Source organism: Stegodyphus dumicola, chromosome 10 (assembly GCF_044657685.1).
Source record: "Stegodyphus dumicola isolate Sdum_Otavi_A_Nest chromosome 10, ASM4465768v1".
Classification (NCBI taxonomy): domain Eukaryota; kingdom Metazoa; phylum Arthropoda; class Arachnida; order Araneae; family Eresidae; genus Stegodyphus; species Stegodyphus dumicola.
In genome coordinates, this window is record NC_140777.1 from 41,378,135 (window position 1) to 41,954,850 (window position 576,716).

The 576,716-nt window shown below is 33.5% G+C and overlaps 6 protein-coding genes across 16 annotated transcripts; 4 read left to right on the forward strand and 2 right to left on the reverse strand.

The window, feature by feature from the left end:
- The first annotated feature begins 83,797 nt into the window (after positions 1-83,797).
- LOC146994947 (peroxynitrite isomerase THAP4-like) lies at positions 83,798-88,609 on the forward strand. Of its 2 annotated transcripts, XM_085826052.1 has the most exons (4): positions 83,798-84,051; positions 85,747-85,905; positions 88,004-88,106; positions 88,443-88,609. In XM_085826052.1, exons 1-3 carry the CDS (start codon positions 83,899-83,901, stop codon positions 88,046-88,048), a joined length of 357 nt encoding a protein of 118 aa, XP_085682178.1. In that variant the 5' UTR covers positions 83,798-83,898; the 3' UTR covers positions 88,049-88,106; positions 88,443-88,609. The 2 variants fall into 2 exon arrangements, with proteins under 2 accessions (XP_085682178.1, XP_085682179.1); XM_085826053.1 differs by lacking the exons at positions 88,004-88,106; positions 88,443-88,609 and adding an exon at positions 86,037-86,215.
- Positions 88,610-111,449: 22,840 nt separating this feature from the next.
- LOC146994948 (uncharacterized) lies at positions 111,450-113,189 on the reverse strand. The gene is made up of 3 exons (XM_085825107.1): positions 113,007-113,189; positions 112,240-112,302; positions 111,450-111,967 (listed from the first exon to the last, which is right to left on the reverse strand). Exons 1-3 carry the CDS (start codon positions 113,187-113,189, stop codon positions 111,710-111,712), a joined length of 504 nt encoding a protein of 167 aa, XP_085681233.1. The 3' UTR covers positions 111,450-111,709.
- Positions 113,190-113,929: 740 nt separating this feature from the next.
- On the forward strand, positions 113,930-267,892 carry LOC118190788 (E3 ubiquitin-protein ligase LRSAM1-like). Of its 9 annotated transcripts, XM_085824892.1 has the most exons (26): positions 113,930-114,106; positions 125,085-125,240; positions 125,439-125,555; positions 127,005-127,075; positions 145,730-145,783; positions 145,865-145,909; positions 154,490-154,564; positions 167,465-167,533; positions 168,550-168,634; positions 174,099-174,266; positions 174,403-174,450; positions 192,377-192,501; positions 200,724-200,753; positions 204,423-204,545; positions 205,041-205,128; positions 223,042-223,138; positions 231,946-232,013; positions 232,113-232,200; positions 232,747-232,834; positions 235,740-235,814; positions 240,320-240,400; positions 243,576-243,671; positions 244,400-244,498; positions 257,006-257,137; positions 265,865-266,089; positions 267,588-267,892. In XM_085824892.1, the coding sequence occupies exons 4-26, from the start codon at positions 127,007-127,009 to the stop codon at positions 267,708-267,710; spliced, it is 2,151 nt and encodes a 716-aa protein (XP_085681018.1). In that variant the 5' UTR covers positions 113,930-114,106; positions 125,085-125,240; positions 125,439-125,555; positions 127,005-127,006; the 3' UTR covers positions 267,711-267,892. The 9 variants fall into 9 exon arrangements, with proteins under 9 accessions (XP_085681018.1, XP_085681019.1, XP_035217455.1 ...); XM_085824893.1 differs by lacking the exon at positions 125,439-125,555 and having other exon boundaries at positions 125,060-125,240; positions 127,007-127,075; XM_035361564.2 differs by lacking the exon at positions 125,439-125,555 and having other exon boundaries at positions 127,007-127,075.
- A 3,481-nt stretch (positions 267,893-271,373) lies between these two features.
- LOC118190787 (DNA polymerase epsilon subunit 3-like) lies at positions 271,374-311,257 on the reverse strand. Its single transcript, XM_035361562.2, has 5 exons — positions 311,109-311,257; positions 299,409-299,485; positions 290,489-290,574; positions 278,709-278,827; positions 271,374-274,718 (listed from the first exon to the last, which is right to left on the reverse strand). The coding sequence occupies exons 2-5, from the start codon at positions 299,472-299,474 to the stop codon at positions 274,519-274,521; spliced, it is 471 nt and encodes a 156-aa protein (XP_035217453.1). The 5' UTR covers positions 299,475-299,485; positions 311,109-311,257; the 3' UTR covers positions 271,374-274,518.
- Positions 311,258-312,144: 887 nt separating this feature from the next.
- On the forward strand, positions 312,145-364,736 carry LOC118190786 (casein kinase II subunit beta). Its single transcript, XM_035361560.2, has 8 exons — positions 312,145-312,274; positions 312,408-312,489; positions 327,109-327,209; positions 330,980-331,082; positions 335,307-335,422; positions 343,534-343,609; positions 347,656-347,845; positions 364,548-364,736. Exons 3-8 carry the CDS (start codon positions 327,138-327,140, stop codon positions 364,654-364,656), a joined length of 666 nt encoding a protein of 221 aa, XP_035217451.1. The 5' UTR covers positions 312,145-312,274; positions 312,408-312,489; positions 327,109-327,137; the 3' UTR covers positions 364,657-364,736.
- Positions 364,737-408,702: 43,966 nt separating this feature from the next.
- On the forward strand, positions 408,703-490,072 carry rho-5 (rhomboid-5). 2 transcript variants are annotated; one of them, XM_035368204.2, is made up of 19 exons: positions 408,703-409,077; positions 417,042-417,131; positions 422,700-422,952; positions 442,179-442,299; positions 444,987-445,235; positions 445,457-445,591; positions 450,088-450,254; positions 450,336-450,420; positions 459,531-459,670; positions 460,757-460,868; positions 461,356-461,430; positions 462,416-462,577; positions 472,162-472,185; positions 474,789-474,928; positions 477,015-477,078; positions 483,279-483,449; positions 483,527-483,627; positions 486,484-486,637; positions 489,333-490,072. In XM_035368204.2, the coding sequence occupies exons 2-19, from the start codon at positions 417,095-417,097 to the stop codon at positions 489,759-489,761; spliced, it is 2,619 nt and encodes an 872-aa protein (XP_035224095.1). In that variant the 5' UTR covers positions 408,703-409,077; positions 417,042-417,094; the 3' UTR covers positions 489,762-490,072. The 2 variants fall into 2 exon arrangements, with proteins under 2 accessions (XP_035224095.1, XP_035224096.1); XM_035368205.2 differs by lacking the exon at positions 472,162-472,185 and having other exon boundaries at positions 408,704-409,077.
- The last annotated feature ends 86,644 nt before the right edge of the window (positions 490,073-576,716 follow it).

Below are 576,716 nucleotides of genomic sequence, written 5' to 3' on the forward strand. Positions count from 1 at the left end.
AAAAAAGTTTATAAAAATAGTTTAAAGAAAGTCATTGTATCTATAGAAGAAAAGAAGATTGGTTCTAAAGATAAAAAATAAGCTGGTTCTGAACATAAAAAATAAGCAAAAGTAATTTTAAATAAACCATCTGAATATTTTTATTCTATTTCAGCAAAATACACACAAAATAAATTTGCATTTGAAATTAAAAAGAAGTTCTGCATGGGGAGGGGATTCTGTTTCACCCATAACAAGATTTTATTGCTTTTCAGTTTCTGACAGTAATACGACTAAAAGATCATTGCTATCACTTGCATTATTGGAGATAGTGTCTTTGTTGTGTCTAGCGGTGTGGGTTCAGTGAATTGCATGACGCAACCCAAAACAGACTAGTTCACGCCACAAACATTTATTTCTAACTAACTAATAAGACAGCAGCGATGCATTATTTACGCAGTTACATTACATTCTACTCTACTCTCCTTCACAGAGGTTCTTGGATATAAGAGTACTGATACTCTCGAAATCAGATACTACATCCCTCCCCACTTATTTAGAGATTTAATCTCTGAGGAACTTTGCGGATGCGCGAAGATCGTCTTAGTCCTGGCTGAGGTTGCTGCAACTCTTTATCAGGATCCACTGGAAGGACTGGATCAGTTTTCCTTGGAACTGATGATGTTTCAAGTCCGGCTGAAGTTTGCACACCTTCACTTCTTTGTTCAATGTCCTTGTCCGGAGCCTGTAACTTCATGTTTCCATCTGAAGTAGCAGCCATACGAGTTTCATAGATTATTGGTGCAGACGGAACCTCGCTCCCTACCGATCTGATCTGATCGACGTGCCGGCGCAGTAAAGTTCCTTGAACGTCAATGGTATAATGCAGCACTCCATCCTTATTTGTCGCTCTGCCAATTTTCCATCAAGAATTTGCTGATCTATAATCCCGAATGGCAACTTTTTCTCCGATCTCAAAATTTCTATCTTTGAAATCATAAGTATTCCTTCGGATGCGTTCTTCCACTCTTCGTTTAAGATTTGGAAGAACTAAATCAATTCGAGTTCTAATTTCTCTTTTTAAGAATAACATTGCTGGACTTAACAAGGTTGTCGTGTTCGGTGCCTTTCTATAATTCATGAGGAATATGGCAAGTTTTTGCTTAATATTTCCTGGATAACCTTGCATTGCATGTAATGCTTGTTTAACGGTGTAAACGTACCACTCTGCTTGCCCATTACTTGCCGGTTTAAATGGAGCACACGTTTTGTGTTTAATTCCATTATTCCTTATAAAAGTTTCAAATTCCCCCGATGTGAACTGAGGACCATTGTCACTCACTACTGCTAAAGGCAGTCCATATCTTGCAAAACAGTCTCTCAAACGTTCAGTTGTCTGAAAGGAATTTGCTGACTTTAAGGTATACACTTTTAACCATTTAGAATGTGCGTCAACGATAATCAAGAACATTCGTTCAAAAATAGGGCCTGCAAAATCTACGTGAATGCGTGTCCAAGGCGCACTTGGATATTCCCAGTGATGGACCCTTGCCCTTACTGGATCTGATTTGAACTTAATACAGTCGACACAGTTCCTAGAAACTTCTTCAATATCATGATCAATTCCCTTCCAAAAGACGTAGGATCTGGCGATTGCCTTCATTTTAACGATTCCTAAATGTCCTTGATGTAACTCTTCGAGAATTTTAACTCGGAGTTTTTTCGGAACAACTTACCTCTTCTTCCTCTATTAATGAAATTCTTTCTGTGATATGAGCAAAATCAGCATAACATTACAAAGAATATTATTAATTGTATTTTTGCTCAAGTGAGGCCTTTATCTATTTCTCAATAAGAGTTTGTCAACAATTTCTGTTCACATTAATCCTAGCATGTTGCTTATTAATGTCATGTTTGACAGAAAGAATACCTATATGTATTGCTGTGCCATAAATACAATTTTTTTCCTAGAATTTAGGCAAAAAAATCCCTGTAAGTGTTTTTGGTCAACGTGTGTATAATCAAAATGATAACACATAATATGCGAACTAAATGTTTATCTTTAATTCGCATGAAAACAGAAATTAGGTGTATAAATGATGAGTAATTTAATTTTATAAATAATTAAAGCCATTATCTGGTGACATTGATTTAAAATGTTATGTAAGCTATACGTGGATATTAATTTTATTTTATGTAATGGGCTGTGTAAATTTTTAATTCATTTCTCAGGATTAATACTCGTAGATTCACTATAGTACTTTGAATTTTCATTCTGCTAATTTTGATTCCGTATTTCAAACTTTTTTCAGTTTATGGAATATTCAGTTTACAGTCAGGAATGTTATATTTTATTTTGCTTAATTTGTGTTAAAAAGTTGGGCTTCTTACCTTTTTTATCAACATAAAAATAGCTGTCCACTTTAATCTATTAAGTTAAATTTCTAGGGCTTAAGCTAGAAAATTCTTAATCAAATTTGTAAATAAGCTGATACTATCAAGTTTAAGAAATATCTTCCAGATGTAACAAAAGTATACTTTTGGTTTAATTATTTCTACTAATTAAAATAAATAAGCAGATATTTGATTAAATTAGCCAAAATATTTTATAAATGTCTAAAATTTCTATATACAGTGGCTGTTAAGAGTATTTTGATGCCTGACTTTCTGCAATAAAAGTAAAGTGTGAAAGGAGGTTCCCCCTCCTTTACATATTATACAGTATGTCTGATAATTCAGCAACCAGTAATTTGACACGATTGATAATCAGGCATCCTCATCGGAATTCTTGCCAGAAGGTGATAGTGTATTGTTTGGTAAATTTGAGGGTTGCTCAGTCCCCACCCCCATTTTCAGTTAGGCCTTTGTTTAAAACTTCATGATATGTATCCTTTGCTTTTTAAAAAAAATCCTTATTTGGCACTTTCTAATTATCTATACCTCACCAAAAAGTCGTTGGTGACTTTGGAGAGAAATGTTTGGTTAAGTAACTTTACATCTATTTCAATGATGCATCCAGTGCTGCCTATGTTTTTTACATTCTTTTTGCATACAAGACGTGCACACTTTTTTTTTTTTTACCAATGCACAGAGCTGTTTGTTTTCACTAAAAAGGAAAACAATCAAAAAATAGCTCAAAACACAATTGGTCAGCACCAAAATCATAAAATGAGAAAAAGGGGAAAAAAAGGAGCACTTAATCCTGTGTGTGTGCAGAAAGTTAAGTACGAGATCTCGCTGGCTATGATACGAACTGCAATATGTAGCCTACCATTATGCTAAAACATTGAATTTCCTATAGGAGAGATCATAATCTGCAGTAATACTGGTGAAAAATGGAAAGCCGTCTGGGCAGAGGGGACGTGCATACCAAGGTTTCTAAAATATGAGATGTAAGAAGTATTTTACTGATCTTGGTACACGCCAATGTTTGGTGATTTGCATTTGCCGCGTTAATACATTTGCAGCTTTTTGGTGGAAATGCTGCTCATAAGAAAGCACCTCTATTACCTGGTATTATTAATTGTCTGTAAAAGATTATAATGAAAGGTTATGCTGTTAGATCTTTTATTATATATAATATCAAAAAGAAAAACTATGTATGCTAATAGAAAAAGTTAAGCGCCTTTCAACAAGAATATTTTCCAAAAGATATTTCTTTGTTTTCAGATAAATGGCTTCATAATTTTAATAAAGGCATGACATCCCTAACTTAGGCATTTCAGATGAATTAAAAATCTGCAAAAAAATAATGAATATTCATATTCTAAGTAATGTTCTTTAAAAAAAAAGTGAAATCTATGAGGATATGAATTTTGTTTGAAAAGATCTTATGTGCTAAAGATAATGTTGATTTTTAAGAGAAAAACTAATTGAGTATAATTTAATCATGAGTAAATCTATGTAACGTTTTCTCTTTAAATACATTCGCAGAATTACTGTTAATATTGTGAACTCAAATTTATTTTAATCTTTTGTTTTATATTGTTTCCCTGAAATGTATTTTACCTTTTTTTTCCTTATGTTAATATTTGTTTGCATGTGCAATATCGAAATTTGTATAATTAATTTGGCAGCGTCATATTGTAGTAAAAACACTGTTCTAAAATGAAAACATAATGAACTCTTGTTAACATTTAGCACATCGTAGAGGGTAATAAATGCTTTCCTAGTTGCATAATGTTAAATAAATTAAACTAAATGTAGCTCTGCATCACTGAATAATTCTTTAAGAGGTTATGGCCGTCAGTACGACTTTTATCTTCTTGTGGAACTGTGTTTGATACACCTGGGTGCCTAGACTGACACCTTACCCTAAATCGAACATAGTTGAAAGTTTCGAAATATTTTAGAAAGTAACTTATTTGAGATATAGTAATTTTTTTTTAAATTTAAATTCTGATGAGATTTACGCACTATAAATTCAAGCCTCAAAGCTGTCTAACTGAATCTATTTTATCAAGGTAATTTTGAATCAAAAGGTCTCAAGTGGTGAACAAATATATACAATACACTCAAGAAATAAATATAAATATACATAAGTAAAAACAGAAGAATACCGAATAACATGACAAAGTAAATATATATATAAATTAGACTTCCATGATTGCATTTGATCGCCTTTTTTTATTACTGTTGTTCTTATAATCGTAATTATAAGCTCGGAGTTACTTATAGTTCATAAACAAATGTGAAACTGTATGGCCATATGATAGTAAAAACTACTTAGTAGATTTATGCCTAGTTCTGCATGAATTGCATTGTTTGTAATATAGTACAATGTGTTTGTAATTTGCTGCAGGGCAACATTCTGGGCAGTTTTTCTTTGTAGAGTTTTACATGAATATGCCCAGACTGGACATGCATAACAGAGTATGGGACACAGAATGGATTTATAAATGAGTAATTTATTATCTATAGACAGAATGCTATTTCGCGCTATTAAGGGGTTGAATTTAGTTTTAGGAACCTGAAACTTCTGAATAATAGAGTGTATATGAGGGAATCACCCCAAGATAAGTGATTTGCTTAGCCCAGGGCAGTGAGGTTCCATAAAACTGCAGGTTTTGTTCAACTTTTCTCTTTTTAGTGAAGAATATGTAATTGTTTTTGCAAGGTTGACCTGAATTTTCCATTTCAGTAGCTAGGCCTGTAGTGCATGTATGTGATTTTGAAAATGCATGACTGGGCTAAGAAATGAATTTTGAGTAAGCATTGCTGTGTCGTCATCATACATTCCTAGTGTAGTGCTAGGTGTGGTGGGTATATTGTTCACATAAATATTGAAAAGCATAGGCCCTAGCAATGACCCCTGGGGTACACGAGCTGAAACCAAGTGGAGTAAGTGTTAGGGGCAAATTCAAGTGCAAAGCTTGTCATGGTAACCGTATTCAAGTACATTGCAAAACCAGATTCAAGTGCAATGCTTTTCAGACACACCCTTTGCAAATACGTCATTACCATAGAGGAATTTTGCAGCCACTTCTGACTTGCTGCAAACTTTTAACAGCGATTGTAAACAAGATGGTTGAAATGATTTTGATCAGATGTTAAAGAAATCTGAGAAGTGCTGATGGAATTCCTTGGCATTTAAGAGACAGACGTAATTCTTTTGAAATGTCAGAGCTTGAATTCATCAGTACATTCACATTAAATCGGGTCGCTTCAATGAATTAAAACCTTTTCTGAAGGCAAGGCAACTGCCAATGGATATTCTGTGCAAATGCAGGTTTGTTTTTACTTTACATTATGAAAACTGAAATACTTCGGGAAATGTTACTGATGACTATGCTTAAATGAGCTGTATGAGAATATTATATATTTTTATACATAAACACATAAATTTTTAATGGGTATCAGGATTCTTTCTTTTTCATCCCTTTTTTTCGTAATAATGATCGAAACAGCATTATTAATTATACGAATTTTGGAATCCAGTAATAATATCACCATTAATTTATCATTTCACATTTTAATTATTCTAAAACATAATCTCGGAGAAACTGTTTCTCTAAGCGAAATTATGCATATGCCTTCTTTAATACGTATATTTTATGTAACTGTAGAGGAAAAAGCATGCCTTTTTCTCATTTGTTTAAACAGTTCACATGTGTAGAATAGTATTTCATGCCCCAAAATATTACTTAATTTTCTCGTAAAGTATAATATCTTGCGTGTTTTTACAGTGTGGTTAATGTCATGGTAATTTTGGATATTTTCCATATATCTTGCATAATAATTAGCCATGCATGTATATACACATTGGCAAATCTCTTTTGATATGAAAAGTTATTGTAGACTTTCACATAAATATTAATCTCTGGTATTCTCGCAACAGGTGACCTACCATCTGTCTGATGACTTACCTTACTTCTGTGAACCATGATCAGAACCAAATAAACTGATAAAGTTATCCTACTAAATCATATGAAAAGCAGCATTACATAAATAAAGACAATGAAATTAAATGTATTTACTGTACTAATAGATTATTCTTCTACACGACATTGGTTTTCCCTTATAATGGGAATGCAAGCCAGATTTCCCTAGGAAGTCCTCCACGGATGCATCTGTTTTCTTAAGTAGATTGCTCTTACCACATTTCAGAAACCGTGATTCAAGTATAAAACTGGATAATATTTTCTTTCTGCATGAAATATGTTGACTGAGTTTTAGAAATATAAGCCATCTTGCAGTTAGTGAGATAATACGAATTTTTGGTACTTCCGCATTGTACCGTCAATCATGAAAGTTGTGCCAATTGCTCCTATGAAATTCTGAGCCATACAATTTGTATACAGCAGTTACAACAAACCATACATCAGTCTCTCTGCAGAATATATGAAACAACCCTGCTGTACAAGTATTCGACCCACTTTGGTGAAAAAACTTTCGTTGATTACTACTATTTTGTTTGCTGTTAGATTTTACCGAAAGCTCATTTTAGAACGCTATGAATACAAGCTGTCCACAGGTAATTGTTCCAATCCCTTGCTGTTTTATTATTCAATGGATGTTAATTCTCTCGACCAGCTGTATAAGAACTGGAGTGCAATGACAAATGTGATTCTACCCAGCTTACCAAGAATTATTTTGGGTTACATTCAAATGAAACCGCAGATGTGACGAGTGTGGTGTGATGTTAATTTTGCCCATAATTGGTATGATTGCATGCACTGACAGTTTCACGGTCGACTATATAATACGCAAATACCAAATTTTTAATTACAAAAAGGCACAAATTGAGTGCAATTTAAGAAACGTGTGCCCATGAGTAAGCGTTTCTTTGCTTCCATATAGCTGTCATTGTATTTCATTAGAAATGCAACGGCATGTCATACTTCTATAAAGAAATGGAGAAAATTTTTCTTTATGTAGATATAGTTTTGTGTTGTTATGAATACGTATTTCCTGAGTTATATAAAAAAGTTAAAATTCTCATTCATTTGCAAAAAAGTATGATAGTTATTCTAAAAAAAGTGCTTTTGTTATTTTTTAGGTTCTGAGTACCCTTCACTTTTTATCAACTGATAGTTTCCAGTATGTACTTGTTGATGTCTTTCATGCAGAAGTGTCACAGGCTACAATGTGCAAAAATTTTTTACAGTCTGCTTTCTGCCGTTATGCATCTAGCACATAAATATATCCAATATCATCATACTAAAAATCAGCTAGTTGAAATTCAGCAAAAATTTTACGAAATCTCAGGATTTCCAAACGTTGTAGGTGCACACACATTACTACAGTCAAAAGTCTTTAATCCGGAATAATCTATAATCACGACCTCAAAGCTACAAACTTTCTGCGCATGCGTCAATGCATAAAGCGTTAACGCATGCGCGTTTAATGTATAACGGACGGTATAAGCTAAGCTAAAATTATCTAATTATTTATTTCAATTAATGTTGCAGATTGCATTGTTCCTTAATCTTCTAATTGGATCTGGCTTATGATTTTTTGCAGACTGTTGGAGAAATTTTATAAAAGTAAGCTTGAACTTTCGATTATGTCAAAAAGAATTTCCGATTCTGGATCTACAAAGCGAAAGTATGTTTCGATGTCCATCAAACAAAAAGTGGAATTGCTGCAAAAAATGGATAAAGGCATATCCTTTGATTCTCTAACCATTCCGAAATATGTTTATCAATTTCACGCTGCTCTGCGACGGGGGGGGGCGGCGCGCAATGAACTGGAAGTTGATCTGTAAGCACTATCCTTATCTTCAGAGCAGATGTTTTTATTTTATTGGCTTATAATTCCTTACTAAATGTAGTATTTCATCTCTATGTACTCCGTCTTTGATATGATTTAAATCAAATTCCTCGTCATTATAAATATCACAAATACACATCAAATAGTTTTCTAGTTGAAATTTTCTAATTTCGACTATGCGTAATGTATGCTTTACGCATGCACGCGTTGAAAGAAATGTTTAAGAAAGTAAACAAATAAATATTAAGCTTTTTTTTAAATTTTGATACCCTTTAGATCATAATTTCTCTTTATTCATAAATTACGGTTTCATATTTTTAATTTTATAATTTCTGCATGTCATCTTACCAGACTTAAACTGATGATCTATAATCCGTAATCTTAAACTCGCCGAAGTCCCGACGAGTCCGGATTAAAGACTTTTGACTGTCTTAATTAGCTAGCAGTGCCCGACTGTTTGTCTTCATTAACTGGAAAAATAAATTTTCCATTAATGTTCAAATGGTAAGAAATATATGATAATATGTATAATATTATAGTAATTTCAAATTACTCCAAAAAATTTATTATTATTATTATTCAAATAATAATAGCAAAAAGCTATCTATACTATATCTATACTATAGTGAAATATAGATACTAAATAATACAAAAGCTTTTTGTAATCACTGATTGACTATAATTAGTACAATTTAATAAAAAAAAAAAAAAGCTATAATGCTATCCTTTTTTTGTTTTAACAGTTGATTGCAAATTTTTAATAATGAAAAAACAGTGTATTTTTATTAAAAATGGAAAGTAAACTTAAAAAAGATTGATTTATCAAAATATCAACTATATTTAATTTTAAAAACCTATGTATTAAAATTTCAAATGAAACTTTCATTTGACCTAGAATTTGTATGTTTTTCTGGGTATGTGATGCTGGTCTAAGGGTTCTCGATGTAGCACGATGGCCAGGCAGTACTCATGATACATTTATATAGAGTTTGAGTGGCCTCAAACAAAATCTAGATAGTATTTTTTCGCATTGTGCATATCTTTTGAGAGACAGTGGACATCTCTTAGAATCACATTTGATGACACCGTTATTAAATCCCAGTTTATCTCAGGAATATCTCTATAATGAGAAACATGGAAAAGCTTGTGGAGCTATAGAGAGATGTTTTGGTGTAATCAAATCAAGATTTAGGGCACTGCACGATACTGATGGAACACTACTGTATTCACCAAGCAAAATATGTTAAATGGTCATTTCTGCGGCCATTTTACATAACATTTGCTTAAGGTATGGTGTTGAAAATCCTGAGATTGATGAGTTGGTACCTTCAGAAGGTTTCAGTCATCGCGTGGTGTAATTGCGCTGCACAATGAATTATCTTTAAATTTTGAGGCTATATAATGAAAACCCAAACTAGGCGACAATGAACCTCTGGCAAAAGTGAAACACCCTTCATGGATAATAAAGAATATGTTATGAATAAAAATTACTTTCATAATATATTCTTGGGAACCCACAAGCCATGGTTTATATTTGAACCTGTAACGAAATTCACAACCCTAAATGATTTTAATTGATAATAAAAATCGTAAATAATTTTATTTGTCCTGGTTTCAAATGCATACTGACAACCTTTATCATTATTGTTCTTTCCCCTGAACTTTCTTTTTCCCATCATTTATGTTTTCAATCTCTTGAATACCAGAAATAACTTAATAGGCTCGATATATATATATATATATATATATTTCAGTGTTGGTACGCCAGTCATGTTTTACGATAGTAAGTCACTATAAATTAGCATGCCATTTAATTTATCCCAAACTTAGCAGTAAGATTCACTGCACCGAAATTCAGTTTCTTCCAAAAAGTCAGATGTTTTCCTTTCGCCACATTCCCTAGGACAAGCTAGAGAATATCCATGTGACGATACACATTTAATAGCATAACAACTTCAAGCTTATTTAATACAGTACAAATTAAAACTGACATATCCGGTCAAAGGTATTTAAATGCATTTTTGAACACAATTATTTCACTCTATACTGTTTATGTATACCGAGGCTTCTTGGGTGGCTAAAACAAATATTGGACAGTTCAGTTTTCCTCCACCATTCCTGTGTGTTTTACTATCTTTTCCTGTTTTAGTGTGTTACGATTAAGCACGGTTTTCCTTCAATTCCTGATTAGCATAACATGTAAAGAATAAACAGCCTATGATCCAGGCCTCCATATCCTCTTGTATTATTTAAAGAACATACATTTTGCCTTTAATTATAGATTTTAAAACATTAAAGTAAGGGAGAGATCGTTTGCTCTACTTAGATTTATAGCATCATTACGCATTCACCATAATAACTTACTGCAAACTTACTTCAATAGGTTTGCCATTAAAAGAAATGCATTTAAGTAAAATCATGAGTGTATAATAAATTAGTTTTCAGCCGAAAAAGAGAAGGGGAAGAAATAACTGTCTTTCACTTAACTTTGTAGTAGGTGACTCAACATTGTTATTGTAAACTAGACAATGACCATACTTTAATAGCTGTCATCTTTAAGTTACTCTGTATTTTTAGAACTTCAAAGTTAGAATGCCAGTTTTATCTGCCATTATTTATATAGCTGTAGGATATCAGATGTTATTTCTTCAACGATAAAAACAAATTAAATTTTTAATACCACATTCCATTCATGTAATTTCTTATTAACATAATTGAAAAACAATTTAATCCATTTGGTGTTATATTTGAAAATTAAAATTTGTAATACATTGACTAAAAATTCTTACAGGTCTTATTCCCATTTCATCCAGGAAAAAGATAATTCCTGCCTAAATGCATAAATTTTTATAATGCAGAAATATTTAAACAAGACTTATAAAAGTGGTATTAGAATTATTATAATGCTTATGTCATATAATGGATCTGTGAATTTATTTTAAATAATTTTTATAATCACAAAGTTTTATAAAATTAAGAAAGTTGTAGACATTAAGTATTTTTTGAGAAATGAAAAATTTGTAACGCCTTCGCCAGGAATCGAACCACGGACCTCTCAAATGCGCTGAGCGTGCAGACCACCACACCACGAAGGCATGAGAAGAAGGCGGGAGAAATAACTTATATACTCCCCTTTTTAAAGAGCGACTGGGGTTTTTAGTGCACCCAACCGCCAAATCCTGGATGAGGAGAATGATCATTCAACACTATTTTAGTTCGGGCTCCACTGTAGAGACATTTGGTATTTTTTGGAAGCAGGAGAAATGAAAAATTTGCTACGCCTTCGCCGGAAATCGAACCACGGATCTTTCAAAAGCGTTGAGCGTGCAGACCACCACACCACGAAGACATGCGAAGAAGGCGGGAGAAATACTGTCATACCTCGCGCTCACCTGTCAACTGATAACAAAATCTTGCTCTACAAATCAATGATTAGGCCGGTTCTTACGTATGCGTGTCCCGTATGGGGCCCATGTGCACTGACTAACAGAAAACATGTCCAAATTTTAAAAGCTCCGTGGTTTGTACGGAACGAAGAGATTCATAACGACCTCAAAATTATGCCCATTAATCGCTATATACAGCGACTTTCGGAAAAATTTTTCAAAAATATTCAACGTGTTGCAAAATCCTGTGCTTCATATGCTACCCGTATACGATCCTGCTGTTGCTTCTTCCCGGAAAAGACCCAGAGCGGTTCTTAACATGGAATATTCAGCTCTGCCATTTAAACGGGCTAGATATGAGCACACTGATAGCCACGTGAATAACTACCTCTCGTTCCTTAACCCCCCCCCGCCTATAAAGTTCTTTAATGCACACGGCATTAACTCGAGGAACCTCCTTTAACGTTTCTTTAATAAGAAACATCACAGTCAAATAGGACTGATTTAAAATACTTTAACTTATCAAATGAAATAAAACTGTAAAAATTTTTAAATTATAGCTTCTCTCTTCCTTTAAAAAGGAACTTTCTTAGGCGCTTAACAGCGTCCTTTTTGGCCTTTAAAAACCGCATTGAATAGCGGTCAAAATTAAACTTCTCCCTCCCAGCTGATCACTGGCAGAACTACTTTTTCGACCTGTAAACAGGTTCCCCCCTCCCTCCCACCTCGAAGAACGCGCATCGGAATTCCCCTGCGTATTCTTCATCTGACGTATGCTAAAAATGATTATCAAGGTTCAAGGAAACTTCACCTTTTATTTTTCTAGTCAAAATTTTTATGGCTGCCCCTATCTAAATTATTCTGGCCCTTTTTTCGGCGCAAAATTAAGACCTTCTGAGTTTTTTGCCTTTTTTTGACTCAGTGTGAAGGCACTTACTCCAAGTCATTCGGCTTATCAAAATTTTACCCTATTTGACAATCCCCTCTTTCGGATGATTTAATTTCCTTTGAAGATGTGAAGGTAAAGGCGTAATTGCCTATGAACTCCGTAAATTGCACTTCCTTGATCCTTGATGCTTGACCTCGCGCTCGTTCAAACACGAGGTGGGTTATTCTGGTGAACTTACCATAATAGGAAAATAACATTTGTCCACTTTGACATTTTGTTCACTAATTTATTACACATACTGCACTATTGATACACCATAAAACGAATACACTGTAAAATAAACAATATATACAAGGCGCGCGAAAGAAATTAAAGCATGTTTCAGTTCTCTATACTCCCACACGGCATGCTTGTCGGTCCAACGCCAAGTGCCAACCAGTCCAGTCTTCCCCCCCCCACCAGCCTGCCTCGACCGGTTTTAAACAAGGAGGTTAGAATAGAAGGAGGGAAGGTTCAACTCAAACGGTGAAGCTTGGCGGCCATGTTACTGTTATCACTGTGACTTGTGCAAGGAAGTCTGTAATTGTAACATTTTTTTTTTTTGTTTTGTTTTCTTTTTGAAGCATGTCTGCTTATATTGCATATGGATGCACAAATAGATTTTCGAAAAATATTCCTGGGATTACTGTTCACTCGTATTTTCTTTTTTTTTTTTTTATGTAATTTCATAAATATGTTAAAAAAATGTCACAATGTCATGTTGTTTTCTTTCCAGATGTGACAAAAAAGACTTAATAATAATCGAAACATGTTAAATACAATACATTTTAATGTTTTTGCTTACAGCTGGTATCTTCGTTCCTTAACATACAATGATATATGCTAGGATTATATGCTTGCTGTATAATTTGAACGCTTAGATAATTCGTTTTATAATTTTCATGAAAAGTAAGAAATCAATTGTTACTATTTTTATGAATTGTAAAGGTGTTAAATAAAGCAACGCTTTTCTTTATGTATTAATTATTATTCATTCTTAAGTTTTGTGAACTGTTACGAATATAATTTGTGCATTTGATCAAGATAAACTGTTCTGTTGTTAAATGTTTTTGCATAAGCTTACAAATTTCTGGGCAGTATAGCGATAAACGTTACACAATTGAACATGTGAAAAGATATATCCAAAAATTTATATAGGTATATTTCTGTAATTCAGCTTAATTCAAGGTAATTTCTTTGAGATTCATAAATATAAAACGCGCATAAACTGAAATCATTGAATTCACATAAATCTGTTTCATTTTATTAATATTTATTTTCTTGTTGATATAAGGTTGTTGATTGTGAAAAGAATCTATTTAAAACTTTCATTTAAAAAAAAAGCAACATGTTACCATTTTTTTAGATAATTATCTGCTATTAATTTCAGGTAAAAATGATTCTTTAATAAATTATAATAATATTGCGAATAAATCAGAAATATCACTTCTTAAAGAAACAATTGGAAAGTATACCAGAGAAGTTGCTAATAAAACCTAAACAAATTCTTGAAATTATGCAGAAACATAATTTGTAAAGGCTTTAATGTTATGCACATGCATTTAGATTTCGAAATATTTCTTAATGATTTTCTGTACTTAGTAAATTACAAATATCATCTTTATAACTTTAAAACAAAAAACTAACAATAGCGAAGCATTTCATTACAAATTTAACATATTTTTACTGGAAAATTCATGCATAGAACAGCTTACAAACACGTACGTTTCACTACCGTATTGCAATGTTTTGAAGTAACAAACATGGACGCCGCTTGTTCCGTGGAGTTTCATTCCCCGATAGTGGAGGAAACTGCGAACCCTCCCTCCTTCTATTCTAACCTCCTTGGTTTTAAAGGGGTAGGTAACTTCCGTTCATCGTCTTACACCAGAGAAAGGAACTTCACACCTCCCCTCTAGTTTGTACATAGAGGTAGGAAAGGAAGGAGGGGCCAGTCGGCACTAGAAGTGAAGCACTACTTTGAAGCTTGGGTCACCAGATGGGGTGTTCTTTGTTTACATTCAGAAGCTCGCTTGACACGGTTCTGATAGTATTTCGACACACGACAGTTCCATACAAATCGAAAAAGGGACACTTTCGCATGAAAGAAAAATTCATAGTGTGATGGATAATAGCAATTTGTATAGTTTAGTGACATTTACGCAAAAATCCCATCTTGGTTATTTTTCAATAACTAACAACAGCGCGATTTTGATTATGAATTTGTTTTATAAAATTCTAAGCTGTTGAACTACAAAAATATAGATTTTAAGAAAAATGTTATGCTTAAAGAATGAAAAATACCTTACGTTACATTTAAAATTGTATACGTCTTTCGATACCCTTGATAGAGTATTCGTTACTATTTTATTTTCCAAACGCCAAAATGTTTTAAATAAAACAAATTTTTTTCACATCCATATATTATTGTTGCATATTACTGCAAAAAGCATGTATCTCCCTTTGACAAAATACATAAATATTCATTAAATTATTTATAAATGTATTTGAGATGAATTTATTCACTTATAAACAACTGTGAAAGTACTGTGAAGAAATCTAATTATTAAATGTATCTAATTTATAATGATTATAAATGTTATCTAAATATATAATAACCTTAACATTGAATTGTAAACATAAATTGAAATCCTGTTGACAAATACGTTATAAAACTATTTAAGCAAGAATTGTTCGTATTGGAAAGCAATCTGTGGTGATGGCGATAAGGAGCGCGCCTTGCGCCCTCCGATAAGTGTGGCAACCCTAGAGGAGAAGTTTCTTACGAGTAGCGAGCAGAGCGAAACAGGCAGGCTGTCGGGCAGTGTGCGCGAAGTTCCGAAATAAAGCTTAATTTTTATTGTGCACTATGCCTTGTTAATATTTATATTAATGCAGTAGAAACATAATCTGTGATATGAAATTCGAGGATTGTTGGTAAAAACATAACCGGAAATCTTCATAATGGTAACCCGGACTGTGTTAAATCGTATGAACAGTTCTCAAGCACTTTCGGTTTTGACTACAAGCCATCACTCAAGATCTCCAAACCAGAAGTAATGGATTACATCGGTTTTCGTCCTCCGGATCACACATGAGTAGTAATTATAGATCATTTTATAATTCTGTTTTCTACTTATCATTTAATTTCATTTTCTATAGTTAAATTTTTGCTTTTATTTTGGCTTAAAAACCTTGCACAATGTCTGATGTTTATGCCGTCCAAATTCCGGTTTATAACCGATCAGACCCATCTTTATGGTTTATTATGTGTGAAAGTACCTTTGCTCTTGCCACCCCCAAACCTATCACAGAATCCATTACTAAATATAATTATGTAGTTGCTCATCTTCCTCCAGATATTGCATCAATAGTACGGGATTTACTTATGAAACCAGATCCTATTGATCCATATACAAAGCTTAAAACTGAGTTAATAAATCGTTCAGGAGAATCTTCTCAGCAAGAAATTCGCCAATTATTATCTGGAGAAGAATTAGGTTCTCGAAAACCTTCCGATTTGCTTAGAAATATGAAACGTCGAGCAGAATCTTTAAATGTTCCTGATAACTTAATGTTAGAATTATTCCTTCAACGTTTGCCTTCGACTGTTCAGTCTATTTTGGCAGCGGTTTCCAATTTAACTGTAGATAAAGCTGCAGAAATTGCCGACAGAATTTTAGAAGTAAATCCAACCCCAGGGACTTGTGCCGTTTCTCGCACAGTCGATCAGTCTCTTGAGGATAAATTATTTAAACAAATAGAAAAATTAAACAAACGTATTGATCGCATTTCTCTTTCTCGTGGTCGCTCGCCAAATCGCGGAGATCGCAATAAGGAAAGAAGCAATTCCAAAAGGAGAGATTATTCTGTTTGCTGCTATCATAGACGTTTTGGGAAAAAGTGTAGAGATGACAAATGTACAAAACCTTGTTCATGGCAGGGAAACGAAACCAGCAAAGAATAGAGGCGACTTATTCTTTGCCTCAAGTTTCACGTCGCCTGTTCGTTCGTGACCGTAGAACAAACCTTTCATTCTTGGTCCATACCGGCTCTGACGTGTCCTTATTTCCAGCAAATAATTCTCAAAAACGGAATTCGTCCCAACAAACACTTTTCGCTGCTAATTCTTCTACTATTCATGTTTATGGTAAAAAAACACTTACTTTGGATTTCAAATTAAGACGACAGTTTACATGGACTTTTCTTATAGCAAATGTTAGTACACCCATTCTTGGAGCAGATTTTCTCCATTTCTTTGAATTGGTGCCTGATCTCAGAAACAAATGTCTCAAAGATTTAAAAACGCATTTTAAAACCGTCGGTTGCGTGAAAAATGCAAGCATTTATTCAGTAAAAACTGTATTTAGTGACACACCATATCACAAAATTTTAAAAGAATTTCCTTCAGTTACTAGATTACCAGATCCTAACCAACCTGTTAAACACAACACCGTTCATTATATCATAACCAAAGGTCCACCTGTGGTTGCAAAACCTCGTCGGTTAGCTCCAGATCGCTTAAAAATAGCAAAACAAGAATTTCAAACTATGATGCAATTGGGGCATTTGAGACCTTCGAGCAGCAATTATGCATCCCCACTTCACATGGTTCCAAAAAAAGTCTGGAATGGAGACCTGTAGGAGATTATCGAGCATTGAACGCTCAAACAATAAAAGACAAATACCCTATTCCATGCTTAGCCGATTTTACTGCTGCATTGCACGGTTATAAAATTTTTAGTCATGTCGACCTGATTAAGGCATACCATCAAATACCAATTAACCCAGCCGACATCCACAAAACCGCCATATGCACACCATTCGGTTTATTCGAAAGTACCCGTATGCAATTCGGCTTATGCAATGCATCTGCGACTTTTCAACGTTTTATAGATGAAGTCACGCGGGATTTAGAAGGCGTTTACGCTTTTGTCGATGACTTGCTCATAGCCTCTAAAGATTCTGAGGAACATTGCTGGCATTTGAAAGCTTTATTTTCCAAACTTCAGGAATATGGACTTTGCATAAATGTTTCAAAATGCACCTTTGGTCAAACATCTATTGATTTCTTAGGTTTTCACCTTAGTGAAAACGGAATTGAAACTCTTCCTGACAAAGTCAAATGTATTTTAGATTTTCCTCAACCTACCACTCTCACTCAGCTTCGCCGATTTTTAGGCATGTTTAACTTTTACAGATGTTTCATATCTAAAGCAGCACATATTCTTTCCCCTTTAATAAAATTGTTAGAAGGCTATATTAATAAAAAGAAATCTCGTTCTCGTGTTCAGGATTCATCCCCACAATTAAATTGGAACGAGAATGCTGAACAAGCCTTTATTGCTGCCAAAAATGCCATTGCTCAGGCTACCCTTTTGAGACACCCTATTCCCGGAGCCCAGCTAAGCATCTGGGTAGATGCCTCAGACGTCGCAATAGGCGGCACACTTATGCAGTTGTCTCAACAAACATGGGAACCTATAGCATTTTTCTCTATGAAACTCAATAAAAGTCAACAGAAATGGTCCGCGTACGATAGGGAATTATTTCCTATTTATTCTGCAATTAAAAAATTCCGACACATGTTAGAGGGCAGAAATTTTATAATTTATACGGATCAAAAACCGTTAATATACGCTTTTAAACAGAACCCTCATAAATGTTCACCTCGACAATTGCGCCATTTAGATTTTATTTCTCAGTACTCTACTGATATTAGGCATGTGCAAGGTTCAAAAAACGTCGTTGCTGACGCTCTTTCAAGAATCGAAATTGATTCCATAACAAAATCTCCATTTTTGGATTTTAAAAAATTCTCGGAAGCTCAACGGCATGATCCGGAGGTACAAGACCTTCTCAAAAACAACACATCATCTTTGAAACTGGAATTTAAACCGTGCCAATATTCTGATGGTAATATTCTGTGTGACATATCAACAGACATTCCTCGTCCATTTGTTCCAAATTCCTTTCGCAGACTCATCTTTAATCATCTGCATAATCTGTCACATTCAGGAATTGCAGCTACTACGAAGCTTATTTGTTCTCGTTATGTATGGCCCGATATGAAACGTCATATCAAAAATTGGGTGAAATCCTGTGAATCTTGCCAAAAATCGAAAATTACTAGACATACTAAAGCACCACTGGGCACATTCTCTCTTCCTGATGCACGTTTTTCAGAAATCCATATGGATATCGTTGGACCGTTACCTCCATCAGAAGGCAACGTGTACCTTTTGACTCTAATAGATGGATTCTCCAGATGGCCTGAAGCCATTCCCATCCCGGATATGAAAACGGAAACCATTTGCAGAGCCATCTTCAACTGTTGGATATCTCGTTTTGGCTGCCCATCGATCATAACAACAGACCAAGGTTCTCAAATGAGATCCGCACTTTTTGCAGAATTCACGCGCATTTTGGGTACGAACAGAATCACAACAACAGCCTATCATCCAATGTCCAACGGCATTGTTGAACGATTTCATCGACATTTAAAATCTTCTCTCAAGGCTCACGAGACCAATAACTGGACTGAAACACTACCAGTTGTTATGCTTGGTATTCGGACAGCCGTAAAGGAAGATCTACAGTCATCTTGTGCTGAACTGGTGTACGGCACAACTCTCAAGCTGCCTAGTGATATGATAACGTCATCTAAGATATCTCCGTATGACACACAATTTATCACGAATCTTCGGCATAGAATGCAACAGTTGAATCCAATAGCAACATCTGCACATTGCCAAAAAAAATGTTACGTAAGTGCTACCTTAAAGTCGTGTACGCATGTATACTTACGTGTCGATCGAGTAAAGCCACCTCTGTGCCAACCATATACAGGTCCGCATAAAGTCCTTTCTAGAACGGACAAAACTTTCACAATTGATGTTAACGGTCTGAAATCTACTGTGTCTATAGACCGTGTGAAACCAGCCTATTTGCTTTCGAACTCTAATTTGCCTGAACTGAAAACAAATAAAGACTTAAAGACAGTTCAGCAGAATAAATCTGCAAACGAACTCTCTAAGACACAAACTGTCACCAGATCGGGAAGACATGTTCACTTCCCTAAGAAACTTGCTTCTTACATAACAATTTAAAACATTTTTTTAAAATTCATATCTTAACATATTTCTTGTTATTTCATGTTTATTATATGTGTCAATACCTTGTTATATATTGAATTGCATTTTGATCTTTTCTAATTTTATATTCTAATTTTGTAATCATGTAAAATATACCCGACAGTACGGATCCTCTGAGATAATTTCATAACCTATGTCGTTCCTTTGAATAGCCATTAAAGGAACTGGGGGGAAACTCTGTGGTGATGGCGATAAGGAGCGCGCCTTGCGCCCTCCGATCAGTGTGGCAACCCTAGAGGAGAAGTTTCTTACGAGTAGCGAGCAGAGCGAAACAGGCAGGCTGTCGGGCAGTGTGCGCGAAGTTCCGAAATAAAGCTTAATTTTTATTGTGCACTGTCTTGTTAATATTTATATTAATGCAGTAGAAACATAATCTGTGATATGAAATTCGAGGATTGGTGGTAAAAACATAACCGGAAATCTCCATAAATCTGTTAAAAGGTATTGTAAAGCAAATGCTATGAGATGCGCACTTAAGAATGTAATAAAGAGTTTTGGAATATGTATTGTTGAAATGAAGGGTTAAAAAAATCTGATAAGTATAATTAAAAGAATTATTCCCCTTACATTTTATAATAACTCAGTTACAAGTTTTAAATAATACTTAAAAAAAAAAACTTATTTTATTCCCTTTCAGAAATGTTCAGAGAAAGTCAAGTACTATTTAAAGTATTTCGGTAATTCCTAATAATTCTCTAATTTAAAATGAATTGAATAGAGCATTAATTATAAATTGACTTACATTTTTCTATTTAAAAGATGCCTCAGAAGCCAAAAAAATGATGTCATATTTAAGAAAGTATTTTAGGAAGAAGCTCTATAAATAGAAAAGAAATAATGCATAATATTAATAATACAACTTTGATCTTAATTTTTGTACCTTAACCGAATAAAATCGAATTACCTTAAAATTTTTTTTCTAATGTAATTAACGAAAACTTGTGAAAATATTTCATTCAAATTAAACCATTCTTAGAAAACTGTCTTGTGAAAAGTATAGCATTTAATCCCGTTCAGAATGAAATGTTGTTTAAAAATATGTTGTTTTCGTATACTTAGAACTCTGAAGTGTTGTAGAAAAGGAAAATATATACATTTATATGTATATTTACGACGTAATTACAAAATATTTACATCCGAACGCGTCAAATCCCATTGGAACTCAATGGTAAATGACCCAATGTTTTGGTCACCACGTAAGGATCGCCGGTGCTTCAGAGCAGGGTACGGGAAAAACTTGTTTAGGGCAACTCCATCTTACTTCCTACCTCCATGGGTTTGTAAATATTTATGACTGAGTCGAAAAATTTGAAACCCTTATTATTTTGGCACTTACCAGGTAGTCCCTCTTTCCCGGGGCACAGCACAAGTTATCACACAGATCACACACAGATCGTATTTTATTCTCGAGTGTCAAGATGTAGAAACATCTTTTTACTCGACTTCTGATAAGCATCGGGTTGGGGGAGAAAGAGTAGGGTGAAAGGAGTGTGGGAGGCGGATGAAAGAGAGTGAGGTCCGCACTAGCGGCGGCGAAAAAAGGGGGAGGGTGTCTAGTACAGTGACGTTATAAGATGTAGCCGCGGGTGGTAAAACCGCAGAGTCAGTTTAGCGTGAATGAGTCAATTAAGGTTGTAATTCTTATGTGGGTAGAATATCACATGGGTACGGATGTCTTTCTCTGCGACGGGGGGAGTGTCTGAGAGTGCTAATAAGGCTATTACTGTGGGTTTGTACTGAATAAAAGAAGTTGACCGCTAATCGTTTAATATACTCCTGTATAAGTTCGATTCGAAGGTCTCTGTAAATATAGATGTTTGGAATATACCAAGGAGCATTGATAATTTCTCGTAGAATTTTATTTTGTAAAATTTGTAATTGTTTAATATTGGTTTTAGCTGCATGTTCCCAGATCGGTGCTGCATAAAGGTGTAATGTGTATTTAATTATGGCAAAGCACACGAGGGCTATCTGCCTAAGGGGAGGGATGCCTTCGTGGAGGACTTTCTAAGGGAAACTGGCTCGTATACACATTACACATGGGGAAAACCATGAAAACGCCCATGCAGCCAGCCCGTTCGCGGGACTCAAACCTCGGACCCAACTACCAGTGTTCAGCGACTTTACCGCTCGGCCGCTGGTGGGCCTCTGCATAAAGGAGAGTTGGGCGCAGTATGGAGCGATATAGAATTAATTTGTTTGTAGTAGATAAGTTGCTTTTTCTATCAAGAAGAGGTCGCATAGTAGTCAAGTAATCACAGTAAAATCAGAGAGAGAGAAAGAAAAAAAAAGCATGTTTCAGTTCTCTCTGTACTCCCACACGGCATGCTTGCCGGTCCAACGCCAAGTGCCAACCAGTCCAGTCTTCCCCCCCACCAGCCTGCCTCGACCAGTTTTTCCGGGGTAGGTCACGTTCATGGTCTTCTACCAGGGAAAGGAACTTCACAAATACCTTATAAAGTAATAAATTTTACAATTAAAATATGAATTCCACACTGCAGAAATATCATCAAGAATGAAAATACTGTAATATTTAAAATTTATTGTTTATTTTTTAATAAATTGATAATTATATTTTGATTTTCTATGACAGCAGTTTAATTTGCAACTGATTGTTTATACAAGTCACATATTTCACACAGTACATGAACTGTATTCTTCTGTGTTTCAATTATTTCCTTTTCCCTAGCTGTAATATCATCTCTCTTCCTTTTCTCCCTTCAGTCTCCTGCTTCAAATAGTTGAGCTTCTATATGAGGGAAAATTTTAAAATATTCATTCAAATTCAAATATTCTTAATTTTTATATTTCATAATGTCATTCACTTTTTATAATTAATTTAAAAAGTGAAACTTAATTAAAAAGGAACAATTCATATTACTGATTTCTTTAACATTCAATTTTTTTCCTTTATAATTTTTAAGACAATTTATAGATCAAGAAGATTTTAAGATTATTATTTTAAATTCTTAAAATCTTTATATTATGTTCTTAATAAAAGACATACTCTGTATATAATATTCTCAATAACTGATGATTTTGATAACTTAACTTTTTGTATGAGATTTCTTCATTTACATCTGTTATAATTAATTTATGCCATTAGAGTTTTTTGTAAGGAGGAAAAGAAGAATCCAGAAAACAATAGATTTTATATAATAGATACAAACTTGTCATTTCTAAATGCCATTGCGGTTTTCCTCATGACAGAGGTGTGGAATTTTCTACACCTCTGTCAAGTAAAAAATAAATAAATAAATTAGCATAAAATAAGTACAATTTACTCAACAATCTGGATTGAAATATACATGCTTTCAGAGATAATATACAAAGCATACTGCATAATCAAAGTTAGGAGATTATATACGATGAGATACTATACATGTTTATTATATACCATGTTTCTGTACGCCAAGCACTTCATCCACAATTTTCTATACGATTCATTAAAGATACTTCCAGAAACATAATTGATTTAAGAGGAACATGCATACTTCTAATTTATACAAAATAATTTGACAATCATTGATTTCAGGTAAAGAGCTGCATGCATTATATCAAAGAAAGAATGAATAAGTGTAATTTGCCCTTATTCTACAAGTGCTTAAAAACATTTACATTAAAAAAATGCATAATGTAATGCATTTACATTAAACACACAATATGGTAACAAGTTTTCAATAAAAAACAAAACAAGAATTGAAAACTGTGATGCAGTTTTGTCAGTATTTTACTTTCTTAAAATTTATGTTAAATGTATAAAAACTTGAAATGCATACCGTATTTGGCTGGAAAACTTGTGGTATTGTGCTGCACTCTATTGAAAGGGAAAAAGTATACAATGAAGCAATTATAAGAATAAAAGGTATTTGATTATTATTGCAACCACCTTAGTAAAAGTTACCAAATTTTCAAAATGTGCCAATCTCTGGCAATGTTACCCATCAAAATTTATCAGGCAAACATGCTCATGACAATCTTTCATTCAAGCAATGTCATCATTTTCGTATATGTTCTTTATGTTGTATTTCAAGTTCCAATGGTTTTTAGATACGAATCATTACTTTTTTACATTAAATTAAGTTTCAAAATACTGCTTGTGGAGCTTAACATCAAAGGAAGAAACTGTGTTAGAAGTTCTGCAGGAATAGAGTATTTTAGTACCAAAATTCCTCATGAAAACAACGATGAGATGAATTTGGTAAATAGACGGTATGCAATGTCAAGTTTATGTATATCTCTGTTTTTTTTTAAGCGAAAACAGATTGCTTTACACAAGCAGAGAACAGTGCTAAAAGATTAGACAACAAATTTGTGGATATGTTTTATTTTTTAAAACTATCATATAATTTATTTAATAATTAAAATTAGTACTTTCAAATTTGTTAAATGTTTTTTCTTTGATATGTTGATAACGTTTTGCCGACTTAAATAAATATTGATATTTTGGTATGTTAAAAGCAAGCCGCAACAATAACGTACTTGTTTTGATAAGTAATTTTTATCTTTTCATTTGTAAAGACCACCAAATTGGGCCAAGGTGGCTGTGTTAATACGCAAGTACCGAAAAAATATTGAAGAATGCACAGTGAAAGACAGCAACCAGAATGACAAAAGATATCATTAATATGTGCAATGAAAATTGTTTTTTGAAAATTTATGAAATAAATAGATCTGAACATAACTGATATCAAACGAATCAAACGAGAATGGGTCCTAACTTCTACTTAAGAAGCAGAAAGTGTACTGTAAATGCACAATATAATGAGCAGAACACAAAGAGTAATTTATAAATTAACCTTTACTCTGGATGTATATATTTCATTAGAAGTGGCACTTATTACAATTCACGGTTTCATATAATTTTTATTAAATTGTATCATATTGAAATACTTTTTATTCCATTTTTATATTTTCCCAACCATGGACAAAATAAATCTTAAAATTACTGTTAACTATTTCATCACATGATGAATCTCTAAGGGAGGGAACGCCTGCATGGAAGACACCCTAAGGAAAACTTAGCATTCATGTTACACATGGGAAAAATAATGAAAACACTCATGTGGCCAGCTTTCTCACGTGGATTTAAAGAGAGACTGGGGTAGCGGTATTCAGAAGGCTTATCTGCTTGGCCATACATGGGCTTATTACTTATTATATTATTCAAGAACTAGTAAATTTTCATATGGTAAACATGCCTACTGTCACTTTAGAATCGTGCATCTGCATTGAACAAGAAAAATAGAACATAAATTTGAATTTTAAATTAAAGTTACCATTAGAAGTATTAAATCTTAATGATGTAATTTGAAAATAGGCAAAAATTGTTATATTTAAAAAAGCAAGGATTTTTGTAAGTTTTTGCAAAAATACAGTTATTAAAATTCTGCAAAGTAAAATATATTTATATAATAAATATAAAAATAATTTAAATAAATATAAAAATGCAATCTCGAAAGCCTAGATTATGGATTTTGTAAGGATGTAGACAACGACTTCCGAAATCCAGACTATTGTGGAATCAGTATATTGTTTGCTTCCAGATGATCACCTATTCTTTTGAGAATAAGTGCTTCCATAAGCTCACTCAATCAGTCAACACACTCAACGTGTATGCGAGAGGTCCGTGGTTCGAATCCCGGAGAGGGCATTGCTCATTTTTCATGTCTCCTGCTTCGGAATAAACTAACGTCTCTACAATAAACCTTTGAAACGTGGCAGATGCTGTGCATATAAAAGCACAGCACCCAGAGTTGAGATCTAGGGTCGTCATGCATTTTGAATGTTTACTTTTTGGCATAATTTCCTCAATTGTTGGCAATGAATAACCTGGATATTTTGTTATGCTATTTAACTTTCTAGAATAAATTACAAAACGGTATGCTTTAAAATCCGTGGGTGGGAGATCACTTTCAGTACAGTACTATCTGAGTAGCGAAAGAGTTCCTTATAGGAATTATAATTTTACTTTTTAACATTTCTTCGATGTGTTTTCCAACGATGAGTTCTTTATTTTATAGTAGCAGTAGGGTTTTTCTCGACAGGGAAGGGAGTAATTTTCCTTGTCAATACTATGGTTTACCACTTGCATTAACCCTGGCATGTCATCAAATAAATCTGAAAATTTTCTTACCAACTCTTCCAGCTGCAGGCTTCAGTTCTTCCAAGTCTAAAAAGGCTGGAAAGCTGCGCTTCTTTTTCTTCCAATTTATTTATGTATAAGTGAAGTGTATATTCTTGAAAATTAATTTTCGTCCCCGCCGCCTTTAATAAAACCCTTTCTGAAGTTACCTACACTTTCAGATTTTTCACAATAAAGAAGGCAAACTTCTGGTTCTCATTATTCACCTGTTCGTGTGCCCTGTACATGTGACTCTCGTTCCTCAACACCAAATACTCTGTACTCCGTTTGTCAACACCAAATACTCTGTACTGTTTAAAGTTCTTTCAAAAAATATTTTCCAATAAGAAACTGCATTGTGCTCATGTTTCCAATAATGCGTCCGCTGGTAGGTCGTTAAGCAAAATGTGAATGACTGAGAGGGACAATTTTTTTTTATTATCACTGTATTCAGTTGGATCTCAGAGGAACTTTTTACTTTCCTAGGTGACTGCATCCTCTTTTGCGATGTATTTTAGCAGTCGTCACTAGCGGGTGAATATTCCTTCCTATTACCAAACTACACTGGTGTGCAAAAATTAAGGACGAGACGGTTTTTACAATATAACTTTGTACAAAAGCTTTCCAAATCAACACATTTAATACCGTAAGATTTCCAATACGTAAGCAACACTTACTAAAAGAGAAATGTAAGAAACATTCGGTCTTTAATAGGGGATATCATCTCTCCTGACTGCTAGACAGGTTTCACAGCGTCTGCCCATGCTGAGAATGAGGGTGTCAATGAGCTGTTGAGGCATTGCTGCCCAGTCGTCTTGCAGCGCCAATCGAAGCTCCGGAATCGTTACTGGTGGTAAGGTACGAGCTGCCAAGAGCTGCCTAGAAAATCCCATACATGCTCGATGGGACTGAGCTCCGGAGATCGTGCCGGCCAATCCATACGTTCAATATCCTCACTCTCTAAGAGCTGTTCGGCAGCTACTGTGCGATGACATCGTGCATTGTCGTCCATGAAAAGGAACTGCGGACCCATAGCGCCTCTAAAAAGACGTACATATGGAAGAAGAATCTCGTTACAATAACGTGTCCCGTTGACTGAACCTGCGTCGAAGATGTGAAGGTCTGTACGACTACCAAGCATGGTGCCTCCCCAAACGAGAACACCGCCACCTCCATACTTGTCCCTTTCAATGATGTTCGAGGGATGATTGCGACTTCCCCGCTCTCTCCAGATGACTATGCGATGAGAATCGCTACTCAGACTGAATCTGCTCTCATCTGTAAAGAGTACTCGTCCCCATTCATTGTCTCTCCGATTCCGGTGTTCCCGGCACCACAGAGAACGCCTTCTCCGATGGGCAGGCGTTACAGGTACACACCGTACAGGGCGTCGCGCAAACAGACCACCACCGTGCAGTCTTCTGGCCACGGTAAAACGCGATATCGTTCGTCCAGTCGCCTGTGTCGTGTGTCTAGCGATTTCTCCCGCTGTCTGCCGCCTGTTTCTTCTGGCCTGTAAGGCAATATACCGATCATCTGCGGGTGTGGTTCCTCGTGGACGACCCCTACTAAACCCCCGGATAGCTGTTCCTGTAGTTTGAAATTGTCTCCAAAGTCGTGAAACGATGCTGTGAGCAATTCCGAACTCTGCAGCCACACTTGTCACACTGCGGCCTTCCTCCAACTTCCCAATGATTCGACCTCGGGTAAAAGCATCCAGATGTCGTCTAACAGATTGATTATTCGCCATTTCTCGCTGAGGCAGCAACTCGGTGAGATTTTAACTGTTATACGGCGTGCAATCTCTTTGCCAGAAATACTGATCTTACACCGACAACATGCTTTATACTACTCAGACACTCCCCCATTACGTCTACCTGCATATCTGCGCATGTGCTACCGTACATCACCGTACTTAATCTCCTGATTGGTCTTTCTGTCCGCTCTGCCTCTTCGTTCAGCTGATATGCAAATTTTTCGACTTCGTCCTTAATTTTTGCACACCAGTGTATTATTACCGTCGTCAAAACTTGGGCTTCTTTCTACTACAGATCTACGCCACTGTTCCCTCGATCTCTGATCGTATCCCGATGTGTGCGTACTTTCTGATATTCACGTGCTTTCAGACTTCCCCACGAGGTCAAATAACAATTCTACTCTACTCGCCTTTCGCAAATCAACAAAGTCCTGAATCTGGGGTAACAACCCAGGCAAAGTAATTTGTTTATACAAATTCGCAACGTGTTTTTTCCCATACATTAAATTCACCAGTTACATTTTTCTCTGGATATAGTCAGTTTTTCAACCTTAGTCTGGTATCTACTAAACAGTTCCGCTTCTATTTCGCCCTGTTTTTCACCAGGGCGGCTTTAAATACATCTAACTTATAATTCTAGATGCCTGGTTCTCCTAATAAAAAGTTACAATGCCCTTGTACCAGCTCCTTACCTGTCCTCGCAGTGCAGCGGTTGATATGGTGACCTTCTGTATTTCCGCAGCCCAATAAAGAAAAAAATGAGAATCTAAATGTTCCAGAAAGGTGGCTACCTAACTTCTGCCATTAAAAGTAGCTGCGAGTTTCATTGATGTCCGCATTGTATCTACGATGAACTTGAATCCTTCCATGGGACTCACTAGTGCCGGCGGAGCCTGCGATCCTGAGGGGGAAGGCAGACTAAATGTTTCTTTATCCTGCGACATAATTCATGCTTTTGTTCAGGTTCCACTACAGAATTTGACTTGCTTTGGGAGCATAAACTATTTCCAGATTCTTAACAGACGTAAAGCGAATGCTCGCTGTGTCTGAAGTAACTATAGACACTTAAAAAGGTTTAAACTAACCTTTTTGTTAAAACAGAGCTTTAATATAAACGCACTTGTTGTGCTTAATAAATTCGACGAACATTTGTGGCGATGAAACCAAAGTAACAGTCAAATTCAAATTTAAAGCATGGACTACCAGTCAAAGTGCGTACTCAGACTAATTGACACAATTGTATTTAAATTTAAAGATGGCTCAGGAAACTCTAACCGGCGTATCAATTTAAATATCGCAAAGCCGAATAATTTCAAAGTTATCAGAGATGGCATAACTGAAGAACCTTGGCTTGGAGAGACAGAAACGCGCTCTGTCTTATACCATCCAAAACCCTCAGCTTAATTACTCTCTACGGAAACGGAAAGAAGTTATTGTAAAGCTCTAAATCATAATAACTGGTTATTTTCAATTTATAATCCTACACTGTTCATATCATTTCTGGAAATTATTTTACCAGTGCTGTACCCGTAATTTTATATTCTAAGGGCATCTCTCATTAGAAGAAAATCTGGCAATTAAATTTAAAATTAGGCTAAAAAAGCAATAATTTTTTGGTATAGGTTTTTCAGAGAATTTTCATTTCAGAGGAGAAAAAAATTCTGCAGAATTTTTTTTTATAATTTATAATTATTTGACCCATAATACAATAATATTATCATTAAGTTAATAATTTATTAAATCTTTATTTATCTCTTTACATTTTATTTAATTTTAATTATTTCATTTATTAGTTTAGTTATTAATTTTTGTTTGTCTTCCCTCACGCCCTCCCATAGGGCTTGGAAACTTCTAATATAAATTAAGCTCTGACTGGCAGTCAAACAATTAGTCTTTGAGAAGTCTCTGAAATTAAAAACTTACTAACGAGGCTACAAACTTGGATCCGCAACTAAAATCTAACACAAAATCTTAACTTACCTGCCAGTTACTTCGTGAGATTTTAAACCTTCTCGTGTAGCGGCTTTGCTAAGAGGCAAGTATATGATGGGCATACAGCCGGCTTTATTTCAGTTACTACACTGAAGTTACAGACATTTCCCCTACTTTTCTACTAAGCTGCTTGCCATTCAAAACAGCATAAACTTTCTAGAATGAGCGACTCAAGGACGAAAATAGGGCATATAGAAAGATGCAGATTAAACTTGCTAATAAAATTGAATTATAATGCGACAAGCTACAGGCAGAAATCCATCTTAAAGCATTTGACGACAATTGATTTATTGCAAACTTGGCGATATTCTGAAAGCTTCCAAAATACTAAAAAAGCGTATTTTCTAGACTGATTTTCTAGAATTTCAGAGAATTACTATGCAGCTCTACAAATGTGGCTGGCCGCCCAACACTCTAAATATGCGGCGAGACGAAAGTCCTCTCGAGAGGTTGGTGGTAGGGAAAGAGGTGTGAGAGACCCTCGGCCCTGTCCTCCCCAGGGCTTTCTCTTTCTTTAGCCCTGCGTCCTCCCAGGATGCTCTTCATCAAAATTCGGGGCGGAACTAAGTTAAATCGCACTGTCACCTGTATGGTGCTCAGGGCTGTAGCCTACGACAGGCGTAAATGTGAACACGTCCTTAACACGAAGAATTTTGTGGGCTTTGGCTGATTATAGCTCAGACAAATGAGCATTAGCAACAACAACAACAGCAACATACATGGTTGCATTACAGCAGCAAATCAGTTTTTCAGGTATTCCGCTCAGAGCCGTGCTTTATAGACGTGTATTTAGACTTTGTCATTTGAGTTATTTTAGTGATCTGAAATATTTTTGCACGTTAAAAAGCATTTGCTTTATATTCGTTATTCGTTAGCTGCGATTTCTTTCAATAAAATGCCAATTTCTTTATTTTCACCTGAGGCAACCCGTAGCACGCAACAGCATTGTTGCAACTAATCATACAAAAGTGTTTTATTTAGATTGCTAATGAATTTGAATACAGTGATTACGTACGCTTGTGAAATTAAGCTTGTAATTAACCCTAAATTTATATGGAATTCATAATTTTTCGAAAGAGTCTGGAAATAACCTTATTTCCACCCTACCACTCATATACAATTAGCATGAATCATTTTTTGAGTCATGTATGCATTTAAACAATCTGCTGACTGGAAACTTACTTTTTGTTAATATTAATGATGTTTAGCCATCGTTAATGTCAACAAAAAGTTTTCTTAAGCTCTTTCCTTTTTGTTGAGAGACGACACGTTTCTAAAAATAGATTTCCAAGAAGAAATGAGTCATGTTCTTTTTTTAGAAACGTATCGTCCCCCAACAAAAAGTTTTTTTTTTTTTTTAATTCTTAGCCAGAGATTTTCTCTGAGAAAAATTTTCCAGCCGACAAGACTTGGTCTTTATTTTCACTTTCAACTCCTCTCTTATTTATAAAAGCATTCCGAGTTTCAGTTCAGATCAGTGTGGGTTGTTGAAGATGCAACATGTCTACCCAGTCTGGATCCCACACCCATGAAGAAAAAATGTTCTCAAGAGGAGTTCTTTGGCCTGAAATCTGAAAGAGGATGATATGGCTATTGTGATATTAGAATAAATGATTATTTTGTGCAATTGGAATGGAAGAAACCTTTTTAGGTCGGTCCCCTTCTAAATATCCAAGGTATTGTTTAAATGGATAAGGGAAAACAAAACAGATTTTTACAAGAAGAGTGTCTGCTCAAACTCAACGATGTTCTTGAAAACGCTGAAATCGACAAAAGACTGATCTTCTCAAGGAACCATTGGACAGGTCCTCAACTGTGTTGTTGGAAAGCAAACGGCTGAAATGTTTTTTTTTTTTTTTTTCTTTTTAAATCCTATGAAACTCATCGGATTCCAACAACATTTTAAATTTATATTGCATGGTTTGAAATGAAACGAGGAAAAAACTGAATGTTTTTATAAAAGATTTACAAGACTTCTCGAGTCCTCTTACAACTTTATCTAAACCTCAACGGTGTTGTTGGAAGGGAAAAGCACGTAACGGGAATTGTTCTCACTTTTTTGCCTACTCACAAAAAACGAGGAGAGTGGGATTCATTGAATTTTCACCTCCCCACTTCCAACATCAAGTGAACCAAGCTTCACCTACAGAGTTCCATGAATGATTATCGCGGTTTTCTGAATAAACCATCCGAATTCTATTCCTGCGTGTTGTTTCAAAGACCAACAGGGTGATGTGAATCTTCAACAAACCCAATTGGCTCTTAATGGTGAAAAAGAGACTCACGCGTATGAAGGCCATTTACCGCCAAAAACGTTTCATTCTAACCTTTCTAAACTTCAACAATGTGGTTTGAAAGGGAATGAAACATGAAGATCTGAGAGAGATGTTTGGGGATGAAGGAGGGAAGAACTTGTCCTCGAATGGACACAAGTTCAACAGGTAAGACATGTCTTCTTTCAGAAGAGTATTGAGGAAAAGGCTGGAAAATAGTTTCTTAGAAAATGGTCTAGCTTTGGCTGAAGCTCTTTCCATTCTGTAGGTGTTTCTATCGAGTCTTTAACATCCCGGAAAGTTTATATTGAGCCCGTAAAGTTCCTTCTTGAGCCATTTGAAACGTCTCACCGACGAGGAAAATTTTTCTTAGATTCATCAAAATAATATCTGAAGGGGTTAGGTAAATAAAACGGGTTGACACATTTCTAAAGTATTGGAAAAAAAATTCTGATCCCTTAGAGAAAATCTGAAATACAAATGAAGAAAGCGTGTCTTCTTTTAGAAGGGGGGTCATTTTGAAATTTATCTGGAAGCTATTCTTAATAATATTAGAAAATCTCTGGCTCGTGCGGCATGACCTATCAACGCGTCTCTCATACCTTTCTAAACCTCAAGAGTGTGGTCTGTAGTGGAAATGGAAATTTATATCACAGTCTGTGAACATATCCCTCACACCTCAACGGTATGGTTTGAGGTGTAGACTGAAATTGATAACATGGTCTGTGAACACGTTCCTCTCACCTTTCTAATACCCCAATGGTATGCTTTGAAAGGAAAACGGAACATGGCCAATAAATCTTTAAACACCCCAACGGTATGTTTTGGAATTTTCTGGCCGACTTGATCGACGAGACATTCCAATTTTTCTTAGAATATTCTCTCGCTTATCTATTTAAGCTATCCGAGTTTCAGTTCAGATCGGTGCGGGCTGTTGAAGATGGTCCGGAAAAAACCCTGAAGAAAAAGGATTTTCTTAAAAGGAATTCTTCCAAGCGACATCTTAAAGAGGATAACGTAGCTATTGTAACACAGTTGTTTGAAGTGGAAAGGGCAAACCAATCTGTGAACACGTCAACGGTATGGTTTGAAAGGGAAAAGGAAATTGCAGACGAATCTATCCCTCACACCTCTCTCAAACCTTCGTAGTATGATTTAAAATGGAAAGGGCAAACAAATCTGTGAGCACGTCAACGATATAGTTTCGGAAAAGAAAATTCATAACATGGCAGACAAATCTGTCCCTCACACCTCTCTCAAACCTTCGTGGTATGATTTAAAATGGAAAGGGCAAACAAATCTGTGAAAACATCAACGGTATGGTTTGAAAGGAAAAAGGAAATTCATAACATGGCAGACTCATCTGTCTCTCACACCTCTCTCAAACCTTAATGGTATAATTTAAGGTGGAAAGGGAAATCATGGCAAAGAAATCTTTGAACACCTCAACGGTATGGTTTAAAGTGGAAACGGAAATGACCAAAAAATATGTAACCACTTCGAAAATCCCTCATACCTTTCTCAAACTTCAGCGGTTATGGTTTGAAGTGGAATGGCAAACAAATCTTTCTCAAACCTCAACGGTGTTGTTGGAGGGGGAATTGTAGCAGACAAATTTGTAAGCAGTTCTCGAGCCACCTTTCTCAAACTTCGACGGTATGATTTAAAGTAGGAACGGAACATGGTTGTAGAGTTCCTCACTTAGTAATTGCTAAGTTATTGTTGAACTTGAAGAATCTTAAGAACTTTTAAGCGAATAATCGCTTGAGTTCGTGTGACAAGAAACAACTTTATGGAAAAGTAAATATCTCTTTATTATTCAAATAAGATTTGACAGAACTCCGTGTTGGAGAGTATAATAAAAGCCGACACTTGGGCTTGAACTCAAGAGGCTAAGAAATAAACTAAAACTAATCTAAACTAAGAGATATAGCCGAAGCTATCAAGATTATAACCGAGTTGGCCCCTTAACACTAATTGACTGCGAAGCTATCAAGGGCCTGAGTACGGCCGAGCGTAATAAAAACTTTGCGAGAGAGTAGCCAAAAAGGCAAACGAGCGCTAATCAGAAACTCTGATTCTAACTCAGCAAGTAGAACTGCGCGGTTAAATACCGCTCTTCCTCATTATGTATTTAGACGTGATTTCAAAACTACGTTCTAACCGGAAGTAGTAAGTTAAGAATTTGACAGTAAAGGAACTTAAAATTTAACTGTTAATAAAATTAAAATAATCCTTACATAGCTTAGGACCAGACTTTAAATATTCGCAAAATAAGGTCTCAAAATAACATTGTTTAAGATTTTAAAGTCTAAAAACTTTCTACGTTAACTACACACTTTTAACACTTTCATTCGCTTTATATTCTGTTTTTAGGGCCAACTTTATAACAATGCTAAAGCTAGACTAAAGCTAGAAAATTTTTAAAAAGAATTTTAGAAATTTTCATCAGTTTTGGACACACATCAACTTCTTTTTCTCCAAAATTTGTTCAGCTGCTTTTTTCTGTCTTGGTCTTTCCATATCTGGAAGGAAACAACATTAGTAAAGAATTTTACAAAGATTTTCCATAACTCCTACAATTAACTTTTATTTCCTCATTTGGCCCTCATACACCTTCATTCATACTTAAACTTTTGTTTCCCCCATGCTCTCCAGCAATTGTTGTGAAATATAGTTAGGGTACTTATGTTGTGTTACCGCGACCAAACCTACCGCTACACAATATCTAACTTGGTTAACCTTGACACACTAGACCTTACAAGACTCCCTACACGCCAATACTTCCTAATGTACTAAGCGAAAGCTTAATTTTACTTTTAAAAGTGTTAACTGGAGAGCCTTTCATCTAAAGCATTCCATTCTTTTATAAATTCATTTACACGGAGGCCAACATTTATCTCATATAAAAGTTTAAATTTACGAAACTTTAACACAAAAGAGCCCACCAGCGGTCGAGCGGTAAAGTCACTGAACACTGGTAGTTCGGTCCGAGGTTCGAATCCCGGGAACGGGCTGGCTGCATGGGTGTTTTCGTGGTTTTCCCCATGTGTAACGTGTATACGCGGTTTCCCTTAGAAAGTCCTCCACAAAGGCATCCCTCTCCTTAGGAAGATAGCCCTCGAGGCTTTGCCGTAATTAATTAACCTAAACCTAACCTAACTTCAACACAAAAATTAAGCATTTCTACTTTAAAACATGAACATTTAGATATTTACACATCACTTCTAAATTCACTTTACATCAACAGGCATAGTTGATTAGGTACAATTTACCAATTTTTACACGAAATCTTAACTTTATGTTAACAGATTTCAGTATTCATAGAGTCTTTCCGACTAAACATATTCACAATTTAATTCTCGCAACTTGCGAGTTCTTAACAAAATATTCACTGCTACTCTCCAAATTGCGAACATAAAAAAAATCTATGATTACAAGTTATTTACAATTAAGTTCTCGCTATCTGCGATTTAACTCTTTTTAAACATCTTTAGCAACTTAGAACAAGATGATATAAATTGAAATCTGTTTTTAAAGTAAAATAAGGAAATTTTCACATATCTTTTTCGGTTTTGTTTCAAATGACTATTAGGGGAAGAGGATCAAATACCCCACATTATTATTATTATAATCTCTATTTATCTCCTGCTTCAATTCTGAGTTGAATTATGTTTTTATATAGAAATTTGTCATAGTACATATTTCAGTTCAACAAAAAATCAACTTTTAATATATTGAGGAAAAGCACGTACTAAAATGTTTCAAAATGAAAATGTGGGATAAATAAATACATAAATTAATTTTTTCTAGTAGTGTAGAATTTCTTAAATATACATAAAGAAATTTAAAACCAACTTTTCACAAAGACTAAAAAATTGAAATTTAAATGAACTTCATAAAATCCTATAAATGTAGAATAAGAATATTTTAAAATGTAAAAATTAAAGTAAACCACCCCAAGAAAAACCAAAATAAGAATATAAAAGAACAAAAAGGATGAGGAATCCAACCAACTTCAACATAACATCGTCAAGAAGAGGTACGTTGAATTTAGTTACATTTCCCCTTCTAAAACAAAATCCTTGCTTTTCTGTATCCAGAATCAGCTGATGAACCATGTCAATATATTTTTTTTTTATCTTAATAGTTCACCTGAAAATTCTGGTCCTCCTCAAAGCGAAGGAAAATTGCAAAAATACAAAGTAAAATCATTAAAAATATTTTTCTAATCTAAAAATAATCTTAAAAAATTAAGACATGCTCTTAAAAATGTAGAAAAAATTAAAATCCTACAATGAAAAATCTTTTAAAGTTCAAAATAATCTTAACCCAAAATTTTACAGCCTCTTATCAAACACCAGTAGCAAAGGAAATTGGGGGAAAGGAATAAAATCATTAAAAATATCTTCCAATTTAAAAAGATTTTACTAGTCTAAAAAGATTAGTTGATATTCTACATTTACAGGATTTTATCAAGTTAATTTCAATTTTAATTTTTAGTCTTTGTGAAAAATTGGTTCTAAATTTCTTTCTTTATATATTTACTGATCAATTTTTAGCAGCATAATGCACGAAAATTCTTGAAAGGATTATAAATTTTCCTTTTAAAAAATTATTTGTATATACATAGTATATACAAATTTTTTTAAAATACATGTGTATATATCTATTGCACATAAATCCATTACTTACATAAAATATATATGTATGTATAAAATAACTAAATAAATTGTAAAGGAAGTCAGGATAAAATATATACTGTTTTGTTCGCTTAATTGGCAACTATGGAATCTTAAAAAAGTAGTATGAAATTTATAATGGCAAAAATTAAAATAGATGAAAGCAAATAAAATTTAAATTATAGAATATACTTTATAAAATTAATAACAAGTGATTAAAATATATATTTTAATTAATTAAAACATGGAAGTTATTTGGCAGAGATTGTTGGATATAAAATTACTACTTCAAATTTTCAGATTACTATTGTTTCATATATAAAGTCTCAACTTGCAATCTTAATCCACATAACAACCATTGCAAAAATCACCCGTTATCATATTCCAAAGATCAGCAGCATACATTTTTTTTTTTTTTTTTCAAAACTGTGCATAATATTAAATTGGATTTTGATAGCCACGTTGATACAAATAAGGTGAACTGTTTTTATGATTTTAGATTAGTAGTTTATTCTTCCATTCACTTACTTTTCTCCAGTATTTCATTTTTTATATGCTCGACTATCCAAAATTTCAAGAATTTCCGAATATATTTTTAGTTGAGTTTTTACTGTACACACATTTCAGTATTTACATCGTCACAATTGCACAGACACATACTTGAAGTGAATTTACTTTTACAGCTAAACACAGAAACTGGAAAACACTTATTCGGAGATTGTATTTCTTTTTCGTTTATGAAAATCAAAGTTCATTACACAAACATGCAATCACACTGCAGAAGCATATGTATGGAAATTCTGAACACATTTAGTAATCCTGATAATAATGTTAAATAACTCGGAATATATTTTAATGTATAACAAATGAATAAAGTAGTTAAGCTTTTATCAAAGGCCCACCAGCGGCCGAGCGGTAAAAGCCGCTGAACACTGGTAGTTCGTTCCGGGGTTCGAGTACCGGCGAACGGGCTGGCTGCATGGGCGTTTTCGTGGTTTTCCCTATGTGTAACGTGGATACGAGCCAGTTTCCCTTAAAAAGACCTCCACGGGGCATCCCTCCCTTTCCGTGTAGTGCCTAAGGGCGGAGCACGTAATAAATAAATAATAATCTTTTATCAAACAGAATATAATACTGCAGTTACGAAGATATTTAATGTTATAAAGTTAGATAATTTAGTAAATTTCAGTTTTTCACCAAATCAATGAAGTATTTTGATAATTATGAAGTTCCTTGTATATATTTATAGATGAACTTGCTGTTTTAAGCAATTAAACAACTGTGCAATTTATTTTAATAATTTTGAAATATATACACTAAAAGAAGCATTAAAATGTATTAATCTATTTTTCAACCTTGATTTTTGCACAAAAGTCTCCAAAATGCTTCGTAGTTTTTAAACACACAGAGGCACTGCAATTCTTTCTTATTCCTCGATCTAAAGTTTTCTGCAAGTATTTTTTTAATTAAAATTGCTGTATTGGCACACATACAATTTTTGTATAATGACTTCAGATGTGGAGAAGTTTTTCGAACAATCTCGATGGTTTTACTGGGGTCGCTGAATTTTGCGATGAATGCATCACATTTATTGCTGAGTATCACCTTACAGATTTTTCATACTGTTAATGTATACATCAGCAGTGAATTATTTTCCTGAAATACATTACGGAGATAAACAATAACCATTCACTAAAGATTTTGCGTAAATTTCCATTCGTAATAATTTAAATTGCGAAAATCTCACAATTAGCACCTAAACACACTATTCAGCACCTTCGTTCTTTAGAAAGCGCGCCGTAGCAGTCAAGAGTGGGGTACGCCGTCTTCTATTTGCCAAGTGAAACTAGTCGATATTTCCGTGACATCAAAAATTCGAAAAGTGGGGTAGGGTTTGCAAATACGCGTGACGGCAAAGTTGTTGAGGATCAGGAGCCGGAGAATCAGGAATCACTACGTCAGCGAATCAGTAGGGAGTAGAACGCGTGACTTTTGTTGATAAATAATAGTTCATTGAGTTAGAAAATCAATTTTCCTACTACATTTTCACAAAAATTGAAGAATTTTTAAATTCTTTCGAAGATTTCAAGCACTGTGAGAACCAATTTTAATTTTTGAATTGGCAATTTCATAGCTTTGCATTGAAGTGCAATGTTCATGATGCACGAAAGGGTTTTACTGAAGTCCTACTCATTCATGAGTCCAATAAAGCAGAAACAGTAGATGAACTGTTTAGAGACCCTTCATTACACGAAATGGATCTTGATTTATGAAGGCACAGAAATGGATCTTGATTTATGAAGGCACAGAAATGGATCTTGATTTATGAAGGCACAGAAATGGATCTTGATTGATGAAGGCACAGAAATGGATCTTGATTTATGAAAGACTTTCGAAGGCTTTTGAGTAGATTTTACTTTACGGATTTTAGGAAGGAGTTCGCTGCCCTTAAAGGACGAAAGATGATCTTTTTTGCAGATGACACAGGTCGGCTTAGCGTCTTTTGGGAGTTTGCACGTGTAAATCAGGTGGTTACCATTACACTTGAGACAGCGCGGCTGTCGTTGCAAAGCATTTTGACAAAGGCTAAATCTCTGACAACAAAAACACTGAATCAGATTCTTACTAGATAGGTATCTTCTGATCCTCACACTCAGATTTTTCAAAGTCTTAACTGTGTAGATTTTTCTTCTTGCATCAGTATGGCCCACAGGAAGCATCTCTTTCTTGCGATTCGCGTATTTCCTTGAAAATTGTTCAACTTTCTGCACAGGAGAGCCTATCTGACAGAGTTCGGTCATGATACCATTAGGAGTCGTATCCACAGGAAGACCACATATAGTGACTTATAGCGGAGTATCAGCTTTTGCTTGAACTATACTTCATGATTCATGAGAACAGTAAGTGCATGGATTCATTGAACACTGAATTTAAAGTTTATAGGGAAAGATTCTCGTGACAGAGTTCCAATAAAATCATCTACTCAGTTCTGATTAAATAACTATTCACTTCATTCCAAGTGACTTCCGGAAGGAGACAGATGACCGGCGATAGTCTCCCTTTTTTAGCAGTCGATATGAAATTGGAATCAGCATCAATCGTCTTTCCACACAAACAAGAACTTCTGAAGGTACAGTCGGCAGGGTTGTCCTGAGCTTTCTCAGAGTCCAGGTTGGCTGAGTCTGTTTCAAATACTTGTAAGTTAAAAGTAATGTTAAATCAAGTAAGTCAGTTTGAAAAATGGCTAAAAGGTCAATAAATGATTATGGAAATGAGGATGACTACATTCAGCTGGAACACCCGGCTCGGCCAGCTAAATTGGTTAAAGCAAATGATGAAATTCTGTGCAAAAGGGATTTGATAAGCTAGTGTGGATAAGGTCACATAAAAGAAGAAGAGACGAAAGATTTATATGGACAAGGATGTCTCGTGAGCATAAACTGAAAATTATTATTTTTTAACTTACAAATACGTTTTCAATAGTTGTTTAAATAGTCTTTATTAAAATAACTAAATCGTTGGCAATGTTAAAAACGCAAGCTCGATAGCCACGAATTGCTCTCATAAGTAAAATGTATAGAATTTGATTTTAAGGAAAAGGTTTAGGTTTTTCTCTTCTGAATTGTGTGTAGCCATTTTTTTTTTTGGGCGTTCAATAAAATTTTCATGTGGTGTTCCGTCATTAGCGTTTTCATTGGAGTTCAACATCACACCGTTGAAGCATTAACACTACACCACAGCAGTAAATATTAAAAGTTGGTGGCAGCGGTGGGATTGTTCGTGAGAGTAAATTTAGGAACGGACTTTTTCGCCTGTGAACTTGAGTTTTATGTGAACAGTCAAGACGTTCTTCTCTTCAAGAACGATCTAATTTTGCGTGCAAGGACAGTTCGCGTGGTGAAGCCTCTTCAGTGACAAGTGACAGTGTGTCAGAAGGGAACACCGGAGGAAGCGTGATCTAGCGCCGCAAAATAGTGAAGTTTCGCGGAAGAATATCCAAGTAGTGCCAGGAGAGTCAATCGAAGGCGTCTTCAAAATTGGTGAGTACCATTTTTGTGATTTTGAAGAGGTTATGCCAGTTATTCGAGACTAGGTTTATTTTGGATATAGTTCTGTTTTTGGGGATCAAAAGTTTTCTGGTGGTTTTTGAAAGTTAAGCAAGTGGTTACTGTTGCTAATTGAAATTAAATTGTTTGTTCTATTGTTTTAGTAACTGTTTAAATAGTATGAAGTATTGTAACGGTATGCTTTAGAAAAATTTAGTTTTTAAACCAGTCCAGAGTTAGAAGACAATATTTATATAATTGATATAGAGCAGAAAAAGGTTGCCTCTTAATTAGCATTTTTTTTATATACGCTTTGTATGTAGGCATAGGTATTATCATTAAGTGTTGTACGGCAATTTGTGTTCAGAATTGTTAGGGAATTATTCAGTTTTGGAGAGATAGACCTGTTGTTGTTTTTGTGTTATTGTATTTCGGGGTAGGTTATTTTTCTTTACTTTTCCATAATGGGTGAGTTTCTGAGGAAATTTGCTAAAGCTCAGCTATTGGAGTTAGCGGAGGGGTTTGAAACAAATGTGTCTCAGACAAATAGAGTAAGAGAAATTAGGCAGGCTATTCTAAATGCCGAGGACTATGAAGAAGAAGCTGCGAAAGAATACGCGGCAAGAATTTGGGCTGTGGCTGAGCAGAGAAAAGCAGAAGGAATAGCCGAACAAGAGAGAGCAGAGCGGGAACGTGAACAAGAGAGAGCAGAACGGGAACGTGAATAAGAGAGAGCAGAGCGGGAACGTGAACAAGAGAGAGCGGAACGGGAACGGGAGCGAGTTTTTGAACTGGAAAGGTTAAAACTGATGAATGTCGTTCAGACTAATAGCCTAGTTTCCACGGTTTCGAAAGTTGAACAATCTAGAGAAAAAAAGGTTAATTTGAAAGATCTAGTACCGCGTTTTGAACCGAGTAATATAGATATTTCATTATTATTTATGCTATTTGAGAAACAAGCTCAAAAAGAGAACGATCATGAGATTGATTGGGTCTCGCCATTAATTCCTTTATTACCTCACGATGTAGCCCAGTTAATAGGGAAAGAACCAGCGAATAAAGGAGATGATTATCAGCATGTAATCTAAGAAATTACTCATGCAGAGATTCAAGCTTTGTTCTTGGGCACTAAAAACAAAATTTGAAGAACATTCTAGAAAAAACGGAATGTTATGGGTGAATTTAGTGTATGAATTGAGAGTGTATTTAGAGAATTGGTTGGATTCAGTAGAAGTTCAAGATTTTGAAAGTCTTAAGGAACTTATGCTCACTGAGCAAATTAAGCGGCGAGTCCCTCTAGAAATAAGAGAGCACTATTTAGACAATTGGGAAGAATTTAAAACAGCTTCCATTTTAGCAGAGAAATGCGACAAGTATGAGGCTTTGCGAAGAGATACAAGGAAGTTAGAACAGAGAGCGGGGTTAAAGAAACCATTTAAGAAAGATAGAGAGCGGTATATAAATTCTAACTGTAGTTATAATCAGAAAAGTAGTGGTCATCAAAGAATTAAATCAGAGGAGCATAGAAAAGTGGAGGCTCCTAAAAAAAGCAAGTTTTCAATGAAGCAGGTTTCGAGAAACAGCGGAAAATAAGGTGTTACCAATGTGGAAAGGGCAGACATATCCGACCTAACTGTCCATCGCTGGAAAAGAATAAGGCTAATCTGGTGAATAATCTAGGAACGGAGAGTTTAGGAAAATGTTTTGAGCCGTATTGCAAGAAAGCAGTAATTAATGGGATAGAGAGAGAATATCTGAGAGATACTGGAGCTGGTATAGATCTGTGTAATAGTACTTGGATTAATACTAGTGACTTATAAGGGGAGACTGTATGGGTGAAACAGCCTTTGGACACAGAATGTAAATGTTTACCTTTGGCGAAAGTCACCATTGAAGGTGATTTTGGTGTGGTCACCACAAAGGCAGCGGTTACTCCGGCAGAATTATATAAAGAGTACTATTTGTTAGGGAATAAAACTGCACAGTTGATTGAGGAAATTAGGGAACGACCGGTTCTCTTGAATGCTGTAGAGACTCGTAGTCAGGCGCATGCGCGCAGGAGTTTAGAGAGAGCGAGTGCAAAAGACTTAGATTCCAGATCGGAATAAAAGAAAGAGATAGAAAATGAAAGGGCTGTCAATAATGAGCATTCGGAAGAAAGGAAGTTAATCAGTAATACGGAGGAGGCAATTAAAATTGCAGACATCAGTTTAGAAGAAAGGTCTATACTTGCGGATGTTTCGCCAGCAGAATTCTTGGAAGCACAAAATACTTGCGCTAGTTTAGCGACCCTCTGGAAGAAAGGGGAAAGTGAAAATGAAAAAGAGTTTATAATAGTCAAGGAAAGATTATTCAAAGTGGCAGGTTCTAAAAAAGGGGAAGATAAGCGTCAGCTGTGTGTGCCTCTCGTTTTCAGGAAAAGGATCTTGAATTTATGCCACGAGGAAATCTCTGGTCATTTAGGGGTAACAAAAACCAAGGATAGAGTTTTGACACACTATTTATGGCCTAATTGCTACCAGGAAATTGAAGAATTTTTGAGGACGTGCGATATTTGTCAGCGTGTAGGTCACAATAAAGATAAAAAAAAAGCCCCTATGAAGATTGTGCCTGTTATATCAGAAGTGTTTAGCAGATTAAATATTGATGCAGTAGGACCTCTGATCCTTAGTTCGCGTGAAAATAAATATTTAATTGCGTCTATTTGTGTTGCTTCCAAATATCCAGATGCCATTCCTGTACAGAATTTAAACTCTAAATGTGTGACTCAAGCCTTGATACAAATCTTTTCTAGATCAGGTTACCCTAAGGATATTCAGTGTGATTTGGGTAGATCGTTTACCAGTGAACTTACATCTGAGTTTTTTAGTAAGTTCGGAATTAAGGTGTATCATTCTTCTGTGTGTCACCCTCAAAGCAATTCTGTTGAAAGGTTGCATTCCACCTTGAAAAGAGTATTGAAGGCTTTGTGCTTGGAAAGCGGGAAGGACTGGGAAGAATGTTTGCCATGTGCTTTGTTCGCCCTCAGAACTGTTAGCCATGAGAGCACAGGTTTTAGTCCTGCGAGTTAGTACATGGAAAAAATTTGAGAATGCCTCAAACGACTGTGTATGAAAACTGGCTAGAGAAAGAAAGTTCAGACCCCACTGTGGTCGAGTATGTTCTAGACTTAATAGACAGATTAAAGAAGTGTTAGGAGCTGGCTGTAGAGAGGATGAAAGAGTGTCAGAGTAAAAGGAAACTCTGGTATGATCGCAACGCTGTTACGAAAAGGTTTAAGGTCGGAGATCTCGTGCTTGTTTTAGCCACGTCTAAACCACACAAAATGGCTGTGAACTGGATAGGGCCAGGTAAAGTAACTAATGTGATTCCCGAAACCAATTATACGGTAGAGATTCCGGGTAAGCGTAGCAGTGACACCATTTATCACGTAAATTTGATGAAACCTTAGTATCAGCGCCCCGAGTTTGTGAATCTTGTGATGGAGGAGGTCATGGAAGATATTGAGGGAGAAGTGGATATTCCTTATCTCTTGGCTGATCCAACTCGGGTAGATTTTTGGAAAATAGTTGGAGATAGTAAGCTAGAAGGAAGAGCTTCGGCAGAGGAAATAGGAAAATTCCAAGAAGTTATAGGGAAGTATGGAGCGGTGTTTTCATTCGACCCCGGCTGTCCGTTTTTGGTCGAAATGGATATTAAATTGTTGGATGAGACTCCGATTAGAGTCAGGCCTTACCGAATGTCGGCGAGACAAACCGACATCCTAAAAGAGGAAATTAGGCGGTTGCTTGAGTTAGGAGTCTTAGAAGTCGGACAATCTGATTATGCTTCACCTATGATCTTAGTAGAGGTCCCAGGTAAAGATCCTCGTCCTTGTATAGACTACAGAAAATTAAATTCAAGAACTATGACCGAATTTTTCCCTCTTCCCAATATTGAAGAAGTCGTAGAAAAAGTCAGCGCAGCTCCATTTATCACAATCATGGATCTAACAAAAGAATACTTCCAGATACCACTCACAGAGCGTGTGAACAGAGTCTAGTGTACGGAGGTATGCCGCATTTGTGACGCCTTTTGGATCTTTTATCCCGAAGAAAATGATGTTTGGGTTTTTAAATGCGCCTTTCTATTTTTGTAAATTGATCGCTCAAGTTTTAGGAGGGCTGGACAATTTTGTTCTACCGTATATTGACGACATCGCAGTCTTTTCGGCGACTTGGGACAGGCATATGAAGGATTTGGATGTGGTTCTAGGTCGCCTTCAGGAGGATAAATTGACTGTTAAGCCCTCGAAATGCAAATTCGCACAAGACCATGTGAAATTTCTTGGTCATGAAGTAGGATCTGGGAAAAGGTCGCCTAGTGAGGCCAAGATTCAAGCAATCAGAGATTTTCCGATCCCCCATTACTAAAACACAGATACGTAGCTACCTTGATACTGTGGGCTACTATGCAAGGAACATAAAAGAGTACGCCCGTATTGCGGCACCTTTGACAGACGCTTTGAACGGGAAAAGCAAAAAAGAAAAAGTGATTTGGACAAAAGAGCGCGACGAGGCTTTCAATAAACTGAAGACCAAACTAGTAAGAAGTCCGGTTTTATTTGCACCAGATTATTCTAAAGAATTTATTGTGCAGACAGATGCCAGCTTATATGGTGCGGGTATTGTGTTGTCTCAAATTCAGGATGGAGAGGAACACCCTATATTGTATTTAGCAAAAAGTTTACTAAAGCGGAGCGAAATTATAGCACCATTGAAAGAGAACTAGCAGCCATTATTTATGAGCTGAAGAAACTAAGTCATTACTTAGACGGACAAAAATTCAAGATCCAAACGGATCATAATCCGCTGACTTTTTTAAACAAAATAATGGGATCAAATTCTCGTTTGACTCGCTGGGCATTGTGTCTCCAACAGTACAACTTTGAAATTGTTCATAGGCCAATCAAAGTACACGGTAATGCAGATGGCTTGAGTCGTGCCCTAGTCTAGTGACTGACTATTACTAGTGGATACAAAGTAAGGTAAAAAGTAATGAAAATGGGTGAAAATGATTTTTGTAGAGTTTTGGAATTATATTTGTGTAGATTCAAAATTGTTTGCATTGTGAAATTTCATTTTCAAAAAAAAAAAAAAAAAATGTTAGAATTAAATTTTTTATCTTAAGTATTGGCATTGTGTAAAATTTGAGAAATATTCTTTGTATAAGGCAGACATTAGGAGTAGTTTAAATTATTTTTGTTGTATTTATGCGGTTATGTTATCTAGAAATAAGTGCAGGGCTTCTCTATTATCATTTAAATGGTTACCACTTGTGTTTGAAAGCAGTGAAATGTATTTAGAATTTTTCCTTCCATAGTTAAGAAAAATTTCTTTATGAGGGGAGGAGTTGTGATAAAGACACATAAAAGAAGAAGAGACGGAAGATTTATATGGACAAGGATGTCTCGTAAGCATAAGCTGAAAATTATTATTTTTTAACTTACAAATACGTTTTCAATAGTTGTTAAAATAGTCTTTATTAAAATAATTAAATCATTGGCAATGTTAAAAACGCAAGCTCGAGAGCCACGAATTGCTCTCACACGTAAAATGTATAGAATTTGATTTTAAGGAAAAGATTTAGGTTTTTCTCTTCTGAATTGTATGTACCCATTTTTTTGGGGCATTCAGTTAAATTTTCATGTGGTGTTCCGTCATTAGCGTTTTCATTGGAGTTCAACATCACACCGTTTAAGTATTAACACTACACCACACTAGCTATTCAAAACGAAACTGTAAGCGAGGAGTTAATGTAAACCCAGACTGGACTCGATAATGATAATATATCTGTTCAACGCAACAAAAATCGCCCTATTGTGGTCAAACCTGATATTAAATTTTCAGATTTCCTTAAAATTTTGAAAAACGAAACTAAATTGGGTTTTGTGGAAAAATTAACGGGGTGTGATAAAGTCACATAAAAGAAGAGACTGAAGATTAATATGGACAAGGATGCCTCGTGAGAATAAGCTGAAAATTATTATTTTTTAACTTACAAACACGTTTTCAATAGTTTTTAAAATAGTCTTTATTAAAATAATTAAATCATTGGCAATGCTAAAAACGCAAGCTCGAGAGCCACGAATTGCTCTCGCACGTAAAATGTCTAGAATTTGATTTTTGAAATAGATAGGTTTTTTTCTCTGCAGAATTGTATGTAGCCATTTCTTTTAGCATTCAATAAATTTTATTATGCTGTGTTTTGTTTTCAACCTGATGTCACAACCCAGGTGCATAGCGGTTTCGGCCACTACACCACAGGGGAATGTTTGAGGATTTTCTCCAAATGTGAAGACGATCATAGGGAAATCGCTAGATATTTAGACAACAAAAACGTTGATCACTATGTAATTACTACTAAGCTGGAGAGAGATCTTTAATGGGAAATATGACATAAAAATTTTCAAATTTTCAGTTTTGAACTAAAATAATAAAGTAGACTGAGACGATTCTAAAAATGTACAATTTATACATGTTCCGAAATTTTAAAAGACCAAAATCTTTCATTACAAAATGTAAACAACACAGCAAGTCCGCCAGTTTAGAAGGAACAGATATCTTGTGTGGTCACAATAAAGAGATATCAGGTGGAAGTATGTTCATAAACCTTCTTTGCCAAAACCTGTTATATTAGCTGTTAAAAGTGTGTTACTAAGTGTCTCTGTCAAGAAACTACTGTCAAACTTAATTCATCTTCCAAACTCAAAACCCCAGTGAAAGTTTAAATAATTGCATCTGGACACGCATACCAAAAATTGTTTTGGGAAGTATCATCACATTAAAACTAGGTTTTTCAGATGCGATAATATGTTTAAATGATGGTATACAAAGCAGCAATAAAGTAATCAAATTATTAGGTTATAACGTTGCGCGCCTCCAACTTGCACGCAACCAAGAGGTGACTGTGAAAGCTTGTATAAAAGATAGAGCCTTGTGAAGGGTTTAAGTCCCTTTTTATTCAACGTAATAAATTACAATTGCGTCCTCTTGACGCTTACAGACGGTGCCAACTTGGCAGTCAAATAAAAATAATAACCTGAAAAGAAAGTAAAGACAAGATTCTAACTACGAGGCTCTCTAAAATAACTAACTCACCGCTTTTTACAATACCGCTGCTAATTCAGCAGACTTGAAGCTCACTGGAACGATTACCACTACTTCCCGCCAAGCACATAGGCCGCAACGCGGGGTTCTTCAATTCTCGCTAACTACCTCCGCGCTCGCTAAGTAAGAATATCACACCGAACTCGTTTCCTTCTATTTAAATCATACTACTTCCGCTGATAATTCGAATCCTTGCGCGTTCTACTAAAATTTACATATTCTGGCATTGGCAATTCCAGGGGAAAGTAAGGCTTGACAGGAATGATAGTTTAAACTTAAAATAAATGTTAGTTAAAATAAATATAAACCCTACATTTGCCGCTGCCAGAATTTGGAAAACTTGGAAGCAGGTCCTACAAACGACCTGTTGTAAGTTTCTCTAATTCTGAACTAACTGGCGAGAACCTCGTTTACACACACACACACACACACACAAAAAAAAAAAAAAAAAAAAAAAAAAAAAAAAAAAAAATATCTCATATAACCATTTGTATACTACAATTCTGTTGATCTTACAAAGCTCTCTTCTTACAGCAACTTTTCCTGGACTTCATCAATCAATCTTGGTCTTTCCTTCCAGCATCTGGAAGGAATAAGTATCAGTATTTTTCTACATACATTATAATTTACACTTTCTTGACACAATAAATTTTTGTTTTTAACGATTCGTTTTTCTTACTTATTGCTTAATTCACATTCATTCCATTTTTCAAGCATTAATTTAACTTTACCCTGGCTCTTCACCGTGTGTGGTGTCAAACGGGAATATTCGTGTTTTAGTCTTACAACACTTCCCCTAACCACCATGATTTGTTAGAATTCAACAACCAAATAGACACACCTTACTCGACATTCTACAACTCAATGAGCTACTTTAATATTCTTAAAAATTCAAATGTAGGTGGAGAACCCTACAAAACACATTCATTCTAACTTCCCCCTCATTCATCTTTAAACATGCAGGCTTTCGCTCTACAGCATGACTTTACAGTTTAATACTTAAATTTTGACTTCATTGCTTTTAAGCATTCACTTTTAGCATCTACAATTTTATGCTTCTAGACTAAATTCTACTTTTACATAACCTTCAAGTATTTACGTACATTTACAAAATTTAATACATATGCTTTTTACAATTTACCATAAAATGAATAAGAGAAAATAAATTTTTACTTTACTCATTCTTCGCCAAGCTGGCGGCACTGAAACTAAAATTCTTATTAGTACAAGAATACGAAGTTATTTTTATCTTCGGCCAAATTTTGGCTTTAACATAACAGAATTAGTCTTTCGACCAACAGAAAATGCTTGTTTTTAGCTTTTACACTTAAAGAAAATAATACTTTTGCCTTAGCTAAATAAAGTAAAACAAAACTAAGTCTCAACCGAGACATATTGACTTTCGTCAAAACATAGAACTTCGTACTTATGCATAACATTTCGGAACAAAAGAGAAAAAAAAATTATAGAAGGTTTTTAACTTATCTTTGAATTTTCGATGCTTGAAACTCCGTCATCCGTTTTTGGCAAAATTGATCCCAAGTTAGAGGTTTCATGGATGTCAATCTTCTCCTTATTGATCTCCGAGTGTCGTCCACGTTGCTTTTTCTTTTGCGTCCTCTACATGCTGGCCTCTTGACGGAGTAATCGTCTGGTTGTTGGCCTTTCCGTTTCTGCCTGGGACGGCTGGTCTTGACGTCCTCCGGTCTGGAGTCCTTCTTGAATTTCTTCTCTTCCTCGTATTTTTGTGCCTCCTGCTGGCGTTTCAGTTTCCGGAACGGCGCCCTTGCTGGTACCTGACTCTGTGGCCGTGTGCGCGTTCTCCTTGATGTGTAATTTCTCCTGCTATCCTTTGTAGGTGGTGTTTTTCTCTTTACCACGGTTTCTTTACCCGGTTCATCTGTATTTTTGTTTTTCTTAAACGCCGGAGTTTGAAAATCATTTTTTCTTTTTGATACCGACGTCCGGGTTGTAGAAGTGCTAGGTCTCTCTTCAGTTCTCTGTTTCTTGGGTGGTGGAATAGTTGTTGTAGTCTCTGGATCTTCTATTTCGTTTAGACTTGAGTCCTGCAAGAAACTTTTAAGGATTTCAAAATCATTTGGATTATAGTATTTTTTCACCTGGTCGGGACTTGCTTTACAGATTTCCCCTCTGTCGTTCTTAAGATATAAGACTACCCCTTTGATTTCCTGAATTACATAGGGACCTTCAAACTTTGGAGCTAGCTTTGCCATAAAATTGTCTGGGGCACTTGATAAAGAAAATTTCCGCTTCAATACTTTATCCCCAACTTTAAAATCTGCTTCACGGCGTTTTCTATCATAATAAAGTTTCTGCCTATTTCTTGCCGTATCCGAGGTTTTAAGCGCCTGATCAATCAACTTTTGCACATCTTGTTGTTTAAACTCCTGCTCTCTTTGTTGCACAAAGAATAATTTATCTAAAGGCGTAATTAACTTTCTGCCTAAGAATAATTCTGCTGGAGTTTTTCCCGTAGTATCATGATGTGCCGTTCTTAAAGCATAAGCTAATTCATTTATGTAGCCATCCCAGCGCTTGTGATGTGTGCTCACGTAACTGCGAATTATTTTTACTATATTTTTATTAACTCTTTCTGCTATGTTAGCCTGTGGTCTATACGGAACCATTTTGATATGGCGTATGCCAAGTCCATTGCATATGTTTTCAAATATTTGACTAATGAATTGTTTTCCGTTATCGCTAATGACTTTTATCGGTGCACCGTATTTTAAAATGTATCTGTGTAAGAATGCATCTGCGACTGTTTTGGCTGACGCGCGTTTAAGAGGAACAATTTCTATCCATTTTGAAAAATGATCTACTATTACTAAAAGAAAACGATTTTTATTTAACTCGCTCTGGGGGAAGGGACCAAGGAGATCTATGCCTAAAATTTCATTCGGAAATGTAGCGCGAATGCTATTTAAGTACCCGGCCGGGCTGTAATTAATATCATTTATTAACTGACATTGATTGCAGGACCTGACATACGCCGTTACTATTTTGTATAATTGCGGGAAATATACCGCCTCGCGTACCCTTTTTATAGTCTTTCTGACCCCGAGGTGGCCCGCTGTTTTTTCTTCGTGCAACTCCTTCAAAATGCTTAATCGAAGCGAGGCTGGGATGACTGGTTTGTACTCGAGATTTTCGTTTGTTGTTTTCGTATAAAATAATAAATTATCTATTATTTCATAGTTTTCTGCTCTATTTCTTATCGCATCGATATCTGTGTGCTCAAAGCTTTCGGGGTCTTTCAAATATGCATAGATATTTCCAAATTCAGGATCAGCTTTCAGTTCAGTAATAACCGTATCTCTAGAATCTAAAATTTTTGAAGTCCACACAGCGCATTTAAGTTCATTTCCTTCGTCGTCCAGTTTTATACGAGAAAGTGCGTCAGCTACATTGTTTTCCTTACCCGGTTTATATTTTATTGTGATATTATATTCTTGGAGTTTTAAAGCCCATCTTATTAACCTGGGCGTTAGGTTTTTTCCCGAGTAAAGTCTACCAACAGCCGCATGATCCGAAAAGACTGTTACTGGCGATTTGCCGAAATAAACTCGAAATTTGTGTACAGCCATTAATACGGCTAATGTTTCTCTTTCTGTAGCTGTATAATTCCTTTGTGTCTGATTCAATGTTTTACTAAAAAATGCCAGCGGATGGTTATTTTGCATAAGAACCGCACCCACCGCATAGTCTGACGCATCTGCTGCAATTTCCAGGTTTTCGTCCCCCTCAGGGAATTTTAAAACAGGGGCATTAATAAGCGCTTCTTTTAATCTTTCAAAAGCTGTGTTAGCTTCCGCTGTCCACGTAAATTTACTCTTTTTTCTTTTGATTACTAAGAGTGGTTCAACAATATTAGCGAAATCTTTTATGAAAGATCGATAGTAAGAACATAATCCAAGGAAAGACGAAAGTTTCTTGGCGGTGTTGGGCGGTGGGAAATACTTAATAGCTTTTATTTTTGAATCTTGCGTTTCTATACCCTTTTGCGAAATTTTATAACCGAGATATTTAAGTTCTTTAGTTGCGAATTTGCATTTTGAGGCGTTAATTGTAAGACCGGCCTCTTTTAATAATTTAAAAACTTGTTCGAGGTCATTAATGTGTTGTTCCAACGTACTACTCGTTATAATTATATCATCTAGATAAATTAAAGTTGATTTTCCTAGGACAGGCTTTAGAACAATGTCCATAGCTCTCTGGAATGTTGATGGGGCCCCACACAACCCAAAGGGCATGCGTAAAAATGCATAAGTGCCCGATTTTGTTATAAACGCGGTTTTATGTATATCTTCGTGTCTCATAGCTATTTGATAGTAGCCAGACGTTAAGTCCAAAGTAGACATATATCTTGTCGATTTGATCTGTCTAATGATCTCGTCTATAACCGGCAAAGGGTAAACTGGAAATTTAGTAATGCTATTTAGTTTTCTGTAATCGATAGGAAACCTCCAAGACCTTTTATCCGAAGGAGGAAACTCGTTCTTTTTCCTACATAGTACGACTGGACTCGCGTACTCACTATTTATGGGCGTTATTATTTTATTCTTTAACATCTCCTGAATATGTTCTTCGATGATTAGGTCTTTTTGTTTATCATAACGATACGGTTTAGTCCTACAAGGTTTTTCGGCATTTAATTGAATCTTATGAGTCACGATTTGGCAGTTTCCTGGTTTTTCTGAAAACAAATGAGAAAAATTACTCACCACTTGCTGTATTGCTTTACTTTCCTGGTCATTCAGATGGCTAAGGTCCAATTCAGGTGTCTCCACAGGTTCCACCACCCTCTGGTCCATCTCCAACACCACGGAACTATCTTGAAAATTTAATTTGGCCCTCGCGGCCCTTAAAAAGTCCATACCTAAAATAAGAGAGTGTTGTAGGTCTTTCACCACAAAAATTAATACTTTGAGATTTTCCTCTTTTACCTGTAAGTTTAATGATAATTTCCCGATGCAGTGACATGTGTTTCCTTGCGCCGCTATAATTTCCGTATTTCTGGTTTTAAATAGTCGTATCCTATAAAAATTCTTTTTGAAGAACTTTTCAGTCATAAAATTTCCTTCTGCTCCTGTATCGATGAGGGCTTCTACTGGTACATCGCCAACCAGGACTTGTATAATTGGTAGCTGTGAGTTTTTTACGATGACCGTGTTTAAATGTCTATTTGAGGGTTTTTTTAAAACTTCCGGGGTCTGGACCCTCCCTTTCACAGGCCCCTCTAGTCGTTTAAAGCTTTCCTTTCAATCTGTGTCTTCTGGGTACGCGGATGTTTATTTTCAAATTTTCTTTTTGGGCCTTGACTTTCGAGTTTCGATGCGTTAGCTTGATAGTTCTTTCCCCCATATGAGCGATTTCCATTTCTGGTTTCCTCCTTCCTTCGGGTATGTTGAGAATATGTTTCCCCTCTCGCTTTTTCCGCTATTCTGCGATTTTGAAACTTCACCGCCAATTCGAAAAGTTCCTGCAATGTGCTTGGGTTTCTAATTTCAAAGTAGTCTTGGACAGCGGGTAACAATCTTGGTAATATTATTTCAATTATCTCCGCATCGGGTTTTTTTCCATACAGCATATCCGTTAGCTTGATTTTTCGTAAAATAAAGTCCGTCAATTCTGCTGTATCCCGTTGATAGAAACTATATAGCTCGGCTTCCAGCCGTGCGCGATCTTTCACTATGGGGAAGGCCTTTACTAACGATTTTTTGAAATTTTCAAATGTATACGTCGGGCTTCCAAATTCATCTAGAAGAAATTTGCCTATATTTTTCCACCATAGCGCGGCCTGTCCTCTTAGTGCTGATGTGGCGATGGCAACTTTTTGTCTTTCAGGCACAGGGTAGAGCTGAAAGTGGTTTTCTAGACCTTCGAGAAATACCGCCACCGAATTTTTTCCGTCGAAATGGACGTTTGGCTTGATTGATACTCTCAAAGTCTGGACCAGGTATCCAAATCCTTCTAACTGCGTTGTCATTTCTTGGTGTTGTCCAGCGGTTTCCATCCAGTTTTCGGCCATTTCAGTTCGATAAGTGTTCGGGCGCCAATATAACGTTGCGCGCCTCCAACTTGCACGCAACCAAGAGGTGACTGTGAAAGCTTGTATAAAAGATAGAGCCTTGTGAAGGGTTTAAGTCCCTTTTTATTCAACGTAATAAATTACAATTGCGTCCTCTTGACGCTTACAGACGGTGCCAACTTGGCAGTCAAATAAAAATAATAACCTGAAAAGAAAGTAAAGACAAGATTCTAACTACGAGGCTCTCTAAAATAACTAACTCACCGCGTTTTACAATACCGCTGCTAATTCAGCAGACTTGAAGCTCACTGGAACGATTACCACTACTTCCCGCCAAGCACATAGGCCGCAACGCGGGGTTCTTCAATTCTCGCTAACTACCTCCGCGCTCGCTAAGTAAGAATATCACACCGAACTCGTTTCCTTCTATTTAAAACATACTACTTCCGCTGATAATTCGAATCCTTGCGCGTTCTACTAAAATTTACATATTCTGGCATTGGCAATTCCAGAGGAAAGTAAGGCTTGACAGGAAAGATAGTTTAAACTTAAAATAAATGTTAGTGAAAATAAATATAAACCCTACAAGGTGTACAACCAGGATTTTCTATGGTAGAGTCTTTGCAGAAAATAGATTGTAATAGAATTCGTGAGGCCCATCTCGCTTACCAAAAGCTTTCTAAAATGTCCAGAAAGAAGTATAAATTAATAAAACAAGAACAACTTGATGTAGAAATGTCAGTTCAAGATGATTATTGTGCGGAAAAATATTAAAATGATTTTTTATTAGTGTTTAAATGGTTTTTACAATTTTTCTCAAAATGTGTTGTTTTAAACTTTCGGTCCACTTTTCTTGAAATCTATTCAGCCTGGAAGGTTTAAATTTTTCACAGTTGTTTATCTTAACTATTTCATTGAATCTCTGCAGGACATAAAAACTTACGCTCATTAGTTTTGGATGTATTAAAAATTTAGTATTATATTTTTCTATGATTTTCAAAACATTTTACAAATTTTTTTGCCGTCCAACCGGTACAGTGGTTAGCATCGCTGACTGCCGTGCCGAAGGGCCAGGGCTCGAATCCGGGAGAAGGTATGGACGTTTGTAAATGCATAGTGTCGGTGCGGCATGGCGACACTCTAAATATGCGGCGAGCCGAAAGTCCTCTCGTGTGACTTGGTGGAAGGGGAGAGGGGTGAGAGACCCTCGGAGCCGTCCCCCCAGGGTGATCAAAATTGGAGGCAGATGAGATAAATCTCACTGTCACCTGAATGGTGCTCAAGGTTGTTGCCAACGACAGGCGTATTCTAGCGCTCCTTGCCACGAGGAATTTCGTGGGCTCTGGCTGACTACGTCAGACAAATGAGCATAAGCAACAACAACTAATTTATTTGTAATATTTTTTTATGCAAAACGTAAAATACTGTTTATTATTCTTAAATTATATGTTTTCAACCATCATGCAACATCTGAAGGAGTTTGCAGTATTCTTTAAGAAGTGTACCAAACTAGCATACTGTCACAAAAGATTCGTCAAAAGTAAGAGAAATTAAATAACTCACATTAGGTTTTTAACTTATATTTTATGTATTTTATATAATCTACAATCTGTCTATTTTAATTGAAAATATATCTACAGTATAGGTTTATTTTGAGAAAAGTTATAGCCTAATAACTGTTGTCTCGAAATGGTTGCATTTCGCCAATCGAGATGTCACATTTGCCCTTAAAGGTTGTGTTTAGGGGGCTACCTCGGATTACCCCGCTGATGAAATGCATGAGGAGCTTGATAACTTCGGTATAAAGTTGGGAAAGTGGTTCAGATGCACAGGATTAAAATAAGGACCCCCATGTCATTTTTCAAGCGCAAATTGAAAAACGCCCCGCGGTTGAGCAGATATATGATATATTAAAAAGTTTGTCAATTTTTATATAAATATTATGCCTTATAAAAGCAAATGTAGCATTATTCAATGCCATAATTGTAAACACTTTCATCATTCTTCGGACACACAGGTTACACCGCGAACTATCGTGGGTGTCCTTAATTTCCCAATTACAAGCTGCTAAAAATACTACTGACAAATTATTTATATTTTTTTGGACTATTTGAAGACATTTTTGGTTCATGTAATAATTTGAATAACAAATAGTGTTATATGTAACTATATTACTGTGATTACGTGGAACGCAAATGGATTATCCCGTGAGATTAATGAACGGAGTGGATTTTGTAAATGAGTACGTCTCCGATCTTATGTTTCTACAAGAACACAGACTAATCTGCCTTTATACTTTGGGCCTAATCTGCCTTTATATATTCCAAACTACAGTATTCGAAATATTCGAAATTAAAAGTTACTGAAGAGAAAGCGAAATTAATAGTGGCGTGCGAATATGAATTAAAAGAACTTTTGTTTACGTCCCAAAAGCAAGAGGAATATGTCGAAGAAGCAATCGATGCATCAGAGAGTTATATTGACAAGTGGAGAGTTTTAGAGAACAAATTAAACGATCTCGTTAATGAAAAAAGTCAACATTCTGCTGCATCTACAGTTTCTGTAGTTGTAAGTACTCTACCCTAATAATAATTTATTACATTACCTTAAAATTAATTTACCCACTTTTGATGGAAATATCATGAATTGGTTGTGCTTTTGGGGACAATTTCAGAAATTGATAAAGATTCAAGCCTTGATAATCATGATAAATATGCATATTTAGCTCAGACTACGGAAGCAGGTTCATCCGCTAATGAGTTAATTAAAAGTTTTCCTCCTGGCGGTGAAAACTATGATAAGATGGTGCAACAGTTGCAGTTACGCTATGGCAAGGAGGAATTACTCATCGAAGTTTACGTTCGAGATCTGTTATCCATTATGTTATTAAAAATACGTCACAAAAGTCTTCACTTCGAAAATTGTACGATCAGTTGGAAACGAAACTAAGAGCTTTAGAAACTTTGGGAACTTTAAAAGCATGGGAACGGTTTAGAACAGCCCATCGACGAGCGAAGGAAAAATCCTCCTAAGAAACGTCCTCTTTGATTAAGATAACGCCTACTAATGATCTAGATCGCCTTCTTGGTTTTCTTTAAGATGAAATTAAGAGAAGAGAGAATTTTGTATGCCACTCAAAGTTTTCACCAGCGTAAAAAGACAAACCATTTCAATAACCGTCGAGAGATTATTGAAAGGAAAATTCAACCCAGCGTATCATCAGTAACAGAACTTTTGGCATCGAATCTACTCTGAATATTTATATATAATCTAATCTGCGTATTTATGCATAATCTACTTTAGAGAAACTGTGCATATTTTGTTCCGAGGAACATAAATCGTGGAACTGTAAAAAAACTCATAAATTAACGTTGCAAGAAAAATAAAGTGCTGTTGAAAAGGCCCGTTGTTGTTTTCCTGTTTAAAAGATGGACTAGGATTGAAAACATGCCATTCGAAAATGAATTACCAATTGCGTGGAAAAAACACCATTTATTTTTGTGCAGAACTTTGTCACAAAGACATAATTCTACGTTTAATAAAAACGATGAACTATGCACACCAGTGATAAAGCATCATGAAGCCTTAGCCAACTTGTCTAAATCTTCCAATGCTTCTTTACAGACCTTAAGAGTGTTAGCGAGGGAGAAAATATTAAAATAAATTAAAATATTTAATTTAATATAATTTTACGTAATTATTTAATATAATGTAATTTTACGTAAATATTAAACGTAAAGCTCGAGTAATAACAGATTCTGGCTCTCAGCGATCGTATATTCTCAAGACAACGGCGGAAGACATGAAGTACGGTTCCAAACGAAAAGAGTATCTACAGCATGCCAGGTATGATGGCTCCAATACGTCAACCTGCCAGCATGATGGGCTTACGATATATTTGTCAAGCTGAACGGAGGACTATAGTTGCCATTTTGAAAGACTTGGACAAGCAGTGATTTGTGATACAATATTAGCTAACAAGTGAATGCCACATTTTAAAGAACTTGGACATTATGGCATTCATCTAACAGAAGATTTAGATGGTCCGATTGAAGTTATCATTGAAGAAGATATTGCGGGAAAGTTAATCACATGAAATCATCTGCAACTAAATAGTGGACTTACTGCAATTGAAACAAAGTTAGGTTGGACAGTCATTGGTGGCACAAATAATGAGAGTTCAGGTTTATTAATTACTTCAATGCTCACAACTAGTACTTGCATTTCAAAATTGCAAACTTATACTCTCTGGATATCACTAATCCGTCTGAAAAGAAAACAGCGAATGAATTACAAGAAGCAGCGAAACAACATTTCTTGGATACAGTTTAGATAAAAAATGAAAGGTTTTATAGTGAATCTACTTTGGATTTAAGGTCATCGCCCACTTCCTGATAACTCTGAGCTTTCTGAAAAAAAGACTACACAAAGTTGTAAAAAGTCTTAAAACAGAAATACTGTTTGAATTATACGGAAAGGTGTTTGAAGAGAGGTTGGAGGAAAATATTATAGAAGAAGTGTCCAAAGGTGAATTGCGATTCCCTGCACAACCAAAATCTGACCCAATTTTTTATGCTTCGGAGTCTCAATCATTGTTTAGAGCGTGGAGTAAATTTGATTGAGCTGATACCAAATACTCTGTATCGTTTCCGGTTGGAAAAATTGGTGTTATAACCGACATTCGCAAAGCTTTTCTAGAATTATGTATTTCACCGTCAGATAAATACTATTTGCAGTTTTTGTGAATTGGAGAAAATGGCTAACTGAAGCACTTTCGACATCACCGTATAGTTTTTGGTGCGTCGTGTAGTCCTTTCTTCCTTGGAATTGTGATTCTACGTCACCTGCAAAGTGTTTTAGACCGTAAAGATACGGAATATCCAGAGAATGTGCTAATATTATTGATGAAAAGTTTCTATGTGGAGAACTGTGCAATAAGTGTGCCGAATGAACAAGAATTAATGCTTTTCATTAACGTTGCAACCAGGGGCGTAGCTAGAGTTTCCAGCGCCCGGGGACAACTGAAGAATTTGCGCCCCTTTTTGTGTGCCAAGAATGAAAAACATTTCATAAAAAAATTTCGCAACATCAATTAGGCGCTCCTTGGATGCTGCGCCCAGGGACAGATGTCTCCCCTTGCCCCACCCTAGCTACGCTATTGGTTGCAACCAATATTATGGCTCAACGAAAATTTGACTTAAAAGGCTGGGAATGTACAATTTTCACCGATGAAATTACTTCCTTTACAAATGTGTTGAGGATGCAGTGGAATAAAGATGCAGATACCTTAGGATGACTGTAACTAGTTTGAGAGAGCTTTGTGTAAAAAAATTTATGAAGAAAATTATACTTTCTGCTGGTCTTCGAACCTTCGATCCCATTGGTGCGACTTGCCCTGTTGCATTGTTCCGAAACCATTATTGCAGCAAACTTGGGAGAGGAAGTTGAATTGGGAGGAAGAGGTTGATTCTAAAATTAAAGCAGAATTTCTGAAGTAAATGAGAAATATTTACCATGTACGAAGTAAAAAGGAAGTATTGTAAACGCGAAATTTTTCGGGTATCTTATTTCAACGAAAATATTCATTTTGACCGCTATCGAATGCAATTTAACAACGTTTTTGCGTGACATGTGGAAGTAAGGACAAAATAAAGGACCCTTTCCTCCTCAAAAAATTATAAAACTGATTTGAAAAGAATTCTGAAAAAAATTTTTCGTGGCATCGGTGGTGACAATGAAAAATATTCTTTACATTTCTTTTGTGATGCAAGCCTGTATTTCTATATGACAGCAGCTTTCTTTGGAATTGAAACCAGTGAATGTCTTAATGTACAGTTGGTTAAGTACTAAATCCAGAGTTTCTCCAACTGGAAAGAAAAAAACAACTATCGCTAGACTAGGGTTACTAGCAGCTATAATTGCTTCTCGCCTTGTCTCTACAATTGTGTGCGAGATTCCACGTGAAGAAGTTTACTTTTGGACGGACTCCACTACTGTATTTACTTGGATTAAAAGAGAAGAAGCGTGGGGAACCTTTTTTAAAATCGAATATCTGAAATCAGGACTCTGACTTCCAAGGAGCAATGGAAACATGAGCCAGAAACATTAAACTCCGCTGATGTTTCAAGCAGAGTATGTTCTACGAAGAAAATGATACAGTCAAAATGGTAAGAGGGCCCTGATTTGTTATATTTATCTATTGACAAATGGCGGTCGATCGAGTTATCAATAACATTGTCTATCGAGAAGACGGCCATTCTTTTACAAAACCGGTGATTCTCCCTTCTCAACACCAGGTTGTAAAACTACTAATATTTTCTTTTTATAAAAAGCATGGATATGTGGCGACTCAAATGTTACTTAATCTTCAGAGGGAACGGTTTGTGGATTTCATATGGAAACGAAAGAATCACGAGATATGTAAAACTTTGGACAGTTCATGGAGAAATAATGAGAGCGATACAACGGTTGCTTCCATTAGACACTACTTGTGAAATGGCTAAGAATGTTCAAGCTAAAATGCAAAGAAAGCAAGTTTTTCATTCTGAAGTATCCCAGGCACAAGTAGCAGACACTGCAGAGTCCATTACATCAACTGTAACAACTTCATCTGGAAGAGGTTCCAAAGTGCCAGAAAGACTTGATTTGTAACGAGATTGTTGAGTTGTGAAGTCTTTCAAATCAAGGTGGGAGGATGTAGAAAATTGAGTGTTAAATTTATGCACGTGTATTGCTCTCAGTACAACTTCGCATATTTTTCGTTTGTAACTTTGTCATTCCGAGTCGGGCAACTAAAAAGAGTATTTTAATGTTTTTGAGTTTAACGAAAGAATTGTCTTCATATTCGTAGTTAGATGTTTAATAATAGAAGTGCTGTAATTATTAATGTTACAAAGAATAAAAAAAGTGTTGTGTTAAAACTTTGTATGTTATTTGAATTTTGAGTTCTAGGAATATTGATTTATAGCTCAGTTTTGAAATAGGTATCAGACACATTTAAAATTCAAGTAAAATTTAAATATAACTATAACTAACCAAATTTAATTTAAATATCCATACCTATTATAACCTACTGTAATCTTTACATGCAAAACTTTAGCCTGCTTGCACTGCATGAAACATTTCTAAACTTTGAATGCACACTGTAAATGCTGCATGTCTTACATTCGCAAAATGAAACAGCAAATAATACCCATAGCATGGTTAACACTCAAGACATTCCATCTGATTAAGTTTTACGATACTCCAACATCATTTAAGTACATTTGAAGCATTCTGTTTGAGCATATCATATCAGAAACTAAAGCATATCACATACAATATGCTGGGAGAGATGAGGTTAATATATCACTTTGTCAAGTATTTTATTTTTATTTGCATGTGTTTACCTTCTTTCTATATTTTTACTTTTGTTTTAATGCATTTAAAAAATTTTTAAGCTGGTTCTGTACTGTGGAAAGCTTGCATAATTAAATAGTTCCCTTTCACTCAAAAAAGAAAACTTAAATATTAAATGCTCTGTATTACTCCTGTTTCATATAAATTTTAAAATCAGTTATGTAATGTATTTTGATTTACATTTTTTATTTTTGTTTCATATACACAAATGTGTGTATGAGTATGCTAGAGAATACACAAATACACATTAATTTAGGCTTGCTTATGCACTGTAAAAGAGAAAATTTAATATGAAATTCTCTTGTGCATAATTAAACCTTTTTCAAAATCGAATATCTGAAATCAGGACTCTGACTTCCAAGGAGCAATGGAGACATGTGTCAGAAACATTAACCCTTCTGATCTTCCAAACAGAAGATCCTCTGAGAAATAAATGATGCAGTCAAAATAGTGGGAGGGTCTTGATTGGTTATATTTATCTACTGGCAAATGACCGTCTTTAGAATTTGTAGTGAATGAAGATGAAGATAAGGAACGGAATAAAACTTTTGTTTCATCTTCAACTAGCTGCTGCTCACCAGCGGCCAATCGGTAAAGTTGCTGAACACTGGTAGTTCGGTCCGAGGTTCGAATCCCGCGAACGGGCTGGCTGCATGGGCGTTTTTATGGTTTTCCCCATGTGTAACGTGTATACGAGCAAGTTCCCTTAGAAAGTCCTTCACTTAGACACCCTTCCCCTTAGGCAGATAGCCCTAGTGTGCTTTGCCGTAATCTCAATAAACCAAACCGTAATCACCTAGCTGCTTGACTACTCAGATAAAAAATGTAGTTACTGGCTTGTACTATCGCTATTTATCACAGTGTGAAAAAATTGTACGTATGATTGGCTGGATCTTGAGATTTTTGGAAAACTGTAAAAAATCGAATGAATTGAAAAAACAAGGAAGTCTGGATACAAAGGAATTCTTTGAAGCTGAGAAAAGAGTAATAGAGATCACTCAAGGAGATAATTCTTAGACGGGAAAAACTCAATTTTTTATCTAAAGTTTATAAAGATGAAATTTTATAAACTTCATCTTTATAAACTTCTAAAAGATTCTTGAAAAAAGTTCATAAAGATGAAGATAATCTCATCAAATTATGAACAAAAACTGTCTATTGAGATGATAGCCATTCTTTCAGAAGACATGTGATTCTCCCTTCTCAACACCAGGTTGTAAAACTAACAATAATTACTTTTCATAAAAGGTATGGACATGTGGGGACTCAAATGTTACTTAATCTTCCAAGGGAACGTTTCTGGATCTTAAGTGGAAGAAAATCTGTGATGCCAATTACCTCAAAATACGTTACATGTAAGAGACATTCTAGTAAACGTTTGGATGCAGATACGGCCCCCATCACTAAAGACCATATTCGAGATGCTGCAGTATTTGAAATCACTGGAGTAGATTTATAAGGTATTTCTCCCGCCTTCTTAACATGCCTTCGTAGTGTGGTGGTCTGCACGCTGGGCGCGTATTCCAGAGGTCCGTGGTTCTATTCCCGGCAAAGGCGATGCTCATTTTTCAATCTCTCTTGCTTCCAAAAAATCCTAATTGCTCTATAGCGGCGCCCGAATTAAAAGGGTGGTGAATAATGGTTCTCTACACCCAGAATTTAGCGATAGGGTCTTGTGATACTTCTTTGGCAATATGAAGCAACTCCAATGATGGACATAGGAAAAACTTTATTTAGCACTCAAAAAGCGACATACAAAACAAGAAGGAAAAAGAATTCTAACATTTAAAAATAAATTACATTCTTCGTGCGAGAGTCGCACGTGGCACTCGAGTCTGTTTTCAAATATTACCATTCAAAAATACCTTAATGTTCATGTATTTAAATTATTTAAATTACAAGATTTTAATATTATTTAAAGCTGTTACAACCTCTTCCCCAACGGAGAGACGTTTACCGAAGGGAAAAGTTCTGTAAAATTCGAAAGTTTATAAACTCGGCTTGCTCAATTGCTTAAAGAGAAAAGATAACTTCTCTCATAAGTTTCCAAATTTTCAGGCCGAAAATTTTAAGTTTTAAACAAATATTTTTACACCACATTTAAATAGGAAGAAAATGGGCAGTGTTCAAATTAGTCTTCCCTTTTTTTCTTGACGGCGACTAGATCTCTTCTATGGTGGACCAGTTCCTGGGCTATAATTCACAGCAAAGCCTTTCCTCAGTTCATCTGTGCCTTTCGGATAATATTCAATTGTCATTTGCTTTCGACAATTGTTTTCTTCGTCTATTAGTAGCGGCTTTGATATTAAATCAAAAGCCGAAAGATGATGATAACGCTGCATTGCAAAAGGATTCTCAATATTAATTTCTTTATCGTTTTCCAATTTTTCGTGAACATCTTCCACGTTTAATTCCGGTGATTTAACTTCTTCAAAGACATCTCTGGATGCTTTTTTTTCTTCCTTCATCGGTTCCAAGATCTTCTCTTCAGCTATTTTTCTTTTCCTTTGAGCTCTAGTAGAGACGGCATTAACCTGGTGAGGATGACTATCAGGTTCCTTTCTTTGTTTATACAACAGTGCAAAAGTTCGATTGCCTAATAAATACCTTCCTTTGTCGAGTTCATTTCTAATAATGGCAGCCTTAGTTGTTACTCGCCCAAAGTCGCAATTTAGTTCGATCTCAGCTAATGGTAAACAGGTTGGATTCAAATCTAATGGCTGTTGCACCCACACATTTTCACCTGTCAGCATTTCTGGCGTGATGTATTGGCGACAAACTATATCAATACTAGCACCTGAATCCCTTAATATAGGAATTTTATGACCATTTACGTAACGAATACTAGTATAAGGTAATAGAAATTTATCTCTGATTTTGCACTAATTCTCTTAAGATCAGCAGGAGATTCAGTACTATTCTTAAGTTTTGGACATTGGTGTCTTAAATGTTGATAGGACCCACACTGATAGTATTGTGGCGTCTTTCGTTTTTCATATTTATCATCTGGACGTGGACTTCTAAGTCTATGAAACCTGCTTTGCGAATTAAATCCTGATGATAACTTTTTTTTCGGTTTTATTTTTATTATCTGAACTCAATTTACATTGAGTTAGTGCATTGTATCTTCCTTTCTGCCGATCCACTACAGGCTTTTTTTTTTTTTTTTTTTTTTTTTTTGAAAGTTTCCGCAAACGTTTTCATAGGCATCAAGTTTTTCAGCTAATTTTTTAGATGAAATCATCTCTACCCACTCATCAAGAAAATGATCTCGAATTTCAGGAGGAATTCGACGCTTAAGTTGGTCAATCACCATCAAATCTAGCAACTGATCAAAAGAGTCACCCATTCTTTGCAATAATTTTCTATTTCATAATTGAAATCCACCCATGTGGATTCGGTACTCTTTTGATGTTTCATAAATTTCTGCCTAAACTTTTCCGGACTTAGTTTAAACCGTCTTAACAATAAATTCTTCACGTGTTCATAGTCTTTACCTTTATCGGAGGGTTCTCTAGCTATTAACTGGGTTACTTCGTAAGGAAGTAGTCCTAGTAAATGAGATATAAATTCTTCTTTATCAATTTTAGCTCATTCTGCTTGCCTTTCAAACAATAGCAAATATAGACTGATATCTCCTTTCTTGTCATCGAATTTCTGCATAAGGTGACGCAGCTCCGTTTTCGGCCGGATCTGTCCGGTATTTTGAGTCTTTGTCTCTGCTTCAAGTCTTAATCTCTTAATTCATACTGTTCGTTTCTTCTCCGCTCTTCTGCTTCTTCCTGTCTCCTACGTTCTTCTCTTTCCCTTTCCTCCCTCTCTTTCTTCTCTTTCCTTTTCCTCCCTCTCTTTCCGTTCGTCTATTATTGTGTCTAAGACTCCTTTGACGAATACTTCATCATAATCTCTACTTTCAACAATTTTTTGTTTTAAATCGACTATTTTCAAATCTGCAGTCACATGAACTCCCAGTTCAGCCGCGAGATTTTGCAAATCTTCCTTACGAGCTCTTCAAGTAAGACACTGTTTCTATGTTTAAAACTAACGAATACTGTGTTCTTTATACTTCCTCAAAATAGCTCAATTCAATTACTTTAATTAATTAATACAGTCAGGAATCACGGAATTAAATGCACTCTGATAAATACGTATACCTCAAAAATGAAATATTTAAATTATATGAAGTTAATTCTCTCTACCACATTAACTGTCACTAAAATAAGAATAACAACATACAGCGATATATATATATGTCATAATAAGAGCAAAGGAAAAAAGACGGAACACTGTAGATGCGTGCCTAGATCCATATTGAAGAAGAATTTTGATTGCGTAGTATGCTAGTAATGCTAACTTGGTAATATCTAAAGAACTTGGCAGTCGAGGCAGTTTTAATTCCATTTTTATTTCCAACTGATTTTTGTGGCCACAATCACTTGGCACTCTAGTCGTGCCTTTCCACAGAAGATTTACATTTTTGATATTGTTGAGATAGAAAGCAAGCTAGCGAAATTACATGTTAGCAGAGTAAAGAGCAAAGCTGAAGTTACATATTCCCCCCTTCAAAAAGAAAAAGGTGTAGCGACAGAGAAGCCTTTTTAAAGAGAAAGAGTTAAAGCACAAGCAAATTAAAAAAAATATAAATAAATAATAAAATTTTGATCCTGTAAAGTATTATTTATAAATATCAATTTTTTAAAAAAAAAATAGATTCTTAATTTTTAGAGTCCTATTGAATTTTTCAACATTTCAGTCCAAAAGTCTTTTTGTTTGAGAGTTCACATAATCATAATTCTTCAGGGAAAGTGCTTGTTATCGCAGAATATCACAAAATAAACTTTTACATAATCATTACTTATAATTAAATGTAATGCACATAAATATTTATGATATTAATTTTCATATTGATAAATTATATTTTAATACTAGATAATAATAGAAGTAAGCTTCTGAAATTATGGTTTCACCGTTATCATCTTTCATTTACAATTCCTGAAACTATAGAATTCTATTGAAAACTATAGAATCCGAAGCACATTAAATAATTTAGTTCCTGAGCTAGATTCACCACGAATGTAATAATTTTTGAGCTATTGAAAAAGCAGAAGTGAAAATAATTTTCTATGGCACATACTTGGAAAACACTAACTCAGATCGACCTTGAACCCGCTGTAATGCTCAATTCCTAAACGATTTCCTGATTTTACCAAACTGGAAGCCTCGCAATACTTCTAAACAAACATATCCATCAATAGGGCTGTCCTCTTGAGCTAACCAGTGTGTTCTCTGCACTGGTGGCCAGGGTGCCTAGGCAGTTACTTGAAAAGGCCTCCGTTCCTTACATTAAGGTAGCTGGCCTTTGAGAACTGCACTAATACATTCCATAATAAAAAATATAATAATATAAAAAATTTACATGCATTCATAAAATGAGAGCCTCCAACATTATCTTGCATGAAGAGGGTAAAAGGAACAACTGTACAGAGGTAATTACAAGCCTCTGTTGAAGGCACCAGTACACCCTCATCATACTATATTTAACATACAATAAACCATAAATTTTAACAAGCATTTACCATAATTTCATATTACTTATCTGTACTAATTTCACTTATTTTTAACATCTTTATTTTTAGAATAATTAAAAAATTCGCAATCAAAATTCTCAACAAATTTTCAAAAACATAAAATCTTATATTTCAAAAACATAAAAACTTATCTTAATATCCTTCCCTATGAATAATTTAAATAGCTTAAAATTCGTTACTTAATTTGCTCACACATAATTATGAAAAATTAGAAAAATTAATGAACAAGAATTTCAGATTTTCTCAAAACAAATTGCAGAAATTTTAACCAAAGTTGAAATGAAAACTATAGAATCCGAAGCACATTAAATAATTTAGTTCCTGAGCTAGATTCACACGAATGTAATAATTTTTGAGCTATTGAAAAAGCAGAAGTACAAATAATTTTCTATGGCACATACTTGAAAAACACTAACTCAGATCGACCTTGAACCCGCTGTAATGCTCAATTCCTAAACGGTAACTCACTGATGATTTTCTTTTTACTAGGCATTCGAACTTCTCAATTTATCGAGAGATTACTTTCAATCTGTAAACACTACGCGTGATTATTTTTTTGAAGCACTTGCAAAACACCACAGCAGAAGAATGATCTGTTATTTTTTAAACACTGAAAAAACAAACTTTATGATTCACTTCTGATCTGTTATTTTTTAAACACTGAAAAAATAAATTTGATGATTCACTTCTTTCACATTATCTTGGATTTATCACAAAACGATGATTTGAAGAGCTGAATTAAATTTTCCATTGAGGTTTCAGGCTGCAGGAAACTATCCTTACCGGCTTTATTGTCATAATAAGAGCAAAGGAAAAAAGACGGAACACTGTAGATGCGTGCCTAGATCCATATTAAAGAAGAATTTTGATTGCGTAGTATGCTAGTAATGCTAACTTGGTAATATCTAAAGAACTTGGCAGTCGAGGCAGTTTTAATTCCATTTTTATTTCCAACTGATTTTTGTGGCCACAATCACTTGGTACTCTAGTCGTGCCTTTCCACAGAAGATTTACATTTTTGATATTGTTGAGATAGAAAGCAAGCTAGCGAAATTACATGTTAGCAGAGTAAAGAGCAAAGCTGAAGTGCGTAGTTATGAAAGAAGGAAGCACGCGAATAGAAAAGTTTTGGTTTACAAGGTCAGTTTCAGTTCTTAATTATTACGTCATCAGAGTTGCGCGGGCCATAGAGTGATCTAGAAATGACGCAATGCAGAAAAGTTATTACGATTTTAGAATAAAGAGGAAGAATTAATGTTTTTAGTTATTCTGATTCATATAATTTTATCTTACATATATATATGAAATGTAATTTCTCATACATTATTTGTTTTGTTTAGCCGGGGCAACAGGAATGAGACAAATTTTGGAATATAAAGTTGTAGGTTTATTTTAGCATCCATCTCACAAGCGTTCTCCTCGTACCTTGAGCAGAAGCCCTACTTATACATATGTGTGTGTCACGAGGTTTCTCCAATCAGCGATATTAATTGAAATCACGAGGTGACGCTATCCTCTCATCAGGAGTGTTCTAAAGGACTTTATGTAATATGACAGATTTATGAGTTTGGCGATTTGGCGGGCGCCAACAGGTTAATATATTTTATACTAAAGAAAGGATTTCGCCAAAATTTAGGAACAGGGATGCAATTTAGGTAGAGAATCGCCAACACATTATTAAGCAATATTAATAGAATTTAATTTAATCAATTGATTTAAAAATATCATTACATATATATATATCTACTGTCAGGACAACTAAAATGAATATTAAAAATAATATCCAAAACGGTAATAAAATAAGACAATTCAATATTAACAGGAAGTAATAATCTGGTATCACTAATATTATGTTCAGTGATGAACTAATAAAATAAAAATACGCACGATTATTCGATCTCGGTCGGTGCCTCCAAAATAATTATGACTGTGATACTTCTTAGGCAATATGAAGCAACTCCAATGATGGAACACAGAAAAAACTTTATTTAGCACTCAAAAGGCGACATACAAAACAAGAAGGAAAAAGAATTCTAACATTTAAAAATAAATTACATTCTTCGTGCGAGAGTCGCACGTGGCACTCGAGTCTGGTTTCAAATATTGCCATTCCCAAATACCTTAATGTTCATCTATTTAAATTATTTAAACTGCAAGATTTTAATATTATTTAAAGCTGTTACAGTCACCTAAAAATCCCACTTGCCATATAAAAGGGGAGTATATAATGTATTTCTTCCGCTTTCTTAGCTTTGCCTTCGTAGTGTGGTCGTCTGCACGCTGGGCGAGTATTCCAGAGGTCCGTGGTTCGATTAACGGCGAAGACGTTGCTAATTTTTCACTTCTCCTGCTTCGCTTCCAAAAAATACCTAATGTCTCTGCAGATTTAGATCATCCATTATATTTGAGTGATCAAAAGAAGACTTGGATTTTTCTCTTTACTTGTGCGGTTTATTGGTCTATGCATATTGAGCTGGTGTCAGATATTTCGACTGATACATTTTATTGGCCCTACGTAGATTTGTGGCAAGAAGAGGTAGATGCGCAGTTATTTACTGTGACAATAGAACCAATTTTGTTGGAGCCTATAATTTGTTAAAAACTTTGAACTGGGATCGAATCATCGAGAATTCAACTTTGAATCTCATTCAGTGGAAATTCACTCTCCCTTCTGGTGGGATGGTTGGTGGGAACGGCTAAATCGAATCATGAAAGATATATTAAAGAGAGTTATAGGTCGTGCTTGTTTGTCATGGGAGGAAATCATCACGGCTCTATGTGACTGTGAATCAATTATTAACTCACGACTCTCACATATATTTCGGAAAATGACTCAGATTCTGTTCCTCTTATTTCTTCAAGACATCAAGGAAATCGGAGTACCAGACTGTGATGCAGCAGATCACAAAAGCCTTAATAGAAGGTTAAAATAAGGACTCGCACTTGAAAAAGATCTTAGGAAAATATTCAGGTCTGAATATCTGTTTTTGTTAATTCAAAGAGCGTAATCTGCAGAAACGGTAAACGATATCTGTGGGAGAAATCGTTTTTATAAGCAGTGACAATTGGAAACGCATTAAGTGGCCTCTAGGACGAGTAACGGAAATTATTGCTGGAAATGAAGGCATCGCCAGACTCTTGAAACTTCGAATAGCTCATGGAGAAATAATTAGACAGATACTATGGTTCTTTCCTTTACAGATTACTTGAGAAATGGCTAAGGATGTACAAACTAAAATGCAAAGAAAGCAGGTGTCTCATTCTAAGGTATCTCAGCATGAGTAATAGACCCATTACAAGAACGGTAACAACTCGATCTGGAAAAACAAAGGTGCTATGGTGATTCTTATCATATTGTTACCTATATGTTTTACCACCAATCCTCGCATTCCATATGACAGATTATGTTCTTACTGCATTAATATAAATATTAACAAGACATAGTGCACAATAAAAATTAAGCTTTATTTCGGAACTTCGCGCACACTCCCGACAGTCGGCCTGTTTGCGTATTTCCAAACCCTACCCCACTTTTCGAATTTTTGACGTCATGAACAAATCGACTAGTTTCGCCTGGATGGTAATTCTTGAGCATGCGCTGAAGGGCGAGAAGTAACATAAACAGAACTTTGACTTGTATTTGTAAAAACAGTATTAAGTATATTGTCTGAAAGTGCATTCGTTTATGTAATTGCATAATTTTACTTTTTCTGTAATAAGAAAACTTCATCTTCTTCATTCAGATAAAATTTATTTTAATATTATTATTATCTGGTTATAGGATTATACGAAATGCTGAGTACTCTAGGTACTATCGTAATCTTCGCATAACCTTTCACATTGGATTTTGCCTTATCATTGTAAAATATATTGTATTATAAAGATTAAGTCAAAGCAAATTACTTTGTTAGAGGTGTGAATGTTCTGACTGAATTTTCTTTTTATCACTTATTATTTATTTCCTCTTTGAAAACACATTCATATTTGACAAATAATTATCTCCGCTGAAAATTTTTTGATTGTTTGAAAACTATATTTGTCAATAATGGAATAAAAACTCATTAATCTAGTGCTTCATAGATCAATATGACAACGAATTCAAAATGTTTTAAAAACAGTTCTTTAATCTTAATTTTGTAGTAGATGCAACTAATGTCACAGAGAAAAAATATTTCAATAAAAAAGTTCTCCATGTTAATTCAATAGCAAAATTATTTCTATTTCAGTGAGAAATCCACTTTCAATACTTATATAACAGAAAAATGGTATATAACATAAGCATTTTAGCAATACATAAGCAATGGGCTTATATAACATAAACATTTTAGAAGTTTTAAATATAAGCTAAAGGTTTACTATATGATTTTATGTAAGAAACGTAATAATTTACTTTCATTCCTTTTAAATTGGCGTATTAGTTTCCAATCAACTAAAATTTTTGGCAAGTTAGAGACTTAACACACAGTATTCTGCACTTAAAAAATATCAATTAATTGTTCTTTTTCATTTAGAGATACATTGGAATTGAAAATACCAAAGGCAAAATGGGTCACAGATCCAACCTAATTCCTTATTTGGAAATTTTTCAAAAAATTTTCTGTCAATTTTATCATATGTTGTTTTAAACAAGAAATCTGTATTATTTTCTTTAGTAAATTCTGAAAAGCATGTTTCCAGTTTTTTTTTATTCAATTCTCCTTGCCAAAGTATTGGCTTAGTTTTAAAAGCTTACATTAGTACAAACTGCGACACAGTGTGTCTAGGTAAGATTATTCGTTTCAAAATGTCTGTTAATAATTTCAAATATTTTCTCTCCAGTTGCTTTTCCTTCCCAAATATTACAACATAAAAAATATTCTACTGCATCGTCTTCAAAAACATATCTCAGATAAACAATTAATTGAAACATTTTAGTAATGTCGGTAGTTTCATCAAGTTTTATAGTAAAAACTGGATTTTGTATTCTATAGTGTCTGATATGATAAAAATTTGGTGAGAAACGGTATCTTTTTTTAATGCTATTGTTTTTAAATCGTTACTATATTTTTCTGCATGCATAAATGATGTCATTTTAATTGCTGAAGGAAGAATGAGCGATTCTCCAATTGTATGAGGTTTTAAATTTTTTGCAATTAAATATGAAACTTTTAAGAATGCCTGTAAATCCTTCTCAGGAACTGTTGTATATTTTTTCAAAAATACATTTAAATTTTTCATGCTCTCAGCTCATTCCTTAAAAAAATTCTTCAGATTTATTTACTTAATCTTTATGCTTAGTTTCTGAGGTACTTTTCAGTTTCACTGGCGCAAATCGCGCCAAGCAGACTTTGTTGGTGACAACATACAATATACACATAAAAAATGTTAACAAACATAAGTTCTAAGAATTTTTTATTTTGAAGGCATAAACATTTTAATATCTTTTAAAATTTTGTAAAAAGTCAATAAATAAAGATAATAAATTTATAAAAAGACATTAAGAATTTACTATGTTTTCATGTTTCAACATCCTGATTTGTCGGTTTGTATCGCATGATCTCATCTCACGTAAACTACGCTACAAAAATCTAATTCTCTCAGTAATTATCTACATTAATGACAAGTTAAATCTTAATTTAATTAATTTGGAATACAAGTTTAAATGCAAGAATTATTTCAGTTCGTACAAATAGCTTACTCAGAAATTATGTAAAACCGCAGTGCTTTACTTCGCTACTGCATTCTCATTAGTATTGATGAATTTAACCCTTGATTTTGCATTTTCTATATTTTTGCCATCGGGTGAGTAGGGTGAGTAGTGTGATTGCAGTCTAACTGACTTAATTAACGCGAATGGTCTTGGGGCATTAAATTTAATTATCTTGTAAAAATTCTATGTAGTTGTATGCCAGTATTGAAAGAAACAATAAATCTGATAAGAAATGGCTGCGACTTGTTTTGAAAATGAGGCGTTGGAGGTTGGCAGAGAAGATATTCCGTTTGGCAACAGTTGTACCATTGTTGGCGACTTTATTGTTTGCGGCGGCAAAACGGGAAAAGTACCGTTTCTAAATGTGTTTTTAATTTCGCAGATTTCATGCTTTCCACGTGCCAAGTTTTCACTGCATTTAACACACAATGGGTATTCATTTTCCATTGATAATGCAACATGTAAAACAGTATAAAATAAATTCTTCTTGATATTTACTCAATTTTTTTTTTTTAGAAGTAGAAAGCAAATGGTTTCATTTTTGTTTGCATTTTCATTAACAGTTTTTCTCTAAGTTTATTTGATGTTGGTCCATCCATCCGTTTCTCTTGTGAACATTGGGTATAAAATTGCAACTAAAACAAAATTGTTTTTATTATCCTTCGAGACACTACTGAATTTTCCAATGCTTAGGAAATATTATGTGCTTACTTGACAACAAATTTGATTAGAAATAAGAAACATAGTTTATAAATGATGCATAGTTTATAATGTTGCATGCAAACATAGTTTATAATGTTGCATGCAAGACACTACTAAGATAGCCAAAAAAACTACATCTTAGCTGCGCGTATGCAATTGCTTTGAAATTTTATTCGAGCTGTTTAGAAATCATCAAACATAACATAAATCAAGTGGAAAGCAATAAAATCAAAATTAAAATATGGAAATGTTTAATTTAAAATTACTGGTAAATGTTAAAAAACATCCAAAATTCTCTTCAAATTCCGTATATCTTTTATTGTCAAATAAATTTCTTTGAATTTGGTGACCTCCCACAAATTTGTTCATGACTCCCAGGTTAAAATTTTGTAAAAAACAATACAAGTTATCAATTGCATTTTGAAAAAAAAAATGATTTCAGGCTTGTCTTCAACAGAACAGCATGCAATAGAGTATTTTCAAATTTACGGAAAAGTATGACTTATGTGAAAATTGATAAACATTGGCTGTCCAATGTGAAAAGTGAATTACGGTTTAATATGTTATGTTCATAGCTTGTGTATTTTGATTATCTAAATAAATACAGAATGATCCGTTCCTTCAAACTTCTGCTAGAATATCTATCCTATTTCAGATGAACAGAAAGCAAGTGTTGTATTCTCATTTAACGATTACAATTCTCTTGCATAATATTTACAAGGAATGAGTTAGTTTATTTAACTAAAGTGCTGTCAATTTTATTGCTTATTTACATGAATGATGTATCACAAATGCTGTGTAGGCTGGTGACCTAGCGATGATGACTCAAAACGCATCTCTGCATTCAGGCATACACTCCTTACAAGAATATAACCATGCACTGGAGTCTTAGTTTCAGCAGGTACATTTTGTTGTGGTATGCAATCTCTTTGGGTCCTAAATTCTAAAAACTTTTCCACTCCTAAATTCCAAAAATTTTGCTACTCGATATTTCTGTAAATTCCAAAATTTTGCACACCTGCCATAACTGCACTGGCTGTGGCCTCAGTTATTCAACGTTCCAACAAAATCAAATATTGTAACGTTATTTTAGACCAGACTTTCTTAAACTGTAGATCGCAACCCCCATCTACAGCAGGGGGTCGCAAAAAATTTTAGTAGTTTTGGTATTTCTTAAACTTAATATAATAATTTTACAATTACACAATATTTTTACATATTTATCTGAAAATAGATATAGATAAGACAATACAAACAAAGAGAAAAACAAAAATGTTTCAACACATTCTGTTTATAATATAAATGTTCATTTTACTTGCTTTGCACATGACTCTGTCATTTCGTCTGTTACTTAATTAAAATTTTCACATTGTTCTAGGTCTTAAAAATGAGAAATTAAAGATAATGACCTAAAACTGCAATACTATCTTACAATACAAGTGAAAAAATTGACAGTTTCACTCGCGCGTGTGTCAGATTTTCGCAATGCTTATGGGGTCCCACAAAATTTTCGTAAATATTTTGGGGTCGTGAAAAAAATCTATGATAAAAAGGGGTCACGACTGAAAATAAGTTTAAGAAGCCCTGTTTTAGACCAATCAGTTTCCTGATGCAACCCCATTTTTTTGCCTGTTTTGTTTCTCAGCCGAATTATGTTTCTGTAGGAATTTTTCTATATTTTTACTGTTTCAGCTGAATGGAAAAACATGCTAAAATGTTTCAAATGACTATTAGGGGAAGAGAATCAAATATCCCACATTATTATCATCTCTATTTATCTCCTGTTTTGATTCTGAGTTATGTTTTTTGATAGAATTTTTCCATATTGCATATTTCAGTTCAACAAAAAATCAACTTTTAAAATATTGAGGAAAAGCATGTATTAAAATGAAAATTTGGGATAAATAAATATATAAATTAGTTTTATCTAGGAGTTCTTATATATAGTATATAAAGAAATTTAGAACCAACTTTTCACAAAAACTAAAAAATTGAAGTTCAAATGATCTTCATAAAATCCTATAAATGTGGAACAAGAATAATTTAAAATGTAAAAATTAACACGTTGACTGCCGCGTGCATTTTACGTGATTTGCCCATGATGCCAACTTGAAATTTTTATTATGCAATATATATTATGTCGAAATATTATCTACAGAACATAGTTATATAATTGTGCTTCATGCTGGGAGTCATCAGCGACCTCCAAACATCTGTAGACCATTTTTGTGATTTATAATTTAAATTTTTACGATTTATTAATCTTCAAACCATTATAGTAACAATGGTACTATTTAAAAATTTATCAGTATCAATATTTATTCTAATTATGTATTTTACTATTGGTCGCGTTGCTGGTGACACCCACGGCGCTGCAGCCAAGTCGAGTGCAGGTCATCGGTGACCCCCACGGCAATCAACATGTTAAAATAAACCATCACAGAGCTATGTCGAATTTAATTACATTTTCACTTTCTTCTTCCTTGCTTTTCTGTATCCAGAATCAGCTGATGAACCATTTCAATATATTTTTTATCTTAATTGTTCACCAAAAAATTCTAGTCCTCCTCAAAGCGAAGGAAAATCATTGAAAATATCTTCCGATTTAAAAATATTTTTCTAAAGAATTATCTAAAAGAATCTAAAAAGAAAAAGAAAAGAAAACATGCCCTTAAAAATGTAGAAAAAATTAAAATCCTGCAGTGGAAAATCTTTGAAAGTTCAAAATAATTTTAACACAAAACTTTTCTAGAACCTCTTATCAAACAGCAGTAGCAAAGGAAAATGGGGGGGGGAGTAAAATCATTAAAAATATCTTCCAATTTAAAAAGATTTTACTAGTCTGAACAGGATTTTATCAAGTTAATGTGAATTTCAATTTTTATTCTTTCTGAAAAATTGGTCCTAAATTTCTTTCTTTATATATTTACTGATCAATTTTTAACAGCATAATGCACAAAAATTTTTGGAAGGATTATAAATTTTCCTTTTAAAAAATTATTTGTATATACATAGTCCAAACACATCTGTATACAGTGGAATACATTTAACGCAAAATATCGGTTAACATGAAATAATGCAACAGTCCTGACAAACTACTATGTATTTTCATGCATTTTGTTTCTTTTAACACGAAACAAAAATTGCTTAACACGAAAAGATATCCTTTCTGGAAATGAACAAAATACAGAAAACACTGGCATCGCAGGCAAGATTTAAGCGGGGTGTGAAATGAAAGAGAGGTGGTTTCACATGTTTCGTAGAAAAGAGGCTAATTTGGCTTTGAAATACCCTCGGAATAGCCTGTGACACGAGCCAGTTTTGTTTATCTACGTTACTTTCGCCTTCCAACAAACGCCACACAAACATCTCATCCCTCATCAGTTAGCTTTGGAATTCAGTGATGAGTACATGGCAGTGTGAGTAAAAATTAGTGAGTTTGGCTCATATGTTGCACTGCATACAATTCAGCGACTCCAAGGATGAATGAAAATTATTTTCATTACACGATTCTCAAAAGTATCAGATTCTTTGGCACCGAAAGAAATGGAGAAGTAGGATATTGAAACTGAGCTGACACTTAATGAAATAATTGTCATTGACACTTAATGAAATATGGTTGGCACAGAGGTGGCTTTACTCGATCGACACGTAAGTATACATGCGTACACGACTTTAAGGTAGCACTTACGTAACATTTTTCTTGGCAATGTGTAGATGTTGCTATTGGATTTGATTGGTGCATTCTATGCCGAAGATTCGTGATAAATTGTGTGTCATACGGAGATATCTTAGATGACGTTATCATATCACTAGGCAACTTGAGAGTTGTGCGTACACCAGTTCAACACAAGATGACTATAGATCCTCCTTTACGGCTTTCCGAATACCAAGCATACTGGTAGTGTTTCAGTCCAGTTATTGGTCTTGTGAGCCTTGAGAGAAGATTTTAAATGTCGATGAAATCGTTCAACAATGCTGTTGGACATTGGATGATAGGCTGTTGTTGTGATTCTGTTCGTACCCAAAATGCGCGTAAATTCTTCAAAAATTGCGGATCTCATTTGAGAACCTTGGTCTGTTGTTATGATCGATGGGCAGCCAAAACGAGATATCCAATAGTTGAAGATGGCTCTGCAAATGGTTTCCGTTTTCATATCCGGGATGGAAATGGCTTCAGGCCATCTGGAGAATCTGTCTATTAGAGTCAAAAGGTACACATTGCCTTCTGATGGAGGTAACGGTCCGACGATATCCATATGGATTTCTGAAAAACGTGCATCAGGAAGAGAGAATGTGCCCAGTGGTGCTTTAGTATGCCTAGTAATTTTCGATTTTTGGCAAGATTCACAGGATTTCACTCAATTTTTGATATGACGTTTCATATCGGGCCATACATAACGAGAACAAATAAGCTTCGTAGTAGCTGCAATTCCTGGATGTGACAGATTATGCAGATGATTAAAGATGAGTCTGCGAAAGGAATTCAGAACAAATGGACGAGGAATGTCCGTTGATATGTCACAAAGAATATTACGATCATAATATTGGCACGGTTTAAATTCCAGTTTCAAAGATGATGTGTTGTTTTTGAGGTCTTGTACCTCCGGATCATGCCGTTGAGCTTCCGAAATTTTTTTAAAATCCAAAAACGGAGATTTTGTTATGGAATCAATTTCAATTCTTGAAAGAGCGTCAGCAACGACGTTTTTTGAACCTTGCACATGCCTAATATCAGTAGAGTACTGAGAAATAAAATCTAAATGGCGCAATTGTCGAGGTGAACATTTATGAGGGTACTGTTTAAAAGCGTATATTAACGGTTTTTGATCCGTATAAATTATAAAATTTCTGCCCTCTAACATGTGTCGGAATTTCTTAATTGCAGAATAAATTGAAAATAATTCCCTATCGTACGCGGACCATTTCTGTTGACTTTTATTGAGTTTCATAGAGAAAAATGCTATAGGTTCCCATGTTTGTTGAGACAACTGCATAAGTGTGCCGCCTATTGCGACGTCTGAAGCATCTACCCAAATGCCTAGCTGGGCTCCGGAAATAGTGTGTCTCAAAAGGGTAGCCTGAGCAATGGCATTTTTGGCAGCAATAAAGACTTGTTCAGCATTTTCGTTCCAATTTAATTGTGGGGATGAATCCTGAACACGAGAACGAGATTTCTTTTTATTAATATAGTCTTCTAACAATTTTATTAAAGGAGAAAGAATATGTGCTGCTTTAGATATGAAACATCTGTAAAAGTTAAACATGCCTAAAAATCGGCGAAGCTGAGTGAGAGTGGTAGGTTGAGGAAATCTAAAATACATTTGACTTTGTCAGGAAAAGGTTCAATTCCGTTTTCACTAAGGTGAAAACCTAAGAAATCAATAGACGTTTGACCAAAGGTGCATTTTGAAACATTTATGCAAAGTCCATATTACTGAAGTTTGGAAAATAAAGCTTTCAAATGCCTGTAATGTTCCTCAGAATCTTTAGAGGCTATGAGCAAGTCATCGACGAAAGGGTAAACACCTTCTAAATCCCGCGTGACTTCATCTATAAAACGTTGAAAAGTCGCGGATGCATTGCATAAGCCAAATTGCATACGGGTACTTTCGAATAAACCGAATGGTGTGCATATGGTGGTTTTGTGGATGTCGGCTTGATTAATTGGTATTTGATGGTATGCCTTAATCAGGTCGACATGACTAAAAATTTTAGTATCGTGCAATGCAGCAGTAAAATCGGCTAAGCATGGAATAGGGTATTTGTCTTTTATTGTTTGAGCGTTCAGTGCTCGATAATCTCCTACAGGTCTCCATTCCAGACTTCCCTTTTTTGGGACCATGTGGAGTGGAGATGCGTAATTGCTGCTCGAAGGTCTCAAATGTCTCAATTGCATCATAGTTTGAAATTCTTGTTTTGCTATTTTCAGCTAAGCGACGAGGTTTTGCAACCACAGGTGGACCTTTAGTTATGATATAATGAACGGTGTTGTGTTTATCAGGTTGGTTAGGATCTAGTAATCTAGTAACTTCTTCTCTAGGGTTGCCACACTTATTGGAGGGCGCAAGGCGCGCTCCTTATCGCCATCACCACAGTGCCAAAGAAAGACTTGATTTGTAATGCGATTGTTGAGTTGTGAAGTCCTCCGACTCAAGGTGGAAGGATAAAGAAAACTGAATGTTAAATTTATGCGTGCAATATTGTTATCAGTATAAGTTCACGTGCTTATGTTTATAACTTTGTAACTCCGAGTCTGATAACTGAAAAGAGGATTCTAATGTTTTGAATTGAACGAGAATCGTTTTCATATTCGTAGTCAAAGTTTTAAAGTATAAACGTTGTAATTATTAATGTTACAAAGAATAAAAAGAGTGTTCTTTTAATACTTTGTACATTATTTGAGCTTTTGAGTATTAAGAATATCTATTTATAGCTGAGTTTTGAATTCGGTATCCTACAATCCTTGTACTATTGTTCAATCAATTTTTACAATTATAGATTCAACTTGTAGGGCTTTTCTTATTTTGCATAACAAATTTATTTTAAGTTTGATACTTATTCTAGACTTCTCAACTTCCCCTCACATTCTATCGCCACGATGTAAATTTAAATTTAAGTGAAGTGCTTATATAAACGTGTGAATATCTCAGTTTATTCAGAGCGTGTTTCGCTAGTCAAGCGCACATTTCGTTGTTATTTCGCTTTTACTATAGAAAGCCTTTTGGCCTTATCAGATTTAGCCTCACGCCGGTTAGGTTCTTGTGAGTCCACCTCTTAGGCGTAACTTAACTGCTATCTTGCACTATTTATTTCAGGTTTGACTTACATTATATGTTTTAGTTCCCACCGCAAGTTGACGGTGTTTTTGTAAAGCACGAAGACCGTGCCTTTCTGTTAACTAGTTTGAATTGATAAAGGGTTATTTTTACCCTTCGCCTGAGTCAGTAGTTTTATTCACGCCTGCGTGAGAATTCGCCAGGTCATTATAGAGTCTATTCTAGTTTAAGTGAAACAAGAGAAACAGACTCTATAAACTGTAGTAAATAATCACTTTAGCTAAAACATTCTTTTCTTAACTATCCTCTTAAGATTACAAGGTTGGTGTTAATCAAAAGCAGTTTTTACAATTAAAATTAGAGTTTCATTGCAAAAACAAGTCCACTACTACGGTCTTACTCAACACTGGGGCACAATGCAATTTTTTGCTGCAAAACTTTATGAAAATGTCTTTACAGACTGTTTAAAACTACGGGACAGAAAGTTTTTGCTGCCCAAGGAAAACAATGTGTCTGCATTGGAAAAGCAGGAAGCGGAGAAAACGAAAATGGGAAATTTGGTAAGAAATTTTTAGAAATTATTTGATGAGAAGCACGGCTTTTGCCAAGTGGTATAATATGAGATAAATGTATGAAATGCCCCTCCAGCAAGCTTTATAGGTATGACCAGGTGAAGGAACAAATTTTGGAACAGCATATTACACAAATGCTGTCCAATAAAATAATCATTCTGAGTAGCAGCCCCTACTCGAGCCCGTAGTTTTATGTAGAAAGAAAAACGGCCTCCTACTGTCAGATCCGAATTCGTGGAGATTTGCTGTCGATTACCGTAAATTGAATAGTATAAAAAAATATGTCCACGTGTCCCCTGCAGATAATTGGTGAGATAATAAAAAAATCCGAGATGAAATGCAGAATCGTCCACTTATTTGGCGCTTTTTACGAAAGCCCATTTTGATGTCCTGGGGGAGAGCGAATTTCAGAGCACTTTCGCATGCTCAGTATGTCTTTTAAACTGAGATTTTCCGATTAGTGTAGAAGGTAGTATGTGGTAGAGGTGCAGTTATTTTAAACAATAATTCGAGAACATTTTGAGAATTCGTTACTTTTCGTTCTTCGGCTGAGGAGTGGATGACCTCTTTTCAGGTAAATTAATTTTTTTACATAAATTTTTACAGATACTCACAATGGCCTCCAGCGATATTAGTATTGTTTAAAATGTAAATGACTGTATGTTGAAGTATGCTGAATATTCTGAAAGACCTTTTGCTATGTTGCCTGCATTAGGAAAGAAAGCTGTGTTAGAACGGTGTATGAAAGAAGGGTTGTGTAAATCATTATGCATGTCCGAAATGTGGGAAAAGCATGGAAAGAGAAAGGAAGGGTAAAAAGGTAATAAATGATGGTTTCGAATGGTTTTGGTAGGAATCAATCTAGTGTGAAAGAGAAAAAGCATAATGTGTGTAAGGAAAGGGTCTTTGCTTGGGTTGAGTAATTTGGATATGTGTACAGTTTTGTTAGTGATGCGAAAGTGGTTTGGAAGGTCCCTGAGAAATATGTAATCGAAGGCCTGAATGTTTCTAATCACACCGTAGTCTATTGGTATAATTTCTGTAGGGAAATATGTATTCATGCTATGGTGAGAGATAGTTGCAAGATTGGAGGAGTAGGAAAAATCGTTGAGGTTGAAGTTGAGGTTGAAGTTAAGTGTGGGAAGATGAAGTATGGAAGAGGCAGGCCCGTGAAAGGGAGATGTGTGTTTGGAGGAATTGAAAGAGATACGCACAGATGTTTTTAGAGTGGTTCCGAATCGAACAAGTGTCTGCTTGCTTGATGTAATTAGTGAAGGGGGTTGTCTGGCAGCACAATCATATCCGACGTTTGGGCTGCCTATAAATGTCTGGAAGACGAAGGATTTCGACATTTAGAGGTAAATCACAGTTTGACATACGTGTGCCCAATAACAGGTGCTCATACTAATACCAATGAGGGTGTGTGGGCAGGGATTAAATGATTTCTTGGAAATTCTACAAATCGAAGAGAAGAAATGTTTGATTCATATCTGTACGAATTTATGTGGAGAAAACGTCATGACCACTCCATTAAGAATGATTTTTTAAAGCATTTCTTGATGATATTGCGGAACTCATCCCCCCACTTTACGATCCGACGCCCGAGGAAGAATTTTATGAGGCCGATGTTTCAGACATCGATATTCCCGGCCACATCAATGATAATTTAAAAAATAAATGGGGGAGGGGAGATTTTGGGATACAGCCTTTTTTACATTCAGGTAAGTAAAAATATCTTAATTTTTAGAGTTTTGTAGCGATTTTAAGAGTGTTTGAAACTTACTATGTTTTTGAAATGATTTTTAGTTTTTAAAATTATTATGTGTTTGGAAGGTTTGGATTTTCATTTTCAAAATTTTTTTCAAGTTAAATTTAAATGAAGTAATTTCAAGTGAAATTTAAAAAAATTTTTGGAAGTGATGGTATTTTAATTTTTTTAGGGGTTTGTAACTATTTTAAGTTCCTGAAACTTACTATGTTTTAGGAACGATTTTAGTTTTTAAAGTTATTATGTTTTTTGAAAGGATTTTCAAGTTTTAAAAAATATTTTTTACAGGTGAATGTATTTTAATTCTTTAGGGTTTTGTAACGATTTTAAGTTTTTGAAGCCTACTATGATTTTTTAAATTATTACGCTGTTTTTAAAGGATTTTTAGTTTTTTAAATATTGCTTTAATCTATTATTTTGTGTTTAATTTAGTTGTTCCCTATTGTAAATGTCGCGCCTTGCGTAGTGTTTTCTGGAGGGGTTGCGAATCCAGGAGACAAGACGTGAGGCATGACAAGTTGGCGATTTTGGAAAACGTGCCAAGCAGTGGATGATTCTTCACTCTCCCCAGTTATCTACTAAGTATCTCTAGTAGCTTTATATGACAATGTTAGACATGACGTCAGGATATTTTCAAATTGCAGTAAAACCCGAGGATGTCGAAAAAACAGCTTCCATAACGAAGTCAGGCGTGTATGCCGTTTTGAGAATGCCGTTTGGCTTAAGCGGAGCGCCGGCTACATTCCAGAAAGTAATGAATATTGTATTAAGACCTGTTTTATGCAAAAGTGCATTAATTTATCTAGATGATGTAATAATTGCTAGCGAAAAGATAGATAAACATAGTTTTTTTCATTATTAAATGAAGCCGGCTTCAAGGTAAATCCCAAGAAATGAAATTAGAGGCAAAAGAACTTTAATATATCCGGCATAAGATCTAAAAAAAAAGGAGGATCGAAACTGATAATTTTAAAATCTTAAAAATCAAGAGTTATCCAGCACTCTCAAGAGCACTCTCAGAGACTCCCCGCATCCCGGAGAAAAACATCGGTACCCAAGTAACATCCTACCCACACAAGAATTACAACCTTAATTGACTCATTCAAGCTAAATTGACTCAGCGGTCTGTTATCCGCTGCTACATCTTGTAATTACACTTGTGGAGAACTCTTTATTATTATTATTTGTCCGCTGCACCGAGAGAGGGCGCTACCAGCTTTCTCCCTCTTCCTCTCTGGAGGAAAATTCGAACTGGTTACTCGGTTCCTGGCTGCCGTCGGTGAAGGACGCACTCACCTCTCTTTCCCTCCGTGATGTTATCGTGGCTGTAATATGACTTTCTTGATTTTTACTCATGCGGACTTGCGAACTGTAAAAATACTCATCTTGTAACTACATGCAATGTAATTGTGTATAAGGAATATATGTTAAAATATATATCATCCTAGAATTAAACATAAATGTTAATATTACCGAGTCAGATTTTGTTAACATTCAACGTGCAATCAAAAATGGCATCCATCAACAACTGCCATACACTGAACTCACGCCCCCATGCTTAAGGCTCCTATATACCAGGCTGAATCATCAGGCATTCGCGATCCCAAGTGGGAGATTTAATGGCGGCTGTGTAGTTACGGTGCAACAATTTTTTGTGTTTTTTTGTGTAAAATGGGCGGATGTGCAGCTATTAATTGTTCAAATCATTCACGGAAAGGTCATACATTGGTAAAACTTCCTAAAAATGCAGAAAGAAGAAAAATATGGGTAAATAATTGCCGAAGAGACAATTGGAAACCTGGTCCAGGCGCTGAACTTTGCTTAGTAAGTATAATGTTAATTACGCCTTCATTTAGAGTTTATATCTTCTCTGATGTTTATAATGTGCAAGTAAAGTGAAATTCTTGTGTACAATAACCTGAGTATCTGCTAATTTCTGTAATAATAGCTATAATTAAATTAGTCTAGGGTTAATGTACCCGTCGCCAAACATCGCCAATGTGGATGTTTTGAATGTGGAAAAGAAATTTCTCTTCTAATATAAAGCGCAGATTTTGTTTTCTTGTGCTAATTGTGGAATTTATACTAATGTAACATGAAAATCATTAGCATATTGAAATTTATTAAAAAATAAATAATAATTTGGAAAGTCAAGATAAAATCTGAATGTTTGCTAAAGATATATGTAACATTATACTATAGTTGCAATATCGTTGGAATGATATATAATTTTTTTCTTTATTTTATAATCACTGTTGTTAAAAAGTTAGATGAGTTGTTTATGCACGGTGCCCACTACTGTTTCTTGGTTAAAATAACTTCCAGAATTTTGACATTGACATCTGAAGTCAATAGAATAAATTGAATAGTATGAGACAAAATATATATAATCTGACTTCAATAATTGCAAGTACCATATATTTATAATCACAGTATTATACAATTTGGCAATTTTAAAAAGATAATAAGAGTAAAGATTTAGAAATGAATGCAGAACATTCAAATAAGCACAGAAAACTTGTGAAACTGCATGTGTACTTTTCAAAAATAATTGTAGTGTTTTTAATGCATGTGTAGTGTTTTTAATGCATGTGTAGTGTTTAATGCATGCATAACAATCAAATAAATCTGCCTGTAATGATGAATTTCAAAGGCCAAGCCAAAATCCTTTCATGAATTTGATACTTCTAAAGAATGTGATCTCCTCAAATTAAATCCTCATGACATTGATAAACAGTTATTACTGATCTGTGTTAAAAAACAGATTTTTATACATGATAAATAATATTTTCTGAAGCGTTATTTTGTGTTGTCATCTCTAAATAAAAAATTGCCTACAAATTCAGAAAGCTACTGAACTACGTTCTAGAGTTTTTAATAACTTTAATTGGATATGTCTGTGCCGATGTAATTAAAAAAATTGTCGTTTAAACTGGCCTTGATGCTTTTTAAAATGCATGTTGGCACTGTGCTCCGAAATTAGGGCTATGTTTTGAATGATTAGAGAATTAAAAATTAAATATTTCAATTAGAGCAATAAACATTACTACAATTATAACAAGAATCATAGTCTGCTCTAATTACAAATGTATTTATCGGCCTAGTATCTTAAAAGTTGGGTGTAGTGAACTCTTATTTTCTTATCTATTGTAAGAGCACTATAGCAAGAAATATAAAGTTTTATTTTAGTTGTTTTTAATGTTATAGCAAAACACTACTTCATTTAATTTTTGGATAATGTTCTAAAGAACACTTTAAATTATAGGCAAAAAATGAATATTGGATAACTAAATTCTGCCCAAGCTTACAAGATGCTGCTGCTGATATGTTACACATGGTTTGTTTATTGTTTCACTTTTTTATAATACTGGGCCTAATTTAATTACCTGCATATTTATTTATTGCCTATACTTACTTACAGTTCATGCTTGCTGCCTTTGGCACAACCTCACTGTGTGGTTTGTTTTTTGTACTTTTATTTATTTTGTATACTTTTTTTATTACTTTATGTATTTACAGGATCATTTTGAGGAATCTCAATTTGAGTCACTATGCAAAGATAGAAAAAAACTAAGAAAAACTGCAGTACCAACACTCTTTAGCATTCCAAATCCACCACCATCTGTAACTGACAAGAGGATAAGAGAAGTAAGATGTCCTAAGCCAAATACTGAAGTGGTAAATTATTTAATATTCTCCAAAAAAATTGTTGAAAAAATCATTGTTATTACAAATATATTAATTCATCCAACCATTGTTTAAAAAAATAATCACAGCATAACATGTTTACTATTTCTTTTTGAATTTAGGAAACTCTACCTGCTTCAAATGAAGAGTTGTTAAAAAAATAGAATTCCTTGAGCAACAGCTTCAAGAAAAAGATGCAAAATTGACATCATTTTTGTCCGATGAGCAAGTAGGAACCCTTGCTGTGCAGTCAAAAAGGAACTGGTCAGAAAAGTCCATTATAAAAGGACTGAAGATGCGATTTGCTTTGGGCAAACATGGATATAATTACCTCATAAGTATTAGATATCCAGCACCATCGTACAGTACCTTGAACAGGAGGATTAGGGAAATAAAAATAAATTTCGGCATTTTAGAAAATTTGTTTCTTTTCATCAAGACAAAAGTTCATTCATTGGATGCTCTTGATAGGAACTGCTGCCTTTTAGTTGACGAAATGGAAATAGCTTCATATCAAGATTTTGATACATCGTCTAAGTCATTCATTGGAAATGTTACGTTAGGAAAACCTGCAGTTGCTAAGCATTACACTATTGTAATGCTTAGAGGCCTTAAAACATCATGGAAACAGATTGTTGCCAATGAATTAACAGGGCCTTCAACATCAGGTTCTGACATGAAAGATCTAATTCATAGAACTGTAGTAGCAGCTACAGAAATAGGTTTAACTGTAAGAGCCTCTGTTTCAGATATGGGAAGCAATAACAGAGCAATGTGGTCGTCATTGGATGTATCTGTCTCTAGGACAGATAGGAAGACAAATTACAATATTGGAGGACCTGATGTTTTCATTCACAGTATTGCAGATGTACCACATCTCATTAAAAACATGAGAAATGCATTTCTTTCAAGTATTATGATATTACCAGAGGAATTTCGCCAGCAGCATGCCTTGCCATCGAGGATAGTATCTTCAGTGTATGTGAAACGACTCTGGTCAAGTGAGATAGAATCAGATGCTGCCCTGAGATCTCTACATCACTTGAACAGAGTTCATCTCTTCCCAACACACTTTTCCTCGATGAATGTGGCATCTGCTGTGCAATTGTTTTCTGTAAAAACAGCTGCTGCTATTGAAAAAGCAGTTATTTTACACCAAGTTGCAAAAGAAGCATTAACTTCTGCATGGTGGCTGAGACTTGTAGCAGAATGGTTTACAATTATGACTGCAAGGCATCCAAAAAACGGCATCACTATCAAAAATCAAGATGAGAAATTTAATATTTTATTGAAATTCATTCATGTGACTGAAACTGTTCAGTTTGGGAAAGCATGGAAGCCATTTCAAACTGGCATTATTATGAGCACATTGAGTGTTGTGAAACTCTCAAAAGAATTATTTTCCGAGGGGTTTACATTTTTCTTACCAGGCAGGTTGACACAAGATGCCTTGGAACATGCCTTTTCACAGATTAGACGAAAGTCGGGTGCAAAGCCTACTGCTTTGCAAGCCAAGAGAGCACTGAAATTAGTGTGCCTATCACAGTTCATTTCGGATATCAATAATCCAAATTATTGTTCTGAAAGTGACCACAGCCTCTTTGATGGTTCTGAATTAGAGGTTGCTATCAGAAAGGAGGTCTTGCATCCTATCTCCAATTCTGTAGTGCCATCTACCTCTTCTGCAATGGCAGTGAAACGTCGCTTGCCCCCAGCTGTGGAAGAAAATGATATACATTACATCGCAGGAGCCATATATAATAAATTGTTGAAAAAAAAGCATATGTGAAAATTGTAAAACAGCTATGACCATTTCAGAGGACATGCTGGAACCTGACATACCCGAGCATCGCACAATTCTTACAAAACATAGCAATAAAGGTGGACTGAAGGTCATCTCTTCAGGAATGTATCGAATATGTAGGGAAGCTGAACGAGAATTTCAAAAATGTAAAGATGTACTCCTTCGTTTACAATCAGCCATCACAAAAGAATTAGTTGAAAGAATAATTGATAAATGTACGCATGTGGCCATGCCAGAATGCTGTAATCTTAAGAAAGTAATTATTGATAATTTTTTTATTACTAGATGCAAAGGCCTTACACAGCATCTTATCAACAAAAGAGCCCATAACGTTTCATATTCATCAGCATCGGCCAATAAGAAACAAAAAGTAAAATAATTTTAGAAGGTATGTATGTTTTATATTAAATAATTTATGTGTTTTATGTAATATGTATTACTTTTTCCTAGGCTACGAGTATATAAATTTCTGTGTTTGATGTTATATATGTTACTTTCTGCTAGGCTATGAGTATATTATTATTTTATTATTTTCTTTTTTCTAATATATAGAAATATAGCATATTTTCCAGTATAAAATTTCAGTTAAGTTTTACTTAAAAGTATGGGAAAGCAGATTTGTTTCATGCATGATCTTTATAATACTGGTATGAAATAAATGAATTTTAATCTGTAAAAAATTTTTTGTTAATATTGAAATGTGTTTCTTTGGATACATTTTTAGGCACTTGTGGATCATGTCAGACAACATGCAATAGAGAAAAGATGTCCGTGTGCATAAATTTTCCCATTGTGTTACTTCATTTTATCTAAATTTCAAGGATAATTCTTTTCATTTTTATATGGCATGTTATCAGTATAAAGGCTAGTGAAAATAAATTGGTATGTGTATCTGTTTTTGAAGTGTAATGCTTAAATAAAAAGATGGTGTGTGTTTCTTCATTTAAACAAAATTTCAAGGATAGTATTTTTCAGCATTGTACTGTTTGTTATTTCTCAATGTAAAGGGTAACAAGGGGAAAAAAACTGGTATGGTACATCTGTTTTTTAAGCATGATAATTTTATTTATTTCTTTAGTGATGCATATATATAGAGAGAAGGTATTTGGTCCAACTGAAGTTATAATAAATCTAATTTTACTAGATCTCTTTCTCCCCTCAGGTGTAGAAAATTTTCAAATGTAGAAAGTTTATTTGCAGAATTAATTCATTTCTGATAAACTTATTATCATTAATTTTTTATATAACATGTTATTAAGTTACACGTTTGACTACTGTGTAATAAACTTGTATTTAGGGCAAAAAATTAACTATTTTGCAGCTGGTGACTAATATCATATGCTTCTAAGAATATTACTTTTAACTTTTTTCATAATTTTTGTATTTCAGGAACATGAAACTGTTATTTTGATATACTTAAATAATAAAAGTGTGTATCTGAATCAATTAATGGATACAAATATTTTACAGTTATTTTTAGAATATATTTGCCATATCGCTTCTAATAATTCATAAAGTATGTTAAAATATAGGTAAATAATTTGGTGCAGAATTCAGATTTAGGGTTTGAAATATAGTGAATCATGAGAATAAATGATTTTTATTGTCATGATTTGCCTGGGCTTAAGAATGTACTTTTCGCCCGGTGGAAATTGTCATCAAACTGTCCTGAACAGGCTTTTTGTTGATAATAACTTCCAGGCTTATCAGTACCTCCATTTGAATGGAGGGTATACAAATATAGTACCCAATTTAAATTACATTGTGATTGTAATAATATTGTGGTATTAAATAAGTGATTATAATTACAATTTTGATAATTGCATTGTAATTATATTACATTGTATCTGTGAACTCTTAATTTCATTACTTTATGCAATTATGTTGTAAGTGCATAATCTAATTGCAATAATATAATCTATTCACAATTACAAAATAATTATAAATGCAGTTACATCTTAAATAGAGGCCATTTTAATACTTTTAAATTTTCGCAAGATAACTTCCCATTAAGGTTCATTTGGAGGAAACTATGCAAATACTAAAAACGAAATTATGCTAAATTTACATATTTTGTACAGTAGTTTCTTGTTATAATGCTGTTCAATATATCTTCAATACTTTTGTAAATTTAACGACATTCTTTGCAATCACTGTGGTGCTTTAAAAAGAAGTTTCTTAGTTATGCTTTCTAATAAGAATGTGTTAAAAATTAAGTACAGTCAAAAGTCTTTAATCCGGACTCGTCAGGACTTCGGCGATTCCGGATTATCGATTTTTCCGGATTATACATCATCAGTTTAAATCTGGTAAGATGACATGCAGAAATTATAAAATTAAAAATATGAAACCGTAATTTATAAAATAATGAGCAATTATGATCTAAAGGGTATCAAAATTTACCAAAAAAGAAGCCTAATATTTATTTGTTTACTTTATTAAACATTTCTTTCAACGCGCGGATGCGTAAAGCATACCTTACGCATAGCCGAAATTAGAAAATTGCAACCAGAAAACTATTTGATTTGTATTCGTGGTATTTCTAATGACGAGGAATTTGATTTAAATCATATCAAAGACGGAGTACATCGAAATTAAATACTACATTTAGTAAGGAATTATAAGCCGAATAAAATAAAAACATCTTCTCTGAAGATAACGATAGTGTTGACAAATCAACTTCCAGTTCATTGCGCGCCGCGACGTCTTCCCCCCCCCCGCGCAGAGCAGCGTGAAATTGATAAACAGATTTCGGAACGGTTCGATAAACAAAGAATATGCCTTTATCCATTTTTTGTAGCAATTCGTTTTTTGTTTGATGGACATCGAAACATACTTTCGTTTTCTAGATCCTTTGGGAGCTCCAGCATCGGAAATTCTATTTGACATAATCAAAAGTTCAAGCTTACTTTTAGAAAATTGCTCTTACAGTCTGCAAAAAATAATAAGCGGGATCCAATTCGAAGATTAAGGAACAACGCAATCATCAACATTAACTGAAATAGATAATTAGATAATTTTAGCTTATAGCGTCCGTTATACATTAAACGCGCACGCGAACACGTATTCTGCACTTGCGCAGACGCATATGCGCAGTCGTAAATGTCTTGGGCGCACGAGTAAAACGCCTATGCGCATGCGTCAATGCGGCGCATGCGCAGAAAGATTTTAGCTTTGAGGTCCGGATTATAGGTCATTTCGGATTATGGGTGTCCGAATTAACGACTTTTGACTGTATTATGTATAATAACTAGCAATTAAAAAACCTTGACTGCATGAAAATGCTGTTGCTGTGTAAAATAGAAAATAAGCTTATGAAAGATAGAAATAAGCTATTTTATGACTATTAGAAATTTTGAATATTAGAAAATAAGCTATTTTATGCTTTGAAATGAATTACTTGGCGTTAAGTCGTCCTTTTACAATTTAAGAATGTGGTTAACACACATTCTTAAATTGGACAGGTTTTATCTAAATTATTAGTATAAAATATATAAACTATGAATTATTTTGTAACATAACTCAAATTACAAAATTCATTCTATATACGTTCAAATTTATTATTTTTTATGGAATAACTGTTTTTTAATTTAGGTAAAAATTGGATTTTTAGAAGTATTACAAATACAATGCAACACAAAGGTGATCTGATTGGAGAGGAAGGACTTTTTATTACGGTTTCTAGTTCGTATTTATATTACATTTGGTGAAAATCATCCAAAACACAGAATGCTGTACTTTCTTCTTCCATATATGTTATGAAATATTTCACACATTTAAAAGAAAGTGTTTCTTCAGAGTCTTGCACAATTATTTCCATATACCTCAGACTAAAATGACAACATATTCTTAAGTTATTTTTTTAGTATGAATTTAGTGTTTTTATGGAAATTTTTGTTAAAATGTCATTAAGATAAATTTATTTGCACACTCTACGCTTTAACTATTTCCCCATTTGACACTATTGAAAGTTTTTATTCATATCTTATTTATTTTAGTCTGCTAACAAAACTGAAACATCTAAAGAATAAGTTATTTTGAATATGTTTACAAAATATACGCGGAATTTTTATTTAAGTGAAAACGTCTATATACTATTCGAGAATTAATAAATTATCCGAAAAGTTTATGTGCGCTGAATGCCGCGCGTCTATAAAATAAATCTTTAAAAAAACAGCAGACATTCAGCCAGCGTGTGCGATAAACGCGCCAAAATTGGTAGCGCGGTCCCTACCTCGCCAAGAGAGAAAAGTTAGTGATTCAGCCTGGTTTAGAGGAGCCTTACCCATGCTGGCTCGGACATGACTCTCTTTCCCCCTCCCCTATCTCCTACTACACTATTCTTCTTTCTTTTCATTCCAGATTGTTATCAGAAGTTAGTTAAAAGTTGTTTCTATATCTTGACACTCGAGAATAAAATATGATCTTCTCGTCCCATCGCTGGTCTTCCACACTACTCTTTCTCCTCCTCCCTGATTCTTATCAGAAGTCGAGTAAAAAGATGTTCTTACATCTTGACACTAGAGAATAAAATATTATCTGTGTGTCTGTAAGGCTCCGCTAGACTTTATGTGTGTGTGTGTGTGCGCGCGCGCGCTCTATCATACGTTATACGCTCGTACATGTCAGTTATATTTATATATGCAGGAATTTTGACTGGACTTTCTTTATAGAGCATATGAACTGAATTTTAATTGAATTTGTCTTCTAGAGTTTCTTTTGCATTATTAGTGGTCAATAATTGTCATGACCTTTGATCATACATAGCCGTCAAATACTGCATTGTAACTGTGGAACATGAAGTATTTATGAGGGTGCAAAAGAAGACATCTGTTATATATGTAACTGTAACTGTATCTATTATTATCTTTAACTATAACTGTAATGTAGAATAGTTGATGAGTAATGTAGAATAAACGATGTTTGTGTACAACTTGTAATCATAACTGAGCAGTACCCAACACATATAAAATACAACACATGGCGCAGCCCGTCGTTGATTAAAAAAGAAAATCTTTTTTCAAGAACCATGCAGCCTCGGTAAAGATGTTCTAAACAAAAACATCATGGGAAGTTGTTTACTGTGAAATCGAAACTTATATCGCTGGTAAGTGAGTTGTTTATTTTTATTGGAAGTGGCTAAAAATACGTATATATAAACTATTTAATGTCCTAAATTAAATATGGATGGATTAAAGCCACCAAGTAATCTAAGTTTCGAAGGAAATTTAAGCGAAAATTGGAAGAAATGGAAACAAAAATTCCAAATTTATATGTTAGCGTCTGGTGGTACTACTAAATCACCTGAAATTAAAGTAGCTATTTTATTGCATATAATTGGTGAAGAAGCACTTGAAAAATTTAATACTTTTAATTTAAGTGAAGAAGATAAGAAGGATGTTGACAAAGTAATTGAAGCTTTCGAACATTTTTGCATACCGAAAGCAAACGAAAGTGTTGATAGACATATATTTTTCTGTCGAACACAACATGTAGGTGAATCGTTTGATAATTTCTTAACCGATTTAAAGAAATTAAGTAGCAACTGTGGATTTGCAGAATTAAAAGATAGTTTAATAAGGGATAGAATAGTAAGTGGAATTCTAAATAAAAATCTCAAAGAAAGATTATTAAGGGAAGATCAGTTAACATTGGAGAAATGTATTAAAATGTGTAAAGCTTCTGAATTAGCAGAACTTCAGCTGAAAACTTTAACTGAAGAAAATAAAATAGAAGCTATCAAACGTAATAAATTTCGACCTTCAGAAGAAAAAAGTCAGCCTTGTAAGAAAGACTATCATGTAAAACAAAGTACTAAATCTTCTTCAAACTATCAAGGAAATAAGTACAATAATCCAAAACCATGTAGAAAATGTGGAACTTTTCATAAGTTATACAACTGTCCTGCTTATAATAAGATTTGCTTGTACTGTAAAAAGAAAAATCACTTTTCTAAAATGTGCACTTTTAAAAATGTTAATGTTGTACAGAATAATTTAGAGCATGAGTTACATAATAATGGTAATGAATATATTTTAGGGTCAGTAGAAGATATAAATCCATTTTCTAAAAATAAAACCGAATGGTTTGAAAAACTAAAAGTAAACATATCTAAATATTTATTTGTTAAGTTGGATACTGGAGCTCAGTGTAATGTGCTACCATTGCCTAAATTTAAACAATTAAATTTAAGAGAGAAATGTTTGACTAAATCAAAAGTCACTTTAAATAATTACAATGGTACTACAATTGATGTAGTTGGAAAATGTAAATTATTATGTGAAACATCAAAAGGGAACAAGGATGAAATAGAATTTCAAGTTGTAGCATGTGATAAAAATGTTCCAGCTATTTTAGGGTTACCTACATTGCAAAAATTAAACCTAATACAAAGGATTTGTACAGTAAATCCTGATTCTAATGAAAACTTACCAGAACTTTTAAAAGGATATCAAGATTTGTTTAAAGGAACTGGGAATTTAACTGGATATACATATCATATTAAATTAAAACCAGGAGCTGTTGGTAAAATAGAACCCTGTAGGAAAATTCCACTTAGCTTATTAAATCCATTAAAAAAGGAATTAGCAAGAATGGAAAAAGATGGTATTATAAAGAAAGTTAACCAACCAACAGAATTCGTGAATTCATTAGTGGTAGTAAGGAAAAAGGATGGAAATTTAAGAGTGTGTTTAGATCCTCAGCACCTTAACCAAAATATACTGAGAGAACATTATCACATACCAACCTTTGAAGAAATTTCATCTCAAATGACAAATGCAAAGGTCTTTAGTATTTTAGATGCAAACAAAGCATTTTGGCAAATTAAACTGTCAGATTCAAGTTGTGAATTTACTACATTTAACACTCCGTTTGGTAGATATTGTTTTTTAAGGTTGCCATATGGACTGAGTTCATCACCAGAAGTTTTCCACAGAAGTTTTTCTGAAATTTTTAGTAATTTAGAAGGAGTTCAAATATATATAGATGACTTATTAGTTTGGGGTAAAGATAAAAAAGAACATAATTCAAGATTAAAGAAGTTGTTGGACAGAGCCAGAGAAAAGAATGTTAAATTTAATTTAAATAAATGTAAATTTGGGCTGAATGAAGTGAAATATATGGGACATATATTTTCTAAAGATGGTTTAAAACCAGATGAAGACAAAATTAAGGCTATTCTAGATATAAAACCACCAAAAAATGTGAAAGAATTAGAAACTTTCCTAGGAATGATTACATATGTTTCTAGATTTATACCTAATGTATCAGAATTGACATCATGTTTAAGAGATTTGTTGAAAAAACAAGTTATCTGGAACTGGAATGCAACACATGAAAAAGCATTTAGAAGACTAAAAGATGTCTTGGTAAATAAATCAGTTTTACAGTATTATGATATAAACATGCCGGTAGTTTTATCTGTAGATGCATCTCAAGAAGGACTAGGAGCAGTCTTACTGCAGAATAATTTACCAGTGGCATATGCATCTAAGGCATTAACAGATACGCAGAAGAATTATGCTCAAATTGAAAAGGAAACTTTAGCTATTGTATTTGCGTGTGAGAAATTTCACCAGTATATATTTGGAAAAAATATTACTGTGGAAAGTGATCATAAACCACTGGAATCAATTTTTAAAAAGCCATTAAATAAATGCCCTGTAAGACTACAAAGAATGCGTATAAGATTACAGCCATATCAGTTTGAGATAAAATATAAACCAGGAAAAGAACTTTTTATAGCGGATGCATTATCAAGATCATTCACTGATAAAGGATCTGATTTCTTTGAAGGAGAAATAGAAGCTCATGTTGGATTAGTTGTAGAATGTATACCAATGTCTAATGGTAAAATGGAAGTTTTTCAACTGGAAACAGAAAAAGATGAAGAACTACAAGTTTTAAGAAAATTAATTAAAACTGGATGGCCAGATGAAAAATGTATGGTTCCAGAACTGGCAAAACCATATTTTAACTTCAGAGAAGAACTATCAGAAGCAAATGGATTAATATTTAAAAATTCCTGTGTTGTTGTACCAAGAAGTTTACCAAAAGATATGTTAAGCAGAATTCATTATGGTCATTTAGGAGTAGTAAAATGCAAGATCAAAGCAAGAGAAATATTATATTGGCCAGGAATGTCCAAAGAAATTGAAGATTTGGTACTGAATTGTCAAACATGTTTAAGTTTACAAAAAGCTAATACTAAAGAACCAATGATATCTAAAGAAATACCTAATGGTCCATGGGAAGTATTGGGAACAGACCTCTTTTACTTTCAAGGAAGGGATTATCTAATAGTTATAGATTATTTTAGCAAATATGTTGAAATTGGACATTTGGAAGATTTGTCAAGTGTAGCAGTGATAAAGCAATTGAAATCAATTTTTGCAAGACATGGTATTCCGAAAATAGTATATTCAGATAATGGTCCACAATATAATTGCAGGAAATATAAAGATTTTGCAAGAAGATGGAATTTTGAAACCAGAACTTCAAGTCCAAAATACCCACAGTCTAATGGAATGGTTGAAAGACATATTCAAACTGTCAAGCGAATGTTAGAAAAAGCTGTAGTTGACAACAAGGATCCATATTTAGTTTTACTGGAATATCGTAACTCTCCTATTTCAGATGAAATTAAGTCACCTTCAGAATTGATGTTTGGAAGAAAAGTAAATGGATTGATGCCTATAAAAGAGAATTTTGTCCAAGCTAAACGATATGAAGACCATAAACAACATTTACTGAAGAGACAAATCTTACAAAAAAGTTATTATGATAGGAATGCAAGACCATTAAAACGACTGAAAACAGGAGATCATGTTTACATAAAAGAGAAAGGGAAAAAACTAAATGAAAGAGGGAAAATTATAGAAGAAGCAGAAAGACCACGTTCATATAGGATTATAAGAACAGATGGAAGAATTGTAGAAAGGAACAGAAGAGACCTTCTTAAAGGAACTAATCAGGAAGAGTTTTCAATACAAAACAACTATGAGAATGAAGTTATAGATGAGCCCGAGATACATGAAAATAGTAGGAGCACTTCAAATTTAGATGTGCCTGTAAGTCCTTCAAAATCTAACAGAAGTGTTGTGTCACCAAATAGCAAAACAGGTATAGTATCATCAAATTTTTTAAATGGACATAACTACGTCACTCGATCTGGTAGGACTGTTAAGAAACCTTATTATTTAAAAGAATATGTTTAATTTTACTACTATTATTATTTTTTATAAAAAAGGGAGATGTTATATATGTAACTGTAACTGTATCTATTATTATCTTTAACTATAACTGTAATATAGAATAGTTGATGAGTAACGTAGAATAAACGATGTTTGTGTACAACTTGTAATCATAACTGAGCAGTACCAAGGCCAACTAGATATCTACAGGCCTGCTCCAAGCTGATGATCACATGATCTGACGTCATAATCTTAGGCTTTCAATTTTGTTAGTTGAGCTTGCTTCGCCATAGGACTAGTGCTAGTGAGATAATTGTTTACATGTGTTTTTTCTTCTGAAAAATTTTGTATTTTACCGGAAAGTACAATATTATATTGTGAATTCGAATTTATAAGAAAATGTGTGTTTTAGAATGCCAAGAAAGTGTAGTGTACCTAAATGCCGATCAAATTAGGATAGCACTACTGAACATGTGTCCACTTTCAAATTTCCTTCGGATCCTGTACTCTCTCAGAAATGGATAAAAAATATTAATCGCAAAGATTTTGTAGCTGGCAAACACAGTAGTGTATGCATTAAGCATTTCGAAGAAGAATTTATCGTTCGAGAAGATAAAGCTGTTCGTGATGATGAGACGGTATTAGTAGTTCCTAGAACTATTCCAGCTTTAAAAAAAGATACTTATCCAACGATTTTTCAAAACCAGCCATCTTATTTATCGAAGAAACTTCCCACAAAAAGAAAAACACCGGAAGAAAGAGAAGCAGAAATTGATATTCGTTGTGATAAACAATTTGAACAGTGGAAAAAGAATGATATTATTAGCGATTTTGAAAACCTAATAAATGGTTTTGCAAAAAAAATAGATCTTCCCTCTTCATGGATATTCATTACCAAAGGTAAGATCTTTTGGCTATCAAAATTAGAATTTTTAAACTGTCCAAAAGTGCTTGTATCTTTAAAAATATTGGAAGATTTAAATGTAAGAGGTTTTTTCAATGAAAATGAAATTCCCATTGAATAGTTCAATTGGATATTTGGAGAAGAAAAGCTATGTGATAAATGGTCTAAACTTGAGACAATGATTAGCCATTTGGATGGCTTTTCTGCTTCTGATATTCATGATGACTGCAATTTAAATTTAGATAAAATATCAAAACTACTGTTGAAATGTGCAGAAACAGAAAATAACCCACATTCTGAGAAATTTTAAGTTTTTGTATGACCAGATTCAATTAATGCAAATGAAACAGCCTTCATATAGTGCAGAATTCCTTGCCTGGTCTTGTTATATATTTTAGTGTAATCCAAACAGCTACAATATTATACGTAACAGAAGGTATTTTATATTGCCTCATCCGTCATACTTAAGGAAGTTATCTCTGAAAATTGGCCGAGCAGATTCTGGATTGCAAACAAGTCACTGGATGTATTTGAAAAAAAAATGTGAAATTTTAAATGATTCTGAAAAAATTGTCAATTTATTATTAGATAAGATATATATAAAACCACAAGTTTCGTATAAAAGTGGTCGTGTTTTAGGTTTTTCAGATAATTCACAGATGGAGGCCACAACTCTGCAAACATTTATGATAAGCTCTATATTATCAAAAAACAGAGATATTGTAGCAATGTTTCCCATAAAAAACTTATCATAACATCAATTATTAATGTTTACAAAACAAGTAATTGACCATGTACAGTCTTGTGGCTATCGAATTATAACTCTAATATCAGACAATAATAGAATTAACAGAAATATGTTCGAAATGCTTTGTGGTGGTGCATTAAAATCCTCATTTATAAACCCTACCATGCATAATCTTCCTATATTTATATTATTTGATATAGTTAATTTATTGAAATCTATACGAAACAACTGGTTCAATCAGAAAGATTCAAACCAAACATTTTTTATACCGTCATTTGAAAACTCAAATATTGTTTACAATTCCAGTGTTCTACATTTAAAAAAATTGTATGAAATAGAAAAAAATGATAATATTAAAATAGCTCCAACTTTATCAAGAAAAGTTTTATTTCCGTCTTCTATAGAGAAGCAGAATGTAAGTACTGCTATTAAACTTTTTGATGAAAAGACTTTAGCTGCTCTGCAAATTGAATCACAGAATAATAGAACTGGGTATGGAAAAGATGTCTTAGGAACTAAACATTTTATTGATATAATTTTAAAGTGGTGGAAAATTGTGAATGTTAAACACTCTAAAAAGGCCGTACGGTTTTGAGATGTATTTATGCAGCCTACAAGGACACCAGAAGATAAAAGCTTAGAATATTTATCACAGTTTTGTTCGTGGCTTATATCATGGAACGATTTTTGCCCAACAACAAAAAACTGTAAGTCACAAATTGGTAAACTGTCAAAAGAAACCCAAGTTGCTCTTCTCCATACAACAGCAACATTGAATGAACTTTCAAAGTATTTGTTAAAAGAATTTAAATTACCTTTTATTCTTTTAGGAAAATTTCAGACAGATAACCTTGAGGGACGTTTCGGTCAATTTCGACAAATGAGTGGCTGTAATTATAATGTATCATTACAGCAGATTATAGAGTCGGAAAGAAAACTAAAATTAATTAGTTTGCTTAAAATGCAGTCTTCTGAGAAAGGTTAATTTATTTTACAACATTTTTCTTGTAATGATATTGAAGATTTTAATGATTATCAACTTATTGATAAGGAATTTGTTGATGTTTTGCGTCAATCCAATGATGTTAATGTTACAGAAAAAGATATAATGTGTCTAATTTACATTTCTGGATATGTTTGTAGATCTGTATTGAAGCATATAAATTGTAATCTTTGCAAGAAAAAATTAATTCTTGACAAAGAATTAATAGTTGAATATAGTGAAGATTTTGCATACTTAGCTGCTATTGATCGAGGTGGTTTATTTTGGCCAACAGAATTTGTGCTTTTCATTAATACCTCTGCATTTAAAATATTATCAATCCTAATATCTGAAATGTATGAGAAATTATATATTTCATCAAAAAATCAACGTTCTATATTAATAAGTCTCATCACAGAGAAAGTTGAAAACAGGATTATTTGGGATGATAGTATTCGTGAGTGAGGCAAATCATTGCATGATTTGTTGAAAAGTTGTGCCACATGCATTTCCAATATATTGCTGAATAATTACTGTAAGGTTAAAAATAACAATTTAAAGGAAACCAATGACCAAAAAAGAAAAATGAGTAAATTAAATAATTCTGGAATTTAGGTGAATTTTTTACGTAATTTTAAAGTTAAATAATTAGTATTTACAAACTGTGTATAATTGAGCCATGGATATATATATGAAATTACCTGATCGCGAAAAAGTATATACCCTTTCCAAAGATGAACATTTCCACGTATAAAATAAATAAAATATCCAATAAAGAGAAAGATATGGCTTCAATTAGATAAGCTTTAAGATAAACAAATTGTAGATCATGATTTAAAAGTAATTTTGACTAAAACTAAAGCAGAAGAAAAGACGAGCGAGAACAATGAAAAAAGATTATGTAGTATGATGTATGAAATGATAGAAGAACTAAATTCAATAGAGGCTCATGAAGTCTGGAAATTAGTTGAAAGATCCATCAATAAGAAAATTACGATTTTTACAAAAATTACAAAATAAGATTTTTGATGTAAAAACTGCATATTTAAATGGATACTTGAATAAACCAATTTACATGGAACAACCACCTGGATTTAAATCAGATTCAGACTGCCAAGCATTAATAGATTGGATAAAAAACCAAAACAAAGTAGTAGTTCAAGGCACATTAATCGAAATCCTTTGCCGTAAGCCAAAACAACTGGCTAAATCATGTTTATTTTTGTAGACCTCAAATCAGGGGCTACAATGATAAGCCTGTTTTGGCATTCATATTTCAAAAATTTGAATGGCAAACTTCTTGTTGATGTGAATTAATGATGTTTAACTTAATAATTAATATCTTATAACGTAATGATTTGCTGGATTTTTCATTGCTTAATACTGCATGCATCTTTTACTATTTGTCTATTATTAAATAAATTTACAGTGTATATTTAATCAGATGTTCTTTCATAAGAATTTTTTATAGCATGATATGGTGCTCATTGGGGTAGATTGCATAGTTATGATCTCACTTTATTTTCAGGGAATTTTATAATATATTTTTGGATATGCTACCAGATTTCTTGGCTAATCTTTGGAATATGGTAACAGGTAGTTTGGCGACATTTTGGTAAGGCGATAAAGGTTACTAGCTAGGACTTTAGCAGTGTACGTGGATAAAGTCAAGAGTGTGCGCCATGCCATTTTTGTGCAATTCTGGGATGTTTTTTTAAGTGAAAATAGGCCGACATGTACATGGATACCGTGCATGTGCTATTCTTAAAAACGCGGCAAGCAGTGGGCGATTCTGCACTTTCTCCCAATTTCGCACCTAATCTTCGTCATGATTAAGCACTTTTGTTCCATAAAAGTTCTAATATAAGCGTAATTAAATGTTGAGTTAAAAAAAAAAAAACCATGCCTTTACTCTGAGAAAACAAAATGGCATCCAAAACAAAACTAGTAGGTTGCTGTAGCGGGGTTGGTCGCCAAAAAATCGCCAAGTTACCATAATCCAAAGATTAAACGATTTCTCGTATAATGTTCATGCTTTAAAACATCTTTAAAATAAAACTTTTTTCCTCATATACAGTCAAAAGTCGTTAATCCGGACTCGTCGGGACTTTGGCGATTCCGGATTATCGATTTTTCCGGATTATAGATCATCAGTTTAAATCTCAAAAGATGACATGCAGGAATTCTAAAATTAAAAATATGAAACCTTAATTTATGAAATAAAGAACAATTATAATCTAAAGTGTATCAAAATTTACAAAAAAAAAAAGCTTTATATTTATTTGTTTACTTTATTAAACATTTCTTTCAATGTAAGTTGTTTTAAGTTGCTTCGTTTTATGTGATAATACTTTCTCTTTAATTCTATAAACAGACACAATTTCTTGTTCAGTTACAAAGTTCTGCTGTTCAAGTCCCGTTAATTATTGTGTCGAGAATACCGACTAACTTGTCAATCGAAATTTTTTCATTTTCACTAACCTCTCTGTCACATTCTTCATGTCTTTATCCATTTTTTGCAGCAATTTCACTTTTTGTTTGATGGACATCGAAACATACTTTCGTTTTGTATGATCCTTTGGAAGCTCCAGAATTGGAAATTCTATTTGACATAATCGAAAGTTCAAGTTTACTTTTATAAAATTGCTCTTACAGTCTGCAAAAAATAATAATCCGGATCCAATTCGAAGATTAAGGAACAACGCAATCATCAACATTAACTGAAATAGATAATTAGATAATTTTAGATTATGCCGTCCGTTATACATAAAACGTGCACGCAAAAACGTATTCTGTGCTTGCGCACACGCATATGCACAGTGGTAAAAGGTCTTACGCGCACGCGTAAACGCCTATGCGCATGTGTCAACGCGGCGCATGCGCAGAAAGTTTTTAGCTTTGAGGGCCGGATTATAGATCATTCTGGATTATGGGTGTCCAAATTAACGACTTTTGACTGTATTTCCCAAAATGTTCACCTGTACGTTTATAATTAAAAAGTACCGGTACTTACGTATTATCGCAACCAGGTCAAAATTCGCATAAATTGCGAAATTTGGCAACCCTACATGTTATACGTAGTTTTGTAAAAAGAGCATGTGGAGATTCACAAAATTTTCCTGCATTTTCGTGCAAATTTTTGTAATTTATGAGAAAATAGCAGTGTACATGGATAAAGTGAAGAGTGTGTGTAATGCCATTTTTGTGCAATTCTGGGATGTTTTTTTAAGTAAAAATAAGTCGATGTGTACATGGTTATGGCGAATACAGTTTTTAATCAGTGCTAAAAGCAATAGCCAAAAGATTTCCGCCGAAAAAATAATTCTGCAACTTATTCAAATTCGAAACCGGAAGGGTTTAATTGCTATTTTATATTTTAAAAGAAAATAATATAAAAAAACTGTATTAAAATTATCTGTAATTAATAAATGTACATTTTCTTTCTATTCATACTCTTTTACTCAAACTTAAATAGCGTCAACCTGGTTGCGATAATACGTAAGTACCAAAGTACCTTAAGATATTAGATTGAATGTTGAAACGTCGTTATGAGAAAGAAAAAAAATTGGCTTTTGCTTCAATAGGATTGCATGTAAAATCATAAATGTAAATCAAAATTTTATTAAAATTAATATGTTTATGAATTTTGTTATGAAATATCACATATCTTTTTAATATTTAAGCAGTATAAATCAATCTAATTAATTTAAGCAATACAAATTAATGTAGTAGTATGTGGTGTACAAAGAGTTTAAATATTTTTAAAAGAAAAAAAAATTAATGTCTAAATTAATTGAATACTAAGCATCTGTAAACTATATCCATGTTGGCATATAGAATGATATAGATGATATATTGGGATATCAGTGAGTCGTAGAAACTTATTCAAGTTTGAAGTTTATTTTTGTGGACCTCACATCAGAGTCTACAATAATAATGTTCCATTATTAATATTTAAAAAATTCAAATGACAACTTATTGCAGATGTGAAATGATAATTTTAACTGGCTAATCAGTATCTTATACTATCGTAATGACTCTCAGGATTTTTCATTGCTTAATATTGTGATTTTTAATGAGATGTATTAAGAGTGTATTTTTAATCAGATTTTCTTTCATAAGAATTTTTTGGAGCATGATATGATGCTCATTGGGATTGATTGCATAGTTATGATCTTGCTTTTTTAAGAGAATTCGAAATATATTTTTGAATATTCTGTGTAATGTTTTTGCTATAAAACATCTTTAGAATGAACCTTTTTTTCAATATGTAGACTAAACTTCAGATATACTTTTAATATATTAATAAGATTTATGTATTTCACTTAATGTCCACATGTGTATTTATTATTAAAAAGCATCTTAGGTTCTCTGATTGAATCTTGAAAAATCTTTATGGGAATGAAGAAAAGAGAGTTCATTTTGCTTCAATATCATTGCACTGAAAAATAATTATAAAGCAATATTTTATTATATTAGAATTAATGAATTGATATTAATTTTATTATGAAATACTATATATGTTTGTTTAGTAGTCAAGCAGTATAAATCAGTCTTCATAATTTAAGCAATATAAAATCATCTGAGAGCATTAACATATTTTTTCTTTTTATTACAAAATGAAAACATCTCATGTTTAGTTCATTACATATGTTATATTTTCATTGATATTAACATACCGTATCATTTTTATAAATAATTTTGTGTCCATTTTATTTCTGTATAAAAGTTCAGATATGTTTCAGTTTATTTAAATCAGCTCTGCTATATTTACAATATCACTCGAATCTTATTTTTATTTTCTGTTTGATAAATCGGTAGAACGGTATTTAGTATTTAAATATCCATCATTACGATGTAATATAGTACGTTATTATTCCTAAAATTCGAAATATTAGTTGTAAAAATTAATTTAACTTGACTTGAGTTTGAAATAAAACGCTGCGTACTACATAAATGAATCAGTCGGCTGCGTCTACCGAGGAACGATCGCCTTCGATTGTGACGTCACAAATCGGTGGAGCAGGCTAGAGCTACTAGAGATACAGGCTGACTCATCAGCCATTTTGAATCTAAGCTTTAGGGTTGCAATTTAGGTGTGGAGCGGCAACTTTGGCTCTTTAGCGCTGTCCGCTAAAATTTAACATTCTAGAGAATCCGAATTTCAGCTTTTTTCTGCACTCCTATAAAGATGTGTGGCTTTTTCCCCTTCTTTTGTCTGCAGTTCAGATTCTTTCTCGTATTTTTTTTTTTAAATTGCCAAATTTCTCGTATGATTCAAGTTATTTGAAAGTTTCTAAAACATTTTCACATATCATATTTCAAATTTGTATTTTTAGTTAAAAATGCTTTCTTTTTGAATTCCTTTATTGAATTTTCAATTTTTTCTTTTAAATACACGCATAATGTTATTTATCTCATAATGTATTTTTTGACAAGAGCTTTCCCTCAACCACATTCTTAATATGGTTGAGGGAAATCCCTCAACCTCCATTAATTTAGGATAAGGTTTAATCTTTAATTTTTGTTTTTTATTTTTAATATGTTATTTGAATTTTGCTCACATGGAATCAAACGTCTATTACTGTAGCAAATTTGTTAAAAATGTTATTTTGTGTGTGTTTCCAGAAAAAGTTGCTAAACACTTTATGATTTTAAATACTGATTCAAGATATACAGCTTTAAATTATAATGCTTTTAGAATGAAGTGCAGAATGCTATAAAAATTACTTCAATGCTCAGATGACTGTGGGATTCATAGATTTAATAGAGTAAAAAATTCCATTAATTTTTTTTTTTTTCTTTATTTAGCTATAAACAATATTAAAATAATACACACACAAATAAATAAAAATAAAAATAATACCTTTACATACAGAATTTACAGATACTATTTACTTATAAGTTTATTTGTTGTTGATGGTTACTTTTTATTATACTTGGAAAAATTATACTTACATACATATGCTCTTAATATTACACGTATCTGAATCTTTAAATGATAATTCCATAACATAATAAGATTCAATCTATATCACAGCAAAGACAATACTTGAATCACAGTTCTTTTTATTAATTAATTTGCATAAGTAAAAACATAAAAATATTATTTAGCTTCAAATCTATAAAATAAGTCCTCTAGTAACAAACATATGACAAACACATATAGTGAAAATAAAGATAAATAAATAAAAATGTTTTGCTTTTTGGTCTAATGTAGTGCAATTCAGTCTATTATATTCAAATTTTATTAAAACATACTGCAGTAATTGAATTTTTTCCATTATACATCAAACAGCTTTATATAGAATGATATTATATTAGTTTTACTTTTAAAACTAATATAATATAAATAATTCTCATTTATATGCGGAGATGTTTGAATAAATGCAAAAAACCATCTGAATAAATTTTAGCCAACACTATTCAGATAGTATTCTTGTTTTCAAGGTATATCATTTTTATTTTGTTCTTTTTCCATTAAAGGAGCTAACCTAAGACCACAAAGGTTCGATAATATTCAGGTCTGGTGACTGTGGTGGCCAAGGGAGATGGGACAACTCATCCTCGTGCTCAGAAAACCAGTCCTGGACAATGTGAGCTGTGTGAACAGGGGCTTTGTCGTCTTGGAAGACACCATCACCATCGGGGAACAAAGTTTGTACCATGGGATGAACTTGATCGGCCAAAATATTCACATAAGTCTTGGTAGTCATGTGCCCTGACACAGTTATCATGGGGCTAGCAGAGAACCACGATATGGCTGCCCAAACCATAACAGAACCTCCGCCATGTTTCACTCTTGGCAACAAGCAGTCTGTATTATAGGCTTGAGATGGCGTTCTCCAGACATAAACTCGGCTAGAAGTGGGAAACAATGTGAAAGAAGACTCGTCAGACCATATTACTCGCTTCCACTGCTCTATAGTCCAGGCTTTATGACTTAAACACTACCTTTTCCTGTTACGGGCATTAGTGTCACTGATGAGTGGCTTCTCAATTGCAGCACGGCCAGCAATTCCCTGTTTATGAAGCTCCCTTCTAATTGTTTTGGTACTCACAGGGTTCGGTAACACAACATTCATTTCAGCAGTAACTCTTGCAGCTGTGGTCTTCTTATTTTTCGTCACAATTGCCCTTAATGATCGTCTGTCACGATCACTCAGGACACACTTTCGTCCGCCCTGTGATTTAGCAGATGATGTTTTTCCGCTTTTCAAATATGCGGAATAAATCTTCGATACAGTACCTCTTGAAACACTAAACACCTCGGCTACCTTGCTTACGGAAGCACCTACCATACGTGCTCCAACAATTTGCCCACGTTCGAAGTCTGTTAACTCTGACATAATGCAATGACAACCTCACATAGCAGTACTCCGACAACAACTGAACTGTTTAGCACATTTACGAAGTTGTATAGGTGGCGTCAGTAGTAAAAAATGCCAGCGCCACCTACATTTCATTAAAATCAATCTTTCTTTTCAAACATGCATTTCACAAGGTGTTTCCATATTTTTGTCCATCCACTGTATCTCATTGATATATTATAAATATAGCTTAAACATGTTTTATGTGCATACCCAAAGGGGTTGGGAAGTAAGCCTTGATTCAAAATCTGTTTTAAAGCAATAAGTAAATAAATAAAATACACTGGTTCTATTAGAATGTCAAAAAATATTGTTATGTATTCTATAAACAAATCCAAATTATCACATCATACTATATAACCCTGGTACAAAAGAAGAAATGTCTGATTAGGAACATACTCTATTTATTTGGTAAAAAAGAAGAGTAAAACATATGCAACATCCCATTATGAAAAATCCTGCAAGCCATTACAATACTATAAGACATTGATTAGTAAGTTAAACATCAGTTGATCATTCTTTCACAACAGCAATAAATGTTTCATTTAAAATTCCTAATAATATGCCAAAACAGATTCACAATTGATGCCTCATTTAAGGTCACACAAAAGTAAATCCGATTTAGCTGACTATGAGATCTTCTATTGTAGAGGACTTTCTAAGGAGAACTGGCTTGTATTCACATTACACATGGGGAAAACCACAAAAAAACCAACCATGCAGCCAGCCTGTTCGGAAATAGAACAGAAGATGGAACTCCCAGCATTCAGTAACTTTAACCATTCAGCTGTTGGTGGGCCTAATTATTATTCGAAGAGACAAACAGCAATTTTTCAGTGACAACTACTCTACTTTTTTACAGACAGAACTGAACAGCAAAAACTTCTTAAACTCTTGATTAGATTCTAGTTTACTTTCTTCCTTTTAAAAGCAGGAGATGCAAAACTTTGCCGCTGCTGCCTTTTATTTTGAAGAAGCTTCTTGAGACCAATTCCACGGGCAGTCAAATAATATTTTATTATCTTTGTTTTGATATTGCAACAGGAGGGAATATTTACCTCGCCTGCTTTCTTACAAATCATATTAACAAATTCCACATCCATAGTTACATTTCCATGTATTATTTCGTCTCGAAAATTTTGAATTATTTTTTCACACAGAAGGCACAATTTAAAATTTTCTGGAGAAGGACATTTAAGCCCACCTAAATTTGCAAAATTAATTATGTACTGCTTATTTTCATCAATGGAAGGAGTATTTTGCTCACAAACTAAGAGAAACTGTGAGCATGAATTACAAGCATTTTTCAAAACAGAATTTATTGCAGCTCCTGCAATATAACAGACGTTATTTTCCTCACTAAGGGTGAGATTCTGTAGAGATACATCAGAAACTTCTGGTATGGTAACAGGCTCTAAAGCTTTTTTCTCCTTCAGAAATTCAAATTCATCTTTCGCATAGTTTAATAAGTAAATATCTGAATCAGTAGCATAACTGGAGTTCTTAATGTCAGATATAAACTGAGATAAACAGATAAGCTTTAATGCTTTCACAGCTTGCAAAGCACTTGGCCTCAAACCAGCTTTTCTGCGTATCTGAGAAAATAATTTTCTAGAGCATCTTGTGTCAATCTGCTCGTCAAAATAAACTGAAAATCATTCAGAAAACATGCCTCTGCTAACTGTATGGCTGATAAAGTAGAAAGAATCAAACCAGTATGTAATGGTTTCCACCCTTTACCAATTTCTATAAGCTGTATAACATTAATAAATTCAAAAAGTAACTCAATTTTTTTGCTTTTATTTGTCACAGAAATTGAGTTCTTTCTACATCTAGAGGATAGCATTTGAAACCACTGACATATAAATCTTATCCACCATGCTGTTGTAAGAGCATTAGGGCTTATCTCTTTTAAAGCTACTGCCTTCTCCAATCCCACAGCTGTTTTAATTGGAAATAACCTCACAGCAGAAGCAACATTCATTTTATCAAAATGTGAGGGGAAGAGGTCTTCTTTGCTGAGATGATGCATAGTTCTCAAACTACAATTTTGGTTTGTTTCAGTAATCCAGATATCTTTTATAAATCCTGCAGATACATGCAAAGTAACCAAATTTTCTTTATTGCAAACATAACTGGGCAGTTTTATACTATGATTAAGAGTTGCAGACCAGAGATTTTTTAAAAGATGTGGCACATCTGCAAATACATAAATAATTTTGCCCTTAATTTCAGTAGTGAAATTATTTCTTTGGTTTCGAGAAACAGATATTCCCAAAGAATTCCACAGGCTTCTATTTACTGCTGCCATATCGCTAACAATACCAACAACATTAAATCCAACAGAATTGACAGCTTTGATAACATTGACAACAAGTTGTTTGAGCTGGCATCCTGTTACCTGTCCAGTTATCTCATGGGCAACCACTTGCTTCCATTTCAGCTTCAACCCTCTTAGTAAAATAACTAAATAGTGATTTCCTGCACCCTTTTGATTTCCTAATGTACATTTACCAATAAATTTACATTTTGAAATATCAAAATCAGGATTGCCAGAAATCTCCATTTCATCCAATGATAAAATACAGTCTTTATCACTAGCATTCATTTTTTCTCCTTTAATTTTCAAAGGTTCAATCATCTCACTGATGACTCCAAAATTCATTTCAAGACCTTGAAGTCTTTTATTTAAAGTGCTGTATGAAAGCACGGAAAACCTATTCTGTGCAAGTAATTATAACCATGCTTGCCCAAGGCAAATCTAACTTTGAGTCCTTTTATTATTCCCTCGTTAGACCATTTTGCAATGCTTCTACGAGGAATTTTCAACATTGCTATTTGTTCATCTGAAAGAAATGTTTTCACTCCTTTCAGCAATTCCTCATGCTGTACTTGAAGGTCATGAAGTTGAATTTCAGTGCTATGCCATTTTTTTAAAACATTAATTTCATTTTTTTTGGTTGTTGTAAGTTCTTTCAGTAATATTTTGTTCTGGCATTGCAGAAGCGAGATAAATTCAGTCTGCTGTTTTATAAAATTCCTTAAAAGAACATCCTGGAATAAAGAAAAAATCTATATGAATAATCATCAAAGAAGGGGGGAAACACAACAAACAAACAAAAAAGATCTGAAAGGTTTCAGATTTTAAATTACACCTAAAGGGGCCTTTTTTTAACATTTTGTGGTTTACCTTTATTTATTAAATATCAAGTTTTTCACACTTAAATTATAAAATTCAGTTCAACAGCAATATTGCAAGATAATTTTAAAATGAACATATCTTCAGAATTCCCGATTCATTGTCTCACATGCTGGAGATAAAAGTGTCTTTTCTGTACAACATTGCCATTGCTCGCTTTGAAATCCTCAAGTTTGTTAATCAAAAATTTGTTAAAGTTTTACAACATATAAAATATATATTAAAACAAATTCTGAATTTCAAGTTCGGTCTTCCAGATGTCCATATTCACAGTAGAATTAAGTCATTCAAAATTTGATGGCTCTAGGTACCGTTGTTTTATCAGAATGCAAAAAACATACATGCATTTATGCAGATTCTTCACTATATAATTTCTTTAAATAATTTCCTGTACTAACAGGGTGATAATATTTGGTGGCAACAATTTGAAAAGTGATGCAGCCGTTTATAGTGTTTCAATACAAAACGAAAACAATAGTCCTTCAGGGACAAAGCCCCTTTAGATTAAATGTCAAACTTAAACAGATAATAAATCCACAAAATAAAAATGCAAGTTCCAGGTCTCTTTTCCTATACTGTGGTGGGTTTTTAAATTTGACTCTATTGTTTTCAGCATTTTCTAGATTATTTTTGTTTTATTTTCTAATATTTAAAATTTATTTCACTTAAAAATAATTTTTAAAATTTAAAATTTATTTTTTAAAATTTATTTCCAGCTTTTCAAGGGATCGATTATCTCCATAATCATGAGCAATTTAATAACACAAATTATCAACTTATATCACAGCCTTCACAAATGCTGATGCTGATGAAATTAATTAAAATTAATTACAATTTGGTTGCAAGATGAATCTAAAGGTTGTTTTTGCAAACAAAACTGAAATTTACATAGAGAATTTGCAACTATTGATGAAATTAATTACATTCCTTTTACCAAAAAATTACTTTATAGAACATTTTAAATGCATATAAAGAAGCAATTTAATTATACATTAGTTATCAACTTACATCGGAGCCTTCACAAATAGATGGTATTTCATTGCAAAATGAGGCTAAAGGCTGTTCTTGCAAACAAAAACTGAAATGTACACAAAGAATTTGTAAATGCTGATGAAATTAATTACATTCCTTTTACCCCCCCCCCCCCCCCCGAAAAAAAGTTAATAGAAACATTTTGTATAAGCAAGCAATTTAATTATACACTAATTATCTACTTACATGAGATCCTTTCACAAATAGATGGCATTTTATCACAAGATGAAGTTGAAGCTTGTTCTTGCAAACAAACCTGAAATATATATATAAGAAATTTAGAAATACAGATAATATAAACTACATTCATTTTAAGAAATAATTATTTTACATAACATTTTATAATTCATAAATAGATAATAAATTGTTAACACTCAAAATTCAAAAATAATTCCATAGCACAACAGCCAGATATAGTACAGCTGTTTAGCAACCATAAGACAAACAATTTCATATTTCAGAAATTGTATAAAAATTCATTAATATATGTAAAACATATGACATTTAATAGCTGCTCAAATGAAAACATAGAATAGATTCTTTACTAGCAGCTGTTATTTAATCAGAAGGTAATGCTAAATGTTGTTGCAAACACACCTGAGATGTACTGTAATGTACACATTTGCAACCACTGGTGAAATGAAATAAAGTGCATGATTATGAAGATGGAAACATTTAAAAAAACATAGTACAGTTTACGAATAGATGTTAAAAAACTATTAAAATTTTTTAGAAGTGCAAAATGGCAATTTACATCAGATACTTCGGCAGCAAAATTTATTTCTCCAAAATATGAAGCTGAAGGTTGTGGCAAATGAACCTAAAAGAAATTATAATATATGAAATATGTGGAAGTGAAAGAAATTATAAACTCTGATCGGATAAAAATAAATACAAATAATCATTATCATTTTCAAAGTAACTCAACTTATAAAAAAGCATAAATACATTGGACTGTTCATAGCATTCATACTTCTTAAACATAAGTAAATATTACGTTAATATATTTTTAAATTTTAGAAACAGTGTTAATACTTTTTAGAAAAAGTTTATAATACTAAATATTTAATAACTGTTCAAATGAAGACTTACAACAGATGGTTCAGCAACAGAAATCGCTTCAGTTGATAAAGGTAAACTGTGCAGCAAGCCACCCTGAAGATGCAAAAATTATGAAACACATATAAGTAAGGATACCTGAAAACGCTGATAAATAAAATATACTTAATGTAATTTTAATAATAAATAATATAAATAATCCTAATAAGTTTTGTAAATCTTTAAACAAAAAATAACAACATTCAGACAAGACATATAAGACATTAAAATATACATTTAAATCAATGTATTATAACTATATTATTGTATTACTCAAGATTAAAGTTATTAATTTCAATATTATTTCTTTTACTTACTCCATAAATGTTTCTCTCTATTTATCTGGAATTTAAAATTAAGCAAAAAAGCAACTTTAGTTTAATACAAATTTTGATTTAAACTCTTTTGACTTATGAAGGCAATCAGATACCGGTTTCTTTTTTTTAGGAGCAAATTTGAAGAAACCAGACCCATGTATGACCGTCCTCGAAAAACTACAAAAACTTTATCCAAAAACTACATCAAATTGAGGTTTCACGCTTAATTTTCAATATATGATTATAATAACAAAGTACATACTTAATTATATATATAACAACAGCAAAATTGTAATTTTTTAATCTAATCTTAGGGACTGTAATTACAGCTTTATCACATAATGCCTTAATTTCAATATTTTGATTCTTTTATAAAGCAATTTAGTCCATTTGTAATAAAAACATATTTTTTTATGAAAAACCATAAAAATAAAAAACACATACATTACAAAAATTGGATGTAACTGAACGGTGCTTTGGTAAACCAATGCCTTTTAGACGCTGTGGGGTCAACAGTTGTGGGGGATTAGGCACATTGAAAAGAGTTGGCACAGCATTGGGCTTGAGTTTTTTACGCCCATCTTGCCTAGAGCATTCAAATTGATTTTCTTCAAAATGTACCTGCATATTTAACAAAAGCATGCATGAAATTTAACATTAAAATCAAAAGCACTAGTATTAAATTACAGTTACATATATTATAATAATTTAAGAATGTAATTTTCTGATAAATTAAAATTTTTTTTATGAAAATAGAACAAAATTTTTAAAAAGTAATCATGTTTGTAAAACTACTTAAAACATATTTCCTGCTCACACACTAAAAATAAATTTAAAGTACCTATAGTTAAAAATACAACATTAAGATTTACTACTACAATAAAGGATAATAATGGGATCAAAACGAATCATCGAATATTTAAATTAATATTTAACTTCTTAAAAATGTCTAAAAATACAGAATATATTTATCTTACTATAAAGAAAAAACAAAATCATTTATTATTTGGATCATACCATCCAGTTTTTAACATTGGCGCCAACTATCCGATTTGGCGACAATACATCAGAATCAAAACATAGAATGCTACTTTAAATCACCAATCGTACAGTAAAATTAAAGAAAAGAAAAAGGCACATCACATTTCTAACTGAGCAATAAGTTTACATGAAATGTATGATACAAATTTTACAAACGGTATAAACTTTTCACGATAACAAAAGAAACAACATGAAACAACGATATTTTACTGCACAAACACATACACATTCCGCACAGTACCCAACACATATAAAATACAACACAACATCTGTCTACTTTGTCTCTCTGTGAGAAGTATTTATGTTTACCTTGTGCAGAAAGACTTAACGGGTGCAAAACAAAACATCTCTCTAGTTTGTCTGTCAGTTACCTTGGTGCTTTTTAAAATGCCTTTTACTATGTATTGATCTGTATTATAAATATTGTAAATAGTAGGTGTTCATTAGTTGTTACATAACATAAATGCTGCGTCAGTTTCGAAAGAAAACTTGCAAACCTTACGGTAAGTATAATGCTTTGCAGCGAAATAAATTTGTTTCGAAGTTCCCCTATAAATTTGCGTGATGATATCATTTGATGCAAATGCATATAAATTTGACTGTTACAGTATCATGCAATACGTTAGTATTCTGAGGCGGTTCCATTTGTGATTTAAGCAGTGTAAAAATTTCCAGACGAAAATAATTGTATCAAGTTTTTAAGGATTGATTTCTCATCTGGTAGCTTAGTTGATAGCACATAACCTATAAACTGGGTAGATTTATCATATGATTAAGTAAACAGTTTTTAATCAATTTATATTTTTGTTCCGATAATAATATTGCTTTAGTTTTTTTACTTTAGAAATAATTTATGGATACGTTTATTTGAAATAACCAGTTATTTTCGTCAGATTTGTTGCATTAAGGTGAAGGAAGTTTAGGTTGATTAGTCAAACTTATGTGTGAGCTTTGAATCACAAACATACTGACGCCGTAATTTTCTGAATTCCTTCGAACAAGCCAAATAATAACCAAAGTGTAAAAAGTTCTTCCGAGTTACAGATTAAATGGTTAACTGTAAATGTTATTCAGAGGGAATAAGTGGTTAATTTTAAATGTATTTCAGGGGATATACATATTAATCCTTCATAAAAATTCTGATAGCCGCAACTGGAAATCATACTTGGGCATTAAAAAAAAAAAAAAAAAAAATTGATGAGGGCTAAATTAGCAAAGCTATTTTTTTTATTAGTATGACCATCTCAGCTCTGAAAAATGCAGAATTTCTGCACCTGTGTAAAATTTTTATTAGGTACTTAAAAAAAAAAAAAAAAAAAATTATAAATGTTTTCTGAATATTATTTATCGGATTTAAGATATATGTTGTGGCCGTTCTTGCGCTGCTTTCCTGGTGGTATAATACCTTGCTGCTGAAAATAATGCACAGAATTTTTCTGTTGATGATATATTCCTAATTTAACGTGTTGTTTTCTTGAATTAAAGAAATGGGCATATGTGTTATAGTCTTGTACATTTCGTTTGCGTAATCAAATATAAAGATTTGCTGACAATGCTTTGAATTCTGTAATCAAATGTATAATTCCTTGTGTAAAGTTATCATTTGATAATGCCAGCATTTCAAAATATACTGACTAATATCTACATATTTATTTTAAGAAGAAAAAAAAAAAAAGATGATAAATAATTTTAGAAAGCTATTAATTAGACTTGTAGGGAGAAAGAATTGGCTTTTCAAAATAATCTTTTGAATGATTGCATAGAATATGTAATAAAATTCAAAGGTTAAAACTTATTATTATGTAGTATTTGTATCCTATATTAAAAGAGAAAACTGAAGAATCAGAAGAATTATTCCTCAGTACTTCTCCTCAGCTCTTTCCTCAGTATCTTCCCTTGTCCTCTCATATTTTTAATATCATTTTTACTATTTATAGATTTGAGATTTTGTCATATGATGAATTTTAAGGAACTTAAAACTTTGTTAGAGTAAATCAAGTTAGTTTAAATTAAGTATAAGTATAATATTTTCATTAAAAAGAAAGAAAACGATTTTTTTAAAAAAATCATTTACTAGCTTTATACATTGCATAACTCTTGTATATTTTTAGATTTTTAAGTAATCTTATGATGTACACATGTAAATAAGGAGACTTTATCTTACTGATGATAAAATAATTATCGTATTTGATTGTCAGGAATGAATATCAGTTTATTAAAGGAAATACTTTTTATTTTTAGCAATGCAGCTGCTAAAACATAAGATATTTAATTGTTCTAAATTATATTTCATTCTTTTAATTATGTGTTTGCCTGTGTTGAAATGTGTGTTACATGTGTTGAATATCATTGGGAAGAGAATGTGGCATAAACTCAGCATTACCTTCCAGCCACTGATGAAAGAAAGGAATAATAAGGTGAAGGATCTATGTCATTTAGAAAATAGGCTTCAGTTGCTGCCATTATATGCAGCGTTGTGGAGTCATGGAGTCAGAATCTGAATCGGTCAGATTTTGGGGTAAAAGGAGTCGGAGCTGAAGTTGCTAAAAACAGGCCGACTCCGACTCCAGTTTTTGTTGGACAGGTTGAATTTGAAATGAAATTAAAATGAACTGGGAAAAAAAGGAAACATCATCAACTAACTATTTATGGACTATATACATTAAAAATAGTTATTTTATTGACATATTAATAAATAAATATAAGGGAGGAGGATGGATGTGATATTTGCCATTAGTGATTAAACTTATTAATTTAGTTATAAATCTCACTGGTAAATTTAGGTAAGCAGCAAGAACTCCCAAATTTGATGCCATTCTTAGGACGCAAGCAGGAAAAGGAGCAATTATTGATCAAGCAGTGCAATAAGGAAGCACATATTTGATGATAAAGAGTTTTTAGAATTAAGAACTTTTTTTAGAAGAAGTAGATAATCCTAATGTTTCACTAACAGAAAGACTGTGGAATGATCTTGCAGAATTGGGAACTCTTCTTTCTACACCGTATATAGCCACAAAAAAGCTGCAATCTGAAGAATTGACAGGAGGCGAGAATGGAAGAATGGGATGTTTGTTCTTTCTGAAATGGAGGGTTTATTGCAGAAGGAATCATTTCTTCAATAAAGAAAAGAGAAACTAGTTTGCTAGACAATGAGATCTTGCTGGGTTCAATATATGTAGATCCGAAACACCGAATTTTCTTGGATGAGGAACAAATTAAAAGGGCAAGAAAGCCATCTATGAACTTTCATTAAGAATGAAATTATTCTCAGAACAATTGGAGAATTCGAATCAGGACGCCTATTCTAGGATCACTGGATCTGTCTACAACTTAAGCGAACAATATGGACTAAAAAAAACCCGGTATGGACAGCCATCATAACTTATCGGAGAAAGCCATTCTGTGGTCCTCAGTTGGTGGGCGGGTGGGTCCATTTGACTTTACTCAAAGGGGACAAGGCTTCAATGAGCTTTAGACCAATTGCGGTACAGACGAGTGACGAAATTTATAGCGCACGCTGGCTGAATTTCTAGGAATATTATCCCATTATTTCACTAACTCGCACGCTGCATTTGTAGTTAAAAAAAAAAAAAAAAATTTGCACAAAACAGTATTATGACCAACACGCAAGCAGAATATGCTGCTGTGTTATGTGAAGGAAAATCCAGTTTTTAAGGGGAAAGTTAACACAGGAATTTAGAGCTAAGGAATGAAGAGTGATATAGGATACCACAAAAGCAACGTTAAATAGATAAGAGTAAATTAATCAAGCTTACTTCAAATCTTTTTAAAGTTTCATTTCAAATCTTTTTTTTAGAAATAAACAATTTTAATCATTTAAATTTATAATATGATTCATTTGCATTACAATCTAATAGCAAAGTAAGTTTTTTTTTTTCCATGCTTACATTAAAACTGTTTTCACGCAATTTGTTTTACAGTTAATATAAAAAAAACTATTTCTTTAAGTAAGAAATTATAAAGAAAATATTTCTTCCCTTTTTTTATTTTCTTTGTCTATGAAAATTATTTCTTTCAGGAAAAGAAATAAAATTCATTCGCTATTACAATATGGCCGATTGCTGCTGCATTCAGCTATCACACATGCATAAAAATGCTTTATTTTAAGTAATTTATTCTATAATTAACATGAAAGAAAATATTTTTTAATATAAACTAGATAACCAAAATTAAACTAATCCAATTAATGTGATTAATTCGTTTTGCAATTTTTGTCACACAATTACTAATTATATAAGAACTGCTTATTTTAAAATTCTTCCTTCTCAAAAGATTTTATTCTGTGAAAAATGCAAGTACTAACGTAAAAATAATCAGTGTAGGTCTCCTGCAGTTGAAGTCCTTGTCAAACCAGTGTTTCGACCCATTAAATAGAAAACTAATAATAATAATCAGTATCTCTTTTACAATATAAAAATGAGAACTCTGCTATGAACAGTACCTATTTTTTTTTTTTAAAGTTTGCAAAGAAACAATGATTTTTTAATACTAATAGATTACAAAAGTACTATTCCATGAACAAACCCTCAGTCTTATTGACTGAGGGTTTGTTCATGGTTATATAGTATAGTTATTGTTACTTTATAGCAGAATACAATAATAATGCAGTAGAATTCTGCTAATAAGCCCACCAGGGGCCGAGCAGTAGAATCGCTGAAAGCAAGTAGTTTGGTCCGAGTTTCGAATCCCGCGAACGAGCTGGCCACATCGTCGTTTTCGTGGTTTTTCCCATGTGTAATGTATATACAAGCAAGTTTCCCTCAGAAAGTCCTCTCTTAGAAACCTGTTTTAAAACATAATAAAATTACGCACACACAAAGGGAAAAAAAAAAAAAAAATCTGAAAGCCTTCAGATTTTGTATTACTCCCAAAGGGCCATTTTTTTTAACGTTTGCATGTTACCTTTATTTATTAAATATCATGTTTTTTGCACTTAAACCATAAAATTCAATTCAACAGCAATATCATATAATTTAAAAAAAGCATATCTTTAGAATTTCCGATACATAGTCTCGTGTGCTAGAGATAAAAATGTTTCTTTCCTCTTTTTTTTTCCATACAATGTTGCCATTGCTCGCTTTGAAATCGTTGGGTTTCTTAATCAAAAACTTATAAATGCTTTACAAAATATGAAATAGATCATAAAACAAATTCCCAGTTCCAAATTTGGGCCTTCAGATGCCTATATTAGCCATGAAATTCTGAATAATGTAATCCTCCATTATTCAGAATTTCATGGCTCTAGGTACCGTTGTTTTATCAGAGTGTGAGAAACATTCATACATTTATGCAGATTCCTCATTATTTAATTTCTTTAAATATACAATAATACTTAATGGCAATGATTTGAAAAGTGAAACGCCACAAAATGGCAAAACGAAATTAATAGCCCCTCTGGGCTAAAACTTATTTTTAAAAGTATCACACTATTAGTAGTACTGCTACTGAAAAAAAATTATAAAGCTATTTTATAGTTTTATAATTTTTTTAAAAATTATAAAGCTATTTTATAGTTTTATAATTTTTTTAAAAATTCTTATTTTACAGTAGTGTGAATTTCGCATAATAATGAACGGCATTCCTTTTTGTGTTCACAGTATTGTTCGTAAGGTATTCAACTCTTAGATTTTAAAGTAAACGTAATTCTTGCTGTACATAAATCGAGTAGAAGCTTATCGGATGTCTATATTTGTATTAAACGAAGAAGGTTTATGTGCTTGATAAACTTATTATCTTCTACATTTTTAAAGCATACAATTACAATTTATATCTATAATTTCAGGTATAGTATAATTAACCTTTCTTTCAGTAGAAATTGGGTTCTTGTTTTCTGAAGGTGGTTCCAAATACTTTCTCAGTTCATCGCAAATTAGTCATCGCAAATTAGTCATTTCTCAGTTCATCGCATCTCAGCCCACCAGAGCAGAGAAACACACTCTTTAGCTCAAAAGGACAGTCTTACTGATGGATATGTTTGTTTAGAAGTATTACAAGGCCTTCCAGCTTGGTAAAATCAGGAATTGTAAATGAAAGATAATAACGGTGAAACCATAATTTCTGAAACTGTTACTCCTGTTATATTTTTGGTGTTAAAATATAATTTAAACTATAAATTTTGGCAATCTGAAATACGCAATAAAAACATCTTTTGGCAGAGCAAAAGCATCAACATATTTTCTATAAATTCGCCACTGATTCAGAGATCTAGGACCGTATTCTTCGTTTAAATATGAAAAAATCGGTGGCGAAAACACATACAAAGCCACTGTCTACTTAGTATGTCAACTGCACAATCCTGATTGACGATGCGGAAACACTTTTTCGTGCACTTTCGACAACTCCCGTACTCGGAGAATGTAGGATGTCGGGCAGACCTGTTTTTCACTAGCAGCGACATCTGGCGGCTCACAACTTGCTGTCAACTCTCGTAGCATAGATTTAACAATCCAGAACAGTGAAATTGCAGACATTGTAATTGAGTTTCCACATCCTCTTTTAGTGATGAATTAAATTTTGAGAAATATTTTTGGATAATATTGAAAAGGCTAAGGCAAAGCGAATGAAAATAAAAAACCAAGAGCCTTTAGATATAAAAATGAAAAATTACAAACAAAATTTCTACAGGGCTTATGAAGAAAAAGAGATTTTTGATTCGCTTGCAAGACATGTCTTTTAGAACTTACAAAAATCTATCCTGAAAGGTTAAAAGAAGTTAGCCCTAACAGTAACAGCTCTTCCTCCTACTCAAGTTAATGTGGAAAGACTAATCTTAGCTCTGAAGTTTATCAAATCGGATCTTTTGCTCTCCAAGAAAGAAGAACGTGCCGAAGCTATACTGTTTCTCAGAAATAACTAATGCCAGTTTTTTCATTTCATAATAAATGCTAATTAATATAAATAATTTGCTATGTCATCAATTTTTTTCTGAAGCGTCTATTACGTCTTTTATATTAACAAAAATAATAAGCTGTAACCCATGTGTATATGTTTACATATATGTAAGAAAAAGAATATGTAAAAAATTAAATTAGCCGCTTAAATTAATTTCCCTTCTCTATTCTAAAAATAGCAACATCTATTCGCACTGCGTCAGTTCGAGAAAAATCTATGTCATATGACTCTTGCATAATTATGATGATGTAAACGGAACTAAAACTCATAACAGCCAATGATAATTTTACAGCAAATTATTATATATATTTTTTATTGTGGAATGTATTAGTGCAGTTCTCAAAGGCCAGTTACATTATGCAAGAAATGGAGGCCTTTTCAAGTAACTGCCTAGGCACCCTGGGCCACCAGAGCAGAGAAACACACTCTTTAGCTCAAAAGGACAGTCCTACTGATGGATATGTTTGTTTAGAAGTATTACGAGGCCTTCCAGCTTGGTAAAATTAGGAATTGTAAATGAAAGATAATAATGGTGAAACCATAATTTCTGAAACTGTTACTCCTGTTATATTTTTAACAGGATTATGTAACGATTTGTTATGTTATATTAACGGGTCATTTAAAGAAAATATACAGTTAAACATAGTATATACTATGTATATAGTATGTATACTATGTGTGTATATGCATATACTATGTGTGTATAGTATATATATATATATAGTATATGGAAGTGCGACACAACCACCAGAGGGCCTCACCGATGCGCCAGCAGCGAGGTGAAAGAGGAGTATGACAGAGACTCTTCTGCTATCCCACGCGAAGGTGGTGAGATTTATGTCTACACGTGAAGGTGTAGAATAAGGAACTGTAGTTTTCCTCGCGAAGGTGGTAAATTGACTGTATAATACAAATCACAAGTGCGAGGTGGTAAATTGAACTGTTTAATACATCAGCAAGTGCGAGTAGGCACTAATCGGTTATGTGATAAGACTGGTAAAACTATACAGAATCCTGTTTGTATCAAACGGCACTTGTATTTAATCTAATTTGTACCTTTTCTGAAGTATCCAAGTATGAATTATCCAAATATCCCGGCCGATGTTTTCCACACCACAGAACATTTAATAAAGATAATCAGAAACAATAATCAGAAATAAAGATAATTTGTACCTTTTCTGAAGTATCCAAGTATGAATTATCCAAATATCCCGGCCGATGTTTTCCACACCACAGAACATTTAATAAAGATAATCAGAAAAGGTAGAAATTAGATTAAATACAAGTGCCGTTTGATACAAACAGGATTCTGTATAGTTTTACCAGTCTTATCACATAACCGATTAGTGCCTACTCGCACTTGCTGATGTATTAAACAGTTCAATTTACCACCTTGCACTTGCTGATGTATTATACAGTCAATTTACCACCTTCGCGTGGAAAACTACAGTTCCTTATTCTACATATATATATATAGACATTCTTTGGATCATTTTTGGTGATGGTGATAATTTTCAAAGTCACGCCAAGGCTGCACCGTATACTAGGATTTTACCCAAAGTAGCTGAAGACCTGCATACATGAATGTTGCAGTGCTAGGTATTCCTGATTGCACTTTGTTGTAGCTTCTGATACTGGCATAAGGGATTTCTCCAACAGAAGACAGATGCTATAAACAGTTTGGTATAATCTCTATCAGTGCTACGTAAAGCATATTAGTGCAATGATAACTTAGTCACCACTGTCACTGACTGTATTTATCTCAACTTGCAGCATTTCAGGTGTACAGCAAATAATTCAATATAATTGTATCCTTTGAATTTGCACATTCGTGTCATGTAGTGTTTTCTAAATTTGATTGTTTTATGGTACTTGCATGTATATACATTGAGTCAAAATAGTATAAGGGAGAATAAGCTTTCATATATTTACTTGAAAGGATAATTAAATATTTCATTTAAACAAGAAATATTTATTTATGCTATATCTTAGAGCTGAACAAAATCAAAAACCATAAAATTAATTAAAAATAAAATGAATATTAAATACATTGAGTCAAAATTGTATAAGGGAGAATAAGCTTTCATATATTTATTTGAAAGAATAATTAAATATTTCATTTAAACAAGAAATATTTATTTATGCTATATCTTAGAGCTGAACAAAATCAAAAACCATAAAATTAATTAAAAATAAAATGAATATTAAATACATTGAGTCAAAATAGTATAAGGGAAAATAAGCTTTCATATATTTATTTGAAAGAATAATTAAATATTTCATTTAAACAAGAAATATTTATTTATGCTATATCTTAGAGCTGAACAAAATCAAAAACTATAAAATTAATTAAAAATAAAATGAATATTAAATGTTACACATTTCATGTCAAAATGAGAAAGCAATGGTAAAAAGGTATTGAGTCACACAAACATATTTAAAACAAATTGCTGTAATAATGTGTTGGGCCTTTTTTCATTTTCATAAATTCACTGACTTTTCTAGACCTGAATTTCATAAGATTTTGATTGAGATTTTTTTCTGTTTTCCATAAGTTGCGGTGATTTTTCTTTAAGTATATATCTTTTGGAAATTTTCACATTATTACTTTTGCCTTGCAAATGATTTCAAGTCTGCATTTATAGGGTTGATATCTGCACTAAACACAACCCTTTTGATTACTTGGGGATTGATATATGCAATGCAAAAATTTGAAAAAATCAACATTATGCTACAGATCATAATTTTGATGCAGTTTTAATATGATGGGTATGCTTATTTTTTACTGTAATTCAAACTTTATTTAAAAATATCCAAATACATAAAATTATCAATTTAGCCATCAATAAAATATAGAATTTAAATGCCTCAACCACTCATGCTTAAGACCATGTGGTTGCCTATGTTTTACTGAAGGAATAAGATTCTTCATTTGAAATTCAGTATCGAATTTTTACCATACCATTTTCATTTAATCAGTCCATATTTATATGGACTGATTAAATATATTTATTAAATATATTTATTAGATATGTTTTATTAGTTACTTTACTCTTATTTACATAAAGCCAAATTCCAAAGATTTTTGAGACTTTAATACAGTTCTTAGTGAATTGTAATCATGCCCTTTGATACACTTTCTGAGAAATGGTTTGCTTCTAGCTATCCGGTTGTAAAAGTTATTTCTTCTTAAAATGTTTTGTAAGAATTTTTACATTACTAGATATGCTTAATATTTGATGGGCTCTTAAATCAGTCAGACTTCACTGGTTTTTAGATTATAAATAACTTTTATAATGATTCACTTTTTTCACATTCACTCTATATCCTTAGATGCTTTGGAAACCTGTTTCATGGTTTATTTTCAAGTAAAGTTGTCTTTCAGTACTTCAAAATTAAATTCGATAGCATATTTTATTTCAAATTCAGTAATCAGCTATTTTTTTCTCAAATTTTTTATGATTCTAATGAAAGATTGTAAGTTTGCTCGTATCAAAAGAGATCTCAATTTCTTCAATGATGTTAATAAAGTAGCTCTGAAAACTTAAGGTTTAAAATCCTTATTCAAGGTGTTTTACAAAAAATAAAAGCCCGCTACAATTGGCTTCTTATAGCACTTGTACCACAATGCCCCATACTTTTTTTTAACCTTCATTTCATATTTAAATATAAGGTATTTAAAATATCTCAATTATTCATTAGCACTATTTAATGTTATTCCTCTTAATAGATTTAGCATGGTATTTAGACACATAATGTGATGAAAAATATTAAGTTTTGGAATAATAGTTGAATTCTTATTCACTAAAATTTTAAATGGTTCATATGTCCCATAAATTTTTTGATTCACTGGAACTATCCGTGCTGTTCTTTTTTGAAAATCAGTATTACGAGAACTGACATAACTTTCAGATCGTGTATCTGAAGTTTGCTTTCCAACAAGAAGTTTTCATGTAGTTTTCCCACAAGGAACAAAAGAAGTATATGTTAGAAAAACTAAAATGTTTTTTTTTGGGGGGTAGGGAAGTGGCATGTGTGATATCCTTGGAGTATTCCTACAGAGAGAAGTTCGCTGAGATTTAAAATAAATAAATAAAATGAAGATGCTTAGAGACTTAAGTGTTTGGTATTACCGAGTAAGACTGAGGCTTTAGATTGCATCAATAGGTATAATTAACTTTCCTATACAGTAGCTATAATTAACTTTACAAGCATTGGACAAATTTACTCAAAATCACGTTACGCGTCAAATTGATTCAGATTTTAAAACTGCAGAAAAGCAATACACTTTTTGACATACGTTGCCCAATGCTCAATGTTTTTATAGCTCCGTCTTTTGCTGTGGCGCTGAAGTAGGCAACTCACAATTTTAGAAAAATGCATTTTATCTGGCAACCCACTAAATGTGCATCATTATGTTATCATATCAAGGGTTATGTTTGTGGTTTCTGCTTTTGATTAGTAGTCCTCCCCCCTTGTTACAAATTATAATGCAACTGTATAGTTTTCCTGCTAATAAAAAAAGAAATGTTGTATTTTTTTAGAAATATAGTGTTTTGCCTTATGTAGAAATGCACATCCCATGAAGTTGTATTTTACAAACATTGGAGAATTTGAGTTAATATTATGGGAATTCATTTGGAGAAAACGCCTGAAAAGAAAACAAGACTGTATTGAAGAGATTTTAAAGCAGACAGCTGAGTAGTATCCACTGGCTATAAAAATGTAAATATTGTCCAGATTAATTTTTATTAACAGTAGTAAAGTAATAAAATGCATATAAAATGATGCATGCTTTTATTTATCTCCAATGTTTCATTATTATAGAAGTTTTGCAGCCTGAAAGTAGTTTATGAAATGTTTGTAGGTGATTGTGATACAGTTTCTTTTGAGTTCTGTGATTTTTTTTTAAATTTAAAACAGATCAATGTGGACATGGAGAGCAATGCAAGTTTGTTCTACAGAGCCAATATGTAATTCTGTGATTTTTAAGTTAAAACAGATTGTTGTAGACATGGACAAACGACAGGGAAAATAGAAAGTTAAGTTTTTTTTTTTTTTTTTTTTTTTTTTAGTATGGGTGTTTGTTTCATTTTTAATTTAGTTCATTTATTACTTTAATGTTTTGTTCTAATATGCTTTATGGTTTATTATGCATGTTACTTGCATTTTTAACTTCGTTAATTCATTGCTGTTTTGTATAATTTTCAGCATACTTCTATTTTATAAAATGACTACTGTTTCTTATGTGTTAGGTTTGCAAAAAAAAATTGTTGCTAATGGTTGGCAACTTTGCAGGATGGTTGGGTAGATAATGCAATAGTGCTAGTTTTTCTTGATAAGCCAAATGCTTTCCAGGTACCTTAAGTGTTGGCTTATTAGAATTCTTTTTTTGGTAATTAAAAGTGCTAAAAATACTGTTTCCTTACAATGAAAAGTAAAGTTTTTACATATTAGCATTGTATCTTGTAAGTAGTTGTATCTTAGTTGAAATCAAATTTTCTGAATGATGTGCATAATAGTTCTGTTTCAGCAAGCACCACCTCCATTTTTGTTGTACTCCAGGTTCTAACAGTTTTTAGAGGAAAATGATGGTATTTTTTGTTCTTGAAGTCAGTTTTTGCACCAAGTTTCTAAAGAGAACAATTGTTTCGAATCTCTTCTTAAAATGATCACTACATAACTCTCACTAGAACAAAAGAAACAAAAACCTGCTTGATAGAGATTTATTGGCTGACTTTTAAGATAAATACCAAATTGAAATGTAAACTGTGTATATTTGTAATAAATAATATTTTGTTATAAGATATAATTCCCCCCCCTTCTGCAAACTGTAGCAAAGTGATCTGCAACCAGCAAGGATCAGCAAACTGCACCAAGATGGTCATGCTAATATGCAAATACCCAAATTTTGTATTATAAAATTAAATTGAGACAATGAAATACAGCACATCCTTTTTAGAAATAGAAATAGTTTTCATTTCCATGTAATTTCCCTCAAAAATGTCTTTAAAAACAATAATTTATTTATTTATTAATTTTTTAATCGTATGTCTATAGTACAACTCTGCAATGGATGTTTTCAGTTATACAGAATAGGGTACTCTTCTGCATAACTGAAAACATCTATCTGTCTGTATTCTATCTTCTGTTATTGTAGCTGGAAATGAAAGCCTGTATGTGCGTATATGTGGATACACGCATTCATTCATACGTATATATATATATATATATATGAATACATGAACAAATACATGCATACATTTATCAGTAGGCTCTGATAACCTAACAGTACCCAGAATAGATTTAATAAACCCATGAAAAAAACATTTTTTGTGCATATTATTTTTCTTCATTCATTTAGCAGACTGCAGGAAACATTTTAATACGTGCACCACATACTGATTTTAGTTTAATAACATTTTCTGCCACAATTACATTTCTGTGTTTATATTTTGATGTAAAGTTTATTTATTTCCTCTATTTTTCAGATGCCATTCTGGAGTGACTCTAGTAAAGCTGAAAACTACAAAGCTAAACTTGAACATAAAATGTGCATTGTAAGTACATAACTGTGAGAATTTCCATATTTTTATGTCATTTCATGTGAGATTATTTGGTGTGGTCTTGTGTATCAATGCAATCACCTTAGTAGAAGTCATCAACTTTTCAGAATGTGCCAAACTCTGGCAACCATGTTTATAACCATTCTTCTGGCAACCATGCTCATAACGGTCCTTCAGTCAAGGAAAGCTGCTATTTTCGTATGGGTTCTTCTTTGTTGTACATCAAAAAGAATAATAGCGCATAGAAAATTAGAAAGATTCGAAGAAGAGTGGTTTTTTTTTAAAATACAGTACGTAATCTCTATTTAAGAATTCAAATTTTGTATTTTAAATTGCTAAATTATGTTTTTTCATATGCTGATAATCTTTATTGATTTACAATAAATAACGATAGTTTCGGAATCTTTCTTAAAAAAATGGCGTGAAAACCACCAGCTTACACCTGATAAGTACTATCTTTTATCTGTAAAAAATTGGCAGATTGCGTCAAGGTGGTTGCATTAATTTTCAAGTACCTTTGGTTTTTTATTTTCTGAATTTTTCTTTTTATAAAAAAAAAAAAAACATAGAATGACTAAAGATAGATAGAAAACCATAGAATGACAAAAGCTTTTCAAATGAATTGCTTTAAAAAAAGTAGAAAATACAAAAATTCATGAATTTTAATTGGATAAAAATAGCAAGAAATAAATTAATTTAAAATTTCACATATTGGGGAAAAATAATAAAGTGTTAAATTTTAAATTCAAATTTTTGATTTAAAATTTTGTAATTGAATTTTAAAAGTGTGCAGTTTTTCTTTAGATATAAAAAATTTGTTGAATTTTTAAAACTTTTATTAGAACTTATAAAAATGTTTTTTTATTGCAGAATGTATTTTATGTGAAAAGAATTGAAGAATAGTTTTAAAAAAGACATAAGAATATGCACTTTTTTAAAGCAGTTAAATTATACAATGGCTAGGTTGTGTGTATTGTATGACTGGTTGAACTTCCTGTACCGCCATTAGAGGCTTAACAGGGCATAGTGAAGCTATTTAATTAAAAAAACATTGAGATCTAAAATAAATCAGGCACATTAAGCAGTAGAACTACCACCTTACTACCTGAAATAACTTAAAATAGAATAAACAACTAAAATATGAACTTGAAGTCTAGGAGCTGGTGAGATTTACCAGCTGCACCAACAAAAGCACATTATTACATACTTTGTAAAATATAACACATGTTATTTGCATGCATAAAAATATATTACTTACATATGCAAAGAAATAAAATAACAGAATATCATAAACATTCTAGTTTTCCTATATGCAGACAGGGGAATTTTAAGCACAATCAATATATAAATTTATTTCATTTACAGATACATATTTTATGAAATTTGACAATTTCAATTTAGTAACTGTATTTTTACTTAGATTCTTTAAAGTATTAAATTTAGCAATATCTGGAATAAATCTTAGAACAATATTTTTCATACAAGAGCATTTAAACAACAGGTGCTCAATATCGACATTACTCATGCCACATGGACAAGCACAATTTTTAATCGAAAACCTGTTATAATAAAAGGGAAAGTGTCCATGATTAGTTAAAGCTTGGTTTAGATACTTGTCACTTAGGCATCTTTCTCACTTACAATTGAGATTAAATTATAAGTGAATCTTCCTTTAGAATCTGGGTCGTTCCACTTTGCTTGCCATAGAGTCAAACTTTTTCTTTTCAACAGGGATTTCAAACTGTCAAAGGAAGTGTTTACTTCAAAATCAATAATTTGATTTTCAGTGGCAGCCTTTGCCAATCTATCTGCTAACTTGTTACCAATGGTATCAGTATGACTCTTCGTCCAAAAGAGTTTAATATCTCTGAAAGCGCTAAGAAAAATGAGCATGTCTTTTATCTGTTTAATTAGATCGTTACTTGGACAAACACCCATAATTGAAACAATTGCATTTTCGCAGTCACTATAGATTTCTACAGGATCTATCGCAGAATTAGAAATAAGCCAATACAAGGCCTCTCGCAGGGCCACTAACTCTGCCTGATAGACAGAGGCATTGTCAGAAAGTCTACATTTCCTTTGTAAGCTTAGTTTCTCATTGTGTGTATTGTATGTATTCCTCAACAAAACAGAGTGATAGCTGCTTTTGATGAAATTGCTTTAATATAGAATACAGTAAAAACTTGACTATCTAGTATTCAACTAATTGAAAACCTCAAGTATCTGGAATATTTGAGAATTTTAGAAAAAAATCCCCCCCCCAATTAAATAAGAGATTTATATTATCATTATAAGAACTTGCTATACAGTCAAAAGTCTTTAATCCGGACTCATCGGGACTTTGGCGATTCCGGATTATTGATTTTTCCGGATTATAGATCATCAGTTTAAATCTGGTAAGATGGCATGCAGAAACTATAAAATTGAAAATATGAAACCATAATTTATAAAATAAAGAACAATTATGATCTAAAGGGTGTCAAAATTTAGAAAAAAAAAAAAAAACCTTGATATTTATTTGTTTACTTTATTAAACATTTCTTTCAATGCGCGTATGCGTAAAGCGTACATTACCCATAGTCGAAATTAGAAAATTGCAACCACAAAACTACTTGATGTGTACTCGTGATATTTATAATGACGAGGAATTTGATTTAAATCATATCAAAGACGGAATACATCGAGATGAAATACTACATTTAGTAAGGAATTATAAGCTGAATAAAATAAAAACATCTGCTCTGAAGATAAGGATAGTGCTGACAGATCAACTTTCAGTTCTTTGTGCACCACGACGTCCCCCCTCCCCCCGCAGAGCAGAGTGAAATTGATAAACAGATTTTGGAATGGTTAGAGAAACAAAGGATATGCCTTTATCCATTTTTTGCAGCAATTCCACTTTTTGTTTGATGGACATCGAAACATACCTTCGCTTTGTAGATCCTTTGTCAGCTCCAGCATCGGAAATTTTATTTGACATAATCCAAAGTTCAAGCTTACTTTTATAAAATTGCTCTAACAGTCTGCGAAAAATAATAAGCCGGATCCAATTCGAAGATTAAGGAACAACGCAATCTGCAACATTAACTGAAATAGATGATTAGAGCTTAGCTTATACTGTCCGTTATACATTAAACGTGCATGCGAAACGTATTATGCGCATGCGTAAAAGTATTATGCGTATGCGTAAACGCCTATGCGCATGCGTGAACGCATTATGCGTTGACGCATGTGCAGAAAGATTGTAGTTTTGAGGTCTGGATTATAGATCATTCCGGATTATGGGTGTCCAGATTAACGACTTTTGACTGTATTATGAGCATGTGTACACTGCGAAAAAACATCATTTGTTAATTAAATTATTAAATTAATAAAATCATTAAATTTTACATCATTTGTACATAAGTTGCTTAAAGTTACTTTACAATTTCACCAAATTAACCTCAGCATCAGTCTCTTGGTCTAAAACAGCATTTCTATTTGTAACTTGAAATTGAGAAAAATGCATACTTAAATTCAGAGCTTCTTGTTACTTAAGAACAAATGAAATGACCTTGCTTGAGGCAAAATTTAAAATTAATTTCTTTTTTCTGTACTCTTCCATTCACTTATGAAACCCTCCCATGAACTATATAGGCTTACTTGCCCTACTCTAATTTTTCTCCTGGGTTGTGTCTGACTGTCTGGCTGAATTTGCTGTTTTATCTTCTGGGGTCTTTGCTGAAATCTTCTAGCTTTTTCATGTCCTTGAGAAAACTCTGTCTCTGCTGCCTGCTTTATAGTTTGGGGATATGGTCTCTGACTTGAAGTTTCCATTGAATTTCTCAATTAGAGCTTAGGCGGACTGGATCAGTGGAACTTTCGTCTCCTTCTCTTCTGTGGTGGTGGAATTTCCTCCATTGGGCATTTCTGCCACAGAAACTAACATATGCTTGTTCAAATCTTGGATAAAACTTTCCTACTTTATCTTCTACAGCACATGATAATGAATGTTTTCACTTATGTGTTTTATCTCTCATTTCGTAATTAACTTCTTGCCTTTTCCTCCCACAATATATCTTCTGCTTTCCCCTTGTAATTTCCAAATTCTTGATGATTTGATCTGTTAATTTCTGTATATCATACATTTTAAACTCTGCTGTTCTCTTTTGAACACACACACAATTAATAATCCTGGGGGTAATTAATTTTTTCCCCAAAATAATTCTGCTGGTGTCTTCCATGTTGTGTCATGTTTAGCCAATCTTAAAGCAAATGTTAATTCATTAACACAGTCATGATAGCATTTATGATAGTTTTTCACATAGCAACATATGATCTTAACTGTATTCTTAGTTACCTTCTACGGTCTTATTTATGTTTGGTTGAGATTGATAAGGTAGCATTTTTAAATGTTGTATGCCAAATCCTGCACATAGTCCATCGAATATTTGACTAATAAACTGTTTACCATTATCTGAAATTACTTTTAAAGGAGCTCAGTATTTTAGAATATATTTATTTAGAAAAAAGCCTGAAATGTTCTTAGTGGAGGCTTCTTTTAGGGATGCTATCTCTTCCCACTGAGAAAAATGATTTATGGTAGAAATAAATACCCATTTTTATTGACTTCACTATGTGGGTATGAGTCTAATAAGTCTATTCCAATTAAATTGTGGGGTTCCAACCTTTTAGCTAACAGCGAAGTGTGTAGGAACCTTGTGAACAGGTAAGCGAATAATCGCTTTAGTTCAGAAACATAAAACTCAAGAAGGGTTAATTACCCTTTATTTCTCAAAATAAGAACTTAAGTCGACTCCTTCTCAGAGCATACTGCAAAGCCTCCACTTGGGCTTGAAATCAAAGTAATAAGAAGCAAAACTTAACTAATGCAAGTAAAAAGATACAACCAAAGCTATCAAGATTTCTAAGTAGTTGGCCCCTAAATATCAAGTAAGCTGTTGAAGCTATCAGGGGCCTGAAGTATGGCCGAACGTAGTAACTCAGAGAGAGAGTGTGACAAAAGGCAAACGCATACTAGTCAGAAACTCTGGCTGTCTAATGAAGTCAGTGTATCTTTGACTTTAATACTGCTCTTACTCATTTGCATTAAATGCGATTCTAAAAACACATTCTGGTAGGAAAATGTAAGCTGAAATTAGGAGGACCAGGAAAGTAGCTTTAACTAAAGATAACCGTTGAAAACTTTTGATAAACCTTACAAATTTATTAGCCTTTATACTATCTAGATGTGGGGTCAGGCCATTATTAATATCATTACTTAGCTTGTATGTACGAGCTGACATATGCTCTTAAAAATTTTTGTAAGTGTGGTAAATATACAGCTTTACAAACTTGCTGTACTGCTTTTCTTAGGCTCAAGTGGCCTGAAATTGGCAAGACATGTAACTTTTGTAAAATGCTTAACCTTAAACTAGTTGGGATAGCCAGTTTGAATTCATAATTATAATTAGTAGTTTTTTGCTTAAAATTAGAAATTGTCAGTAACTTAATAATTTGGTCTTTATTCCTAATTTCTATAATGTCATGATGCTTAAAATGGTCAAGATCTTTTATATATAAGCATAAATGTCTTTAAATTCAGGATCCCTTTGTAATTCAGTAGTTTCACATGAATCAGGGATTTTCGTAGTAAGCATAGAACATCTTATCATATTTCCCTCTAATCCAGTTTTATTCTTGATAATGCATCGGCCACCACTTTTTCTTTTTCAGGAGTAAATTCATTGATTATATTTAATTCTTTAAGTTTAAGGACCTATTTGTTCAATCTCTTGCAAAAAATTCTTTCCTGACTCCCAGCCACATGATTAAAATAAATTGTAACAGAAAGTTTCCCCAAATATACTTTAAATATTTGAACTGCTAACAAAACTGCTAGTGTTTCTCTTTCGGTAGCCATATAATTTCTCTGTGTAGGATTGGCCGTTTTACTAAATTATGCAACTGGGGAACCTTTTTGAGTTAGAACAGTACCCATTACTTAATTGGAGGTAGTCACAGTTCTAAGTTTTCATTGCCTTCAGAAGACTTTAATATGGGCACTTGAAATAATGCTTGTCTAAATTGTTCGAAAGCAGCATTTGCTTTGGCTGACCAAGTAAATATTGCTTCTTTCTTGGAAAGGCATAAGCACCCTTTTTTATGATAAATGTAGTTTTCAGCATGTCTTCTGGCTATACGGCAATTTGAAAATATCTTAAGTATAATTTAATAATAGATTATACTTTTTTATACTATAATTTAATAATAGATTTTTGAGTAAAAGGAGTCGGAGTTGGAGTCGCTAAAAAACACATTGACTCCGACTCCAGTTTTTGTTGGACAGTTTGCATTTGAAATGAAATTAAAATGAATTGAAAAAAATTAATGACAAGCTAAGTTATTATTTTTATTTATGGACTGTATACATTACCAAATAGTTATTTTCTATTTTATTGACATATTAATAAATAAATATAAGAATGAATATGATATTTGCCATTAGCAATTAAATTGATTCATTTAGTTACAAACCTCACTGGTAAATTTAGGTAAGTAGCAAGAGCAGCAAGATCCCCCAAAAATTGATGCCATTCTTAGGAAGCGAGCAGGAAAAGGAGCAATTATTGATCAAGCAGTGCGATAAGTACATATTTGATGATAAAAAGTTTTTCAAATTAAGAACTTTTTTAGAAGAAGTAGATAATCCTAATGTTTCGCTAACAGAAAGACTGTGGAATAATCTTGCAGAATTGGGAACTCTTCTCTCTACACCATATATAGCCACAAAAAAGCTGCAATCTGAAGAATTGACAGGAGGTGAGAATAGAAGAATGGGATGTTTGTTCTTTCTGAAATGGAGGGTTTATTGCAGAAGGAATCATTTCTTCAATAAAGAAAAGAGAAACTAGTTTGCTAGACAATGAGATCTTGCTGGGTTCAATATATGTAGATCTGAAACACTGAATTTTCTTGGATGACGAACAGATTAAAAAGGCAAAGAATGTCATCTATGAACTTTCATTAAGAATGAAATTATTCTCAGAACAATTGGAGAATTCGAATCAGGACAGTGAAAGTACAGTCATTGCAATTGAGTTTTCATCATCCTCTTCCAGTGATGAATTAGATTTTGAGAAATACACTCACGTTTGTGAAAATTGCAACACCATGAAGGACTTACGCGAGTGAGCTGAAATTTTCAGGAAATGCAAAGTAGCGCATGATATGCAAATGATTAGAATTGCAAATCCGTAGCGCATGCGTATGCTGAGCAGCGCCCTCTGAACGGCTGATGGATCCGAATAAATAGACGGCTGTAGCGAGGCGTGTATGGTTATCGGTGATTATCTGCTAGTGGTAAACGTTAACTCAATCTGTACTTATGCCTCGTCGACGAAAGAGAGCGAGATTTGAACAACTTACAGAGTTTGAACGAGGAAGAATCATCGGCCTTCGTGAAGCTGGATTGTCGTATCGTGCAGTAGCCTCTCGTGTGCAGCGTAACAGCAGCACAGTGATGCGCGTTTGGAAGCAGTGGACGGACGAGTGTCGGACAACTCGGAAATCCGGGAGTGGACCCCGAAATGTGACGTCAGCTCGCGATGATAGACACCTGGTCCGCATGGCGCGGACGGACCGTACAGCTTCCTCTAGACAATTGGCAGCACTGTGGTCAATAGCTACAGGTGTGTCATTGTGTGCTTCATCAATTCGTAGACGTCTGCTGCAGTGTGGACTGCGCGCACGAACTCCTTTATACAGGATCCCCCTAACGCACGACCATCGCCGCCTGCGGCTACAATGGGCCAATCAGCATAGAGACTGGCGTGCTGATTGGCAGCATGTCGTGTTTTCTGACGAATCCCGCTTTAATTTGTGGTACCATGATGGCCACATTCGTGTCAGACGCTATGCCGGTGAACGCCACCTTCCGGAGTGCATTATCGAACGCCACAGTGGATGAACACCCGGAGTTATGGTCTGGGGCGCCATAGCATATCATAGACGATCTCAATTGCTACGAATTGTGGGCAATCTGAACAGCAATCGGTATATCCGTGAAGTTCTACAGCCCGAAGCTGTTCCCTTCCTTCAAAGCTTGCCAGGCGCTGTATTTCAACAGGACAATGCCCGCCCTCATACTGCTCGGATTGTTAAATCCTTCTTTGCAGCGCAGCAGGTACAGCTTCTTCCTTGGCCTGCGTGTTCCCCGGATATGTCGCCAATTGAACATGTGTGGGATGTCATTGGTCGGCGTCTTGCTCGTGATCCTCGTCCTGTTGCGTCTGCAGACGAACTTTGGGTACGCGTACAAACGATATGGAATGCTCTTCCTCAGTCAGACATTCAAACTTTGTTTGACTCCATGCCACGTCGTGTAGCAGCACTTATTGCGACGCGTGGTGGCCACACAAAATACTGATTCTGATCTCTTGTTCTTGTTTGTTTGCTTTGAACATTTAATCATTTATTTGTACCACTACCACTCAACTGTGTATTAAATTGCATTCAATTATGACGATTCCTTCTTGGTGTTGCAATTTTCACAAACGTGAGTGTATTTTTGGATAATATTGAAAAGGCTAAGGCAAAGCGAATGAAAATAAAGAACCAAGAGCCTTTAGATATAAAAATGAAAAATTACAAACAAAATTTCTACAGGTCCTATGAAGAAATAGAGAAATATGATTCACTTGCAAGACACGTCTTTTAGAACTTATAAAAATCTATCCTGAAAGGTTAAAAGAAGTAGCCCTAACAGTAACAGCTCCTCCTCCTAAAGTTAATGTGGAAAACTCTGAAGTTTATCAAATTGGATCTATGGGCCTCCAACAAAGAGGATCTTGCCAAAGCTATACTGTTTCTTAGAAATAACTAATGCCAGTTTTGCTATTTCATAATAAATGCTAATTAATATAAATAATTTGCTATGCCATAATTTTTTTTTCCTGTAGCATCTATTACTTCTTTTATATTAAAAAAATAAGCTGTAACCTATGCGTATATGTTTACACACACACATATATATATGAGGAAGTCAGAGTCTGAATCGGTCATTTTCCCTATCGACGCCACAGCCCTGTATTTAGCTTTGTAATTAATTTCTTCAGTTATGGGAAGGAACTTGATAGACATAATATTGAGTCACACTGTTAAGTTTTGACAGTCAATTGTGAATCACAACACTTTAAAATCTGTAAGTGGAAGATTTTTTGTCTTCTGACATAGAACCACAGATCTAGTGTAAGGGCTGCTTATCAGAGTTATAATTTTATTTCACAACATCATTTGAATATGAGCTTCTATAATATATTCTCTAATTTTATTGTAATAATAAGGCTTTGCTCCTACTAAGGCCGCTTTTCCATTTTCGATGCTGTGGCTCACAATCTGTGTGTGGCCAAGCATTTCATCGAATAATGTAGAAAATTGACTTACCAAACTCTCTAACTTGGCCTTTTTATTCTGCCTCTAAATGGTTTAGTTCAATTACCGGTGGCTGTGCTTTTCTATCTTCCAGTTTCTTCATATGCACACGGGATTCCTGAAAATTTTATTTTGCCTCCGCTATTGTTAAGAAATCCATACACAAGATTACGGATACTTGGAGATTTTTTACAACAAAGCATATGATCTTTTGCTGTTAATTTTTAACTTGAATGTGCAGTGCTACTTTACCTTTGCACAAGCACTGCTTGCCTTGATCAAAAATAACTTATTGCTCCCATCACTCCAAATAATCTGCACCTTTTAAAGTTCTTACAGAAAATTTTTTCCAATAGAAAGCTGCACTGATTGTCTAACAGTGCATCCATAGGGACATTATTCAACAATGTACTACTGGCAATGCCACATTTTTAACAATTACAGTATTTAATTGAATTTTAAAGGGGTTTTCTGGCATCCAGAATTATTGTACACACTTGTCCTCAGTATCTCTGGTTAATTAAAATTTTTTTATGTTTTCCTTCCTTCTGTTTTCTCCTTTGCCCTTCATTTTGGTTGCTGCCATTCATGGTTGAATCTTTCTATTTTCAATATTCTGGCCAAACTTGCCGATTTGGCTTATAGTTGTATTATGTTTCTTTCCCGCACTGAGCCTGCTTTTTATTTTCACGACGAGTTCAGACAAATATTGAAGAGTCATTGGAATTCTCAGTTCAAAGAAATCTGGTATTTGAGGCAGCAACCTAGAATTTAAATTTTGTGCAAATAAAGTCAGTCAATTCTTTTACTTAAAACTAATGTTTATTTAACAGTTCTTGGTTACTGAACAATTTTATGATGAGGAATGGGTGTCACACCCCAAATTACCCAACACCAATTTGCTAGTGCATTTATGCCAGTAAAAATCCTGTCGTCTTAAAGCAGCAGTTGCTGTTGTAACTTTCTGTGCTTCTAGTAGGATATAGTACAAAATGCAAATTTGACCATTCAAAGAAATTAGTTACCAAAGTCATCCCATCAAAAGTCAGTGCAGGTTTCGTGGCTGCCTTCATAATGTCAGCAATAAATCCAAATCCATCATTAGACTACCTAGCCCGGTAGGGCTAGCAACATTGAGAAGACTAGACTAAACATAAAATTTTTGGTCCTTATTGAAGTTCAGGTGCCAGTCTTACTTGTTTTGGTAACATATATGAAAAGAAAACTTCAGTAGATGTAAACAACTTATCACTATGTCTACTTAAATAAGCAGAAATGCAAGAAGAGTGTAAAAAACCCTTTTATTACGAACTCAAATAGTTTAACAGAAGGCACTCCTGGTGCTTACAAAACCAGTCACCATTTATGCTGCAAACTGAAAAGTAAGGAATTCAAATTTAAAGTAAAGCTTAATCTTAAGTTAGCCAAAGGCTACACGGAAATAATTAACATGCACGTTGGCTTCAAACCTAACTGGCATGACAGCACTATTTGCAAAATCAAAGCAACACTGTAGATACATTATTATTGTAGAATATCAACTAGTAACATGGCCTTCAACAGGTGGAATGTACTCTAAATAAACAGTCTAAAAACTCCCTGTAAATACAATCTCTTTCTACTTCATTTAAGTATGCCAAAGCTAACATTTACATTCTTGCAGGAAGGCAGAAAAAGGGAAATGACAGTATAGATTCTGGTATAAAATAACTGGTGTAACCAATCCTTTAATATAAACTCTGCTGCTAATGTAAACTGATGAACTAACTGTAACAACAAGGGTGCTCTCTGGTAAGTAGCCAGAGAAGGACTTCAGTAAAAGCCAAGTTTTTAATCTGATAGGTTGTATCAGACTCTTGCTTTGTAATTTTCGTAAACATGTGTGTAACTTAAACATGTTAATACATAATTGTTACACTATGACCCTATCCAAAACGATCCACCAGTCAAAGTGACACCCAACATTAATGTTTAGCTTTAAGAATTTTCACTTGGCTTTTGCTCACTTTCTTTTTCAGAAATAGTTCTTGCATCCACACCCGCTGTATCCAACTCCTCGCTTGGCTTTTGCTCACTTTCTTTTTCAGAAATAGTTCTTACATCCACACCCGCTGTATCCAACTCCTAAAACTTTAGGTAAAGAATACCTTGCCTGTCAGTTCTGATTTTTTTTTTTTTGTGCCATTCTTATGATTTATCAGCAACAAATGCTTGTTTTCACTGGTATAATTTGTTTTGCATTTAAACACTAATGTTCTATAGTGTGTTAACTCTTAATGTTGAAAATGTGAAAATACTTAAATATGTAAATGTAAAAATACTTTAATGTATTTTTAAAGTATATATGTATATCTTTTATGAATGTTGTATCGTTTTGAAGTGATTAAGAAATTCTTTGATTTTGTTTACACATAATGAGTGCACGAGTCAAAAGTCTTTAATCTGGACTTGTTGGGACTTCGGCGATTCTGGAATATCGGTTTTTCCGGATTATAGATAATCAGTTTAAATCTGGTAAGATGGCATGCAGAAATTATAAAATTAAAAATATGAAACCGCAATTTATGAAATAAAGAACAATTGTGATCTAAAGGGTATCAAAATTGACAAAAAAAAAAAAAAGCTTGATATTTATTTGTTTACTTTATTAAATATTTCTTTCAACGCGCGCATGCATAAAGCATACATTATGCATCGTCGAAATTAGAAAGTTGCAACCAGAAAACTATTTGATGTGTATTCATGATATTTATAATGACAAGGAAATTGATTAAAATTATATCGGAGTACATCGAGATGAAACACTACATTTAGTGAGGAATTATAAGCGGAATAAAATAAAAACATCTGCCCTGAAGATGAGGATAGTGCTGACTGATCAACTTCCAGTTCATTGCGTGCCACGACATCCCCCCCCCTTTCGCAGAGCACAGTGAAATTGATAAACAGATTTCGGAATGGTTGGAGGAACAAATCACCTCTCTTGTCACTTTCTTCATGCTTTTATCCATTTTTTTGCAGCAATTCCACTTTTTGTTTAATCGACATTGAAACATGCTTTCGCTTTGTAGATCCTTTGGCGGCTCCAGAATTGGAAACTCTTTTTGACATAATTGAAATTTCAAGCTTACTTTTTATAAAATTGCTCTAAATGTCTGTAAAAAATAATAAGCCGGATCCAATTAGAAGAGTAAGGAACAACGCAATCTGCAACATTAACTAAAATAGAAAATTAGATAATTTTAGCTTAGCTTATACCATCCGTTATACATTAAATGAGCATGCGTAAATGTATTATGCGCATGCATAAACGCATATACGCATGCGTAAAGGTATTATGCATTTACGCATGCGCAGAAAGTTTGTAGCTTTGAGGTTCGGATTATAGATAATTTCAGATAATGGACATCCTGATTAAAGACTTTTGACTGTATTCAGTTTTGTTTCAAAATGGTAAATGTGGTAAAACATAAAAAGGTGTAATATATTCAAAGCGAGGCATTTTAGGAATAAAATTCTGTATTAGAAGTTGTTACATGTAATATGCTGAATGTATTCAATCTTATAAATGTAGTTTCGATTTTTTTAAGCATAACTTGACGAACCAGTAACTCAATGACATGTTGATATTACCCTGTGCCGCCATAATGATTTTATTTATTGATATTTTTCTTCTGACATTTTTGGTTACATTGCTGGAAAATTGTTTATATTTGATGATGTAAAGAAGTGCAAGATTCTTCCTGGCAAAATGTTATTTATTATACTGATTGATATACACTTCAGGTGTGCTTAATTCTTTTAGTTTTTTATAAGTTTATTGCTATCCACGAATGTTTTATTTTGTTCTTTGAAAATAGAAATAATTAACAGAAAATTTTTTTATCAATGTTATTTAAACTGTGCCATTTCTAAACCTTGTAAAATGTTTTCTTTTAAGGAGTTTTTCCATATATTATTTTGACACTGTGTTACTTTTGATATATCTAACTTTAGTGTAGTGCCATTCTGTGGTAAAATGACTATACATCTTTTCTGGGTAAGGAAACCTCATTACAACCTTCTATTTTGGGCCATAATAAAGTTTTTTTTTTTCATCGAAGAATTTATCTTAAGTGAAACACATCACCAGGTCATTTTTTTTGCTAAAGAACGTAAACAAGATATGTGTGTTCTAGGAAATGAACTTGGTGGGAATATTACAGAACAAATGACAGTAATTGATATTAAGGATGCCATTTTAATGAGTAAGGAATATAAATAAGAGTTTACAAAAGATCTATTTTTTAACATTATTGTGGAACGAAAAGAAATAGCGGAACAGGAAATTAATGAAAGAAAAGAGCATGAGGAACACGAATATAAAGAAGAAAAGAGTGTGAAGAACGCAAGTATAATGAAAGGAAAGAGAAAGAAGAACGCAAGCACGAGCTTGTGAAATTGAAAATACAAATAGCTAGTTCAGGTGCTACTCATGATCCCATACCTGCTTTGGAACTCACCGACACGGATATCCTAAGTTACAATTACAAACTTTAATTCCTCACTTTAATCCAAAAAGTGATGGCATGAGCCTTTTTTTCACTTTATTTAAAAGGCAATTAACAATTTTGAACATACCTCAAGGGAAATGGGTAGTGTATCTCAGGTTTGTTACATAATGAAGTTGCAAAGGAATCTGCTAGTGATGCACAAGATTATGACATCAAACAAATTTTCTTAAAGCATTTTAAATTAAGTGCTAAAAAGTTTCAACAGTTATTTTCACAACATCGCAAAAGTTCTGATAATACATGGCGAAATTTTTACTTTGATTTGAGAAATTTCTTTGATGGCTGGATTGGCGAATTAAAAGTCAATACTTTTGAGAAGTTAAAGGATTTGATGATATAGGACCAAATTAAAAGACAGTCCCTTTTTGAGTATAGAGAACATTTTGTGGATCATTGGTCCGAGTGGACTGATCCTCTTCAACTGGCTGATAAATTAGATTTATATGGAGGAGCTAAAAACATCAGATGTAGAACCGTCAATAATGACACTCCAAAACGTCTCAACATAGTGGTCCTAAAAATTATAAAAATAACCCCCAAATTGTTAAAAACTCAGTGACAGGGCATGAGAGAAGATTGACCAACTGTTAGTTGTTATGGTTGTGGAAAATCAGGCATTGTTAGGGCAAAGTGTCCAACCTGCTCTCCTCCTTTAAGTAAAGAATCAGCTGACTCCAAAGCTATAAACGTACATACATTGTCTGTAGAGATGCTTCACGCGACTCTTTTAAGAATAAAAATCAACGGATTTACGAGAATTGTTTGTGCTGATACTGGAGCCAGCCACACTATAGTGGGAGAAACGTTATATTGTCTTTTGAGAGAAAGAGGAATAGAATTTAGGAAAACCAGTATGAATGTTACCTTCGCCGATGGTCTTCAGAAGGAAACAGAAGTGTATACAACACAAGAAGATATTGAAATTGAAGGACGATCTTTCCCTATAACTTTATTTGCATTACCTACAGCACTAGATAACAGAATGCTTTTAGGAACTGAATTTTTACGTAGTGCGGTAATTGTTTTAGACCTTCCAAATAATAGATGGTATTTCCATAATAATCCTAAAAAGAAATTTAGCTTTTGTGATTTTGTGACAACATTTTCAAACCATCCGAGCATCCAGAAAGTAATGCGGAATTCAACACAATGCAATAAAGAGAAAATGAAGGAAGACATCTAACTGGAAAAGAAAGGGAAAAACTCAATGCTGTACTAACGAAATATGAAACTGTGTTCCAAACAGGGGGAGAAGCAACTCCTTATATTGAACGCCACATAAATACCGAGAATAATCCTCTAGTTTCTGTACCTCCATCCCGGATGTCTCCACCCAAGAAGGAGATTTTAAAGAAGGAGTTTGACAATCTGTTGGAGAAGAAAATAATAGAAGAATGTGAGTCTCCATATGCTGTGCCAGTGTGCAAAAATCTGACTTTGCGTTGATTACCGAGGACTGAATGCTGTTACTATGACGAACTCATATCCATTACCTAGGATGGATGACTTACTGCATGCTGCTGAACATACACCATATATGAGAACCATTGATCTACGGTCTGGGTATCATCAAGTTAGCGTTTGTCCTACAAACAGAGACAAAACAATATTTGTTTGTTCTTTTGGAACTTTCCGGTTTGTTCCAATGCCTTTCGGACTGAAGACTGCTCTAGTCACTTTTCAGAGAATAATTGATAAATTCCAAAGTAGCTTAAAGGATATGCTTGTTCTCTCGTACTTATACGATATTATGATACTGTGAAAAACTTGGAGACTTTTGAAAAACATATAGCTGATCTAGAAGCGGTTTTTGAGAGATTGTTGCAATTTAAACTTTCTGCAATTTTGCTTGCAGTAAAGTGAAATATCTTGGTCACTGGATTACTAGTGAAGGAGTAGAAGTTGATCCAGAAAAAACGTCTGCTATATAGAAGATGCCTGCTCCAAAAAAACGTGAAACAAGTGCAGTCTTGCAGACCTGTTCCTGGTATAGAAGATTCATACTGAAATTTTCAGAAATAGTTAGCCTTCTAAGCAATCTAACTAAGAAGAATGTAAGCTGGACATGGGGACCAGAGAAATAAAATTCTTTCCAGACATTAAAAAGACTTTTTGTTAGCCCTCCCATCTTAAAGCAAAATGATGCAACAAAGCCTTACATTATTCAGACCGAAGCTAGTAATTATGCTTTGAATGCTGTGCTATTACAAGGAAAAGGTTCAGAGGAACATCCAATAGAATATGCTAGTTGCTTGTTGTCTGCCACCAAAAGAAATTACTCTACAACAGAAAGAGAAGCCCTTGCGGTTGTATGGGCCTTGAACAAATTTCCTGGCTACATTGATGGTCAAAAGATTACTGTGGCATCAGATCACCAACCGTTGAAGTGGATTTTAAGCTTAAAATCACCTATGGGTAGACTTCAAGGCGGGTAATGCAATTGCAGTCTTATAATTTGAAGATGGAATACATTCCTGGAAGAGCTAATTTTGTAGCTGATATGTTGTCATGTCCTGTGTGCAACCATGAAGAAGAATCATGTGAAGACTGTACAATAACCATTGCCATAACATGCCAACCAGAAGTGCAGCAGAATTCATAGAGAACAGCTGAAGGATACAGATTCTAAAAAAATCATAGATTCTTTCGAAAGTGAAGTCAAAGATGAAATTTTTCTAATTGGACCAAACGAGGTTATAGAATAAATCAAGGAATGTTATATCACTATTCCCCAGAGTCTGAATCAGAGAAAGCTCAGCTTGTAGTACTAAATACATCAATGAGAAAGAATTCTTCAACAATATCATGATGCTCCTACAGCAGGATATTATGGTGCTGAGGGAACATGCCACAGAATTTCCCAGAGGTATTATTTCACAGTAATGTGCAAATACATTGCAGATTACATAAAAAGCTGTGACAAGTGTAACCGTTATAAACCTTCAAATCAAAAGCCATCTGATTTTTTACAGACACCAATATATGGTCAACGCTTCGAAACACTTACCATCGATTTATTTGTTCCACTACCTAAAAGTAACAATTAAAAAAGTGGATTTTGATTGTTGAATATTGCAACATGAATTGGGTGGAGCTTATCGCTTTACCCTCTGCTACTGCAAAGGAATGTGTCATTATATTAATTGAAGAAGTTTTCTTATGATATGAATTGCCTGTTAAACTAATTAGAGATAATGGAACTCAGTTCGTTAATGCTATCATGCAGCAAGTGTGCTTTCTTATTAATATTAACCAAGTGTTTATGCCAGTGTATCACGCACAAGCAAATCCAGTCGAGAGAAAGAACAGGGATTTGAAACCTAGATTAGCCATACTTGTGGGCGACAAGCATTCTTCTTGAGCAGAAAAACTTCTGGCAATTAGTTTCGCAGTGAATACTCATAAATGGGAAACCACCGGCCAAACTGCTGCATTCCTTCAATTTGGTAGAAAGTTATATACACCAGATGATGTTACACATGATCTTAGGTATATTATCTCCAATGATAATTTTGTAGCAGGAATTACCCCATATTTGAAGAGATTTGCCACCACAGTTAACCAGGTAAAAGAACTAGTTGAAAAAAAAAACAGGACTACCAAAAAGAATATGCTGGCGCAAGTCGAAGACCTGGATACCAATTTAAACCTGGAGATTGGGTTTGGATTTCCAAGCATCCTGTGAGTAAATCCACCAAACAGAAAACATCTGAGTTTATGCCTCATCGAGACGGCCCTTACATTATTATGACTCTGTTCACCAACTACCTATGAGGTTTCAAACTTAAGTGAGCCACATACTCCATTAGGTGTGTATCATTCTTTGGCCGTAGGACCTTGCTTTGACTCGAGTTCATCACCTCTTCAACCTCTTTGCAGAAGAGGACGTCCCGGGAAACGTACTGCTGGTTCCTCCTCGGGACGACATCGGAGCCAGAGGGGAGGGGGATGTAACGGACAGCATGAGTGCATTAACATCTTTCAAAGACTCATCCACTTCTTCCATTCCTTCCGCTCAGAAAGAGAATTAGACCGCCATAAGTTACTTTGCATTCTCGAAATAATCAAGAACTTGTGTTTCCGGACAGTGCTTCAAAGAGAGGTCTCTTTGCCCAAGAAACCAAAATAACTTAGACAAGACATACTATTACAATAGCTCCCAAATCTTCCAGTTCTATCTCCTTGCCGGGATATCGGCGAAGCCAGAGGGGAAGGTTGTAACCAATCCTTTAATATAATCTCTGCTGCAAATGTAAACTGTTGAACTAACTGTAACAACAAGGGTGCCCTTTGGTGATTAACCAGAGAAGAACTTCAGTAAAAGCCAAGTATTTAACCTGGTAGGTTGTATCAGACTCTTGCTGTATAATTTTCTTAAAGTTAAATGTAATGTCTGTGCGCAACTTAAACCTTTTAATAAATAATTGTTACACTATAAAGGACTCTTCTATGACCTTATCCAAAACAACCCTCTAATACTAATTTAAACAAATACCTTACAACTGTAAATGTTCTTAAAATTATTTAAAGTATTCATTTATATAATGCTGTTAAAAAGATGGGAAAGAAATATTTATTTAGATTTACACATATATCTTATCAAAATGTTTTGGCCTTTTATAAGTAAGTATTTTGTCTCATAATTCATATAAACTATAATATTTGAATAAAATATTTTTAGGCTAAAGAAACCCCTGAGCCTGTATTTGATCTTGCTGACTGCAATTTGAGTGATGTAAGTTTATTTACATGTTATTCTATAATATATCACTTCTATTCTAAAAATACAGAAACTTATTTAATTGTGTAATTTTAGGTGCCTTCAGGTGTGTTTTCTATGTGTCGTGTCTTTCTGAAAGAGGTAAGTTTATCTGTAATTTAAGATTTTTTAATATATCTTCATTAAAGAGTTACAATTATCTATATAATGTACATACATTTTAATAATTATAATAGGCTGATATTAATTTATACTTGTAGGAACTAGTGAAGCTTTTTAAACCATCAAAAGTCTTGAAAAGTTAATTTAAAGTATGTGTGTGGGGAGGGAGGGAGAGGAATGAAAGGCAAATTAAATAGAAATAGTTTTAAAAATATTGAAATTATTTCTATACTATTCTATTAATACTTGAAAATAACTTGAAAATAAATATTTTGCTAGAAAATAACTGATTAATAGTTTTTCAACCCTATTAATTATATTTATTTTAGCTGGCTTTTTGTTCTACAATGTTCTTATGTTTTCCATAATTATTGCAGTTTGATGAAAGCTGCATAAGGCAACAGTCAGCACAAATACTCAGTTATTACGTAACTAAAATTTCTGTTATACTAAATACATTTCAAGAGTGCAAACTAATTCCTTGACATCTGACAGATTCTTTTACCTCATTGCACGTAATTAACTTTAATACTAACTGTTAAAGTCATTTATGAAACATAAAATGAATGGATAGTTTAAACTTTTATAAATTGTGTAGAAAAATAAAAATAAATTGTGTAGAAAAATTTTCTCACCTCCAATTAAAAGCAAATTTTCATTTTTACTTACAATTTTTTTTGCCATTCTTTTTTTTTTTTTACATTAAAATAAGAATATATACTTATGTTAGATATTTTAAATTATGTTGTGAACATTTGATTAGCATATCATTAGGCAAGCAAGCTGTTCACAACTATTATAAAATTAAAGTCAATTTGAGCATACACGGCATCGCTGTCAGTGGAAGGTGATAAATCTGGTGACTGTACTTTACGTGAAGCATGTTTCTACTAAGATCTTCCCTGAATCTGAGTTTTTGATGATCAGTCAGTTTTGCAAATATAATTTTGGGCAATACATGCATAAATCTAACATTACCCAGAAATGATCAGACCTTTACCATATGTATCATATTTTACATATCAAAGACGTGTATTCAGTAAACTGATATAAAGTAGCAAATGATAGATGGTTTTGTAAATAAAGTGTGTTAATCATCGAATGTGATCATAAATGATTCATTTCTTGTAATGCTTAAAATATCTATAAGGATGCCAACTTTTACAGATTTTCCATAATTATTACTGATTTATATCCGCTGTTACAGAATTGTAGATGCCATAATTGCATGACTTTTCTGTATGAGTGAATCAAGTAAATAATAAATTTCGAGTAAATGATGAAAGCACATGACTGTGCTGAGTCATGATGTGTCTATTATATTAGATGCTTATGTTTATATTTGTGTCTATTATATTATTGATGCTTTTACAGTGCTGGTGTCATATGCACATGCTTTGTGAGCTGTGCCAGGCATTAGTACCTTACTTGTTGAAAGCATAAAACATATATGTAATTTTTGTTTTTATTAAAAACTGTTATGATAAATATATATATCATGTCACTTTTAAAGAAACAAGAAGTTTTTCAAAGATACAGACAGTTATATTGAAGAATAGCCATGTTTACTTGTTTCAAAATTTTCAGAAAATCATATTCTGTGTGCAGGTGTGACTTTTCAGTTGCTTGTGGCAGTGGTAACAACTGTAAGCAGTATGTGAAATCTAATAAATAACAAGACTATAATGGGCTATGAAGATAAAATCAGAGACAGTGTTATTTTTCAATAAAAACTACCAGCCATTTTCTTATAAGTGCAGAATATTTCTAAATGCATTTCTATATGTAGACTGTTTCTAGATTTTCTTATTAAATGCAGGAATTATAGGGACTTTTAACATTCTGTGGAAGAATCAGAACTCGGTTTAGATCCATTTCATCCAGTCAGACACTGAATGTAATTCACGCAGAAATCATTTATTAATTGAACTGTTAGAGTAACAGCCATGCACATTTGGCTACAGCAAAATGTACAAGTTTGATTTTATCAGGTCAGGGACATTTTTAATCTTTTGTTTCTTATGCGTGGATACGTTGTTATTCTAATCACAGTCTGAAGAATACTTGAATATCGCAATTATAATTCAGTTAGCATTGTTGATAGTTCTACTGACAGGTTGTCATCTCTAGGTTTTGTCATTCTAAAAACTAGTGGCTATATTTTGACACAGCCAGCCCCTGTTATTTTCAGTTTTTTTTTTTTTTTTTTTTTTGTGTGTGTGTGTGTGTGTGTGTGTGGGAGTTGGACTATCTATTGATGAAGTTGGAAGCTTGTATTTTTTCTATCAGCTTGCATCGAACAGCATACATTTTGGTTCACATACTTTGTCAGTTAAAAGCATACTCCAGGCCTGGAGCATATTCCAGGTTAAATTAAAAGTATACTTCAGTCTTTAAATACGGCAAGTATTTTCTCATCAATATATCACTACTGTTGTAATATCTTGTTATTTAACAAATAGCTTTATTAATTATTGAAGTGGTAACGCCGTATTTGTATGATGCAACTGTTGCTCAACAACAGAGGAAATTGTTTTAAGATGAGGATTCTGAAGTTTGACTAGCTAGTAGATGTATGAAAATTTTGCCACTTAAGAATTTTATATAAATTATCTATCTCCGTAAACTAAAAATAAAATTTAAAAAAAAAAAAAAAAAAAAAAAAAAATTTGTGATTTGATTATACTGCAGAATTGGAAAAAGTTGTAGTTCTCGCCATGCAGGCGTGTGGTAGGTAGTAATGTCATCCCGGCGTATTACAGATTGTATACTGTAAAAAGTGTACTGCCAAACTGGCAAAAATTGCTTTTGTTACTGCCAGCCAGACATGGAGATAGATAGTAAAATCGTCAAACTGACAAGGGTAAAATTCCATTTTATTGCCTAACTGGCAAAGGTGTTTATATAGTTATAGCTAACAAGGCTTGTGAATAGTGAGATAAAACGTCAACCCGACGTAGTATTATATTATTTTGTGCCAACCTGGCAAAGTCTCTACATATAATAAAACAAAGAGTTTGTCTGTGTGTGTCTTTCGTTTGCGTAGCGCATAAGCTAATAGACTCGCGGCTATGAAATTTGGTACAGAGGTGCATCTAGACAAGAGCCAGTGCACCTTGAAGCGATTTTTTCGAAATTTGATTTAAAATTTTTTTAATTTTATGTTTTGAGACGAAATCGAGTCATTTTGAGACATAACGGGCTATATGAAAGCGAGATTTTACTCTATGCACTCCATTTTCACATCGTCATGAAATGTAGGCACTTAGCTATTTTACAAACTTAAAATAAATTTCGTGTTTCAATAAATAGATTAAATACGAATTTATTTAGCAAAGTGAGCTTAGCACCTTTTCAACTGGATTCTTTCTAAAAAAGTTTATGTTTAAAAATGTACAGTTTATTTTTCTTTTATTTTTAGACACGTTAAACTTTCATCCTTGCGACTGCTTATACAAAAAGAATTTTGGAAAAATGATAATATTTTGTATTTTTAAAAATTTTTTTAAATGAAGCTTCCGAGTACACTTCTCACATCTTTACAAATATGATTTTGGCAACAATTTTCCTTTCTTATTGTTGTTGATAGATTTTTGATGAAATCGCATCATTTTTAATAGTTTCATTCTTTTAGAAATATGGATTTGGCAACAATTTTTCATCGTATTTCTTATGTCACTGTTTTTAAGAGATTGGCATATTTCATTGCCATTTTTTTATATATATAATACATTTTTATTGATGTTTTTTATAAAGTTGTTCTGCAGAGTAAAATTCTGCACTGAATTTTTTGTTTTTTGAGTTTCTTTCATGTTATTTTTTGCTTATTTCACTGTTTGTAAGATATTGAAAAGTTTTGCATGATTTTTTTCTTCAATGGAAAGTTGGTTAATTTTTTTATTAGGATAATTAATATTTGTTTTAAGGGATATAGCTTATTTCATTGTAATTTTTGGTGCTACTTTGGTAGACGGTTGCAAGGATTTTGGCAATTTTTCTTTTGGCAAGTAATACGACTTATGGGAAACCCATTGCTGGATAAGTTATTTATGGTAACCGATACTTTGTCGTCATTTTATTTAAAAAATAATGCGTTTTATTATGCATAAATTCCGTGTTTTAAATATTATTTATCGCTTCTAAGTATTAAAAATCAACTTAATTTTGCATTTTTATTTGAAATAAAAATTTTGTTGTTTACAATATTTTATATAATTTTATGTTGTGAATGATGTAATCAATGACGTCACCTTACTTAAAACGTAATTGGTTTTATTAATATCTATAAATTTAATCTAATGTTTTAAACATTATTTATGGGTGTTAAATTAATTGTTAAATTACGGCTGTTTAATTTTGCATTTGTTTTAAAAATGATTTCAATATGAACTATTTATTATGGTTAATTTATTTATTAGGATATTTAATATTTATTATAAGGGATATTGCTTATTTCATTGTAATTTTGTTATACATAATAACTTTTTTTTATGAAGATGTTCTGCAGAGTAAAATTCTATGCAGTTTTTAAATTTAACTTTTGGTGGTCCCTTCAGCCATTTTTCCTTTACATTTAAAAGCCAGACAAAGGCTGGCAGTGAAGCTGCTAGTTGTTTAAATAATTCTTTCCAATTGGTTAGAATGAATTTCACATTTGACAAGTTAAGCCTTGCTTAAATTATACATTTTTAATACAAGTCCGATCTTTTAGATTCAATTTTAAAAGAAAGCCTATTACAGGTAACTTGTTCAACATGTCATTCTTAGCTAGGAGGAAAAAAACAGGATTTAAAAGTACTGGCAGAAGAGTTAGGTTTAACCGTGAAACCTGAATTTAAGATTGCTCAGTTGCATAAATTGATTACTGAAAGTCCCGGTTATGATGAGGAGTTTACTCAAGAACTACTGGCTGCATTTAGAGAAGAAGGAGAAAAAAAGGAAGAATGTGAAAGAGAAGAAAGGGAAAGGGAACGTGAAAAAGAAGAAAGAGAAAAAGAACGCGAAAGAGAAGAAAGAGAAAGAAGGGAAGAACGCAAAGAGAATGCGAACATGAAAGAGAAGAAAGAGAACATGAAAGAGAAGAAAGGGGAAAAGAATGCGAAAGAGAAGGGCAAATTAGAGTTTTTGAGCTACATAAACTTCAGTTGGAAGCAATGGCTGCAATAGCACAGACGGTAGAAACTATGCAGCTATTTGAGCAGCCCTTAAAAATCAGAATTCACGATGTCATGCCACCTTTCATCCGTAAAGAAGATGAAATAAGTTTATTTCTGGTGTTATTTGAGCATCAAGCTAAAATTAGGAATATACCTGCTGAAAATCAAGTGACTCAACTTATTTCATTGCTGCCTCCTGATATTGTTCAGCTTTTTGCTAGAGAACCAGAAGAGGACGCGACAAAGTATGAATATGTAAAATCTTTACTGTTACAACAATTTAAATTGAGTGCGGAAAAATTTCGACAATTATTTAATAAACACCAAAAATCTACTGAAAGTACTTAATATGATTTCTACTATGAATTAAAGAATTATTTTGAAGGATGGCTTAACGGATTAAACATTAAAACTTTTGAACAGCTTAAAGATCTCATGCTGGTTGATCAAATTAAAAAGTGTACTTCTGATTTCAAAGAACATTTTATGGATCAATGGACAACCATCATTTCACCAACTAAAATGGTTAAGAAAATTGAAGATTTTAAAGATGTGAGAAAAACAATAAAACCAAAATTTTCTGCCAATCAGACTGAGAAAATTAACAAAGGATCATTTAAACCTTGTTGTGGTAATTTTGTGAAAAAAATAGAGCATCCGCCTCATTTTAAGCATTCTGATAAATGGGATGATTTAAAATACCATAAAGATCATCGACAAAGGAATCAGTTCCAAAACAAAAACCAAGAAAATTTATATGACAAAAGATATCGACCACGTTGTTTTGAGTCTGGGTCATACGGACACTTTAAGCCTCAGTGCCCTTGCTTTTAAAACCAAATGAAAAGGTAAATTGTGTATTTTCAAATGATGATTTGTTAAAGACGTTACAATTAATGGTTTAGTTAATGGGTATGAAATGCGTATTCTTCGAGACACAGGAGCCACAGTAGATGTTATTTCTCGAAAATACGTAGATAACGCAAAAATGACTCTAGAACATGTCTGGGTACAATATTTTTTAAGTGACCATTTAGTATGTCTACGGTTAGCTGAAGTTGAAATTAATTGTGAACTTGGTCATATAAAGATAAAGGCAGCTGTTGTTACAAATGATACTGGCAGATATGTATTGGGTAACAAAACTGCTCAGTTGTTCAAAGATAAACAAGTTCAAAGATAAACAATTCAAAGGAATTAATTGAATCTCAGCATCAAAGCAGAGATCTAGCCTCATTGCTTAGCAAAGCTAAAAGTGAAAATTTCAGAAATGATTTCAAAGTAAAGGAGAACGGGCTGTTGATGAAAAAGAAATTAGATAAAAATGGAAATGAAAGGGAATTAATTGTTATTCTTGAAAAATATAGGAATCAAATGCAGAACTACACAACTTTGATGCAGAACCAAACAAATAATAGTGCTAAAACTCAGGGTAATTTGGTCAGTACTCTCCCTCCTAAAAGTCAGGCCTCTGTCAATGCTTCACAGAAATCAAACAATCTAAGAATTCATCTACTGATGAAAAAACTGAAGTTATTAATATGGAATTTGACTCACTTTATTTGCTTGGTGATTCATCTTCTATGGATAGTGTGAGTGATTATTCCCCTACAAGTTCCCCAGTTTCTTATTCTCCAAAAACCAAAGATGTGTTTGATAGTTTGTTTACAGCAGATCAAAGAACTGCTGATAAAAGAACTCGTGAAGGTGCTTCTAAAGCTAAGAAATTAAAAATACATTCAGAATCTATGCACGCTTCAGAAAACTTAGCAAAGAGTAACAAACATGATAAAGATACTCAAAGTTGCCACATTCAGTGAGAGTGCAAGTAGCAGATAAGAACAAAGGTTCATCTCGCAAAGAGCAAAAACTATCTGGCAAGAAAGAACTGACAAAATTAAACGATTCTCAGTTAAAAGCTCTAGATGAATTGCCAAGTTCTGGAGTTGATATGCAAGTCAAGGAGAAGTTTTTAAAGAAACTAAACAGACAAGAGCAAGTTGTTGAAGAAGCAAAACTGCCACAAAAGCCTCTGTCACACTCGCCTGATTTCAATAAGGAGTTTATTTTGCAAATTGATGTTTCAGACTCTGGTATGGGTGTCATTTTATCTCAAAAAGGTGAACGAAACAAGGAACATCCAGGATTATACCTCAGTAAGAAGTTTACAGAAACTGAAAAAATGTAATCTGTCACAGAAAAGGAATGCGCTGCCCTAATATTTGCTGTAAAGAAACTTCAATGTTATTTAGACAGGCATACTAAATTCCTCATCATGACCGATCATAATCCTCTAGTTTGGCTCAAAAATAATGTGAGTCTAAATCCGTGACTTATGAGATGGGCACTAGTACTATAATCCTACAATTACACGGTCATTCATCGAGTGGTAAAAACCATAAAAATGTAGACACATTAAGTCGTACTTCCTGGCCTGATTAAATAATTTGTTTCTCTATATAGATAAAAAAAATAGTTTGTTCTTTCCTCTATTCCTCAGTGTATGTTGTTATGTTATTTGTTATATTTTAATTCTGTATTGTGCTGATATTGTTGTTTTGAAATATTGTAAACTTTAATTTATAAAAATATAAATTAAAGTTTATTTGGAGGGGAAGAGGTTGTAATATTTTGTTATTTAACAAATAACTTTATTAATTATTGAAGTGGCAACACCATATTTGTATGATGCAACTGTTGCTCAGCATCAGAGGAAATTGTTTTAAGATGAGGATTCTGAAGTTTGACTAGCTAGTAGATTAGATGTATGGAAATTTTGCCACTTAAGAATTGTATATCTATCTCCATGAACTAAAAATAAAATTTATGTTTTACTAAGAAGATTATCTATTTTGTCAATTACTGCAAAATACATTACACTGTATTAAGAAAGTGAAGTTTTTATTGAAGGATGGTTGAGAAGGGAACTGGATAAATTGACAACTGAAATTTTTAGTATAAGAAAATCAAAAGTGTGAAAAATTTTTGGAATTAAGTAATATGAACTTTCATTTTATGTTTGATGATATATTCAAAGTGTGCATGCCTCTTCCTAATAAAACTTTTCTTTATAATGTGTGAGTTTTTTTAATGTTGATGTGGAGTTTTAAGGATGAAAAAATTGAAAATCTAGCATCTTAAATTGTATGATAGGAACTGTCAATTCCACAGTGACCACTTGACAATTTTTGCTAAATCATAACCGAATACTAAAATTGCAAGCTATCTCATACGGCATTCAGAATTAGGAGAATAGTGAACAAAAGCCAGAGTTTTTATGCCAGATTTACAAAATGTAATCAGAAAATATAAAAACTAATTAATATTTCCACCAGTAATGAATAAAAAATAGATATTTTTATATTCATTTTTTTAATGCAAAGTAATATTTTTAATTTTTTAGACACTTCTCCTTCAAAATAATCAACTGACATCTCTTCAGGGAGGAGGGTCTCTAACAGATCTTAGTCACCTTCAGGTATGTATATAATTTCATAGTTCTGAAAATTTATTTATTTATTTTGAAGATTTACATACAGTAGTGCTCCATATTCATGATGCAGTTCATGTTTCAGTATTTATTGTATGTATGTGAAATTGCTGATTGACAGAGAATGCTACAGAAGTAGGATATTTGTTAAGCATATATATAAAAAATTCAGTTGATAAGTTAGGCATTGTAAGACATTACCAACATTAGTTAAAGTAATAATAAAGTATTACACTATATTATATACTATGCTGTTAAGTTATGAAATGTAATTGATAATCTCTTTCTTTTATGCATGAAAATAAGCAATTTCAGCATTTTAACTTAATCATAAAACAATAAAAGAGTATACTGAAAATAGAAATCATTCTTTCAGCAAAGCTGGGGGAAAAGTGATATGGCTATCACAGCATTGAGGGGAATTGGGAATACTCTTGAAGGATATAAATTTAATAGAAATGTGGTCATGAACGCATATAACAGTAGCTCAAATATTCTTTGACTGTTGATGGTTGCATTCCTGTCAGTATATTTGTAATTGTTAAGCACAGTGGGGTAAAAAAAAAGTGCAAATCTGAGGGGTAATAATGTATTTCTGGGAAGCCAACAGTATTTCATGCATCTGAATTGCTATGTTTCACTATGTTACCACCTCTTGCCATTTTCCCCACATTTAGAACTTTTGAAAAGCTTTTTTTCCCCCCCTCTTCTGTTTGGTCGCGCTATAAACTGTGAATACAAATGAACCGATAAACCATGGATACCAAATTAGCATATATTAGAGCAACTGTGGTCATAATGTTCTTTAGTTTATTAGAAAAATTCATTGTAGCTTGAGGAATTATCATCATATATAGTACAAATATCATAGATTAAAAATTGAATTCCTTACACTTAAAACTACATTAAATTCATCTCATTTTTGTACAGTTTTGCACATGGGATTGGGAGATTTTAAAAACGTCATAATGTCCAGTAATGTATGTATATTCATATGTAATTCTGCGTATAGGTACAGGTATGTCATTTATATAAAAACAAAAACAATTAACTTTTTGAAATAATGTCCTCTAAATGCTGATTCTTTCTGAGGTAACATTCCTGAATACGTGAATGGGCGTGTCTCATAATTTTCTTCAGTATGTCAACAGTAACAGATTGAATCTCTTCGCATATTACAGCTTTGAGTTCATCATCTATCACAGTATTGAGACATCCACAAGTTTCAAGAAATTTTGGATATTCATTACATTTGGCTAAAAAGTTTCAGCAAAGGTTTGCTAATTGAGATCGCTATCCTGCAATGGGTGGATTAGCTGGAGCTTATATGTAGTTTTAAGACTTCATGCAATATTCTACTTAAATTTTGAGATGTTAATCCTAATTACTTGTCATATCATCGTGTAGAACATTGCAGACTTTGCTCGATTGCTGTGTTTACTGCATGGATAATCTCTGAAGTTCGCATTGTTTTTATTTGTCTTGCATGTTTCAAGTTTAATATTGACCTCATGGCTTCAGATGTTCCCGCCCATTTCTTCACAACTGAAATGGACAGCCCCACGAGTGGCCGAGTGGTAAGGTCGCTGAACACTGGTAATTAAGTCTAAGGTTCGAATCTTAGCCTGCCCAATTAATTTCTTGGTTTTAACATGTATACAAGCCAGGTTCCCTGAGAAAATCCTCCATGAATATATCTCTCCCCTTAGGCAGATAGCCCTCGAGGCTTTGCCATGATTAACCCTCTGAGCGTTATGACCGTCTTTATCCGGTCATTAGAAGTTTTGCTACTTGGCATGTATTAGCTTCTAATTTAGGAATTTTTGCTTTCTTACTTTCTTTAATAATGCAAATATAATCTTAATGAATGTAAGTTTATGAAAATACAGACTAAAGTAAGTAATTATACAAACTCAATTAATAAATGCTGTTTAAATACTGGTCTTCATGATGGATCTAAAATTCTGTACCGCTCAGAGGGTTAAATAAACCAAACCACAGCTGAAATGGCCTTGCATATGCCACATTATTATGTTACTATATTTAGCAGTGACTGTATACTATGCGATTCAAAATCTCCCACACCCGGGTGCTACCCTATACTTTAAAAATTTTTGTCATATTTACATATTTCTCATATTCCTTCAGAACTTTTGCTGATTGTCTATCTGCTTTTTCAACTGGACTTCAAAAAAAATTCTGTTTGACTCTTTTCTCCATATATATATACATATTCAAATTCCTGTTATTGTTGATACAAAAGCAAAGTTATAGAAGACATTTAGCAGAAATGGCAATAGAAGCTCGCTAAGATTATGTACTGTGCAGACATAGATGACAAAAGTTTTAAACCAATTTATGAACAATATATATAGAAAAAAAATACAATAAATAAAATTGATCAATACTAGAAACTTAAAGGGTGTAACATAAGCATTGTCCAAAAAAAAAAAAAAAAAAAAAAAAAAAAAACTCAGTTAACTATTCATTAACTCCAAGGGGTTTTCCTTTAAAAAATATTAACTATTAATGAAACAGTAAATATATTACCTGTTTTATGGATACTGGCATTCAATTACTCGCGAAAAACATAGAACAAAACTACGCGATTAATTTGAATTTCACTTGACTAAAAAGGTCTGTGCTTTTGGCCTAGAAGGCACCTGAAAAATTAAACATTGAATATACTTTAATTGGTAAATGCTGCTGACTGTAGTTGCTCGTGGGAAGTCACAGCTTAGTAAAAACATTGCCGCTAGACCTGAAAAATACTTGTACTAATAATGTCGCCTTCAGCGGTTGCTCACTGGAAACCACAACTTGAGATTTGATGGCGTTTATCCATGGAACAGGATGCCGCCCACTGCAGTTGCTCACCGGAAACCAAAACTTGAGATTTGACGTCACTTAACCTTGGAAAAGCCAACATGGCCCGGAACCACGGTACTTATCGATGAACAACATGCATCATAATAACATCTTCCAGGAGCAATGAAATAACCAGGAGCAATGAAAACAAGAAAGATTAAGCCAGAGCGATGTTGACTATTCATTAACCCCAAGGGTTTTTCCTTTAAAGAATATTACACTATTAATGATACAGCAAATATATAACCTGATCTTTAAATACTGGTATTCAATACGCAAAAAACATATCACAGAACAAAAGCTATGCGGTTAATATGAATTTCACTGCATTATAAATAGGTACATCCTTTTTGGCCAAGAAGGCACCTGAAAAATTAAACTAAATCTTAGTGCACTTGAACTGGCAAAAGCCACTCACTGTAGTTGCTCACGAGAGATCACAGCTTGGAATTTATCGCCGCCGAACCATAGAACAGGTTGCCACCCACAGCAGTTGACCACCAGGAACCACATCTTGAGATCTATCTCCACCAAACCGTAGAAACAGGATGCCGCCCGCGGCAGTTGTTCACATCATAGCCGCTTTGCAGAATCCAGGAAAAATCATCATGGACTGGAACCACGGTACTTATCGCTGGATGGCACGTATCGCAATAATGTCTTCCAATGAGCGACACACCAAGGAGCAATGAAACAGGAACAAGAAGGACTAAGCCAGAGCGACGCGAGATACTTATACATGAAGTAGGCATGACATCATCTCACAGCAGCCAATCAGCTGTCGGCACGACTTAGCTTTTCACTAACTTCAAGTTTCGTTTTTGCATCTTAATTAGGCTGGAACATTCCGTTCTTAATACAAACAGTGGCAGTGCAAAAGAAGTAGAAGTAATTGCTATATCCCTTTAAAATAAAAACTAAACCTGATGTAAAAGTTAGAATTATTTCAAGGAGGAGAGATGATGCAGAAAGAGGGTTACAATAGGTCATATTTTCAACAGATGCCCCCCACATCATCACCTCTGACCCGAAATAAAAACTGAATGCCAGTATTTTTATAAAATTCAAAACAAGAATAAATAAATGTAAATGTAACGATACACAACTCCACTCAATTCAAAATTTTTAGGGACGAAGTGCACATCTTATCCTATTTTTCAAAGTTTTAACATAATACAAAAGTCCATCATGTTACAAAAGAATACAAAGGCATATGTATGATCATACATTCAATACATTTACCCAGGGCCCTGGTCAGTTGCACAACATTCATTCTATACAATTTTACATTATCTAATACTCATCATAATATGACTTACAACATATTATTATTTTTTTCTTCAATGGTATAGTCCAAAAGAGTAAAAAAAAATTGAAACATTTAAACAAAACTCTTAATTTAAAGTTAAATACACACAAAAGAAAAATTTCATAAGAAAATTGCTGCGCAAAATCTTATCAAGTTATGTTTATTCAGCGGTTTTGTCATGGAATCAGCCAGATTATCTTTGCTTGGAACATATTTTAGATCAAAAACTTTCCTGTTCCTGATCATGAATGAAGAATAGCTTTACATCTATATGTTTCGTCCTTGAGTTTTCAATGGGTAATTTTGTAAAACTTATAGCAGACATGTTATCCGCAAACAATACAGGTTTTGAAACATAGTTACTTGCAATTTTAAACTGAATGCATTCATCCAAAATGTTTTTAAACCAAACCAATTCTTTTGCTGATTCAGTCATGGAAATAACTTCAGCCTCCATAGTAGACAAACTCGCTCCCCTTTCTTTAAATGTACACCAAGATACAGTTGATTCTCCCAAAAAAGTAATTTGTCCACCAATGGACACTATATCATCTCTGCTTGAAGCAAAATCAGAATCTGAATATACAGGGTGTTTATAAAGTCTCGGACCCATTTTGATGATAATCTCATAAAATAATAAGGATAGATTCAAATTAATAACATAAATGGTTAGATAGACTCAAAAAGTTTCATGACCCTTGTCAATGAACTTCCACGTGTGCAGAATTTATCTAAAAAATCCTATCTGGAAAATGAAATTATCTAAAATTAACCACATGCGCAGACGATATTTACAAAAGTAAAAATATTCAAGCCTGAAAAGGAAAATATATAAGTTATTCCATCAATAAGTGCCATAAGTTTGTTTATATCTTCATTATTTAATGAGTTATTAAATATCAAAATGGGTCCGGGACTTTATAAACATCCTCTATATTGAGCTTCAGTTCCTTGCATACCAGTTCGAGTTTGTAGTGTCTGTTATTTGAAACGTATCCTAAAAGTTTCTGTAATCCTTCCCAGTGAAATTTACCAGGATTGCTTTGAAACTGAGAAAATATATTAACAGCATAGGCTATATCTGAATGAGTATGATTTCAAACGAACGAGAGGCATCCTAAAGCATTTTTATAAGGATAATTTGTCATCTTGGTCATTTCTTCTTGTGTACTGGGACTTTGAGACTTTGAGCATTTCACACCTTTAACTATTGGGGAGGGAATTTGTATTTTAAAAGACTTAACCGATTAACATGTCTTCTATATATAATTGCTGATGAATTAGAACACTATTGTTCTCATATTCAAATTCTACACCCAAGAGGTTTCTTGTATTACCCCAAATTTTGAAATGAAAAATGTGAACTCAGAACTTTTAATATCCATTTAGCCTGAACTTCACTTTTTCTGAACACAACAATGTCATCAACATAAATCAACAGAATGACAAAATCTTTAAATCGATAGACACAATTACACCAGTCAAACTTGGTAAACCCTAGGTTATATGGTGTTCTATCTAAATTGTAGTACTAGAATTGCCCGCTCTGATGCAGAACATACAAGGCCCTATTAAACGACACACAAAAGTTTCTTTATTATAGGCTTTATAGATCGATTTTATAAATGACTTGAATAACTGTAGTTCCATTTTTCCAGTTATTTTGTACCAACTTTGTGATTTGCTGCCATAATTTTAACATGTTAATTTTATCTGGCTCAGGAATTGAGTTAAAGCCTCTGCGAATCAAAAAGTGCCCTATTATTAAGACTTCTAAATCAAGAGTGTCGGTGGTCGGGAATTTAAAATTTCTTCAATTTGAGTCATAATTTTTAAAAATTGTTTGAATGTCAATTTTGCATTACCCATGGCACATTTCAAATAATACTTAAAAAGAATTCACTCCTACCTCTCAAAAGCCTCCAAAATTATGCTATCAGGGAGGTAGAGATTTTGTCAGAACTCACGTAGCCAGCCGGTACAGTTCAGTGTAAGATAAGCTGTAATTCTTTCCTTGGTTAGATCTTTTCTGATTTACCAAAAAACCATTTTGTTACTTTCTCAACATGATTCAGTTGCATTACTGCACCACTTGCAGAGTATCATATCTCCATTCTTTAAAATGCCTTTGAACAGATATTGGAGTTCTAATGCTGAAAAATGATTCAGCTCTGGACAAGTCTTCTCTCATTACAAATGCTGCTGAAGGAAAATTTTGTCCTTCGTCCTTAGACAGCTGTATAAATGCCTGCATGGCTAAAAATGGTCCACTCTCAGTACCATAGATAACAATGGTAAAGCTCAAAATCTTTAAGTAGCTTGCCATGCCTTCATTCCATAAAATTCTTTGTTACTTTCTTTAATTTGGATCAATACCTTGGTACATGCATATGTCTGCAGTGAAAGCAAAAATATGTTTTCTAAATCTCACCATAATTGAAAATAAGTCTTCTTGTATTACACTAGTGTTATACTGTATAGAATTTTCATTTGGTAGTTAAGGAAGCAGCATTAATTATTACTCTCATGGGAGTTTACTTACTTTTCTCTTCTATACACTCCAATATTATGAATTATAATACATTCCTTGTTTCTCCTCACTGTTACTAATTTAAATCATGTGTCCTAACTGTTGATATTCTCTTAAAAAATCTGAACATAATTTTGAGTACTCAAGATTCTTCATTAAGCATTTCCATCAGGAATTCAATTTACGTGTCACAATATGTTTGGAACTTCTTAAAGTGACTGGATCCTGTTTTAAGGACATTTTAGCCACATAACTACTGGTATAATTTTCATAATAAAATTTCCTTGTTTTTAGGTGTATCAGTTTCAGCGTTCTCTATTTCCCCAAATTTTTTCATTGTTTTTTTCTAAATCATTTTCTATGACGAATCCATAAACAATTTAGTATCACTTTCAGTGAATATGCTACCATTTACTACATATTCAAACACTGTGTTTTGTAAAGTTAAATGCAAATGTTGTTAGTGTAAATGCTGCAATAAAAAAACTCTGCCCTTAAAAAAATATCAATATTACATGAGGTATTAAAGTTAACATTTGCCAGTTTTATATTATTTAATCCCTTTATGCAAACATTTGATATTTTAGATTGCATTAAATGTTATTTTTTACACAGTTAGAAAATCCAGTTCTTCGAAACTTCAATCTTTGTTTTTATTGTAGCTTTAGTATGTCTTTTAATCATCATAGATGAGTCATTCAAACCAGAAGAGATGATGATGATGGTGTTAAGTCAGTCATTTTTTGCACATTAGAAAATCCATTTCTTTTTCAAAATTTTCAACTTTGTTTTTTATTGTAGTTTTAATACATTCTTTAATTATATCATAGGTGAATCATTCAAACAAGAAACTGCAATGTTAATTTTTTCTCTTTTTAATTGAAGCCTATCTATGCATTTTTTTGTATGAAATTTGACGTTGAGCTTACATCCATAAGAGCTTGGTACTGTTAAAATTGACATATTTTATCCTTCATTAAACAAGTACCTGTACTCAACAAAATGTTTTGTAGTTTATTCATAGAACTCCTCCCTATAATCGAGTGTTTTGCACTTTAATCCGGACTGTTCCCTCCCCCCTAGGAGATCTGTTCCCCCCGGTCATCAATCTTTGAACATATGTTGAAATTGCTCTCTGCACATGTAACTTTTGATGAATTGGTTTTATTTTACCACCATAAAAAAACACAAGCTTATGTGGTGTCTTTTCCACTCAAAACAGGAAACTTACAGTTTTTAACATTGTGATTAGAAGAAAAACAACTGGAACAGAGATTATGTTTTTTCACTATTTCTAATATTTCATAACTATTTTAAACCTTTTTCTGATCTTTCTTTTGCAAACTCTCTTTTTTAATGTGCCTTTTTCATCAAAGTTTCATGTTAGCATCTAATTTTTTACTCAACATGAATGCAAAAGTAATAGATGCGAATCCATCTACTCTTTGTTCTGATGCTCGAACATATTCATTCATGTTATCTATTAAATTTAATATGGCAGATGATAACTTATTTTATATATTCACTGCATTAAGGAGTCTCTTTAAATGCATATATATTTGTTCCCTTTTATTTGAATAACATTCCTTTGACAGTGACCAGACAAGATCATAATTTGCATCCGTAATAGCAGTAGATTTTATGATTAAAAAAGCAGCTCTTTTTAAAGAAGATTTTAAATATTGAAGTTTTACAGAGCTTCATAAGTTTAGATTTTGATGAATACTGGCTTTAAAATTATCTCAAAAGGATAACCAATCATGTAAATTGCCATTGCAAATAGGTAAGGATATGTTTGGTAATTTTATCTTTCAAGATTGATCTGCAGTAAAAACCACATTTTTTTCAATCAGATGTTTTTCTTTTTAACTCAAATTTCATATTATCTATTCCATCTATAAAAATTTTTTTATTCACCAGCATAAGTATCAATTTCTTTATCATCACAAATATTATAAACTAGGTGTACCCGCCCGGCGTTGCCCGTGCATTTAGAAAATGCAGATAAGTGAATAGCGCAGGAATAGTAGTGTAGGACATGTAGACTGTCTCTCTCTCTTCCCCCCCCACAAGCTACAAAAAAGAAATGAATTGTAATTAATCGATTTAATGTATCGTCAAAACAGCAAACTAACGCTAGAATAAAGAAATCAATTGTTACAATCGAACGTTATTTGAAAACAAATAATAATATCAGTGAGTCAAAAAAACCGTGATTAATTAATTATAAATAATTTTTTTAAAATTTTTCTAATTCAAAAATCGAAAATCGGGCTTCGAGGTCTGGTGGCCAGCCCCTTTGTGCTTCCGTATAAAAAATTCCAGGTCCCTGCGTGCGATAGATTTGGCTGGAGAGCTCGGTCAGACAGACAGACAGACACATTACACTTGCTTTTATTATTATAGAAGATGGTTTCGAAAATAACTTTAGAACATGATTCTAAATTTTTAAGCTTTTTTAAAATTAAATCAAAGTCAGTGACTTCAGAACTATTATGATATGCTAACTTCTGTTTTAGCTTAGTCATTTGTTTAGTTTAGCTTAGTCATTTGTTTAGTTTAGCTTAGTCATTTGTTTAGTTTAGCTTAGTCATTTGGCTCTTTTTCACCATAAAATAAAACACTCATTGCCAGATCGAAAGTGAAGAGTACACTTTACTCCAGTTCTTTTTCTCTGCCTAGACAGAGCAAAGATTTCTTCTCAAAAGGTTCCCTTCACACCTGAAGGGGACGGCAACTGTCTTTTATTAATGACACAATATCTCAAGCTCACAGTTATAAAATTCATGGCTTTCAATGAACTGATTCACAGACCTTTCTTGTATGCCGCCAGCAGAAACTCTCGTTCAAATCACAAGTCACATAGCGATATTGCAGAATGAAGGTGGGAGCATGCTTTATTAAAGTTATGATTAAGTTTTATATGTTTTTTATTCATATTTAAGAATAATTGATGAAATATTAATAGTTTTCACCAAATGAAATATTAGTAATCTTTAGGATACTGAAACACATATACTTTATCATGGCAGGTTCTCAAAGAAAGAAAGATGCTTTATATATATATATAAACAGAGGTTACTGCAGAAAACATATATATATATATATATATATATCTGTCTGTCTTCTTTTTATAAAAAAAAAATTATAAACATTTTTTTTACGATTTTTACAATACTTAAAGGAAAAAATTCTATAAAATTCCTAAAGATTCAAATCCACCCAAACATTTCCCCATCGTACTTGCAAAGGACAACTTTAATGTGTTAATAAAAGAAATTCAAATAATAACAAAAATGTTTCCTCAAGACTGCATAAAATTGCAGTGTTCCAAAAAAGAACATTGGCATGTAACGATATACAAAATCAGTGATATCACACATATATTTTTCTTTATTAGATTTTAAATGCGTCACTTATCTCATATAACGTATCTCGTAAACTTGCCCTTTTTTAGAGGCATTAATGTTATGTCATTTATTTCTGTAGAAAGAAAGAGGCAGAGGACTGGAAGGGGATATGACCTCTCTCACCAAGAGGTGGTGGTAATTGGTTTCAGCTATATTTCCTTGTTTTGAGCTCCAATATCTGTTTTTTTTTTTTTTTTTTTTTTTTCTTTTTTTAGAAATGACCACATTTGCTTCATTGTTTATATTAGGTCTTCCGAAAAGTTTGAAAAATGAAAATTTGCCACTTAGATCAAAAGTTGTTTCTGAACAATTATCTTTTATTGACAATCCAGAGAAACACAAAGTATTTTTCAAAAACTTTTTTTTCATATTACAGTCTGCTGACAGAATTTTCTAACAAAGGCTTTATGGCAATTAGCACAGTACGAGGAAACGGAATGCAAACAGCAGAATAGCAAAAGAGATGTCGAAATTTCAACATGGAGAATTTGATTACCCGATGCGATGGAGAAGTTTATAAGTGCCGTTGGGACAACAATTCTGTTGTAACTATTGCATCAAATTTTATCACTCATGAACCATTAAGAAGAGCAAAATGATGTGTCCGAGCTTAAAAAAAAAAGAAGTTTGATGTTCTTCAAATTTACATTATAAAATTACAAAATGAAGGAGTGGGTGGAGTAGACCTGTTGGACCGACTTCTTGGAGTTATTGGCCAAACTTTAGCAGCAAACAAATGGTATTGGAACCTATTTACACACTGAATATGGTTGTGGCTCCTAGGTGTATCTTACTCACTGAGTTACACAAAGACACTACATTAGAAATGACTTGTGTGAATTTTAGAAGAGAAAATAATTTGAATTTGCTTAGCGAAAGCTAAAATTCACATTATACCTGGACCCCCGTGCCCACCAATCGACATCTGTAAGAAAATCAGATGCACATTATATAGTTACATCATCACAAGGGCGCGGTGTAGTGTGGCAAAAAAAAAAAAAAAAAAATTCCATGTACCTTGCTTCCCACAGTATCATAGACATTGAGAAACTGCTAAAAAGGATTACAAAAAATTAAGTGTTTTAGAATGTTTTGCATTTTTTATGCTACTGATTGAAATCTCATGTGCATTCTAAAGGATAAAATATTTTATTGGTAAAGTATTTTACATTTTAAAAATTGTATTTATTCATATTACATATATTGTTATTCAAGCTTATGTAAGTAAATTTTTTATTGTTTCTTTGCTCTGTTTGCATTGCATTTCTTTTAAAATAGTATGCTAATTAAAAGTTATGTAATATTTTAATGAGTTTTACTTAAATATTAGTAATTTCATATCAAATTGTTCAGTAAACCATTATTATAGCATGCAGTTTTAAAAGATTCATCACACAATGCTTTGTTTTCATAAAGCAGAAAAAAAAGAGAAAAGACAAGCGTTACATGCCAATGTTCCAAAAATGGATCATCCAAGAAATCATAGAAAGAATTTTTCTTAAGGCAATTTTTAGTCCAAAGGGGCTTTGTCCCTGAAGCACTATTGTTTTCGTTTTGCGATTTTGCATTGAATCACTATAAATGTCCGTTTCACTTTTCAAACTGTTGCCACCAAATGTTAGAGTTCCGCATTATATTTGAAGAAATTAAGTAATAAAAAATTTGCATGAATGTATGTATATTTCTTGCATTGTGACAAAATAACAGTACATAGAGCCATCAAATTTTGAATGACGTAATCCTCCTATGAATATGGGCATGTGGAAGACCAAATTTGGAATTTGGTTTATTATCAATTTCATATTTTGTAAAACTTTAATGAATTTTTGATTAACAAACTCAGGGATTTCAAAGCGAGCAATGGCAACACTCTACCGGGGGGGGGGGGGAACCCTCCAGCGCGTGGAACTGTGTATCGGAAATTCTAAAGATATGCTCATTTAAAAATTATTTTGTGGCATTGCTATTGAACTGAATTTTATGGTTTAAGTGCAAAGAACATGATATTTAATAAATAAAGGTAACACACAAAACGTTAAAAAAATGCCCCTTTGGACGTAATTTAAAATCTGGAACCTTTCAGATTTTTTTTTTTTTTTTTTTTTTTTGTTTTTGTTTTGTAGTCTTTATGGGTGTATTCTAATGTGAATATGATGACTTAGTTGTGACTTTTATTTCTGGATCATAGTGCGGCATGTAAAAGGTTAATGTTTGTTTCTTGCAAGTACTGAAATATGCTAAATCAACATTCTCACCAAGGCTGCTGCAGAAGACAAGTACCCTTTTTTTATGGAGGATTTTTTTTAAATCTTATTTATATCACACATTGGGAGACTGTGGAAATGTCCATGTAGTTCACATGCTGTGCTGTCAAAGATCATGGATTCTATAAATATGTATAAGCAAACTTTATGTAACAACTTCTATAATTAAAGGTGCTTGCCGTGAAAAGTTATATTGACCATACTATATCATTTTAAATAATTCATGAACTGTAAAAAAGAGCAATAGTTGATTACAGGTAATATTGAAGTGCTAAAAAAGTTTGATTTTAAATTTGACAGCTAAGTTGTTAAATCATAAGATGATTAAATTTTAAAATACTTTTAGATAAAGGGGGCAAGGTATCCAAAATTGAAGATGGACCAAAATTAGTTGGTTGTAGCTATATATTAATTCTTTGTTGAAGGACTTAATAATATATATTCCAGACATGGTAAATGAGGATATCTTTAATTGTTGATCTCATTAAAATAATTTAACTATTTTAGGTACTCAATTTAATGAATAACAAGTTAAGCTCATTGCCAGAAGATATAGGTCATCTTACTCATTTGCAGGTTTGTTTGATTTTTTATAACTTTTGTCAAATATTTTATTTATGATTTTTGCATCATTTAATACAATTTTGTAAAGCTATTTGCGATACCTAACCATCATTTGAACTTTAAAAGTATATGATTTTTTTTTCTTTGTGTATGTTTCAAGTAGAGTAAAAAAATATCATCTTGAGGTAAAAATTGCTCAATGTACATTTAATATATTTTCATTAAAAAATCGTTAAACAGAGTTAACTATAGTTTGGATATAGGATATATTTATATTCAGTCTGCATATTGCTTTTTATGTTGGAATCGTAGTTTTACAAAAAGTTGGTTGGCCCTTTGTGTTATTTTTTGTTGTAGTTGATAGAATTATGCAGGATAAAGTGAACAGCATGTTTTCCTGTATACATAAATAGTTCTTAAATATGCTGTACAAAATTATCAATTTATGTAAGCTCCTATTCATGTTCTTTTCAAGGTGTAATTTGTTTCTTCTTTCTCTTTGGAAGAGAGGAAAATATTTCTTATAAGTATTTTGACAGTTAATCCTTTAAGTTTGCGGTATTGTTGTTTCTGTTATCGATCAACTTGGAAAATTGAAGCTAATTAGATGTTCTACATTTGGCTCTGAAATCTTTTTATTGCAATTGTACTAAATTTTTAATTTTTGTGTTGCAGTTTAATACTGCCTGTCATTTAGTTTCAAATATTCAGTTATTCATGCAGTTTCTTATTTTATGGTGTAGAAGAGAATTATTTTCTTAGTATGCTAAATTATATACTGCTGAATCTATTGTTATATTGAGAAAACTGAAGCTATATACTGCCTGTGATGTCTCCTACTGTTTATTTCCAATGTAAATCTAGTAATTATAAGAAAACTTTGTATCATATAAGAGCTGTGCTTATGTATTAAATATTTTAATAAGTCATTGAAAATAAAATGCTCATAAAATATTTATATTTACAATTTTTTCTCACTTTAGGGTTGGTTTCCTTACCATTGGATTTTAAATAATTTTTATTTATAGGATCTTAATGTAGAAAATAATAGGCTGAAAAAGTTGCCAGTATCTTTCAGAAATTTACAGAACTTGCACTACTTGAATTTAAAAGGTAATTATTTTTAGAAGATACTAATTCAATTTCTTATTTTTGTAAAGAAAAATAAATATTTATATATTAGTATTGAATACAGAATTGCATGTGCTGCATTAAGTCAATCAATGCAAGTTATTAATTTTTTCAAATTGCAAGTAGTTTTCAACCTGCAAAATGTAAGAACAATACTTTTATGGGCTTTTGTCTAAAATTGGTTTGTCTGAACTTATGCAAAATTGAGTAAATAAAAAGGTGTATGTTTTTAATAAACTGAGTACAGTACAAAGTCCGTAATGCGGACATGTCAGGACTTCGGCAACTCTGGAATAGGGGTTTTTCTAGATTATAGATCATCAATTTAAATCTGGTAAGATGGCATGCAGAAATTATACAATTAAAAATATGAAACCGTAATTTATGAAATAAAGAGCAATTATGATCTGAAGGGTATCAAAATTTACAAAAAAAAAAAAAAAAAAAAAAGTTTAATATTTATTTGTTTACTTTAGTAAACATTTCTTTCAATGTAAGTTGTTTAAATTGCTTCGTTTTTTGTGCTAATACTTTCTCTTTAATTCTATAAACAGGCTTAATTTCTTGTTCATTTACATAGCTCCACTGTTCAAGTCCTGTAATTGCTGTGTCGAGAATACTGACTAACTTGTCAATCAAAATTTTTTCGTTTTCAATAATATTCTCTGTTACTTTCTTCACTATTGTAAGCGCACATGGGTAAACGCTTTACTAGCTTTACGCGCATGCATAAACACATTACGTGCATGAGTAAGTTTGCTGCTTTGAGGTCCGCATTATAGATAATTCCGGATAATGGATGTCCGCATTAAGGACTTTGTACTGTATGTTTTAAACATGAGCATTAGTACAGTACCTGCCACTTATCAAAAATGACATCCATTTCAAACATGTTAGACTTTATTAAGCGGTTAAGTGAGTTTAATAGATGGTGGCTTCTGTAATTGTATATTAGTTTATAATGTTTCAAGGAAAGCAATAATTAATAATTATTTCATTCATTGAATCATAAAATTATAATTAAAAATTCATGCTAAATGAAAATGCTATTTATGCAATTTCAAAATTGATTTTTTTCTAATTTTTTATAAAAATATGTTTTATTATTACCTTCTTGATGAAATTTTATTTCATATAAACAACTATTCTATCTGTATTTATATATTGTTGAACAAGAATATTTCATTTTTATTCTCTGTGTGTAAAATTACTTGTAGCTTTTCTTGCTCAACACTTTTCAGTTCAAAAGCTTTTCTTAGAAATTAGAATGCTTTTACAGATTCGAATGATGTTGGCATATTTTCACTTTCGCTGCCAGTTTCTACAGTTTTTAACACTTTCATAGTTTTCCGCATATGTTGCTTCAATATTTTTGTGAATTAATGCATACTGAAAAAATGAATTTTAGTAACTTCCTTCAGTGATGTTTTAAACATTAGCTATAGCTTGCAATTCCTCTAAAGCTTCTGTTTTAAAGCAATATTTTTAGAACAGTTTTTAACTGATTTTAGGAGATTAACCTTCTCATTGGCTATATTATATATGGCAAAGATGTCAATCTATCTTTTTCAAAGAGCATTTTCTCAAAATACAATTCTGGTCACAATTTTCTTAACAGCTTTTCAGTAATGACATTTGAAAACTTTTATACAATAATATTCTGGTCTTAAAGGCTGAACGTTAGAAATTATATTTTCACTACATAAGCAACACTAATGCTTTTTAATAAAAGAGCAGAGGTGTGTGTGCTTCAGAATTATCTAATAAAATAATCTTTTCTTTTTTAAGTTCTCTGCCCCTTTTCAAAGAAAATCAATAAAAATGATAATTGTCAACCGTGAGTTCTCTTTCTTGTGGAAAATTAGTGGTAAATCGTGACTTCTTTCAGACATTGTGGTTTCCTTCATTTGTTAATAACCAGAACTGTCTTCTTAATTATTGGGTCCATATTGCATGTTAGTAACTCAATAACTCATTCCTTCAGATTTTTAACTAACTGTTGTTTCGCTTCCCAATACTAATATGTGCTTGGATAATGCTCTGTAAAGCAGTTCAGTTTTGTGTGTACTATGAATTTCATGTGACTTATACACATTTAACAGCCAAATAAAACATCTTTTATTCAGTTATCAGCTGCATAGTGCAGCCTCTTCCTTCTCATTAATCAGTTTCTGATGAACAATGGCCCACAAGCGGCCGAGCGGTAAAGTCGCTAAACACTGGTAGTTCGGTCCGAGGTTCGAATCCCGCAAACGGGCTGGCTGCATGGGCGTTTTCATGGTTTTCCACATGTGTAACTTGTATACGAGCCAGTTTCCCTTAGAAAATCCTCCACGAAGGCACCCCTCCCCTGAGGCAGATAGCCCTCGTGTGCTTTGCCGTAATTAAATACACCAAACACCTGATGAACAATGTTGGATTTCTGTTTCGCCCAACTTGCGAACCATCTGTCAATTGATGCAAGATACTCTCCTATCATTTAGTGAATTATTCAAAAAATCTATAGAAATAGGTTTTTTTTTATTATTTTTATTTTTATTTATTTATTTATTTTAGTTTTATAGCTTCTAGAAGAGCAGTTTCAACATTTCATGGTTTTGTGTCTTTTTTACACTTCCTTGAGACATTTTCATTTTCGATTAGTTCGTCATTAATTTTAATTTCTCGTTTTAGTAAATTGCACAGTAATGTAGGGGAAAACTCCAAGTTTAAATGCAGTTTATCTCTGTGTTTCTCTGTTCTCTAAGTGTAGTTTTTTCAAGAACATCAAAATCTTTTTACAGTTTATCCTTTTTGTTGAGACTTAAGTCTTTTCTGTAGGCATTTTCAATTAGTTACAAGTTATGTGCACAGCAACAACAACAATAAAAAATGCTTCTTTCAGTGATCGATTCAAATTTCAAAACTTATGCTTTTAGCCTACAGAAATATTGTCCTTGTCTGTTTAGTTGATCTGCCACTTCATGATTAAAAGCATGACCAATGCTTTCTTTGCTTTTTCTTCAGCCTACAATTATAATTTCCTTTCCATTAAAAGATTATTAATATATAGTAGTGCAGAGAAGCATTTCATGAGCATTTTTATCTCTGTGTTTTTGTCTCTAGATTTACAACTCTCTGTGAACGTAATGTATCTACTGCATAGGGAAATTTTAGAATGTGGAAACCTTTAAACATGAGATACGGAAGTTTCACTTGCATCTCCTCTCAGCTAGTATTTCAGAAGGAAATTTACTTATTTATAATACTTTCAATGAATTGGTCCTTGGTCCTTGAAAGAGGTTTCTTCTTCAATGCTACATGATTCATAAGAAATAATATATGCCTTTTCTTTCATAGTTGTTATTTTTTGGGGTAAGGTGTACACTTTCGCACTTTTTGTCGGTTATAAAGAGGATTTATCCGAGATTCTATCTATTATGAATTCAATTGATCCAGCCATCCAATTCACTCTTGAAATTGAATCCAACAATTCCCTCCCCTTCCTTGATATTCTTATAATCCGCAATGAAACTGATTTTAGCACCACTGTGTACCGTAAACCCTTTGCAGTTTGTTTACCACCCCATGCCACCCTGTTAAGCAAAAAATGGCTTCTTTTTACTATTATGTATTCCGCGCGCTTAAAGTTTGTTCCTCTGAATCTTTGCTTACCAATGAACTTAATTATTTGAGAGCAGTTGCGATTGACCATGGATTTTCTCCCGTGATCATTGATAAATCCGTTAAAAAATTTTCAGATTCCCATCAAAGAAGACATTCCACTGTTAGAAATAATATCAATGACCTTGTCGTGCTTCCATTTTATCCTTCTGTTAGCTATAAAATTGCACGGATTCTCCAGAAATTCAATTTTCAAGTCGGTTTCTCCCCTATTAATAAAATTCTCCCTTCGATTCTAAAAGATTGCGTTTCCATCTTGAATTCTTGGGGAATTTATAGTATATCGTGTCAGTGTGGTTTAAGATATATTGGCCAAACAAAAAGAGCGTTGAAGTTTCGTATCAAGGAACATGAATCTTATGTCAGAAAAGGCGAAATTAACAAGTCTTCAATAGCATATCATAGTTGGACATTTAACCATAATTTTGACTTTGGGTCTGCAAAAATTATCCAAAAGGCTTCTTTCCATAGGTGAATCGGATTTTCTTGATGCTTTTCACATTCACAAAGATTTAGCAGGTTTAGTTAATGATTTGAAGTCCAATCCAGTCCTTCCTAATGCCTTTAAAATTCTACTATCTTAATTCAGGTATTTTTGCCGATAGATGGCGTTACCTCCTCGTGTTTGGTACTACTAGAGGGTATAAAAATCCGTTCAGTGGTTGCTTTCCATTATTTGAAGTTCAGATTTTGAGCGTGAAGGTGCATTTACCCTTCGCTTCCTATTTTTAACTTCGCAAATTTTTCTTGTCCTCCTTTATGCTTGATCAGATAGCCTGCCTCAGTAAAAGTAGGCGGCCAGTGCAACTCTGATTAAAACTCCAGTTATAACCACATGCAGTGCTGATAAGGACCACGTGTTTCTGAGACTCCTTCCCCTTTATTTTCTTCTTTCCAGGTATTTCTTTCTCCTGATGAGGAGGGACCTTTAGCTGCTCTCGAAATCGATTGAGTGTTACAATATACTTACGCTAAATACAAGATTGTTTTTACGATTTTGATTATCACATTAGCGTGTTTCTCTTCTAGTCTAGTCTGAGGTGCTATGAAATCTCAGAAGTTTCTGTTATAATATTCATTCATCTTAATAGCAGAGGTCTTCTCTGGAATTCTGTAGAAATAAAAGTAATTCCATTCTTGTGTTCAGATTTACAACTGAACTCGTTTATGTAATTGCCAGTATGCTGACCTTACAAATGTACTGAGTGTATTGAAATCCTTGTATTTAGTTGTATATTTATATGAACTGTTTAATTAAGTTTTCACAGGTAATATTTCTATTGCATATAATGAAAATATTTATAATCTCTCATTCTTTGTAGCATCTTACTGTGGAAAAGTGATGATTTTGCTAATAGGCTAAAGGTGTTAAAAATAAAATATAGTATGTGCAGTGTCTTGTAATGTGCAAATAGTAGAATTGTGTGAACATTGGTATCAAATATGGATAATTTTTGTGGGGATGGAGAAAAATGGGCTAATTTTCCTATTTTTGAGTGCTTTTTTGTTTTATAGTTTGGAAGGATACCAAAGTCAAAAGCAGACTTTGGATCCAATATAATTACAAGGAATATTTATTGTCATATTTTCTTTTGTGTGTAATATTTAATAAATGTGGTGCATGTAAATATTTGCATAATTGAATAAGGACTGTGCTTAAAGTCTTGATTTTCAAATAAAAATTTCATCACCATTATAAAATTTATTTTTCAATTATTAGTAGTATATAAATTTTCCTGATGCGTTTTTGCTATGAGAATTTAACAATGCAGTTTTATTTTAGGTAATAAACTGACAGCTTTTCCAATGTCTGTATGTCTGCTTCTTAATCTTCAATCCTTGAATATTTGTGATAATCCAAAAATTAAAACTTTACCCAAAGAATTAGGCTGTTTAGAATTTCTCAAAAGCCTTTTGATTGATGCAGAATGTTTCTCTTATCCACCACAAGGTTTGTATCCTGCATATGACTTTAGAAAAATTTAAAAATTTTCATTTTCTTATTATTTAACATTAAACAGTTAAAAGGCAAGAATGCTTAAATTTTATTTTAATAAATAAGCAGTATCTGTTCTAATTTTTTATAGACATATGTGTGCGTGGAACAGAATGCATAATGAGGTTCTTATGCCAGGGTAAGCATATTCTAAGAAATATTTCTGATATTTTCTGTTACAGAACAACATTCTCCATGTATTTTTCTCTAAATGATACAAGCCCCAATTTAATATTTCCTGTGAAGGGCTGTACTTCTGTCACCAGCTAATTTTGACTGCAATAAAATTTTTCTAACCATAAAAAATATTTCTTAGTTTAGCTCGTTCAGTAAATGAAGAACAAGATAAAATAATTAATTTAAACTTTCCATTGTTGATTCTTACTTTGAAAACAAAAACAATATTTTAAATTTAACATCAGCTAGTAAGCAGTGTTGGCAGATACATATTTGCATAGGAAACTGTTTGGCAGTTGTCTTATAATGGAAAAATGATCCATGATTTTTATAAAATAATAAATAATTTCCAATATTTTCTTTTCAATAATGAGCACTTGGTCCCTTCCTGGTGCACACATATTTGTTTTTCTTTACTGCTTTGTCTTAATTCTCATATAAACTAATAATTTCATATCATTATGGGTTATTATTATAAAATTAATTAAAATGTTTAGCAATAAAATTTTATGTGAACATCTGCTTTTAGTATGGAAACTTCTTTAAAAAACATATGCTTAAAAATTAAGAAAAGTGTGTTAATAAAGCATTAATATATTTTTATGCAATTCCATAAACTGATAGATGATAACTGTGTATTTATAAAAAATATGAGTGTAAAATTGAATAGTTTTATATTTATGTTAAATATTCTTTCCCCCCTCCTCTCTTCTTATATATCTAAAGAAAAGGAATGTTACTGTTTTCAGAATTAGTATATTTTAGAGCTGTTATTTCATGTTAAAAAAATGCTTTATAAAGTTTCCTTCTGAATGTAATTTAATTGTGACTATGTGTAAGCTTTGCAGCATCAGCACAATTAATGAAAATGTAAGGAAAAAAAAAAAGTAAGAAAACTAAGGGGTAATTTTTTTTAAATTACTGTATTGGTTAAAAAGGCACTTTCTGATTATCCTTACCTACACAAAATGTTGCCAGCATCTTGGCAACTTCGTAAATTGGCACAAAATGTTTGCTTGGTTATCATTGGGGCTCAGAGATACTGTTCTGTTCATAAATAATAATAAAAAGAAACATTTTATTAGAAACAAAACGAAATGTATAAGGCCAGTATTTATGATGTTCTGTCAGTGGATGCTGTTTTGTTCAGCTTTGGCCTTCAAAATTTCTGTGAAACTGTCTTTTTCTTTTGTTTACTAAATCTTCCACCAAATAAATTCAGCAAAATAAATCAGGAGGTGATGTCATGCAGTTCCTGTCTGCTCGCCACTTGAACAAAACCCATAATCGTTCAAAATGCATTGTGTGTGGAGCTGATCTATAAATTCATACTTGTGACTTAAGGCCCATTTCCACTGCTGTGTATGCATTGCAATGTATATGCGTTTCCCCAATCAGCAATTGAATTCACTTTGATTGACATCTGCAATCCGGTCGGTATGCGGTGATGGCTGACAGACGGATGAAGTTCAGCTGTGTTCAACTTCTATCCATATGTCTGCAGATGTGTTGGGGTCACGTCTTAAAAAAGGAGCAATCAGGTATTGTCATCAAAAATTAATGGCGGCAGAAGTAGCTATGAACGCTAGCTTAGAAAATGAATGTTTTGCTAAAAAATACTTATTTCTGAATTAACATTATAGCGAGAAATCTGTGTACTGGAAAAGAAAGTAATCAGCTGAATTTAGTTAGAAAAAGATAAGAAAAATAAGATAACTGCAACTACAGTACTAGTTCGCAGAGAAAATCAGGTGTTCGAGAGTTTCAGTTCAAGAAAACCGGTCTCGAAAAATATAATTTCAAGTCCATGAAATAGCAAAATTTGTCCTGACTATTATTTCCTAGTTCTGCATACACATTTACCTTTAATGAAACTGAACGTCTGACTATATCAACCTGCTGTAGCAAATCAGATATGGCATTAAAAGAGTTGTTATTTTTTCTTTTGAAACAAGTAAAAATTAAAAATGTTAATTATAAATTAAATTTGATATCCTTTTAAATATTCCAATGCATTAAAGAGTATTTCTCTATTTATAAATACAGTCAAAAGTCTTTAATCCAGACTCGTCGGGACTTCGGCGATTCCGGATTATAGATCATCAGTTTAAATCTGGTAAGATGGCATGTGGAAATTAGAAAATTAAAAATATGAAACCATAATTTATGAAATAAAGAGCAATTATGATCTAAAGGGTATCAAAATTTACAAAAAAAAAGAAAGCTTAATATTTATTTGTTTACTTTATTAAACATTTCTTTCAACGCGTGCATGCGTAAAGCATACTGTTGAAAAATATAGCTTATTTTTAAACCTTTTACTGCATCATCTCTCCTCCTTGAAATGTTTATTTAGTTTAGTCCTTATTTTAATGTAATATAGTAGTTACTTCTACTTCTTTTTCTTGCTGCCACTGTTTGCATTGAGAACGGACTGTTTCAACCTAATTGAGATGCAAAAACGAAACATGATTTACGTCATCTGAAAAGCCGATTCGTGCCGATAGCTGATTGGTTGCCGTGAGATGACGTCATTCCTACTTCTCCTATAAGTATCTTGCGTCGCTTTCAAGTGCTTTCAAGAACTTCATTTAAATTTTCAGGCGTTTTTCTTGACCATTGATTATGGACTTATTAAATGTGTAGCCAGCTTCAATTCTAGGCCGCATAATTACTGTTTAGGACTTTTTGTTTGTATAGAATGCCAGTGTTTTGGAGACCAGGTAAAAATATTTGATGAATGATGGTTATATTATATTTTTCCTAAGACTCTAATATTGTTGACATTTATTTTCTGTGTTTTTATTCTTTATTATATTGTTAATAAATTGGTTAAATTCAAAAATCTTTTATTGTCTTCAATGTCTGCACAACATATCTCAGGGAGCTTTTATTGCTACTACTGCTAAATGTTTAATTTCTTTAAACTTTAAACTTTGCTTTAGCATCACATACATTACACATAGTCGAAATTAGAAAATTGCAAACCAGAAAACTATTTGATGTGTATTCCTGATATTTATAATGACGAGGAATTTGATTTAAATCACATCAAAGATGGAGTACATCCAGATGAAATACTAAATTTAGTAAGAAATTATAAGTGGAATAAAATAAGAACATCTGCCCTGAAGATAAGAATAGTGTTGACAGATCAACTTCCAGTTCATAGCGCGCTGCAACGTCCCCCCTTCCGCAGAGTAGCGTGAAATTGATAAACAGATTTCGAAATGGTTAGAGAAACAAAGGATATGCCTTTATCCATTTTTTGCAGCAATTCGACTTTTTGTTTAATGGACATTGAAACATACTTTCACTTTGTAGATCCTTTGGCAGCTCCAGCATCAGAAATTCTATTTGACATAATCGAAAGTTCAAGCTTACTTTTATAAAATTGCTCTAACAGTCTGCGAAAAATAATAAGCCGGATCCGATTCGAAGATTAAGGACATAATCTTTTATGCATGCGCACACGCATATGCGCATGCGTAAAAGTATTATGTGCATGCGTAAATGCCTATGTGCATGCGTAAATGCCTATGCGCATGCATGAACGCATTATGCATTGACGCATGCGCAGAAAGTTTGTAGCAGAAAGTTTGACGCATGCGCAGAAAGTAGGTCCAGATTATAGATCATTCCGGATTATGGGTGTCCGGATTAACGACTTTTGACTGTATACCTTTTTGGCTAACATATATTTGTAAGCGCATGGAATATATTTTTAGCACCCTGTTAACTTTAATCGGAACGCCACTTTAAAAGGTAATGTTTTTTGTAAGAAATGTCCTAGAAGCTGAAGAACAAAATCTGCTGAATTTTTTAGACGATAGCACATTGAATAAGGACAAAAAATTTAGTTTTAAGAATTCATTTACTTGCTGATGTATATACGCTAAAATTGCGTACCATGCACATATGTTGATAGCTTAGTGGTTAAGTTGATGGTAACATGGTTTAACTTTTGGGGTAGTGTGTTCGAATCCTATGAATGTTCGAATCGAATGATCTATATTAGTGTTTTATAATTTATTTCTATTATTATATGCATTAAATATTATGTTTTATTTATGCTCTTATTTATTTAAATTTCCCCCACAAAAAATTTATTTTGAAAATGATATAATATGAATTTAAAGCATGCTCATTGTGCTGCGCATATATATAATAGTGTAATTACTCAATTGTATATATTGTAAAAAGCTAATTGTCTTCAGACATATACTGTTACTATACTGTTACTAAAAAAATGGGCCTATTTCCTGCCTTTAGACTGTCTACTAGCTCTTGGATAGCGAAAATGCCTTTTTCCTTTCTTAAATTCTTAATCATTGCGACACGACAATTAGCCAGAAATTAATTAATTTCCATTCACTAGTATTTTTAAAAAAATCTTAACAGACGGTCTCTCTCAGATAAGAACTCCACAAAATACATCCCTCAAGAATTCCAAGTCCCACCCACTACCATAAATTTCTTCACCCAAGTCTTGCCGACTGATATAATTCAAAGCCCCTACTGCCGCTAAGAATTTTCGGACACCCTACACTTCTGAGTCAGACACGAAGAGAACACACTGCCAACTCCCCCACTAGAAAGAATGTAAGTTACTTAATACCTTTCTGGCCTTTATATCTTCATGTACATTCACTGATCTTATTTATATTATTCTTATTTATATTATTTTCTATTTTATTTTTATATTATTTTTATGTTCTCTTTGATTTGTTTTTGCAAAGTTTGCATTATTTATCTTTTTTATAATCTTCTATGTTTATTTCAACTTTACTTTGATTTCGATTTCATAATGACAATTTCCAATGTTTAATTTCTACAAATAATATAGTACTCAAATACATAAAGATGATAGTGTCGGGGACGATTACTCGAGTTTTACAAGATTTCTCTACAGTAATTGATTTTTACTCCAAATTGAATTGACTAAAATGCTTCATGAGAATCAGTTCTTTGAGTAACAACTATTCACGGAAATATTTGGCCTGACTAGAATTGCCGGTTTGGCTTTAATTTATAACTCGAGTAAAGACGAAACACTTTCATATTTACGTATTTCTATCAATTATTGATCATTGAACGGGAGTTGGTTTGTTCCCCTTGAAAAGTCAACTAATTTCCGATCAATGACAATAATTACATGTTTTAATTTTTACTTTTGCAATTGTAATATTATTCTTCGTGATGATTTAACTCCAGTCCCCGTTAAAACATTATTAACATTTTGCTTTCAAATTACTTCAAAACATCTTTCAAAATATAACTTACCAGTATGGATGCACACTTTTAAAATAATTCTATTTTAATTAAACTTAGGAGATAATGTAATCAATTAATCAATACGGTTTAGGAAATAAATTATTATTTATATATATATATATATATTTTGTTTGTTTCACTTTTATGTGAATATACATACATTTGCTAAGACTTGGGATCTTTCCAGCTCTAAACTTTCACTACCAATTAACATGACACAGCATTAATTCCCTAAACATTTTTTTTTTAAAACCTTACTGTAATAATTGCTTTTAAATTCAGTCCTCTTCAGCAGAAGCATAGGAATTAATTTATTAAATATTTCATTTTTCTTTACTTAATGTGTGTATAAGATCTACATTGCAAATGGATGATATCAAGCAGCGAACAAATTCTAAAAACCTTAAATTCGCTTAAAATAGAACATATCCAATGCTATGACTTTGAGAACCTCTATACTACTTTGCCACTTGAAGAAATTTATAGAAGTTTACTTGCTCTTCCTAAATTGTTTCCCAAAATTCCTATAATATTAAATGCTGAAAAATGGCGCAACTTTTTCTTTCAAGCGTACAATAATTATATTCGATTCAATAACATCTTTAAACAAATACAGGGTATACCTATGGGAGGCCATTTTTTCAAGTGCAATCTGTGAATTATTCCTTTTTAAAAAAGAATTGACTTTTATACATTTGCTCAATAATGAAGATCATAAATGTTACCAATACATCTTTAGTTATATTAATGATGTAATAGCCTTCAACAACTTCCAACAAGATAGTAAATGCTAATATCTACCCGTCAAGTCTAAAGCTTAATACTACAAATACAGTGCAACATGATATTGTCTACCTTGATTTGCATATTATAGATTACAATTTTTTGAAAATCTATGATGAACAAAGAGAATTCAGCTTTCCAACACTTAAATTAACCAACTGGAATTCCAATATTTCAAAAAGAGTCGTCCGCAATACAATTTGCTCACAGCTGCTTAAAATTAAAAGAATCTGCAATACAACAAAACACCTTCAAGAAGAAGTATTATACTTTGTAACAATTTTGAAAAATAACCTAATTTTTAAAAAAGTAATTTAAAATACGTTAAAAAAAGCTGCCATTAACCTTGTTTTTTAGATTTTTTAATTTAGATAATGAAATTTTATGCTTAAAGCCCTATGGGATGGTGTAAAGTGGATGGCTGATTCAGAAGATCTAATGTATAAATGTACAAATAGTTCCTGTCACAGCTTCAATTTTCCTCTTAAAATTTGGCACAATACTTTTAATTCTATTCTTAAATAGATTTTAAGCATTTGCTGGCCAATTCTTTCCTGTGATTAACTTATAAGCCTTTTTGTTTCTGGTAGCTTGAATGCCCTCTAGCTTAAAGAATTTTGACTTTAATTAACAAATAGCTATTTTTCATTATTTCTGCTTACTTTTGTGGCCATTTTGATAACATTTTGTTGAATTAGCCATTTTTTCTTTCACTCAGCCCAAATTTCTTCAAACTCCTAAAGCAAGACACCATCTTGAACCATTTTAGCATATTTCGACATACTGACCCCGTCTTGCACTGAGTCAGGTTTTCGCCAACGGTCAGTCACTTTTCATTGGCTCATTCCTAGTGATGTTTTTTCTCCTTTTTACATCATCCTGCCTTTTTGGTTAGCAGTATGCTTGCTGACACCCCCTTTTTGAGTTTAATCTTTTAACGATGAAGACAGCGCCTCTCCAGGTCTGGTTTTTAACAATATTTTTTCTCTTGTAAAAAATTTTTGGTCTTGGTAAGACCCTTCCTTCAATTCCTCTGTTTTATTATTATTTAAATTTAATTTTTGGCACTTTTACAAAGTATTAACTCTTTAAGCTCGTAGGTCCTCCCATAAAATCATATATATTTTGACTAATACCAAATCACTATTTATTTTATTTTGTACATCAGCATTACCATTCTATTATCTATTGTCTTTATTACACCTTAATGTGTTTCTTCAAGCGGATGCGTCAGGAAATTGGAACAGAGAATTGAAACTAAAAATATTGGCAAAGTTTATTTAATTAATTAAAAAATATGTCGCGTACAGTTTCACTTGTCTGTTTCGGCGAAATGCGATATGGAGTTAGCTTGATTCAAAATTCATTAAAAAATAATTTCCCCTTGATGAGCCATAATGAAATTCAAATTAGGTTAATCTGCCATTTACCGCTTCTTAGTTTTTATATTTTTGCTCAAATAATTTGTTAGTACTTTTACTAATGTTTTAAATATATCTTAATTAGATTAGTATATTGCTTACTATTAGTATTGATTTTTACTTATAACACATTTCATTGCAACTTATTTTGCTTATGTTAATGTTTTCACATAACCACAGTATTTCAGTGGCTTTTTATTTTAGCGTACGAACTAGGATTTTTCTTTTAACCTTTTTCTAAATTTTGCAGCACAATGTGCAAAGTTTTTGACCACATAGATCTTTTATCATTTGTTCTTTTTACTTTCCTTTAAATTATATATATATATAAAGAGAAAGAGCTTATTTTTATAACTTGTTCTATAAAAAAGATATATGAATTAAAAAATTTTTAATTAAAAATAATATTTTATGGGTTATGCATAAAATATAACTGCACATAGTACATTTTAAAACAAACAAGATTTCTAATAAATTATCCAGCTATGACCCTGAAAAACTAAAATTGAAGAAATCAATGCTAAAATTTTATATATTACCTGCTTTCTCCCCAAATTTGGGCATATTTTAAAAATATACAATCTCGCATGATGGCAGTCAGTGGTATTATAAGTATAGCAAATTTTGTGTAAATATTGTGAACTTTTCATTATAGTTGCTGTATATTTAAAGTACCAGCTATTTTTTAATTCATTTAACCTTTTTATTTATTTATTTATTTATTTATTTTTCAGTACAGTTTATTTTGGTTTTAATAATATATATATTATTTCATTAATATTTAAGGCTTCTAGAAACGCAAAGAAATTTTTAAAATTTACTTCAGCTTCTATGCAATTAGTGATGTTCATAATATGCATTATAACCTTACTTATCTAAAAATTGCTATTATACTTTCACAGTTCATAAGTAGAAATAAAAATTTTCAAAACATGGAATTTAAATACCTTAAGAATCCAAATCCCCTAAGTTAAATACAGAGACATCTGGTGGCAATAAATACAGTCAACCACTAAACTTCCGTACACGTAAATCCAACACAATGGTGTAACGGTCTTCCATCTGTGTATGCGTTTCTCCCAATGACGCTATACGTTCGCAATGCACTAATGGAAACAGGGCTTTATTTTGCGATGCTTGTAGTCAGATCCTGTCAGTTCAGGGTTGTTGTATCTTTTTCAGCTATCAGGAAAGTTGCGTATTTCTTCCTTGTTGTTTTGAATTTCTGCTATCAATGTTACTACAATTCTGTCTAAAATGCTCACCAGACAAATTTCTGTTATTATGATGCAAATTAACCTTGAATCTTTTACTGTAGAAAGACTCTATAAGCATTGTTTTATGTTCAAAAATATATTCATAAGAATAACATTTACAGCATACAACCAGGGCCACCTATTTTTCCATTCCTCCTTTTTGGGAGGGGGGTAGTTAAAGACATGCATATTTGTCTGAAGTAATTATACCAGCCAACAGATGTGTTGGGTAATATTCTAATTCTTCTTCACAGACATGTGTATTTCTTTAATTCCATCTAGAAGTTAGGTGAATAGCTGCTGTAAAGAAAATATAATTAACCCCTTAACTGGTTTGCCTGTACAGTGTATGGGCTACTGATCATTGGGCACATCTTGTTTGCCCGTACGGTGTACGTGCATTGATATTTCCCCCTTTCTTATTTTGATTTGCCCCTATTTTTAATATATTGAAAGAGAGGCTTTAGTATTAGAAGATTTCAATAGATGGCGTAGCTTGTCCATACTATTTAAAATCATTCTAACCAGTTTTTTCTTTTGTTACTTGAAATCGAAAACATTTTGCATTCTTGGTTCTTGAAAGTTTTGCTACACGGTTTTTTGGTTGTGAATTCAAAGCTCTTTAGTTATGGATGCTACAATAGATGATGATACTCTATTGTTAGATGCTTCTGATGATTCGGATACAAATTCAGAACTGTCTTGTAATGTTCTGGATAATTCTTCAGATAACACGTGTAGTGAGATCAGCTCCGATGAAGACTTTACTTCTGCTAGAAATTTTATTGAAATTGATGTAGAAAACCCGCCTCTTCCGTGTCCCAGGTTCAATTTTACTGGTGTTCCAGCAGTAAATATACAAATTGATGATACATCTGATGAGCTACAATTTTATGAAGCATTTATTAATTCTTCTTTGATGAATAAAATTGTGGAAGAAACAAACAGATATGCGACACAGTGCATCCAGTCAAGCACTGCAAAAAAATTCTCAAGAAGTAAATTTTGGGAACAAACAATTCAGGAAGAGATGCATATAATTTTTGCTCTGGTTATACTGCAAGGAATTATAAGGAAGCCCGCAGTTGATCAGTACTGGAGTGAGAGACATTCCACGTACACGCCTTTTTTCCCCCAAATAATGACTCATCGTCGATTTCATTTTTTGCAACGATACTTACATTTTTCGGATAATTCAGCATTTGATGCACAAAGTCATGAATGCCCAAAATTAGTGAAATTGTGGCCAGTTTTGAAACATCTGAATGAGAAGTTTCGCTCGACAGTGACACCACAACGTGATGTAACTATAGATGAAAGCCTTATGCTTTTCAAAGGAAGATTAGGGTGAAAGCAGTATATTCCCCTAAAAAGAGCAAGATTTGGAATAAAATGCTTCATGCTGTGCGAATCGATTTCTGGTTATGTATGCTCTGTAATAATATACACAGGCAAAAACACGACTCTGAAACCAGAGTTTTCAAATCTATGTATTTCGTCACGAGTTGTTATGACAATGATGCATCCGTTACTGCATAAAGGATATTGTCTTACGACGGATAACTATTATTCGTCGCCAGAATTAGCTGATAAATTAATTTCGTGTCGAACGGATACATATGGCACCCTGAATCTAAAGAGAAAAGAAGTCCCAAAGAAAATGCAAAAGAAAAAATTAAAAAAAAGGAGAAATCATTGCATTTCAGAGAGGAAAAGTTACTGTTATTAAGTGGATGGACAAAAAGAATATTTCATTACTGTCTACTATTCATAATACTGCAAAGGTAGAAATACAGGTCCGTTCCGAAACGAAACAGAAACCAAAAATTGTTATGGATTACAATAACACAATGGGAGGAGTAGACCGCATGGACCAAAATTTGAAAAAATTTGAAGTCATTAGAAAGAGAGGAAAAAAATATAGAAAAATTTTTTTCCACGTTTTTGATATTGCCGTATGGAACTCATATGTCGTATATTGTAAAAAAGGTGGAAAGAAAACTCAGTTACAGTTCAGACTTGATCTTGTTGACAGAATTATCGAGAAATGCCATTCTGGGATGACTTGCAAATATGGACGACCTGGTTCTGAGCCTAATCCTTTGAGACTGACCGAGAGACACTTCATAGAAGTTATTGCTCCAACAGAGAAAAAACTTAGACCTGCCAGACAATGCGTTGTATGCTGTTCCAAGAGGAATGAAAGTGGAAAGAGAATCCGAAAGGAAACACGGTATTTCTGTCCTGATTGTGATGTAGGACTTTGTCTGACACCGTGTTTTAAATTGTATCACACAAAAAAAGGACTACTCAACAATGGTATTGGAAGTATGAATTTTTAACGTATGGTAAGTTTTCTTTTAGATTCGCAGTTCGTGAGATCTGTATAATAGGCTTCACTGCATAAACTCCGTGATTACAAAAAGCCAACATGTAGGGGCATTTGTGTTACAAAGTTATAAAATAAAAAAATGCTTAAATTCATTATTTATCAAAATTTTTTAAAAAATTCTTTCATTTTCCTTTTATAATAAGTTAGGCCTTTAATTATATGCAATAAAAAATATGCTTTTTTTGGAACATTTCTGGAAAAAAATTGACTAGTTAAGGGGTTAATTGTCTTCAAATTAGTTTCCACCCCCACATTATAATATTTTGCTGTCAGATTTTTCTATTCCGTTTCATAAAATTTGGTTGCTGAGAAAGACTAACTTCACAGCATGCAAAATTTCACATTCTCTATTCTAAGGGAAAAAACTTTATTTCTAAAGAAATCCAGTGCTTTCTTTCTCATCAGCACAGTGTGATTATGATTCCTTATGAATCCCCAAAATGCACTTCTTCACAGACAAGAGGAGAGTGGAGGAACAATCAGTTAAAGGATAGTTTAATTATAAAGCAATTGCTTATATAATTATACTTTCATATGGTTAAGTCCGTGTCTTCTTAAACCCATGTGTTATATGCACACGCTGTTATGTGGTAATAACTGAGTAAAAATGTATAACATATTAAATAAAGTGAACATTGCAAACATTGTGTAAGACTAGAACCAGCTGGTGGGGTGTCCAGTGTAAATTTAACTATTAAATGAATAAGTTAAGTAATTTAAGTATCAAACATTTATTAAGTAATTAAACTTAATTTGGCATTACACAATTGGTTTACTTAAAACACACACAACTTAAAATTTGGTGTTACACAACTTAAAATTTGGCGTTACACAACTGGTTTCACATAAATCAGGTGGCAGGACTAAAATTTAGTACAGAAGCAATCTACGAAGAAAAAGGATATCTTTTGCTTCTAATTCAATTTAGAAGAAACCAGTGGGCCCATCTCAAAGCAGATAAGATTTTAATTTAAAAACTATTACATAAAACTCAAAAGGCTAAAAAAAAAAAAAAACAGAGGGCAATCAATTCTCTGGTGCAACACAATAAAGACTAGTGAACTGGAACACATAAAAATACTGCTGTATGACAATCGTTAGTTTCAACTCAATTCATTTCTCTTAACCTCACCCCCCCCCCCCAAAAGGACCAAAGTAAAACTTTTAGTTAAAACTGGCTGTCACCGGAATGAATTAAATAAAAACACCATTTATACTTAATATTAACTCGGGAACATTTAGAATAGCACTAATCACAACAAAATATCATTAGCTAGTTTTAGATTTTCTTCTATGAAATTGACAAAATTCTTCCATATCAATTAGTTTATGGTTGTCTCGTCCGTTTTCTTTCACCTTCACACACCAAGGCCACTAGACAGATCAACAGCCTGACCCTCATCGTGCCATCCTCCACGATTTTTGAGAACAACAACAAATTCCACTACCTTTTTCCCCAGTCCCAAATTAACAGAAACACACCCAGAAAAGCCCAAATTTTGCCCCTACGGTGAAAACGTTAAGCATAACTGCATACAAACTGTTAGCCTTGCATCATGGTCCCCAAAATCAACCCTGGTGTATGTTTTTCAAACCTAAAGGAACTACTGATAAAGACAAGAATGCAGACATTGTAAACAGTGCAGATAAGAAAATAGTTTTAAACAAATTCTATGTACCGAATTCATTTTTATTATATTACAAATTGACAAAATGCACAGTCCAATCACATTACTGTGATCACCTGTCAAAAGCCAGAGTAACCACCTTTCGCACAGCAGACTGCTGCAAAACGTACAAGAAGTCAGGTTCTTTAAGGTGTTCTCTGGCATGTTGAGCCATGCTGACTCCATTGCAGTGGCCAGCTGTGCTAGGTTATGCAGTTGAGGATCCATGGCCAAACAACCCGATTGAGGTAGTTCCACAGATTCTCAATTGGGTATAAGTTCAGGGAAGTTGCTAAGCAGGGGAGTATGGTAAACTCATCCTGGTGCTCTTTGAACCATGCATGTGTACTGCGACACTTCCTATTGTCCTGCTGGTAGATGCCTTCATTCTAAAGAAAAACAATTCACATGTAGGGGTGGATATGGTGCGTATTTCTGTTGATTCATCGTGGCTTCCACAATGATGAATGCACTCAGAGAATACCAGGAAAACATTCCCCAGACCAAAATGCTCCCTCCTCAGCTTGGACCCCAGCAATTATTGCAATATTGCCGAAAATTGTTTGCTTTCGAACATTTCACACCGCATATGCCAATGTCCATTTGTCCGGTGGAGCATAAAGCACAATTCATTGGAAAAAGCCACCTGTTGCCGCTCAGTGGACGTCAGCCTTCATCGCCAATGAACTGCAACCAGCATAGGTGCTTTAACAAGGTGTCTGCCTCGGAGGCCCATGCACAGCAATGTTCGCTGAACCATTGTTGAGGAGACACTGTTGGTAGCCCCTTGGTTCATCTGGGTGGTCAGTTGCTCGATGGTTGCATGTCTATTCGCCCAAACACATCTCCACAGCTGTCTTTCACCTTTGTCATCTATGTCTTGTGGTGCACCACGCTTTCCATGTCACTGGTTTTGGATAGTGCATTTTCCCACGTATGGTATACTTTTACCATGGCGGCACGCAAACAATTTACAAAGTTCATTCAGAAATACATTTCAGAATTTCTTCCACCCTTGGCCTGAAAGCTGGTGATCATGCCCTTTTGTACATCAGATAAATTGCTCCATTTTTGCATTACGTCAATGATTGTAATGCTTTCTGATTCTCTTGGACACCCTTTATATACGCCCCACTGCGGTGTGCTGCCACCTGCCTTCTATGATTGGTTATTTTACGTTGACTTCAAAATTAGGTGGTAGTCGTATTAATTTGACTGGACTGTGTATAACTTTGAACAGTTCTATGTACCTAATTCAATTCTATTACATAGAGTTTCACTTCGTTACAAATTGTCGAAATTACCACCTGAGTCATAAAATAAAGATTCAATAACTGCGGAACAGGAAAGATGGGTAAAAATTAAACAGAATTAGATTAGCAAAATAATTAAGTTTAAACACCAAGCTAGAGTAATGAAAAAGAAAATTTAAATTTAAAAATTAATAACCTTGAGGATCATCCAAACAAACCACCAATAAAACCAAACAAAACTAAAGTTTTTCAAATAGAAATTAAAATAGGTTAAATCAAATTCACCTTTAAGCTAAAAAGATTAACAATAGCAAAATTAAGTAAAACATTTACAGCTCAAATCAAATTTTAAAAATAATAACTTTAACAAAACTAAGCAGTTACTAAAATTAATATTAATCAAATTAATATTAACACAACAATGCATGGCATAGTTATTATTCGGTGTACACTAAAATATATTTCGAAAACACAACATTTTGATTGAATGTTGAAACTAGGGGTGCAGATAGTCAGAAAATACACTTGAAAAGATTTAGGAAGTGTCTTAAAAATTTATGAGAAATTTTCTTAAAAGATTTGATAATTTTTATAATTTGAAAGTGATTTCTTAATTTCAATAATTTAGCAGCATTTTCTTAATTTCTTATATATTATGTTTGATAGCTGCATCTGCATAATACCTTTATCATTTATTGCTATAAAAAATTTAGACATAGATTAAGAGAGTTTCTTTGAAATTTATTATACTTGTATTTTTGAATAAAAATGCAATTTCTTGATGTTTCTGTGTGTTGGACTGAAATTCTGATTTTGTGATATATATATTTCATCCATTGCTCATTTTTTAATAAAAAAATTGTGTCTAATTATTAAAAAATACTCAGTGTATGGTTTCTGAAAGTATATGAATCTTTTTTCATCTTCTAATGAGCTCTGTAAGGTACATGAGATAAAGTTTATTTATGTGTTCGGAAAATGCTTTAATGTATTCCAAAGAAATATTTTCAGTATTTGTACCATTCACAAGATTCTGTTCTAATACTTATTTCTATTCAAAAGAATGCTGAACTTTTTTCAGTTATAATCAAGAAAAAGTTCTATGATAATAATGACTGGATTTTTTTCAATTTAAAGCAAGAAAACATTTGATGATAATAATAACTTCTAATAATGGCTCAAATTCTTGGTACCAAAAATCATTTTCTAAAAATGAAATGAACCTACAACCTTGGCCAAATGCTAATATTGCATTTATTTTTAAACTGTTCCAAGATAAATATGAAAACCAAACTTTTTATTATTGAATTTAAACAATATTTATTTGCAGTTTTAATATTTGATGTTTCTACTTTAAGATTTAATTATAGCAGCAACTTTGCTCATCATACTAGCCACTAGTTTATGACACTTTTATAACGTTCCAACATTGTAGCATACAAATTTGCTCAAGAGCATTCTTAAGAGTAGCTTTGGATGTAACTGAATATTATCATAGCTTTTCAGTTTAAAAGACCTCTAAGATGTTCTCTGGAGTTATGATGTGGGCATTGTGATGATTAGTTTAAAACATCAATATTATTATTACGAATCCACTGAATTGAAATTGCCAGTTTGAGGCATGGTGCATTATCTTGCTGAAATTTGATACAATCCATGTTGACTGAATAATTTACAAAAAGTTAGATTTCAAGTTGTTTCAAGAACAGTAATGTATTTTTTGTTGTTCATGTTATCTTCATAAATGAATATTTTGCTTACAGCAATGGCCACCATGCATCCCCCAGATAATTCCCAGAAACCTTTCTGCATGTTTTACAGTGGGAACTATATTCTCTGTTGATAATTTTCACCTTTTCTGTATTGCAGATAGGATTCAGAAGGTGCACCAAACATATAAAACTCGAAGAAAAAGTGATACTTCTTTCACAAACTAGTTTCTGCCCAAAACCTTTTTGAATATCCTTGAAAGATTATTTTTATTTGAAATAGGTACAAAACAATGCTTAGCTGAAAGCTTGAATTATCATAAAAGACAATATTTGATGGTTCTTTCTCTGTAAACTCAGCATATGATAAAACCCATTTTAATCCCAATGCCCCTCCCTCCCTGAGGTCTACCACTTCTTTGTAACTTTTCAATCTTTCAAACTAGCTGCTGCAAGTCTCCGTTTCACAATTTTAGCGGTAATTAGCCCATGTTCCTCTGATAACTGAGAAGCAAGTTTGTAAGAAATTTTTCTTCAATTTCCCTCTGACTTTCGAAACAAAGTTTGATTGTCATAGTTCAGTATTGCTTTTTTTTGTTAAGTACCTTTTCTGTTTAAGTGTGAACCTGTTTTCTTAAAACATTCTGAGCTATATTATACAGAATTCTATAAACATTTCATATATTTAGCAATGTTAACCTAAAATTTTGTTTGCTGATCTGTAGCAAGATCTGATACCATTGCTGAGCAATCTTTATGTTTTGGCTTTTCCTGTCAAAACTAATTAGTTTTCAAAACTATCAATTAACTAGCTGAATACAATAATGCAACTTCCTGTAAAACAAAGTAGCATGAAAATATTAATTTTTTTTTTAAATAAAACTTTAAAAAGAAATGCAGATAAATATTTTTATACCTGGCTACTGCTATTAAAGATATCTTAAAAAGATGAAGATGCCTAATAATCTTGGCCATGGCTGTAGTTATAGTGAATAACAATTTTTGTATTATTCTTATTCATATTATGTTTGTGACATAGCCTAAGTATTAAAAGAAATATCAAAATAATATTTTTTAAATATTTGACATTATCACTTGTACAAGACTGAAATTCTGTATAAAATGGAATGAAAAAATACATAATAAAGTACAAAAACTATATTGAACAAAAAATATAAAAAGGTCATTTATTTGTAGTAGATGACTGGTTATTTGACATTCATGAATGAAAACTTAATTCATCCTAATTAATTGTTAATTAAATACATACAATTATTAACTTATTGTTAATTTTAATAGTACATATTTGTTCTACTTTGTGTATAATGCAATATACTTTACCCATGTCACTCACATGCTTAATTTTTAATTCACCATAGCACAAACTCAATTTTACTAAGTGACTTATTTATCAGGCAGAGCACATTATAATTTTTTTCGCTATTTCTTCAAATGTATTTCTTCTTTAATATACAACTTTTATGCTGTGCACTCTGTTTTGCAGTCCTTTTATTTTCTAATAAAGCGATTTTATTATTGTAAGCATAAAAAGTAAGTTTTTGTATTGAATTCAATGTGTTCGAATTATGTCGTGTTTTATTATGTTTCTCCCAGATGGTATTGTGGTTAGGGAAGTCTACTGCAGTGCCAAAGGGCTCGGGTTCGAATCCCGGAGAAGGCATGGATGTAAACTGTCTGTCTTTTCATAGGAGGTAATGGTAGCCTCCTGTTAGATGCCTCCATAATAAAATGACCACAGCTTTTGCCCTTAGTAGTGGTGAAAGCCTAAAAATAGCTAGTGTCCGACATAATTTTTTTTTTCCAAAACTGTTTTCCCTCCCTCACTGTGAGGTTGCTTTAATAACAGACATTCCTTAGTTTCTTGCTAGTTTACATATTTTGTTAATTAACTATCATTCAATTTCATTCATATTGGTTAATAAGGACTGTACTGTTTATTATTATTTTTGTGTCTGAAACAAGATTTTTATTTGTTTAGATTCCTCTTTATATGTAAGTATATAAGTGCACTGATAGAAATTTATGCAAAATTTTATTATTGAGCTACAGTGTTAAATCATATTTATTGTCTGACAATTTTGAGTACAAATTGCTAAAATTCTGTCATTTCAGCTATCGGCAAAGAATATTCCATTTCTAGTCCAGCCAATAGTCCAAGCCAAACTACTGATGATGGTGCAAATAATTCCAGTACTAGTCAGAAATTAGTACAATGTGTGGAGATTTCATCTCCCTCTGTAAATTTTGTTATTGTTACCTTTTTTTTGAAATATTTATAGAATAAGTCATGTATTTAATTACTGTAATAATAATGAATATTTAAGTTTATATATAATTTTCTTTCCAATTATAGTGTATGACATTTTAATGTGTACTAGGTTTCAAAAATATGCATAGTTCTTACATTTTTTTAAATTTAAATTATTTCATACTGTCAGTGGAATAATTATATCTTTTTCATCCATGAATGCAATCTGTTACAACTTTAAACTGCTTACTATATTGTATGCTGTGCAAAAGAGGCTTTTTGCTTAAAATATGAAGCATGAGCAATACACTATGTAAAATTTTAAGTGTCTTTATTATATTAACCATCATGCATGTACTAGTAAAATTTTATTTCTTTAAAATGTCAAATTTTTACTTTGTGTTTTAAAATTTCATTGAAATTTATGTATTAAAAGAACATGCATTTTTGGATTGTTATTGCATAAGAAAATACTTAGCAATAAAAAAAATATCCAGTGCATTTTCTCTCCATATGAATTTTGAGACGTAATAAATAGAAATATGAGACAATTCAGATTTCCCCCCCACACACAAAGACGACTGTTTAAAACTGTTCATAATCTGTTAAATCAAAAGTTTCTTATGGGAAAGAAAGTTGCTCCTTGTGGTGCACCTTAGGCAACAATTTTGGTGGTGAAATAGCTGATGGATATTGGCCATTCCCAATAAATAAGTTATGTCCTTGGACAATGAATAAGCAGTATGCAATAAGCTGCAGGTATACAGCTAACAAATAAGTGATATGCAATAAACTGCAAATGTCCTGCTGTTTGAACAGCAAGAATAAGTTTCATAAAGAAACTAATAGGTTTGGACAGTGTTTTAGTACTTAGAGTACTCTAGTACTTAGAATGCTAACAGTTGTTAAAAGTGTTTTCATCACATCTTGTGAAAAATGCTGTGTAATGTAAAATCAAGTATATTTTTGTTACGTCCAAGTATCTTCTTTAATTGTATACAAGATGAGGGATAAAAAATGGCATTAAACAGCTGGTTGTGCAGATTAGTAAATTTCAGGATGTGCAAGGTTAATATATTAAGTTGCATCCCCTAAGATTTTGGCAATCTGTAAAATGCTTATTCTCTCTGATCCTACTTGGTGCCTCTCAAAGTCTTACCAGACTCTAAAAGAGTTGTTTTCATAATTCTTGTCATGGTAAATTGAATTTAAAGTAAAGCTGCAATACCTTTTTAAAAATATTTTGAAAATTTCTTTCCAGTTCAATCAGTCATCTTGCAAAAGTATTTAAATTGTATTATTATGAAAATATTATATATAAAATATTTCCTTCACTTTCTTAACAAATTCTTTTATTTTATTCGGAAAGCAATTAAAGTATTTCTCACATGTATTCATCTAATAATAATAACCAGCACATCCTGGTAGTGAACAGAATACCTGGATTTAATTCTTTGTGAGAGCACAATGGCTTTTTCAGTGTCTGTTCTCTTTTAAAAAAACTAATTACTATACAAAATTTTCTTGTGATAATAAAAACACACATTATCTTAAAATATTTAAAAAATTTCTTGAATGATATCTTCTTATGAAGTGACACTTCAAAAAAAATTTTAACCAAATGTTGCTCAGATTTTTGTTTGAAAGATTTGATGTAAAATGCTTATGATTTCTGAAGTTTATTAGCCATTTTACTATTCCCTAGACAGTCTTGTCAATTTGAAGAGTGTCTTCAATGATTTTGAATGATTTTTATAATTCAAGTTATATCAAATGCCCAGTGGTCATCTTAAATATCAGAGTAATTTATATATATGTAAGAAAAATGAAGAATATGTAAAAGATTAAATTAGCAGGGCAAATTAATTTCCCTTCTCTATTCTAAAAAAAGTAACCTCTATTTGCACTGCTTCATTTCGAGAAAAATCTGTGTCATATGATTCTTATGTAATTATGGTGATTTAAATGGAATTAAAACTCGACCAGCCAATAGTAATTTTACAGCAATAATAACTATCCAATCAAAATGCTTTGAGAACCAAAACTAACTCAGTTTGACTTGAGATTTGCTCCTGAACATTACGCACTTGCTTTCCACGCTTTGGCTTAGCTATACTGCTGTCTGTCTGCTGCTGCTTTCTTGCTACAAAGTTATCAAAAATGTAAGCCTTTTGGAACAGTCACATTTAATGTGTCGACTTGTGTGTAGCCGCAACATGTTGCTGAAAATAAAACTGAAGATTTAATCTGCTTTCGCCTCCAATTTCCTAGTCATTATGGATCAACACTTCTACACAATCAAAAATTCCTGCTCCTGAATTTATTACACATACACATATATATGTGTGTAAATTAGCTAAATTGTAAAAATTAGCTAAATTGCTAAATTGTAAATTAGCTAAATTGGAGGTTTCTTGTGCTTCTACCCTAATAAGACTGTAAGAAACCTCGATTTGGGCTAATTTACCATTTTTTTGCACTTCTTTGTATATAATTTCTTTGGATTTAAAATGTTTTTGTTTGCATACATTATATTAAATTTTTGATTGTAAAAATTTAATATAATGTATAGTCTTTACTTAATTTCATTTTTGTTTTTGAACTATATATTGTTGTAATTATTACAGTAGTTTTTTTTTTTTTTTTTTTTTTTTTTTTTTTGCATTAACTTTTACTGCTTTAATATAGTATTCTTGTTTATACTTGGTGTAACTTCTTTACTCGGGAACTGCAGTATCAAATGTGCTTTAAAGCATTAGCAAATCTCTACTTTCCTTTACTGTGCAAGTATATATATATATATATATATATGTAATAAATTCAGGAGCAGGAAGCAATGACTAAGAGCAGGAATTTTGAAGTGTTGGAAGAAGTAGAAGTGTTGATCCATAATGACTAGGAAATTGGAGGCGAAGGCAGATTAAATCTTCAGTTTTATTTTCAGCAACATGTTGCGGCTACACACAAGTCGACACATTAAATGTAACTGTTCCAAAAGGCTTACATTTTTGATAACTTTGTAGCAAGAAAGCAGCAACAGACAGACAGCAGTCTAGCTAGGCGAAAGCATGGAAAGCAAGTGCGTAATGTTCAGGAGGAAATCTTAAGTCAAACTTAGTTTTGGTTCTTAAAGCATATATATATTGCACTAGGGTTTCAAGCTACAGACACTTTTAAAATCGACTAGTCTGTTTCAAGGGAAATGTTGAGCTGGTTAATATGTGAAGTCCAGACATGTGTAACGTATTTAAAAAAAATTGTGAGGAATAAAAAAAAAACTAATTTAAAATGATTGCTAGATGTACTGATTGAAGTTGAAATTTCCTAAATTTAATCAAATAATTCTTATACTTAAACATTTAAGGAATTAATCTTTTTCCCTGCATGTTTTTGTTAGTGTAACTGTTTGCATATCTGGCTGACAATCAGAAATCAAAAGTTTAAACTCTAGCAAGGGACTAACTGATTTTTCAGATTTCTTGGTCTGAGAACAAGATAAGCTCTACAAAAAGTGTAGTACGCAGTAATATGTCTCCATCTGAGTTTCACCAACTGGATATTGTTCCCTTCTTCCCACTTGCCCTTTAATTGAGGGGAAATATGAGGAACATTTCCCCTTTCCACTGTGTGTTTTTGTGGTGTAACTGGTAGGAAGCCCAGCTAGCAGTTGGAAGATCCAGGGTTCAAATTACAGCAAGAGCAGAACTAATTTTTCTCATTTCATGCTTTATTTCATGCTGTTGGCAAATTTTTTAAAAGAAAAAGTTATGATGAATTATTTAGATAAATTATTAACATATCTTTAAACTATAACTGAACTACAGAAATTAATATATATATGTGTATATACACTACCCTCCAAAAGTTAAGGAAAAGCATGTTTTTTGTGTCTAATTTGAGAATGAAGCACTATAGAAACAAGAAATTTACAGGGCATGTTCACTGAACAGTTCTTTAATGAATGTGACATAGAATGTTTCTAAAGTTAAATACAAACATGAATTACAATAAAGAATTGCACTTTTAACAGAGAAATCCAGTCTTGGAGAAACAGTATTTTACAGTCTTTTTTTGAGGAAAAATGGGGAGGTAACATTACAAAAATGAGTTCTGATGAGGAATGTGTCCAAGCTTAGCTGCAGTCTAGCTAGGCCAACGACCTTGGAAGAGACTTAAAGCAGTAACCTGTATCCAAGGTAATCCCAAAGATGCTGCATCAGTTTCGGGTCTGGGAATTGAACTAACATTCCATCTGCTCCATACCGTGACCCTTAAGAAATTCTTCAGCAACCCAAGCTTGGTGCCTTGTCGTCCATCTTTGTAACTGTGTCTTTCCACAATGTGGGATTGGTTGTATGTGGTGCATTGTTCCCTCCAGATCAACTGACAACCTGAATCACTCTCCAATGTGAAACTGAACTCGTCTGTAACTGATAATGGATGCCCATTGTTGACTGGTCCAGGAGATGTGTTTCTCTTACCCAACATAAAGGGGCATCTCTGTGTTCTTGGGTCAAGCAGACACAAACAACTAGTATGTTGCATACTGACCTGTATTATGAAGGCTTCTACACACTGTAGTAGCTGCGATTCTTGTTCCTGTTGCCACTAAATGATCTGTCATGAGCTGAGACACAGTAATGTTACTCCTCCTTCGGGCTGAAAAAGCTAAATATCAGTCTCTCACAGACAAGCGCCAAGACAAACGTGGCTGTAGTGCGTCGAATAGTCGTCAATGATAACGTTGGGGCGGTTCGGCTTGGCATAATCATCCTATCTTCCCTCGCATTTGTGCTCCTTGGCCTTCCGGAGCCTTCATTTTGTCGGCAATTTCCTTGTAGCAACCATTGCTGCCAACATCTTTGCACAGCAGTGTCTGTACACTGCTGTAACTCTAGGTCTGCCTGTAACATGTCTCCTAGACAGAGAATCATTTGATTTAAACTGATTCCATAGTCGGTGGACCACACTACAAGAGACATTGAGACATCTAGCAGCATCAGCTTGTGATATCTCCATTTCCATCCATGCGAGAGCCTGCCACCTTAACGAATTGGGCAATCAACTTCTCCTCAACATTGAATAGACTCTCCTGAATATTGTACACAAAACTGTAATAACAACTGAAGATCAACATTTGTGAACAAAAATTACAATTTTTGCATTATTTTTCTCCAATTCCTATGTAAGCATTCATTTATATAAAATAAAAGTGGTAGCTATTGTTTTTGCATATATTTTCTTAACTTTGTTACTGTGAATTTAAATGTTACTGACATTTTTATAGTGGTGAGCTTTGAAAAACATGCTGTTCCTTAACTTTTAGAGGGTAGTGTATATACACTCTTTTGCAAAAAAATAGCAGCACTATGAAGGAAGTGGTTGTTTTTGATGAAATTGAATATGTGCATAGCTCATACACAGGTAATAAAATGATTAAAAAATTAAGGTCATAGTATCTGTTCATGGCCCACAATTACTCACTGAGTGTTTAAATTAGTAGTTGGTCGAACAACCCCTGACGGCAATGCGTGCTTGAATTTGTCGGGGCAAGGAGTGGTAGAGGTTCCTAATATCATCCTGTGACACATTCTGCTAAACGTGCATCAGTTGTTGCTCCAGATCTGCAATATTTTGTGGTGCCCAAATCTGGCAGCCTACCATGCCTCAGACATGCTCGATTGGTGAAAGGTCTGGTGACCATGCTAAGGAAGAGTATCAACCACATGGAGACAGTCCAGAAATATGCGAGTGGTATGTGGCCTGGCATTTTCTTGTTGGAAAATGGCCCCAGGATGACGTGCCATTAAGGGTAATGGAACCGACCGCAGGATGGTATCAACATATCGTTGAACTGTTAAAGATGTATGGAGGATGACTATAGATGACCTGTGATAAGAAATAGTGCTCCACACCATCATTGGGACCGCTACTCCGTACTCTCCAGACACAAACACGATGGTCATCTGCTTCAAGAGTGAAGCGGGATTCATCGCTGCACACTATACGATGCCAATCTGATCGGCTGTGACAGCACTCCAGACGACTCAGCCAATGTTGTGGGGTTCAAAGGCGAACGTTTTAAAGGCCTTTTTGAGCATAACTCCACCTCAGACAAGCGGCAAGACAAACGTGGCTGTAGTGCGTCGAATAGTCGTCAATGATAACGTTGGGGCGGTTTGGCCTGGCATAATCATCCTATCTTCCCTCGCATTTGTGCTCCTTGGCCTTCCGGAGCCTTCATTTTGTCGGCAATTTCCTTGTAGCATCCATTGCTGCCAACATCTTTGCACAGCAGTGTCTGTACACTGCAGTTGGCAGCTTATTGCGCGGTATGTCCATCCAGCTTCACGCAACCCTACAATGGGACCACATTCGAAGTTGTTTATTTGTCTGTAAGGTCTTCGATATCGTCATAATGGCATCTTTGGTTGCTTCTTTACGGAATCACAATGGCAGCAACAAAAAAAGATAAATTTTCCGCCTCTGTTACTGGTTTTATACTTTGTGAATTGCACACTAGAAATGCGCACTATGATTGCAATTCCTGTTCATTTGCCATTAAACTTTTGATCATTTGCATGTTCGATCAAGATGTTTTTGCATACCAAATTTCGTCACGATCACAAAAGTCCTTGTGCTTCAATGCTTTTGCAAAAGAGTGTGTTGATATCCATGTGCAATTTCGTATTAAAAGTTATACTTTTAATAATAAATTGCACATTATTTTGAATCTGAATGTCTTTAAATGCTCTAATTTGTAGTTATAAAATTAACAATTAATGAAGGCTTATGAAAATGAATTCTTAAATTAATTCAATAGTTCTTAATATAAGGAAATATGTTTTCTGAAAACTAATTTAAAGCTTGAAATGTGGAACTGTAATGTGAAGAAAAGTATTTAAAATAAGATAGATCAGGAACGAAACTGTTGTGTTTTATTATCTTTTTGCGTCAATAAATTAATAACAGAAAATTATAAAATAATCCTCCTCTCAATATTTTTTTTGGAAAGGGTTGCATTTTCCCCATAAAATACATACACCCCCAGGGGAAAAAAAGGAATGTATGCTTTTTTTTACATATTCATGTTTGATTTTGTAAGTAGTAAATTTACAATAGTAATAAGCAATTTAATTATATTTATTGTTCAGTTTATGTTCTAAGTTAAACATGCTTGGTATTGATATAATGAATACCATTTTTCAAAATAATTAGCAGTCCTCCCCTCCCCCAATCACCATTTTAACTATGCAGATTGTGACATTTCATGTATTGGATTATTTGAATTATAGAAAAGTAATTATCTGCCAAAGAAAGGGAATATTTTCATGGAAGATTGTTAAGAGAAATGGTGTTGTATTTGTATTACACAGAGGAATAACCATGAAAATGCCTATGCAGCCAGCTCATTTGCTGGGATTTGAATCTGGATCAAACTAATTTTTAATGCTTGGTCACTGTGAAATCATGAAATTTTTATTTAATAAATGCTCATGTATGTTAAAACTTTTGTTAAAGTTTTTTAGATTTATTTAAAATTTATTTGCTGCTGGTAGTGCACTGTTATCTTTTTCTCTTAAAGCATTAAATGTTAAATATTCAATTAAACAAATTTGTAATATAAATATCTGATTCATAATATTTAACAGTTAAAATTAGTGGAGTTATTTTATTTTCTTATACATATTATAAAGTTCCAGTTATTTTGTCTGACTTTAGGAAATTTATTTTCTGCTGCATGCATGTCTCTTTTCATACTTAAAATACTGAAGTGGAAATGTTTTCCACAATTCTTAAGATAGGTATCCTGTCACAGAGTGTAGTGCACTTCAATCCTTTCTTCTTCAGAATGTAACAGTGTTTGATAGTTACATCCTTCTGAAGACTTTTTAGTTTTCACTAAAGATGTTTTTCTGAAAGTAATGTATGACCAGAATCTTTGGTTTAAAAGTTGGTGTCTACTTTTAAAATAAGCTTAGCATATTTTATATTGAAACAAACTAGGTAGATTTTCTTTACTAATTTTATTATAAGTATTATAGTAATTTAATTACTGACTGTATCTAAAGATGTCTTCAGTTATAAAGTGTGGAAAATATTATAATTATTTTGCTTACTGTTACACAATTTTATAAGCTTTTGCATGTATGTCAAAATGTAAAAATATTTCACACTGGCTCATATTTTTCTTTTTTACTATTATTGTAGGCATCTTACCTTCAGTACCAAAGAGCAAAGGCATGTAGCAGCTTATGTAATTTGATTTATGATTTTTATCTATTTATTTTTTTGCCATTGTTTTAGCTCTTGATGAACTTTTTCTTGAGCAGAAAAATTGCTTGTGGTGGAATATATATTTTACTGAGCACATCCTATTTAAATGCATGAAAATTTTATTGAAATGATATTCCATTGGTTGCATGTATTTGTGCACTGCTTGTTTAAAATGTAGATTTTTTGCACTTTGAAGAAAATCTTTTAACATAAATAAGGCTTCTGAGATTAATTGATTATATTAACATTGCCATTGTTTCAGGCTAGTGTACTGCATTTCAGTTTTAAAATATTCTTTACCAGTTACTTATTTTATTTTAAAGTCTTTGTCATTTTTCTGAAGTTAAAATTTGGTTACAGTGTGATAGTTAAATTACATTATAAAATGTAACTGAATTAAATACAAATACTTTTATCACATTAAAAATTTGTAATAAAGCAAGTAATCTGTGACATGTTATATATTTCCTATTTTTAGCACAAACAGCATTAGCCCAGAAGGGTTATTAATTTCATTTTGGCATTTTATGTCAAAAACTTGAAATGTACGTTTCACTTTTAAAGTTGTTGCCACCAAATATTAGAACCCTGTGTTATATTTAAAGAAATTAAATAATGAAGAATCTGTATAAATGTTTTTCGCATTATGATAAAACAATGGTACCTAGAGCCATCCAATTTTGAATGATGTTATCCCTCATCGAATGTAAGCATCTGGAAGCCCTAATTTGGAATTTGTTTTATTATCGATTTCATATTTTGTAACACTTTAACAAATTTTTGATTAACAAACTCAACAATTTCAAAGCGAGCAGTGGCAACACTGTACAAGGGGGGGGGGAAATTATCTTCAGCAGGCAAGACTGTGTATCAGAAATTCTAAAGTTATGCTCATTTTAAAATTATTTTGTGATATTGCTGTTGAATTTAATTTTATGGTTTAAGTCAGAGAACATGATATTCTTGTATAAATCTAAAATCTAAAAGCTCTCAGATTTTTTAATAGTTTTTATTTTTGAAAATAATTTATAAATTTTTTGTAATATTAAAGAGAGTTTTAATCATTCTGTAGAACATTATAGCTGTTCAGAGTCAAACTTTAAGAAGATTATGTGCATATATATTTTATCTGTAGTTTAGTTTCTTTTATAGAAAGGTCAATCATTTTATTCAAGTTTCACACAGATATGATATAACAAATGTAATTAAATCTGAAACAAAGAAAAGAATAACACCAAGTATGACAGTTAAATTATAATAATATTATGTAATATATATAATAATATATACTTAAAGAAGACAGAAGATTTGCATAACACTGATATTATGTTATTTGAAGTGTAATTCTGTTTAATTCACACAATGGCATAATCAGATAACAAAAGGAAAGATTTGTGCGAAGGCAAAAAGCAAAGGTATTTGTGCCTTCATTATATTTTTAAATGTGTGTATCATAATTCTTCGAATTTTTTCAGCAGCAGAAAAAACTGTTCTTTCAGGGACAGTTTTAGGAAGAGAAAATAGTCTCAAAGAGAGAAATCTGGATAATGGGAGTGGGAACAGCTGTGTTCATGAACTTGTTTTGAGACCAAATATTCTTTTTATTTAATGACCAATGTAAAGTTACACTGTCATTCTGTACAGTGCATTTGGAACATTGGTTGTCAACTAAATGATATAAGATGCAGCATTAAGAATTTTCTGTTTCATTCTGCATTAAAAATTTTGTGTTTATCCAGGTGATAAATGACTTTTCAAATTGTAGTGTAGTATTCTTGTCAAATTTACAAAGATGTAAAAAAAAAATAAAAATAAAAATAAATAAAAAACTGTTCGTTTAATTTCCCCATTCTGTAAAATATTTTGTTGCAAATACAGTGAGGAAGACTTCCACTAATTTTTATAATATTGCAGTGGTCATTGAATGCTGTTCTTGTAAAACAACTATTGTCATTGGTATGAGATGGTGTAATCTGGCTTGCAGCTGATACTCCAACTTTTTTTTGCAAGTTCTGCATATGTTTGAGGACAGAGCTCTGAGAGTCCAATTCAGTTTTTTAGTGCTCAGCAAACCAGCTGTGTAGCATGTGTTTTGAATGTATGCATGTTCATATTGAAATAGGAATGTGCCCATACCAAAATATTACCATAGTGTAGATCACATGGAATTGCTCTTGTGTTCCTAGTTTTCTTTATAGGATTTAAAGGGTAAAGTCAACCATAAAATATGTTCTTAAATGGTAATGCTTCTATTTCCTAAGTTTACTTTGGAAATAGATTGGGTAAGTACTGTTCACTAGGTATTTTTTGCACTTGCATGAATCCGTTGGATTTCTCCACATAAGCACATTTCTGATTGTTCATTGACATTACCCAAGACTTAATGTCATTGATTTTTACACTGATGTAAGCAAGTTTTGATGCAGTAATGTTTGGTTTTTATGTATTTTTTGGGTCATGGAAACTTAAATTCTGTCAATGAAATGCCATTATGCTTTTATTATGCATATGCAAATGAATTGCCATCATGTTACATTTAGAAGCATTTTGTAGTTCAGTACAAATGTTTTCCACCAGTTTCATATTGTAATATAAGTAATAGATCCTGTAAATATAAAACTTATTGCTAAATAAATAAATGTTGATAATTACATAATATAGAGATGCTTCAAGTGGCAGTGATCTTCATTTCCTTACTTATTGATTCTAGACTTGTACTTCTAGTTATAAATTTTGGAAAGGGGAAATTTTGGGAAAATAGTTTTAGCTTGGGGTGCAGGAATGTTCTGCATTTATAAAAACTAATGTTTTCTATAATTCTCATAGATAAAAAAAAGATAAATCCAAAAAAGCTCACAATTCTTAAATAAATTAAGCTAAAAATGTTCCACGTATTTGTGTGTAGAATTCATGAAGATATTTAATAACACAATTTACTGAGATTATTTTTTAGGATTATTAATGCATTTTATTCAGATAGAAGCAAAACTGCAAAACAAACATTGCTATTCTATGTGATTGATGGTTCAATATTAAAAAAATAAATAAATAAAATTTTGTAGTTGATCCCGCAAAACTTAATTCCTAATAACTCTGTATTTTGCGCACAAAAGCATGGAGTTTCTTACATACTAAAACATAAATGAAGACATTTTGTAAAGGAAGTTAGGTTTTATATTTACAAAACCTTTGTAATTTTCTGAAAATTCTTTACCTTATTTTGAAAAAATTTTAAAGTGTGTGTATTTTGTGTCAGTATTTAAAGAACAAAGCTTATAACACCTTTTTTGAACACCCTGTATATAAGAGTAGTCATCAACAACTCTTTATTGACAGAATTATATTGTTGTTTTACAAACCCTGATCTCTTCCATGTATTCATTTTATGGTTATTCCGTAAAAGATAAGTATAATTCTCATTATGACAAAATAAAGTTACACATAGCTGCGTATAATGAAGCATAGCTGATTAATTTTGCCTATTTCTTTGTGTGTGTTTTCATCCTTTCTTTTATATTTTAGCATGTTTCTTAATTTCATATTTATATTGCATGAGATATATTGTTTCAATATGTGTAATGTTTAATTCTTTATAAGAATTGTTTTAAATTCTTTATGGCTGTGACTAATCAGGAACAGCGTCAACAAGACCTTCTTATGATGGAAGAAGCCTTAAAAGAAAGTTATGAAATGCAGTCTGCTTCTATAGTTGATGCCACAACAAAACGTCAAAAACTGTTACAAGATATAGCTCAGGTGCCTTTAATTTTATATTTGTTTCCATTTTGTTCTACTAAATTATATCAATATGTATGCATTTTTACCTTAAATATTCCATAATTAATCAGGTCTTCCTTAAGGTAATGTCTATCAATAACTTCAAAAGCTGTTTGATTATTAAAGCAACTAAAATATTTAATTTAAGCTTACAGCATGTTTCTTGAAATAATATCTTGAGCTATTAGATCAACAGTTCTTCAAGCTTCAGAAAACATTTTGCTTCTGGTTTTTAAATATTTGATGCAGAATTCATATGCGATATATATATGCATTAAAGTATACATCCTTGAAATTCAAATTAAGTTTTGTACATTATTCATTATTATTTTGTTCTATTTATAGTGTTTGTGTCTTAACAACCTGTAGAATGAATTTTATCAGTAGTTGAAATTTATGGCCTATTATTGGAATATTTTCTGTTTCTATATTATTTCTTAAATCACATGTATATATTTGCATTCTATTGCATAGGAACAAGAAAGAATGGAAAATGAAATAATGTTGCTGCAAAGCAAAAAAGAAAAAGAGAGGCAGAATCTTTTATCAATTTTGGCAAATGGTTAGTGTACTATGTTTCTATCATTCTACATTAAATGAATGGTCTTTATAATAAAAGAAAGTAGTGACCTTGATTAATGATAATAACTACATTCAGTACTATTACATGTTGCCTTAGCCAAAAATAGTGTCCAATTTCTTTTCTTTCTACAATAGGCAGTGTATCCTAACTTGACATGCTGCCACCCATTGAAATTCCAAATTTCAGTATGTAAATTATAATAATTAATGGAATAATTTCAAGAACAACTAAGTCTACATTCAAAATATGAAAGCTTATAGATAATTTCCATCATGGCTATAATGTAAAATAATATAAACAGATAATTGTGAAATACAGTATAATATAAGCATTGTAAAGAACATAAACTAATTCACTATGCTACAGCTTTAATTGCTCTTTAACCATCTCTGTGTAATTTTTTTAATCAAAATAGGTTAAAAAATTGCATATTTTTTTATCACATTTCAAATCTACATATATTTTAAAGTAAAAACATACAAAAAATTTTTATATAAGAGTTTTTCTTCAGTATAGAATTAGATCGTAAAAAAAAGGTTTTGGGAAATTGAAGAATAATCATATATAAGCAAAAATTAAAAAATTAATCTTAGCTAGATTATGATTTATTTTATAAAATATAAAGATAAAATGTATATACTAATGAAAATATGAAAAATGCTTTAAAAACATGTGTTAGTAATGAAGTTTAGTATGATAAACTTTGAAACAAGGCTCTAGGCAAAGTCCTACCTCACCATCTTTGCACCGAGTTCATGTTTCTTTGTGAATTTTTTGCCAGTTTCAGTTTTTTAGCAACAACTAGCACACTGTCTACGAGACTGTTGATAGGATTGGGGAGTCCTGTAATTGTCCTGTAATTGCCTAACAAAAATGCCTAACAAAATGTCAAGCAGTTATTCTCATTGGATTGAGAGTTGAACTACATCTGTCCGCGTAAACACTATTGCAAACTAAACTCCAGAAACATTATATTTTACAATGGGTTATCCTTTTTATAAAGGATACAAGCATTCCACAGTGATTGATACATGTATTGTTGAAAAAATTTTATGTAATATTTTCCTTATTGTTTTCTGAGAGTGGAATTATATGATTGTTATATACTGCTTCTTGGGCGGGTTCTTGGTATATGTTTCCTTAACGTAGAACATGCACTAAATGTGGGCATTGCATAAATCAGGGTTTGTACGGTCCTTAAAAGTCCTTAATTTTTTCAAAAATGATTTTTGATCCTTAAAATTCCTGAATTTTGGCCAAAATGTATAAAGGTCCTTAATTTTGCTCATTTGACATTTCTTATCATTTCTAATGATTGCCATTCTAAGTGTGAATTACAATTTCTCATGAATATGGAATTAAAATTACACAGCTCTTAACCAATCTGTTGGCGGATTTGTGTTGTAAACGATAAAAAAAAAAAAAAAAAAAAAAAAAAAAAAAAAAAAAAAAAAAAAAAAAAATTAGCTACCCGAACGAAAGTATCGGTGTCTGATTGACTATTCACCCAATCTTTCGAAACAGGTGTTATCCATAAATTTAGGCAGATTGTGACGAAAGCGTGAAGCCGGCATGGACCTTATAAGAAATAGACTAACCCAAACGGGTTTTCTCCCTTGTCTGAGGTGTTGCCGGCTGTCACCTTCACCACATCCGGAGGAGTAGGGACGACTTCCAGAAAATTACATTGATTGCCTATTGCAGCGTGTATAATTGTCAAGAAAAAGCTGGTTGTAGCGGCTCATTTCACAAATTAGAATTTCTACATGTTTTTATTTTTGAAATTGAGATTGATTTTTAAAAATGTAGCATATTTATCGAGCATAATTAACATTCCAAATAATTATACAGCTATTGCATGCTTTCAGGTCTGGATATTTCTTTAGCTTTTCGTATGCTGTAAGGAAATTTGTAACTACTTCTTTTAGAAAATAATATTTTAAATCTGAACTAATAGAAAATTTCAAACAAGCAATTTTTCTCTTGCAATTTTTATGCTTTTTATTGGTGTAAATAAGTAAAAAATATTAAAATATTTAAAAACGAATTTTTGAAAGTTTTGTTTAAAATTCTAAATTTTGCTGCTTTTTTAAAATTATTGATGAGTATTATGACACAATCTCTATAAGGGAATTTTATTTCAATTATATTTCATAATTCATCATAGTGATAAACACTTTGACTCCTTAATAATTTTTATACATTTAATTCTAATATTAAAATTGTATTTAACGTAATAATTAATTTTGCTTGTATTTTATAATGATTATTTTTTTAAATTTATTTTTAGTTCCGCATAAGATTTTTTTTTATTTATTGTTAATTTAATTTATCCCATGCATGAATACATGTATGTTTCTCGCACTGTGACAAAAACGACAGTATCTAGAGCCATCGAATTTTGAATAACGTAATCCTCCACCCGAACATAGGCATCTGGACGGCTGAATTTCAAATTTGTTTTAATCTATTTCACATTTTGTAAAATTTTAACTAATTTTTGATTAACAAACTCAGCGAGTTCAGAGCGAGCACTGTACGGATATGCTGTTTTCAAATGTATGTGGTTTACGGGCGAAGAACATGATATTCAATAAATATAGGTAACACACAAAACTTTAAAAAAAGAGTGCATCTAGATTTTATTTTATCTTTTTTTTCCTTCGTTACGCTCAGAAAATTTTATGCTCCGAATTTTATGAATTATTAAAATAACTAATCCACTTTAATGTTAATAATTTAATGATCATATAATCAAATAAATATGATCGTTTTGTAATGTTATAGTTTGGAAAATCACTGCCTGAAAATGCTCATTAAATTAAAAAACGAAAATTATCAGATCTTGTTTAATTTTACCTTATTTATTTCAAAGCATCACATACTATCAATCTCATTTAATTTTACTTTATTTTTAAGCAAAATTAAGCTCATAAATTTTGTGCTTAGAGTTTTTAGTGTTTTACCAAAGTAAAGATGTTTGTACAAGAATAACGCATGAAAAAAATGCGCAAAATGCAATAAAAAGTGGTTTAATGAGATGTATTAAATCCTATTTGAAAAGAAAAAGTGACTTTCATAATCTCATTACTATACTACGTATCACATTTAATAATTAAAAACAGTTATGTGATACAAATGCCATAGATTTCAGTGTTAAAGTAAACCAGATCGCCAGTACTCTTTCTTGCCGAGATGTCGGTGACGCGCGCCCCACCCACTGGGTTAGTCTATCTCTTATAAGCCGGAAGTTCTTTAAGAAGCAAAAGTGATGATGAAGGTGCTCAAGAAAAAAAAGGGGGGATTCTGAAAATATTTGCCAAAATTAGAGCAATCCCAACCTGGAAGCCCACAACCCTTCCGACGCCAATAGGAACAAGAGGCCTGAAAAGTGCATTTTCAATAAACTGTGGCTTCATCAAGCTGACTACAAAGACTGGATATTGATGGATGGCAATTCTTAAATGTGGTCTTTGTCTGAAACAAATTGAAATTTCTAGAATAGGAGAGTCAGCGCTGAAAATTCCCATGAAAATTAAGTTTCGTTTTATCATTTCAATTTGTTTTTACACGGTTTTGCTTAGCTTAATTTCTGTGTTTGTTTCAATTAAGCCATAAATTAATTTTTTATCACCTTCTACAGAGTTTATTCTCTTTTGCACATATAGTAATATGTATGGGATATCGGGATTATGAGTTTATTTCTGCAGAGGGTCTGTTATCGATTTCGCGGGAAATCTGTTGGCTCCATTTTGATTTTAGGTCGCCAAGGGCAAATTCGGTAATGCTAGCCGAGAAAAAGTGAAGTTCGGAAATACGTTTTGAAGCTTCAATAGACAATTAAGTATTTGGTTTAAACCTATGTTGTTGATAGTAACGCATAATTTTTGCTAATGGCGATACAATTATTAGTTGAAAATAACTAACTAATTAAAAATTTTTTAATATTTTTAAAGCTGAAAACAACTAATTGAAACTAATTTTCCTGTGTTAACTAGACGCAAAATTAACTTTCATGAATTATTAAAGTTATTGGGTAGAAGTTTAACTGAAAATATACATTCTGTATTATATATATATATATATATAAAACAGAATGTATATTTTCAGTTAAACTTCTACCCAATAACTTTAATATATATATATATTTACACATATAATAACTTTAATATATATATATATTTACACAGTACAAAGTCTGAGGTCTGGACTCGTTGGGACTTCGGTGATCCCAGATTTGAGATTTTTCCAGATATTAGATCATTTTAAATCTACTAAGATGGCACATAGAAATTATAAAATTGAAAATACGAAATCGTGATTTATGAAATAATGAAGCATTTATGATTTAAAGGTTATTAAAATTTACAAAAGAAAAGAGCTTAATATTTATATGTTTACTTTATTAAACATTTCTTTCAATGTGAGTTGTTTAATTTGTTTTCTCTGCTAATACTTCAGACTAATACTATAGACATATAATTTCTTGTTCAGTTATTAAGTTCCATTGTTCAAGTCCTGTAATTGCTGTGTCGAGAATTCTGAATAACTTGTCAATCAAAATTTTTTCTCTGTAGTAACCTCTCTGTTACTTTCTTCACTATCGGTAGCTCTATTTTCTGGATTTAGAACCATACTACAGATTTCGCCCTCCGTTAATTGATTGATAATTGGGCATTGTCATCGCAATGAAAAACTTCTGTTTAACTTCGCTAAATTCTGCCGCCTGTTGCGGCCATGCAAGCTCTTGCGCTGGTTCTAGCTTTATGTGAATAACAAATCAGTTATTCTTAATTCAAATAGCACTAAATATAATCATTTTTCCTATGAGTATCATTAACAAAATCTATTTTTATCATAAGGAAAGAAATTTCTGCTAAATCTCCCCTTGTCAACATTTTAGCGCATTAAACTTAAATCTGTAATCGGATAATACTCTGTTATTTGGTGTCGCTGCATGATTCATTACTCAAGTTGTCATCCATTGATAAACATGCAGTGATGAAAGCAAAATACAATAAATAATGATTCACGATTTCGGCATCAAGGATATAAAATATTAGTTGGTGTAAAATAAACAAATGTTTCGGTTTGAGATTATGCCAAGGAGATACGCAGCTATGGAGTCAAGTTACTAATCACACAAATTTATGCTAAAATAATTATTTCTTCAATAATGAGATATTTTATTTAGTGCCAAACTGAGATTAAGAATCGGGATTTCTGGCATGTTTTTATGATGAGGAAAAAAATCTAATACGCGTGCGTAAAGCATACCCCTTCCCTTCAAAAAAGCCCTAAAAAATTGGTTGGTGGTGGCTTTGAGGTCCGGATTTTAGATCATTCCAGATATTGGATGTCCGGATCTTGGACTTTGTACTGTATATATATATATATCTTTCAAAATATAACTTAGCAGTATGGATTCACTCTTTTAAAATAATTCTACTTTAATTAAACTTAGGAGATAATATAATCAATTAATCAATATTGTTTAGGAAATAAATTATATATATATATATAGTAAAAAATGTATATTTTCACTATTCAAGTATTCACTGTGACAAGTATTCTTATCTTGTCACATGAACAGGCCTCTGTGGAAAGGGGCTTCTCTGTAAATAAAGCAATTGAAATTGAAAATTTAAGTGACTCATCATAGATTTTTCAATGCACAGTATTTGATTACATAAAATTTTCTGGAGGTGTTTTTAATATCGAAATTAATAAAGAAATGAGATCAGCAGCAGCTTCTGCAAGAAGTGGAGTTCGTTATTTAGAAGTTCAGTATTTAGAAGAGCGTTCAGTATTTAGAAGAACAAAAATCTTTAACTAAATCTGAAACTTCAAAAAGGAAAAGAAATATTCAAAAAAGAAGAAAACTTCAAAAAGGAAGAAATTGATTATATGAAACAGAAGAAAAAATTTCTTCAAAGGGACATTAAAGATATTAATGAAGAAGTAGATGCTTTAGCAGATGAAGCTGAGACCAGCAGGAACATTGATTTGTTTATCAAAGCAAATGAACTTAGAAGAATAGTTAAAGAAAAGGAAATAGACATAAATAAATTAGATGTTAAAATAGCTGAAAAGATTTCAGATTTAAAAAAAGCACAAATGTTTTGTATCTTTTATTATACAGTTTATTATTCTAGTATCTTTCAAAAAACCAAGGAAATAAATTTTATGTTTACAAATCAGTTATTTTAATCTGCAAAATATTCTTACATTGTGATTATAATAGTAGTTGACTGTGTTTAAATAAATATCAAATAAGTTAAATAATAATCATGTAAATCTCTAAAATAGTGACTGTTATTAGTGTAAAATACACTTATACATGTTTTTCAAGAAATGTTCCTAATTTAATGTTATCTACTTCATAACTTGTAGGGAGTTAGTTTAATTTTCAAAATTGTTTTATTGTAAGTATTAAATTGAATTTAATAATTGTGCATAATACACACTTCTGTTAGTTTCTTAAAGTGAAATTACAAGCATGAAGTCGGTTGTATGGATAATTGCTTTATTCCATTCATTTTTTTTGTTTGCTGATAGGTCCTTAATTTTTTCTTTGATGGTCCTTAAAAGTCCTTAATTTTCATGTAAGGAAATGTGTACAAACCCTGATAAATCCGACATTTAATGGCACATATACTTTATTAACACGCAAACAAAACAAGAAGTTAACAAAAATAGAAACCACGTTTAACATAATGCTGGCATATAGTGGGTCACTTTCATTACTTCCCTCCTAACAGTCTCTTCTCTAGTAAGTCACGTAAGGGAGAAGCGTTGCAGGCCATTCAGTTAAACTGAGCATGCGTGGTCATCACGTCATGATACCTCCCCTCTATAAAAGATTTGATTGTGTCTTTCAATAACCTGTCAAATCTACATATAAACATTTCTCGAGGAAAAAAAAAATCATGAAATTTTTTTACTTTATTAGCAATTTGTTACCTTTTAAAATTAAAGTTACTTCGACATAAATTCAGTAATCTTAATAATTTAAAAGATGTAACATTCAATTAACTTTTCAAACTTAAATCTTTCACATCATCATACTCATACAAGCAATTATCATATAAACAAGACAAATCAATTATTAAAATTAAACATAATACTTTAGCAAAACCTGGCTAAATCATTAAATATATTACATAACATTAAGGAAAAAATCAAAAGTTTAGTATTTTAGCTTTAAAAAAAAAAAAATTGTTTAAACTAAATAGTCAAAATGTCGTATAGTTCATAAGGTCAGTCATTCTTCACTCACTGAAAAATATAATCATGTCATTAAGTCATGTCATCAATAAACTCAGCATAGTCTTTTAGTCTACACATATTGTTATCGTTCCATTTTGTTGACACTAAACTACTGGATGCACATATTCACTTTCTGATTCAACGATTAGCCTGATCTGAAATAGCTTATCTGCTTGTCGATCAACTTTGTGTTTTACAACGTCAAGTATTCGATGCGGTGTCTGCTTCTTTGGCACACTTCCAGGGTTCAGTTTGATGTTATGTTCGCCAACATTGGCAATTTTTGGAATACCAGCTCTTAGGTTCCTATGTCTTCTTAAAACTTCCATAAGTTCTTTCCTCTTATGCGGTTCAAGGTGCATAAGACCACATTCTTCATTAGAATAGTGTTCTTTTGCTTTCCGTGGAATAATTCTTGGGATGTTTTCAACTTTGGTGAAATCAATGTCTGTATCATTTTAAATCACACCGGCATAATTCACAGCAGTGTTGAACTCTCAAATCTTGTTTGCGTGAATTGTCAGTCATTTGTGCTATGTAACTATAATCAGTATGCTTTTTCATGATCGTAGCAGGTCTCATCCATCTGGCATAAACTTTGTTTTGAGCATCAGGGTTTAAAACTATAATCCTGTTACCTTCTTTGAATTCTTTATGACGAGTCTTTTGGTTATAGTAGAATGCATAAGCTTGTTGCTTTCCAATAGCTCTATGTCCTGCGTACTCAGCAGCTTTTTCCAACTTCATTTTCAAATCATTCAGATAATCGGTAGAGCGTAACTGTCCATGAGGAACAGGAGTTGCATCAGTCCATGAAGTCTTCAAGATAGATAAAGGGACATTAGGACGTCTTTCATAGAGCATCTGGAAAGGACTAACACCAGTCGTAGCATTAGGAACTTCTCTGTAAGCCCAAAGTAAGTATGATAGATGTTTCTCCCAATCTTTTGAATATTCTCTGATTGTATTATGTATCATTTGCTTTAAAACAGCATTAAATCTTTTTACAAGGTCGTTTGAACTTGGATGATAAGGAGTCGAGAACCTGGGAATGATCCTATCCGTTTCAAAAACTCTTGAGTCAACGCTAAGCATTAAAGTTAGTTCCTTGATCCAAAGAAACAATCTGGGGGATTCCAGTGCGTGTAAAGATTTGCAACAACACATTGCATGTTGCTTTAGCATTCAAATTCTTCAATAATACCGCTTCGGACCATCTTGTACATCGATCAACAGCACACAGAACATATTTATAACCTTGACAACTTGGCTCTACAGGTCCGAGGATATCCACATTAATTACCTGGAATGGTTCTTTAGGACGTGTTACTGGCGTAATTGGAACTTGATCAAAAGGCCGTTTTTTTTGCTTGAATTTGACAAGAAGTATGTTTATTAGCTTTAGAACATAGCAACGAGATGTAATTGCATTGTAACCAAATGTAGTCAGAAGAATGTCTTAGTGTTTTATGTAGGTTTTCTGTGTTATGTAGGTTTTCTGTTATGTAGGTTTTCTGGTTTTCTGTGTTTCTGTTATAAATTGTGTTTTGTTATATGTATCATACTATGTCTTCATTTTAGGAGTTACCGAAGTGACGTCGGGTAAATGGGTAATGTCGGGTAATTATTTCGTTACTTTTCAGAGCTGGCCTTAGCTCAACAACTATCTTCAATATACTTGAAATCAGAGACAGAATTGCTATTAGTATGAAAAATATTGTCTTTCTGTATTTTGCAGAAATAAGAGAGTTAACACCACCTGTTAACCCAGATCTGAAGAAACAATTAAACATTTCAGAAAATCCAAAATGAAATCATGGACAGGAAAAGAATGGGTTGCACAGTTGAATAGACGGAGAAAGTGCATCCCCATGGAAATCACATGTTGCACAAGTTTTGCTATTTTTGCTTGCCCATGAAAATCACTGCATATGCAGTGAGAGGGTTAAAAGAGTTCAGTTTCAATATGAAGCAAATTTTCAATAAGAACACGTTAGTGTAAAGCCAGACATTGTTATCCTTGATAGACAGCGAACAGATTTTACTAATGCATCGAATGCATACACCATTTGATGTTTTCACTGAACTGTAGCTTTATTATCTTTACCTGGTAAAACTTCTACAGTTCTAGCTAAAGACCATTCAAATGGGGGTGGGATATCCTCCTTTAACAGAACTGCATTAATTTTTTTTTATTAATAAATCATTTCTTAAATTGTTGAAGATGATTTAAATAATCAGTTTGTCAATGTTTCCAAGTAATTTGAATGAACTTGGTAATAATCTGCCGTTTAAAATGTCTATTATCCATAAGATGAGACAAATAAGGTTCAGGATAAGAAGTAATGGAACGCCCAGTTAAAAACTGACCCGTTGTTAAGTCCTCAAGATCATTCACATCTATTGTTAAAGGTAAAATTGGACAGGAATTGAGAATACCTTCAAGCTGTACGATATCAGTCCAGAATTCTTATAAAGTCATTTCATAACTGCCGACTGTACCCTGAAGATGGTATTTAAATGACTTAATATTTGCTTCCCATAAACCACCAAAATTTGGTGCCCTAAAGTAAATCAGTTTCCAGTTTATGCTGTCAAATGTTAAAAAATCTGCTCTATCAGAGTTAGGTTTAAGAACTAAATTATGCAATTGTTTTCAGTTCTGATTTTGCATCAACCATATTAGTACCGTTATCTGGCATTATGGTATTACATTTTCCATGTCTAGCCATAAATCTTAATAGTAGCAAGTAATGTATTTGTAGTTAAATCAGTTACTACCTCTAATTATATTGCTTTAGTAGCTAAATGTATGAATATAGCAACATACGCTTCCCATAAATTGTTCTCATACAATTGTTTTAACCTCAAAACATGTTACACATTCATATAGAACCTTTTGAGCTATACCCCGAACATTAATAACACAAAATTTACTGTAAACCTGATGCAATAAAGCTTTCATACCAAGAATGCAAACCTAACAATACTAAAAAATTAAATCTAGTAAATACATGATCTTTTGGCATTACATAAGGAAATATTTAATTGTAAACTAATTGAAAGTCTGCCTTCTACTCTCAGAAGAGAATTCTTGTTTAGAAACGGATACAAAAATTTGAACTTACTGTAAGTTAAGAAAAGCAATTCTTATTTTTCAAGGAGAGAACATCCTTGACAAAAGGTTGTGATTGTACATACCTTATAATGATTTTCTAAACAACATCCAATTCTTTAACAGTTAGAAGACCTATTAAATTTTCTCCTTTACAATTGGCTATACACTGAGGAGCTAAAATATTATAACCACTTACTCAATGCGTTGCACAACCTTTGACCTGCAAAACAGCTGCAACTTGCTTTGGCATGGATGCTACAAGTTCTTGGTAGATGACTGGAGATATGTTGTACCAAATGTCTAAGCAGCAGTCACGCAAAGTGGAGATATTCCAACATGGTCGTGTTTGAGTTCTGAACTGCCACTGCATGACATCCCAAATGTGCTCCATCAGGTTAAGATCCGACAAGTTAGGTGCCTAGTACATTAACTGGAATTCATTCTCATACTTCTCAAACCACTCCAACACAGTTCGAGCCTTGTGACATGGGGTATTGTCTTGCTGGAAGATTCCATTTCCAGTTGAGAAAAGATGCCATGTAAGGGTGAAATCGATCCGCAGTTGTGTTCAGATGGTACGCAGCTTTCATGGTCTGTTCTACCACAACTAAGGGTTCCAGATCCTCTCATGAGAACATTCCCCAAATAATACCGCCATCACCAGCCTGTGTATGACTGACTTGCTGTACAAAAGGGGGAGTATTTCAGAAAGTATGACCTACTGTACAGAGGGGGAGCAACTATTCTTTTCGAAAATGTTGTACCCTAATGTGACCATTGACATGATGAATGAGAAATAGTGATTCATCTGACCAGGCAACTGTCTTCTACTTACCCATGGTCCATTCTCTATATTCCTTGTTCCACTGTAGACGTAATTGACAATGATGTTTGATCAACAGAGGCACACAAGTGGGAAATTTGTTGTGCAGTCCCATATTCAGCACTGTCTGCTGACTGTGTTCTGAATCACCTGCACTTGGACCTACACTGTATTGGGCTGCCAGCTGAGCCACTGTCTGGCACCGATTTTGATGTACCAAACAGGATGGTCTCTGACGTCCTTTTTCTTTGATGACTTGTAAACATCCAACACCTTAGTGCCTATTGTTGATTTCATCATTATTTAACCATTTTGCATAAATATTAACAGTGGCAGATCATGAACAACCTACAAGTCATGCAGTTTCAGAGATATTGTTCCAAGTCTTCGGGCCATTACAATCTGCCTTCTATCAAATTTGCTTAGATTAACAGCCTTTTCCATTACTCACAAAAGGTTACAGCCAAAAACATCGCGGATGAAAACAAGGAGAAAACATCACAGTTCTAAAATATCGTGGTTGAAAATAAAGTTGTTCAGAAACTTCACAGTTTAAAAACATTGTCGTTGGAAATATCATGGTAAAAAATAAAGTTCCTACAAATCATCACATGTCTATAACATCGCATACAAGCATTTTTCAAATTGCATAGTGACATATTATACAACTGACTTTCGATATAACTAACATATTGACATCCAAAAAATCAATTGCATGCTATACATGAAAATGTTAGCGACACTTTAAGAATAAATGAAAACAAAACAATATGTAATTTTCATTAAATCAATATCAGATTAACAAATGTGAAAGAAAATAATTTGATCATTAACTAAGCAGTAACTCCACATGACATCAAATCAGCTGGATTATTATGAGTGCTAACATGATACCACTTGTGGGTAGCTACAAATAATAGACACTCTATTAGCAACAAATGTCTTTAGTTTATGAGGTTCCTTCTTAATCCATGCTAACAGTTTTGAATAATCAATGAAATAATACACCTTGTATGTGGGTAGTTGAATGATCTTTAATATTCTTTCCGTTACTTTTACTAACAGAATCGCATTATTAAGTTCCAAACCAGAAATAATAATTGTCTTCAAAGGTGAAACATGAGACTTGCTGCAGAGAAGTCTTGATGAACATGCATTCGAAGATGATATACATTTCACATAAATTGCAGCGCAATAGGCTTTCTGACTAGCATTGCATAATCCTGTTATATCTGTTTGCTGTACTTCATTGGTTAGAACAAATCTAAGGATGTGATAATCATTGACTACTTATTCCAAGGCTATGCAGATATGCCTTCATATTTAGGAAGATATGTATTCCAATTTATTTTTAAGAGCCAAAGTTTTTGTAGAAGAATTTTAGCCTTTGCCATTAAAAGGTCCAATTAAACCTAATGGATCAAAGAAGTGACCTATTGCTGATAATATTGCACCCTATTGCTGTCCCTTCAATGTCAGGACCAGCGGCCGAGCAATAAAGTCGCTGAACACTGGTAGTTTGGTCCGAGTTTCAAATCCCGCGAACGGGCTGGCTACATGGGCGTTTTCGTGGTTTTCTACATGTGTAACGTGTATAGGAGCCAGTTTCCCTTAGAAAGTCCTCCACAAAGGCATCCCTCCCCTTAGGCAGATAGCCCTAGTGTGCTTTGCCATAATTAAAATACACACACACTCAATGTCAGGTATCATTAAATCACAAGAAAAACTATCTGTAACTATACTCCATGACATTCTGAGGGCTTTTGTAACCTGAGACATATCAGTAACTTGAAAAGAACAATCCTGAGTTGCACTTTTTCCGTTCTTTAATAGCTCAGTATTATTTGAACACCATTCCACCATGTTCTAGAAGAGAGACTAACTGTGTCTGCAACTTCTCTGCTTCTCCTGTGTGATGACTGAGATAACTGCAAATCGATGATTCAATTTCTTGAACTTCTTCCTTGTGATTTAAATCCTTATATTCCTTGTTAAAATTCTTATGCCAAGTTTTCATATTCAAATTCCCTTCTAGTTGATTCCAAACTTGATGTAATCTTTCCTTGGTAAGAGTTTTCGATACTACTAATTCTGCAGTTTTCCTAGTGGGTAATTGAACTACATATCTTTCATCATTTTGTCTGTACTGATTATGTGTGAAATGTTCTTTACAGTATTTTTCGTCTTCACACAAAACAATTTTACAAAACTCACTCAAAACAGTTCATATTTTCAGTGGATTCAACTTCCCAAAATTCTTGCAAAATTTTGTTAAGCTTATCAGAACTAAGCCACAGTAATTTACTTCTGTGTTATTCTTGCATGAACGAATGCAGGATATCCAAAAAGTGTTTCTCTGAATATCAACAATTGGTTTTCTAATTCAAAATTTCCTAGTTTTAAAATCTGAAAGAAGAATACGGCCCCTAATAGCATATCTACTTGTTAGGAGTTCCAAATTGCGGATCAGCAAATTGACTGGACATCTAAACTCCTTGATTGGATTATATTGGTAATTTTAGAAATAACCAAACAGTTAATTGATCTTGCGTATGTTAAATTTTATTTGAAATCTGTACTTCTACTTTATAATTAATATTTATAACATTGTCATTTATTCTGGATACGGATGCATAAATTCTTTCTTTATATTTAACAAATTGGAAAATATTTCTATTAGAAAACAATGTATGCTGCCATTATCAAGAATGGGGCAAACTGGAATTCTTTTTCTTTCTGAATTACAAACATACACTATTACAGTTGCTAATAACTCATTATTTCCCCTGTCAAAAGACAACTTGATTGATATAAACTGGTCACTCGATGTTTATGGTTTTGTTCTGTTTAACTGTTGATCTACGGTGCCATTGCTGAGTAGGTGATGGATTAAAAAAAAAATGTTTTTTATTGCATTCAGAAAATTGGAACTATATTTTGCAATAAAATATCTTTTACTAAAATAGTTTAAACACAATTTATTCTAAACTATTTCGTATCTTTGATTTGGGTTTAATTATAAATATGAGTCACATTTATTATTATCTAATAATTGACATCTTTCCTCTAAATCTGAAATTAATTCATTAAACATAGGAACTTCTGTAACATTAATGCTTAGTTCCAAATGTTTACACATTTCATAATCTAGGTTATGAAGTATTATATTCAATAACAGAATGGGCAATTTATTGTTTTTCCTTTAAAATATTCAAAGCCATTATGTTTTTACTAACATTATCTATTACATGTCTTATCCCTTTCAATGTTTCAAAAGTTAAAATTATGTAAATCCATTATTGACCTTATATGCATCTCAATTAAGATTCCTCTTTTTTTTTTTTTCTTTTTTCTTTTTTTTTTTTTTTTTCATACCTGCCTTGAAGATCTTTAAATAGAGAACTAAAAGTATCATCAGTAGTTTTAATATTTGTTTGCTTCATCGATTAATGCAGCCTTTAAATTAATAGAGTTTTTGAACTTTTGTGAACTGAGTATTATTTGCAATCATGTTTTCAAATTGCAACTTAAAATTATTCTATTTGGTATAGTTACCAGAAAATTTAGGAACCGTTAATTCTGGCAAACATATTTTTACTTTAGCATCAAATTTACTAGAGTTACTTCCATGACCAGAATGTACAATAGACGATAGAATTTCTTGCCTCCAAAACTTCCATTCTTTCTTCTGCTTTGGTTTCTTCATTAAAAGCTGTGGCATTTTCTTTTTTATCAATACTTTGAAAATATATATTTCTTAAGTTTCTGTTGTTCATTTGAATACTTTGAAGTGATCTGTGCTGTATTTGAATTTTATTTTTATTCACACTACCATAATATTCCTTAACTATATTTTCTAATCTAGTTAATTTCACTTTTAATGCTATTTCACTTCTATCCAATACCATATTTTGTTCTTGATTCTGCTGTAAGGATCAATGCACTGTGTTTCTATAATTCTAGACTAAATGAGTGGATTGTATAATAAAGAACACTTAACAACTTTATTAATCGTAATTACTACATTTAGTCCTTTTGCATGTTGCCTTAGCCGAAACCAGTGCTCAAATGACAGTCCCCCCCCCCTCTACAATAGATGGGCCTGTATGCCAACTTAAAAGTTAGTATATGAAGTTTTTGAAATCATCATGTGAAAATGATCTTGGAATTTTTGCTATATGCTTTATATTGTTATAGTATTTTATTGTAAAATTATCAGAATAATCTTGAATTTATTGAATATAATTTCAATCTATATCTAAAGAATTCGTCTTTATTGAAAAGATGGTGTTGAAATGCACAATAAAAGACTAATTCCCTTTCAGTGAATCAGACAATTTCATAAAATCTCAAAATATAAAGCTAAATTAAGTATGGATACATTATTAAATATAAACTTACATACAACCTATACATAAACTTAACATGAAGTGATTTATTTTCAAGACATTACTTGAAGAATTTTTTAATTTTCATTCAGTACGAGTTCGGGAGAACTTTCTAATTTTCTTTCATTCCTTTTTTTTTAACCCTCTGAGTGGTACGACTGCCTTTCAGTGGTCATGAGATTTTTTGGTCACTTTGTTGAGTAATTAGATCATTTTGAAGCAGGAGATGTGAAAAATGTGCATTGTCCTCATCGGGACTCAAACCCTGGACCTCTCCAATACGCGTTGAGTATGCTTCCAGTTACACAACAGAGGCATACAGAAAGGAGTGAGGAAATACCCGATATACTTCCCTTTAAAAGGGTGATTGGGGATTTGGTGACCCAATCGTGAAATTCTAGTCATGATGAATAATCATCCACCACTTTTTAGTTCAGGTGCTGCCTGAAAAGTCATTAGGTTATTTTGAAGCAGGAGACATGAAAAACGTATAGTCCTCTCGCTGGGACTTGAATCCGGGACCTCTCAAATACACATTGAGTGGGCTTCCAGTTATACCAAGAAGGTGTGTGGAAAGGAGATAGAAAATACCTTATAACTTGGTGTATATTAGCTTATAATATAAATATTTTTCTTTGTTACTTTCTTTAAAGATGTAAATGTCATCTTAATGAATGGAAATTTATGAAAACAAAGATTAAAATAAGTAATTTTACACATCTTGGTAATGAATGCTTTCTAAATTCAGGTCTTTTGAGACACATTTAGTTAGTAAATGATGTTTAAATTTAGGTCGAGCAGGTTCACTCAGAAGCCACTTAGAGGGTTAAAATCTGAATTTCTCTTTACTCTAGTAGAAATTTAGTGAAAATTATTATGTTGAATCATCACCAATAAAATCATCAGGTAAGACCATATCGCAGTTATTGTTGTGATTATTCAGTTCACTATTTTTGTCCCTTCTGTCTTCATGACTCTTAACAAGATATTAGATTTTTCCCAGTCATTACTGTTTTTACCTGATAGGTGGGTAACGAATCTCATTTTTCATCATTTAAATTAGCTTTCATTTAAAATAACAGTTGTGAAAAAACATAATAATGCATACACAAAAACAAATGTACACGCACACATGCAAGCAAAAAAAAAGGGGGGGGGAGAGAGAATGCACTTGCATGTAGTAAGATGTACAACAAAGTACATTACCACCAATTTATGTCACAGTGGCAGTTGTCTGAAGATATCAAAAGGATTTATCTGTAGGAATTATGAAACTTGAAGAAAAAGATGGAATTAATCACTGACACTTATGTCACTCTGACATCAAAGCTAGACAGAAACATATGTGATTATTTTATTTTTTACACAGAAAGTATTAAAAATAATTAATAAATCTTCAAAAAGATTTTAGGTAATGCATTTAAAAGAAAAAATTTCACATACTGGGAAATACTATAAAATGTTTTTTTAAAGTTTTGAATTTAAGAAAAAAAAAAAAAAAAAAAAACTTCTTGTTCTTTTGAGTATATATGACAAGTGATCTGGTTTTAATGGATTTGGTTTGGCTTATTTCTTCTTATAATTGCCTTTATAAACCATCATTAGATTGCATGACTTGGAATTTGCCAAGAGATAAACAAGCAGCTATCAAGTTTATTTTAGAAAGCAGTAGACAAAGAAAGATGGGGTTCGAATAACCACCTCATGAAATTAAAATATGACCTTGAAACTAAATTGCTTTGCAATAGAAAAAAAAAAAAAAAAAAAATATGTTCTGAACAGGAAAGTGGTTTGTTGAATCACACATTTCTTTTGTGTACTGTTGAGCAGTTTATATATTTATGATGCTATATTGATTTTTGAAAACAAAAATTTTCTTCAAATGAGTCATAATAACAACAAATTAATGAAAGCTTATTCACAAAAGAAAAATACAAGATAGGCTGTGTTCTTCCCCACAATGGTTTTTTAGAGGACTTTGATGTGAAACTTGAGAATGTTTCCATGCAACTACACTTAGTCATTGAGTTTCACCTAGTAATAAGTCAAAGGCATGAGAAAAGAAATAAATAAAAATATGCCAACAAGGCAGTGATAATGCATTGGCTTTAAAAAGAAAGTATCTTTTTTGAAACATTATAATAGTTAATCATCTATTCTTAATCACCTTTGCAATAATTGCATAGGTCTAATGCTATCAGTGATATTTACTAAAATGTATATAAAAAATTCATCAATTTTGCATGTGAATTATTTAGTTTTTTAGCAGTTTAAAGATTTTACTTTAATTTCAGTTGAAGATCATTCTGCAAAGTTGATTGAACAGTTAATGAGCCTAAATGATCGAACAAAAAGCTTATCCAGAATGTTAGAAGTTTTAGAAAAAGACAGGTATTTAACCTTTATTTTATAATTTTGTGTGTATGATGTGTTATGCTTTATTATTCATACTTTTAGCAGAAGTTTTCTATGTATAATGCTCAGCGATAACGAGTGTGCTTCTTCCTTTGAGATAAGAATTTTATTTTTAAGTACCAATTAAGTAAGTCATATGACTATTTAGTAATCTGTATTTGGCATAATCATAAACTACTCTTTTTCCATTTACTTAATAATTTGCACAGATTTAAGTGACAATTCTTTACTTATGAATATAATGTAAATATTCCAGTTATTTCCTTTAACAGTCATGCAATATTAAGATTAATCATAAAAATATGAAAAAAAATTTTAGAGGATAAAGTGTAGTCCTTTTTATGAGTATATTAAATATTTTAGAGAAATTATTACAAAATTCTAAAATAGATGATAAGAAAAAAGAAATAATTACATATTTTCACAATTTGATTAATCTTAATTTGATCAATTTTCTTTTCTTTCTTTTTCCTCCCCCTCTTTTAGGAGTTACATTTTTGCACTTTAATATAAAATCTAGAAGGGTTGTTAATTTTGTTTCATCATTTTGCATCACTCACTATAAAATGATATTTCACTTTTCAAATTGTTGCCACCAAATATTAGAGCCCTTATAGGTATCTGGCAGCTCAAATGTGGAATGTGTTTTATTATCTATTTCATATTTTGTAACACTTTAATGAATTTTTGATTAGGAAACTGAACGATTTCAAAGCGAGCTATGGCAAAACTGTACAGGGGGAAAGGTTATTTTTATCTCCATAGCATGAGAGTGTGTATCTGAAATTTTAAAGATATGCTCTTTTTAAATATTTTGTGGTGTTGCTGTTGAATTGAATTTTATGGTTAAAGTGTGAATTAAATTATATTTAATAAATAAAGGTAACATACAAAACGTTAAAAAAAGCGCCCCTTTGGGCATAATATAAAATCTGTAAGCCTTCAGATTTTTTGTTATATATATATATATATTATTATATTTAACTATCTATCTATATATATACAGTGGATGGACAAAAATATGGAAACACCTTGTGAAATGCATGTTCGAAAAGAAAGATTGATTTTAATGAAATATGTAGGTGGCACTGGCGTTTTTGACTACTGACGCCACCTATACAACTTCGTAAATGTGCTAAACAGTTCAGTTGTTGTCGGAGTACTGTTATGTGAAGTTGTCATTGCATTATGTCAGAGTTAACAGACTTCGAACGTGGGCAAATTGTTGGAGCACGTATGGTAGGTGCTTCCGTAAACAAGGTAGCCGAGGTGTTTACTGTTTCAAGAGGTACTGTATCGAAGATTTTTTCAGCATATTTGAAAAGTGGAAAAACATCATCTGCTAAATCACAGCGCAGACGAAAGTGTGTCCTGAGTGATCGTGACAGACGATCATTAAGGGCAATTGTTACGAAAAATAAGAAGACCACAGCTTCAAAAGTTACTGCTGAAATGAATGTTGTGTTACCGAACCCTGTGAGTACCAAAACAATTAGAAGGGAGCTTCATAAACAGGGAATTGCTGGCCGTGCTGCAATTGAGAAGCCACTCATCAGTGATGCTAACAGGAAAAGGTGGTATTTAAGTCATAAAGGCCTGGACTATAGAGCAGTGGAAGCGAGTAAAATGGTCTGACGAGTCTTCTTTCACATTGTTTCCCACTTCTGGCCGAGTTTACGTCTGGAGAACGCCATCTCAAGCCTATAATACAGACTGCTTGTTGCCAAGAGTGAAACATGGCGGAGGTTCTGTTATGGTTTGGGCAGCCATATCGTGGTTCTCTGCTAGCCCCATGATAACTGTGTCAGGGCACATGACTACCAAGACTTATGTGAATATTTTGGCTGATCAAGCTCATCCCATGGTACAAACTTTGTTCCCCGATGGTGATGGTGTCTTCCAAGACGACAAAGCCCCTGTTCACACAGCTCACATTGTCCAGGAGTGGTTTTCTGAGCACGAGGATGAGTTGCCCCATCTCCCCTGGCCACCACAGTCACCAGACCTGAATATTATCGAACCTTTGTGGTCTACATTGGAATGGAAAGTGCGTTCTCGTTATCCACCGCCAACATCATTATCTGAACTTGCCACCTTTTTGCAGGAAGAATGGTATAATATTCCCTTGGCAAACATACAGGAACTGTATTTATTCATTCCGAGAAGACTGCAAACTGTTTTGGATGCCAATGGGTTTCCTACACCATATTAAGCAAAGAAACATGTTTTTTTAAAGGTGTTTCCATATTTTTGTCCAACCCGTGTAGATAGATAGATAGATAGATAAATATAATAATTTTATATAATATTTTATTTATTATTCTTGCAATTTTAATGATGTTTAAAATTGTTTTTCTAGTTATTTTGGTTTGCATACGTAATTGTTGTCTGGGAAATACCTATATAGGTTTATGATTCTAAATTACTTTGCCTGTGCACTTTTAATTTATAATTCTTTCCTAATATGGATTTGTTTTCTAAATTTCTCGAAAATTCTTTAAATATTAAATTTCTTTTTAACATATCGCTACTTTTGGTTTTGTGTATTTCTTTACATTTACCTAAAAAGATGACAAAACATGAATTGGGTAATTGAAGAGTTAGGTTTGGGGCAACTTTCCCTGAAAAGATCTGTCTCCTGCCTGCTCAACAATTAATCATTTTATGCAAATTAAAATTTATTTTTAAAATTTTAGAGGTTCTTAAGATAAAAATTTTGGGATTGTATTATGTTTTTCTAGTATTTACATGTTTGCACTTTATTTACTTATGTTTTCTGACTTTGCAAATTAGTTTTCAGCAGTAATTAATAAATTTATTTTGTTTGCAATTTAATTTGTATAATTTAAAATTTTAATTTGTTTTATACAAATGAGATTATAATATTGTATTTATTAAATATATATATATATATATATATATATATATATATATATATATTTGTAGGGAGAGAATTAAGAGAATAATTTATATATGAATTTAGTGCAAAGTTAAATTTTGCAATGAAATTGAAGTGTGCAGGGTTTTTAATATTAGTTCAGCAAAAGAGGGGGTGGGAACATCTCTAGACCCTTAAAGTTACTACTAATGGGATATTTATCCAGGCAGTTAAAGATTCATTTGGACATGGGTAAGTGATAAAAATAACTCCTCTATCTTTTTAATAGATAATTGCAAAGGTCATTGGAAGAGCAGAGATAATGTTGCCATTAAAATGGAAAAAAATATAAATAAAATAAATTTTTAATGTAATGATATTTTTAACAATAGTAAAATATGATGCGCTAAATAATCTTGATATACCGTATTTACGCGAATCTAATGCGCATCGTTTTTGGCCAAATGTAGTATTCAAAATTGGGGTGCGCATTAGATTTGATGGCGCATTAGATTCGAGTGCAAAGTTCGCCGATGACGTCAACCAAATTTCTCGACTATATTTACCGTTACATTTATCGTTGACACATTATTGCATAGAGGATACAAACTGCAGAGTACGTAGTCACGAAATGGAGGGCAAACAGAGAAGAATGTCATATGACGCTACTTTCAAACGTAAAGTAATTCTTTATGCTGAAAAAAAATGGCAATAGAAAGGCAGGGAAAGAGTTCAACGTAGCTGAGAGCAATGTTCGCTTGTGGCGGCAACAGAAATTGGCACTATTTGCAACTAAAGCTAGTAGAAAGAAATTCACTGGCCCTCGCAAAGGAAGACACCCTAAAATTGAAGAAAAAGTTTTGGAATTTGTACGTGAAAGGAGGAAGAATGGACAACCTGTGACTAGTGACACCATAAGAAATAAAGCAAAAGAGGAGGCTGAAGTTCTTAGAATACCGAAACAAGAGTTTAAGGCTAGCCGTGGATGGGTGGATCGGTTTATGAAGCGGATGGGTTTATCTCTAAGACGCCGTACAACGATATGCCAAAAGCTTCCTGCAGATTTTGAGGGAAAATTACTAACATTTCAGCGGTATGTCATCACACTTCGGAAGGAAAAGAATTTTTCAATGGGGCAAAGTGGCAACGCTGACGAGATGGCAATTTGTTTTGATATGCCTCGTAACTACAGCATTACGGAGAAGGGGACTAAGGAAGTTATCATCAAAACTTCGGGATGTGAAAAACAACGCGTAACAGTGATGCTGGCAATAACAGCAGACGGGTGCAAACTTCCCCCTTTCTTAATCTTCAAACGGAAAACATGCCCTAAAACCCCTAAGAATGAAAAGCTGTTCCCAGATGATGTCCCGATTCAAAACCAAGAGAAGGGGTGGATGATGGAATCATTAATGTTTGATTGGCTCCGAAATGTATGGAAACGCCGTCCCGGTGGGCTCTCTAATCCACCATCAATGCTTTGTCAGTGATCTTGTGATCATTCCTGGAGGGATGACGTCTGTGTTACAACCCCTAGACGTTAGTATAAATAAACCTTTTAAGGGATACGTTCAGGCGGAGTACGAAAAATGGTTTTGTGAGCCAAACCGTGTATTGACCCCGACAGGAAAAATTAAGCGTGCTGCACCGCACATTGTTGCACACTGGGTTTCTGCTGCCTGGAAAAGCATCGAAGCACCAATGATTGTGAAATCTTTCAAGAAATGCTGCATTTCAAATGCATTGAATGGCAGTGACGATGACGTGCTCTGGAACGCCGAGGATGACGATGATGAGGAAAGAAGAAATGAATCTGCTTCTGACGAAGAGAGCTGCGAGGATTCCAGTGATGAAAACATTAGTGAATAAAGACGTTTACTATTAATCACTGATTGTAGAAACTGTTAGCTAGATAGAAATGTTATGATTTATTTCATGTTCATATTTTACGATAGGTACCGTATATACGGTAGTGCTAATTAACAATGATTGTTTCACGTGACAATAGCCCACTAATAGGTTAATTCTATGTTCTGCTACTTTATGTATAAATCCATTGTTGTATAAAATATGGTATCTAAATTTAAATAAAATTATCATACCATTAATTGACAGTTTATATACAAATCCATTGTTGTATAAAATAAGATTCAATAAATTCCTCATATCATTGATGTGCATTACATTCGCCGACAAACAATTTTTTTATTATTTAAAGTTTTAAAATGGGGATGCGCATTAGATTCGATGGCGCATTAGATTCGCATAAATACGGTATTTTTATCAGTGCATTTGGTAAAATCGATTATTAAGGTATTTTGCTATTGAATAAAATAAAATAAACTTACATAATTTCTCTGCCATACTGTTATAAATTGTTATTAAAGATAAGAAAAAATGGCATCTCGGATTAGTGCAGATTTTGTTTGATTTGGATATCATCTGATATAGATTTCTCTTCTTTATGAGCAAAATTTGTTTACTCTTGGGGAGAACAGGAAAGATGTTTGAAGACTGCTTTTTCACATAATCTAAATTTTTACATTTGAATATATGTATTCTAATTTTATAAATTTTATGTTGTAAAACCTTTATTTTATTCTAACCAATTATTCTTATTAGTTTTGAAGTAAACAACAAAGTCGAACAAAGAAATCAATTATTCTTAGTTTGACTTTCCTTTCCCTCCTAATTTCAGTTTCCTGCCAGAATGTAAATTTTGATGACATAGTATGCAAAATCTAAGTGTGTTCAGAACCATTATTTAAGCTGCAGTTTCAAGAATTCATGAGTAGTAGTAATGGAGATAGTTCCGAGTTTATGCTGCGTGTTTGAAATTAGCTCCTTAGGTGGTGTTAAACACCCTTCAGATTATATTTATATTCTAGGCTCGGCTTTGCTGTGTGCACCCGATTTAGTGGTTTAGATAACTAAGGAGCCAGTCATTCTGCATTCCTAATTTATCGTGATTTAACATTTTTATTTTCTGTTCAATTTAACCACAAGTGGTGGTGAATTGTGAGCACCGAGTTCATGCATATGGTTTTTTCTTACTTCAAATAAAAAGTTATTTAAGCCTTCTTCTGTATCTGTTCTTCAAAGACATAGCGAGAATTCGTTACTTCATCTTCTATGTAGGGTCTACAATTTATGCTTCCAAAAAGGCATGTACTCTATAATATAAAGGGATTTCTTTTAAAATTTAAAATGTGAGCTACTAGCTGGAAAAGAAAGAGGCCAATGTAAAATTTAAAATTAGGTGAAAAGCAATCTCAGATTGGCATAGATTTTGAATAAAAGTGTTGATTTTCAGTCCAGTCTGACATAGATTCCTTTTCTTAAGGAAAAAATATACTTTCTTAAGCAAAAATACCGTAATTTCCGGAAGAAACCCCGCGGCATTTACGTACTTAAAACTTAAATCTTCAACGGGTGCAGCATTTAGGTGCACTAAAAATAAAATATTTCCTATGATGGTCATTGTACATAGTTTGAATAACTTTGTCATTGTACATAGTTTGGATGGCCTTGTCATTGTACATAGACTGGTGCTGTTCCCACACAAAAGACCACTCAGTTGCTTTTTGCGAACGTTATTTTGTTTCCCTTGAATGGACCTACATGCCTTATTTACCCTAAGCCTTGCCTTTTCTGCAATTTTTTTCAAAGGCGGACGCGACTTCACCTGCCTCGCAATAACAAACTCTGACGTATTTCATGAATCGATTTTTCTTGGCATTCTGCCAGATACTGATCCCATCAGTTTGGGTACAAGTACTTGTTTTATAGTTTTTAAGTAAGAAGGGAGGGGAAAATTTTTGAAAATGCCACCTAAATGGCACAGAAGCTATACTGCTGGTTTTAAGCTTAATGTAATTTCACGTGCTGAACAAATTGGAAATAGAGCAGCAGCTCAAGAGTTTGAAGTGGACGAGATGTATTCGATGTTGGAGAGCTGAAAAAAAAAAAAAGAACTTAAAAATATGCCACAGCAGAAACGAGCCAAAAGAAGTGGTACTGTAAGGTGACCGAATCTAGAGGACAACCTTGCAAACTGGATAAAGAAGCAACAAGGAAAGGGAATGGCAATTTCGACAGTAAAAATTCGCTTACAAGCAAAATTTATAGTCAAACAAGTGAACATAAATGATTTCAAAGGAGGGCCTCCTGGTGTAGCAGATTTATAAATAGAAAAAATATTTCTGTGTATACTAGAACAACAGTCGGGCAACAATTACCAATGGACTGGCAGGATAAAAAGGCATCTTTTCTAAAATATGTGACAGATATTATTGACAAAAAAGAAACTTCTTCAGTCACAGATAATAAATATGGATGAGACGCTGTTAGCTTTAAACTCTCCTAAAAACAGAACTGTTGATGAAACTGGTGCAAAAACTGTATCTGTGCTTACGACGGGGCATGAAAAAATGTCATTTACATGCGTGTTAGCTTGTGCCACAAACAGTGACAAGCTAAAGTCGATGATCAGTTTTAAACGAAAAACTATTCCAAAGGGAGATTTTCCTAATGACATAATTATTTGTGCAAACAAGAATGGCTGGATGTGCAAAACAATTATGCATGAGTGGCTACAAAAGGTTTGACAGTGTCGTAAGAGATCTTTTTTCCAACCAAAAGGGTTATTGATAATGGATTCCATGCGTGCTCATTTACTTGAATCAATGAAAACCAGATGTCAAAAACTGTCTACCACCGTAGCAATAATTCCTGGTGGTTTGACAAAAATCTTACAACCATTAGATTTGTCAGGTAATAAATCCTTCAAAGCTGAAGTCCGAAAGCGGTGGGAGTGTTGGATGAGTGAAGGATTGCATACGTATACCAAAAGCAGTAAAATTCATAGAGCATCTTATGAAGAAGTTGCAAAGTGGGCAGGAAGTGTGTGGAAATCGGTAAAAATATCGTCAATAATAGCAGGGCTCAAAGAAGCTGAAATTATATCCTTAGGTAAAGAGACTGTAAACCAAGAGGATGAATGTGACGATCTGGAAGACTTGGATGTAGATCAGGATTTACTAAATCTTTTTAATTCAGATAGTGAAGAATCAGATTTCGATGGCTTCATATGATGTATAGTTTGCTGTAATTCCTTTTGTAAGTAAAATTTAAAATTTCCTTTTGTCATCGAAATTTAATATTTTGTTGTTGCAACATTTTTTATAATATAGTCTGAGTATTACAAATATGGACTTCTTTAGTGGGTAAATATAAGTATATTCGTGAACGTAAATATATTTTCAACATTTCTTACCTTTAATTTATTTTTGAGTTATGGTTTCATTTCATGCATTTTTCTTAACTGATATGTCATGTATCAGGATATAGATTGAGATTTTGCATCTATATGGTCCACGACGATGTCATGTGCAATTTAATCTATTACAGCGTTTCTGTGTAATTTTAATTTTTTCCCCGCCATTTTTCTCGAGTGCGGCGTTTACGCTGATGTGGGCTTTCTTCCGGAAATTACGATATTTATTTTTCCCTTCTGAAGAAGAACTTGCATCTAATTGCCCTCAAAACTGATAAAGTTTTATTCAAAATTTATACCAATCTAAAGGTGCATTACCCCCTATAAATAATTTACTATTAAGACTGCATTGTAAAGATTGCCATTAGTAATTATTTTTAACAACAAAATCACAAATTATTTCATATTTCTGATTAAACTAAATTTTCAGCTAGAGGTCTAAATTTTCTTTTGTGATAGAATTTATTAATGTAAAAAAGCATAAATTATGTTTACTGTTAATCATTTAAATCCAGTTAATTTTTTACCTTAGAAGCTAATCAGTATGTTTTCTGGATATATGCATTAAATTCAAGTCTTATGTAATTTTTGCCCCTGATATTGATATAAAAGTGTAATTTAAATTTATAGATTAGAAAATGAATTGTTCTGCATTAAGCAAGAGGAAGTAGAACAGCTAAGGAAAAAAGAAATTTTAGGTATGTATAATATACAGTAATTATTATTTCATAAAAATGTCTGCATTAACTATTTTTATATTTTGTTTATTATTGCCATATTTTATTTTTTCAATGCAGAGGCTATGACAGAAATGCTTCAGTGTGAAGAAAACCAGCGAAAACATGAAGCAAGAAAATTTAGTGTTGTGGAACAGCTTCAGAATGAGTATGTCACATAATATTTAAGGTGTTCTGTCATTGAGTTGAATTGCATTTTATTTATTCTTTGTGTTGATTTCAACAGATTTATTTCTTTTTTGTGTAATTTTATTTGGTGGTGTATTCCATGTATAATGCAAATGGGTTCTATGTTTTAGAAATTTTTTTATTTAATCATTCTGTAGTAGAAAAATAATTTTGCATAAATCAATCCAAATGAACATTCATTCCTTTTTGTAGATGGATTCTGAAGTACTATTAAAAGCAGAACACTGAAATTATAAATTGATCATCATTATTATGTGTACCTTTTTTTCTATCTAAAAACTATGTGATTAATACCATTTTTGAAACGTGTGGATTTTTTAGAGCCCAAGCTACCAGTCAGTGCTGTTTACCTGTTTTGATTTTTTTGATGACCTGAGAAATATTGAATGCATTGTTAGCATTCAAAATTTGTTATCCAAATAAATGTTTGCTTGTTGGCTTGTGTAAAATTTCTTTTACTAATTGCTCCACCTTTTTTTTTTTTTTTTTTTTTTTGTCTTATTAGTGAAAATGAAAGTTATTCGAAGCTTCACAATCTGTTTCAAGAGAGGGAGATGGATCAACAAATTTTGATCAATGAATTGTTAGAAGAGGTAAATTTTATTTATAATCATTATAATCATATAAGTCGTCCTATTTTCTGTAAAGTGTTGCCAGATCATGCGATTTTTCACAAATGTGCTACTTTTGATGAACCTGTGCTTAAAATTTATGTGAATGCGATTTTGCAAAATTTTTGCTAATGCGTCATTTCCTTTTGCCACTTTTTATGGCTTGCTTTAAGAACTTTTAATAGACCATAAAATGCTTATATGTTAAAATAATGTATCTACTAAAATTACTTTATAATAAATAAATAAATAAAAATTTATTTATGCTTAAAGAGAAGTTGCATCTGGCAATCCCGAGATCATAGTTTCCAGCCCCCAGTCACTGGTGGTTTCAGGTGTTAAGCTGATTGCTTTGTTTATTCTTGAAAGTTTGCCAGTAAACAATGCACATTTACAAGAAAACTGAACACTGAAAGAGAATGTATTTGAAACTCCTAGATTCTGTACTTTGAATCATTGGAAGAAAAGAAATCAGCTGTGTTTACATGTGCCATTACCACCTGTGCATTCATATAATTCAGATATTTACAGAAAGAAAATTAGGATAACAGGCCAAGAAAATGACCAAAAGGATGAAAAGCTATTAATTTTCTTTTAAATAAAAGTAAAATAAAAATTACACCTTTTTTTATATATATATATTTTTCCCTTTCTAAGCAATAATAAATTAATCAAAAATGTTATGATAATATGTGATATATTTTATTTTAGTTCAGATATTAGGCAATTTATTTTAAAATGAAAAATATTTTATTATAATTTATTGTACGGATCAAACAAAAAGAAATTATTTGATGTGAAAAAAAAATCTTAATGACACTAGATGATTAGGTATTTTCACAGCACAGTGGAACATGATTACAACAACTTCTCAAAATGACCTGTATTTATAACAACATAAATTTACTTTAACTCTTTAAATCAACTGCCTCCACAGGAATTTCACTATCTTTATTCTAAATGTTCACTATGTTATTTCAAATAAGATTAATTTTAAAATGAAATACTTTTAGAACTGATACTTTTGGTAAGCAAAGCAGAATTAAAACTTTAAAAGTTAAGATATGAATGACTGTTGTAATTGGTATAACTATCTCATTGTATCTATAAAATTCCAAGACATCATTCTTTACACTTTTTCCTTGTTGAAAGTTTGTAAACAAAATTCAATATTAAGCATGCAAAGTACAAATTTTATTTATTTACTTATATATGTTGGTAATTTTTCTCTTTTCCATTCTAAAATGTTCTGCTAGGTGGGGGAGATTTTATATGTATATATAAAGATGATATATTTAGTTTCAAATGTAAATACTAAAAATATAAAAAAAATACTGTGTACTCGAGTTGTTTGCCTTTTATGTAAAGGGCAATTTCTGTTTGGATTCATGAAGCAAAGACTCTATTGTATTATTGCTAGATAGGCAAATTCCATGAAAATAATCGTAATAAAAGGGAAAATATTGAGAAAGAGTGTAAAACAGAGTTATGCACTTTCATAATAACATTGATGGTTTTATTTATTTATAAATTTTATTTTTAATTCAGTTTGACCCTCAATTCAATGATGATAATAAAGTGATTTGTATCTTTAATATTGGAGACTCAGAGAAGGAAATGAAATTAATTCTGCTGATTATAATATTACTAGTTACTAAACAATCAATGTGACTTAAAAGTCAAAGCAAAATCATTTTCTATATCACAACAGAAATTTTAAAATGACAGAGTGGGAATTTTATTAGTAATCAGGATGTGATGAAATTAAATAAATCAACCAAACATAATGAAAAACTCATTGAAAAGTATTAACAGTTAAAATAAAGCAAAAATTAATGAGTTAGAAAAGTGAACTGCCAATTCAAAAATATCGGTATAAAAGCACTAACAATGCATAACTGAGGGAGTATTTAAGAATGTATATGAGCAAATTAATCTCTACGTATAATAAAAAAAAAAGAGTCTGGATGTCTGTATGTGTCTTTTGTTCATGCTGCGCATAAGCTAATACACGGCTACGAAATTTGGTACATAGGTGCATCTAGAAAAAAGCCAGTGCACCGCAAAGCGATTTTTTTCAAAATTCGAATTAGATTTTTTAAAATTTTATCTTTTTGATTTTATCGCATCATTCATTCTTTTAAAAATTTGGTTTTGGCAACAGTTTATCATTCAATTGTATACTGGACTGCTGACTGTTGAAAATCAGCACTGTTGCCACTTGGAAAAATGAGGGCTATAATTCTGTGCTGTTTTCAAATTTAATGTTTCTCTTGGATACTGGACGTTTGTTTGAGAGAAGGCAACGGGAAGTTGGTTAATTTATTTATTAGGCTAATTAATATTTGTATTAAATGATATTGTTTATTTCATTGTAATTTTGTTATATTCAATACATTTTTTTAAAAATTTGTGGGGTGCTTTTTGGGGGGGGGTGAAGTTCTGCAGAGTAAAATTCTGCGCAGTTCTTAAATTTAACGTTTGGTGTTCCCTTCAGGCATTTTTCCGGTGCATTTAAAAGCCAGACGGAGGCTGGCAGCGTAGCTGCTAGTTTTTAAATAAAACCTAAATTAAAAACAGAATTAATTAAAAGAAAAAAATGAATGTTTAAACAGTGGCTAATTAGTAGTAGCATTTTAAAATTTTCTTCAAAAGTAAGATATCCAATTAAACCAAGTAAGAATCGAATTACAGTTCATAGCTTACGGTACAAATGAGAATGAATTTGTGTTGACATCATGTGAACATGACATCACCCAGAATCACATGATCTCCGATGTCATGTGCTTCTTTTTGTGGCTTTTCAATTCTTCTCCTTGAGTTGAAAAATTTCTGGCAACACTCTTTCAATATCTAGCATTGGATTATATGCTTATTTTAATTTCAGGAGCAGTATCAGAAGGAAGCATTTAAAGCACTTCAACTTCAAAAAGATTTACAGCATCAGGAAATTATTCATCAAGTAAAATGTTTGATTATTCTTCTAATATTAAATAAGTAGTGAAAAGGCTTTGTCATTCTAATAACAAATTAGATTTTCTTACTTGTCCGAATTTGAATGTATATTCAAATATTAACTGTATTTTTAGTGAACTTCTCTAAAGAAATAATGAACATGCAACTTAATGTAAAATTAAAAGCATATTTTGTGTCGTAAAAATTTTAAATATGATGAATTAATGGTATCATTGTTTTTGAGAGTATTAGTTTACATTAATTTTCTCACTGGAAAATGATTAAGTTGCTACATCCATTCGCCACTCAACTTCTAGGAGATAAGAACTTTGTTGCTTAATCATTCAAGCAACCTAAGGACTTTTCCACTACAGCAGATGCGTCTGTACATTTTGTACATATCAGGGGTGGCCAAAGTGCGGCTCGCGAGCCTGATATGGCTCTCACAGTCAATTTGTGCAGCTCGTGCATATAAAATATATGTATGAAATATGGTAAACTAAAACTATTCAGTGCCCAAAAAGAAGTGATTAATTAGTTTAGACTCCTTTTACAAAGTTATCAGGGATTTCTTTCTGTTAAAAACCTCCTTCACTACTTCTATAATAATGTAAATATGAACTTGTGGCTTTTAGAAAATCTAGATGCAGCTCTCAATCAGTCCTGAATTCAAATGTGCGACTCTTACTGACATGAAGTTTGGCCAACCCTGGTATATATAGTACATAAGACTTTATTTTCATTTAATCAGTTGCAAATTTTGTGTTTTCTTTATTTTTGAGTGCATTTATATGCTGCAGAGACTTGATTTTGGGTGTAATCTTCTGATTAGCTGCTTTTGACCTTACCTGCTTCCACATCACCTACTATGCATAATGTCCTCACTGCCCGATACTCCGCTTAATCCGATGGGAGCTAGTCATTAAGCTCCTAGCAGGATACTTCACTGCTCGTCCGAGATGGTCACATAATGCCTGTGTAATCAGATCCTCTCATCAGAAGAGCTTGCAGGCCTTTTCTGCCTTACAGATTCTCATATACTGTGACAAAAGGTCATGCTTTTCTTTTACTAATTCAAGCTTCCATTTCTACTGAATGTACTTTCAAGTAATATTCAGGATCGAGCGTTGAAAGACCCAAATTTCATCTGAGCGAGTAAAATTGCACTTCGCTAAGTAGACCAGCAGTAAAATATTGTATTTTTATTCATTACTAAGTTTTCGTAGAGTTGTATACAGAACAAAAATATGTTTACATGTAAATATTGATTGGAAGAAATGCAGTTAGTTTTTCAACATTTCCAACAAATGGATAGTTGTCATTTATGTAGTCAACTTTTGTTTTCCTCTGTTTTAAATTTCTGCTGTCTGGATGAGAACCAATGTGTTAAGCCAATTGCACCTCTTCATGACTTTTAAAATGCTGACTAGACAAAAATTTCAAGATGTTAAAAAAAAAAAAAAAAAAATTCAGGGAGAAAGATCAAGACTGTAGAATAGATGGTCAAAAACCTCCCAGTGGAACTCTGGCAGAAGCTGTATTGTGTATTGAGCCATATTTGAGCAAACATTATCATGGATGAACAAAACATATACTGCTGCAGAAAATTCAGTTTGATTCCATGCATTTTGCATTCCGTTATCAGTCTGTTCGACACTAATCTGGAACACAATTTCATTTAGCAAGGAAAGAAGATATCTGTGTTAATGGCTATAATTATGAAGTGATAATTTTCCAAAATGGGTTGCTGCACCTGGTATAATGTCATCTTTTGTGATGGATGGCTGCCCAGTATGCTTCTTATGAATGTCTTGACAACCTTTGGAAAACTGCTTGACACCAACTGCCCATCACCTGCATGCTGATAAGGTGATACAGGTGATTTCAAGCCCCTAGACTTAACACAGCTGATGATGATTTTTGGTTGGTGCTATTTTCTGTCCATTCAGAAACTGTATCATATATCTGACCTTGTACTTAGTGGATAAAAAAAGAGGGTTACTAACTGTGATACTATGGGTGATGTGGAAGTGGCAGATGTTGCATATGTTAGCCACATCTTAAATTGTTTGAGAAACAATTGCATTTCCTTTTTGCAGTGCATGACCTGGCATCTTAATCAATGTGGGAAACTTATTTTCTGGATTTGCCTCATGTTAAAAATGTTATGAGAGTCAACTGTACATTTTAGGCTTTAATACAGTACATTTTTATTTCTTTATATGAAATTAAAAAAATTGTAATCACAAAAATTTTGAGTATCATATTTCAATGGTTTTATCCATTTTGAGAGTTTGCAGATTTCATTTGGATACTATTTTTCCTGCCATCTGTAGGTACAGACAGAATAAAGGATTTTTTTTTTTTTTTTTTTTTTTTTTTTTTTTTTTTTTCAAAATGGATTTTTTTTTTTGTGACATCTGTTCATGCATGTATATCTATGTATCTCACATAACTGAAGAATGTTAAGAGATTTTGTATGTGGCATTGCTATGGCATTTAGTTGTGAGCCTCCCTTTTTTTATTGCAATCGGAAGCACCTTATGTACATGTGATAGATATGTGCCTTATGTACATGTGATAGATATGTACCTTATGTACATGTGCTAGTGGTGGCCAAAATTGTGGACACTTTGGGAAATTTTTATGTTTTTGAACTTTGTATGCTTATAGAAAACATTACGTTTCACAAAATGCAAACTTGTATATATCATTTTAAAGAGAATTTATTACTGAATTCAATACAAAACGTAAAATTCAATTATTTGCAATACAAAAAAAGTTAAATGATAATAGTTATCGATATACATTAGATAGCGATGATTGCAGTGACTTATCAGTACTTAGTAGGGTACCCTTTATTTTTGATTACAGATTCACATCGATGTTTCATTGAGCTGACATGAGTTTTAAGCTCTTCTTTGGTTATTACATGACGCCAGGAAACAATTATAGCCTCAATTAGTTCCCTTTTATTTGATGGGCGCCTCATTCGGACAAGAGTTTTCAAACGGTGCCACAAATTTTCGATAGGATTGAGGTCAGAACTGTTTCCTGGCCATGACAATAATTTAATGCTCTTTGTACGAAACCACTCTATCGATATTTTGGCTGTGTGGCAAGGAGCAGAATCCTGCTGAAAAATAAATGAAGCATTGTTGGGAAAGAGATCTCTGATGGAAGGTAGAAGTTTTGGTTCTAGAATAGTGTCAATGTATTTTCTGGCATTCAGTGTCCCATCGATGACATGAAGGCGACCAATACCATCTGCTGACATGCATGACCAAATCATAACACTAACTGGGTTCTTCACAGTTGCTTGAATGCAGTCAGGATGTATCTCTTCTCCTATTCTACCTCTTACATATTTTTGCCCATCACTACCGAATAATGATATCTTAGTTTCATCATATAATTTGTGACATCATATAATTTGTGATTTCATCATATAATTTGTGACCACTGATTATCTGTCCAATTAATGTGTTCCTTTGCCCACAGTAGTCTTTTTTTTTTTTTTTTTTTTTTTTTTTTTTTAGTTGCTGAAAATTAAGATAAGGCTTTTTTGTGGAATTCTACCTCTCAGTCCAACATCTGTTAATCTTCTCCTGATTGTTCTTGAACTGACAGAAACACCAGCATCATTCAGATCACTTTTGATGGCTGCTGATGACATTTTTCTATCTTGGAGACATAGTCTTTTTATTCTTCTGTCATCAATAGATGTGATGCACCTTTTTTAGCCTTTTCCTTGGCCGAAAAATGTGCATCGTAAACAAAACTTTCGGACTCCAGATGTAGTCACTGAACCACCCACCTGTCTTGCAATTTCAGCATAGGAAGAACCACTTTCTCATAACACAATAATATTACATCTCTTTCTAGGTGTCCAATCTACTCTTTTATTTGATGTCATTGCTTCTTGACTAAATATTAAAAATTTTTACAAAAATTCCTACTTGTAATTGCAGTGTATAAGAAACAGAAGTTTGCATTTTGCGAAACATAACTATTTCTATAAGCATACAAAGTTCAAAAACATAAAAATTTCTAAAAGTGTCCACAATTTTGGCCACCACTGTATGTATAGAGAGAGAAACATGCATGTCTGTATATATTAATAAATTCATGGCCCAACAAAATGTGGTTACTGACTTATTGCTGAGTAATAACCCACATTATTAAGAATTTCTGAGTAAGTATGTGGGTAAAAGTTATTGTGCTTTTTAAAATTTTATCAATTGTAAGTCTTACAATGATACGCTGCAAAAATGTACATATTTTAAAGAATATTATTTTTTATTTATGCTGAATATGTTAATAAGTCTATTCAAAATTCTATGTTGACGAAGCTGACAACATTATCATTGCTAATTTTGATAAAAGCATCCTTTTATATCAAAAATATAACTTGGTTTAGTGAATGAGAAAGGTTCTTTTGTTATCTTACATTCTTGCTATGTAATTTCAGCTGTAAAACTAATTTCAATTTATGTTAAATTTTCTCCTCAGATATATTTGATTGAAAAAGAGCTTGCTAATTTGACCATGGCTGAAGTGAAAAAGAAGGATTTTAAATTAAATTCTGAAGTTGTAAGTTTTATTAATGAACATAATTTAGGAAAATTAAAGAATTTTAATAATTCTGTTTAAAGTGTTAAACATTACTTTGTCTTTTTATTTATTTATTTATGCATTATAGAATTAAAGCATTAAATTAGCTGCTGTATTATTTTGTAAAATGTTTTTATTTATTGAAAGTAACACATTTTATGTGTAATGTTTTTGTGTATTGAAAGCAGTTAGTGGACAGATTTGGAATTTTAAACTAATGCAGTTATGCTTGTTGTAATGTATTGCTAAACATAATTTTAAATGGATAGTGAACCAAGATTATTAAAAGTCTTTTGTATAGCTTTAAACAGTATAGCATTGTCAGTTATCAATAACAATATACAAAAGGTGATAAAAAGTATTCTTTAATGAGCAACTTCTAAATACCTTTATTCTTAACTTTCTTAGTGGTATGACTCTTTAGACCTGCTTATGAAAAGTCTGTGTCTAAATAGTATTTATTTACTAGATTTGCGCAATTATTTATTTTAGTCTTTGTTTTCATAATTTCCCATTAGGATGATTGTTATGTAGGTAAAGAAAATCAAAAAGGGAAGTACAGTAGTATCACGGTGTTGATCTGCTTTGAAATAAGTCCAGCTTGGGATGTATCCTGTTTGAATGTGTCAAGTTTTGTGTGGGATATGCCTTGAGTTTAGTCAAGTTTTGTGTGGGATATGCCTTGAGTGAGTCATGCCTGCGTGCATAACACTACCCTTTTTTGAGACAATACTATGACTACCTATAAGTATCACTATGCCTGTGTCTACAGAGATGCTATCAAATTGGTTAACATTGCGAAGAGGGTGAAATCGATTACCAAGCAAAGATCATAGACATTAAAGAGCATATTGAGAAACTGGTTATGATTTGGATAACAAACAGGGGAAAAAAAAATGTACACACAGTGTTTCATTTATATAAAGTATATATTTTGCCCACTGCATTTGTACTTTAATATTAAACAGTGCTATAATAATAACAATGTGATTTTTTTTAAAAGCATGGATTAATTTTTAGCCCAAAGTGGCATTAGACCCAAAGGGCTGTTTGTCTCAAAATGGCATTTTGTGTCGTTTCACTTTTCAAACTATTGCCACTGAATCTTATCACCATGTGTTATAGTTAAAGAAACTAAATAATGAAGAAGCTGCATGAATGTTTCTTGCATTGTGAAAAAACAACGCTACCTAGAACCATCAAATTTTGAATAGCATAGTCCTCCAACCGAACATGGGCACTTAGAAGTCAGAATTTTGAATTTGTTGTATTATCTATATTAAATTTTGTAAAACAAATTTTTGATTAACAAACTCAATGATTTCAAAGCAAGCAATGGCAATGCTGTAAAGGGGGGAAAAATTATCTCCAGCATGCAAGACTGTGTATCAGAAATTCGTAAGGTATACTGTTTGTAAATATTTTGTGATATTTCTGTTGAATTAAATTTTATGTGGTTTAAGTGTGAAGAACATGATATTTAATAAATAAAAGTAGCACACAAAATGTTAAAAAAATGCCCTTTTAGGCATAATATAAAATTAATTATATTTGATTTTATATTTTTAAATTTTTTCCCTTTATTTCTTAATGAAAAAGTTTGTTTGACGTACATCCACTTTGGTATAAGTCCAAGGGTCTAGGACCAGTTAATGATGTATACCAAGGTACCATTGTATTTTAAATAACATGATGACCAATGAAAAAAATTAAAAAAATAATAATGTATGCCAAGTGACATATAAAAATCTACAATTTTTCAAATCAAAAAGCATTTATTCTAATTATTTTGTTACTGCTGATATTAAGTGATCTTGATTAAAGCAGATGTTTTAATACTTTTTTTTATGCTCACATTGCTTAATTCAAGCCTTTGTTGTGGCATGATTTTTGTTTCAGTTCAGTGAGAGAATCCAAAATTTCAGTTTTACATATTATTCTCTTTTACTTTAAAAAAGAAAAAAAAAAAAAAAAAATACCAGTCATACAGCTCATAAATTTTTTGCTATATAGGAGAAAATACTGTTTCCGATGACATGGTTTGAAAGTGGTTTATGAAGTTTAAATGTGCAAATTTCAGCCTCAGAGGTTATGCCCACTCTGGATGACCATCCCTTATAAACAAGGGCCTTTTAAAAGAAACTGTCACTGAAAATCCAAGTCATGCAGTTCACGAACTATCAGATAGAATAAATACTCCAAAAAAAGTACAATACTTGATCATTTGAAGAAGATTGAGAATGTAAGCTGTTACGATATATGGGTCTCCCATATTTTAACAGAGCAGAATATATTTGCTCATGTTTTGGCATGTGATTTCTATGCAAGTGGATCATTACCAGAGATAAAAACTGAATACTATACAGTAATGTTACTCATGGGATAATCCAAAATCCATAAAGATACCAAGTGATTCCTAAAAAGAACCTCCTTTAATGAAACTGAGAAGGGGACTGCATCTTAAAAAAGTAATGTTATGTGTTGTGAGACTGTAAAGGAATTGTCTGCTATAAATGTTTGCCACCAAATCAGACAATAAATATGGAAAAATACTATTCGAAATTGCAATTTTAAAAGACAAAATCAAAGCAAAGTGCCCAGATCTAACCAATTTTCTAGGTATTGTCTTCCATTATGATGATGCTCGACACACATTTCGATGAATTGTGGACAAAAACTTAACTGCATATGGCTGAGATGTTTTATGTCAACCCCTATTTTCACTAGATGTGCCCTCTTGAGTTTTCATCTCTTCAGAGAAATAATTTTCAGTACAATGACATTAGTAGAGTATCATTTTGTAATTTTTATTTTTTACATGACTAGTTTATATGAGTAATATTGCATTTCAGTAAAATTAATGTATTTTGTTTCTTTAAAAATTTTGTTTGTATTTCATCACATGTAAATTACTATATATTATATATAAATACTATTTACCTTCTTAAAACTATTTTCTATGCCTTGCTTATTTTTATATAATTTTTATCTTTTTAAGTTGAAAGAAATTTTTTCCAACAAATTTCTTCATTAAAAAGGTGCTAAAAGTATTAAACTCCTTTTTTCATTTATATTGTATTTTTGCCATCACAAACTACATATATACATTCTGAGAATTTTTATATGTATTTATATGTAACGTTTTTTCATTTAGAATGTTTTGGCAGAGCATAGAACTGCATTAGCTTATTTATTAAGTGACCTGTTAGCTGCCAAAAAGAAACGTGAAGAAGAATTGAAAAAAAGACTGGTAATTTGAAAAATTTATAGTGTTTTAAGTGATTTCATGAATGCTTTATTTAGAGTTCTTTGGCATGTATAAAACATTTTTTCTAGTCTTCTTGTACAGTATAAAAAAATTCAGAGTTTGCTTAATTAACAAATAAGCATGTTTAGTATTATTGTACACGTTTACTCAGATATAAAATTCAACGTATTATATCAGATTAAAGTCATCTTCCAGAGCAAAAAATAAGCTTACTTTCAAAGATTTTACTGGAATTACTATAATTGTTTATTTGTGCGAATTTTCAAAACTATCAAAGAACTATCTAAAATATTAAATACAACATGTATTTTTAAAACTCTTCATTGATTAAAAAACTAAACATTAACAACATATTTTTTGATTAATTTACAAAAAGTTTTTGAAAAATCATCTTCATAATAATTATGAAATTAATAAATGCTTAACATTATAAAATTATTTATATATCATTAATCATATTTTTAATAGGTAAGAACTTTAATGATGAGCATTGTATTTAATTAAAAAACTTTATACAATGAATCATAATCCGCATTTTAGTTTCCTTGTTTTCTTTTTTATTCTTCCCTTTTTTTAAAAAAAAAAAAATTTGTACTACTAATTTTTGTATTAATAATATATTGAAATTTTTGAATAAATGCTGGAACAAAATATTAGCAATATTTTAAATTTTAGTGTTAATGAGTAAAATTTTGTTTTTTATTTTCTAGCAAGAAATGGATTTACTGCGGGCTCATGAAGCTGAAGATTTCTGGCTAATTCAGTACCAGAAATTGCTTGATAGGAAGCCCAAAGATATCATATATTCTGTAATTATATTCTTTTATTCTGTAATTATATTTTGATTTGATAAATTTTGTATAATTTTTACACAGCTATATTTAACTTAAAGTGTTACTCTAAAGGAAAGACTGAATTAATATCTCTGTAAAAATTAAATCTGTTAAGAGTCTAAGAAAAATGATATGATTTTGTTTCAAATCAAACACTAAACTTTGAAAATAAAATAAAAATATTATTTGATTAGGGCAAAACATAATCAGCAATAAATGTTTCACAATATTCCTAACAACAGAAAGAGGTTGCAAAGAATATATGCTTAATTCAAACTTTAAATTATTTTAGATACTGTGATAGTTGATTTATTTAACAATTGATAAAAAGCTTTATTTCTCAGTAAAAATTTCTGCATTTTGTTATTGCTAAAAGAAGCATCCGAAAGCAACAATTAAATTCGCGCCAGTATATGTTAATTTTTCAAAATTTTTTTAACAAAATGAAAATCTGAATAATCATTGGCAGTTGTATTTTCTGATGCTTCAGAATTTGTGAAAAACAGTATTATAGCTAATGTTGTATTGAACAAAAATGCATTATTAAATAAAATTCTAACGCATATTTAAATACAGTATATCTATAGAAGAATGTCTTGGCTATAAATTTTTTAGTATCAACTGTAAGCATTGTATGGTTCAAGATCATAATTAAAGAGTGTTTCAGGCAGTTTTAATTAAACAAAAGCACGAGTACTGCTTTGTTATTTTCTTGCTTGCAGTGCGACATAAGCAAAATTGCAACTGGAGCTCTTCCCTAATGTAATCTCTTTGTGCGAGAGCGATTGAACGTTGAAATCTCCAACTGTTGGATTGGTTGTAATCATCGAGATGACGGAGCTCTTTTTGGTGGGGCTTTATAAAAGATCATATCTATATTCCACTACTAATGATTTGCCAGAGATGAAACACCGAATTGAAGAGACTATTATTCCATTACTCTGGACTTGTTAACCAAAGTGTGGGAAGAATTAGAATATAGGTTGGATATGAGCTGTATAATTAAAGATGTACATATTGAACATTTGTAGGAAAAACTTGGTTAGTTTACCTTCAATGTTGTGTATGTTTTGTTGTAAGTAGTCTGAATTAAACTGTTATATTATACCAATGAAACTGGGACATTCTATTATGAATATTCAGTATTGCTCGGAATTTCTAAAGCTATATTTCTTAATAATTCTTTTAAATTGAATCATTTTTATGGCAAAACGTGCAAAGGCCATCTGCCTGAAGTGAGGGATGCTTTTCTAGAAGAACAAAACTGGTGTATATTTGCATTAGACATAGGAAAAACCTCATGCTACCAACCTGTTCAGTTGTCAAGAATAGAACTTGTGGCAAACTATCAATATTTTGTGTGATTCAGGCCAAGTAGCCCTTCTTCCATCCAAAACATTAGTTTAATTTAAATAAATTGAGTCAAAAAAATATGGTCTGATAAAAAGTTTTGGTGATTATGTTCATATACACTGTGTTTCAAAAAGAATATACGTATTACAAAGTGTTGTTGTAAAGAGAGAAGTAGAGGGCGCTGCTTGGCAGTAGCGCAATGCATGTAAGTAGAAACGAAATATCGTTTGATTAGGCAACATGATTTCTGTGAAGGTAGTCCACCTAACAATAGGACAGTTGTAAATATGTAAATATAATGAATAAGAAATAGCATTATAAAAACTGAACCATCGGATGTTTTGTGATTGCTCTACGGGCCGCCATGGATAAATGCAGGTTCGTCACAAGTGTTATTATGTCCAAACTATCAATCATTGCCCCTCAGCTCAGCTATTGGTGAAATGAATACGTAGTCTAGTTTATATTGATAGCTGCTAAATGTCAGTTGCCTTCTGTTTTTCATGGTAACCATCACGTGTTTAAAATGGCTACTACTCCGCTGCAGAAATCATTTTGTGTTCTCGTGTTTGCAAAGTGCAATTCCATGATTACAGTGCAAAGACGTTTCAAGTTGAGGTACCAAAGTGATCCTCTGAATGGGTGGAACATTTGCAAATGCTATGGACACTTTGTAAATACAGGATGTGTATGTAAAGGAAAGAGTCCTGGCCGCACTCGTGTTCCAGACGAAAATGTTGCATAAATTCAAACTGCTTTCTAACGTAGTCTTTCAAAATAAACTCGTCATGCCAGTCAGGAGTTACAACTGCCTATTCGGTGTGTTTTGAGATGTTGGTTGATTATGAAGCATTACAAGTTACATTCGTTACAGGCTCTGTGTCTTGATGACAAACGCAATCGTGTGGAATTTTGTAACAAGATTATTGATGCTATTGACAATGATAACACTTTCGCCCAACACATTGTATTCAGTGATGAAATGACATTTCATGTTTGTGGTCATGTAAACAAACACAGTGTTCGAATTTGGGGCCTACAGAACCCACCTACAGCCATTGAACATGTACAAGATCCCGACCATCTGTTTACAGCCCATTCTTCTTTGATGGAAACACGGTTAACGGTTAGCAGTATCTCCCTATGTTACAAAACTGGCTGTTTCTGATGCTGCACAAAGACAACTTCATTTTTCAAGAAGACGGGGCACCCCCTCACTGGTGTCGCCAAGTGCGTGATTATCTGAATGAAATTCTACCAAACTGGTTGTCAAGGAGCAGGTGACTTAGCATGTCTCAGCTGACCTCGAAAGTCACCGGATTTGAAACTCTTTGACTTCTTCCTGTGGGGTTTCATTAAAGACAACATTTATGTACCACCATGCCCACAAAACCTGTAAGAGCTGAAGAACCGGATCAATACCATCATAACATCAGTGACGATGGACCTGCTTGCCCAAGTTTGGGAGGAATTTAAGTATCGATGTGATATTGTTCATGTCACTGATGGAAGACATATTGAACGTGTGTAACATCTATAATCTGAACTTGAGAGTTTTGTACATATGTGTGTAAAGTTTCATATTTCTATGTCATACAGTTTAATAAATATATGCATTCGAAATATGTCTATTCTTTTTGAAACACACTATATATAAGATTATCTAAATCAGGGTAGTTCATAAATAAAAGATTATCTTAATCAGGATAATTCATAAATAAAAGGGTATCAAAATTATATATATATAAGTGTGTGTGTATATAATTACAAAATAATTTTTTTCAATTCTTTAAATAGAATTCTCTTTATTTAAGGTACAATATTCTAATTGTAATTTACTTTGTTTTTTCTTTGCTTTGGGGAGAGGCCAGAATTTTCAGGTGAGCTATTATAATTTAAATACATTGAAATGGTTCATCGGCTAATTCTGGATACAGAAAAGCAAGGATTTTTTTTGGAAGAGAAATTTTGGGGCTACTTTGGTAGATGGTTGCACAGATTTTTGGAAATTTACATTGGCACAATTGTTGGCACGGTTTTAACATTCGTCAGCCATCTTGAAAAATGCTGTTTTTACGTATTTTACGCATAGTCAAGTATTCAAAATGAATATTGTTAAAAAAATGGATTAATTTATTGTTGAAAATGTCATTTTTTAAGATGGCAGGCAAATGTAAATAAATACATTTACTATGAGTATAAAATACTAAAGTAAGGTTAAATTATTACTAATTATTAATACAGTACAAAGTCTGTAATCCGGACTCATCGGGAATTTGGCGATTCCGGAATAGGGGTTTTTCCGGATTATAGATCCTCAATTTAAATCTGGTAAGATGGCATGCAGAAATTATACAATTAAAAATATGAATCCATAATTCATGAAATAAAGAGCAATTATGATCTAAAGGGTAACAAAACTCTCTCTCTCTCTCACACACACACACACACAAAAGCTTATTATTAAATTTAAAAAAAACTTAAAAAAACTTAAAAAAAAGCTTAATATTTATTTGTTTATTTTAGTAAACATTTCTTTCAATGTAAGTTGTTTAAGTTGCTTCATTTTTTTGTGCTAATACTTTCTCTTTAATTCTATAAACATACATAATTTCTTGTTGAGTTACAAAGTTCCACTGTTCAAGTCCTGTAATTGCTGTGTTAAGAATACTGACTAACTTGTCAATCGAAATTTTTTCGTTTTCAATAACGTTCTCTGTTACTTTCTTCACTATTGGAAGCGCGCATGAGTAAACAATTTACTGGCTTTATGCACATGCATAGCGGATGCTCGCATGAAACGTGCATGCATAAGTTTGTGGCTTTGAGGTCCGGATTATAGATCATTCGGATAATAGACGTCCGAATTACGGACTTCGTACTGTATAGCAAAGAAATAAAATAAAAACACCACTATAAAAACATTGTGCCAACGTTTAATTGGATTAAAATATTACTTAAATTGAATATCGAATTAAAAACATCATACCAACTTTTAAAAGAATTAATATACGGTACAAAGTCCGTAATCCGGACTTATCGGGATTTTGGCGATTCCGGGTTAGGGTTTTTTCCAGATTCTAGATCATCAATTTAAATCTGATAAGATGGCATGCAGAAATTATACAATTAAAAATATTAAACCGTAATTTATGAAATAAAGAGCAATTATGATCTAAAGAGTATCAAATTACCCCAAAAAAGCTTAAAATTTATTTGTTTACTTTATTGCTTCGTTTTTTGTGCTAATACTTTCTCTTTAATTCTATAAACAGACATAATTTCTTGTTCAGTTACAAGTTCCACCTATCAGAAGCGGTATTTCCTAGATCGAGAACCATGCTACAGATTTTGCCGTCTGTTAATTGATTGATGATTGGGGCATTGTCGTCGCAATGAAAAACTTCTGTTATATCATCTTCATTTATAACTGCTTCTCCACATTTCTTTACAAAATCCAATAACTGGAAAACACCTTTAGTTTGCGATGTCCGAAAACCTTCAACTTCGTGGCTATCATCTTCATCGTCCTCACAATGAAATATGGCAGCTGACCATAAATTATGCCAAGCATTTTTTAATGTATCTGGAAACACATCCTCCCAATGTGCATGCGCATGCGCATGCTTAACCCTTTAACGGTTTGACCTGGATTTTCTCGTTCTTTTATGCAAGCTCTTTAACGGTTTCTCTCGTAATATTGTCATTTAAAATATCTCCTTGAAAACAAATTGACCCGTCTTTTTGTTAGACTTAAAAGAACCGTCAAAAACGGATAGCCCAGATTTTTGTCTCACTTTCACCCCCAAGTGCCTAAGGGGACAAGCATCCCTCCAACCCTGGTGACATTAGTTAATGAATGACCCTCAATAGCGCCGGAAGTTTTACGATCAAGAACTGTTCTTGATGTTATATGATAACAGCGACCTTACACTGGTTCTAAAGTGTAAGAAATTTGTTACCAGTTAGAAAGTGAATGGAAGAGGAAATAAGAATTTCTGTTTTAGACGCTGTTTAAGAAATAAAAAAGAAATACAAAAAGGAGATTTTTATAGAATAAGCTTTTATTTATAACTCAAATGATTAATAAATTAAAAAAAGGAAACTAATTTAGCTATTGTTCTGGTATCGGAAGGGATTCAGGAATGTATGTATGCACATCATGTGCATGTGTCTGTATGTTTATGTGTGTAAACACATGTATACGTTCGTATGTATATATATATATATATATATATGAGCATACATAAACACATACATCCGTATATACATGCATACATACATACATTTTTTAATCCGATCCCGATAACAGAAGAGTACTGTAATTTATTATATAGATTAATAGGAATAAGAGATTAAATAATATTCTTTACAAAATTCATTTACAAATTTATATCACGAATAATAAAAAAAAAGTCGAGCCCTATATATATTTTTGACATTGGAAATCGACTGTTTGATTTCGTTATTTAAGTGTCTGCACTTTTATAATCCTTGATATAAATTGCATATGAATTGAAAATTGTAAAGTAGTTTAATTAATCTCTTGTTCCCATTAAAATATGCCATGAATTATTTTTTGCCTTTGGCTTATTAAGAATTTTATAAGTTTTGAATAAAAGCTTATGTTATAAAACTTTTTAAATTTTTATCTTCTTAATCTTAATAACTTATTTTCAATGAAAATTTTCAATTGAAAAATCATTTTTCAAAAATGAATAAATTTTTTTTTACTTACAATAAATGCCTCAAATAATTGAAAACATTTTCTGACGTTTCACTCAGAAATCAGAAGTTATGTTAAAGATCTCATACAAATTTCAATTAATAGAATATTTTACGTCAGTGCAAAGATTAAGGTTTTGCTAGATTGCTTTAGTAATAGTAGGTAGAGTTTTATACTGATTTTAGGTTCTTTTTTCTTAATTTTCAGTTCTTGTTGCCCTACCATCAACCTCTCGAGAGGACTTTCGGCTCACTGCATATTTAGAGTGCCCCTACGCTGCACGGACACTATACATTTACAAACATTCATCCTTCTCCAGGATTCGAGCCGGACCCTTCGATACGGCAGTCAGCGACGCTAATTACTATATCAACTGGGCTGTAATTTTCAGTTGTTCATAAGTCCACTAAAAAGCTCAGCTGCTTAAAATGTCAATTGCTTAAAAATATTTGCAGTCTAAAGCAAATTTGATATTTACATGTTTTTACCTTAATATTTCTTTACAAAGATAGAATGATAGCTGTCAATACAGACGGGTTTAATGTATTTGGATTACAGCGAAGCACGCAATTGTTTATCTGCCCAAGAGGAAGGAAACTTTCTAAGAGGATCTGACTTATATTCTCATTCCACTTGTAAAAAAATCCAAGAAAACTTCCTTGCAACCAGCTCGTTGGCCAGGATTTGAACCCGTGTCGAGCTAGCTGTGCTTAGCGATTTTTAGATGATCTGCCAGTGGAATGCCGGAGTCTTATTTAAAATCTTGTTTCGAAATCTTCTACCCTAATTTAGTGTGATAGTTGTCGTAGTATGAGGGTTATGGTTATTTAAATATAACAAAGCTTACGAGAGCTATGGGCCTTCGTGGAGCCCTTTCAGTGAGAAACTGGATTACACATGTAGAAAACCACAAAAAGCAAACAGGCAGGAATCCCGTCTCTGAGAAACAGAACTTATTATTTTCCTTTAATCTGAAATCTAAAACAAATAAGATAGAAAACAGCACTTTTCAGGGGAGCTGTATTCAGTATACGAAATTTATTTAAAATAAGCTGTAAGCTTTAAATACAGTTTTTGTACAAGCAAATAGTAGTTTGCCTATGTTAACTGCCCCAGTGGATTCGCTGCCTCACTGTTGGCGGGGAAAAAAGAAAGTAGTTTAGCTTTCGTATGTAACTAACATGCTGACCAGCAGCTCACCCTGCATCATTCTCTATTAATTCATTAAATGAAGATTGGATCATCAGATAAATTTTGCTTCTTCCAGTGCCAGTTACAAATCGTACAGCTGTTCAATAACATTTGAACTATATCATTAATGTTGCATGTTACTAAAATGTACGTGTTCTTTAAAATCCTTGATCTGTTCTAAAAATAGTACCGCAGAAGTTTCAGAAATGAAGTACAATTTAAAGGTACTTAACATTTCTATGCTTATAAAAAAATAAAATTGTTTAAATTGCATATCGTTTAACGCTTCCTGTTTTATTTGGAATAATATTTCAAAAATAAAACTCGTGTTGGTTACGACCCAAGCAATACTTGACGGGATAAAGAGCTGTAGTTTGATAATGCTAGCATCATGCATTCAGTTTTCGTCGTTTTTAATAAAATCCATTATGATACTTATGCTGGTAATTATAAATTGCATTTACGTATACAGAAGTATGATTAATACACTAATATCACAGAATATATGTTTTTTATGCTCTGACAAGTTTTCTCAAGATACCAATTTTTATTATATTTACTTCATATACAAGTCATAAATTCCCTAGCCAGATTCCATTTTTATATAAATAGATGCATAGAGGACAAAATGGAACAGCTTATTATATTTTTTATTCTTTTACAAAATTTAATTCTTTTAGATATAATTTTTAACGGTAAATGATATTCTGCTAAGTTATAATATAAAATTATTACTAATAATAATTTATATCCTAATTTAATAATATTTATGTCCTAATTTATATCACTCAAAACAGAATTGGAAAACTCATTCAAATCATATTTAATCAAAACATTTTACGCAGTTTTGGGGAAAAGGAATTTTGGGGTTCGTTTGATTTTTAATGGTGAATTTAATCATTAAGACATTTTTACCATGTTTCCTCATTCATATAACATTAGCAAAATAATTTACTAAATAATTCTTAAATGTAATAATAGTATTCTTGTTTATCTTTTGCTATATGACTAAAAAGAAATAAAAAAGCAGCTGGTATTCAATATTTGTTCTTATTTAATTACAAATACTTGGCTATTGGTACTTAAGACATAGTCTTTCCATATTATCACTTTTCTATTAGGCCTTGAAATTATGTTAAAGACCTAATAGAATTCGGAAAATCCTATGATTGCATAAAACTGCTGGAGGTGCTAATAATGACAAATTTTAAATGAAAATAGAAATTTCTGCAATTTAGTCATATAATTTGTAAGTGGAACTCCCATGATTTTAAATTTATGTATAAACGAGCAAATACATTTTGAAAGTTAATATATATATTACAATTCATTTAACTGACACCATAAGAATCAAAAGGGATTTTTGTGCGTGTCTGCTTTATGCATAATGTATAAAATGTGGAAAAGTGAGAAAAATCCATCCAACACAGAGAAATAATTCATTTTAGTCTGTGGTAAGATTTTATCAAATTCATTTAAACTTTCATTTAAATTCGAAATGCGATCTCTCAAATCAATGAAGGAATACATTTTTGGTTTTAAATTCCGCATTAGTAGCAACTGTATAATAGTTAAACTTACTAAAATATTTGAAGAAAACCACCAAAATTCTAGAGCTATAAAATCCCAGAAAACATTAGGAAGATTATTGCTTGCCAATTCCATGCTGAAAAGATCAAGCATTTACGAGGATGAGCTCAACTGCTAACGAACAACTTGTGGAAAAAATTCAACACTAAAATATAAATACATATGCCAAATTTTCCAAAAATTCCTGATAAATATTGTACTCTCATCGTAAATATATGTGGACTTATAATTTGATGAAAACTGAGTTGGTAAAAGAGTGGATTAAAATTTAATTTCCCAAAATAAATTGGCCTACTAAAACTAAATAAAATAGGTAAGTAAAGAGTAAAAAAATTGTGTAACAAAATAAATAATGATCTTTCTTAAAATACTGCCCAATAAAACATGTCGAATAATTGAAAATTTACAAGCTTGGAAGCTAAAATTCTAAAAAGATTTCGGAAAATTTGGAAGTCACATATTAAAAGAAACAAGTCTACAGGCTACATGTACAAAAAAGAGGAGGGAGACGAAACTAAATGCAACAAGTACTTCTTGCCATTCAATAGCAGGGAGGCAATTTTATGGCTTATCCATCACACTAAGAGGAAGCAAACATACTGCCCTAGGCTGGGCCATCTTAGAGAGATTTCAGAAAATGAAAGCGATTTTTTTTTTTTTTTTTTGGAGGTGTTTGTTGACTGACAACACGCCCATTTTCAAAGCATTTCGTTCCAAGGGGCAGGCTCATTAATGGGTTAAATGCGCATGCGTAAAGCATACAAAAAAAAAGTTTATGGCTTTGAGGTCCGGATTATAGATCTTCCGGATAATGGACATGCAGATTACAGACTTTGTACTGTATTACTTAAATTGAACGAATTAAAAACATCATACCAACGTGTAAAAGAAGTAAAATATTACTTAAATTTAAATTCTTTAAAATAAGTTTTATAAGATATAATTATTTAACATTAAAACATATGTGGCAATAAATATCTCGGCAATTTTTGAAAACAGTGTATTAATTTTTTTAATAAAAATTAAGTATACAATTATAAAGTAAAAGAAAAATGTGTACCTACACTTTTTTGGTATTTAACCTGTCGTATATTGATAAGTACCACCAAAAAATCGGAATCATAATTTATATATCAACGAAAAAAATTTGAAAAATGTAATCTAAGGAATTCGAAATTATGTAAATAAAAATCCTTTTTAAAAATATGCAAAATTAAATTGTATTTTAATATTTAACAGCCATAAATTATGTTTAAAACATTAGATTAAATTTATAGATTTATAATAAATGATGTTAAGTAATGTGACATCATTTATTGCATTGTCCACAACATAAAATTACATAAACAATAAAATTTTAATTTCAAGTAAAAATGCAAAACTAAATTGATTTTTAATATTTAGAAGCCATAAATAATGTTTAACACACGGAATTTATGCATAATAAAACACATTTTTAAAAAAATGAAATGACAACAAAGTATCAGCTACCATAAATAACTTGTCTAGCAATGGGTTTACCATAAGTCGTATCGCTCGCCAAAATCCGTGCAACTGTCTACCAAAGTAGCACCGAAATTTCAATCGTTTTCAGGGTTCCTTCTCCTGACGAAGTGACATTAAAGTTGATTGAATTTCTCTTCTATTGTGTTTGTTTTTCTTTAAATGTCATTTCTTTAAATGTCAATTTTTTTAATTGGGGTATTGCCTGTTTCAATAGTTTTAATATTTTTTAATTCTTTACTGCATTTATAAGATTATTTGAAATTTATTAATTATGAATTTCAATTTTAGGTCTTTTTAAAAAATTAGTTCTAAATTTCTTAGTTTATGTCTTATATTTATTCATTGACTTATCACTTCAAGCATGATATTCAATAGAATTTTTTCCTTCCTGAAAACATTAAACTGTTTATAAACATAATGCATTTTAAAGATACCACTTCATCTTCATGAACTTTTTTCAGCATGCATGTCATGATTTTATTTTACAAATATGCTAAGCTTTAAACAGAACTTTAAATTCATTCATTATTTTACAGCCACTGCTACACCTTTTCTTGCAGAATGTTATTAGCTGAAATCCATAATGATTATTCTTTTGCCATAGTCAAATGTGTTCAAACATTATGGTGTATCTTTTCCAGAGTTCGTTGTTTGCATATGACTCCACATGTGCATCATTCACTGATCTTATTAGAGTGTATTTGTTCACATATTTTAATTTTTTGTTATGCAGATATAACGTGTATATAGTATAAATCTGATTCATGAGCTATAAATGTTATTTTGTATACAATTTGAAAATAACCAACCTTTTGTTTATTAACTTAAAGTCAGATCACATGAAAACTGGTTAATTAAGCCTGCTGCATATATATATATATATATATATATATATATATATATTTAAGAGATGAGTGTTGTTATATGGTGTCTTATAACCTGAGGGTTCTTTTTAATAAATTTCTAATACTTTACAAATTAAAAAGTGTTTAGAAAATTACTTTTATTCAACTGTTATATAAAATATAATGTTAATAGTGGTTGGGGACATTCATATTTATAGAATGAATTTTACTAATTTATTGTTGATCCCAAATTTGCTTTTGTGCATAAGCATTTTTGTGTTAACATTGTTTGACTGTTTTCTGATGCATTAAAAAAAAATATGCAATTCTTTTAAACATTTTTGAAGAACAGTTTCACTCAATGCAGAAATTAACTTTTATTTAAAATGAGAATGCTGAATGTAGTACCCAAATTCTTCCATAATTGTTTAAAAATCTATAATATAAAATACTTTCCTTCAGATGCTTATGACTTAATACACATATTGCAGCCTTCTGGTATTCTGGAAATTTCCTTAAAATCTTCATGGTTACCAAGAATTCCTTCGAAATTTTTATAATGTCAATTAAAACTTTTAAAAATCAATAAAACTAAACTGGAAATGGCAGACTAGTGCAGCTTTGATGAATTGATGGATGTACAACCTTCAAAATTTCACAAATGCTTTTGTAAGTGTTCTTGAAAGGTGTCATCAGATAATGCTTTTACATCTATTGGCTTAACACCTTTGAAATGTTAAATGAATCAAGCTCATATTGTATTATGGCTATAGATTCCATCAGTGGTCAAACAGCTAAAACCGGTAACTCATCTCATTCTCCATGGTAATGGGTCGGCTTCATGCGATTTGTGTTACTTAAATATGAGTGAATTTCTCTTAAAAATCTTTTTTAAAAGCAACCTTTGTTTGGAAGATAGCCATTGCATTAAGTAAAATGAATTCTTGCAACTATCTCTAAGCTTCCTTGAATATCACTGCAGTTTTAGTTGTAGATTTTTTAGGGGAAAATTTGTACATGTTTATTGTTTTTCGCACTAATTATTTAAGTTTAATAATATGTATATCCTCCCAAAAAACTGCTGCAAAGTGTCAGAATTTGCATTGCTTAATTACTCAGCTTGCAGTATATTTTAATATATATAGTTAACATGGCAGCTACAAATTATGAAGTTACCTCATAAAGAAAATTTTAAGAAATCAATTTTTGAATGAATTATGTTTACTAGTAGATAAAAAGTGTGCAATTAACAGTAAAAATATTTCATTTTAGGAGCTTGAAATGGACTCTGAAGTAAAATATGTTTTGATGGAAGCTTCAGCGCATAGCTACTTACCTCTGTTTGCAGTGAAGGGAGTTACATTTTCACAATTAGTCAATTATACTGTGAAAGACTTGAAAGCAGTAATATATTTTACATTCAAATCATTTTCTTCGTATTTGTTTTGATTGATAGATCGATTAATATTTCCTTTATTATTTTATTGTTAAAAAATGCATGTATATGAGATATGTAGCATAGTTACATAATTATCAAGATTATAACTGTTGTTATTATAAATCTGTCTTAGAAGCAGTAACTATGTTATTGGAAGTTCTGGCTGATGCAAAAGCAAAGTTTAAAGTAATAGAAAACATTTAGCAGAAATAATTATTACAATAGAAACATGCTAAGATTATGTACTGTGCAGACATAGATGACAAAAGTTTTAAACTTAACCAATTTATTAACAATATATATATATAAATAAAAATACAATAAATAAATTTGATTAATACCAGAAATAAGAGTGTAACATAATCATTGTCAAAAATTACACTTAGTTAATTATTCATTAAACCCCAAGGGTTTTTCCTTTAAAAAATATTACACTATTAATGATACAATAAATATATTACCTGTTCTATGAATACTGGCATTCAATAACTTACGAAAAACATATCACAGAACAAAAACTACACGGTTAATTTGAAATTCACTTGACTAAATAGGTCTATGCTTTTGGCCAAGAAGGCACCTGAAAAATTAAACCTTGAATGTACTTGAATTTGTAAATACTGCTCACTGCAGTTGCTCACAGGAAATTACAGCTTGGAAAAACATGGCTGCTAGAACTTAAACACACTTGTGTTAATGATGCCGCCTACAGCAGTTATTCACCGGAAAACACAACTTGAGATTTATCGCCGCTTAACCTTGGAACAGGTTGCTGCCCACGGCAGTTGCTCACCAGGAACCACAACCTAGATTTATCACCGCTTAACCATGGTAAAACCCAAACTGGCCCAGAACCACATCACTAAAGAGGCACTTAACGCTGGATGACACTCATCACAAAAATGTCTCTGAATGGAAGCTAGAACAGCACACAAGGAGCGATGAAAACAGAAACAACAAGGGTTAAGCCAAAGCAATGACAGATATTTATACATGAAGTAGACATGACGTCATCTCATGACAACCAATCAGCTGTCGGCACGACTCTGCTTTCCAGATGACGTAGCTTTGAGTTTCGTTTTTGCATCTTAATTAGGCTGGAACAGTCCATTCTAAATACGAGGCGTATTCAGAAACTAAGTACCGTTTTGAAAAAAAAAAATAGTAAAGCAATTTTTTCGAATCCAATTTTATTTTTACTTTAAAATACATGTCTTAAACTATTTTTCAACATAGTTTCCGCCAATGATCAAACACTTGTCATAGCGGGTGACCAGTTTTTGTATACCATCGTCAAAGAAATTTCCCGCCAGTTTCGATAACCACAACTCCACAACATTTTTCGTGTCATCGTCAGATCCAAAGCGCTTGCCACCAAGTTCGCGCTTCATGTGCAGGAACAAGTGATAGTCGGACGGCGCCAAGTCCGGGCTGTAAGGCAGGTGATCGAACTGCTCCCAATGAAAATCTCGAATGAACGATTGAGTAACACCAGCAGTATGGGGTCGAGCTTTGTCATGGAGCAACACAATTCCTTTACTGAGCATTCCTCTTCATTTGTTTTGAATGGCACGCCTTAGTTTTGTTAAAGTCTCACAATATCGTGCCGCATTAATGGTTTCACCTCTGGGAAGAAATTCAGTAAGCGAAACGCCTTTCCTATCCCAGAAGACAGTGCACGTGATTTTTTGTGATGACATTGTCACTTTGAACTTTTGTTTTTTTTGGAGAATGAGTGTGTCTTCACTCCATCGATTGTTGTTTCGATTCTGGTGTGAAATGACAGACCCAAGTTTCATTACCTGTCACAATTTGGTTTAAAAAGTTTTCTCCCTCATCACTGTACCGTGTGAGAAATGTCAGGGCACTACCAAGTCGCTTTGTTTCGTGAACATCAGTGAGCATTTTTGGAACCCATCGGAAACACAGTTTGCGATAATTCAAGCGGTCAGACACAATTTCGAACAAAACAGTACGTGAAATTTGTGGAAATACCTCTGAAAGAGTTGTCATTGTGAAGCGTCTGTTCTCATGAATTGCTTCATCAACTTTCCTTACCAAATCATCGGTGACAACAGAAGGCCGACCACTCCGAGCCTCAGCGTGGACATTTGTTCGACCTGCATTAAACATTCTTACCCACTTTCTCACCATTCCACTACTTGTATTCACCATAAACTTCTGTCACTTGATGATAAATTTCGGCCAGTTTAACATTCCTCCCATTCAAAAATTTAATCACGGCATAAATCTCACAGTCAGCAGGAGAACTAATTGAATTTTTGAATGTGCACAGCAAACTGAAAACACAACATAGAGCAACCAAAATGGCAACAATTGAAAGTCAGTGAACAAGAAAGACTAGTGCGCATGCGCGGGACGCCTACCACAGCGGTGCGACGGCGTTAGAATGAAACGGTACTTAGTTTCCGAATACGCTACATACAAACAGTGGCAGTGAAAACGAAGTAGAAGTAATTGCTATATGCCTTTAAAATAAAAACTAAACCTTATGTAAAAGTTAGAATTATTTCAAGGAGAGATGATGCAGAAAAGGGGTTACAAAGAGTCATATTTGCAACACTGACCTCAATATTTTATTGAATAGAACCAGAAGCTGTGTCTTCACTAGGACTCAAACCTGGTCCTCTTGAATATGTGCTAAGTGTTCCACCTGATGCTAAAGCAAAGTTTAAAGTTTAAAGAAATTAAACATTTAGCAGTAGTAGCAATAAAAGCTCCCTGAGATATCATGTTGTGCAGACATTGAAGACAATAAGAGATTTTGAACTTAACCAATTTATTAACAATATAATAAAGAATAAAAACACAGAAAATAAATTTCAACAATACCAGAGTCTTAGGAAAAATATAATATAACCATCATTCATCAAATAATATTTTTACCTGGTCTCCAAAACACTGGCATTGAATACAAACAAAAATGTCCTAAACATTAATTATGCGGTTTAAAAATGAAGTTGGCTACACATTCAAAACGTCCATGATCAATGGTTGAGAAAACACCTGAAATTTAAATCAAGTTCTTAAAAGCACTTAAAACCGGCCTAACTCCGTTTGCACGAGGAATCGCCACTCACGTGTTTTAATTGCCGCCTTCATTGAAGAACATGGATGCTGCCCGCAGCAGTCACTCATATGGTAGCCTCTAGAACCAAGGAAATTTATTCTGGAACAATCATCTTATGGATGTGAACCAAGGAACTCATTCCGAAACAATCATCCCGCGGACAGGCACCAAGGAACTTTATTCAAGAACAGCCATCCCGCAAACCGGAACCAAGGCACTTTATTCACTGGACTGCATGCATCCTTCTGAAGGTGCTGGAAACTGCTCACTCAAGTGCCAGGAAAGCAGGAACTAGAAGAAGACTAGAAGGGCTGAGCCAGAGCGACGCCAGATACTTATACCTAGAAGTATGCATGACGTCATCTCACGGCAACCAATCAGCTAGCGGCACGAATCGGCTTTTCAGATGACGTAACATCACATTTCGTTTTTGCATCTCAATTAGGTTCAAACAGTCCGTTCTCATCGCGAACAGTGGCAATAAGAAAAAGTAGAAGTAACTACTATATTACATTAAAATAAGGACTAAACTAAATAAACATTTCAAGGAGGAGAGATGATGCAGTAAAAGGTTTACAATAAGTTATATTTTCCAACACTACCATTACACCATGAAGGTATGCAGAAAGGAGGGGAAAATACTTTATATACTCCCCTTTTTAAAGGATGACAGGATTAGGTAACCCAATAACCAAATCCTGGTGGTGAAGAATCATCATCCACCACTTTTTAGTTTGGGTTGCCACTGTAGAGACATAGGTTATTTTCAAGCGAGCAGTGCCTTCACCAGGACTTGAACCTTGACCTCTCAAATATGTGCCGAGTGTGCTACTGTTACACTATGAAGGCATGCAAAAGGAGGGAGAACGTACCTTATAACTTCACTTTAAACTTTTTACAAACAATTCATTTATCCTTCCTTCCCCGTTTTGGTATAAGAGCATAAAAATTTCTGTGAAAGTAATTTTGCTGGTGTATGTATCAATTCTTTTATATTTTGATGCAAGTTTGCAAGAAAGGAATGAAAAAATTCCACAAAATATATTCTTCAAATTGAACATTGTTTTCTTTGCATATAATTGTACTAAACATAAGACAGTTTTGTATTCTGTGAAACAGGATAAAATAATTCTTTTGGGTATGGTCTGGTAGTTATCTATGTACAAACAATGGAATTTTAATGTATAAATTACAAGTGGAGAAATGTAAATTAACTCAGGAAGACCTGATCCATACTCCATGAATTTTAGTATGCTGCGACAAGGATATTTGTTGGACACAGGATGAGCAGATTATCAGAATTATATCATACCTAAAAGCATATTTTCAGAATTTAAACCATGAAAGTGTCATTTAATCGATATCGGTGTCAGGGCCGCTGCTACCATGCATGCGGTGTATCCAAAACATACAGGCCGCTGATTAAGAGAGGCAGCTGCGGACCGCCGATCCTTAAGCAAAAAATCATACTCATCGAGTTTTATTAAAAATAAATCTCCCAAAACTCATCAAGCTTTAATAATGAAAATAAGCCAAACGTATTTCTTCACAAATTTGTATTGTATTACAGTATTATAACATAAGCAAATAAACACTTAAGTCGTCAAATTTTGTTCTTTATTGGGTTATGGAATATTGGCCGATGCAGCAAAGAATTGATGATTGAAAAATATTACAGTGGACCAAACTAATAATTGGGGTTATTAGTTTGCGAAAATAACCAATTGTTGCTTAATAATTGCTGTGGCAAACAGATGCCTTCCCCCTTTTACGAGGACAGCATTCTTGCCCCCCTCCTAGAGACTCGGCATACGAAAAGGAGACATCACCGTGCACATGTGCAGATATATTTCAACTGTGCCTTAATTTTCTTACAGTTGTGTTGTAAATTTGTATATAGTATATGCAAAGAATGGTGTAAATAGTGTCGTTTCAGTTTTTTTGAATCCGTAAGTTATTCATTAAGCAACACTTGCTATGGGTTACTTTAAACACTTAGTGTCTCTATCACTGCAAGTGTGAGGTAACAAATTTCAATATTATTTTAAACAACCTCATGCAATCGCATAGTTTTGCCGATTTTGCATGTGCGATGTGAAGATGTTATATTTTAATGAATATACTGACTTTTTGTACTTTGCACTTTAAAAAGTGTTACCATTTTTTTTACATTGATACTTACAATATTTTTACCAAAAATGTGTGTAGATTCAGTGCAATTTTGTATATTGCTATTTAGGTTTTCATTTTCGACCTTTAAAAATGTCTGACAGAAAAACTAAAAGACTGTCAGGTTATCAAAAGAAGAAAGCTAGACTTGAAGAACAGCAACAACAAAGTGGTGCCTTAGAAAAATATTTGAAAACTGGAAGTGATAATAGTGATATTAAAAGTGACAATTCAACAACAGAAATTTTAAGAAATGTAAGTAATAATGACAATGTAAATATTGTAAATTTTGTTGCATCTACTTCTGTGGGTACCGGGTGCCTAAGACATGAATCTGTAGTGTGCTGTGAAGCAGGGAAAGACATTTCGTTTACTGCAAAAAATCATGATGTTGATAATCACAAATAAGAGAAAAGAGAAGAGTGGAAGAAGGAAAAAGTAGAGCAGACAACTGAAACAGGTATGGACGTGGATGCTTTAACTACTTTTAAATCTTTAGAAAAAAGACGACACTCTTTGCCTAGTTTCTGACGACCCTGGTAAAAGGCCTGTAAACCTAACCCACAGTCAGGTACAATATATAATTGAAAATTTCTTAAGTCAAGTTCAAAACATAGTTTTCCCAGAGATAAGCAAAATAAAAAATTTTCAAGAGTCATATTTTTTGCATACTTTAAGCAATGGTGAAAAAATCCACCATCCTTGGTTATTATATTCTTTATCATCAAATAGTGTTTTCTGTGCTCCATGTAAACTGTATTGCACCAATGTCACAGAGAAAAAGGAGCCTATATATGGTGAAGAAGGATTAAGCGATTCGCAACACTTATCCTTGATCTTGAAAAAACATGAGAACAGATTAATCCATATTTTATATACTAAATAAATGCATGATTTGAGTGTAGCACTGAAAAACGGTACAACAATCGACTCGTCCATACTTATTATATGAACTGGAAAAAAATCATGGGCGTGTCATTATTGAAAGATTGATGCTTATTGTCAGATATTTATCTCATCAGTGCTTGGCCTTTATGGGTTCATCACTAAAACTGTTTCAGCCAGATAATTGAAATTTCCTTCAATTGACTCAAATGATTTTCAAATTTGACGCAGTTCTTTCCGAACATTTACGTAGAATACAATCCAAAAATTACAAAAACGCACCTCACTATCTAGGTTGGGAACACCAAAACAAAATGATTCAGTTATTGGCAACAACTATACAAGAACAAATATTAGACAGAATACGACATGCAAAATATTTTCTATAATTCTCGATTGTACCCCAGATATTTCATATACTGAAATAACTGTTATAATTCGATGTGTTCCTTGCGCCACACCAGTTATGAGTTTTGAACATTTTTTGGGATTCTGCCCAATTACAGATACAACTGGTCAAGGATTATATGAGTTTATAGTAAAAAGACTTCAAGAGCTAAAACTGGATATGAATAATTTACGTGGACAAGGTTATGACAATGGGTCTAATATGCGAGGAAAACACATAGGACTACAGAAAAAAATTTTGGATGCTTGTCCCGTGCATTTTTTATTCCTTGTATAGCTCTTAGTTTAAATCTTGTTGTGAACAAATCTGCTAAAATAAGCTTCAAAACAGTTGATTTTTAAAACTTAATTCAGGAACTGTACGTTTACTTCTCAGTATCAAATTATAGATGGAGTATTTTATTAGCGTATATTCCAAAACTTACATTAAAGCCATTAACAGATACAGAAGTCATATAGAAGCAATCACACCACTTAGAACACAATTAGGTGAAATATATGATGCTCTAGCAGAATTAAAAGATGATGCAACTAGGGATATAATTACGAGAACTTTGGCAAATTCACTGGGTAAAAAAATCAGTACCTTTAAATTTATATTTTCAACAATAATCTGGCATGCAATTCTTAATAAAGCCAACGTAGTGAGTAAACTTATACAAAGTCCAAAATTAAACATTAAATCTTCAGACGAAGCTCTAGAAAATTTAAAAGACTACTTTGTTCGAATAAGATGTGACAAACATTTCAAAATAGTTATGGATGCTGCAAAGTAAATTGCTGCCGAAGTTAAACTAGAAGCAGAATTTCCTCCTTCTGCAGCAAAACACATTGGAAGAAGAGAAAGAAATTCTAATTACAAACACAAGAACAAAAGCATTTTAGATCCAGATAGCTCTTTTAAAGCCAACTTTAAAATTTTGGATGCAACGATTGGGGCTATAAATGAGAGATTTCAATTATTATACCAATATATTAACATCTTCAAAATTTTATATAATGTACACAAATATGGGGACCTTAGAGACAATGAATTAAAAGCCCACTGTGCCGAAGCGGAACTAGCCTTGACAGAGAAGAAGCTAAATCATAGCGACATTAATGGGGAGGAATTATTCGAAGAAATTAAAGCTATGCAATTACTCCATCTTAAAACTAATATGAATACAATTGGAATTCTTGAATACATACTAGAAAATAATTTATCGTCATCTTTTCCCAATTTAACTGTACTTAATTAGAATTTTCTTGACCTTACCGGTCACTGTTGCAGCTGGAGAACATTCATTCTCCAAGCTCAAGTTGATAAAAAACTATCTTAGATCATCCATGAGTCAGGAAAGATTATCGGCTTTGGCAACTTTTTCTGTTGAACACGAATTGTGCGATACCATAAGACCTTAATAGTGTATTAAAAAAAAATTCGGAAACAAAATCTCGGAGAGTGCAATTTTAACTTTTATCCTAAAAACAATTTGAGAAGTGTTTTAAAGCTCCCATGTTCTTTTTTTCACTACTATAAAGTAAGTTTTTTTTTTAAATCAGTTTGATTTAGTTCCCACAATTTTACTAATTTTTCTTTTTATTTTTAAGACGATTTCGTTAAAAATTAGGTCTATTTTATATTAAGACATTGACTTTTTAAGTTTTATAACTGAAAAAAAATTTATTTTTAAGACAAATTTGCTGAAAAATTATTCTTTGGAAAAGGTAGAAATTTACATAAATTGTATTCCATTCCAACGATCTTCATTTTGTACTCTAGAGAAGGGGGGAGGGACGGGGTGGCGAAAACAGTCTGGGTACATAGGCGGCCCTGATCAGTGTTCAATGTTTATCATAGTTAATCATTTTTCTTTTTTTGCATCCTCAAAATAATTTTCTTAACCATCTGCATGGTGTGCAAATTGAATTGTCTGTTAATAAACATTGCCATCTGAATACACTATTTGTCACAAGCACATATGTTATATCATTGATTCACTTATTAATCTATTACATACTTTCCAAACTTGCAACCTGTTGTGTATTAGCAGTTTTTAAGTACTTGGATACCATGCTACATACATTGCAATTATTACCCTAATTTTATATTTTGCATGATTAGAAAAGTGCATATTTAAATATGATCTCTTTTAAGATTGGTGTCCTGGATGAAGATATGTGTGATGAAATTTTGGCTAAAGCACTAGAAAATTTCAAAAATGTAGGAGGTGATGGTTCAAAAACCCCTGATATGCCCAAACCCTCTGCACCACCTGATGAGTCACCAACTGAGGTACAACCATCTGCTCCTCTTTTATCTCCAGACACAGAAGCAAAGCTGTGGTGTCAAACTGAATGTGTAATCTGTTTGGATGTAGAGGTAATATATTAGATTATATGAATTTTATTAATCATTCTTCAGATATTATTTACTAAGAACAATATTAGTTAAACATACTGTAATTTTCTATGTGTGCTAACTAACATGAAGCAAGTGCTGTAAAGTTACTGCCCACTTTTTGTAGTATACAGGTAGTTTCTTAAACATTTCAGAACTTTTAAAATAAATAAATAAAAATAGAGATTGTTATTTCACTTTCTTTGCAAGTTCTACTTATATCCATTTTACCTGTATAGAATATTTAACCTGAAATATTAAGACATCTCTTTGAAAAAAGCCAAAAATAGTGTTTCAGGAACTGAAGAATAATTGCTAAATAATGTGGCATTTTTCAAACCCTTATAATTTAATGTTGTGTGAAGAAGTATGTATGAAAAAGACCTATAAATGTGGTTTCAAGAATAGAGATAGTTCTCTGAAGTATTTGTGACTGTTGCTGGTTTATTTTGAAATGATAAAATTAGTTTTAAAAAAGTAAAATTGATGTTAAAACATTTTTATTCTAAATTTATAAAAGGTTGATTTTATGACCCTGCCTGTAAAGAAATTCCATTTTTTCATTCACATACTAATAAACAAATTTGATCACGAAAGGATAGTTTTCACTTGCACATAAGAAACATAAATACTTTCGTAAATATTTTATACACTATTTGCACAAGGAATTTCATTTAACATAAGCTTAGCTGCCAACTCTCTTGGTAGATCACAGAATCTTCTAGTTTATTATTATTATTTTATTTATTTATTTTAGGAAAGCTTTCCAAACAATAAATGGAATCTTTTAAATTAATGAAACTTAAACTACCCAAATTTTCATTTCTTTACTCCTGGTGATTTTCAGTGCAATTTTTCTTAGTAAATTATGTTTGATCTAAATTGTCTTAAATTGTGCACACCAGCAAAACTTTTTATGAAAATTCAACCAATGTTTAATCAGATAATTTTTGTATTTAATTTTGTTTTACATCATGTTTGTAAGTTTATTCATATAAGCTTTGATTCTTAATTATATTTTTATCATATTTAAAAGCTCTTTGATAAATAAAGTCCTCAAGAATTTCTCAATAAAAGTGTAAGAAAGTTACAAAATGAAATTAGCCAACATAAAATTTAGACTATCTAATTAAATAGTTCAATAACAAAATGAATTTAAGTCGGTGTGGAATCCTTTTGAAATATCGAAGTACAGCATGAAAACCTTCCAGTGTTTTCATGTTTTACACTAACACGCATATGCTTAATATAAGGTAATTATTTCATTACATTAAACGTACCTTCTGCCACAAAAGGAGGTGTATTTTTCATAGTGTTGCTTTTAATGTCAGTATCCACTAGCTCTTGAAATAAGAGTTAAAATTTGCATTATCTAACGCAGTTCTATTATTTTTGCTGCTATAAATTTCTTTATATTTGTTGTGACTATTTATTGCAACTTATATGATCTTCTGTTGTTTTTAATACATTTGCATTGCAGAGCTCTGCAGTATTCCTGCCATGTGGTCATGTTTGTTGCTGCCTAAAATGTTCTGGTGGTATAGAATTGTGTCCTATGTGTCGAACAGCCATCACTTCAAAATTTGTTCTTACTGCTACATAAGAAAATTTTACGATTGTTAAAACTTTTACATTAAATGCCTTTTATTTGTAATAATTACTTGATTGCATATCTTTATAGGCTTTTTTGAAATTTGCATACAGGATTTATGTGCCTGAGAATCATTATCTGTACATAATTTCATTCTTAATCTCTATTTTAATAAATAAGCATTTTTAAATTGACCCCTTTTTTTAATCTTATAATATGTTATTGTGTTTAAACATTGTACCTCATAAAATATTTAACATGTTTTTTTGCAAAATTCTAGTTTTTGTGGGCTGCATACTTATAAGAAATAGCATATGCAAACTTCTGGGTACTTCCATATTCTGAAATGAAAATTTATTTTTAAGTTTTTCCAAACCTGCTGGTTGTTGTACAGTTTCACATTTTGATCAGCACTGTAGGCAAACTGAACTGATAACAAACATTTGAATATGTACATTAAAGAATTATAAAATGTATAAATGCCACAAAAAGTTACATTCGGTGAATTATAAGTATCTTAAATTCATAAATGTATATCTGCAATACATATAGATTCATATGAATTTGAAAGGCGGATCTAGCATACTCCAAGATACCCTATTTGTGTAGAAACATACGTGTAGAAGCAGTTATGAGGTGCTGCGTTATTGTACAACAATATGAAACTTGATATATATTTTTCAATTACAAAAATTTTAACTTTTAATCAAGAATTATACTAAAACTACAATCCCAAAAAGATTAATTTTATTTTTCATGTCAACCTTTTTTAATGAAAACAGTGTAATTTAATTTAATCTTTTTAAATGAGAAAATTGAATTAGCCATAAACACACTTGCCACTATCAAGAGAAAAGTGCCAAATTCTGCTAAATTTTTTACTTCCAACAAAAAGGGTCAGTTTGGTTTATGTGATTATAGCAAAACCTTGAGGTTTATATGCCTTTGTGAAGGACTTTCTAAGGAAGACTGACTTGTTTACACATTACGCATGACGAGAAACACGAAAATACCCATGCAGCCAACCCATTGTTCTACCAGTGTTCGAATATCACTGGTGTGAACTTTTAAAAAGGGAACAGTACCTGTTTGTCCTTAAGTCAATTAAATCTACGCTAACACAAGGTTTTGCTTAACTTTAAGTACTTGTACTATATAAAGGGGGAGAGACAAAATCAAAGTTTTTAGATTTTATATTACGCCCAGGCTTTTTCGCAGGGGATTCAAAATAGGATTTGAAAAGTGATACAGACATTTAAAGTCATTTGATGCAAAATACCATAAGACATTGTAATAATCTTTGCCTTGCTACTCTACCAACATAATACCAGTAAGAAATGTAAAGAAACCTCACTCATAAAATATCTGTGCTTGAACATGCATGCAGTGTTAATGTTAATGGAACATTTTGAAATCATTGAGTTTGTTAATAAAAATTCATTAATCCCTTAATTGCCACAGGTATATATGCCTTACTCAGCTGATGCGTTAACTGCCTCATCGCACTAAATGCATTTAAGATCATACAACATTATATATATACCCTTTTCTGAATACTACCATTTGCTTTGCGCTGCTACTAGTAAAATTATTTGCAAAGCTTTGGAATGCACCACAATGACCTTGACAGAATATGCGAAGAAAGATACTATTTCAGAAAAAAAGGGGGATGCTTTGGAAACAGTGAAAGTAATGACTGTGCTGTTATTGCTCATGTTTCTGTTTGAGTAAAATGTTTATTTTTCATTCTGTATCTTCCGCTTTCATTTACTGCTTGAAGCAAGTGCTTTTTTTTCACAAATATGTCTTGACAGTGAAATAGATGATTACTTTCCATTATCTTCAGGATCGGACACCTCAGAATATGGTATGTCAGATGAAGAGAATTGCGACTATTCCCTGAAAGATGCTCAAAGTTAGGCACGACTTGATATGAAAAACTTGCCTATGGCATCCAACTAATTCCGGATATGTTTTTTTTTTTTTTTTTTTTTTTTTTGGGGGGGGGGGTATACCGATCTTACAAGGTATGACAGTAAAACCTGATATTGCACTTTACTAGTTTAAAAATAAAGTAATCAACCTTTTCTTATTATACAAACTCATTTTTATTATACTTTTATGCTAAATTTTAAATTTTGTATTTTAATTTTTTTCTTCCTTTATTTTGTGAAAGTAAATAGTTTTTAGATGGTAAAACTTGCATTTATTTTATCCTTAATACATTGCATAACTGCACGCGTCTGTGTAAAAAACGGCACTTGGGAGTGGATCTTCTACGTTTTCCATGGCAGTTAAGCGGTTAAATTTTTACAAAATATGAAATCTCTATATATAATAAAAGAAAGAGTTTGTGTGTTTTTCGTTCGTGCTGCACATAAGCTAATAGACCCACGGCTACGAAATTTGGTATATAGGTACATCTGGACAAGAGCCAGTGCACCTTGAAGCGATTTTTTTCAAAATTCAAATCAGTTTTTTTTTTATTTTATCTTTTCGATTTTATCGCATCATTTTGAATAGTTTCATTCTTTTAGAAATGTGGTTTTGGCAACAGTTTTTCATTCAATGCTTTCTGCTGACTGTTGAAAATATGAGATAAAATGCTTTTTTTTCTTTTGATTTTTGGACATGCAACACGCACATCACAGTCTTCTTATTCTGACATGCATGTGTCTCGAGAGACACAACAGAAAGAATTTTTTTCCCTCTCTCTCTCTCTTTATTAGTTAAATGGCAAATAGGTTTGTATATTTTGAAATGAGATTTATTGCTTATTTCATTGTAATTTTTTTATATTGTTTTAATTATATAAATAGTTTTGCATGATTTTTTTAGGAAACAAAGTTCTTAAAACTTCCTTTATACCATTTGAATTCTTAAGATTTTGCAACAGAAAGTTGGCTAATTTATTTATAAGGATAATTAATATTTGTATTAAAGGATATTGCTTATGTCATTGTAATTTTGTTATACGTAACACACTTTTTATGAAGTTGTTCTACAGAGTAAAATTCTGTGCAGTTTTTAAATTTAAAGTTTGGTGTACCTTTATGCATTTTTTGGTACATTTAAAAGCCAGACGAAAGTTGGCTGCGTAGCTGCTAGTAGATAATAAAACAAATTCCAAATTTGGGCTTTCATATTCAAGTGGAGGACTATGTTATTCAAAATGTTACATCTCTAAGTACCATTGTTTTTGTAGAATGCGAGAAACATTCATGCAGATTTTTCATTATTTAATTTGTTTAAATATAATGCAGGGCTCTAATATTTGGTGGCAACAATTTGAAAAGTGATTTGGACTTTTATAATGAACCAATGCAAAATGCCAAAATGAAATTAATAGCCCTTCTGGGCTAATGTCCCTTGGACTAAAAAAAGCTATACACATTAACTTGGCTAACAGACAACTGATTAAAACATTTCCTATGGAAGATAATTACAGCCTTTTATGTTCCCTCATTACACACAGATAATATATTTACAAACATCCATGCTTTATCCAAGATATATGAACTCAGCCATGTTCATCATCCTTTATAAATCATCACAGAGACCGAGACAGTGTAACCAGTGACAGAGCTATATGTTGAAATAGAGAAAAAGAATGTGGCTTTTATGATTATTGAACTATTTGTAAATGTATATTATAAAGTAAATGAGCATAACATCTCCAGTAAAAAATTTTATTTACACAAAATATCTACATGTAATACAAATTTGTTTTTGCATGCTTGTTATGAAAAGATAAAAAGAATAACACCCTCATCAAATAACCTAGATCAATGTACTCAAAAACAATTATGATAGAAACTTAACTACATAATTGATTTAATTCTTCGCACAAATCAAAATGATTTGACATGAAGCAAAATCTTGTTGTAAGACATTCAAGTACTGAATCTGGTGAATTACATAAATATGAATGAGATTAAATTTAAAAAGCGGTGCAAAAGAACAGCCCAGGTATATGGTAAATTACTTCAGTCTTAAAGTAAATGATATACTGTAACATAATAAAGATAACAGAATTACATAAAGATTTATGTCAGATTTAAATATTTAAATAAGTGGATTGAAAATATCACATTTTTTAAAATTTTTGTTTAAAAATTTAAAGAAAAGCTCTCAACTTTATAATTAGTAAAATATCAGATTTCTCCTCTCCCCCAAACCATTTTTGCATAATACACCTGTAATTAACAGGAATACGAAAGATTCCAAAACTTATGCAATGTATTCAAAGAAATAATTTTCTAGTTCCATATTAATTTTTGAATACAAGATATAATATTACTTTCTTGGTACACTTACTTGCATATTAATCATTCAAATATTTTAAAATATGATATGTTACACATAATCTTTTCAAATGAACAAGACAAACAGGTTATGAACAGATTTCTAGGAAAACTGAAATATGTTTACTATAACAGTTAAATATTTAAAAATATAAGCTTGTTCATAATTTCCTCACAGGTTAGAAATTTTTTTATTGAAATAACTATTAAATGTATAGAGTATAGCAGTGCATAATCTCTTGTACATATTTTGTAGCTGCTCAATATATACACTCTTGGCCAGTGTGACCAATAGAGCGAAAGCTTTTGCTGCACAGGGCAGTCCCTGAATTTGCCACCTCTTTCTTACATAAGCACTTTTGGGGGAAACACATATGGAAGTAGGCTGTAATTCCAACATTTTAAAATTATATTGTTAATTCCTTCCTTTTTGTTCCCAAAAGTACTGATAGCACTGTAGAAGTTTATCCGCCCATCTCTAGATAAACCCAGTAGATGGTTTTAGCTGACCAGTTTGTTCTGCATTGCACTAGAACTCTTGGTGATGTTACAGACTTTGATCTTAGCAAATGGTTTCGGCTAGTCAGTTTGTTCCACATTCACCAGCAGACAGTCTTTGAACTTGTATCTTGCACAAACTGTCTTGTCTGCAGGTGTTCTATTGGACAATTTGAAGAAAATTTCCATTATATCATCACAACTGACGCAAGTTTAACAAATTTTAAAATGCAGTAAGCTTACTTCCATTTTTGTATCATACTAGAGTTATGCCTGCCAACCAGCATCTAAATTTACAATTACAAACAGGGCCCATTATTATAATTATATGATAACACAATGGTAAACTTTGAAATAATGCACATATTTACAGTACTTCTTATAGTTTTTTAAACTATTAAAGCTCCAAAAAATTATGAATCATATATATATCAGTGAGAGGCAAACTTCTTTCACAAAGGGCAATATAATTTATTCTAAAATTTTAAAAAGAGAAAAATATTAATTCAATGATTAAAACTGCATTTTTAAAAATTCCTTTCAGTCAGGTTTGAACCGTGATGTATTAATTCTAAGAAAGGTGCTAAATGGTCATTTGTCAATCTTATTTCTAATAGAATTCTTCCCAAGGTTCATGGTAGAAAACACTTGTTCACATATATAAGATGAAGCAAACAGTGCTAATTTTCGGGGCTTAAAAATATTAAACTTGGAAAACTTATTTTTGATAATGATTTGTAAAACTCTAATTTTGGAACATTGAGAAACAACTGTTTGAGATGATTGTTAGACTGTTACTCAATTAATTTAAGCTGCAAATCTAGCTTCACTGCTTCACAATTAACGTTGAAAGGCATTGTGAGAATATAAATTTCTTTGAATAGCATTGAAATATGTGTTAAAATGCAGGTTTAGGCAATCTTCATAACTCAGGCTTTTCTTCATTTATTGAGCTTATTGAATTTAACTTTGGGAAATCGGACAAGATAAGAGACCTCTTCTACATGAATTCATTTTCTGCATGTGATATCTCTGTCTGGCAGGAGCTGTATACAGTATATATTATTATACAATAGCATTAATATTATTATATATATTTGCATAATAATATTTAATATATAATATTATATATTGTATAGTAATATCATAAATATCTGTATTATATATATATATATATATATATATATTAATTTGCAGTTGGTTGGATAAAGCTTTTTAGGCAAGCTGTAGCTGGCCCACAGGCTGTAGTTTGGCCATCCCTGATCTATAGCGTTTATCTAAGCAAAAATTTTAAATAGTGAAATCCATTTAAACAGAAAATAAATATCACACAAATTTTTCAATGATTAATTCTTCAGAGTTTTTTTAATATACTTAATATATTGCAAATAAGTAATAAACATTAAACATATAATTTAAGAACAGGATTTTTAAGCTGTTTCTCATTTTATCATCACTTCATATTACATATACCTTAAACATACAATTTAAGAATAAGATTTTTAAAGATGTTTCTCTTTTTATTATTGCTTCATGTTAAATATACCTTAAACAGAAATGATTAAAATTCAATACACGATTTCAAAACTTAAATTGTAGAATTAGTTTCATAAACAAAAGCTTTAAATATTTTGATTACTTTTAGATATTCAACATACGAAATACATCAAATTCCAAAAAAGTATAGATGATAATCATTTTTGTTTATGTTTGCTTATGTAACAGTATTGGCAGAAATTGAAAAAATGTCAGTAAAGAAAAATTGGCTTTTTCTATATGACAGAAAAAAAAATACTGATCCAGACAAATACTATATAACCAGAATCATCAAGTAGTATCACTTATCCAGTACATATTGATAAAATGTTATTTTGTTGTATATAACATAACTATTCAGAAGGAAAACATTTTTTGATATTATTAGAAAAAGTGAAAGAAATTTCAGAGATGTCTTTGTAAACATCTGTAAAAATTACATAGTATGAGGTGCATCCCCATAATGTTTTAAATATAAGCATCTATGAACTACTGCTGTCACTGTCATTATTTACAACCTCATCTTCACTTTCAGATTCAGAGTCTAAAGTTATCACATCTGGTGAATCATTTTCTACAATTTCAACTTCCATATTATCCTCGGCTACTTCCTCCTCCCTGAAACTAGATGCTTTCTTGCTTTCCTTTGCCTGTTTTTTTGTCTCTAAGCTTCTTCTATATGCTAAAAGTTAAGAATATTTATTAATTATTTTTATGTATCTCTTAAAATATTGTTGCATGCATACAGGTTTGTAAAAGATTTAATGGATGCAGAACCGATGATCACTTGATAAAAATTATTTTACCAAAAGAAACATTTTACAAGTTCTGGAACTTTCTACAAAAATACTCATACAGCTCTTCTCAGTATCACAGAGTACAATAAGTAGTTACATTTCAAACTACTAAGAAGGTTAAACACAATGTTATATGCAATGCACATCTAAAAGGCAAAGTTCTCATGGATATCTCAATACTCCAAATTCAGTTCTGAACTGACAGCTGAAAAACATACTCTCTCCCTTCTTATACAGTTTTCTCCTAGCCACCTAGAAATCTCTAGTACTTCTCAAAATTACTGGAAAGCACATGAAAGCCGGATATGTTTACAGCTTACATGCAGAATCAATTATAGTTATTGAATTACGTTACCCATAAAGGTGACAAGGGTCTAGACCAAAATGTCACCAAGTTTGGCAAAAAAAATTAGTCACTAAAACTATCGCAAGCTTTGCAATATCTCACCTATTTAGCAAGATAGCCATTTACTCAAAGTTATATAGACTTGTCCCTGTACTCTTACTTTTCCACCAAAGCATCACCTCTTTAGGTTTTTATGTTGCTTTATATCTCCCCCTCAAAGAAACTACTGTGTACAAAATTTGTAAACTTTTTCAATACTATAAAATACAGTAATAACTTTATTTTGGTTGTAAATCTAGCACAGCATTGGAAAACCTAATTGTTTATCTCATGGGTTTGACATTTTAATGGCTGCAAATGTGCTAGTCAGGAGAAAATGTATTATGTATAGAAAGAAAAATATAAATATAGTATCTTTAAATGTAAGTATAATAACAGGCACTAAATGTTTTATTTTTACCACATAAAGTTTCAATGTATATGGTAAATATACGTTTCTGACATGTTTTCCGTGTGTAATCCTAACTAGGAGAAATTATTTTTCAGTTTACCCCTCCATATAGCACTAAAGAGAAAAACCTTCATTACATGGAATGTTCAGCCAAGTCATGTTTTATCAGATTTGGTAGCTAGGAAAACAGTATTAAAGTTGGACACTGGATAACAAGTTTCTGCAGACAGGAAAATTTATCCAAATCTCACAAACAAATAACGTAATCAATTTAAACAATAAAGAGGCTACAATGAGAAAACAAGGTGAAAATTACTTCCATTATTTGCCACTAATACCTATTTCAATTATGAACTGAATACCACAGAAACTGCAGTGGGCATTCTCAACAGGAAAAGAATGGCCTACGTTAACACAAACCACTTTTCATTGGCTTGAAATAATATGGGAACCTTGCATAAAACTGACACTGATAATAATCAACACACAAGTTTAAAATTTGGATGCTGAGGAATAGCAATCTGTTCACAGATGATAACAAATCAACAAATTCTTGGATGGTACCCCCCCCCCAAAAAACCTGCACTTCTTTATATCAATGAGTTCTATTTGATGGAAAGGACACTGGGTTAGAGAAGAGATCGGTATTGGTGGTTATATTAATCTGTACAATCAGAAAAGAAATTAGGTATATTAAAGGCAGAGAAGAACTTATGTATCCAATCATCATACTTTATGCCACTGCAATTTGAATTCTTAAGTTGACTTGGGAGATTTAGGTTCCTAACTGCAGATACATGCTAATAAAAGATAAAGTTACAGAATTCACATAAACTGCATTTAAATTCAATTAATCATACTTAGGTCATGATGATGAACTTGCTGATTACCAATGTCTTCAATATAATCAACCGATTCTATGTTCTTTAAGGAACATGGATATCACAAAAAATTTTCAATTATCTCACTGCAGTTTATGTATGCACTGTGTTGTTACAGAAGATGAAATGGTGATGCATCATTTGGCATCACAGAAGAAACACACAACATCCCAATCTTCCAAGAAATTCAGAACAGCTCTATTAGTAAACAAGGTCATGGTAAATTGGCCTTTGAGATAACACGGGTCTACTATTAGTTTCCTCAGAATAGAAGAGATAGTGAATTCATCCTATTACTTTGATGGCTGAGTCAAATAGTTAAAATAACTTGAATGATCTGACATCATATTGTTTAATCCTTTGAGATTCGGTGAATAATTTTTTTTTTTTTTTGAAAAAATAACTTTACACACAGATAATTAGCTCCTAATACAATGTTACTTCATGCAAAACAAACAAACAAAAAAAAAAAAAAAAAGATAAAATTTTAAGGTAATTCATGACATGGTGATATACCACTTGTCCCAGCGTGCATCCAGAGCAGTAAAATGGCATCTTTGCCTCAGTGTAAATTCTCCTAACATGCTTATCTAAAGTGCTAGTTTTAGCAACCAAATGAAAATGCAAGATATAAAAAAAGTTTTTGAATAATTATCTAGAAAATATTGATCATGTTTTCAAAATAAAAAATATTAAAAAAAAAAAAAAAAAAACTACATAATTTTTTTTTTAAATCGCTTTCTGTACAACTTTTTAGATATTTTTTATGATTTCATAATAGATTTGAAACAGAGAAGATTTTCGCTCCAGTACTTTATTTGCTACAAGTTTGAAAAGGAAGATATTTAGAAGGCTGTCATGTTTATTTACGTTTCACCTCTTTCCTCTGCTTAGGAAATTTTTCTATGTAAATCACACTCACATATCCATTCAGTATTCAATGACATTTCATGTTACAGAGTTATATTTTCATTTCTTTCAGAAAAAATACTAAATATTTTTCAAGTTTTAACATTATTGCAATTCATTAAAAAATACAAATTTGCATTATCAACATATAAAATGAACATGATACTCGAATTTTAAAATATTTGAATGGTGCTGCTATCTAGTAGCAGCAATTCCTACACGCGCAGTGGGACATATTTGGTCCCACCTTTTAACTTCAACCATTCTTACTTAATATATATGAATTCAAATAATAATTTTTATTAGAAAAGGAAATTTTCACATAAAAATATTCATTCTAACACCAAAAGTTGTTGTTTAGACGATTTAAATTGCATTAGAAATAAATAAAAAAAAAACTGCTTCAAAATTAGACCTGCAAAGAATTTTTATTTTACATCATTTCCATGAATGAATACCAGTGCTGCCATCTGTTATACATTTAGAGAACTAAAAGGTGTATTGTATATATTTTAAATGTAATTTTGCAACTTTCATCTGGGAGATTAAAAAAGGTGGGAATTCTGGCGTCCCACTACCCGTCAAAGGGTTAAAGGACTGTATCAGGTGACATTTGCCCAACAGCATGCATGACCTGTTCCACTGTCATTACAGGTTTATATGGCGTCATTATAGGTAACTTATCCAGAGGGACATATTGTACCATCCTATGTACAACCTTGATGCAAAAAAACAGTTTTCACTGCAGGAATACTAACGAGAAAACTGATGGCAGGCAATTCTCAGTTGGTTAGGGAGTTTAGTACGCTATCAATAGATCATTCAAACACTTGATACTAAATTCTATCTGACATAGTTATCTAAGTGTTATCTGATAAGTAGCATCTTACTAATCAGATACACATACACTTGACAAGTAGTATCACAACTTGTCTGTTTAGACAAGTGACAAGTATAGAGATCATCTGTAAAAATAATCTTTAGCAAGGCTTTACTATTATTTATCAACAGTATTATACATTTATGTAATGAGAGATGCATTATTTACCAAATCACCTAACACATTTTTTTAAATACTACTCAATCGAAGGTATAAGTTATTTATTGCAACAAAGTATGTGAGGACTGACTGCCTTTTTATTTCTAGAAAAATAACTAACTTCAGAACTGTTTAAACTCTTAGAACTTCCATCACAAAACTGCAAGCTGTGTTTATCGTGTCTCATTTTTCAGCTATTTTCAAATGGTTTAAAAAAAGTACAGTATCATTTCCTACAGTTTTACATACCAGCTAATGAGTTGTGCAGAGGAGGTATCAAGAAATCTAGTTCTAGATCATTTAAAGCTTCAAATACATCCTTTGCAAGTAAGCGCTTTCTATTTGCATCCTGAGAAAGACAGTTAGCACTAGGGAACAGAAAGGATTATATATATATAAAACAAGAATATTATACTGTATAAAGGATAATTACACTAATTACAAGGTACACAATATGCAACTTCTAACTTTTCTGTTAACACATGCAATAGATTTTACATAATGCTTATCTTCATAAGTTCTCTAAAAGAAATCATAGAAGCCAGAAAGAATACAAAGTTTCAAAAGTTTAAAGAAGGATGGAAAACTCAAAATCTTTATCATAAAACACTAGTTGTCCTGCTTTCATATTTAAATTGTATATCTAGTGAAACACGACAAAGGAATTCAACTTTATCGGTTCATTTAAATTATTAGAGTTAGAATATGAAGAGAGAAGACTTAGATCCTTTCTGGATCCAGTAGTAACAAGCTTGTGAATTTTACAGAAAGGGAAATTTTTATGATCTGCAGTGGATATTATTTCTGTTGTAGAATAAATAAAGAATTAATAAAAGCATCTGTACAGTGCTTATTAAGAAAAAAGATGAAGATAAAAATTTAATGATTCACTGAAATTTTAGTCTAGATTTGCTCTCATTATCTACAGCAGGGCTGGACTAAACTACATACCAGCAGGAGCCAAATGTTATCATTCAAGAATACTCAACAGTAGTAACTAGATTTCCTGAATCAGTTAAACATTTTAAAATAGTGAAACCACAATGAATTGAAAGAAATATATAGCATGCTCGTAATAAAAAGATTTTGCCTTTTATTTAGTTAATGTGACTATTTTTTGTTGCATTCACAAAAATATACTCTTATGCTACATAAATATTAAACTTTTCTTCTTAATGCTTTTATATAACAAGCATTTTCTTCTGAGTTCCAATATATCCTTCCCAAGGTTTTTTTAACTAAGTTTGATAGAAGTGATTTGAAACTGAAAGACATGATGGTCTTTGCAATACAGTCAAAAGTCGTTAATCCGGACTCGTCGGGACTTCGGCGATTCCGGATTATCGATTTTTCCGGATTATAGATCATCAGTTTAAATCTCGTAAGATGGCATGCAGAAATTCTAAAATTAAAAATATGAAACCATAATTTATGAAATAAAGAACAATTATGATCTAAAGGGTATCAAATTTTGCAAAAAGAAAAAGCTTAATATTTATTTGTTTACTTTATTAAACATTTCTTTCAATGTAAGTTGTTTAAGTTTTGCTTCGTTTCATGTGATAATACTTTCTCTTTAATTCTATTAAACAGATATAATTTTTTGTTCAGTTACAAAGTTCCGCTGTTCAAGTCCTATAATTGCTGTGTCGAGAACACCGACTAATTTGTCAATCGAAATTTTTTTGTTTTCAATAACCTCTGTCACTTTCTTCGCTTCGGAAGCGAATTATAATGACGAGGAACTTGTTTTAAATCATATCAAAGACGGAGCATATCGAGATAAAATACTACATTTGGTAAGGAATTATAAGCCAAATAAAATAAAAACATCTGCGCTGAAGACAAGGATAGTGCTGACAGATCAACTTCCAATTCATTACGCGCCCGCCGCAGCGTTCCCCCCGCCGAGCAGCGTGAAATTGATAAACAGATTTCGGATTTCAAAACATACTTTCGCTTCAGATCCTTTACATATTAACAAATATATATCGGAAATTCTATTTGATATAATCCAAAGTTTAAGCTTACTTTTATAAAATTGCTCTTACAGTCTGCAAAAAATAATAAGCCGGATGCAATTCGAAAATTAAGGAACAACGCAATCATCAACATTAAGTGAAATAGATAATTAGATAATTTTAGCTTATATGTCCATTATACATAAAACGCGCACGCGGAAACGTATTCTGCACTTGCGCACACTCATATGTGCAGTCGTAAAAGGTCTTACGCGCACGCGTAAACGCCTATGCGCATGTGTCAACGCGGCGCATGCGCAGAAAGTTTTTAGTTTTGAGGTCCGGATTATAGATCATTCTGAATTATGGGTGTCCGAATTAACGACTTTTGATTGTAGTATTTTGTATAGTAAGCTTTTCTTTTTGAGCAAATAGCAAGGCAGTCACGTGAAAAATACATTTAGCAACTTTTCTTTATCCTTTCACATCTTTCCACATTTCATACATTTATGCAATTCTTTCAAAACATCAATAATCTGCTTCACAACAAGGCACTTGTATGAAAACAATACAAATAAGCGCAACAGGACAGCTCATGCTTGATAAAAACTGCAATTGTGATAAGAAAATTACCATTTAAATAAACATTAACTTATCATGTTTTATGAATAAAAATTAACAGGTTAATTTTTCTCATTAGGCCTAATGCAAATTACATTTTTAAATTGCTGATAATTCTATAACCACTGCATGCAGATCAACTAAAGGCATAAAAACTTTGAACAAAACATAACAACATAATTCAATCATTTTTAAAGCAAAAATAATAATAATAATAATGCACAATTTTCCAATATATATGAAATAATAAAATAAATAAATAAACAGAGCTCACCGCAGCATTACCTCGTGTGGAGGGAGGGTTCATATATATATATATATATATATATATATACACACACACAGGGTGTTTCAGCAATTCAGTTACAAACTCTCAGGAAAAATACAGTACACCTAGACGATGGAAAATCACATAGCAGTGCATGGTCGGAAATGCTTTCCTGGTGCAGTAGTGATGACGCAAAACATAAGAAAGGATGGACATGAACACGGTGAGAAAACATATTTATTATGTTAAGTGCAGCTAAAATGTTGGGAATGTTAAATTTTCGCATACATTAACAGCCTAGATGTGTGTCTTCACCTGAATGCAATGTATCCTTAACACTGGATTGGCAGGTATGGTTCAATCATTAGCCAGCAAGATACTACACCTCACTCGCATTGACTATGCTGGGGGTACGTCAAGACAAAGGTATACAACCGTTAACAGTGCTCAGGCCCCGTTAACAGTGCTCAGGAAATGCATCATGGCAGCTGCTGGGAGAAGTCTGGAACAAGCTAAGTTATTTACAGAACATCAGGTCATCCATGCACATCACATCTAAGGCTTACATCACAGTACGGGGTCATAATTTACATGTTATAAAATTCAATTCCTTCTTTGATGACAATTGTTATTGGTTTCCGTTTTCATTTCTTGTTTTCTGCTGTACTAAGCATAATAAATATGTTTTCTCACCCTGTTCATGTGATTTGTTTCTTTTCCTTTGTATCATCTCTAACAACTCTATGAAAGCGTTTCTGACCATGCATTGCTGCGAGATTTTCATTAACAGTCCAGGTGCACTCTTAACTCCCCTGAAAATTTGTAACCAAATTGCTGAAACTCTCTGTATATATATGTGTGTGTAATATAAAAATATGTAAATCAAATTTATAATTTTAATTATTAAAATTATAATTTTGCCAATACCCTCACAATTCCCTCCCCATTCTACAAATAATGCCTTTTTCTGTACCGCATAATGCTAATGACATAACTCAAACCGAAGCCTTCTCTTAACAGGCTGACATACTGGATAACTGGGCAAACTTTTCATCTAGCTCTCTTGCCACTAGTAAGGAACTACTTAATTAACCAACTTAGCCTTTGCTCGCTATTGTCCATTGTTCTAAAAATATCATCTTTATATTATAATTGTGGGGTGCACAGAGCATCCACAATGATGATGTGCAATAGAAAAGAATATGTGTCCAAAGAATTAAATTATCAAGAAATAAAATTATGTGTAGAATTTACAGCTATGTCTGTCTTCGAGTGTCCTTGTTCCAATAGCACAGTAAAGCCTCTCAAAGTTATTACAACGCAAAGAACTATCACCAATATGTTGCAGCTTTCTATAAGTCCTCCTTTTAATAGATATATGTGTGTGTGTGTATGTGATAAAATCAAACTAAAGTTATTGACCAGCAGGAATTTTGATGGCATAGAAATGTTCATCCATAATGAATAGGAAGTTAGAAGCAAAGGCAGATTAAATCTTCATTTTTTATTTCAGCAAACATGTTGCGGTCACAAACAAGTTGGCACATTAAATGTGCCGACTGCAAAAAGTTTACATTTTATGTAAATTTGCAGTAAGAAAGAAGAAGCAGACAGACTGAGGTCAAGCTACGCAAAAGCATAGAAAGCAAGTGCGTTATGTGCAGAGTGAAATCTTAATTCAAACTGAGTTAGTTTTGGTTCTCAATGCATTTTGATTTGAATGGTTAATATTGCTTTAAAATTACTATTGGCTGTTTCAGTTTTAGTTCCATTTAAGTCATCAGAATTATGTAAGAGTCATATGACATGGATTAGTCTCGAAATGGCACAGTGCAAATAGTGGTTACTATTTTTAAAATAGAGAAGGAAAATTAATTTACGCTGCTAATTTAATCTTTTACATAGTCTTTATTTTTCTTACATATATGACATATGATATGACTGATTTGGAACTTGGTGATGGCGGAGAGATGCCTAGCGAAGAAACTTGACAAAACAGAGAGGGGACTAATTTAAATTACTAATTTATCAATTTTACTGCATAAATTGCTTTTCACTCAAAATTGAATTAGTGAAAATGCTTAATGAGTTCTTTGGTGCTCTGCATTGGTGTTTTTGATCCCTTCAATTCACAGAAATATTTGGCCTAACTTAAATTGCCAGTTTGGCATCGCCTTATTACTTGAGTAAAGGACGAAACACCTTCGTATTTATTTCTTAATTATTGTACATTGAACAGGAGTTGGTTTGTTCCCCTTGAAAAGTCAACTAATTTCCGATCAATAGCAATGATTACTTGCTCTTAATTTAATTACTTGCTTTTAATTTAATTTCTTTTTACAATTAAAATTTTGTTATTCATGATTTAATTCAAGTCCCCGTTAAACATTTTTAACAATTTACATTCAAGTTACATTAAAACATATTTTGGAAATAAATTTACTAACTATGGATTCACTCTTTTTAGATAATTCTACTAAAATTAATCTTAGGAGGTAATATAATCAATATTTCTTTAGTAAATAAATTATTATGCAATATATATATTATGTAAGAAAAATAAAGAATATGTAAAAGATTAAATTAGCAGCGTAAATTAATTCCCCTTCTCTATTCTAAAAATAGCAACATCTATTTGCACTGTGTCATTTCAAGAAAAATCTTGTCATATGACTCTTACATAATTCTGGTGATGTAAATTGAACTAAAACTCAAGCAGCCAATAATAATTTTACAGCAATATTAACTATCCAATCAAAATGCTTTGAGAACCAAAACTAACTCAGTTTGACTTACGATTTCATCCTGAACATTATGTACAGTAAGACCCCGCTTTAACACGGGGGATACGTTCCATCGAAGTAGAGCGTAATGCGAAACAGCGCTAAGCGAGGCTATCTTAACATGTAAATAATGGGGTTAGGGGAAGACGGATAAAAAATGGTTAGGCATTAAATTTAATAATGTTTTTTTAATAAAAATAAAATCAAACATTTATTTCTTACAAAAATAAAAACAATATAAACGCATATACTTTTAAAAACAAATAAAATTCTCAGTCAGATCATTCAGTCTATTCTGGGTTTCCAATTTTCTGCCTTTTTGTTAAGAAGGCATTATGATAGATTGGCTTAATGGCATATTGCGCTCAATTTCGTCGTCAATCCATATAGACAGTCATTTTTCCATTTCCTCTATAATGTTATTTCTAGAACGGGTAATTCTAGTTGCAGAGCTTGACGTAGTTGCAGTTGCCGATGACAGTATTTTTTCTTTATTCTTAAGAATTGTCCTTATTGTTGAAGTTGCCAAAATCAATGCAGCACTAATTTGAGATTGACGTTCACCAGAATCTAATCTTCTAATCACTTGCATTTGAGTTTCCAGTGAAATCCTTTTTCTGGTTGCTTTCTTTTCTTGTTTTTTATTATCACCCATGATAAAAACTAAAGATCATAATATTTGTCACTGTATTAATCGTTATAGTATTGTACAAATTTAAACTTGCAATAATGTCAACAAATGTTTCAAATGATAAAAATGTGTCCACCAAGAAAGAAACACAACTACACTGTTTCGGATATGTTATTTGGAAACCTAGCGCTGCACACAATTTCGGAGAATCCCCGGGTTGAAATAAAAGAGCGCTAAAACGAAACAGCGCTTAACGAAACAGCGTTAAGCGGGGTCTTACTGTACTTTCTTTCTATGCTTTGTCTTAGCTGTACTGCAGTCTGTCTGCTTCTTCTTTTTTGCTTCAAATATATCAAAAAATGTAAGCCCTTTGGAATGAGCACATTTAACCCCTTCGTGCCGAGTAACACAAACACGCGCTTATCGCGAAGGCCAGCAGTGTCTTACGCGAGCGTCTGTCCAGGGACGGGGGCTTTTTTGTTATTAAACCTAAATCCATGAAATTTCCGAAGTATCAACGCATTGTTTAATAATGCTCTATAGAGTATTTAAACGGTTTATGCTTTATAGATATTTTTATATATACAGTGGTGGCCAAAATTGTGGACACTTTTGGAAATTTTTATGTTTTTGAACTTTGTATGCTTATAGGAAATGTTAAGTTTCGCAAAATGCAAACTTTTATATATCATTTTAAAGAGAATTTATTACTGAATTCAATACAAAACACATTCAATTATTTGCAATACAAAAAAAGTTATATGTACTATAATATAAATGAAAACACAGTTATGAAGTGGTTTGTAGTGTCTAGCTTTCCTGGCCAATCACTGTTCTTGTTCTGAAAACCAATCAAATGTTAGTAACTGCCAGTAGAAGCTGACATCATGTTTACACTTGAAACAATTCATTATTTTGCTTTGTTCTGTAGGAGGACCTGTTTCTTATACACTGCAATTACAAGTAGTAATTTTTGTAAAAATTTTTAACATTTGGTCAAAAAGCAATGAAATCAAATAAAACAGTAGATTGGACACCTAGGAAGAGATGTAATATTATTGTGTTATGAGAAAGTGGTCTTTCCTATGCTGAAATTGCAAGACAGGTGGGTGGTTCAGTGACTACATCTGGAGTCAGAAAGTTTTGTTTACGATATCAGGAGACAAATTCAATAAAAAACAAAGAAGGAAAAGGCCGAAAACGGTGCACTACATCTATTGATGACAGAAGAATAAAAAGACTATGTCTCCAAGATAGAAAAATGTCATCAGCGGCCATCAGGAGTGATCTGAATGATTTTGGTGTTTGTCAGTTCAAGAACAATCAGGAGAAGATTAACAGATGTTGGACTGAGAGGTAGAATTCCACGAAAAAAGCCTTAACTTAATTTTCAGCAACAAAAAAAAGACTAGAGTGGGCAAAGGAACACATTAATTAGACAGATGATCAGTGGTCAGAAGTTATATGGAGTGATGAAACTAAGATATCGTTATTCGGTAGTGATGGGCGAAAATATGTAAGACGTAGAATAGGAGAAGAGCTACATCCTGACTGCATTCAAGCAACTGTGAAGAACCCAGTTAGTGTTATGATTTGGTCATGCATGTCAGCAGATGGTATTGGTCGCCTTCATGTCATCGATGGGACATTGAATGCCAGAAAATACATTGACGCTATTCTAGAACCAAAACTTCTACCTTCCATCAGAGATCTCTTTCCCAACAATGTTTCGTTTATTTTTCAGCAGGATTCTGCTCCTTGCCAAACGGCCAAAATATCGAAAGAGCGGTTTTGTACAAAGAGCATTAAATTGTTGTCATGGCCAGGAAACAGTCCTGACCTCAAACCTATCGAAAATTTGTGGCACCGTTTGAAAACTCTTGACCGAATGAGGCGCCCATCAAATAAAAGGGAACTAATTGAGGCTATAATTGTTTCCTGGCATCATGTAATAACCAAAGAAGAGCTTAAAACTCTTGTCAGCTCAATGAAACGTCGATGTGAATCTGTAATAAAAAATAAAGGGTACCCTACTAAGTACTGATAACTCGCTGCAATCATCACTATCTAATGTATATCGATAACTATTATTGCTTAACTTTTTTTGTATTGCAAATAATTGAATTTTGTGTTTTGTATTGGATTCAGTAATAAATTCTCTTTAAAATGATATATACAAGTTTGCATTTTGTGAAACGTAACGTTTTCTATAAGCATACAAAGTTCAAAAACATAAAAATTTCCAAAAGTGTCCACAATTTTGGCCATCACTGTATACTTTAATTACCTTATTTCTTGTTTAAATGCATATTTTACACATTTTATTTTCATTACTCACCATTTTATGACTTTTAACATTATATATCTGAAAACTAAATATATTACTTAAAATTCTCTTTTCGTATGAAAAATTTGAAAACAGGGATCTACACACAGTCCTGCGTTACATTCCTTGCACTCGTAATAACTCATTTACCGTTTTGGAGGATTTTTCCGGGAATGTGAACAAACGAAGCATCGTCGTCTCATTTTCTTATCAGTCTCTTCTGAACAAAGTTTTGGAAAATGTCTTTCAGTTAATCTTTCAGAATCGATATCAGAATATCAGAATTTCAGAATCAATATCTGAAATATTTTGCATCATTTCTGCTATTTCATGCTCTGTTAAACATTTTCAACGCTTCGACATTGCAACGGTAAAAACAGAAAGAATTCACGTCTAACAAGATCTAATTATTTTCTAAGAACTGAACTGCAAACCGAAGTACCCAACGCTTTAGCGAAAATAAAACTTCTCTACTTACAATAAACAACTACCACGTGCGAATTTAAAAACACGTCATACATCATGCCATTTGGAAACATTTATTTCCCCTTTTGTTTATATAATCAAAAACACATGTATATGAGTCATGCTTCTCTCATTTCGAGTAGAAGGTCTAATGTACATGTATCTGAAATCATATGGACATACAGTGCCATCTTTTGGCAGAAATTATAGTTTTTAAAACGTTCCAGGACACTGGCACAAATACGTGACAGTCGAGGCTGAACGGGAAAATGCTCTGCCACGCCTGCGTGTCGGCTGGGAAGTGAGTGTGTTTGTTGCTAGCACGTAGACATGACAGTCGGCGCGAAGGGGTTAATGTGCTGACTTGCATGTAGCTGCGACATGTTGCTGAAAATAAAACTGAAGATTATGGATCAACACTTCTACGCCGTCAAAATTCCTGCTCCTGAATTTTGCAGACCACAGCTTTGGACGTAAGTATATTTCGTCCTTATTTTGTTTTATTCTTTGATCTTTGGAAGACCCATTTCAGTACGTATTTATTATGTCTCTTTTGGTTCTTCTCCTTAAAAAGTTTATAATTTTCTAATTAGAGCATTTTTCCCTTAAAATTGTGTAATTTTTAGACTAATAGGTTCTTTAGCTTGTATACATTTTTTGTTGTTTAATAGTACGTTTTACATTTACAATTTAAATTACAGCTCGTCAATAGCCTTTTATCTATTTTATTTGAATTATACCTTTGCATAAATGAGCTTACTTGTAGAGCTTTTTATAGTTTAATAGTAAGTTTTACATTATCAATTTAATTGCGCGCGTCGGGAAAAGAGCGATATAAGTGGGACTTACCAAACATTTTTAGATCATAAAGTTAGAATTTTCTAATAGTGAAATTGTGTTTATAGTCTCAATTATTATCGTTTGATGAAAGGCACTATAGGTAATAACTTGATTAGAGTTTTGAGCTGCTTTACCCTTGATAAATACAGCGCAAACCTCGAATTGAGCTATGTGTAATGTGTATACGAGCCAGTTTCCCTTAAAAAGTCCTCCACAAAGGCATCCCTTCCCTTGGGCAGATAGCCCTAGAGTGCTTTGCCATTATTAATAAAAACCAAAACCAAACCTCGAATTGAGTTATTTACCATTTGCTGTAATTTTTTGTACATATCATGTATTTTTGTAATATGTTTAATTTTTACAACATTCCTTTTATAATTCCTTGTGCATTAAAATTTAATTTTTTCTAACCCTTTTTGATTTTGAAGTCATCTCGACTTGTAATTTTAACATTCAGTTTTTACGAGTTTTCTTTCACTACTTTATTATTGTTTCTAAATGTTGAATGATTTTACTTTTTTGCTAAGGAACTATAGAGTCAAATGAATTTTTTAGCATAAGCTTTTAAATGCACCTCTTACTTGTAAAGTTTTTTAAATAATTTTTGCAGCTCAAAGCGCAAAATTCTTGACCATTAAGGTCTCTCTAATTCATTCAATACAATCTGTTTTAGAAAAAAGTCCTTTATTCTGTACATACATACAAGATGTCACACAAAAAATCATTCAAATGGATTCTACTCTGCTCTTAAAGTGAATTAATCACTTTATCAGATTTGGCATTTTGGAGAGCAGTTTTGTAATGGTGTCTCGTTAAACAAAAATTACCTTCTGCATCATGCACTAATAAAAATTTATAATAAATCAAACTACAGATTATCATCAATATATTGGACACAATTTTTATATCTGCTCTGTTCAGGTATTAAGAATGTCTATACAGTCAAAAGTCGTTAATTCGGACACCCATAATTCGGAATGATCTATAATCCGGACATCAAAACTAAAAACTTTCTGCGCATGCGCCACGTTGACACATGCGCAGAGGCGTTCACACATGCGCGTAAGACCTTTTACGACTGCGCATATGAGTGTGCGCAAGTGCAGAATACGTTTTCGCTTGCACATTTTATGTATAATGGACGTATAAGCTAAAATTATCTAATTATCTATTTCAGTTAATGTTGATGATTGCGTTGTTCCTTAATTTTCGAATTGCATCCGGCTTATTATTTTTTGCAGACTGTAAGAGCAATTTTATAAAAGTAAGCTTAAACTTTCGATTATATCAAATAGAATTTCCGATATATATTTGTTAATATGTAAAGGATCTAAAGCGAAAGTATTTTTTGAAATCCGAAATCTGTTTATCAATTTCACGCTGCTCGGCGGCGGGCGCCTAATGAATTGGAAGTTGATTTGTCACCACTATCCTTATCTTCAGCGCAGATGTTTTTATTTTATTTGGCTTATAATTCCTTACCAAATGTAGTATTTTATCTCGATATGCTCCGTCTTTGATATGATTTAAAACAAGTTCCTCGTCATTATAATTCGCTTCCGATAGCGAAGAAAAGTGACAGAGGTTATTGAAAACAAAAAAATTTCGATTGACAAATTAGTCGGTGTTCTTGACACAGCAATTATAGGACTTGAACAGCGGAACTTTGTAACTGAACAAGAAATTATGTCTGTTTAATAGAATTAAAGAGAAAGTATTATCACATGAAACGAAGCAAAACTTAAACAACTTACATTGAAAGAAATGTTTAATAAAGTAAACAAATAAATATTAAGCTTTTTCTTTTTGCAAATTTTGATACCCTTTAGATCATAATTGTTCTTTATTTCATAAATTATGGTTTCATATTTTTAATTTTAGAATTTCTGCATGCCATCTTACGAGATTTAAACTGATGATCTATAATCCGGAAAAATCGATAATCCGGAATCGCCGAAGTCCCGACGAGTCCGGATTAACGACTTTTGACTGTATATATTTCAGAATATATATAAATAAGCAAGAAATAGAATAAGAAAGTATTGAACTTTATCAATTACAAAATAAATAAAAGATATAAATTATCTAAAATTAATAAAATGAATGTAAAACTATTTTAAAATAAAGCTCAAACCTAGAAGTAGCATATAACACAAAAACACTTGCTGCTTTTGATAATGCCACTTTTGCACCATCAGTTACTCGAACACCTTCAGGAATCTAAGCAGAAAAAAATATGATTAAAAACTTTGCTTAGTTAAAAATATACAATATGACTATACTTATATTTATAGGGTGTCTATAATTAATAAACCCTATTTCAAAGCTTCTGAGGTGCTAAGTTTAAAATCTTTTTTTTAAAAAAAAAGTATCCCCTACCAACTTTGCAAATACAAAAAGCTATAGGATTTCTACACACACACACAAAATAATAATAATAATAATAAATAAATAAATAAATAAATAAATAATTACGAAAGAAAAAGTGGATACTTCCTTATTATAGCTAACCGCAAAACTGAATGGCTAATCAACCGAAATGTTTCGTTCAATCTCACCATGTATTCTTATACCTTGCTACATGTTACACTTTCGTTGATTAGCAATTGAATTTGAGGGACTGCTATAATAAGGAAGTACCCAACTACTTCCTTATTAAAGTGGTCCTCAAGATTTGAATAGCTAATAAACCAAAATATTTCAGTGAAATCTCGCCACGTGTTCTTATATCTCACTACATGTTGCATCTCGTTTGATTGGCAATTAAATATGGGGGGAGGGGCACCTTAAAAACAAGTATCGAAAAGTGTAAAGTGAATTAATTTTAATGACAAAATCAATATATATTTTAATATTCTGAAACAATTATTATGAAAAATATGCAAGGCAAATTTATTTTTAAATTCATTTTAAAATAATTGCAGTACCATTTTTGATTTTATTTAGAAGTGTTTTATAAGATTTATTATCTTGTTAATTTTTCAGAATCAAAATACTTTTAAGTCGCCAAAACGAAAAATAACTACACAGCCCCTTAACTGCCACGGGCGTATATATACGCCTTGCTCAGCCGATGCATTAACTGCCACAGGCATATATATACGCCCTTCCCAAATACTATCATTTGCTTTGCGCTGCCACCAGTAAAATTATTCATAAAGCTTTGAAATGCAACACCACAATGACCTTGACGAAGTATGCTAAGGAGGATACTATTTCAGAGAAGTTGGGGAGAAACTGGAGGGAGGGATGTGTCTAAAGGCGTGAAAGTAATGACTGCGCAGTATTGGCTGGTGTTGTTTGAGTAAAACGTATTTTTTTTTATTCTGTGTCCTCTGTTTTCATTTACTTTTTGTAGTAGTTTCCAGGAATAAAGAAAGATATAACGGATGTTTCAAACACATTTATCTTTTTTGAATTATTTTTTTATGAACTGCTCGGGCTTCATATTGTTACTAAAACTAATCGTTTTGTAGACGAGTATATGAACTAACACCTTGCAAACGAAAAATCAAGAATGAGTATATGAACCAACACCTTGCAAATGAAAAATCAAGAACAAAATCATGGCATTCAACCAGTTCAGAAGAAATATATATTTTTTTAAGCATACTGATTTCACAAGGTATAACACTGAAACCTGATATTATACTTTACCTTCTAAAAATGAATTGATTGAAACTCCATTTTAGAGATCCTTTTTAATTATAAAAACATCATTTTTATTATTCTTACATCTTTTTCTTTTATTCTTTATTTTGTGAAAGTAAACAGTTTTTAGAAAGTAAAACTTGCACTTATTTTCCCCCTAATACATCGCATAACTACGCGCACCTGTGTGAAAACCGTAGCACTGAGAAATGAATCTTGTACATTTTCCGTGGCAGTTAAGGAGTTAAAATATGATAGGGAAATATGATATTTAATGTCATTTCTTATATAATTTTAACATATTACAATTATTTTAATGATATTCATTAATGTTTATTATGTTTGTAAAAACAATCATCGAAAATTTTGAAAATCTTTGAATCAAAAATTTTGTATGTAAATTGATCTTAAAATTTCCAAAATATTGATAGTCACCAAATTTACTAACATATTAAAAAAAAGAATACATTGTACCAATTCCAAAAAGGGAAAAGTTGCTTTAGATGTAATATTTTTTGAACTCTTCGTTTGCTAAAAGAAATAACTTCAAAATGTTTCAATCAAGGGAAGGAAGGAACTCACGATTTGTGCTAAGTGTTAAAAAAAGAAATTTGCATTTCTCCCATTCACGATTGCGCTGAGCAGAAAAGGTGAACTACATAGCCAAGTGGAAGGTTCCTCTCGATGGAGAAAGATGAAGAGAGAACGGGTAGTTTGTCTTCCTGATTCTAATGGTGCTGAAGTCTGACCTCTGTGCTATGCCTGTCCGATGCTGTTTGCCATTATAACCAGCAGATGTGATTCTTTCAAGATTGGTGCAGAAACATGAGGCAAAGAGTCCTAATAAGGAACAGCATAGTGTGGATAAGAATCTATATAAGCATTCTGGATTAGCTTTGTACATCGCCATATACCTGCCTAAATGAATGGACTGTTAAGCAGGATCTAGTCGCATTGTACCAATCTAGTACATACGCATGTTATCCATCGTATAATTTCATTAATGTGTCATATTCTGACACGTATGTTCATCTACGTTGTTAAATCTTAAGGATAGAAAATCACTGATTAAATTTTATGTTAATTTTTCAACTTAGCGCAGTTTATACTTCTTTAGCAGAAAAATCTCGGTTCTACACCCACCACTATGCATAACTCTCAAGGTTCTTCAAATACAATAGGTTATGCGCCCAAGTAATAGATGACCAGTGTGACTAAGTTATGGTAACCAGTTCCCTACGTAACCAGGAGCTCAGGTGTCCAGGTCTCTGTCTAAGTCCAATGAAAGAATATGCCTAAGCAGTAAGTTGAAAGTTGGTGGGTTTTTTTTTTTTAAGTGGAAAACAAGGTAACCCAAAATTTCTCTTCTTTCCTGAAACCATATGTATCTAGTGAACATGATGGACCCAAATACACAGCTTGAGAAACTGGATAACAGTAATTTTGAAGTATGGTGTTTACAAGTGAAAATGATTTTAATTCAGTCAGAACTTTGGGAAGTCGCAAGTGGGCAGTTAGTCAAGCCAGAAACATATGAAAGTATCTTAGCCGAAGTTGGCTAGCGAGTTTCAAAAGATCAAAAAGCTTTAACAATTATTGCTCTGAGCGTGAATTCATCTGAGGTAGAACATTAAAAAATGTCAAACCTCGTACGAAGCATGGTTGAAATTACATGAAATACATCTAAAGGCCCTGTTACTAAAGTTAGTCTCATGAAGCAACTTATCTCTAAAAAAATGAACGCGAATGAAAACATTCAGGAGTATTTAACTTCTTTCTTCGAAGTTGTAGATAAATTAGCTAAAATAGGATCTGAAATTCCCAAAGAATTTTTAACTGTTTTACTATTATAACCGAGGAATTTGAAAGTTTTATACTCGTGATAAATTGCCAGACTTAAACACGCTAAAAGTTAAGTTACTAGAAGAAGCCAAAAGTCACCAATTTAAAGCACAAAAAAACAGCCACGTGCAGAATGTGTTAGTTAATAAATAACGTGAAAACCTTAAAGTCTTATAATTGTAACAGAAAGCATCAGAATGCAGACGAAAAAAAAAAAATCCTAATCAAGAATCCCCTAAACCAAGTTGTTCTCTCACAATTGTGAATACAATGCGAGAAAACATGTGCAATGACAAAAGTACATTTACATCAATAACTGACATAAAAAGTGAAGTTCAATTAGTAAATAATTAGATTTTAGAGGTTAAAGGGAGAGGCAAAGTTGAAATTTATGCAAGTGTTCATTCAAGTTCACAACACCAAATACTTCATGATGTTATTATATGTTTACAACCTAAAAATGAACTTAATTTCAGTTAATGCAGCAACGCAACGTAAATGTACTGTTTACTAAAAATAACCATGCATGGCTTAAAGACAAAAATGAAAATGTAGTTTTATATGCAACAAAGCAAAATGGTCTATATGAAAGTCAACAGGATGTAATTGAGGTTTCAAATGTGTCAAAGGGCTACATAAATAACTGAAACAGTAAACTGAAATTATGGCATGAGAGATGTGGTCAGTTAAATCTAGCTGACTTAAAAAGAATGCATTTCCACAAGTTGTTATATGGTCTAAAAATTCCAAAATGTAATTGTCAAACTTTATTTTGTGAAACTTGTACTAAATGCAAACAAACAAGATTACTGTTCCCAAAGGAAACGTGCATAATAAACTATCACGTACTTGAACTTGTACACACCGATATATGTGGTCCTATGAATGTCACATCTTTAGGGAGTACAAAATACTTCATAACATTCATCGATGACAAATTGTGAAAAATTAGTGTGTACACCTTACACAAAAGGTCCGAAGCTCTTGAAGCATTTAAAAGGTTCAAATTTCAGGCAGAGTAGCAAACAGGGAAACAACTGAAAATTCTCCACAGCTATAATGAAAAAGAATTTAAAAGTCAAGAACTTAATCAATTCTTAGAAAAGCAGGGCATTAAATGACAATTTACAGTGGAGTATAGACCACAAGAGAACAGAATTGCAGAACGTGCCAATCGTACCCTAGTTGAAATAGCCAGATGTCTACTGTTCAAAGCAAAACTGCTTCAAGGATTGTAGGCAGAAATGGTGAATACAGCTGCCTACATTTGAAACAGATGTCCGACTAAAAACAGATCAAAAACGCCAGAAGAAATATGGTCTAAAAGAAAGCCTACAGTATCTCATTTCAGGATCATACAAAACAAAGCTTTTGCGTTAACAACTTCAAACAGGAAAAACAAATTTCTCCCAAAAAGTGAAGAATACATTCTTGTTGGATATTAGGAAGCGAAAGCATATCGTCTATGGAAGCCTGGAACTTCTGAAGTAACACAAAGTTGTGACATCAGATTTTTGAAACTGCTGGAATCTGAAACAGAAGCCAACCCGAAAACTTCAACTGAAGGCGAACAGGAATTCATAGAATTTGTTCCTGATGAAGAAAATTCTGAAATGCCAAATGAAGGGACAGCAGAAGCCAGAGAAAACATAATACATGATCATAATTCAGAAAGAGGCCTAAGTTCCTAAAAACGGGAAAACCAGGTAGACCAAGAAAAATCTATCAGCAAAAACAAGCTAATTTAGTAAATTCTGAAGTTTTTTGCAGATCCAGAAACTATAGAAGAAGCTTTATTTAGACCAGATGTAGATAACTGAAGAGCAGCTATGCAAGAAGAATACAGTTCGTTAATGAAAAACAATACGTGGGAATTAAACAATTTCCCAGAAAATAGAAAAGCCATTGGTTGCAAATGGGTATTCCGAATAAAGTGAAAAGCGGACGGCAGAGTCAATCAGTAGAAAAACAGACTCATCGCCAAAGGACGCTCGAAAAGTATGGAATAGATTATACAGAAAACTTTTCACCTGTAGTTCGCTACATCTCTGTACAAATGCCTTAGCTGGCGAATATGACCTGAAAATACATCAAATGGATGTCCAAGCAGCTATCTGAACAGAAAAATTGATGAAGAGATTTTTATGTCTCAACCAGAAGGTTTTGTAACTTTCGAAGGCAAAGTTTGCAAGCTGAAAAAAAGTCAATCTTTGAACTCAAGCAAGCAGGACAAATGTGAAATCTGAAATTAGATGAAACTTTGCATAAACTTAAATTCGAAAAGTTAACGTCAGATAATTGTATATATGTTCGAAAAGGAACAGATCACTTCACGTATCATAATCGCTATTTATGTAGATGATTTGATAATTCTAGCTAAAACAGAATCTTCCATGATACATATTAAGAAAATTCTCAGCCAAACCTTTCAAATGAGGAATTTGGGTAAAATAAAACAGCGTCTAGGAATTAACATCGAGCATAATGAACATGTATCAGTTAGCCAAACTCAATACATAAAAGAACTCTTGGCTAAATACGGTATACAAGAATGTAAACCTATATCAACACCGTTAGATCCCAACTTAAACTATGCAATTCATCAAACATTGGCAAAGAAAATGAAAGTGTAGACAATATTAAGTATCAATCATTAATTGGATCCTTAATTTACTTAGCTGTATCTACGCGACTTGATATTGCAATTTCTGTTAGTAAACTTAGTCAATTTAACAGTAACCTGAAATATTTCTACTGGAAGCAAAACATGTACAACAATACCTTAAATCTATGATAAACGTGAAGATAACTTATAGCAAAACAAATGAAAATCTTAAATGTTATGTAGACATGGATTGGGCCAAAAATATTCTTGACATGAAATCATTTAGTGGCTATAGTTTCATATTAGCAGGAAGCCCGATTCCTTGGAAATCACGCAAGCAAAGAATTGTAGCGCTATCAAAGCACTGAAGCAGAATGCATAGCATTAACTAACGCTTCAAAAGAAGCGATGTACTTGCATTTGCTATTAAGAGAGCTAGGTTTTTTGGAAAAAGTAACAGAAGCAACTGTATTGTACAATGACAATCAAAGTGCACAACATTTAGTGAAAAATCCAGTTCATCACTTTTGAACAAAACACATTGATACTCCATTTTACTACATAAGAGAAATATGTGACAATAAAGAAATTGACATTAAGTATGTGTCTATAACAGAAATGCCAGCCGATATTTTAAAGAAGAATCTTGACAAAGACAAACATAGGAAACGCATGAATGTATTAGAACTTAAAATTTAACTAATAAATGTCATTTTTTGTTTTATTCTCTTTTCCGCTCATCGAGGGAAAGTGTAAGAAACAGAAATTTGCATTTTTCCCATTCGCGATTGCACTGAGCAGAAAAGGTGAACTATATGGCTGCGCAGAAGAGGGTCCTCCTGACGGAGAAAGGCGAAGAGAGAAAGGGTAGTGTGTTTTCCCGTTTCTAATTGTGCTGAAGTTTGACCTCCGTGCTATGCCTGTCTGATGCTGTTTTCCAATGTAGCCAGCAGATGTGATTGTCTGAAGCGCAGTGCAGAAACATGAGGCAAGGAGTCCTAATAAGGAACAGCATAGTAGAGATAAGAATCTACATAAGCATCCTGGATTATCTTTCTACATCGCCATATACCTGCCTAAATGAATGCACTATTAAGCAGGATCTAGTCATATTGTACCAATCTAGTACATACACACATTATCCATCGTATAATTTCATTAATGTGTCATAGTCTGACACATAAGTTCATCTATGATGTTAAATATTAAGGATAGGAAGTCACTGATTAAATTTTATGTTAATTTTTCAACTTAGTGTATCAGGACTACTATTCCTTCTAATCTGTTTAGGGAACATGTAGGTGTCCTGAAAAGAACTGCGAGTCTACTGGAGAGTAAGTTCTGAAAATTGTAGAAAGAATAACAAAGATGAGAAGGGTTTAATTACCCTTTATGTTCCACACTTTACAGGTGCTCCCACACTTAGGGATGCAAAGACCGACCACTTACAATCTGAATGCAAGAAAATTAGAACTAGCTAACTAAATTTAACAGCTAACTTCAAATACTTTACACAGATGACTAACACTAAGGTTGGCTTTTCAGATTATTGTGTATGTAGAATGCAAACTGTGGAAAGCTACAATACGTCTTACTATAAAGAGGACTAAATCTCTGGCCTTAAAGGCAGACAGCGACTCACTGAAAGCACGCATGAAATAAAGTGGTAAGAAGGCTCACTCTCTCTCCTTCTAACTCTGTTCTTGGCGAAAAGCCACAACTTAAATACTTAAACGTTAGCATGCACAATTCGCATAAACAGATTAACGAGCTTATTCTAGCCAGAAGTAGAAAATAGGAGAGGACAGTAAAGTTTTAAAATAAAATAAATGTTAGTAAAACTTAAGGTCCTTATAAAAGCAGTTTACACTTCTGTAGCAGAGAGCCTCAGTTCTACACCCACCACTACACATAACTCTCAGGGTTCTTCAAAGAACACAAATCTTCAAACATAATACTAACGTATTGCACCGTTTATATTAGAAGTATGAGGGAATTCAAACAATATCCTATAAAAAATAAATTTCTCAATGAATCGGAAAAAAATATTCCTCCATAGTGTTTGTTAATTCACACTTAAAATGGCAATCATAAAAAATAGAAATGTCAGACGAACAAAGTTAATGAATCTTAAGGACAGCACAAACCCTACATAAAGATATTAGGATTTTCTCCAGCAAAATGGCTAGAAGTGATATAATTTTCACTAAACACCTGAGTTTCATAAAGATATATTTTTTATCATATTTGTCTTTGTTACATATGATCAAACTTTATCAAGACCTCCCCAAAAAAAAACTAACTGAAAATTTAAGAACAGTTAATATTAATTCTGAATTTCACACTTTTACATTGAATTTGACTCATCAAAATTCAAGAAACTAGAAGAAAAGCACGGCAGTGTAAAATTTTAAATTAGGCAAAAAAGATAAATTTAGTTTGGTGCAGAATTGGAATAGAACTCCATTGGTTTTAAAGACAATCAAACACAGGTCTCTCTTCAAGAGCAAAGAACTTTTGCTATTTTGCTCCTAAAGAAGAAGAGCTATTATACGATTGCCCTTAAAACCAATACAGTTTTTTTTTTTTTTTCTTCAAAATCCGCACTTAACACAGGTTGCTTTCATCTAATTTTAAAGTTCAAGTAATTAAAACTCTACTGTATGCTATTAATGCTTTATCATATCAGAGTTTATACATAAATATATTCTCTCAAAAATAATTATAGCTAAATAATTTTTTTTCAACATAAGAACAAACAACTATACAACCAACAAACAGTTTCATGGAAGTCACCAATTCTACCACATTACAAAGATTAATTAGACAATATTAATAAATTTCAATATAAAGGACATTGGTTCTAAGATTAAGAAATAATATAAAGAACATTGGTTCATAAGATTAAGAAATAATATAAAGGACATTGGTTCATAAGATTAAGAAATATACTCACAGCATCTTTTACAATTTTCGATATAGCAGAAACAGGTAAGTTGAAGTCTTCAGGCTTTTGAGCCATGACACACAGAGCTACAATATTTTTAATAGAATTATCAGAAACATAACCCAAAATAACAAAACCTGAAAATACAACTAAAAAATTTTTTTAAAAAAATTAATTTATGCATGTGTAATCTTAAAAAGGCTGATCTTTGGAATATGGTAACAAGTAGTTTGGCGACATTTTGGAGGCGATAAAGGTTACTACCTAAGACTTTGGGAATAATGTGAGAAGTACTCAGTTCCGATTACGCATTATTTTGTGTGAGGGAAATGAGAGATCATGAGATATGTCATGTGACATTAATGGACGAATCACTGTTCTTTAATCGGAAAATTTGTAAAAATATCTGCTGTACAGCATCAGTTTCATTCTATGTTCGGTGAAACAGTGTTGTTTAATATTTGGATCCCATGGCCCTATATAAAGTAAATCCGAAATTTTTATTGTGTTTATGTGTAATTGAAAAGAATTGCTTAATTGCGGATAAGTATGAATGTCCAACATGTGGATATGAAATGAGATTGTGTAAAAGGAAGGATATTACAGATAAGTTTGAATGGTGGTGCAAGAAATCTGGTGAAAATGGACATTTTGTGATCCGCCATGCACTCAAGATTCTGTAGAAGATTAGGTAAGTTAGTATTTTTAGTTATTTGAGGATATTATTTTTATGCATTGTTCTAAATGTAAGGAGTAAATAAATTAATATGGTATTATTGGAAAATTGTTATTAGCAATGATTTAGTTTAAAGTAATTAAGATTGTAAGCTAATTTTTATTAATTTAATGTATGTGCTTATATATATTTTAAGTAGTGTTTTTTAATTTAATTATATTTTAATTTAATGATCGTGATTTTAAGAGTTATATGTTTGTAGTATTTTGGAATACGTTTGAGTAGAAGTAAATGTGCATGGAAAAAATTAAGTATTTGGAACCATTTTTATTGTTTGCGTTAGAAATTGGTAGATGAGGTTTATAATAGATAATTTAGAGGGAAAAGTTTTTGGATATTTTATTTATTTTATACGTGCAAATGTTCATCCTTGGAAAGGGTATATACTTTTTCACGATCAGGTAATTTCATATATGTCCTTTTTACCGAATTTAAAGATTTACAAAATTTTCATGCATTTTCGTGAAATTTTTCTAATTTATGAGAAAAAAGCAGTGTACATGGATATAGTGAAGAGTGTGCACAATGCCATTTTTGTGCAATTCTGGGATGTTTTTTTAAGTAAAAATCAGTCGACGTGTATATGGTTTAATTATATTTTAATTAAATGATAGTTATTTTGTGAATTATATGTTTGTAGCAATTTGGTATACGTTTCAGTGGAAGTAAACATGCATGGAAATAATTTAAATATTTGACACTAAGTATTTGTAACCATTTTTAATGTTTTGTTTTGAATTTGTTGGTGACGTTTATAATAGATAATTTAGAGGTCAAAGTTTTTGGATATTTTATTTATATTTATACGTGGAAATGTTCATCCTTGGATAGGGTATATAATTTTTCGCGATCAGGTAATTTCATATATGTGCTTTTTACCGAGTTTAAAGATTCACAAAATTTTCCTGCATTTTCGTGTAAATTTTTGTAATTTATGAGAAAATAGCAGTTTAGATGGATAAAGTCAAGAGTGTGCGCAATGCCATTTTTGTGCAATTCTGGGATGCTTTTTTAAGTAAAAATAAGTCGACGTGTACATGGTTACTGTGTATGTGCGATTTTGAAAAACGCGGCAAAGAGTTTGCACTTTTTCCCAATTTTGCAGTTAATATTTGTCATGATTAAGCAGTTTTGTTCCATAAAATTTCTAGCATAAGTGTAATTCGGTTAGTAGATTATTGGAAAAAGTGTTGAGTAAATAAAAAGAAAAGAAACATGTCTTTACTTCGTGAAGACAAAATGGCGGCGAAAAAAAAACAGAGGGTTGCTGTAGCAGAGTTGGTCGCCAAATTTTTGCCAAAAAATCGCCAAGTTACCATAATCCAAAGATCAACCCTTAAAAACATATAAGAAATTTTTGGTATTTTCTGATAACCACACATTCACCGAAAACGTGTAAAAAATATTCTTCAAGACATGTGCATAGCATATCTCCAGATACTTTACAGTTCTCTGGGTGAGTGAGTGAGTGAGTGATTATGGCGCAAAAACCAGAGATGATTATGACGCGCCAAACAAAAGATGAGATGATTACAATTGATGACATTAAAGTTCAATAAATAAAAACAAATAGATAAATGTACCAAATCCAGAGGATAAAGTCATATAAACACAAGTTAAAAGCACATATTAAAATTCAAGACACAGTCTTCAAAACAAATTACATTTGGTAAAAAAGCCAATCTCTTTTAAATAATAAAATAAATTAGAATTGACCTCTCTTCCGATTAAACGGTCGAGAGGTAAGTCACAGCTATTAAAATATTTCTGGCGAAGATTATTAAAACATGGACACTCAATTAAAATATGACGAACAGATAAACAAACAGGCTCATTTTCAGCTTTGAGAAGATAGTTATGTGTGACTCTAGTGTGACCAATTCTGAGGCGAGTCAAAAGAACGTCCTCCTTACGATTTCCAACAAAATCCCAATGCTCAATTCTAGGCTTGACGTTTCTCAACTTGTTGTGATGCTGAACATCCCAAAATTGCTGCCATTTTTTTCGGACCTTTTCCTTGATGACACTGCAGATATCTCTAAAAGGGATAAGGCGACTGGACAGTTCAACAGCAGATTTGGCTGCGATATCTGCAAGCTCATTTCCCTTTATTCCAGCATGTCCAGGAACCCAGCAGTACAGGACTTCATAACCTCGAATCGTTAAATTTATATGAATTTTGAGAACATCCACTACCACAGGATTCTGAGTGTTGGGAAAAGCTTCCAAGGATTTAAGAGCACTATACGAGTCTGTGTAAACTATGAACTTTTTGTGGCAGAGCTTTGAGATGTACAAAAGACCATAATATATTGCAGTTAGTTCAGATGTTAGGACTGAGAAAGCATGGTGCAGGCATCTGCCCTCTATGTAATTTTCAAATACAAAAGCCATCCCTACATGATCATTTGACTTTGATCCATCTGTGTATATTGGATAATAACTGCTATATTTGTGCCTGTGCTCAGGAAAGAGTTGTCTGTAAACGATCTCATTAGTGCTCGCCTTCACGTGATGTTTGAAAACATCAAGAAGCTGAATCCGTGAATTTTCCCAAGGTGGGATTTCAAAGTTCTGTACTGCTTGGGGGCGCATATCAGAGAGGGAATGTTCCTCAATGATAGGGCGAAGTCTTAAAGGAAAGGTAGGAACACAGGATGGACGTGTTTCAAATAAAGTGTTACACTCATTATCAAGTAAGCACAGCTTATTGGGATGTTCAGGTTGGGATAAGATATTAAAATATTGTAAAAGGGACAATTGCTCACGCCTCAGATAAAGTGATGGTTCGTTAGAGTCAACGTATAGGCTCTGTACAGGAGAAGTCCTGAAAGCTCCTGAACAAATCCGCAAACCTTGATGGTGAACAGGATCCAGTTTTAACAAAACAGATGAGCGAGCGGATCCATAAACCACTGAGCCATAGTCCAGTCTAGAGCGGATAAGCGCTCTGTAAATGCGAAGCATGGAGCAACGCTCTGCACCCCAGGAGGTGTTCGCCAACACTTTTAAAATATTTAGTGTTTTTAGACACTTCTTTCTCAGGTTTAAAACATGAGAAAGGAAAGTCAATTTCTGGTCGAACGTCACTCCTAAAAATTTCACTTCAGGCGCAACTGGAATAATTGTATCATTTAGATATAACTCAGGTTCAGGATGGAGACCTCGCTTCCTACAAAAGTGCACGCACACAGTTTTCTGTTTCGAAAAGGTAAATCCCTGTTTTTCTGACCATTCTTGGATCTTATTCAGAGCCATCTGCAATTGCCTCTCTATGTATCTCATGTCTGCTCCTCGACAGCTAATCTGTAAATCATCTACATATAGTGATCCCAAGATGGTAGGAGGAAGTTCTTTTAATACAGAATTTATTTTTAAACTGAACAGCGTTACACTAAGCACACAGCCTTGAGGCACACCCTCTTCCTGTTAGAAAACATCCGAAAAAACAGAGCCAATCCTTACTTGAAAAGTTCTACTGTTCAAGAAATTTTGAATGAAAATTGGTAGGTTGCCGCGCAAGCCACTCTTGTGAAGATCCCGGAGTATACCGTATCTCCATGCCTTATCATAAGCTTTTTCAATGTCGAAGAATATCGAGACAAGGTGGCTTCTTTTTACAAATGCTTTTCGAATAGATGTCTCTAAGAGGAGCATGTTATCTACAGTTGTTCTTCCCTTTCGAAAACCGCTCTGATAAGGCGATATAATATCATTCTTTTCCAAGAAGTAGACTAGGCGGCTGTTTACCATCTTTTCAAACAGTTTGCAGAGGCAACTCGTAAGGGCAATTGGTCGATAGTTGGAGGGATTCCTTGGATCTTTCCCTTGCTTAGCAATGGGAATGACAACAGCTCTCCTCCATGCACTGGGGAAAATACGCTCCTTCCACACTATTGTAAAGAGTGAGAAGGGCAGTCAGTGACTTATAGGACAGATGCTTTAGCATTTCGTAATTTATGCCATCAAAACCCGGAGAAGACGTATGTGTCTGCAATAAAGCTCTCTTTAATTCCAGCATAGTAAATGCTCTATTGTAAGGCTCAAATTTGGTAGAGTTGAATGCGATGGGACTTATTTCAGAGTGCTGCTTGATAGAGAGAAATGCAGGTGAATAGTTTCTGCTGGAAGAAACGGCAGCAAATATCTCACCAATAGTATTTGCAATTTCTTCTATGGAGCTAATCACTCGCCCATCTTTTTCCAAAAAGGAAAGTGAGTGGTCTTTATATATGCCGCATGCTTTTCGAACTCTTTCCCAAACCCGCTTACTAGGCGTGGAGGATGTTATTGACGACACATATGAAATCCAAGAATTCCTTTGGCTCTGCCTTCTTACTTTGCGTGCATTTCCTTTGGCTCTGCCTTCTTACTTTGCGTGCATTTGCTTTGGCTCTTTTAAAGGCTATGAGGTTTCGCAGAGTAGGATATCTACGAAAAAAACCCCATGCTTTTTTCTGTTTTTTCAGTGCTTCATGACAGTCGCGATTCCACCACGGTTTCGAATATTTTAGTATTTTTCCTGATGTTCTAGGAATCGAAAGCATAGCTGCCTGAATAATAGTATTAGTAAAAGCTTCCACAGCGTCATCCATATGCACATCTTCTACCATTTCCTCTGTCAGCTCTGCGGAGGAAGAGAAGAGTTCCCAGTCTGCCCTATCGAGTATGAATCGAGGTGATCTCGACATGGGGTTTGCTCCTCTTCGTGAAAGAGATATAAAAATGGGATAGTGATCGCTGTTGTAAAGATCATTTCCCACACTAAACGTGCAAAATGGCAGCAGAGATGGTGAACAGATGGCAAGGTCGAGAGTATGGAATGTCCTTGAAGGCTCGTGGAAGTAAGTATTCTGCCCATTATTCAGGAGACAAAGGCTATGATCTTCGATCATCTGCTCAATTTGTCTTCCACGGCAATTTGTATCTTTACTACCCCAGAGCGGACTATGGCCGTTAAAATCTCCTATTATTATGAAAGGCTCAGGCAGCTGCTCTAAAAGATCATTTAAATCTTGCTGATCAATGTGCTCATTAGGAGGCAAATAAAGAGAAACGACTGAAACTACAATATGAAAGTTTACTTGTACAGCGACAACTTGGAGAGAAGTCGTCAAAGGAAAGGAACTTGAGGGATAGTCCAGTGAGGTTAGGAGACATACACCTCCACTGGCACGCTCACCTGCAAGGTTATCCTTCCTGACGAGAGAAAATCTCTGAAGTTTTGCATGTTAATCTGGTTTCAGATTCGTCTCTTGTATTGCGAAGCACACAGGATGATAAGTATTGATCATAGCTTTGATGTCAAGGAAATTTCGGTGGAAACCGCGACAGTTCCATGAGACAAGGGTGGCCATTATGATTGATGTTTGTCCTTCCTGTGTTTCTTTTTAGTTTTGCGCGGGAGCAGATGTTCAGGAATTTCCAATCCATCCTCCACTTCCATACTGTCTGAATCTGCGGATTCAGAGATCGTTTCATTTACAGAACTATTGCTGGGACTTCTATTTTTGTTAATTGGTTTTGGAGGGATATGTTTTGGTGTGCTTTGAATAACTATTTCTTTATTTTGTACGACATGTGTTGCATTTTCCTTTTTCTTGTTTGCAGATTGTTGGGTTTTATTTGGTGGAGTCTGTGTACTTATGGAAGTTTGAGTGGCTATAGTGCATGTTGATTTAACGGCGCCGGCATATGATTTGTTTGACTGAGGCTGTGTGCTTTGAACTTGTCTTCTGGCTTCGGCATAGGAAATGTTTCTAGAAACATTTATGGTCTGAACTTCCTTTTCTAATTTCCATTTTGGACAGGAACGGGAAAATGCAGGATGGTTGCCCTTGCAATTAATACACAGTGCTGCAGTGGTGCAATTTTCGCTATCGTGGCCAACCGACGAGCATCGAGCGCACGTCAGGGTCCCACGACAGGACATCTTGGAATGGCCAAAACGCTGGCACTGGAAGGATCGCATGGGATTTGGAATATATGGCCTTACGGGGCAATTTAGATATCCAGCCTTAATATTTTTCGGCAGATCAGGCGATTTGAAGGTCAGGATCACGTGCTTTGTGTCAATCAACTGACCTTCCTTACGCATCTTGATCTGCCTAGCACCCCAGACTTTTTGGTCGGCTAACTCGGAAACGAACTCTTCTGAAACACACAGAAGGTCGATTTCCGAGATCACACCTCTACAAAAATTCAGAGATTTATGCGCTGAGACAGTTATAGCTATATTTCCAAGTTTCGTTTGTGACAAAAGGGAAGCAGATTGGGTTGGCGAGACAGTATCTATAAGCAGGTCTCCAGAACGGAGATGCTTTATGTTCTTTGGTTCACCTACGCAAGAATGGATATATTTGTTTATCAGAAAAGGAGACATCTTTTTAAATTCTTCAGAGGCACTGGAAACAACAACAAAGCGAGGACATTTAGAAGTTACTTTGGCATTTGCATCGGTACGAATTTTCTTGCTCACTGATTTGTCTATGATTTCAATGTCTTGATTGGTGTCATTTGACTCAGGTTTTTTTAAAAGGAAAAGGGAAGCCATGATAGAAAATATAAGATTCAGGTCCGACGGCCCCGCCCACCACGGAGCCCAACAAGGGAACACAGATTCCTGTGTTAGGGCTAGCCGGACCTATAAGCAAACTGAAGCCCCACAGTTGGCTTTCCCGAAAGCAGGTACTCCCGAGAGCTTGACCCCAAGCCACTGATACAAGGACTAGTGACCAGCCGATTGACACCCGTGAGGACGACTAAGGTGCCTCCCGTTTAGCTGAAGCAGAGGCCAAAGTAGTGTGTTGGGGAGAGTACCTCGCCCCTCAACTACCAGGACCCTCCTTTCCAGCGACACGCGTCTCCACGCACGGCAAACACGTGGGCAGTTTTCTCGCCACTCGAAAACTAGAAACAAGATCTGTTCCAGCCTCTCGTGATGAGCCCCAAACTCCGTAGAAAGAAACCACAAGGGAGAAGGGAAGGGAAAAAGTTCCAGCCAAGAGGAGAGGAGACGGAAAAGAGGATAGATCACTGGGGCTCCAGGATCGTGACACCCGTCTCATCAAGAAGATGATCCCCTGAAGGGCTAGGGTACCTCGAGACTGCCACACCCGTACTCACAAAAGTGAGCCCCCTGCGGGCTTACAGTTCTCTGGACTTTTTTCTAATGTGATTCTAAATAATTCCTACGGGAATTTCAGCATTTAAGTATAGTAGTGAACCACACATCGCAGTTTTCATCATCTCTGCCTAAAACTCACAGTTAACTTTCACTATACATTGTGGCTCAACTAAAGGCGGTACAACTCTGATACACGCCTTAATTTCACCAAATGTGGTGATATGTGTTCTGTGCTGGTTTTTGGTGCGATTGCGTGTTGTATGGCAACCCTGTTGACTTTGAAAAATCTTTCGCTGGAGTTCGTTGGTTAGCGTCATGCTTTGCGTCTAAGAAGCTAGGGGAGAAAGATAAAATGGTGGAAGTTGTTGAATTGAAGTTCGGCAAAAGGAAATATCGTTGTGGCCATCCTGTTTAGGGGCAAAGGGTATTTGGAGGTGTGGAAAGAGGGTCTGGGAGATTATTTTTAGTGGCTGTGCATGATAGAAGTAGGGATTTGTGATTATTTGTTATTTTGGTTGATCTTTAGATTATGGTAACTTGGCGATTTTTTGGCGACCAACTTTCCTACAGCAACCCTCTATTTTTTTTTTCCCGCCACCATTTTGTCTTCACGAAGTAAAGACATGTTTCTTTTCTTTTTATCTACTGAACACTTCTTCCAACAATCTACTAGCCGAATTACACTTATGCTAGAAATTTTATCTAACAAAACTGCTTAATCATGACAAATATTCACTGCAAAATTGGGAAAAAGTGCACAATACCATACTCCTCACGCGTTTTTCAAAATAACACATACACATAAACCATGTACACGTCGACTTATTTTTACTTAAAAAAACATCCCAGAATTACCCAAAAATGGCATTGCGCACACTCTTCACTATATCCATGTACACTGCTTTTTTCTCATAAATTAGAAAAATTTCACGAAAATGCATGACAATTTTCTGAATCTTTAAACCCGTTAAAAAGAACATATATGAAATTACCCGATCGCGAAAAAGTATATACCCTTTCCAAATATGAACATTTCCACATATAAAATAAATAAAATATCCAAAAACTTTTACCTCTAAATCATCTATTATATTATAAACGTCACCAACGAATTCATACCGCAAGCATTACAAATACTTAGTGTCAAATATTTAAATTATTTCCATGCACGTTTACTTCAACTAAAACGTATACCAAATTCCTACAAACATAAAATTCAAAAAATAACTATCATTTAATTAAAATATCAATAAACCATGTAAACGTCGACCTATTTTTACTTAAAAAAAAATCCCAGAATTGCACAAAAATGGCATTGCGCACACTCTTCACCATATCCATGTACACTGCTTTTTTCTCATAAATTAGAAAAATTTCACGAAAATGCAAGACAATTTTCGGAATCTTTAAACCCGTTAAAAAGAACATATATGAAATTACCTAATAACGAAAAAGTATGTACCCTTTCCAAATATGAACATTTCCACGTATAAAATAAATAAAATATCCAAACACTTTTACCTTTAAATTATCTATTATATTATAAACGTCACCAGCGAATTCATACCGCAAAAATTACAAATACTTAGTGTCAAATATTTAAATTATTTCCATGCACCTTTACTTCAACTAAAACGTATACCAAATTCCTACAAACATAAAATTCACAAAATAACTATCATTTAATTAAAATATAATTAAATTAAAAAACACTACTTAAAATATAAATAAGCACATACATTAAATTAATAAAAATTAGCTTACAATCCTAATTACTTTAAACTAAATCATTTCTAATAACAATTTTCCCAATGATACCAAATTACTTTACTTCCACCTTACATTTAGAACAATGCATAAAAATAATATCCTCAAATAATTAAAAATACTAACTTATCTAATCTTCTTCAGAATCTTGCTTACATGGTGGATACACTTTTATTATGGATTCAATAAAATTATTGAACGATTTTTTCTGCGAATTTTTCCTCCACACTTCCTCCGCTAAATAAAAAGCAAAATTCTCTTTATCACATCTAGAATTCACTTTAGACAGCGCCATAAAATCCCAAAATTATTCAACCCTACTTCACACAACACACAATGAAGCTTAATACAAAATAATATACAGCCACAGATATTTTTCCAAATTACCCCCTTTTCTGACTAAAGAACCGTAATTCGTCCATTAATATCACCTGACATATCCCATGATCTCTCATTTTCCACACACAAAATAATGCGTAATCGGAACTGAGTACTGCTCACATTACATTATTACCAAAGTCCCAGGTAGTAAGTAACCTTTATCGCCTCCAAAATGTCGCCAAACTACCAGTTACCATATTCTAAAGATCAGCCATTATTTATTTGTGAACCATAGTATGAATTTTCTGGATAGTGTGTCTGGCTGTCATATAAATACGATAGTGATTACGTGGCGGCATGTTAAAAGTGGTATTTCTTCTGTTTGAAAAAGCATTAATTAATGGTAAGTGCATTTTATTTTATTCTCGTTCTTATTTTGTAGAATGTTATGTTCATTGTTTTTTTAGTATGAATTTATGTCGTTATTGTTGCTTTTTTTTTTTTTTTTTTAATTGTTTGAAATTTATTTTAGTTATTTTGTTGATTAGTGCGTACTGTTCTAAATTGTGCAATATGTATATTTTTTTTAAAGTTGAAACAGAACACAGTATACATGGTATTCTTTGAAATTTATTATTGTTATATTAATTTATTAAAGTGAGGTGAGCGTAGTTCGTAGATGTTTTTTTAAGTTGAAACAGGACACTGTGTACATGGTATTCTTTGAAATTTATTGTTATGTTAATTTATTAAAGTGAGGTGTGCGTAGTTCGTAGGTTGCCTAAATTGTGCAATTCATAGATGTTTTTTTAAGTTTAAACAGGATGCTGTGTACATAGTATTCTTTGAAATTTATTGTTGTTATGTTAATTTATTAAAGCGAGGTGAGCGTAGTTCGTAGATCCGTTCGTTGCCTAGATTGTGCCATTCGTAGATTTTTTTTTTATGTTAAAACATATCACTGTGTACATGGACTCTTGTCAAATAATTTTGGTTAGAAACTTTACGGATTTGCTATCTAAATTTTTTGTTTTTGTTTCGGATTTTTAGCTTAAATTGTGTGTTCAAAATGTGGTTTTTGCTTTAGCGAAAACTGTGTTTTTGAAGACATTTTAAGCTTAAAGTTCGAAATGTAGACAAAAAATTTAGATAGCAATATGGCAGCATGGATTTTCTCGCCAAAAAGTTTGGCGACTTGAGGGTGCATATCAGAGTAGTTCCCTAAAGGCATAATATGACCTTTTTTTTAAAAAAAATTTATTTAGTTTACTCATGCTGTTTCACTGTGGGTGAAATTTAGTCATTGATTTATAACCTACTTGCTTATAAGCTATTGAGCTATTCCTTACAAGCTATCTTTTATAATACACAAAGGAAAAAAAATTCTAAAAATTGCTAGAAATTAGATTCTGTGATATTTCTAGATTACAAAAGCATTTGCTTGATTGAAGACAAACTGTTGATGCAACTTTCTGTTGAATAATTTCAACAAAAATAAATATTACATACTCTTAGTCAGTACAAGAGAAAGTTATTTTAAAACATAACAGATTTTGCTTATTTTACACAAATCTCTGTACACTTCGAACATTTTGAAATCGAAGAAGTGATGGGGGATGGTTCACAAAGTGGCAAATAAATAAAATTATATGAATTAATTTTGAAAGAAAGTCAGCGTTTCGTTAAATAACCGCAAAATCATTTTTGAAAAGAAATAAAGAAAGAAATAAAACTAAATAAAACGAGAATTAGAACTTACTGTAAACGAGTAAAACAAAATTAGCGTAGTTTGAAAATTACGTAAATTCAATTAATTTTTCTGTGAACAGAAGATTTCCAGAAAACGGAAACAGACAGACAGACAAAGTAGACATATGTCTTGTTTTGCACCCGCTAAGTCTTTCTGCACCGATGGGCGAAAAATCAAGCTTAGCTGCGAAGGAAAGTTATATAGAAAGGGGACAATTTCGGTTTCCAGAGAAGAGTAAAAAGAACTTCGTATTTTTTTATACGAGTTCAAAAGGCTTGGAAGAAAAATTGGGACAAAATAAATAGCCCGTAGTAGTTAAGAGGAGAAAGGAAAAAAAATTTTTAAAAAAATGGGCCTCGAGAGGAAAAGGAAGAGAAGTAGAAAATAATCTTAATATGTTATAGCGTCTATTGGTGCGTGTGTGTGTGTATGGATGTGTCAAAAACTGGGGGGGAAAACTCATCTGATTAGGAATGTAACGTGAAGTAAATAAAATTAACTTCAATTTGGAATATATAGGTACACTAGCATAATTTTGTAAATGAGCATATAAAGGAGATTTAGTTTGTAACTTATAAGGTATATAATATATCATATAATTTTGAGCAAAATTGGAAAGACAACGCATGCTAATATAAATAAAACCTTACCGGTAAATACGTATACAAACTGTTTTTCATTTTGAGATCACCGGTCGTTACCTCGGGGTTTTCCGACGCTTCGCATTTATCTTTTTTTACTGCTTTTTTCGGATGTAAAGGATTTTAGGATTTAAACAACGAGAAACTGTAAGCATACATATATCAGAGAAACATTAAAACATGCTTTATATTACTTATTTAAATGTTTTTATAAGTTTAATTCAAACGCCGTATTAACAAAAGGTAATTTAAATTTCTGTCATACAATTTCGCGTTAAGCTACAATTATATTGGACGCCCTAGAGAAAAATTATTAAATATAAATATATTTTTATTTCGTGAGAGTAAAATAATTATAAAATTAGCATTCCTCTTAAATAAATTGATTTGTCAATAATTAATTACCAAGGTGCACACAGAGCCCTCTTGTGGGTGACCACAGAGCGAAAGCAAGGCAGCGCTAATTCCTCTCATAAATATTTTTATTTTTGCAATTACTATTGTTCTTACAGTATTAGAAAAACTTCAACATCGGTAAGAATTTCATCTTAAAAATTTTTATCTAAATCCACTCTGTAACTTTATCGATATAGTTTGTCACTATCATCAGCTTATTATTAAGATTTGTCCTTTCAAATGAAATAACAGCTTCCAATTTGATTTGCAGGTGAAATCTCATTTGAGTTTGGTCTGGGTGAAACCAGGAGGTTAGAGAACATTCCTTTGAAATATAGTTTCCTTTTAATCAGGTAAGAAAAATTCTGTAAAGTAAATTACGTTCTGTATTGTACTAAACCTTGCATATTGCGCAGAATGTGGCTTGTAGTGGTTTTATGTTGATATAACCGTTAAGAAGGAAAATATTTGTATAATCATGTTCAGCAAAATTATATTGAATCTTAATGCTTGTTATAATTTTACTTTTATATATAATTCTATGCTACATATATAACAATGCTGGCAGTAAATTCTGTTGTGACAATTTAACTTCGAAGTGCCAAAAATATTATGTGTGATACGATACACTTTTTGAATGCTAATATAATCGTAAAAAAAAGGGAAATAATTGCGTAATGTTAAAAAAAGCGAGACTGATATTGAGCTAATCTTAATGCTTGATTATTATTATGTTATGATTCGAAATTTCATTTTTATAGATTATTTATATTCTGTGTTACACATATAGCAATTGTCGCTGTTCCTTTTTAATAATTGAACTTCGAAGTAGCACGTGTTTTGCGATACAGTTTTAGAATTTCAGTGTTAGAGATGATTTTTAAAATAGAATTCTTATCCTAAAATAAATAATTCTACTTTAAATTTAATGCAGTTTTTTTTTTTTTTTTTTTTTTTTTTTTTGTTCCCCCTTTTTTATTTAGCAGCACAACATTTTGAATCAAACATTATTTGTTTTTGAAAAGTAGTTTGCATTTAGAATGACTAGTTAAATGTATGAATATTCGTGAGTACAGGATAAGCAACTTTAGACAAAATTCAGCTGTAGATTTAATGTTAACATTAAGGAGTGACCACATTTCATGAAAATTTGATGTAAGTCATACTTTTTCAGCAGAGATTTATATCAAATTCTCTAAAAGTGCATTGAGCATTCAGGATAAATTCCAATCTAAATTCTCTATAATTTTTCAAGTCTTGGTATTGATTAAAATGTTTGAAAAGTTATGCATTTTTAATTTGAATATTAGAGATTTTACGGAGGGACATTTGTGCTGATGAATTATATTTTATATTTTAATATTTTGCATGAAATTGGGAATTGATTAAATTTATACCTACAACATTTTAAAATTTTGAACTGATAGCTTTTCTTCTTTGAAATAATATTTGATAGAATTAAACTAAGCAACATAGAACAGAGTGAGAAATAGTTATTAGATTTACAGTTATTTAAAAAAAAAAAAAAAAAATGAGTTAAAGTGCAGAATCTCCCACTTATTTGTTTGGTGCTTTTTACAAAAGTAAGAATTGGATTTTTGTCAATTTTCTTTGACTTTTTAAGTGAAAATAGGTCGATGTGTACATGGATAAAGGGAGTGCACAATGCCATTTTTGTGCAATTCTGGGATGTTTTTTTAAGGGAAAATAGGTCAATGTGTACATGGATACTGAGTATGTGCAATTCTTACAATCGCGCCAAGCAGTGGGCAATTCTGCTCTTTTTCCTAAAAATGTTTGAAATTTTGGCATTTGTGTATCTGTCAGGAGCAAATCATAAACTAGAAATATGGCCCCGATAACCAATGTTAGTGAAATATTAAAAGTCAGTTGGAACAAAAGTAACATTACCTAAATAATTAAATTTATTATAAATTGTAAACAAGTTAACATTAGGTACTTTGTTAGCATTTTTGTTTATTAAGCATAACTGTGATCAGTAATTTCCTCAAGGAAATGTAAGGACTCTTACATAGTATCAGATTGGTACATATTGTCATATTTATGAGAATGTATGAACTATTACCTAATGATTTTCCACTAATTATTGTGTACTTGCACTGCTGAAAGAATCTCCAGTATTATTTTAGCTTTCCTCATAAAAATGACTTAACTATAATTTACATTTTGTTTGGTGGAGGGAAGTGATTAAAATTTGAAATTTGTTGTAACTATAGGAATATGCTGTGCATTGTTAAAAACATGGAATTATTCTCAGGGAAAAGTGCAGAAATGGCCATAACACAGTACTTTACCTGAAAAAGTTACATTTATCATCATTTTTCCCTCTTAAAATCATAGTTACATTCTTTTTGAATATTTAAATATATAATTATAAGGAGTTATCTTCTTCTTACGTGCATGCTCTTGTTATATATCCATATTAAATATGTAACCATCTTAAAATCCATGATTTAAATCCTAGCGAGGACATCTATTATTTTTTTTTTTTTTTTTTTTTTTTTTTTTTTTTTATTTCTTTCTCTGATAACCTAATAGCTCTGTGGTGGCATCTGAACTAAAAAAGAAAATTTATTTATCACCAGGATTTGATCATTCCTCTCTTCCTACTCATCCTTTAAGATCAGAGAGTATAAGTAATTATTATACAAACTCTCGTGGGAGCATATCGAGCTGGCAGTCAGATCTGTAGCTCGAATCTTGGTAAGGACATTTGTGATTTTTCGTGGATCTTATTCTGAAAAACCCAATAGCTGTACAAAGTATTACAAAAATGGGTACTTTTCTGTTTGGCCAGCGCAAATTTTGCTAAGCAGACTTTATTGGTGACAACATACAGTACACACATAAAAAATGTTAACAAATATTAGTTAGAATTTTTTATTTTGAAAGCATAAACATTTTAATATTTAAAATTTTGTAAAAAGGTAATAAATAAAGACGATAAATTTGTAAAAAGACATTAAGAATTTGCTTTCATGGTTCAACATCCTGATTTGCCGGTTCATATCACGTGACCCCAAGTGATCTCATTTCACTTAAACTACGCTACAAAAATCTAATTCTCTCAATAATTATCTACGTTATTTTCTCACTTTGGAATACAAGTTTAAATTCAAGAATTATTTCAATTTGTACAAATAGCTTACTCAGAAATTATGTAAAACCGCAGTGCTTGACTTTGCCTGTTCTATATTTTCGGGTGAGCGGTGTGATTGCATCCTAATTGGCTTAATTATCATGAAAGGCCTTAGGGCATAAAATTGAATTATCTGGTAAAAATTCTATGTAAATGGTATGTCAGTATTGAAAGAAACAATCTGATAAGAAATGGCTGCGATTTGTTTTAAAAATGTGGGGTAAAAGGTTACCAGCGAGGATATTTCCTTTGGCATCAGCTGTACCATTATTGGCAACTTTATCGCCTGCACCGGTAAAACGAAAAAGTCCCCAAAAATGTTCTCGTATAATATACAGTGTAGCTAAATAATGTCTCCACATATAGAAAAAATACTGACTTTATTTTAGTAGAACAAATTATGTATATTAACACATTCAAATTATAGAGTTGTTTAGGTGGTTAGTGATATTGCATGCATTCTTCAGCTATATGCATGTAAATTGTTTAATGATTTTGCTATATAAACCATTTTCAGGCTATTTTTTGGTTAAAGTAGATATACGGGTGCCCCTTGCATTATCGCTAAGTTGTTTCATTTATGGTAACCTGAGTAGTTGAATGTTATGGAAACCCTATTATGATGCAATTCCTTGCATGATTGTGGTCAATTTGAATCGTGGGAGATGATATGTAATGTGCACATCTGATTTTCGATAAGTATATTGTTATTTTGTGGTTTGCACGGTAAAATGGCTGAATGTGGTAAGATTAATTTGGAGTTCTGTACAATTTAGAATGAAAGGGAAAAAAACATTAATTGACTAGTGTGTAAATGAAGGTTTACTTAGTAGCCATTATTAAGTGTCCTGAACGGTTTTGGGATTATGGAGGATATTTTTTACTCTTGTTTTTGTGAATTTATGTGCCGACACCAGTATACAGATTCTAGTTAAGATAATTTTAAGTTTTTGGATGCTGTTAAGGAATTTTATTTGTTTTGAGGACTCGTAAATAAGGTAAGTGGATATTTCCTTTGTGTAGTGCTAAGATGAATTTCCTTTTTTATGTTATTTCATTGATTTAAAATGTAGTTTATTGAGATTATACATTTTTTGTTGGCTGATCCTTTGACCTTTTTAAGTGAATATAGATCCATGTGTACATGGACAAGGTCAAGGGAATGTGCAATGCCTAGTTTGTGCAATTCTCTGATGTTTTTTAAATGAAAATGGGTTGATGTGTACCTGGATAGGGAGTTTGTGCAATTCTTTGACTTGTTATTTTGGATTTATGTAACGGCGATTTTGGAAGTAAAAATCACTGCTACACAAGGCCAAAATGCAAGTCCAAGAATTGCACAAACTCAGTGTCCATGTACCACCAATTATCGCCAAGGAGCACCTTAAATATATTTTTACCTATTTTTTAAGTAATTTCTAATGGACTATAGGATTAAAACTATTTGTGCTTGGAAAACGATCAAATTCATATATTTGAGATAGTTCACTAATTTTGCAAAACAAGTTGATGCTCTCAAGGCTCCTATGCAACTTGTGCTGACCAGTAGCCAAGCAGTAGTCGCCAAACACTGGTAATTACGTCTGAGGTTCTTATCTTAGTGCACGGCTGATTTCATAGTTTTCCTTTTGTGTAACATGTATACAAGCCAGTTTCCATTATAAAGTCCTTCACAAAGGCATTCCTCACCTTAGGCAAATAACCGTTGAGTGCTATCTAGTAATCAAATTAATTAAACTAATCCTTAAGTCAGTTAATGTTGTAATAAATGTATTACTTTAATCGTGTGCAAATCATGAGTGCGTCTAAGTAGATAGATTGTCATGCAAAAGATACTGCAATTTTAAAATGACACTAGAACTAAAATTTGCGTATATACAAAAATTCATGTAATTTTGCCAAAACTGCTCAGGACAAGAAGCCAAGCAAAAATCAGTGCAATAATAATTTCATTAAATAACATGCATCAAATCAAATACAAAATTGATAACTAAATGCATGAATTTACAAATTTGTATGCAAGTAATACCATGGTCGTTGTATACTATTTACATTATATACATGGAGACTACGTGCTAGGGCCATAGTAAGGGGCTTTTAATGAATGATTTTAGGCTTAGAATTTTATGACGTATAGATCTGAACTACAGCATCATTCAGCCTGTTTAGGACTGTGTGATGATCGCCCTAGGGTGACTCTAGTTAAAGGAGAAAGTCCTTTCCCTCGAATTGGATTCCATAACGAATTGAATTGATTCCATAATGATTGAAAATGCAACACCAAAAAGGAGTGGTCAGAAATTTACTCAAATTTTAGAGTAGACGCATGTCACTGAGTTATGCGAATGATGTGAAATGCACAGCTCTCCAACACACGTGAAGTAAGGTATAAGGAAAGGAACGTGCAGAATGGGCAATATTCATGTCGTTATTTCTGCCAGACGAATTATTGAAGAAAGTTGGTTTTTGTCCCGGAGGATGCGTGTAATAAGAGAGAATGCCAGGCAGCCGTCAACGAAGGCACTTCTAGCAGATGGACGATTTTACAAGGGGTATGGTGATCGGACTGAGAAGGGCAGGTTGGTCCTTACGTCAAATCGCAACTGATACCCACATGGATGCGAGCACGGTGCATCGGCTATGGCGAACATGATTGAAACAAGGAAATGGGTGAAGAAGGAGGGGTGCAGGTGCAACCAGAGTAACGTCAGCATGTGTGGATCGACGCGTCCGCCGACAAGCTGTAGCGGTCCCGCAAGTCACTTGTACCGAGATTCTGCAGCATGTGCAAGATACCCTGGATGTTCCCGTGTCTGCCAGAACCATTTCCATCGATTGGTTGAACATGGCCTGCACTCACGACGTCCGTTAAGAAGATTGCCATTTACCCCACAGCATAGACGGCAACGTTTAGAATGGTGCCGGACTGGAGCGATGTGGATGACTGAATGGCAAAACATAGTGTTCTCAGATGAGTCACACTTCTGTTTATCCAGTGACAGTCGACTTGGAGACATCTAATCCGGCAGTAACTAGTAACTGTGGAACACTCCACCGCGCGACAGCGTGGCATAATGGTTTGGGGCGCTATTGCCTATGATTACAGGTCACCTCTAGTTCGTATTCAGGGCACTATGACGGCCCAACGATACTTGCATAATGTACTGCGGCCGGTGGTAGTCCCTTACCTTTAGGGGCTGCCTAATGTAATTTTTCAGCAGGATAACACCCGACCACACAGTGTTCGCATATGCCAACATGCCGTGCAAGGTATACAGATATTCCCTGGCCACCGTACTCTCCTGACCTGTCACCAATCGAACATGTGTGGGATGTGATTGGATGCCGTTTGCAGACTCTGCCCCTGCCTCGTTCAGAAGACGAACTGTGGCAAATGGTTGAAAGGGAATGGAAAGCCATCCCTCAGGACACCATCCGCACTCTTATTGACTCTATGCCTAGACATGTTTCTTTGTGCATCGCTGTCTGCGGTGGTCCTACATCCTACTGAGCCGACGCCGTTCTCGCTCTGTATTCTGACTATCATTTTGAAATAAAGATCACTTATTTCTGCTTACTGTCTCTGTCTTTTTTCCAAATTTCATCACTTTCTGACCACTCCTTCTTGGTGTTGCATTTTCAGTGTCGAGCAGTGTATGTTGGCAGCTTTTTGTGCCAGATCTTTGAGACAGGGCATTGACATTTTCATGTAACGATCCTTTTCTATGATGGATAGTGATGACATATTCAAAGTGTCTGTTTTCATCTGGCTATTTGGCCTTCGAAATTTTTGAAATTAAGAGCCACATCAATGATACTTGATCTGTGTGGTGCAGAAACTTTCTGCGATGGAGGTAGTGAAAGAAATATTTTATGGCTTTAATTATGACAGGAAGTTTTTTTCTGGAGACACAATAATTTCCTTTTCAGTTAAGACAAACATTTGCTCCAGTATGCTACAACATGTTCTTGGCTATTTACAGTGGCTGGACAAAAATATGGAAACACCTTGTGAAATGCATGTTTGAAAAGAAAGATTGATTTTAATGAAACATGTAGGTGGCGCTGGCGTTTTTGACTACTGACGCCACCTATACAACTCCGTAAATGTGCTAAACAGTTCAGTTGTTGTCGGAGTACTGTTGTGCGAGGTTGTCATTGTATTATGTCAGAGGTAACAGACTTCGAACGTGGACAGCCGAGGTGTTTAGTGTTTCAAGAGGTACTGTATCGAAGATTTATTCCGCATATTTGAAAAGCGGAAAAACATCATCTGCCAAATCACGGCGTGGACGAAAGTGTGTCCTGAGTGATCGTGACAGACGATCATTAAGGGCAATTGTGACGAAAAATAAGAAGACCACAGCTGCAAAAGTTACTGCTGAAATGAATGTTGTGTTACCAAACCCTGTGAGTACCAAAACAATTAGAAGGGAGCTTCATAAACAGGGAATTGCTGGCCGTGCTGCAATTGAGAAGCCACTCATCAGTGATGCTAACAGGAAAAGGTGGTATTTAAGTCATAAAGGCCTGGACTATAGAGCAGTGGAAGCGAGTAAAATGGTCTGACGAGTCTTCTTTCACATTGTTTCCCACTTCTGGCCGAGTTTACGTCTGGAGAACGCCATCTCAAGCCTATAATACAGACTGCTTGTTGCCAAGAGTGAAACATGGCGGAGGTTCTGTTATGGTTTGGGCAGCCATATCGTGGTTCTCTGCTAGCCCCATGATAACTGTGTCAGGGCACATGACTACCAAGACTTATGTGAATATTTTGGCTGATCAAGCTCATCCCATGGTACAAACTTTGTTCCCCGATGGTGATGGTGTCTTCCAAGACGACAAAGCCCCTGTTCACACAGCTCACATTGTCCAGGAGTGGTTTTCTGAGCACGAGGATGAGTTGCCCCATCTCCCCTGGCCACCACAGTCACCAGACCTGAATATTATCGAACCTTTGTGGTCTACATTGGAACGGAAAGTGCGTTCTCGTTATCCACCGCCAACAGCGTGATCTGAACTTGCCACCGTTTTGCAGGAAGAATGGTATAATATTCCCTTGGTAAACATACAGGAACTGTATTTATCCATTCCGAGAAGACTACTGTTTTGGATGCCAACGGGTTTCCTACACCATATTAAGCAAAGAAACATGTTTTTTTTAAAGGTGTTTCCATATTTTTGTCCAATCCCTGTATTTCTTGGGATAAAACAGCAGACACTAACATTGCTTGTATTCATGTCAAGAATAAATGGTTTGTCAGTCTGGGGATATATTAGGGTTGGAGCAGATGTTAAAGCTTCCTTCAGGTTCTTAAATGCATTCTCACTTTCTTTTGTCCACAAAAACATTTGCTTGCTCTCTGTCAGCTTGTAAAGGGGTTTTGCGATGGAAGAAAAGTCCTTCTCGGCAGAATAGCTCTAGTTTCTGATGGGAAATCTGTAAAAGCGAGGTGAGACAGCCTTTCAACGTTCGTGATGAGCTGCTAAGATGTTTCCATGAAATCTTTGTTAGCAAGATTTTAACTGAAGCCTGCTGTAGTCTTTTCAACACTTCTTGCCAAATTGCAGCTCCAATGCACTGGGTAGAACTTTGAAAGCCTAGTCTCTGTTTTCAAGGCAGAGTTTGGAGGATATCCACTGTGTCTGTGCTCAGAAAAGGGGCAAGATGATTGACTGTAGCTTCCCATCCATTTGTATTTGCCACTTTAGAGAAATAAACAAGAAAAATTTCTGTAGACATTGCATCTTGTGCACTTGGCAAGGAGGTCTTGCCATCGTATGTGGATAGCTTTTAAGAGGCTTAGGTCAACATGTGTTCCAATTTAAAGGGGTTTGAATTCTGATCGGCCATCATTATTGATGTCTTTAAGCTGTCAACTTCCATGGCGACAGCAGCAGAAACTCATTCTTCAGTTTCTCCAACTTTATTTTCCATTGGGTCTGTTCTGCCTTGCATAGCCTCAGATTTGTTTTCGATTATGGCAGTAATTTCTATTTTCATTTCCTCTTGATCTGCTTCAATTTTTTCTTTATCCACTCTCATTCTGCCTTTGTGTCTGTTCTTTGAATGCATCAAAGGGCTGCCACGAGTTGTCTTACTTACTTCTCCATTGCTCTTGTCACCAGCATTCAACCCCATTCCTGACTCTAAAAATTGTTCCATGTGTACATGTTCATAATGGATTGAATGCGCACAGAAATAATGATAGCTTGATAAAATTTATTTTTACAAAAGAAACACCTTACATTTGTTGAAACTTTCCATAAAAGTACTCATGCAGCTCTTCTTAATATGACAAGAGATAATCATTCATTACCACTTTAAACTACTAAGAATATTATATAGAATGCAATGCAAAGCACATGTAAAGAACAGAGCTCACACAGAGATCTAACTCTAAACTAAATGCTCTCTCTGGGCTTATAAAATTTATCCCAGCTGCTAAGAAGTCTGTAGTACCTTCCATTTCTTGAAGTTGCTGGAAGGTATATGCAGTACAAAGTTCGTAATCCGGACTCGTCGAGACTTTGGCAATTCCGGATTAGGGGTTTTTCCGGATTATAGATCATCAATTTAAATCTGGTAAGATGGCATGCAGAAATTATACAATTAAAAATATGAAACGATAATTTATGAAATAAAGAGCAATTATGATCTAAAAGTTATCAAAATTTACAAAAAAAAAAAATGCTTAATATTTATTTGTTAACTTTATTAAACATTTGTTTCAATGTAAGTTGTTCACAGTACCATGCTGGTGCCAGATCACAATGTCACCAAATTTGTTGGCAAAAATTAGTCACCAAAATCATCACTATATTGGCAATATCTCATCAGGACGGTTATTCTATGCTACAAGAGTCGACAGCAAGTTGTGGGCCGCCAGATGTCGCTGCTAGTAAAAAACAGCTAGTATGCCCGACATCCTATATTCTCTGAGTACGGAAGTTGTCGAAAGCGCGTGAAAAAGTGTTGCCGCATCGTCAATCAGGGTTGTGCAGTTGACGTACTAAGTAGACAATGGCTTTATATGTGTTTTCGCCGTTGATTTTTTCATATTTAAACGATGAATCGGGGGCGAATTTATAGAAAATATGTTGATGCTTTTGCTGTGCCAAAAGATGTTTTCATTGCGTATTTCATATTGCTAAAATTTATAGTTATTTTAATTTGCGATGAACTGAGAGAGTATTTGGAGCCACATTCAGAAAACAAGAACGCAATTTCTACTGAAAGAAAGGTTATACTATTCCTGAAATTATAGATATAAATTGTAATTGTACACTTTAAAAATGTAGAAGGTAATAAGTTTATCAAGCACATAAACCTTCTTCATTTAATACAAATATAGACATCCGATAAGCTTCTACTCGATTTATGTACAGCAAGAATTACGTTTACTTTAAAATCTAACAGTTGAATACCTTACGAATAATACTGTGAACACAAAAATGTCGTTCATTATTACGCGAAATTCACACTACTGTAAAATAAAAATTTTTTTAAAAAAATTATAAAATAGCTTTATAATATTTTTTTCAGTAGCTGTACTACTACTAGTGTGATACTTTTAAAAATAAGTTTTAGCCCAGAGGGGCTATTAATTTCGTTTTGCCATTTTGTGGCATTTCACTTTTCAAATCGTTGCCACCAAGTATTATCGCACTCTATTATATTAAAATTAAATAATGAGGAATCTGCAGAATGTATGAATGTTTCTCGCACTGTGATAAAACAACGGTACCTAGAGCCATGAAACTCTGAATAATGTAATCCTCCATCCTAATATAGGCATCTGGAGGCCCAAATTTGGAACTGGGAATTTGTATTATTATCCATTTCATATATCATATTTTGTAAAGCATTTATGAGTTTTTGATTAAGAAACCCAACGATTTCAAAGCGAGCAATGGCAACATTGTATGGAAAAAAACACTTTCATCTCTAGCGCGCGAAACTATGTATCGAAATTCTAAAGACATGCTTTTTTTAAATTATATAATATTGCTGTTGAATTCAATTTTATAGTTTAAGTGGGAAAAACATGATATTTAATAAATAAAGGTAACACGCAAAACGTTAAAAAAATGGCCCTTTGGGAGTAATATAAAATCTTAAGGCTTTCAGATTTTTTTTTCTTTTCTTTTCTTTTTATTATTATTATTATTATTATTATTATTATTGTGTGTGTGTGTAATTTTAATACGTTTTAAAACTGGTTTCTAAGTGAGGACTTTCTAAGGGAAACTGGCTCGTATACACGTTACACATGGGGAAAGCCACGAAAACGCAGGCCAGCTCGTTCACGGGATTCGAACCTCAGACCAAACTACCTGCGTTCAGCGACTCTACCGCTCGGCGACTGGTGGGCTTGTTAGTAGAATTATACTGTATTATTATTGTATTATACTATAAAGTAACAATGCTATAAGACTAAGGGTTTAATCATGGAATAGTACTTTTGTAACCTATTATAGTATTAAAAAATCATTGTTTCTTTGCAAACTTAAAAAATAATAATAATGTTCATAGCATTCTCATTTTTATATTGTAAAAGAGATATTGATTATTATTAGTTTTCTATTTAAAATGTGCCGAAACGCTGGTTTAACAGAGACTTCAACTGCAGGAGACCTACACTGATTATTTTTACTTTAGTACTTCCATTGTGAAAATATTACTATCTTTTAATTATTTTCACAGAACAAAATCTTTTCAGAAGGAAGAATATTTAAACTGAGCGGTTCTTATATACATACAAAATTTAAATAACAGCAATGTAATATTGGGAAAAAAGGTATTAGTAATTGTGTGAAAAAAATTGCAAAACGAATTAATTTTGGTTATATATTTGATATTGAAAAAATATTTTCTTTCATGTTAATTATAGAATAAATTATTTAAAATAAAGCATTTTGATGCGTGTGTGATAATTGAATGCGGCAGCAATCGGCCATACTGTAATAGCGAATGAATTTTATTTCTTTTCCTGAAAGAAATATTTTTCATAGAAAAATAAAATAAAAAAGAGGAAGAAATTTTAAGAAAGAAATATTTACTTTCTAATTTCTTATTTAAAGAAATATTTTTCCAATAGTAATAGTAGTTTTAATGAAACAGAAAAGAAAAAATACAAAACAAAAACTTAGTTAGATTGTAATGCAAATTAATCATATTATAAATTTAAATGATTAAAATTGTTTATTTCTAAAAGGATTTGAAGTAAGCTTAATTCATTTACTCTTATTTATTTACCATTGCTTTCATGGTTTCGTGGTATCCCATATCACTCTTTATTTCTTAGCTCTAAATTCCTGCGTTAACTTTCACATTAAAAAATGGGAATTTTTTTTACATAACACAGCAGCATATTCTACTGCGTGTTGGTCATAATAGTGTTTTGTACCATTTTTTCAAACTACAAATGCAGCGTGTGAGTTAGTGAAATAATGGGAGAATATTCCTAGAACTTCAGCCAGCGCGTGCTATAAATTTCGTCACTCGCCTGTACTACGATTGGTCTAAAGCTCCTTGAAGCCTTGTCCCCTTTCAGTAAAGTTAAATGGACCCACCCGCCCACCAACTGAGGACCACAGAATGGCTTTCTCCGATAAGTTGTGATGGCTGTCCATACTGGTTCTTTTGAGTCAATATTGTTCGCTCAAGTTGTAGACAGATCCAGTGATCATAGAATAGATGTCCAGTTTAGCAAGATAGCCATTTACCTCTATGTTAAATAGACTTGCCCTTGTAATCTTATTTTCCAGCTTCTCTTTTTCAGACCTTCTGTGTTACATTATACAAAAGATGCTATAATTTCACCAAAATTGTTTACATGTAAATACAAAATTCGTAACACCAGTGTTTTTGCCTGGATAAATAAGTTTAAATGTGGTCAAACATCTTCTGGTGATAAAATATGTTTTTTGAATGCCCATTTGAAGCCGCCATGACCAATGTTGAAAAAGTCCATTGTTTCAATATGGTATCACTGACCATGGAGGCATCTTGAATGCAATATCCCTGCATGAAACATTAGGGATGAAAAGGTGTATGCGCCATAGGTAATGTGTCTGCTAAAAAACACACATCAATATTTTAGAAAGGAGTTTAATAATGTTTTAAATCTGTATACTGATATGCATACTCAAAAAAATAAAAGACTGTGGAGTTTGTCAAAATGGCACAGCAAAGGATGTTGCAGAACAGTGTAACACTACTTGGATTTGTACTTAAGTGAATTTATGTGAAATCAGGTTTAAAAAAGAGGTGATGATTTTGTTATGTTGCATCAGGGATTCAGAATAATTAGTGTTAATTTTAATGAATTTCATTACCAGATAATCTCAGAACTTGAGCTTGCAGTAATTAAAGTTTTAATGGTTATCTTCTATCATCAGAACTAGACTCAGAAATGTATGCATATACACATGGAGGTCTTGATGTGACATATTCATATCTTATTATGTAACTAAAAAAAGAACAGTCTATTTCTTCAAACTTGCAGTATAATCATTATTCGGATATTAGGATCAGTGCCAGATTTCACGATTGGATACTATTCTTTTTTGAGGGCCTTAAAAAATCACCAAACTATTGTTGATGCCAGTGCTGCCAAAAATAATTGTGGCAACCCTAACGCAAGAAGGGAAGTATAATAGTAAATAACTATCTAAGATTGATGTTTTAATTTAGATGAAAGGTTAATTTCATATAATACTTTTTTATTATTATAATTTATATAAAAAAGGCTAAACATGACTGAATGGAAGCATAAGAGTAAATAACTATTTCAGATCATTATTATAATTTATGTAAAAATTGTTAAACATAACTGAATGCCTGCATCGCTATTTCGCTACCGAGTTATCCCTAAAGCATAGTTTCATCTCGTTGGTTGTTCAAACATAATTTTCTATAATGAATAAAGCCTTTTCTTTGAAAAAATTCTCGGTAAAGTGCAGAATCGCCCACTTATTTGTTTGCCGCTTTTTACAAGGGTAAAAACAATTGGATTTGTGTAAATTTTCTTTTACTTTTTAAGTGAAAATAGGCCGATGTGTACATAGATAAAGTAAAAGGTGTGCGCAGTGCCATTTTTGTGCAAATTTTTTTTTTTTTTTTTTTTTTTTTTTTTTTTAATGTGAAAATAGCTCGATGTGTACATGGATACCGAGTATGTGCAATTTTTAAAAACGCGTTAAGCAGTGGGTGATTCTGCACTTTACCCAAAATTCTATTGCAGACTTTTCGTCATGGGCAATTCCCAAATTGTTAAATCCATAGGAAATCAAAAAAGGATTTAAATATTAAACTAGTATTTTAATGGCGTTTTAGAAAATATAGAACTAAATAAACTTGCGCAATCTGAAATCAGCGCGTACGCTAGATTTGGAGGCTTTTGTGCATACATTTTCGATGCAATTTTTTTACGGTACTCAAAACAGAAAAGTACCCACGATTGAAGTGAAAATATGTAAATTTTTTTTAAGCAAGTTCTGTATTGTGTTGATTTGAATATTCTTTGTTCTCATTACAAATTGTTTCTGAAAAATTGTGTGGCACAGCTTGCTGTTGTATCATTTTGCAACAAATTAGATGAAGTTTCTCCTTTAATTCTATATAATATTTTCTAGTAAGTTTCTATAAACTAAGGTCTAAATCCTGTGAACTGTGATAGGTTACTAATTAAGTACACAGTGAATTATTTCCATTGTGTACTTAGTTAAATCTTCTTTAAAGTGGTTTAACTAGTTAATTTGAAACACTTGTAATTTTATCTCTAATTGTGAAAAATTTATTATTTAGCAAAAATTGATTCCCCGGGGAGCGAAGAAATGAGTTCTTCTGAGGAAGTATCATGGATTTCTTGGTTTTGTGGGTTACGAGGCAATGAATTCTTTTGTGAAGTAAGCAGATATTAATTTTTCTAATTCTAATATTAGGTGCATTAAAACAAGAAGAGAAGTAATTTTTTTGATAAAATAACTCAACTGTAATTGTATGTATGAATTAATTCTCCAAGCAGGCAATGGTTTGGCCCCAACCTTGAGCTTCAAAAAATATAATGATTAAATAGTATTTTCATGATTATAATTTCAGGATGGAACTCTTTTTCTTCTAATAGTTATAGTAGCTTAATTGTTTAAGTGCATTTCGAGATGCATATCATGTACTTAAAGGTATTATGACAACAACTGATGTATTCATTAATTAAAATACAGCAAGAGTTCGTGAGCAGTGCATTCATTACTTGAACCTGTGATCTGAATGTTTTTACAGATTCAACTTGATGTAAGCAGACAACTTATTTGAACCTTACCCAAAAGGGATTCTATCCTACTAATAATAAGGATACTCACTCCGTTCCCTAAAAAAAAAAAAAAAAAAAAGTGCAAGGTAACTAAGTTTGGTGCGAGTACAGTTAAAGCAGAAAAATTTCTTTATTAAATTTCCTTAATGAAGATTTTAAAATATTAAATTTATTGTGAGTACCAAAGTCTGCCAGAATATTATACGATTGACCTTTTTACTATGTTTGGAGTACTGGTATTCCATCTTCGTCAGTCTTTTTACTATGTTAAGTTTAATCAAGATATTTATTTGTTTGTATAGAAACCTAATACATAGTAGATATATAACCTAATAGATTGAACTATAATCACTTGCCATGAAGGTAATATTTTGGTGCAATAGGCACTCAAAAGTCTTTTGCAGAAACATTGCATTTTTGCCTTTTATGGCCTGCTGAAGTACATTTAGTTCTCCCATTATTTTCATCCTTAACTAATAAAATATCGTTTTTATGCTTTTTTTAAAACCATCATACTCTATATTCAGTTATTAGCAGATTTTGTTGATTATCCTTTTACCATAAATTATTTTTTTTTTTTTTTAGCACAAAGAGGCAATTTTGCTCAGAAGGGCTATTAATTTCATTTTGGCGTTTTGCGTTGATTCACTATAAATGGCGAATCACTTTTTAAATTGTTGCCACCAAATATTAAAGCCATCTATTATATTTAAAGAAACTTAGTAATGAAGAATCTTCAAAAATGTATGTATGTTTCTCGCATTGTGATAAAACAACGTTACCTAGAGCCATCAAATTTTGAATAATGTACGTCTCCACCCGAATATGGGCATCTGGAAGCCCAAATTTGGAATCTGTTTTATTATCTCTTTCATATTTTGTAAAGCATTTGTGAGTTTTTGATTCAGAAACTTAACAATTTCAAAGCGAGCAATGGCAACACTGTACCGGGGGGGGGAAGACATTTTTATCTTCAGCACATTAGACTGTGTATCAGAAATTCTAAAGATATGCTCTTTTAAGTATTTTGTGATATTACTGTTGAATTGAATTTTATGGTTTAAGTGTGAAGAACATGATATTTAATAAATAAAGGTAACATACAAAGCATTAAAAAAAAAAAATGCCCCTTTGGACGTAATATAAAATCTGAGGAACTTTTTATGAAGAACTATATCTGTTTCTGCAGATCTGTAACTATTATCTTAGATATTATTATTTGCTTAGTCAAATTTCAGTCGCTCTTTTAATTTCCAATGCCATTTCCTAAAATAAACATTCTGTCTGTTCACCATCATAAATCCGTGTCATACTGAAGCTAAATATCGCTTATCTTTATTGATCACTGTACCTGCATAATACTAGTGTTTTTAGTTGCGTAATTGGAATATGCTGCCCATTCTGTTGGACAAACTAAAACAACTTTGGAATGTTCAAAAATTACATTTTGTATTCATTGACATTGAGTTTTTTAAGTGCTATATTGTACTGTATTCACTTGTATGTTTCTAGCGTTTTCAGCTTATTATTTAGAAACTTTTGATTTGTAATAACTACATGAAATGTATTGTCACAATTGAAAAAGTGTCTCGTATGAGTGAAAAAGAATATGACCACTGTTATTAACTTTTAGTGAATTTATTTGCTTTATTATTTATTTAAATAATAAAATAAAACTTTTTATAAAAAAAAGGGCAGGAGGTTGCTTTCCGATTATCCGCCCAACTTATTAAAAAGTCACCAATCATTGGCCACAGTTTTTTCCCAACCTGATGACCTCATTAAAAACTTATGTTATGCTTGCTTACTCTCATTCTCTGTATGTACACAGCTATCTGTTTTTACTTTAAAAGTATCAGAGTCCCACCAGCAGACGAGCGGTCAAGTCCCTGAACTCTGGTAGTTTCAACCTGGGTTCAATTCCAGGTGAATATACGAAATTGTGCATCATTTAAATATTGGGCAAAGAAATGAAATGCTTTTTCATCAGCCAGCAAACTCAGCAGTCCCATTGTGATTCCTTACAATGAAAAAAGTGCACAAACACTAACCAGAAAAACATATGCGTACTTGAGTTGTTGTTTAAATGCTTTTTAATAACATTACGAGTTGCCTATCTTGACAACATAGTGAATTCTTTCATGGTTGCATCCACGAAAGCATGCAATGAGGAAAAAAATTCCTTACATTTCTACAGTAAAAGGATTATTTAGCTACTGTACTGAAATATGTAGGCCACTAGTCAGAACATGAGAGGTGTTTCATGCTATGATCACAAGATTAGCAGAACAGTAGTACCTCTGTATATATTATTGTGTTCTAGATCCTTATACAGTCACCAAACTGGAGTTTACCAAGCAAAATTTTCAAATAAGAAAATACGAGAAAATAATATCTTCTTATTAAAAAAATTGTTTTGTTGTTATTTTATAACACTGTTTAATATTAAAATATAATCATCAGGGAATGAAATATATACTTCACATAAAATATCTTATCCAGATCAAAAGCAGTTTTGCAGCATTAGCATATTTAATGGCATCATTATTTTTCAGTAATAAATACCATCATTCTCATCATATGATATCCATTAACCAAGTCCTAGACACACGTTATCTTCATATTTTTCAACAATCCCTTTTTTGACCACCATGGTGATGTAATCCTAACCATTTTCTTCAATATTTTAACTCTTTGCATTAACTTTCTTTTAATTCTCTGTTAAAAAAAGAGTAAAATAAATTTATTCTCTGTTAAAAAAAGAGTAAAATAAACTCAAAATTACATGAAAATTCAGAGTTATAGCATGGGTTATCTAGAATAGTAAGTAGCAACGTAGTAGTAGCATTATCTCGAAAGGAATAAAGAGCAGTAAGTTTGCACAGCCATGTTTCATCTAATCGAGTCATATTCCAAACAAAAACTTTAGCATCTAAACAGGACATATACCAATTAATATGAAAGTGGTTATGAGAAGTACCACTGTATTTTGCATTTAGTTAAAAGTGCGATTTATTGCAACTTTGATGTCTTTAAAATCAGTTACAGTGAATTTACATGTAATATAATAAATTTAATTTTTCTATATTGGCTTAGAATGATATAAATAATACAAAAGATCTGAAAGAGAGATTTTTTTGTTTTACTTTTAATGTATAGGTTATATTTTTGGGTATTCCGCTATGTATTGTAATATAAAATATCCATTACTTTTTATTCATGCATGTAATGATTCTCTCCCCTCACTTCTTCTTGGAGCAAGCATTCTCAATAATCTGTAATTGGATGTATTATTATTATTTGTAATTTATTAAAATTGAAAGTTATTAAAGTAACTGATACCTTTTGCTCTTTAATTTCAAATAGGTTGATGAAGATTATATTCAGGACAAATTCAATCTCACTGGACTTAGTGAGCAAGTGCCTCATTATCGCCAAGCTTTGGATATGATACTTGACTTAGAACCTGGTGAGCAAAATATAAATATAAATATCTCGAGTGAAGTAGATTGCAAATAATGTAATCTTGTTTGAAAAAAGTAGTGTACATCTGTTTCGAACCTAATTGCATTTTATGTATATTTACCATGGCAAAATATATATTTTAAATTTCTCTAAAAACAGTTTTGTGATACAGTCAAAAGTCGTTGATTCGGACACCCATAATCCGGACCTCAAAGCTACAAACTTTCTGCGCATGCATCGCGTTCACGCATGCGCACAGGCGTTTAAGAGTGCTCATAAGACCTTTACGGCTGCGAATATGTTTGTGCGCATGCGCGTTTAATTTCAATTATGTCAAATAGAATTTCCGATATATATTTACTAATATGTAATTTGTATCTACAAAGCGAAAGTATGTTTTGAAATCCGAAATCTGTTTATCAATTTCACGCCGCGCATTGGAAGTTGATCTATCAGCACTATCCTTATCTTCAGGGCAAATGTTTTTATTTTATTTGGTTTATAATTCCTTACTAAGTGTAGTATTTCATCTCGATGTACTCCGTCTTTGATATGATTTAAATCAAGTTCCTCGTCATTATAATTCGCTTCCGATAGTGAAGAAAGTGACCCAGAAGTTATTGAAAACAAAAAAATTTCAATTGACAAATTAGTCGGTATTCTCAACACAGCAATTATAGGACTTGAACAGCGGAACTTTGTAACTAAACAAGAAATTATGTCTGTTTAATAGAATTAAAGAGAAAGTATTATCACATGAAACGAAGCAACTTACATTGAAAGAAATGTTTAATAAAGTAAACAAATAAATATTAAGCTTTTTCTTTTTGTAAATTTTGATACCCTTTAGATCATAATTGTTCTTTATTTCATAAATTATGGTTTCGTATTTTTAATTTTGTAATTTCTGCATGCCATCTTACCAGATTTAAACTGATGATCTATAATCCGGAAAAATCAATAGTCCGGAATCGCCGAAGTCCCGACGAGTCTGGATTAACGACTTTTGACTGTAGTACCATTTGTCTCAAACCACAGTTAAGATATATGTATTGTATTGAATTGCATTGAAAATATATAATGCTCTTGATTTAACCATATGCTGAAGTAAAATAGAAACTTATTGTAAAATATCAGATGCCAAATTTTTTCAAAAATTGTAAGTTTTTTTTTTTTTTTTTTTTTTGTTGTTGTTGTTGTTTGTTTGTTTTCTATTTTGTTTGTTTGTTCGCATGCGCCTGAATGAGTGAGAGAGAATTTTTCAACTTGCAAGCCCCCTTTTTTTTCCCTTCCATAAAATGTATTTATTTTCGAAATTTCCGTAGAACTATCGTTAGAAGGGTTGATTGAGGTATATTCCCTGATTTACTTAAATTAATGCTATGACAGTTCGCTGTCATGGGATCATGAATTTTAGTCTGTCAGGACCATGATAATTTTAATATTCATTTTATATGTAATGCATTTAAAAAAATTACCAACCATTTCTCTCTATGCAGAATGCAGCGCAATGGTGTCTAAAGCATCCATACTGCACACCTTGACGACATGTGATCTGGCAAGTTTATGTCTGGCCTGAAATGAAATTTTATATAGAGTTCTTGCAAACAAAGATTAGAGATCACTGAAACTGTAGTAAAATTTAAAATCTCTTAAATACATGTCAAATGTCCCGATGTAAAAAAATCTTTGTAATTTTTAAATAAACATTTGGATGCATTAAGAATTGTTTTTATGTTGTTAAAGTGTTGGCTGTTTTGGGTTATAGTATATTTAAAGGTGCCCTTTGGATTATTTGGTAAAAGTCGCCACTACACAAAGCGAAAATAACAAGTCAAATGATTGCTCAAACTCGGTGTCCATGTACCCACAATTTTCGCCAAGAGGGGCACCCAAAAATATTTTTTTTTTTATTTTGTTTTGTTGTCTGAGTAATGTAGAAAATACATATATATGTTTCAAAAGAATATAGTAAATTTAAATTAAATTTTAATAATTCTCTTGTGCCATTGCTGCAAGGAACACGAATTGAATAATTGAAGAGTTAGGTTTGGAGGCAACTTCCCCTTAATAAGTCTGTCTCCTGCCTGCTCAAAAATTATTCACTTATGCATTTTTATAAATTTTTAGGATTAAAAAATGTATTGGAATTATATATTATACATTTATTATACTCATAGATTTTGATACTTGCACTTGATTTACATATGCTCTCAGAATTTAAATGATATTGTAGATTAGTTCGCAACAATAATTAATCATTTTTTTAATTCAATTTCATTTAAAATTTAATTAGCTTTAAATTTGCTTTTTACGAATAGAGAATGTTTGTTAAATTCAAATTATGTATATATATATGTATTGTTGAGGAATTGCTTTGTTTTGAATCCGATTTAACTTTAGATACTTTTAAATTTAATTTGCTATATATATTTATATAGCCTGAAATAGAAAAAAAAAAAAAATTATGTATGGAGAGTCTGTAGATATTGAAACAAAGAATCTGTGCATCTGCTCATGAAGTAGGGTATTGTTAAATCATGCAGAGTGTTTGTTTCGAAGAACTGCTAAAATAATAATCCTGTATACTATGTATTATTATTTGGGAAGTAAGAGTTTTGAATGTTGGGAAAAGGTAATATTTGGTGTGAAAAGCTAATATAATATCTTTTGTAAAATATTAATTTATAAAAGAACGAAATATAGGTTTCAAAAATTTAAGATAAGTGCAGTATGGGAAAATGTCAGAGGAGGAGGAATTATAGTAGAGGTGTATATATTATTTTGAAACCATTTATTTTATTTACATTATAAAAAAATGATGAAATTTTAAATAGTCGCAAAACCTTAATCGATGAAATTATTTAGAGTTCTGCCATAACAGTGACATTGATCATATCCCTATAAATGTATGACTATGGCTGCTATTTAATATTCTTGAAACATTTAAAAATTTCTTTGTTCAGATTCAAACTCTGTGGAATGCTTACAAAAAGAGGAGAATAAAATCCAAAAATGAAATAGTAGTACAAAATTATTCTCTAAAACTTCAGTCTAGAAGTAGTAACAACATCAAAACAAAAAACAAAAATCCAAGGTTATCCATGCCAAAAAAGTTGAACTACATTTTTGAAAGTAGATAATAATCCAATGATATTTTGGTGGGGGGTAGGTTAATGATTGATAATTCCAATAATTTTGTTGCATGATATTTCCAGTGAAAATAAAGGCTCAGTACCGTCAAAAGTCTTTAATCCGGACTCGTCGGTACTTCGGCGATTCTAGATTATCGGTTTGTCCGAATTATAGATCATCAGTTTAAATCTGGTAAGATGGCATGCAGAAATTATAAAATTTATGAAATAAAGAGCAATTTTGATCTAAAGGGTATCAAAATTTACAAAAAAAAAAGCTTAATATTTATTTATTTACCTTATTAAACATTTCTTTCAACGCTCTCATGCGTAAAGCATACATTACGCATAGTCGAAATTAGAAAATTGCAACCAGAAAACTATTTGATGTGTATTCGTGATATTTATAATGACAAGTAATTTGATTTAAATCATATCAAAGAGTACATCAAGATGCAATACTACATTTAGTAAGAAAATATAAGCTGAATAAAATAAAAACATCTGCCCTGAAGATAAGGATAGTGCTGACAGATATTCCAATTCATTGCTCACCGCGACGTCCCCCCCCCCTCGGACTTTGAAATTGATAAACAGATTTCGGAATGGTTAGAGAAACAAAGGATATTCTTTATCCATTTTTTGCAGCAATTCCACTTTTTGTTTCATGGACATCGAAACATGCTTTCACTTTGTAGATCCTTTGGCAGCTCTAGAATCGGAAATTCTTTTTGACATAATCGAAAGTTCAAGCTTACTTTATAAAATTGTTCTCACAGTCTGCAAAAAATAATAAGCCGGATCCAATTCGAAGATTAAGAAACGACACAATCTACAACATTAACTGAAATAGATAATTAGATAATTTTAGCTTATACTGTCCGTTATACATTAAGTGCGCATGCATAAACGCAATATATATATATGCTGTGTTTATGCGCATGCGTAAAGGTATTACATATGCGCATGCGTAAAAAAAAAAGTAATAAAGGGGGGAAAAGTTTTGTAATCTTGTTTAAAAAGTTTTATGTTATTTCTGAAAATCATAAGCATCTTATCACTTTTGTATTATGTAATATATTTTATTTTTTCAGATGATGAACTGGAAGACAACCCCAATCAAAGTGATCTTATTGAACAAGCAGCTGAGATGTTATATGGTTTAATCCATGCTAGGTATATTTTAACTAACCGAGGAATAGCACAAATGGTGAGTTGGGCTTTGAGTCAGTTAATTTTTTAAAAAAAATCTTAGTTTTAAATACCAGTTGTAAAGAAGTGTCGACAGTATGTGTAATTATAATTTAACTGTATAAAATGTTCTGAATTTTAATGGTAAGTTTTTCTTCCCATGGCCTTCTCCCATCTCATTAAAAAAAAAAAACATAATGGTCCCACAAATGTCCATAATTTATCATTGTTTGAGTTGCTTTATCCCATTTGGTATTATTAGCATACTGTTCAAAATTCAAACAAAAAAGGTAATAATTGTTTTTCAAAGATGTAATTTTTGTGTACTTGTTCTTTTCTCTGATACGTCATTCAAAACTAAAGCATGAGGTTGTATATAATTTTTTTGTTTGTGCCTCTCAGTCTCTTCATTTGTTGTTAAAAATGTTTCACTAACTTCATGTTTTAAAATTCAAATAAATTACTCTTTAGTAAATACTATTCTTAAATTTCATTTTTTGTGTCTAGTGTCAGTTTGAAGAATTAATTGTTGTTTAACTGAGCTGCTACTTTTTCATTATTAAAACAATCAAATTCCTTGTTGAGTGTGAATATTTTAAAATATGATCAAAGATATTATATAATTAGGATGAATTCAAAAATTATGATAAAAAATATAGGGAAAATCTCATGTTATGTATCTGTTTGTGATGATTGCGTTGATAATTTAGGAAACGGTATACAAAGGTAATCAATTATTGAAGAAGGATAGCAAGAAAATTTCATATTCACGATATGTAGCTGTATAGTATTGAAGAGGAAAGCAAATTTATTCTTTATAAAATAGAAGTTGGAAGAGAAAACGTAAGTTAAATATGCTTATTTAATTGAGAAGGGAAGTAGTAGTTTTAATTTGTAGTTTCTTGCTGAAATAGATTTATATTCAGCTCATAATGTGGGGTTCGTATGATCCTTAAGAGTCCATGGAACAACTTCCCATGTGTTTACTTTGTAACAAAGTGCTATCTAATAAGGCAATTAAACCATCTAATTTGCAGGAGCATCTGCAAAAAATTGATTCTGACAAACAAAATAAATGTTTGTTGTTTTTCACAAACGGCAGGGCAAGTTCCTGCAACCACTGTCTGTCTCAGGCTTACTAGTAGTGTCATAAAACAATGCGATGATGATTTGATAGTCTTGTATAATATATCAAAATTAATTGCTAAATCGGGGGAAAGTTTGTATATCGGTGATGAGGTGATACTGCCTTCTCTCAAGAAAGTTTTGGAAAGAGATTTACGCCATCCGGCTGCATCCAGTATTATAAAATATGTCCCATTAGACAATGATACAGTGCGACAACGAATTGATGAGATGGATGAAGATGTTGAAACTTCCTTATGCGAAATTTTGAAACTCGCCGAATTTTCTCTTCAGTTTGATGAAGCAATCTTGTGAAGTACTAATGAGGCTTTACTGTTGGCTTTATGAAGGAAGGAAAAATTATTCAAGATATGCTTTTTGCAAAAAGATTGATTGCAGATACATAAAAAATGAATCTATTTTTAATGCTGTCAAAGATTATTTTAAAGAGAAAAATATTCCTTTTTGAACATGTTGCCACTGATGGAGCACCTGCAATGGTGGGTCACCATTGTGGGTTCATCGAACATTTTAAGAAAGAGGTACCAAGTATTTTAGCTGTTCCATAGGCAGCATTTAGTTGCAAAAAAAACGCCAGCGACCATTTGCATCAGTCGTTACTATATGTCATCTCTGCCGTGAACAGAATTTGCAGTAATGCTCTCAATGATCGATTGAAGAATTCAATCGCTTGCTTTTACACATCGAGGTTTGCTTGCTGTCCAAATGTGCCTGCCTCAGTAGGTTCTGGAATCTTTTCAGCTCTGTACTTGAGTTCCTCGAAGAGAAAGATGTATCTCTGAAAGACAGATTGTTACAATTTAAGATTGACATTGCTTACATAACCAATTTATTCACATAATTGAATGGAATTAAATTACAGCTTTAAGGTGTTGAACTCAATTTGATCACAACAAAATCTATTATTTTTGCCTTCTTAAAAGACTCACTTCATGAAAGCAGAATTTTGATTGCAACGAATTCAGCCAGTTTTTGAATTCGTCTGATCTGTATAAGACCAGTGAAATACTGTTCTTTGTATAAGGGTTGTTTCTGAGCATTTTGAGGTATTTTCTTTCTGGAAGTCCCTGAATGGATCACGAATCCTTTTATGAATATTGAGAAAGCAGAGGTTCATATTCAGGAGGAAGTAGTCGAACTTTCCACTAATGAAAATTTGAAAGCTAACTTCCAGAAAGGTGATCATCTCACAGAATTTTGGCGCCAAAGCAGCATCAGTTGTCTCTACTCAGGATTGTAGACTGTTGTCAAAAATTTTTCAATTGCCTTCTCTTTCTACTACCTTGTCAAGCGACGATTCAGTGTTGTGACTTGTCTTCTTTTTTTTAGTCCAAAGGGATTTGAATCCCGAAGGACTATTAGTTTCGTTTTGGCATTTTGCGTCGGACTCATAAATGTCGATTCACTTTTCAAACTGTTGCCACAAAATGTTAGAGTCCTGCATTATATTTGAAGAAATTAAATAATGAAAAATCTGCATAAATGTATGTATATTTCTCGTATTGTGATAAAACAACGGTACATAGAGTCATCGAATTTTGAATAATGTAATCCTCCAACGAATATGAGCATGTGGAAGACCAAATTTGAAATTTGTTTTATGATCGATTTCCTATTTTTTAAAACTTTGACGAATTTTTGATTAACAAATTCAAGGATTTCAAAGCGAGCAATGGCAACGTTGTGCAGAAAAAACATTTTTATTTCCAGCGCGTGAGTCTCTGTATCGGAAATTCTAATGATATGCTCATTTTAAAACTATTTTGCGATATTGCTGTTGCACTGGATCTTATGGTTTAAGTGCGAGGAACATGAAATTTAATAAAGAAAGGTAACACACAAAATGTTAAAAAACGCCCCTTTGGACGTAATTTAAAATCTGAAACATTTCAGATTTTGTTTTATTTATTTATTTATTTATTTTTATTTATTTATTTATTTTTAAGAAAAGAGAGAGAAGTCGACTGCAAATCATGGAAAGAGGGAACTTGCACCTTCATCTCTAAAAATATTGAACCAAATGTTCAGAAATTGGCTCTGAAACATCAAACACTAACATCCCAGTGATCGTACTTGATTTTTTTTTTCATTGATATTAATTGTTTCATTTTACATATCTTTTACTGTTCTTTTTTAGTAATTTAATTAAGAATAAACAGGATTCGTACGGTCCTTAAAAGTCCTTAATCTTGGCCAAAATCAGTAGATGGTCCTTAAATTTAATCGTCTGAAATTTCTGTCTGTTTTTATGACTGCTATTTTGAGTGTGAATTAGCATTTTGGAGGAATATTTTTGGCGATTGACTGACGTATGTATGGATTGTAATTTATTTCTATTTCTAATATAAATCAGAGGATACTTGAGTTTTTAAGCAAGAAGTGAAACATAAGCATTTCAAAATTCATTTTTTCTAAAAAAAAAAAGAGCTCTTAAACAACTTTTCGCTTTTGAGGATGTGAATTATTTTAGTAAACGTTGGTAAATTTGCCGACTTATCAAACATTTTGGCGATTTTAAGATCAGTTTCTATAGAAAATTTTTAATTCTGAATTTTTCGACGATTGTTTTTTAAACATCCTAACATTGATAAATTTCATTAAAATAATGGTAATATGTTGAAATTGTATTAAAAAAATAACATTAAAATAAAATTTTTTATATTTTGCTGTCATAAAGTTTCATTTTGGCAACTTAATAAATATACAATGTTTTGCATCTGAAAAATAAACAAGGTATAATGCTATAAAGCGTAATTTATGAAACAGCTCTAAGCAAAAGCAAAATTAGCTATGTAATTAATTAAAAAATTCTTTTTAATTTTTTTCATTGTAAGCGTTTTTCTCATCTAATTGTCTCAGAATATGCATCAGTTTTCTCTATAAAATTAATTTTACATTTTTTTCCCTGCTTTTCCCCCCTCAAAATATTTCTGGCTTTTTCCTGTTACAGAATTGGTTGGGATAATTTTTCTTTAATATTTTTGACACTGCAGCTTGGAAAATTTAGAAGGATTTGAAGGCAAGATTTATAGACCCACTATTCTAGAATATTTGAGAAATATATGACAAAATGAAAAATGTCTCCATGGTATCAATGCATAATGGATGTATTTTACAGAAAGTTCGCGATGAATTTCTTACTTTTTGGAGAACGCCTGGAAGAACAATGAAGACATAATATTTGAATGTTTTACTCCTGATACTAGAATCTTTTTCTTAACATGTTTATCTTCCCTTTATTTTCTCTACTGTTTACTAGACACAAGCATGGAAAATATCAAAAATGCTTCAAATCTTATCACTTGGGCAGGCATTATAGAAAGGGACTTTTTTTATTAATAAAGAAATTGAAAACTTACAATTTAAAAGATCCATCTAATTAATATGTCTTAATGCATCATACACAGATCTGGCACTAGGCATTTTCTTATCTGATGCAATCTCTATGGGTTATAATTCGACTGCATAGTGCCTTTCTAAATTCTGCTTCCAATGCCTGCTCTCAATTCTAAAAGTTTTGCCATTTCTAGATTTTGTTGTTTGGTGTGTCACTATATTCTAAAAATTCTTCCACACCAGCTCTGTAATCATATTTCTTCTGAATTTCATATTACTAAAGAAATTAAATTAGTCACTTTTAAATGCATGTAGTGTTTTTTAGAAAAACAGAAATCCTTAATTAAATCCAAAAATTCTAAAATCAAAAGGAAACATGCTGAAGAAAGAAACTGAATACATAAAGAAAATTATTCTTTAAAGATAATGTGCAGTTATTAATATGTAAATTACCCAATTGTTTATAATTTCAGCCGTTACTATAATTTTCCATTTCTGTTTCCTCATATGATAGAGTTACTGAGCCAAATTAAATTGTATAATATTTGACCACTAGTCCACATTTTTAGTTTGAATTTGACTGTTCTTGTTTAATTTCATCACCGTGAGATGTATTTGACTTTGTTAGCATCAGAACATGCCTTTATGTTTGTTCTAAGTTCTTTTTAAATAAGAGGCTTATTTAAACCTTTGTCTGATATTGTAGTTACTTTCAAACATAGTGATAATTTGCTTCATGTCTATCGGGGATTTTGGACTATTTAACTTTTACCAGATCAAGTAAACCCTCATAAGTACATTGTGGAGTGGTCGACAAGTTAGGAGATAAAGCACACAGAAACTAGCGAGAGCATTGGTTTGCATATTGAGACAAATCTCTAATTATTGTTAGAAAAAATGCTTAAAGAGAAGGAAATCGATGTAAACTAGCCAAAATGTTTGAGAAGGCTTCAAATTAAAATGACGGATAAATTTTTTGTTGAGTTTTGATGTTACAAAACATAAATGTTTTGTAGCTTTTAATGTGTAATTATTCTAATATCATTTGAGAATCAGTGTCTTAAATTACCTGTGTTTAAACTGTGAAATTTTATTAGATTTTCATTTTAATAGGGCTTTTTTAACCCTTTTGCCATCCTTTTCTGTCTGCAAAAATTTCTCCTCAGCGGCTGTGAGTTTTTGTAGCGTGTAATGTTTTCTCTGTACATCATAACTTTCCATACATAACTTTCGTAGTGGATGAATGTCAATGAATATTAAGTAAAATTATAAGGAAATAAAGCATAATGGAAAAATAATATCTCTGCTTATTTCTAACAGCAGGATAATTTGATAACATCTGTTCCAGGCGGTCCACTCCTCACATTTTGTTGTTGTAATCTTTTATTGGTTTTTTTACTGTTCTTTTCCGTGTTCCAACATCAATCATCGAGTTATAATGGACTGTACTCATCAAACCTATATCCTTCTTGTCTTTCCAATTCACAACCTCATTTTTTCTCTTTTTCTGTTGAGTAGACGTTGAAGCCTTCTCTCACTGTCTTGTATCTTTAAAATGGCGCAAATATTTATAAAACCCAGGCCAAATTCAATTAGAAATAAAATGCCTGATTACTGCTATCCTCTAGGAGGTATTAGAACAAACAAAAATAAAAACTCAAACAAGTAAACATTTAGAAAGCGTTTTAAACGTTTAAAAGTTTTAAAATGTAGAAGAACGCTTGTAGCGCGTTACGGCCACCCTGTGGAAGTTTCGCTTGAACGCGTTAGACGCGTTATGGACGATGATGAGGTTAACAAGTATTGTTAAAAAATAAAATTTAATAGTGGCCATGTTAAGCCATGATGCCTAAGGTTACCTATTTACCTAATTTAATTATTTATAACTAACTGCCCACCCTTAATTATCTCTACATATTAAAGCGAGTTATTGCCTTTCATTAATACTCACTGTGCACAAGATAAAACACAAAAATGTAGAAATTCAAGTAAAACTTATTCTTTGCATCTAGTGAGATTTAAAATAATACAAAACAACTTACGCCTGTGATGCTTTAATGGCTTATTGGAACCTAAAAGTATATTAACTGGATTACAACCCCCTAAAACTCTGCACAAAGCTATGACACTAACTGCATCAAACAGAGCCTGACAAACTTTCAACACTTGCCAACCGTGCCTACATCAGGCCTTTCAGGTTTGTTTGAATCAACAGTTCTGTCTCTAGACAAGCAGCTGGGGTGACAACATTCAGTCTTTTGTTATTAATCATGCTGATTGTGATCTTACTTCTCATTTTAATCTATGCTGTTTGACATAAAATATACCTGCTATTTACTAAACCTCTAGACCAGCAATTCTCAACCTTTTGACTAACCTGTACCATCTAAACAAAAATTTAAAATATTTAGTACCACCACTACAAAGTACTAGTACTACCACTACTCTTGAACAAAGCTCAGATCGCATAAATTTACAAGTGTTAGAGAAAAAAACTGAATCAGGATATTGGGGTTTTAATTTTTGAAATAAATAGTTAAAAAATACTCTGCTTCTTTGTGTACCACCTATTTTTTTCTTGCATACCACCGGTTCAGAATCTCTGCTCTAGACTGACCAAGTATGTGACAAAATGAGACATAAAAAAATATCTTCTTTCAAATATGTCCAACGTATTAGAAGTGTAAAATATTTGATGCTACTTGATAAACTGCATGAAGTTTATTTTATTCTTAAACTTATTAATAATTATGTTAATTCATGTTTAGTAATAATGCATACTACTTAGGTATCTATTTTATTTTTAGGATGGTATTACAAAAGTGAAATTCAGGCATAGAATAATATTTTTAATTGAATTTATTCATTTCCCATTTGCTCATAGGTCCTTAATTTTTTTTCATTGATGGTCCTTAAAAGTACTTAATTTCCATGTGCAGAAATGTGCACGATGCCTGTAATGGTGTTAAATTTTAAGCAATAAATATTTCGTAGTAGTTTTTTTAATACATGAAAAAAACTTTTGTATGAATATTTTTTTCAGACATAAAAACTGTCGAAAAGGTTTTTTTAACTATTGAATGTTTTTTTAACTACTTCATTTATAGAGAAGTTGCTTGCTCATATATTTGTTCAAGATGTGTTGTATGTATTGCAACATATAAAACTCTAGGACTTGATTATGTATAATCAGATTTGAATTTTTCATAATTTCAGATATTTGATCAGTTGGTTTGAAATATTGAATAGTCGCGGACTTCTGTGCACTTTTAGCAGTTTGAGCCATGTCTAGACAAATTAATGTAAATTAATCCAGCGATGAATGTACAATGTTTCTTAACAAATGTTCCATACTATTAAGGTATTTTTAGCTTTTAGATTCCATTTCTTTTATTAAAAAGAACTCACAAGTTCCTGAATGGTAAAATCACTGAATATTGGTAGTTCATCTTGGATCAGATGCTAGCAAATAAAAAGCCTACTTGGAAGAGTAAAAACACTTATATAATCAGCATATAGTCCCCCTTACCCCAGTAATTGGTGCATGTATCTCTGTTATGTATTATTATTGTAATAGTTAAAATGTAATGATATTTTCACATTGTATAATTTTAATTATTAATGCATTTAATTTTATACTATTATTAGATTGAAAAACATCAAAATGGTGATTTTGGTGCTTGTCCACGAGTCTATTGTGAAAATCAGCCCATGCTTCCAATTGGTAAGATTTTTTTAATATGTGTAGTAATATTAAAAAAAAATACGTAAACTTTATTAAGACTTTGTAAGGCTTTACTCCAGTAGCTATGTTTTACAAAAAAAAAAAAAAAAAAGAAAGAAAGAAAGAAAAGAAAAGAAAGAAAGAAAAGAAAAAGAAAAAAGTTTATCTTTAATTTTCCGTATTTGTTATATAATCGGTGTCCAAGTTTCCTCTCTGTAGGAATTGCATGTAAAACTTACCTCTACTAGATTTTTCAAAAAACCATAACAATATATTTATTTTATTTTGAAAGTAGTAAAATAGGTTTTGGATGGAAAAAAAAATGTGCTTATATGATTGTTTTTCCATAACGAGGTATTTTATTTAGTGGCTAAGTGAAATTAAGAATCATAATTTTTGAGTATGTTTTATTATGGAAGGAAAAATTAAATGCGCATGCATAAAGTATTAATTTAAAAAAAAAAGGTTTGTGGCTTTGAGGTTCGGATTTTAGATCATTCCGAATAATGGACGTCCGAATTTCGGACTTTGTACTGTATTGAGATTTTTCATCAAATCACTATATTGCCTGAGCATTTGCATTTTCTTCTGTTGCAATAGCCATTATCGGCTTGAATTATTTTCATTCCTTTTGTCACTGTGATGATTCTCAAAGAGCATAATTTTAAATTACATAAAATGGCTGTGCAAATAATCAGGGTGTATGCAGCCTTTAAAAGTCCTTAATTTCAGCCAAAACCGACAAAGATCTCCAATTTTACTCATCTCACATTTCTGTCTTTTTTCTGCCGTTTTTAGTTTGAAGGAATATTTTTTGGCAGTGCATTGATAAATATGTATTTGATGGGTTAACATTTGAATTATTTCCTACTTCTTAATATAAATAGTGGATACATGCGTTTTAGGTACAAGGCCCTGCCTCGATATAAACATAAACATTTTGAAATAATTTCTTTTTTGCACATGAAAAGTTCAAAAAATATCACATCAGAAACAACTTTTCCCTTTTGGGAATACAAGTTCTTTTATTATGTGTTGCTAAATATGGCAATTTTAAAACCAGCTTTTGTTTTTAAAAAAAAAAAAAAAAAAAAATTGTTCGTTGGATTTGCAGAATTTTGATGATTTTCTTTACAAACATAATAACACTGATAAATATCATAAAAATAGTGATAATTAATTAAAGAAGTAGGTATATTCTAGATTTAGGACCTTACATTTATCATCCTTTAGTTGATTAATGATTGGAGCATTGTCATCACAATGAAAAATTTCTGTTTCACCTTCATTTAGTACCGCTTCGCATTTCTTTAAAAATTCCATTAATAGGACAATTTTGCTTTTTGTTTTCAAAATCTGAACACCTTCAAATTTGTGGCTATCATAATGCTTAGCTAGTGTCTACTATACTTTATTGGCAGTGTATCATGAAACTGGTGAAAGATGTGTTTTACTGAATTTTATCTGGTGGCTATGGCATGCTGAGGAAGTTGAGCTTGAATTATATTAGTTATTATACTTTTGCTTATTTTCTACACATGTTTAAAGCTTATTTGTGTGCCAAATAAATAAATTCTCATGTATACTTAAAGTATATCCAGGGCCAGCGCTAGACATTTTACCAGCCAGTGCAATCTCTGTGGGTCCGAAATTCTACTGCCAAGCGCCTCCCTAAATTCTAAAAATTTTGCCACCCTTAATTTTTCCCTGAAGGACTATTAATTTCATTTTGGCATTTTGCGTTGAAAACTATAAACGGCAAATTGCTTTTCAAACTGTTGCCACCAAATATTATCATCTTGTATTCTATTTAAAGAAATTTAATGAAGACTGCATGAATGTATGTATGTTTCTCGCACTGTGATAAAACAACGGTATCTAGAGCCATCAGAATTTGAATAACGTAATCTCCCATAGAATCTGGGCAAGTGGAAGCCCTAATTTGAATTTGAAATTTGTTTTATTATCAGTTTCATATTTTGCAGCACTTCAACAAATTTTTTATTAACAAACTAAACTATTTTAAAGCAAGTGATGGCAACACTGTACGAGAAAAGGATTTTTATCTCCAGCACGCGAGACTCTTTATTGAAAATGTAACACACAAAACGTTAAAAAATGCCCCTTTGGATGTAATTTAAAATCTGAAACCTCTCGGGTTTTTTATTTATATATTTATTTATTTTTATTTGTTTAAATATCACTGCGAGAATCATTTCTCTAGCTGTAGTTTGTTGATAGTCATGCGGTGATGAAAGCAGAAAATAATATATAAGGATTCTCCAGGGTGGCATCATTGCTGAAGTGAAATTAAGAAACTGATATCTGCACATGTTTTATAATGAACGGTATAAAATTTGCAAGTGTAAAGCAATTCAAAAAAAATTCAAAAAAAAAAAAAAAAAAAGTTGCTGGTGATCTAGAATTCCAGTTTTTAAATCATTTCAGATGTTGGAAGTCCAGAGTTTTTTTACTTTGTGCTATATAAAATATCCATTGGTTTGATATTTCTGCTATGTTATTTCACTTCTCATTGGAAATTATTATATTTTTACCTTCATAATTTAAATTTGCATACATGATTCAATTTTATTCTTGTTAGTCACTTGAGTATTAACTGTACTTTCAATCATGAGGAGCAACATTTTCTTTATTCTACTTTTGGATAATAATTAATATGCTAGAATTGATTGCTATTGTCATGATTATTATTCATATAATAAAAAGTTTAATATTTTTATGAAATATTATATTTTTTACTTGAAATTTGCTTTTTCATTGGAATTTTTTTAACCCTTTCCGGCATGCTACTCTTTAAAGTTAGAATTTTACAAAAAAAAATTGTACGCAGTCTATTTAGGCCTAGGAGAGTATGCAGGTATAATTTTACAAAGATTGCATAAACCGTTTCCATTTTGTGAGTATGTCCGAAGCGAACACGCTGAGCCGCACGAGCTGCGATATGTGAGCATTGCTGTGAAGCACGTATTACAATAAAATACTTTGTCTATGATTTAAAAACAGTAGAATCTGATCTCTGTAGCTGATTTAGTATAACCCACGGGGAGGCCTGCTACTCCTTAAAAAAAAAGGAAACTCATTGCTTTGGCAATGCTGAGGCCTTTCTGAGCCATTTACACAATTTTAAAATTTATGAGAAAAATAATTAAAACACTATAATATTTACAATTAATTATTGACTGAAAAAAATAATTATTAAATATATATACAAATAAAGATCTACAGAAATCAAAACTAAGCAAACTAAGCACGATGAAAGCAAGAGAAAAAAAAGGTCTGCTCTCGCTGAAAATCAAATAGCTAAGTGAAAACAAAGCACTGGGGTCTTCAAAATAAAAAACAGAAGAGAATAAAAACAAATATAAATAAGTCTGTGCTCTCAGCCTTCCCTGTGACAGGCACTACCAGTACAGTGTGTTCAGTCCGAACACGTTATACTCAGGCTTCACTATACGCAATATTTCAAAGATAAAAATTAAAAGTAGTACAGAATAGGCAGATTAGCATATGAACAACAAAATGATATAAAGATTTTTTTTTCATTGATATTCTTTATATTTAAAAAAAAAAACAGAATATGTCTCAACGTTAATGATTTGCTTGTGTGGTGCTGCCATCTATTATTCATAAAAGAGATTAAAAGTAACCATTGGTCTAGTTTTCGGGAAATTTATCGATTATTCGAACGCCGAACACACTGCGCCGGAAAGGGTTAGTGGGTCAATGTAATAATAATTTATTATATATAATACTTTTAAGTTTAAAGATGTATTGTTTTAAAAAAGTGCTTGTGAGTTAACTGGAAACAGGTAAGAAATGGTGGTAATTTGCCAATAAATTTGACACTGACGTTATCGTCAAAAATAGTGATTGATACATAACATAGCTCCTACCTCCAGATAAGACACAAGCACCAAATGTAACTCTTTATGTAAATATTTTGAAATAAAATTCAACTTTTTATGTTGAAACTGAAGGAAAAGGAAATTAAATATATAAATGCAGCACCAACACATTTTTTGTAGGTCTGTCTGATGTTCCTGGTGAATCGATGGTAAAACTGTATTGTCCTAAATGCACTGACGTATACAATCCTAAATCATCACGTCACAATCAGACTGATGGGGCTTATTTTGGCACAGGCTTTCCTCATATGCTATACATGGTTCACCCAGATTACAGACCAAAAAGGCCTATGAATCAGTTTGTTCCTCGGTAAGTTTTCGCTTTAAGTTTCTTTCAGTTTTCATCTCTCTCCATTTTATTAAAATTGTTCTGTAATTTTTTTTTAATTAGTGTATATATAAATTTTTGATGAATGTGTTTGTTTAAATAATAAATCTCATCTGCCAATGCCAATGATTTGAAAATTACGGAGTTCCTATGGTTCAAAACCATTTACCTCCTCATCAGAATTACTAAAAGCGAGCAGAAATGGGAAAAAATTTTGCATAAGTGAATTACTTGATGCACACTAGAGGGAGCCACTGGCTCAAGAAAGTTTAGGGATAGAGATGAGAAAATAAAAACTTAAGTTTCATAATATTTTTTATAAGTTTTTAGGTTTTATAATTTTTTTGTATTTTATATTTTATACTTTTTTTGGTTTTTATAAAAATTTTTTATACACAATACAACACTAAAGCAGAAAGCGGAGAGGAAAGAGTTTAAGATTAATAGGCTCATTGGCATGTGGCTTGTGTAGGATAGTGCAAATAATAAATATGAACGCGTTGAAAATATTCATAGGCAGATTTTAAAAATCTGCGGGAGATGTGATTCTATGCGAACAGATTGATAACTTTGCTAGAAGATCTTGATTGCAGGTAGTGATGGTGATAAAGCAATTATATGGCAGCTCGCTGAAGAGACTTCCTTCCTTCATGGCGCGGAGACTGGAACTGAGGTAGAGAGGGCGTGTCTAGCCCTTTTAGATGGTGGGTAGATGCCGAACTCTCGGCCAATCACGGCTCTCGGTCTCTTCTGTGAGCTGCGAATAGCAGGATCGTATGCTGGCATCTGTTGAAGTGCTCGATTATCAATCTGTTCAATTTTAAGGAATAAATTTTGACTATGTTTTTTGATAAGGTAATCAACAGGTTTAATGTTAAGGTCCGAATGAATCACATCTGTACGGACGTACCAAGCTGCGTTTAGGGCCATACGTAAGGTTTTACTTTGAAAAGATTGAAGTTTTTTCACATGAGTTTTTGCAGCAGTACCCTATAGAGAAGGATTTTGTTTTTAATTGACAGATTGCTCTTTCGAGCTAAAAATGGGTAAAGTTGGGCTCTGGCACCTTTTGCTTTGTTGAGAATATTTTCAATCTGAAGGCGCCAGGTTAATTTTGAATCAAGTACAACTCCTAGGTACTTGTAAGAGTTTGACCAGGGAACATAGTCATCAAAGAATTTAATATTAATGGAAGGGTATGGGAGGGGGCTACGTTTGAATATCATAGCAGCACATTTAGCAACATTAATTTTTATTTTCCAAGTGATGAGCCAGTGCTCAAGGCTAGAGAGATAACTCTGAATGATTTGGACCAAGTTTTCAAGGCGTTTGTGTTGAGCTAGGATGGCCGTATCATCTGCATAAAGTGCAAGAGTGATACTAGGTGATTTTGGTATGTCATTTATGAAAATGTTGAACAAAATTGGGCCTAAAAGTGACCCTTGGGGGACGCCGCTTAGTATAGGACGGGGTGTCGAAATGAAAGAATTAACTCGTACAGAAAAAGATCGATTAGTGAGGTACGAATTAATTATATGAATTAAATGGGCCGAAACGTCAAGTCGTATGAGCTTGATAATAATTCCTATATGCCAAGTCCTATCAAATGCTTTGGCTATGTCAAGAAATAAAGCGCCAGTAAGCATTTTGTTACGAAACCCTTCGTGAATGAACTCCACTGTCCTCAGCAGCTGGTGCGTGGTGCAGTGTTTTGCTCGAAATCCAAATTGTTCATCAATCAGAACGTTGTGATTTCGGAGAAAATCATTCAGGCGTTTAAGTAACACAAACTCGTATATCTTAGATAACGAGGATAGGAGGCTGATAGGTCTATAATTTTGAGGGTTAGAAAGGCTTTGGCCTGGTTTTGGAATAGGCACAATAAGTGCTTGTTTCCAGCTTTGAGGAAAATAGCAATGCTGTATCATAAAATTTATAAGCATTACTAAGAAAAATAGATAATTGGTGGGTAAATTTTTAATCATACGATTAGAAATAGAGTCCATACCAGAGGCTTTTTTGGGTTTGAGCTTGGTAATGTATTCACTTACCTCGCTCATGGATGTATAGTGTATTTCTCTCGCGAAAGGCGAGGAGAGGAAACGTTCAACATCTTGTGGGAAAGAACTTGCGCTGTTCGCAAAAATTCCTTCATTATGTGGTGTAAATTGAGTTTGAAGAGAATCCGCAATTAATTCGGATTTCTCAGCGTCTGTGTGAGCCACCACTGCGTCCGTAGCTAAGGACGTAATGTTAGATTTGTGTTTGCGTAGGCGGGCTGATGCGCGCCAAAGACTGTTATCATTGGTCGTTAGGGACTGAATGTAATTCGTGTATTGTGATTGGAAGAAATGGTCACATGATGCCTTGATCTCATTTTGGAGAGCACGGAGTTGAATTTTTAATCCAGGATTTCTATTTCTTTGCCAAAGTCTCCGTACTTTATTCTTTTCTTTAATTTTGAGTTTAATTTCTTGAGGTAATTTACGAAAATTGGGTCTGAGGGTGGGTTTTGATACTTCCTTATAAGTATCTGTTAAAATGGTCGTTAAGTGATCAACTGCCGAGTCTATATCATGGCTGGATTTAATTTCAAGGGAGGGCAAATTTTTACTTTTAAGTTTGAAACTAAAATTGTCCCAGTTTGTAGAGACGAGTGCCGGAGAATTTTGATTAAAAATAGTACAGTTAAGGTCTATGATTACGGGGTTGTGATCTGAGGATAAACAGTTTTCCACAGTCACGTGATATCCAAAAGGGATGTTTCGAAAGAGTGCCAAATCAATGAATGAAGGGGCACCCTGTGAACCATATCTAGTAGGGGAATCCGGCGCAATAATTTTAATTTGGGCGCACTGAGCCCATTTTAGAAGGCCACGACCAGCAGGGTTTGATCTATGGCAACGCCAATGCTGATGGTGACAATTTAAATCACCAGCTATGATTAGATTGTTGGAAAAGGTGAGCAATTTGTTAAAATCAACCACAGGTAAATTTCCACCTGGTGGAAGATAGGCAGAGATCATTACAAGGGAGGGCGAATTTTGAATGAAAATTTCAATGATTGTTGCCTCGAGTTTACTCATACTCGGAGTGTCAATTCTTTTGTATTGAATTTTTAATATAGACACAAGTGCCACTATGATAAACATCACGAGTATTAGAAGCTTGTCTGTCATTTTTGTATAATGCATAATTTGCAAGCTTGGGAGCTCTCCCTGGCTGGAGTTTGGTCTCTTGGACAAAAATAATGTCAAAATCTTTCTCTTCCACGTAGTCTCTAAACTCATGGAATTTGGATAGAATGCCATTTGCATTCCAGGTGCATAGTTTTAAGTTTTTCAATCCTTTCAAAGTATTGAATTTTACTGACTGGGGATATCAGAGAATTGGAGAGTAATATAACTCTCAAAGATGTAGTAAGCCGCGTCAGCACCAGATGGAGCCACTCTGAGCTGCGGTAAGGCGTTTTTGAATGCCAAAAGAAGTCTGCTCTGGTCAATACCAGGCTGGTTTGAAATTTGAATAATTGCCAAAAGGATTTCAGTGCAATTTAGCGTTGAATTAGCTCCTAAGGGGACCGATAAATTTGGAATAATTTGGGGTGCAGCTTGTTGCATACCAGTAAGTGCTGCGGAGAAAGAAACTCCAGGGCGAATATTATTTGCACTGGGTGTGGGTGCAGCCGACAGTGTTGGGAATTGGGTGTTGTTTTGGAGATTAATTTTGTCTGCGTTGGTTTTTTCAGCGGTCAGGCTGGGTTTGGTGCTCGGTTTCGAATTTGATCTGTTTTTTGAACCTGGGAATCTTGGGCAGGAACGCCAGTTAGCCGCATGATTTCCGGAGCAGTTTGCACATTTATTAGGTGCTTCAAATGGTTTCGGGCAGTCTTTTGCTTGGTGTGGGCCTGCACATTTCACACATCTTCTAGGGAGCGTGCACACTTCTGATGAGTGAAAGAACCCTTGACAGCGCCAGCACTGTGAAGGGCCTTTCTGACCTTTGAAATGCTCCATGGCAACTTCCGTTCCTAGTAGCTCTGTGATATTGTAAATTTCTTCTGCTTTAAGGCTATTGTAGATCTGGAAATCTCATCTGTATATATCAAGGGGGGTCTAAACTCTGCTACCGTGGAAGCATATGGTAGAATTGATGAAAATTTAAGATCCACAACTGAATTTCTAAAGAACATGTCCGTATTTACATTGTTCAGACTAATGAAGTGTTGCAATGTTTCAAAGTAATGAAACAGCTTTTGAACGAAAAAATAAGTAAATAAATTAGAATTTTCCATTTTCTATGCAATTTATATGGTTACATATAAATAAAAAAAACTCTTATTTTTGTTGCTGTATGTACAGGAAAATATATTTGTACGATATGCGAATTTTAAACTATTGTACAGTGTAAATGAACTCCCCCCCCCCTAAATTATATAGCACTTGCGGCATGCGGTTTCTTTTTGCCCTGTTTATGATCTTTGATTGGTTTTAGCAGAAATAAATTGAACAAAAATGTCGCTCTTTAACAGTAATGTAGAAAGTTTATAATTTTACATAAAAATGAAACATGAATTTCAGGGGGGGGTGAAGAATAGACCATTTTTTCCCTTATATGCAGTCCTCTGGGAAAATTAAATAAGTGATACAGGATAATATAATATGATCTGGGAAAAACTTGCTTTTTCGTGAAAGAAATTTTTAAATTGTCAACTTTCCATGACTTCTGCATAAATAATAGCATTCCAATGCAATTAACATGAGCATCAACATTCTGATTGTTCTGTAGCAATGTTCTGAATGCTGAGAGGTAGTAAACTTGTTTTGGGTGTTAGAGAGCAATGAGCATGTTTTGACATTTAAAAACTCCCAAAAAATTTATTAAATCAATTATCTGGTTTACACCATTTGTACTAGCAATAAAATGAACTTAGGCGACTGCTTCTAAAAATGGTGAGGCTAATTTACATTCTAGGTAGGATGACCATGAAGAACTCAACACTATGCTTTCTCTGCCATCCCAACCAGAAAAGCTCTTGCGTTGAGCATCCTTTCAATATGAATGTTGGATTTGCCCTTTGTTTCATGTGTTGCTTTTTATTCAGTTCATTTCTGTTTTTGTCAACTCGCTTTTGATTTACTTTCATCGTTTATTTGGCCAGTCACATAGGTAATTGCGCTTTTTAGTTCTTTATTGTGAATTATTAATTTTGAATTATCTTTCTTTCATCATATTTTCTACCACCAACGATGTCATTTGATAAAAAGAAACATCGTGAATATGGTTCCACGTATGTGAAATCTGAATTCGTTCCTTTGCTGTCGAAATTGCAACTTCTCATGTGTTTACTTTGTAACAATGTGCTATCTAATGAGGCAATGAAACCATCTAATTTGCAGGAGCATGTGCAAAAAATTCATTCTGACAAACAAAATAAAGATTTGTTGTTTTTCACAAACGGCAGGGACAAGTTCCTGCAACCACTGTCTGTCTCAGGCTTACTAGTAGTGTCATCAAAACAATGCGATGATGATTTGATAGTCTCGTATAATATATCAAAATTAATTGCTAAATCGGTGGAAAGCTCGTACATCGGTGATGAGGTGATACTGCCGTCTCTCAAGAAAGTTTTGGAAAGGGATTTACGCCAACCTGTTGCATCCAATATTGTAAAATATGTCCCATTAAACAATGATATAGTGTGACAACGAATTGATGAGATGGATGAAGATGTTGAAACTTCCTTATGCGAAATTTTGAAACTCGCCGAATTTTCTCTTCAGTTTGATGAAGCAATCTTGTGAAGTACTAATGAGGCTTTACTGTTGACTTTATGAAGGAAGGAAAAATTATTCAAGATAATTTTTTTTCAAAAAGTTTGATTGCAGATACTAAAAGTGAATCTATTTTTAATGCTGTTAAAGATTATTTTAAAGAGAAAAATATTCCTTTTTGAACATGTAGCCACTGATGGAGCACCTGCAATGGTGGGTCACCATTGTGGGTTCATCGAACATGTTAAGAAAGAGGTACCAAGTATTTTAGCTGTTCCATAGGCAGCATTTAGTTGCAAAAAAAACGCCAGCGACCATTTGCATCAGTCGTTACTATATGTCATCTCTGCCGTGAACAGAATTTGCAGTAATGCTCTCAATGATCGATTGAAGAATTCAATCGCTTGCTTTTACACATCGAGGTTTGCTTGCTGTTCAAATGTGCCTGCCTCAGTAGGTTCTGGAATCTTTTCAGCTCTGTACTTGAGTTCCTCGAAGAGAAAGATGTATCTCTGAAAGACAGATTGTTACAATTTAAGATTGACATTGCTTACATAACCAATTTATTCACATAATTGAATGGAATTAAATTACAGCTTTAAGGTGTTGAACTCAATTTGATCACAACAAAATCTATTATTTCTGCCTTCTTAAAAGACTCACTTCATGAAAGCAGAATTTTGATTGCAACGAATTCAGCCAGTTTTTGAATTCGTCTGATCTGTATAAGACCAGTGAAATACTGTTCTTTGTATAAGGGTTGTTTCTGAGCATTTTGAGGTATTTTCTTTCTGGAAGTCCCTGAATGGATCACGAATCCTTTTATGAATATTGAGAAAGCAGAGGTTCATATTCAGGAGGAAGTAGTCGAACTTTCCACTAATGAAACTTTGAAAGCCAACTTCCAGAAAGGTGATCATCTCACAGAATTTTAGCGTCAAAGCAGCATCTGTTGTCTCTACTCAGGATTATGGACTGTAGTCAAAAATTTTTCAATTGCCTTCTCTTTCTACTACCTTGTTGAGCAACGATTCAGTGTTGTGACTGGTCTTTTTTTTTTTTTTTTTTTTTTTTTTAAGAAAAGAGAGAGAAGTCGACTGCAAATCATGGAAAGAGGGAACTTACACCTTCATCTCTAAAAATATTGAACCAAATGTTCAGAAATTGGCTCTGAAACATCAAACACTAACATCCCAGTGATCGTACTTGATTTTTTTTTCATTGATATTAATTGTTTCATTTTACGTATCTTTTACTGTTCTTTTTAGTTATTTAATTAAGAATAAACAGGATTCGTACGGTCCTTAAAAGTCCTTAATCTTGGCCCAAATCAGCAGAAGGTCCTTAATTTTAATCATCTGAAATTTCTGTCTGTTTTTATGACTGTCATTTTGAGTGTGAATTAGCATTTTGAGGAATATTTTTGGTGATTCACTGCCGTATATATGGTTATCTTTTGAATGGGTTCATGAGTCCTAATTTGTTGCTATTTCTAATATAAATGACGGGATACTAGAGTTTCTAAGCAAGAAGTGAAGCATAAGCATTTTGAAATTCATTTTTTCTAGTAAAGAGCTCTTAAACAACTTTTTGCTTTTTAGGATTTGAATTCTTTTATTAAGCGGTTCTAAATTTGGCGACTTTTCAACATTTTGGCGGTTTTAAGATTAGTTTCTATAGAAACTTTTCAATTCCAAAATCTGAGAATTTTCAACGATGTCTTTTAAAACATCGTAATCTTGATAAATTTCATTAAAATAATGGTAATATATTGAAATTATATTTAAAAAATAACATAAAAATAAAACATTTTTTGCTCTCATATTATAAAGTTTCATTATGACAACTTATACAATATTTTAAATCTGAAAAATAAACAATTGTGCTATAAAGCACAATTTACAATACAGTTCTCAGCAAAAGCAGAATTAGCTATGTAATTAATTAAAAATGTCTTCTTTTTAATATTTTTCAAAGTAAGAATTTTTCCGATGTAATTGTCTCATTCAGAGTATTCAAAATTTTCAAAATATGCATAAGTTTTCTGTATAAAATTAATTTTACACTTTTTCCTCCTTTTTTGTTTCCAAAATATTTCTGGCTTTTTGTTGTTACAGAATTGCATACCTGCCAACTTTTACGAATTTTTCATAATTTTTATGAAAATGTGTTTGTCTTCATGATTTTACAATCGTATTCCATTTTTTACGATTTTTTTCCTTTTTCAAGTGTTTTTAGTGATTTTTGTCGAAATTTTAGAATTTTTCGCCAATTGCATCGTGTTTTACCAACTACTTCGAATCCTGTAACCTGCGGTTTCTCCGAACTCGCCGCTTAACCAGCCAATCCAATGCGCTGAACTTGTTTCTCCCACTCTTTTCTTTGTGGGCGCCAGATTATTTTTTTCGCGTTCGCTTCAGCAGCAAGGGAATTACTCAGCAAGCGTGGATTGTCTCTTTTTTTTTTTTTTTTTTTTTTTTTTTTTTTTGTTGTTGTTGTTGTTGTTTGCACGTGCTACAAATTTTCTTAATACGTCGTTGTTACGAAATGAGTTTTTAAAAAAAAAAACGTATTCTCAATATTTTCGGCCTGCCTACAAAGCCGAATTTCCAACAATTAAAGAATCCTTCAAAGGAAATAACTATGCATTTTGCAACGTGTGCATGTGTGACTTCATAATAAGTCACGGTGGAAGAAGCGACATTGTGAAGCATGTTAAATCTAAAAAGCATGAAGTTAATGCTTCGACAATGTCAAAGAAAGTGGATGATTTTTTTTTTCAAATTCGGATGCCGATGTCATTTTGGCAGAGTGTTTGTTTACTGCATTCCTCATCGAACACAATGTGCCGCTAAACGCTGCCAATCACGCCGGTCAACTTTTCAGACGGATGTTTCTCCAACTCCAAGATTGCTCAGAAATATGCTTGTGCTCGCACGAAAACATCTTCTATTGTGAACGAAATTGCTTGCGACACACAAAGTAAAACGATAGCTGCACTCCAGAATTCAGCATTTTCGGTGTCAATCGATGGCAGCAACGACAGCGATTGGAAGCTTTACCCCATCGTTGTCACATATTTCTGTGATGTTTCTAATGAAATGAAAACTCATCTTTTGCGTCTTCTATTGTTAAATGGAGACGCTATGGGGGAAAATATTGCCTCCTTGGTAATTAATGAGTTGAAACAACTTAACATCCCAATATCAAATTGCATTTCATTTGGTGCAGATAATGCTCATGTCATGGTGGGTGACAAAAAGGGCGTAGCCTCTTTCCTCAAAAAAGAACAAAATGAATTAATTGTTATTGTATGCCCATGCCACTTAATTAATTTGGCAGCAGAAAAAGCTGCAGCTGCTTTACCATTAAATATTGACCAGCTTCTGATTGATGTGTTTTTCTATCTGGAAAAAAGTATAAAAAGGAAAGAAAACCTAAAGATTTTCCAAGAATTGTGCTCTGGTGAAACTAGAAAAATTCTGAAACATGTATGCACGAGATGAGCGCTAGGAAGGTTTATTGAACAGTGGGATGCATTGCTAAAATATTTCCATGAAGCGACCAAAACGAAACCACAGATCCCATCAAATTTGTCGGCATATAAGATTCCGAAAACCAACTTTGCTTCTAATTAAAATGCTTTAAAAGGGAAGAGCCAACACACAGAATCAAACCCTTTTAAAGAAAATGCTTAGAAGACTCATCAAATGTCAACTTTGTTAAAGAAGTTGAAGGGAAGAAGAAACAGTCTTCTATTAGCCGGGAGGAAAGGATTTTCTGTCTTCTTTCTTCGGATTTGAACAAAGCATATTATAGTTTTGTGTTAAGTACCATTAAGATTTTTGAAAGTGTAAATACCCTTCTACAATCAGCTTCGCCAAAATCTACCCTACTTCTCCAAATTCTTAATGATCTTTTGAAAGAACTTTATACTAAGTTTGTAAAACCATCCGTTATGAAAAACAGTGTATTGATTCGTGTTGCCTATAATAGTTTGGCAAATCAAAAGGATGACAATGATCTTATAATTGGAAATCAAACCAGGGAACTTGTAAATTCTTTGAAAGATCATGAGAAAAAAGAATTTTTTCAATATGTTAGAAAGTACTTTTCCTCAGCCTGTGATTACATTGTAAGGAAATTTGCAAAATGAAGTTCTTTTAAATGCTGAAGTGGCAAATTTGAAACAAATGGAAAATTCATCTTTTGAAAAGATTCGTTTTTTATTGATAAATTTCCATTTTTGTTAATAATTAAAGAAAATGAATGCCATACTGAAGCTTTAGATGAATTACAGAACCAATTTTCTGCTGCACAGTTTGAAGACTTTGACAGTTCTGGAGAAGATAGACTTGATGTCCTCGTTGGTACCTTAAAAAGAATAAAAAGAGCTGATGGAACACCAAAATATGATAGACTAGCAAGAGTTTTATGTGCTATTCTCGTAATTCCACACAGTAATGCTGAGTGCGAGAGAGTCTTAGTGTTGTGAAGAAAAACAAAACTATGTTTCGTTCTTCAATTTCACCAAAAACTCTAGAAAACATTTTAATTGCTAAATGTTATGAGGAAACTAATTGTTATGACAGGAAATTTTCCAAAGAATTTTTGGCTAAAGCCAAAAAAATGCACTCTAAATTCATTGCAATTTTTTTTTTTTTTTGTTACATTAAGTTCTTGTTTTATGTTTCCTAATACATTTTTTAGTTACTACTTAATTGAGATTTACTAATGTAAGTACAATTTTCTTTTTTCTATTTGTATAAATTGTTATTTTTTTAATATCAAAGCATGATATTAATTCTTCGTGTTCTTCAGAATTTTGAAGAAATCTTCTGAATTTTTATCTTTAGAGGTTGGCAGGTATGGAATTGATAGGGATAATTTTTTTTTAGGATTTTAGACATTACAGCCTGGAAAGTTTAGAAGGATTTGAAGGCAAGATTTATAGACCCACGATTCTAGAAGATTCGAGAAATATGTGACAAAATGAAAAATATCTTCATGGTTTCAACACGTAATGGATGTATTTTACAGAAAATTTGCAATGAATTTCTTAATTTTTGGAGAACATCTGGAAGAACAAGGAAAACATGATATTTAAATGTATTACTCCTGATACTAGAATCTTAACATGTTTATCTTCTCTTTATTTTCTCTACTTTTCACTAGACAGAAGTATGGAAAATATCAAAAATGCTTCGAATCTTATCACTTGGGCAGGCATTATAGAAAGGAACTTTTTTATTAATAAAGAAATTGAAAACTTACAATTTAAAAGATCCATCTAATTAATATGTCTTAATGCATCATATACAGAGCTGGCACTAGGCATTTTCTCATCTGATGCAATCTCTATGGGTCCTGAATTCGACTGCATAGTGCCTTTCTAAATTCTGCTTCCAATGCCTGCTCTAAATTCTAAAAGTTTTGCCATTTTTAGATTTTGTTGTTTGGTGTGTCACTATATTCTAGAAATTCTGCCACATCAGCTCTGTAGCTGGCCTTTACTATATATAGTTCATATTGTTTCTGAATGTTCATATTACTAAAGAAATAAAATTAGCCAATTTTTCTGTACATTCTAAATGCATTTAGTGTTTTTTAGAATAACAAATCCTTAATTAAATCCAAAATTTCTAAAATGAAAAGGAAGCGTGTTGAAAAAAGAAACTTGAGTACGTAAAGGAAATTATTCTTCAAAGATATGTGCAGTTATGTAAATTATCCAATTGTTTATGATTTCAACCTTTACTATAATTTTCCATTTCTATTTCCTCATATGATAGAGTTATTCAGCCAGATTAAATTAAAATTAAATTGTATAAGCTTTGACCACTAGTCCACATTATTAGTTTGAATTTGACTGTTCTTGTTTAATTACATCACCGTGAGCTGTAATTTATTTTGTTAGCATCAAAACATGCCTTTATGTTTGTTCTAAGTTCTTTTTAAATAAGAGGCTTATTTAAACCTTTGTCTGATATTGTAGTTAATTTCAGACATAGCGATAATATGCTTCACGTCTGTCGGGGGTTTTGGACTATTTAACTTTTACCAGATCAATTAAACCCTCATAGGTACATTATGGAGAGGTTGACAAGTTAGGAGATAAAGCACGCAGAAACTAGCCAGACCATTAATTTGCATATTGAGACAAATCTCCAATTGTTAGAAAAGATGCTTTAAAAAAAGGAATTTGATATAAATATTACAAAACATAACTTTTGTAACTTTTAATGTGTAAATTATCTTAATATCGTTTAAAAATCTGTGTCATAAATTACATGCATTTTAAACTGTGAAATTTTATTAGATTTTGATTTTAATAGAGCTTTTTTAACAAATATTGTTAAAAAATAAATTTTAATAGTGGTCATGTAAATCCATAATGACAGGTTATCAAACTACCTAATTTAATTATTTATAACTAACTGCTTATCCTTAAAAATTAACTGTACATATTAAAGCGAGTTATTGCCTTTCATTAATACTCACTGTGGTCACAAGATAAAATATAAAAATGTAAAAATTTAAGTAAAACATATTCTAATGCATCTACTGAGACTTAAAATAATACAAAACAACATATCACCTCTGGTGCTTTAATGGCTTATTGGAACCTTAAGGTATATTAACTGGGTTACATTCCCTGGAACTGTACATGAAGCTACGACACTCTGCATCAAACAGAGCCTGACTAACTTTCAACACTTGCCAACCTTGTCTACATCAGAGTTTTCATGTTTGTTCTAATTAGCAGGTCTCTCTCTAGACAAGCAGCAGCGTTGACATTTAGTCTTTTGTTATGAATCATGCTGATTATGATCTTACTTCTTGTTTTAACCTATGCAGTTTGACATAAAAATCTACCTGCTTATTTACTAAACCTCTAGACTGACCAAGTATGTGACAAAATGAGACATAAAAAAAATCAACATAACCCTAACTGTTAGTAAAAGGTAAATATCACTTATCTTCCTTCAAATATGACCAACTATCATAAGTGTAAAATATTTAATGCTACTTGATAAATTGCATAAAGTTTATTTTATTCTCAAATTTATTAACAATTATGCTAATTAATTCAGGTTTAGTAATAATGCATGCTACTTAGAGATCTATTTTATTTTTAGGATGGTATTACAAAAGTGAAAATCAAGATAGATAATATCTTCAATTGAATTAATTCAGTTCCCATTCGCTCATAGGTCCTTAATTTTTTTTCATCAATAGTCCTTAAAAGTACTTAATTTCTGTGTGCAGAAATGTGTACAAACCCTGATAAAGAATTTTTTAAACATGAAAGAGCGTTTATGTGTTTTTTTTTTTTTTTTTTTTTTTTTTTAATTATTAGTCATTTCAGTTTTAACCAAAGGAATGTAATTACCTTTTAGGGCAAAACCATGGAGTTAAACAAACAAATTTATGAATAAGTCTACTAAAAAAATTGCTTAAAATTTTTGGCATTTATAATTCAGGACCCCCCTTTCCTATATTAAAGGATTTTCACATAGAAGGCATAGAAAAGTTCTTCGCTCCGTTGGGAAGCAGCAGCTTTAGAAAGGTTTAAAAGCACTGGCTTAACCTCTTTCTGCAAACGGAGAAACATTTAACCTAATATTGCATGATGCAAATAGCATAATACATAACTCTAAAACCATTTTTACATTTTTAAATTCTGGTTGATGCTATGATGATGATTTGATAACACTAATAGTATATATGTATAGTGGTCCTTATAAGTCCTTATACATTCAAAAGTCGTTAATCTGGACTCGTCAGGACTTCTGCGATTCCGGATTATAGATCATCAGTTTAAATCTCGTAAGATGGCATGCAGAAATTCTAAAATTAAAAATATGAAACCGTAATTTATGAAATAAAGAACAATTATGATCTAAAGGGTATCAAAATTTACAAAAAAAAAAAAAAAAGCTTAATATTTATTTGTTTACTTTATTAAACATTTCTTTCAATGTAAGTTGTTTAAGTTGCTTCATTTTATGTGATAATACTTTCTCTTTAATTCTATAAACAGACATATTTTCTTGTTCAGTTACAAAGTTCCACTGTTCAAGTCCCGTTATTGCTGTGCCGAGAATACCGACTAACTTGTAAATCGAAATTTTTTCGTTTTCACTAACCTCTCTGTCACATTCTTCGTGTTTTTATCCATTTTTTGCAGCAATTCCACTTTTTGTTTGATGGACATCGAAACATACTTTCGTTTTGTACGATCCTTTGGGAGCTCCAGAATCGAAAATTCTATTTGACATAATCGAAAGTTCAAGTTTACTTTTATAGTATTGCTCTAACAGTCTGCAAAAAATAATAAGCCGGATCCAATTCGAAAATTAAGGAACAATGCAATCATCAACATTAACTGAAATAGATAATCAGATAATTTTAGCTTATACTGCGCGTTATACATAAAACGCGCACGCGAAAATGTATTCTGCGCTTGTGCACATGCATATGCGCAGACGTAAGAGGTCTTACGCGCATGTGTAAACGCCTATGCGCGTGTGTCAATGCGGCGCATGCGCAGAAAGTTTTGAGGTCCGGATTATGGGTGTCCGAATTAACGACTTTTGACTGTATTTGAAAATAAAATATAAAGGCCCTTATAGGTGCTTACTTTTTCTTTAAAGCCCTTAACTTTTTTTTTTTTTTAATGAACGTGCTATTTTCCCCCCGTACCAAAGCCGAAACTAAAACAACTTTTCTTCCTAATATGGAATGTCAGATGGTGCATCATACTCCCTGAAATAGCTTTTCCCCCTTTCTCTGCATTAACATAATCTTTGGTGTGCACAAAGAGTAGCTGCCCGTCGTTCTATTGGTCAAAGAATTGCGAAAGCAGTAGAAAATTCAGGTACATTCGGCATTCTTTTCCTCCCAACCAAATACTACACACGTTTGAATTTCTATCAAGATCTTAATAATTTGCATTCTCGTTCCGCATGGTCAGTTCATATTCATGTTTATTATGATCATTATGCTTATATTATGAGCATATGTATGAATGTTTATAATAGCATAGTTGCAGTAACTTCTGAAGTATATTAAACTTCCAAAAATGGTTGTGCTTTCACAGAGATTAGCTTTCAAAGGAATAATATTCAGAATGTCTTAAATAAATGGAAAGTAATCCAATAGTCAAAATAATTTCATTTTTTGGCCAATACATTATACAGTACGAAGATTGGGAGGTTCTCCCCTTTCTCCGCAAAATCTCGAATATTGAAACTGTTACAGTTCGCTGCAAAACAGCGGTCTACCAACCCAAGCGAAGAATGATTCTGTTTCGGAAATTTAACGCCGTCTGTTGAAAATTAGAATGAAAAATACCTCAGTTATTTAGTTCTTTATTCTCCCAATACTGGCAGCTGTTGATGCCGATTGCATAATATCACGTAGAGAAGAATTACGGCACACGTATTGCGCAATAACGTTTGCGATATTTTGCAGAGATAATTTTGATGTTCTGTCCGAGATTTGTTTATAAACACTTAAAAGAGTTTTACTGTGCTTGTTAAGCAGAATATTTTTCAGTTCCATTGGTTTATTTTTATATGATGCACATATCAAAATGTCAAAAGCATTTATTTAGCGGAAAAATCTAAAGAGCGGCTACAGTCTACATCCCCTCCGCTCCCCTTTTTCAAGTTACGCGCGACTGTCCGAATATTCGCCAATTTCCAAGTATGCGGGTTAGTTAAGCTTTTACTATTGAAGTATGACTGCATGAAGCAAATTTCTTTCTGATTTCAAAAATGTTCCTCTTTTTTACTTAAAATACTTTGCTTGCAATATATGTTAAGAGAAAACTGATATACAATGAAAAATTAGAAAATGTTCAGAATTTAGATTTAAATTATTTAAATATCAATATAAATTGTATTTATTATTAGGTTCCAAGCGAATACAATAAATATGCCTTATTATTATTTATTTTCTGTATTTTGAACTGAAATTTCATCATTAAATCTTGTAATATAGTTTAGTTCTGCATAGTGTTTTTTCTCTCATTGTAAACTGGTTCTGTAAATTGAACTGTTATTTAAAATTTAAAAAAAAAAAAAAAAGTAATTATTTTCCATGGTTGAGGTAATGCTTATTCTCTCTTAATAAATACTGCATTTCTCATATTTTAAATTAGAAGTCTAATTTTTAAGGTTATGCAGTTGTGTATAATGTAATTAGACAGGTGCTTATTTTTTTTTTTTTTTTTTTTTTCTCCTCTTGAAAAGTGCTTATTTTTTTTTTAACTAAAATGTGGCTATGAACCCTGTGTATATGTAATTTTGGGGGGGGGAGAGAAGTCTTCTCTGATATCTTTAAAATCTTTAGATTTATGTTCAGTTGATTATACATGTAAGTTGAGCATAACATTACCAGAACAGGGTGATCCCTTAAACGTTTTAAGTGGTGAATTATTATTTTATATTTTTCCTGCACACCAGTAAAGGGAACATTACTGATTGAAAAACAAAGAAGCTAGTGCCTAATGTGCATTAACCCCAACACATTGGGTGGATGCATTTGATATGTGGGATATTTGTTGATGATATACACAGCATGTGAAGGTTGAATTTCATAAAAATGTGCTGTATTAAACAGTTTTAAAATGCATTTTATATAAAATCTTGGATTATATAGTGTAATATATTTGTATGCAGTTAAACGGATTTCACTTCTGTAGTATGTGTCATTGAAGAGTAATATATCTCTGAAGTGAAAGATTTAAATATATTAATGTATATTATAAATTATACTTACTAGGCATGCTTCCTTAAGTATAAATTTTGTATCATTATTGTTTGTAATAATTTTAATTTATTTTGAAATGTTTTCTTATTTAATTTGTAACTTGAATATTGATCATGTGATTTTCCTTTTAGATTGTATGGATTTAAGATTCATCCTCTGGCGTATCAGCTTCAACAGCAAGCTAGTGCAAATTTCAAAGCTCCTGTTCGAACAATCCCTTTCAATAACAACAAGCGTTAATTTATCATCTGAAACTGTCTCCATTATGTTTAGTTTGTGTAAACAAGAAGTTAATAAATGGTGCATTCACTTTAAGTCAACTGAAGTACTAAAGTTTTTTTTTTTTTTTTGTCACCTTTTGTAAGTAACTTTATATATTCATATTTATTTTCTTTTTGTATTTTAAGATTTAGAACTGGACATTTTGATGTACATTTTTAAAAAGATAAAAAGATTGAATTTCTCGAGTTAAAAAGTTATGGTCATTAATTTTTACATTAAAGAAAACTATACAGGTTACAAAATCTTTAAAGACCTGGTACTAGACTTCTGTAAATTTAAACTAAAAAAAAAAAATAGCAATTTTTCAATAAAGAGCTCTATTGTACTTTACATTTCAAGCACCCTTACTACGATCAACTTCATGTCAACCATTTATTCAAAAGATCACAATATCTCCTACCTTGCCAAAGTTTCAAGTACAATAAACACCTGAGCAACTATCTTACCAACCACTATGAAATACAGGAAAACGACATTTTTTTTTTTTTTGCAATCTTCCAGAATACAAGAATTCTGTGAATCCCTTTCACCATCATATCATTACTGGGGATCTTGAAATCGTACAAGATACAGACCTACGAGAGATTATGAAAAATGGAACTAAATTTTGGCCAACTTTCTATCTGAGCAAGACTTCCAGTATTCAGCAGTTTAATAGGGATCTAAATGCATTCACAGTTTTAGCAAGTTACTGAACAAACCTCCCTACTTCTATTTTTCTAGAATGGAATGATGCAACAGTTCATGACTTTAAAAGAAGAATTTATGAAAGCCCATCTTTTATACAGGTACATAACAAACACAAACTCTTAGATCAAATTCAACAGCTGAAAGATAATTTATCATCATGAAAGTTGAAAAAGCAAGTAATAACTTTAGTATCATATGTAAAAAGTTCTACTACAATCTAATTAATAATGAGCTCCATAGCACCAACATCTACCAACTGTTATATACCAGTAATATTCTTTTAAAAAGGTTCAGAGCCCTACATCAAAAAAACTTAAAATACATCCTAACAGCTATTTTAATAGATTTGCTAACCTGTATACTCTATCCAAATTTCACAAAAATCCCATTAAATTCCCTTTCATCGCAAATAGTACCAGAAATTATCTAAAAGAAATGAATTGTCTTTGCCAAAATACTCAAACAAGTCCTTGAAATTCTACATGACCTTGAATTTAAAGAACACCACTTTAATTGAATTCTTTATAATAATGAGAGTATATTAGATGCCCTTCAGACATTGAAAATAGAAGATATCAATACATATGATTTTGAAAATTTGTACACCTAGCCTGCGTGGCTCTTATATAGAATCTACAATTCTACTTAACTTTTGTAAGAGCAAAGATCAGGTGCTCACTTAAAGTTTTAGGAGACTGCTGGCGTATTTCCTTCGCCCGAACCACTTTTATCTCTTTTCAGTAAATTTACATTTTTATGCTATGTTATTCCAAAAATAAGCTTGAAATAGAATGAATATTTGCACATTCTACTGAATTGCCTAGATCTGAAGAATTTCTTTTACTTCCAGATTTTTACCTTATGTCTGCATAACCTGCATTTATTCCATTCGTTATTGATAGGAAAAATTAAAGTTACGTGAGAGATATGAAATACTGAAGTTCATATGAATGTTGAATACTGGGAACAAATCCAGCATTCTGTCATAATTGAGTAATACTCTGAATAATAAAATTTAGAAAACATCAGTTTCATTCACGTGAATAAAATAAATACGTTTTCCAAAAACACATCTAGGAAATCTATCATAAGTGTCAACATAAACGATCTACAAATATATTTTTAAGTATTTAAATAACTCATAAGCTGAAGATAAACCAAGAGAAAAAGTATTGAGAATTCATTGGCATATATCAACAGCAAAGATAAAATAGTTTCCAGTAGCAAAGAGGAAACAGTTTCGAAGTGTAAAAAAGTACCGAGAGCACACTCTCTCAAAATGTTTGCAAAAAGGCAATTACATCACAAATACATAAATTTTATGGAACATGATATTTAAAAATTTTCGTTCTGATATAAGAAAATACTTATTTATAAAATGTGGGTATTCCTGTACGTGTTTTTAAAGAAATAAATGTATACATTTTTAGGGAAATTTTGCATTCTATTTTGGTAATAATACTGATAAGTTAGAAAATTTTTCTGTAATTGAACACATGCATCTATGAAATTCTTTGCGAAAAGCAGATAGTTAATAATCATTTCGATACTTCATTAGAAATCAAGTGTTATAGATGAAAAACAATTTAAAATTAACCAAGAGTACAACGGAGTACATGTATAAACTATTTTGCTAACCAGTTATGAACGTTTAAGTAGGATATATCCAGAATCTTCAAAATTAGTAATGAAAAGTTCAGTTTAACGTTGAGATTTTACTAAAGAAGTCTCTATAATAGAAAAGTGTTCGTTCAAATTGTCCTAACAGAAGGAAAAAATGTGCCTTTTTTATAATATTCGCATAAGGTTAGAAATTGGATTTGGATTATTAAATTTGTCCCATTTTACGATGCAGTATATGATAAAATGCTTTAAAGAAGAAAATCGGATCCAAAATTAACTAAGAAGAGGTTGTCCAACAAAGATGACTCGACATGGCTCAACGTGATTAGAGACTTATAGTTAGAAATATATGTGAAAAATCCACGTTTGAGTGCTTTGAAGATTTCTACAGAATTTATTGAAAATTTTTCCACTTCAGTTTCACTAAAACTTTTCGACGAGTATTCAAATGAGCTGGATTAGATAGGTGCTCTGCATACGAAGATATACCTTCGCCACTCAGAAATATGCAACATTTTGCACCCGTTCTTTCGACACACGTCGAAAAGACTATAATGGGGTGCTTCAAATTTTAGTTTGAAGGATTATACGAGTATATGGATAAGCGAGTCACGTGGGGAGAATGGAACATATTGTTCAAAGGCAATTCACGGATTGTGAGAAATGGAATGTGACTGAGTAAACAGCAGCAGAACAGATACTAGCACATCTCTCTAAACAAAAAGTCATATCAAGAATTTGTAAATGATTTAAAGATACTGGTGATGTGGGCGGACAACCAGGGCAGTGTCGGAAATGTCCAACAGAATCTCGGGACGCTTATTTGAGAACTGCTAAAAGAAATATACAACTGACATCAGGCCAGATTGCCAGCGAATTCGCGTCAGTTTTACAATAACTCGATTATCCAGATATACAGTGAGTGACAGACAACATAAAAAGAGGGCTTTATGCAAGAAAATCTGCAACATGTATCCAGTATGTGATTGGAGTGAAACGGACTACAGCATATCTTTCTTTACAGATAAATCTCGTCCTTGTTTGTAGTGTGATTCTAGAAGTAATACAGTCCGTAGGGAGCAAAACGCGCAATAAGCCTGAAAATCTTCGTGAAAGGCATTAAGTACAAAAGTGATAAGGAAGGGCATCATTCTGAATAGCTGTGCTAACTTACTTTTTATACTACAATTATGAATGCTAAAATACTCAGAGATGAAAGTTCTTTATCCTTATATCAAATTGCTTGGGGTGGGGGGCAGCGCAATCGATGATAACTTCCTATTAGCTGATTATACTGCTTGTCCCCATCGCGCTGCAGAAGGAATCCAGCAGATGGAGAGTCCCGTATATTCTTTAGATTTAAATTCAATAGAACAAGTGTGGGACACAATAGAATGCCGAGTTGCATTACTGCAATTCTTATCTAGCACTCTTCAAGAGCTCCAACATGCTATTAATTGTGAATGTTACTGCAAACGCTCCTAGGAAATCTAATATAGAGTAGGGAAAATTACTGAAAATTTGCATTTCGGTCAAGGTCAAGAGTGACTACGCAACGTATTAATTTAGAGCGTATAAATTTAGAGCTAAGATACATTGCGATGAAAGTTCTTTATCCTTATATCAAATTGCTTGGGGCGGGGGGCAGCGCAATCGATGATAACTTCCTATTAGCTGATAATACTGCTTGTCCCCATCGCGCTGCAGAAGGAATCCAGCAGATGGAGAGTCCCGTATATTCTTTAGATTTAAATTCGATAGAACAAGTGTGGGACACAATAGAATGCCTAGTTGCATTACTGTAATTCTTATCTAGCACTCTTCAGGAGCTCCAACATGCTATTAATTGTGAATGTTACCGCAAACGCTCCTAGGAAATCTAATATAGAGTAGGGAAAATTACTGAAAATTTGCATTTCGGTCAAGGTCAAGAGTGACTACGCAACGTATTAATTTAGAGCATATAAATTTAGAGCTAAGATACATTGTGCAGTCATACGCATACGCAATGTATCTTAGCTCTAATACTAGCTTATCTGTAACATTTTATTTAATCAAATTTGTCTTTTGCAGAAATAGGCAATTCTGCATCTTGAAGATATGTTAGGCATGACAAAATAAAAATCTATGCAAGTTCCATGCGTTTAGCATCAAAATTATTTAAAGTTACATGAATTTTCTAGTTGTTCTTTTAATTTTACCCGTCAACGAATTACGTTATTGAATATATGTTTCATTATTTTATATATTAGCATTGTATTCTATTACCTTGTAAAGATATTAGGATTATTTTTAGAAGCAGGCAAGATGAAAAATTAGCAATCGCCTTCACCGGGAATCGAAAGGCGGACTTCTGGAATACCAGCCCAGCATGCAGAACCACTACACCACGAAGGCACGCTAGGAAAGTGGGAGAAATACCTTATTACTTTAATTGTATTATATTCTGCTATTTCACCACTGTACGCATCACTTAGTGTAATATCATTATATCTGTCCATTTATGTCAGTTAGCAAGATACGTACAGATATAAGTGGATGGAGACACCGAAATTTTACCATAGGTTGTACAGCTGTAAACCCACCTCAGTAGCTATTCGCCTCTGTTTTGAGGGAAAACAGCCCTCAAGGGGTCCCCCATTATTCTTTCCCTACCACTAATCACCCGGGAGGACTTTCATCCAGCGCCGGATCTTTGATTTTCTGTTGTGGGGCAAAAGCTAAAACTGCCGCCCTCACCCATCATCCTTTAAGTTTCTCTAACAAGTTTTAATTTGTTTAATAAATACAGAAATAGGTAGGGTTTGAAGTAAAAACCTAAGCTCTATTTTATACTAAATTCCTTACGTGCCTTTATATATATATATATATATAAAGGAAAAATATGTACCAAAATTATAGTTAGAAAATCGTCCCCTCCTAGGAGAACCGTCTTTCTGGTGAGCTTACTTTCGGAATCAGTCCTAATCCTAACTCTAATCCTGAAGTGCTTCTAACCTGCAAGTCCTCGAAACCATTCGTTTTTCCGCTCTAGTGTGAAGGGGCATCTCCTAAGCTTCTCGCTATTCCGTGTTATTATATACTGATTAAATTACGTAGGTCAGATTATATGAATATGGCAAAGACAGGAGGGCTATCTGCTTAGAGGAGAGGTGCTTTTGTGGAGGAATGTTTTAAAGGAAACTGGTTCGTATTCACGATACACATGAGGAAATCCAAAAAAACAAACCATGCAGCCAACCCGTTCGCCTGGGTTTGAACCCAGGCAAGGTCGAACTACCAGTATTCCAGCGGTCTTAATGACTCGGCCTTTGCTCAGGACATTTGTCTGATTATTTACTATGTGTTTCACCATTAGGCACTGCATGGAAAAGGAGGAATGCTCCGTGGAAAAAAAAATGTAAGGGAAGCTAGCTCTTATGTATGTTACACACGGGGAAAATCACGGAAATGCTCGTATAGCCAAGCACATTCACATATACTTGACCCTCGGACCTAACTACTAGTGCTCAACGGTTTTATTGCTCAGCCACTAATAGGGCCATTTCATACAAAATGTGAGCTATTGCGGAAAGGAAAAATTCTGGAAAGATTATACAGTATGGGCTATCACTCAGAGTATTCGGGCTTCCTGTCTTGTTTTTCATACTTCCTATTGCATAAGTAATTTTAAGTTCTTAGCTGTCATAACGCTATTAAAATATCGCGGAATTAGTAACGAAAATTAAAATTTTACTCTGTAAGCCTTTTGTTCTGCAAATCAGTGCATGGAATCGTCATAATTTGATCTGCTGTTTGATTTTCGGTTGCCAGAATTGCGAGACTTGATAAACGCTCCTGGCTCACCGATGATCGTAGATATATTTTAATATGTTTTAATTTGCTGAAACTTCGATCTGAACAAGAATTCGATTCGTCCTCAGACAGTTCATCAGATTGCTTTTTGTACTGTGGAATTTTTTTCTTCGTTAGAGTAGACTCAACTGCAATTATTTCGGATACTGTTTTAGACTCTTGTATTCAATATTCCATAGGATTTTTCTCTCATTTTTTATAATTCCTCAGTTTTGGTCAGTTCTTTCGTTAACTACACAGAATACGGAAGAGGAATTCCTTTTGAATTTCTATATTTACTCGATTGAATTCTGTAAAAATATTAGCTCAAATTTTCAGGTTGATAGTAAATTAAATTTTTCACTGCATGTACCAGATGTCCTACCTCGTGCTTTCATTTCGCATCAAGAGAAATATCTTTAATTTCTTTTAAATATTTTAACATTTCCAGTAAATTCATTAGAAGGACTTTCATAGCCACATATTTTGCCGACCATCATGTCTGGCTGCTTCCTTTTAAGTTGTATTTTGTACATTTTTTCATAATATACCATCGAGTAGTGCATCCGGCAAAAAAGCGAAGTATTTTCTGAATAATTCCAAACAGATTAACTGCTTCCGGGCACGAAGAAGCAGAATGCACACCGACAAGAAACGAGTAGTGATCCAAACATAACACAAATTCCTCCAGCTTATTCATTTCTGTAATTCTGAATACCGAATCTTATACTGTTTTAGAAATGCCAGCCATATTAGACCTGTTGTCGTAAGACCGACACCGACATTGTTCAATATCTAAACCATCAAGTGTCAATTAAGGCACTAATTTTCTACAATGCGTTCAGAAATACATTCTCCTATTTTTCCACCAACTTCTATGAAATCAATTAAATCACACAATCACAACACATTTTTACGTATTGAGTCACCTGGTTCATTTTTTTTTTTTTTCTGTATGAGACACATATGGGGTAAATATGATTCCTTTCACTTTGTTAAGTGCTTTGACTGGTACTTAAGAGTTGAATTATGTTTCGCAAGTGGAGAGATTAAATTCAGAAAATTTCCTTCGCTAAGTTGAGGACACTTTGTGACTTTGTGAACAGGCTCCTTGGGATTTCATCAGACCAAAAAAAAAGAATGACATTTTGTTGAAAGATATAGTACCGCATCCATGACTATATAGAATTTTTCTCCATTTTTCTTTCTCTGTATGAATGAGTCGCTCAGTGTCGTGATCGATGCCTTGGCACGATTTCATTTGTTGTACTCGAATTTTCTACTTAATCATGAACCTCTGTGGATTCCAGACGCTTCGCGCTTAGTTAATCTTGATAAAACTTTTTTTTTCAATTAATGAATCCTGTTGTATGGTGTAACGGCAGCACCATGTTTCTGATAAATCTTGCAGGGTGTATGAAAAATTGCATTCTTGGTTCTAGGTTTCATGTCCTCCAACTATTCGTTTGATGTCGATGAAGATGGTCATTCTTTCCCCAAATGCCGACTTGTAGATTGTTTGGAAATGATATATGCAGTCATGTTTGGTCGTGCAAACTGCAAGAAATATTAATACCCTCTAGAATCTCAGCATAATCGGAATTGCGGCAGGGTCTGACGGTTTACTTCTTCCGTGAAGTTATTTTTTTTTTTATCTTAGCTGAAATTTGTTTTCTCTGTTTGGCCTTATCTTTGGCTCGTTTTTTTATATTCCGCTTTCTCCTCCTCGGCGCGCAGATGATTTCTTTTAATCTAAATGAAATTCACTATGAATTGCCTTAATAAGAATAACTAAGAACTGGCATAATTACACTGAACAGTCCTAAATAAATGGTCGCGTCTCGCTAAATATAGTGAGGGCTATTAAAAGCAAGCATATCTTTAAAAAAAATAATAAAAATAAAAAAAGAGTACAGAAAAGACCTGAAAACTTTAAAAAAAAAAAAAAAAAACATAAAAATAAAAAATCTAGCTGTAAAATCCAAAATGCGCTCCATCACTGTTCCGAGTCAAACCAAAGGTGAGCCATACTTGCCAACTGGCTGCAAAAGAATCTAAATGCTAATCTTCATCTTGAAGACATAATGGCTGTGTCTTGTATATACTCGACGAATATTAATTTGAATTATTTCATTTGTCCAGGATGGCCCAAAGTTCATTTTTAGGGTTAGCTCTAAAAAGTAGTTACAATGCTTCTCCATTGCTTCTCCATTTCCCAGCAGACGTCACTATGGGAACCAGGCGACTTCTTCAACAAGCTATCGTTCTATTTCTTATTTGAATACACCCGGCCCAGACAGCAAATGATACAGGGACTCAAGATGTAACTGATAGGCTCAGTCTAATTCTATCAGTGACGCCTAGAGTTCCTGTTGGCCTCTTTCTGATCTTGTATTTATAGTTGTAATCGGCTGTACTTAACTTTATTTTAACTCATGTTCCTTTAAAAGAGTTCTTAGTATTTAATTATAAATCTTTTTTAAAGAGGTTTTTAAACTTGGCCTTAAAACTATCAGCATTGTACTAAAATTAGAGAGATGTTTCAGCGAACAACATACCAAAACGATCCAGCGTTATACTTGAATTTGCCGCTCGGGGCAAGAACCCCAGCTTGTCCCCGCTAGATCCGCGACTGTGAAATGCATATCTTGAGTTAGAAGGAATATATTAAAAAGCTTTGAGACTTGTAAAAATAATTATCATACTATTTGAATATATATATATATATATATGTATATTTCTAGCAGCTAGGAAAATATATATATATATATTCCTAGCTGAGAAATTTTTATATTCTAAGTTATGAAAAAGATGACAAAGTTTCCCTTCGTGACTGAATATTAATTCCATGTCCAGACATCCTTTCTGTTTAGATGTTTTACACAAAATGGCTACATGGTGAACTTAAAATATTACATTACAATGTGGATATTCTTCTCTGTAGTTAAAAATTCTGTAGATTGTTAAGAAAATTAAGGCTGTGTTAAGTTCAAATATAGCAGTGTTTATGAAGGTCTGCGGTAAATGCATGGAGGTAGGAAGTAAGATGGAGTCGCCCTAAACAAGTTTCTCCGTACCCTGCTCTAAAGCACCGGCGATCCCTACGTGGTGACCAAAACATTGGGTCATTTACCATTGAGTTCTATGGGATTTGACGCGTTCGGATGTAAATATTTTGTAATTACGTCGTAAATATACATATAAATGTATATATTTCCTTTTTCTACAACACTTCAGAGTCCTAAGTATATGAAAACAACATATTTTTAAACAACATTTCATTCTGAAGGGAATTAAATGCTATACTTTTCACAGAACTGTTTTCTCAGAATGGTCTAATTTGAATGAAATATTTTCTCAAGTTTTCGTTAATTACATTGTAGGGTTTATATTTATTTTAACTAACATTTATTTTAAGTTTAAACTATCTTTCCTGTCAAGCCTTACTTTTCCCTGGAACTGCCAATGCCAGAATATGTAAATTTTAGTAGAACGCGCAAGGATTCAAATTATCAGCGGAAGTATTATGATTTAAATAGAAAGGAAACGAGTTCGGGGTGTGATGTTCTTACTTCACGAGCGCGGAGGTAGTTAGCGAGAAATTGAAGAACCCCGCGTGTCGGCCTATGTGCTTGCCGGGAAGTAGTGTTAATCGTTCAAGTGAGCTTCAAGTCTGCTGAATTAGCAGCGGTATTGTAAAACGCGGTGAGTTAGTTATTTTTAGAGAGCCTCGTAGTTAGAGTCTTGTCTTTAGTTTCTTTTCAGGTTATTATTTTTATTTGACCGCCGAGTTGGCGCAGTCTGTGAGCGTCAAGAGCACGCAATTGTAAATTTTTACGTTGAATAAAAAGGGACTTAAACCCTTCACAAGACTCTGTCCAGTTTTCACAGTCACCTCTTGGTTGCGTGCAAGTTGGAGGCGCGCAACGTTACAACATTAGAAAAAAAATTAAGGTAATTCGACTTGATTCGGTTAAGGTATAAAAATTAAGATCAAAGTTTATTGTATTATTAATATTAAAATTATGCATTATTTCTTTTCTATTTATAGAGCTTCTTCCTAAAATACTTTCTTAAATATGACATGATTTTATGGCTTCTGAGGCATCTTTTAAATCGAAAAATACAAGTCAATTTATAATTAATGCTCTATTCGGTTCATTTTAAATTAGAGAATTATTAGAAATCAGCGAAATACTTTAAATAGTACTTAAATTTCTCTGAACATTTCTGAAAGAGAATAAAATAAGGATTTTATTTTTAATTAACCCAAATAAGTAAAACGTGTAAGCCCAAAGTGATTATTGTTCAGATATATAAAATTAAAACGGTGAGTTTAAAATGAGCAACAGTAAACTCCTTGGGTCAAATAGACCCCTACTGTTGTTAAATAGACCCCTAGGGGTCTGTATAGACCACTTACAGCTTAAATTTTATAGACAGAGAAATATACGAAATACAAAAGTGTTCGCACACTTATGATTTTCATTGAAATAGGGCTTTATCCATTAATTAAAAGTAAACTTTCTGAATTAAATTTTAATAATGAGATCTATAATCTATTCATAACAAAATTACATGAAATATTTTTAAAATATAGGGAAAATGTATTTTTAAAACATTAATTATCAAAAAATGCAAACATTTTATCTCACAAAATTCTTCGTATAGTAAAATATTTTTGGATAAAATCAAAATTAGAATTGTCGTTTGCCGCTTTTTTTAATTTTTGCATTGTGGTGGCATTTAAAAAATCGTTTGCTTTAATTTTTTATTTTTTACTATATAATATTCTATTTATTATTGAAAAATGGGTCGCAGTCGTAAAGAAATTACAAACAACATTCGAAAACTGATAATTTTTCGCCATAGCAGTGGTTAATCAATTCGAAATATCGCTAAATTAGTTAATTTATCCCATTCTACAATGCAGTATGTGATAAAACTCTTTAAAGAAGAAAATCGGATTGATAACAAGGTAAGAAAAGGTCGACCGAGAAAGTTAACTAAACGTGATGAGAGATTTATTATTAGAAAATTTGTGAAAAACCCACGTTTGAGTGCTGTAAAAGTTTCTGCAGAATTTAATGCAAAGTTTTCTACTTCAGTTTCACCTGAAACCGTTCGACGAGTTCTCAGAGAAGCTGGATTACATGGACGTTCTGCCCGTAAAAGCAAATTTAACATTTTTCGTTCAGATGGTCGAATAATTGTATAGAGAAGAAAAAATGAGGAACTTCTTTCTAAGAACTTAGTTGGAACAGTTAAGCATAACGGTGGAGGTGTTGTGTGGGGGGTGTATGGCAGCATCAGGACTAGGCAATTTGGTATTTATTGATGGCATAGTGAATCATTCTCTTTATTTAAATATTTTAAGAGACAGTTTAAAATTATCATCCCAAAATTTGGGTACTGGAAACAACTTTATTTTTAATCATGATAACGATCCTAAGCATACAGCTTTCAACGTTCGCCTGTGATGTTTCTATAATTGTCCACAGGTTTTGAAAACACCACCTCAGTCGCCAGAGTTAAACCTCATAGAACACATTTGGAAAGAACTGGAGGGTAGAGCACGAAAATACGACATCAAAACGAAAAGCGAACTCAAAACAGTCATGATGGAAGAATGGATGAACATTGATACAGAAATTACAAAAAAAAAAAAAAAAAAAGTAAAATCTATTCCCAAACGTTTAAAAGCTGTTGTGGATGCTAAAGGATATCCTACTAAATATTAATTAAACGAGAAAGGAAAATATTTACTAATATGTCAAGATTTTTTTGAAGTGTACGAAGATTTTTGTGAGATAAAATGTTTGTCATTTTTTAATTATTAATCTCTTAAAAATAAAATTTCGCTATATTTAAAAAATATTTCATGTAATTTTGTTACGAATAGATTATAGATCTTATTATTAAAATCTCATTCAACCAGTTTACTTTTAATTAATGGATAGAACCCTATTTCAATGAAAATCATAAGTGTACCAACACTTTTGGGAGCCACTGCAGTGGCATATACATGTATATGTAACTTTACGTTTCCAGAAATGGAGGCGTAACATCAATAAGTATTTCAAACAAGGGAAACATTAAGAAAAATCTTAAGAAGACAATAAAAGAAAGAAAAAAGAAATGAGAGAAGAAAATTCTTCAAAGAATTAAAAAAATGCTTTTATATAAAAGATAAATTAAAAATTACTTCTTGAAGTAAAATATAGGAAAAAAGACCAAGTTCGTAAAAAAGAAAGAAAAAATCGTATGAAAATAAGTACAACTTTTGTAAAACAAATAAAGTGAAAAATGTAAAACACGGAAAGGAATGATTAAACTAAAGCTGAAAAAAGAATTTTTGTAAAATAAAAAGAGAAAAATAAAAGTTAAAATTGTGAAACGTATGTTTATAAAATCTATTACTTTTGCAAGTTAAACGTAGGGGAAAAGAAAATCTTATGCTTGTATATAAAAATATGATGGGAAAATTAGTACATTTAATTTAACGGCGAGAAGAAAAGAAAATTACGTAAATTATGTTTGTAAGATAAAGAAATGAGAAATTTAAAATATCTTAACCTAAAATAGAAACAAAACAAATTTAAAGTTATGAATTCATTCATTATCGAGGATGTACAAAGGTCTGAGCAAGTTAGAACAGAATTGCCTATGTGCAATCCATCAGCCTCATGCTGGTTTCCGCTGCACAAAGTCGGATGAACAAAGAGGATAGATACGATCAAATAGTAGGATTTAAGAGATAAAGGCACGGCTTTGTGTTATCGTCCACGTTTCCCATGCCATAGATGGACAAATAAATGAAATTTACATGTAAATACATGAACTGTTTTCATTAAATACTACTATATTAAGTCAAATAGTATAATCAATTAAAAATAATGGTTAATAACTTGGTCAGTACTCACGAGAACCAATCAGAAAGCGCTATGGGTGACACTACTGCCCTCTAGCGGTCGTGGATGAACTAAATAGAATGTTCTAGAAATTCTAACATGTATATGCATGCTGCAATCAGGTTGCGGATTTAGTATGACATCCGAGCAGCGGGGAGTTCTACGTCAATCAATAAACGTGTACATGAAACCGGATTATAACACAAACAGGATGAAACATGTAGTTGACATAGCAATAACAAGATAATCCGAGGTGATAATGCGTGATGACGTCACGAACAGGATGTTGCACGTTCGTAGTTGATGACGTACAACCCCACGTACTCCTCGGTAAATTCCCTCCTACCTCTGCGCCTCAGGAGGCTCCGCCCTCTGGGATCCCTGATCCCTGTGCCGTGAAAGTAACCTTTTTTATCTACTTGTATTACTTTAAATACGAGTTTCATTTTCTACTATTTTATTGTAAGCCTAAGTAAGGATTGTATTATTTTAATTGTATTTCTTAAGTTATATATTTTGTTTGTAATTTTGATCAATTAATAAATATATTTGTTGGCTAACCTAACAGATCTTTTAGTCAATAAAGATGAGTACGGTATGCTGTTTTAGTGACTTCTCTAAGTAGTAGTTCCAGTAAACCCTGCATTTACCACAAGGTTACGCAGGAGAAAGCCAATCTTACATTATATAACCCCCTAGGGTGTATACAGTGGCTTGGTATTTAATCATGACAGTAGCACTCTGAGGGAAAATAATTTGAGTTTGGCGGTTCCAGAACCTGAGGGAAAATCGTCCATACGATCGGACCGAGGAGGATTGCGTAAATGCTCGAACTGGGGCCCTGGTAGGTTAGAAAGTCTGAATATTTCGGGTAATGTCCCCTGGTGACGGGCAGGGCGTAGTACTGATGGGGGCATTATCAACGACCAGTCAGACTTCCAAGTTTATAACGGTTGAGCCTCCCTCCGGGTGGTTTCTGAGACCCTTGGTGTGTAAGCGCCCGTGGCTCAGTTCATCCCTGTGGGAAGGAAGCCTCCCGTCTAATACGGAGTTGAATCACAGGTGTCACCTTAGTTTCAGGAACGGTTAGCTAAAATATTGATTATATTATTTAAACTATAAGGACTACATACTGTGGCCACAGTAAGGAGCTAGCCAGTCGTAATGAACGACTTAGGATTATCGTACTGGACTTCTTAACGGCACTTTATCATCTTTGTTTCTATTGATCTCCTGTAGCTTTCGTGTTCAGATCTTCATCTTCTCCGTCACCAGGTTGACTCGCTCTCGTGCAGAATTGTGCATCACATAAAACCATGCCTGGAGATTTTGGATATATTTCTCAGGCGATGAAGGCGCATCTGAACAGCTACCAAACAGGAGATCACAAGGCAGATGGTCACGACCGTAAAGTATCTGAGATAGAGAATAGCCGGTAATTTCATAAACAGCATTGAGATAAGTCAATAAAAACCGAGATAACTTCTTTTCCAAGTCCTGTTGGTCTTTGGAAACCACCAGCGAGAGGTTATCAAGTAAGGTTTGATTTAAGCTCTCTACCATGCCGTCTGACTGGGGGTGTAAAATTGTTGTTTGGGATTTGTCCGTGCCGAGTAGCTTGTAGACATCTTTAATTACAGCCAAGATAAAATTTATTCCTGTATCGGAATGTAACTGAAGAGACACTCCAAATCTGATTATATCAATACCTCTGCTACCGTGATCGTCTCTTGATCAGGAATAGGATAGGCCACTTTGTGAATTATCAATGACAACAATAATGTCTTTGTTGACATCAACAGCTCTTGGCAGAGGTCCCAGGAGAATCAAAGGCGATATGTTCAAAAGGCGCTCCTACATTGTAACGTTGCAGCTTCTCTCGGTTGCTTTTCTTCAGTACTTTCCAACTGAAACAGGCAACGCATAATTGGTATCACTTTTGCAGGTCACCCCTTGCATTACTCCAGTAGAAGCGCTCTCGAACTCTCTGAAACGTCTTCGTTATTCCAAAGGGGCCTCTTGTTGGACAGCTTTGTAATTCTTTAAGGACGTCCGGAATCCAGGATCTTAGAAGTATCAGCTGCCATTGAAATGAATTTCCATCATCCGATACGAACTTCCGCTACAAGACGCCGTGCACGTCGTCAATGAATCTGACTGCCGTACCGAAAAGCCCAGATTCGAATACCGGTGAAGGCATAGAAGTAAGTTTTCTGTCCCTTCATAAGAGGTAATGGTGGTCGCCTATTAGATGCCTCCATCATAAAATGATCACCACTTCTGGACATTTTATGGGTGGCCAAAGCCTCAAATGGCTAGTGCCCGCCATCAAAAAAACTTTTCCTTTTTTCCAAGAACAAATTTAAACTCTCTAAACATTTTTAATTAGTATTTAATATAATACTTTATTGCTTCACGCGATTGCTTTTAATATTTTAGTATCCCTGACTAAGCCGCCTCGTACCCTCAGGGGTACACGTGCCACAGGCTGGGAACCGCTGTTGTAGAGTAAAGAAGAACCTTCAGATATGAATTTACGACGAGCTAACGACGACGGGTTTAAGACAATGAGTTTAGGAGGTTTGTCATTAACTTACTATTGCCCTCCGAATGTATGTACAATTAATTTATATTTTTTCTGATGAGTTTATTCCTTTTCTGTTGCATGAATTCTGAAATTATGATTAATACTTCATCCGTTTTTAAACCATCGATAAGATCAGGTGGCAAGGCGGACTTACGTTCACCGCTGCCTCGAAATATTTCCCCAATTCCCGATATCTTCATTCGCCCCTCTCAGTGACCGATGATCGTTATGCCTTCGCTAGCCTTCGATTTAATTTTATTTTAATAATTCGTTCCCGTTTCTAGTTACAGAAGAAACCCTACCTACAGCTAACTTCCGTTTAATTTTATTTAATAATCTTTCTAGCTGATGTAATTTTTAAGGCACCTAATTTTTATATCGTCCAACTGATAATTTTTAAGAATATTTATTTACCTTGTTATTTAAATCTTTAGAACAACTTAGATATTTTGCTTGAACTGTTATCGTTGCTTTTTTATTATTATGATATTTGTTGTCATTTGATATATACTATATTGTTATTTAAAACACTGCTTTTTATTTTCTTTAACGATCTAATTGTTATTCTATTGAAAGGAAGTTTTGGAAACAAAAAGTAACGTAATTTTACAGATTTATCTAATAAACTTTACTTAAATATATGAGCCGAATTTTAAAACTCTGATCTCTCAAACGTTAAAAAAAAAAAAAAAAAAAAAAAAAAAAAAGCATCTATACTCCATATACTTCGTATAAACCTGTTACGGAATCGCATGATATTTTGAATTTTCCGCGAGCACTTTGAGGTCTTAAATTTAGCCGGAACGTACTGGAGCTAAGCCCTGTTACTTCTCATAAGTAAACCTTCTCTTTGATACCAGTTTTCCGAAAACCTATATATTTTCTGAGAGATTATACCACAAGTAGAAAAACTGTGAAGTCTTAGGAGAAAAGCGACAAGTGTTTAGGAGCTATAGAACCCATAAAGTACAACTGAAGTGTGTATAGTTTAACATATTTCCGTAATGACGTCTTAAATTTCCTGTACGTTCATGCATTGTCTGCTTCCGAAGTACCTGATGGTAAAGTTCTACAAAAAGAACTGGTACCTGAAGGATTTACGGGGAAGATAAAACCTCTGGATATTAATTTTTTCAGACACTACAAATTTTTTATTCGTTACATAAGGACAATCATTATCGAGACATAAGGAGCACATTTGGCATCGCGATAGTTTTCTGGCCCTGCAGTTCCTTTCACTATATCAATTCAGCGCTCCTTGTTTTAAGAACTTGATTAAGTATGCTTTTTATAAGGGAAGATTATTTGGACGACGAACCTGCAATGTGAATTGCGCCAATGGATTACTGCTTCGATTCATTGACAAATGAGGCCCACCAGCGGCCGAGCGGTAAAGTCGCTGAACACTGGTAGTTCGGTCCGAGGTTCGAATCCCGCGAACGGGCTAGCTGCATGGGCGTTTTCGTGGTTTTCCCCATGTGTAACGTGTATACGAGACAGTTTCCCTTAGAAAGTCCTCCACGAAGGCACCCCTCCCCTTTGGTAGATAGCCCTAGTGTGCTTTGCTGTAATTAAATAAACCAAACCATTGACAAATGATGAGTGTGCAAAGTGTGAGTCTATCGCTTTTGTTAAATGTACCCATTGTGAAAATTCTTTCTGCCCGTCTCACTGTTTATTTTATAAATTTCTTATTGATTGTCTCTTGTAATAGATTTTGTTTGAAGCCACATTTTCAACATCCCAACATATAATGTTTCTTTTCAACAAGTTGGTTCTTCCTTTATATAGAAATCCCCACCTTCTTGCCATATTATTAGTTCATATAAATACTTGAAACGAGCATTTTAACGACTTTTGGTGTCATGTTTCCAAAACTTTTCTGATATTTTGTGGGCCCTATAGTTTCTAAACACTTGTCCCTCTGCCCCTAAGATTTCACAGTTTTTCTACTTGTGGCATAAGCTTTCAAAAAATGTTATGGGTTTCCGGGAAAACGGTATCAAAGGAGAGAAGGTTTACTTGTCAATATCAGAATGCAAGTCCAGACGGAGTCCCAAATGAGATGGTTCTCGTGTTTTAAGTTATTATTTGTCTCTTTGATATTAATTTAATTTATTAATTTTTATTTATCTCTTTGCATTTTATTTAATTGTAATTATTTATTATTTCATTTGTTTTCCCTCATATTCTAGTCTTATCTATTCTAAGATTATATATTTCCTATCTTATCTAGTCTAAGATAATATATTTCCTATCTTATCTAGTCATTATTTCCTATCTTGCTCATTTGTGGTTTTGCAGCTGAAGATGGTGGTTCGGTAAAAACCATCGAAACTAGTCCTGCGAAAATTTTGAAAATATAACACTGATTTTTGTTGTTTGACTTCTGAATTAGTATTTATTCGGCGTGTTATTGTGTCTTAATTAAATCATTCATCTTTAAACAATTTGTAAAGTTACTTGCAATAAAGTATAATAAAGATAATGAGCTGGCAACTCAATACCTGTACATACATTAAAACCTTCATAGCATATCTGGAATATTCCTGTAACAATAATACGGATTAATAAACATATAATAAACAATTAAATTTATTCATTTATTTCAAGATTATATAAAAGCTGCACAGGTCTTTTAATAACTGATGTACCTGTTTTAATTTCACAAGACCTTACTTTTCTATCTCTGCCAGGAAATACTGTTACAACTCTTCCTAATTTCCAAAAATATCTAGGTAGCTTTTCATCATGAATTAATACAATATCATTAATTTTAAATTCAGTAATTTTACCTGAAGGTTTAACACAATGAACAGATCTCAGCATTAACAGGTATTCATTTTCCCATTTATTCCAAAACATACTTACCAATCTTTCTCGATAATTAAATCTTTTAATTAGGATTTTCCTATTAACTAAATTAGAATGAAAATGAAGCCTGGCAGGAGGCAAACTATTCACTCTGTACCTCAATAGCATATGAGCTGGAGTTAGAGGCATAGGTTCCTGCAATTCAGAATAAACATAAGTTAAAGGACGAGAGTTAAGAACACCTTCAATTTTAATAATTAGAGTTTCTAACTTGTCTCGAGATAAAATAGTTTTTCTTAGAGTTTTTCGTAAAGCAAGTTTTACAGATTTGATTAGTCTTTCATAGAAGCCACCCCACCACGCAGCTTTCTAAGCGATGTTTTGTGGGAGGCGTAAAAGTCTTTTGCTGTTGGATGACTAATGACAGTCCACAAATTTTTAAGTTCAAGCTCTGATCATTTGAAAGTTTTGGCATTGTCCGTCAAAACCTGAGAACACAGATCTCGACGAGCAATGAATCGTCGAAAAGCAAGAAGAAATGTTTCTGTGGTCATGCTGCCAACAAACTCTGAATGAAGAGCTCGCGTTACTCCACAAGTAAACAACACGATGTAGTTTTCTCATCACTGATCTTTGGTATAAAGTGGTCCGCCGAAATCTATACCTACTACAGAAAAAGGCGGTAATTCTTCTGTTCTATTTACTGGTAAAGGAGCAGTAACTTGTCCACCAGGAGAAGAATTAAATCATTTACACATACATTTTCTTAAGATATTTTTAAAGTTTGATTTCCTTTAATTATCCAGTATCTTTCGCGTATTTCTATCAAAGTTTCAGAAATTCCACCGTGAAACACTTTGCTGTGTGCATCCCACATCAATAAATTCACAAAGTGATGTTTTTAGGGCATAATAATTGGGTGTCTTTGAAGGTAAGGAAGTCTTGACTTCTGAAATCTTCCACCAACATGCATTATCCCGTCATTATTAAGAAAGGGATTCAGTTCTAGAATAGAGGAAGTTTTAGAAATTGTTTTACCCTGTCTCAAAGAAGACAGCTCTTCCACAAAAGCTTCACTTTGAACAGTTTTTGTCCAGATAATTTCAGCCTCGTTAAGTTCTTCAGTGCTTAGTTCACCCCTTCGTTTAGTTTTAATTTTAAGGTTGTATATAAATTGTAGTATCCAACTGGTAACACGATATAATTTTCTTAAACTACTATATCTATTCAAATCCATTAAATGTGTCAAATTCGGTAGAACTTTGCACACAAAAGACGATACTTCTTCTAGTTTACTTCTTTTTTCGCAATATACTTCTGAAGAAATCTCTGGACAAATTGCATAATTAGAGCCTTTTGGCTAATCCTTTTTCTTCAACCGAAGCCATTTTGGACCTTACATCCAAATCGAACACTGGACATAAACTTTTCCACGGTAGCTCCTCCAGATATGAAATCTGCAGAATTATCCTGCCCACTACAGTGATTCCAATCAGCAGGATCAGTTCTAGATTGGATTTCGAATACACGGTTCGATACAAAAGGTTTCCATTTTGAAGCTTATAAGGTATTTCTCCCACTTTCCTAGCGTCCTTCGTGGTGTAACGGTAGCACGCTGGGCCGGTATTCCAGAGGTCCGTGATTCGATTCCCGGCGTAGGCGGTTGCATATTTTTCATCTCTCTGGTTTCCAAAGAATCCTAATGACTCTACAAGTGGCGCCCGAATTAAAAAGGGTTGTGGATGATGATTCTCCACACCCAGGATTTGGCGACTAGGTCCCCTAAAACCCTAGTCGCCCTTTAAAAAGGGGAATATATAAGGTATTTTTCCCACTTTCCTAGCATCCTTCGTGGTATAACGGTAACACGCTGGGCTGATATTCCAGAGGTCCGTGGTTCGATTCCCGGCGAAGGCGGTAGTGTATTTTTCATCTCTCTGGTTTCCAAAAAATCCTAATGACTACAAGCTTTCCCTTTAATCCAATGAAGAGCGATTAAGGAATCTGTCCACATATATACCCTATAGACACTGGAAATTTAAAATTTGTTTTCAAATATTGAAAAAGTCTAGAAGCAATAACAGCTCCCATAAGTTCAAGCCTCGGTAATGTTAATTTTTTAAGCGGTGCGATTCTAGATTTCGCAGTGATAAAACTTGTATAAATACAATCATCACTTGACACGTAACGGAAGTACGCAATTGCTCCGAAAACTTTAGGAGAAGCGTCAGAAAATATATGTACGTATCCAAATGATAAGAAGGTTGTTGATGCGTATTCCTTGATCTATTGCACCAAGATATTTCACTATCAAGATATTTATTTGCAATTTATTTACAAGCCGTATGCCACCTGATATGTTTACAAGCATTATGCCTCCTGGCATGTACATGATACACATATTCTGCCACCTGGCATGTGAATTGATACATCATATTAATTTCCTGCCACCTGACAGATACGATGCAATTACCTCAATTAGCGGTAATACGCCCGGACATTTTTTGCGCGTCCGCTCCCCTTACGTTCTGTAACGCAACTAACTCTTTGTGCGGTGCGCCCTCTGGGCACAAATCACCGCAATCACCGAGGAGGCCAAAACATCCTCCCTCCCCGCCGATGAATTAAATTCATATGAATACAATCATAAGATATGCAAACAAGTAAATCGAAAATATAGAAACTGAAAACATACAAAAACCTTAAAAAAGTATAAAATTACATGTTACACTTATCAGGTTCTGCGTTCCTCCTTACTTGCTTTGGGAACATTAAATGTCCTGACTCGGAACAGGGAGCTTACTAAAGCTATGTTCAATAAATTTGGGAAGTAGACAATACACACAGGAAGGGTATACGAAACCCTTTATTTTTCTCTCTTTACAATGATTTCCGGACTTCGGAATTCAGAGACCAACCACTTGTGGTCTGAACGTAAGAATATAAAAATATTAACTAAACTCTAACTAAACTTAACTTTGGATTAATCAAACAAGTGCCTACTCCAAGATTGGCCGTATATTAGCAAAAAGCCGTATGTAGTACAGAGAACTGCTAACACTACAATACGTTTAAAATTATCAAGAGGATTAAACCTCTGTCCTTGAAGGCAACCAGCAACCGAGTAAAACTACTATGGCAAGTGGCCTGCTTCTAATAGCTCCTTCCTCTCTCTTGCTTGGCAAAAAGCCACAACTTAAGTACTTGGCGTTCGCAAGACAAATTTCCATAAATAAGTTAAAACTTTTAATTCTGGCCGGAAGTAGAAAATAAGAAGTGATAGTAAATATTTAAAATAAAATAAACGTTAGTAAAACTTAAGATCCTTACACACTTACCAAACTTCTAGCTTATTATATTGAAAGGTTAGCTATAAGGGTTAAACTAAAGCAAACAAATAAAAAAATATTAGTACAATAAGCAATGTAAATAATAATAAAACATATTGAATATAAACCAAATACTTAAAAATTAATGTTCTTCAACTGGTAAAAGACACAGTTTGGTAATAGGACGTTTAATGTCCCCGTGCACAGTTTAACAGTGGTAAGGATAATTTGAGTTTGAACACATTTCTTTAGATGCAGCTTCATAGATCTAACAGCTGCCTCCCATATACCACCATGATGTGGAGCAGCCTGGCGGGTTGAATATCCACCTAATGTTTTCATTTGCTACCACCTTTGAAATTCTGAGGTTGACTGGACAGATGAAACTGCTTCCTTGAGGATTTTATTTGAACCTATAAAATTAGTTCCACAATCACTTCTTATTTCTTGAGGTTTTCCTCTCGTCGAAGCAAATCGTTTTAGAGCAGCTAGGAATGCTTCACTTGATAAGTCGCTAGTAATCTCTAACTGGATAGCCTTTGTATCTAAACAAACGAAAATGCAGACCTAGCATTTAATTGGTCTTATACCTCTTCCCCTTTTCATTTTCACAGAAAATGTGCCGGCATAATCAACGCCAACCTTTGAAAAGGTTCTACTTGGAATCAGCAGGTAGTTCGCCCATTGAGTAGATGTTACTGCTTGTACTCTGCAACATTTTATGCATTTCCAAATGCATTTTTTAATTTCATTCTTTGCACTTATTATCCAGTATTTCTGTCTTATTGCGGATAACATTAATGTAACCCTCCGTGTAGATGTTTTTCGTGATAATGCTGTATTATTAATTTTGAGAAGTGATTATTATTTGGCAATATAATGGGATGTTTACTTTCTCTGGTAATTTCTGCGTTTCTTAATCTACCTCCTAATCTTAAAATTTCGTTTTCATCTAGAAATGGATTAAGTGAAATGATTTTGCTTTTAGTTTTAATCGGTTGTCCTGTCTTTAAAGCCTTAATTTCTTCTGAAAATTCATTAAATTGAACATTTCTTATAATAAATTCTGCAGCCTTCCGTAACTCATAGACGGTAAGCACACCAGATTGCTTTTCACGAGCAGATTTTTCACGAAGCGCAGAACATAAGCCATTATTCCCAGGACTTTGTTTAAATCTCCGTACAGTTCAAGATTTAGTAACGGTTCTGTAGATTCCACTAGTGTTTTCAAAGTAACACATTTTCGTTCTTCAGTAACATTTTGCAAGTCAGCTTCGGTATTCATTTCGTTTATGCGATGTCGAATATCTACTTCTGAAAGCCAGGGTGGCACAGAAAACCAATCACTATCATTAATTAGATCTTTAGAATTCATTCCCATCGTAAGTTTATCAGCAGGGTTGGTCTTCCCACTGCAAAAGTACCAGTTGTTTAAATTTGTTTTCTCCTTGATTTCTACCGCACGATTTCTAACAAATTGTTTCCACTCGTTGGCAGATCCCTTGATCCAGTGAATGCAAATTTAGGAATCAGTCCAGTAAAATATATTTCCTCTATCCAACTGCAGAAATATCGATTGCAAATACGAACCTAATCTTGCAGAAATTAATGTTCCCAAAAGTTGAAGCCTAGGGAGTGTTACCTTTTTTAATGGGGCCAAACGGGATTTCGGCATTATGAAACTTGTTTTACATTTATTTTTCTCCTCAAATCTGAAATATGCTACAGCACCATAACACTTGGCACAGGCATCAGAAAATATGTGAACTTCTATAAACCTCCAACACATATTATCAGGTTCAATGTTCCGTCTAACCTTCTTCGGGAACATGCAAGGACCTGAATCGGAACAGAGAGCTTACTAAAGCTATGTTCAACAATTGTGGGAAGTAGACAGGATACACAAGAAGGGTATACAAAACCCTTTATTTTTCTCTATTTACAATAACTTCCGTACTTCGGAAATACACAGACCCGCTACTTGGGGTCAAAACGTAAAAGTATAAAAATAAAACTAAACTCTAATTTAACTTTAAAATAATAAACGTGGAAGATTGGCCTTATATTAACAGGAAGCGTATGTAGTACAGAGAACTGTGAACACTACAATACGTTTAAAAATTATCAAGAGGATTAAAACCTCTGGCCTGGACGGCAACCAGCAACTGAGTAAACTTCTAAGGTAAGCGGCCTGCTTCGACTAACTGCTTCCTCTCTCTCGCTTGGCAAAAAGCCACAAATTAAATACTTGGCGTTCGCCAGACAAACTTTGCATAAATACTTTAACGCTTATAATTCTGGCCGGAAGTAGAAAATAAGAAGTGATAGTAAAGATTTAAAATAAAATAAACGTTAGTAAAACTTAAGATCCTTACATACTTCCCGCCAGAGTTAATTAGTTTGAAACTGAGGTCTAAAACGACCTTGTTGAAAACTTTTAGCTCTAGAATCTAACGCGAGGCCAATATTTTACAAACATTTTTTCGCTAGAAACTAGAAATTTAAAAGAAAGAAATTTGTTTTTACAATAGCAGCTCCCAGGACACACAGTTTTTTTCATCTGTACTGCATCTAAACAGGAGCTTTTATTCAAATCTGGTTCCTTCCAGAGATCTGGAAGGAAAACTAGTTTAATGAAATGTTACACAATGAAATGGCAAGTAACATGTATAATTATATTTCTCTTAACATTCTTATTTCATTCATAACTATTTTAGTTATCTCTCCCCGTGCTCTCTGACATGTGTTGTAAAAGAACACCAAACACGAATGTGTTTATGTCTATGTGTTCAACACTTCCTCCTACAATCAAAACACTAACGTGTTAAACTTCAACATACCAAGACCTCGTAACACACCCTAATTTCAACTCTAAACCCTGAGGTACTATTCTGAAAGTGGCTAACTCTGAAGTGTAGCGTCAGAGAGCCTAACTACATCATTCAACCTTTAACACATATTCACCATGATTTAGTCTTTTTACAGTCGCACGAATAAAAAAAAATTTTAACATTACTTTCACTTTTACCATATCACGGTATTTCTTAACATTTAAAATAACAGTTCACATTGTATATAAGAACATATTAACATGCCGTTAATTTTACACATTTGAAAACATACATTAGTAGATTGTTAACTTCTATTCTTTTCAAAGCAAGTGCCAATTCTTTCTACATTGAAATAATACATTTCAAAAAGTCTTTCAGACTAAAACTTCTTTCTTGCCAGAAAGTTTTAAATAAAATTTATACAATTTATCGCTATTATACATCAACTTTAGTTTTACACGCGAGTAATTGAAAAACATAATACCAAAATCGGTAACAACTCATTTCTCGCCCTTTTGGCGATAAAGGTAGACCTCGCATGAGGTAAAACTTCTTGAAATCTGCCACTTGCAGTAAGAATGAAAGATTAACTTAAGTTTGCAAAGTAACATAAAATTTTACTTATCTTTGTGATATTCGGACATTCTTTTCTGGGCCCAGTCCTTAAAGGTAGGGCAGATAGTTGTTTGATTTATCCTCCTTCTTGTACGGGCTCGCCTTTCAGTGCCTTCCTCTAGATGCTTCCTTTTTTCACCAGTTCGGTCACCCTTGAATACCTTCTTTTTCGCCTCTGCTTGTGGTCTTGGCCGTTTGATGGCAGCTGGTCTTGGCGAAACCGGGAAACTTCTTTCGTATTCCTGCTTGGACCTCACTGCTGGCCGTTCAAATTTTCCTTGTAACTTTTCCTCCGCCGCTGATGGCCCTTCCGCAGTTCGGCGACATTTGCTGCGGAGAGTCCTGTCGGATGAGTAGATCTTCCGTTTTAGAGCCGGGTTATAGTTGCCGTCATTTTTCCTGGCTCTCTTTGCATACGTCGTCCTTCTCCCTTCATTCTGGGGGTGTTCGTTAGCTCTCTTTTCTGGACGGTGGAACGGCTTCTTTTTCTTGCCACCTTCAATTTTTCCGCGGGGAAACTTTCTTTTCACTTGCTCCTGCCTCTTAATGGCTTGCCCTTGTACTTGTCGTTTTTCCACCTCTGGAGCTTGTGCCTGCGGTGTCTGCCGCGCCGGATCCTGCAAAAGATCTGAAAATATTTGCATTTTATTACGATCATAGTAGGGTTTGATTTGATCAATGTTTGCGGAGCAGGTTTCACCATTTCTGGCTTTTAACACTACTACAGCGTGAGTTATTTTTTCTATAACATATGGTCCTTCAAATCGTGGAAAAAATTTGGCAGTTTTATCTTCTGGTGCTGAAGAAAGTGAATGCTTAATTTTTAAAACTTCATCCCCTACTTTATAAGTTACTCCCCGTCGTTTCAAATCATAATAGAGCTTCTGTTTTCTTTGTGCTACTTCCGTATTCTTTTTTGCTTCTTTTATTAGTTTTTCTATATCACCCATTTTAAATTCTGGGGCTCTTTGTTGCACATAAAATAATTTATCTAACGGCGTTATAATCTTTCTGCCTAAAAATAACTCAGCAGGAGTTTTGCCCGTTGTATCATGTTTTGCGGTCCTAAGGGCGAAAGCAAATTCATTGACATAGTTATTCCAGCTTTTATGAAAATTTTTAACATAACTACGGATAATTTTCACTATATTTCTATTGACCCGTTCCGCTATATTTGATTGCGGCCGATACGGGACCATTTTTAAATGACGTATGCCCGGTTTTTTGCACATGTCTTCAAATATATTACTTACAAATTGAGGACCATTATCCGATATAACTTTTAGGGGCGCTCCGTATTTTAAAATATATTTATTTAAAATAGAATCAGTAACTAATTTCGCGCAGGCTCGTTTTAAGGGAACAATTTCGGTGCATTTACTAAAATGATCAACCATAACAAGGAGATAGCGACTTTTATTTAACTGACTTTTTGGGAAAGGGCCCAATAAATCGATGCCAATTATTTCATTTGGAAATTCGGATTTAATACTATTTAGAAACCCGGCCGGGCGGAAATTAATATAATTAACGGCTTGACATGTTGGGCAGGACTGGACATACGCCCTTGTTAACTTTTGCAGTTCAGGAAAGTAGACTGCCTCGCGTACGCGTTGGATAGTTTTTCGAATACCAGCATGAGAAGCTAAAGGGCGGTCATGGAGCTCCTGCAGGATATTTAATCTAAGACTAGCTGGGATAACAGGTCGAAATTCGTTGTTGGAATTCGTAGTTTTTGTATAGAATAATAGACCATCTATTAGTTCGTAATGGGCCGCCCTATTTCTTATCGCCACAATATCTTGGTGGCTAAAATTTTCAGGATCCTTTAAATACTCATAAATGCTTCCAAACTCAGGATCTTTACCCAGTTCGGTTATTACAGTTTCTCGGGAATTTATTGTACATGCTGTGAGCATTGCCACCTTTACAGTATTACCTTGTTCATCTATTTTAATTCTTGATAGGGCATCTGCTACGATATTTTCCTTTCCGGGGGTATGCTTGATTACCAGATTATATTCTTGTAGCTTGAGTGCCCATCTTATTAACCTTAGGGATAAGTTTTTCACTGAATTTAATCTAGTTACCGCCGCATGATCAGAGTACACTGTTATTGGCGCCTTTCCAAAATAGACTCGGAACTTTTGCACTGCTAACAGAACTGCAAGTGCCTCTCTCTCGGTCGCGGAATAGTTTCTTTGTGTTTGATTTAAAGTTCGACTAAAAAATGCCACGGGCTGCTGATTTTGCGAAAGTACCGCTCCTACCGCATAATCCGAAGCATCCGCTGAAATTTCTAAATTCTCATCCTTTTCAGGAAATTTCAACACAGGGGCTTGCGTTAATGCTTGTTTTAATTTTTCGAAAGCACTATTGGCTTCGGCCGTCCACGAGAATCTTGCCTTTTTCCTTTTTAATTTTAACAATGGCTCAGCGATAGCTGCAAAATCTTTTATAAAGGACCTATAATATGAACAAAGTCCTAGAAAAGAAGAGAGCTTCTTCGCCGTGTTTGGAGTCGGATACTTTTGTACAGCAATTATTTTTGATTCGTCTGTCTCTATTCCTTTCTGAGATATTTTGTAACCTAAATATTTTAATTCAGGGACTGCAAATTTTCACTTTTCGACATTAACTTTTAGACCGGCCTCATTTAATAAAGAAAACACCTGTCTTAAATCCTGTACATGTTGGTCGAGATTATCACTAGTAATAATGATATCGTCTAAATAGGTAAATGTGGACTTTCCAAGAACAGGTCTTAACACAATGTCCATACATCGCTGAAATGTTGCCGGGGCCCCTGAAAGGCCAAACGGCATACGCAAAAATGCATAAGTGCCAGACTTGGTTATAAAAGCAGTCTTAGGCACGTCCTCAGGCCTAACCCCTATTTGAAAATAACCAGTCGTTAAGTCTAAAGTCGTCATATATTTGGTGGATGTTATGTTCCTTAGAATTTCTTCAATTATAGGTAACGGATATACCGGATATTTAGTTATGGAGTTTAATTTACGGTAATCGATTGCGAATCTCCACCTTTTTGAATGTGTCAAAGGATAGTCATTATTTTTCTTACATAAAACCACCGGGCTAGCATAACTACTTGAGATGGGCGTTATGATCTTTTTACGTAGCATATCGGTGATATGCCATTCTATAATTTTTTCCTTATTCTTATCATACCGGTATGCTTTGTGGCGAACTGGCATTGAATCTCCGGTGTCAATACTATGGTTAGTAACCTGAGTAAATCCTGGAATATCACTAAATAACGAAGCAAATTCACTTACCACTTGTCGGATTCTTCCTTGCTCGTCATTAGGCAGGTGGTCAAGATTTAACATCGGCGGTTCAGCCTTTTCTGCACGAACTGGTTTCATTGTCAGCTTAAGGGACGCTTCATTAAAATCCAGCGTTGCTTGTGCGTCTGAAAGAAAATCTATTCCTAAGATTATATGTGCTTGCAGATTCTTTACTATAAAAACATCACCTTTACTTGTTCGTCCTTGATACGGACATATAGCGGTACTTTACCTATACACTTACATAGTTCTCCTTGCGCCGCTAACACTGTCGTATTATCCGAATTATATATGCGGTATTTCAGAAAATACTTCCTAAAAAAATCTTCTGCCACACAGGAACACTGCGCGCCTGTATCCAGGAGTTCGGTGGCTGGGATATTATTCACCAACACTTCAATCTTCGGAAGAGTCAAATTTTTCACCATTACTGTATTTAACTTGAAGGAAGAGGGGTTTTCTTGGCCTTCGGATTTCCGCACCCTCTCGTCAGCAGAAATCCGTTTTAGTTTAAATCCTTTTTCGTTTCCGTGCTTTACTTCTTTTTCCACTGGCCTTGAGACTTTTTTCCTGGATTGCTATTGAACTGTCGAAGTTCGCCGGCTGTTTTTGAATGCTCGGGTTTCCTTGCCCACTGATTCGCTTTGCTTCCGTAGCCGTGTGCTTGAGTTTGCTGTAGTCTTGGCGCACCAAATTGGTTTCGCTGTTGATATTGGCGTCCTCTTTCAATGTCCGCCGTTCTTCTACTTTCAATCTGGATTGCTAGCTCAAATAACTTTTTCAGTGTAGTCGAATTTCTTAATTCAATAAAGTCTTGCACTTGGGGCAGTAACCTCGGCAAAATCACTTGAATTATCTCAGGATCCGGACGGTTTCCATACAAGAGTTTGAAGACGTGAATTTTTCTTAAAATAAAGCTTGAGAGGTTTTCGATTCTTTGTTGATATATACTAAAAAGTTCCGTTTCTAATTTCGCACGATCCCATACAACAGGGAAGGCTTTTAGTAGGGCAGTCTTGAAATTCTCGTAAGTATAGGTGGGACTTCCTGCTTGACCCAAGAGACTTCTGCCTATACATTTGAACCAGTTAAGCGCTTGGCCCCTCCAAGCGCTGGTAGCTAAGGTAACTTTTTGAAATTCGTGCACGGGGTAGAGCATGAAGTGGTCATCCAATTTTTCCAAAAAACTGGTTACCGGTGAGTTTCCATTAAATGTTGCTTCTGGTTTCATCGAAGCGCGCATGGTCTGGACGATGTAACCAAATCCTTCCAGGGCGGCAGCTGGCATTTCTGGATTCTGAGCCGCTTCTGCAGGCAGCACAGGTTCTTCTTGAAACTCGGCCATGGTTATTCTTCTTCGTTGGGCGCCACTATCAGGTTCAATGTTCCGTCTAACCTTCTTCGGGAACATCCAAGAACCTGACTCGGAACAGAGAGCTTACTAAAGCTATGTTCAACAATTGTGGGAAGTAGACAGGATACACAAGAAGGGTATACAAAACCCTTTATTTTTCTCTATTTACAATAACTTCCGTACTTCGGAAATACACAGACCCGCTACTTGGGGTCAAAACGTAAAAGTATAAAAATAAAACTAAACTCTAATTTAACTTTAAAATAATAAACGTGGAAGATTGGCCTTATATTAACAGGAAGCGTATGTAGTACAGAGAACTGTGAACACTACAATACGTTTAAAAATTATCAAGAGGATTAAAACCTCTGGCCTAGACGGCAACCAGCAACTGAGTAAACTTCTAAGGTAAGCGGCCTGCTTCGACTCATTGCTTCCTCTCTCTCGCTTGGCAAAAAGCCACAACTTAAATACTTGGCCTTCGCCAGACAAACTTTGCATAAATACTTTAACGCTTATAATTCTGGCCGGAAGTAGAAAATAAGAAGTGATAGTAAAGATTTAAAATAAAATAAACGTTAGTAAAACTTAAGATCCTTACAATATCACTGAAGTACTGTCTGGGAATTTCGAAAACTTTATTTTTTCAACTTCTATTAACCATTTCTGAAATATGGATTCTGTATCAGGGGGAACATTCTCGTTCCATTGAATACCCTTTTCCCACATAGTTTGCATTAAGAGTTTAATTCGAACAGTAAATGGATTTATAATTCCTAGGGGATCAAACAGCATACCACATGCTGCTAAAATGATGCGTTTAGTTACTTTAAGATTTTGTAACTTCTCAAACTGAGATACATCTATTTTCAAATTATCATTGACCACTATACCATCTTGTCCCGTTCCACTATACCATCTTGTCCCAGATAAGACCTAAAACTTTCAACGGTATAAAAGAGTCTTCAGATGTCTCACGAAAGTCAATTCCATTAAGTTTCCATAGTTCATTTAGCTCAGGGGAGTTTGAAACCCATCTACGTAAATTCATACTGGCCTCGCTAAGAATGAAAATCATGTCCTTGCTTAAAAGTAAGGGCTTTGCTACATTAACTGTTCCAGAAATTAAATCATCTACGTAAAGCTCTTTTAACATACTGCATGCCTCTTTGTAGGCATCTTCATACTTTTTTAAATGTAGTCTTATTGCAGCTGTTAATAAATAAGGCGAGCGCTTGCCCCCGAAAGGGACTCGATTGTGTGGTAAACTTGTAAGTTGGGATTACTGTGATCGAGATTTGACCCTTCCTCATTTATCCCCAAAAACTTTAAAAAATCCCTATCTTCTTTAGCTAAGCGTACCTCTAAAAATGCACGCTGAATGTGGGCACAAAATGCGATTGACTGTACCCTGAACTTACTGATAATCTTTAGCACGTCAGGATTTAAATTACGTCCGCTTTCCAAACAATCATTAAGTGATAAATTTCCCTTACCTTTAGAAGAAGCGTCAAAAACTATTCGTACCTTTGTAGAATCCTTCTGCTCGCGCACTACCACGTCATTAGGCATGTAATACCCCGTTTTTAAATTACTATTTAAATACGTATCTACCCGTTCCACTATACCATCTTTCAAGTGTTCATTAATTATCTCATTATATTTTAAATATAGCTGCTCTATATTTTTCTGAAACTTATTATTTAAAAATAGTAAACGCTGTTTCACGATTTCATAATTGTTATTTAAACCTTCAACACCCTCTTTCCACAATAATCGAGTCTCATATTTTTTTCTCGTAAAGTTGTATCTCGTTCAAATGCCTCTAAAATTTCTTTATCTGATCGAGATATTTCTTTATCCGAACTTATCCCAATTGCTTCTAATTCCCATAATTTTTTAACTCTTTCGTAATCTAACTCCTCATTTACAACGGTTATATGATTAACTCTTGCGTCCTTACAATTTGATCCTTCGTCCTTGCCTTGAATCACGAAACCGAAAGTGCTTTCTGTTGCGACTAATTTTTTACAAATCTTCACGTTTCGTTCTCCTAAAATTTCCCAAATATAATCCGAACCTATTAATACTTGAATTTCGTTACTCGTACTAGAATCTGCTAATTCTATTCCCTTCTCAAACGCCATCTTTCGTATCCACCGAGAAGGAACTTTTACTTGCCCTAGTGTTATAGAATCAATGACTATTGCGTTAATTTTTATCTTTTTATAGGGATGGTTTACATTTTGCAATACTATTTCTACGATATCATACAAGCGCTCTTTTGCATCTTTGCATCCAAATGTGAAAATAATAAGCGCTTCTTTATTAATAATTTTCAACCCCAGTGAATCAATCACTTCTCGTAAGATGAATGACTTTGTTGACCCTGAATCTAGCATACACCGTAATACCTTTTTGTTCCCCCCTTTACACCTCACTGTCGCCGAAAACGTCTGTAAAAGAACGGAAAGTCGGAGGTTTAATTTTGTTACTATTTTCATTACATAAGAGCGAAAGAGAAGCTTCAGTGATTGGCGTTTGTTTTGTCTGATTGGAGGTATCCGTCTCTAAATTTCTCGATGCTGCGTCACATATTAACGAATTATGTAAACCTTGGACATTGCACAGTCTGCACTTTTCATCTTTATGAGCACAGAAACGTCTTAGATGCCCTTTCGGAAAGCAAATAAAACATAAACCTCGATCCATTAATGCCTTTCGCTGAGCCTTTGAATCAAGTGCGCAATCATGATTCATATGACAAGCAGATAAACAAAATATGCAGACATTTTGATTCTCTTTATTAGTCGGGGTAAAGAACTTTCGATTTTGATTAAAATGTGATTTTTGAAAGTATTTAGAGGGAGTTTTGCTTTGACTAGTTAATACTGAAGCACCTTGCTTATTCGTATTGTAATCATTCCTTTTAGAATGCATGTAAGATTTATTTTGATAACCGTGATGGGAACCTTTGTTTCGTACTGATGTTTCATTTACATCAAAATTCTTAGAACGCGCTAACATAATTGATTTTTCCCTACATTCCACTTCCGTTTTCAGGAATGTTAGTAGTTCATAAACATCGAAATTTTGTTTATCACTTCTTTTCCTAGTAAATTCTAGATTAAATTCTGGGGTATTAACAAAATAGGGGATAATAAATGTCCATAAGAACCACTAGTAACATTGAAGGAATTTAAATTTCTTATTTGTATTTCTATATCGTCATACAGCTTCCTCAAAGCAGCCGCATTTCCGGAATATTTTACAGGTTCTAAACTCAACAATTTATTCATATGCGCATTAATTAGCAGGTCATCTCTGCCGAAACGGTCTTTTAGTATATCAACAGCCACCGTATAGTTTCCACTAGTAAAGGTTAATCCACTAACAGCATTCAAAGCTAAACCTCCCAGAAGAGATTTTAAATAACAAAACGGGTAGAGTAGACTTTAAGGTACCCCTTGTATTATGGCAAAGTTGTTGTTTGATTCATCGCCAAGTTGTTGTTTTATTTATGGTAGCCTGAGTAGTTGAATGTTATGGAGACCCTATTGTGACGTAATCGGGTGCATGATTCTGGGAAATATTGAATCATGGGATATTTTGTAAGCGTTTTTGTGGTGTGTGTTGGTTTGAATTTTTAGACGACGGTAGAATGGCCGAATGTACTAAGATTAATTTGAAGTTTCTGTACGATTTGGAGTGAAAGGGGAAAAGAGCTTTAATTTACTGGTGTGTAAATGAAGGTTTACTTACTAAATAGTAGCCATTATAAGTGTCCTGTATGTAGGAAGGATATGCGTCTAGTCGAACATAAAAACCATTTAGATGGATTTGAATGGGTTTGTAAGAAGAAAGGTTCAGATGGTCACTATGTGAAGCGTTCGATCAGAAAGAGTACCTGGTTTGTAAAAAGTCATTTGAGTATGAATGATATTTTGATTTTTACATGGCTCTGGGTGTACGAAGCGAACTCGAAAATCATGGTAAGTGAATATTTGCTTTTGGTAGTGCTTAAATGTATAACATGTTTTTCCTTTTTTAGTTATTTTATTGTTTGGTTTAAAATGTATTTTATTGAGATTATGTATTTTTTGTTTACCTATATTGTAGAATTTTGTGCTACTTTGACTTTTTAAGTGAAAATATATCGATGTGTACATGGACAAAGTAAAGGGAGTGCGCAATGCCGTTTTTGTGCAATTCGGGGATTTTTTTTAAGTGAAAATAGATCGACGTGTACATGGACAAAGTTAAAAGAGTGCGCAATGCCATTTTTGTGCAATTCGGGGATTTTTTTTTAAGTGGAAATATGTCAACGTGGAAATGGATAAAGTCAAAGGAGTGCGCAATGCCATTTTTGTGCAATTTGGTTTTTTTTTTTTTTAAGTGAAAATAAGTCGATGTGTACATGGATACCGAGTTTGTGCAATTGTTTGTCTTGTTATTTTGGCTTTGTGTAGCGGCGATTTTTAGCACAAAAATCGCCGCTTCGCATGCCAAAAGAACGAGTCAAAGAATTGCACAAACTCGGTATCCATGTACCGCCAAAAATCGCCAAGGGGTACCCTAAACTATACTTTTACCAACAAAACTTGTCAACCGAACTGAGACTTTCGTTTTGGTGAATGGAATTACAAAACTGATTCCAAAATTCAAGCCAAGAACAAGGATCATCGTAATATTTTGTAATTGTTAATTTTGGCAATTTTAAAGTATTCGCAAGTTTTCAACTTCGGAAATACAGTTTCCTCACTAGATTTTCTAGATTCAACTTTACTCGCGTTTTTTCTTAATTTTTCCTGAATTTAACATTTAAAACTTATAATTCTTTCTTGATATTTCTGCGCGGAAATTACTTCTGTTTCTAACTCCTGTTCCGTAATTATAAGTTTTTCAATCTCAGAATCGTATTGTTTCAACAACTGCGATTTTTTTCAAGTAACATTTCGAGTAATTCTTTTAATTTCTCATCTTCATCTTCTTCTAGCAATGCAGATTCTATTTTACTCATCAACTTAGTAGCTAAGCTACGCGTCACCGTATGCAACTTCTTTGCTTTATTCATAGCCTCCATTTTACCATTAAATTCTATCAATTATACTAATCAACAATTTTTTATTAAGCAATTCTATTCAAAACTGGAAAAATGAAAAAGGGCCTACCTCGAATTTCTTCGCATTAAATCCCAGCTTTTCAGTCATGAACTCACTACTTTTCTTCGTCCATTCTTCATTTCCACAAATCACGTCTGGGTCACCAAAAAAGATGTACGTATCCAAATGATCAGAAGGTTGTTGATGCGTGTTCCTTGATCTATTGCACCAAGATATTTTACTGTACATTTATTTACAATTTATTTACTAGCCGTATGCCTCCTGGCATGTGAGTTGATACATCATACTAGTTTTCTGCCACCTCACAGATACGATGCAATTACCTCAATTAGAGGTAATACGCCCGATATTTTTGGCGCGTCCGCTCTCTTTACGTTCTGTAGCGCAACTAATCTTTGTGCGGTGCGCCCTCTGGGCACAAATCACCGCAATCACCGAGGAGGCCAAAACAATATATGTAGTTCTAATTCTTTCACCAACTTCCATGGTATGGAGAAATATTTTCTGTCTACTGTCAAATCTTTCAACAGATAAATCTGAGAGCACTAATTATTCCATTTTTTCTTCAAGGCAGTTGATAGTTCATCATCCCATCCTAAACCAAGTTCCCATATTTCTTGCATTAATAATTTATGAGAACAATAAAAGGTGATGCAATTCCCATAGGATCAAATAACTTCGAAGCTATCTGAAGTACACTACGTTTTGAATTCTTCCTATTACAGATCATGTCCAGTAGAGGTTTTGTATCTAACTTAAAAGTATCTTCTTTAGTGTTCCATATTATGCCTAAAACCTTCAAAGGACGTTCTTTAGTTTCTGTCATATCAGACAAACCTCGTTCACTCCATAAATTTCTCAACTCATCCGAATTAGTATTAAATTTTCTTAAATTCAAGTTCGCATCTTTAAGAATTTTTAAAGCGCTCTGTAAAAATTCTAACGTTTTCTCTATTGTATTTGCTTCCGTAAAAAAGATCATCTACATAAAGTGCCGAGTCAAGCATTTCACAAGTTTCGCTTTGAACAAGTTTATATTTTCTAATGTGGTATTTAATAGTCGCAGCAAGGATAAATGGGCTTGATGTCACTTCAAAGGGAATGCGAGTCATTCGTAAAATCTTGTAAGTTTTTGAATCACTTTCATCTGGAAACCAGAAAAAACGTAAATAGTCTCTCTTCTCTTCCGCTATTCCTATGGTCAAAATGCTCCCTGAATATCACAGCTGAATGCATATTCATATTCGCGAAATCACAAGATTACATCCAAAATTCTGGAATTCAACGGTGGCCCAGGATTCAAGCATTCATTAAGAAATTTGCGCCCATTACCTTTTGCGGAGGAAAGAGCAGGGAAACATTACCAGAGCGGGGGAAGAAGAATAAACATTGGGTTGATCGCAAATCAATTCTTGATGCATAAAACGTTTACAAAGTCCACAAATAGTTTTCGTTTTACACTGCTTATGTACGTGCCCCTCGGAAAGACAGGCATAACAAATACCATATTTTCTAAGAATTAATTTTCTCTGTTCTACCGATAAGGCACAAGAGGTAGAATCGGGCTCTATTTTCGGTTTTGTGTAAAATATACATTTTTTCACATCAACAATAAATACAGAAGTAGTAGGAATGTTCGAATTTAATTTATTTTTCCCGCTATAATCAACTTTGGTTTTATTAAATCTCTCATACTTTTGATTAGAGTTATGTGAAGGATTAAATTTAGTTCCCAATCGCGAATCTGAAGTGTTTAAATTAAAGTCTTCTACTTAAGTACTCATTTCGTTCACGACACTGAATTTTAATCTTTAAAAATTCCAGTAAATCAGATATTTTATTTTCATCTTCTGAATGTATTTTACGAGAAAATTCTAAGGACAAATCCTTGGGTATCGATCTTAACAACACTGGATACAATGGACAGCTGTAACTATTAGGATTAATTCCGATATTTTCTAAACCTCGAATATGTGTTTCGCATTCTGAGTAAAGTCTACGCAACGCTACATTGTCATATGATTTTCTTACTGGACTTAAGTTTAAAAGTCTTGCCATATGCGCATCTATAATGATATCTTTTCGACCAAAGCGTTCTTTTAATATGTTCAAGGCAATTTTATAGTTTTCAGAACTTAATGCTAAACCAAGTAGAACTACCTCAGCTTCGTCTGTTAAGTACGATTTTAAATATCTAAACTTCTCTACATTGCTAAGATTCCCATTTTTATGGATAGCTACTTCAAACTGAGAATAAAATTCGTTAAACCTTAATATATTGCCATCGTATTGAGGTATCTGCAAGCGAGGAAGTTTTACTGTATTCCGCTGCTCACTTCTGGTTTCTGCAACATTCGTTCTTTCAGTTTCGCGAACAACTTCGTTTTCTTTGGTTTTCAGGATTCTATTCGCATATTCGCGCGAATTTTCCAAGTAATGATATTATCTTTATATTCTTGCTGTTTTTCAGTTTCCTTTTCTATTTCTTCCGTTTCGCACAGTTTAACAATTTCCTCATTAAGATAATCTAAATTAGCTTCTTTATCTAAAAGTTTCGCTAAAAGTTCATCAATTAAATCAACTGATCTTTCCTGTTTGTTTATTTCCTGACGCATCTCTGGATTAGGAACATTTTTGAGCGATTCATTAGCAACTAAATGTTTTCGTTCAAAAGAGGTATCTAAGAAAGAAGCTACGTTATCAGAAGTATTGAAGGGGGATCAGAATCATTTTTAAGGGTTTGCATTTTAAATTTCCAAAATGAATTTTTTTTTTTTTTTGGTATTATACTGTCATTATTTCTTGAAGTTTTAAGAACATGCATTAAGAAAAAGAGATCGGTGAAGTGGAAGTCTGTCTATTTTGGAAATGCAATATCTATTCTGGATGGAAGAATTTCTTGTTAAAATTTTGAAGAATATATTCTTCAAGATTATGTTACGTCTTTGCATTAGATCCGATATTAGATCTGAAGAGATGTTTTATAATTCTTCGATGATGATACGATGATTCTGAATGGCTTTGCGTCCATAGGCGATAAATGTGAGTTTCCAATCCTTTCTTTATTAAGATTTCTTCAGATGATTTAGTGTATGCCAGAATCTAACGGATTTATGCCGAAATATATTTGTTTTCGTTTAATATCCTTAAGTTTTCTTTTGCGGCGGAATCTTTGTCCACAAACTCTTTGGATCACGAACAATTTATCAACCGAAAAATATCTTACATTGCGAACAGTGTCTTGAGATATGAACATAAGGCGGCAACAAGTGATACTCCTAAAACGCAGTTAATGTAGTGGAGGAAATATCTTCAGAAGAAGACGGAAGGGGAAACGTTCTTAGTTATTTGTGCGAAATTGGGTGAGCTGGATAGAACATTATCACTCTTATGAAGTAGTGGTAATTCGTAGCATAAATAATTGAAATGGCAATGCTATATCTTGCTTTAGGAACATTTTGAACTCAGACAGAATATATGAAAAACTTGAGGTTGTCCAGACGGCGAAAGCAACTTTTCGGAATGTTCTAACTCTATTGCAAATTTATTTAACGATACTTATCTCTAACGTGTCAGGCGAACGATCGTTTTAAACGATCGAACGATCGTTTAAAAAGAATAAAAACATACTTAAGTTCTTATTTGAGTTAAGAAAACCTTTATGCATTGTCACTATTATGTATAGAATATAACGCACTCGAGAAACTCGAGAATACTATCATATGTCAGTTTGCCAATATTAAGTCACGAAAAAGAAAAAGAATGTTTTAGAATTTTTGTTATACATAACTTAGAATGTTTTCTTTTTATTTTTGCCTTTTTTTATATTTTAGACTGTTTTTTTTTCTAGAGACATTAGGTTTTTGGAAGCAGAAGACATGAAAAATGAGCAATGCCCTCACCGGGACTCGAACCACGGACTTCTCGAATATGCGTCGATCATGCTGACCACTACATCACAAAGGCATGTTAAAAAGGCGGGAAAAATACCTTATATACTTCCCTTTTAAAGGGCGACTGGGGATTAGGAGACCCAATCGCCAAATCCTAGTGGTGGAGAATCATCATCCGCCATCTTTTCTAGTTCGGGCGCCCCTGTAGAGACATTAGATTTTTGGAAGCAGGACGCATGAAAAATGGGCACTTCCCTCTGCGGGACTCAAACTACGAACTTCTCGAATACGCGTCGAGCATGCTGATTACTACAGCACAAAGGCATGCTAAAAAGGCGGGGAAAATACCTTATATTGTTTTTAATATTTTTTAGAAGAATACTGTTTTGTTTTTTATTTTTATACATATTTTTACAATAAAAATTAAACATTAAAATTTTGTCTCATTTGTTAGCGGATCCAAGAGCTCCTTGGATCCGCCACAGCCAAGGGGCCCGTAAATCTTTTGCGTTCAGGGTCGGAAATGATCTTAAACCGGCACTGCTGAACGGGTTCCACTTACGTAATCTGGCCGCAAAGTTCAAAATAAGAATGGAGCTATAGTAACAACAACTTCAAACTAAATACTAAGTTGGACTATTTAAATAACAAATTTAAAGAACTGAGAATAAAAGGTAATGTTCGGAAAGTAGCTTTCTTGGGGACAGAATCTCCATGGTTTGTAAGAAACAATAGGATTCACCAGGAGCTGAAAATGGAATTATTAAGAACTTGTTATTACGGGATTGCAAACAACTTTTATGAACGGCAAAAACTGATTGACAACCCCTCTCTCAAAATATGCCAATATGACGTTAACAATCCTATGAACTCTAAAAGACCCATGCCAATTCTGAATATATACAAAGTTTAAGTTATGGCTGTGTATGTATGTTATGTCTGCTAATTTCTGCTGTACCTATGTTCATTTATTTATTGCATATTCAATATTAATTGTGTTTATCTTTAATTATTTAGATGTCACATTGTGAGCTCACATGTATCAGTTTTATATTTAGTTTTATTTATCTTGTTTTCATGCATTTACCTTTGAAATCTAAGTACTCGTACATTATTTATGCTTTTCTATTATGTATTGAATTAATATTATGTTTTCAGCACCCACACCAGTTCGGCGGCTTTCTGGATTAACAGTTTACTAGCATTACAAATTATTTTCTTTTGCTCTATTTTTATTAATAATCATCAAAAGCCTTTAAAAATTATATTTTAATTTTCATTATTTGAAATATTCATTCGGAAAGTTTAATTTTTCGATTAGGGATAATGCTTCGTGCCTAGGTACCTTGGTGAGTACACCATTAGTCTGAGGAGAGAATACTGGTTGTTCGACTTGGGTTTGAATACAGGCAAATAAGCTGGCTGCGTGATTCTTTTCCCTCTGTGTAACATGAATATGAGTCAGAGTCTTTTGTTTTTTTCAGTCCATCTTGCATCAAACAAACGGTTTTTAAAGAAAACAGCATAAACTGTGCTTGAAATTTTGAGTGATGTATTAGTTAATTAAGACACAATAACACGCCGACAAATACTAATTCAGAAGTCAAACAACAAAAATCAGCGTTATATTTACAAAATTTTCACAGGACTAGTTTCGATGGTTTTACCGAACCACCATCTTCAGCTGCAAAACCGCAAATGAACAAGATATGAAATAATGATTAGATAAGATAAGAAAGCCTGGACAAGAATAAGCAAGTGGCGCCATCTGTTGGCGAAACCAGAACTAAAACATAATTTCTTTAAAAGCCGAAGGCAAATTTGGATTGGAATTAGAATCGTTAACTAGAATAGAAAGATTTTTATGAATGTGAAATGCCTCTAGAAAATCCAGTTCTCCAATGGAAGATGTTTTTTGAATAATTTTGGCAGCAGAAAAATTGAAAGTGTGATTTTCGGACCAACAATGTTGAGCAACAGAAGACTTCTGTGTTTCCTTTTTTCTAACATATGCCTCATGTTCTTTGACGCGAAATTTTAAGGCTCTCTTAGTTTAACCAATGTAAATTAAACCACACTGGCAAGGAATCCTATAAATACCCCAAGAATTCATATCCGGAATGGGGTCCTTGAGTATGGAAGTCGGAATTTTATTGATGGGAAAATAAACAACCTGAAAGTTAAATTTCTGCAAAATGTGTGCAACTTTATAGCTAATTGATGGAAAGAAGGGAATGACAACAGAATTTTTATAATCTCCTAAAATAAGAGTGTGGCTTTTAGTTTGTTGAGATGAGAATTTTTTAACTGCTTGATTAATAATGTTGGGTGAAAAACTCCTGTCAATAGCTATTGCTTTCAAATAATTTAGTTCTTCATCAAGGGCTAGTTTGGATGAGCAAACTTGAAGAGCACGGAAAACATAAGAATAAAAAGAAGCTAACTTTTGTTTAGTCGGATGACATGATTTAAAATGTGGTGGAAGGCAAACCGATGAAGGTTTACGGTAAATTGTAGTAGTGAAGTTGGATGTGTTACGTGTGACCAGACTGTCGAGAAATGGTAGAGAATTGCAAGTCTCAAGTTCAAAAGTGAACTGAATAGCAGGATCAATAGAATTCATTGTTGAAAGAACTTTATTTAAATCATCTTTATTACCTTCAAACAGGGTAAAAGTATCGTCTACGTTGCGGAACCATGCCGGGAAGTTTAAAGTTTCAAACAATTTTGATTCATAATAATGCATGTAGATATCAGCCAGGATGGGACTGAGGGGGCTTCCCATGGCTAATCCCTCAGTTTGCTTGTAATATTTATTTTGGAAAACAAAATGTGTTTGTTTCAAACAGAGTTGAGTGAGAGAAATTAGCTCATCAATTTCGATGCAAGAGAAATGAAATTCGCGAAGTCTGGTTTCTAGGCATCTTAATGCACCCTCCACTGGGACATTGGTGAATAATGATTTTACATCAAAAGAAACCATAAGTAAATTACTAGGAGAAATGTGTTTAACCTTTTTTACAAACTCTATTGAATTTTTTATGGTGTAAATGTTATTGTCTAATAGAGTGGAAAATCTAGAAACTAAATATTTAGCTAATGGATACGAAGCAGTACCTAAATTTGATACAATAGGGCGGAAAGGAATACCACTTTTATGAATTTTGGGAAGAGCATATAATCTGGCACAATTCGCAACAGATGGTACAAGCGAATGTTTTAAGTTGCTTGAAATGGTTTGCGAAGATTTGATCGCAGTTTTTATTTTGGACAAGTCCGAAGGTGAAGGATCTTTAGGGATCGGATTATATGGTCTTTCGTTTAAGAGTTTAGTGACACCATCGATGTAAGTGTTCTTATCCATGACGACTATCTGGCCACCTTTGTCGGCCTTTGAAATGATAATATCCGGATTAGAATCAATTTCGCGCATTGTAGCTCTTTCTCTCGCAGTTAAATTTGGTTTCAAAGGTTTATTATTGAATTTCACATTATGAGCGATAAGATGCCTAATCATTTCTTTCTGTGAATCTGAAACTTTATTGAACTTGAAAGCTTTTTCGATAGGAGCCAAAATCTTTGGAATCGAGGGTTTACAGGTTTGTGAGAAGTTAAAATTATATTTTAGAATTCTCTCTTGTTCTTCTGAAAGACTAACATTAGAAATATTAACTATTGGCTTGATGTTTACAATGGGAAGATTTTTTGAACTACTTGAACTGGAAGAGTGTAAAAGAAGTTTTTCGAATTTAACTGCAAGGGTGATTTTATGACGGTTAACTGCATTCTCCGTTCTAGACCAAGACTTTTGTTCAAGGGCAGTGAATTTTGGATATGATTTAGCGAGTTCCAGATGAAGCTTATAGAGTTCATGTTCAATTTTGGACAATTGTTGACGTGTATCCCTTATCACGGAGCGAAGTAAGGCAAGCTTGCAATTTAACAGAATTCTTGAAACGCGACTCGAAGGTTTTTGATTAGATTTGATTTGAATAAAATTGGGGATCAATTTTTTACATTTACATTTAAGTAAAAAGTCAAGATGATTCAGGAATTTTTGCCGTTTCAGGCGTAATTTAGTGAAACGATTAACGGATGAAGGCATGATAAACAATGCAGAAAATCAAACTAAATTAAGTGAGCAATAATAAATTACACACAAAACAGCAAGAAAAATACCTCACTGAAATGAATAGAAAACAAAACGTTTGTAAGCAAAATGCATGCAATCAGACAAGCAAAGCACAATATCCAAATGTACAAAACATAAACATAACTTGAAAATTGCAAAAAAGGACTTACCGAAACTCCTACAATCACAAAATGGCGGCTACACCCCGTGCAAAAAAGAAAGCGAAAAATAAGCCTGTTTGAGGCTTCTATAATTAAGACACAATAACACGCCGAACAAATACTAATTCAGAAGTCAAACAACAAAAATCAGCGTTATATTTACAAAATTTATGATGTATTAGTTGCAACTGTATTGTGGTGTTATCTATTAAAACAATTTTTCATTAATAATCTATTTTGGAATTTCTACAGTTTTTGAATATTTGATGCGCACGACTTTTGAATCACCCTGTAGTTATCTATCGCTATATATTGTTAAAATGAATGAGCCTATGGGCGGTGTTTTTAAATTTATAGTTAATTGCTTCCACCTTTCCACTAAAAGTATACAAATCTTTAATTTGAGGGTAAGGAGGAAGGCCTGCCATTTCAAATAGACTATTCTAAGCAGCTCTTCTTTTCAGACAATAAACACAATCGCTTTTACGTTTTCTTAAAATTGAAAGAACAAAATTTTGACTTTTTCCAGAGGAACTCAGTAGAAAAGGACGTTTTTATCCCGTAAAGTGTGTTTATTTCCGTAATACCAAATACTGCTGTTCAGTATTGTTTTTTTCTTTAGTATGATACGTATTTTTCTGAATATGACTGTTATTTTATATCCGCACTTTTGGGATTTGATTAAAAAAAGTACAACGTAGCTCCTGTTTTTATTTTATTATTGTTTTCCAAAGATTCTAGTGAAGATGATATATCATTTGAGTTATGATTTTGAAGCAGCATTTTAAGAGATGGCTTGGTATACGTAGTGGACGAATCTCGAAACCGTGAAATCTGTTTTGGAGATTTTCTGGTCGGAAATGTATACTAAGTGTATATCGCACCTGCAATTTCAATGTTATTGTTATTAAATTCTGATGATGAGTTTTGTTTGCATTGTTTTCAAATTTTGATTTCACCCGAGTTACGGATAAGTGAATATAATGAAAGCAAAATCTCTGGTGGTAAATATTAAAAGAAGAAAACATTAGTTTTTGGAAGCAGAACGCCCTGTGTAAATTGTCGAAAATGTTTGATGCATGATTATCATGTAATTCTTCAAGGAATCTAATTAGTGAATGTAAATAAATATGTAGGTGTTAGGGAAATACGTGGTATTTCATGCGCAATAAATGTAAGTATTTCAGTGTGACACATTAGGCTTACATTTGACATAATGGTTGTCTTATAGACATTTATTTACATTTTCTAAAAATACTTTTATTCAATAATCTAGTTCATTCCTGTGCTTGTAAGTGTTTTTTATGCATTTTCATGAGTTTGCGATTATGTAGTGTAAAAGTTATTGCTTTTCTAAACTTATTTTTTAACGGTTTTACAAACGTAAACAAATACTTGCTCTGTTTTGAGTCACAAATTTTAAAGGTAATTCTTCACTGTTTTCTTAGCCTTGTATTAATTCTGAATTTCATATTTATATTATGAATGCGTTTAAGTTTTTTGATAATAATAATAATCATTAAAATTCATTAAGGTAATTTTTAAATAGACTCCAGAGATTAATTTAATAATTATTGTTGTCATTTTACGTTTGTATGACTTTTACGAAAATAGTCTGTTATACTAATGATGACACTTAATTTTAACTTTGTGTTTATTTTTCATGGACGTTTTTCGAACAATTTTCTACCTGAGTTATTCCGAGAGAAAAATTTAGTGACTTGGGTTTTACCTAAATCCTAAATTTCAAATTTAAAAATAATTTAAATTTGAACTTTCCCTAGGTCTTTGTAATTTAAAAATCTGGCGTTGTGATGTCGTAAAAATTTTTAGGAAATCCCCATTGAAATAATACATGAGCTTTTAAAAATATTTGCAGTTCACCTCCACTTCCTCAGCTGTTTCATTGCCAGGAACTGGATATATTTATCTCACCACTTGACTGTTATTTATTATGTTATCTGCTACAAGCATAACAAGTATAAATAAATAATTCTTTCTCTTCCCAATTTTCTATCTAAATTACTCATTTTTTTTTGTTTTGTTTGATTGTTCCTTCCTTCCTCAGTGGCATGACAGCCCGGGGCAGCCCTGGCCTTTTCAAGAATTTTCTTCCAGGTCTCTCTTTTCTTCGTCATGGTCTTCCAGTTAATCACTCTTTAAATGACGAGGTCCCCTTTCAGGCAGTCGACTCATCTGAGGTTGGGTCGGCCCCTAGTTCTTGTTCCAGTAGGTTTGACCAGGAATATTTTGTGTTATGCACTCCTTGTTTATTCTAATATTGTAGCCAGCCTATTTAATCCGTTGTATTTTTATGTATTTCACAATGTCGGGTCCTTTTTAGGTATGGTAAAGTTCTAAATTTGAGTGTCTGGGTCAAACACCATGAACTTGTATTCCTCAAAAAATAGCTCTTAGTAGCTCTTGGTATCTGCTGCTCAAAGATACCAAGGCGATTTTCATCTCGTGTATCATTGTCCAGGTTTCTGAAGAGTATGTGAGTATAGGTTTGATTAGATATTTATAAATTAATATCTTTATATTTTAATTAAATTTGATTTAAAATATTTCTTTAATCTGTGAAAGCATCTATTGGCTTGTTTGTTATCATGAACTATTTTAATACTGTACTCATTTTGGGATTTTATATTTTATAAATTAGGACTTTTCCCCTAAGTAAGTCCAAGTATTTGAATATCTACTTTTTATGGGATTTTTTTTTTTTTTTTTGTTGTTGTTGCTGTTAAAGAATGGCAGTACCTGTTTTTCTCCTCTTCTCTAATTTTTTTATAATATTTAATCCAGAAACATATTTCTATGAGATCAATAGACTTTGTGAGACTTAATATATTTGATAAAATTGGAACTTAACTAAGTATTTTAAGAATTACAATGGAACATTTCAGTTGAGTAATACCATTCAACATGTAACTAGAAAGATTTGAATACTAAAAGTAAATTCTTATCAATTTTACTTAGATTTTTTTTTTTTTTTTGTTTATGCACTTTTTTTTTTTTTTTTTTTTTTAAAAATTTAACAAAGCTATGAAAACAGTTATTGTCTTTCATATTTTAGATCTTACAAAAATGTTGCTGTGACATGTGGGGCAAGATGTAGGAAATGAATGATATGAAAATTGTTAAAATTATTCCTTTTGAAATAAAATCTATAAAGCTGTCATCTTTGTCATAAAGGTTTTTTCTGAGTAAGTTGCAGTTTAAGCTGCATTTTCTCAAAACTAGAGAAACATGGTAATAAATATATTTAAACAAAATGATAATAAATAATATTTAAAATCTACGTATAGTATTTAGAAAACTTAATTCTTGTTTAGTTAAGTAAAAATAAAAAATTAAGTATTATATTTCTCATGCTATCTTAGAATGTAAGAGAGAATGATTACAAAACGATGTGTTACATTAAAGATAGCTAAGTAAATTTGTAAATTGGGAACTAAAAAAAAAAAAAAAAAAACTATTTAAATCATATCATTGGAAAACATTGGGGGAAAGTGCAGAATCCACTGCTTAGTGCGCTTAAGAATTGCACATACTGGGTATCCATGCACACATCGACTATTTTCACTTAAAAAAGATTATTTAAACTAAGCACTTACTTAAAAAAAATCCCAGAATTGCAAAAAAATGGCATTGCTCACTCCCTGAATCCATGTACACATCGACCTATTTTCACATAAAGAAAATTGACAAAAATCCAATTCTTCTTACTCTTGTAGAAAGTGCCAAAAAAATAGTGTAAAATTGTAAATAGTAGGCGATTCTGCACTTTACCCAAACATTCCTTCACTCCATTTAATTATCTGTTTAATAATCATTATATATGTAATAAGTTTTCTTGTTAGATTTTCTGAGAATAATACATTGTTATCGTATGAAACATTCCTAAAATAAATTTTGTACATAAATATTTATATGCTGTTATTATGTTAACCAACATTTAGTTTATAAAACAGTTGTTTAACTGTAACTAAAAGTTACTGAAAACTGTTTGTGGAAAATAATACTTGCATGTATGGTAGAACTAAAGTAATTTGATCTACTTCCTTTCTGTAATTTTTTTTTGTGATATGTGGTAAAGCTAAAGTAATATGTCTGAGAGTTTTAATTTTTTTTTTTTTTTTTTTCCATCTGTCATTACTAGGGGCAGTTGGGAGTTTAAATCTGTTCTTAATCATGAGTTTTATAATTTAAGAACAAATAATATTCACAAGAACAAATAATAATCACATTTCATATTATGTCACTGATAGTTTACCCTAGTCACAAATAACATTCTTCTATCAAAATGATCATGCTAGTTTGGTTGTTATTTTTTTATAGTTTGTAAGTTTTATGTATATTTTATTTGTTTTACTCTAATGAAATTTCTTTTGATGGAGCTGTATGAAATGGTGGTGTTAGCCAAAGTTAAATATGCATATTCTTGGTTTAGGTTCAGTGGCATGGATGTTTGTGTCTCTAGCATGTTTATGAAATGGGCTCTCAAAATGAGTTGATTCAAGTGTCTTCTAGAGAATTCGAGAAGGTGAACAATTGAGATACAAGCCCTTCAAATCCATTCAATGTAGGGTTCTTGCTTAAATTTGAGATAAAATTTAAGCAGATAGCTCTTTTATGCTTAGTTTAAATAATCTATTCAATTTATTGTTAGAATTCTTCATTGCAAGTTTATATCCTGTATTATGTATGAAGACAGTTTTCCTCATTTGAATTTTTGAAGAATTTAATAATATCTTATCTATGTCACATGACATATTTTATATATTAATCAAATTAGGCAAGCCTGAAGCATTTGTGTAAAAGCATGAAAATTAACATAAAATGTTCATGTAAAAGCATGAAAATTAGCGTGTTTATGAAATGGGCTCTCAAAATGACTTGATTCACGTGTCTTCTAGAGAATTCGAGAAGGTGAACAATTGAGATACAAGCCCTTCAAATCCATTCAATGTAGGGTTCTTGCTTAAATTTGAGATAAAATTTAAGCAGATAGCCCTTTTATGCTTAGTTTAAATAATCTATTCAATTTATTGTTAGAATTCTTCATTGCAAGTTTATATCCTGTATTATGTATGAAGACAGTTTTCCACATTTGAATTTTTGAAGAATTTAATAATATCTTATCTATGTCACATGACATATTTTATATATTAATCAAACTAGGCAAGCCTGAAGCATTTGTGTAAAAGCATGAAAATTAACATTGAAGAAAAAGAAAATTCTGCAGCTTATTTTGAAGATGCTTAATTTTGTGGTATTTTAAAAAAACTTCATGTGTATGAATTAGATTTCTTGAAGCTTTTTCCACAGAAATCTTTTCAGTTAATGATTGAAATTATAATCTTTATTGTCATTTAGCCTCCTCTTTTTTTAATTATTCTATCTTTCAGTAGATGGAGTTATACTAAGTTCACCAGTTTTTTTCTTTACTTGTTTTAATGTTGATGATGATTTTGCATGTTTTAGTGACACTAAAAATACTGGAAGTGATTTTCTTTTATATAAATTTATTAGTTTAATTAACCTCCTGAGTGTCATGACTGGCTTTATCTGGTCATGATATTTTTTGTTAGTTGTTATATGTCAGCTTATAACAGGGCTTAATTTCTAAGATTAGAAGTGCCGGAGCGCTATGGAAGACCATCAGCAAAAAGGAACAAGAGTAAATAAATAAATAAAATGACTATTAAACTCATTAATAATTTTTAAATTAAATAGTTAATTACTATCAAATTAATTAATAGCTATTTAATTAACATTTATAAATTGTTATTTAATCAATAATTATACAATTAATTAGAATTTAATTGATAATTATTAAATAATTGATTAATTAGAATTCAATTGATAACTATTAGGTAATTAATTATTATTTATTGAAATAATTAAAGATTGAAATAATTAAATAATTAAAATTAAATAAAATGTAAAGAGATAAACTGAAATTTAATAAGCAATTTTTAATATAATTTTATTGGTAAAATAAAATTTTTGAGATAAAATTTCCACTGAAATTGTTATTCAATTACATAAAAGAAGTGTTGCAGCCTTCTTATTCAGGGCTCCAGTGCGTTCCGGCTGGAATTATGATTTATTACAAAAACTAAGAAGCACCAGAGCCGAATCCGATGGGCTCCGGCCTAATTTAAGTTCTGATAGTAAGGGGGGGGAGTTCTTTTATCATCACAAAAATTAAATATACTTAAAGTATAGCTGATTAAAATTCCAGGGCGAAACAGAGTGAGAGTATGAGTGGGTGGAAATAGAAAAGGAGGGGAATTTTGGTGAGGGAGAGCGTTCTCTTTGACCGCGGCTCTCTGCTGATATAATTATAGCCAACAAGCAGATGTGTGTCAGGGGTAAAATGAGTCCTGAATCTGACTCCTAAGGATGAATGTAAAGTTGCTGTTTACGCTTCCCCCCCCATTAGTGGATACCGTGGGAAGGCGATGTATAGGACGTGGAGCAGTTTATCTCAGTATTTCACTCTTATTGTACTCGCTGTCACTTAACGCACATTTGAGAACACAAATTGTCCTTCCTGCGAGGATAATTAATTGTAAGCATCGATAACAATACACTAGATATGATGGCATGGCGAAAAATTTACACGTTCCTAAACAAACTCCCCCAAATTTATTGCTCTTCTTAAAGGGAAAGGTTTCCGCATATGAGTGAGGGGACTTTGGTTGAACGTCTCATGTTCTCATCAGTTCGTATTTCTAGGGAAATAGAGTAATGCAAGGTCTGCTTATTGTTAAACTAAAACGTTAGGAATTCTAATTTTTTTCCCTGTAAATTGTGGTTCATTTTACAAAAAGAAGTACCGGAGCTCATCTTATTTATGGCTCCGGCGCAATTTAAGCACTGGCTTATAATGTAAGATATTTTGCTTTCTTACTTTCATTAATAATATAAATGTCATCTTGATGAATGTAAGTTTATGAAAATAGAGACTATGATAAGTAAATATACATATTTAGCTAATAAAGGCTCTTTAAATACAAGTTATCATGACAGATCCAAAAACCAGGACTGCTCAGAGAGTTAATTAATTAGATAGGAAGCAGGAGCTATCTGTTTAGATGTAATCATTCCTTTGCAGAAGATTTTCCAAATAAAATTGGCTCATGATATAATGCACATCAGAAAGAACCCCAGATAATTTGCATTCTTGATCATTGGTATTTCTAATCATAAATGGTATGGTGTGGTGAATAAGTTTATTATTTTTGTGGCTTATATTGATTGAAATATTCTGACTGATTTATATATTGACTTTCTAATATAAACTATTATATTCATATTGATTTTATTTGAACTTTATTCCAAATGGTTTTTAATGACATTCTCTCAGACAGGGAGATTTTGTTAATTGCTAAATAATGAAATATTTTAAGCTGGGTAATAAACTGTGACTTAAAAGTATCTTTATTACATTTGGAGCATTTATATATTGAGAAGCAGAGGATAGAAGATCAGTTTATTTAATATATTATTTTTGAATGTTATTATTTTGGCAATTTTTTTATTTCATGAAATATGTCTCACTTTCTGCGCAGATTCCTGCCATATTGTTCAATAACAGATCACATTTTTCCATCTGGATAGTTTAGAAATTCATGCTGTTAGTTCTTTTAATAAAAATATAGAGGAAAAAGTCATGTGAATCATTTACAATAATTTAGATAATTGTTTTACTTGTTTCTCTTGGAGGGGAAGAGAACACTAATGAATATCATAGTGCTTGGGAATTCTTATTTCATGCAAAGCATTTAATAGAATCTTATTTTAGGTGTTTATAGTAATACAGGGTGGTTATTGGAAAAGAGGAGTGAGAGACTCTTGGACCCCCTTCCCCCTCAGGATGTTCTCAAAATTCGCAGAACTTTATAGTTAATGTGGTGTGATTATACTTCTATGAACAATGATGAATTTCTGGTGTGCTGACCACTTCTACATATGCCTATTGTTTTAAAGTGTTTGCATTAAGCTTTCATATAATATTTTTGCTATTGAAAGAAAGAAGAAAAATTATCAGATTAAAAGGAATCCTAATATTTATCATCACTTTCATCTGGATATATGCTGTCTTGTTCTCCATCAGAACCACATGACTTTGTCAGCTGTCACTTTACTTAGTATTTTCGTAATGTAAATGTAAAGTTAAAATTTTATTTTAATTATTTCAACACTTTTGTATATCAAAATGATTTTTATCATTAGAGTATGTAATAATTTCTGTGTTTTGTTTTATTAAATATATGTGTGTCTATATAATGTGTGTCTTGTGCGTGTATTTTTCATCTTGTTAACTCAAAATTTTATAACTTGAAATTTTCCAACTCCTTTTAATTTCAGTTTATTGATATTAATCTATAGGAAATTTTTATATTTTATTCAAATAATTTGATATTATCATTTTCAAAATCTGAATTTAGTTCAAATATCTATATTTTAGTTATTTAACAAAATAATTACATTAATTTTTGTATGAATGAGTTGCTTTTGAGTTTGTCAACCATCCTGTTCAGTTTAGTAATTAGAAGGTATTACCTATTCACTGATGAGTTAATTCAAATCCCAGTGTTTTTTCAGATAGGGGACACTTAAAAATATGTCAGTCTAAGAGACTTTAAAAAGTTAGTGGCAGAGTAAGACTCTTAAATTTCATTCCTCGGAAATTATCTTCATCAGAATTGAGGTGGAGCTAGTTCAGTAGCCCCATGGGCTTTTGCCTTTCAGTTAAGTCCAACTGAAAATTAATTGAAGCATTTTCAGAAATATAAAATGGAATAAAAACTTTGACTTTAATAAAAATAACATATAGTTAATAGAAATATATATATATATATATATATAGAAAACAGTGTGAATAAAACAAACAGTATGAAAATATAAATTTACTGTGTGAGATAGAAGGTATTAAACAAACATAAAATTGTGTTTATTTTTCAAAATTTTTTTCTTTTTACATAAAAGTTATTTATATTTTCCATTGCTGGTACTGTTAATGTTTAGAAGTAGTTCAGTTTTGTAAATATTTTTAGTTTGTGCCTTCTTTAAATGTTTTTATCTTTATATATGTCTATAAATTTATATTTTATTTTTTTATAGGTGCCAACTCTTTGTAAGAAGTATTTCTGTATGTGATAACTGGACTACGTTGTATGAAAAGTGCTGCCGTAGAGCTACACTGTTCTTTATGTAAGATTTCTGTTTGTTATCAAAATACTCATAAGACATATATTTGATATGCTGATTTATGCTAGTATCCAAAATTAAAATGAAAAAGGAAAAAATTAAAATAATGTTACATTAAATATTCTGTCTAAACTTGTATAGAGTTCGGCAGCGTTCATAGTAGGATATTAAAAGCACACCATAAGGCAGTAACTGTAATTTATTTATTACCTCTTATGTCAATTAACAGTTAAAGGTATGCCATTTACGAATGTGTCCATTGTGTGGATTACTTTTTGAATATGATGCCCCCTCTGCACAACCCATTCATTTAGGCGGCGTTGGAAGCTTGCCATAACTTGGTGTAACATATTCCCTGGGACATTGCCGACGGCAGTTCGGATGCAATCTTTCAACTCAGGAATGGTGGCACAACGTGTTCGGAAAACTTCTTGCTTCAGGTGTCCCCAAAGTCAGCACATCAAAGATCAGGTGAGCGAGGTGGCCAGGAAATGTCACCAAAATAGGAAATTACTCTACCTGGAAATGTTTGTCGCAATGGTCCGTCCATCTGGAACTTTCCCATAACGTCCCAAGTTGAAATGTTGCCGAAATAGACACTGGGTAGCAATAACAAAGTATTTAAAAATCTAAGTTCTTTGTTTTAAAGCATTTCTTGTTCTTAAACATTAATTATGTAATTTTGTATTTGGCTATCACAAATTAAACAATGGTCCTTGTATCACGCCCAGTTCTTGTTCGTGTCTTTGCTGTTGAAAGTTATTTCAACAGCAAAGGAACGATGCTGTGCACTCCAACAATCCATATCACTGTTATACTCAAAATGGCAGCTCATTAGTACACGAATGCGGCAGAGGTGGCTCGCATTCATTCAGTATGTCATTGTGCTACGCAAGTCAAATTACGCTATGAATGCTGCCGCACCCTGTATATATTTTTAGTTTCTTATAAAGTTGCACACATATTCTTTCTTACTTTGCACTGCTGATTATGAAGCCTCAAAGTACAAAAAATTCAGCATGTTTCCATTTCTAGAGTTCAAATTATTGCATAGTCTGATTTACAGAATGCAAAGTCCAGTTCCCTCCCCCCTGCAGAATGCAAAACTTAAATAGCAATATCTAATACAGTCAAAAGTCTTTAATCCGGACTCGTCGGGACTTCGGCGATTCCGGATTATCGATTTTTCCGGATTATAGATCATCAGTTTAAATCTGGTAAGATGGCATGCAGAAATTATAAAATTAAAAATATGAAACCGTAATTTATAAAATAATGAGCAATTATGATCTAAAGGGTATCAAAATTTACCAAAAAAGAAGCTTAATATTTATTTGTTTACTTTATTAAACATTTCCTTTAACGCGCAAATGCGTAAAGCATACCTTACGCATAGCCGAAATTAGAAAATTGCAACCAGAAAACTATTTGATTTGTATTCGTGATGTTTATAATGACGAGGAATTTGATTTAAATCATATCAAAGACGGAGTACATCGAAATTAAATACTACATTTAGTAAGGAATTATAAGCCGAATAAAATAAAAACATCTGCCCTGAAGATAACGATAGTGTTGACAAATCAACTTCCAGTTCATTGCGCGCCGCGACGTCCCCCCCCCCCGCGCAGAGCAGCGTGAAATTGATAAACAGATTTCGGAACGGTTAGATAAACAAAGAATATGCCTTTATCCATTTTTTGTAGCAATTCGTTTTTTGTTTGATGGACATCGAAATTTTTTCGTTTTCACTAACCTCTCTGTCACCTTCTTCATGTCTTTATACATTTTTTGCAGCAATTCCACTTTTTGTTAGACGGACATCGAAACATACTTTCGTTTTCTAGATCCTTTGGGAGCTCCAGCATCGGAAATTCTATTTGACATAATTGAAAATTCAAGCTTACTTTAGAAAATTGCTGTTACAGTCTGCAAAAAATAATAAGCCGGATCCAATTCGAAGATTAAGGAACAACACAATCATCAACATTAACTGAAATAGATAATTAGATAATTTAAACGCGCACGCGAAAACGTATTCTGCACTTGCGCAAACGCATATGCGCAGTCGTAAATGTCTTGGGCGCACGAGTAAAATGCCTATGCTCATGCGTCAATGCGGCGCATGTGCAGAAAGATTTTAGCCTTGAGGTCCGGATTATAGATCATTCTGGATTATGAGTGTCCGAATTAACGACTTTTGACTGTATACTGCTATTTAAGTTAATGAACAAGAACTGGGTGTGATACAAGGACCATTGTTTAATTTGTGATAGCCAAATACAAAATTACATAATTAATGTTTAAGAACAAGAAATGCTTTAAAACAAAGAACTTAGATTTTTAATTTTCAAAATGGTAATGGTAGAATTTGCTTTTCTCATAAAAAAATTACTGTTAATGAAAAAAAGTCCTCAATTCTTATGACTATTCTTAAAATTAGTTATAGATTCATACAAAGTAATGTTTATTGACGATATAAAATAAATAAGGTACTTATGTATTTTCACATCAACTGTGAAACTGTTGCCAAGCAGCACGATTTAGTGCCAGTTATGGATAAGCATGTCGTCACTCTGCACTCATAACATCTATGCTTTTGTTTCATGTATCCCTGATTGATTATCAATAAGTCACCTTTTATTTTATGCATATTGAATAAAAAAAAAAATGTTCGAGCGGCTGTGGAATCACATTTGTGATCAAATTGTGCTCGTATATAGCAGATCAAACTTAACATCTGTTGAAAGAGGGAGGGAAAAAAAAATCTGGATATCCAATAAAACTGTAATAGATTGGAACTGTAATAGACCTGTGGGAAGTTTGTATTCATATCTTTCTAAACTCAGCTATTTGTAAACTCTAATACAGTAACAGAAATTGACGAAAGCCTTTTTATAAAACTCAAAAATGAAGTGAGTCAAATACATCTGCAACAATGGCTGTTTGGTAGACTATGTAAAGAGACAAATGATGTTTTATTCTGAGAATTGCATTCAGAAATGCAGTTCAGAATTCTTCATGAATAATTGGTGCAGCATTCATAGTTTGAGAGCAGCCATCTTTCACAATTGACAAAGTAATTTTTAAGTATTAAGTTTAAAATATTTAATTAATTTATGGTGTTCGTATGGTTCTTAGAAGTCCTTCAATTTTTTTTTTTTTAAATCTATTTTTGGTCCTTGGTCCTTAATTTCAGGCAAAGTCGGCAGAAGGTCCTTCATTTTAATCATCTGAAATTTCTGTCTTGTTTTTATGATTGCCATTTTGAGTGTGAATTAGCATTTTGAAGGAATATTTTTCACGATTCACTGAAAAATATGGTTATCTTTTGAATGAGTGAAATAATCTGTTCCTATTTCTAATAAAAAGGGCGGGATACTCGACTTTCTGGGCAAGAAGAGAAACATAAGTATTTCAGAATTCTTTCATTTTTTCTAATGAAAAACTCATGAACATTTCACTTTTGGGGATGGGAATTATTTTATTAAAAGGTTTCAACATTTTGGGGATTTAAAGATCAGTTTCTGTAGAAAGTTTTTGGAAAAACAATAAAGACAATATTTGAATGTTTTATTTCTGGTACTAGAAGTCTTTTTCTTTACATCTTTTTCTCTTCCTTTTATTTTCGGTATTTTTCATTAGACATGAGCATGGAAAATATCAAAAATGCTTCTAATCTTATCATATGGACAGGCATTCATAGAAAGGAATTTTTCTATGAATAAAGAAATTGAAAACTGGTAATTTAAAAGGTTCATCTTATATGTCTCAGTGCATCATACACAGGGCTGGTGCTAGGCATTCTAAGTTTCAAAACTTGCCAATCATGCCTCCATCAGGCTTTCAGATTTGTTCTGATCAGCAGGTCTCTCTCTCTGTAGGCAAGCAGCAGTGGTGGCAACAGCCAGTCTTCTGTTATGATTCATGCTGATTATGATTTTACTTCTTATTTTAACCTAGGCCCAACACAAAATCTACCCTCTATTTACTAAACCTCTAGACTGAGCAAGTACGTTTCAAAATGAGACATGAAAGAAAAAATCAACAGAAAGCTGACTGTTAGTAAAACACAAATAAAATGTCACTAACCTTCTTTCAATTATATATGTCCAACTATTAGAACTGTAAAATATTTAATGTTACTTGATAAATTTTATTAAGTTGATTTTATTCTCAAATTTGTTTTGCAGTTATGTTTATTAAATTATGTTTTGTTTATTAAATTATGTTTAATAATTTAATAAACATCATGCATCCTACTTATGTATTTTATTCTTAGTTTGGTATTATTTTCTTAGTTTGGTATTATTAGTTTAATTTGGTAAATATTCTTAGTTTGGTAGTAGTTTGGTGAAGTTTGGACGTAGGTAATAGCTTTAATTGAATTTATTCAGTTCCCATTTGCTGATAGTTCCTTAATTTTAGCTTGAACCTTCGATTATGTTAAAAAGAATTTCCAATTCTGAAGCCGCCAAAGGATCTACAACGCGAAAGCATGTTTCGATATCCATCAAACGAAAAGTGGAATTGCTGCAAAAAATGGATAAAGGCATATCTTTTCTTAAACATCATTCTTCTTTTTATTCTTTCTTAAACATCCGAGAATGAAATCATTATGGTGGAGTACCCACATGTGCTCGTGATATTTCTTTAGATGATGCACATATTTCTGTAGGTTCATAAGTTGAATTGGCAAAATTTTTAAAAATGTTCAGATGGGCTTAACAGTAATATGCTGGATACTTACTGTTAAGATATTTGAAAGATAATAAGTGAGATAACCATTTTACCAGATAGTAATGCTTTTTAAAGCAAATTATAAAATATTACCTTCAAGAAAAGACTGTTATGCTGACAGAATGACTAACTAAATCTCTCAACTTTTACTTACTTAAACATTTTAAAAATAGCGATAGATTTTTTTTAATGTATCACTCTCTCAGTATAATGCCAGAGAGAGTCTGTAATTTCTTTAAATGATAATAGTTATTACTTGTTTTTAATCTGATTGGTTATGAAATTAACCTTGTTCCATTTTGGAAAACTTTTCCAATTGTATTGTGATAACTGCTTTTCAGGTAGATTCTTCTGTATGCTACTTTTCTGATGAAACTCTTATGTAAAATATTTTAATGACATTTTAAAACTCGAAGTGTAATCCATCTTTTCACTGAAGTTCATCGTAATTCTTCATGTAGTTCTTGTTTATGAAGAATTTTTCTTTCTTTGTGCACATTTTGGCATTTTAGGTATTTGTTGACTAGTTATTATGATACCCTGGCACCATCTCAAGTTCTTATTAGTAGTTAATATATTAATACCAAGCCTTTCAGAAGTATTAAATGTGAAAAGTGCATTTTTTATTCCTTAAAATGATTGTTTTACTTTTTAAGACTATAAATTTTCTGTAAAGAATGAACTTAAGTATAATGATTTTTTTGCTGTGATGAATGCATGTACTTATACATAAATTAAGATAGAAGGATTTAGTATGCACATTTATGTCTTAATAGCTATCTTAAAGTACAACAGTTATACCTGTTAAAAATATTTATTTATTGTTCTTAGGTATGCCTATTATCACAATGCAAACAGGGACCACCAGTCTTCATCATGATGCAGCTGGTTCTCGAAAATCCGCCGAAAATTCTCCCCAAGCCCTTGGTGTAATTGAAAATCCCCTTTTTGAAAGGAGTGGAGAGAGAAATGTCTCTTCTTTCTCTGGTCCCTCCAGACTATTGAGAGAGATGTCTGAAAATCAGAGGGACAGGAGGAAAAGTTTTGTGCAGCGTAGTCTGCAACGATCCAAAACTGTAAAAGAGTAAGTATCCTGCTTGAAAAAGTTAAATTGCTTGAAAAGTTAAATTCAGGTAGTTTTGTTTCTTAGCATCTAAGGGTTTAATTTTATATTGAGGATTTTAAAGACTTAGCATGTTCTAGATTATATGTTTCTTTCTCTTCTCCCCTTAATATAAATGGAATTTTATAGTCATTTTTCAGGCAAAACAGTTTTACTATAAAAAGTTAACTGCTAAACATTTTGGGTACTTTCCCCTCCCCCCTTTTCTAGATTCTACTTCACATTGTTTTTGTTATTGTTGAAACATTTGCCTTAGCATAAGACAAGTTTTAGAAAACTTAGAAATTTGCCAATTGTGAGAATTTGTCACTTGTGCCACTTTTCAGAACCTTTTTTAGTTTTTCATTGGTTTTGGAAATGCTCACCAGTAAGTTGCCTTTTCAGATATCTGTCTGAGCTATAATAAGGGGAAAGGTATGATTATGTTGCTGCTTGCCAAAGATTTGACTAGAATGGGCATTTGAGTAGCAGTATTGATCTTTGTAATTATGATGATGCAATAAAACACTGTCAGACAGATATAGTTACAAGTCAGGTCTGTCAGACAGCTATAGGTATAAGACACCAGAATTTCACTATTGGTTATATACAGATACAGTCTTGTCACACTAACTGAGCATTTCCACTCCATTTCTGAGTAAGATCACCTCAGGGGGCTGTCCGGGGATCTCGCACCCCTCTTCCTCCTATCATTAACTTCTGGAGAGGACTTTTGACTTGCTGTGTATTTTGAGAGCCTTTTTGCTGCATAGACATTATACTCTTATAAAATCTATGTTTGTTTTGAGATTTGAATCCAGGCCCATCAGTATGGCAAGTCATGTTGTTAACTCTCTACTGGCTGGGCGACACTTTGCCAGACAGCATGCAGTGGGTATTTGTTCCGAGTTTTGTGCCACAGCTTCATCAATGTGGGTCAATATGACAGTGTGCTGGGCCCATTATTGTCCAAATGGATAAGACCAATGACTACTGGATATTCAATATGAGTTTAAATCCCACTGAATGGGCTGGCTAAGTAGAATTTTTGTGATTATCCTTGTTCATAGCATGGATAGGGTTAAGTTTCCAGTTGAAAAGCTTCCATGAAGGCATACCTATCTTTAGACTGATAGCATTTACATGCTTTGTGTGAATAAATTAGTCATAGAGGCCACATTCAGTGTTACGTTTTGCAGTTTGAAGTCTATCACCTCAAATACTCTATCTATTCCCCGAACATAGTTGATATATCCTGATGAGCTGATATTATTCATTTCAATTTTATAATGGTCAAAGATGACATTGTCATCACTCTAGCAGCTGGTGCTTGGATTCAGAAGTTACCTGAAACATCTTCGTGATGGTATGGCTTTACAGGTTATAATCTTCTTCACTATAATGGGCAGAAAATATCAAAGCAATGGCTAAGCTCTTCATTTTGTGCTCCTCAAATATACCAAGAGAAGTTTCTTTATGTAATTTTATGAAGGAATGACCGTAAAACTTGTAGGAAATTTACAATTAAGGTGGGAATTGTGATTGTGTGTTTTTATGAATGATAGTGTGAATGACCAGAATGAAACCTACATATACAAGATTTAATTAGGTTCATTATGCAGGTTCTTCTGGCCTTACTTAAACAATCTTACCCATTTATGAACTTTGCCATCATTCATGGCATTTGGAGCATGTACATTGTAGAACTAGCAATGAATCTTTGCCTGTATCTTTTTTTTTTTTTTTCTTCTAGTCAGGAAATGAATAATGAATTTCATTTCACTGGCAATGGGCCATTTTGGTTTTAAACATTTCCCACACTTTGCATGAAATATACACTCTGCCAGCATAATTCAAAATGGTATCTATCTGTGTGCAAGAGATGCCAAAAGCCACTGTAAGGTAATAAATCTTCTAGCTTTAAAAAAATGATTAAATGGACCATTTTCAAAATATATGATATATACCAGAATATTAAAGCAAGTGCCAGAATGAATGAAATTGAAAAAGTTCTTTTGCTAAGTAATGCATATAGATTGGTCATCTTTATAAGCTTTTTTGACCATTCTGTGGTCTCCTTTAGACTGTTACAGAAGACAATTTTAGCTCAAAATATTCATTTCTGCTTGTCTTTGACAGGATCTATGTGTCCTCATGCCCTCGTGTATATGACAGTCTGTGATAGATCTGTATTGCTTGCTTATTGTTTTATACTTTGGAAGCAACTGAAAGGTTGGGGGATTCAGCTTTTCATTTCTTCCCCCTGCTGTGTGTGTGTTTTTTTTTTAATTAAATCAGTTCAGATTTTGGGAATATGAATGAATTAAAAAAGCTTACAAAAATGACTACTGGTGGCATTTAATTTCTGTTGACTGTGTGATCGAGGCTACATTGTAGGAGTTCATTATCTATGACTTTTGCGTCTTCGAATTTGTCATTAATATTTTCATTTAAATGAAGGTGGGAAAGCACTGCATTGATTTTGTCAAATTTTTAAGTTCTCATATGTTCGTTATTTATTGTTATTTTAAAACTCTACCTCTTTCTTTTGGATTAAAAAAGGGTGATGTGATTTCTTATTTTGTTAAACAGGTTGTACTCCTGTTCTATAACAAAATCATGGTTTTTCATATTTTGCAGATCTCTTAGCCCATTTGATAGCTCGGACACTAGATACTTTTTCCCGGAAAAGCTTTGTCATTAATTACCTGTTTAACACCTTTCTGCCATGTTTTATGGATAGCCTGCAATTTCTGCATATTTTTTTAGTTATGAAAGTTGCCATAGTAAAATTGTAATTGCTCCTAAAGGCAGTATAAATATTCAGACACTTGAAAGACTTATGTTCTGAATAACCGTTCGTACCATGAGTTTCTTTGTGAAATGTTAACTAGGTTTGCTATGTGTATCTCCTAACAATATGTGTGAGATAAGAACTATATTATCAAATAAATAATTAAAAGTACTAAAACAAATAAGTAATGCATTTTAATATAGTACATTATAAACAAAGACTTACTTTACAGTCTGTTCCTTAGATTGTGAGGGTGAGGCTTGTGCATTTTTACATGGTTGGGGGAAATTCAATGTCTGATTCACCCTCTGAAGACTCATCAATAAGTAAAAGGCCCTTTTGTGATAAGGAGGCTGTATGAGAGGTGAATAAAGTTGGCATGTTAGATGGGGAAGCAACACTGATTTCTGAAGTGTTTTTCTTAAGAAAATAAATGTATAAACTTGCAGGAACAGGTTTTCCTCTTTCTTTAGTTATCAATTAAGACAATAGTGCTGTTTGGCTGTGCACAGTAGACTTTACTTTAGCAAACATCAGACTGAAGTCTTGATTTTCCAAAAAACAAAAAGGATCAGGGTTCATATGGTCTTTAAGAATCCTTAAATGTTTGAGCCCACCAGCGGCCGAGCGGTAAAGTCGCTGAACACTGGTAGTTCGGTCCGAGGTTCGAATCCCGCGAACGGGCTGGCTGCATGGGCGTTTTCGTGGTTTTCCCCATGTGTAACGTGTATACGAGCCAGTTTCCCTTAGAAAGTCCTCCACGAAAGGCATCCCTCCCTTTAGGCAGATAGCCCTCGTGTGCTTTGCCTTAATTAAATACACCACACCTTAAATGTTTGAATGTTTTTTGAATCAATTTTTGGTCCTTGAAAGTCCTTAACAGTGCCCCAAATTGCAAAAGGTCCTTAATTTTAATCATCTGAATTTTCTGTTTGTTTTTTACAACTGCCATTTGAGTGAGAATAAGCATTTTGGAGGAATATTTTTGGGCTAGCCAAAAGTATGGTTACCTTTTAAATGGGTTCATTGGTTATAATTTGTTCCTAACCCTAATATAAACGATATGATATTCGAGTTTCTGGGCAAGAAATAAAAGATAAGCTGTTTCGGCCACCAGAGCTCTCTGCCTGTCTGTTAGATATTATTTCGCAATGCGCAGATTGTATGCGCAGCTCGCATTTTGTTCTTGCATTCTTAAAACCGCTAATTGTAACTCTGTCGTTTTACTTTGTGCTGTGTGTTGATTCGAAAGTTCAAACCGCCGAATAAAGGTTAATTTACAGTCCACTCGCAGTGATGTATTCTTAGGTTTATTAATTTAAAGTTAAGATACCGCTATGCTACATTATTTGGTCGTCCTACGCCGGAGCTTCGAGAAAATCCCGCGCTTGTGAATAAGAATTCTACGTGTCTGTAATAGAGTTGATAATGCAATTTCAGTTTAGAATTCTCAAGAGTTTCGCAATGGATACAGTGTACGAGGTGAGTGAAACAGTTAATGCATTTTAATTGCATTTGACATTTCGTTATTGCTACTTTATTGTGTTTAAAGTATTAGTAAAATCGTGAATTTAGAATATTTTCAAAATGTCAGTTATAGAAAAAAAAAACGAAAGAAAATTTTGAAAACGCAGTTAATGAAATTTATCGAGAAAATAGATTATGATAGCTTAGATAATGCTGAAGCTGAATTAATCTTAGAAAAATGTAAAATCTTTAAGGAAGATTTTAAATCTTTATTTAGAGACATTTATACAAATTGTGATGATGAAAAAATAGACACTTTCGTTGAGGAAGAACAGTCAATTTTAGAGAAAATTGAGGAAGTTCACTTAAAAATTATTCGTAATTTAAAGATTTACAAGGTCGTAAATGCAAATTAGAAATTTAACTGAATGGATAACATTTAAAGATTTATTTAACGCTAGTGTTCGCAACAATCCAAATCTATCTGGAGCTCAAAAATTACAATATTTAAAGAGTTCTTTGAAAAATGATGCTTATCGCATTATTCAGTCAATTCCCATAGCTGATCAAAATTTCAGTATTGCTTCGAATTTACTAGAAAAGAGATTTTCTAATAAAAGAGAACAGATATTTGCTTTTATTAAAAGAATTCTTAACATTTCACAAATACAAAAGGAATCTGCATCCTCGTTATTAAATTTAGTAGATAACGTAAACGAAATAACTCGCTCATTGGAAATATTAGATCAAAGGATAGATAATTTTAATGATACTTTGTTGTTGTATATTATTTTGCAAAAACTTGACGTTTTGACAAAGTTGTGGTGGGAGCATCAATTAAAAAAAGACGAAATACCAAAGTTGAATGACTTAATAGAATTTTTGAAGAATTACGCTAGAACATTACAGAACAGTAAACCTTTAATTAGTAAAACGCATAAATCAGATAAACCAGTGTATAATAGGGTTACTTCTCCGATTACTAATTCTACTTGCTTATTTTGTAAAGAAGATCATTTTTATACAGGTGTTCTAATTTTTTAAATTTACCAGTGCAAAAACGAATAGAGTTTGTTAAGACTAATAAACTTTGTTTTAATTGCTTGTCTAATGTCCATAAAGTTAAAATGTGTATGAGTGCAAACACCTGCAAGCATTGTTTTAAGCATCATCATAGCATTTTGCATTTAGAAAATAATTTCAAACCAAAAAATGCATCTAGATTCCCTTCACCAGAAGCACAAGTGTTTGTTCCGAAATCGCAAATTAAACCAGAAAACAACTTGAATGAGGTTTCTCCAAGTGTTTGTGCAAACAACTATGAAAATAAACATTTTGGAGCTCATGCTAATGGTAAACGTAGTCATGTACTTTTGTGTACTGCTTTAATTAAGGTTCAAAACTCAAAAAATGAATTCATAAATTGTAGATGTTTACTAGATTCAGGTAGTGAAAAATAATTCATTCGTCGGAAAACAGCTATCAATTTAGGATTGAGCATAAAGGATTCGAAGATATTAGTGTCATGCTTAGGTACTTTCCATACAACTACTACTGGAGAAGTTGAGTTGTTGTTTACACCTCATTTTAATACTAATTACAGAATTTCAACGTCCGCTTACATAATAGACAAAATTACAGGAAACATTCCAAGTGTAACATTACCTTTGAATTTATATGAAAGTTTCGAAGATTTAACTTTAGCAGATCCTACATTTCATGAATTGGGAGAAACTGATATTTTACTTGGAGTTAATGTATTCCTTACTTTAATAAATGGCAAGGTAATTAAAAGGGGCAAAATTCTTCCATTTGCATGTTGTTCTAAGCTAGGATGGGTAATTGCTGAAACTACACATTTTGAATTCCCAAACCGTAAGCAGGTTTCAGTCAATATGCTAAACGTAAACACGGAGGAATTAGTTAAATCATTTTGGGATTTGGAACAAATTCCCACATCGAAACCTTTAACTAAAGAAGAAAGATTGTGTAAAAATCATTTCGTGGAAAATCACGTGCGTAGTGAAAATGGTCGTTACTCAGTAAAACTGCCATTCGAGCCTAAAAGAAATGAGTTGGGTAATTCCAGACCATCAGCCTTTCACAACTTTCTTAGTCTAGAACAAAAATTAATAAAAACTCCTGAAGTATATCAACAGTATAAAGACTTCATGTCCGAATATTTATCACTTGAACACATGGAAGAATTATCCGATGATAATTTAGATAAAGTAAATTTTCATTATTATATACCTCATCATCACGTGCTAAAAGAATCCAGTCTTACCACAAAACTACGTGTCGTTTTCAATGCTAGTGCCAAAACTACATCAGGGATATTGCTTAATGACACGCTAATGAATGGTCCCAAGGTACAAGATGACTTATTTACTATTTTTTTGAGGGTTAGATGCTATCCCATAGCCATTACTAGTGACTTATTGAAAATGTATCGACAAGTTCAAATTCATGATGAAGATTTCCAAAAAATATTTTGGAGAGATGATCCATCGAAGCCGATTAAAACTTACGGGTTGTGCACAGTTACATACGGCACTACTTCCGCTTCATACCTGGCTACTCGCGTACTCAAACAACTAACAATTGACGAAGGAGCTAAATTCCCAAAGGCAGCTAAAATAATATTACACAATTATTATATTGATGATGTCCTATTTGGTTCAGACACAGTAGAGGAGGCAGTAGAGTTAATTTCTCAACTGAGTGAACTTTTACAAAAAGGTGGCTTTCAATTGCATAAATGGTGTGCAAATGATCGCTCAATTTTAAAAACTGCTTTGAGTGCTCAGAACTCAAATTCTTCATGTACAGTAGTTGATACTAAATCAATAAAATTATTGGATTTGGAGTGGTATCCAACGCAAGACGAGTTTACTTGTCACTCTGGAAATCTCGAAAACAGAGAGTGTTCTACTAAAAGAATAATTTTATGTTCTATTTTGAAAATCTTTGATCCACTTGGTTGGTTAGCACCTTTTATAGTTGCAGCAAAAATCTTGCTTCAAGATATATGGAAATTACAAATCTCGTGGGATGATCCCTCGCCAGATGAAATCAATCAAAGATGGAAAATCTATTGTGAAGATATCACAAATCTTGAATCCATTCATATTCCTAGGAGAGTATTATTGCCCAAATCTACAAATGTAGAACTTCATAGTTTCTGTGACGCATCAGAGAAATTTTACGCCGCAGTGATTTATTTAAAGTCTTCAAATAATTCTTCAATTTCGGTGCAGCTACTAACATCAAAAACTCGCGTAGCTCCCCTGAAAGTAATCTCTATTCCTCTTTTAGAACTCTGCTCTGCAGTTCTATTAGTGCATTTGGTTCAAGCTGTGCAGAATTCATTGCAAATTCATGTTGACGATATTTACGCATGATTTGATTCAATGATAGTTTTGTCCTGGATACAATCAGAACCAACACGCTGGCAAACCTTCGTAGCCAACCGCGTTTCAGAAATCCAATCAGTCTTACCTTCATTGCATTGGAACCACATAAAAGGAAAGGAGAATCCAGCTGATTGTGCATCAAGAGGTCTTTTGCCTTCAGAGCTTTCTACTCATGACTTGTGGTGGACAGGTCCTCAGTGGCTTAATTCAAATAATATTCCGTTCTCTATCAACTTAGCATTTTCAGAAGAGTCTTTAAGGGAACAACGGAAAATATTTCTTGTTCAATTATAACAGTCGCTTCGCAAATTCCAGTCCTTAATGAAGTTTCATCATTTTTGAAACTTAAAAGAATCATCGCATGGTGTTTTCGGTTTGCGAATAATTCAGCTAAATCTACCGCAACAAGGATTAAGGGTTACCTTAAAACCGAAGAATTGCAATACGCTAGAAATGCAATTGTTAGAGTAGTTCAAAGGGATGAGTTTTTTAATGAATATAATCTTCTGAAAAAGAATCAACCGTTAAACTCAAATAGTAAGATCCTTTCTTTGAACCCATTTATCGATAAGAATAGACTTATACGCATTGGAGGAAGATTAAGACAATCCAACATCGCGCAGGACAGAAAATATTCTATTTTGTTGGCCAAGAAACATCACATAACACAGATTATAGTGAATCATTTTCATATATCCCATCTTCATGATGGCCCCCTGCTATTGCTATCAGTAATTAGAAGAGAATATTGGATAATCCACGCTAGGTCAGTTGTAAGACAACAGATTTGGAAATGTGTGAAATGTCATCGTGTACGAGCTAAAACATCTACCCAGGTAATGTCTGATTTACCATCATCTAGAGTCGTTCCGTCAGAGGTTTTCTCCAAAGTTGGAATTGACTACGCCGGGCCATTTCAAGTGAAGCCCAGGCAAGGTCGAGGAGTAAAACCAATGAAATGCTACATTTGTGTATTCGTGTGTTTTACTACAAGAGCTATACATATTGAATTAGTAGGTAATCTTACATCAGAATCATTTATTGCCGCTTTAAAGCGCTTTGTATCTTGAAGAGGAAAACCAATAGAAGTGCATAGCGATTGTGGCACAAATTTTATTGCTGCAGATAAGGAATTGAAAAGAGTAATAAACTCCTTGAATGAAAATGAATTGGTTAATAAATATTGCTCTACTAAAGGTATTAAGTGGATATTTAATCCTCCTGCAGTGACACATTTTGGAGGATTATGGGAAGCTGCAGTCAAATCTACAAAGTTACATCTCAAGCGAACCATAGGTGAACAACTTCTAACGCAAGAAGAATTTATGACATTGCTAGCTCAAATTGAAGCTTGTTTAAATTCGCGACCTTTGTGTCCACTGTCTGAAGATCCATCAGAATTTTCTGCACTTACGCCAGGCCATTTTTTAATTGGTACCCCGCTAACTGCCTTACCAGAAGAAAGTTTACAAGATCAAAAAATTCCTATATTGCAACGTTGGAAGCTTGTTGAGAAAATGTTTCAAAGCTTTTGGAAAAGATGGTCCAATGAATACATTTCTAATTTGCAACGACGTTCAAAATGGTTGAAAGTGCAACCTAATTTAAAGGTTAATGATTTAGTTATCATAAAGAAAAACAATTTACCCCCGTTACGATGGAAATTAGGAAGGGTGCTGGAAGTTTTTCCTAGCTCAGATAATATTGTGCGTATCGTGAAGATCAAAACTGCTACCGGAGTTTTCAAAAGGCCAATTCACAAACTTAGTGTTTTGCCTATCAATGGTTAAGTGTTTTTCCCTAAAGCATTATAACATTGTATTTTACTTTAACTATAATTAAGTTCCTGAATTGTATCAAGGCTTCTGTGCATCTGTTTTGAGAACAATTTAGTTTCATTACATAATTTCATATTATGTTTTCTTGTGAATATTTTAATGATATATTTCTGCATAATTTAATATTGTTTTGATAATTTCATTTTGTAAAAGCTAGTCTCTGCCTGTCTGTTAGATATTATTTCGCAATGCGCAGATTGTATGCGCAGCTCGCATTTTGTTCTTGCATTCTTAAAACCGCTAATTGTAACTCTGTTGTTTTACTTTGTGCTGTGTGTTGTGTTCGAAAGTTCAAACCGCCGAATAAAGGTTAATTTACAGTCCACTCGCAGTGATGTATTCTTAGGTTTATTACTTTAAAGTTAAGATACCGCTACGCTACAATAAGCATTTAGATATTATTTCATTTTTTTAATGAAAAGCCCTTCAACAACTTTTCTCGGTACTTTTCCGTTTCGCCGGCGCAAATCTCGCCAAGCAGACTTTATTGGCGACAACATACAGTATACACATAAAAAATATTAAAAAAATGTTAGTTCTAAGAATTCCTTTTTTGAAGGCATAAACATTTTAATATCGCTTAAAATTTTATAAAAAGCCAATAAATAAAGACAATAAATTTGTAAAAAGACATTAATTTAAGAATTTACTATGCTTTCATGGTTCAACATCCTGATTCGCCGGTTTATATCACGTGACCCCAAGCGATCTCATCTCACGTAAACTACTCTACAAAAATCTAATGCTCTCAGTAATTATCTACATTAATTTCAATTAAATCTTAATTTGGAACACAAGTTTAAATGCAAGAAATATTTCAATTCGTACGAATAGCTTACTCAGAAATTATGTAAAACTGCAGTGCTTTACTTCGCTAATGCATTCTCGTTAGAATTGATGAATTTAACCCTTGACTTTACCTTTTCTATATTTTCGGCTTCGGGTTAAGCGCTGTGATTGCATCCTGATTGACTTAATTACCGAAAATGGCCTTAGACATAAAACTGAACTATCTGATAAAAATTCTATGTAATTATATGCCAGTATTGAAAGAAACAATCAATCTGATAAGAAAAAGCTGCGACTTGTTTTGAAAATGAGGCTTAAAAGGTTACCAGCGAGAATATTACGTTTGGCATCGGTTGTACCATTATTGGCGACTTTATCGCTTGCGCCGGCAAAACGGAAAAGTACCCTTTTCTCTTTTGTGGATGTAAATTCTTTTATTAAATGGTTCTAAATTTGGCGACTTATCAACATTTTTGGTGATTTTAAGATCAATTTCCATAAAAAAATTTTAATTAAGTGATATGTGAATTTTTTGATGGCTTTTTTTAGAACATTATAATATTAAAGCTCTTAAAGAACTTTTCAATTTTGGGGATGTAAATTCTTTTATTAAACGGTTCTAAATTTGGCTACTTATCAACATTTTGGCGATTTTAAGATCAATTTCTATAGAAAATTTTTAATTCCAAGATTTGTAAATTTTTCGATGATTTTTTAGAACATTATAATATTAATAAATTTCATCAAAATAATGATGATATAGTGAAACATAAGCTTTTCAAAATTATTTTGTTTTTCTAATGAAGAGCTCTTAAACGACTTTTCTCTTTGGGGGATGTGTTTAAACGATTCTAAATTTGGTGATTTTAAGATCAGTTCCTATGGAAAATTTTTAATTTGGAGATCTGGGAGTTTTTGACGATGTTTTTAAACATTATAACATTGATAGATTTCATTAAAATAATGGTAGTATATTGAAATTTTATTTAAAAAATAGCATTAAAATAAAACATTTTTCATTTTTCACTGTAGTATGATAATGTGACATTGCTTTCCATTTTGTGACTTATTATACAATGTTTTGTATCTGAAAAATAAGGAACTACTCTGATAAGGATAAATAAGGAACTACTCTGATATGCGCCCTCAAGGCGCCAAATTTCTCGCCAAAAATATTTGGCGAGAAACTCCACGCTGCCATATTGCTATCTAAATTTTTTGTCTACATTTCGAACTTTAAGCCTAAAATGTCTCCTAAAACACGGTTTTCGAAAATGCAAAAACCACGTTTTGAACACACAATTTAAGCTAAAAATTCGAAACAGAAACAAAAAAATTAGATAGCAAAACCGTGAAGTTTCTAACCAAAATTATTTGACGTGTACACAGCCATGTACACAGCGATATGTTTTAACTTAAAAAAACATCTACGAATGGCACCATCTAGGCAACGAACGAATTTACGAACTACGCACACCTTGCTTTAATAAATTAACATAACGACAATAAATTTCAAAGAATACCATGTACACAGCGTTCTGTTTCAACTTTAAAAACATCTACGAATTGCACAATTTAGACGGTACGCACTAATCAACAAAATAACTAAAATAAATTTCAAACAATTCAAAAAAACAACAATAACAACAGAAATTCTTACTAAAAACACAATGAACATAACATTCTACAAAATAAGAACAAGAATAAAATAAAATGCACTTACCATTAATGCTTTTTCGAACAACAGAAATACCAATTTCATACCGCTTTTAAAATACCGCCACATAATCACTATCGTATTTATATGACAGCCAGACGCACTATCCAGAAAATTCATACTATGGTTCACAAATAAATAAAATAAAAATAATCACAAATCCCTACTTCTATCATGCACAGCCACTAAAAATAATCTCCCATACCTTCTTTCCACACCTCCAAATACCCACTGCCCCTCAACAGGAAGGCCACGACAATATTTCCTTATGCCGAACTTCAATTCAACAATTTTCACCATTAAATCTTTCCCCCCTAGCTTCTCAGACACAAAGCATGACAGGAACCAACGAATTCCAGCGAAAGATTTTTCAACGTCAACAGGGTTGCCATACAACACGCAGTCGCGCCAAAAACCAGCACAGAACACATATCGCCACATTTGGTGAAATTAGGGCGTATATCAGAGTTGTACCAAAAATAAATAAGGTAATAAATGCTATTAAGTATAATTTATGAAAGAAGAAACTAAACATTTCTTAGCAAAAGCAAAATAGCTATGCAATTAATTAAAAATATCTTTTTAATTTTTTCATGTTAAGAGCTATTTCTGTACAATTGTCTCTGAATGTGCATCAGTTTTCTCTATAAAATTAATTTTATTCTTTATACCTCTTTTTTTTTTAGCTCAGACGGCTATTCATTTCATTTTGGTATTTTGCGTCATTCACTCTAAAACGTGTTACGCTTTCACATTTTTGCCACCAATCCCTGCATTATATTCAAAGATATTAAATAATGAAGAATCTGCATGAATGTATGTATGTTTCTTGCATTGTGGAAAAAAAAGGTTACCTAGAAACTCCACTCGAATATGGGCATCTGGAAGCCCAATTTTGGAATTTGTCGTAGCACCTATTTCGTATTTTGTAAAACTTTAACGAATTTTTGATTAAAAAACTCAACGATTTCAAAGTGAGTAATGGCAACTGTGTACAAGGGGAAAAAAAAAATATTTTTATCTCCAGCATGCGAGAATGTGTATTGGAAATTCGAAAGATATGCTCTTTTTAAATATCTTATGTTATTGCTGTTGAATTGAATTTTATTAAGTGTGAAGAACATGATATTTAATAAATAAAGGTAACACACAAAACATTAAAAAAACGTCCCTTTGGGCATAATATAAAATCTGAAAGCTTTCAGATTTATTATTTTTATTATTATTATTTCTTTATTTTCCCCCCTAAAACATTTCTGGCTTTTTGCTGTTTCAGAAATGGTAGGGGTCATATTTTGGGGGATTTTAGACCTTGCAACTTGGAAAGTTTAGAAGGATTTGAAGGCAAGATTTATAGATCCACGATTCTAGAAGATTTTATAAAAATGGGACAAGATGAAAAATGTCTTCATGGTATTAACACGTAATGGATGTATTTTACAGAAAATTTGTGATGAATTTCTTACTTTTTGGAGAATTTTTGGAAGAACAATGAAAACATAATATTTGAATGTTTTACTTGGGATACTAGAAGTAATTTTTTAAACATGTTTTACCTTCCCTTTATTTGCACTCCTTTTCACTAGGCACAAACGTTAAAAATATCATAAATATTTCTAATTTTATCACATGGACAGGCATTTATGAAAAGGAATTTTTATAGTAATAAAGAAAATAAAAACTGACAATTTAAAAGATTCGCTGTATATGTGTCAATGTATCATACATTGAACTCACGCTAGGCATTTTCCCTCTAGACGCTTTCTCTGTTGGATCACAAGTTCTGCTACCTAAAGCCTTCCAAAATTCTGCTCCCAGTGCTTGTCTTAAACTCTAAAAGTTTTGTCATTTATTGCTCGGTATGTCACTAAATTCTAAAAATTCTCTGTAACCGCCCCATACTATATATAATTTCATATTTTTTCTGAATGTTCATATTACTAAAGAAATAAAATTAGCAGCTTTTTATATACATTCTAAAAGCATTTAGTTTTTTAGAATAACAGAAATCTTTAAATAAATCCAAAATTCTAAAATGAAAAGGAAATGTATTGAAGTAAAATACTGAATACATAAAGAGAAATAAAATTATTCTTCAAAGATATGTACAGTTATTATTATGTATATTAATCAGTTGTTTATAATTTCAGCTTTTACTATAATTTTCCCTTTCCTTTTTCCCACCAGAATGCAAATCATTTAGGTAGTTTTTAAACTGAGGTTTTTGGATTATAAGACAGTATTTCTGGCTTCTGCTTGCACGCTTCATTAGTTCTTGCCAGCTGTGATAATTTGCAATTATTTGTCTTTGATCATACGGTGATAGAGTTACTGAGCCAATTTAGATCAAAATTAAATTGTATAGTCTCTGACTACTAGTCGACATTTTTAGTTTGAATTGGAATGTTCCTGTTTAATTACATCACCACGAGCTGTAGTGTATTTTGCTAGCATAGGAACATGCCTTTATGTCCTAAGTTCTTTTTAAATAAGAGATGTATTTAAACCTTTATCCGACTGTGTAGTTACTTTCAGACATAATGATAATTTGCTTCATGTCTGTCAGGTTTTTGTGCTATTTAACTTTTACCAGATCAAAGAAAACAAGAGCTTGACAAGTTAGGAGATAAAGCATACGAAAACTAATGGGTACACTGGTTTGCATATTGAAACAAATTTCTAATCGTTCGATAAGATGCTTAAAGAGAAGGAAATTAATATCAGTCAGTCAAAATGTCTGGGAAAGCTTCAAATAAAAAAGACGCATACATATTTTGTCGAGTGTTGTTGCTACAAAATACACTACAAAGTCTGAGATCCAGACTCATTGGGACTTCAGGAATTCCGAATTTGAGATTTTTCCAGATATTAGATCATCAGTTTAAATATAGTAAGATGGCATGTAGAAATTATAAAATTAAAAATATCACATTGTGATTTATGAAAGTATGAAGCATTTATGATCTAAAGGAAAAAAAAAAAGCTTATATTTATTTTTTACTTTATTAAACATTTCTTTCAATGTAAGTTGTTTAACTTGCTTCATTTTTTGTTCTAATACTTTCTTTTTAATTCGGTAGACAGACACAATTTCTTGTTTAGTTACATTGTTGAAGTCTTGTAATTGCTGTGTCGAAAATTCCAACTATCTTGTCAATCGAAATTTTTCCATTTTCAGTAACTTCTCTGTCACTTTCTTCACTACTGTTAGCAATATTTTCTGGATCTAGAACCATACCACAGATTTTGCCATCCATTAATTGATTGATGATTGAAGAAAGAGTATTGCCATTACAATGAAAAACTTCTTTTATACAATCAAAAGTCGTTAATCCGGACTCGTCGGGACTTCGGCGATTCCGGATTATCGATTTTTCTGGATTATAGATCATCAGTTTAAATCTGGTAAGATGGCATGCAGAAATTATAAAATTAAAAACATGAAACCGTAATTTATAAAATAAAGAACAATTATGATCTAAAGGGTATCAAAATTTATAAAAAGAAAAAGCTTAATATTTATTTTTTTACTTTATTAAACATTTCTTTCAATGTAAGTTGTTTAAGTTGCTTCGTTTTATGTGATAATACTTTCTCTTTAACCCTTTGCGGCTCAGTGTTCCACTACATGGAACACCCAAATTGAATCACTTCTGAAACCTTTAAATTCAACCGTAAATAGATAAAAATGCCTTTATCATATACTTTGAACTTTTCTTTTTAAACAGTAAATAGCAGCATATCACAAGGATACACAAAATTTTCATTTATTATGTGTTATTAAAATCCACTTTTTTCAAGTAATTTTTCTCTATTTTTTTAATGATATAAAAAATTTTATTTGGAAAAAATAATTAGGCATAATTTTGCTGGCTGTACTCCAAATTATTTGTTCTATATTTTTTTTAATCTTTCATACAAAAACCATATGCAGAATCATTGAATGAAACCAGGTGTTCCATTAGCGGGAACACTGCACCTTTAGCAATCTCATGCTGTTACGAATCAGAACATCTGTGCTTAGGAGAGAACATCCGTTGTTTACGTTATGAATTCAAACAAAGCAGTATTGAGGGGTGAGGTGTGTTTTGTGTTATGAAAGCCCTAATATTGGCATCTCGAATTTTTGGGGAGTAGTTTTTAGGCGGGAATTTTATTAGTAGCTTGACTCATCTTTACTTAGACCAGCGCGAATTTTTTGCTGTCGCATTTTAGTCTCATTTCCATTTATTTTCAATAATTGTGTAGATATTTTTCGTGTATGTATATATTATAGGCTTATTTTTCTTTATTGTTAACATTAATCGTAGTTAAATTTTTTATTATTAATTTTCCATAAATGGCGCGGAGAGGTCTAACTCTTTCCGTAAATTTGTAAATATTTTTGTATATAGGACTTGTGTATATAGATATTTATCTCATTTATCCGTATATATTCAAGAATATTGTGTATATCCAGGAAACCATGTATACAGCCATAATACAGAGTTTTTTCTTTCTTATACAAACGCTTCTACTCATTTTCGTGCTTCACTGCAATGCTCGCTTAGTCGCACTTTTAAAAGCTCTGGCGGTGCAGTGTTCCACCTCATGAAACACCCACAGAATTAAAACAGTAAGTGCAATTTTTACAAAATTTTACCTGTATACTCCTTTAGGACGAAATAGACTGCATACAACTTTTTTTGTTGAAATTCCGATGTTAACGGATATTGCGCCGCAAAGGGTTAATTCTATAAACAGACATAATTTCTTGCTCAGTTACAAAGTTCCGCTGTTCAAGTCCTATAATTGCTGTGTCGAGAATACCGACTAATTTGTCAATCGAAATTTTTTCGTTTTCAATAACCTCTGTGTCACTTTCTTCACTATCAGAAGCTAATTATAATGACGAGGAATTTGATTTAAATCATATCAAAGACGGAGTACATCAAGATGAAATACTTCATTTAGTAAGGAATTATAAGCCAAATAAAATAAAAACATCTGCTCTGAAGATAAGGGTAGTGTTGACAGATCAACTTCCAATTCATTGCGCGCCGCTGCGTCCCTCTCCGGCCACCGCTGCAGAGCAGCGTGAAATTGATAAACAGATTTTGGAATGGTTAGATACACAAAGGATATGCCTTTATCCATTTTTTGCAGCAATTCCACTTTTTGTTTAATGGACTTCAAAACATACTTTCGCTTTGTAGATCCTTTACATATTAGTAAATATATATCGGAAATTCTATTTGACATAATCAAAAGTTCAAGCTTACTTTTATAAAATTGCTCTAACAGTCTGCAAAAAATAATAAGCCGGATCCAATTCGAAAATTAAGGAACAACACAATCTGCAACATTAACTGAATTAGATAATTTTAGCTTAGCTTATACCGACCGTTATACATTAAACGCGCATGCTAAACATATTATGCGCATGCGCACACGCATATTCGCAGCCATAAAGGTCTTATGCGCATGCCTCAATGCAGCGCATGCGCAGAAAGTTTGTAGCTTTGAGGTCCGAATTATAGATCATTTCAGATTATGGGTGTTCGAATTAATGACTTTTGACTGTATTGTCTTCATTTATTACCACTTCTTCACACTTCTTTACAAAATATGTTAATTGGAAAATTTTACTTTGGTTTGCAATATCTGAAAACCTTTAAAATTTGTGGCTATCATCATCAAATTTAGCTATCGTTCACTATACATATTTGAATATGTGTCATGAGATTGGCGACTAATGACAAGTGGTTCCCTAAATTTTATCTTGCTTCTATTGCGCACTGAGATAATTGAGCTTGAATTGTATTAGTTATTTATTATACTTATGTCTATTTCTTGCACATGCTTAAGGCTTATATGAGCTCTGAATAATTAAATTCCCACATATACTTAAGACTTATTGAGGGCCGGGGCTAGATATCTTATCACTTGATGCAGTCTCTGTGGGTCCTAAATTCTGCTGCCAAGCACCTCCCTTTGTCTTCGCTAAATTCTGCCTCCTGATGCAGCCGTACGAGCAGTGGTGCTGGTTCTGGGTTTATGTGACAGTTATTCTTAATTCAAATAGCACTAAATGTAATCATTTGGCCTATGAGTATCATTTACAAAATCTATTTTTAGCATATAGAAAGAAATTTTTGTTAAATTTTGTTCATTTTTCTTAGTGCATTAACTTAAATCTGTAATCATTGACAAGTGTAATGTCAACATAAGAGGTTTCCATACTCTTTGTTATTCATTTACTAATATAAAAAAAAATGTTTAGGCATCGCTGCCTGAGTCATTACTCAATTTGTCATGTGTTGATAAAAATACGGTGATGAAAGTAAAATGTAATAAATAATGATTTGCCAGGTTGACGTCAGAGATATAAAATATTAGCAGGTGTAAAATCAACTGTGTTTCTATGTAAAATGTTTCTGTTTGAGATATATGCCAAGCATATACGCAGCTACAAAGCCAAATTATTGATCACACAAATTTTTGCTAAAATGATTGTTTCTTTAATAACAAGGTATTTTATTAAGTGAAATTAAGAATCGGAATTCTCAGCATGATTTGTTACGGGGAAAACTATCAAATGTGCTTGTGTAAAGCAAAAAACAAATTCCTAAAAAAATTTCTGTTATTGCGTTTAAGGTCCGAATTTTAGATCATTCCATATATTGGGCGTCCAGATCTTGGACTTTGTACTATATAAATGTTTTGTAGCTTTTAATGTGTAATTATTCTAATATCATTTAAGAATCAGTGTCATAAATTATATGTATTTTAAACTGTGAAATGGTATTAGACTGTGATTTTAATAGTGCTTTTATTAATAAATATAATTAATAAATATAATAATTTCCAAGTGTAAAAAATGTGTATGAACCCTGAGGCTCCAAACTCTTTTTAACTCCAAACAAATTTCACTCCTTGAGAATGAGTTTGTTTATAAAGTGAAAGATCATAAGGTGGGGATCTTCTGTATGATACATTATTTACACTGCAATTCTTAAAAAGTAATTGTTTTAGATATATTAAATGTACTGTTTTATAAACTATCTAAAAAATATTTTTTCTGATATTCGTTACAGATTTTTCATTTATATATTTAAGTCTTTGTAAAATTTACTCTATAATTTAAAAGTTATTGTGTATTTTTATAATTGTATGCCAGTTTATTATTTTTAATATTTTATATGTAGATATGTTGCCAAAAGTACTGCTTCCTTCTTTGGTCTTGATGAAGAAACAGAACATAACAGTTATCAAAGATGGACCGAAAGGAGAAGAAGGTTGCTGAGTAAAAGATGGGGAGAACTAAAGGTTAGTTTCCTTAATATTATAATGAAATAAATACAGAAGATTGACTTAATGTTTAAAAATTTAATCAGATCTGTATTGCTTTATTGAATTTTAATTATTAGCGGGTTGTTAAGCTGTTATTTTATGTATATGGACATACAAAATTGTAGACTAATATCATGTTTCATTTCAGATTTGAAAATAAAGTTAATTTTCAGTTAGTTTAGTTGGGCTAAAATGTTGTTTTAATTTTTTTTTTTTTTTTTTTAGAAATGACAAAAGAGAGTATTCTTCTTTTTAAGGGACTGATAAGTAGTGTGTATAAGTAGTGACTGTGCTTGCAGTAATTTGTAAAGTTTGTAAACTTACTGATTTTACAAACAAATTATTACAAGCACACTTTTAATATTGATAAAGATTAATTTAATGTATGCTGTAAAATGCTGTAGAAATATTTTATAAATAAAGGTATTTTTGCACTGTTAAGTATCAGTCAGTGTCATCAATGTGTTATTAAGCTTCAAGAAAAAATGATTAAATCATATTTTAAATGCATTATGTATGCTGGTGAATTGATCATAATTAATGATAATCATCATTATAATATTGGCTGGAAAAATGTGTTGTTCCAGTCAATGTTTCTAAGAAGTTGATTAGGCAATAAATTTGCATATTGTAAATAGAAGTGCTATATAGGTATTTCTCACAAACATTATGAACATAGGAGTATTAGCCCAGCATTCTAAAGATCTGCAAAAAAAATTTAGATCTGTACTTGTATGAAAGGAAATGGAGAATGTAAATAATGTTTAGAAAATTTCTTCTATGTAGTCAGTTTTAACTTTTCATGTTCTGGGCTGGACTCACCTATGTGGAGTCTCAATGTTAGAGAAAATTATCACTCCACCAAAATTTTGGTCTTGGGACAAGGGTGAGGTTATCTGCAAATTTATTTTATTTCAGTAAAATATTGAGTAACTTTTCATTGATGCATTGTAAAGACTAAAAAAAGTGGAATATTTTGACAAATCAATAATTGTAACACTTTTCTTTCTGCTAGGTTCTTAACCTTTTGAATGCAAATTCCCCAATTGCTTTTTGACTACATATTTTTTTTTTCAGATTATTGCTCCCAAAAGCTGTCCTCTATTTTATGTTTTGTATAATAACAATTTCATTTTATTTTGGTAAAAGTGTGCAGTTTGTTTTAAACATACTTTCTTGTTTTCTTTGATTTAATTAAGATCAAGGATGCATGCTTTGTAGGACATTCTGCAGAACATTTTTAAATAATTTTGACTTTTACACAAAGTTTGTGTAATCTTTGGTGTCATCATTCTTTTATTCATAGTTCCTTGAAAAATTCGTCACACTTAATGGTTCTTTTTATCTGAATGCAGATTGTTTGTTGAATAAGTCTTAGTGTTCGAATGTAGGCAGCTGGTGTATCTAGAGTTTTGAATTGCTTTGTTAACCCAAATCTGATGTCCTGTTTCGTATTTTGGTAATTTAGCAAGTGCTTTGATTTTTGAATCCCTGATTGTACTAAACGTAGTTCATTATGGGGAATCTTTTCCTTCACATCCTTGCTGTCTCAGAGCAGAAATGCTAGGTAGATAGTATAAAACTAGCTTGAAGACCCAACAAGAATGATTTTGTTGAAGTCGCTTTTCACCTCTTAGTGATATTCAGGAATTGAGATTGTGTTCTTTCTAGGAATTTTACATTTATACATTTATTTGATATTATTGCTTATTTTTTTACTGTTATCTTGATTAATTTACCACAGGATAGCAAAATGTGTTTTACAGGTATTAAACTAAAAGGATAGTCTGATAATTAACACTCTGTGTCATCAACTCCTTTCTTTCAATTGAAATCTGTAGATGTCTGTATTATTATAGTAGTGAGGTATTACAAAAGGATCGTATTACAAAAGGCAGATTTACAAAAGTCTCCTTCTGAATGCTAAAGCAAAGTGTAAATTGTTAACGACTTTTTTAAAATCCTTAGTCCTTTTTTAAACATGACCTGCTAGAAAAGGACAATGTCTAATTATAACAATTATATTAGTAGAGAAATCTTATGGAAGTAAAATATAGATATAGATGCACAATAAATTGTTTGTTTTCCTTTCATTGTTATTATATTAGTAATGAATATCATCATTTGTAAAAATTTGAAAATTTCTTCGAAAATATTTTGAGTGCTCTGCTTTTATCAACATATCAGATTAGTGTATTTTTACCTAATGTAACATTCTTCTGATACATGCTTAGTGTTCACAATGAGGGGAAATAAATGATGATTTAAAAAATATTCTTAAGTATATTTTACTTTTTTATTTTCAAAGAAGCAATAATCTAGAGGCGTGACCTTCAGAACAGTATTAATTTTTTTAATCAACTAGAAGTGCCCAGACAGAACTTGCCCGGAAAATAACTCCATGTTTTATACAGTAAATCATATTTAAAGCATTGTCTGTAGTAGGTTTACAGTATGCATTTTAGATGTTAATCGGAAAAATTTTGCTGTTTGTGTTTTTTACATAATATGAAATAGCTTTATTATTATTATTATTATTATTATTATTTTGGAGAAGCACTTTTGCTTAAGTTGCATGTTTGCCATCAGTTTTAGGTATCTGTACGCAATTTTCTTTTGTTTTAAATGTCATATATGAAGACTTTTAAAAAATTTTATTTCAGAATGATGAAACAACACAATCGCTGGAAGATGTCTCTTGTTACCCTACTGTGCCTCAACAAGCTCAGTGCATTTCCCAACATCAACAGCCATCGGTTTCTCAGTTGCAGCCTTCTTCTGGAACTGATTCAATTGATGGACCAAGGAGGGTAGAAAGTGTAACGTCGCAAAACTCCTTATTGTTTCAAAAACATCGGAGGAAAGATTCAGCATATAAGATTATTGTTGACAGTCTTGGACTTATTACAACAGTATGTTTGTAGTTAAATATTACTTTAGTAAACAATAGGTGTCTTTTTTTATTATTATTTTTTCCTTCCTAGTTTCATGGAGTTTTGTTTATTTGTTTGCATCTAGTTTTTCTATATAAAATAAGCATGATTTTCATTTATTTTTCTATTTATCACCATTTTTATGCTGTGTTAAATTTCAATTTATTATTTGTAATGTAAGGGAAGTATGTTATTCTTAGACTGTAGTCAGAAGGTGTTCATCTCGGAAGTTTTGGCCAAGCCATTCAAACCATGCAGCTAATAGTTATGCAGCACCAAATGTAGATAATACATTTAGTGACGACCAACAAGATAATGGGCTTCCATCACAGCAGGTTTGTTTTTTTAATATAAATTTTATTCACTATAGCTGTGTTTTTTTTTAATAATTAGAAGTTTTAATATGTTTAGCTAATGATTGTGTATGCAACTTGTAACAAATTTAGTAACTAATATTTATGTTTGACTTTGTAGCAGTAATAATTGAGATAGAGGAAAATTTCAAAATATCATTACTTGATTAATAATGTATCTTTAATATATTTTCATTCTTAGGTAAAAATGTATAGTTTATTTAGATTAAGTTCTTATTTAATTGCTGTGTTATTTTGCACCCTCGTGTTTAATCAATGTTTTTGTGCAGTTTTTTTAATAGTAATATATTCTGCGAATAGAAAAATGAATTGATAAGAAAATTTCTGAATTTTGAAAAGATTTTATTCTACAAAAAATCCCACATCTGGGAACAGTTTTGTCTGTGCTCTGCAAGCAATGTTATTGCTTTACAAAATTTATGTGGTCCAATAAAGGCCAATTTTTAGTAATTTACTATGTAAAATGTGAAAACAAAACAACATTTTGTGTAATTAGGTTTCGATGTATGAAAGTCATTTGTCTATTCAGTCATTTGTGGGAAAATCGTAGATTGCTAAATTCATGAAGCTATGCAATCTGTTTTCTTTTCAGCCAGCCAATTGTACTTTTTACCTCCCTTTAACCATACATAGTTAAGGGAGGTAATATTTTTTATCCAAAAATTCAGTGGGGAGTTTTTTGTGAATAAGCATGAGTTAGGGTCCCCACAACATGCTTTTGATATTTCTACAATGATGTCTCTCTGTGTGCGTGACAATTTTTTTTAGTTCATGATAATGCTTATATCAAACTTCCAAAATTTCCCGTTTTCTGTGTTTATGCATTCTGTTTTCTGTTTCTGTTTTTATGCATTTGTGTAATGAATTTATTAGATGAGATAAGATTGGACAACTAGAAATTGTACTTAATTTGAAGCGCAGTTTTTAATGAAAAACTATATTAAAATATAATTCCAAATTTTCCAGTTTTAGTATTTTAAGACTTTTATATCAATAGAAACAACATACTAGATTTTAGCTAAAATTGATAAGTTGGGAGTGATACTTTACTTTAACAGATTCATGAAGCTAAAACAGCCCTGAACAGATTTTCATGAAAAAACATTTCAATATAATCCAAACTTTCTCATATATGGTATGCTCACTAACAGACATTGAAAATGCAACACCAAGAATGAATGGTCTGAAAATTATGCAAGTTTGAAGGTAGATGCACGTCATCAAGTTATCTGAATGATGTGAAATGTGCAGCTCTCCAGCGCACATTGAAGAGGATATAAGGGAAGGAACCCCGAAAATGTTTAGTTTTTGTACCATTATTTCTGCTACGGAAATCCTAAAATATTTGTTCTTGTCTCAGAGGACGCACGCAAGCAGAGAATGCTAGGCCATCATCAACGAAGGCAGTTCCATAAGATAGACGATTTTATGAGGGGAAAGTTGGTCCAGTTGGTAAATCTTAGCTGACACACATCTAGATGCATCCACAGTACACTGGCTGTGCTGATAGTGGTTTGGAACAAGGAAATGTGCCAAGTTCGAGGCACTCCAGAGCAGCCAGAATGATTTCGGCACATGTGAATTGATGCATCTGCCAACAAGCAATGGCATGCCCCTAATCCAATTCTACTACCATTCTGCAGCATATTCAAGACACTCTGAATATTCCCATATCGATCAGAACTATTTGCTGTCGATTGGTGGTGAGTGGCGTGCAGTCGTGGCATCTGTTAAGAAGACTGTCATTGACCCCACATCATAGACGCCAACATCTGCAATGGTGCCGGTCTCGTGCGATGTGGATGACAGAAAGGCACAGGATTGTGTTCTCAGATGAGTCATGCTTCTGTTTCTATAATGATAGTCACCGCATACGAGTATGACATCAAATGTGAAGACAGTTCCAATCCGGCAGCAGTTGTGGAACGTCCCACCGCATGACAATCCGGCATCATGGTTTGGGGTGCAATTACATATGATTCCAAGTCACCTCTAGTTTGTATTCAGGGCACTATGACAGCCAAATGATATGTGGATAATTTTGCTGCAGCCCCTGCCTTCAGAGTTTGCTCTAGTGCCCTTTATCAGCAGGATAATGCCCGACCACACACTGCTTGCATCAGTCAACGTGCTCTGCAAGTTGTACAGATGCTTCCCCGTCCACCGTTTTCTCCTGATCTCTCACCAATCGAACACATTTGGCATGTGATAGGACACCATTTGCAGACCCTGCCATTGCCGCATTTAGAAGATGAAAGTATGGCAAATGGGTGCCAGGGAATGGAGAGCCATTTCTCAAGACACCATCTATAGTCTCATTGACTCTGTACCTATACATGTTGCTTCATGTATCACCATCCAAGGTGGTTCTACAACCTACTAAGCCAATGCTGTTCTCACTCTGTATTATGCATATCATTTCAAAATAAAGATCACGTATTGTTTGTTGCTGTCCCTCTCTGTTTGCCGAGTTTCATTACTTTCTAACCACTTTTCTTGGTATTTTCAATGTAGGGTAGTGTAAAATTGGTAGTGTAATCTTTAATTAAAAACCAATTAAATTATATGTTATTCAACTGCCCAATAAAATAAAGTTTTTAATTAAAAAAAATAATTAAAAAAATAAATGGAAAAGCATTTCATTATGTTGATATGAATTCATTATGTTGATGCAAATTTAGAAAAAACAGCTTTTTACACATGGCCAATTATACATAGAAAAATATAATACTAAATTTTGTATCACGAGTTGTTCCACTGATTGGAACAACAAGTTAAATATTTTTTACAAATTATTAACTGGAACTGATACTTTATTTAAAGTGTGTTGCTATTTAAAACATGAATTGGTGGGAGGCCATGTGTTGGCCACATTATTATTTTTTTGTTTTGCCAATATTTTCTCGTGCCAAGTGTTGTGTGTCTTTTTTTAATGTCTTTACAACTATTTCTCTTCAACTGCTTTTTCGTTTAAATAGTTTATATATATATACAATGTTGAATGATCTAAAATTCACTTAGTTCGAAAACAAGTTTTCTAATACTTGCACAATAGCTGCAAAGTAAGATAATAATTTATTTACTAAAGAAATATTGATTATATTATCTCCTAATACAAATTTAGTAGACGTATCAAAAAAGAGGGAACCCATATGTTGGAAGTTTAATTCCAAAAATTGTGTTTTAAAGTAACTTGAATGTAAATTATGAAAGAATCGTTTTATGGGGACTTGAATTTAAATCATGAATATCAAAATTTCGAACTTTGAAAAAAATTAAAAACAAGTAATTATTGCTAATGATTGAAAATTAATTGACTTTTCAAGGGGAACAAACCAACTCCCGTTCAATGAACAATAATTAATAAATGCAAAAGTTGTTTAGTCTTTTACTCAAGTAAGAATGATGATGCCAAACTGGCAAATAAAAGTTAGGCCAAAATTGTAGTTCCATTAAGTGATGGGATTTATATCCAAAGTAGAGTACCAAAGAACTCATTTTGAATGAAGCATTTTCGCTAATACAAGATTCTTTATAAATTTTGAGTGAAAATTTACAAAATACTTGAGTAAATGTCCCCCGACACCTTCGCTTTTATGCATGTTATTTCAAGATTATTTTTATAAAAATAAACAGTTGTAATCTTAATTGGAATTATGAAATAGAACTCGAAATAATTGAAATAAACATGAGAAAATTAAGAAACATATGTATTTTATGACTTAGGATTTACCAAAAGATGAACTGGTTACTTGCTCTTTTAATAAACAGATATTCTGCACCCACCCCCACACCCCCGTCTGAAAAAATAAAAGAAGAATATTTTGTTTCGATAACCATCTTGTGAAATAAAAATGTGACTTTTAATTCACATTTTGTTTGTGTTTATGCACCAAAATGTTTGTGCAACCTTTGTTCATGCTGGAAGGTAGATAGAGATGTTCGAACACAAACATGATTTGATGGATCATGGATCCTTTTCATTACTGTCATATGATTCATTTACTTATGGTGTCCATCTGTTTAGTTTTGCAAACCAAAGCTTGCTTCAAATAAATTACAGCACAGTGATTCATTCGAATCATTGCATGAAAGAAATATATGCCATCCTTTGTTATCTCCTCCTACCATTAAAATCAAGGAATGCGACAAAATTGTAAAAATTGATCAAAACTTATTCACACACACACACAAAAAGTATTGTAGGCTGTAGGTATTTTTCTGCTGCAGCGGTTTTTGGAGGATTTTATCATGCAATAAAAATATATCCTTGTTGATGTTCCATTTCATTTAGTATTGAACCAAAGATATGGGGAAAGAAATGAGCTAAAATGTGCCAAAAATGTGTGGTATGTCTTTAATAGAAAAGTTCCCATTTTTTTTTTTATTTTATTTGAAAACAAATATGTTGACCAAAACACTGTTATTGAGTTTTATAAAATATCTTTTTGTTCCAGTTATTCCCAGATGCTAGTCAGCTTGTTGATGATGTGTTTTTTGAGCAACAGCCCTCTAATTCTACAGAAGCTCAAAGTCAAAATGACAAACTTTTGGCTGCAAGGTTGTATCTGCCACAGACACAAGGGACATCTGATGTAGTAGATACTGTGGATTCTGTTGCTAGGTAATTTGTTATGCCTGATGAAAAAATTATATTATATTAATTTTCACTTACATGTTAAGTAATTCTAAATTCTTTTAATAGACCAGGCAGTCAAACGTGGCATCATTCATCTCCTCAAGTAGAACTTCCTAGTTCAAATGTGGGGATGAAACGTATTTGGAATAAAGTATGTAAATAAAATATAACTTTAACTATCATTAGTTTTGGTACAATTATTAAGAACTTTTCCTTTGGTTGATTTGTAATAATTTTAATATATTTATTAAGTGCAGAAAAATATTATGTCATCTTCAAGAGGCTCAGCTTATCATTGTTTGGGGTCAGTGCTGCCTCTTTTTCATAATTTTTAGAGACTGATACAAATTTTCAAAATATCAATCAATGGGAAGCTATTGCATGATTTTCCTTTATGATATTTAATTTTATTGACTATCTGATCAAATGTTTATAGTCTTAAAAATGGTAGCAACCTCAAATTTAACATTTTGCTTTAAATGAATTTGGCAAAATACTATGCTGCATGTTTTAAATTGTGCATATACTCTTTTAATCTATGAGATGCTATTAAAAAAAAGTATTGGGAATGAAAGTTGGTAAAAAAATAGCAAATTATGCCACTTACAGATTTTAAATTTAATCTCCTTCAGAATAGTTACTTTCTAAAATCATGGACATTCAGCATTACTTCCACTATTTGAAGCATGCCTAAAACTTTTTGGGGAAACAGGTAGTAAACAGCTGCCTTTTTATGTTCTGCTGGATTTCCCTAACATCTCGAAGTCACTGTTCTTTCAAGCAGGATTTGATTTCTGAAAAGAGAGATGTCTGAAAGTTACTGGGATAGAGCTAGTGGGTGTTGAACATGGCAAATTTTGTACTAAGCTGAAACTTGATGCACAACCTGACTTGAATTCGCTCATACATGCTTATGGAGTAGCATTCATTAGGCACTCGTATTTCTTTTATGATGAATTATACATCTCTCTCTTACTACAACATTTCAGGGTTGTACTATTTGATTAAGTGGAATATATTCATGATGAACAGTGCCCATGTAGTCAACGAAAACAGTTAAAAGCATCTTTGCTTTGCATCAACTTCATGCTTGTTGGAAATTTAGATCCTTTACTGTGACTTTACCGCTTGGCCTTAGTCTTACCAAGCCTTAGTCTATAAATTCATAGCTATAGATTGTGATATATCACTTGTTATGTCCTTGCTATATTGTTTCAAAAAGTTTTAGTATTTTCAGTGCAGCAAAGAAAACTGTGCATATCTGAAACACAGTTTTCTTTTTGGTCCTCCAAAAACAGTTCTGCCAGAAAGTTCAAAGAAAGACATCTCATACCCAAATCTTCGGGTCCACCAGCAGCCGAGCGGTAAAGTCACCGAACACCGGTAGCTCAGTCCAAGGTTCGAATCCAACAGTTGAACTGGCTGCATGGGCATTTTCATGGTTTTTCCCCATGTGTAACGTGTATACGAGCCAATTTTTCTTAGAAAGTTCTCCATGAAGGCATCCCTCACCTCAGGCAGATAGCCCTTGAGGCTTTGCTGTAATTACATACACCAATACACCATACCCAAATCTTCAGTATGAATGGACTGAACTGAACCAAAACTAATGCTAAAGTCCTCTTGTATTTTATGGTTGGTGTTTTGACTGTTTTACTATACAGCTGCATACTCATTTTTGATTATTTCTCTACTTTTCTGGTTATAGGTCTTCGAGGACATTTGTAACTTTCAACACTTTCTCTGCCATCTCAGAAACATTTGAACAGCTTATAAATTCACTTGGAACTAGTACACTACTTCCCACACATTTTCTGCAACTCTGAATGAGTCATTGCACAAATACTAAGCTTTTAACATTTTGATGCAGATTTTCTGGTTACATCATAGCCATAGTGAGTGTGATGACATTGCATTAAACAAGTTGTATTAAGCATGCCATCTAAATAGGCAGTTAGTTAAGAGACATAATATAAAGCCCATGTGCAGTATGATCAGAGGTTGATTGTTGCAAGCAGCTTCATTCCGCATTCATTCATTCATTCTAGGAATTTTATAAGCATTTTTTTTTTCTCATTATTTGCAGGTTTTATTGGTTACCAAAGTGACAAGATAAAACTGCTGCCAAGTTTAGACATCCCTTGCTCCCCTACTAATTAAAAAAATAAACTTTAAGAAAAGGAAATTTTATTAAAAGTATTAAAAAAACTTTAATTTACTTCTTAAAATGCAAATTATTGCATAAAAAAACTTGTAATTTATGGTCTGAAATCAACTTCAGCAGTTTATCATTGTCAGCAATGTGATTTTTGAAGCAGCACACCTGTTGCCCGGTGCAAAGATCCTTTCTTTCCCTTGCATAGTTCCTGTGTTTATATGTAACTTGATTTCATGTCCATTTTTGGAAATTTGGGTGGATAATAAAATATTCTTTTCTTGAAAGAATGCAATAGCTTCATTTCACTTGATGGTAATTTGCATAATTTTATATCTGGGGGTGGGGAGATTTCTTACCAATTCAAAAAAATGATTTCACAATTCTTATTATTTAGTTTTAATTTCAAGTTTGAGTTTACTGTAGTATTTGCTGATAAACACTGTCAAACTTGGCAATTTAATGCGAGTTGCTAGTATAAACTGACAAATACCTTTTTTTTTTTTTTTTTCCCTTCTGAATATGTACACTGTGCAAAAAAAAAAAAAAAAAAAAAAAAAAAAAAAAAAAAGAGGGGTACAGTTCTATATCTCTCGTTCTACTGGGCCAATTGGCAAAATTGAAATTGCTTTTTTCATGTCTTGAAAACATTACTTAGGATATAGATTAGATTTATATGTAGCATTATTCTAACATGGGTATTTTGACACAAAATCGGACTTTTTCTGAAATAACATACCAATTTTTCTCATATTTTGATTCCACAACTCAAATTATGCCTAAATATTAAATTTTGTAAAATTTGGCGCGAAATTAATGGAGTAATTCAAAAATTTATCTTGCTACAATTTTTTTGGTTTGCACCAAGAATAATTCACGTGGCAAACTTCTTAATATTAGGCAACCAATTTTACTTTCCCTTCCATTATGCCGAGCAGAAAAAAAGGCACCTCGTTCCTGCCTTTTTACATTGTGCATGAGCAGGAAAAAATTCACATCGTTCCTACTTTCAAATAATTTTAGCAAAATGTCTAAACCATATTTGATGTTTTATCACTTTCAACAAATATCCCAAATTTCAAAATGTGCCAATATATAAATTCACGTATATCTTCAGAAATTTTGAATAGAAAACTGTAATTTGTTGCAGGTATGCTTAGAAATACGTCTTCTTTAAGGTGGTGGTAAAAATTTTATAGATTATAATTCAAAATGTTTTTGAAAAATTTATAAAAATTATTTAAAAATACAAATTTTAAAAATAAATTGTAAAAGGTAGGCAAATTTTATTTGGAATAAACCTAAATTTCGAAATGTGAAAGGAAGAATCAAATAAGTTTTGTTAAAAAAAGAGAGAGAATAATAAATACATACAGAATTCAATCAGCATTGTGAACTCAAATATTTAGAACTACTTTTCTAAAAACTGCTCGTGTGATTTATACAAAACTTGGTAGTTTGGCATAATTTGAGTCGTAGAATTCAAATATGGAAAACATTTGGTATGTTATTTCAGAAAAAGTCTGATTTTGTGTCAAAATACCTATATTAGAACAATACTATATATAAATCTAATACATATCCTAAGTCACGCTTTCGAAACATGAAAACGCAAGTTGAATTCATCAATCAGCCCAGTAGAACGGGAGATATAGAACTGTCTCCCCCCTTTTTTTGCACAGTGTACAGTACGAAGTCCAAAATCCAGTCATCCAGTGTTCTGGAATGACAAACTACTAACTACTAATGACAACCTACAAACTACTAACTAACTAACTAAATAAAATAAGATAAAGTAATAAAAAAAATTCTCCACCTCTTGCAAAGTCTAGGAAGGGAGAATATAATATCTAACAAAAGGAGGCACGGTACTTACCTACTATTGCAAGTGTTTTAGCTCAATTTGGTAATTTTTTAAGGATGAAAATGTAAAAGTTACTTAGCATGTACAAGTTGGTGGTTTTCACGCATTCCTTTTTAGAAAGATTCCCAAACCTTTGATATTTATAATAAGTGTGGTAAACAATATCAACATAGGAAAAGAAAACTTATTTTAACAATTTAAAATACGAATTTGAATTATTAAATAAGGATTAGCTCATACATTAAAAAAGGCACATTCTTCTTAGTATCTTTCTGTACCTCCCCCCCCCCCCCCCCCCCGTTATTCTGCTCCCAAAGTACATGGCGATCTGTTTTCACTTAAAAAAAATCAGAGAATTGCGGAAACTTGGCTTCATGCAATCTTCAGCAACAGCAGTTATCTAGAAAATGCATTTCCATTTTGTTCCCTTTGGAACATTTTCTGCAAAATTCTGTATTACTGCTGAAATTTTACCATAGTTTCTTCCATTGCTGGTGGATTCCACAAGCTAATATTTTAAAACAAATTTTAAGGAAAAAAATATCATGGTGTATAAAAACCATTGGAATTTAGACAACAACAAAATAAAACACTCATGAAAATGGCACTGTTGCTTGATTGAAATGATTGTTATGAGCATGGTTGCCAGAGTTTGGTTTCTGAAAGTCTAGTAGTTCTAAGATGGTTGCGATAGTTCGTAAGTACCAGAGGCACGTGTGCCATAAATGTGATTTTTCTTGTGTCTAACTGAAATTCCTGCATGTCACTTTAAAGAGTCGCATCATAGCCAATGACAATTCATTAATTGATGTTCTTTTGTTGTAAGCCAGGATCACATGTTCAGCCCTTGAGTGGCTGTGGAGGGTCAACAATTTTCTGTCTGACCAAACAGTAAAAGTAGTCCCAATGTTACCTGTTTATGTGTCAGCTTATTATACTTAAACTAATGATGTAAATCCGGAAAGTTCTAAGGTCATAAAAATCCCAACAATTTCGGATCTCAGACTGTATTGTATGATTGATATTTCTAATTGTGCTAAATATGTTGCATCCCTGTTTTATTGTGAAAATAAGATAGCCCATAAGATGGCAGAAAGATTCCACTAAATTGTAAAAGATTAGATGTTCCTTCCATGTGTTCTTGTAGTGTAGGAGTCTCTCATTCATCTAGCTACTGAAAGGTCTCAGGTTCAGTTTTTGCTGAGGACAAGGAATATTTCAAGATTCTTACCTCCAAGAAAACTTCATGACTCTATGTTGCATTCAAACAATAATATGTTGCATAACAGCACTTCCCAACCTTGATTAGGCTTACTAGGTCTTTACCCCCCAGTCATTTTTTAAGTGGGATTAGTGTGTAAAGAAATAAAGTTATTTCAGCTGTGTCTCATAATAATATAATAGTCAGCATATCCTTTGAGCATTTCAAAGGTCTTGTGTTTGATTTCTACTGAAGGCATGGTTGATTTTTCAAGGTCTTGCTTGCAGAAAATTAATTTTTAAAAAATCTAATATCTACAAAGTAATGAGTTTTAAATGTCTTTTAGCATATATCTGGTAGAACGAATGTAGCATATATCCGGTTGTAATGGTCTTGTTGTTTTCCGCCAAAAAACATTTCTTAATAAAGTTAGGAATAATAATAATAATAATAATAATAATAATAATAAAACATGCAAAGCAGTACCTTTAGTAGGGGTAGTAATCATGACCAAATCTATTGTTTTGTGACAAAGTTTTGGTAATTTTTCAAAGCCCCTGAAACTTGATAGCAGCGAGTCCAAAAACATATAAACCTCATTTCGAACGTCCTGTGCAGAATGGAAGATACCACTGGCAAGATGTAGCTGCAGATGTGTAAAAAGGTAGTAGAAGTCCGAAGGGAGCAGTGTCAGAGCTATATTTTGTGTGTGGCAAAAGTTCCCACCCCAAGTCCGTACAGAGTCCAGCCACTGAATGCAGACACATATAGTCTTGTGTTATTTTGATAGAACATTACCTTTCTGCGCCAGAACTCAATTCGGCAATTTCCCTCAATAGCAGCATCAAGATGGGCTAGTATCTCGCTGTACACCTTACTGTCGAAGGTTTTACCTTTTTCCAGGTACTCTTTGTGGATAATTCCATGGCAATCCCACCAGATACAAAGCATGATCTTTTTTTACTCTTTATGGGTAATGCCATGACAATCCCACCAGATATAAGGCATGATCTTTTTGTTAGTCAAATTACACTTTACAATGCTGCTGATGGGCTCACAAGGTGCAGACTAAGTCCCTTTTTGGCCTGTGTTGTTGAAGTAAATACTTTTCATTAAAAATGATCCAGAATTTTGTCTCTGTGTTGATATTCAAGCAGATTAGTGCAGGCCCGAACATGTCTGTCCTTATAATAACATGCCAAACAAGTATTAATTTAGAACTCAAACAACAAAAATCAGCGTAATATTTTCAAATTTTCACAGGACTAGTATCGATGGTTTTACCGAACCATCATCTTCAGCTGCAAAAGCTGCAAAACCGGTGTCGAAGTTCGAAGGTCATGTTATCACGAATTCATAAAATGAATATCGTTTAAAATTTTTTTCAATTCTTAAAGCAGTGCTCCGCAACCAGTGTGCCGCGGCACACTGGTGTGCCATGAGTAAGATATAGGTGTGCCGCAATCAAATACATGTATTTGACATTTTGCAATTTTTTATCATGTATTTAATACACAATGACAATTTTTTTTCGTTAATAATGTCTATTTTAAATGTTTTTATATATTTCACTGTTGTGTGTGTGATTGTAAGTGTGTCAGCATTTGAATTTTTTCAGCACTTCCTTGATAACTCGGAACTCTTTGGTGTGCCACGAAATTCCAGAAAGATTTTTTGTGTGTCGCAGGTGAGAAAAGGTTGCGGAGCACTGCTCTAAAGGAAAAGAAAATATCTTTTGGCGCAAGTAAATTAATTCATGGATTAGTTATTTTGAGGGGGGGGAACTACGAAAATCCGTTTTTAAAATTATTGTGAAAAATCCAAGAAAAAACGTTCTTTGATAAAATGTTTCTTCTTGGATTTTTCGCAATAATTTAAAAATGGATTTTCGTAGTTTTCTTTTTTGTCAAAGAACGTTTCTTCTTAACACGTGTTTCTCAATTTCCCGTACACATCGCGGACAGGGAAACTCTGGCCACCAGGTTCCATCGCCAAATCCCTTGGCAAATTTTCCCTCCACTTTCTAGCCGCGTAATAGCATTTATGTGTATGGAACCTTTTCTTCTTTACATAGACGTTCTTTGGTTAGAATAATCTCCATGTATGGTACAGCGGGATTTGGCGACATGATGATGAGCAGTAAACGAGTCATTTTGTTCTTGGCGACAATTTTCAAAATCGTGCGAAGGCCGTACCTTATACTAGGATTTTACCGCAAAATCTTTTTTTTTTTTTTTTTTCTTTTCTTTTTAATAAATATCTTGTCATTTTGCAGTAAAATAAAAAAATAGTAATCAGTCATCAAGACTAACCATGTAAACTATATTCGCTAAAATATCGTTGATTATTCTAATTCAATTTTTAAGCAGTTATCTTTATTTTTATGTTATTCATATCATTTAATGTTGCTTCTTCCCTCTAAATTTATTTATCATTAGTAAATACTATTTCCAAATTTCAAGAAATTTTCTCTGGCATAATCCTGAAATTAATTCTAGCAGTATGATGACATCACGAAATTTAATGCACATATTTTTTCCTTGTGTATGCTGTGAAATAAATATAAAATACCTCAATTTAGTAAAAAAATATCATTAAATAAATTTCTTTCTTTCATTTAGCTGCAGAATGTCTGCAAAAAAGCCTTATTTTATTCCAGATTGGGAAGATTCTAATCTCAATCTTCAGTGGAGAAAACAACTCCTATTATAATTATATTTGTGTTTTCAAGTGTTAAGGTGCCTTTTAAGAAGACACCTCACACAAATTAAATTTACCTAAAATCTAACCTAACTTTTAGCATTGCGTTGTGATTTATAAGAAACGGATTAGCCTCGTGTTGAACTGGTGATGATCATGAGTAATAATTAAATAAAACGTACAATTGTTATCCAATGTATATATCTTAAATTTTATTAAGTTTCTTAAGTGGAAAAGTAAACAAAATTATCAAACAAAGTGTACCAAGAATAATTAAGAATAAATGTCCTCTGAGATTTATTGAATAATTAAGTGAATTTGCTACACAGTACAAGTAATACCATAATTAATTTACCTCTTAGCACAGCCAACGTACATTACGCGGATAGACTGGAATTTTCTCGAAACATACCTGGAAAACCTGGAAAAGTCAGGGAATTTCATTCTCCTGTTTGAGTGGCAAACAAAAATAGATGCTATTAGCATCTATTTTTTCAGTGGTTGCTTTTGTAAATTGCACTCATTTATGAAAACTGTAAAAAGTCAAATGTGAGTTTTTTTGAAAGATGTACTTCATATATTTCTTTGCAAAGTATATTTTCATATGTTCCATATTTATTAAACTCTTTCTTAGCTGGAAGGCATCCAAGTGTTCAGTATATTTTAATAGTTAGCCAGCCCTTAAAATCTTCTTCACCTGTTTCATCTTCTGAACTTTAGACCAAATGAAAATGTTTGGCTGGGACAAACCTGCGTACAAGACAGTATTCTCTTTAATGACCCAGAAAACTGTATAGTAATGGTAACACTGTCTGTATTTGCTAAATTCAAATAGTTTCTGTGAATTAGTTCTCATATTTTGTTCAAGGAGCATTTGATTTATTCTGTAAACAAGGTAAATCTATCTTTATGTACTGGGTCAATGCTTTACGAGTAAGACTCATCGGCATTATATTTGTCAATAATCCTTCATGCCAGCTGAATTTGTTTATACACATTGTAGTGTATGCATCAAATGCGAACTAGGGTCATTCATATATATCAAAGGATTAATAAACAAAAGAATAATTTTTGTATTTTATTCTTAGGAAATAATGATTCTTATGTTACACTTTTTCCTCATCATTTTGAAAGCATGACTATTTTGAAAATTTCTAACTTATATGAAAACGTATGTCTTGGTGCAAAAAATCGTAATGTATTTAAGATTTTTTTTTATTATTAATTATCTTTTCTCTTGGATTAGAAGTAGTTGCATTTTTGTTGTTTTCTTTCCATATGGTTTTCTAAATATTAAATAATTCATGAAAGAGCTGATAAGGAATTTTTTTTTTTTTGCAGCTTTTGAGCCAAGAGTTTCAAAATTTTGATCGTAGGCAATATGGAATGGGTGTCATTGGAAAGTTTTTACAAAGAAGAATTAGACAAGATCGTATCACATCGAGTGTAAAGCAGCAACTGGACGACATAGATGATCATAGGTGAATAAATTTTATTCCATGGTTGTTTTTAGGGTTTTATTAATTTAAATGACTTAAATTCTCTTCTGAATATAATTACTATTGATTTCATTGTATAACACACATTTTAAGTTAAAAAAGGAAGATGGAAATGTACGGGTGCGCTTTATATGCTGGACATAAAAATAAGAGATTTAAAATAAGGAAAAGATGAGCATACAAAAATTAAATTTCTACATATATCTAAGAGCTGTTTATTTAAAAGAAAGGACGTATCTTATGAACTTAAAAGTTTTCTTTATAAGTTAATATAAAAAGTTCGCCATATTTGTCTTCCATTATTTCTTCAGACACATCATCAAATCCTGTTTCATCTTCATGATCATTGTTTCTCTGATCCATAAATAATCATCTTCCATCTAGATTGTTAGATATACTACATTTTTTAAAATGACTTTAGAATTATGTTGGATTTAATTTCATTCTGTGGTAGGTTTTTATTGAAAAGATTTTTATTGAAATTCTTCATTGCACAGGAATTGCCAAATTGCATAAGCCATATCGAATGTTTCATTAGGGAAAAAATTCAGCATTGCAAATGAGAAACAGCTGAATGCCAAAGGTAGAATCACTGAATGCATATTTACCATGATGTCATTACTTAGCTCCTTGTTAGCCTACCACATTTGATGTTTTGGTGTGTAATAACGGCTGATGATCTTCTAATCAAAAAGTACTGAAGTTTCTGTTTAGACCAACTACAGATTTTATTTAGATGGAACAAGATCTTTCAAAGAATGGGGTTTAGTTAGTAAAGTTTATGAGATTTTTGCTGTAATCTTCCATTTAGCAGAAATTATTTTCATTTTCAGTTACGGCAGTTTACAGGTGTTTACAGTGATAAAGGGAATTAAAAGTTTTGAGGTGTGGGTGAGGAAAAGATGTAGGAATCTTACAGAACTTTAAACATGATTATGCAGTCTTTTTTTTTTTTTTTTTTTTTTTCCTGACCCAACTAGTAGTTGTTTTACTATGTTAACATGTCTCTGTTAATGAATTTTAAATGAGTGAGATTTTATTGCAATTAAAATTGTCTTGTTTTTGCAGGCCTTTCTTTACATACTGGGTCACAACAGTTCAGGTTTTAGTCACAGTGATATCACTTGCAGTGTATGGGTTTGGGCCATTCGGGATTAGGAAAACTCAGCGTTCTGGAGAGGTAAGCAATTTGTTGTAACACTTTTTGTTTTTGTTTTTGTAACAGATATTATTTTCTTAAATATTGATTTGAGACATTTACTTTAAGTTACGGAATTTATTAACGTAAAAAGATTTCATGGAAGCAGGTTTGACTTTGTGGGTGGGAGCTCTAAGTATAGATTATAAATTTAGGGCAAAAATTTTAATTATTAAAGTAGTCATTATACTTTAAAATGTTAAAACAAAAAGTTCACATTTTATGGCATTGGATGGGCAGTTGTAATAATCTGGTACTTTATGTGTAAAAGATAGCCTTATTGATGTAAAATTTACAGTAAAATATAATTCTTTGTCCTAAGAGTTATTAATAATTGCATATTCTTCATCAATAATAATTCATAATGTGTGTTTTATTATAACATCCTTTACTTCACCACCAAACTCTTAAGAGTTTGTATACAGAAATTGTTTCTTTTTCATGTGCAATATTAAATTTCTGATTTCAGGTCATGGTTACTAGTCTTCATTTGCAGCAAGTAGATTATTTTGAGCCGGATAACTTTTGGCTAGGTCCAAGAGCTGTAAGTAATTTTTATTGTGTCAGTCAGATAGGGTAAATATTGCATTTTGTTTTTATTATTTTTTGTATTAATTATGTTGGATAATACAGATTACATTTTTTAATTACTAAAAGTAATCCTTGAAATTATATTATTGCATTTAAAATTTTAAGTTTTAAAATGTCTTTAGACTACATGAAAAAAAAAGCATAAATTGTAGTTCTAGTTATTACAGTCAAAAGTCGTTAATTCGGACACCCATAATCCGGAATGATCTATAATCCGGACCTCAAAGCTACAAACTTTCTGCGCATGTGTCGCGTTGACGCATGCACATAAGCATTTACGCATGAATTGGAAGTTTATCTGTCAGCACTATCCTTATCTTAAGGGCAGATGTTTTTATTTTATTTGGCTTATAATTCCTTACTAAATGTAATATTTCATCTTGATGTACTCTGTCTTTGATATGATTTAAATCAACTTCCTCATCATTATAAATATCACGAATACACATCAAATAGTTTTCTGGTTGCAATTTTCTAATTTCGAAATGCATTTCTAATTTAATGCATGCGTTGAAAGAAATGTTTAATAAAGTAAACAAATAAATATTAAGCTTTTTTTTTTTTTTTTTTTTGTAAATTTTGGTACCTTTTAAATCATAATTGCTCTTTATTTCATAAATTAAGGTTTCATATTTTTAATTTTATAATTTCTGCATGCCATCTTACCAGATGTAAACTGATGATCTATAATCCGGAAAAACCGATAATCTGGAATCGAAGTCCCGACGAGTCCGGATTAAAGACTTTTGACTGTATATTTCTAATGAGATTCAAGGAAATAAAATTAAATGAAGTGCAGCCAAAAATACGTATAGTTTAATAGACCATACAAGGAAGTCATGTGGTGTCCACATCAGATATTTTTATTAATTAATTTTTAATGAATTTGTTACTTTAGAGCTTTTAAAGTTGAAAATAATTCTTTTAATCTTTTCTAGGCTGATCTGGTGCACCTAGGGGCCAAATTTACTCCTTGTATGCGGAAAGATAAAAATATTTTTGATTCAATATTTAGGGATAGGGGGCGTGAAAGGGACACTGCTTGTTGTGTTCGCCATGACCAGTCTGGATGTGTACAGACATCGCGGGATAAATGCTCGGTAGGCCCTAATTAATTTCATTCCTTAATCTTTATCTGAAATTGTTGAAAGTTGGTAGAAATGTGATCATTAAACTGTTCTGCGGGTAATAAATTAGTATTTTTATAAGCGTAAGGGTTTGTAATTGATTGAATGCAGACAGAACTGATGATGGCTTGATGAAAATTTTATATTTTGAAAAATAATTTACAGTTCTGGAATGTTACACAGAGAAGTACTCATACAGCTCTTCTCAATATGACAGCACAATCAGAAATTATAACTTCAAACTACTAAGAATGTTGACTGCAAGCCAGTTTAAAATGAATCCAAAAGCAAAGCTTGCACCTTGATCTGTCTATTCTCTGAACTCAACTAAACTGATACAATGACTAGTCTGAATGTGTACAAACATTGCGAACTCTCTGCTCTTATAAGTTTCTCCCCGTTTGCCACGGTAGTTTCAGCTTCTCAAACTAAGTGAAAGACATATGCATTTAAAGTTACATTGGAGTTAGTTACAGTTCTTGTTACACAGGAACCAGACCAATTATAGATACACAGGTATCAAACCACCTTGGTAACTTTTGCTCATTTCTCACCAAATATGGCAACAAAAATTAATCTCCAAAAACATTGCTAGCTTTTTACAGCCAAATTTACCTCAACTTTAAATGGACTTGCACCTATAACTGTATTTTTTTTGCAATGCTTTGCATTCTGAAGCCTTTAATGTTACATTATTCAAGAAGTATTACAATTTACATATAATTTCAATTAATGATTTACATATATATAAAATTCTTAACATTGCTACCTTCCCAAGGACTGAATATAATGGACAGTACAATCCATGAACAGAAAGCCATATTTATGACTAAGGAAAATCAATAACTGAATACTAAATGCAATACTAAAACAGATAAAGGTACTTAAAAATACTTTTTTTTTTTTTTTTTTTTTAATATTTAATCCATATCAGTTCTAAACTTCAGCCAAAATCAGTAAAAGTTTCTTAATTTTCCTCATCTGACATTTCTGTCTTTTTTTTTTTTTTTTTCCGACTTCTGCTTTAAATGTGAATTAACATTTTGGAGGAATATTTTTTAGCAATGCATTAACAAAAATGCATTTAATGGGTTAACATTTGCATTTAACATTGCATTTAATGGGTTAACATTTGCATTTAATAGGTTAACACTGTTTTGATTGAAACATAAACATTTCAAAATTATTTCTTTATTGTGAATGAAGAGTTAACAAAATATTACATGAAGGAATTTTTTTTGAAATACAAGTTCTTTTATGCTAATGTTGGCAAATAATACAACACTATAAAGGAATTGTCAGAAATGAATGAAATCTGTTCCATATATTACTGCTAATGGTACAAATAAGCGATAAAATTTAAGACCCCTCCCAAAAAAAGGAACATCGTAAATCAGTACTTCGCGTGCCCACCACGCTGAGCGATGCGAGCCTGTATGTCGTGGCATTGAATCATATAGGTTCTGAATGTAATCGTGGTGAATGGCATTCCATATAGCTTCAATTTGATGCTAGTGTTCAGTCTTAGTGTGTGCCTCACCAGCTGGATGAGCGAGTCGCTGATCGATGAAATCCTAGACATGCACAGTGGGTGGCATATCTGAGGAATGAACAGGCCATGGAAGAAGTGAAATCTGGTGTGTTCTAAAGAAGCCTTGTACAGTCTGAGAAACATGTGCATGGGCATTATCCTGCTGAAATACAGTGTCCAGAATGTATCAAAGAATGGGAAGGACCTCTGGCTCCATAGCTTCGCTTATATAGTGATTACTGAAGAGGTTGCCCACAATCTGCACAAGATGGGATCGATAATTATACCCGATAGCTCTCCATGCCATGATGCCAGGCTTTTGTGTGGTATGAAGCTGGATAACACACTTTTTGTAGCAGACGTTCCCCTCTGTAATGTCTGACATTTACCCTTCTGTCACTGTACTCCAGATTGTAGCGAGATTCATCAGAGAAAACAGATTGCTGCCACAGGGCACACCATGCACTGTGTCACCATGCCAGTTGAAGTCGGAGGCATTTGTGATTCAGCGACAGAGGAAACCTACATAGGGGCACCTTTGCACGTTTATGCTGCAGCAGATGGCAATGAATCAAAGAGCTAGACAATACAATTTTTGAAGCCATCCTCCAACGTTGTGCTAACATACAAGAGGTCACTGTATGATCTGTGACAGCCATGTAAATGAGGTGTCTGTTGTCTCATGCCATTGTGCTGTTGCATGCCATGCTGCCAGAATTTCACTTGTTTGGTTCTCCTCTGTCCATATTTTCCAAACATGCTTCACTGTTATTGCATTACACTGTATGCAAGCTGCTATTGCTCTATAATAAGGTTTCTTAAACTGTGAGGGATCGTGAAACCTGCAGCAGGGGGTCACTAAAAATTTTAGCAGTTTTGATATTTCTTATTATAATAATTTTACAATTACCAAATATTTTGCAACAATATATCTGAAAATAGATAAAGATAAGACAATAAAGACAGAGAAAAAAAAAAGAAAAAAACGTTTTGATGCGTTCTTTTTATAATATAAACATTCATTTCCTTGCTTTGCAGGTGATGCTGTCATTTCGTCTGTTACTTATTTAAAATTTTCACATTATTCTATGTCTTAAAATTAGAAATTAAAGTTAATGGCCTAAAACTGCTATAGTATATTACAGTACAAGTGAAAAAATTCACAGTTTCACTCACGCTTGTGTCGGATTTGTACAATACTTATGGAGTCCACAAAATTTTTATAAACATTATGGGGTCGAAAAAAAGTCTCGGTGATAAAAAGGGGTTGTGACTGAAAAAAGGTTAAGAAACCCTGCTCTATTCAAAAGTGATTAGTGAGGCCCCCCCCCTCTGCTGTTGACGAGGCATATTGACCACTAATTAATCATTCAGCACAGCCAGAGGATGATAAAAAGATTTCAGTGTAATTTTACAGTCCTTTATATACATGGAACAAGTGGTCGTTTCTTATTGTACACATCCACAATTGTTTTGTAATTCTATTCATTTGCATGCCTTACATGACTTTACATTTCCAGTAAGTTTGGTTCAATTTGCATGATTCCTTCATGGTGTTGCAGTTTTCACAAATATTAGTGTATTATGGGGCACTGAATTTGGGAACATATTAACATTTTGGTGATTTCAAAATAAAAAATAAAATACAAAATTTTTCATTTCGAGGTTTGCAAATTTTGGAAAGATATTTTTTTCCCCAAACATGATAATATTGATAAATATCATAAAAGTAATGATATAGTAAAATTATATTTAAGAAATAGCTTTAAAATAAAACATTTTTATTTTTTCCATCCTTACTTTAACCACTTGCGCTAAAAAGATGTGCCAAGCACGTCGAGATGCTTTTGTCTCAAACCGTGATTGATGTGAACACCACGTCGATAGGCATTTATCGCAAAAATGAAAATAATGTGGTGCACACGTCGCCTAACAACGAGATTGTTTATTTCTCGAGTTACAGCTCTTTATTGCACTCGCAGATGTGGAGCGGCATAAATGAGACACTTTACCGCTTGTTATATTGTAGCGCACGGCACCGCAACTGTAAAGTTTAGTTGTAGCGCAAGTGATATTACTTTCCATTTTTGTGATCCAATTTGATTTTGACGCTGAAAAATAAACAATATAATAAATGCTATATAAGGCACGCAGACACACCATACTAGTGGGAACATTGTTTATTGAAACAAATAAACTTTGGAAAGATGCTAAAAAGAAAACTGATGTAAATTAGCTAAAATGTCTGGATAATTTTTCAAATTAAAAAAAGGCATAACTATTTTATTGTTTATTGTTATTATAAAACAAATGTTTTGTAGCATTTGTTTTATAATAACAATAGCATTTAATATATTATACAGTAAAAAGTCGTTAATTCGGACACCCATAATCCGAAATGATCTTTAATCCGGACCTCAAAGCTACAAACTTTCTGCGCATGCGTCGCATTGACGCATGCACGTAAGACCTTTACGGCTGCGAATATGCTTGTGCGCGTGCGCAAAATACGTTTACGAGTGCACGTTTAATGTGTAACGGACGGTATATATTTTTTGCAGACTGTTAGAGCAATTTTATAAAAGTAAGCTTGAACTTTCGATTATGTCAAATAGAATTTCTGAAAGCATCTACAAAGCGAAAGTATGTTTCAAAGTTCATTAAACAAAAAGTGAAATTGCTGCAAAAAAATGGATAAAGGCATATCTTTTGTTTATCTAAACTTTAACATTTGTTTATCTTTAACGCTGCAGCGCGCAATGAATTGGAAGTTGATCTGTCAGCACTATCCTTATCTTCAGGGCAGATGTTTTTATTTTATTTGGCTTATAATTCCTTACTAAATGTAGTATTTCATCTCAATGTACTCCGTCTTTGATATGATTTAAATCAAATTCTTCGTCATTATAATTCGCTTCCGATAGCGAAGAAAGTTACAGAGGTTATTGAAAACGAAAAAATTTCGATTGACAAATTAGTCGGTAGACACAGCAATTATAGGACTTGAACAGCGGAACTTTGTAACTGAACAAGAAATTGTGTCTGTTTATAGAATTAAAGAGAACGTATTATCACATAAAAAACGAAGCAACTTAAACAACTTACATTGAAAGAAATGTTTAATAAAGTAAACAACTAAATATTGAGCTTTTTTTTTTTTTTTTTTTTTTTGTAAATTTTGATACCCTTTAGATCATAATTGTTCTTTATTTCATAAACTACGGTTTCATATTTTTAATTTCTGCATGCCATCTTACAGATTTAAACTGATGATCTATAATCCGGAATCGCCGAAGTCCCGATGAGTACGGATTAAGGACTTTTGACTGTACTAATATCATTTTAAATTCAATATCATTAATTATAACTGCTGTAAAATGTTCTTAGTGCATTTTTAATGGATGTTTTTTAGAAATTTAAAAAAAAAAAAAAAAAAAAAATGTTATTTATTTCATGTAAATCTATTATGACAGAAATATGTAACTACATAATTTAATTGTTTGTAACTAATAGCTCACTCTTAAAAGCTATCTGTACAAGGTGAGTTGTTGCCTTTCTTTAATTGTTATTATGGATACAACACAAAAATGTCAAAATTAACATAGAACTTGATTCCTTCCAACTAATGAGACTTAACACTAAACAACCTGTCACCTCTGGTGCTTCAGGAGTATAGTTTATTGGAACTTTATATTAAATACTGTTATATTAACTGGTTTAAAACTCCAGCAAATATACAAGAAGCTGTGACACTAACTGGGTCAGACAGAGTGCAGCTAACTTTCAGCACTTTATACCAACCTTATCAACGTCAGGCATTCACATCTGTTCTGATCAGTGGTTGTCTGTCTCTAAGAAAGCAGCCATGCAGGCAGTTGATAAGCTGCTGTTATAGCAGCTTGAGCTATTTATTCATTAGATGGATTTAGCTCCTTTATCTTTTATTCCAAATAGGGCAATGTCCTCAGAGGCAAAATGCAGTTCATTATTTATAAAGTCCAAGGAAAAATTATATTTCTTTAAAGTTTTATCTGAGTGTGCAGGGGCATATGTGACATTACACGGCATATATGGCAGATATTACTATCTGCTACATATGCTGTGTGATTGTAAGTGGTACTTCCAAACGTAATATTAACATTTAACTTTTCACTGATCTTGACTTTTATCACCAGACACAGTCTGTAGAGTAAGCACGGCATGGCATCCAAATAAGTTTACCTTCCACTCATTAAGTCAGATCTTTTCGAGTTGTTTTCAAGCATTGGCTTTTTTTGTCAGTAATTATGTCGTAAGGAAACCATTTATATGTCACATGAAGAAGATTCCATTACTGCCGCTAGTCATTACAGAAATTTGAAGTTCTTTAAAATGGGTCTTCTCAATATCTGTCAACTTCCACCCTGCTACAGGAGTTACAACTCCTGTAATCCTATTTTTCCAAAGAAGCTTCACATTTTGAGGCCTTTCATGTTATATTTATTATGCAAGAGGTATTGCAAATTACATATAATTTCACGAAATCTGTTTACAAGTATGCAGAATTTGTAACAGTATGAAAGAATTCATTAATGTATCTATCTGTCTTAAGTTATGTAATATGGTGCTTAAATATTTTAAGACTATATGTCATTTTTTCACTTGTGAGGTGTATCTGAAATGCAGTTAATGTGTATGATTCATTGTTGGGTGCATGTGAAAAATTTCCTGGTCTTTTAACTATTCTATGCTATTCATTTATTAGTTCCTGTCTTTAAATTTTTATTACAATATTGGATCTCTGTTCATTTACATTTATTCTGCATTTATAAATTTGTTTTGATACTTGCCTCTTAGTTCTGAGCTTTATTATTACTGAGATAATGTTAAAATGTAAATGCAGTACTTTGGGAACTACTGATTTTAACCTTTTCTGTCCATTATATTCTCCACAAAATTAAACACATTTTGATTACATAAGAGATGTCCTGTTTAATATAGCATTTCAAGTCCTAATTTAATATCTATTATGATTTAGTCCCCCCCCCCATTTTCACTTTTTTAATGTTAAAAGTTGATTTCCTCTGAATGTAATTTTGATTACATTCATTTAACATATTAATTTTAAAAATCGTAAAATATTTTGAGCATTAAATATCTTGAAGTAAATATTTTTATTAATGAAACTTGAGTTTACTTCATTAATTCAACCAACTGTCACTGTTTAATTATTTGGAAGCAGACTTTTTTTTTTAAATATTACTTTTAATATTGCAAAAACATTTCATATTTACATTTAAAGATTTTTTAAGCAATTTATATTTTAATTTCAAACTATAGCTGTGATTTAGCAAAAATTCTTTTTGATGCTCTTTTTTTTTTATTATAAACTTTTGAATTTTATGATTTTATTTTTCTGGTACTACTTATTATTAACTGAAATGTGTCATTGCACTGTAGGCTCTTGCTAACTTGCTGGTAAATATCCCTGTTGTTGTTATAACCATGAGTAACAATACAAATATTAACAGCAAATAAATCATAGGCAATCATAAGTGTAATTGCTTTCTGATTTCCTTGTTTTATTATTAGGATTTGTTTTCACTTATGGGCATTATTCTTCTATAACAAATTTTTCTAAGGGAAACATAATTTTGTTCTATGTTAATTGGTGCATTTCTTATTCTTCAACAATACAGTGTAATTTGAGGGGGGATTTGTTGTTATTTTTGGAAAATCTTAGTGATATATAATTACAAAATTTGGTAATAATGTCCTAGAACTAGCAAACAGAATAAAATTAAAAAATCAGAAGAAGCTTTAGTTATACATAGATGGAACAACTTGACAAATATTTATTAGCAAGTTGTCATGAAAATTAATAGGTACTGTTACTAGCAGTTACTGACCACAGAAATGACAAGTATCAGTTAAGTATCTTTTCTTTTATCATAAGACATAGAAAAGGAATTTTAATATCATACAAGTATTAAATAGCATAATTTCTTAGAACGCAGTTAAATATGCAATAGGAAAACTTCTTTATTTTCAGTTATTGTATATTTAATGACAGAAATGTTTTGTATTTTGTCATCAATGTCAATTATTGGTGAAATTCTTGCAATACATAACTGTTGAATTAACTCCTATGTAATATGTTTTTTTATTTCCAATGGCAGATTATGAACAGTTTACAGCCAAAAAAAAAAAAAAAAATTAAGAACATAGAATACAGCAATACAATGGGAAAAAAAAAAAAAAAAAAAGCTGTAGCAGAGTCCATTAATCTAACATATGCATTAACAACATTAATCAAACATATAAATAACTTATGCTCTTGCCTCCCAGTAATGCTTGGTGAGAAAAGTCTTGTGCAGAGCAGGACAGTGGGGCAAATGTGCGGCATCCATCACCTTTCCAGAACTGCACAGAGTGCATATTGGAGAAGGAACAATTTTGAATCTATGAAGATGATATTGTAGGCAGTCATGTCCGGTGGCAAGGTGGAATTCAGCGACCGCTCTATGCCTTGGGCCATTACACAAATTTGGGATAGTATTCTTCCAAGACTTATGAGAAACACAATGATGGAGATCTTCCTGAGCAGGTACTTTGAAAGATCTTTTAATAAGATCCCTAACAGTATGGAAAGGCAAAGGACGAAAAATATTCTGCATGATTAAAGCACCCTTTTTTTGCCAAAAAGTCGGCTTTCTCGTTACCTGGAATCCCACAGTGGGCAGGAACCCACTGGAGGACTATAGTTTTCTCAATAAAAGCTAGGTTTTGTAGATGATGTCTACAATCCAATATGTCCTGTGATATGGGATTTTTATCTGAAACGATAGCCAACAGAGCAGCTCGGGAATCACTGAGTATAACAGCTCTTGTGAATTTTTCCAAGTGGCATGGTAGCTGGTACAGAGCTGTGCGAATCGCAGCAATTTGACCGTCAAATGCATAACCTCGGCTCACAGGGATGTAGAAAGAGAAAATTTCGGTTAAAACTCCATCTGCGTTAGGGCCATCAAACAGGAGGTATCCATCGGTAAAGATCCGAAGCCACTCTGGCTCAGGGTAAAAAATATTTAATACTTCGAAAGCAAGGGCTCTCAAAATAGAGGGATCCGTATTACATCTTGTTATTTTTTGACCCAGATCAAGATTAATCCAGAAAGATTTCTAATTTATTGGATTTTGTAGTGGAACAAGTAATTCTGGTTCATTCATTAAACCAAGTGAATTTTTTAACTGAAAAACTCTCTGTAGAAAGCCCACTTGGGTCTTTAGATTTCTAGTCAGATCTTGATTGACTTCATTCCAGAGTGAAAGACATCCAGGAACTCTAATGATATTTTCCCAGAGAATTAAGGGTTTATCACCAGTTAACATAAACATGGCATCAATCGGGGTGGTCTTCACAGCTCCAGAAACAATATGTAAGCACTGATTGTGGATTTTTTTCTAGAGTACATTTTCTACGGCCACAACAAGTGGTTCACAGCAGTAAGTCAGAAGGGGAGGGTAAACAAGTGATAAGTTTGGAGTAGGGTTTGTCTAGTGCAACCCCACCTTGCCCCATCAAGGCATTTAAGGGCACTGAGTGAGTCTCTTCGTAGCATGGTCGTACAAGTCCCCAACATGTGGCTTCCATGTTAATTTGCTGTCAAACGTCACACCCAAATATTTAAATTTATCACACAAGGGGAGTTGGATACCTTATACGTCAGCTGAAAGTCCAAAGATTGGTGCATGAGTGAGAAAGTCAGGCACTATGATTTATTTAAGTTCACGTCTGTATTAGTAGTATCACATAAAACTTCCAAAGCATTCAAGGCAGCAGAGAGTTTAGTCTTTATGTTTCACTGCATTTTCTTTTTTAGAAACTTTCCAGAAAACCAAATCATCAGCCTATTATATTCCTATGTAATTGTATGTTATTATATTCCTGTGTAATACTGATCAGTAAAAATAATTATATTTGTAGTACAGTCATGATTTCATATTTAACAATAATTTTTAATAAATTTTTATTATGCTACTGAAGTTGGCTCAAGGACTTCATTCAGGGGTAGGCATTTTTTTCACTTTTATTCTGCATGAGATTTTAATATGCAGATACATAGACTACTTATTTATGAACTTTTTTTGTTAATTTATGATGTAATCTTTTCATAGTTTCTGTTCTCTCTCTCCATATATATATATATATATATATATATATATATATATATACACACACACCTTCCTATCAGATTATAAGATTATGTGAAAATGTTCTCACAATCTGTGTACATTTGAATTAGATAGATTTTGTGCAGTGCATAAATGCCTTGGTCATAACTTATGCTGCTTAAATAATATCAATTAAAATGTACATTTCATTATTTATTAAAAAAGAACACTTTTCTGTAAGTATTGACTGATTTTTATTAAGTTTAATGATTAATTATGTAAGAAAATTGTTGACTTGAGTACTAGTCTAACCTAATTGTTAAGCTGTGTGATATGTTTTGCCAGTTATTTATTAGTTTTCTACTAAAATAATCAATACAGATTAATGTATCTGTTAGTATTACCATTGTTCGTACATTATTTCTTTTTTTAAATAAGCAATTATATTGCTTAAAAAAAACTAACTAGTAGAACTTATGATTTAATGTTGATTTATTCTGGTTTATTAAGATAAGATTTATTTAGATTTCAGGTTACATATATTAACTATATTAAATATTTAATTTCTAACTTCTAATACAAACATGAAAATAAAATTTTATTTGAAAGAAATTAACCTTTTGCGTACGGCGCTTGCGATTTCCATGGGAAATCCGTCTCCTAATACTGTTTGCGTGAAAATAGCCTGCATAAGTTTATTTCTCCTACTTTCAATACAGACCCTGCTTTCTCTCTGTGTAGGCTAAGAATATTGTAATATTCATATTTTACATTTTGTTTTGCACCTAGATGGCACTACAAGTTTATAACATTGTAAGGGAGTACTATTGTTTACATTTTTATATTTTTATTCCATGCACGCTAAAATTGCGTGAGCTGTATTGTATGTTTTTAAAATAAATAATAAATAAAAAAACTATTAAAATTTCTATATTACTCTAATTTTGTTTATAAAGATTTGAATAGTAATATATGAAGATATAGAATATGTATTTAAAAAAAAAAAAAAAAAAAAACCCTTATTTCAGAATTAGAATATGTGTCCAAATCGCGTCGTATGCGGAGGGTTAATGTGTATGAACCAATTTATAATAATGCATTATTTGAATTATTTGAGTTTTTGTCACTTACAAATAAAGCTGTATTTAAATATATACATACTCAAAGAAGATACTTCTTATGTTGCATGATCTTTTAATTTTTAATTTTTGTATTTTGTGTAGTTAGTTATGATTGATATACATAGACTGATTACACATTTTTAGAATGATTTCAATACAAAATTAGTAAAAAAAGCAAAATCTTTTGAATAAAAATTTCAGTCAATAGCTTTTTTTTAAAAGAGAAATTTGTTTTGCACCTAGATGGCACTACATAGACTGATTACACATTTTTAGAATGATTTCAATACAAAATTAGGAAAAAAAGCAAAATCTTTTGAATAAAAATTTCTGTCAATAGCTTTTATTTAAAAGAGAAATTCGTTTTGCACCTAGATGGCACTACTACTACTGCTAATTTTAAATTTATTCTTCTTTCAAAATGTCGCATGTGAAATGGGCTATGGACTGAAGGATATATTTTTTGCTTCCCAAAGAGAGAAATAGTTGTATTCCATAATTCAAGATGCATGGTATTAAAATTTCTAAATGCAAAATAAGCAACATTATTAATTAGAAAGCAAGCAAAAAAAAGAAAAAAAAAATTCCTTTATTCTTATAAAAAGAAGAATGGTGGATTTCATATAAAAAGAAGACTTACAACAGATAACTGAAAGAGGTGCATACTGTTTCTCATATTTTTAAAGTTAAATCACTTTAGAAATATGTATAAATCTGGCCCTATCAATGTAAAGAAAGTCAGGAAGGTGTTTATGATTGTTGCAGGATTCTTGGGATGATGGGAAATTAAGAATAGTGGAGGAAAAGGGCTCAAACCAACTCAACATATTATCAAGAGAAAGCTGTACGTCCGATATTTACAAAAGAAATTCCATTTCATCATCACAGTGACTTTTAAGAGTAAAACTTCATCAAAGAAAACCAACAAGTCATGCTTTGAAAAGTACTACTACATTCTTTGAAAGAATGAAGACTGATAGATGTACTGCAGATACAGTTTGTAACAAATTCCTGTAAAGTCCCCTGATATTTTACGTATGGACTATGGTGCCTTTGTTCTCTTGAAAAAAGCCTACTGCAGTTGTTGGACTCTGGGAACTAATGGAAGAGGACTGTAAATAAGTACCCTTAAATTTTTTTTTAAAAAATCCCTTCTATCATAGAAATGATGATGCAGACTTATAGTCTAGAAAAAAAGGCTATTAGGTTGGACATTTAAAAAAAAGTACTCCTTATATTTTGAATGTTAATTAAATGGCTCCAAAATCATTCTAAAAATGTATATTGAGTTCTCAAATGTGTTCTGGTATTATTATGATAGGTGTAATTTTAAAACATTATTATGTGTATTGAATGCCCAAATATTATTTTTGTGCAGCAATTGATATCTTCATGGAAAAAGTGGGATACTATGAAGCCTGGACCTCCAAGGTGGACGTCTAATCCAAATTCAATAGCAAAAGATCGTTTAGGAACACATAGAAGGCTTTCAGGCTCTGTATGTGGTCAGGATCCAAGGTATGGTTTCCATTTGTAATCTTAACTTGGTTGGTCAGCTTTTTCCTAAGAGTAATAATCTTTTACTACCATTCACTTGTTTATTAAATTATTTATATTTTTTAGAATTCAAATTTGTTTAAGCAAAAGAATTTTTTGTTATTATTATTATTATTATTATTATTATGTGAAAAACTGAATTTGAGGTAAACTGTTTTTGATCACAACAGACACAATACGTATATGCCAGCATTAATATATTCTATTTTTCTTTTAAAATTTTCTCACTAGAGCTGATAATTATTTATATGATATTGATTTCATTTTTCACTATTCAAGAGTAATTTTAAATTATGTTTAATAAATTTATTTTCTTTTTACTTTCCATAGTTGGTGAAGGGAGTAATTATCCATTTTAATATTATTTATGTAAGGCCATTGAATTAGATGTATATGTGAAGAACAGCTTGTTGAGAGTAAAGAAAATAACCTTGTTTTTCTCTCAAGTGTTAAATAAATTAACTTAAGTTTAGTTATATGGAGAAAATAATAAATAATTTTTCTTCATATTGGAACTTTTGATTGGTAAATTTGGTCATCGTTTTCTTTGGCCTGTTTTGAACAATTTACAGCTGCTGTTCTAGCACATCAATGATTTATGGTTTTATTTGAGAACTTGTTGAAACATTTGACTAATAGGTGTTTAATTACTTAAATTTTGTTTCGAGTTGTATTTTTCTTTTTAAACCTCTTTTTTTTTTTTTTTTTTCTTATTTAGTCTATGAATTTCAAGCTGTTTTATGTTTAAAAAGTCGGAGATATAGTTAGATGTCCATGCTTTTGTTTGTTTAATTTTTGTTATTTTCTTAAGTGTATTCAAATTTTTTGGAATTTAATTAATAGATTAATAGATGATTGAATTAATATGTTGTCATTTAATGCTCAGTATCAATTACTTAGAGTTTAACCACATTACAGTTTTGCCCATATGACATACAAAAATATACGAGATGTTTATAAACAACCCTTTTTTTACACAGTCTAATTTGCCTATAGGTTAAGAGCTCCTGAGTTCTAGTTTTATCCTATATTATTTACTTTGATTCACGTTTTCTGTTTCTGGATGGCATTACCAGACTGTAAGAACAAATTTTGCAGGATTGCCTCACAAAATTAAATTCATAGTGAAAAATCAGCATCTGTAAGAATATATATGACATACAGAAATCCTTTTGCCTGATTTGCATGTAGGTAATGGCATCTGAGTTCCAAAGTTTACTTTTTGATTATCCAGTGTTATTTATTTTAATTCAGATTTTCTGTTTTTGGATGGACAATTAATTCATTAATAATCTGTCATAACCAGACTGTAAGAACAAATTTGTAGGGGTTTTCTCTCCGTTTTACTATTGAATTCATAGTGAAAGACTTACTTTCTTGCAGTTGCATAATGTTGTATTTCCTAATTATTTCACTTAGTAAAGTTTTATTACAAATTAATAAACTTTTATGACTACTAAAGCATGTAAAATAACTTTTTAAGTTTATATTAATGTAATCTGCTTTTTTTTTTTTTTTTTTTAAATTTTCATTCATTTCTTGTCTTTAAAATATACCAAAGAATATCCTTCCTGTGCTCTTCCTGGTTTTAAAATAGACCATATTGAGATGGAATATTAAGTTCTAGTTCAAATTTCCAGATGTGTAATAAATATGAAATGTTAAGCTATGTAAAAGGGTTTATTAGTACTTGGATGTGCTAAAATGTATTATGTAAAGGCATTATGCATATCCGTTTTTGGATTAAATCTCATCATTTGGTGACTGTTTTACTTTAGTGAAAGTAGTTGACAAAAAAAAAAAAAAAAAAAAAAAAAATAAAATAAAATAAAATAAAATAAAATAAAAATTAAAAAATAAATAAATAAATAAATAAAAAGTAAGTCCCAAATTAATTTAATATTTGAAAAAAAAAATGTTACTTAATGCGTAAAATACCCTGAATAAGTAATAGTGTGGCACATTTGAATTTGAAATTTTTTCTTATTTTTTATACTGTGGGTCATTTTCTAGGTATTAATTGCTGTTTATGGTCTTACTTTTGTAGGTATTGCCATGAGCCAGCATCTGTATTCCCATATGAGTGGCCTGATGACATCACAAAATGGCCGGTATGTGTGAAATACTTATTATTTAGTTTAAAATGTATAAAAGGATAGGAATAAAAAAATGTGGTTTGAATTATACCAAGTAGCAGTTCTTCCTATTTCTTAAAATGTGTTGTATGGCACATAGAGAAAATAAAGTTTTCTACTCAGAGCGCTGGTTTTAGGAAATATGCATCCATTTAATTCTTATTTGTCAAATCTGATCAGTATTGAAGATCATGATGAATTTCTGTTGATTTTTGTTCTGTAGAATTTGAATGGATTTTGTAGCATAGGCTGTGTTAATATTGGAAGAATTGTTGTATGATATTGTGCTAATACAGAAAATGTTTGAAACTAAATATCTGTTGAAGATTGCTTATAGACTTATGGCTGTCTTATAAGAAATATTTCAAATAAAATAGGCTTTCAGACTACCAAAACGTTAATCATATGACTGATAGTACTAAATAAACTTTTCGTTATCCTACTGAAAATCTTTTTTCAGTCTGTTAAATCTAAAAAAATCTGGTCTGTTATATCTAAAACAGAGCTTGAAATATAATCTCGAAATTGTGATTAAAATTACTTTCACTTAAAGAAAAGATAGCCTGATTATGTGGTGTATAAAATTAAATTTGTAATTTTAGTATTTGTGTAAATGATAATTTAATACTCATAAATATATATTTTTCATATGTAATAGTCAAATAAGGTAATTTTTTGAAATTTTCATTTGAAAACATAACATGGATTTGTCACCTTTAACCATACTATTCTCCAAAAATTTTAATTGATATCTTGGGTAATTTCCTGCATTAGGATGTTTTTTTTAATATATTTTTATGTTATTATGTGATTAAATTGCCAATATAAAGACTGCCTTATATCATTCGTTCATTAAACTTAAACAATGCATTTATAACTATCCATTCAGAAAGTATTTAGAAGTGCAATTCTTTAAAAATATTCCTGTATAATTTAAAACCCAAATGAAATTAAAATTGCTAGTACTTGCTGAGCTATCTAGCCTTTCAAAGGACAGTATACTTTTTTAATGTCATGGAGGTTGCTGAGAGAAATGAAATGTTTGTAAACAAAACCATATTTTCAAATGAAAAACTTGAGAGCTTAAGCCATCTTCTTATTATGATAACCTTAAATTTATTAAACATTTTTGCTGTTAAAAGTTAAAGCTGAAAATATTTTCTAATTTCTACATATTTCAATAATTAAGCTTATATGTTATATAACAGGGTTGCCACGCTACCAGGAAAACCGTAAAAAGTCAGGGAACTTGAAAATTGATAAAAAAAAATTCAGGGAAAAGTCAGAAAATTTAAATATTTTAGTCAAAATCTGGAAAAGTCAGGGAATTTTATACTCATATCCCCCCCCAAAAAAAAACGAGTTTTGCGCCGACTATGGAACCGATCACTTTCTAGGCGAATTATGTATCGTATGAGCATCATTCGGCCAGTTGCCATAGAGCCAGTTTTCGCTGCTCCAATCAGATTGTCTTGAGAGAAAGGCAAAAGCAAGTTTCAGTAACCTCGAGTATCAAGAGACTCCCATGCGTAATGCAGTGCATGTTGAACTAAGGAAAATACGTAAATCAATTTAATCCCAGTATAGGACATCATGGAGGTTAGAATAGCCTCCATGTACCATATACATGGTATTTGGGGATATTATGATGAGCAGTAAACAGGTAATTTTGGTGTTGGCGACAATTTTTAAAATCGTGCCAAGGTCTTAGCGTATACTAGGATTTTATCTAATCTTTTTAACCCTCCCCTTTTTTTTTAAATAAATGCCTTATTTGTTATTTTGCAGTAAAATAAAAAAATAGTAAACAGTCACCTAGGCTAACCTTTTAATGTAACTATATTCGCCAAAATATCGTTGATTATTGTAATTCAATTTTTTAATAATTATCTTTATTTTAATGTTATTTATGTCATTTAATGTTGCTTCTTCTCTCTAAATTTATTTATTATTTATTAGTAAATGATACTTTTAAATTTCAGGAAATTTTCTCTGCATAATCCTGAAATTAATTCTAGCAGTATGATGACATACCATCACAGAATTTAATGCATATATGTTTTGCTTATGCATGTTACTAAATAAATATAAAATACTTGAATTTATTTAAAAATATCATTAAATAGATTTTTCTTTCGTTTAGCTGCAAAATGTCTGCAAAACAAAGACATTTTTTAATCCAGATTGTGCAGATTCTAATCTGAATCTTCAGTGGGGGACAACAACTCCTACTATAGTTATAATAGTAATGCTTTGGGGATTATAAGTCATATGTAATATGTATAAGTCATATGTAATTGGCAAATTTTTGTGTTTTCAAGTGGTACCATAATTAATTTACTTCTTAGCACAGCCAATGTGCATTACGCAGACAGACTATAATTTTCTTAAAACACACCTGGAAAACCTGGAAAAGTCAGGGAATTTCATTTTCCTATTTGAGTGGCAACCCTGTACAAGGAGAAAAATAGGTATTTAACATACTTCAACTTGTTTAGATGGATTGTAACATATTTGTTGTAAAAAATTCAAATTATTTTGTTGATATGAGGTAATTAACAAAAAGAAAAAGTACATTTTGCCTTATTTTGGTGTTGATTCATTAAAAGTAAAATCATTTTGAACTTTCTAAAAAATTTAAAAATAAGGTAAGTGTTATATTTGAATCATACCCTAAAATGGCGAAATATACATAACTTTATTATATGTCGAATTTATTTTACCAAAGGAATTTTCATCTTGATTTGGAATGAATAAATATTAGAATGTTGCATTATTGTTGAAATATGATCTTATGATGTGATCACTTGATTTACTACAACATAAACAAGTGGCAATATAGTGATATAACACCTATGCACAAATTGTAGAAATTAATTATGTGAATAAAGAATTAATATTAAAACACTTAAAGTAATTGGTAGAGTATTTTTATTTATTTGTTCTTAGAATATTTTCAGTCAAAATGTATGCTTTGGGATTAAAGTATGACCATACATGCTGCATGTTATAAAATGCAGGTTTATCACTTTTAAAATCTAATAACTGAAAGATTGAGTAACAAAATCAAAAATGAAGTCTTATTTTTTAAGCTTAATGGATCAATATAAATCAAGGAAAGTTTGTAAAAAGTAAAAATTTTAAAATTTGTTAAGAAAATTAAAAATTCATAGATTATTAATTCTATTTCAATACATGTAAATATTAACTTAGAGGAAATAAATGAAGTGATAAAACTAGCTATTATTAACAAAATTTGAACATTTAAGAATTTATCTTTCTTTCTTTATTTGCAGCATTTTTTCTGAACTTTTTTGTGTAGTCATTCAGGTACTTTGAGTTGTGACGTATTGTAACCTATATGTATATAGATATCATCATGATATGAAACAAAGAATGTAAGATGAGATTTCCTGAAAAATCAGTGTAATAAGTAATTACAGTCAAAAGTCGTTAATTCGGACACCCATAATTCGGAATGATCTATAATCCGGACCTCAAAACTAAAAACTTTCTGCGCATGCGCCGCGTTGACACATGTGCATAGGCGTTTACGCGTGCGCGTGAGATCTTTTACGACTGCGCGTATGAGTGTGCGCAAGTGCAGAATACGTTTTCGCGTGCGCGTTTTATGTGTAATGGACGTATAAGCTAAAATTATCTAATTATCTATTTCAGTTAATGTTAATGATTGCGATATTCCTTAATTATTATTTTTTCCTTATTATTTTTTGCAGACTGTAAGAGCAATTCTATAAAAGTAAGCTTAAACTTTCAATTACATCAAATAGAATTTCCGATATATATTTGTTAATATGTAAAGGATCTAAAGCGAAAGTATGTTTTGAAATCCGAAATCTGTTTATCAATTTCACGCTGCTCGGCGGGGGGAACGCTGCGGCAAGCTCATAATGAATTGGAAGTTGATCTGTCAGCACTATCCTTATCTTCAGCGCAGATGTTTTTATTTTATTTGGCTTATAATTCCTTACCAAATGTAGTATTTCATCTCGATATGCTCCGTCTTTGATATGATTTAAAACAAGTTCCTCGTCATTATAATTCGCTTCCAATAGCGAAGAAAAGTGACAGAGGTTATTGAAAACGAAAAAATTTCGATTGACAAATTAGTCGGTGTTCTTGACACAGCAATTATAGGACTTGAACAGCGGAACTTTGTAACTGAACAAGAAATTATGTCTGTTTAATAGAATTAAAGAGAAAGTATTATCACATGAAACGAAGCAAAACTTAAACAACTTACATTGAAAGAAATGTTTAATAAAGTAAACAAATAAATATTAAGCTTTTTCTTTTTGCAAATTTTGATACCCTTTAGATCATAATTGTTCTTTATTTCATAAATTACGGTTTCATATTTTTAATTTTAGAATTTCTGCATGCCATCTAACGAGATTTAAACTGATGATCTATAATCCGGAAAAATCGATAATCCGGAATCGCCGAAGTCCCGACGAGTCCGGATTAACGACTTTTGACTGTAATAGTAAATGCATATCTATAACTATCAATAATTAATTGGTAATTAGAAATTAATTTGTAATTTATGGTAAGGATACATAATTGATACTTCAAAATCTTTTGCAGCATGCACTTTCAGAACTACTGATTTTCATCATACGTTTGATCTTTTTTAGTATTGCTTGTGTCCACTACGCAGATTTTGGCTTGTTAAATTAAATGCATCATTAAATAAACATAAACATTAAATTTTGTAATAATTTAATTGCAATCCATTTTTTTACTTCCTTGTACAAAGTGAAAAGGAAGTAGTGTAATCGCGAAAAGTTTCAGGCAGCATATTTCAACGAAAATATCCATTTTGACCGCTATCGAATGCAATTTAACGATGTTTTTGCGTTCTATCTGTACGTAAGGAATGAATAAAAGACTCGTTTCCTCAAAAAAATTATAAAAGTACTTTAAAATGAATTCTGAAGAGAATTTTTCGTGGTGTCTGTACGAACGTATCTCGCATAACTGAAAAACGAGTAGCCTCAGAACGTTGAAATTTTGTATATAGGACTACTATAACATGTAGATGTGCACCTCGTATTTTGGTTGCAATCGGCCGCACCAAACGTATATAAATATATTTATATATATATCCACTCTGTTACCCGGCTCAGTGATCTCAGTTTCTTTACTCTTATATGTTTGTAAATTGTACATTTTTTGCTTTAAAAATGATTGAATTATGTTTTTTTATCTTACGGTTAAGGTTTTTATGCCTTTAGTAAATCTGTATGCAATATTTTTAGAATTATCGACAATTTTAAAGTTGTTTAAGTGCCGCTAAGCCTTTTTTTTATGGCGGCCATTGATTGTTTACATCTCAAACAGCACACTAGTGGATTTGTTGCCAATCCGGAGAAAATTAGCTTTGCAACAACAAAGATAACACCTTCAATTATTATTGCCAATTAAATCTTGCTTAATCCAATCCTTTCTCGAATTTTTTCGAGGAAATTAGTGTTTAAGATTTATTTCATAATTTTTAATATAGATATTTTGAGTTTTTATGTATTTTTGCCTTCTCGCAAAGTGAGAACTGAATTAATTGAATGAGAATACTCAGTCGTCTGTGAAAAACAGTTTATTTTTTGTTTTGTTTGCTTAATTTCTTTTATACATCATTCTAGCTTTATTATAGTATTTGAATAGAACATGTGGCAACGATTAGATAATTCTATTCTTTAAATGATATAAATTTTGTGCATTATGAGTTATAATATAAACGAAATATAATACTGTTAAGTGAATCTAGCACCAGAGTGTCGCTATGGTAAACAAATATTAGAGTGAATTTTAAAGAATGCATTTATTCTATTGGGGGTTTATGCGCTGTCGGCGAAGTAGATTTAATTCAATCCAATAAGTTTAAATTAAGAAAAAATGCATATAATTTAATATTTCGTACAAGAAAGTCATATGGTGTACACATCAGATTTTTTTAAATCACTTATCTACAGCATACTTTTTTTTTTATTAAATTTCATTATGGTTATTTTTTTTTTTTTAATATTGTGTTCACTTTGTTTTTGGCTTCTAGAATTGAGTGCATACTTGTAAGCATTAAAACTTGAAATAATTTATTAATCTTAAAATTATATTTCTATAAATATAATTTTTTTAAGTGTGTTTTATCTTTTTAGGTATGCAAGGCTGTGGTCCCAGGGCATCAAGTTGCTGAACCTCATATGTCTTGTGAAATAGTAGGTAGGCCTTGCTGCATTGGAATTTATGGCGAGTGCCATATTACCACTAAAGAGTACTGTGATTTTGTAAAGGGATTTTTTCATGATGAGGCTGCTCTGTGTTCACAGGTATTTAGCATCTCCACATTATGTCATATTTTATGCTGGTTAAACTGAGAATTTATTTTTGAATATATATTTTGCAGGTTTCCTGCCTTGATGATGTTTGTGGGATGATCCCTTTTCACAATCCTGAGGTGCCTGACCAATTCTACAGACTCTGGACTTCCCTTTTCCTACATGCAGGGTAAATAATATTTATATCTGTGGTTTTATTTATATATTTTTATTCATGAAATATAGAAAACTTCAAATGTATTAAAATGAATGAAAATTCTTTGAATTATCTCCTCTAGACTGATTTATAATATAATAGAACACTTTTAAGTCTTGGAATTTTTCATATATGATAGAATACTTTCTATAATTTTAAGATTCTTACCAATGGTTAAATGGTTAAGAATGCTGAGCCTTGGTAGTTCGGTAATATCTGACTCAAATCCTAGAAAGAGCCCACCAGCGGCCGAGCAGTAAAGTCACTGAACACCGGTAGTTCGGTCTGAGGTTCGAATCCCACGAACGGGCTGGCTGCATGGGCGTTTTCGTGGTTTTCCCCATGTGTAACGTGTATACGAGGCAGTTTCCCGTAGAAAGTCCTCCAATAAGGCATCCCTGCCCTTAGACAGATAGCCCTAATGTGCTTTGCCATAATTAAATAAACCAAATCCTAGAAAGGCTCCATTCAGACCAAGATATAAATGTCATAGCTGCTTGAAGTCAAGCCTTACTGCTAGGCAACCAGACCTTGCTGAATCACAAAAACTGGTTTAGGACCTTTGGTATAAAGTTTGAAGCTTCCAACTTTATGTTGATTACATATAAGAGCCGACTAATCGAAGCAATCGCGTGAAACCTGGACAGAAAAACAGAGTAGGAAAGCTGTAGATTCATCCATGTATGCACAAATTTAGCTTCTGTAATTGGTTACAGCTTATACCCTGTCTCGCAGGTGTGAATGAAACTCCCACATTTTATGCCTTATGATTAAGCTTCTATGACATTTATGATCATCGTCTAAACAGAACTAAGCAGGCTGGCTATTATTATGGTTTTCTTATATGTAATGTAAATAGAAACTAGTTTGGCTTAGAAAGTCCTCCACTATGCCATCGTTCTCTTAGGCAGACAACCCTGGCATAAATTTACCTTTAAATTAATTAATCAGCCAACTGATTTTAAAGCAGTTTTAATGATTTACAAATATCACTTTATGTAAAAATTATTGCTAAAATTTAGATTTGTAAGTATTTTCATCTGGAAGAGGATCAGTTTTTTTGCTACAGTCAAAAGTCGTTAATCTGGACTCGTTGGGACTTCGGCGATTCCGGATTATAGATCATCAGTTTAAGTCTGGTACGATGGCATGCAGAAATTATAAAATTAAAAATATGAAACCGTAATTTATGAAATAAAGAACAATTATAATCTAAAGGGTATCGAAATTTACAAAAAAAAAAAAAAAAAAAAAAAAAAAAAAAGCTTAATATTTATTTGTTTACTTTATTAAACATTTCTTTCAATGTTGTTTTGCAGCAATTCCACTTTTTGTTTGATGGACATCGAAACATACTTTCACTTTGTAGATCCTTTGGGAGCTCCAGCATCGGAAATTCTATTTGACATAATCGGAAGTTCAAGCTTACTTTTATAAAATTGCTCTAACAGTCTGCAAAAATAATAAGCTGGATCCAATTCGAAGATTAAGGAACAACACAATCTGCAACATTAACTGAAATAGATAATTAGATAATTTTAGCTTATACCATCTGTTATACATTAAACGTGCATGCATAAATGTATTATGCGCATGCACACATGCATATGTGCAGCCGTAAAGGTCGGACGCGCATGCGTAAACGCCTATGCACATGCGTCATCGCGATGCATGCACAGAAAGTTTGTAGCTTTGAGGTCCGGATTATAGATCATTCCGGATTATGGGTATCCTAATTAACGACTTTTGACTGTACTATTATTTTATCTTTATAAGAGGAAATAATTGCAAACTTGTATTATTTTTCAAAACTACAAAAAATTAATGAGTAATTGTGTAATGAATTCTTCTCTGAATTCTGAAGTCATAGTTGAAATTCCAGAAACTGCATTATTAAGTTTGCTTCATAATCTATGTGTTCTAAAATATTCTAAATTCAAGAACTTTTGCACTAATTTTGATCATAAATCTGGGTTTTAAAACTACTTTTTATTAATTAATTTTTTATACCTTATTTCCTTGTTAATAACTTACTTTTTAATTTTGATGCCATTAAAGGGAAACTGTCTTTGATGCTAAAAGAAAATTTTAAAAATGTTTAACAAATATTTTTATTGTGAGAAAATTTGATTTTTTTAACAGCAGTACTTTTTTGTGGCAGATTTGTTGTTCTCAATTCCTATTGAATTAGTTTCACAATTATTCTTATATCAGTACCTTTATCTTAATATCAGAATCTGTATCACATTAAGCAAGTTGTCCTCTAAGCTATCACAGTGGTTATAAATTAAAAGTTTTTGTATCTGGAGTTCTTTGAAGCACGTTTTAATGTGTTTTAGATTAATAAAACTTGGAATAAAGGTTATTTGGGTCACAGGGAAGAAAAATATGAAGAAATAAATGTGGTTAAGAATTCAACATTGGATCATAGTATTAAATTAGTTATGATCACCATATTCTTATGTAACTAATCATTTTATTTTTCTAAAATTGCTTTATGTAGGTAATTTAAAAGTAATAGCCTTTAAATTTATCTTTAATTATTTAAACTATATTTTACACAGGAGACATTGAATAGATATGTTGCATCTGTATAAAAAAATAGTACTTCTTTCATATGGATGTGAACATTGTGATTTGATAATTTTAGTAGCAGTAGCTATCCAGAGCATTTTGTAGAATGAATGTTGAGTATATTTGTAAATGGTGTTACAGAATGTTGCAAATCATTTCTTTTAAATGTTACAAAAAATCAGTGACTAATAATACTAAATATTTTTATTTATTTTGTGCAATTTATTTTTTCTGATTATTGACATTTTTTTTTAGCATCCTACACCTGCTGATAACTGTGATAATTCAATACTTAATTATGACCGATCTAGAGAAATTGGTAGGGGCATTGAGAATTAGCATCATTTATTTAATGTCTGGAGTTGGAGGAAACCTAGCAAGTGCGATTTTTGTACCATATAGAGCTGAGGTTTGTAAAACTCTGTTAATAAATTTGCATTAAACATTTTCGTAGATTTAGAAATGTTCCCTTTCTCAATTTCTAGCTCTCTTTTTGTTTTGAACAAAAAAGAAGCAGGGTTTTGTTGAAGTTTTATCTGAACAATAGAAAAAAAAAAAAAAAAAAAAAAAAAATGTATTTTGAGTTCTTGTATTGTTTTGTATAAAAATACAAAACAATACAAGAATAGCAGAGAAAATAATGAAGTATCTTGTAATCTTACATATATCATGGGAAGTCTGATTTAAATTCCAAAATGTAATTTGTAATCTTTCCACTAATAGACTGATTTTTCTGAGATATGAAGTTTAATTAAGGCTTCCTATTTAAAAAAAAAAAAAAAAGTTAGATATATGCACTATGTTCAGGATGTTTTGTGTATAATTATGCTAATTCCATTAAAACCAAAAATAATTGAAAAAAATCTGAAAGGATTTCAGATTTTAGTGTCACCTAAAATGGTTTGTTAAAGTTTTTTACGCTCTCGCTGAGTTTGCAGTCCCCCTTTTTTTAAGCTTTATTATTAAGTATCATTTTCTTCACTTGTATGCTATAATACAATTCAACAGCAAAGTTACAAAGATTTTAAATGCGACATAGCAGTATATACTTAGAATTTTCTGATGCAGGGTTAAGTTTTGGTATTATTTTTTTTTCCCCATGGTTCATCATATCAATATTCAGTTTCCTTACTAGGATGGCTTTACAAAACTTTTTTTGTCTTTTGATTATTAACATTTGTGTGTTTACTTTATTTATTAAATGTCAAGTTCTTGGCACTTATGACACATAAATTTCAATTTAACAGCAAAATCACAAAATATTTAAAACAGCATATCTTTAGAATTTCCAATAGACAGTATGGGGTGCTAGAAATAAAAATATATCATTCCATACAATATTATCACTGCTCGCTTTGTAATTGTTGAGGTGTTAATCAAAAATCCATTGAAGTTTTACAAAATATGAAACAAATTTGTAATTCAAAATTTGAGCTTAGAGATGCCTGTGTTTGGCTTGAGAAATTAACTGTGTTATACAAAATCTCGTGGCTCCAGATAACAAAACTGATGGCTTTTTTTTTTCCCCTCTCCCAGTGCAGGAAGCATGCATGCATTCATGCAGATTCTTCATTATTTAATTTCTTTAAATATAATACATGACAATAACATTTGGTGGCAGCAATTTGAAAAGTGTTGTGTAGTGATTCAACATAAAATACTGTTTTGAGACTAATATCCCATTCAGAACTACCTTTGCTTTTGGACTAATAAATTTGTTCCATATCATTTTAAAAATTTGTAAGTTGTATCTTTTGAAATTCTTGATATCCTGCTGCTTTTAATGAATTTTCCATCTTAGTAAGTATCCCAACTTCTTACCTTCTATCCTTGAACTCTTCGTGACAGGGTTTTACTATACAATGTGTATATACAGGGTGAATATGAACAAAAGGGCAAAATTTTAGGGGGTGGTAGAAGGCAACTTATAAGAGCAATATTCATCATACAATGTATGGTCAGAACTCAAATGGCGAGCCGCTAGGTGGCACTGTAAATAAATCGTAAAAAAAGAGTCAGTCCTCTCACCCAACGACATTTTCTACCGTGGATTGCCAAGAGGATTGCTAGTTATGCGAACCACAAAATTTCCAGGATGATGGTTTGCTCAAGGTGGTCCCATAGCTTAGCCACTCAGATCTCTCGTGTTTGGATTTCTTCTATGGAGCCATATGAAAGGCCTAATCTACAAGTGCCCCATTGAAACCAATATGGATCTAATTGCCAAAATTGCTATTATTGTTGCCAATATTTAGGAAATGCCTGTTGTCTTCGCTGATGTGCATCAATCCCTATCCCACAGGTGTGAAGCTTGCATTACAGCTGGCAGAAGGTCTTTTAAGCAACTTGAATGAGCCTCCTCTCATTCTTGTGTTAATTCTTTAAATGTGACAGTAAAAAGCTACCCTGTAACTTCTCACCGCTTGCATCCCGACCATACATTCTATGATGAATTTTGCTGGTATAGCTACCTTCCATCACCCCCTAAAGTTTTGCCGCCCTGTTCAGATTCACCCTGTAATTGTATTGACTAAGAAGAAGGAATTTTTTTTAAAAAATTCCTGTGGATTGTTTTGAAGTAAGTTTTTTTGCCTGGCTGTAGAAGAGAGTTTTTAGTATCATTTATCTAAGCTTTATCTGCTTTTTTTTTATGTAACCTTTTTTTCTTTCATTAAAAGTTGCATAAATTTTTAAATCAATTACATAATTTTACAAATACTTATATTACATTATTTGCTTAATAGCTGTGATATCACCCTATTCATGCCTTTATACTAATCTATTCCTAGAATTTTTTTACCTTTATTAAAAACTGATAACTATGAGATTGCATCATTTTTCTAAACAATGAAACTATGTATATATGTGTGTGCATCTTTTAAATTTTTTCAGGATATTTGTTTTATTAAGTGTATGTAAATAATAAATTTAATAATGATGGTATTACAAGTGCCAAAATAAATGACGGTATTTATTTTCCTGATCTAAAGTAATGCTAGATCTTAAATGAAAAAAAAAAAAAAAAAAAAAAAAAAAAAATTCTATTGTCTTCTTCAGAGATGTCCTTCTGATTTTTTTTTTTTTTTTTTTAATGTATATTTTAGGTCGGACCTGCAGGCTCCCAGTTTGGTCTGTTAGCCTGTTTGTTTGTAGAGGTCATCCACTGCTGGAAAATGCTGAAACACCCAGGAATGGCCCTTCTTAGACTTGGTGGTGTTGCACTTGTTCTTTTTCTTGTTGGCCTTCTACCGTGGGTTGATAACTATGCTCATATATTTGGATTTGCATTTGGTTTTCTTTTATCTTACGCTTTGTTACCTTTTGTATCATTTGGAGCATATGACAAAGCAACAAAAGTTATATTAATATGGGTGTGTCTTTTTATTGTTGTTGTCCTATGTGTCGGTCTGCTTATTTTGTTTTATGTGCATCCTATTTATGAATGTTCATTCTGTAAATATCTTAACTGTATACCATTAACAGTGGACTTCTGTGAAAACCAAGATATTGTTTTCAAAAGACCAGAGTACTGACATCAGTGTTTTATGGTGAAAATATGTCTGAAGTATTGTTTTACTAGTCATTTAAAAATAATCAAGACTGTGACAAGATGTGCAATGCTGTTTTTTAAATTTACTCAAAGGCCAGTTGAAGTGCTCTCATGTTTTGTGATTTCTAAATTCGTGCATGCGAACTTGTCAGCTGCAAGCCTACTTCAACGGACAAGCATTTTTACTGCTGTGATGTAACCTTCATGAGGTGTTTAAAAGACAATTTTGTCAATTTATACTTAATTTTCGAGAATCACAATTGTAATATTTTATTAAAAATCTAGTAAAACCTGCTTGTGTGTTTTTCTTCCTCTGTGTCTATTTCTATATTTAAATGCACTAAAAGTAACAATTAAGAGATTTATCTGTTTATTACTTGAACATTGATTAATTTAAAAAGAAAACTTGTAAACTCATGTTGACCCCCCTCCTTTTTTTTAACCCAAAAATTTCTTAATATTGTAAGATAGGTATATATGTTTTAATTCTGGAGTGATAGTTAGTTTCTAAGTTAATTCAAATGCATGATAAAATATGTATTTGTTCTTTTTGTATACTCGCTTTCCTGTTTATCATCAAATTTTTACTTCTCATTTCATAAGACTTTAAAAAAAAACTTCTGAGAGTAGCTTAAAATTATTTTGATATTGTTGCGTGCGTACGGGTTCGTTATGAAATGAATGCACAAGTCCGAGGAAAAATGAACAAAAATTTATTATTATCACAACAAAAATTCTTAAATTTTCTCAAATTATCATGCAGTATTACAATATCTCACAGTAGTTATCTTTTAACTACTCAAATATCCAATAGAACGTAATTCAAAACAGCTAAAGAACGTTAATCCGCGAATTCGCTACAATCAACAAGAGCAGTTTTCTAAACAACAACAAATTAAGCAACTCCTACAAACTGAGATGTTTTCCTCCTTTTATAAGATTTCAAAATCACGCGCTAGAATTTTCCAGTACTTTCTCGAAATCCAAAAGAGATATTTATTTATTTAATGCACGCGCTCTTGTATTTTCAATTTTCCGGCTTAGCTTTCTTTTAATATTCGTCACGCGCTGCACTGTGCGAGAAATAAAACCATTTAATTTATAATTGAACTAACATTAGCTTTTTAAATACCAAATTCGTAACACTGCCCCCTTCCCAAGGACTGCACGTCCCGGGCAGTACAATCCCTGGACAGGAAGCTAAACTTACAACTGTGGCATAAATGCATTAATAAGCATTTCATTACAATAATAAACAACATGAACAATAAATGCAATACAAAAAAACAAATCAAATGCTATCAAATACAAATCAAATACACATTTAAAAACAAAATGGACCATGGTCTTATACTATTTACAATTATTTACATTATGTACTATGGCCATAGTAATGAGCTAACCTGTCGTAATGAACGACTTTAGGTTTAGAGTTTGAAGACTTACGAATCCGAACCACGACGTCATTCAGCCTGTTTAGGACTGTGTACGGCCCATCCCATGGTGACTGTAATTTCGGACAAAGTCTTTTCCGTCGAGTCGGATTCCACAACCACACCTTGTCTCCTTCGTGGAATTGATGTTCAGTAGCTCTTGTGTCGTATCGGGTCTTCATCTTCTCCGTCGCCAAGTTGACTCGCTCTCGTGCAAAATTGTGCATCACTTCAAACCGGGCCTGGAGATCTTGAATATATTCCTCAGACGATGAAGGAGCATCCGGAGGGCGGCCAAACAATAGATCACAAGGCAGACGAAGGTCACGACCGAAGAGTATCTGTGATGGAGAATAGCCGGTAGTCTCGTGGACAGCACTGCGGTAAGCCAGTAAAAAGAGTGGTAATTTCTTGTCCCAGTCCTGTTGGTTTCTGGAAACCACTAATGAGAGGTTATTAAGGATGGTTCGATTGAACCTCTCTACCATGCCGTCCGACTGGGGATGCAATAGTGTCGTTTGAGTTTTGTCAATGCCAAGTAGTTTGCATAGTTCCTTGATTACTGCTGAGGCAAAATTCCTTCCCTGATCGGAATGTAACTGAAGAGGCACTCCGAACCTGGAAATGCAGCGCTGTATCATTACCTCAGCTACTGTGACTGCCTCTTGATCAGGAATAGGATAAGCTTCAGGCCACTTGGTGAAGTAATCAATGACAACGAGTATGTATTTGTTGCCATCAGCAGTTCGTGGCAGAGGTCCCAGGATGTCAAAGGCGATACGTTCAAAAGGCACACCTACGTTGTAACATTGCAGTCTGCCTCGGCTGTGTTTCCTCGGTCCTTTTCGACCTGCACAGGCACCGCAAGATCGGCACCACTTTTGCACGTCATTCTTTGCATTATTCCAGTAAAAGCGCTCACGAACTCTCTGTAAGGTCTTCATAATTCCAAAGTGACCTCCTGTAGGGCTGTTATGTAGTTCTTTGAGGACATCAGGAATCCAGGATCTTGGAAGTATCAGTTGCCATCGGAACGTCTTCCCATCATCCGACTCGAATTTCTGGTATAAGACGCCGTTTCGAATGTGAAGTGAATCCCAGAGTGCCCAGTATTGTTTTGTTGTAGGACTACAGATAGAAATGTCCTGCCATGTAGGTTTTCTGTTTGATGACTCTATTAAATCAAGTATGGGTTTAATGTCGCGGTCTTCCAGTTGGTCTTTCCTGACTTCATCATCACTCCACGGGTCTCGATCAGCCGATGTTGATGTTGTAATTTGTCTTGCGACCGGAGTCAGCAGCTCGTATTTCGCTTCCACCCTGGAACAATATCGGCAGTTTTCTGGACAAGGTCTTCTAGACAGGGCACCGGCGTTTCCGTGTGATGATCCCTTACGATGACGGATAGTGATGTCATATTCTTGGAGTCTCTGTATCCACCTGGCTATTTGACCCTCAGGATTTTTGAAATTTAAAAGCCAGGCCAATGAGGCATGGTCCGTGCGGAGGAGGAATTTTCTCCCGTATAGATAATGATGGAAATGTTCTACAGCTTTGACTATGGCGAGTAACTCTTTCCTTGTGACACAGTAATTCCTCTACGGTTTAGACAGGCACTTGCTCCAGTAAGCTACTACACGTTCTTGGCCGTCTATTTCTTGGGTCAAAACAGCACCGACACTTTCATTGCTCGCGTCGGTGTCGAGAATAAATGGTCTGTCGAGCTGAGGATACGTCAGGATTGGAGCAGATGTTAAAGCTTCCTTTAAGTTGTTAAATGCATCCTCGCATTCCTTTGTCCACAAGAATCTTTGCTTGCTCTCTGTCAGCTTGTGAAGTGGTCTTGCGATGGAAGAAAAGTTCTTCACGAATCTCCTATAGTAGGTGCAAAGCCCTAGGAAGCTTCTCAGCTGATGGACATTTTCGGGACGCGTCCAGGATTTAACCGCTGATACCTTTTCAGGATCCGTGCGCACACCTTCTGCAGAGATGACATGTCCCAGGTAAGTCACTTCCTTTCGAAACAGTTTGCATTTAGCGGGAGTCAGCTTCAGATTGGCCTCTTTCAGTTTCTGAAGCACCTTTCTAAGATTTTCTAGATGCTCTTCAAAACTCTTTCCGACAATGATGATATCGTCCAGGTATATCAGGCAGGCTTCGTAGGAAAGGCCTTTCAAAACAGTCTCCATAAGACGTTCGAATGTTGCCGGCGCATTACACAGTCCAAACGGCATCACCTTGAACTGCCAAAGTCCTTGTCCCGTAGTAAATGCCGTCTTTTCTTGGTCATCAGGATGCATTTCTACCAGCCAATACCCACTCTTTAAATCAAGTGTTGAGAACCACTTGCTTCCAGAAAGAGTGTCTAGAATGTCATCAATTCTAGGAAGAGGGTAACTGTCTTTCTTCGTAAGCTCATTCAACCGGCGATAGTCAATGCAAAGTCTTGTTGAGCCGTCTTTCTTTCTGACGAGAACGATGGGAGATGCCCATGGACTCGCTGAAGGCTCGATGACATCGCCTTCTTCCATATCTTTTAACAGTTTTCGCACCTCTTCCTGTTTAGCAAACGGTAGATGTCTTGGATGTTGCTTGATCGGGGGATGATCGCCAGTATCTATTCTATGTTGTGTCAAACTAGTTTGACCCACGTCAGAAGACGAGCGGGAGAAAACAACTTGAAGATCTTTAATGACGTGATCGGCAGCATTTTTCTCCTTATCGTTTAATTGTGCATTCTGCAATACCTCCGATGTAATGCTCTCTGAGGACACGGATTCTGGGATGATACTCTTTCTTTCAACGCTGGTTACTGGAGTACATGTTGCAACCACTTCACCTTTCTTAATAACTCTCGACTTTTCAGTTACATTGGCGACTCTCACCGGGATAACCGTTCTGGATAGGTCGATGAGTGTTCAGGCTACTAATACTCCTTTTGGGATATTACAGTTATTGGGATATTCTATGATGCCGTAGCGGAAATTTCTATTTTCGGCTATGGATCCAGGAAGTAAAATTTCTGTTCTTGCCGGTATTGTAATATAGTCTTGTGCTATGATTTTATGGACAGATTTAACTTCTTCATCATTAATGAGAAATAACGCTATGTCCTCAGATGTAGAATGCAATTCGTTATTTTTAAAATCCAAGGAAAAATTGTATTTCCTTAGAAAGTCCAATCCGAGTATGCAAGAATCAGAGATCTCTGCTACATATGCCGTGTGATGGTAAGCGGCACTTCCAAACGTGATGTTAACATTTACTTTTCCGTCGATGTCGATCTTCTCACCGGACACAGTCTGGAGGGTAACGCAGGGCGGCGTCCAGATAAGTTTGTTTCCTAGTTGTTGAGCCAAATCTTTTCGGATGATGGTGACGTTGGCTCCTGTATCTATAGTCATATTGCACGGAACTCCATTAATATGTCCTATTATGAAAAGTCCATTACTGCCGCCTCTCACTGCAGAAATCTGAAGCGCTTTAAACGGGGGCTTTTCATTATCTGGCAACCTCCGCCCCGCGAGATGGCCACTAATTAGTTTCCCTGCTGCTTGTTAGAAGCGGTCTTAACATCAGTACCCTGGGGTGTTTTGCAGTTTCGTCGTATGTGTCCTTCAGCACCGCAGTTCCAGCACTTAACGGTCGGTTTCTTCTCACCAATATTCCGTCTCAAGGCGTTCAGTTGTCTAGTTAAATCGTCAAGTCGAGCGGTGACTTGATCCCCTGGCTCCTGGACTTGAGCAGCTCTGACTGGGTGACGGTCTCGATGAGTGGCTTGCTGGGCTGCCTCAAATTTCATGGCGTACACTAGAGCACTTTTTAAATCTTTTACATCCGCCATTCGTAGAGCTTTCTGTATTTCAGTATCTCGGATGCCGTCGATAAAGTATTGCAAGGACAGGATTTCCCTTGTTTCTGTCGTGCATTCCGAAAAGGCAAGATGGGACAGCCTTTCAACATCTGCTGCGAGCTCCTGAAGTGTTTCGGTAGGCTTCTGTTGACAAGATTTTAATTGGAGCCTGCTGTAGTCTTTTAAACACTTCTCCCCAAAGCGCAACTCCAAGGCACCGGACAGAGCTTCGAAATCTAACCTTTTGTTTTCGGGAAGCGTCTGCAGGATATCCGCTGCGTCTGCTCTCAGAGAAGCGGCGAGATGACAGGCCTTAGCTTGGGAATCCCATCCATTCGCATCTGCCACGATAGAAAATTGGGTCTTATACACTTGCCAGGATGTCTTCCCATCATATGTGGATAGCTTCAGCGATGGACGAGCAGGCATCGGTAAGAATTTAAAATCATCACTCTTACTCCCAGCCGTCGCTATGAATTTCTTTAGTTTCCAGTTCTTTGGCAACCGCAGAAACCCGGTCATCAATTTGTTGTTCGATTTGTTTCTGAATGGAACAAACTCTTTCTTCTATTTCTTCTTTAACAGAAGAAACATTTTCCTCAATTTGTCCCACTTTATTCTCAACCACATCTATTCTGCCTTCCATAGCATCGAATTTGGTTTCTATTATGCAGGCAATTTCTCTTTTCATTTCGCATTGACTTTCTTCAATCTTGACTTGAACAGCTTTTATTTGTTCTTTAACAGATTCCTTAACAACTTTTATTTCGTCTTTAAAAGTTAATTGACCAGTTTGAATGGCCTTCATTTCTTCCTTAAGGGATTCCTCGCCCAATTTCATTTCTTCCTGTCCTGCTTCAATCTTTTCCTGTACGGATTTTTGACCAGCATCCATTTTCTCCTTAATTTCTTCTTTAAAAGATGATTGGCCAGCTTCCATCTTTTCTTGGAACGCAGCAAAAGCAGTAATGAGCTGTCTCAATTGTTCTTCCATCCCTCTTGTTATTGGCATTCAAACCCCACTCCTGACACCAAAAATTGTTGCGTGCGTACGGGTTCGTTATGAAATGAATGCACAAGTCCGAGGAAAAATGAACAAAAATTTATTATTATCACAACAAAAATGCTTAAATTTTCTCAAATTATCATGCAGTATTACAATATCTCACAGTAGTTATCTTTTAACTACTCAAATATCCAATAGAACGTAATTCAAAACAGCTAAAGAACGCTAATCCGCGAATTCGCTACAATCAACAAGAGCAGTTTTCTAAACAACAACAAACTAAGCAACTCCTACAAACTGAGATGTTTTCCTCCTTTTATAAGATTTTAAAATCACGCGCTAGAATTTTCCAGTACTTTCTCGAAATCCAAAAGAGATATTTATTTATTTAATGCACGCGCTCTTGTATTTTCAATTTTCCGGCTTAGCTTTCTTTTAATATTCGTCACGCGCTGCACTGCGCGAGAAATAAAACCATTTAATTTATAATTGAACTAACATTAGCTTTTTAAATACCAAATTCGTAACACTATTAAAACAGTCATTAAATATGTATTAAATGCATTTTGCAGAAACATAAGCTTTTATTTTAATGGATTGATCATAAGCATATTTAATAACATAATGCTCTAACATGCACTTTTCTTCCCAATGAAAAAAAAAAAAAAATGAACAAGCTTTTAAATGTACTTCAATAAAACCAATTAAATTAAGGAAATTTATTAAACACATATATTAATTTAATTTTTGCCTCTATCCCATCCCACCTCAGGCATATTTTTTTAATCACTTGCCTGTTTTGCTTGTGTACCATACGGGCGTAGACCACGGGCGGCTAAAACCCGCCGGGAACTGAAGAAATTCAACCAATCAGAATAAGCTACCGCCGGAGACTGTTTTTGGCAACCAATTTTTATGCCAGCAATTGAAGGGTTTGTTTTGGATTTATTTTCCGCTCATATTCCTCTTTTCGTATCTTTTGATTACGTCTTTTTCGCATCAATTTATAATAATTTTCTATTTTTTCTTTCTTTATATATATAAGTATTTATTAGGTACTCAAATTTAGCCAACAAAGCCACATGCAGAACATATATATATATTAGAAGATTCCTAAATAATAATAAATAATTTGATTGAACTTTTTCTAAAATGCATTACGTTTTTGTGTGATATTTGATTTTTAAGAAATGTAGCATGTTGAATAAACTGATAGTAAAAATCTCAAATGTACTGTATTTTTGAAAAGGTTAATATGAAATTTTATTAAATTGTTTTGTTTATCTAATAAAATCTGGAATTCTTTCCCAATTTCAAAAGAAGGATGTGTGAAGGATTAATGCATGTAACAAATAGATTTTTAGAAAAATTGTCATTAGCATAACATGAGGAGTGTAAAATGGGAAGATCTTTATAATGTAATATAATGCAGTTGATAATCATCTGAAAAAGAGCCCATGAATGGTAAGACTGCTGAACACTGATAGTTAGGTTTATATCCTAACTATATATTTGGACACCTTTTGCTTAGCTTATCTGGTCTGATGATCTGTATAAAATGATAAATGAAAAACAAAGTATTTGTACCCAATATTAAGTCTGATCTGCAAACAAGATTACTGTGGCTGCGGAAACCGACATGCCAGTGAAATATATGTGTCATGTAGATATTACACAAAATACATCAGCTAGAGTACTCTTATCAAGCAGTATGGGGACAGGTAATATAACCAAATATGTACATATCAAACATTTGTAATTATGTATTTTAAAGCTATAGGCTTCCAATACAATTAGAATTTATATTTCTGTAATACCTATGAGTCTTCTCTGAAACATACTTATTTTGCTTAAATCTACTTCCAAAGTACTTTATTTTGAACAACCCATGGTTTAGAAAAATTAATGTTTCTGACATTCAAGAGCAGATAAAAGTATGTCATAATTAACTGACAAAAACATATAAAATTAAAGTAAGGCAAAAATAGCAACTTAACATAAAATCTTGTGTCAGTTTTAAGAAATAACTGACATAGGTCCCTCTTCTTCAATAAAAATGAAAAAAGGTTTTTATTCCTGGCCTTTTGAAGAACAGATATCAGATAACACTCAAAATTAATAAGAATTATACAAATTTTGCATCATTCTAAGCCTTCTTGATTTATTTTAATCTTGAAATTCATGACCAGACAAATTTTGTGACAACTATATATTTTTGAGAACCTGGGACCACAGGTGGATTTGTTCGAACAGCATTCCAAGTTCTTCGATTACATGATCGAAATAACTCTGCATGAAAAATTTACAAATTAAATTCGTCAAAAGCTTTAGAAAGTGAAATCTAATGCACTCAGTAAATTTGTTTTTTTTTTTCTGTGTGAGGAAATCAGCTTTTTCATTACCATCAGTTCTACAATGGAAGTGTCTTGAAATTTCTAAAGATGTCTGCAAATATAGCTTTGATATATATACAAGTGAAATCTATTTAGCCTATTCTTAGTATCAGTAATATTAGGTGTTTTCAACATTAAATGGGGTACAAAAAGTCTATTATGATATCTTCAGTGATGAGATGTATGAAGTTTGCACACGTCCTTTGCTCAATTTGTCCTTTGTTCTTTTTGTTTGCTTATTACTTATTCCAGGGAAAAACGTCTTGCATGTTGTAACCGTACTTTAACATACGTTAAATTTTACATTAAAACATGAAATATAAATAAATTATTTTAGAATTTCCATCGAGATGGTTTTAACATGAAAACTGCATAATGGAATTCCTAATAGTGTAAAGGAAGGTATAGTTATTATAAAGACTATTAGTATTAATAGAGGTGAAGATAAGCAGGCTTTAACCTTAACGAAAAGTGTTTCCACAATAAGACCTTCTTTGACTCACATGAAGTTTTAGATTTAAAGACAATGTTAAATGGGGAAACCTTTAGCAGAATAGAAAATTTTTGAAAAATCTCTGCTGGTTCTTAAAACCTTACAAATGATCAACTGATGTGAGAAGAAAAGTGAGGGGCAACTTCTGGCACAAATTGTGCACATCATGAAATTTATTTGCTATTTTATGTAATTTCCATGATATTTCTTATTTAATTTTTTTTTTTCATGCACAGTTACTATTTGTTTTCCGTTCTTGTAAAAATTAAAACATTTAAAAATTAAACATAATTTGGTATTTTGAATTTTATAAAATAAAGTGTGTGCTCTTTGTTAATATTTTAATAGCTCACCACTAGATATTTTAATCAAAATTTTATCTAGGTTAATAAATTACAATTTGATATATATTGCTCAAAATATCAGATTATGTAGCATAATATGAATATGTTTTTTAAGAGGTAATTTTTTTTCTTCCTCCTCATCTTCAATTGTGATGACTTCAATTTCATTCCGTTGCCGGGTCGATTTTGTTTCGGGCCATGACGACGGTTTGGTCCAGCTCCTCTTATCATCTAAGGAAGGGATGGGTAAAGGTGGCGGAGGGTTTTCTTCTTCTTTTTCTTGAAACATCATCGGCGATTGGAAAGAAATCTCCTCTTTCAATTGTTTCCAAAGCGAGTACGAGCACCGATCGACGAGAAAGAGACTCTTCTGGGTTGTGACGATGAGATATTGCGTTTTCGGGGGAACGACATAGTTTTGAAAAGGTCTTAGAATATATTTCTTATATTTCATCCTGTCGCTGACTTTAAAACTTCTTTCCTTCAGATTGGGGGACGATGATTCGTAATAGGCGAGAGGAGCGGCTGTGGTTTGAACAATATGAACTTCGTCCTCAGCCGTCGTTCTCACTCCAAACGTAAAATATCGTTTCGTGAGAAAAATATTCTTCCACCGAAAACTCGTGCGCGGATCTGTATATCGCCGGTCTGTTTGAATGGGCCGTCTCAAAGCTCGATCCATCCGATTCAAAGAGAAGGGAGATTCCTCTTTCGTTTGTTGCGATTCGAATAAATTTCTGTATATATTCTGAACGAGCAGGTTGGAGGATTCGACATCTTGATTGAAAGAAACGATCGCTTGATGAGGTGGTAAATGCGGAATAAATGTCGCACAATGACACGCCAAAAAAATTTTCAAGTTGGAGATTTGCTTTAGCGTCTTCAAATCCTCCCCGTTCGAAATCCGTTGAGTTGGAAAAACGTCTAATAGCGACATGGCTCCCAATGGAAAAGAAATGATCTCGCACAGTACTCTCGTCTTTTTATATATCTATATAGACACACACAGACACACATAGAGGCTCTATGACGTCCGTTTTATTTGTTTTTTTTTGTTTCTCTCTCTCTTCTTTCCAAGAAATCTTATCTCCATGACCTCTTTTTCTTTTCTTAAAAAGATGAATGTGTGTGGGAATGAGGAAGTGAAAGTAATAATTTAATAAACAAAAAATTATCCAATCATGACCTTCTTTTTTTCCTTTCAAATATAAATATGTTGATCTTTCCTTTTATATCATCCAAGGAGTCGTTTACCTGAAAGCCTCCGATTTTTCAAAATGTGCGGGTTATTATACCGTGGGGAGTTATCAAAAGATGCGGGACGAATTTTTATCCGACGAAAACGTGTTGATGGCTCGTGACATTCCACCTTTGGATGCACAAATTTTGTTAATGAAACGAGCCAAATATTTTTACACGTCCCACTTTCTAACCGTCTCGCAAATGAATAGGATTATGGATCGTCTTGAGAAGACAAAAGGGATTCTCGTTCATTTTAGTGAATGGTTGCACAAATGTTTGCACGAACCTCTCTCGATCGAGAAGACTGGGAAGAATACCTATTATATTCTTCTCGAGGACTCTCCTCGTTCGTCTCATCATAGAGAGGCTACGACTTTTGAAAAAATCCTCGAGCAAGAAAAAATAGAATGGTGGAACAACTACCCCATCCCTCTCCCCGAGCATCAAGAGGAGCCTGTTCAGAAGAAAAAGAAAAAACCTTTCCAAAAGCCTATCCTCATCCTCCTCGATAATGATGGGGATGAGGAGAAGCCTGTTCAGATTCCTCTCCGTTTGTCAAAACCCGTCGAGGATGAAAAACCTCTCCCTTCCTCAAAACCCCTTGAGAAAGAGAGACCCCTCGAGAAGGAGAGATCTCTCCCATTGTCAAACCTCCTCGAAGATGAAAAACCTCTTCCTTTCTCAAGACCCCTCGAAGATGAAAAACCTCTCCATTTATCAAGACCCCTCGAAAATGAGGGACCTCTCGATTTGTCAAAACCCCTCGAGGATAAGGGAACCAAAACTTCTCTCTCTTTCGAAGAGGAGGGACCTCTCAATTTGTCAAGACCCCTCAAGAATAAGGGAACCGAAAATCCTCTCCCTTTCTCAAGACTTCTCGAGGAGGAGGAGAGACCGCTCCATGTCTCAAGACAGGACCCCCCTCTATCTCTTGAGGATCCGAGGGAAACGATTCCTATTGAAAAACCATCTATCGACGATCCCCAGAAAAGGTCTTCGGAGGAGATTAGACTTCCATGTAGAAAACGAATCTGCCACAATCATAATAATAATAATAATAATAATAATAATAATAATAATAATAATAATAATAATATACCCCCTTCTCAACAACAGAATCCTACAACATTTGCAGATAAATGCATTCAAACCAATCCCTTTATAGTAACCCTTTTGATTGGAGAACCCGTGCATTAGCCTCGAAAAATAAAATGAGATTCTAGACTGTTTCTATGACCAGAATGTTAAGCCAATAGATAGGCCTAGCTCAGAATTTTTCTTTTTAAAAGAAAATAAATAAATAATCCAAAGACTATTCGTAAATATAAATGGTAAAGTCTTGAGTCGGCTGGAAAAAAATTTTCAGAGTTGAGAAAAATTCTACAACTCAAAAAAAAAAAAAAAAAAAAAGAAACTTTTTGTTAATTTTTATCATGTCTTAGACATGATAAAAATTAACGACCCCCTTCCCTTTTCGTCTGGGAATGTTGTCTCACTCTTTTGAAAAACAAATCGTGATTCATTCATGGAATGATTGCCATTAGAGAAAGGATGAGTCATGGTCTATTTTTAGAAAGGGTGAGACATCCTTCCCAGACAAAAAGGGAGGGTCATTAATTTTTATCATGTCTAAGACATGATAAAAATTAACCAAAAGTGTTTTTTTTTTTTTTTTTTTTTTTTTTTTCATTAGAGAATTTTTATCTCACCTCTGAGAAATTTTTTTTCTCCCAGCCGATTCGAGACTTTACCATTTGTTTTTAAGAATGATTTCTCTCTGATCTATTATTTCAAAATTCCAAGTTTCGCTTCAGAACCATCTATGCTGTTGAAGAAGTAACGTGATATATGTATTTTTTTTTAATGAGTTCTGTCAAGATTGAATTGTGCAGGATCGACCTTGCGAATTTCTTCTCTGTGTCTTTAAATAATAATGATACCGAACCGCTTTTTGTAGAGCGCAATGGAAAAAACCTTTTGTATGGTTAGGACAATTCATGTGTTCGATCCCATTGTATTTGAGAATCTCTTGCGTCGATCCCGAAATGCAATAAATGGATCTTTGCAACCATTTCTCTAAAAACCGCCGTTTCATTTCTCCTCGCACCCAAATCATGGAAAAAGGTTCCGTCAACATCGTTAACACCCATGGAAAATAACTGTACGGAATTTCTCCTTCGTACCACGACAAGCCGTGATAATAATCACTCGCCCACACAGCGGTTCGTTTTTCTTTCTCGGTGAGCATTTGCCATGGAAACGGGGGTTTAAAAACAAATACCCCTCGAGAAGTACCGTCCAATGTGACGTAAGCCAATTCTTTCACAATAAAGGCTCCTTGAGAATCGTAGAAACCTTTAAAGTCGAGCACGAGTTCCATGTTTTTTATTTCTTTTTCTTTCCAAGGTGACCTTTATTATTATTATGATGGATGTGTATTGAGATACGCACGATATTATTCAAAAAACAAATATATATATATACGAATGTGACCTTTCCCAGAATTCATACGACCTGTCACGTGCAACCTTCTCTCTTTATATATATAAAAGAGGAGACGGAGAGAGAACGCTATCCATTTTTTCCTTCAGGACACACAGCGAGACAGAGAGAGAGAGAATTTTGTTTTCTTTTTTTCCTCAATTGAAGAAGATGGACATTTTGAGTACCAAACCTCTCAAAGATTCCTACATTGTTCTGGACATGGAATACTTTCACTGTTATGATCCAAAGACGGGAGATATATGTTTCATCTTGAAAGAACTGGGCTACATCACTTGCGATTTAACCTTATGCGGATCCATGATTTTTCTCCCTCCTGTCCATTACGATGACTTATCGTCCCGCAATCAAGCTGTGGTCAACCAGACTACAAATAACCGACACGGCCTGCAATGGACCGAGGGTCGTCTTTCCTACGAGCATCTTCCTACGATCCTGAAAATACTGACCGAAAATGTGGAGGTGATCTACGTCAATGGATACGATAAAGCCGAATTTTTCAGCAAGCTCTGCCAGCGATCCGTTTACGAATTTTACATCCCAAAGAAAACCGAGTGGCGGAACAAGTCGAAATGCACGCGACACCAATATTTCCAAAAGATGATTCATTGTGCCGAGAACAAGGTGAGAAATTTTCGATACCATTTGATGGAGGGTAGTTATGTTTTCCGGAAATTACATTGTTACCCCTCCGAAAGCAAAGCTGTCGAAGAGGAGGCGGAAGAATCTCCCCAGGAGAACTCGTGCGACGATGAGGAGGAGGAGGAGGAGGAGGAGGATGAACTTTCTAATAATAATAATAAATGTCTAAGTTGGGATGCTTTAGAGACCCAAGAATATTGGTCTCAACCCTTATCTCACCTAGACCTGAAAGAGGATCCTCAAGTGTACTCTTTGCGGTCCTCTTCTAAAATTTGGTCTTGGAGAGAACCCTTGAATGTTCATGAATGAAATGGTATGTAAATCCCTAGAAAAAAAATAGAAAAAAAAGTTCCTTTTTTTTGTAATATGTTGATTTCTTTCCAATCCCATTTCTTTTCCATAACTCCAGCCCAATCGACGAGAAGAAGACGAATTTTCCAAGTTACACAAGACGAATCTTCCAAGTTACACAAGACGTAGAAAGATTTCACAAGGATTTATAAATCACACTCTCCCACATGATATATGTATAGAGAGAAAAAGACCCTCTGTTCTCTAGCCAATACGTCAAGACTTCCCTAAACTAAGAGAGACCATGAGTACCGAGGAAACCTTAGCAGAGCAAGTGGAAAGACTTTCAGAGAGATTAGAAGAGTTAAGACGGGATAGATTTACAGTTCCGCCGACTAAAGAGGAAACTATCATCGATTTCAACAAACCGCTGTACTTTCATCCCCTACCCCAAAGAATGAGACGAGTGGACTCGCCGTTGAACAGTTCCAATGAGAAACAAAATGTCACTTATTTGAATAGCCAATTTCAACACATGAATATTTCATAAATATTTTTTTCCCTAAAGCGTAGGGAGATCGGATCAGTAGTTTTCCCCTTTTCATCGTCGAAAAAGATTGGGAGGAAAAATCTTTCTCAGCTCTCTCAGAAAAATTTTCAGCCTTTAAAAAAAAAAAAAAAAAAAAAAAAATTTGTTAATTTTTTTCATGTCTCAGACATGATAAAAATTAACTCTACCCCCTTTTTGTCTGGGAATGTTGTCACACTTTCTAAAAATAGACCATCACTCCTCCTTTCCTTTCTTAAAGAATAGAATTCCAAGAATGGGATCTGGTCTATTTTTAGAAACGGTGAACCCTATTCCCAGACAAAAGGCGGGCAGAGTTAATTTTTATCATGTCTAAAGTTCAGGGTCCATCCACCTTCTTATGTGAAACGGTGACCCTGACAAGATCGAGATAAACAAGTCCTGTGAGTTGTTTTGTAATCTTGACGCGATCCAAGAAAGACTTTTTATTATTTTTTTTTGAAATAGGCAGGGGGTGGGGAGAGAAAATGTTCTCACGACCCTCAGATATCTTTTCATAAATATATTTTTTATCAAAGTGTTTCTTTCATTCCGATCCTTTTAAGAGGTTGGAATGACCCTGACATTTAGATGGGGTCGCGATCCCGACAGATGTCGCGCGAGTATAAAAGTGTGTGTAGTCCGCGAGATTTCTTCATAGAACAGAAGAAGACGTGAACTGAGCTGGTAAGTCCCTTTTGTCCTATGAATATGGTTATCTATAAACTCGATTTGATTCTTAGTTTTTTTTAATAATGATAATAATCATAACTTCATTTAAAAAGACCTTTGAAACTTCTTAACCCTTTGAAAAGAAAAATGTCTCTTTCAAGACGACGACTCTAAAACGTTTTATTGTTTCCCCCCCCTTTCTAGATCTTCCCTGTTATACATATATACCTATTCGATTCTCTTTTTTGCTCCTGTTTGTGGAAGACATCACCGTATTCATCGCCATGGCGTGTTCAGAAAACTTTATCGTGCTCGATCTAGAGGGTTTCCAGTCCTACAACCACAAGAAGGGTGAATTTACCTACGTTTTAAAAGAATTGGGCTATGCGACAAAAGATTTTTTGACCGTGGGATCGTTGACGTTTACTCCTCCTCACCCCTTCCACCAACTGAGTGAAAAAAACCAAAAGACAAATGCCTGGCTGACAAGAAACCGGCACGGACTTCGTTGGAACGAGGGTCATATTCCCTACAACCATTTAGGACGCATTCTCCAATCGCTCACTCACAGCTTCTCCACGATTTATGTGGTGGGATGCCAGAAAGCTAAATTCTTTGCTAAAGCCTTGGATTATCAAAAACCCGTGACGGAAATTTATGTGCCAGATGGAATCATTTGGAAGTATCGGGAAAAATGTGCCCGACATCATCAAAGGATGAAATATTTCCATTGTGCCGAAAACAAAGTGCGCAACTATCGATGGCATATTATGGAAGGAGATTTTCATATCAATCACGTCTATCCAGACGGAACGGAGAAAGAGGAGAGGATTCAGGAAGAAGCAGACAATCCTCTGCAAGCTTTTGATAAGGCCTACGATCAGTTAGAGAAGGATCCGTCCCCAAAAGCGTACGATAACCTCATCCAGAAATGGGATAATCTGTCCTGTTTCCAAGTGATGGAACATCCGGATGAGCATACGCCTTTAAACTTGATGGGCTCTTCTACTTCTTCTTCTTTGTCGTCAACTTCCTCCAATAACTCGAGGAAGACGGAGGGTTGGGGAGACATACCTGAAAATATTCCCCATTACGATCCAGCAGCCTGTTGGGACGAACCTTCCAAAGAATCTCATGAGACCCCCAAAATATCTTCAGAGGATCCAAAGACAAAATCCACTGAGTGTTGGGACGATGAACGGACGACTCATGCTCCAAAATCCACTAAGACTATATCCACTGAGTGTTGGGACAATGAACGGACGACCCATGCTCCAAAATCCACTGAGACTATGTCCACTGAGTGTTGGGACGATGAAACCGAAAAGACGACAGAGAATTGGGATGACCGTTCTCAAAAGTATTTGAATTGATATATACATAAACTCAGGAGAAAAAAAAATAAAGAAAAGATTTTTAGAAATAAGTAGGGAAAGGTTCTCCGCTTTCCCTATATTTATGGAAATGGACTGAGAAGAGAGAGAGAGAGAGACGAATCAGGAGACCAAAAAAATGGGTCTTGGAAGGAATGAGTGCAAATGCATTCGATTCCTTCCAAGACCCATTTTTTTTGGGTCCCTCTCTCATCCAATCTTGGAAAAGAACTTTGTCCTATTTTTCTAGGTCCATTCAAAAGGAAATGAATCTATCCATAAATTTTCTTAAAAGAAAAAAAACAAAAAAGATCCTTTACCTCTTGACGGTCCAAAGTCGAGAATCTTGGAAAAAGTCATCCACTCTCTCCATCCAGTCAAGCTTCTCTGTAGAAAATCTAATAGGTGCATCTGCATTCTTGAACACCTGGCAGTTATTATTGGACGCGAAACGTCGAATGCTGAAATAGTTAACAGTGAGCCCATTCTTAAAGAAACGGGGATGTTTTATTCATCCAGTCGAGTGCGGAAAAATTTCTGAGAGCCGGAGAAAAATTTCTCTGGCTGAAAAAAAAAAAAAAAAAAAATACCCCCCTTTTAGTCCAAGAAAAAATTGATGTCTTTTTTATGTTGTGGACAATCAATTTTGTATTGGAATATACTGAAAACGGGCGTTCGAGTCCTTTTTCCGACTATTTCTACACACATTCCACTACATTAAAATGACGTCATGGTTGAGTCCAAACAGAGTCGTCCCCGGACAGAGTCGTCTCCGGACAAAGTCGTCCCCGGACAATTTTATACCGAATTTGTATAGAGATATACTTAAAATGGGCTTGGAGGGGAGGGCGCTTTCTAGTATATTCCTATATACATTCGGTTGCATTCAGAAACAAAAAGAATGTCTTTTTGATGGACAAAAAACTTTTTGTTAATTTTTATCATGTCTTCTAGACATGATAAAAATTAACTCATCCCCCTTTTGTCTGGGTATGTTGTCTCACCGTTTCTAAAAATAGACCAGAACCCAGTCTTTTCTTGGAATTCTATTCTTTAAAAGGATGAGTCATGGTCTATTTTTAGAAAGTGGAAGACAAAAGGGGGGTGAGTTAATTTTTATCATGTCTAGAAGACATGATAAAAATTAACAAAAAGTTTTTTTTTTTTTACATCTCAGAATTTTTTTCCTGAGCTCTGAGAAATTTTTCCTAGCCGATCCCATTTCGTTTTTCGACTTTCACCACTTTCAACTCTTCACTTTTCCTATCCACTGTCGTTGGAATTGTGTTCACTGGAGGCTATTTCTTTTTTTGCAATCTCGCTTTTAGTTTTCTCTGAGATTCTTTAGAAATGGCTATACAAATTTCACCATCTACTCGTATATAGAGATGATGTCCAAACAAAGTCGTCCCCGGACCATCTTGATGACCGAATATGTATAGAAATAGTCTGAAAATGGGCTTGAGGGCCGGTTTCTGGACGATTCCTCTACAAATTCGGCCGCATCCAGAAAAACAAAAATACATAGTTTCTTTTTGGGTGGACAGGAGATGATAAATTTCTTTTCTCTCTCTCTCCCAAGATTGGAGGAGAGAGTGGCCCAAAAAAATGGGTCTCGGAAGGAATCGGATGCATTTTGAAATGCACTCATTCCTTCCAAGACCCATTTTTTTGGTCTCCTGATTCAACTCTCCAGTCTATGGAATAGGGAAAGCGGAGAACGTTTCCCCTTCTTTAAGCGACTGGAGACCATATCGCATCATCATCATCATCATCATCATCACCATCACAATCGTCCTCTTTCTGATACTTTTCAACGAAGGCTTGATGTCTCTGGATGATTTTGGGGAGATGATGGATCCCGAATTGAGTGATGAAAAAGAGAGGACTCTTTTTCCTTTCTTGTTCGTCTTGCACAGTCTCTCGGAGGGTGATATACGTTTCCCCGTCCTCCTCAATTTTCGTCAGAGGTCTCATGAATATTTTACACATCCAAGGGAAGAGCGACTTGTTATGCAGGGATTTCGAAGCGACGAAGGCCGCTTCATTCGAAGTGAGAACAATCTGGTTCGGTTGACCCCATTCTTTGGAGTAGTTGTCCAAATCGCCTAGTCGAAGAAAATGGTGTCGATTAGGAAAAAAGACTTGGAGAACACTCGTCGTATGCGAGACGTTCGTAGGCATGAGAGTCAAGATATCTTTGGCATTCGAGTACAGGAATCCTAGATCCACATACGCGTGCACGTAATAGTCATGGTTATATCCCAGTTTGAGCAGCATGGCTTTTGTATTTTTTTTTCCGTTCTCAAGGCGAAACACTCGTCTGATATGAACAAGAGTTCGCTGGCGATCCGTTTATATAGACTCCTCAGAGAGAGAGAGAGAGGGAGAGGGGAGGAGGAGGAACAAGGTTGATGAATTCTAAAATAAAAAAAATGATAACGAAATGAGATCGGCTGGCAAAATATTTTCAGAGCTCAGAAAAAAATTCTGAGATGTAAAAAAAAAAAAAAAAACTTTTTGTTAATTTTTATCATGTCTTCTTGACATGTTAAAAATTAACTCACCCCCCTTTTGTCTAGGTATGTTGTCTCACCGTTTCTAAAAATAGACCAGAACCCAGTCTTTTCTTGGATTCTATTCTTTAAAAGGATGAGTCATGGTCTATTTTTAGAAAGTGGGAGACAACATTCCCAGACAAAAGGGGGTGAGTTAATTTTTATCATGTCTAGAAGACATGATAAAAATTAACAAAAAGTTTTTTTTTTTTTTTTTTTACATTTCAGAATTTTTTTCTGAGCTCTGAGAAATTTTTCCTAGCCGATCTCATTTCGTTTTTCGACTTTAACTTTCAACTCTTCACTTTTCTATAAAAGCATTCCACGTTTCTGTTCAGAACAGTGTCTCTCTCTACCCAAATCTGAAACCCTAGTCACGAGAGAATATGAGACTAGAAAAATAGTTTAGCTTATTGATCTAAAAAATGTCCCATGCTAGAACTCAGAATTATAATCAGAGCGGGGCTTTCCAGTATCCACTTCCAAGATTTTAGATTTGTCATGGGTGAGATGTTCCCAAATTCATAAATTCTTCAATTATATTCCCCTTCTTTGACAAATGGCTAAGAAATTCTTAAAGAATATCATGATAAAGATTTAGCTATCTATATATAACATTATGTTTTCTTTTCAAAAAAAAATCCAGTCTTGATCGAAATGGACTTTACGCACAATTTATTGTATCCCCACCTTTCCAAGATTGGTTTGAAGAAGTGATCAAAAAAAATGGGTCTGGAAGGAAAAGGGTGCATTTCGAGAAAAGAAAAGAGGACCCTCTTTTTCTCGCAATGCACCCGTTTCCTTCCAGACCCATTTCTTTTGCCTCCTCAGAACTCTCTTTCTTTTCTCCTCCCTCTCTCTCTTAAGAGGGATTGAAAGAAAGAGGCTAGATGGAAAAGTTTCTTTTTTTTTTCTTTCGAGAAGATAAAAAAAAATTTGGAGGAGGAGCAAATTTTTTTTGGGTGGTGGTGGTTGTTTTTTTTAGAAGGTGATAACTTTAGTGACATTTAAAGAGACCACCAGAGGATCCGTTTGAGTCTCGACGACCTTTTCTTGACGGGGGTCTGTCTGGCAATAAGCGCTGGCATATTGTTTAGGGTAAGTAGAAGAATCCGTCATGCCTGGATGAGGCGGTATGTAGCGCACTCCCAGATTAAAGAGGGTGATGAAGGGAAATTTCTCCCCCGGATAGAGCAGTCGGTAAACGGGTTGATTGGGTACAACTCGAACCAGCGGCTGAGTTAAAATGCTATACACCCAGGCCAGAAGCTGATTATTTTTCGGATTATTTTCGGCCAGATGTAACATTTCTTCGCTGGAGAGGACATATCCCTCTTGAGAACTGCCGAGACTCTCAAGATCTTTTATTTTCCTGAAGACGTGGTGTTCGTCGAAAAACACGGAGAGAATGTCCCAGGTTCTTTTACTGGAAGTATGAATCAGAGGCAAAATGTCCGTAGCGTTCCAAAACAATCTTCCGTCATCCACATAACAGCGAATGCTCACAAACTCATTACATAAGACGCGGATCATCATCTTGAGTAGAAATATGGATACGCACAGTAGTCTCTCTCTCTGGGAAATAGAGTCTGTCTTCCACTCGCCTCTCTATATATACGAGAAGACCACGTGATGGGCGACGTGACGGTTGACTTCTAGAAAAAAAATCAACTTTGTCTATCTCTCTCTCTATGACCTATTTTTTTCCTAAAGAACACCCCGTCACCTTTTCAAAGGTCATGGGATTGAGAGGAACGAAAGAAAACAAAATCAACCATCCTTTGTATACTACCTATGACCTTCTCCTAGAGACCCCTGTCATTTTCTTCTCGAGAGCTACGTGATGAAAGCTTTTTTTTTTATTCTAAAGTTTATCAACTTTGTAGACACATGACACCGTCACCTTCTCAAAGGCCATGTCGTATGGAATGGGACCCTTTTGGTTTTTTCTTTTGAGAAAATAAAAAATAAAACAACTCTATAATCATCTCTCTATGACCTTCACAAACACTCATGTTTTATCATTTTTTTTTATTTTAGAATTCATCAACCTTGTTCCTCCTCCTCCCCTCTCCCTCTCTCTCTCTCTTAGGAGTCTATATAAACGGATCGCCAGCGAGCTCTTGTTCATATCAGACGAGTGTTTCGCCTTGAGAACGGAAAAAAAAATACAAAAGCCATGCTGCTCAAACTGGAATATAACGATGACTATTACGTGCACGCGTATGTGGATCTAGGATTCCTGTACTGGAATGCCAAAGATATCTTGACTGTCTTGCCTACGAACGTCTCGCATACGGCGAGTGTTCTCCAAGTCTTTTATCCTAATCGACACCATTTTCTTCGACTAGGCGATTTGGACAACTACTCCAAAGAATGGGGTCAACCGAACCAGATTGTCCTCACTTCGAATGAAGCGGCCTTCGTCGCTTCGAAATCCCTGCATAACAAGTCGCTCTTCCCTTGGATGTGTAAAATATTCATGAGACCTCTGACGAAAATTGAGGAGGACGGGGAAACGTATATCACCCTCCGAGAGACTGTGCAAGACGAACAAGAAAGGAAAAAGAGTCCTCTCTTTTTCATCACTCAATTCGGGATCCATCATCTCCCCAAAATCATCCAGAGACATCAAGCCTTCGTTGAAAAGTATCAGAAAGAGGACGATTGTGATGGTGATGATGATGATGATGATGATGATGATGCGATATGGTCTCCAGTCGCTTAAAGAAGGGGAAACGTTCTCCGCTTTCCCTATTCCATAGACTGGAGAGTTGAATCAGGAGACCAAAAAAATGGGTCTTGGAAGGAATGAGTGCATTTCAAAATGCATTCGATTCCTTCCGAGACCCATTTTTTTGGGCCACTCTCTCCTCCAATCTTGGGAGAGAGAGAGAGAGAGAGAAAAGAAATTTATCATCTCCTGTCCACCCAAAAAGAAACTATGTATTTTTGTTTTTCTGGATGCGGCCGAATTTGTAGAGGAATCGTCCAGAAACCGGCCCTCAAGCCCATTTTCAGACTATTTCTATACATATTCGGTCATCAAGATGGTCCGGGGACGACTTTGTTTGGACGTCATCTCTATATAGATGGTGAAATTTGTATAGCCATTTCTAAAGAATCTCAGAGAAAACTAAAAGCGAGATTGCAAAAAAAGAAATAGCCTCCAGTGAACACAATTCCAACGACAGTGGATAGGGTCTGAGATGTTAAAAGAAAAAAAAAAAAAAAACTTTTTGTTAATTTTTATCATGTCTTCTAGACATGATAAAAATTAACTCACCCCCCCCTTTTGTCTGGGAATGTTGTCTCCCACTTTCTAAAAATAGACCATGACTCATCCTTTTAAAGAATAGAATTCCAAGAAAAGACTGGGTTCTGGTCTATTTTTAGAAACGGTGAGACAACATACCCAGACAAAAGGGGGATGAGTTAATTTTTATCATGTCTAGAAGACATGATAAAAATTAACAAAAAGGTTTTTGTCCATCAAAAAGACATTCTTTTTGTTTGTGAATGCAACCGAATGTATATAGGAATATACTAGAAAGCGCCCTCCCCTCCAAGCCCATTTTAAGTATATCTCTATACAAATTCGGTATAAAATTGTCCGGGGACGACTTTATCCGGAGACAACTCTGTCCGGGGACGACTCTGTTTGGACTCAACCATGACGTCATTTTAATATAGTGGAATGTGTGTAGAAATAGTCGGAAAAAGGACTCGAACGCCCGTTTTCAGAATATTCCAATACAAAATTGATTGTCCACAACATAAAAAAAGACATCATTTTTTTCTTGGATAGAGCTCCATTTGTATTTGAATATACTGAAAACTGACTCGAACGCCCGTTTTCAGTATATTCCAATACAAAATAGGGCAGTCCACAACATAAAAAAAAGACATCATTTTTTTCTTGGATGGAGCTCCACTTGTATTAGAATATACTGAAAACCAACGTGAACGCCCGTTTTGAGTATATTCTAATACAAAATAGGGCAGTCCACAACATAAAAAAAAGACATCATTTTTTTCTTGGATGGAGCTCCTTTTGTATTGAAATATACTGAAAACCGACGTGAACGCCCGTTTTCAGTATATTCCAATACAAAATTGGCAGTCCACAACATAAAAAAAAGACATCATTTTTTTCTTGGATCGAGCTCCATTTGTATTGTAATATACTGAAAACCAACGTGAACGCCCGTTTTCAGTATATTCCAATACAAAATTGGCTGTCCACAAAATAAAAAAAAGACATCATTTTTTTCTTGGATCGAGCTCCACTTGTATTGTAATATACTGAAAACCGACGTGAACGCCCGTTTTCAGTATATTCCAATACAAAATAGGGCAGTCCACAACATAAAAAAAGACATCATTTTTTTCTTGGATCCAGCTCCATTTGTATTGGAATATACTGAAAACCAACGTGAACGCCCGTTTTCAGTATATTCCAATACAAAATTGGCAGTCCACAAAATAAAAAAAAGACATCATTTTTTTCTTGGATCGAGCTCCACTTGTATTTTTTTTTTTTTTTTTTTTTTTTTTTTTTTAAAGGCTGAAAAATTTTTTTGAGAGAGCTGAGAAAGATTTTTCCTCCCAATCTTTTTCGACGATGAAAAGGGGAAAACTACTGATCCGATCTCCCTACGCTTTAGGGAAAAAAATACTTATGAAATATTCATGTGTTGAAATTGGCTATTCAAATAAGTGACATTTTGTTTCTCATTGGAACTGTTCAACGGCGAGTCCACTCGTCTCATTCTTTGGGGTAGGGGATGAAAGTACAGCGGTTTGTTGAAATCGATGATAGTTTCCTCTTTAGTCGGCGGAACTGTAAATCTATCCCGTCTTAACTCTTCTAATCTCTTTGAAAGTCTTTCCACTTGCTCTGCTAAGGTTTCCTCGGTACTCATGGTCTCTCTTAGTTTAGGGAAGTCTTGACGTATTGGCTAGAGAACAGAGGGTCTTTTTCTCCCTATACATATATCATGTGGGAGAGTGTGATTTATAAATCCTTGTGAAATCTTTCTACGTCTTGTGTAACTTGGAAGATTCGTCTTGTGTAACTTGGAAAATTCGTCTTCTTCTCGTCGATTGGGCTGGAGTTATGGAAAAGAAATGGGATTGGAAAGAAATCAACATATTACAAAAAAAGGAACTTTTTTTTCTATTTTTTTTTCTAGGGATTTACATACCATTTCATTCATGAACATTCAAGGGTTCTCTCCAAGACCAAATTTTAGAAGAGGACCACAAAGAGTACACTTGAGGATCCTCTTTCAGGTCTAGGTGAGATAAGGGTTGAGACCAATATTCTTGGGTCTCTAAAGCATCCCAACTTAGACATTTATTATTATTATTAGAAAGTTCCTCCTCCTCCTCCTCCTCATCGTCGCACGAGTTCTCCTGGGGAGATTCTTCCGCCTCCTCTTCGACAGCTTTGCTTTCGGAGGGGTAACAATGTAATTTCCGGAAAACGTAACTACCCTCCATCAAATGGTATCGAAAATTTCTCACCTTGTTCTCGGCACAATGAATCATCTTTTGGAAATATTGGTGTCGCGTGCATTTCGACTTGTTCCGCCACTCGGTTTTCCCTGGGATGTAAAACTCGTAAACGGATCGCTGGCAGAGCTTGCTGAAAAATTCGGCTTTATCGTATCCATTGACGTAGATCACCTCCACATTTTCGGTCAGTATTTTCAGGATCGTAGGAAGATGCTCGTAGGAAAGACGACCCTCGGTCCTTTGCAGGCCGTGTCGGTTATTTGTAGTCTGGTTGACCACAGCTTGATTGCGGGACGATAAGTCATCGTAATGGACAGGAGGGAGTAAAATCATGGATCCGCATAAGGTTAAATCGCAACTGATGTAGCCCAGTTCTTTCAAGATGAAACATATATCTCCCGTCTTTGGATCATAACAGTGAAAGTATTCCATGTCCAGAACAATGTAGGAATCTTTGAGAGGTTTGGTACTCAAAATGTCCATCTTCTTCAATTGAGGAAAAAAAGAAAACAAAATTCTCTCTCTCTCGCTGTGTGTCCTGAAGGAAAAAATGGATAGCGTTCTCTCGCCGTCTCCTCTTTTATATATATATAGAGAGAAGGTTGCACGTGACAGGTCGTATGAATTCTGGGAAAGGTCACTTTCGTATATATATATTTGTTTTTTGAATAATATCGTGCGTATCTCAATACACATCCATCATAATAATAATAAAGGTCACCTTGGAAAGAAAAAGAAATAAAAAACATGGAACTCGTGCTCGACTTTGAAGGTTTCTACGATTCTCAAGGAGCCTTTATTGTGAAAGAATTGGCTTACGTCACATTGGACGGTACTTCTCGAGGGGTATTTGTTTTTAAACCCCCGTTTCCATGGCAAATGCTCACCGAGAAAGAAAAACGAACCGCTGTGTGGGCGAGTGATTATTATCACGGCTTGTCGTGGTACGAAGGAGAAATTCCGTACAGTTATTTTCCATGGGTGTTAACGATGTTGACGGAACCTTTTTCCATGATTTGGGTGCGAGGAGAAATGAAACGGCGGTTTTTAGAGAAATGGTTGCAAAGATCCATTTATTGCATTTCGGGATCGACGCAAGAGATTCTCAAATACAATGGGATCGAACACATGAATTGTCCTAAGACCTTTTCAAAACTATGTCGTTCCCCCGAAAACGCAATATCTCATCGTCACAACCCAGAAGAGTCTCTTTCTCGTCGATCGGTGCTCGTACTCGCTTTGGAAACAATTGAAAGAGGAGATTTCTTTCCAATCGCCGATGATGTTTCAAGAAAAAGAAGAAGAAAACCCTCCGCCACCTTTACCCATCCCTTCCTTAGATGATAAGAGGAGCTGGACCAAACCGTCGTCATGGCCCGAAACAAAATCGACCCGGCAACGGAATGAAATTGAAGTCATCACAATTGAAGATGAGGAGGAAGAAAAAAAATTACCTCTTAAAAAACATATTCATATTATGCTACATAATCTGATATTTTGAGCAATATATATCAAATTGTAATTTATTAACCTAGATAAAATTTTGATTAAAATATCTAGTGGTGAGCTATTAAAATATTAACAAAGAGCACACACTTTATTTTATAAAATTCAAAATACCAAATTATGTTTAATTTTTAAATGTTTTAATTTTTACAAGAACGGAAAACAAATAGTAACTGTGCATGAAAAAAAAAATTAAATAAGAAATATCATGGAAATTACATAAAATAGCAAATAAATTTCATGATGTGCACAATTTGTGCCAGAAGTTGCCCCTCACTTTTCTTCTCACATCAGTTGATCATTTGTAAGGTTTTAAGAACCAGCAGAGATTTTTCAAAAATTTTCTATTCTGCTAAAGGTTTCCCCATTTAACATTGTCTTTAAATCTAAAACTTCATGTGAGTCAAAGAAGGTCTTATTGTGGAAACACTTTTCGTTAAGGTTAAAGCCTGCTTATCTTCACCTCTATTAATACTAATAGTCTTTATAATAACTATACCTTCCTTTACACTATTAGGAATTCCATTATGCAGTTTTCATGTTAAAACCATCTCGATGGAAATTCTAAAATAATTTATTTATATTTCATGTTTTAATGTAAAATTTAACGTATGTTAAAGTACGGTTACAACATGCAAGACGTTTTTCCCTGGAATAAGTAATAAGCAAACAAAAAGAACAAAGGACAAATTGAGCAAAGGACGTGTGCAAACTTCATACATCTCATCACTGAAGATATCATAATAGACTTTTTGTACCCCATTTAATGTTGAAAACACCTAATATTACTGATACTAAGAATAGGCTAAATAGATTTCACTTGTATATATATCAAAGCTATATTTGCAGACATCTTTAGAAATTTCAAGACACTTCCATTGTAGAACTGATGGTAATGAAAAAGCTGATTTCCTCACACAGAAAAAAAAAACAAATTTACTGAGTGCATTAGATTTCACTTTCTAAAGCTTTTGACGAATTTAATTTGTAAATTTTTCATGCAGAGTTATTTCGATCATGTAATCGAAGAACTTGGAATGCTGTTCGAACAAATCCACCTGTGGTCCCAGGTTCTCAAAAATATATAGTTGTCACAAAATTTGTCTGGTCATGAATTTCAAGATTAAAATAAATCAAGAAGGCTTAGAATGATGCAGAATTTGTATAATTCTTATTAATTTTGAGTGTTATCTGATATCTGTTCTTCAAAAGGCCAGGAATAAAAACCTTTTTTCATTTTTATTGAAGAAGAGGGACCTATGTCAGTTATTTCTTAAAACTGACACAAGATTTTATGTTAAGTTGCTATTTTTGCCTTACTTTAATTTTATATGTTTTTGTCAGTTAATTATGACATACTTTTATCTGCTCTTGAATGTCAGAAACATTAATTTTTCTAAACCATGGGTTGTTCAAAATAAAGTACTTTGGAAGTAGATTTAAGCAAAATAAGTATGTTTCAGAGAAGACTCATAGGTATTACAGAAATATAAATTCTAATTGTATTGGAAGCCTATAGCTTTAAAATACATAATTACAAATGTTTGATATGTACATATTTGGTTATATTACCTGTCCCCATACTGCTTGATAAGAGTACTCTAGCTGATGTATTTTGTGTAATATCTACATGACACATATATTTCACTGGCATGTCGGTTTCCGCAGCCACAGTAATCTTGTTTGCAGATCAGACTTAATATTGGGTACAAATACTTTGTTTTTCATTTATCATTTTATACAGATCATCAGACCAGATAAGCTAAGCAAAAGGTGTCCAAATATATAGTTAGGATATAAACCTAACTATCAGTGTTCAGCAGTCTTACCATTCATGGGCTCTTTTTCAGATGATTATCAACTGCATTATATTACATTATAAAGATCTTCCCATTTTACACTCCTCATGTTATGCTAATGACAATTTTTCTAAAAATCTATTTGTTACATGCATTAATCCTTCACACATCCGGGATTCGATTATTACAATGCGTGAATGCGCCTTTTCGATCCCAGGCCGAACCTTTTGAATCGTATGAATCGCTCGAACGGTTCATGATCGAATACATGGACGAATACGCCCAGCATATTGAAAAAATCGCCAATGAAGAGAATCACTCTCAAGTCGACAAAGCGGCTCTGCACGCTCTTTTCACCAACATGAAATCGCTCATGGAAAATGTCCATCAAGACGAGGACCAACCTTTCAATTTCTTAAGTTATTATCACAAAGTCCTAGCTCCCTACGTAAAAATATGTGACGGCGACGATGCTTCGTTCCTTCTACCTCCTACTTCCAAGGATGTTGAAAAGGATCCCGCTTATCAATTATGTTTGGAAATGAAAGCCTCGAATCAAATTCGGGCTCGTTATTCTCCTTACACGACCCTATTTGATCTTGTGTACGTCATGATTTATTGCAATTTATGCCGGAACGAACTCAACGTGGTGGCGAATTTCGTGTTTGAGTTTGGAGTTCGCATTTGTCGTCGCCCCTTCTTCTTCAAAGAATCGTTCTTGACCCAGCAATTGCGAAAACTGGTCACTTCTCAAATTACGTACCATCGGAATACAGAATTCTACTACCTCCTTCGAGAGATTCAACAAGGCGGCACGTGCGATGCCTTATCACTAGAATTTATTGAAAAAATGAGTCGAATCGAAACCTTTTTAGCGAAAGTGTTCCTAGGAAAAGCGGATGATCGAATAAAGCAGTTTGCGTTCAAACAAAATTTCCCCTACGTCCTGTTTGTTCCGAAAGAAGACGAAGAGATGACGAAAAAAGCCACCCAAATTGATGAGTACCTCGGATATCTTTTCGGGACCGGGTTTATTATTTCCAAGCTCAAAAGTAAAGGATTAGTGAAAGGTTCGATCGCGACGGGTAAGAAATTTTACCGTCTGGTACAGAAAGTGGCCTTGAAAATACGCGAATTTGAAAAATCCGACGAAGAAATTTTCTGGACGATGGAAATGGTGAAACTGTTCTTATGTTCCGACGGGTATATGGAAAAAGAATTGAGAATGTTACTCAATGTAGCGACGAAGGAATCTCAAGTTCCCTCTCGTCAAGAAATATGTCAAGGAGGAGGAGGAAGAAGAAACGAAGATGGCGAAGAGATGGATATGTCATAATCAAGTAAATCATTGGAAAAAATGGCAAACGCAGAGGAAGAAATCTGTGGAATTTGCCTGAAGGCCTTCAAAGAAACGAAACGCCATAAAGTCTACAATCTCGATTGTGAGCATTCCTTTCATATTAAATGTATAAAGAAATGGATTCGAGAGTATGGTAAAAAGAAATGCCCGACCTGTCGGACTCGTATCAGCCAGGATGATATGCTGTACTTTACCAGCGGAACATTGCAAATGGAACATTTAAGAATAGATTCGGATGAAGAGGAGTAGGAGGAAGAACCAGAGGTGGAAGAACCGCCAAGGCAACGACGAAGACCCGAAGAAGAATTAGTCGATCTGGGAGGCCATGGTCTCATTTTTTCAGGGCCTAGTACCAGTCAAACGAGACCCAGAAGACAGAGAAGAGAAGATTTAGTGGGAGATTATGCTTATATGGATACACCTAGACAAAGTTCACCTACCTCAGATGATGAAGAACGGGAAGTGAATCCTTATTTTGGTCGACCGAATGCATTTTGGAGAGAAATGAGACGACAAAGACGAAGTAGAAGGAATTAGATGATTCTTAAAATAAAAATAAATACAGTACGCAAAAATGGAAAAGTAAGACTCACGACTGGTGTATAATATTTTGTTATCAACAGATCCATCTCCTATACATCGTTATATCAACAGATCTATTTCCAAATGGAAAAGTAAAACCGACCGACTGTTGAAAAATATTTCTCAAAAAAATTTGATAGTAAAAAAAAAAAAAAAAACTTTTTGTTAATTTTTATCATGTCTTTAGACATGATAAAAATTAACTACCTTCCCCTTTTGTCTGGGAATGTTGTCTCACCGTTTCTAAAAATAGACCATCACTCATCCTTTCTAAAAAGAATAAAATTCCAAGAATGGGTTCTGGTCTATTTTTAGAAACGGAGAGACAACATTCCCAGACAAAAGGAGGGTAGAGTTAATTTTTATCATGTCTATAAGACATGATAAAAATTAACCAAAAGTTTTTTTTTTTTTTTTTTTTTTTTTTTTTTGAGTTAGAGAATTTTTTTTTCGGCTCTCAAAATTTTTTCCCAGCCGACTCGATTCTCCATTGACAAGACAGCGCCATTTTTTTTAAGAATAAACTCTCGCTTATCTATTTAAGCATTCCCAGTTTGGCTTTAGATGAGTGTCAGCCGTTGAAGACGAGGCATCCTGTCACTTGGGAGAGACATATTTTGAGGAGTCAACATGTTGTGTGGACCGTTGAGATCGATTTTTCTCTTCCCATTGTGTGGACATTGTTGAGCGTTTTGTGAAGCTTTGAAAGAATGGAGGGGTTTTGATAGAGAATATTTCTTTTTATTGAATTTAAAAAAAAAAAGATTTAAGATTCACATTTTATAACAGGTTTTACATGGAAAGAAGGTTTTTCTTCTAGTTTGACGACTTCTTTTTCTTGGGAGATGTTTCTATTGGAAAGATGGAAGGAAAGACGATTCCCACATTGAAGAAGGTTCATGAGAAACTCGTACGGATCTTGGTTCTCTTCTCGAGCCGATATATCATAGGGAATCCGGGACATGTTTTGCAATCGCTCCAGTTCCTCCTCGTATTTTTGCTTGCTCGCCAATTTCATGCGGGGACGAAACTGGTCCAGAATATACAATCCCTGGGGTTGAGTCACTCGAGAAAAAGCGACATATTGCTGAAATCGATTAAAAGGACCGTGCATATAAATTGCGATCGACGGAAAGGTGGATCCTTGGGCTTTATGAGCCGTAATCGCTTCGGCTAACATCAAAGGAAACTGTTCGCGATAAAATGCGAGTGTTTTCGTCGAACAGGTGTCAATACGAATGGAGACGCGATCGATAGGAGCTAGACTATTCGAAAATTGCAGCCAGACTCGCGTCACAACTCCGTCTTCATCCTGGTCTATTTGGTGTAGTGTTCCAATTGCTCCATTCATCCATCCTTTGGATCTATTGAGCGTTTTAGTCAATTGATATCGCGCTCCTCTTTGTAAATGGAGGACGGATTCGAGATTCGCCATCTGAGATCGATGTAAATGTTGACTCCGTTTCATCATCCTCTTCCGCAATTTTTCGCTCTCGGAATAAATCACGTCTCGAGCCAGACACGAACAGTACGTCCCTCGGGATTGGAGACGTTTCATATTATATTTCTCTGCATCCTTGCTCGAAAAACAGAGAATAATAGCTTCGCGAGGAATTTCGTCGAAACTGCGAACGCGGGACTGGAAAAATGCCACATCGTCCGGTTCTAAAAAGTGATTTCTCGTTAAACGATCGGATCTCTCCTCGTAATCCAGAGAGAATCGCATACATTCGACTAGTTCATAGTAGAGCGTGGATTGAGGCGTCCACCACCCTTCAGAATAAAAAATGGGCGTGTCGCGAATCGGTTGGAGCTGCTGCAAATCTCCGAATTTAATCATATGTACATTCCCAAACGGTTTATCCGGCACATGACACAATTGTCGAAGTTGCTGGTCGAGGCGCGAAAATAAATTAGATCCGATTGTGGAAACGTCATCCAAAATCACCATCCGTAAAGGAGCATACAGGGGTCTGTAATAGTCTAAAGTCTCTTGGGTCAGAGGTCGAACAAAAGTCCCGTTCATTTGAAGACGCAGGGCATGATGCAAAGTATCTCCCGTAATGTAAACCGCTCCTTGAGCACTGAGTGCGAGTTTGAGAACCGAGCACGCTTCGCTAAAAAGAGGCGTTCCAATCAGAGTTTGGTATAAAGCTTGGATCAGGAAAGATTTACCCGTTCCGGCAGATCCTTGCACAATAATATCCAGAGGAGGGGGACGTTTCGATTCAGGTAACGCGTAATAGGTGTACAAACGAACGAGAACGTAGATCAGGAAATTGTATTGCTCTTTATTACATTGTCGAATACATTTTTGATAGGCTTCTTCGGACCACATATCCTTATACTGCAAATTCGTATAGCTTTCCCACTGCTTGGGAGGAAGATGTTTCTTTCGCGGTCGGGAGTTCTTTTTAAGAACAACATAACGTTCCCTTTGAAGTATTTGTTCTCGCTCTCGATTAGCTGAATTGCTTCGCCAGCGTCGTTTCTGTTCCCGCATTCTTTCCCTATGACGTTCTCTACTGGATAGGCTCATCGTGACACCACTCAAAAAGGTGAAGTGTGTGTATAGAAAATGACTTCCTTTAATTTATATACATATACTTTTTGAGGAGGAGGGGTGTGTGTGTGAAATGACCTCGTCTCGAAACGAACCAATAGCACTTCGAGAAGACTTGGAACGAGATAGGTTTCTTAGAAAGAGAGAGAGCGACACAAAAAAAATATATAAAAAAACAGAATGATTTATCCGTCGACCTCTGGGCTAAAAGTAAACAAACAAAATTTGAAATGGTCAAGGTGAACTCACTGAATTCATCTTAGAAATCAGATAAGAAAAAAAATGAGGGTACCCATGTTTCCTCTTCAACAACATAGACTCATCTAAAACGAAACTCGGAATGCTTACACAAATAAACAAGAATCCATTCTTAAATAAAAAATGGGGACGTCTTGTCGATTGAGTCGGCTGGAAAAAATTTCTGTTACTCTGAAAAAAAAAAAAAAAAAAAAAAAAAAAAAAAAAACTTTTGGTTAATTTTTATTATGTCTTCTTTTCATTGTCTAGACATGATAAAAATTAATGAACCCCCTTTTTCTCTGGGAAGGATGTCTCACTCTTTCTAAAAATAGATCATCACTCACCCTTTCTAATAGCAACAATTCCAAGAATGAGTCATGGTTTGTTTTTTTCGAATGGGTGAGACATCCTTCCCAGACAAAAAGATTTTATCATGTCTATAAGACATGATAAAAATTAACCAAAAGTTTTTTTTTTTTTTTTTTTTTTTTTTAACTCAGAAATTTTTTTCCCAGTCAACTTGGCTGGACAAGACATTTCCGGATTCTTTCTGGAATGGACTCTATGATCTATTTAAACATTTCGAGTTCCGAGTTTCGCTTCAGTTGAGTGTGAGCCGTTCTAGAAGAAGAAACCATCCTGTGACTGGATAGAGAGAACTATTCCTTTTTTCCATTCACCCGTTGTGTTGAACCGTTCAGATATTTGCTTTTATTAATATTTTTTTCTTCCTAACCCACCCGTCTTTAAACAATGGAATAGTTTGAAAGGATCAACCCATTTTATAGATATCAACCTCATACCCTCATCTCAACGGGTCTCGATTGGGAGGAAGGAAGGAGCAGGCGACGAGAATTAAGCATGTCTGTTTATCGAGTAGACGCATCGGGGAAAGAACGATACCCGACCGACCCACAACATCCTCACTACGAATTATACGTTACGGATCCTGAAGGAAATCCTATCTTGGCTCGAGACGAAAACGGTCATGAGTATTACGCAGTAGATTTAAACGGAAACCAATACATTTTAGCTCCTCGACGGTATGCCCGAACGGCTTTTGGACGAGAATACTACCCGAAATTTCAAAATGGGGACGAGTATTCGCTTTATACGTCTGTTTTATTCCCTTATGCCAAAGACGAATCGGGGCATGAAATGTATCCTAAAAAGGCGGATGGAGTCGAATATTGTTTAACGGCCGGCGATCGAATTCGTTATGCTCGCGATGCTTGGGGAAACGAGTTTTATCCTCGAAGAGCGGATCAGCAAACGGAATACCTCTGTGAAGAAGTGGGGTATGCGAAAAGAGCCGACGGATCCGAAACGTATCCTAAATTTTATATCTACACTTCTGGTTAAGATCTCTCTCTCTCTCTCAAAAGAGAAGAAAATAATAAAGAGTGTGTTACTGCAATGGAGCATTCTGACGCGGAACCTGTTTCGTATTCCATTTGGTGTGTGAAATGCCGAACCAAGACCGATACGGTCGACGTCCACTATCGCATGTCCAAAAATCGACGGCCGATGGTCACGGGAAAATGTCAGGCGTGTGGAACCAAGAAACAACAGTTTATTACAAATGCTTCCGTTCCACCTGGAATTCAGTTCCTGGATGAGGAGGAAGAAAAAGGAAAATGTTCCGAGTAAGAAGAAACAAGTATATTCAAATCAAAAATTGGAAAAAGATGGATCTTACTATTATCTGCTCTCCTAAAGCGGGTGGTTCACCTTTACAGTTTGTCATACAGACGAATTCGCATAATCCGGTTCCAAGACTCGTGAATTTTCCTCAACCGGCAACTCCACCCTTAGATATTTCTTCTTTGAATGAGTTTTCTAGCATTCTGAAAGAATATCTAAACCTCGTGAGAGAATTGATTATTCCCCTGCATCGAAATGTTGAAGAAAAGAGCTCTGAATGTGGAAGGAAGGACACGGATCCAAAGCCAAATTCGGAGGGTTGAAAGGGATAGGTGAAAATCCATTATTAAAAAAAAGAAACAATGGTCATGTCATGTCTTCTCGATCGAGTCGGCTAGAAAAAATTCTCTAGATGAGATTAAAAAAAAAAAAAAAACTTTTGGTTAATTTTTATCATGTCTTAAGACATGATAAAAATTAACTCTCTCTTCTTTTTTGTCTGGGAAGGATGTCTCACCCTTTCTAAAAATAGACCATCACTCACCCTTTCTCAAGGCAATTATTCCAAGAATGAGTCATGATCTATTTTTAGAAACGGTGAGACAACCTTCCTTGACAAAAAGGAGGGACAGTTAATTTTTATCATGTCTAGAAGACATGATAAAAATTAACCAAAAATGTTTTTTTTTTTTTTTTTTTTTTTTTTTTTATCACTCAGAAAATATTTTCCAGTGCTCTGAGAATTTTTTTTCCCAGTCGACTCGATGATCCAAACAACAAGACATCCAAAATTGTTTCTAGAAGAAACTCTCGCTTCTCTATTTAAACCCCTCGCGTTTCCAACTTGAGATCCGTGTGTGCTGTGCACTCAACCTAGAATTGCGCTTTTCCTCCCTCCTGGAAAGAGCCTTTTTTTTTTCCTGAGCTCTTAGCATTTTTTTCTCAGCTTCATTTCCATTCTCCAGGTTTCTGTCTCCTCCTTTCCATTAACACTGCAAAATTTCTAAATTTCTCATCACTCGGAGCTTGGAAATCTGTCATCAAAAAAAACATGACATAGCTCTGCTTTCAAGGAGTCGGTTTAGATTCGTCAGGATCATGGCTGATTTTCCATGATGGCTCTCCAACCTCAATATTAGAGTTTGAAAGGAATAAGGTAAAAAAGTTCGTCCTAGATATGCAACGAAACGTAAAAAGAGCGACGAGGATCTAAAAAAGCTACGACTCTTTCCAGAAGGGGAGGGAGCAATGGATATTCAGGTGAGTCCACAGCATGGACTGCACGAAAATGAAACGACTTCCGCAGATAACAGAATGTTCGAGATGTCTGTCGTCGATCAAGTCAGCTGGTAAAATTTTTCTAAGAGCTGAGAAAAATGTTCGCATACCTTCACAGAAATTCTTTCCAAGAGGGAGAAGTGTGTATCCAGGTCGAATTCACAGCACAGACTGAACTAAAGTTGGAAACACGAGTGGTGTAAATAGAGAAGGGAGAGTTCCTTCCAGAAACAATTTGGATCTGTCTTGTTTGGATCATCGAGTCGGCTGGGAAAAAATTCTCAGAGCTTTGGAAAAAATTTCTGAGTGATAAAAAAAAAAAAAAAAAAAACACTTTTGGTTAATTTTTATCATGTCTTCTAGACATGATAAAAATTAACTCTCTCTTCTTTTTGTCTGGGAAGGATGTCTCACCGTTTCGAAAAACAAACCGTGACTCATTCTTGGAATAATTGCCATGAGAAGGATGAGTTTTGGTTTCGTTTTCGAAACGGTGAGACATCCTTCCCAGACAAAAAGAGGGGACAGTTAATTTTTATCATGTCTATAAGACATGATAAAAATTAACAAAAAAAATTTTTTTTTTTTATTGCTCAGAAAATTTTTCTCCCCCTCCAACCAACTCAATGGACTAGACGATAAGTTTTTAAGAATGGTCGTTTTGTTATTTATGCAGATATTCCGAGTTTCGCGTCAGGTAAATGCGCGCTCACCTTAGATTGAATTCCCTTCAGACAGGTCTAGAGATTGGATAACCCATCAAGAATTCTTCGACAGGTTTTTGGAAAAAAGAAATCGTCAAGAAGTGAGTATTGATTTTGATATTTTCTTTTCAACCTTGGGTCAGTTTCTAGTACATTCCTATACTAATTCCATTGTATTTAAAAAAAAATAATGTCAGCACGGACTGATCTGACCCGAAACGCTTGCCCATCCAGTTGGCTGCTGGAGGGAGGGAAAAAAAAGAAATTTGTTGTGAAGGATATGTCAATTCTTTTCTGAAAATAGATTTCTAAGAAAAGAATGAACCTTTGTTGGAAATCTATTTTTAGAAACATGTCTAGACAACATGTTGACAAGAAAAAAATTCTTTTTTTTTCCTGAGAGTGAAACGATTTTTTTCTTTCCACCCACTTTTCTTATTCTTTGGGAGGAAGGAAGAACTTCCCTTCCCCCCGCTTTTTTCCACTAGTATTTATATAGATCCGAGTTTTTCTGCTTACAGGGTTCATTCTCGTTCTTCCTTCTCAACCGAGCAAAACTAAAATGTCGACCGATGCTGTTGCAGTTCTACCTACCCTGGTGGAAATCACGCCCGTCTGTCATCTCGAAGTAGCTGATTAATGGGAACCTCTCTCCCGTTTCGGAGAATGGTTTCGGGACCCGGAGCGTATGGAACAAATAGTCCAAGAAACCATGTGCTATTTATCCTGTTACGATGGAAAAATCCTGCATTATTTTTCGTCCATCGAAGTTTTCAAGCACTTTGCTTTCCAATCGATGATGGAGGCAGGAACCTTTCGCTTACACGCTTATCTGCGATGGGAAAATGTGATCGCCGTCGATGCTGGAACTTTTTTAAAACTGTTTTACGTTTCACCCGAGTGGGTTCATATTCTTCAAACCGGAGAAGCTTCTATCCGTCTTTATGGATGGGAAATGGAATCAGAAGCCGACGGGTATCGTATGATTCCCTATCGACTGCGAGCTCGCTCCGTGTACATTATTCACGGACCTCTTTACTACCAACTCCAATTTCATGACAAGACGGTGTTTGCCGTAGACGCCCTCTCCAGGAAGAAAATGGAGTCTTTACGAGCGTTGCATCCTGAACAGCATTTCCAATTCCCTGCTCGCGAGGAAGAGAGGAGAAGGAAAAGATCCAGAAGGAGGAGACACCTAAAGAGGTACTAAAAAGAAGTCGGAAGGTAGAAGCATATTTTTTTTTTCATTAACGGAAAAAAAAAACTGTGAATCATTCTTTGTATATTTCTTGGAAAAAAAAAAGAAGAAAAGACTAATAGTCATAATAGAGGGAGTTAGGAGGGACCCTATCTATATATATAGCTCTCTATATAAATCGGAAGCGTCTACAGGACGGTCCACCGAAAACAATCTACCTTATCTTTCTCAGAGCAGAGTGGAAGAAAGGCCAAGATGCGTGGACTCATTGGAAGCAAAAAAATTCGAGTGGTTTAAATAGATAAGTGAGAAAAGATTTTGAGAGGTGTTGTTTTATGGATGGAGCTGGCTGGGAAAAAAAATTGGCAAAGCTCAGAGAAAAATTTCTGAATTGAAAAAAAAAAAAAAAAAAAAAAAAAAAAACTTTTTGTTAATTTTTATCATGTCTTATAGACATGATAAAAATTAACTCTCTCTTCTTTTTGTCTGGGAATGATGTCTCACCGTTTCGAAAAATAGACCATCACTCATCATCCTTTCTAAAATAATAGAATTTCAAGAATGGGATATGTTCTATTTTTCGAAACGGTGAGACATCATTCCCAGACAAAAAGAAGAGAGAGTTAATTTTTATCATGTCTATAAGACATGATAAAAATTAACCAAAAGTTTTTTTTTTTTTTTTTTTTTTTTTTTCACAGCGCTGAGAAATTTTTCCCAGTCGACTCACTCATCCAAACAAGACATCTAAAATTGTTTCTAGAAGGAGCTCTCATTTTTTCTATTTAAGGAACTTGAGTTTCGGCTTCCCATCAGTCTGTACTCTGCATTCAACCTGGATACCCATTCTTTGGAGATAGGGGGGAAACTTTCGCAGTTTTTTTTTCCTGAAACCCTCTATGGATCAGAGAATCTCACACATATCCTCCTCCGTGGATCGAAATGGACTGACCGCCATATCTGTTTTAGATAATAATTTTGAATTTTCCACCTCCTCCACAAGATTGGACTATCTCAATATTTTTTTTTAAAGAAAAACAAAATTATTTTTTTATGATTATTCTACAATTTTTAGGTTTTCTTTCCCCCCACTCCTCTTTAAGAAGAATAAAAACATAAAGCACATTGAAACAGTTCCGATAAATTTTGAAACTGAAAGTCCATCACCTTGTTCTCCACGGGACTAAAATAAGTTTCCCCGGTCTGAAAATCTTCTTGGATTTGAAGAGGTTCTCTCATCACACTCTGAAGCCAGGTCGAAAAGAGGAGAGCGTCTGGACCCAAATCGTTGAGCAGTCTTTCCAGGGAATCGAAGGTGGTAAAAGGGGTATAGCGGAGAATCCGGCTGGGGCGGTCCGACGTATCGATCCAGAGATCCGTCGTTAAGGATCGGTAAGGGCGAAAAGGGGCTCGAGAGATCCATTGCTGAAGGGTCCATTGACTTTTCGGACTCATCCAAGTCCCTTGCTGGGAAAGGCAAGTCACGAGTTCCGATCCTCGAAAATAGAGCGTGCCCGACCCCAAGTAAAACGTGAGGGGAATTGTCTTGGCGAAACGGAAACGAATCGCAAGGAAAAAAGACTCTCGCCGTAACCACTCCATGGCATTTGGTTTTCTCTCTCTCCTGAGGACGAGATGGAAAAAAAAGAAAAGACAACTTTTCTCTCGGCTTCTTTTATATATAGGAAGAGAGAGGGGAAGGAGTGTTCTCGAAAAGACTCATGGGAAATTTCCTCTTCTTCTTCTTTTTGGGGTAGGTGGGAGGAACTCGTTTTTTTTTTGGCGGAGAGAATGCGTCGGATGACATCCCGAGACATTTAAAAAAAGAATAGATAGGATGGATTCTTCAAATGAGAAATGCGGGGTGGCTAAGGGATCTTATTTTAAAGAATATTATTACCATTCTTCGAGGGTGAGACGTCTTACCATTAAGTCAGGTAATCCGAGATGATGAGCATTCCTTTTGACATGCCTCATATGTTTTCTAATAGTTATGTAACATAAATTTTCCAGGCTAAGAATACGTGGTTCAACAGCATAATTGAGTAACCGCATATTTTCCTCTTCCAATTTTCCATTTTTTCGCCAGCGTTCTAAAACGGTTTTGGGATCGCAACACCGGACATTCGCACCAGCAAGCAACAACATATCCACGATGAGTTTGCATCGTAATTGACAGGCATAGTGTAAAGGGGTAAAACCAAAAATATCATGTTTGTTCATGTCGCATCCAAGAAGAATCAGTTGCCGAACGACATCATCCATTGAGAACAAAATAGCGAAATGTAAAGCATTTCTTTTCGTTAATCTGTGTTCATAAAAAACGGGTGGTTCCGCGTTTATTATTAATTTTGTGAATATCCATTGATGAAAAATGTTAGAAAAACTCATATTGAATTCAACTCTATTAAATTTACACGTAGCTTCTTTGATAGATAGGTAGGAGATATCCTTAAATTCTTCACTGGACGGGGTTCTTGAGAAGAGAGGGTAGAACCATGTTGGAGAGCACACACTCATTCTAAAAGGAAACACGGATTGAACTAAAGCGAAACTCGGAATGCTTAAATAGATGAGCGATAGTCCGTTCTTAAAAAATTGGATAGTTTTGTCCATCGAGTTCGCTGGGAAAAATTTCTGAAAGCCAAGAAAAAAATTTCTAGGCCTTGGAAAAAAAAAAAAAAAAAAAAAAAAAAAAACTTTTGGTTAATTTTTATTATGTCTTAAGACATGATTAAAATTAACTCTCTCTTCTTTTTGTCTGAGAATGATGTCTCATCCTTTCGAATATGTTTCTAAAAATAAATTTCCAAGAAAGAAATGAGTCATGTTCTATTTTTAGAAGCATATCGAGACAACAGGTTATCAACATTTGAAAAAGAGGGTATAGTTAATTTTTATCATGTCTAAAGACATGATAAAAATTAACAAAAAGTTTTTTTTTTTTTTTTTTTTTTTTTTTAAGGTTAAAAAATTTTCTGAGAGAAATATTTTTCCCAACGACTTATCTTTTTTACTCCTACCTACTTTCATTCCCCCCTCTCACTCTTTCTTTATATAAACGATTGCAGAAGGAATCGCGGCTCATTTTCTTGAGCAGATAGGTCTAGAACAGATGGCTACGGGAGACTTAATCATGACGTGTGAAGACGATAATGAACCCTGTTTGGACTTGCAACCTTCTTCGCCTTTATATGAATGTGTTTCTTCGGAGAATGAGTATATCACGTCGTGGTCTGACATATCGCCAACTCCTTCTCCTCCACCTGTCCGCCGTAGGATCAAAAAGAAGAAACCTAATCCAATTCGTGATACTCCTTCTCTGAATTTCAATCCACCGTTATCGCCCATTTCGTCTTCTTCCTCTCATTATTCAGAAATAATGGACCAATCCTCTCCACCACACATGCGTTCTACAATCGAAGAAGATCTTCCCTCCTCATCTCATTCTACTTCTTCTACTAAAAAAAAGAAATATCGAACTGAAATTCATCCGAGTGTCATAGGTGTGCTGGCCATCACGTCTGATGGATACACTCTGACAAACAGTGTCCGGTTTGCCTCTAGAGACATGAAAACGTATCGACCGCATACCAAATGGATTCAGCAATTGAATGAGGATCTGCGAAAACTTCATATTCAAAGACTGTATGTCGCGAATGAACATTGTCGAAAAAAAATTTATCAATTGCTCCGTGTTGAATCTGTATGGACAGTAAGTTATAAACCTTCTCGTCGTCCACAGCAATGTGAGTATTGTGGAACGAAATATTGTCATCGATTTATGGCTATGATTGCCCTGCAACAAATAGTGAAATATGGTGTCAATAAATATATTCATTGAAGAACCAAATGAAGTGTCTTTTTTTTTATAGATGATGATTAGTATTTTGTCCAACCTCCTCTGTGTTCTATGACAGATGCAATTCGTCGAGGCATGGACGCGATTAATGTTTCAAAATAAGTTTCTTCCAAACTATAAAAAGCATCGCGGACCAAGTCCCATAATTCCAATCGGTTTCGAGCTACCCGATTCGCTAATCGACGTTCTAATTCCGCCCAAACATTTTCGACGGGATTCAAATCAGCTCCTTTAGGAGGCCAGTCTTCGACCATAGGAATTTCATGTTCTCGTATCCATTGTGTGACGCGTAAACTCGTATGGATCGGAGAGAGATCGTGCATAAACAAGAGACGGTGTTCGGTGATCAAAGGGTTTAAAGAAACATCGGGAGGTTGACTATGATCGAGAAGCACCGGCTCTAAAATATTAGAGAGGTAATAGTCGGCATTTAAATGCTGGATCCCGATTCGACGGATTTGGTTGGGAAATTTTCCGCTCATGCACATCCAGACACTGAGATTAAAACGACCGGAACGTTGACGGCCTTCTGACGCAGAAGAAAAATAACGTTCGTCTTGATAACGCAGGACCTGTCGAGGCCGCCATACGCGAATAGGACCGTACCCGATCGAACTGAATACTTTCTCGTCGGAAAATATAATCCGGGACCAATCGTCAACCGTCCATTCCGCACGTTGAGAAGCAAAGTCGTAGCGTCGTTGACGATGAATCTCCCGCAAATAATCTTTTCGGACGGGGATGCGCGACACTAATCCTTTTTCTTTTAATCGTCGACGAACCGTTTGAGCGGTGCAAGGCACTTGTAATCGACGACCAATATCCGTCGCGGGTAAAAAAGGATCACCCGTCGACATTTCAAAAATACGTTGATCCATTTCTTGGGTCGTGGCTCGAGGTCGGCCGGATTTGTGTTTGGTTTGATAGTTCTCCTCATTTTCCGAGGAGCGGGAGATCCAATATTGAACTGTGGAAGGAGCGACATTCAAGTGTCGAGCAATTTGACGAACCGTTTGCCCTCGTTCATAATACGAACGACGAATTTCCCGTCTTATTTCAATAGATGTATACGGCATGATAAGAATAATACAAGTAGGATCTTGGTTACCATGTTCCTTGATTTCATTTCAACGTGTCACGGTCCCGATAAAATCGTAGCAGGTGTCAATGGTCAATTACAGTGCACGGAATGTGATCAAATTCAAGATGCGTATGCTTTTATTTTACAAGCGTCCTTTCCTGATGACAGTGATCCGTTCTTATCAGCTCGTCTAGCTCGAGAATATGCGAATTGGACGGGAGATTTGAACGTACCCTGCACATTTCCTCTCATAGGGACTCCTGGTATTTTACCGATCCGTAATGTTTCCGTCACGTTACGTATTTTATTAAACGGGATTCGATTATTACAATGCGTGAATGCGCCTTTTCGATCCCAGGCCGAACCTTTTGAATCGTATGAATCGCTCGAACGGTTCATGATCGAATACATGGACGAATACGCCCAGCATATTGAAAAAATCGCCAATGAAGAGAATCACTCTCAAGTCGACAAAGCGGCTCTGCACGCTCTTTTCACCAACATGAAATCGCTCATGGAAAATGTCCATCAAGACGAGGACCAACCTTTCAATTTCTTAAGTTATTATCACAAAGTCCTAGCTCCCTACGTAAAAATATGTGACGGCGACGATGCTTCGTTCCTTCTACCTCCTACTTCCAAGGATGTTGAAAAGGATCCCGCTTATCAATTATGTTTGGAAATGAAAGCCTCGAATCAAATTCGGGCTCGTTATTCTCCTTACACGACCCTATTTGATCTTGTGCACGTCATGATTTATTGCAATTTATGCCGGAACGAACTCAACGTGGTGGCGAATTTCGTGTTTGAGTTTGGAGTTCGCATTTGTCGTCGCCCCTTCTTCTTCAAAGAATCGTTCTTGACCCAGCAATTGCGAAAACTGGTCACTTCTCAAATTACGTACCATCGGAATACAGAATTCTACTACCTCCTTCGAGAGATTCAACAAGGCGGCACGTGCGATGCCTTATCACTAGAATTTATTGAAAAAATGAGTCGAATCGAAACCTTTTTAGCGAAAGTGTTCCTAGGAAAAGCGGATGATCGAATAAAGCAGTTTGCGTTCAAACAAAATTTCCCCTACGTCCTGTTTGTTCCGAAAGAAGACGAAGAGATGACGAAAAAAGCCACCCAAATTGATGAGTACCTCGGATATCTTTTCGGGACCGGGTTTATTATTTCCAAGCTCAAAGGTAAAGGATTAGTGAAAGGTTCGATCGCGACGGGTAAGAAATTTTACCGTCTTGTACAGAAAGTGGCCTTGAAAATACGCGAATTTGAAAAATCCGACGAAGAAATTTTCTGGACGATGGAAATGGTGAAACTGTTCTTATGTTCCGACGGGTATATGGAAAAAGAATTGAGAATGTTACTCAATGTAGCGACGAAGGAATCTCAAGTTCCCTCTCGTCAAGAAATATGTCAAGGAGGAGGAGGAAGAAGAAACGAAGATGGCGAAGAGATGGTTATGTCATAATCAAGTAAATCATTGGAAAAAATGGCAAACGCAGAGGAAGAAATCTGTGGAATTTGCCTGAAGGCCTTCAAAGAAACGAAACGCCATAAAGTCTACAATCTCGATTGTGAGCATTCCTTTCATATTAAATGTATAAAGAAATGGATTCGAGAGTATGGTAAAAAGAAATGCCCGACCTGTCGGACTCGTATCAGCCAGGATGATATGCTGTACTTTACCAGCGGAACATTGCAAATGGAACATTTAAGAATAGATTTGGATGAAGAGGAGTAGGAGGAAGAACCAGAGGTGGAAGAACCGCCAAGGCAACGACGAAGACGAAGACCCGAAGAAGAATTAGTCGATCTGGGAGGCCATGGTCTCATTTTTTCAGGGCCTAGTACCAGTCAAACGAGACCCAGAAGACAGAGAAGAGAAGATTTAGCGGGAGATTATGCTTATATGGATACACCTAGACAAAGTTCACCTACCTCAGATGATGAAGAACGGGAAGTGAATCCTTATTTTGGTCGACCGAATGCATTTTGGAGAGAAATGAGACGACAAAGACGAAGTAGAAGGAATTAGATGATTCTTAAAATAAAAATAAATACAGTACGCAAAAATGGAAAAGTAAGACTCACGACTGGTGTATAATATTTTGTTATCAACAGATCCATCTCCTATACATCGTTATATCAACAGATCTATTTCCAAATGGAAAAGTAAAACCGACCGACTGTTGAAAAATATTTCTCAAAAAAATTTGATAGTAAAAAAAAAAAAAAAAAAAAAAAAAAAAAAAAACTTTTTGTTAATTTTTATCATGTCTTTTAGACATGATAAAAATTAACTGTACCTCCTTTTTTATTTTGAATGATGTCACCTTTTCTAAAAATAGATTTCTAAGAATGAATCATGCTTTTCTTGGAAATTTATACTTAGAAACATGTCTAGACAACATGTTGACATCATTCCAAACAAAAAGGAGGGTAGAGTTAATTTTTATCATGTCTAAGACATGATAAAAATTAACAAAAAGTTTTTTTTTTTTTTTTTTTTTTTTTTTTTTTTTTTTTTTTTTTTTTTTTAATATCACATTAGATTTTTTTGAGAAATATTTTCCACCAGTCGGTCGGTTTTACTTTCTTTTTTTGGAGATGTTGATAACGATATATAAGTCGATATATAAGTTTCACTCACTGGGTTCTGATTCATTCGTTTTCGCCTTTGCTTTCACGAGATATCGAGACCGCTTCAGCATTTCGAAGGAAGCTCCTTTGATGTTATACTGTTTTTTCAATCGTCGCTTTAGATTAAATAAATACTGGTAATGAGTTTTTCCAAATAGTTTGGATGGAGGAGCATTGAAAAGAAACTGGAATAACTTTATCTGATTTGGATCCTTATAGACTTCTAAAGATTTAGACGCAAACGCTTTTCGTTTCTCTGGATCATCGTTTAGATAGCCCAAGATGTGAATCATCCTCAATTCCGTTTCTAACAGTAATAAGACTATCAGCGACAGTTCATCTGTTTCATAATTGGAGAGACAGTGATTACGGATTTGATCCATCTGCTCTGCTGTAAAAAGTTGGTGTCTTCGACGACGAGGTTTCTTGACCACCACCTCATCTGCAGAAGGTAAGAACCATTTTCGTCGAATAGCATTTAAAGCGTTTGAAATATATTTCGCGGAACGTTGTTTTTGATCGATAAGATATTGGTGATATTCTTGAAGTGTTTCGGTATGATTTAGATCTTTATGCATTTGTAAACACCAAGTTTCATATTGATTTTCATAAATAGAGTAGACTAATTTACTAGTTTTTGAGGGAGACATGATGCTTCTTTTATTTTTGGTATAATGAAGAACTCTTACTTATTTATAATTTTTTTAATAGGTTTTTGAATCAAAAAAATATTTATAATAATAAGAAGAAACAGTAGAAACAAAATGGCCGAATGTTGTCCAATTTGCTTAGATGAACTCATTGCCGAAGATGTAGAAACCATTTCTACTTTAACGTGCCAACATCAGTTCCACACGAAATGTATTGACATTTGGAGAGAAAAAGCATTGACGTGTCCTGTCTGCCGAGAACCGTTTGAAGATGTCCTGCAGAAATTAACTTCTATGTTTCTCCCTTTGCGACGTTCTTTTTTATATGATGTAATTTACGATTATGAAAACCGCATCAGGTTTTCAGACGATGAGGCTGATTTAGATGATTTACTCATGTATGAATTATTGGGACCTTGGGAAACTTCTGAGGAGGAAGAGGAGGAGGAAACAGAATCAATTGAACCTGAGGAAGAAAACCAGAGTGAGGAAACTAATTGAGACTGGAAAAAGGAATCGAGACCATAGATGGGTTTGAGTAAATTAGCCGATGACGGATGTAAGGATCGGACTCGAACCGATGGAATGGATTGGGACTGATATTCATCCCATTTCTTTAATCCCATCCGAAGATTTAAAGCCAATGACTTTTTCATATATTCGGAAAGAAGGAATCGCCAGGTTTTGGGACGATACTTTCCAACAATCTCGAGAGCGTTTAACATGCTGAGATAGCATTCTTGAGCTGTCCGACACAGTTTCAAATGAAAGACAACATCCATTTCATTCTCGACTTGCTTCCACCATCTCCCAGTTTGATATTTCCTTGGGTACAGCACTTCATTGTGTGGATATATTTCAGCCTCATCTTCGATCCACGGTTTCATGGTACTGGAAGGAAGGTCGTAGGGATCGCCTAAATGATAATTCAGTAACTGACAATTAGATAAATTGAGATGAAGATGGCTCGTGAAAACAATGAGACGATCGGCATAGGCTGGTTTGACCACCGAGTCTCCAAAATTCGGTTCGATCCAGATGAGAAGATCGCAATGCGTGCCGTCGCATTCGTAAGACGGATCTAACCCGCTGACGAACCAATCGTTGGAATCGTCGAGAAGAATATGAACCGTTTTATGATGTCGAACAAAAAGGGTTTCCAAATGATAGGATAAGAGGGAAGGATGCCTTCCTAAATTACCTAATACAACGGTCACGGGTGCGTCTTGACATTTCTTGAAAAGATCTTGAATGGAACCCATGCTGGTTGTTCCGCATACTTGATTCCCGAGACGAGTCAGAAAAGATCCCATGCTTCTTTATTTTTTTAACGCAGCTCGCATATATTCTTGATCTTTCTGGAATTCCGATTCAGGATAAGGTGGCTTTTGAAGACTGGCATTCACTTCATTATGAAATTGAAACCAGACGTGGGCAAAGTGTTCGCCTAAAAACCGTTCTTTATATGTTTTGAGTTTGGATAAGTAATGATACACACAAATCCCGCATCGGAGAGTTCGATATAAAGATTCTGTCACAAAGTCTCTCCAAAGAGTTTTCGCCAGACGAATATCCTCGTCCTGCTCGTCCTGAACTGAAAACGCTTCGGCCATCCAATGTAAAAGCCGCCAGTAATAAGGACCAAAGACCAACGTGTTGTGGTAATTGATGTGATGAAAATAATCTTCGGCTGAAAAAGGTTGTGGGGATACGGAAATGCCGATCCAGGTCATCAAGTCTCGAATTGCCTGACTTTTCCCCTGGAGTAATTCAATCACCGCTTCGTCTAAAAAGAAAAAGTATTCGCTCTTCCATCGAATACGGTACAGGAGCGTTAAGACGCAGTACGTGGTCAATTTAAAGAGTTGAATCCAACTGTATTCGCCTACCCAAGCTCCAGGTCGTAGAAATGTCCGTCCCCATTTATCTTGGTTCATTAAATTGGCCATGAATAATAAATAGGTGACGACGACTTCATCTAATCGTTGTTGGGGCTCTTCTTCTCGGAAAGCGGTCGTAAAGTGGATGACGTCAATACCCGGAGGAGGAGGTGGAGAAGAAGGGGTTTTGAAGTGTAAAAGTTCATGAATTTTATAAGCCACGAACGGTGAAACACGAGCCTGGCTTTCTTGGAGTTCGTTCGAAACGATCGGTTCATCTTCTAAATAAGTTCGTTTTAAACGTTTAAAGGTTTGAGCATCCATTCTCTTTACTTAAACCACCATTGACGAAAACGGCAAACCAATCTCCCACGTCTTTATTTTGCACCAAACTGCCGAGCAATTCGCCGAAAGTTGTAAAAATCGTCAGCTTGCGAATGTATCCAAAAGCCAGAAAGAGAAAAATGAGTCCGTTGATGAGGAGGAAAAGGAGAAAGAACCAGCTTTGTGTTAAAATGAGACAAAACAGGATCACGAAGGACGTATACGCTCCAGCGACTAAAAGCGTTCCTAATGTTAAGAAATCCATTTGTTTTGTTTTCTTCTTCTTCTCTATTCTTGACCTAATGTCTCGTAATAAAGGGTCCGATACGTAATATTCTGGTAAGCATTATAAACGGGATGGTGGATAAAGAGAAATAATAAAATCCATAAGAGGATCGATACCATATTTTTGTTTTCTTTGTTCTGAGTCAGAAGAGAAGAGATAATAATAAAGTAACTCATATTAATTTTAAAAAAATGGTTCGAAGGGATAAATCCAAATCTGATAAAGCGGAACGAAAATTGCTTCGAATGGAAGCAGCTCCTCCTAATCATGTAGGAGACCCAGTCGTTGACAATCCCCTTAACAATCACCCTCCAAGCAATCCATCTAACCATCCTCCTCTAATCCATGACAATCCTCCTAATAATGATAATGTAGGCAATATTCCCATGGACGTGGATGAAGAAATAATTCGTCGGCATAGGCGAGATCTCCTCAATTACGAAGAATACTACCCCGATCGAATGAAATCAGATAAGCGCTATGCCAAATTGGCTGACGGAAATGAGATTTATGCTAAGAATCGACAAGGAGATGAATTTTATATACTGGATCCCGATGGAAATATTGTGTTTGCAAAAGAAATCTCTCCCATCACCGGTAAAATAACCCCTGTCTATGCCGTCGATCATCTGAACCGTTCTATTTTACCCGTCGACGCTCAAAACCGTCCCGTGTATGGATTTGATAGTGATGGGGAACCCATGTTTCCCATGGAAAACGGAAAAATGGTGTATCTCTTCTACGGAGGAAAAGAATGGTATCCGGAAAATCCTCAGACCAAAGAACAAATCTATGCTTTAGACGAGCACCATCGACCCTATTTTGCCAAAGACGAGCATCAAAAGCCTTACTATGCTCGAAAACTCGATGTCAATCAATTCCCTATCGAATATGCCCCTCTCGATTCCAACGGTCAACGGATCTATATTCCCTTAGAGAACAATAAATTCCAATACCAGTTTAATCTCGTCACAAAACGACCGCTGTTTGAACTCTCTCCGGATCAGGACGAAATGTATTTCCGAAACAATACGCTAGGTGAATATTATCCCGTCAACGAATTCAACGATGAAATTTACGCTCGAGATCGTTTGCACAATGAAATGCCGGCTAGGAACATCGATGGAACCCCTTATTACGCTAAGAGAGCGAGTGGGGACGAATACTATCCCAAGCAACTCAACGGTCTCGAAACGTATATTCGAATTGGAAATAGGGACGAACCGGCCTTAGATGCTTTAGGAGGAGGCATTTATGCGAAAGATGAAAACTTGGACGAATATTATCCGAGAATTTACCACAACGACAATGACGAATAAAGCAAAACGATTACCAAAGGATCTTCGATGGCAAAAGATGAGTATTATGCAGTCGACAATCTTGGAAATCAACGATATAGAAAGGATCGAAGGGAATTTGAAACATATATTACCACTGACGATCCCAGTCTACTGTATGCCCTAGACAAATATAAAGTTCCCCATTATGCTAAAAAACCTGTGTATATCGGTGGAGAAAAAAAATTTGAGGAGTATTATGGAAAAATCAATAACTTGCCCGTCTTTCTGAAGTACCAGGGTCGAGAAATTTATGCCAAAGAGCATTCCGGGGCCGAGATGTATCCCAAAGATTTGTTTGGGAACGACATGATTGCTCGAGATGCCGACGGGCGGTATTATTATGCTAAAGATGAGACAGGAAATGAAAAATATCCCTTGTTGGCCGACGATACGGAACACAAGCCCGAATACATGTCTTACGCCCTCGATAAAAACGGTATTCCGTTCTATCCTATCAATTCTCAGGGTAAACCCATCTATCCTAAAAATGCTACAGGCGATGAATTTTATCAAATCCTTCACCCTTTCACTCAGCAAGTCATCTTTGGAAGAGATACCGATCAGAACCAAGTGTATGCGCGGAAAGCGGATGGAGGCGAAATTTACCCGGATAGCGGTCAATTCGCCATGACGAGGCTGAAAGAATTCTTTTATGCTCATGATAAGAACGGGGTCATTATTTACCCGGTTGATCAACACGGCAACGAACGATATTTAGTGACGGACAAAGGATCGTACGATCAATTGATGAAAGATCCGGCCGTGAAACGATACGCCAAAGATGCAGACAATAATGAAATATATCCGGAAATTATTCATGCCGATAAGCGCATTACCCAAAAACCTTTAGGAAACCGGTACGCTCAAAATAAATTGGGTGAATATTACTACCCGGTCGATCGATATAATAACGAGTACATTGTCCAGTTCAAGAAAGTGAGTGAGGAACAAATCTTTGCGAGTGGATACCCCATCACGTGTGATCAAATCATCATTGTTCCCAATTTAAATGACAAGCCCTGGATGCCTGCGTTTATACGAGACCCTAGAATTGAACCCGAAAATTTGATAGGCTACTTGTACCGATCGCATTCGAAACCGATGGATTATTTGACCAATTTGAGATCTAAACGCGCTTCTCGACACGGGTTCCAACCCTATAAAGTTATATATAATAACTCGGAGGGTAAAGTGGTCGAGAAAGTGGAAAGCGGTCTTCCAGGACAAGAAGATCCAGTGGAAGAGGAAGAGAAAAAGAAGAAAAGAAAGAAGAAAATATATGCCAACCCGATACAGTCTGACGAAAATAATCATCAATCCACCACCAACTGGACAAAAATCATTCTTTCTATGATAGGTATCTTGGTCATACTTGCGTTCCTAATCTGCATTAATATACTGTTTAAAAACTAAAGTCGTGAGAGAAAGAAAAATATCTGAAACAATCCATTCTTAAAAAGATTGGGATGTCTTTTCAATCCAGTCGGTTGGAAAAAAATTTTCAGAGCTAAAAAAAAAAAAAAAAAAAAAAAAAAAAAAAAAAAAAACTTTTTGTTAATTTTTATCATGTTTTCTAGACATGATAAAAATTAACTATCTACTCTTTTTGTCTAGGAATGATGTCTCACCCTTTCGAAAATTAGACCATGACTCACCCTTTCTAAAAATAAAATTCCAAGAAATAAATGAGTCATGGTGTATTTTTAGAAACATGGTGAGACATCATTGAAAACAAAAGGGGTTAGTTAATTTTTATCATGTCTAGAAGACATGATAAAAATTAACAAAAAGTTTTTTTTTTTTTTTTTTTTTTTTTTTTTTTTTTTCATTACAGAATTTTTTCTTAGCTCTGAGAAATTTTTTCCAGCCGACTGGATTCATAAGTCATCACCATTTTTTTTAGGAATGAACTCTTCCTTATCTATTTAAGCATTTCGAGTTTCGCTTCAAATGTGTACGTGCTGTTGAAGAGTGACCCACCTAGATCCTAGTTGACTCATTCATGGGGAAGGGAAAAAAAAGTATTCTATAACGTGTTGGATAATGTTGGAGGTAAGTCTCTTTCTTTTTCATTTTTTTCTAAAGATTTATCAATGACAAACGGAAAGGTTTCTTTCTTGTACTCTTGAAGGCGATGAAAATAAAACAAAGCTTCTTGGAAAGCACAATATTTGGTCCGACCTATATGTTTCGGACAAAACGATGAATATTCATAGTTCATTGGTATGGGCGCGGTATGAAACGCCTCCTTGTTCTTGGAGACGAAATTGAAATAAATAGGACGGGCCAGTATCTGGTACAAAACATTAATTTTCCAATAATGAGGGCAGTAAATGTTTTTATATCCTGCCGTTAGAGCTACGAGAAACGGTTTTAATTGATCGTACGGCAAATGACCCTCATTCCATGAAAAGCCATGCGTTATATCCGCTAACGGTAAATGAACACTCGATACACTTTGTTTGGCGGAATAGGATAATTCAGACCACGGTATGGGTGGTTCCACGTAGATAATGCCTTGGGAACGATCATGGGTGATATAAGCCACTTCTTTAATAATATAGTCGGAAAAGTCATCATTATAAGAAAGATTAAGTTCTTTGGCGAGAGGATCACCATTCAATTCGAAACCTTCGAAATTGAGAACGATATAGGATTCCATGTTTTATTTTTATCGGTCATCTTGTTTCAGGAGAACATTGAATCTAAAATCCTCTACGGTTATCACATGAAAATCTCTCAATTTGCCTTTTAGATAGGTGGCTCCAACTAAGTGGATGGATTGAGTTCCATATTTTTTCTTTAATTGTTGGAAACAAATCCGCTCTGATACTTGTACTGCAATAGGTCCTAGACGTATCTTATCCTTGCGAGTGAACAGAGTTATATATTCTATACCCACTCGATGTTGACGAAACTTTTGTAGAAATTGTATTAAGGACCAAGATTGAAGACCCAAGGTCGATTTTAAATCTCTTTCCAAATTAAACGTGGCAGTATGGGAAATAAGAACAATATATCGAAAGGAGGGACCTATTTGTCGATTGAACCGTTCGGTGATTCGCCATGGAAGAAAGGTTGAATGATTCATTTTTTTTTCAATTTAATTTAATTTTTTCTTCTTCTTCGGTTCGAAGGATTAAACAAGCATGGCAGAGTATTACGATATTTCTGTTTTGAAAACTATTCAATTACCGATTGATCGACTCATCCGATTCGTGATTGGGCAAAATCCTCAACTTGAAAACTATCAAGCGACGTACCGGTTTCTGAATTTATTTTTTGAGATTACGCCTCGACTCGTTCGAGATTTTCAATCACAGGCCGTTGCTCATATCCGTCACGTGTTAGATAATATGTCGCAATATGGACACCTATATCTTTTAATCGATCAGCAGCCCCTGTTTAATGCCCTGGAATGGAATGATGAAGAATTTATTTTATCGAATGAAGAAATCTTAGACCCTATTCACAAAATGGCCAGTCAGTTTTTTCCTAAAGATTCTGCTCATTACCATGTCACTTGCATCTATCTCTTATATTTTTACGCACTACTCGCGAATCCGAAATATACTTGGATCACAATGGATTATTTAATGCACGGCAATAAATATCATCAATATTTATTAGCTAAACATGCTCATGAAGAAAAGTAAAAACAAAATCATTAGACGAGAAATTTATTTTTGAAAAGATAAAGCAATATAATGGAATTTTATCCGAATCGATATGGTAGCGAATATTACAAATATCGAAAAAAAGATCCAGTCTTTGTGAAAAGTGAATATGGTCATGAAAGGTATGCCATTCACTCCCAAAAGGGGGAAATCTATCCCGACAAAGGTGATCCTTTCGCTAAAACTCGAGACGGCCTTCCATATTATGCCAAAGATCGGAAAGGAAATGAAAAATATCCTCTACAACGTAAAAAATCCCTCGTTATTCAAATTCAAAACGAATTCGTTCTGGCCAAATACGCGGACGGAAAAGAACGATACCCGGTGGATTTCCGAGGGAACGAATATTATTTAGTGAAAAATGAAGAACCTTAAATCCTGAAAGATGCCCAAGGTGAAATCTACTTTGCTAAAACATGTACTGGAAAAGTCCTCATTCCCTGGAATTATTTTGAACAGTACAAGTATCTTCTCTCAGAACATTATAAACGCACATGCAATGCTGCAGGAAACTGCGTTTATCAATCCACGGTACCCGTTGAAGAAATTCTTAAAAAGTTGTTTCCATGCCTCTGTTTGTGCTTAGCTGAAATACCTACAATGGCTTTTATTCTAACAGCTACGTTAATGTCAATACCAGGACTGTAAGAACAACGTTCTTATATATAGTCAGTGAGAAGAGAAAGAATGACTCGAAGCTGGCTGAGAAAAAATTCCATTAAAAAAAAAAAAAAAAAAAAAAAAAAAAAAAACTTTTTGTTAATTTTTATCATGTCTTTAGACATAATAAAAATTAACTCTACCCCCCTTTTTTCTTTTTGTTGTGAATGATGTCTCACCCTTTCTAAAACTAGATTTCTAAACAAAAGAATGAGTCATATCGTTCTTGGAAATTTATTTTAGAAACATGTTGACACCTGATTCAAACCAAAATAGGGGTGAGGGGTGGTAAAGTTAATTTTTATCATGTCTAAAGACATGATAAAAATTAACAAAAAGTTTTTTTTTTTTTTTTTTAATCTTTAGAATTTTTTCTCAGCTGTTAAGAAATTTTTCCAACCCGACTCGATCGACCGGACATCACCCTTTTTTAAGAATGGACTCTCACTTATATATTTCAGCATTGCGAGTTTCACTTCACATGATTCTGTGTTTTTGAAGTAGAAACATCTTGAAATCTGGCTTTCTTCAGTCAACTTTTGTTTTTTCCAAGTCATTACACAATGAAATGTTGGGAACCTACCTCATGCATATGTAAAAAGTTTAGTAATTCTTGTCTTTTTTCAGATTTTTGATGATAACATTATCGTAATAAATAACTTGTCTTTTATGCTGAGGCAGATCAATGGGTTCATCGTCCACTTTTAAATGTTTCGTGGTTGAGTGTTCTCCCTCTTCGTCGTCATGCTTTCGTTTGAGAGACGAATTCAATTCGGCATTTTCAAACTGAAGGGGTTCTACTATATCCAAAGACGAGGAAATATTATTTTCGGCTGAAAAGGAACTGAAATCCATTTCGGTCCGTTTCAAATGTCCAAATTCATCATTGAAACGCATAATGAGTTCCGTTTCGTGGATGGAGGTGTCGCGCATCGTTTTCAAAAATTGTCTAATGGCCGATTTCAGTTCGTTAAAGGTCGTAACAGAACCGGGAATGATTTGTACATCGGCATACTGTTTGAATTGTGTAAAAATATCGGTCGAAGATAGAAATTCTTTTTTGAATTCTACTAATATTTCAGGTTCGGAACGGTAACGGATCATGCCGTCCTCCATGTTAATATTGTGGGCCAGATGCAGATAAATCATTAAAAAGAAACCTTTATAGGAATCTTCGACGATAGAATCTTTGGTTTCGAGTAAATATTGATCCTGCATCACTTGTTCTGAGGTGAGGGATGGAGCATTTTTCGTAAACACGGCGTCAAAAGGAATTGCTACCACGCGATCATTAAATGCCTCTGTGGCCGTACACACTGGGAACGTATTGGTAGAAGCCATGAGTTTGGCACTGGGAATCGCTCCTACATTTTGCTCGTATAAATTCCGAAAACTGGTGGTCGAATTACCCGTGATTTCTTTCACGAGGTTTTCGTTTAATTTTCCCGACATTTCTTCAACAGTCACTACTCGACAACAAAATAACGAAGAGGCCAGTTCGGGTTGGGCTGATAGTCCTTGACCACTCGTCGTTTGTAAATTGACGGCTCGAATACCATGACTATAGCCTCCAAAGACCTTCGAAATCATTTGAAAGAATTTACTTTTTCCATTGCGCGTGTTGCCTTTCAAAATAAAAAATTTGCGACCGTAATTGGTCGCAATGAGAAGACTGGCCAGGACATCTAAAAGGTACATGAACAGATCGTATTCGAAACACGTATATTTACACATGTGCACATAAAAATGAAGCATGCTTTGAATGAGCGGGTTGGTTTCTAGTTTGTCATGAAACTCGCGCACTTTTCCCCGCAGCGTATCCAGTAAATCGTCCGTGAGGTCGAGAAAACAGCTTTTCAGGTATTGTAGAAAAAATTTCCGGTCGGTTAATAAACGATAGATGGCTATCAAATCCGGATCGTGACGAAATTGCATCAACTCGTGTCGACTAAAATTGATGCCCAGACGTCGATCCGATAGGTAAAATTCCGGAACCGTCCCTCCTACATGAGCCGTCAAGAGATTCAGAACCCCATCGTGGGTTCGAATATGCCATTTATGTCGATCCATTTGAATGATTTTACGATCAATGTTGGTTCGACTCAGAATGGACGAGACCACATAATTAATGTTGACCTGTTTCATAATGTCTGTGAAAGGACACATGTTTTTAGTTTTATCGGCAAACTGATTCCGAGCATAGGCCTGAATGGAGGACCAGATGGCATTCATCAGGTTTAGAATTTCTATCTGGTGGGGCACTTCTTGCCAGTACTCGTGGATATTATTCCACATATAGCGTTGAGGTTTCTTGCAGGAATTGTGCATGGTAATGACGAGAATCGGAAAATATCGCTCTTGAATTCGATGAATTTGTTCCACGAGCTGATCTCCAGACACCGAATATAAAATAACGTCTTTCATGGTTTTGATAATAGCTTCCAGTTTATCTTTAAATTTGTAAATTTTAGGATTGAGATTCGAACCACAAAAGAGGATCGTGTCGAGAGTAAAATCTTGGGAAATGATATCTATAATTTTACTGTTGATTTTTTCTACAGAATCTATGAGTTCGTGAGATTCTAATATCGTACGCAAATGGGATGCGAGTGTATGGGAGGACATTCGTAAATGTTGACACAAGGCACAAAAGACAGGTAAAAAATAGTAACCTTGATTGTACTGCATAATCGTACGAAGGGGATTGGGATCGGAATGCAAACTAAGATTGTCTAACTTGAGAGCTTGATTCACCGTCTGGAATACATCGTTTTCGATGACGATAGAATTTTGACTTTCCCGGTACCATCGTTTTAGAGCCCGGTTATTCGATTCAAAGTCTGAAATCACAAACCCGTTAAACTTGATAAAGTAAAACGTTTTTAACCAATGATGACCTTCGGTTCCAAAATCCTTCCCTTTGTAAATATACATCGGGGTTTTTAGTTTATACACAAATGTAGCCACTTTTTCATCGTCGGGTCCAGCTTCCTCATCTTTGCTAATAAGCGTGGGATACGATACTCGATACAAAGGATCGTACAGTGTCACCACAGGCATCATATATTCATAAAGTTGTTTTTGAATATCCATTGGCTGGAGGTGGAGCAGTTTACGAAAAAAGGAATTGGTATTATCCTTGCGACGTTTAAATTTTGATTGAATGCCTAACAATCGCATGCTGAAAGCATTAGGATTGGTCAAATCTAAACGCCAGGTGGTTTGTTCGTCTACATAAATAATCAACATGGGTTCGTATTTATTCGTATAGGGCTTGGAGGAATTCACAAGCGTCGCATTCGCTAAAACGTCCAACTGGAAAATAAAGTCAGATATTTCGTGATAGAACCGGGGTTGAAGTTGGCTGCAGAATTGAATATAATCATCATGAGCGATCGAAATTTCCGGCAAATGGACATGAATACCACCTCCTGGACGAACAGCCACAATAAAAGTAAAATGCTTAAGGGATAAAAAGTAAAATTTTAAGGTTGAGAGAATAACAGAATCTACATAATTGTAGAGCATAGATGAAGGAAGGGATGCATCGCATTCAGTTTTAATATCAATATCTAGGATAAGGGAATGATGGGTCGTCGAGCAAAGATCCATCGTTAAAAAAAGATTTTCGGCAGACGTTCGAGTATAAAATCGAGAAAATTGTGCGTAGTCTTTTCGGTTACAGTAAAAGATTCCTCCCGACATCTGGTAGAAAATGTAAGCATCGTTGGACGCATCTCCAACCGAATTAATCCTTGTTAAATAATGGAGGCTCTGCGACATGATTATATATCTTTAACTTGATTAATATTTCTTAAAAAAATACAAGCAATTCTTTGTAAGTAAATATCCTATAAAATCTCCACGTGCTCCTCTAAAGAATAAATAAACTGAGCACTTTTACCTTCATAAAGTCTGTTCCTATATAATGTTGAATTCACGGCACAGAATGATTTAAAGTGAAATTCGTTTCGCACGTCTTAAGTAGATAAACCAGAGTTCTTTCTAGCCAGAGCTCAGAAAAAATTACAAAGTGGATATTTAAAAAAAAAAAAAAAAAAAAAAAAAAAAAAAAAAACTTCTTGTTAATTTTTATCATGTCTTTAGACATGATAAAAATTAACTACCTTCCCCTTTTGTCTGGGAATGTTGTCTCACACTTTCGGAAAATAGAACATGACTCATCCTTTCTAAAAATAGAACTCCAATAAAAGAATGGGTCAAGGTATATTTTTTAGAGAGTGAGACATCCTTCCCTGACAAAAAGAGGGGACAGTTAATTTTTATCATGTCTAAAAGACATGATAAAAATTAACAAAAAGTTTTTTTTTTTTTTTTTTTTTTAATATACATTTCAGATTATCTGAGAAATTTTTCCCAGCCAGCTTTTACTTTTCTAGACATAAACGTCCTTGTTTATGTCCTTGAATGACGTCATTTCTCATGTATATATAAAGCGTGTAAGTTGGCTCTGTAGACTTATTCCTTTCGAGGAAGAAGGCGAGATAAAGTAAGCTCTGTCATGGATAATGAAAAGTACTACAATGTTTCGGATTATGTGGAAGTGTATGGAAATGTTTATAGACAATATTATTTTATAGCTGTTCGTTTCAAATTACCCATCTTCCATGTCGATACTTTGAAACATTTTAGCCCGGGTCTCGTTCGAGCACCTTGCATTCTCGTGGTCAGTGAAAATCGACTCATTTTCCAAGGAGAAAATTTAGACAAAGACTATCCGTTTCCTCGTGGGTATTTAGTCTTTTGCGTGCATGGAACAAAAGAGGATCCTCGTTGGATTAACGTCTCTAGAGATACGACCGATCAGTTTTTACAAAGTTTATTTCCCTCTCGAGATTTTATCAAGGTCTCCTATGAAAATAATACCTTATTTGTTTGTTCGACCATCAATCCGTTTTCCTTGTTCTGGAAAGTACTTCCTCGCAATATGGCTTTTCGCGCCTTAAGCGATCTGACGATGACCTACATAAAAAGAGAACCTTTCCAGTTAGAGCATTGCATGCGCCTCCGATTTTTCAAACGAAATACGCACGTCTGGGAATCGTGGTCCAACTGGTATCACTATTTACATCCCATGCTCATCCTCCACTTCATACATTTAACGGGACAAGCTGCGAGTGCTCAATTGGCTGCCAAACTTCATAAATTGTTTAAACGCTCCCTTCCACCTTACCTGCATACGGATTCTATTCCATCGGACTTTTATACTTGTGAAATTACTTTTGACGACACGAAATTAACCGGTGTTTGGTTTGCCGTTTTGAATATGTCTTTAGTGATGTATGTTTCGCCCATGATTGCGTCATTCCATCATGAAACGTTCCTCGACGTGAATCGTGAACAATGTAATTATTGGCTACCGTTTTACCGAAATAATGAATTATGGATCCGAGAAGGATTTAAAATATACGTTTCCCACTTTAGAAAGAATCGTCGCTACTTGAAAGAAGTCATGATTTGGTTATCGTCCCGCTCCGAAGAAAAATATCAATATATGTTGCTCGATTTGAACAAAGTAGCCTACCTTTTAATGATTTAAAAAAAAGCAAAAAGAAAAGAATGTTAGGAGAACTGGTTCGATGTCTTATTCAATACCAGTCCGACCCCACTTTTATATCTTTAAATGTCGTTGATGGTCTCAAACAAAATCTTCGAGACGACGTGATCGATGCTTTTCTCCTGAGTCGACCTTTACTCCATCTCTATCCTCAACTGTATAAAAAGAGTTCGAGCATCATCGATTTCTTGTTTCGCATTTTGGGCTTGCATTTGGAAGAGATTGTTCCGATGGAATCGCAGGACCTGGAAAACAAAATCGCTTCTTTGGAAACTCAATTGGAGGCAGATCGGAAAGCTTTTGAGAAACAAATCGAGACGCTCCAACAAGAGCACCGGAACGAAATGCGTTATTTTCTAGCAGAAAAAGAACAATATGTGAATACCGCTCGATTCGGAAAAGAGCATTCAGTCGTGGATTTGCAACGACAATTGGAACGCCTTACATGGGAGAAAGAAACCCTGCAAACTGAGTTGGAGCAGCTGAAACGGAATCACGAAACCTTACAAACTCAGTGGGAGCAATTGAAACGAGATCACGAAACCTTACAGACACAAATTCGAACGCACGAGTCTGAAAAAATACAATGGCAGAGGCAAATAGTAGAACAACAACAACAACAACAACAATTGAATAATAATAATAATAATAATAATATCGAGTTTCCAAACCGTTTGATGAACGAATGGCAAATGCTCCACCAACGCTACGAAACGGGAATTGAAGAATGGATGCAACGAACGGAAAGTTTAATCTGCCCTTTGCAAATGGCTTTACAAGAAACGATCGAGCAACTGAAACTTCCTCCTTCTTCTACAACTACGGTCATTGAAACTTTACCGCTCGAATCGCCTCCTTCTCAGCAGCTCATGATCGAGTCGTCGCGATCTAAATTAGAGCAATTACAAGAAACCCTCGACCAGTTTTTAACATCGTATCAATCGGAACAAAAACAGCACGTCCAGCAATTGAACGAGGAACTGAAAGGACAATTGACCCTTTGTCAAAACGAAAAACGGATGTTGGAAAAGCAGTTGGAGCAGGGTCAGAAAGAACGAACCGACCTCCTGCAAAAATGGAAAATCGAGTCCGAAAAACATTTCCAGGAAGGTATTCAACGCGTTCTTGACACGCTGCAAAAGAAAAATCCTCATATCGAGACGATTCTTCGAGACGAAATGGCTAAACAAATGAAGGAGTTCCACGAAACGCAGTTTATGACGTTTTTACAGACGATCCTTCCCCCCTCATTTTGGAAACCTTTAGGTGCGAACCAAGATTGGAAAACGTTTTTCTTCCAGCAAATTCAAACGTATATCCAGTATTTACAAAATTGGCAAACCCAGCTTTTGAACCAATTAACACTTCTCGGGAATGCTTTAAATCAATCGCTAACGCCCGACAATTTAGCTCATACCATTCTTCACAGTCTCCCTTCTTCCTCTAAAAGCATGATGGAAGACACGACCCTCTTGCAACGACTGCACGATCTTCAACAATCGATTGAGAATCAAAACGAAGCGAAGGAGGTCCTACAACAAATCCAAGCTCAACTCCATCGGGATCGTAGCCAAGAACATAAAAAATTACAGCAGAGTCTAGAACATGAAAAACGGCAACGCGTCGCTTTGGAAAAGAAACTGGAGGTCCTGAAAACGAATTTGGTAACTCTGATACGGACTAAATGGAATGCGTATTTTGGGGCCACGGATTACGATCAGATTCTCTCGGAACTCGAAAAAGTATTCCATTTCAAAGAAAATCTAGAGAGGACCATCGAAATGCAATTGGCGCAACTGAAAGGTCATTTTCCCGAAATACCGGTCGTTCAATTCGATAATTTGGCGTCGAGCATGATCGAATGGGCTCGACAGGTCGAGAATCACAACGATTGTGAAGTCGAGCTCCGTAAAACCAAAGAACAACTTTTCGAATTGAAACAGAAACTCGATCAAGTCGAAAGTAATTATACGAAATGTAATGAGTACCTCCTCTACGCCAAAACGAAATTGACCACGTTCCTAAAAACAATTCTTCAGAATGACCCTAGTGATCAGAGGGAAGATTGGCCGCAAGCCGTTGTCCATCAACTCCAAAACGTGATTCACGAGCATCGACAATTTCAAGATCTCGTTTATAAACAAATTGTCACGCTTCGAGCCCAGTTTCCGAACATACCGGATCCCATTGAAGAATTGGCGAATTCGGTGATTTTATATTTCCAGCAGGAACGAGACCTATATCGACGGCAGTTGGAGGAACGTCCTCACATCACCGAAGTGAAAGAACCCACTACTGTACCGGCCATTACGTATCCTACGGATCAAGTGGAGGAATTACAGCGGGAAGTGAAAGATTTACAAAACCAACTGGAAGTGTCTCGGTCTCGAAACCAAACTTTAGAAAACCAAACTGGCTAAAGCTCTCGTAGCTCCGCAGGATGTAGAAATGTCCGATACTTCGAAATATAAACGAAAGCACGTATCGACGGTCGACGAAGACTATGTAAGAGGTCTGTCATTGGATTTACAAGATGCCAAACACACTTTAGATCGATGTCTGGACGAAAAAGCCCACTTGCAAAAGGAATTGGAACACATTAAAACCGAACCAACCCCTTCTCCCTCCGTATCGTCCGATTTCAAAATGCTCAGCGACCTGTTTTATCAATTATACGTGTCCTATTTTCGATTACGATTTGATGTCGTGTACGGAAAAACCGTTTTTTCGTCGGAGGAATATATTAGATCCGTGCTGAATAAATTGGATTTCGTGGATCGAAGCATTCGATCCAATATGACTGTGAAAGAATGGACCGATGTTTTATTGCAATACATCAAATGGGACGTACAAACTCTGACAGGAGGGTTAGATTGGCAGGGGTCGCATACAGCCTACATTAAAGATGAATTCTTAACCTATTGCATGAATCAAACGATTGAAATCATTGACCGGTACGCGAAAGAATTGAGGAAACAGACCGAGATGTTTAGAAGTCCATAAAATAATAATAAAGGGGAACTATGGAATATTCAGAGTTAATCGATCGTATTCTTGCGCACCCGATTTTAAAAGCGGGGATTGACGAAATCGTTGAAAATAACCCGAGAACGTTAAACCTCGTGATCCGAGAATGGAAAAATATATTAGCCAACAATCCTCAGTTTCAAGAGTTTCAAGCTAAAGCGATCCCGTTCCAGCATCCCGTAGAAAAAGGTTATATTCAGATTGAAAATATTAAAGATTTCAATCATCATTATAATATTCTCGTAGAGGGGTATTGGGTTCTCTGCGCTACTAATTATAAGAGGAATCTGAATGCCCATTCTTTCATATGTAAACTCTGTCCTCCTCTGGTGGACATTACCAAAGCCGTGGCTGCCGATCATTCCCAAATGCTGATTTCAGAACAATGTCGGTTCTTCATTGAAAAATGTAGACCTTCTCTCTGTAAAGCGTGTCGGCAAATGAGTCAACGAAATGATCTGAATTCTCAGATGTCTCAAAATCAATGGTGTTTACGCAAAACCAAAGTGTTTGATGGAACGACCCTTTTAAACGTGTTTCAAGAAACCCTGGACCAAGAATTTGTGAATAACGATATGTTTATTGGTATTTTAAATATTAAAATTAATTCGCGGTACTTTTACGAAACGGACGCTTTGTATTGTAGAGTAGGAGGCATTTGTAGAGATATGATTCTCTTTCAAGAAGATGCTCTGAATATGATCGAAAAACCCGTGTTTCAGTTAAATATTTTAGAACCTTCTTCGAGAAATATTATTAACGAAACCATTTCCACTACCTTCGATAAAGAGAAAATCAAAACTGAAAAGGTGGATCCAGACCAGGTTCCCATCAAAAGCAAGATCAATCCAGATCTGTGCAAACCATTCAAGAAAGAGAAGCCTAAGAAGGAGGCTGAGGATGTAAAAGGCAATGAGGATCCAGTCTATTTCGGTGAGGTTTCTGCCAGTTCTATGAAGAACAAGTTTAGTAAATTTGCGTATAAACCGTACGCTCTCAGGTCTCGTCGTGATCTGGATGATCAGGATTAATAGTTAAAAAAAAAAACACTTTTTGTTAATTTTTATCATGTCTTTAGACATGATAAAAATTAACTACCCTCCCCTTTTTGTCTGGGAATGTTGTCTCACTCTTCCGAAAAATAAACCGTGACTCATTCTTGGAATGATTGCCATTAGAAAGGATGAGTTATGGTCTATTTTTAGAAAGTGTGAGACAACATTCCCAGACAAAAAGGGAAGGAGATTTTTAATTTTTATCATGTCTAAAGACATGATAAAAATTAACAAAAAGGGTTTTTTTTTTTTTTTTTTTTTTTTTTTTTTTTTTTTCAGATTTTAAAAATTTTTTCCAGCCGACTCGATCAACAAGACCATCATTTTTTTTCAAGAATGTGTTCTCACTTATCTATTTAAGCCATTCGAGTTTCATTTCAGATCGTTTGATGCTGTGGCCTGTGTACAAGCTTCTACATGATGAAAACAGATTCTGTGTCAAGGTATATTACCATTTTGTTTTTTTTTTCCTTTTTACATAATAGAAATTTTTCTGTACTGACTTTTTAACCCCCAACCAAATCAATTTTTTTCTCCAAACCTTTTCGCATTTAGCAAGTTAGGAACCGCGTATCAGAAAACTGCATGGCATTTTTCATAATGAGATTATCGGGCAAATCCTTTCTCGTCAATTGTTTATTTAAAGCCGTTTCTTTGGGATACGTGATGCATTTGGATTGATAGAGATACGAAGATCCTGTTTCTTCTCCCATCACAACAATCGGTTCAGGGTGACAAATATCTTCTAACGTATAAAACCCAACCCCTTTCTTGTACGCGACATTCGAAATGACGGTTTCGGGAACGAGGTCTAAATTGGGTAGTTTATGAAAATCGAATAAACAATGCGCCAGCAGGAAATTGTAAAAAGGAGAGAATTCCGTTTTAGGGTCGACAAAAAGACCTCCATTCGCCATGTCGCATACCTTTATCTTGTCGAAGAGCGTCGCTACATTTGAATTATTAATATAGTGATATAAACCGCAAAGACGTTGCTGAAGCGTGCTCTTGAAATGCACCATCATTTCTTCTTGCATCTTCGTGGTATTGTTCACGCCTAAACCAATTTCGTTCGTGTTGCCAACACTTAAATTCCGTAGCAGTTCGTAATGGAAACGCCGATCAAACACATCCATGGCGTTATTGCGTTTCAAGTCGGTCGGGTCTTGAGAATACAGGTGGTTGATATAGTGCTCGATGCACGGGTTGAGTTTAAATGTGAGATCGTCCAACTGGACGTCGTGTAAATCGGGTCGGAAATGTTTATCCAGGAACTCGCGCGTCGGTAAAATGACAGTATTTTTCGGAAACGAGAAATTTTCCTTCACAATCAGGAAAGGTCCAACAACCTTGGTATGCGATTCCGATTCCATTCGATGATAATAAATTTGCAATCCATAAGGATTTCGAAGGTGGTTCAGGCAGAGAATATTCCGAAACGCCCCAAATATTGTCCGACCCACAAGGAATTTTTCGATTACTAAAAATACAATTGGATTCGTTCATTGTCTTGGTTTCTGAAAATCCGGCAAGGGTCAAGAGACATGCGATTTTTTAACAAGTCTGGAGGCAAAGTCGCTAAACAATTTAAACAATTCGACATTCCTGTCAAACGAGCAGGGAAGGTCGCTAAAGTCGTCGCGAAGAATAAACCCCTTCAAAAAGCTTTTGATAAAGTGTTTAGTAAGAAAGCTCTTCTGACCGCAGGAGGGGTGACGGCCGTCACGCTCGGTTCTCAATATGTCAACCAATACATTCGGGACAATTCGGGCTGTTTTCTCTACAACGGAGGGGACATGGTTTGTAAACTTAAAGAATTGAGTTGTTGTCAACCCGAACCTGTTCACGGGATCGAATCGTGCACGGGATTTCCTATTCAGCAATGGAATGCGTGTGAAGGGTACGACAACGAGAAAGAGGATACGTGTTGTCGATTATGTGATTGTCAATATCACGATTGTACACCGACGCAAGAATTGAAATGCCGTCGACCCACGATCGGAGAAGCTTTAACGCATTTCAGTCAAGACGTGACAGGTTCCATCACGAGTGGTATTTTAGATGTTTTGGGTAATATACCGTACCTAAAACCAATCTTGTTGGGAATCGTTCTTGTCATCATCGGCCTTATTATTTGGAAATTCGTATAAGAAAAGATGGATATCGTTACACTTCAATCCTTAAAGACTCCTATCGATCACCTTCTTCAACATAAATATCGTCCTCGACTGAATACCGTGGTACCTCAATATATCAAATTTCATAAATTTCCGCCCTTCACGAGCCTCGTCACGCTCGAACTGGTGCGCGATCCAGAAGTACGCGAAGCGGTGCGAGACTATATTCAAACGCTGTTTCGAGAAAAAGAGAAATACGGCTATTTGTATTTTTTGAGTGAACAAAACCTCGTACTTCCATTTACAATTCAATGGAATACAGAATTGGTCGTGGATCCATTGAACTTTTTTACTATCATTACGGAAATAGATCAGATAGCCGACCAGTTCGCTCAACGGGGAGATATGACGTACGAAATAACTCGCGTTGAAATACTCTATTTTTTAGTGTTGATTGTGAATATTCAACTCAATTGGATCACGGTCGATTATTTGCTACGATGTAATCAGATGTATGATTACTTGATTGCTGCTCCTAATCGAATCTTGACCAATTCCGAAATGGAAAAGAATACAATATGATCTCCAAGTTACGAAATGCTTCTTCTTCAACCCTCCTGAGCGATCTGAAGTAAAACTTGAAATGTTTAAATAGATAAGCGAGAGTCCATTCTAGAAAGAATTTTGAGATGTCTTGCCAATCGAGTCGGCTAGGAAAAATTTCTGAGAGCCCAGAAAAATTTCTGTAGATGAAAAAAAAAAAAAAAAAAAAAAAAAAAAAAACTTTTTGTTAATTTTTATCATGTCTTAAGACATGATAAAAATTAACTCTCTCTTCTTTTTGTCTGGGAAGGATGTCTCACCGTTTGAAAAAAACAAATCATAACTCATCCTTTCTCATGGCAATCATTGCAAGAATGAGTCACGGTTTGTTTTTCGAAACGGTGAGACATCCTTCCCAGCCAAAAAGAAGAGAGAGTTAATTTTTATCATGTCTTAAAGACATGATAAAAATTAACAAAAAGTTTTTTTTTTTTTTTTTTTTTTTTTTTTTTAAGCTCTCAGAAATTTTTTCCAGCCGACTCGATTCACAAGACATTTCAAGATGACGTCATCGTTTCAAGAATTGTGTATATCAGTGGATAACTTTCGCACTTCTTGTGAGTTGAGTTCCTAGCTGAGCTAAGGGAATCACCATTTCTCAATCTACAGATATTTGTTTCGTTTTTTTTTCTCTTTACAACAGAACACATGGAGAGGAAACTGGTCGTTCCATAAATTCAATTCTTAACCGGACAATATCGAGAAATTTTCGAGCTTCCCGACTTAGGCGAATGACGATCGGGGACGATGAATTTCTTGGTACAATGATACCTTCTTCTTCGGTTTCGACCGTTTCGGCCGAAAAGCATATTTTATGTCGAGCCAAAGTTAGAGCCAATTGAAAGAGTTTCAGATTGCCGTACCTGATTTCTGGATCCGTGGAACGATTCTGATGATAAAACTCCAGCCATGATTGAACCAGGTAAGGTAGATGAGCATAGGGTTTAGCAAGTGGAACTGGTTTTTCTTCTTCGATTTTGGTCAGACACCATAAATCATGAGGAATGGAAGCATATCGAACTCGGTGAAGCGCATGCTGACAATCGTATTCGTAACTCTCGAGAAACGTCAATTCGCTCACATCTATGACGGGATGGAACAGACACGCAGTGTTTCTATTAGCAGGTTGTTTTGGATGAGATTTGAGCATGACATAACTTAAACATAAGAAAACCTTTTTGTATTCAAACCCGATGATCGTCGAACAGAGTACGACCGGTTGAAGTGGATACGTGGTTTCTGGTTCGTAAAGAATAGGAATCCAGTGCACGGTCGTGGGGATGGCTTGATATTCCATGTACCGCTGATACGGTGATCGAACATATAAAATCGTTTCCGGTTCAGAACCGTTGACGACGAGTCCAATGCATTTCCCGTTAGGATTCGATCGAGTAGCATTTTCGAACCCGATTTGAAACGGGTATTCGATCAAGAGTCCGACCTTCTCAAGCGAATTTCTCTGATCGTACGTATTCAAAATATCTTGGACAATATATTGAGGATGGTGCTGATACGTCCATTGTTTTTGAATGAGCGCCGTACTCTTATTGTACTCAATGGGAAACGGGATGGGTTTCTCAGGATTCACGGACGGTAAAAATTCAATAAAGGAAGACGGAAAAGCCGTTCGCGTTTTCAGAGGATCGTAATAAACGTCCGGTCGATCTTTCCATTCGTTGATGAAATTATGGACGAGGTCATTCTCGTGATGGACCTGGTTGGACAAAAAACAAAGACGATACCTTTTCCCTCCGTCATCTTCTGGTAAATGTAATCTGGGCCCGTTATCATCATCAAAGTAATGTCCTCCTGGATACGGTATATCCCATTCGTCTAAATATAGAATTGTATGATTATTTTGGGAGCGGTACACGTTTTCGAACACGGGATTTTGTAAATACCGTTCGATCGTTTTAGGATCTTTCACAAAAAATGGTGTGGCGAAAAGTTTGAAAAGATTGTGGGAGGATTCCGATGAGTTCGGGATCGTGGGGAAAATGACCCGTTCGTTTTCTAAAAGAAGGATCCATGATGCATTGCGTTGAAGAAAAACGGTACACGACAAGTCCGACATTTTACAATAGGCGGCTAGGGCGAGAACGAGTGGTTTCTGACTCGGGACGACTTTATCGAAATGAGCGAGTTTTCGAATCACAGAAGGTTGAAGCCGCATATGGGCTAAGGGAAAAAAAATCGTATCTTGAATCACATTGAATCCTCCTAAATGCAAGCCATGAAATTGGCTGTAAAGTGTAGCGTATTTATGAATATTCATTATCCTTTGTTTTTGAGAGGGTCGGATTAAAAAAAGAAGAAAATAGACATCTGAGAAAGTATCCGCAAGTGGAAAAGCTTACGATGAGCCGATTTTATAGTTGGCGTAGTATCCGAACTGACATTCGCTAAGGGGTCTAATAAAATCTAAAATCCATGGCTAGAGAATAGATGGGGAAAATCTTTTATGCTTCTGATGAAAACCGCTCGTTGTAAATCCAGAATCCATTGGTTAGAACAGATGCGGGAAATGTATTTGGAATTCTAATAAACAGACCAAACTGCCTTGAGTATCTGCAAGTAAAAAATCTTACGATGAGTCAATTTTATAGTTGAAGTAGAATCTTGGATCCATTAAGGATATTGATAGAACTTGTATGTAATTAGAGAGAAAGGAATGAACAAGATAAAATGAGTTATGAATCATTTCTCCGATCCGTTTTTGGATCTAATTATAAGACATTTATGCCTTTTATTCATACTATTCAGCTTTACTGTTTATTTGTCATTACATTAGTAATTTGTCTGACCATCTACATGATTTATGAAACACAGCAAGATAAATATTAGGAAAACTATGTTCCCCCTTCATGGTATTTGTTTTTCAGACATATATATTATGGATTAAGTTATTTCTTTATCAATAGCGTCAGATCCTGGCACCCATTCAAAAAATCATTAATAATAATTTAATATCATTAATAAAATTTTGAAACCTTCTAGTATAAACCTTTTTATCAAATTTTTAGTAAAATAACAAAGATCCTAAAATCCTTACCTTTTAAATCTAGTGTGTCCCATAGGACAAACCGGTTTGTCCTATGGGACACACTACATTTAAAAGGTAAGGATTTTAGGATCTTTGTTATTTTACGGTCAAGGAAAATTTAAAACTTTTATGGAATCCTTATATTTTTTAATCAATTTACTTTTTAGGTACCAAAAAAGGATTAGATTAAAAAATATAAGACGAAGTGAAAAATAATAGATAATAATTAATAATGAAGGGTAGGAGTCAAGATGGATACTGAGGAACCTACAATTTTATCTGAAAGGAAAAGAAAAAGAAAAGCATATTTGAAACATTATTGGTCACTGGTACGAGTAAAAGAAGCAAATCGATGGAGAAAACGAGAAAGGCGAAAAGATCCAAACGTTCGATTCAAAGAAAAAGAATACCAACGAATGAGACGATGGAAATGTTGGGATAACGCTCTTCCTAAACATAGACATAAGCCTGACAATACAATATTCAAACAATGTCCGTCGATGGAGGAATGTCAAAATATTATTAAACGTATGAATATTTCGGAAGGAACACGAGCTAAGTATGAATTTTATTTTAATGAATTCTATGATTGGTTTCAAAAACATGGTGACGGTATAAAATATCATTATAAAAGAGCACTAGAGATATATGAAAAGTATCTGACTTAGGAAAAGAGGAAATCGTATAATAAAATAAAAAATAAAATCGTGTTTTTATACCGTTTGCTCGGTGAAAAAAGGGAGCGCTCGAAACAAATTCATATTAAAAGATGTCAAGGTCCTCTTCTTACATTAAACGATCTCAAAAAACTTAGAAAAATAGTTATAGATCGCTATGAATATGAAGAGATGGCTTTATTTATTCTTGTCATTCTTGAAACTGACTTAAAAGCAAACGAAATTTTAAAACTTCTGAACGAAACAGATCTTCGACGACATTATGCAGAAAAGAAATTGGCATCGTCCAATATATGGGATCAACGTAATCGGTTTTTGTATGAATTTTTGGCTTGGGTTATTGCCGGCCCACTTTTCCCTCGATCATTAGATGGTTGCTTAAGAAAATTAAAACGATTCTTTCAAAAGTATTTTCCGAATCGATCCTTTAGTCCTTCCTTTACCATCATTAAACGTTCTATGAAAATTGCAGGTTATCGTAAATATATACAAGAAGAAGCTAAAAAGGAGATGGAATCAGTAACACAAGAGTCTATTCTTTAAAAAACTTTCAAAAAATATAGGGATCATTGCTTTTATGGATTGAAAAAGATAACCAGATTGGATTTTCAAAAGCACTTCGTAATCTGAAGTAGAACTCAAAACACTTAGATAGGTTAAAAAAAAATAGGATAATCATTTCTTTCTAGTAAAACGAAAAATAATTAAGAAGGAAAAATCTCTTACCTTTATTGAAGCATTTGTCGTAACGTAGAAGCTGCGTTGAAAGATGTTACCTCTTCATCAGTACAGACTGATCTGTAGGGAAAGTCGGATTGTTTAAATAGATAAGTGAGAGTCTGGATAATTAAAAAACCATAAGGATCAAGTCGATTAAATTGGTAGAAAAAAAAAATTCTCTCTTTTCGTCCGAAATTGATGTCTTCAATTTTTCGAAATTGTGAGACATCATTTTCGGACGAAAAGAGGGGTAATTTCTAATTGCACCCAATGTAAGATAGAGTCACGGTTTGTTTTTTCAAAAAATTTGAGACATTTTCAGACGTACATTTTTTAATGATCCAGTTCATTACGGATCCCGATAAAACCGAGCTATATTCCTATGCACACACTGAGGTTTTCCTTGAATCATAGCCTTTACTTGTGGAAATTGACACATGCATTCATGCTGATTGAACCCCCTATAGATAAATGTACCATTTTGACAAACGTCTTTCGCCAATTCTCCACAATCCGGTCCATTGTAAAAAGCTGGATCCGTACAGTAACACGACCACTGATAGAATCCATTTTTTTCGGTAAGAATAATCATACCCCCTTTTTCAGTTTGACACGGGTAAGGATTCAGTTTGGGCATACAGAGTCCTCGAACACATTGCATTTCTTCCACGTTTGTGCAAAGAAAATCACATGTATCCACACACCAGACTTTTTCTCGTCGACAATCTTTAAGCGGTATAGATTCGTTCATGGGGATGGAATCCGATTCTATGACAGAAGTAGGAAAGAAAAATAGAAAGAGACCAAACATCATCAAGAATATATACATTTCAGCCATCTTTTTTTTTCTTTGGACAAAAAACAAAGGATAAGGATATGGAAAGACGAGTTGATCAACACGAAGAACGTCGATCTTGTCGTCAAACGGCTCTTCAGTCTAAAATTAATACTTGGCGAGATGCTTGTACGGCATGCTTTAAAATCATGGATGATTGGGCCACGATCGATTTTAAAAAATTCCATTTCATATTTGAACGATGGGTCTCGATTCTCAATCGTATCTTGGAAAATCCAATTCGTCGATTGGACCGTTACGAAATGTCCATGTATTATTGTGAAGAGCCAGGAGGACCCAAAGAGGTTATTCAGTTATATATTAATGAAACCGAAACCGAGGAAGGAAAAATTCCCGTCTACGTTATTTTTAATCTTTTCGAGTTTATTAAAATTCATCGCAATTACTGCTTAAACTATTCCACTTCGAACAAGATGCTGGTAGATCAAAACAGGGGCACGATCAATATGAACACCTATTATGCTAATCAGGTCAATGTAGATCAAACTCGATTTTATCGTAATGAAACGACATGGCAATTATTATTCATTTTTACTTTACATGACTTGGCTCATTTAGATGTGTTTGATTTATACGATCACGCTTACTATGATACACACCAGCACGTTCGAGATTCAGTTTTCTTCCGATTATATTTCTATGGACAAGTCATTTGGGATATATAAAGCAAAAAAAAAAATGTCTTATCCTTCCAAAGTTCCTATTGAGTATGTTCAAAGAGTGTTAGAAGAGAAATTAAATCGAAACGTGCATCGTTCTGAATTGACAGGGACATGTTCGTTGGGGCACGTTTTATTCGACTTGTCTCATTTACAAAAATTTTTTCCCCGCTATAGTCCAGAAGAGTTTATAAAGTTTCGAGACGATAAATTTATAATCATTCCGGGAAATTACTGGTATGACGCTATGAGTGAAGAACCTCGTGTCCAAGACTATGTAAAACGTTTCTTAAACCGTAATAAAGTAGAAATAAATCCAAATATGCGGCGTCGATCTCAACGTCAACGTTCTAGAAGTCGATCGAGAAGTCGATCTCAAAGTCCAACGAGAGTCCGAACACGATCTCAAAGTCCAACAAGAGTCCGAAGTCGATCTCCAAGTCCAACAAGAGTCCGAAATCGATCCCGAAGTCGCTCTTCGAGTATAGATATACCCATTCGGCATTACTTGGCTCCTCTACCCAAAAAAAGAGGGAGAAAGAGAAAGTCCAGACTCAAAGCTCGTGTTGGCTACGATCAAAAGTTTATAAAAGCCCTCGAGACAAACGAATCGGGTCTGATTCTAAAACCGACTCGAGGAATGGATCGAGATTTAAATTTGCCGGGATCTGTTTGTCGGGGTATTCGCCAAGTCTGTCGCTACAAGGATCCTCAAACGAAACGTTACATCAATTTTGTTCGTGACGGGAGTGAAGACGATGAGTACGTGCTGCAACTGGAATATTAACAAATGATGGGATTTTCTAACGGATTAAAAGCCAGCGGGACAAGAGCCTTCCAGTGATCCGAATAATATAAATTATAAGGATCGTAATCGTATACATAAGACGGTAAAATGGCTTTATCGGTATGATTCTTCCAAGCATAATCATCTCGAAGGGACAATAATACTGATTTAGAAGTGCACGGTGACAATAAACCTTGAATCATGCGTGTTTCCAGTAAAAGAGATGAACGAGGTCCAAAATATTCGGGATCCATAATTTGATGAGTGATCTTGGCCGTTTTATAGTTATACACCCATAGTCGTATGGACTGGGGTAAATATCGAGTACTTTCGTCGTGAGTTAAGTTCAAAAATTCTCGAATGGCAGGAATGTTACTATTCAGATACATTATGAAATTATAAATTTGTTCTTCGAACATCTTGTATTTAAACATATCAAATTCAGCAAGATGGTGACTGGACAGTTTAACACGAAAACATTTTTCCGGATATTGATTTATATTAAAATCTTTAGGATCGATTTGTCGTCGAATAACCAATTTACTACTCTCGTCCGAAGTGATAAATTCCAGTTTATATGGATTGGGTTCTTCTAAATATCTTTGATTCAACTCAAAACATGGGGAGTCAAATCGTTTTACTTTCCCGTCTGAATTATAAACCATTTTATAATAAATATCCATAACTACATAATCCACTAAAATGGGATATTTTTTCTGTTTCAATAAATCGAGGACGAGTTGTTTATAATCCATCTTCTTGTTTATCTCGCAGAAAGCCACGTTCGAATGAGTTGACGAATAGGCTCATGGGGCATGAGTTCTTGAAAAGTATCTAAAACCTCGGCCAGACTGCGTTGTCGACTTTTACAAATCAGTTGATGCGTTACATCGTTGAAGACGACTTTCTCGGAGAGAATGCATTGACCACGACATTTCTTCTTAAAATAATCTGGATGCATGAGTTTCACGTACCGAATAATGTCTCGAGTCGTTCGTCGTTTCAAGAACCGATGCCATTTCTTCTCGTTTAAAAATTCTCGATGACCGATGCGTTCTCTCTTTTCCACATTCAGAGCTCCAATATCCACGAGCACGGGATGATGGTCCGTGTACACAAAAGAATATAATTTTAAAACGGGAGCCGTTCCTCCGAGTCGATAACAAATACTACACAAGAAAACAATGAACGTGTAAAACGTTTCTGCTAAATATTCCGGTCGAAGAATGCGAGCACTATAAAGTCCAGGATTCATTTCAAAGAGACCTATTGTATATCCCGAACGTTCTCGGAAATGCGTTGCAAAAGGCAACACATACTCCGAACTCAATTGTCGATGAAGAAGGATCAAATCGAAAAAATGTTCGGGCAAGTCACAAGAGCTGCTGGCACTGTAAGATCTCCACTGCATCGAGTGGGAAGTAAACAGGCAGTGGAATCGTCTTTGATTGAAATTATTTAAAATGAGAAAACAGGCATAATCAAAATGCCAAGGACATTTGGAAGGAGCATAATAAACAATTTCTTTCACGTGTTCAATAATAGTATGAGTGGTGGATCGACTCATCTTCTTCTTTCTTTAAAAAAGAAAGATGGTGGTGGTCTGTGTCTTAGATATGGATGAGACGCTTGGATACTTTGAAGGAGAAACATTTCAAATTCGACCCAAAACCAATTTCCTGATCCAGTTTTTACGTCTTTGCAATATCGATATCATTTTGTGGAGTAAAGGTTCGGATGATTATGTCGAGCGAGTGATCAACAGTTCATTGCACGATATTGCACGATATGCGTATCGGATATTTGGCCGCACACAATGTGAAACGTCGTGCCGAAAGTATAATATTTCAAAATGTTCGGAACATATCAGAGTCTTGTACGATTACGACATTCTTTTAATTGGGGTCGATGATAACGTCAATGAAAATATGGATGAGCGCTATGATTTAAGAATTCACGTGAAGCCGTACAAGCAGATAGATCCCCGTGATCAAGAACTGTATAAAGTCGTGGAAAAAATTACCCAATTTTGTATAGATCATCAACGAGAGTTGTAGATGAAGCGAGATAGGGTTTTTGCTATGTCAGCTGGGAACCCCATTCCGTATAGAGAAGCGAGTACGAGAAAGTTAGTCGAAGAGATGGAAGAAGGGGAAGAGAAGTGTCCCGAAATTATCGGCATTCCCAATTACTTCAAACCCGTTACTCATTTTTAAATAAGAAGAAAGCATTTAGAAATGGATTTATGGAAAATCCATCGTCGACATTTATTATCCAAACGACGTTACCGATTTTTTGCCAAGATGGCTCAAAAAGAAATGGATCAACTTCCCTATCTCACCCCTCATAATATGTTTATTCATCGAGGTTTATCGGAATCGCTGTTGAGTAACAGTTTTGTGATTACCGATCATATGCTTTCCAGCATTATACACCGAAAAGATAATATTGATCCTCAGTACAGTCAATATTTGAACAAAATCGTTCCTTGCCGCAATTTTAATCAACCTCTCCTCCTTCAGTTAATAGCCACCTCGATCGCGGAAAAGGTGAAAACGGAACAGAAAGAATTACCGATGGACACAAGAGGACTTCCTAAAGACCCAATAGAGGATCCAAACGCTAGGAAAGTAAGTGTTATTAAGGGGGGTCCAGGAACCTCCACGGAGGATGCACTGAATCAAATGTTTGGCGTAAACAAGTAATTTAAAAAATAATGGACGACCCTGTCAAAATGGTGAAGGCTCAACGAAACGATATGGTCTACAGTGTTCGAAAGTATTTATTATCGATCCAGAATCTACAAACCAAATATAAACTTTTGCAATATTTTGAACAAATAGGGGCTCAACGAGATAATGCCGGTCTGGTGCATGAAGATCGAGGCGATAAAATAAAAGTTGTGAACCTCTATTGAAAAAAAGAAGATGACGCTTTGGATATTTCTTCTCGTCTTTTATCTTTACCTGATCATGATCTACCTGTTTCGAAACGAGTCCCAAACGACTACAACCCATCCTTGGCAATCCATTTCCTACCACCCTCCTCAGCGAAAGACGCTTTATTCGACTTGTATTCACGCAACCGATTGTGACGACGATCAAATATGTTTTCGGGGTGAATGTCTTCCCAAACTCCTTCCCCATGCTACTTGTTCTTCAGCTACGGGAGAGTGGGTTCTGGTGAATCAAAAAGGATTGAAATTCGCGACCCGTTTTTGTAAATATCCTCATCTCGTGACGCAAAAAGAACGCGGGGGGAATTGTGACGTAGACATTGCTTGCGGACCTCACGGCCGATTAGAAAGTTTAGACAAAGATCCTTTGAAAGAAGGTAAATGTGTTTGCGATTTTGGATACAAGCCGCTTTTGCAAGGTTTCGGGTGTGAAGAAATGACCGCTCACGAACGATTAGCGTTTTCGAAGGAAGAAGAAAAAAACAACGTATGGGATCCGACCGTATTTTCCGAAAAGTATCTCGCGTCTTTCCAAAAACCCGGTTACTTCCAGCAGCCCTGTTCCTTCGATGCTTTTACAGGTCAGCCTTTAAAACATACTTTTTATCATGCAGAATTTGGAAGTTGTGTGTGTGATCCGAGGTATGGGAATATCGGGGTGCGACTCGATCATCCCTATTATTTGAAAAATAACGATAAGGGCTATAATGCTTGCGCGAATATTTTTAAAAGCGAACCCGATTCCCCGATCCATCATGTGAAACTGTTTGCCTATTTCTACATGTTTGATTATTCGCCGGTCGCGTTCATCGAATTTGAGAATTTAGACCCGACTCAATTATCTTATCCTTTCAATTATTATGTGGTCCAATCCAAGAAACACCATCTACAAATCGAAGAAACGTGGCCTTTTGACTACATGCAATATGTTTTTAAGTACCTTCCCTTTACGGTGCATACGCGTCACTGCCAAGAAGATCCTATTTTTCATGTCAAAACGTGCTACGAAACCATTATTCGACAAAATCAGCTCACGCGTTGCCAGTTGATCGAGCAAGAACGGGATGGAAAATTAAGTCAACACGCGAACGCCTACACGCTCCGGTATCGATATCCCGTATGTCTTTTTTCAGAGGAGGATCGACGCGTTCCCGAAATTTATCAAGGCCATGTTGTTCTCAATCCTTTCCATTTACTGTTGAAAACCCTCCCAAACCTTCTTCGATCGAACGGTATTCAGATGAAACCGAATGAGGAAGGCATGTGGCATGTCACGTTTGCTCGAGCTCCTTATGTAGAAACATATGCGGCGACGTTAGATCCAGCCGTCTTTCCCGATATTAAAGGAGAACCCACGAAAGCGTTGGAAAAAGGTCATTTCTTTTAAAGAGAAAGAGAGAGAAAATCAAAATAAAAGAAAGGGAGACATATAATCAAAATAAAAATGAAACGCGCTCATGAAGAATCCGAAAAGGAAATGGACCATGAAGAGGGGGAAAAGGAGGAAGAAGAACCTACCCATAAACGAATTAAAGAGTCGGACGTGTCTCTATTATTAGAGCTTCAAAATAAACACACAGATCCCGGTCAGCAAATGAATCGAGAATTGGAAACGGCTCGAGAAAAATATCTCGTTTCTTATCTACGGAAAGTCATTGAAAAACTGCCCATGAGTAAACATGTTCTAGATTCAACGACCGAAATTCCAGAAGGCTACGAAGGATTTTTAAAAATGTACAGTATCGCTAAAACATGCGTCCATTCGGAAATTCAGTTAAAAAAATTGATGGCGTTTAATTCCATCTTTGACATGTTGAATGGCGTGATCGGGAAAGTCATTCACGATAAATATATTGCTCCATATTTAACGAAACTTGTTACCGATCACGATTTGAATCGGGCTTTTGCCGTATTCCAAGAAACTCGGCAAGCAGACGATACGAACGTATCCACGGAACTCCATTGCGTTTCGTTTTTGATTCAAGACGAATTGTCAAAGAAGGAACCTCTCAAAGTCCCCAATCCTTTGTATAATCGTTTCACGCAGCAAATGTATGCCGTCAGTAAATACGTGACAAGTATATTAATGGCGATCGCAGCGAATCATGCAACTGCATCTACGCCTGACTTTGAAATGATCGGAACACCTAGAAAAGGAGAAAAATAACCAATGAAAAAAAAAAGCTTAGGAATACGAAAGTCCATTAGTAACAAAACATGACAATGTCAGTTGGAAAAATTTTCTAACAGCTGAAAAAAAAAAAAAAAAAAAAAAAAAAAAAAAAAAAAAAAACCTTTTTGTTAATTTTTATCATGTCTTTAGACATGATAAAAATTAACTCTACCCCCTTTTTCTTTTTTGTTGTGAATGATGTCTCACACTTTCTAAAACTAGATTTCTAAGCAAAAGAATGTCATATCGTTCTTGGAAATTTATTTTAGAAACATGTTGACACCTGATTCAAACCAAAATAAGGGGTGAGGGGTAGTAAAGTTAATTTTTATCATGTCTAAAGACATGATAAAAATTAACAAAAAGTTTTTTTTTTTTTTTTTTTTTTTTTTAATAGTCAATTCGATGTGGACAAGAAGTTACACTTTTTTAACCAGAATAAACTTTCACTTAACTATTTAAATCGTCAGTCAGTGCTGTGGACTGGATCCAAGCTTATACTCCATCATAGGAAAAAACCTTCTTATTTGGGTCCATATTCTTAAAAGAATTTCTTTTTTTGAATGTCTATTCTCCATTCGATAAACCACGCAACCAACACCAGAAACACGATCCATCGAAACTGAAATATATAGAAGAGTTTAGGAAAGAAATGAAATCCATGGAATATAGTTTCGGCCGCTTCATGATACCGTAAACGCCGATCAAGGTTGACGAGCTGTTTAACCGGTTCAGGAGCGATTAATAATTGTCTGTCTTGATTCACCAGAATCACGGAATGAGCCCGATCCACCTCATTTAAAGAATCCCCGTTGAATTTTTCTGCCGAGGGGTAATTGGGATAAACATGTTCCGTTACATATCGTAAATGCGTATCTAAGAGTTGAGCTGTAAAAATAATATTTTTGGGATACTTTAATAACAATTGACTTCTTAGAAATTCTTCCTGATAAGGAATCCAAGCTGATGAACGATCAAGAATCGTTTCCATCATGATATTATTTCATCTACTCTGTTTTTTCCTTCTTTACCTATTCCAATGTTTCATGTACCGAAATTTACTCGTCTATTATTCGGGACAATCGATCCCTTTACATTTCAATCTTCTTCAATGGTATCGACAAGTCCATCAAGAAATCACATAATAAAGGAATCATTAGTGGATAAAACAATGTTTGGTTTTAATCTTCGTTCGACTCTCGCCATAACCATTTTAATATGTCTGGTGACAACACTGGTCATCATGGCCCTCATCGTATATCGTCTCTCCTACGGCAGTGTGGCTTTCGTTTACGATGCTGCTGATCCGAATAAAGTCACGACCAAAGGAACGACAGCGAGCGATTTCTGGACCAACAATAAAATGTTGCTCATTGCTCCAACGGTTGTCAATGTGATCAATATACTAATGGTCGGTTTATTACTTTACGTGTAACCGAAAAGAGAATAAAGACTAGATTCAAAAATACATCACCATGGATACAAAGGCTATCATGGTATTTATCTTATTAGGAATTGTATTTGTCTCGTTACTCAATTTCGGCTACCTGGCAACAGCTATTTACAGTGATGCGACGCCCAAAACAGGAGCCGAACATTTTAATCAACGCAACTGGATGTTTTACGGAAATATAATGCTACATATTATTGCTCTGATGCTAGGTGGAGGCATTTTTATGAAAAAGTAATGATTTAATTCAAAAAAATATGACAAGACCTACCCAAGATGAATCCAAAATCTTTCAGAGAAATACTTTCATAGATAACGAGGAGTCACTCGTATTCATAAACACGTTCAAGGTGATGGACGGGCGTAACTTCAATCCAAGAAGAAATATACCAACAACTGCTTTTATTGACATCTTGCCCACTCAAGAAGGAAGAACAAGAATGATCAGAGTCAGCTAGAAAAATTTCTCAAGAGCTTAAAAAAAAAAAAAAAAAAAACTTTTTGTTAATTTTTATCATGTCTTCTAGACATGATAAAAATTCACTCTACCCTCCTTTTCGTTTTGAATGATGTCAACATGTTTCTAAAAATAGATCTCTAAGAATGAATCATACTTTTCTTGGAAATCTATTTTTAGACACATGTTGACATCATTCAAAACGAAAAGGAGGGTAGAGTTAATTTTTATCATGTCTAGAAAACATGATAAAAATTAACAAAAAGTTTTTTTTTTTTTTTTTACTACTAGAGAATATTTTTCTCAGCTCTCAGAAATTTTCCCAGCCAACTCAATTGACCAGACATCACCATTTTCTTACAATAATGAACTTTCACTTATTTATTTAAAACATCCCAGTTTCACTTCATATCAGTCTGTGCTATGACCTGAATACAAGCTTCTGTTCAGGTATGTTAATAATATATTTTTTGTTTCTTTGGCTTTTCGCGTTTAGTTTATGTGATTCGTCTTTCGCTATAGAGATCCAATATCTTATAATGGCAATTTTGATTTAAGATGGTCACCATTTTCGCCATTTTCCGTAGCGCTTGATCTGCTCGAGTGTCCATGTTGCGTCTATCTTCATAAGACATATCTAAATACAGCTCATTGGCGTTCGGTTCAATATTTAGGTGATACACTTCATGATTGCGTTCTTTGTCCATGAGAAACTTGAACACATCAAATTCATTTGGCCGGCGATCTGATTTGAACGGTTTCAGGACTCTCGGACTGTAAAGTCGTTTCCCCTTCGGATCAAAGACGAAACCCGGACAAGGTCCACCTTTTTGAGAACGAACTTCCACCTCGTCCGGTTCGACATCTTCTTCGACCTGTCGGCCATTGTCGGAACGATACTGTAATTTAAACCGTCGCCAATTGTCAATAAACGCGTCGAGAGTATCCTCCGATTCTGGAAAATATTGTCGGTAAAGCGTTTCGGCTTGAGTTTGTTCTTCGGGTAATAAATTGGCATACTCCACATATTCAGTGAACAATTTCCGGAAAATAGGATCTTTCTCACTTAAATAAGTAGCCATTTCATCCAACGTCATTTCGTATAACTGTTCGACAAAATTCATGATGGAAGTGCTTTTTTCTTCTTATTATTATTATTGAATTTTCAAAGCGGACATTATATCTTCCATTCTCTCACATTGATAGCGGTATTTTAAATATTTGAAAGATGTGATGGCCATGAGCGCTAGAAAAATGACGAGCGTTAAGACCGTGAAATGAAATTTAAAGTGAGTTTCTTCCTCATGCACAATCAACACGCAAATGGAATAGAGTAATCCGCCCGCTAAAGCAAAGATACCGAACGGTTCTAGCTTCGAAATATTCATGGGGATCCTAAAAGCGACTGGGAACCTCTCAAGTTAGTAAATACTTTATCCCAAAATTCTTCGTGAATAGCGAGCGAATTTTCTAAAGAGGCCTGGAACGTTTCGTACTGAGGCAGAGTTTGAGCAAACGATAAAATACAGTCTTTGGGGTTATTTATCGGCGTATGAACTAACCATTCGCGTAACCGGTTCCACGTCTCGGGCCAACATTGAATTTCTTGGTTGAACCGATCGGCAATCGAGGGACCGAACGTTTCATTCAAAAACCAAGAAATGCAAGCTACAGTTTGTTTCATAATCGTTTCTGAATTCATGGTTCCTTATTTTTAAATATTTTTTTTTCATTTATTTCAGAAAAAAAGAAAAAGAAGAGCAAAGAATGAATCATTTAGACGAATTGTTTCAGTACCTTCTCCAACACAAGAAAACAATTGTGTTTGGGAACCTGAGTCGATTACCCTATGTGATCAACGATTACATTTCCAAACATTTATCCCACCTCACCATTTTTGTCATTTGTCCCTTTTATACGTACCCGTCTTCCCCTCATGTGCGTGTGATTAAACCGGAAGAATTGAGCACGAACACGTGCGATTTATTATTCTACATTGAACCTTTTCCGCATGCCGTTTTACACCACGAAATTAAAACGGCTCAACACCTCGTCATTTTAACGAGCCACATGATTTTTATCGATCGATACCATACGTGTTCCTATTTATCCTATTTTCATTTCCCGGGAAGTTTAGAAAGGTATATGGAAAAAACCAAACAGCTGATGGATTTGGAACAGACCTTCCTTTACAAAACGGATCTACCCGAAGTTAAAGAGTCCAAGAAAGCTCTTTCGATCGGTCCTAGTCCTACCCTGGATCGATGGATCAGTCCCGAGAATCCCGATCCGACTCCCTTAGAAAACATGTCATGGATTTTAATCGATCTCACGTCCTTCCGGAATACGTCGTCACTGTTATTTCATTTTTGGACAGCTTTTGATTACATGCTGAATCATATCGATCGCATTGAAGGCTGGCAATTGTGTTTTAAAACGTCCGCGGAAGCTCGTGCTTATAAGAAACTCGTTCAGAAATGGATCGATTATCTCTGTTGTAGGGAATTCCAGCACGGGAACGTGTTACAATTGAATGAAATTCTCTCCCTCACGCCTTTTTATCGAGCAGGGACGGTCGATCTTTCCATTATTTTAGAAAAGAAACGATTCGGACCTTTGGAATATATTCTTTGCACATCGCTTCAAGATGCGTATCGAGCTTCTATGCGATATAACTTAGATCCTGTCGTCGGATCCGTGTTTCGATTGAAATAAAGTCAGAATGAATGATAATGATCCTAACGAGGATGATGTTTCGAAGGTAATTCCACCTCTTGGAACACCCGAAGTTATTTATTATGACGATATTCTACCTTCACAAATTCAAAACCAAGTCGACCTTCCCGACGATTTCGAACTTCAATTTCCTCTCCACACGTATGCCAAATCCGATGTAACCACTAGCCCTTACATTATTCGACCGTCCGTTTCTCCTTCTTCTCGAAGTTCGAGTCCAAGTTCAAGAAGAAGTCCAAGAAAACGCAGTCCGAGTCCAAGAAGGAGCAGAAGTCCAAGTCTAAGCAGGAGCAGAAGTCCAAGTCCAAGAAGAAGAAAAAGTCAGAGAAATCGTAGTCGTAGTTTAGAAATACGTCATTCTAGAAGAAGAAGTCCTGTAAGAAGAAGTCGTTCGGCTTCCTTTTCATCGTCTGCATCTTCTTCTTCTTCTCCTTCCAATATCAATCGTAGAGGAACACAAAGACCCATTCGTAGAAGACCTATGAGAAAACGTCGAGGATACGTTCTTGGATCTCGAACCGTTCGTGTGGGTCCTAATCGATTGCTTCATAAATATGGTAACCATTCCATTACGTTTGTGACCGAAGGTGGGGCCCACATACGAAATAAGAAAATTCCCAATAAAGCTTGTCGATATCTATTAAGTCATTGCTCACGACGGCATCCAACAGCTCGAGATCGATTGCCACGACAAGCTCGTATTGTTTTCAGAAAGAAAATAGCTTAAACACAACGAGTTGAAAAAGAAACAATATCCAAGCAATTCACAAAAGCCAAAAAACAATTCAACAAAATAATAAAGTTCACTTACCAAAATGTGTATATAATAGACTTTAACTGAAGATCTTTCGAGGCTGGTATCCAAAGCACAAACTGATCTGAAACCGAAACTCGAGTAATTTAAATAGTTAAGTGGAAATCCTTTTTCTGGTTTTATCGATCGAACCAACTGGGAAAAATTTCCAGAGCTGTATTAAAAAAAAAAAAAAAAAAAAAAAAAAAAAAACTTTTTGTTAATTTTAATCATGTCTTCAGACATGATTAAAATTAACTATCCCCCCTTTTGTTCAAATGATGTTAATCTGTTGTCTCGATATGTTTCTAAAAATAAAACATGACTCATTTCTTTCTTGGAAATTTATTTTTAGAAATATGTTCGAAAAGATGAGACATCATTCCCAGACAAAAAGAAGAGAGAGTTAATTTTTATCATGTCTAAAGACATGATAAAAATTAACAAAAAGGTTTTTTTTTTTTTTTTTTTTTTTTTTTTTTTTTTTTTTTTTTTTTTTTTTACTACCCAACTTTTGCTTTTCCTTTCTACCTCCCCCCTTTCGTTTCACAGTATATAAACAGCTGGAGCTGAGATGATTTTCTCATTTCATACTGAGGACAAGATGGATCAGGAAAACACTGTAACCCTGGAGCCTTTGATATTACCCTTGAAGGATCGTCTCAAGTACGTGTTGGATGAAGTCGTGCTGGAAGAATTTAATCAATCTAATTTGTTTACGACTAAAACCACCGTTCAGTTGAGAGTTTTAAAAAGAATAGCTAATATGATGATGTTTCCGTGGACCTTGATTCAAGATTTGAAACCTCTTGTACCCGTCCATCGATAGTGTTTAAATACCATTTGGCGTTTATGGATGGATGTGCAACAGCAGTTGGTACAAAATAAAACCATCTCCACGCCAGATGAATGGAATATGATCGAGAAAGTTTTATCTAAAGACTATTCTAGATCGACCGATCTAATAAGACTTTCCAACATCTTATTCAAACGACAGGAAATACCTAAGATAGAAGTGTATAAATTATTTGCCGTAGACGGATTGCTGGGCGAGGATCTGCAAAAGTATGTTTTTAATCTACAGTACGGAGGAGATGAAAAAACACCTTTAAACGAACAAGAAGTTCTAGATTTTAAAGCAGTTCATGCTCGAATCGTCCGTTGTTTATATCACGAAGTTTCCAAACGATCGGAATCTCTTCTCTACGTGGATGTGATTCGACGTACTATAGAAGAAATAATAAACACTACACCTTCTACCAGTGATGAAGTAAGCGAATGGGGTGCATTGTATTTAAAGTATCTTGGAGAGGATCTATTTTCAAATATATTTTACGAAATTAAAGTCTGGAAGACGAAAGAATTGGAACAATACCAGGCGAAAAAGAACAAGAAAATAATTCTCAAAAGAGAAAGAATGTGAGAGAGGATCCTAGAATCAAGAAGAAAAACAGAAATAATATGTCGGACCTTACTTTAGCTTCGAGTGATTATTTCGACCCTTCGATTGTCGATTTGCAACCTGTTCGTTATCCTTCTCCCAAGAGTCCACCTCCATCGGAAAAGGGGGAAGAAGATCCTATTTCTCCCGAGAGTCCACCTCCATCGGAAAGGGGAGGAGAAGATCCTGTAGAAGCTTCCTTCGAAAGACTAGAGTGTGAAGACGAAAATGTAGAAACTACAAGTAGTGAACAAGGCAAAATGAACCCCTAGAGACTCGGAACATTTTTTCCATGGCTCTTTAATGGAATATAAAGAGTGGACAGTCTAATAATACATTGAAGGTATGTGGGAGACTATATATATATTTTTTGGAATAGATTTAAATACTTTAGATGCACAAATATTAGACGAAATGAACTTGTTTTTGTCCTTTACAAGAAGAATTACTAACCATGATAAAATGTTTTTCGAATAGCATCCTTTCCAAAATATTTTTTCATCAGGTTCCATCCTCAACTGTAAAATCTGATTTTGACAAGATTTTATAGATAAGATAGTTCATTAAAAAATTTTTTGAGAACTGGTTTTTATCGCTATTCCATACGCAACTGTAAAAACTAAAATTTATAGGATTTTATAGTTGAGACAATATTTTTTTTAATTAAAAATTTTTTTTTTGGAACTGGTTTTTGTATATGTTCCATACGCAACTGTAAATACTGAATTGAATCTCATTTTATACTTGTTACTATATAAAAAATGAATCCTTTTATTTTTTTTGTTAAAAAAAGCAACAACATCGAACTTTTTTTCGATATATAGGAACAAAGCCCTCCTTCAAGATGAAATGGGATTCGTTTCAAAATAGAAATGAATATACTGTCACTTCTTACGATCTCGATCACGCTATTCGGTATGCTCAAGAAGCGACTCAACTCTATATTTACGAACAAGCTCTTCAAAGTCGGTACGCTTTTATTTTTAAACATACCACCTTCCAAATAAGAAAAGCCGACTCCAAACGGGATTACTACATACCTAAAACCCTCGATCCGGAACAATGTCACGTCGTCGAAAAATTTGTTTTTACGCAAACGGGATGTGACATGATTGCCTGCTTCCCTTTCCAAGAAAATTTAGAATCGTGTTCCCCGGAAGATGAACCGCGATGGATTCGACTCGGAACGGGTTTCAGTTTAGCTTGCCAACCCGCCTGCGATCGTTTATATTCCAACACGCAGCAGAGTATGGACACGGAATATCGAAATGGAAAATGTGTAGCCGTAAATCTCGCCAAGAAACTATTAGCTCTCTTGCCCGAACAAGTTTTCTTTCAATCAAATCATCCTTCTCTTCCTCGTCATCATGCCGGCCTCAATCTCGTCGAGGGTCATTTACGACTCAACCAGCCTTATTGTGAAGCGTACGGTCTTGTTTTCAACGGGTCTGATTGTGTGACGACGACGGGGCAAGATATTGGCGAATTTTTCTTGGGAAGCAGTATCTATCGATCTATTTCCACTCTGCAAAAAAATCATACGTTACCACCATATCCTCCTCATCTTCCCGACTTTGTACAAAACTGGCCCAAGAAACATGTGAAACGGTCCTTGGTTCATGAATTGGCGATTGATG

Coding starts and splice junctions, on each gene's coding strand:
- LOC146994947 (XM_085826052.1), top strand. CDS start 83,899: ATGGGCGGATGTGCAGCTATTAATTGTTCAAATCATTCACGGAAAGGT. Junction 84,052..85,746: donor CAGGCGCTGAACTTTGCTTA/GTAAGTATAATG, acceptor ATGTATTTACAG/GATCATTTTGAGGAATCTCA. Junction 85,906..88,003: donor CTAAGCCAAATACTGAAGTG/GTAAATTATTTA, acceptor TTTTATTACTAG/ATGCAAAGGCCTTACACAGC.
- LOC146994948 (XM_085825107.1), bottom strand. CDS start 113,189: ATGCAGGTACATTTTGAAGAAAATCAATTTGAATGCTCTAGGCAAGAT. Junction 112,303..113,006: donor TTACATCCAATTTTTGTAAT/GTATGTGTTTTT, acceptor TTGCATCTTCAG/GGTGGCTTGCTGCACAGTTT. Junction 111,968..112,239: donor CTGTTGCTGAACCATCTGTT/GTAAGTCTTCAT, acceptor AATTTCTTTTAG/GTTCATTTGCCACAACCTTC.
- LOC118190788 (XM_085824893.1), top strand. CDS start 127,007: ATGCCATTCTGGAGTGACTCTAGTAAAGCTGAAAACTACAAAGCTAAA. Junction 174,451..192,376: donor AATGAGGTTCTTATGCCAGG/GTAAGCATATTC, acceptor CTGTCATTTCAG/CTATCGGCAAAGAATATTCC. Junction 266,090..267,587: donor TAATCTGTTTGGATGTAGAG/GTAATATATTAG, acceptor TTTGCATTGCAG/AGCTCTGCAGTATTCCTGCC.
- LOC118190787 (XM_035361562.2), bottom strand. CDS start 299,474: ATGGCTCAAAAGCCTGAAGACTTCAACTTACCTGTTTCTGCTATATCG. Junction 290,575..299,408: donor CGAAAATTGTAAAAGATGCT/GTGAGTATATTT, acceptor TTTTCTGCTTAG/ATTCCTGAAGGTGTTCGAGT. Junction 274,719..278,708: donor TCTGCACAACTCATTAGCTG/GTATGTAAAACT, acceptor CTTAACTTTTAG/CATATAGAAGAAGCTTAGAG.
- LOC118190786 (XM_035361560.2), top strand. CDS start 327,138: ATGAGTTCTTCTGAGGAAGTATCATGGATTTCTTGGTTTTGTGGGTTA. Junction 327,210..330,979: donor GCAATGAATTCTTTTGTGAA/GTAAGCAGATAT, acceptor AATTTCAAATAG/GTTGATGAAGATTATATTCA. Junction 331,083..335,306: donor GATACTTGACTTAGAACCTG/GTGAGCAAAATA, acceptor TTATTTTTTCAG/ATGATGAACTGGAAGACAAC.
- rho-5 (XM_035368204.2), top strand. CDS start 417,095: ATGAAAAGTGCTGCCGTAGAGCTACACTGTTCTTTAT. Junction 442,300..444,986: donor AAAGATGGGGAGAACTAAAG/GTTAGTTTCCTT, acceptor ATTTTATTTCAG/AATGATGAAACAACACAATC. Junction 474,929..477,014: donor GTATGTGGTCAGGATCCAAG/GTATGGTTTCCA, acceptor TTACTTTTGTAG/GTATTGCCATGAGCCAGCAT.